This window comes from Bos grunniens, chromosome 24 (assembly GCF_055505025.1).
Source record: "Bos grunniens cultivar Pamir isolate PY7600 chromosome 24, Bosgru_T2T1.0, whole genome shotgun sequence".
NCBI classification, from domain to species: domain Eukaryota; kingdom Metazoa; phylum Chordata; class Mammalia; order Artiodactyla; family Bovidae; genus Bos; species Bos grunniens.
The window spans coordinates 49,777,077-50,266,209 of NC_141188.1; the positions used below are offsets into that span (position 1 = coordinate 49,777,077).

At 51.6% G+C, this 489,133-nt stretch overlaps 2 protein-coding genes, 2 long non-coding RNA genes and 1 pseudogene across 21 annotated transcripts; 2 read left to right on the forward strand and 3 right to left on the reverse strand.

The window, feature by feature from the left end:
- Positions 1-2,453: 2,453 nt before the first annotated feature.
- Positions 2,454-325,436, forward strand: CTIF (cap binding complex dependent translation initiation factor). 13 transcript variants are annotated; one of them, XM_086372398.1, is made up of 12 exons: positions 2,454-2,802; positions 80,674-80,875; positions 99,877-99,948; positions 121,638-121,711; positions 122,759-122,863; positions 130,806-130,881; positions 180,377-180,453; positions 224,819-225,311; positions 228,038-228,337; positions 284,612-284,767; positions 322,345-322,398; positions 324,096-325,436. In XM_086372398.1, the coding sequence occupies exons 2-12, from the start codon at positions 80,696-80,698 to the stop codon at positions 324,309-324,311; spliced, it is 1,803 nt and encodes a 600-aa protein (XP_086228524.1). In that variant the 5' UTR covers positions 2,454-2,802; positions 80,674-80,695; the 3' UTR covers positions 324,312-325,436. The 13 variants fall into 13 exon arrangements, with proteins under 13 accessions (XP_086228524.1, XP_086228520.1, XP_086228528.1 ...); XM_086372394.1 differs by lacking the exon at positions 2,454-2,802 and adding an exon at positions 4,471-4,827; XM_086372402.1 differs by lacking the exon at positions 2,454-2,802 and adding an exon at positions 4,471-4,827 and having other exon boundaries at positions 224,819-225,305.
- Positions 325,437-363,341: 37,905 nt separating this feature from the next.
- On the reverse strand, positions 363,342-378,258 carry LOC147346246 (uncharacterized). Of its 4 annotated transcripts, XR_015153351.1 has the most exons (6): positions 378,070-378,258; positions 377,268-377,352; positions 376,994-377,161; positions 374,684-374,762; positions 371,457-371,616; positions 363,342-363,509 (listed from the first exon to the last, which is right to left on the reverse strand). It is a non-coding gene; the product is annotated as an uncharacterized LOC147346246 (long non-coding RNA). The 4 variants fall into 4 exon arrangements; XR_015153352.1 differs by lacking the exon at positions 374,684-374,762; XR_015153354.1 differs by lacking the exons at positions 374,684-374,762; positions 376,994-377,161.
- A 2,109-nt stretch (positions 378,259-380,367) lies between these two features.
- SMAD7 (SMAD family member 7) lies at positions 380,368-409,342 on the reverse strand. 3 transcript variants are annotated; one of them, XM_086372407.1, is made up of 4 exons: positions 408,445-409,342; positions 407,050-407,103; positions 401,318-401,392; positions 380,368-382,376 (listed from the first exon to the last, which is right to left on the reverse strand). In XM_086372407.1, the coding sequence occupies exons 1-4, from the start codon at positions 409,055-409,057 to the stop codon at positions 381,838-381,840; spliced, it is 1,281 nt and encodes a 426-aa protein (XP_086228533.1). In that variant the 5' UTR covers positions 409,058-409,342; the 3' UTR covers positions 380,368-381,837. The 3 variants fall into 3 exon arrangements, with proteins under 3 accessions (XP_086228533.1, XP_086228534.1, XP_086228535.1); XM_086372408.1 differs by having other exon boundaries at positions 401,318-401,389; positions 408,445-409,244; XM_086372409.1 differs by lacking the exon at positions 401,318-401,392 and having other exon boundaries at positions 408,445-409,244.
- A 9,046-nt stretch (positions 409,343-418,388) lies between these two features.
- On the forward strand, positions 418,389-419,771 carry LOC147346248 (uncharacterized). Its single transcript, XR_015153499.1, has 3 exons — positions 418,389-418,526; positions 418,976-419,161; positions 419,409-419,771. It is a non-coding gene; the product is annotated as an uncharacterized LOC147346248 (long non-coding RNA).
- Positions 419,772-487,464: 67,693 nt separating this feature from the next.
- LOC147346249 (ferritin light chain pseudogene) lies at positions 487,465-488,222 on the reverse strand (annotated as a pseudogene).
- Positions 488,223-489,133: the final 911 nt, after the last annotated feature.

Below are 489,133 nucleotides of genomic sequence, written 5' to 3' on the forward strand. Positions count from 1 at the left end.
CTGACTGAGCAGAATCACCAAGGAGCAGTGGTCTCTCAGCCTCTCCCTGCAGATTCTTACAAAAGGGAATCTGATTGGTTCAGTTCATATGCTGGAGCCAGGGCCAATTAAGTCCAGGCCCAGCCAATGGTCTGGAGTCCCTTGGATTGAGTGTACACCCCTGGTCCAATAAGCCTGGCCACCCCTCCCAAGATAAGGGTGGCACAATTTTTCTAGAGTGTACCCTGACACATAATGAAACATGTCTCTTGCAGACATGTGGGGGGTGTATCTCTTTGCCCCAAGTCATCATCGTGGACAAGGCCATTCATGGATGAGGCTCTCATGCCACTGACCTGTAAGGTCTGACCTTAAACGTTAAAGAAATTGAGGAATGCTTGACCATTCATGGGCTGCACAAGATCTGTTTGTGTTCTGTTCCTTTGTGGATTTCAGGGCTTTGTAAAATGAATATCACAAGCTCTTCCTGCTCTGCCAGATTAAAACAGCTTAAAATTTATGCTTGTGGCTACTTAACTTTCTGTTTCTTTTGCCAGTTGGACTATAAACTTCTTGAAATAATCACAGACCCTCCCATTTTACAGGTGTGGAAACTGAGGCCCAGAGAGAGATGTCACACAGGACAGAGGCAGGTGGGGTCTGGAACCTTGTTTCACACATGAATTCCTCACTGTACCTTGCAATGCCTGAGACATAGCCTACACCCAATCAATATTTTTTGGTTCATTTCTTATTTGGCTTTTGCTTTTTTCAACTGCATCACTCTCTGTTGGGGTATCCCTTCCTCTACCAACAACTTCGGCCCTACAGGATCACTTTCCATCTGCCTTTCAGGTATTGGTCTTCAGGTTGTACAGTGGAAGCTGAGATGAGGCAGGGGTGAAATTTAACCTGATTCTATCAAGCCGTTATCTCTCCAGGCCAGCACCACAGTAACAGAGTGAAGACACCGGACTGATAACTTCCTTCCCTCTGTGGGGTCACTGGCTACCAAACTGATGCATGGTGAACCCACTCTGTAGCTTCCAGACAAAGACACGACTTCCGCAGTGCATCCCAGGCCAATGCTACAAAGCCCGGATTTAGGTCATTGCTGACCTCTTCTCAATGGGTAGATATATGTAGATCCAGTCTCACTTTCCTCTCAGAAGTCTTCTCTGACCATCCCAGACTGCTAGGAATGCTTCGTTCACTTAACAGCACCCTCACTCAGGACAGCACTCCATCAGTTCTGTTATCTCTTGGGTGTTAGCGTGGTGTCCTCAGCTCCTGAAGGCAGGCCATTTCCAGGCCATTTCTCTGCCCCTGCACTCTGGTGGGCTCCCACCAGGCCTTCAATACATGCACTGGCTGTTGGAGGAAAGGTTGGCTGGAGTCAGAAAAGGATATAGGAAGAAAAGAGAATTATTTCATTTTGCTCATATCTTTTCTTTTTTTAAGGTTTTGTTTTGTTTTGTTTTGTTTTTGGTCTCACCACCCAGCTTGCGGGATCTTAGTTCCCTGACCAGGGATTGAACCTGGCTTATGGCAGTGAAACCACTGAGTCCTAACCAGTGGACTGCCAAGAAATTCCCTCCTTTTGCTAGTATCTTAGGACAGTATTTATTAGGAAAAGCAGTTACTTAAGACAGAGATAAATAATCTGGCTTTTGATTTCTAGGCTATGTGGTGACAATTCAGGTGAAGGCAACTCTTAGTAACTCAAATCTGCCACAATTAACCAATTCCAGTGCCAGTTCATTGACTCTGCATCCAGCAGGTTCTCTGACCCAAGCTTGCAAATAGGACATAGATCAACAGCAGGGAAGGAAGGATGCCACGTGAGGGACTAATTAATTAAGGCCCAGGCCTCCCATAGGGGAGGAAACCCACAATTTGCAGAATGAGTGACCCACAGAGTCTTCCTCTCAGAGACTCCCATTCCAGCCTGAAGTCTCCATCAGCAGCGGCCGATTCAGAAAACTCTAGATAAAAAGACAAAGAAGTCATAGTTGGAGAAGAGAATGCCAAGAGGGTCTTATCGTCCATTGATGAAGGTGTATCAGTGGAGGTAAAGCAGAGGCAGGCTCTAGGATACAGAAAGCAGTGGGTAAGTGTTGCTGGGTGGAAAGAAGGCCTGTGGGAGCCCAGAGACACCATCTAGAGAAGGGGCCTTGAGTTCAGGGCAGGGCAGGTCAGGAGAGCTGAGCCCTTGGGAGGTGACGACTAAAGCTGCGTGAAGGTTCCTTGAAGACACAACCATAACCAACTTCACACATGAACATGTGTGCAGAAATTCTCCCTGCAGCACCAGCTCTGCTGGCCTAACTTCAGGAAAAAAAAAAAAAAAACTTAGGGGTCATTCTCCTGGCCCAGAAAGACCCTGGGACAGGGAAAGGAATCAGCCATCACAAAGAGCTGCTGTGACACGGAGCCAGTGTAAATGCATTGTCACCACGGGTTCTCATAAGGCCAAAAAAGGGTGCTGAATAAGCTGCCCAAGGTCATTCGATTGGAGGTTAAGCAAACAGCCCAAGATCGCAGATCCAGGAAGTGTCATGCCTGGAATTCAAGCTGAGGGGTCAGGCTGACTGAGGAGTCTATGCTGTCAGCACTGGCCCTCTCACGGCAGGCGCAGCCTCCTAACGGCCGGTAAGCACTCTCCTTGGGTGTTTTGCATTCTGCGCGTCGTTCAGCCTCTCCTCACCTCCGGGGATGTGATTTACAGCACAGGCAAAACCAAGACCCAGACAACTCCATTCTTCTGCCTTTCGAAGTAGCAGGCCTATCACACTATGTGCAAAACACCACTGACAACAAAAGGTGGGTAAAGGGGCATTTGCTGAGGGGATAGACTCTGGTACTATTCGTGCATATTTGGTAAACCTGGGTGATCGTGCAGATGTTAAAAGCGCAAAAATAACTGCTGAGCCAATGAGGCATAAATGCTAGGAGGGACAAAGCAGCGGGAAGAGTCAGGTGTACTTAAACATGCTCCTTCACCGCGGGGATTGGGCCTGGCGTAGCTTCTGACACCCACTCTACCTCTTTTGAATGCCTGACTATGGGCCTGCTGCCTTTCTCTGGAAGGGAGGGGATGACCCACCTCCATGCCCTTTGGTCCGAGAGTCAAAATAGCCAGACGTGGCTGCAGACGCTGCTTTGTTTTCCTGTGATGGCTTGGCACATACCAGGAAGACATGCTCTCTGCTTTCAAAGAAATCCCACTCCTCCCTCAAGGCCCACTGCAAGCCCCACCCCTGGTGAAAAGCCATTCCAGGTTCTTTCTGCCCTCTAGACCCAGCCTTCATCCCTGATCCCCCTTTGGGAGACTCCCTTTTGCTCTGCCAAATTGCTAGGACTTTCAAAATTTGCTCTTTTATCTCTGTCTGGAGCCTTTATACCCTGTAGCCTTCTCAGAGGTCAACTCTTTCTTTTGCCTTTGTTAACATTTTTTAGTAATTCTTACCTAACACACTGCCTTCTCCAAGGAAGCCTTCCTTGATCCTCTGCTACTCGCATCAATGCTCCATCCTGGCTGGCTGCTTCTCCTGAGGGTTCCATAGCACTTTATGCCTATACCTATTTAAGTGTGGACTTATCCCCTATACCTTCATTGACTGCAGTCCTTACTCTAGACTCTGAACTCCTTGAGGGTCTCACCTGTCTTGGCATCCCCAGATCTGTTCTGTCTGTGAAAAGTGCTCACCAAATGTTATATCAATTTATAAACAATTTTCTTCAGCAGCTATACCATGTCACTTCCATGAGTTTATAACCCCTTTCCATGAGTTTATAATCCCTTTCCATGAGTTTAAGGGAGTTCATAACCCCTTTGCTCGGAGGGTGTACAGCATCATATATTTTTCCAGAAGGCTTTTCTGTGCTAAGCCCAGTGCCCAGCACCTAACAGGTACTTGGAAAATATTGGTGATTTGGTAAAGTGATTACTGATTACCTATTGCGCTGAAGTCTCCCGTCCACCAAGTTCCCTGCCTTATCCCTTAGCATAGCCAATGGAAAATTAATTGGTTGCAAAGTGCATATCTAATTACAACATCCCGCCCCTGCCACTGAGATGTTCAAATGTTAATTATAACATACGCATCTCGTAGCATTTAATAGAGCATTAGTAACTGCCCTTGGGTCGCCCAGGGCGTACACAACGCTCCCTTTTATCTGCTCTAAGGACGGACTTAGCACTTAAGAGCAAGGAAGTCCTCATCCTTAAAGCCGTCCTGTCCCTAAAATCAAATGTTTCTTTCCTCGCCCAAGTCCCCAATTGAGGTCCCCACGCGGGGCGGCGCCAGCGCGCTGCGGGTGGGGTGGGGATCGGGCGCCGGGCGCGGGGTTTCGGCGAGGCTAGACCTGCTATCTGGGCTGCTCGGGCGGCCAGTCCCCGCGCCCCGGCGGCGCCCCGCTTCTTCCAGGGCCCGCCATCCCAGGAAAGAAAGGCGAACTACATTACCCAGCAGGCCTCCCGCCGCCCTCGTTCCTTTCATGTCTTTGCACGTGGCCGGAGGGGAGGGCGGGGCCTGGACGTCACCCTCCTACATTCTCTTTCCCTGTGTCAGAGCAGGGATCATTTTTTTTTTTTTTCCTTCCTCTGCTCCCTCCCCCCGCCCGCCCCTCCTTCCCTCCTTCCCTTCCCTCCCTCCCTCCCCTCTCGGCTGGGTTTGTGCGCTGGGGCGCCGGAGGCCCCCCTCCGCCGCCGGGACGCGCGGAACTCGGGACGGGGGATCGGCTCTCCCGAGCCTCCTCCCTCCCTTCTCTTTCCCTGCCCCCTTCCCCCACCCCCCCACCCCACCCCCGACTCGGGCTCGGAGCGGCGGCCTGAGGAACCCCGAGGTGAGCATCTCCCCGACCGTCCGCCCCCCCCCCCCCCTCCCCGCCTCGTGTAGTCATCTCCCGTTGCGGGTCGATTCTGGGACCGGTGAGGAAGGGCTCTGTGACGTGTGCGTGCTTACAGATAATCCGGGAAAACCACCCCAAACAATTAGCCCCCTACCCCCCTACCTCCTCCTCCCACCCTGCGCCCGGGGCAGCCGGTCGTCCGCGCCCATCCTGCGTCCCCGCCTCTGTCGGGGACAGCACTCTGAGATCTCGCCCCCTCCCCAGGTTTGCCCCTTCTCAGCCGGTTCCCCGCCAGTAGGGGAGCCGTAGCCCTGAGGGGAGGAGGGGGGCTCTCTTAGCGTGGGGTGAGGAGGGGGTGCACGGTTGAAGCCCGGCTCGCGTTGGAGCCGCGCGGTGTAGCCGCTGTCATGTGCCGGATTCCGACCCGGAGGGAGGAAGCGAGCGAGCGAGCGTGATTCCTCTCCCTTTTGTTTTGAAGCCCGCATTTGCTGCATTGGTTCAGGAACCGGCCAAACTTGCAGCTGTTCTGACCGTAGTCGGCGGAGGTAGGGAGCGCGGCTCCGGGTGGCGGCTAGGGGCCGGAGGCTGCCGCTCTCGCGGCTCCCGGAGGGACCCTGGGAGTGTCTTCACGCTGCCCCTCCGTCCTCCGGCGACCGATTGTGTCTGTGGCAGCGGCCGCGTGTGAGTGTGTGTGTGTGTGTGCGCGCCCGTCCCCGCGGGCGCGGAGATGTCTGTCGTCTAGACAGGCTGCACCCTCCCTCCGTCCCTGGTGAGCCCGCGGACCGCGGGGGGCGCGGGGCGGGGGTGGGAGCAGAGGAGGAAGCCGGATCGCTGGCTTCACTGCGGTCGCAGCTTTGGACCTTCCCCACGGCAGTGATTCTTTCTTTTTTTACGTTCTTATTCCTGCCGCCGCTGTGTAATCGGGCCCGGGGAACAGACCTGTCCGGCGGAGTCAGGGTTAAGTTGACAGGCTCTGAAAAGCCAGCTCGCGGTGGCTGGTGACCCGGGCCGGAGCGGAGTGGGCTCCGGCTCGGGTTCTTTAACGAGCAGGTGACTGTCCCGGACGCGGGTCCTGGTGGGGTGTGTGTGGGGGGCGGAGAGGGGGGTCGTGGGCGGCGGGCAGGGGGGCGGTGGCTCGGCTGCAGCGGAGATCTGGTGCCCTGGAGGGCCGCTTGTCGGAGCCTGGGTACCGCTGGGGGAGGCGTCCCGGGGACCGCGCATCTGAGTTGGGTCCGTCTCTCCTCTGATGTTAAATGACAGTTGTGGCGGGGGGGAGGTGGTGGAGGTCTGAGCCCCTCATCTGGGCGGCTTTAGCTGTTTGGTTTCGCGGAGTTTTCAGGGTTGGTGTTGTGGTGGTGGGGGGGCAGGTGTGAACAGAGAGGGAGGTGCGGCGTGTAAAGGGGAGGGGTGGCTGGTGGCACGGTGTGCATCCCCACTCAGGGAGTGAGGCGTCGCCTCCCCCGCCCAGCTGTTTGTGTGTGTACACACCGCTCTGGCGTGTGTGCGCGGCGGGGGGGGGGGGGGGGGGGGCGGGGACCGCAGACCGATGCGTAGTGGGGACGCGCGTGGGCCCCGAGCCCCCGCGGGGATCGGTCCCGCCGGGGCTCGTAGTCGTGTGTGTGTCCGCGCCAGCGCCCTGGTTCCTTGGAGTCGGGGCGGGGGGGTCGCCGGCCGAGGGCTCGGGGAGATCCTGGGGTTGCGAATGAGCCGGGTCGGTGAGAGAGGACCCGGCCAGAGACGTGCCACGGTCCCTCTCCTCGAGTCCCCGACGCCCCCCCGCCCCAACCGGACCCGGCAGGCTGGCCATCTACTCTGCGGCGCCGCGGGCTGGTCTGGCTGGGCCTGGAGGAGCGGCGGGGCGCTTGTGTCGCGCCCCCGCCCCCCTCGGTTGACCCTTGGCCCGGGGCGCGCTGTGGGTGCGCGCGGCCGCTCCTGCTGCTGCCTTCGCAGATCCTGGAGGGAATCGGCGCGCCCTGCGTACCCCCTCCCAATTCTTCGTCCTAGAGACAGTGGAGGCCGAAGGCTGCCCGGCCCGCCGGGTTGCGCGCTCCGCCCCAAGCTACCTCCGGCGCGGGTGCCGGCTGCCGACTGCCCAGCCGGGCGCAGGCAGGTCTTTGCCCTCCCAGAGCTGGGTCTCTGCGACAGGGGATTATCTCCCAGGCTCAGGGCCTGTGCGCTGAGGGAGGAAGCCACCGGGGCTGCTGGTTCCGCAGCGGCTGGGGGCTTTCGAAGGCGAAAGTGACACAGCACGAGCGCCGCTACCGCCCGAGCTGAAAGCGAGAGGAAGGAGCCGCCCAGAGGGCGGGGAGGGGCCCACAGGCTGTCCGGCCCTGTTCCTCCTGTCCAGCGCCGGGTCTGGGCCGAAAACCTCACGGAGCCGGGCTCCGAGCATTCTGGGAACGCGCGAGAAAAATTGCTTGGCTTTCAAGAAAACCTGGTTATACTGGAACAGAACGCACTGAGCAGACGTTAAGATGTTTGGCCCCTCGCGGGATGCACTCAGGTGGCCCCAGGAAGCTCCCTTAAAGTGCTTGAGACAGGATTCGATTTACACACAGATCATCTCACCCTGCTGTGTCAAGTGTCTGTCTTGGATAACGTGCACTTGGAAGCAGTAATTTTGTAACGCATCCGGGGGTACAATGTCACCAGTGATTAACAGATTACTAGAATAATAATATGTTTGTATGTCTAGGCGCCTTCCCCATCATCGCATTTATTAAGACGGCCCCATGAGGTATGGGGGATATTAACCCCATTTTACAGAACCGTACATTGAGGCTCAAAAAGTAAGGAGACTTGCCTGAAGCTTCTCTGTGATTTCACTTCTTAGACTGTGGCTTTTTGGGGGGGGGGGTTGGTTTAAAATAATTTAATTTGTTTATTTATTTATAGCTGTGCTGAGCCTTCCTTCCTGCCCCGGCTTTTTCTAGCTGTGGTACACAGACTTCTCATTGCCGTGGTTTCTCTTGTTGTGGAGCACAGGCTCTGGGAGTACTCGGGCTTCAGTAGTTGCCTCACATGGGCTCAGTAGTTGGGGGTCCCAGGCTCTAGAGCACAGACTGAATAGCTGTGGCCCATGGGCTTAGTTGCTCTGGGTCATGTAGGATCTTCCCTGATCAAGGATCAAACCCAAGTCTCCTGCACTGGCAGGCAGATTCTTTACCACTGAGCCACCAAGGAAGCCCAGTCTGTGGCCTTTTAACTTAAATAGTGGCCAACTTTTTTTCTTCTTTTAGTAAGTGTAGGTCTTGGCACCCTAGGAAATACTAAACCTAAGACAGCGGGTAAATTATGGTATTTCAGTTTGATCATTCAGTTGCTCTGTTGTGTCTGACTTTTTGCAAACCCATGGACTGTGTGCAGCACCCCAGGCTTACCTGTCCATCACCAACTCCTGGAGGTTGCTCAAACTTATGTCCATCGAGTTGGTGATGCCATCCAACCATCTCATCCTCTGTTGTCCCCTTCTCCTCCTGCCTTCAGTCTTTCCCAACATCAGGGGCTTTTCCAGTGAGTCAGATCTTCACATCAGGTGGCGAAAGGATTGGAGTTTCAGCTTCAGCATCAGTCCTTCCAATGAATATTCGGGACTTATTTCCTTTATAATTGACTGGTTTGATCTCCTTGCAGTCCAAGGGACTCTCAAGAATCTTCTCCAACACCCATGAACAGTATGAAATTATGGTATTTATTCTTTGTCAAAAAACACTTGGTTCACTGCCAGTCCTAATGAGAATAAGTATTAAAAAAGCAGAAGTCTGCATTGCTGTTATTATCACTTATCTGATAATTTACAGTTGGTGAATGATTGTCAGCTTTGATGCATGCAGTATGTACCAGAATCATAACTGCATGTAATAAATACATATGGATATATGTTTTTGCAACATATGCCTGTGTTCATATGGGTGTGTTTATGGGGTCCCTATTGAATCTAAGGTTTGTTCCTTGCTGGTTCCAAAACCATGGATTTAAAGTATAGCTCCTGAGAAACCATCCAGGTTCTACTCCCTGCCCCCTCCATCTCCAGGGATGGAAGCCTTTAAAAGAACAAAAAGCTCCTACATAACTGTGTGCATTTCTCAGAGTTCAGGCAGTGAAGGTTCTCAGACACAGCCTGGGGGGTTATTAGGGTTGGCTAGGTAATCAACTATTCATTTACAAATATGTATTGAGCATGTTTGTGTTTCTTGAAGTACACATGAAGAAAATTTAACATACAGTTTAGCACTGCTTGCCAAAACATCTTCTAGCTGTGGAGACAAATTCAAGATTTTGAGTCCAGCAAATATTTGTTGAGCACCTTTCCTGGGCTACTGTGTTTGGGGCACACAGAGACAGGATAGCAGAAACAGCTAAGTTGCAGTGCAAAAAAACAGATGATTCAGAGCCTACAGGAGGGAACAAATTGTAAATATTTTAGAGCACTCACCCTGGGACTTAGTAAATTTCACGTATGTTGGTTGCAAGGAACTCATAGTGCCAGTCTCTTTCCTATAGCAAATGCAGAAAGAAGCAACGGGAAGAAGAGCCTTGTTGCTCTGAATTTCAAACTATTTGGAACCTGCCAGGTGGGCCCTGGAGGTCTGTCCTTTTGTAGAAGTTAGGCAGCTCATGGGAGATGACCCTGAAGCCAGCCCACAGGTTAGTCTACTGGGCAGTGAGGAGCAGACACATTGTCCTCCAGGGTCCTGCCCCAGCTGTGATGGGCTGTGATAGCCTGTCTTCAGTGGCTTTTGATCAAAATCTCAGCCAAGCCCTGCCCGAGTTTAGTAGTTTCTATCTCATAGGTCTGTGTATATTTTCTAATATGAGTCTGCTTTTTTTAGCTGTTCATCGCCCAACTGACTTCTGCGGTCCCTGACACTGTTCTCCAATTTCTTCTCAGTTTTAGGGTCCAAGGGACAGAGGAGCCTAGTGGGCTGCAGTCTATGGGGTCGCACAGAGTCGGACATGACTGAAGCGACTTAGCAGCAGCCTTGTTTTAAGTTCACATCATGAACAGGGAAGCAGGAGGTGGTGGTTAGGATGGGGAGAGAATTCTGAGCCTAGAGCGAGAACAGGAGGTACAAACAGACGGGCAAATTGCAGTTTCTGGGAATTCTCCAGACCTGATGGCGTTTCTGCATAGCTTACCCAATAACGCGGCGGCCCCTTTTGATGTTCTTTTAGGGGGGTCCTCTACCTCTGGGCCTCACTGCTGACTCACTGGTCACCTGAACTCAGCCGTTCACATTCAGGCTTTTTACTCTTTTGCCCTCCTGTCTCATCCTGCGTGCAGTTTAACTTAGAACATTGCTGTCACAGTGGCCTTCTCTCAAAATTACTGCGATGCTGACTATCGACCGCTGCCTGTTACATCTGAATTAAACCCAGGCCAGAGCCGTGGTTCAGAACAGAGTGAGAACAGACACATCCTGAGATCCAGACACCCCGGGAGGGCCTTACTGATGAGCTGAAGACCCCGAGGCGCAGAGAGGTGAAATGACTCACCCAAAGTCACCGGGAGCCCTTGGCAGAGTGGAACAAGAACGCCTACTAAATTTTGATGCCTCATTTAATCTTTCTCTGTTCTGTGATGCTTTCTTTTTTTTTTAAAAATTAATATTTTTTTTAACTGACGGATAATTGCTTTACAGAATTGTGTTGGTTTCTGCCAAACACTGTGATGCTTTCTGGAAAGAGGTGGGGTTCTTACTTCCCGAAGAGTGAAAACACTACATCTTTTTCTTTCTTTTGGAGTCTTGAGATAGTTTTCTGTTGACACTGGTCTTCCTTGCTCTGTCTTTCTTCTCTAGCTCCTAGGAGTCTGGTGTATTTGGGAGAGGGTTTTATGCTTGGGGCCTTCTAGTGCGCTTAAGTTTGGTCTCTGGCTTTCCCTTCCCATGGTGGGGTCCTCAGGAACCTCGTAAAGGTGTTTGCCAAGCTGTTATATATGTGTATTTTTCTAGGAGGAGGATCCACAGACTTCATTCGATTCTTACCTAACTCAAGTAAGGACAGGAACTACTGGGGTGGGCATAGTGGAGTTGGATGGGGGATTGGTTGCCACTGGAGACAGTCATTTTGCCCTACACTTGACTTGGGTGTGCAGTTTATGATGTATTTCACACCAGTGACCTTATCTGCTTTTCATAACAGCCCTGTGAGGCTGTTATCATTATTCCCATTTTGCAGATGGGGAAACTGAGCCTGTTAGTTTCAGTACTAACGGTTAGTGACATGTCTGAGTCAGAAGTAAGCAGTAGGGCAGGCGTCTGATCCCAAGTCTTCAGACTTCAAATCTGGTGTCTTGGGCTGAGGTGGTCCACATGCCACATCCTCATTACAGTTTTGTGAGTGGAGGGTCTCAAACTTTTTGGAGCTTAAAAATTCTTTTGTAGCTCCTTCTTTATGATATCCACTACTAGCTGATGTCCAACCATGGAGTCAGACCGAAGTCCTAAATTACCCAGGGGGTGGGATGGATAAAGTACGGGAGGCAGGTGTCATAGCAGTGATAATGTAGACTGGGGCTAGTTTGGGATGACTTTATGGAAGAGGTGAATTTGGGAGTAGGTCTGGGGTCATGGCAGACGCCATGGTAAGAGGTTTTCAGCTGGGGCTATGACCCAAAAGGGGTGAAAGGGAAATTGTCTGTGCTTGGGCAGAGTGGAGCTGACTAAGGAGTGGGTGGATCCTGCAGTCAGAGGGGGCTTCTTGTAGTGTCTGGGCTTTTTCTCTGCCCTGGGGCTACAACAGTGAAGAAGCGCAACCGTCCTGCCTTCAAAGAGCCCACTGTCTCCTGGGAGAGACAGACGCTGAAACAGTTAAACTCAGCACGGTGTGGTGAGTGCAGTGGTGGAGAAAGTTGCCTGCCAGACAAGGGCCACCTGTTCTAGCCTCAGAAATCAGAGAGGGCTTCCTTAGGGAGATGACGCAGGAGCTGAATCTGAAGGTATGAAAAAGAATTAACCTGGAGAGGAGACAGGAGAAGGATGTTTATGGGGAAGGCACGTGGGTGCAAAGGCGTGGAGGCCCAAGGCTGCCTGGGTGTAGGAAGGGGCAGCAGCAGGCTGGTCGAGCACAATGATGCGTGTGTACAGAGCCCAGCTCTGAGGACCTGAAGAGCCTGGCTGGGGACCTCGCAATTCGGCAGGGCGGATGGGACTTACAGTGGGCCAGAAGCAAGCAGGACTGGGAGCCAGGCAGCCCCTGGGCCGTGAGTCAACAGCAGGTTCCGTGCAGGGTCCTGTCCCTGGAGAGGAGGCCTGGAAGCAGGGCTGTGTGGATGAAGGTAGAGGAAAGGTCACATGTTAAAGCCACTTGGGGAGTCAAGTCTGCAGTTTTTAGTGCTTTGAGGGATAAGGGAGGAGTCCCAGTTGATTCCCAGGTCTCTGGCCTCCTGGACTGAGTGGATGGTGACCTTTACTGGGGTGTGACCTTCTGCTGGTGGCTGGAGCAGATGTGCTGGGGTGTTGTGGTGAGTTTAACTTAAGACTCGTCGAGTGGAATCGCAGGTAGGATAGTCCAGTGGAACTGTCTTCCCCTGCGTATAGACCATACGCAGGGTGGAAGCCTGAGCTGGAGGTGTGGGCAGGAGCTGCAGTCCTGGGAGTAGGGGGAGGTTGGCTGTGGGACAGGACCGCCGTGGGGGCTGCTATAGACAAGGAGAAGACCTCTTCCTCCTGTCGTCAGAGAAGCCTTTGTCATGCCGGGCCCACTGTTGTTAGGGAAGCCAGGCAGGGATGCTGTGTCATGCTGGAGGCCCAGCTGGCAGAATCCGGAGACAGTTGAGAGCGCGCCTCAGCTGGAAGCATTTGAGTGCGTTAGGCGAGAGGCTTTGTCATTTTTTAACAACCCTGGTGAGATCTCTGTCCTGGGCGCTCAGGCTGGGAGTCAAGGGCAGGGGAGACCTGTACCTCTTCCCACGAATAGGCTGGTCTAGTTGGGAGACGAGCTGAGGACCTGTGAAGCCACTAAACAGCTGTGATAACCTGGGCAAATAGTGGGCTGCTCGTTAAATGGAAGAGGTTTGCTGGAATTTCTCTCCTGCTATGCTGCATTTAAATAGAGCTGCTGTGTTTCAGGCCAAGCGACAGTCTTGCCATTTTTGAACACCCAGGACCTACATGGTAGGTGTTCATCGTATGTATTTGGATCTGCAGGGATGTGACCAGAGTTCGTTGTTTGGTGCAGGGTGGGGATAGGGGTGGGGGAGGTCAGCCCGGGGAGGTTCCTGTGAACAAGTCCAAAGAGGATTCCAACACTGATTTAGAATATTTTTAGTACCATAGTGGAGTAAAAATCTTGAAAACCTTCCAACTACCAAGCACCTAGAAATGTCGTATGAAATACAACTAGCATCCTTTCAGAGAAGAGCTGAGCTCCTCATTTGGAAGGGCAGTCCCCAGGGAGCTCAGAAGGGAGCGCGAAGCAAGCGCTGATGCCAGGCCTGGCCTGGGGGTGGGGGTGGCTATGGGTGTCTTGAGGGGTCTCAGAACCAAAGGCTGTTGAGCCCTTGACAGTGCCTCCTCCAGGGTCCGAGGTGAGACTGGGAGTTGGCGTGGAGGGCCCTGCCTGAATCGGGCCCCTGCAAAGGTATGCAGGTTTGGAAAGAGGATGGAATAGACAGCCGCCCTCTGGCATAGAAGCAGGGGAGGGGGAACTTGTCTGTCTTGGCCTGAACTGGGGGGAGGAAAAAAAATCGTTCCTGGAACCTTGAAACCTCAGGCCTCTTGTGGCTTTGGATGGCCACTACACACGGCTTGGGGCTTCCCTGCTGTCTCAGACGGTAAAGAAATCTGCCTGCAATGCAGGAGATCAGGGTTTGATCCCTGGGTTGGGACGATCCCCTGGTGAAGAGAAGGGCGATCCACCCTAGTATTCTCGCCTGGAGAATTTCATGGACAGAGGAGCCTGGCAGGCTATAGTCCATGGAGTTGCAAAGAGTCAGACAAGACTGAGTGACTAACACACAAGGAATTAGCACATAAAGCTTCTGGGGGCCAGGGTCTTCCTGCCTGTGGGCTCTAGGCTCTCAGGAGTGCCAGGAAGATTCTGGGGCTCTTCACCCTTCACTGACTTGGGTCTCCTCCTTGGAGAGATGCTGTAGGACCCGGGGGTTCCTGAGTGAGGAGGAGGAGAGAGAGGCCTTGGTGGGAACCTTTGACAGGGGCCTTTGTGACCTGTGCACACTGCAGAGGGCGTGTGCAGGGCTCTGGAGAAGGGCTGTGCCGGCCCCAGGCTTCACCTGTCAGCAGAGGCCTGCAGACAAGCCTGTCCAGGAAGGCCTCACGTCCTCTCCGCTGTTGATTCAGGCTGGATCTTTCCAGACGAGGCTTCTGCCCAGGTTCCCCCCAGTGTGTGTGTGTGTGTGTGTGTGTGTGTGTGTGTGCTTAGTCGCTCAGTCGTGTCTGGCTGTTTGTGACCCCGTGGACTGTAGCCCACCAGCCTCCCCCTCAAGGTACCCTGTGCAGATTCCAGCTGCTCCTGGTCCCTCCAGACCATGCACCCCATTGTCCACCCTAAGCCCAGAGGCTTGATTTTCTTGAATTTTAAAATTGAGAGACATCTTAGAGGTCATCTAGTGGGCCTCCTCCCTGGAGTGGGAATCCTGTCTCCACCAGCGCTTGCTCCAAGGCTTCCTGTGGCCAGGAGTGTGCGGCGGTGCCGGGAGTGTGCAGCTATACCAAGCAGTGCCTTCCCTCGTTAGAAGGCTCTTGCAGCTGGAAGGCCTCCTGTGAGCCTCAGGCGCTGCCTGACGGTTTCTACCTATCGCCCCTTCAGCTGTGGGCTGTTGGGAAAGATGTTTTGGAGGCCTTTCAGCATCCTGCTCGCTTTTGCTGGAAAGGCCTTAATTTGTCAAGTTAAGATTCTGTTGAGAATCAAGCCAGCTTCCATCCTAACTTAGCAAAGAGGGAGCTTTTGAAGCTGAGATGTAAGGTTTGCTGAGCTGGCTGTGATGTAGAAGTTTTGAGAGGTTGGCTCAGTGCTTTTTAGATTGCGACGAGAGAAGCAGTTCTATCCTCCAACCTCAGAATACATTTCAGTAGTAAGTGACTTGGGAACCTGATGCAGGGAAAAAGTGAAAGTCACTCAGTCTTTGAGACCAATGGCCTATACAGTCCATGGAATTCTCCAGGCCAGAATACTGGAGTGGGTAGCCTTTCCCTTCTCCAGGGGATCTTCCCAACCCAGGGATCAAACCTAGGTCTCCCACATTGCAGGCGGATTCTTAACCAGCTGAGCCACCAGGGAAGCCCAAGAATACTGGAGTGGGTAGCCTATCCCTTCTCCAGCAGATCTTCCCAACCCAGGAATGGAAGCGGGGTCTCCTGCATTGCAGGCGGATTCTTTATGAACTGAGTGTCTCTTAGGTGCCCTAGTAGAGCTAGGTGTTCTCTGTATGTGTTACTAAATAAAAGTAACCTCTGTGAGGGAGAGGAAGAGAGGCAGAGACATGGAAATGCCCAACTGTAGTTGTGACAATTGAGTCCGAAAGTTATTCAGAAGAAATGTGTGTGGTTCCATTCGGAGTGGGTGGGGCAGGCATTCCCCACGCTGCTCCCTTATAGGGCCGTCCCTTGGGGGAGGCTGTGCCCTGATCTCACCTCAGGCCAAGAACCCACAGGCCTTTGCTGTATTCATGGGTCACTTGCTGAGATGTTTACAGTCTGCACCATGAGATCACAAAAGTGGCCTGCTGGACAGTGTGTGTCCCCAGGCAGGAAGGTGTGGACAATGACAGTGTTTTCCCAGCATGCAGTTTATTCGTCTCTGGGTGTCGGTCTGCAGCGCCCTGGGCTCTTCTTTGAGGAAGCCAAAGCCTTTCTGCTCCTTTGCGTCCCCAGGTCAGCTGGCATCTGCGGGGTCCATTTAGTCAACAGGTGCTGTGTGGGCTTATGCAGAGCACGAGCCGCCTTTGCCCCGGGATTGCATCAGCCAGCTGGATGGCCAGACATCCTGACAAACCCAGTGGTGAAGGTCAGGGATTCTGGGAAGGTACCCAGTTTCTCCTCCCTCTAAAAACTGTTCTCCGTGTTCACATTCTGCTGGCTTGCCCCAGACCTTTCAGCTTAAGACTCTTCTGTTAACATTTGGTGCAGTTTAGCAAATTTGTTATCAGACGCCTGCTGTGGGTCAGAGGAATTCGGGTGAGCCTGGCAGGGTCCCTGCCTCCCGACTTCATTTTGGTGGGGAAGACAGAATGGCCTCGTGTTCGTGTGGTGTGGGAAGTAGGGGGGTAAAGAGAAAGAAGAGCGCCGAGGCAGCCAGAAGTAAGGTGTCTCTTTTTTTTTTTTTTTTTTTGTCCAAATGGAGGCACCTTTGAGAGTGAAAGGGAGCACACAGATGTAAACGGGGACTGTCCTGGGCAAATGGGGGCTTATGGCCACGTGGGCCTGGGAGGGTGCAGGTGTGTGGGCCATACCTGACACCCTTGTCAGTCCTTTGTACTGCAGGATGCACGCAGGCATGCTCTAGGGGAGGGGCTTGGCTGCAAGAGAAACTGGCATGTTTCCTGTTTTTCTCAGGGGCCAGAGGGGAAAGCTTCATCTGCGCTCTGATGGGATTCGGTTTAAGGTCACGAGGTTTCGTCTTATATCGACCTCACTGTGATCTCAGTTTTGGAGTCAGAGATGGACATTTGGAGAGATGAGAACCACCTGGCTTGTAGAATGCTATTGGCTACAGCCAAAAGAACGCTGGACTAACAGTCGCTTAGAAAACAAGATGTTTATAGACATAACTAACCAGGAATCTAAATGTTGGGGGTTTCTAAAGTTGCTTATTTCAGTGGGGCAGTAATAATCTTAAGCATTCATTCTAACCTCCCAGACAGCCATTTACAGCATATTGGGTCAGGCTTGTCCCCTCATGGTCACCGCTTTGCTGCCACACTCCACCTGTCACATTCTCATGTAACTGTATTGGAAGGCAGGCAGGCAGGTGAGTTCCTCCATGTGTCTTTAAAACATTTTTTCTTTTCTTTTGAAGTATCAGATCAGATCAAATCAGTCGCTCAGTTGTGTCCGACTCTTTGCGACCCCATGAATCGCAGCACACCAGGCCTCCCTGTCCATCACCAACTCCCGGAGTTCACTCAGACTCACATCCATCAAGTCAGTGATGCCATCCAGCCATCTCATCCTCTGTCGTCCCCTTCTCCTCCTGCCCCCAATCCCTCCCAGTATCAGAGTCTTTTCTAATGAGTCAACTCTTTGCATGAGGTGGCCAAAGTACTGGAGTTTCAGCTTTAGCATCATTCCTTCCAAAGAAATCCCAGGGCTGGTCTCCTTCAGAATGGACTGGTTGGATCTCCTTGCAGTCCAAGGGACTCTCAAGAGGCTTCTCCAACACCACAGTTCAAAAGCATCAATTCTTCGGCACTCAGCCTTCTTCACAGTCCAACTCTCACATCCATACATGACCACAGGAAAAACCATAGCCTTGACTAGATGGACCTTTGTTGGCAAAGTAATGTCTCTGCTTTTGAATATGCTATCTAGGTTGGTCATAACTTTCCTTCCAAGGAGTAAGCGTCTTTTAATTTCATGGCTGCAGTCACCATCTGTAGTGATTTTGGAGCCCCCCCAAATAAAGTCAGCCACTGTTTCCACATCTATTTCCCATGAAGTGATGGGACCGCATGCCATGATCTTCGTTTTCTGAATGTTGAGCTTTAAGCCAACCTTTTCACTCTCCACTTTCACCTTCATCAAGAGGCTTTTGAGTTCCTCTTCACTTTCTGCCATTTGAAGTGTAGTGATGTGTAATATTGTGTGTTATAGGTATATAATATGTGTTCCTCCCAGGTGGCTCAGTAAAGAATCCACCTGCAATGCAGGAGACCTGGTTCGATCCCTGGGTTGGGAAGATCCCCTGGAGGAGAAAATGGCAACCCACTCCAGTGTTCTTGCCTGGAGAATCCCAGGACAGAGAAGCCTGGTGGGCTACAGTCCATGGGGTTGCAAAGAGTTGTGTAGTTGATGTATAATGTTGTATGTTACAGGTGTATAATATAGTGGTGCACACTTTTTAAAGGTTATATTCCATTTATAGGTACTAAAAATATTGGCTCTGTTCCGCATGGTGTACAGTGTATCCTTTTCGTTTGTTTTATACTTACCAGTTTGTACCTTTTAAGCCCCTGTACTTACTTTGCCCTTCCCCACTTCTCTCCACTGGTAACCACTCGTTTGTTTTCACTCTCCTCTTTCACTTTCATTGAGAGGCTCTTTAATTTTTCTTTGCTTTCTGCCATAAGGGTGGTATCATCTGCGTATCTGAGGTTATTGATAAATCTCCCAGCAATCTTGATTCCAGCTTGTGCTTCATCCAGCCTAGCGTTTCTCATGATGTACTCTGCATATAAGTTAAATAATCAGGGTGACAACGTACAGCCTTGACATACTCCTTTCCCGATTTGGATCCAGTCTCCACATGGTCATCATTAGTTTCCTGACCCAGGAAAGTACCACAAAGTGGCTGATTTAGGACAGCAGAGATTTACTGTCTCATGTTTCTTGAGGATAGAAATCTGAAATCACAGTGTCATCAGCCCATGCTTGATGTGAAGCTTTTAGGGAAGGATCATTCTTTGTTCACTTTGGACATCTCTCCAGATTCCAAACCAGTCCAGCATGGCACAGGATGGTGCCCTGGATAAGGATTTGTGAGTCTGTACATATTCCTATTCTAAAGAGGAAGAAAGATAATCCATCATACTGTTCTGGGTTGAATTGTATCCCCTCTAAGAGTGTGTTGTTGGGCTTCCCAGGTAATGCAGTGGTAAAGAATCTTCTTGCCAAGCAGGAGACATGGGTTTGATCCCTGGGTTGGGAAGATCCCCTGGAGAAGGACATGGCAACCACTCCAGTATTCTTGGCTGGGAAATCCCATGGACAGAGGAGCCTGGCGGGCTACAGTCCATGGGGTCACAAAGAGTCAGACACGACTGAGCAGCTAAATAGCAACAACAAGAATATGTTGTAGTCTTAACACCCAGTACCTTGAAATGTATTTGTATTTGTACAAATTGACTGTATTTGTGTGGGGCCCTTAAAGTGGTAATTAAGGTACATACGGGTAATTAAGGTACCTAAGAGGTCCTACGGGTGGCTTTAGTGCAGTATGATTGTGTCCTTAAAAGGACATCGGGACACAGATAAGACATAGACACCTGAGTCGACCATGTGAGGACACAGGAGAAGGTGGCCATCTGTGAGCCCAAGAGGAGAGGACATAGAAGAAACCCAGTCTGCTGCACCTTAATCTCAGACTTCCAGTGTCCAGAAATGAGAAAATGAGAAAGCAAATTTCTCTTGTCTTGGCTACCCTGATTGTGCTATTTGGTTATGAAAGCCAGGTTCCAAATCCAGGCCTACGTTACTGTAGAACCTGGACTCTTGGCATTGTGAGCTGCTGTTTAAGCAGTAGAGGAGATATCTGTCAACTCAGGGATTGAACAAGTAGTATTTCTGCTAAAACCCTGGGGCAATCCAACAGTAACTTTTAAAACCTAGCGTTTGTTAAGTATTACTGTGTTAAAGTGCTTAGTGAGCACTTTACATGTGTTACCTTAATTAGCCTTCTATTTTATAGGTGTGACAATGAGGGTACAGAGAGGTTAAGGGATTCACACTGCTAGTATGTGGCATAGCCTATTTTGCTGTGCGAGTTTTGTATTTCAACCATCACACACAGGGGCTGACAGATTATGCTGAGGTCCTCGTGTGGTGTTCTGGGAAAGTCATTGTTCATGGTGTGCGGTGTGTGTGCTAAATCGCTGCAGTCGTGTGCAACTCTTTCTGACCCTGTAAACTGTAGCCCGCCAGGCTCCTCTTATCCATGGGATTCTCCAGCAAGAATACTGGAATAGGTTACTATGCCCTCCTCCAGGGAATCTTCCCAACCCAGGGATCGAACCTGCATCTCTTAAGCCTCCTGCATTGACAGGTGGGTTTTTACCACTAGCGCCACCTGGGAAGCCCATTGGTTGTGGGTCTGCCATTAATGACTCGCGGAGAAGGCAATGGCAACCCACTCCAGTGTTCTTGCCTGGAGAATCCCAGGGACGGTGGAGCCTGGTGGGCTGCTGTCTATGGAGTCGCACAGAGTCGGACACGACTGAAGCGACTTAGCAGCAGCAGCATTAATAACTTGGGTGATCTTGGCTGAGTCACCTAACATCGGGATGTTTTCTCCTCACTGACCCCAGGGACTGGATGAGATACTGTCTAACATCCCTGATTGGTGCCTTCGGAGGTTCCTAGCGCCAGGCCTCTAAGGCAGGTGTTACATCCTCAGCATGGGCTGCCTCAGGGAAGGAGTCATTCCTGTGACGTCATCTCGGGCCTTTGTCCACACCTGAGGTAGCAGCTCCAGATCTGCCTGATTGGTGGTTTGGACCTAACAGTTTGCTCCTTCCCTATAAAATCAATTTTTTCAATAAGGTAGAAATTATCCCCACCCCGTGCCAGGCCCAATTCTAGGTCTTTTAAGGCTGCAGGCTTTGAGTTACATCAGCCAAAGGGTATGGGGAGAGTGTTGCTGATAAGTGATGTGATGTGTTTTCTTCCTCTAGGTTGACTGCAAACTCATTCATACCAGAGAGAAACGAACCATGGGGGGCAGCACCCGTTAAGAGCCCACGTTGAGCCAAAGACCTCTGTGTCTTTCGCCTTATCTTGTTTCCATTCCCCATGAGACCCAGGTAGATGGCAGGCAGGGTGAGGTGAGGAGAGGGCGGGGGCCTGGTTCTAGGATTCCACAGGCTGAACGCAGCGTGCTAAGGACAGGGGCAATGTGGGCTGGGCTGCTGTGGACAGTCCTGGGGGCCTGGTTTTAGTCCTCTGGCAGCCCGGCCCCTGCTTTATCCCCACAGGGTCTTAATGATTTTAGTTAGCTCATTAGAGCCAAGTTTACTTAATGCATCTGGAATAGATTTTAAAACCAGAAAAGCGGGTGAGTGTCTTTCAGAGTTCCCAGTTCCCCAGCTGCCTGCTCATGATCTCCCTAGATCTGGAAGCCCAACCTCTCTGGCTCCAGCATTCAGACAGCGGGGATGAAGCCTTCAGATCCTAGTGGCTGGCTAGGTCCTAGGACCCGGACCACTGTGGCTGGGCAGTCGTCGGAGGCACCAGGGTTATTACACCGGCACTCTTGTGAAGAGTGGGAGTGGGCGGGGCTAATGCACTTCTTCTAATGCGGGCATTGAAGTGGGCAAGACTAAGTGACTTGGCCAGGGTCACATACCACATGTGTCAGTGAGAAAACAAATTACGGGCTAGTTCTCTATTCAGTAAACCTTTCTCTACCATAAGGTACAGCATTCAGACACTGTTGGGGATTATAGGCTGATTTCAGTCGAATTATCTAGGAAGCCACATATTCATTTTAAATGTGCATTAAAGAAAGAAAATGTCACTAGTATATGAAACTTTTGATTTCATTATTGCTTAGCAGAAAACTTAGTTTAATAAAAAGTCAACAAAGTCAACAATGATGTTACACCTGGTACCCAGCTAGGATAGAAAACCTCCAAGGTGGTGAATTTGGGGGAAATGCTGCCAAAATCAAGTTTGGGTTGGGTTTCTGTCACTTGGCACTGGGTGAGTTCTGAATAATACATGACTGATTTCAGCCCAAGGCTACCTCTTTTCATGTAACAAATGCTGGTTTCTAAGTATTGATTTACACAAAACTTATATACATATGATTGTAGTTTAGATTCATAAAAGGAAAGTGAAAGTCGCTCAGTTGTATCCAACTCTTTGCAACCCCATACAGTCCATGGAATTCTCCAGGCCAGAATGCTCGAGTGGGTATTCTGAGTGGGTTTTCTTCTCCCTCATTGTGGGGCGGATTCTTTACCAGCTGAGCCACAAGGGAAGTCCAAGAATACCAGAGTAGGTAGCCTATACCTTCTCCAGGGGATCTTCCCGACCCAGGAATCGAACCAGGGTCTCCTGCATTGCAGACGGATTCTTTTATCAACTGAGCTATCAGGGAAGCTATCATGAAAGGAGGTCATTACCTAAAGAAAACCTAAGTAAATATTTTTGTAAAGCAAAGAATCCTTTTATATAGAGATAATATCTGGTTTCTTTCAAAAGCAAATTTAACCTTTTAAACAACAATTTTTATTATCTAAGATTTTGATAACCAGAAACTTCTTCCTTAAAAAAAGAAGTTATTTATTTGTTTATTTTTGGCTGTTCGGGGTCCTCATTGCTGTGTGGGCTCGTCTCTAGTTGCGGCAAGCAGAGGCTACTCTCTGTTTGGAGTGCGTAAGCTTCTCACTGAGATAACTTCCCGCAGCAGAGCATGGGCTCTGTGGCGCTCTGGTTTCAGTAGCTGGAGCTTGTGGCCTCGGGAACTGTGGCTCCCGGGCTCGAGTACAGACTCAGTAGTTGCGGTGCAAGCTTAGTTGCTTCTCGGCGTGTGGGATCTTCCCAGACCAGGGATCAAACCTGTGCCTCCTGCATTTGCAGGCTGATTCTTTACCGCTGAGCCACCAGGGAAGCCCCTAGAAACTTAATCGGTATCCAAATAACTTTAGCATGATGACAATTTATGTATTTGTCAGAAAAATCATCTTAGCATCAAATGTGCTGCAATAAAGAATGTTCTGTTTGACATCCTTTCTCCAACCAGTGATAAATACTCTTGTCTAAGGTTAACTAAGGACTGCATTTTAGAGCTAATTCATCCTGGTGACCCTGACAAAGTTTTACTCTCTGTGTTTGAGTAAATTCTGATCATCTAGGAGAGTTATGTTGAGACTGAGGCAATCACTGGTACCACCGGACTCAACACTTTTAGGCCGGAATATTCTCTTCCCTGTTACATTGTTGACCATGTTTTCTGACCCAGAAATCGGGATGTGCATTTGAATATTTGAAATTAGGACTTCTCCCACCAGTGGTCTTGGATGTAGATCGGGACTCTGGGGTCTCATTCTCAAATTTGTTGATGTGCTTACGCAGATTCAAAATTCCTTTTTTCTTTTTAGATAAAAATATTTGTCCTATCTTCAGAGCCTTCTGAGACCTACTTTCTCTCTCTATTTTACCTTCCTTGCAATTCTGCTCCCAGTACAATGTGTGTGTGGGTTTTCTATGCCACCAAGCATTCTGACACCAGCTGTGTATCCTACAATATAACTCAGTTCTGACTCTACCTACCTGGGGACAGCATCAGATCCCACAGGTTAAGGGCTCAGTCCCCCTACCGCAAGCTTCAGATGCTGTGCTTCTGACTGGCTTTCACTCATCCTGCTCCTTGGGTCCTGTTAATTTGTTAGCAGTTCATGGACTCAGAGAAACATTTTACTTGCTGAGTTTCAGAAACAGTCAGGTGTAAGAGATGTGAAGGGCAAAGTATGGGAGAGGGCTCAGAGTTCCCATGCCTTGCTGGAGTGCACACATCTCTGCAAATCTCCATATGTCCACCAACCTGGAAGCACTCTGAACCCCATCTTTTTGGGGGATATTATGGTGACTGCAGCCATGAAATTAAAAGATGCTTACTCCTTGGAAGGAAAGTTATGACCAACCTAGATAGCATATTCAAAAGCAGAGACATTACTTTGCCAACAAAGGTCTGTCTCGTCAAAGCTATGGTTTTTCCTGTGGTCATGTATGGATGTGAGAGTTGGACTGTGAAGAAAGCTGAGCCCCGAAGAATTGATGCTTTTGAACTGTGGTGTTGGAGAAGCCTCTTGAGAGTCCCTTGGACTGCAAGGAGATCCAACCAGTCCATTCTAAAGGAGATCAGCCCTGGGTGTTCTTTGGAAGGAATGATGCTAAAGCTGAAACTCCAGTACTTTGGCCACGTCATGCGAAGAGTTGACTCATTGGAAAAGACTCTGATGCTGGGAGGGATTGGGGGCAGGAGGAGAAGGGGACGACAGAGGATGAGATGGCTGGGTGGCATCACTGACTCGATGGACGTGAGTTTGAGTGAACTCTGGGAGATGGTGATGGACAGGGAGGCCTGGCGTGCTGCGATTCATGGGGTTGCAGAGTCGAACACGACTGAGCAACTGAACTGAACTGAGGAAGGCTTCATTACTTAGACATGCTTGATTAAATCATTGGCCATTGGCAGTTGATTCAACCTCCAGTCCCTCTCCCTGGAGGTCAGGGATGGGACAAAAATTTCCTACCCTCCAGTCACATGGTTGGCTCCCCTAGCAACCAGGTCCCATCCTTAAGTTTCCAAAAGTCACCTCATTAACATAAGCCTAGTTGTGGTAGAAGGCATTTGTTTTGAATATCAAAACACCTTTATAACTCTTATAAATTCCAAGCATTTTAGGAACTCTGTGTCAGGACTGGTTGAAGACCGAAAATATATTTTTTATTATAGGTCACATATCACATATATTTTTTAATATAACAATATTAAGTCTGGGGTCTGTATTCCTACCCTATCCCCGAAATCCTAACAAACAAAAGAATATTTTGCTGCGTTAAGAGCAGATAGCTTTGTGGCCTGAGCAAATGATTGAAATTAAGAAGCCTGGTCTAGTTATTATTGCTATGTAACAAACAATCCTGAAACTTAGTGCCTTAAACAACGTTAATCTTTTATTCCGCTCAGGAGCCTGCCGCTTGGGCAGGGCTCAGTAGGTACAACTCACGTCTACTGCACGTGGTATTGGCTGGGATAGCTCTACCAAGGCCGGAAGATCCACTTCCAAGACGGCTTGTTTCTGAGGCTGGCGAGTTGTGTTGGCTTCACCTCCATGTGGGCTTCTCCACGGGGCCTCCTGGGCTTCTTCGAAGCATGGTGGCTAGGTTCCAAAGGGAACGTCCCAAGAAGCAGGAAGGAGAAGCTGCGATTTCCCAAAGGCTTGGTCTGGAAACCTGGGTGTCTCTTTCATGTACCATCTTTGCAACAGTTACCAAGGCCAGATTCAAGAGGAAGGGACATAAACCCTACTTCTTGGTGGGGGTGGGGGGTGCGAGGGGGGTTGGTGTCAGGGATTTGGGGTCCATGTTTTAAACCATAGGAGAGGAATGTCCTGCCTTCTCACAAACCCTCACCGAGGTTTAGAGTTCATCCTCTTGCAGTCTTTTATGGGGAAGTGAAAAAAGAAATGTCTCTAAAACTTTGAATCGTTTAAACACAGTTATAGTTAATAAATGTCCCTTTTATATTGTAGCCCTTTAAAAAGTGCCTTCCCCTTTTCAGAGGTATGTGGGCGTCTTCATTTAATCAGTCGCTCCCAGAACTGGCTGAAGTACAGGCGTGTAGGCACTTGGCCTTGCGGGGTGGGAGGCGTCCCCGGGCAGGGCTCGCCATGGTTATTGGCCTTCCCAGAGCAGCTGTACCGTGGCAAGAGCCAGCACTGGGCTACAGAGATGAATGTGAAGGTGCCGCGGCCCGTGCCCGTCCTCGGGGAGCCAGGGCTGTGTGGTGGACGGCCAGCAGTGGCCTCACTGTCCCTTGTTCTCACCCCTGCTGCTGGTGAGACAGCATGAACCCATCTGCTCTGAATGCACGGTGGACTTCTCTTTTCCTTCCTGGGGCTCTTGATTTTAGAGTGTGCCTTGGCCTGGAGAGAGCTGGGCTCCAGCTTTTTCAGATAACTCCCTACTGTGTTCTCCCCATCTGTGAAACAGAGAGTTTGGTTCAGTCCCGGGGTCAGCAAACTACAGCCTGCAGACCAAGCTAGCCCGACGTCTGTTTTCCTAAGTGACATCTTATTGGAGCACAGTCATCTTTTGCTTTAAGTATATCCGTGGTTGCCTTCTGCTGGTTGCAGCAAGACCCACATGGCCTGCAAAGCCTAAAACATTAACTCTCTGGCACTTGACAGAAAGTCTGTAGACCCCTGATATAAAAATAATGATTTTCAAACTTCATTTTAGCTATGCGGTTCTTTCTTCAAATAACTTTACCAATAAAACAGATCAATTTACCAAGAAATCAGTTCATTTTACTGATTTACGATAAATCAGTTCCTCTAGTGCTTATGCCAGGTGCTCTACCAAGTCCTTTCAAATTGTCAACTGGTTTTCATTCTTATAAAAACCCTGTGAGAAGGGTATTGTTACCATTCCAGTTTTAGAGATGAGAAAATTGAGACAGTTAACAGAGGGGTTACGTGACTTGCCTAAGGTCACACAGCGAGTAAGTGGCAAAGGCAAGCTGAGAGTGTAGCAGTCTGGCTCCAGAGTTCACGTTCTTACCTGCTGCTCACTGGTGGCCTGATGTGCAGAGGGAGGCCGGATGACTAGATCTCATAGGGAGATGGTCAGCATCTTCCTCTCATCCTTTGGCTTCTCTCCCTGCAGCTGCCAGGACCCTGAGGACCAAATCTGATAATCCCTGGAGGCTTTCAGGTTAGCAAGTTAGTAGGATCCTTACTTTGATCGGGTTTCTCCAGGAAGAATCGATTCTGGTTGTTGGGAGCTCAAGCGGGCCTGTAACTGTGGAGAGCTCTGTTCCCTGGGAATGAAGACTCCTGACAAATGATCGTAATTATGCCCAATAAAAATGAGTGCTCAGAGACCAAAGTCCAACATTTCAGAACCATAACTGGAAGAAGGCATCTTTCAATTAATTGCAGTGCCCCCAAACAAATATTAAAACAAGTAAATCTACGTGGAGTCAGTTCTCTGGCCCAGAGTGATTTACCTCGGAATTGAGCCATAAAATTCTGCAAGGGCCGGCTTCCCACTCTGAATGTCACCTGCCTAGCTCCCTCCTACCAATAACCCTAAATCAACCCAGGGGAGTTAAAAGATGGGCGGCAGCATTTCTTGGAGAGATGGGAGCCTGGGGCTGCAGAGGGGCCCTTGGGGGTCTTTCCTGTGTGCACGGTAGCTGTCTTGTTTGAGCCCACCTTCTTCCTAAGGGGCAGTCTTCAGGGAGGAAGTATAGCCTTCTCTGACCTTTGGAGCTGCAGAGGGGGAGGGTGACTCACTTTTATTGCCAGTGGGAAGCTGACCTTGACCTGGGGATAGTTTGAAGGTGATTGGGATCTTGGAGGAAATCTTAGTTTCAACCATGGTATCTATTCGGCGTTCTTTTTTGGTGTCCCTGCCTTTTCTCCTAGGTTTGTGCCCAGTGGGGCTTGGGACCCCCTAGGGTGTGTAGGGTGGGGTCTTTCTAGGTACTCCCCTGTTGCTCAGGGCCCCTGGCTCTGCTTCCTCCCCCAACCAGCACCCCATCTCCTCCTGCCCAACACCCCACCCTGCCCAATGATGAAATTATCTTCCTGGCAACCAGAAATCCCAGTGCCTTCTCAGAGATTTTCTGTTTGGAGAAAAGACTTTTTAAAAAGTCTTCCAGTTTCTTTTTGGCTGCTTTCAGGCCACACTTCACTGTCTCTCGGTTTATCCAGATCAGGGTTTTCTTTATCCTCAGAGCCAGCTTTTCATAAGTGCTCCCTCCCGCCAGCCCCTCTCCTTGCCTTCCTGACTGTTTTAGGCGTGCCTGGACTTGATGGTCCGGTGTCCCGCAGGCGAGAAGGTCCCAAAGCAGAAGGGGCTTTTGTGGGAGTGGGTGGGATCCCTGCTTTGCTCAGATGCTTTGCGGGCTGCCTGGAAGGGTAGCAGGGGCCTTGTGGGTCTGGGGGTGGGACTGCCAGTGTGTGGGTGGAGGTCCTGCTAGGGTGGGGTTGCTGGGGCACAGATTTTCTGTTCGAGAAAAGGCTCGGGGCAGCTGCATATGCTGCGGACGACCCCTCCCCCCAGGCCTCAACGAAGGTCCCCACAGCCTGCCTCTAACTTATCCTGCAGAATATTTGACCTCCTTCACCTCACAGTTAACCATCCCTGGGAAGCAGCAGGTAGTTCAGTGAGGCTGTTTCATTTGGAGCATATTTTGAAAACAGAAGCTTGGTTCTCAGGGAAGATACCTTACCAGTGTTTGTGGTTGTGTTTTTAATAATTTGTTACTGAAAATGTGGGGCCGACATTGCATTGAAATACTTTCAAAGTGAAGAATTATCTCCACCTCATCACTTCAGTGCTGTGTTGTTTTACATATTGTATCCTTTTCCCCCTTCAATAGCAATTGGTTGATTTGCAGCTCTGCCAAATAATTTTATATACTTAATTAGCTTGGTTTTAAAGTTTATTTCGAGGTCCTATTTATTACAGACCTGTTTTCCACAGACCCTGAGCCCCACAGCTCTGTCATGTCCCAGCCTTCATCAGCAGCACCTTTTCCGATAGTTGGGTCTCTATCTGCGGCTTCTGTATCCTCAGATTCAACCAGCCTTTGATCCAACATTCTACAGGATCCGCCGTTGGTTAAGTCCCTGTATTCCCAGGGCTGGCTGTCAGGGTACTTGAGTATCTGCAGGTTTTGGTTTCCGTGGGGAGTCATGGAACGCCTACCCCCACCCTCCGTGGATATGACTGTATCCACTTTTAGCTCCCTAGGCATGGGGTTTCTGTTACCCCCTCCTAGGAAACAGCTGAGAAATCATCAGAATCATCGTAGTCTTAAATAACACTGGTGGCAGCTCATTTGTGTCATGTTATGAATTTGCCAGGTGCTCTCTTGCCTCATAGGTACCCTGAGAGATTAGCAGTCTCACAACAGGACTTAGCAGCTGACACCAGGACCAGAGGCCCTGTGCTCTCATCCTTAACCTTATGTCCTTTCCACCACGCTGTGGAACCAGCCATCGACACCAGGAACAGACCGCTATGCTTTAGTTAACCTTCATCTGTAAATGGGGTCATAATAACACTCATTTCTTGGGGCCACTAGGAGGCTAAAGGGGGCTGTCACATGTGCTTTAGGAAGGTGCCTGGTGACAGTACATGTGAGCTCCTAGGAATGGTAGCAACCCTCCCTTACGTGCTGGACACTGTGGGAAACACTGATCACCTGGCCATCCAGAAATACAGGTAACACCCATGCCTAGATAAGCATCACTTATCTTCCCAGCCGTGGGAAGGTTGGGTCCGTGGTTATCTGGCTGGCCCGCACCACCATCCTTTTGAAGTGGTGGCCTTTCCTTTGCCAGGGCTGTTGACCAGGAGGCCAACTATAGAGCTGAGCCTTCAGGTGGGGGTCTTGGCATGTTGGTGGGCTTTTTAAAGATTTGTTTACGTACCTATTTATGGCTGCGCGAGGGCTTTGTCCAGTTGCGGTGAGCGGGGGCTACTCTCCAGTTGCGATACTCGGGCTTCTCGCTGCGGTAGCTTCTGTCATGGACCACGGGCTTTAGGAAAGCAGGCCTTCAGTAGTTGCAGCTCACAGGCTTAGTCGTCCCTCGGCATGTGGGTTCTTCCCAGACCAGGGATCGAACTTGTGTCTCCTGCATTGGCAGGCGAATTCTTTACCACTGAGCCACCAGGGAAGCCCTCGGTGGGCTTTTTAACAGAGCAGCAGAAGTTTCCAGCCTGTTTGACAGACCAAGGCTGTGGTCACTGGGCATTCTGGCTCCCAGCCGAGCCTCACTCCTTACCTCCTCAGTGTGTCCATGTGTATACACACACACGCAGGAGGATAAAACCATCAGTAGGGCGAGTGCGTGGTGTGTAAAGGAAGGCGTTCATTCACTCAGCCAGTATGTATTAATACTACCATGCGCCAGGCCCCAGCAGCTAGCTGGGGGTGTAGCCGTGAGTGGAGCAGAGCCTCATGGAGCTTTCTGGCCACTGACAAGGACCCAAGTGTGTGCTCCGAAGGGAAATGAAGCAGGGCCAGGAGCTGGAGGATGGCTCAGCTGGTAAAGAACCCGCCTGCAATGTGGGAGATCTGGGTTTGATCCCTGGGTTGGGAAGCTCCCCTGGAGAAGGGAAAGGCTGCCCACTCCAGTATTCTGGCCTGGAGAATTCCATGGACTGTACAGTCGATGGGGTCGCAAAGAGTCAGACACCACTGAGTGATTTTCACTCACTCACTTAGGAGCTGGAGGAGCTGGGAGGGGAGTGGTGACTCGAGTGGTAAGGACAGAGTCCTGAAGGGGAGTTTATGGGGGAGTGATCAGTTTGAGGAGCAGCAGGAGGCCATGGGGTGGAGGGGAGTGGGGGTGGGGTGAGGGGCTCCAGGTCATCTGGCAGCAGTGTCCTGGGGCAGATCTGGACTTGGGCTCAGGAAACCTTGGGAAGGCATGCTCTGAGATCATTACCCACGGAGAGGAGAAGCTTTCACACCTGGCACAGAGCTGGGGATTTGGAACCTCCAGCATCTCCTGCAGGTGTGCCTCTGCAGGTTTCTCCTGCATCATTCCCTTCAGGGATGCGCCCCCTACTCAGGACAGTCCAGTATTCTCCTAGGGCGTGTGTACCCCTCCGTCTCCTGTGCCGGGGTGCAGTCTCAATCCCAGCAGAGGGGCTGCCTAGTGTATGCTTTGGCAGAATTCCTCTCCTGACGATGAGCCTCCAGGACCCATCCAGGATTCCTCTTTGCACCCGTCTCAGAGGACGGCACGCCCTAGGCCTCCCCAAAGCTGGTACGGAGGAGAAAGGACATAAAACTCAAGATTAGGTCCTGTGTTTGGTCGGCACCTTGAGGGAGGGGAAAGAGTTGAGATTTTCCCAGCCAAGATGAGCTAGTTGCTTGTGGGGACTTTGCTCACAAAGTTGGGGGGCTAGGTGGGGGATGGGTCCAGCCACTGCCCCAGGGGGACATCCTTCCCTGGGGGCTACCACCCCTTCCACTGCTCAGTCTGCTCGGCGACAGCTGGGACAGCACCTGCTGCCTCAGGGGCCAGCCTCTTTCCCTCAAATGCCTCTGAGAGGAATTCCCCTTTGGGGTGGGGTTCTGGTTCTTTCCAATCCCAGGGAAAAAAAAGAAAGTTCTGGAAAGACTACAGAAACCCCCTTAAGGACAGCTCTGGGAAGATGACAAGAGAGGGACTTGGGGAAGGGATAGATGCTGGTGGAGTTGTGTCTAAAGGACAGTGCTTCCTGGACACTCCTCTATTTGGCTTACCAACCCCCATAGCCAGCAGCGTGCCTCACTCAGGCCTGGCTGAGAGTCTGAGATTTGGATTTTCATTAAATTATTCAAATTTTTAAAAATCTAAAGTGACTAGTAAAGGAGATATTAATACTATTCTTGTTTATTCAACAAATTTATTAAAAATATATATATATTTTTTTTGAGCAGCATCTATGTGCCAGGCAATTTTCTATGTGCTGGGAATATAGCAAGTGAAGAAAACAGACACGTCGTTTCACTTGAAGGTCTAGTCCTACAACAGGAGGTTATCTTTAAAGAAAGACCTCTAGGATCTTTAAATAGTAGCTCATGGAGTTACGTAGGTATTGGTTTAAGGACCGCTGGCTTTGTGCCAGAGAAGCTGGAGAGGGGTGTGGTTGGGATGTCCAGGGACAGAGGGAACCAGGATGTTTGTGCCTAAAGGCCAGCTGGGCAGAGGGGACTTCCAGCACTCCTTTGATGTGGCGGAAGTCAGGGAAGAATGGGATTCTGTTTATGAAGCTGAGCTTGTAAATATTAATAGCACTTTCTGCACATGTTTATATTGCAGAGGTAATTTTCTCTCTGACTGATCTTTTCTTTGTGCCCAGGTATACGGAGCTTGTGGGAAGGTGTGCTCCTTGCCCTAGAGACTACCATGGTTAAGCAATTTGCAAGTGAAACAAAGACTGTTCAGGGTCGTTTCATATGGCTGGGCCTGAGAGCGCAGGTGGAAAGAGCTCAGAGAAGTCTGGGAAGGCTTTCTGGAGGAGGTGGCTCCTAGCTAATCAGAAAGAAGCGGGGAGAGTGTCCTCAGAGGTGTGGTAACATGAGCGTGGCTGGTCTGTCACAGTGGAATTGGCAGTCGGGGAGAGAGAGGTTAGACGGTGCAGGCCAGGGGGGCTTCTCTGGCAGCTGGTGAAGGTTTTGCAGCAGATAAGTAGCCTGGTAATGGCAAGAGTTGAGGATGTCTGATGGTGGGAGGGAGCTGGGAGCAGACAAATGTTAAGTCCAGAGAAGGGGTTCCTTCTCCATCAAGTTCATGGCGGGCCATGGATAAATCACTGTCTGCGCCTCAGTTTACCTCATCCGTAAAATGAAAGTAAGATTTCTAATTCTGGTTATTTCACAGATTTGTTGGGAGTCTCAATTTTATGAATATGTGTGACAATGCTTTTTTTTTTTTTTTTTAAAGAGTGAAGTGTTAAATCAAGGGGGGAAAAAAATCCAGGCTCTTGGTGCCAGGATCTCTTTCTCTCTTTGGCTTCCTGTCTAGGAGACAGCATGAAGTGAGAGAGAAAAAATCTCATTTTCTTGTGGGTGAGGGATGTGGTCCAGGCGTCAGAGAACCAGGGAGGGGTACGTGAGCCCACAGCATCTGCATTTAATGCCCCCACGCCCACTGAGGTAGGGGGGCCTGGGGGCCCTGAGCCAGCGCTGCAAGCCCGCCCAGGGTCACGCAGCTCAGCAGCGGGGCAGCCTGTCGGCGGGGACTCTCCTCCGCGAGTCTGCTCAGAGAAGGCTGCCGTAACACAGTGCCACCGTCGAGGGGCTTACACACGACAGGTTCATTTGCTCATGACTCTGGAGGCTAGGAGTCCAGGAGCAAAGGCTGGTTTCTCCTGAGGCCTCTGTCCTGGGCGTGGGGATGTCTGCTTCTCGCTGTGTGCTCACACTGTGCTCCCTGCACGTGTCTGTGTCCTAACCTCTTCTTCTTGTAAGGACACCAGTTGTGTTGGCCCCAAGCCCACTCTAATGACCTCACTTCACCTTAATCACCTCTTTTAAAGGTACCGCCTCCAAAGGCAGTCCCATTCTGAGGAACTGGGTGTTTGGATGTCAGCGTATGAATTTGGGGGAGGGGGCACAATTCAGCCCTTCATACATATATATATATTTTTTTCTTTTCCAAGAATTTCCAGAGTGTGCACAGTTTTAAGTGGAAAGGCATACTTCTGGAGGAGAAAGGGATTGAGAGTTGAAAATTCCCGGGAGCTTTTAGAGACCTGATTTTGGGGGACATGGGCACCATTGAGCACTGTGACAAAGCAAACATAGATACATAAATGATTTGGTGTGCCTGGCAAACTTGAATTAGATTCACTTATGTAAACTTCATAAACAACACCCCCCGAATTTCAAAAAAGTGCAATTAACTTGCTTTATGCAAAACTTCATAATAGGTTTCCTTTAAATCCTCAACCTCACTGGTATACTTAAAAAGTGATTTAACACCATGTGATTAAAGTACTACGTTTGCAGAGCCTAGCCATTAGAGGCAGGGAGACAGCCTGTAATTAAAATTTTGCTGAATCTTCCTCTCCCAAAGACCAGTTTGGTTTACAGCAGTTGACGATCAGAACAGCTGAAAAGCACCACTGGGTCTCCTGTGCCTTCAGCTCTAGGAGAGCAAGTGCAGGGGTCCGACCAGGCTTGGGCATGGGGGGCAACACCGACCACTTGGCTCCCACCTGGTGCCTGGATGTCTCCCCTACTGTCCTAGCGGCCAGCCTTGAGTCTATACTGGCAGCCGCCTGACCTCATCCTTGACCTCTGTCTCTTGGGGGCTGTGATTCTGGACCCTGGTTAGTAAGAGGGCCAGGAGACATAGGTCAGTGGATGGTGAGTATTATCTAAGCCTGATGTTAGCGATTTCCACCTGCAAACATTCACTCTTACCAAAGCTGCAGATGTGGCCAAGTTGACTAATTCCCAGCCCTCCCCGTAAACGGAGCCCATTCCCCGGAAATAGGAGAGGAAGCCACGAGGCCCCTCCCCACCCCGCAGAGAGGAGGAGAGCACGTGTAACCAGGAAAGTGCACGTGTGACTGACCGTCTGCAGGGAACCGTGTCGTGATTGTTACAACATACAAGCTGACCATTACTGGGAGGAAGAACACTTGTCACCCTGGGCCGAGGAGACTGGACTTTAATAAAGTCAGTTGCTCGTTGGGTATGAGATTCTGTCCTTCCATCATAAATATTTATTAAGAACCTACTGCATGCCAGAACTGGGCTTTGCACAGAGGGGCATGTGGCAGTCTCCTCTGGCCGGAGAGACTTCAAGAGCAATTCTAGAAGTTGAGTACTTTGTCCCTGCCCTGAAGGGTTGCACAGACTAGTGGGGAGCCAGACGTTTACACACAGAGTGGAGGGAGACGCCCAGGGCACCGTGCGAGGCCTTGAAGGGGTGCCTGGCCCGTCCCGGAGTCAGGGAAGGCTCCTAGTGGGAGTGGTGAATAAACTAAGAGGTACATCCAAGGATGCAGGGGAGTGGGTTTGGCCAAGATGTGAGGCAGGAATGTTGAAGACAGAAGGAACATTGTATGTAAAGGCCTGGTGTTGCATGGGTGGGGTCTTCTAAGGATACAGACTTGGAGGAGAGTGCAGGGAAGTGAGGATTGGGGCTGGAGTTGATCAGAGGCCGGGGTGTGAAGGCTCCAGATGGAGGTGAGCCAGACTTCGCCCCACGTGTTTGAGATGCACTTTGGGGCAAGAGATCTGGTCCAGGTGCCTTGGGCTCAAGGGACCACAGTGCTGGGCAGTCTGGACAGAGCCTACACTTAGCCCCACCCCCCTCGCCCCCATACCTGGTGCCCTGAGGGCCCATTCAGTCCCCTGATTGGCATCCAGGTTGGAGGATTTGTTCTTTGATTCTGCTGTGAGGTTTGGATGGCCTCCTTCCATTCACACTGATTTGCCTGGCTCGTTTCTGGACTATGGTGCCTCCGTGTCCCTTCACACCAGTGCAGATCTCTTCAGAGCCTGGCAGCCTTTGTTGTTTAGGAGTGTGCTAAATACATATCTTCAGTCACGTCTGACTCTTTTCAACCCTATGGACTGTAGCCCGCCAGGCTCCTCTGTCTGTGGGATTCTCCAGGCAAGAATACTGGGGTGGGTTGCCATGCCCTTCTCCAGGGAATCTTCCCCCACCCAGGGGTCGAACCTGCATCTCCTGGTGCTCTTATACTGCAGGCAGATTCTTTACCACTGAGCCACTGAGGTATGCACATTTTTTAGGGTAAAGTGAAAGTGAAAGTCACTCAGTGGTGTCTGACACTTTCCAACTCTGTATAGTCCATGGAATTCTCCAGGCCAGAATACTGGAGTGGGTAGCCTTTCTCTTCTCCAGGGGCTTTTCCCAACCCAGGGATCGAACCAGGTCTCCCACATTGAAGGCAGATTCTTTACCAGCTGAGCCACAAGAAAAGCCCAAGAATACTGTAGTAGGTGACCTATCCCTTATCCAGGGGATCTTCCTGACCCAAGAATTGAACCCAGATCTCCTGCATTGCAGGCAGATTCTTAACCAACTGAGTTATCAGTTCAGTTCAGTCACTCAGTCATATCGGACTCCTTGTGACCCCATGGACTGCAGCATGCCAGGCCTCCCTGTCCATCACCAACTCCCTGAGTTTACTCAAACTCAAGTCCATTGAGTTGGTGATGCCGTCCAACCATCTCATCCTCTGTCATCCCCTTCTCCTCACACCTTCAGTCTTTCCCAGCATCATGGTCTTTTCCAGTGAGTCGGTTCTTCTCATCAGGTGGCCAAAGTATTGGAGTTTCAGCTTCAACATCAGTTCTTCCAATGAATATTCACGACTGATTTCCTTTAGGGTGGACTGGTTGTATCTCCTTGCAGTCCAAGGGACTCTCAAGAGTCTTCTCCAACACGACAATTCAAAAGCATCAGTTCTTTGGTGCTCAGCTTTCTTTATAGTCCAACTCTCACATCCATACATGATTACTGGAAAAACCATAGCTTTGACTAGTAGGACCTTTGTTGGCAAAGTAATGTATCTGCTTTTTAATATGCTGTCTAGGTTGGTCATAACTTTTCTTCCAAGGAGCAAGCATCTTTTAATTTCATAGCTGCAGTCACCATCTGTAGTGATTTTGGAGCCCCCCAAAATAAAGTCTGTCACTGTTTCCACATCTATTTGCCATGAAGTGATGGGACTGGGTGGCATGATCTTAGTTCTCTGAATGTTGAGTTTTAAACCAACTTTTTCACTCTCCTCTTTCACTTTCATCAAGAGGCTCTTTAGTTCTTCGCTTTCTGTCATAAGGGTGGTGTCATCTGTGTATCTGAGGTTATTGATATTTCTCCCAGCAGTCTTGATTCCAGCTTGTGCTTCCTCCAGCCCAGCATTTCTCTTAATGTACTCTGCATGTAAGTTAAATAATCAGGGTGACAATGTACAGCCTTGACGTACTCCTTTCCTGATTTGGAACCAGTCTGTTGTTCCATGTCCAATTCTAACTGTTGCTTCTTGACCTGCATACAGATTTCTAAAGAGGCAAGTCAAGTGGTCTGGTATTCCCATCTCTTTCAGAATTTTCCAGCATTTGTTGTGGTCCACATAGTCAAAGGCTTTGGCATAGTCAGTAAAGCAGAAGTAGATGTTTTTCTGGAACTCTCTTGGTTTTTCGATGATCCAGTGGATGCTGGCAATTTGATCTCTGGTTCCTCTGCCTTTTCTAAATCCAGCTTGAACATCTGGAAGTTCACAGTTCATGGACTGTTGAAGCCTGGCTTGGAGTATTTTGAGCATTACTTTACTAGTGTGTGAGATGACTGCAATTGTGTGGTAATTTTAGCATCCTTTGGCATTGCTTTTCTTTGGGATTGGAATGAAAACTGACCTTTTCCAGTCCTGTGGCCACTGCTGAGTTTTCCAAATTTGCTGGCGTGTTGAGTGCAGCACTTTCACAGCATCATCTCTTAGGATTTGAAATAGCCCCAAAATACCGACTTGTCCTGGAAATTCTGGGGATTGAACCCAGGGCCTCATACGTGCAAAACATGCAGTCTAAGTCAAAGGAACTTGCCCATGAGTGTTGGTTAGTAACAGACACCAGAAATAGCCAGGGCTTTATTTATCTCTGTATGTCTCTCTTGCCTCAAAGAGGCCTCGAGGTAGGCTGGCCAGAGCTAGTATGCTGATTCTATGGGCCTTAGGCCAATTCCGTCTTTTTGTAACACTAGCCTCTGTATTTGGCCCTTTTATTCAAGGTCACCTCATGGTCCAACAGGGTTGCTGAAGTACCAGCCATCACACAGGGTCATTCTGGAAAGGGAGAGGAGGAACTGGAATCAGTTTTCATTGATCACCCCTGTCTGCAAGGGAGCTTGGGAAATGCAGTTTTTCAGCTGAGTACTTACCCAAGGTTCTCTTAGTGAGGACGAATGGGGGAATGGTTGTTGATTAAGCAGGTAGCAGCCTCTGCCATGGCATGCTGTAACAGTGAGCCAAAGAGGACAAACAGCTCCCCGAGGGCGTGCCTCTGTGTTCCGTACCATCTGTCTGGCACCCAGCACCCTGTGGCACAAAAGGAGATGCTGCTGACGGGGCAGATGAATGAAAGGAGACACGGGAAACTCCACTTCTGAGCTGCGGTCAATAAACCCGCAGGACCAAGCATCTCAGAGAATAGCAGAACCAGGGACTGGAGGCCTAGCCCCACTTAGGACTTGGACAAGCCATTTACTTTTTCAAGCCTCAGTTTCTCCCTCTTCAGAAAGTGGAATAATTCTACTCCGAAAGATGAGTGACAGGGATGAAACGAGTCAGTATACAGAACTAAATGGAGGTTTGTGGTGGTGATCTGCAGCTTGTTTAGCTTCTCAGATGCTTCTCCTCCCTCTAGGTCAAGTCTAGAAGATGAGATTACTTTGCTGAGCTGAATTACATATACTGACTTCTCTTCTCATAGAGTCTAGCCCACCCACTTAAGCCACAGGAATCATAATATCCCCTTGTGTTTCCAGACATCTTTATTATGAGGAACTCAAAACCTTGATTATCTCTGGACCATCTAATATTCCAACATATAGGGAGGGGTAAAGAATTACTATTTATATCTGGAAAACGGGGAAGTAACCCACCTGGGATCAGAGCTGCAGCTAAAACCCAGAGCTCTTTCTCCTGAGATAGTATAATAGTATTTACAAACTTATCTTTTCTTTTTTTTTTTGGCTGCATGGCTTACAGGATCTTAGTTTCCCAACCAGGGATGGAACGTGAGCCCTCGGAAGTGAAAGCACCAAGTCCTAACCAATGGCTTGGCAGGGAGTTCTCCAGATCTTTTGGCTTAGATGGTAAAGAATTTGCCAGCAATGTGGGAGATCTGGGCTCAATCCTTGCGTTGGGACAATTCCCCTGGAGAAGGAAATGGCAATCCACTCCAGTATTCTTGCATGGAGAATTCCATGGATAGAGGAGCCTGGCGGACTACAGTCCATGGGGTCACAAAGAGTTGGGCATGAATGAGCAACTAAATTTTTTTCACTTTGTTTTTAAAGCAACAGATGCAGCTCTTCAAAATTGGGACCTAGTACACAAAATAGGAAATAATGCCATTGGCTGCCCCGGCCTACAAGTCACCTCCCTGAAAAGTGCCCCTAACTCCCACCAAGACCCTTTGGTGGGCTGTCCTTGGTCCTTCAGGAAGCATCCACTCTGCAGCTGCCCAGTGCTCCATGGGTTTTGAGTGCTCTGGGCAGACACAGGGAGTAGAAGCCCAAGCCCTCCCCTTGGTTGGGGAGATGAGCGATTTGGTCAGCATGTGACAGATGTCATCACACCTTGGCTTGGTTCCAGCCTGGGGTGGAGACCCTCATGGTCCCGCCCCATCTCCCAACCCAGGCCAGAGTCATCGCCCATTCTCCCAATGCTTTACCCTAAAGAGGTTCTCAAGTCGTTCTTTCATGCTTGAAAGAATTATAAATTGTGTGGTATAATCACATACCCCTAATATAAGTAATTACAACTTATTATCCATTTTTCCTTTCATATTTTTGAATGCTTTCTTATTGTATTCTTGCCAGGCTGCCTAACTTTTTAATGAATCTACCCTTATATGCTCATCCTGCCTTTTTGGGGGTTCACATTCATTATCTAATAGAAATTTAATTTAAAAATTTTGCTTGAAGAAATAATACCCAGTTAAAAAATAAAGTCAAAATAAAAAGGTATGCTTTGGCAACAACCCCAATGTCCATCAACCAATCTGTGGATAAACAAGATGTGGTGTATCCATACAATAGAATATTATTTAGCCGTAAAAAAGGAAAGAAGCACTGATATATGCTACAATTTGGACTAACCTTGAAGACATGCTAAGTGAAAGAAGTCAAACTCAAAAGTCATGTATTATATGATTCCATTTATATGAAGCATCCAGAATAGGTAAATCCATGGCAACAGAATGAGTGTTGGTGTTTGGCAAGGGTGGGGAGGTTGCGGGAATAAAGAGTAATTGCTTAATGGGCACAGGGTTTTCTTCTGGTGTGATGGAAATGTTTTGGAAGTAAGTAGAGGTGGTAGTTACACAACAGCGTGAATGTAATAAATGCCCCTGAATTGTACAGTTTAAGATGTCTGAAATGGTTAATTCACATGAAATGTGAATTTCACATGAAATGAAATTCACATGCTATGTGAATCGCATCTTAAGAATTGAAAGAAAAAAAAGATAATCTGTGAAGTATGGAAATACTGTTTTCACATTGTCCTCATCTATTTGTCCCTTCCTTCTTGCCTTCTTATTTCCTTGCTGGAGGTAACAATTTTTGAAGAAAATTTTTGTTATTAAAAATTCCAAAAGATGTAAAAGTAGACAGAATTGCATTAATATTATGAATTACTGTACCTACCACCCAGCCTCCTCAGTTCTCACCACGCGGCCATGCTTGATTCTTTTCTGCTGTTCATTCATCTGTCTCTGGATTATTTGAAGCAAATCCCAGACACTTAATTAATCAATATGTATCGTATACATCAGTAAATTAAAAAAGCATAACCGTAATCTGTATCACTTTCAATAATATTTTGTTTTCCTTTCATTTTTCCATGCACTCCAAAAAATACATTCTGATTTTTCCCCACTTTCTTCCATCAAAGGGACCATCCTGGAATTCCATTCTGTACCTGTTTCCTTTCAGCTTACGGAAAACACTGTGTAGATCTTTCCTGTGAATCGGTGCACAGGGATCTTCCTTGTTGTTTCTGTCATGTGACTGTATATTAGTATATTCACCCAATCCCCTGTTTCTAGTGATTTTCAGTCTTTTCCTTCAGATAGTCTGAGCAGGACCCTGCAGATTAAGTGGTCAAAGGCAAATCATATTTGGCTCACTGTCTTGAGAAGCCTGGAGTAGGCAGATTCTTCAGAGAAACAGAACCGTTAGAGAGAGTGAGGGAGAGAGAACTCTCCTGGGACTAGCTCGAGCTTCCCTCCAACATGGTGGTCTCAGTGGACGTGGCCTTGTTTCAAGGTGGCTGCTTTCCCTCAGAGCACAGAAGTGAAGGCCTCCAGTCTTAGGCCTAGAAAGAGCATAATGTTCCTGCTGCCGCATTGCTGGACATGCGGTAGCACACTGTGAAGTGTGGACACGCCCATCCCTATAGGCAACGTAGTGGAATCTCTGGATGCTCAGTAAATACTAGCTGTCTCATTAGAGCAGTGGACTGTCTTGAGATCCGCCTCTTGGCATAACTTCCTGTGTGACTTAGCCCAGGACCTACAGCTTCTCTGGATCTCTAAACGGGGATGATAGAAGTAGTGCTACCAGGTCCAGTCCGGATGAGATAAGACAATAACAGCTATGAACGGTGTTGGCAGCTGGATGTGGCAGGGTTTTGGGGACCTCCCTTCCTGGAGGCCCCCCCCCAGAAATGGGTTCTGCCTCTGCTACAAGGGGCAGAATCTAGGGGTGAGGGAGGTAGGTCCTGGTGCCTCCTCCTGAGATGTCCAAGCAGGCCACTGGGCAGGTGGGCGGGCAGGGTTTGAGTCTATGAGGGACAAGGGGCAAGCTGGCTGCTTTCGTTCAGATCCATCAGCGGCGTCATGCCTTTTACATCTTTTCTCGTGGACCCTCATCGCAGTTCTGTAAGGCAGTGACTCTTTTGCCCCTTGGAGAGTTGTCCCCATGGTGACGGAGCTGAGGGACAGCCAGAATTCCAGTTTAGGCCCTCGGGGCTCCAAACCCCATGCCCTTTGCCCACAAAGCTGGCTGGGAAGAGAGACGCTTGGCAGAATACCAGAATTTTCCTTACTGTGAACACTGTTGCCTCTAATTAGATTAATTTTCACTTTTCTTTTGCCTTGGAGGGGGTTGATGATGCAGCGGGGTTACAGCACTGCTCCATGAGCAGAGGTGTGAATGCTGGTGTGAGATCCTCCGGGCCGAGAAGCAGTCAGCTCTGTGTTTACTTTCCCTCCCCGAGCCCTGTGGAGGAGCCCCGCCTCACCCACAACGGGGCAGGCATGGCTGACGGAGGCCCAGCCTCTTGGTCGGGCTCTCCTCCTCTGGAATGTCAGGACTGTTAGAAATGCTCCCTGCCTGGCATGTGTTTCTAGAAACGCTGCCCTGAGCACGGGTCTGTGCTGGGTTGTGGCCCCAGCCCCAAGCCCTGGTTAATCCGGGGTAAATAAAGCACCCACTTATGTAGTCTCCTCTCTCCAAGGTAAACTGTGGAAGTCAGGGCTTTTGCCTGGATTAAGGCCTTAGCAAATGAGAGTGCTTTTGCAGTCCCAATCTTGCTTTTTCACAAGGAACCAACAACAAACATTTATGGAGGGCCCAGGGCGTGTGCCAGGCGGGCCTGCGCTGGACAGATGTGTGTGTGGTGGAACTGAGCCTCAGACAGGACTCACTGGTGAATAATTCCAGCCTGTGGACTGTCCCTCCCTGACCTCGGAGAGCAGGGCCAGCACACAGGGTGCCCAGGTGTTGCCCGCCTGCCCTGGCACCAGAGGGTGCTAAGGAGTGGGCCTGCATTCTGGGAGCTGTGGGCATGCGGTCACTCACTCCAAGGCTGCTCCAGGGCAGTGCTGACCTTTGGAAGGGCAAACAAGTGGCCTCTGGGGCTTTGCCAGGCCACCCGCCAGCCCAGGAAAGACACGCTTCACACAGCTTGGTGTTTTCCCCTTCTCCTTGGGCCTGACCATCTCTACTGGGAAACCAGAAAGGTATAGCATCTTACAGGACCTGGGGTGGTGTCAAGCCTGCTGGTACCTTACGGCCCTTCCTGGGACCAGCCTGTCCGTTCATCTGCAGATCTTTGCCCATTCCCCTGCGTCACTCTGGCATCCTCCCCTGGGGCCTCACTCCGCACCCCTCTCGCTTTCTGAGTTCTCTCTCCATGCAGTTCTGTCCTTCAGCCAACACAAACACCAGAACAAGGAGGTGAAAAGCCACCTCGAACGGAGGCTCTGCTCGTTTCCAGATTCACATGCCAGCGGAGGCATAACTGTTTAATCGCTGACACTGTCTCCAGTAAGACCACATAAACCCAGTCCTGTGGAGGCCTTTAAGTACAGGATTTGATGCAAACAAAGGAAACAGGCCACAGGTAGGATTGGGGCTGCTCAGACGCACCTTTTACATACTTCTGCTTAGACTCTGATTCTCTATTCTTCGTAAGCTTTGGTGCTAGGGAATTTCAGGGCTTGTCTTGTGTGTGGTTTTGGTTTCTGCCTTCCTCCATCCCCGAGCTAAATAGTCCTAACAGGTTGAAATTGCTGATTATTCTTAAAACCTTGAGAGCTGCCAAAGTGGCCCGTGTGATGGGAACAGTTCCATCTGTCCCTGCCTGGGGACCAGAGGGCCGGGCCGGGGCTCAGGCTTTGAGGCGGGTGGTGTCCGAAGCGCCTCCCCCCCCCCCACCCCGGAAGGAAACAGTCTTTTGCTGGTGGTGATGTTCAGTTGCTGAGTCATGTCTGACTCTTCAGTCTTTTGGGGACCTCGTCTTTCACCCTCAGAGATGTTTATCCAGACCATGGAGGATCCTTCCGTCCGTCTCACTTCTCTCAACCTGAACTTCCTCCTGGTCTTCCTTCATCTTCAGCTAGGACACCCAGTTGTCATGCCTCAGCTACTTCATGGCCCTCATTTCCAGTCCTTTCCCTTCTATTTTTTTTTTTTTAATAAAAGCTTTCTTGAGATTTAATTCATATACCATAAAGTTCACCCGTTTATTTATTTTTGTCTGCACCATGCAGCAGGCAGGATCTTAGTTCCCTGACCAGGGATTGAACCCAGGGCGCCTCTGCCGTGGAAGCACAGAGTCCTACCCCCTGGACTGCCAGAAAATTCCCCAGATTCACCCTTTTAAAGTTGGTGACTTTGAATATATTCACGGTGTTGTGCAGCCGTCTCTTACTGTCTAGAGACGTCATTTTCTAGAGTCTTGTCGCCCAGAACACTTCCGTCACCTCCTGTACCCATTTGCAGTCACTCCCGATCCTCCCCAACTCCCTCAGTCCCAGGCAACCTCTAATCAACTTTGTTTCTCTATAGGTTTGCCTGTTCTGCACAATTTCCTATAAATGCTGTGACTTTGCCACGCTATTACACATTCCTGCTTCAGCATCGTGCCGCACCCCTCCCCATTTATTATCATAAATTTCCCATTTCACAGTGAGAGCAGGTGAGATAGCAGTACTCCATTTTCATAAATTCTGCAGCTATTTTCTTTTATTAAAAAAAATTGATCTTTTGGAAAAATCCTGAGATCTACCACAATGCAGTCTGAATTATGTAACTAACTAGCCCTGCGTCCAAAATTACACTTTGCTCTTTGTATTTGCAGAAATAATTCTTGCCACCCCCTTAGGTTTGGGGGCTTTAGTTTGGCCCTGCCTTGCTCCTCTCCACATTCCGGGAGCTTCTCTTCTTAATTTCTGTTCCTTTCTGCTGCCCGAGCCGGGCTGGGCCTGCAGGCTCCCCTCCTCTCGCTGGATTCCTGCAGACTTTCTTTTTGGCATTTCTCTCACCACTGGCACTTCCTCCGAGGGAAGCCAACCAGGAATAAAAAGCAGCCGGCGAGGGGCAGGAGGGCTTTCTCTGCTGGCAAAAAATGGAGCGAAGCAAGTGCCTGGGAGAATGGGGTTCCCGTCCAGTTTGCTCCCTAGGGTCAGACTGCCAGCGACCCTTCACCTCATTTCTTTCTTTTTATTGCTCGTGTGGGACTAGGAAGCTCAAGGGTGTGTCCATCCTGCAAGTGTTTATTGAGCTCTAAGTGAGGACTTGGTTCCCAACAAGGTGTTATTACCTGTCACCGGAAGGAAAGATGGCAGGCGGGAAGGAGTTAAGGCTTCATTCAGGGAGAGAGAGGTATGATTAAGTGGCAAAGGGTGTGCTTGGGAGATAAATGCTGGATAGCAGGAGGTCAGTGTGGGCCAGAGCAGGGCCTTGTGTCTGAGATGAGTGCAGTGGCCCTGCTGGATCGGGGCAGGTTAGACTTGGATGGAGAGGGTCCCATTCTGGGGCTGTTCTGCTTGTGGGGATGTCCCGTGTGACTTGGCATCTCGAGGCCAGGAGGAGAGAGGCCTCAGAGTGAAGCTTCCCTGGAAACAGGAGGTGGGGCCTGCACCCTCTGCGCAGCCTTGAGCTGTGATAAGACCAACTGCAGCTCCTGGAGCTGTTTGGGTTGAGTCCTGGGACCTGGATTAGAGGCTCAGTGAGGACAGGAAGGGCCATCAGGAGCTGGCCACGGTTGTCCAGGCAGCTGGCACAGAGGACGCAATGGCGGTGCAATGGGTGGTGTAAAGACATCAGTAGGAACAAAGAGGAAGGGATGAGACTTGAAAGACTTTGGCAGAAGACTCCTCAGGGCCTCATAGCGTTGGATGAAGGAGGCGCTTGGGTGTGGTGTCGACTCTGAGTGGTCCTCTGGGGGCATCCAGCAGGCAGGGCCTCCCTGCTATGCCTCCTGGGTCAGGGTCCCCTCTGTTCCCTGAGTGGGTTTCAGAGGCTTACTGGGCCAGGTCCCCCTGCTGGCTGTGTGCTGTGTGTGTGCTTCTTGGTACAGGGACGGTCTGTTTACCTTGTGTGTGTGTGTGTGTGTGTTAGTCGCTTAGTCGTGCCCAACTCTTTGTGACTTCATCGACTGTAGCCTGCCAGGCTCCTCTGTCCATGGGCTTTTCCAGGCAAGAGTACTGGAGTGGGTGCCATTTCCTCCTGTTTACCTTGTGACCTCTCAACTAGCAGGTGGTCAAACAGAAGCTGTGGTGGTGATGGGTGTGGGGGTGGGGGTAAGGAGGACTCGTACTAGTGGAAGTAATAATATCATCATTTGGAGTATTAGTACCAGTAGAGGTAATATCAGCATTTGAGTAGATGCTAGAAAGAAAGAAAATGGAGTCGCTTAGTCGTGTCCAACTCTTTGCGACCCCGTGGACTGTAGCCTACCAGGCTCCTTCGTCCATGGGATTCTCCAGGCAAGAATACTGGAGTGGGTTGCCGTTTCCTTCTCCAGGGAATCCTCCCGACCCAGGGATTGAACTCAGGTCTCCCGCATTGCAGGCAGATGCTTTACCCTCTGAGCCACCAGGGAAGCCCTGAGTAGATGCTATATACAAAGCGTTTTGCTAACTCTAGGTGATTTAGTCCTTACTACAACCCCATGGACCAATCCCATTCTATAGGTAAGGAGATTGAAGCATGAAGAATTAAGTGACAGCCTGGACTCAGCTCCCAGTCTTGTGGCTTCAGACCCCATGCTCTCGGTCACTCTGCTCCACCCTCTCTCAGAAGAGCAGGTTCTGTCACTGTCTGCTGAATTGCATTGACGGTGATTGTGCCAATTTAGAGCTGGGTGAATGCGTGTCAGCACCTCCGGACCTGCCCTTCACCCCCTGTTCAGCCATGCCTGTGATGGAGGGTAAGAGAGGAGAGAGGAAAGTGCTGAAGAGGAAATGCCCACCTTTGGGGCATACCCATCGTGTGACCCCCATCCCACCCGGCCCTGGGGAGAGTCTCCCCAAGATAGCTGGTGGGGCCAGCCGTGCTCAGATAGGTTCTTAGCCGAGGAAGGACAGAGAGGTGGATCAGGGCAGAGAATTGATGTCCAGCCGGTACTCTGCAGAATTAGATGCTGCAGAAAATTTTAACAAATGCTCTGTTACCTTAATTATCTCAGAGTATCAAGTATTTAGACATCATAGGGACGAGAGTGCTAGCAATCCAAGAGGGCTTTGAGTTCAGGTTGCATTGTTTCTAGATTTGTAGATGGACAGGGGAGGGACTATTTTTAGAGGATGATGCATTCGTTTTGTAATTAACAGACAGCATGCCTGCTGCTGCGCACTCTCCTTACTCAACGCTTTATTGTAATCAGTGTTTTAATCATCTTCAAACAAGATCCTAAGGTCTGTGAGGGTCTGGAACACGCCTGTCTCATTTGTTGTCCCATCCCCCATGCTGGGCACAAGGAGGGAATATCAATTTGCCTATAGGGCTTGCAGAAGGTGTGAACGACTGGGTAGCTCACTGGTGAAAAGTTTGGTAGGTGGTGGCAGCAGCTTGACCAAAGCATGCAAGGCAGAGGCAAGGAATGTCTGGGGAAGGGCAAGTAACACTGGGACAAAGTTGAGGACTGTTGGAGTTGGAAAAGGCAAGATAGGTCTCGAATATCAAGTCACTTACATCTTTAAGGAATTAGGGCTGAAAACACATGTCAAAAGAACATGCATGTTTTCTGAGGATGGTCTTTCTGCAGACACTCCTGACTTAATGCAGTGCCTTTGTCAGAATTAGGAAAAGACATTCCTTAGCTTCCTGGAGGAGGGCATGGCAACCCACCCTGGTATTGCCTGGAGAATCCCATGGACAGAGGAACCCGGCGGGCTACAGTCCATGGGGTTGCAAAGAGCCAGACATAACTAAAGCGACTCAGCATATCCCTTATCTTGGTGGAAGGATTTTGATGAAAACAACCCTCCCCTCCCCCAGGTGGCTGCAGCCTTGCTTCCAGGCACATAGTTTGACAAATGGGATATGAGCTGACTCCCAGCTCTCACTTATTCTCTTGAATAAGTGTCTTTGAGCAAGACACAGACTGCACAATTGTATGCTGCTGCTGCTGCTGCTAAGTGGCTTCAGTCGTGTCCGACTCTGTGCGACCCCATGGACGGCCTCCCACCAGGCTCCTCTGTCCCTAGGGTCACCCTTCTGAGATTTAAAGTCTGGGTTTAGGCTCTTGATTTAGAGGACGTAAGATGGGAAGCCTTTCTGTGTCAGTCCTATTTATTTACACCTTTCTCTTGGCCCTGTGTTGCTGTTCTTCCCACAAAGGAGGCCGTGTTACCGCTGGAGGTCAGAACCTTCATAAGCACCTTGCCCACAGTTCCCAAATATTGGTCCCAGACCCCGAAGAACATTACTGTCACCCAAGGAGCTTATCAAAATGCAGATTCCTGTTCCCCAGACTTACACTGTGTGTAATTCAGGAGGCAAGACAGAACCCGAGAAGCTGCATTAATTTATTTATTTTTATGGAACTAGCCTATTTCTTCAGTTTATAGATGAGGAAACACCCAGAAAGGGATGCTGACTGGTCCAGGCACATCTGGAGTAGGGTGGAGACCTGACCCCACCCTGCTGATTTTCAGTGCAGGCTAACCTCCTTGCACCTACCCATTCCCCCCACCCCCCTCCCACCAGCTTATCATCTCAATATAATAAGGATAAGTAGGTGAAAGTATGAATGACCTTGAAGTATGGGTATAAAATGCTGAAGAAATAAGTAACAAAAATTTACCCATTATTTTCATACAACCTGAGTCATCTAATTCATGAGAAGTGCAATCTTGACATTCTAAACAGTATGTATTTGAGTTATAGAATAACGTCATTGTTTTGCTTCCTCCTCAAGCAGTAAGGGCCCTATAACAGTCTACAGAGAATCTTGGCTATGTCAAGAAGCATTATTGATGCCTACATCAGCAGGTATGCATAAGCAAAAAAAAAAAAAAAAAAACAAGTGGGACTACATCAAAGTAAAAAGCTTTTGTATGGCAAAGGAAACAATCAAGAAGGTGAAAGAGCAACTTACCAAGTGGGAGAAAATCTTTACAAATCATATATCAAAAGGTGACATCCAAAAATATTAGGACTAAATACAATAAAATATCAAAGAACCAAACAATCCAAACAAAAAATGTGCAGAAGACTTGAGTAGACATTTTTCCAAAGGAGGACACACAGATGGCTTACGGGCACATGAAAAGATGCTCAGCACCACCAGTCATCAGAGAAATGCAAGTCAAAACCACAATGAGATTTTCACCTCACAGCTGTCAGAATGTGCTGTGCTGTGCTTAGTTGCTCTTGGTCAACTCTTTGTGACCCCATGGACTGTAGCCCTCCAGGCTGTTCTATCCGTGGGGATTCTCCAGGCAAGAATACTGGAGTGGGTTGCCGTGCCCTCTTCCAGGGGATCTTCCCAACCTAGGTATCGAACCCGGTCTACCCATCATTGCAGGTGGATTCTTGACCGTCTGAGCCACCAGGGAAACTCAGAATGGCTATCATCAAAAAGTCTACAAATAGGGGACTTCTCTGTTCGTCCAGGGGCTAAGACTCTGCACTCCCAATGCAGGGCTCCTGGGTTTGATCTCTGGTCAGGGAACCAGATCCCACATACCCGGCTCTTTTCCCAGCTCCTCCATCTCTCATAGTCTCCAAGGTGGAGAAACTGGCTGTGTACCATTTGGTTTGCAAATCACACTTCCTATAGCCATCAGTGTTTTTTTCCCTCTCTCTTAATAGTAACAGTACTCTACTGAAATGTAATTTATATACAGGATAATGCATGAATCTTAAGTGCATAGCTTGAGGGATCTTGACAGATGTTTATATTTGTGTAATCATTGCCAAGATCAAAATAAAGATCATTTCCATCACCCTGGAAGATCATCAGTGGTTCTGAAAGCATATTAGCAGGGCTAGTGAGGACAGAAGGCCCCTGTTCAGGGCACAGTGACCGCCTCTCCCATTTGGTCCCCGTGAATCTTGTATTCTCTGCAGTTTCCCTTGGAGGGCTGGGGCCTGTGTAGGGGACAGGGCTCAGGGAGCAGCCGGAATGAGGTATTGCCATTTGCCAAATTTCTCAAGCCCAAAACACCTTCCCGTACCAGGGCCAGACCGAGCTGCAGGATCAAAGTGGTACATCTATTTGGAGTGTCAACAGCACTAGAATATTGTACGAAAAAAATCTGTCTTGTTGAAATAAAGGCATCGAGAGCAGAACAAAAATCATTTGGATGCTGAAGATAAAATATTACCTTTAAAGAAAGCTTACATTTGGCCTACACGCTCTCAACCCCACCTGGGACCCGCAGGGTAATGTAATGCTCCCAACCAGCGCCAGCCTTGGGAGTGTTTGTGGAGTGCCAGTGTGTGGCATGGTGGGGGCCCAGCAGGGGGCCCCATGGTTTCTTTGAGGTTGGGGTGGGGCCTGGGCACCCAGCCTGAACACCCACACCACCCATGCCCCCAGGGATGACCTGCTGGGCAAGATGCCAGCACGGGCTCCCATGCAGACTTGGTGGATGGCGTATCCTCAAAGGCTCACTGTGAAGAGTCATCATACTCTTAGGACACAAAGCTGTGGACGGGGACCTGTGGGATTTTCATTGAATCCCTGATATTCCATCTAAAGAGATGCAGTCTGCTCCAGCCTTGAGAGGCTCCCTGGGACTTTGCTAAAGGACGCTGAGCTTCTTTTCCAGTTCCCGGGGGCGGGGATCGGCTCGGAGCAGATGACCTAGCCACTGAGAAGTCCTCCTGCTCAGGGATGCTCTCTTTCTGTTCCACACTCCCATTCCTTCATGCTGTCCTTTGCTGTTTCAACTGCATGACTCTTTATAAATGAGCTGGAAAAAACAATAGCACGGGGTGGGAAGTGGGAGGGCAGTTCAAGAGGAAGGGGACATGTGTCTACTTATGGCTGATTCATGTTGATGCATGGCAGAAATCAACACAATATTGTAAAGCCATTATCCCTCAATTAAAAATAACTAAATTAAAAAAAATAAAAGAAAAAGTAAAAGCAATAACAACCTGTAGATGTTTCTCCCTTGGGTGAACTCTGATTTGTGAGTGTTATGATGTTGGTACCCCTGCTGACTCTCAAGTGCTAAGGGCTTGAAGGAAGGTGCCTGACCTGTGGCCTGGCACAGCTGTACCGCTGACACAGTCCACACAGCCTCCACCACTTTGTATGGCCAGTCTGAGTGTCAGACAACTGAACTGAGAAGGCTAGTTTTGAAAATTACATTGAAAACTCCAACAAACTATTGGATTGTACTCTCTTCACCGTAACTGAACTTCCCAAACTTCAGACAGGGGCATTGCAGTGTTTGAATGGAGTTTGAATTAGGTCATTAGCCTTGGTTTGGTTTGTGTTGCAGTAACAGACATGGGCTCTAGTTCTGACTTAGTTACTAATTAATGATGTGATTTGTGACATGGGGCCTGCTGACTTGATGGGCCTCACTTTTCTCACAGGGAAAATGCGAGTCTAGGTCATTCTCAGCTCTAAATATCTATGAGTCCAGTTCTAACCATATATATATATATTTTTTTTTTTACAGAAGATTATGACATATTTAAGACAGTTTTGCTTTATTTTTTCTTTAGCCTCTGGGTTGTATAGAAGCAAAAACATTAGAAAGTCCTGTGCACGTGTTTTTTGTCTCCTCAAATTTCTACCTGACTTAGTTGTGCTCTGACTGTGCAAAAAGAGAAATGCTTCGACATAACCTATCCCCCTTCTACGTTTTGCTGAAGGGCGTCTTCAGGGTCTGTGATGTTGCTGATGAGAGTGCGTGCGCATTTAGCAGTGGAAAGCTGTGGTTCAGCCAGTGTCCCGGGCCGTTGCATCTCTTCCTTCTTTGCTTCCTCAGTTACCGTGTGTGTGTTTCTTTGGTGAGACCTGGAAATAGGCGCGGCCCCGCGGTCCTCAGTGCCTCTGGGGAGCAGTGACAGGAGCCTGAACTTTATGGGACCCCCTGTGTCCAGTCCGCCTTTGCGCTGTTTTTCACTTGGTCTCCGCTTGAGGACACCCTGCACCCCCAACTCCCTCCCCCGCCTCTGCCTCTGTGCCCCCTGCCGTTCTTGTCCCCCAGACCTCCCCACAGGGACCTGTCTCTGGCTGGTGAGATGGGGGCTTCTCAGGGCCCTGTCCCAGCCCCTTCTTTTCTTGCCCACCTCCTGGGCCCTCCTGCCCCTGGGGTGGCCCTGGCTGTTGCCCCAGTGCCCTGGACCATCACATCTGTTCTCCACACCAGGTCTGCCTTCTGATCCCAGTCCAGTGCGCGCTTGACTGTTTCCAAGACACTTTGGCCTCAGGCACCTCCCAAATCCAGCCCCTGGTCCTTGTCCGCACCCTCTGCTGGGATTCCCCTTCCTGTCCCTCAAGCCCATAACCCAGGACACACGTTCTGACACTGACACACACACGCACACACACTCACTGAGCTGCCCTACTGCTGCCTGCACAACCCTCACTGCATCTTGTCTTTGTTCCTCCTCCTCCTTCCTGAGTCTTCCCGATTCTAGCCTCCTGCAGGGCCCTCTCTGCTGCTCCCGTTCTGGTCTCTCCCCTTCCTGATCCTGCATTATTACTCTGATGCAAATGTGAGACAAGGAAAACCTCTGTCCTGTAATGACTCCCTCTAGAATCTTTGCTCTCTCTTCTGTAACACCATCTTGTACAGGGCAGGATGCAAGCTTGCAAAGATGAACTTGACCTATCCTTTATCAAGGTAGGCCGCTCCCCTCTGACTGTTTCTGCATGGTCAGCCCAGCGTGGGCGGTGGGAGACCACCCTCTGCTTTTCCCCATCCTCCCCTGCGTCCATCCCCCGCCCTCCCCACCATCACTTCCTCCATCGTCCTGAGACTTAGTGAATCAGGGAACCTGGAGGTCAGAGCTGGAAGGGACTGCTGCCCCAGCTTTTTACATTTTACAGAAAAGAAACCAAGGCCCAGAGAAGGGGCATGTTCAGGTCACACAGCTGGGAGTTTGCAGTGGGTCCTGTACGCGGTGTGTGTGTATCCCCTTCCTGCTGGAACATCACCATCACCTGGGCGGCTGAGAACAACAGGTGTTTATTCTCCTGCAGCTCTGGAGGCTGGAAGTCTGCAGTCAGGGTGCCAGCCAGGCCGACCTTCCTCTAAAGTCCCTGAGGGAGGATCCCTTCTGGCCTCTCCCAGCTTCTGGTGGGTGACTGGCAGTCCTTGGGGTCCGTTGGGTTGTAGCTGCAGTCTCCGCCTCTGTCTTCACACAGCCTTCTCCCTGTGTGTGTCTCTGTGTCTGACTCTTGTCCTCATGTTTTTCTTTTTACAAGGACAAGAGCCATTGGCTTTAGGGCCCGTCCTATGCCAGGATGGCCTCACATTTGATTGCATCTACAAAAACTCTACATCCAAATAAGATCACAGTGACAATTGAGTGGGGAGACGCTAACACTTCTTTTTGCAAAGGAGCTCTCACCCTATAGTGGTGTGGCAGGCGTCACCCCATCTCTGGTGCTGGAGAGGGGCTGTGAGGTGGGGCTCACTCTGGGTCATTCTGGGGTAGGACTCCTCCTGGTATTTTAGGTTGAAAACTCTGAATACTCAGCACTCTACTTGCTAGACCTGTCCTTCTAGTAGACATTTGGGTAGTAGTGAGTTTGTCTTTGCGTGTGTGAGAGAGAGAGAGAAGGAGGGTGAGAGGGGTGAAGGACTAAAGTCTTACCAGCCTTCTTTTTAAGATGTGACCATACATTTTCAGCCCAGGGGAGGGGAGAGACACCTCACGGAGGCAGCGTCTTTATTTTGTAACTTTTGTCATTGTTCGGCTCTGGGAAGTCAGCCTGAATATCCTCTGAGGGTGAAGAGGTTTATATTCTTTTCTGTTACTGAAACCAGCAGGCTGGTTCCCGTGTTCCTTTGCAGGCCCGGGCCTTGCGCTGCCGGCTTTGATAGCTCTGGAGGTTCATTGTTGCTCTGGCGCTCTGACCTCCGTCTGGCCCTCGTTCATGTGCAGACTTTGTGAGTCAGCATTTCGGGCGGGCTGGAGGGAGGGCAGGCGGCATGACGCTCTGGAGCCGCAGAGGTTGGGCCCTCGGCCTGCAGGTGGGGAGAAGCCTGGGCCGGGGCTCCATATTTAGCCTGGAATCCAGTCCCAGCTGCTGCCCCGAGGCCACTATGGACGCCAGAAGGGGCGGAGCACGGGCACCGAGCCAGGGCCGCGGGGCCTGCCGTGTGGGCCTGCTGGGAACAGCGGTGGCGGCCCATCCATGCCAGGCCTGGCCCTCTCCCGCCTGCACATTGACCGGCAAACCCCACTGGCCCAGAGAGCTGACTTGCCCAAGGTCACATAGGCAGCCCATGGCGAGCCACTCTATTTGGGTGTCTGGAATCCGAGTCCTTTACCCTTGCTCCCCAGGAGACCATGCTGTCGTCGGGATAGGGGTGCCTCCACATACCAGCTTTCCCAGAGACCAGGACAAGAATGACCGACACCCCTGACAGCACCCTAACTGAGAGATGAGAGACACGCATTCCATCCTTTCCAATCCCCATTGGCTCTGACACCTCTTATCCCCTCCTCCCCCCTCATTGAAAGCTGTTTCTATTAGTCATTTAAACCACAGTGCGGATGTCAGGCCTCTCCCAGGGAACTCAAAACAGTGGTCACAAAGTGGGACCTGGAGTTGGACAGACAGCGTTCTGGGGCACACGATGAGGTGCACGTGGATGAGAAGAGGCAGACCTCAGAAACGGAGGAGGCTCGGGCCCAGCTCTTGGAGCCTCTCGGCTCCTGTCTGCCCCATCTCCCTGTCCATGGACTGGCCACCCATCCCATGCTCTGTAGTCCAGACCTGCTCAGGAGCCAGTCCGATAATCCTGCTAATTCCCCTGCCCTTCCCAGGCAGATGGAGAAGGCAATGGCACCCCACTCCAGTACTCTTGCCTGGAAAATCCCATGGACGGAGGAGCCTGGTAGGTGCAGTCCATGGGGTCGCTAAGAGTCAGACATGACTGAGCGACTTCACTTTCTCTTTTCACTTTCATGCATTGAAGAAGGAAATGGCAACCCACTCCAGTGTTCTTGCCTGGAGAATCCCAGGGATGGGGAAGCCTGGTGGGCTGCCGTCTATGGGGTCACACAGAGTCGGACACGACTGAAGTGACTTAGCATAGCATTCCCAGGCAGAGGTATCCCATCAAGCCACGTCCAGCAGGCGTAGGTGGACCACCCTCGTCCGTGGTACCCACTACTCCTGGCAGTGGCTGCCTGCAGGCCCTGAACAGCCTGGGCTGGATCTCTGAGCAGAACACATGAAAGGGGATCATTTCAGCATCAGGAAGAACCTGGCACCGTGACAACAGTCCCTACAGCCCCATGTCCACATGCCCCTACCTGTCATGTGGCCATCGTGTCTGGACCTTTCTGGGCCTCAGTTTTCTCATCTCTAAGGTGGGACCCATCTTACAGACCAGAGGGCGGGGACTGCAGAGAGTCCATTTAAAGGCTTGGCTCTCAACAGTAACTCACATAGTTATTATAATGTGGGTTGTCTCAATTAATCCTCACGGCAACTGTGGGAGGGTGGACAGCGCTATTAACCCCACTTTGCAGATGTGGAGGCTGATGTCAGAGCAGGAAAGGGACCCACCAGCCTTTTGGATTCCTGGCGCTGTGCTCTTTCTTTGGAAACACCCTGGCAGTATTTGTAGGCTTTAGTGCGATTTTCCCCCTTGCCCCGATTCTCCTGGATACCAGTGAATAAGCTAGTGTGAAGCTCCCCCGACCTGCAGGGCACCTTACATCCCCGGGATGGTTTGCAAATAGCTCTCCCTGGAGTAAGTAACCCAGATGGCTCAGATTCAGCGAAGAAGCCACTGGCCTCGACGGCTGGGTGAATGGGATTCATAATTGGCACGAGCTGACCTTACAGCCCAGACACTGTGATTCCCATGACACGCAACTCCTGTCACCATGAACAGTCGGCAGCTGTGTGCCGGCAGAGGGCCCCGGAGGAGCGGACGGGAGGGCCTGGCCCTGCTGACGACAGCAATTAGTGGGGAGTGACAGCTGCTAATCGCTCTGATCAGCCAAGCAGAAGCCCAGCCTGCCATTCACAGGCTGCCTCTGGCTCCTGGGGCCCCCAGGCCAGGCGGGGGGTGGGAGGAGGAACAAAGGGAGTCCTTGCAAAACTCCGGGGTCCTCTTCTTACCCTGGAGAGGCTGGCTGCCTTGGGAGCAGGGAATGGTGGGCAGCTGGGTGTGGGGAGGCCTGGAAACAGGTGGGGCCTGGCCAGGCTGGACGACTGCACTCTGCACAGGGCCCACATCCTGTCTCCAGATGAGCCAGCATATTTTTGTAATGAGCCCGATGAAGTTTTCTCCTGTCCTGGCCCCCTGGGAATCTTCAGTGGCCAGAAAGACCCGGGGGCACTGTGTGTCCAGTGGGAGCGTGCCACCTCCCCGTTCAGGAGGCCGCAGGAGGGCTGCCTTAGGTCAGTGCACACTTGGCGGGCGTGCATAGGAGAGGCCCTTCAATGGGAGGGGATGCTCTCAAGAAACGGGCTTCAGCCAGAGTCAGGGATTCCCCGGAGAAGACTTGGCAGAAAAGGACAAGTTTGTTGTGCATGTGAAAGGACTCAGTCAAAGCAAAATGATCTTTATTGTCATCATCACAGGTGTTAATAATATGTCTTCAGAGTTCTTTAGTATTTTAGACCTGGTATTCATGTTCTTGACAACCCTGGGAAGTTAAAAAAAAAAAAAAAAAAAAGATTGTTTTCTTCTGAAGGTATAGAAAGAGGCCTGAACAGGCAGGGGACAGACACAGGTGATGAGCCAAGGTGAGAATGTCCTTTCGCCTCTGGGGCTGAGGCCAGCCCGAGGGATGCTAGACTGTCATTCAGGTAGTTTTTTCTGAGTATCTTCATTAAATTATCTACTATACAAATGATTTAGGGGACTCTCTTCCATCAACCAGGTGCCACAGACCAAAGAGGTGGCTGTTTACCTCTCTGGTACCTCGGGGCCCCTGGAACAGAGCCCCCCTCCCCATCCCACCTCTTGGGGGGACTCTGCAGTGTGTGGCTGGGAAAGAGAGAGTTAATTTGGCAGCTCTGGGTAGGGGGGTGGAGCATCGTGGTTGCAGTCTGGCCTGTCTCCTGAGCAGGCAGGCCTTTTTTGTGGGTTAGCTGTGCTCTGACACGGCGCGGGGCGGGGCGGAGGTGGGGTGCGGCGTGCTCAGAAGGGTTAATGCTTGGTGAACGCTGGCTGTCAGTGTTTGGAAATCCTTGCATTGAACCCAGAGGCTTCACTTGCATTCCTCTTTTCCTCGGGGGCGGGCACGAATTACGCAGTCTGGGTTCCACAGCTGTCGGGCGGGCGTGAGGCTAGGGTCCTCGGGGTCTGTCAGCTGGCCGAGCTGCTGGGGTGGGGCTGACAGCGGCCCGGCATTTATGGAAGCTGCAGGCGGACACCAGGAGGCCAGGCGGGGTTTCTGGAATGAACGCACACATTCCCTGGCTACCATTCTGCTCCCTTCCCTCCCTGGACCCATGCAGCCAGGCTGTCCCTGCCCTCCTCACCTGGAGACACCACCTGCGCACCGTGACCTTGCTGCAGAGGGCAAGGAGTCAAATCCTTGCACCCACAACAAACAGGCGTTCCCCCACCCCGCCCTGAAGTTGGCTCCATCCACTTTCTCTTGGGGTTTATTTTTGATGGATGGGGAAAGAGAACGATCCAAGGAATGAGGGGCTGTGCGCCCAAGGGGCCTCCTCGCCTGGTGCTCGGCAGGCCCCAGCATGAGTGGGAGGTCCGAGAGAGGCAGAGCCACCCCACATCCAAACCCTGCTGAGCTCAGTCCTCACCAGGGGCATCAAGTTCATCAGGAAAACAGAGAGCTGAGAAGCAAGGTCAGAATTCTGGATCCCAGTTGGCAAGGACCAGAGGGAAATCGATGGATAGCACCAGCTATATCGCCTGAAACTAGTGGACTCCAGGCAGGGCCACCTGGAGAAAGTGTTGAAACTCTTATGCATACGTATTTCTTCATCTTTTAATTTCTGTTTTGGGTTATGGTTTTGTAATGCACACGATGTATTGCCAGGGTGAGTGTGTATGTGTGTGTGGGTGTGAGCGTGTGCACAGAGGTGTATCATGCACAAACTGAGGACATCCAAGGATGAGGTGGTTGGATGACATCACCAACTCAATGGACATCTACTTGGGCAAACTCTGGGAGACAGTGGAGGACAGGGAAGCCTGGCGTGCTGCAGTCTATGGGGTTGCAAAGAGTCGGACACGACTGAGCGACTGAACAACTGCTAGGACCGCTTCATCAAAGTTCCACAAAGTGCCATAGAAGTTGATTCTTTCGTAGTTCTAAAGGCTGGAAGTCCAAGGTCAAGGTGTCAGCAGTGTGAATTCCTTCAGAGGGCTGTGGGGGAGTTTCTGTGTCCTGCCTCTCCTCTAGCTTCTGGCAGTTTGGTGGCAGTCTTTGGCATATTTTGGCTGGTAGATGGCATCACCCCAATCTCTGCTTTTATCCCTACTTGGCATTCTCCCTGTATGTGTGTCTGTATCTGCAAATTTTCCCTTTGTATAAGACCAGTATAGCCTGTTACGGGCTTCCCTGGTGGCTCAGACTGTAAAGAATCTGTCTGCGATACAGAGACCTGGGTTTGATCCTTGGATCAGGAAGTTCTCCTGGAGAAGGGAATGGCTCTCCATTCCAGTATCCTTGCCTGGAGAATTCCATGGACAGAGGAGCCTGGCGGGCTATAGTCTATGGGGTCGCAAGAGTCAGATATGACTGAGCGACTAAAACACACACACACACACACACACACACACACATAACCTCTTAACTAATTATATTTGCAGAGACCCTGTTTTCAAATAAGGTGACATTCTGAGGTATGCGAGAGTTAGTCTGAACTTCGGGGGATATGGCTTCCCTCATAGCTCAGTTGGTAAAGAATCCGCCTGTAATGGAGGAGACCCTGGTTTGATTCCTGGGTTGGGAAAGATCCCCTGGAGAAGGGATAGGCTACCCACTCCAGTATTATTGGGCTTCCCTTGTGGCTCAGCTGGTAAAGAATCTGCCTGCAATGCAGGAGACCTGGGTTCTATCCCTGAGTTGGGAAGATCCCCTGGAGAAGGGAAAGGCTACCCACTCCAGTATTCTGGCCTGGAGAGTATAGTCCATGGAATTGCAAAGAGTTGGACATGACGGAGCCACTTTCACTTTGGGGGGGATATAATTCAGCTCATAGCAGATGGCATAAGCAGTGAAACAAGCTGGAAAACTAGTGGCTCAGCTAAGCCGTTTGCTCTCTGGTCCACTAGCCCTGACTGTGCGTCAGCCCAGCCTCCTCCATTTCTCATCAGGAGGTTCTGCTCAGGGAGCTGTCTTGACAAATAGCAGGAGTCATTGCCAGGGTTTGCGGGGTCCAAGGCCTGCAATCGGCTAAGAGGGGAAAGTCCTACGGTGAGAGCTGCAGGGCCCTGTGTGCCAGGCACGGGGAGGAGAACCCTGGTCTCCTGCTTCTTTTCCCTGCCTCGAAGCATCATGTCACAGTGAACAAAAGAAGTAGCACTAAACAGTGGACGGACTCCTGAGCCTGACTGCCCAGGGAAGGAGGTCAAGACAGCTGGGTCCCTTTGGCGTGACTGTGAGTAAGTTGCAGGCTTCTGGGATTTTAAAGTGGCAGGCGCCTTTGAAATGACCCAGTCCCGCCCTCCTGTTTTACAGACAAGAGGATGGAAGCCAAAGGTGGGGAGGGTCCTGCTCATGTTTCGTTTAGGATCAGAATCCGCAGCTCTGTCAGTTCTCTACTGCTGTGTAACAAACATCCCCCAAACAAAACACACTTGTCTCCCACTTTGTGCTGCTCAGAGTCTCAGTTTGGCCTGGCAGGACTCTGTTTCCAGGACCTCTCCCAAGGCTGTAGAAGAGGCGTTGACCAGGACTGTGATAGACTGTGGGAGTGTCTGCTTCCTGGCTCCCTGGTGTGGTTGTTGATGAGGTTCAGTTCCTTGGGGCTATTGGGTTGAGGCCTCAGCTCTTCACTGGCTGATGGCCAGAAGCTGCCCACAGCTCCTGGCCATGTGGGCCTCTCCAGCATGGCAGCTTGCTTCATCAGAGTGTGCGTGCCAAAAAGGCAGTGATGAGTCAGCAAGATAGAAGTCAGTCTTTTCTAACCTGATCACAGAAGTGACATCTTATCATTTTACCATATTTTGTTTGCAACACAGGAGTCAGGAGTCACTGAGGCCCATCTTAAAGAGCTGCTTACCATAGCAACTATAACAGGAAACCTGAATAACACCGGTTTAAACAACGCAGAGATTTATTTTTCTTTAACGTAAAAGGAATCTAGAGGCAGGAATCCAGGACTGGTGTGGGGATTCTGTGGCTATCAGAGGCTTAGGTTCCATATTTCTGCTTTGCCATGCTGAATTGGTGGCTACTTACTAGTCTCAAAGTTGCCTCGTAGTCTAAGAGAGCTGCTGGAGCTCCAGACATTATGCCTGCATTCCATACAAGGAGGAAAAAGTGGAAAGGACAAAAGTTACATGCTGGCTCAGTCAATCCCTTTAAAGTGTTTCCCACCCATTAACTTCCTTTTACATCTCATTGGCCTCTACTTTCTGTGAGGGAGATTGGAAAATCTCCGTGAGGTCGCAGGATAGGAGGAAAAAAAAGATGTAAGGGACCTGCAACATCTAAAAGGAAACAGATGTGTGAGTTCAACAGATAGCTCACCAGAAAATCAGGCCTGGGAGAAGGGTCTTGAGGGGCGGATAGGAGTTGTCTGGGCAGGAATGGATCAAGGATGCAGCCTGTGTGCTGGCATGCAGATCCATCCCCCTGAGCTAAAGGAGGGCCTTGCTGGGTTCTCTTTGCTTGAGCCTGAGAACTTGGGCTGATTCTGATGAGGAGACCCAATGGCCAAAGCAATAGACCTATACCTACAGCCGGGCCCATGATGGGGCCTCTGGCACCTTCTATTCCATTGCTTCCTCATCCTTCCCAGCCCATGCTTTGGCTCCTAGACCCTGCAGCTGAATTCCTTAGACCTCCAGTGGGCATCACCAAGCTTGAGTGTCTTAAGTGTCGGGCAAATAGCGTGGGGGACAGGGAAACCCCAGCTGAGGTTACTGGGGGGATTGGGGGAGATTCTGGGGTCTTTACCAAGTTTCTAGGTTTTTCCTGCTTGGCAATCAGAGGTATCCCTCATATTTGGCTTGTCTTGGAAATGGCAACCCGCTCCAGTATTCTTGCTGGAAAATCCCATGGATGGAGGAGCCTGGTAGGCTATAGTCCATGGGGTCACAACGAGTCGGACACAACTGAGCAACTTCACTTTCTTTCATAAGTCCCAAGAGACGAAATGGAAACCATACAGTTTAATCTGTGAAATTCTGCTCATTAACGTTTAAGAAGGTTTCAGAGGCCTCGGTGTGAAGGAAGTTAGATGTGTGATGTGATTAGCAATGCAGGAAGGTGTGGCGGGCGCCTCTCCCATCTTAGGCTGCTTAGAAAGGCTGGAGCCTTCCTGGTCTCTAGACTGTACCTGGAAGTAAAGAGCCTGCGGGGCAGCAGGGGAGTTGGGTAGAAGCCTATGGCATGTGCCATCTCAGGGCATTTAAAATCAGAGCTTGAGAACATATTTCCCTTTGGTATTTTGCCAGCAGGAGACTCCACTGCCGGGAAGTTTTTTGTAATGATGGCACAGCACTGCTGTGTGGGCATGCGGGCTCCTGAACGTCCCATTGAGGTAAAAAAAAAATAAAAAAATAAAAAACAACAGAGGAGCGCTATAGCAACACCCAGAGCAGGAACGAGGAAGGTGGCACCGGTAATGACAGCACTGGCATTTACTGACTGTATCGACGCGTTCAGCATGAGTTACAAGGGCTTTATGGGGGTTATTTCTTGGTCCTCACCTCCCACCCCCAGCCTTCTTCCCAGGGACGGGCTGTGCTGGGGTGGGGGGCAACCCCAGCGTTGCTCCCATTTCCCACCTCTGGGCTCCGCAAGAGGTCAGCAGGTTTCTAGATTAAGCGGTGACGCACAGGGTGACAGGTGGAAACCATGCCATCCACTCAGCAGGGGCCCTCGCGCATTGCCAGCGTAGAAAATGACCTCTGTGCCAGACAGCTCATGGACGTGGGAAGGCCTTGCACACGAGGCGGTGTCCCTGCAGGAGGGCTGTGAGCAGAAGGCTCTGCTGGCCTGGCGTTCCGTGTGGCAGGTGCCTCCTAGCCGGGGTTACCCTCCGAGTGACCAGCTGCCCTGGGCTGGGACAGCCGAGGTTCCTCCCAGCCAGCGTTCTAACCCAGTGATCAACAGGCCAGAGGGACCCCACAGCCAACTTTTTTTTTTCTCTTAAACCAAAGTTTGTTGTTTCTTGCTTATAAAAATGCCCAAATCTTATTTTGTTATTTACTTACACACACACACACACACACACACACACATATATTTGTGGGGTCTTCCCTGGTGACTCAGATGGTAAAGAATCTGCCTGTAGTGCAGGAGACCCGGATTCAATCTCTGGGTTGGGAAGATCCCTTGGAGAAGGGAATGGCTATGCACTCCAGTATTCTTGTCTGGATAATCCCCATGGACAGAGGAACCTGGCGGGCTATAGTCCATGGGGTCACAAAGAGTTGGAAGTGACTGAGTGACCAACAAATTCACTTTACTTTCATATATATATATTATATATATAATATATATGTATATATATATGGTTATACTGCATGGCTTATGGGATCTTAGTTCCCTGACCAGGGATTGAACCCAGGCCCTCAGTAGTGGAGACAGTGATGTGCCCTGGCCCTGGAGGGGATCAGGGCCTCACGGGACAGCACACAGGCTTGCTGGTGCCTTGGTGACGCAGTCCCTGTGCCCTCCCCCACCAGCAGACCTCCCATCCTCCTCCAAGGTCACTCAAGGAAGGTGATCTCTGACCTTCTTTCCCAGACAAATTATTTTGGTTTGGTTTGGTTTGTTTTAATTGAGGAATAATTGACATAGAGCGTTATATTATTAATAGTTTCAAGTGTACAGCGTAATGATTCAATAATTGTATATACTATTAAGTGGTCACCCAGACAAGTTATTACTGCTATTTTAAAAAAATTTATTTACTTATTTGGCCGCACCGGGTCTCAGTTGCAGCACACAGGATCTTCTTAGCTGGGGCGTGCTATTTCTGTGTATATGTGGAATCTAATTCCCCGGCCAGGGATTGAACCCGGGCCCCCTGCATTGGAAGCACAGAGTCCTAGCGACTAGACCACCAGGGAACAAATGATTAATTGTTTGTTAAGAATATTTGTTATTATTCACCAGGCAAATTATTAAGCGGCAGTGTTTATGGAGCGTCTAATGCATGTTTGAGATAAGCACACCAAGTATATGCATCATGTATTGATGGCCTACTGTTTGACTGAAACTGTGCTCAGTTTACATATTTTTACATAATCCTCTCAACTGACCCGTCAAGCTGGGGTTTATCCCTTGGGGAGACTGAGTCACCGAGGATTCAGGACCTCTTTGGGGGTCGTGCGGTGTGTCTGTCTACCCAGTAGCCCTGGGCGGACTCCCGAGTGTCCCTTTGTACTCATGTCTTTGAGGCTCCTGAGTGGGAATTCCAACCATGCCCCATCTTCTGCCTGCCACCCCGGGGGATCCTCAGGGCAGAGGCCACGTCTCACCTGGTACCCAGCGTCTAGCAGGGCGCCTGGCATGCGCTGAGGAAGTGGCAGGTGTTTGTGGTGCGTTGAGTCAAGGGCAGAGCCAGAATAAAGGGCAGGGGGTGAGCGGAAGGGCTATTCCTTTGGAGCTCTGACAGCTCAGCGTCCCCAGCTGTGTTCCTGGCTTGCACTACAAATAGACTGGAATGTTGGTTGCTTTTTTCTCTGTTGACAGTGCTGGATGCTAGATAAATTCTTGGCTACCTTTTGCACCATAGCTAGTTCTTTCTTTTTTCCCCAGTCTTCCAGCCCTGAGTGGCCTCCTGTTACATCAGTCCCAGTGCAGCTCGCCTCTCATTAATTCCATCTTGCACTGGTGTCCCTGGTGAGACCGTGACCCTTGCTGAAATCTGAGCTGTGCTCTCCTTGCTCGCCACCATGCAGACTGGCTGTTAACACAGGCCACTATCCTCATCCACGTTGGGCAGGCCTGTTTCTGGTTCGGTTTTCAGGCTTCTGTCTTCTACTCATGGAAGTGTATCTGAGTTCCGATTAACTGGATCTGTCCTCACCTTGAAGACTTTAGGCTCTTTCTTTTATCCAGCTACAGGAAAAGAAAAAGAACTTTTTTGTTGAAGCAAAGAGGACTTGACTGTGTTAATCTGTGTTCATGTCAAGGGGCCAGCTCTGCAACCCCAGGCTCACAAAATAAAAACGTGTTTTTCCCCATCTTGATCCAGTGTCCTGTAAAGACAGATATGCTGTCAGGATGCAAACAGCATGTTTAGATACTGAGAGTCAATTTAGCAGTTTCCTGAACTCCCGATATTCTATCTGCATGCAACAGACACGGGGATTTCTAACATCAGGCTCAGCAAGGGTGTTTCCAGACTCTTCACAGGCAATCTGATGGGGAGGCTGTCTCCCCTGGACCCCCACCCACAGGGAGAGCATGTAACTCAAAGAAAACACCTGGCCAGCCTCATTCATAAACATGGCACAATATTGTTGGGTGGCAGCCTGGGGATCCCCTGTGGGGAGTGGAAGTGCAGTCTCCTGACAGCTATAAACTAATGGTCCTTCTTTGCCTACATACATGTTTAAAGTGGTCCCTTAGATGGCTTTGGAATGAGCCCATCTTCATGGGCTTGTAGGACTGAGACTATTTGTACTGATACGTTCATCTTATTGTTGTATATGCTCTAAAAGCCTGAGTTTTTTTTTTTTTTTTTTTAAGCAAGAAAACATAAGAGAAGCTTAGAGATAGCAGTCTCCTGGAGGTAGCCTGAGGGAGTAGAAAGGAAACAACATTGGCACAAATCTCAGCTAATAGGGGTTTTAGTCATGACTGCATGGTTTGGGATGTGTCACGTCACAGCTCTGTGCCTGCATTTCCTGATCTGTAATATGAGGGATTGGCTTGCCCTCTTCATTGCTTCTGGGAGCCATGCTTTCCCCCCACCTGTTAGTATCTCTGGAACAAGGGTGCATCTCATTACCACTGGCTATTAGCCACATGGCAGAGCCGCTGTGTCACATGGCGTAGCTGTCCTTTCCTGAGCAGCTGTGAATGTGGTCCTGCCGATCAGACTGTCTGACCTCAGTTGAATTAGGTGTGTTGTTGGTCATCCACCTGTTATGTGAATTGTCACTCAAAATGTCTTCCAAAAGATCTCACTGTAATTTATTATTGATACCAAATGTTATTGTGTCCACAGAGGGACATGGAAGCAGTAGTGGGGCCTTGATTTGATATTAGAAAAGCAAGTATGTGTTGGAGGAAAGGCTGCGATTTCATACTTTCTTTTAAAGCAACAGGAATTGTCAGTCTCCTGCATGCCACCAAAGGCAGGAGAAATTCTCCAATCCCTCAGAAGAGATGAAACCTCCTCAGAGCTCATGTGACCAATTTGTTTGCACTCAGGACTGTCACTAAGGCATTATGTCATAGTTTAATTGGCAGCGGTTTTTCTTTTCTTTGTGTCTTGTAAAATAACGGTGGGTCTTGGAATTTGCCTTCCAAGTTTTCTCCTGTTTTTATATCTAGTAGTTTTATTTGCATTTTTTGGTCATTTGGAACAAATGACCAAAGAATAACATTCCTCCCATGTGTTAATGATGCTCCTCTGGGCCTGTTTAGAGCATCTCTGTCTTTGGTTGCAAAGAGTATTATCAGTCTGATTTCGGTATTGACCGTCTGGTGATGTCCATGTGTAGAGTTGTTTCCTGTGCTGCTGGAAATGGGTGTTTGCTATGATCAGTGTGTTCTCTTGACAAAACTCTGTTAGCCTTTGCCCTGCTTCATTTTGTCCTCCAAGGCCAAACTTGCCTATTACTCCAGGTATCTCTTGACTTCCTACGTTTGCATTCCAATTCCCCATGATGAAAAGGACATCTATTTTTGATGTTAGTTTTAGGTCTTCTAGATTTTCATAGAGCTTGACAGAGGAGCCTGGCAGGCTATAGTCCTTAGGGTCGCAAAAGTCAGACACAACTGAAGCAACTTAGCACGCATTATGTGTATACAGACACACACCAGAATTGTTGGATCATATATTAACTATATGTGTAATCTTTTGAGGAGCTACCAGACTGTTGTCCAAAGCAGTTACATCCTTTTTCATTCCCATCATCAGTGTACGAGCCTTCTAATTTCTCCACATCCTCATCGCTCACACTTGATTCAATGTACAAAGACCATTCTGCATCTCAGCTCCCAGGATTCTGGAGTGACATCCAATGACTTGGAGACAACAGAGGCCCCTTTTGGCTTTGTATATCCTCCTCTCCCCTTCTCAGCAGAGCTTGCAGAGGGCTGTGGGGAATCTCTCAGTTAATTATCTGCCAGTTAGCCATTCAGTCTGCTCCCTGAGGCTGTAACTGGCTCCAGACTGCTCCTGCTGGGCACCCCTAAAGAGGCTATCTGCTGCTCCCACTCTAGCGAGGGGAACTAACCACAGGGATAATGGGAGATAGAGCCCAGTGACTGTGATAGCCTAATAAGAGCAGCCATCAAGATCTGCCACGAGGCGAGTTCTCTCTCCCCACTGAAAGGCATCTGGCTGCCTCTGGGAGTCCTTCCTGCCACTGCCTTAAATTAGCCCCCGGGGAGAGCTCCTAGGTCACAGAAGTCCGGGATCAGCCAGTCCATAGTCCTCCCACCCAAGTTCTGTGAACTCCTACCCTGCCCTGAAAGTACAATGATGGGAGAGACCAAATGATACTCTAGAAGGTCCACAAGACCGCATACTCCCATGGGTGCCCAATGGGAGTGATCTGGACTCATGTTTTCTGGCTGCCTGTTTTCCTAAACACATGGCCTTAGCCTGTCCCAGAGAGAAACACTTGGGAAAAACCAGCCCCAGGAGAAGTCTCATACCTGAGCCTGCAATGTGGCCATGGCCAGTAGCTCTCATCTCTGGCTTGGCCGTCATTGCCGAGAACTTGGTAACTGGGTTCTGTGCTCTACAAGGTAACAGCCGTAGCCAGCAGAGGCCTGTGGTCTGCAGAACTTGGCTTTCCCATCCCTTCTGTCCTGGAGAAGGCTCTGTAGCACATAGGGCTTTCATCCCTTCCAGCCAGTCCCTTTCCCCTTCATCCTTCAGTTTCTACCCCATCACAACACAAACTGGTGGGAACGGTCGGTGATTTATTGGCTCATGCCACAAGGTGGTGGGACCCTGAGCTGCTGCTCCTGGGGAAACCCCCAGGGCTAGAGTCAGGATGACTGGGTTGTGGTCCTTCCTGTTGGGAAGCCATGTGCACATTGTTCCAGGGTCCCCGTGTGTAAGAGCGAAGTGGCGACGCACACCTGTCTCCCTCGTACGTGCGGTGACAGAGACGTCTGCCAGGGTGGTGCTGGACTGCGCAGACCCAAGGGCAGGAGGCCCAGGGCCCCAGCCCAAGCTCGGCAGATAATTTAAGATCTGATTCAGTCATTCATATCCGATGGCAGCTTACTCTGCTATCCTGTGAAAGGCACAAATCCTTAACCCGGAGCAGCTCCAGGGCCCGCTTCAGGAGTGACCATGGGGCCCAGCAGCTCATGGGCGATGTTGGGCCAGGATTGGCTTGTTGAGTGGGTGGGGCTCTGGGCTCCTCACTTCTATTTCTTCAGCATACTGTATCTTGGAGCCATTTGGGCTCAACACCTGACTCAGCTCACCTCCTAACAGATGACCTTGGGCAACTCCTCTCTGCCTCGGTTTCCTGATTTGTACAATGGGACCAAAAATGTGCCTACATTATAGGAGTGTCTTGAGGATTAACGTAAAATATATGACAAGCATTTAACACAGAGTTTGGCACATAGTAAATGCTCAGTAAATACTAGTTGTTTTCTTTTGTGTGTCAAGGGAACCGTGTATAGTTTAATTTGAAAAGTAAGTATGATATTAGAGGGAAATAGTTTGGAATCTATGGGGCGTACAGTCTGTGGGGAATATGATATTAATGGCTTGCTTTCCTCCTTCAGTGAAGGTCAAGTGCAGCTGGCCCTGAGTAGGAGCACCCCTCTTGGGGTCCTCCACCAAAGACGGGCAACACGGGTGTGCTGGCTCAGGGCCTGGAATCAGGGGGTCTGGGCTTCCATTTTCTGTGGTTTTTACACTCCTGGGCTCGTGCTGTTCAGTTCTGCCCGCAGTTCCTGGCGGATGCAGGGAGAATAATAAGCGCCCAGGCACTGAGTCAAGTTTTAGATTCCTGTGGTTGCTGTCCAGTGGGCTTCCAGTATCGTGTGTGATACATGCAGGCTAGTCAGCCAAAGAGGGGTCTTCCCCCAGCCTGCCGTGCTAGCTAATTTCACTGCTAACATGCGCCCCCCCATCTCTGCCCACTGGCAGCCAGCTGCTACCTGCCTGCTGATTACCAAAGGGACAGAACCTCAGTTACTTGTCATCCATTTTCTGATTGCTGAGAATTCATCATCAAGGTGTTGTTGTTTAACCCTGTGTTTACTTCTTTGTGGTTGTGCTGGGTCTTCGTTGCTGTGAGGGCTTTTCTCTAGTTGTGAGTGGGGGCTGCTCTCCAGTTGCGATGCAAGGGCTTCTCATTGCTTTGGCTTGTGGATCACGGGCTCCAGGGGGCACGGGCTTCCGTAGTTGCAGCTCCCTGGCTCTAGAGCACAGGCTCAGTAGTTGTGATGCACGGGCTTAGTTGCTCCGAGGCATGTGGGATATTCCGAGACCAGGGATCGAACCCATGTCTCTTGCATTGGCAGGCGGATTTTTTTTTTTTAACCACTGAACCACCAGGGAAGCCCCAAATTGTTGTTGTCTAGTAATTCAGTCATGCCCGACTCTTTGCAACCCCGTGGACTGCAGCACACCAGGCTTCCCTGTCTCTGCCAGAGTTTGATCACACTCATGTCCATTGAGTCAGTGATGCCATCCAACCATCTGTCGCCCCTTCTCCTCCTGCCTTTAATCTTTCCCAGCATCAGGGTCTTTTCCAGTGAGTCAGCTCTTCACATCAGGTGGCCAAAGTATGGGAGCTTCAGCTTCAGCATGGTTCCTTCCAATGCATATTCAGGGCTGATTTCCTTTAGGATTGACTGGTTTAATCTCCTTGCTGTCCAAGGGACTCTCAAGAGTTTTTTCCAGCGCCTTAGTTCAAAGGCATCAATTCTTCAGCACTCAGCCTTCTATATGCTCCAGTTCATATCAAATCAGATCAGATCAGATCAGATCAGTCGCTCAGTCATGTCCAACTCTTTGTGACCCCATGAATTGCAGCACGCCAGGCCTCCCTGTCCATCACCAACTCCCGGAGTTCACCCAGACTCATGTCCATGGAGTCAAGTGATGCCATCCAGCCATCTCATCCTCTGTCGTCCCCTTCTCCTCCTGCCCCCAATCCCTCCCAGCATCAGAGTCTTTTCCAGTGAGTCAACTCTTCACATGAGGTGGCCAAAGTACTGGAGTTTCAGCTTTAGCATCATTCCTTCCAAAGAAATCCCAGGGCTGGTCTCCTTCAGAATGGACTGGTTGGATCTCCTTGCAGTCCAAGGGACTCTCAAGAGTCTTCTCCAACACCACAGTTCAAAAGCATCAATTCTTTGGCGCTCAGCCTTCTTCACAGTCCAACTCTCACATCCATACATGACCACAGGAAAAACCATAGCCTTGACTAGACGGACCTTTGTTGTCAAAGTAATATCTCTGCTTTTGAATATGCTATCTAGGTTGGTCATAACTTTCCTTCCAAGTAGTAAGCGTCTTTTAATTTCATATCAAATACTCAGTGATTAACTGAATGTCTGCAGTGGGCTCAGGTCTGGCTCCCAGGTCACAGGGAAAGGAGCAGGCATGTCCTCGGCCTCCAAGAGCTTGTAGTTCAGCCGAGGAAGGAGGCAGCCCCTGAGACCGCGTTAGGGCTGAGCTGGAGTGCGGTGGGGGCTTTACAGGGAACAGTGGGACAACCCTGTCCATTTACCTGGACCCCCTCAAGACACCCAGGAGGTGCACCTCTTTCCCTGAACAGACTTTGGGGGTACACTGCCTTCTGTGGTTGACAGTTTTCTGTTTCCAGTGCAGCTCAATCATTGCAGAGTGACACAGTCTTCCTGTAATAACTCTGTGGCTTGTCTTCAACCAGGTTAGGGTGGCGTCCTGCTGATCTGGAAACCTTCTTTTCTCCCCCTTGGCAGTGACTCTGCATGTTTCTATTTTGGACTGTTGTGTATTGATTTCCCATTGTAGCTCCCAGGGGACAATCCTTGTTCTTGATTGCCAGGTTCTTAGGGACACTTCTCATTACTTTCTTGCAGGAGGGTCTCAAACTTGGATGTTAGCGAGGACCAGGCAGGTAACGTGTGAGTGAGTGGAGCCTCATGAGAGTGATAGCTGTGGGCCGTGGGGAGACTTTAGGGAGCGTTGGAGTCAGTGGAGAACTGGCCATTGCCTGCCCTATCTGAAGAACTCAGCCTCGCTTTGGTCATGCTTCCAGCGTGGGGAGGTGGGCCAGTATTGGTGGATCTCCCGGTCTTTGAAGAAAATCAGAAATGGGGATTTTACCGTGACATCTTCTGGTTTGTAAAATTGGCTTGAATATTTTAAAAATACTGGACAGACGAAATGGCATGACCCCGAATGAGCCTTTGCGGCCTCTGCTTTGTGGTTACGTGCCTGTGTGGGAAGAGTTGGTCATCCAAGGTGGCGGGGACAGAGGCTGAAAGGCCCAGTGGGCAGCTGCTGTGGGTGTTCAGGGGGACTCTGTGGGCTGGGGTGGTCAGGGTGGCATCAGGAGGTGGGCTTGACTGAGCGGCCTGTAGGGTGAGGAGGGCAGAGGGAAGGGATGCTGGTCTCGGAGGGAGCCAGCTGTCCTCCTCAGTGGTGAGACTGGCCCAGGGGTCACAGCCCCCTGCCCTCCCACCCCCAGGGACAGGCTGTGTGGAGCCTGCTCCAGCTCCTGAAACCCCCCACCAGCCTCTCAGCCAGGCTTGTCACTGCTCCAGCTGGGCTGGCTTGCGAAGCCCTGGCCAGGAGGGAGCAGGATGGTGGGGACCCTGGATGCCCCGAGCGAGGCAGTGGAGAGGGTGTTACCAGGGAGCAGAATGCTGGGGACCCTGAATGCCCGGAACGAGGCAGTGGAGAGGGTGTCGCCTGAGATTGGCACTGGGCCACGAGGCCCGGAGGAGCTCTGAGGCCTTCACCTGGGCTGCTCTCCCAGGTGTGGCGCCGAGCTCAGAGCAGGGCACCATGGGGCTCCCGCCCGGGTGTGCTCCAAGTTTCCACTCTTTGTCCGTCAACTCGGAAGCTTTTGAAGGCTGGGGGTGGGACCCACACTCTCAACTTCTCATGAGTTCCTTCTCACTTCATCCTCCCAACACTTTACCGAGATGGTACATTTATCACCAGTCAACTTTAAAGATGCGGAAACAGGCTACCCAAGGTTACAGAGCTTGGTTTAGCCAGCGTTGGAACCCGGAACTGTGATGTTCCTCTGTCTTAGGGGGAGGGGGCAGGGAAGAAGGTACCTGACTCCCGCCAGGTGTGGGGCTTGGCTGACCAGTGACCCTGGGGCCTGTGACTTCCGTGCTTCCTCAAACCTGTGGGGCACAGCATACAGCATACAGGTGCTCATTACCTGTGGAGGTGAGTTGCCTTAAGAAAGGTCTAGAATGTGGTGGGAAGAGGTTGCAGTCTTGGTTCTGGGACCAGGTGACTCTGGCAGCTGTAGGGATGGGGGATGGGACAGGTTCCCCCCGCCCCTCCCCACCCCCAAGCATCCTTGGCTGCACCGTTCTAAGAGCTGGGAAGGGGGCTGGAGGGGAGCCTGGGCCCAGCAGCAGTGGGCAAAGGAGCTGGGGAACCCCACTCTTGGGGAAGGAGTGCCCCAGGCTGGACATGAGAGGTCTGGGGAGCCGTAGGCCAGTCTGCCGTCCTGGGCTTGGGATGGTGAGAAATACAGGAAGAAGCAGGGCCTCCAAGGACCGTGAAGTCTTGTCAGGACAAGATAAAACCCCATAAAAAATTCAAGAGCAGGATAAGAGTTGGGTAACAGCACAGGGGAGGATGAGAAGGTGTCCGGAGGCAGCCTGTGCTTGGCCGAGGGAACAGGTGTGGAGTCAGTGCCTGGAGCCCCGTGGAGGCTCCTGTTGGCCCCGGAGGCTGGAGGGGAGGGCAGACCTGGACAGCAGGGCCGTCCAGGGACAGAGCAGGGGCTGCGCATCCCGAGTCCATCCTGGATGCCCTCCTCCTAGTTGGTCTGGGCTCCTCTGCTGGTATGGAGGCCTCCGCAGGGTTGGAGAGTGTCTATTTTTCCTCCAGTGTGCATTCTCAGTCGCTCAGTCATGTCCGACTCTTTGCGACCCCATGGACTATAGCCCGCCAGGCTTCTCTGCCTATGGGATTTTCCAGGCAAGAATACTGGAGTGGGTTGCCATGCCCTCCTCTAGGGGATCTTCTCAACCCAGGGATTGAACCTGAATCTCTTGCGTCTCCTGCATTGGCAAGCGGATTCTTTACCACTGCACCACCTGGGAAGCCCCTTTTTCCTCCAGAGGAAATCCCAGTTGAGAGACTGGAATGTGATGGGGTGTCCTGTGCATGGACCGCGATGGGTGCATCTGTTCTATCTCCCCCCGACTCCCTTCTCAGATGCCTCTCCTGGTGCTGCTGTGGTGAGCATGCTGGGGAGAGAAGGGTTCGCAGCATCCCTCCTGCCTTCCAGGCTCGTGGTGATGTGTACCCCAACTGGCAAAACCAGTCCAGCTTCTCAGTTATCCGGAGGCTGCTCTGGGGAGAGAGCAGTGAGGCCCAGGTCCTGTGGTCTCTCCATGGAAGCTCTGAAAGATCCACAGAGCTTGGCTCAGGGCCCTGTGTGGAGTGAGGGTGTGAAAATGGTGCAATGACTTGGGCATCGTCTGTTATTTAGGAGTAACTGGCTGATGTTAATGACTGTGACCCAGAACTGCTCTTGGGGTCCAAAGACGTTGGCAGTCACAGGGGGAAGGGAGAGGTGACTCAGCTCAGGAGGGGGTTTCTGGGGATGGGAGACTCTCAGGGGCTTGGGGACCTGCATTACAGGCCAGGCTCTATCCCTTAGGCATCTGAATGGCTCCAAGCAGGTCCTCCCCTTCTCTGGGCTCCAGTGTCCTCATCTACACGATAAAGGACAGCAGGAGCATCCAGAGATAGAGCAGCGGCTGGACCGCTGAATTCTCCTAAGATCTGTTGAGGTCACATGGCTTAGATTTCAGGAGCCCCTCCAACTTGGTGACAGCAGATGAGTATGTCTGGCCCTGTTGGACTCTAAGCGAGTGCTGTTATGTGTTCCTGATGCTGAGATCCCAGGGTGGAAGTAGGCGGTCCTAGGGCCCACAGATAAACACTCATTCAGCCTATTGAGGTCCTGCCTGACCCTAAGTCAGCCATGAGAGAAACTGCCCCTTACCCTGGGAGCTGGCCAGCTGGCCAGAGAGTCAGGATGGAGAATCTACCCATCTTCCAGCCAGGATGGAATAGCTGAAGAGTGGATAGAAAGGATGTGACAGGTTTTTCTAGATCTTGGCTATGCAAAGCATGGTCCTCTGACCAGCAGCAACATCACCAGCTGGGAGCTGGTGAGACATGCAGCCTCTCGGGCCCCACCTGGGGTCCACTGAATCCAAATCTGCATTTTAACAAAATTGCCTGTGATCACTGCATACGTGCAAGTTTGGGAAGCGCTGCTCTGGGCCACTTTTCATAAACTCTTTTGACCACGCATCACAGAAATAAAAATATATTTCCGTGATATATTTAGATGAGACAAAATTTCCATGAAACAATAGTTCCACTTTTAATGTGTGTTACTCACTGGAATTTTCAACTGCATTCTACCATTTTAATGCTGAGATCATGATTTTGTCTTGTGTGTGCTCAGTCATGACTGACTCTTTGTGATCCCATGGACTGTAGCCCACCAGGCTCCTCTGTCCATGGGATTGTCCAGGCAAGAATACTGGAGTGGGTTGCCATGCCCTCCTCCAGGGGATCTTCCCCAGCCAGGGATCGAACCTGTGTCTCCTGGATTTTTTTCAGTTTATTTTGCAGTCCACAAAAGCCACGGAGACCTGCAGTTAGAAAAACACCGCCCTAGCTAAGACCTGTCTGATGTTTGAGTGACAGAGGGTTACACTGGTATCATGTGGGGGACACCGGGTGTCCTCACTTCTGCGACGGTAAGCGATGCTGATATCTGAGGTAGCCTCCAGCTCCTCCTGGTGTTTCTGAACTTCTCCACTTCCGGTGGTTGAGGGTCTGAGGCTCCTGTGCACAGAGGCCTCTCCCGAAGCCCCCTGCTTTTCTGTGGTGAACACTAGCAGGCCCAGAGTCCCGGGCCAGCACTGGCACCAGTGGCTAAGCATGAGGGCTGCAGCTTGAGGGGAAGGGAAGGCATTCTTCCTGAGTCCTGTCTGTGCAGGAGGTGGGACTTGGGCTGGACTTGGAGGGGTGGCTTGGCAGCAGGACATGGTGAAGGGGGTGCCCGTGGTTTCCTCGGGGAGGGCTCTGGGCGCCCTCCTCCCCTGGCAGCTGGCCTCTCTCCTCCCACACTCCCAGCGGGGCGGCCTGGCCTGGCCCTGCTCTGGGGGCTACAGGCTCTGTGTGTAGGTGCCAGTTGTCAGCTTTGTGTGAAGGCAGGAAGGGAGAAGGGCAGGCCTTGGTGTGGAGCGGGGTCACCAGGAGCACCCGCTGGAGGGGGTCCGGATGGGGGACTGAGGCCCAGCAGCTTGGGAAAGGGGTGGTGGAGAAGCAGTGGGTGGATGCGATTCATTCAACAGTGGGGGAGTGGTGCTGACTGGCTGGGCCCTGCCGCCCACCACAGCTCAGAGGGGCCTGTTATCCGTCTGCAGAGTTGCTGTCCTGCTGGGTTTGCGGGGACTGACCTGTGAGTCCCCCCGGGGTCACTAGCCCACTCCCTGTAGCGGGGCCTGTGGACCAGGAGGCCAGACCCTTTGTGGAGCCGAAAGCCGGGAAATGAGCCCTGGGCTTCCTCTCTGAGAAAGTCCTGGCCGAGCTGTGTGCTGAAGGCCTGAGGCGAAAGGGTCCGCTGGAGGGTGAGGGGCACAGGGCTGCCCTTTCCAGGGCCCGGAATTGTTGGGTGCCCCCTGAGAAGAGCTGGCAGGCCGCTAAGCAGAGGCTGTCATCTGGTTGGCAGGTCACTGAACTGGTCCTGGGGTTGGGGAGGAGGTAATTCCTTTAATGCCTGGCTGTTCTTAAAGGGATTGGCTACATTTACAGCTGCTAATGCCATTTGTCACAGGGCCGATGCGAAAGGATGCTGAGAAGGCTGGGATGGTTCCAGCTTTTCCTCTCTGGGCCCTGCCTTCTCCTGTAGAGGCGTCCTTGATGTAGCTCTGTGAGCCCCTGCGAAGGTTGAGAGGCAGGCAGGCCCCGAGGGTGGGGGGAGCGAGATTCCTGACCTCAGCCTGAGCCCGCGGTGTCAGCAGAAGTGCCTTTGCTGACGCTGGTTTCCCAAGGAACCACAGTGCCCCATGGCCTCAGCCCCTCTGTGCCCCTCCTGCAGCTGTGCCCACCCGGGCCCCGCCTCCTGCCTGCAGGCTCTGGGGCTGCCTGCCCTTTACAGCAAAGTGCGGCCTCAGCACTTTCCCCACGCCTGCTGCCTGCCTTTTTGTTCCTGGGCATCCATCACCTGGCAGGGGCTGGGGGGCACGGCGGCGCGAGGAGGGGAGCCCCAAAGGCAGAAGGGCATGTTCCTGAGATCTGGCTGCAGCCCCACAGGCCATATCTTGGATGGCTGCAGCTACAAGAGGTGTTTCTTCTCCTCGTCCAGCCTCTCCTCTTTTTCTTCTTCCTCTGGGCCCAGCCCCCTTTCCACTTTTCACTAATCATTAAAACGGAAGCTCTTCTTGCTGGCTCTCAGCTTACCCAGCAGCCTAGCTGTTTGGGGATTCCCCACTCTGATCCATGCCTCCCAGGTGGGTGTTAGTGGTGAAGAAGGGATTTCCCACCCTGATCCATGCTTCCCAGGTGGTGGTGGTGGTGAAGAACCCACCTGCCAGTGCAGGAGACACGGGTTCGATCCCTGGATTGGGAAGATACCCTGGAGTAGGGCATGGCAACCCACTCCAGTATTCTTGCAGGGAGAACCCCATGGACAGAAGAGCCTGGTGGGCTACAGTCCACTGGGTCGCAAAGAATTGGACACAACTGGAGTGACTGAGCACATATCCTGATCTTGCTGTGAATGAGAAGCAGAGCCAGGAGGAGACCCCAGAGCACTAGCCGGAAGGGAGCAGAACAAGTCCTGGAGAGAAGTATCTCTTTATTTCCCTGGTCTCCACCAGCCTGGAGTTCACTCTGGGCCTCCTCACTGTTTTTACGTTAAAAGCAGAGAGGTCCTTCTAGGCTTTTACCCCAGAGAATTACAAACAGGAACTCAAACAGGTACTTGTACACCCATGTTCGTAGCAGCATTAATCACAATAGCCAAAGGTGAGAACAGCCTGAGTGTCCATTGATGAGTGAATGGATAAACAAAATGTGGTCCATACATAAGTCTGTTATTGTAACACAGTGTCTTATTCATCCACAAAAAGGTGTGAAATTCCGACACATTTTACAACATGAATGAGTCTTGAAAACATCAGAGGTGAAATAAGCCAGTCACAAAAGGACGGATGTTGTATGACACCACCTAAATGAGGTATGCAGAGGAGCCAAGTTCAGAGAGAAAGTAGAGCAGTTGCCAGGGGCTGTGTCAGGGGATGGAGGGCTGTTTAATGGGCACCAGGTTTCTGTTGGGATGATGACAATTTTCTGGAAATAGATAGTGATGGTGCTTACGTAATACTGTGAATGTACTTCAGTTCAATTCAGTTGCTCAGTCATGTCTGACTCTTTGCGACCCCATGGACTGCAGCATGCCAGGCATCCCTGTCCATCACCAACTCCTGCAGCTTGCTCAAACTCATGTCCATCGAGTCGGTGAGGCCATCCAACCATCTCATCCTCTTGTCATCCCCTTCTCCTCCTGCCTTCAATCTTTCCCAGCATCAGGGTCTTGTCCAATGAGTCAGTTCTTCGCATCAGGTGGCCAAAGTGTTGGAGTTTGAGCTTCAGCATCAGTCCTTCCAGTGAACACCTAGGACTGATTTCCTTTAGGATGGACTGGTTGGATCTCCTTGCAGTCCAAGGGACTCTCGAGAGCCTTCTCCAACACCACAGTTCAAAAGCATCAATTCTTCGGCACTCAGCTTTCTTTATAGTCCAACTCTCACATCCGTACATGACCACTGGAAAAACCATAGCTTGATGCATGTACTTAATGCCACTGAATTGTATGCTTGAAAATGGCTTCAGTGGTATGTTTTGAATTATAGATACTTTACCTTTGTTGAAAGTGAGGGAGTGAGTGCCTGGCTAATGGCCTAGGAGATGGATGATGTAGGCCCAGTCTCCTGTCTTCCACCTCCCTCTTCTCTGGTAAAGAGAGAAAGCTCGGGGCTTTTCTTCTGAAGGAGGGACCTGCACCCTGGTTGGGGTTCATTGTAGAACAGACAAATGAGCCCAACCCAAGTGATGCCCCAGGAATGGGTCTCCCTGGGGGGAGAGACACGGGAGGAGGGGGTCGGCAAAGGGGCGTCACAGACTGGTCACTACTGGGCCTCTGGGCTCCGTGCCCTGGGTCACCCTGCGGGACCACGGAGAAGGTGCCTCAGCTGTTATCTGAGAGACCGAGAGAGGGGGTTTGTCCCCATCCAGGGCTGCCACGGCGGCTGTCAGCTCCTCCCGCTCCGAGGTGCAGGGGCCAGCGGGGCTCCTGCAGGGGCTGTTGGCATGTGTCCGAGGAGCCCTGGGCAGCCGAGGGGACGTGCAGTCAGGCTGCGCGGGAGACCCTGCCTGGGCCGCAGTGACTGGAGTAGGAGGGCGTCTCCAAGACCAGCGACCAGTGTGGGGGCTGCTCCTTTTCCCTCTGGGCACCAGGATTCTCCAGGGTGGGAATGTGTCTCAAGTCCCCCCTTTCGTCAGTGAGCCAGGAGGGGGTGATTTCTGCCCCCCGCCTCCCTCCCGGGACGATGGTGTGGCCCCGTGACAGGCCCATGGGAAGGCCCAGCAGGGCAGGGCTGAGCCTGCTGTGTAGGCCGGGCCGGGCACTCGGTCCTCCTGGAAACACTCCTGTCTAGTTCCTACAGAGCCCAGCCCTCTGCCCGCTCCTGAGACAGGAGCCAGAAGCCCGTGATAAGATCTGAAGTTCTTCGAGGAATCATGGGCGGGGCCTTAGACATTGGCCTTTTCTGCAGGCAGCTCCTTTTCAGCCTTCTCTGGGCACTGACCTTATCACCCCATCCTGCTGAGGCCGGCCGCCTGCCCAGGGCCGTGCGTGAGTGAGGCACGGGGCCCAGCCCTCTCGAGCCTGCAGACCAGTGGAGGTTAGGACACACACACACACACAGCACTGAAGAATTCACTGGGCTTTGGAAGGACGGTGGTAAAAGGAGTGGGAGATTTCCTGAGGGCCTGAGCAGGCTGCCAGGAGGTGGGATGGTAAAGCCCAGGAAGCTCAGCTCCATGCCCTGTGATGACCTAGATGGATGGGATGGCGGGGGCTGGGCGGGGGGCAGTGAGAGGAAGTCCAGAAGGGCGGGGATGTACGTATGCATGTACCTGAGCTGGGCTTCCCAGGTGGCACTAGTGGTAAAGGACCCGCCCCTCCTGCCAGTGTAGGAGATGTAAGAGGTGCAGGTTTGATCCCTGGGTGAGGACTATCCCCAGGAAAAGGACATGGCAACCCACTCCAGTATTCTTGCCTGGAGAATCCCATGGACAGAGGAGCCTGGCGGGCTACACCAGTCCATGGGGTCTTGCAGAGTTGGACACAACTTAGCACGCACGCATACCTGATTCACTTTGTTGTACAGTAGAAACTAACGCAATGTTGTAAAGCAATTATATTCTAATAAAAAAAGAGGCAGTGAGGTGCAGGTCGACTGGAGCTCCGCTGTGTGATCTTGGGCAAGTTACTTAACCTCTCTGAACCCTAGTTTTCTCTTTTTGTATCGATTGCATAGAGTTACACTGAGGGGTAAGTGGATGAAGGCCTTGGATGGAGTGCTGAGGAGGGTGCTGTTCCAGGCTACTCGTGCAGGTACATTAGCAGCTCCTGTTATTAATAGGGGTTGCCATATTCATACCCCTAGACTGAGACTGGGTGAATCCTTTGCCCACTCACTGCTGTTAAAGCCAGGGATTGGGCTAGTTGGCACTGGCCTCTAAGGTTCTAGCCCCTCGTGAGTATAAGGACCCTGAGACTGGGCAGGTGGAAGGAAGGGGAAAGTGACTTTGGGTGAGGGACACAGTGTGAGCAAAAGCACAGAGGCAGAAAGAGGATCCCGTGTTAGTGGTTTATTGCCACAAACTTAAAGGCTTAGAATGATGCCTGTTTATCATCTCACAGGGCTGGAAGTCAGAAGCCCCTCTCGGTATAGCAGGAAGCTGAAATCAGGGTGTCGGTCAGGCTGAGTTCTGGTCTGGAGGCTCTGGGAGACAAAACCTGTCCCCAAACTCAGGGCTTGTTGAATTTACTTCTTGCTGTTGCAGGCCGGAAGCACTTTTCCTGATCAGTCATTGACCAGGAATGGCTCTCAGCCTCTCAAGGCTGCCCACGAACCTTGTACACATTCCTTCTCCTTCAGGCCAGCAACTCTGTCTCTCCCTCCAGCCCCAGATGTAAGGGGCTCATGTGATTGGGTCAGGCCCTCCTGAATACCGAGTCTTCAGGTCTGCTGACTTGGAGTTTAATTACATTTACAAAATCCTTTCCCAGGAGTTCCTAGGTTAATGTTTGATTGAGTAACTGGGAGAAGGTGTATGCTCAGGGCTCTCTTGAGTTCTGAAGCCTGCCACACTTGACTTACATTCAGGACAAAAAGCAGAGTGGCCAGGGGGCAGGAGGCAGCTGTCTGAGCGGTGGGGTTGGTGGTAGGAAGGACGTAAGAGCACTCTGGGCCTTGGGTGGCAGGTGGAGGAAGTGGCCCTCGCACCACTAGGCACACTTATTTCAATCTGAGCAAAGTGCCTGCCTGCACACTCACCGCCACCCAGGCCCCCATCCCTGGGTTCCCCCAGTCTGAAGAGAGCACCCAAGCCTGAAACCATAGTCTCCTCCCTCTGGGGCAGGTGGACACACCCACGAGCCCCGAGGTTACTGAGCTCAGAAGCCCAGCACCTACCCTCTGTAGCTGGTCTGGGGTCCAAGGGAGGCTGGATCTCATGCAGCAGCCAAGAGCCAAAACCTGAATCCGGAAATCAGCTGGAGAACGTGTGTCCACTTGCGTGACCATCCTTCCCGTGGTCCGCGCAGCCTCCAGGGAGCCTGTCGAGGGTTTGGGGGAGTCAGCATTCACGGTCTCGCAGCATTTCTGGAACCCCTAGGGCCGCTTCTTGTCCTGTTTTGGATCCATTACGATTGAAAACTCAACAAACTCTTAAGTGTTGGTGAATAACTGTGTCCTAAAAAAGCTCTCAGTAATCCAAGGTTTTGAAATTCAAGTGTTCTCTAAACATACTAGGAAGTTGTCTTTATTATCCACAACACGTTCAAGGCTCCGAAAGCCCTTTGTGGTCTCAGCCCGTGCATTTACTTGGGTCTTTGTTGAGCGACCTCACTCACTTCACTTTGTGTGTCTAAGGCTGGTGATTTGGTAGAGGACCCTTGTACTAGTTCTGATGGTGAAGCCGTGTGCAATCTCTGCTTTTTCTGCTCAGTCTGCTCCCCCTGGAAAGCACTGATTTCCAGACAGTGGAAGGGACGCCAGACCAGCTTTAAAGCCCCTTCCTGTCAGGAGTAGGGGTTGGGGGGTGTCCCTGCTAGGAAGGGACCTAGTGGTAAGAATGGTTCTAGCTTTCTCAACTTCCAGGTGGGCTGTGGGGAGCTTTGAGGACAAGAGTGGACAGTGGAGGTGTCCCTGCAGGCCTGGGCCCCTGCAGCTGCTAGGTTAACCAGTCCTCTTGGAGACGGACAGCTTTTTATTTTTTTTAAGCAATGCCTCAAGGCATATAGGATCTTAGTTCCTTGACCAGGGATGGAACCTATGTCCTATGCAGTGAAAGTGCAGAGTCCTAACCCCTGGACTGCCAGGGAATTCCTCCTAGGGACAGCAGTTTTATTGGTGGACTTTAATAGATATCCATAGAACACTGGTCAAACTTTATGTTAAGCTTCTCAGGGAGAGGGCCTGAGCTGTTACTGAGGGCGTCATGCTTCTATGGAGGGTGACCAGGCAGTGTCCAAGGCTGAACCATGCCCTCCCAGGCAACCCGCTGGGCCTTACACATTGTATCATTAAAAGCTAGTCATGTCCTTAGAGACTGAGTATAGCGTGTGTCCTACTGGACACATCATTAACAGGGCCGCAGAATCACGTTATCGCCTACCGTCTTCACCAAATTTAGGAATAGTCTGGTGTCCAAAAAGAAAACATGTCTTTGGAAGGAGGTATTCCTTGGAGGCGCAGGCCCTTTAAACCGTCTATGTCTGGGGACCCCCTGTATGTCTTAATGCTGGAGTCAGGGACATAGACACCTGCAGTCAGTCTTATTCTGCTTTATGATAGATTTTGTTAACTCCATGTTGGGAAATGGGGCTGGAAGTGGTAGGCTGGGTCCAATTTTCCACTTTCTCCTGAGTGGTAAGGTCTAGGTATGAACTGACACCCAGCATGGCTCCAGTTACAATGCTGGACGATTAGGCACAATACTGGCACTTCTCTGGGCCTGAGTCTCCTTCCCGACCCCCCAGGAGGAATCACAGCTTCCTCTTCACTCGATAAAGGCCAGCCGGCACCCCACTGACTGCTCCAGAGCTTGGGAGAGGGCAGGATGGATGAGGGAGTGCCTCCGGGAGGGGGAGGGCTTCTCAGGTGGGGTCCCCATCTCTGCCTCCAGCAGCGTCGTCTCACCGAGCCCATCTGTCCTCTGCCTCCCGCAGCCCAGGCCCCTGAGTGGGAGGGATGGAGAACTCTTCAGCAGCGTCCGCCTCCTCCGAGGCCGGGAGCAGCCGCTCCCAGGAGATCGAGGAGCTGGAGCGCTTCATTGACAGCTACGTGCTGGAGTACCAGGTGCAGGGGCTGCTGGCCGACAAGACGGAGGGTGACGGCGAGAGCGAGAAGACGCAGTCCCACGTCTCCCAGGTAACACCACCCAGGAGGGCATGGGGCTCGGCAAGCTCAGAGGGGTGCTAAGGGGCCCTGGCTCCAGGCAGCGTCCCTGTCAAGTGCGGCCCTAGATTGCCAAGGTGGGGATGGCCCCCTAACCAGAGTGTGGGATCCAGGCAGGAAGCCCCCGGCTGTGCACTCCTGGCCCCTCTGACCCCACTGGGCAGCTTGGGCCTGGCAGACTCACAATTCATGGAACCCTCGTTTATTGAGCACCTGCTGTGTGCAAGGCACTGCTCCCTGCTCCATGAGCCACAAGCTCATGTTCTAGCAGACATCTGATGATTGAAGCTCATCCAAAGGCACACCATCAAAAGTCTGTCACTTCTGAATGGGTCCTCTGATGTCGAATACAGGCAGTTGTTGGCAGCCAAAGATCGTGTCTCTCAGGCCTCACCCAGGGCTCTGTGTGCCAGACCTCGTGACGCACATGAAGCCTTCAGACCAGAATCTCAGGTCTGAAGCTCTGGAGCTTCCCTGCTGCTGGCCAGTCTGTGGCAGCCCTGGTGGAAGGTGAACTCTGCTGAAAGACTGTGGGTTGAGATTTGGAAGTTTCCACTTCTCCAGAGTAGAATGTGAACCATTAACGGAAGCGACCATGTCAAGTGTGTCTTTGCTGAGCATGATAAATCCTCAGTAGATCATTGTTCAAAAGTTGGTTCCATATTGCTTCTAGCTGCCTGTGTGACCTCAGGCAAGCAGACCCCTCAACTTCTCTGAGGCTTGGCTTTCTTATCTGGTGAATGAGGATGATCCTGCCATCTCAGGAATGTTGGAAGTTCAGAGGTGATCAGATCAGATCAGATCAGTCGCTCAGTCGTGTCCGACTCTTTGTGACCCCATGATTCGCAACACGCCAGGCCCCCCTATCCATCACCAACTCCTGGAGTTCACTCAGACTCACGTCTACTGAGTCAGTGATGCCATCCAGCCATCCTCATCCTCTGTCGTCCCCTTCTCCTCCTGCCCCCAATCCCTCCCAGCATCAGAGTCTTTTCCAATGAGTCAACTCTTCGCATGAGGTGGCCAAAGTACTGGAGTTTCAGCTTTAGCATCATTCCTTCCAAAGAAATCCCAGGGCTGATCTCCTTCAGAATGGACTGGTTGGATCTCCTTGCAGTCCAAGGGACTCTCAAGAGTCTTCTCCAACACCACACTTCAAAAGCATCAATTCTTTGGCGCTCAGCCTTCTTCACAGTCCAACTCTCACATCTATACATGACCACAGGAAAAACCATAGCCTTGACTAGACGGACCTTTGTTGGCAAAGTAATGTCTCTACTTTTGAATATGCTATCTAGGTTGGTCATCACTTTCCTTCCAAGGAGTAAGCGTCTTTTAATTTCATGGCTGCTGTCACCATCTGTAGTGATTTTGGAGCCCAGAAAAATAAAGTCTGACACTGTTTCCACAGTTTCCCCATCTAGTTCCCATGAAGTGGTGGGACCGGATGCCATGATCTTAGTTTTCTGAATGTTGAGCTTTAAGCCAACTTTTTCACTCTCCTCTTTCACTTTCATCAAGAGGCTTTTTAGTTTCTCTTCACTTTCTGCCATAAGGGTGGTGTCATCTGCATATCTGAAGTTATTGATATTTCTCCCGGCAATCTTGATTCCAGCTTGTGTTTCTTCCAGTCCAGCGTTTCTCATGATGTACTCTGCATATAAGTTAAATAAACAGAGTGACAATATACAGCCTTGACGAACTCCTTTTCCTATTTGGAACCAGTCTGTTGTTCCATGTCCAGTTCTAACTGTTGCTTCCTGACCTGCATACAAATTTCTCAAGAGACAGGTCAGGTGGTCTGGTATTCCCATCTCTTTCAGAATTTTCCACAGTTTATTGTGATCCACACAGTCAAAGGCTTTGGCATAGTCAATAAAGCAGAAATAGATGTTTTTCTGGAACTCTCTTGCTTTTTCTATGATCCAGCAGATGTTGGCAATTTGATCTCTGGTTCCTCTGCCTTTTCTAAAACCAGCTTGAACATCAGGAAGTTCACGGTTCACATATTGCTGAAGCCTGGCTTGGAGAATTTTAAGCATTACTTTACTAGTGTGTGAGGTGAGTGCAATTGTGCGGTAGTTTGAGCATTCTTTGGCATTGCCTTTCTTTGGGATTGGAATGAAAACTGACCTTTTCCAGTCCTGTGGCCACTGCTGAGTTTTCTAAATTTGCTGGCATATTGAGTGCAGCATTTTCACAGCATCATCTTTCAGGATTTGGAATAGCTCAACTGGAATTCCATCACCTCCACTAGCTTTGTTCGTAGTGATGCTTTCTAAGGCCCACTTGACTTCACATTCCAGGATGTCTGGCTCTAGATGAGTGATCACACCATCGTGATTATCTGGGTCGTGAAGATCTTTTTTGTACAGTTCTTCTGTGTATTCTTGCCACCTCTTCTTAATATCTTCTGCTTCTGTTAGGTCCATACCATTTCTGTCCTTTATCGAGCTCATCTTTGCATGAAATGTTCCTTTGGTATCTCTGATTTTCTTGAAGAGATCCCTAGTCTTTCCCATTCTGTTGTTTTCCTCTATTTCTTTGCATTGATCACTGAAGAAGGCTTTCTTATCTCTTCTTGCTATTCTTTGGAACTCTGCATTCAGATGTTTATATCTTTCCTTTTCTCCTTTGCTTTTCACTTCTCTTCTTTTCACAGCTATTTGTAAGTCCTCCCCAGACAGCCATTTTGCTTTTTTGCATTGCTTTTCTATGGGAATGGTCTTGATCCCTGTCTCCTGTACAATGTCACGAACCTCATTCCATAGTTCATCAGGCACTCTATCTATCAGATCTAGGCCCTTAAATCTATTTCTCACTTCCACTATATAATCATAAGGGATTTGATTTAGGTCATACCTGAATGGTCTAGTGGTTTTCCCTACTTTCTTCAATTTAAGTCTGAATTTGGCAATAAGGAGTTCATGGTCTGAGCCACAGTCAGCTCCTGGTCTTGTTTTTGCTGACTGTATAGAGCTTCTCCATCTTTGGCTGCAAAGAATATAATCAATCTGATTTCGGTGTTGACCATCTGGTGATGTCCATGTGTAGAGTCTTCTCTTGTGTTGTTGGAAGAGGGTGTTTGTTATGACCAGAGCATTTTCTTGGCAAAACTCTATCAGTCTTTGCCCTGCTTCATTCTGTATTACAAGGCCAAATTTGCCTGTTACTCCAGGTGTTTCTTGACTTCCTACTTTTGCATTCCAGTCCCCTATAATGAAAAGAACATCTTTTTTGGGTGTTAGTTCTAAAAGGTCTTGTAGGTCTTCATAGAACCGTTCAACTTCAGCTTCTTTAGCATTACTGGTTGGGGCATAGACTTGGATTACTGTGATATTGAATGGTTTGCCTTGGAAACGAACAGAGATCATTCTGTCGTTTTTGAGATTGCATCCAAGTACTGCATTACAGACTCTTTTGTTGACCATGATGGCCACTCCATTTCTTCTGAGGGATTCCTGCCCGCAGTAGTAGATATAATGGTCATCTGAGTTAAATTCACCCATTCCAGTCCATTTCAGTTCACTGATTCTTAGAATGTCGACATTCACTCTTGCCATCCCTTGTTTGACCACTTTCAATTTGCCTTGATTCATGGACCTGACATTCCAGGTTCCTATGCAATATTGCTCTTTACAGCATCGGACCTTGCTTCTATCACCAGTCACATCCACAGCTGAGTATTGTTTTTGCTTTGGCTCCATCCCTTCATTCTTTCTGGAGTTATTTCTCTACTGATCTCCAGTAGCATATTGGGCACCTACTGACCTGGGGAGTTCCTCTTTCAGTATCCTATCATTTTGCCTTTTCATACTGTTCATGGGGTTCTCAAGGCAAGGATACTGAAGTGGTTTGCCATTCCCTTCTCCAGTGGACCACATTCTGTCAGATCTCTCCACCATGACCCGCCCGCCTTGGGTTGCCCCACGGGCATGGCTTAGTTTCATTGAGTTAGACAGGCTGTGGTCCTAGTGTGATTAGATTGACTAGTTTTCTGTGAGTATGGTTTCAGTGTGTTTGCCCTCTGATGCCCTCTTGCAACACCTACCGTCTTACTTGGGTTTCTCTTACCTTGGACGTGGGGTATCTCTTCACGGCTGCTCCAGCGAAGCACAGCCATTGTTCCTTACCTTGGACGAGGGGTATCTCCTCACCACTGCCCTTCCTGACCTTCAACGTGGGATGGCTCCTCTAGGCCCTCCTGCGCCCGCGAGGCTCTTAGGTCTCCTGCACCAGCAGGCAGGTTCTTCACCGCTGAGCCACCTGGACCTGCTCAGAGGTGATAAGAGGCTCAAAAACTCTGGAGGAGCAGGGTGTTGTCTGTATCTGGAGGTTCAGGAGGGTCTCTTCTGCTCAGGGTCTGAGGCCCCGCGTTGATCTCTTGTACTTGTCCACCCTCAAGCCCAGGGCTCCCTCCCAAGTAGTGAGGAGCCACATGTGGCCCCTGGTTTGGAGGAAAGCCAAGTGCAGCTGTCTGACTCACCATCTGGGTGGGCAGCAGATCCAGACCCTCCAGCTTTTAGACGGCCAGGATGAACTTGTGGCTTTCCTGGCACTCAGGACCAGGAGTGGCCCTGGGAAATTCTGAAACCAAAACAGTGCAGCTCAGATTGGGACTTGAACCCACACTCTTAGTTGAGATCACACACTTGTCAAGACTTCGTGAAGCTCGGGTTTTTGATGTCTCAGAAAGAATCCAGTGAGAGACAAAATGATAGGTAAGAAGTGAATTTATTTAGAGTGAAACATACTCCACAGAGTGTGGGCCATCTTGGAGGACCAGAGGCTCTGAAGTATGGCTTGGTTAGTTTTTATGGGCTGGGTAATTTCACAGGCTAATGAGTGGGAGGATTCTAACTCTTTCGGGTGGGAGGGAGGGCAAGGATTTCCAGGCATTGGGCCGTTGCCCACTATTTAGCCTTTCAGGGTTAGCTCTGAACTGTTATGGTGCTGATTTATTTAGCTAATATATTACAATGAAGATATAATGAGGCTCAAGTTGAATCTGGAAGTTGAATCTTTCACCATCTTGGATCTAGGTAGTTCTAATCGGTTTTTGTCATGTCCTGTGACTATATGGCTTCCCTGGTATGTGGACTCTGGGGCTTCCCTGATAGTTCAGTTGGTAAAGAACCCACCTGCAAGGCAGGAGACACCAGTTCGATTCCTGGGTTGAGAAGATCCCCTGGAGAAGGGATAGGCTACACACTCCAGTATTCTTGGGCTTCCCTGGTGGCTCAGCTGGTTAAGAATCCGCCTGCAATGTGGGAGAGACCTGGGTTGGATCCCTGGGTTCGAAAGAACCCCTGGTGAAGGGAAAGGCTACCCACTCCAGTATTCTGGCCTGGAGAATTCCATGGACTGTACAGTCCATGGAGTTGCAAAGAGTCGGACACGACTGAGCGACTTTCACTTTCATGACTTATGTTGTTCTTCTCGAGGTTGCGCTCTGTCCCCTTCCTTCCTGTTTCAAAGCCATGGTGCTGCCTGCCTTATCCCCATTGGAGGGTAGGGAAAGGAAGATCAGCCCTGAGAGAGAAATGGAAATATATGTGATGCTTTCCTGGTGTCCTTGAAGTTCTAAGATCACAGGAAGTAGCGAGCCTGTAATCTGTTCAGTATTCAAGCTGCAAGTGTGTAGTGAACACCTGCTCTGCACCTGGCGCTGTCCTAGGACCATGTACCCGGGAGTGAGCAAAAGAGAGGAGGAGCTCACCCCTTGTGGCCCTTATTCCGGTGGTGGATGGCAACTGCTCTGGGGGAAAATAAATCGAGAAAATGGAGTGTGAGGAGTGATGAGGGTCAGGAGGTGTTTGCAGTTGTAAATGGGATGTCAGGAAGATGTCATCAAAGGCGGTGGAGGCATAAGCCTGGATGGGAGTGGTCAAGGGCAGAGGGGCTGGTTGCTGGAGCAAAGGCCTTGAGTAGATGAGAGGGCTTGGCCTTGGCTCCAGCCCCACAGAGAGGCACGGGGCTGGTCTGGCACGTGCTGCCTGTCTCCCCCACGGTGTAGGGGACTCCTGTGGCCTCCAGCAGAGCATCCCCTGAAGTTTCCTCCATGTGAAATGGGCTCTTCCAAGAGAGGGGTCTCAGGAAGCTGTGAAGCTTCACCCCAGGGGAGCACTTTGCGAGTGGTAGAATCTCCGTTCCCATCAGGGAGAATTGGGAAGGAGGGGCCTTCCCAGTGCCTCTGCCCTCTCTGTAGGACCAGCTAAGCTCTCAGGACACAGAGCCTCAATCTGGGCCCTGCAGTCCCGGCTCCTGCTCCTGGGATAGGTTGGGCCTAGCCATGCCCGGATATCCACATCTGGAGCAGCTGTTAAACAGATGCTAGCTGTGAGGCAGAGTGTGGAAAACACTTGCGCCATCTAGATGCATTCCTTAAGCCGCCTGCATTCCCTGAGGTTCCCTGGAAGAATGCAAGCACCTGGCAGGATCCTGGGGTCCGCCTGTGCGCTGCTGGCCAAGGGGCGTACATTCCAATCCTGCTCCCACCAACTACTCCCCCACAACCCTAAACAGCTGGAGTCCAGACTCCAGGGGAGGGGGCAGCTGTGGCGACTCTAAGCAAGGCCAGGGTTAGAAGTGTCGGCATAACTACTTCTTCGGAAAAAACACAATCTCTTTATTGACACCACTTAATGGGAAATCTTTCTGCTAAAGCACTTTTGCTTGTTTTTGCTTAACCTGATGACTGTTTTAAAGGGAAGCCAAAGACAAAAACAAAAAAAACCTCAGAGAATGTCCCAGGCTGCCTGTCTGCAGTGGTGTTTTGATGTTTCTGGGAGAGAAAATTGTTAAGAATCTTGGAAACCTAGAGAAGACTTGAGGGAGTGGAGAAGAATGTTGCTTTTCAGTGGGTGAGGTCGTTTTTTAGGATCTGAGAGATGACAGTTGACTCTCGGGAAGAAAATACCTCGAGATGCTTGTAGAGGGTGTTCCCCCTGCCCCTGCCCCACCCACAACTAGGAAGGAAAATGAATGGATGGATGGATGGATGGGAGGGAGAGAAGAAGAGAGAGAGGTTCCTTTTTATCCTAGATGAGTAACCCAGAGAATGTATGTTCTGTTTCCCAACATGTTTGGGATATCAATTTAAAATTACCCCACACATTTTAAGAGTGCCTCCCTTCCAGTGGATTCCAAGTCCGCAAAAGCACATCCTGAAAGTTGTCCTTACTCTGTCCTTGGGAGGAGGGAGGTGATGGCTCTGTTCTGCAGAAGAGAAAATCTGAGATGCAGAGGTGGGACATAGCCAAACCCCACTGCATGGTGGTGGCTGAGCTGGGTCCTGGGATCCACCCCTTCCCCACCTACTTTTGGTTCCCTGCTGGGTACAGGCTGTGACTAGCAGGCTGCTGGGAGGTTAGTATACTTTTTTCCCCTGTGGAATGAGAATTGGGATTCCAGGTCTCATTGACCAGTAACCTTTTGAGGAAGAGATTGGAATGTTGTAAGTAGGGAAGTTTGGCACCTCTGATATTACTCGATGGTTTTATGGACCATCAGCAAGCTTTAAAGCAGTGTTCACAGCTCTGGCTGTTCATTGGAATTGCTTGGGAGCTTGGGCAGGTCCCACCCCAGAGTTGAGTGGAATGGGGACGGGTCTGGGCACTGACATTCTTGTCAGCTCCCATGTGACTCTGACGTCCTTTTCAGGTTGATGACCACAGCCACAGGTGGACTCGTCTGTCTCCCTTCCCCACCCCTCCATGGTGAAGGGCCTGGAGGTCTACTCTCTCGGAAGGATAGAATGTAGGGACGTTGTAAAGAATAGATATGTTTAATGAAAGCATGTTTCCCCAGAATTCTTGGTAACAAGTCACATGAAGAGCCAGTGAGGGTGAAGATAACTTCCTGTAGTTCTCTGGGATGCTGTGAGGCCCTTGGAAGCCATGCGTTGGGAAGAGACCTTACAGAGAGGGATAATAAGAGGATTCAGATGAGTGTGAAGTTGCTTTCTCACAGCATTTTCCTTCCCTCTTTCTCTTCACATTTTTCCTTGCATTCTGCTTTCCCTCTGCACTGTTCCCTCATCCCTCTTCTATCCCATTCCCTCATTTCCTCCTGCCCTTGGAATCCTTATTCCCTGCCATGGTTGCTCAAAGGAGGAAGCGCTCAATGGTGGACCTCCCATGAAAGGCTTAACAGAAGTCAATTTAAGGGGAACTGTGGGGTGGTTGAATATGGGGAGTCATTTTATCTTTCTCCTTATTTAAAAATATAATTTATTTTTAATTACATAATTACTATATGCATATATTCTCATGATACTTAAGAATTCAAAGGCTAATTAGCTACTGCCTTATTCCACTGTCTTACCTCTACCTCCATCAGAATGATGAGTTAACTTCTTCACCTTTTTAATGACTTACAGAAATATATGATTTCCAAATCTTATATCATAGCTGGGGAAATGTTGTTTGAGAACTCACCTTTTTCACCTAGCTGTTTGCCCTAGTGATTCCTCCAGGCTTGTACATCTGCTGTGTTCTGTTTAATGGCTGCAAAGAAACCCACAGTACGGATGTCCCATAGTTTAACAACTCACCTATTGCTGGACATTCAGATCACTTTCAGAACTTCCCCTGGAGATACAGGATACATCAGCGAACACTCCTGAACGTGTCTCCTCCTGCACATGTAAAAGTGTTTCTTTAGGTGGATGCTGAGAAATAGAATCAGATTTAATAGCTGTTGCCAAATTGCTCTCCAGAAGGCCTGTTGTATCATTCACAGGACTACCAGTGGATTGAGACAAATGGTCTCTTGTCACTTTAGTTTGCATTTCCTTGATTTTTAGTGAGGCTGAGCCCTTTTAAACCTGATTACCAGTTGTTTTTAAAAACAAGTTAAATTTTTATTTTACTTTTAAAGCAATAGTAGAAAAACAGAGACAATCAGAAAACAGAAAGAAGCCCACCATAATTTTATGATAAAAACTAGTATAGTTTTTGTGTATTATTTTTTTCTTAATATACCTCTGAAGAGTTGAGCTTCTAGCATACATGTAGCTTTTAGCTTATTTACTTATTTAGCTTGGTCTCCTATACATTGTTTGGTGGTTTGGGCATAAAGTACAGTTGCTGAAACCGGCCAGTTACCATTGGCTAAATAATGAAATATAATTAGAGCTAAGAATGATTAATTCAGGCCCTGTTCTAGGCTCTGGGGATAAAGTCATGAATAGAACTTACCTTCAGAGGGAGAAAGACCGGTGGTAGACAAAGAAGGAAACAGGATGTTAGAAGGTGATGTATACGTGAGAGAGGCAAGAAGGGCCCGGGGTGCTGGGCTGTCTAGAATGCTTGCTTAGACCTTTGAGTAAAGATTTGAAAAGGGTGAGAGTGAGACCACTAAGGAACCAGCCTTCCAGGCAGAGGGGATGTCAGGAACACAGCTCTGGTGTGGGAGTGTACTCCACTTTGAGGAGTAGCTTTGGGGCCAGTCTGGTGGGGGCAAAGAGCCACACCTGTGGGGCCTGGTCAGTGAGATGCTGGAGGGTTTTGAGCAGAGGAGAGAGGTGCTATTGGTTAGATCAAGCCACTCTGGGTGCTTTGTGGACAATCAGCAACATCAAGGGGCAGGGTGGGAAGGAAGCAAGGGACCAGGAAGTCCTTGGTTGGCCAAGGTCAGAGGTTGATGGCAGCTTGGAGCCGTGTGGGACCGTGGAGGTGGTGAGAAATGGTCAGTTTCTCATACTTTAAGGCACAGACAGCATGACTGGCCTTGACAATAGCCTGAGCCTGTGGAAGGACAGACTTTCCAGAAATGAGGTGGAAGACCCTGGAAGATCAGTGTTGGGGAGGTCAAGAGTTCAGTTTTCAGATGTGAGAGGTTTAAAATAGTACTGGATTCTGCTGTACAACAATGGCAGAAACCAACATAGCATCGTAAAACAATTTTCCTCCAATAAAAAAATAAATAAGAGAAAAGGATAGTACTGGATGTTTTGGTAGAGATGTCAGTTAAGCAGTTGGATATACAGAGTGGCGTTCTGAGAAAGAGAATGACCTGGAGATTTACATTTGTAAATAGTGACACAGGGGTGGCATTTTAAACCCAAAGAGTGAGGGAGCTTAGACAAAAGGGTCAAAGACTGAGCTCCAAGAAGTTGGGACCCTGAGGAGGAACTACCAAAGGACAGGGAGGGGTGTCCATGTCAATTAATTTACTTTACATAACAATGCTGTGAAGTTCAGTTCAGTTCAGTCACTCAGTCCTATCAGACTCTTTGTGACCCCACGGACTGCAGCGCTCCAGGCTTCCCTGTCCATCACCAACTCCTGAAATTTACTCAAACTCATGTCCATTGAGTCGCTGATGCCATCCAACCATCTCATCCTCTGTCACCCCCTTCTTCTCCCTCCTTCAGTCTTTCCCAGCATGAGGGTCTTTTCAAATGAGTCAGTTCTTTGCATCACGTGGCCAAAGTATTAGAGCTTCAGCGTCAGCATCAGTCCTTCCGATGAATAGTCAGGACTGATCTCCTTTAGGATGGACTGGTTGGATCTCCTTGCAGTCCAAGGGACTCTCAAGAGTCTTCTTCAACACCACAGTTCAAAAGTATCAATTCTTTGGCACTCAACTTTCTTTATAATCCAACTCTCACATCCATACATGACCACTGGAAAAACCATAGCCTTGACTAGACGGACCTTTGTTGGCAAAGTAATGTCTCTGCTTTTTAATATGCTGTTTAGGTGGGTCATAGCTTTTCATCCAAGGAGCAAATGTCTTTTAATTTCATGGCTGCAGTCACCATCTGCAATGATTTTGGAGCCTAAAAAAATAAAGTCTGTCACTGTTTCCACTGTTTCCCCATCTGTTTGCCGTGAAGTGAAGTGATGCTGTGAAGAAGATGCTCTATTGTTGCCTGCTCACAGGGGAGGAAACAGAGGGTCATAGAGGCTGACTGCGCTGCTTAAGGTCACTCGGTGAGCATGTGGTCAGTCTTCGGTTCCAACCCGTGGCCTTGCTCCCGGTGGCTACCCTTAACCTGTGCTGTGGCAGTTTCTCTTGTTTTGTTACAAGCAAGGGAAACAGTCTGAGGAAGGAAGGAACTTGCCCAAGGTGATAGATTAAGAGACAGAGCAGGAATATGAACTCAGATTTGCTGCTTCAAGAACTCAGGCTCTTGGGAATTCCCTGGCGATCCAGTGTAGGACTCGGCGCTTTCACTGCTGGACCTGGGTTCAATCCCTGGTCAGGGAACTGAGATCCTGGAAGCCTGGTTGTACAGCCAAAAACAAAAAAAAACAGCAAAGAAACAAAAAAGAACTCAGAATCCTAATCGCTGCATTAAGCTGCCTCCACAATAGGAAAGTTGCTTGAGTTTTTTGTTAGTTTGTCTTCAGATTGGAGGGAAAAGGTTTTCTCCCTCTCTCAAATCTCAGCCCTTGGGCCGCATCCTCCCCGAGCCCCCCCACTCCAAGATTTTTCTGGAGTGTCACTGTGGGTGAGAGAGTGAGCTGCCAGGCAGTCTCCACTCCCGCCTCCCCTGGCCCCCCTCTCCTGGTCAGTGAGACCATGGACGAGGACAGAGGAAGCGGTCTTGTATGCTCCTGACTTCTGAAAGCCCCCACCTTTAGGCTATCCCATGCCTGGGCTCCGTGAGGAAGCCCCTTCTCCTCTCGGGCCCCTCACCAGAAAAAGAGGGTGTTGGGTGAGAGCAGTGGTTCCCACTAGACCTTCAAATCACTCCCCTTCCCTGCCCTGGGTGGTCCTGGCACCCCCTTGATTAAGAAGTCCTGGATAAGATGGCTTTTAAAATAATTTTTCACTTTGAAATAATTTTAGATGTACATAAAAATTATACTAATTAAACAAAGAATTCCTGCACATCCTTCACCCAGATTTTCCACTTGTTAATATTTTATCACATTTGCATTCTCTCTCCTCTCGACAGAGCAATTGATCAATAGATTCTGTATATGGAGAGATTTCCCCTCTATCCCTAAATATGTCAATGTGTATTTACAAAGAACAAGGACATTCTCTTACATAGTCATGAAGCAGATACAATACTATTATTTAATCTGTAGACCTTATATTGTCCTGTTTCCCCAATAATGTCCTTTATAACAACAACAACAAAAAAATCTAGGTTCCTCAGCAAATTAAACATAGAACTACTATATAACCCATCAGTTCTACTTCTGGGTATATACCCAAAAGAATTGAAAGCAAGTATTTGGCCAGATGCTTGTACAGAATGTTCACAGCAGTATTACTCACCATAGCCAAAAGGTGGAAACACTTTTGTTCATCAGTGAATGATTGGATGAACAGAATACAGTCTATACATACAGCAATATTATTGAGGCTTAAAAAAGAAAAAGGAAATTCTGTCACATGGATGAACCTTAAGGACTTTATGCCAAGAGAAGTAATTCAGACACAGAGGATAAATACTGTTTGATCCCACTTCTGTGAGGCATGTGGAATACTCAGATCTGTAGAGAATGAAAGTAGAAAAGTTGTTACCAGGGTTTTGGAGGAATGGGATGGGGAGTTACTGTTTGATGGGGGCAGTTGCAGTTTGGGATGAAAAAGTACTGGAGCTGGATGTTGGTGTTGGTTGAATAACAAGGTGAATGAACTTAATGCCACTGAATTGTGCACTTAAAAATAGTTAAAGTGTAAATTATGTTTTACTACAATAAAATAATGTCTGGTTCAGCATCGAATCCATGATCATAAATACATTTCGTTTCCAACATTTTCACTGGCTCTTTGAACTAATGCCTGTTTATCCCTTTTACTCATTCTGCCTCTCTTTTGGCTGTGTCACCCTGGGTCAGTTACTTAGCTATGCTTTGTCTCAAGTTCCATGTTTGCAAAGTTGGGGGTAATAAACAGGCCTAGGGATCTGTGTGGAGTGAACGTTAATGTATGTAGCAGTCTTCGTGCCTGGGTTTAAATGAAATCTTTGTATGTCCTGGTGAGGAACCCTTTGCTGTACATGTTGCAAGGGGCCTCTCACTTGTCTTTGTGTTTGTGAATTTTTTTTAACACAAAATTGTAGACTTTGATGGAATTTAAAACTTGCATCTTGTATTTTAACCAACTTGGAATGTGTTGTCCATGTGTGGTAGGAGGCAGACCCTAGGGTCATTTTCCCCTCACTAGCTCGCTGGTTGTCTCGTCCCTGTGTTTATTGTTTACTGATGGTCTCTCCCTGCCCTCACGTGAGACACTGTCCTTATCACATACTAAGTTCCTATGTACACGTCTGTTTGTACATGGATGCAGTTCTATCAGCTGATCTTTTCCTCTCCTCCTCCTGATACAGCCTGCTGGTTTGACTCTGCCCTTGATACACGTCCAGGCTTCCCTGGTGGCTCAGCTGGTAAAGAATCTGCCTGCGGAGACCTGGGTTTGATCCCTGGGTTGGGAAGATCCCCTGGAGAAGGGAAAGGCTATCCATTGCAGTATTCTGGCCTGGAGAAGTCCATGGAGAATTCCTGTATAGTCCATGGAGTCTCATAGAGTCAGATAAAGCCGAGCGACTTTCACCTGATACACGTCCATGTCTGGAAGGGCAAGTGCAAGGAATTCAAACACCACTGATAAGGGGCTCCTGCAGCCTCCCTACCTTGGGCTTTTCTCTTTTTACTCCTCCCTCAACCTTCAGTGGTGTCCTCTGTCCTCCGTCAAGTCTGCTCTCCAAGTATTGTCCATCCTGGAGAGCAAATGACTGATAACAGATTTTCATTCTTTTAGCATGAAGTATTTAGAATGTACTGATAAGAGCAGATAAAAGCATCTGTTTTGAGTACAGAATAAACCGTCTGTGCGCCTTGTTTGTTAAACTTAACCCTGTGCTGTCTTTGTTTCATCTTTTTAAATTAAGAAATAGGTGATAGTAGGTACGGTGAAGGCCCCAAACCACTCTGTGAATTCCATGGTCGGTGTTCCCCTGTACGGATTTCCCACCTTTCCTGCCTCTTTGTGTCCCACGACCTCTCAGGAGAGCCTCCTTACCCCCCAGGGAACTTGCTCCCAGCTCTAAACCCTTCACCCCAACGGAGAAGTGCGCTGGGCTGACCCAGGCATGGGGGCAGGGCCGAGGAGAGTGTTCCCCAAGGGGGCCCTTCTCTTGTTCTGGAATCATTTCATGCAGATGAGGACATTCCGGGAAGCCCTGTGTTTTCTCTAGGCAGTGGCTCATTAAAGGCAAAGGGGACGGAGAGGGTGGTGGCTTCAGCCTAAGCAGGAAGAAGATAGCTGGGCAGCAGGATCCCAGCAGATGGTCGGGAGCCCTGAGCAGGGAAGGGAGAGCTCCCAGGGGCTTCAGGCAGCAGCAGAGCGCGGATGTGGCTGGGGAGTTGGAGGTGGGGTGCCACACGGGCCCAGTGGGTGCAGCTGCTGGTGCTAAGTGCAGGGTAAAGAATCCGCCTGCCATGCAGGAGACCCAGGTTCAAACCCTGAGTCGGGAAGATCCCCTGGAGGAGGAAACGGCACTCCAGTATTCTTGCCTGGAGAATCCCATGGACAGAAGAGCCTGGAGGGGCTACAGTCCAGGGGATCACAAAGAGTCAGACACAACTGAGCAACTAACACTTTAACTTGGGGGTGTCAGGAAAGTTGTACCTTCCTCCAACAGCTTTCCCCAGGGCCGCAGCTGGGTCTCTGTGGTGGGTTTCTGTGGACTTTCCTTTCTTGCTAGCTTTCCTACACACATCAGCCCTCAGCTCACTGCTTGTCCATACGATGCGCTCAGAGCCACTCCGTTTCCCCTGCTGCCTGCTCTCCCAGTGGAGACCCGAACGACTCAGGACGCTAGCCTCCTGACCAGTGGACTCCCCACACCCACGCTTCCGGCCAGTTCAGCCTTCTAACACAGCACTGATGATGCTCCCCCTCCCCGTGCCCCGCCTCCTACCGCCAAGCCTTCCACCCCCTGTGCACCCAGGAGGAGGCTCTGACTGCCTAGCGGGAGGGTCCTGCTTGCTACCCCCTGCCCCTGAGCTAGCTGGTATTCCCCGGTTGGGTCCACACTCGGGCTCACTGTCCTCCAGGGATCCGGGCTTGACTGCTTTCCCTCCCACGAGAATCCTTCGAGAGCACACTGTCCTTCTCAGCCTTGCATCCCCCCTCCCTTTCTTACTGTTCCTGGGCATCTCACCTCTCCTGTGAAGGGAGCGCTGGGTGCAGGTCCCACAGCAGAGGTGCTCAGGAAGGTTGGCCGCTATAAAGTTGAGGGTGACCTCTGTCGAAGCAGAGACGTCTCATCCAGGGGCTGAGGCGGCACGTGGTGTGCAGAAGCCTCGGCCTCCCCTCTGTGCCTGCCTGTCTGGACAGCCAGTGTCGCTGCCTGCCTCTGCCCTGCCAGAGATCACGCTGACCCCAGGAGGAGGTGCCCCCACCCTCGGGTCACTGTTCTGCTGGGAGTCACGTCAGCAAGTGTGCAGCTGGGGTTGAAGTGTTTGGGATGCCCCACGGGAGGAAACCTGTCTCTGCAAGGCTGTCCTGGGATGGGACGAGGTGTGTGGCATCTAGTTCTCCCCTGGCTGTTAGTCACTCTGCATCTTGAGCATCCTCCCTTCTCTCAGTCAGGCTCCAGCCTGGAAAGGAGATACCCGTCAAGTATGGGAAGCAGTAAAGCAGAGGGATTGTTTTTACAGTAGTCCAAATATTTCACAAATGTATATATCTAAACACGTACATACATACATGGATTACTTTTTTTTTCTCGCCATGCCATGCGGCATGTGGGATCTTAGTTCCCCGACCAGGGGTAGAACTAAGTTCCCCAACCTGCAGTGGAAGCATGGAATCTTTCATCTTAAGCCCTGGACTGTCAGGGAAGTCCCTGGATTACTTTTTGTTTTGAAGTTACTTTTGGCTTATAGCAGATGCACAAAAATAGTACAGGTGTTCCAATGGGCCTGCTCCCTAATATGATCATCTTATGTAACCATAGTGCAATGATCAAAACTGAGAAATTAGCGTTGGTACAATGAGATTTTACTCGAAAATCACCAGTGTATCTACTAATGTCCTTTTTCTGTTCCAAGATCCAAATTTGCATCTAATTGTCTTGCTTTCTTATTCTCCTCCAACCTGTGGCACTCCTGTGGTCTTTTCTTATCCCTACAACCCTGACACTTTTGAAGGTCATTTATTTTTTGGAAATTTCATCAGTTTGGGTTGCCTGATTGACACTGCATTTTTGGCAAGAACCCGTCAAGAGCGACATGGCCCTTCTCAGGGCCTTATGCTGGGAAGTCCATGGTGGGTATATGTTTTATTACAGATGATGTTATCCTTGATCACTTGGTTTAAGGTGGTATCTGATGGACTTCTCATTTTCTTTCTTTTTTTTCCCCCTATAATTTAATAAATATCTTTGCAGAGATGCTTTGAAACTACAAGTATCTAGACAGAGGGAATATAACCCAGGGAGTTGATTATCCAGATGATAAAAGAAATGAGAAACTAAACAACCACAGGAAGCCATCGCCTCCTCCAGGCCTGAGGCAGAACAGGTGGAGATGGTATTGCCAGAGCACAGGGTTAGAGGTCTTGCACAGGAAGCCTATCTGGTGAGGCTGGAGCCTTGCAGAGACCCAGTTGCTGCTGGTAACGCTGCCTGAGGCACAGAGAAAAGGGGGAGAAACTTCAGGGCTTCCCTCTCTTCTTCCTGTCTGCCACTGGGCCAACCCAACTGGAAGCCCCTGAGTCTGCAGGGTCCAGCCCCTCTGCAGTACAGAGCAGGGATGAAAGCGGCTTGGAGGGCACACTCTTCGGGGACTGGTGCCTGGCCTTTACCTGTCCTTCAAACTGAGCCAGACTGTCCAGTATGACACTAGCTATGTATGGCTCTTGAGCACTTGAAAAATTGACAAGCTCTGGGCTTCCTGGTGGTCCAGTGGTTAAGACTCTGCCCTTCCAATGCAATGGGCACAGATTTGATCCCTTGTCCAGAACTGAGATCTCACATGCCACATGGCACAGCCAATAAATAGCTAAATAAATAATAAAAAAAAATAATTGACAAGCTCTAAGCAGATTTCAAAATCTCAGTATGGAGAGAAGTATGTAAAATATCTTATTGATCATTTTTATGTTAAGTAATTATTGAAATAAATGGATTGTTAAATTTAATTTTACCTTTTTCTTTTCCTTCTTTAAATCTGGCTAATCATTTAAAATTACATCTGTGGTTCCTATTTATTGGCCACCATGGCTGTAGAGGACACTTGTACCAGCCTGTATCATCAGCATTGTAATAAAATGTCTTTCTTATACAAAAGTCACATCCTTAACCCACAGTCTTGAGGGTGTGTCTTGCCAAGGTTTTACACATCCAGGTTGGTGATGGCCTTGAGTCATCCACACTCACTCACAGTTCTGACCAAGTATGTCAAACAGAGATTGGGCTCCTTTGGTTTTTATGACTCATACAGGTTGTAGGTCGAGGTCAGTGTTCGACATGAGCTGGAGAGCCTACCTCACATTTAAGACAATAGTACAAGCACCTCCATATACCTGGATAGCACATTACAGTGGACGAGCTGTACTGTTACTACTACTCTAGATCTATGCATAGGTTTTCTTTTTAGATGTATTTATTTATGGCCGCTCTGGGTCTTCACTGCTGCATGCAGGCCTTCTCCAGGTGCGGCGAGCTGGGGCTGCTCTCTAGTTGCGGTGAGCGGGCGTCTCACTGCAGTGGTTTCTGTTACTGCGGAGCGTTGGCTTTAGGCACAGGGGCTTAGTCGTCCCTTCGCATGTGGGGTCTTCCCGGACCAGGGATTGAAACCATGTCGCCTGCACTGGCTGGCGGAATGTTCCCCACTGGACCACCAGGCCTATGTACAGATTTTTTATGGCTTACAAAGGCCCTTCATTCCCACCTTTGCAGAGTCAGCCAGTCTTGCTGTCCCCATGTTATCGGTGACAAAGTGGAGCCTGGGAGATAACGTTGATTTCAGTGGCTCTTAAACTTCCCTTGGAGGGCTCGTCCAAATGGAGAAGACAGGTCCTGTCCTGAGAGAGTGATTGAGCGGGTGAAGGGTGGGGCCAAACACCCACTGTGTGGCAGGGTCTGGGGACGATCACACTGCTGGTGGTCAGACCACGGTGGGCGCACGAGAGGCCTGTGAGCTCTCATGAGGTCAGTGGTGGGACTGGGCTTGAGCTGGGCTCCTGACGGCCAGTCCGGGGCTCTTCCCCGGTGCCGTACCCTCCTGTCAGCGCACAGGTTCACCGTATTTAGGGGCTGGGTGTACGGGATGATCCCCACATCCGTGCCTCACCTTTAGCTCCAACCTTGACACTGTAAGGGCTTCCCTGATAGCTCAGTTGGTTAAAGAATCCGCTGGCAATGCAGGAGACCCCGGTTCGATTCATGTGTCGGGAAAATCCGCTGGAGAAGGGATAGGCTACCCACTCTAGTATTCTTGGGCTTCCCTTGTGGCTCAGCTGGTAAAGAATCTGCCTGCAATGTGGGAGACCTGGGTTCGATCCCTGAGTTGGGAAGATCCCCTGGAGAAAGAAAAGGCCACCCACTCCAGTATTCTTGCCTGGAGAATTCCACGGACTGTGTATTTCAGCAAAGAGTCGGGCACAACTGAGCCGTTTTCACTTTCTTGAAGTAGGGGCTGGTATGGCTGAAACAGGGTTAGGTGGTCAAACATGGTGCCGTTTTATTAAAATTCCTGTTTACCCTGGGTGGTGTCTGGTTGGCTTTGGAATGTAGCTGGATCTTCATCACATTGGTGGGCTTAGGCAAAGGAAAATGAGTCTGCTTCCTCACACATATGCCAAAGGGTCACCTCCATGGAATTTGGAGATGCCAACTCGGACCTGCTGGTAGAGAAGGATTTGTCATTGGACATGGCCGAGCAGGATTTTATAACGGCTATACTTCAGCAGGGCGGGACCCTGCCTGGGGGGCCAGGGCAGAGTGAGGATGAGCCCGTGTGTCCTGCCATCACTGACCACTCCTTTCTCCCCTGCAGTGGACGGCAGACTGCACTGAGCAGCTGGACAGCAGCTGTTCCTTCTCCCGAGGACGAACACCCCCGCAGCAGGTAGGGAACTAACTCTGTGCTCTGGCAGGGGCTTATGCTCGTGTCTGTCTGGGGTCCTGGGCTGCTCACTTTGGTGCTCCTGAGAGGTGGAGATGTGGGGAGAGCAAGAAGTGGCACACGAGGAGTGTGGTCTGCCATCTGGAAAGTTCTCCCTGAATATCCAGCCCACAGTGAAGCCTCCGCTCCCCAGAACACATAGGTTCATAAGGTTTATTTTCAGTAGCAGCGTTATTTATAATACAAACATCTGCAAACCACTCATGACCCATTGAGAGGGGAATGGATAAATGATGCATAAATAATCCTTAGAGTGTAATGTAACACAGGAGTGAAGTGAGTGATGGATGCTACAGCCTCACAGTGGAATATTATACAGCAGTGAAATGAGTGAACTGGAGGCTCACACATCAGCACTGGTGATGGAGCCTATGAATAATGGGTCTCCTAGGGTTTTGGTGCTGGAGGGGCACTTCGGAGATAACTTTTGCTCCAGGTTTGCAGAGGACCTGGAGGGGCAGCCCGTGGGGGTGAGGGAAGCCAACCAGTGTCCTGGGACCAGGCTGGAGCCCCCTACTTCGCCCCCTGCTGCTTCCCTGTGAGATCCCAAGAGAACCCCCAAGCGGGTCCTATGACTGGGAGGGAAGGAGACACCTGCTTCTTGAGAACTGTCCCTGGTAACCCCCCAGGTCCCACATACCCGCTGGTTGTCGAGCTGTCCTTGTTGAGATCTTATTCTACTTGTGGAAGATGGTGGAGTCGGAGGCTGAGAACGCCGTGCATCTGTTCTCACGCTGTGCCTGTCCAGAGAGATAAGGGAGGCGCACGGACTTCAGTAGTAGCTCGCTCCCAGTTCCAGAGCGGCTGCGGTGACACGTTGCCCAGGCCCACTTGCTTATGTCTGACTTCAGTCCGTGCTGCTGCTGAAACCAGCTCTCCTCTGTTCTCTCCTGAGGGAAGGTGGTCTGTCCTAAGAGAAAGTTCTGGGTCTTTCTTAGGTGTCAGGCTTTGCTGTACCGTGCTGTGGGGGGACAGCTGTTCTGGGCAGCTCTCTCACATGCGTGTCCAGCTGATTCTTAAGTAGGACACTGTGATACCGCCTGGGTGAGGTGCTCTGCCGCAAACTCGGTGGCAGTTCTCTTTTGTCCTCAGCTTCCTCGTATAGAAACCATAAGGCTCGATGGCCTCTGAGTGTCCTAGCTTCTCCACGCCATCTGCAGACAAAGAAATTAGGTCTACGGAGATGTCATGACCTGACCAAGCTGGGACTTGACCCCAGGTCTCTCGCCTGCCCTGTCCTTGGCCCTTTTCCTTGTCTTCCTGTCACACGTATCCTTCTGAGGAAGTCTTTTGTCCCCCTTCCTAGACTGCTGATGCTTGGTCCGGGACCCTGTTTATATTCCTGAGCCCCTCCAGCTCTTGGCCTAAGACTTGGCGTGTCAGAGGCACCGATCACTAGTATCTGGGGTTTCCTACATGAAGATCCCCTTAACTCTTGAGTGGCAAAGGTAGTCTTGAATTTGAGGACTCAAGAATCAGAGAGAGGGCTTCAGGGGAGGGTTGAAAGTCTTGGATGGGGACATAAGAGGCTGGTGAGTGAGAGGCCAAAAAAACAGCTCTCTGTTAGTAGGTGTCTGTTTCTGGAATCTTCCTTTTGTTCCCTTCTCCTTTGTCTTTTGTCCCTACTTGCCCTCTCTGGTCCCATTTTCCCATCAGTCCGTATGTGTTTCGAGGCGGAAGAGAACGGTTATCCTCCCACGCGCTTCTCATCTGCCTCCTTCATGCTGAGCTGTCCCTTCACAGCTGGTGCCCCCCGCCTGGAGGAGAGTGGGTGGGGATGTGGCCTGTGGTTGTTCAGTTGCTAAGCTGTGTCTGACTCTTTGCAACCCCATGGACTGCAGCACGCCAGGCTTCCTTGTCCTTCACTGTCTCCCAGAGTTTGCTCAGACTCCTGTCCATTGAGTCGGTGATGCCACCCAACCTTCTCATCCTCCTTCACCAGGGCCAGGACTTGTGGGAAGGGGGTACCCTGGCACAGTGAGGACCAGCTGCCCCTCAGTCCCAGCTGAACAGTTGGCTTGGGGTAAGCAGAGGATGAATGAAATGCAAGATGAAGTGCAACTGAAGTTAAAGAAGAAATTGTAAAAGGCTTATGTTGAGTCCTTTCTTGTCAGGATGAACTGAGCATAGGTCCATTGTAGGGGGGAGCACCAGGAAGGGGAGACAGGCTCTCAGAATGTAAGCCTGCTTTACTTCCCGATGTCCCAAGGCAGGCAGGCTTCGTAGCCTGACCCTCATGGATGGCCCGTGGCACTGGACACTGCGCTGCAGTGCCTGGAGAGGCAAGAGTTGGACTGAAATGAGGTCTCCTGAAGTCAGGAGAACCTTGGTTTGGTGATGAAAGGCCTGATTGTAGACATTAGTGACTCAGTTAACGAGGGTACCCTTGTGGCTCCGGTGGTAAAGAATCCACCTGCAATGCGGGAGACCTCGGTTTGATCCCTGGTTTGGGAAGATCCCCTGGAGAAGGGAAAGGCTACCCACCCGAGTATTCTGGCCTGGAGAATTCCAGGGACTGTATAGGCCATGGGGTCGCAAAGAGTCGGACACGACTGAGCGGCTTTCACTTCACTGTTAAGGGTACAGACAGTAGAGTGGTGTTGGAAGGATGGGAGTCTTTCTTGCCACCAACCCAGGAGCGTGTTCAGAGCTGGCGTGGCGGCTCGGCAGTGTCAGGCCAGCCTCCATCCTCCTCACGGTTCTGCCCCTTCTCTCGTGTTACCTGTGTCCCGTGGCCCATGCTGGCTCGTGTCCATCTTCCTGCCAGGCCTGCACCCACTCTGGGCCTCGTCTCCAGGAGCCTCTGGTGTCCCCTCGTGAAGCAGCCATCTTTTTAACATTTTTTTTGACTGTGAGGTATGTGGCATCTCAGTTCCCCAAACAGGAATAGAACCCACACCCCATTAGTGAAGGTGGGAAGTCTTAACCACTGGACCGCTGGGGACGTCCTTGCAGCCATCTTCTGACGCCCTCTGGTGGAGGGATCGAAGCTGGTCAGCATCTTCTAAGGAACTGTATCACAAGAAAAGCCCCACAGCTGGCCAGATGCAGGGCCCCTGCCCGCTCTGCCCTGGGGTGGCCCCCTGATGGAGCTGCCCACTGAAGAGTGCCTCTGAGGGGCGTGGCTCTGATGGCATGGTGCTGCCCAGACGTTCCTCAAGAGCCCCTTCAGCCTGGTCCAGCAGATGCAGGAGTCCTGGACCAGCTTGTCGGGACACCTACTAGCCCCGTGAGCACCCACTGGCCTCCTCACTGCACCCTCTCACCCAGGCAGACACCCTCCGCCTCATACTAATCCATGCTGTGGTCGGGATGTTCCATGGAAATATCTGCCTGCCCCTCATCCTGCTGGCGGGCCCTGATCTGGGCGCTGGGGCTGCCTCTACATCCCTGACCGCCCCTGGCCCAGGGCCTGGTGCACAGTGGGTGCTCAGTAATGATTCCTGCGATGGCTCAGAGCTGGTCTATGCAGTCATTCCCTTGCCAGCCCTGTCCCTCTGGCTGCAGCAACTGTGCTGTGCTTTCAGAGGTGGGAAGATGGTTGGCTCTACTATCCCCCTGGGAAGAATTTCAGGGGGACACTGAAGCTCAATCGAGGTAGCTGGGGTGGGCTGGCTGCCCTGGCACTTTCCCTGACTGCCGCATCTTGGCCACCTGTGCCCAGAACAGTAGGGCTGGCAGGAGGGTGCTGAAGCATTGCATTCTGCCCAGGAAGCTGTGTAGTGGTGGGTCTCAGACCACAAGCCAAAACAGGGGCTAGGGGCAGGCCCCATTTAGGGATTAGTTTAGCACTGGGATTACTTTTTGTTGTTTTAATTAATGTAAAAAATTGAAAACAAACAAACCAACCCTTGCCTTCTCTGCACCCTTTCAGAGGCACGTGGTAGAAGTAAGCCAGGGTAGACAGAGACCCATGAGATGGGAGGAAGGGGTCTCGGAGAGTCCGGAACAAAAAATGGGCTCCGTGTAGCCCTGAAGAGGCCCAACAACTGCCTGCCATTAGGGATGGGCTGTGCTGGGGACTGTTTGGCATCCCGGCAGTGTCTTTCCCAGAGAGCTCGCCCATCACCTGGTCAGTTACTCAGGAGGTTGGAATACAAGTTTCCACCTCTTATTGTAACAGGGGAAGTGCCCGGAGAGGACTTAGAGGAAAGCACCTGGATTGAGAGCGTGTAGCCCAGTGCATTTAGACAACATCTCTGATTGAGACTTAGCATGCGGGAAAGGAAGCTGAAGGTGTAGGAAAGGCTATTGTGGAATCAGGTACAAATAGCTCTTTTCCATCAGCACAGAAGTGCCAAGGAAGGGAAATTGATATGCACGACAGCAGCAGGGCCTCTGATTAGACCTTGAGAAGGACTTTCTGACCGAAGGACTGGTTGGCCCGCAGTGCTGGCTGTTGAGCAAGGGACGGGATCTTTGCTGGGAACCTGATGAGCACACATCTTACCAGACAGGTTTGTGCGAAGCCCTGGGAAAGGCGGGGGTGTGTCAGAAATGTGTCCTGAGTCCTGGCTGAGAGCCCGTGACCCCTCACTTCCTGGAAAGAAGGAGAGAAGGGCACTCGCCTGTTCCAGCGTGGTGCCCAACTGCAGATTGGAGCATCGGGGTGAAAAGAGCCCTGTCCCGGGGGTCTGGAGAGCCAGGCATTGACCTGGGTGTGGCACACGCTCCAGTGCCCCTTCTACACGTGAGACGCTGAGCTGCACGGCCCTCTCTCAGCCTCTCTGGAAGCCTCTTTCACTGTTTACACCCGCTGTCTCCATGAAATGGGACCAAATAGCGGCTCACATTAGTGGCATCCAGATTTTCCTGATTTCTCTATTCTTTCCTCCACCTCCCCTGATAGCCCTGCCAACCTGCAGGTTAGGTGTATCCTAGGCGTCCACACTGACTCTGACCCGGGAGGTGACAGGTGGTAGGCTGAGGTGAATGTCAAGTGTACCGTTTACCTCTGGCCCACGGAAAAGGGTGGGAGCTTTCTGCCAGCCATCTTGCTGCCCTCCAGGAATTACAGTATCTCGTTCAGAGTCAGTCTAAAAACTCGTTAGTACAAACGGTATCTGAGTCAAAGTGCCTAGATTTTTAATCAGCTTCTATGGATAATTAAGAAATACCATGTGTAGGTTCATGGCACTGCTCTCTGCTCACTCAGCATCTCTTGATTACCTGCTGTGAGCTTGGCTCACACATGAGCTGGAGCCTTCCGGCTCACTACCTGTTGTGGAGTAGAAGCTAAAGGCACACACGTCCCCCACTCCCACCAAAGAGATGCCCTGACCACAGACACTGCAGTCATTCCAAGGAATGGTAATGGTCCTATTGGTCTCCGAGGGTAGGGAGATGCCTTGCAGGACGTGAGACTTGATCTGAGCCTTCAGGAATGGGTAGGATGTCAGACGAGATGAAAGGGAAGAGAGAAGAATTGGAAGAGAGAAGAAGCAGCGTCAGCAGAGACTTACACTGGCCGTAGCGTTGGGACGCTAGGGAGGCAGGAGAGAGCAAGCTGGAGGAGCTGGTTAGCGCCAGGTGTTACCGGAGTGGTGGGGGGTGAGAATGGTGAATGCGGAGGTGTCTTCATGCCCCACTGAGATGCTGACCTGGTGTCAACCCACCCAGGGTATACCTCCTGTATCATATTTTCTCTGGTGTTCCATCAGGTAGTCTGTCCTCTTGTATCAGTCAGGAGAGCCCAGGAACTGCTGCAGTAACAAGCAGTCCTGAATCTCAGTAACTTTAAACCTCCTGTTCAGGACCCAGCTTGGTGGAGCAGTTGCCATTTTCACCAGTCATTATGGCCCAGGGGAAAAAAGAGCACGTCTTGCATTGGCGATTCAGCACTCCAACCGAGGTTTAACACGCATCGCTTCCACGCTTAACCCGTTGCCCAGAACTAGTCCTGTGGCGCCTCCCAACCATGAATACACTAAATAGTATAATGCTACTACCTGCCGGAAATGCGGAAGCCAGAACTGTTTGGTGACTGGCTAGAAGGACTGTCACATGCCCCACTTCTAGAGGAGACTCACCAGGGGCTGAGGCTGACTTCCTCTTCCCGGATCTCCACCACATCAGATCTGGAGCAGTGAACCCTCAGGTTGTGGGCTCTCAGAATGAGAAAAAGCTCAGAGGTCACCTGATCCGACCCCTGCAGTGCAGGGACCACCCCCTGGCACCTCCACCCCCTACCTGGTGTGTCCATTGAGCTGCTGGAGGTTCCCAGACATGGGGAGCTCCCTGCTTCAAAAGGCGTCTCAGAGCATGTGAGGCAGCTCTACTGATAACAGTGTCTCTGATTCAGCCTAAACCACCTCCTCATAACTCCAGCTGACGGTTTCAGTTTAATTCCATTTGTCCATGGCTATTTAACCTCCGTCCGCATAGTCCATCATGGCAAGTCTGCTTTCGGAGCTAAAGATCCTTGTTCCTGTCATGGTTCGTGCATTGCTTTTCATTCACTGATCTGATTAGCAGCTCCTCGTTGTGTGCTGGGCACCGTGCTGGGAACCTGGACTGCAGATGCAGTGGGTGTGTCTCGAAGGGAGGGTCGAGAGGGAGCGGGGACAGGCACTTACACCGCAGGGCTAAGGAGTCCGGGGCAGGACTGGTGGCTCCCAGGTTCCGCCTTGGGTTGCTTTGTTGGGAGCGTCATCAGTACGAACTGCATTCCCTCACACAGCGTGATCTGTGAACCTCCACTGCTCTCAGCATGTGAGCCTCTGTCTTCCAGAAGATGCCATCTGTCCCCAGCCTCGCGGTGACGCCTGGCTCCAGTTCATCTGGAGAAACCAGGGTATAACACTTACCCAACAATATTGACGACTAACTCTTATAGGGAGAACAGTCAGCAAACATTCACCGAGCGCCCACTGTAAACAGGATGAGCCGTGTGGCCTGGTCTCTGCCCTCAGAGTACTTAGTGTCTGGGTAGAGAAAGAAGGCTTTCTCAAGTGGAAAGCAGCAATCCAAAGCCCAGTCGTTTGTAAATACGGAGAGGAAGGGAGCTGTTGTCTGCGGGGCGGCTGGCATCTGTAGAGGGATGGGGCATGCTGTCATGGTAACCGCATCCGACTGGAGCTAGGAGATGTGAGTCCCTGTCCCTGTACCTCTGACTCGCTATTTCATCACTGGTGAGATACATCATCTCCCTGTAGCCTCAGTTTCCCCTCTGAAAAAATGAGGAGATGACTAGACTTAACATCAAAATGTTTTGTGAAAAATATAGACCTAAATTTCCACTTCTGGGAAGATAGAATAGATGTCCTTTTCTATATTCCTTCTGCTAAGTACAACTAAAAGCCTGGCCATTCTGTGTAAAACAGACCAAAAATTCTGAGAGGTGGAGGGAAGGCAGACTGGGACCTTGGGACCTGAGAAATGCCGCGGGAGTGACCTCCCTGGGGTTCCTTTTTGCCTCCTGTCTCCCAGGCTTGAAGCTGAAGAAGCAAGTAACCAAGAAATGCCAGTGGACACGGATTGTTCTTTTTTAAGTCCCAACAAAAGCCTACTATCTCCAAGCTTAGGTCTAGGAAAAGGGGGACCAAGCAAGACAGAAAAGTTAATAGCACAGGAAAAACCGTGGTCCCGTCCTCACCCCCAGCAGAGACCCAGTGGGAGCCTGGGTTTCCCCTTCCTCTGGGCTGTAATGAGACCCCCGAACCCGCTCACCAGGGTGGTGTCCGTGAAGGTCAAGCAGGAAGCTGCGACTTTCATCCCTGCTGGCTGGTAAGAAGCCCCTCGCCTCCCCCCATGGTATTACTGGAGGCCCTGCAGAGTGGGGCTTGGACGCCCACCTTCACTCACTGGGGTAGAGGTGCCTCTCCCGTCCCTGTTAAGATGTGTCAGAGGAGGTTCTGATAAGGAGTTGGGACTTCCGCTGCTGGTCCTGAGGCCACCATGGCAGGGTCAGTAGGGGCCACGTGGAGCCCTGGGACTCCCACCTCCACTGAGCCATAACAGGTGCCCCCTGGACTTCTGCCTCCGCTGGTGCTCGTGAGGCTGTGCCCTTCTTTTCCCTGCCAGAGTAGTACCACAGAAAGCCAGCTAAAACAGAAGATTTAAATGAGATTCAGAGTCTCATTACGTAACATGGAAGTGTCCTGATTACAATAAAAAATCATGTGTCATGCCAAGAATTGCGAAGATTTCAAAGTGAAAAAATGAAGATGATCAGTAAATATCAACACTGAGATGTGAAATTGGACTTCATCAAAATGAAAAACTCTCGCTCTGGGTAAAAACCCTTTTTAGAGCACGGAAAAGACAGATTACAAAGGGGGAGAAGATTTTGCAAAACATGTATCTGACAAAGGACAAACATCTAGAATATACGAAGAACACTCAAAACTCAGCATTGAAAACAGTGCAATTAGGAAATGGTCAGAATATACGAAGAGATACTTTTTTCACCAAAGAGGATATGTGACAAACTTAGACAGCATCTTCAAAAGCAGAGACATCGCTTTGCTGACAAAGGTCCATCTAGTCAAAGGTATGGTTTTTCCAATAGTCATGTATGGATGTGAAAGTTGGACCATAAAGAAAGCTGAGCACCAAAGAATTGATGCTTTTGAACTGTGGTGTTGGAGAAGACTCTTGAGAGTCCCTTGGACTGCAAGGAGATCCAACCAGTCCATCCTAAAGGAAATCAATCCTGAATATTCATTGGAAGGACTGATGCTGAAGCTGAAGCTCCAATACTTTGACCACCTGATACTTTGACCAACTGACTCATTGGAAAAGACCTTGATGCTGGGAAAGATTGAAGGCAGGAGGAGAAGGGGACAACAGAGGATGAGATGGTTGGATGGCATCACCGACTCAATAGACATGAGTTTGAGCAAGCTCTGGGACTTGGTGAAGGACAGGGAAGCCTGGCGTGCTGCAGCTCATGAGATCACAAGCTGACACGTTCAGTTCAGACACGACTGAACTGAACTGAAAAGATGTCAGATGAGCACAGAAGAAGATGTTCACTGTAGCTCTTTATACACCTATCAGAATGGCTAAAATTAAAAAAAAAAAGTGACAACGCTGAATGTTGGTGAAGATACAGAGAAGTTGGATGACGCAAACATAGCTGGGGGGGATGTTACATGGTACAGCCATTCTAAAAAACAGTTTGGCAGTTTTTCATAAAACTAAACCTACAAGTACCGTATGATTCAGCAATTGCACTCCCGAGTGTTTATCCCAGGGAAATGAAAACTTACGTTCACACAAAAACCTGTACTCAGATGTCTATAACAGCTTTATTCATCATAGCCCAAAACTGGAACCAATCCAGATGTCCTTCAACAGGTGAATGGTTAAATAAGTTATGGTCCTCAGCAGTCAAAAGGAATCAACTGTTGACACATGCAGCAACATGGATAAATCTCCAGGGAATTGTGTAGAGTGAAAAAAGGCCAACCCCCCAAAGCTACATGATTTCACTAATATCCCAGTCTTAAAATGCCAAGTGGAAAAGGAAGTGACAGCCCACTGCAGTGTTCTTGCCTGGAGAATCCAATGGACAGAGGATCCTGGCTGGCTAACAGTCCATGGGGTCGCAAAGAGTTGGACACGATTTAGCGATTAAACAACAACAAAACAATACACTTATAAAAACAGGGAGCAGGTTAGCAGTTCTCCATGGTTACGGGAGGGCACAGGATGAAGTGGGTGTGGGTACAGAAGCACAGCAGGAAAGACCCTCATGCCAGTGGAAATGTTCAGCTTCCTGACAGTACCGCTGTCAGTACCCTGGATGTGATACTGAGCTGTACACGTCTACAAGTTTCCCCACTGGGGAAACTGGATAAAGGATACATACATGTGTGTTGTGTTAGTCGCTCAGCCGTGTCTGACTTTTTTTTGACCCCGTGGACTGTAACCCACCAGGCTCCTCTGTCCATGGGATTCTCCAGGCAAGAATACTGGAGTGGGTTGCCATGCCCTCCTCCAGGGGATCTTCCCGACCCAGGGCTCCTGCATTGCATGCAGATTCTCTACCATCTGAACCACTGGGGCCATGAAATCTCTATTGACATTTCTTACAACTAGATGTGAATCTGCTGCTGCTGCTAAGTCTCTTCAGTCGTGTCCGACTCTGTGTGACCCCATAGACGGCAGCCCACCAGGCTCCCCCATCCCTGGGATTCTCCAGGCAAGAACACTGGAGTGGGTTGCCATTTCCTTCTCCAATGCATGGAAGTGAAAGTGAAAGTGAAGTTGCTCAGTTGTGTCTGACTCTTTGTGACCCCATGGACTGTAACCTACCAGGCTCCTCTGTCCATGGGATTCTCCAGGCAAGAGTACTGGAGTGGGGTGCCATTGGCTTCTCTGAGATGTGAATCTACAATTCTCTAAAAAATTTTTAAAGTATAGAACCTATTGTTTCATCACAATATTTCAAGGAAATCTCATGTAGAAAACCGAGAGGGCAGAACTGTTTAGTGAGGCAGGGGAGGGCACCCACCTGCTCTCTCCCCAGCCCCATCCATGTCATCACTCTGGGAACATCTCTGTGGACCTCCCAGGTCAGCCCTGGGCCAGGTGACCACTCAAGCCCTCTCCTCCCTGCCTTTCTGTGGTCCTGAGTCTGGTGCTGGCAGGAAAGGAAGGTATCTATGGGGACTGGGGAGTTCTGAAGTCCTCCTAGTGAGGAGCCTTGGAGGATGGGATCGTTTCTCTGCACACAGGTATGGGGCAAGCTGAGTGGGACCCTATTCCTTCAGCAGATGCTGGACAGGCAGCCAGCCAGAAGTGGCCTCTGCTGTAGCCCAGTCTAGGATAGGTACTAATAATATTGCCATTTGAAATTTTTTATTTAGTTATTTATTGGCCATGCCTGTAGGATCTTAGTTCCCTGACCAGGGATTGAACCTGGGCCCCTTGCAGCAGAAGCATGGAGTCTTAACATTTGGAATGCCACGGAAGTCCCAGTGTTGGCGTTAAATCCTGATGGTGGTGGTCGTGGTTTAGTCACTAAGTCGTGTCTGACTCTTGTGATCCCATGGACTGTAGCCTCCCAGACTTCTCTGTCCATGGGATTCTCCAGGCAAGAATATTGAAGTGGATTGCCGTTTCCTTCTCCAGGGGATCTTCCTGACCCAGGAATCGAATCCGGGTCTCCTGCATTGCAGGCAGATTCTTTACTGGACTGTGCTATGAAGGAAGCCTGGTTAATTAGCCGAGAGACTGGAGAAATGTACTTGGCCACAGACTTTAGTAACTCTCTCCCTCTCCTCCCTAGCCTAATTCAAAGACAGGGTAGAGAGAGAAGGGACAGATTGGACAAACAGGCAGGAGAGTTCCAGAATGAAAGGAGTGGCCTCGTCTGCTCCTGAACTCATCTCTGGTGCCACTCAGGAGGCTTTTTCTTCTGGTCTCCACTCTCTTGTTCTCCTGCCTCTGGCCTGCCTGTTGTCTCACTCACTCACTCAATCATTAAGTCATGTCCGATTCTTTGCGACTGCATAGACTGTAGCCCGCCAGTCTCCTGTCCATGGGATTCTCCAGGCAAGAATACTGGAGTGAGTTGCCATTTCTTCCTCAAGGGTATCTTCCCAAGCCAGGGATTGAGCCTGCATCTTCTGCGTTGGCGGGCAGATTCTTTACCACAGAGCCACCCAGGAGGGATTGAAATATTGGAGGTCCATCACTGTCTTTCGCACCAGCGTGTGGGGTGCTGTCCTTGGTGCTGAACACGAACCACCCCACCCCCCACCCCCAACACGCACGCACGCACGCCTGCACGTGAGGTGTCAGGACAGGACTGTCTTCCCTGGGCCCTGCCCTCCCCCCACACCTCCATCGGCACTTGACTCCTACTAATTCTCTGCTCAGGTAAACCCAAGTCACCCTCAGAATCTGAGGGACCAAGAGGAGCCAGCCTGCCAGAAACCCCCGTTTTAGCCCAGGAGATGCCTTTGGTGTCCTTTGGTCTTCAAATGTTCTGTGTAATGTAAAACACTCTCCCAGTGTCTCATGTTTCATTTCCTGCCCTTGAGAATCACTAATGTAGTCCAATGTTCATTGTACGGAAGAGGCAGCTCAGGTCCAAGGAGCCGGAGCAACCCTCCTGGGGTCCCAGGAAGCAGCTTGCAGGCCTTGGGTCCTGCTTTCCCATCCATCCATGCAGGAAGTTTTCCCTGGAGTCCAGAGTCATTGGCATGCATTGTGTCATTTGGTGCTTAAGTACGTGTTGTTTTTTTGGTTGTATTTTCCTTTTCTGTGACTCCCCAGCTAGGTGGTAAGACCTGCGAGGCAGAGACGATTGCCTCGGATCTCCCTCGGACCTGGTGGCTAGCTCTGTGTTAATCCACTAATGTGGGTGATAGATTGGGGCTGGGGGCAGGGGACTTGGGAGAGCATCCTTGGAGAGGAAGGAGAGAAGTCTTGTCCACTGTTTAAAGAGACGGCCCACCCCGTCACCTCCCCTGGGAGCCCCAAGCCTGTGGGGTTGCTTGCTCTTGGCTCCTGTGATGGACGGAATCTGTGGAAAAACATTTTGTGCCGACAGAGGGAAATGGACTGGGATTATGAGCCTTCTGAGGAGCGGCAGCCCGCATCTCTCGGTACCCAAGCAGGGCCCTGTAGAGCTGATGACCAGCAGCTGGCCCCTGGATCTGCAAGCCCCAGTCCTGGGCTGGCCAGCTCTGGTGCAGCTGACACAGCAGCGGACATCACACTGACATGCTCGGACATCCTCTAGTTGGAACTTCACTTGTGACCCCACAGATAAAGGCAGGGGTCCTCCTGCTGCCCCCTGCCCTGTTCAGCCAGGTTCTGCCTTACTTCCAAATGTTTGCAGCCTAGGATTGTCAACACACACACACACATTCACAGACCTGAGCACACGCATGTTGTGTGCAGAAGCAAGGGTGACTCTGCAGTTGTATATTAATAAAGCACAGCAGCATAGAAGAGGGTCATTTTTTTCCCAATGCACCTGACTTGGCATGTTTTCTACTGTGCAGTGACTCACTCCCATCTTGTTTCGTTCACTCCCGCACGGAGCCCTTTGTCCCTACCCATCCCAGCTCACACCCCCACATTCCCTCTTTCTCTCACTGCAAGTGATTTGCTCCCTGCCCCAGTGCTGCCTTCCCAAGAGACAGGCTCGGAGAACCCAGGTGTTGGTAGGGATGTGGACATGTGTTTGTGTTATGGGAAACTCTGCAGTGGGATCAGAAGTTATCTGACTCTTGTAACGGCAGGGCACATGGCTGAGAGCGTAAACACTGGCCTCACACTCTGTGCATCCCCATCTGGGAAACTAGCTGTGATGCGGGCAGGTTCTCTGAGCCTCGGTTTCCTCATCAGTGAAATGGGCATAGTGATGGCAGCAGTTGCTTCCTAGGGCTGCCACAGATGCCAAGTGCTCAGGTGGCGCCTGGTGTGCCAGGAGTGCACCGGGGTTTGCTGTCATTCTCTGGAGCCTGTCACCCCTCAGCTGGGGCAGCTGTGCACCCAGTGTGGCCCTTTCAGAGGCGGCTTCAGTCCCCCTGACGGTGAGCAGCCGTTTCCATTTCTTTCCCCACATGGTGTAAAGTGCTCATTAGCCCTTTATGATCTGTTCTGAGAGCAGCATGATTTACCCTGGCAAGGGGCCCCCTAATTGCCAGTTAAAGGGCTGTTGTGAAGGCTCCGGCAGCATTTAAGTGCTAAAAAATGATCCACTGGAAAGTGTGATTGTTTCTGAGAAGGCTCCTCAGAACCTTGGCATTGCAACAACTGGGGGGCCGGGCCGAGTGACCTCAGGGCCGGGGAAGGGGTGAGACTCGGAGGGAAGCCTTGGTCACCAGGGACAGCTGTGGAACTGGAACTTGGAGAATGTTCTTGAAGAAGCCAGTGAGGCTTTGTGGAGAGCTTTCAGTGCCTAACCACGGAGGCCTTGCAAAGAAAATAATAATGAATGATGCTGTGTCCCAAGACTCAGGAGGGGGTGGGGGTGAGTAGGCAGCGGGCACAACAGTGAAGCCAAGGATCCTGCCATGGAGGGGATGGCAGACTAGATGGGGAAGAGAGTTTACTGAGCGCTTAAGATGGCTATTTCCCAGTGGGGGTTCCTCTGGGGGGACCACAGTCCTGCAGGACGCTCTGTGGAGTAGAAAGGAAGAGTGGGGTGGATTTCTGGCCAGAGACATTTGATGAAAGCTGTGTAGTGTGCTGGGCTTCCCTGGTAGCTCAGATGGTAAAGAATCTGCCTGCAGTGCTGGAGATCCCGGTTCAATCCCTAGGTCGGGAAGATCCCCTGGAGAAGGGATAGGCTACCCACTCCAGTCAGTGTTCATGGGCTTTCCTGGTGGCTCAGATGGTAAAGAATCCACCTGCAATGTGGGAGCCCTGGGTTCTATCCCTGGGTTGGGACAATCCCCGGGAGGAGGGCATGGCAACCCACTCTAGTATTCTTGCCTGGAGAATCCCCATGGACAGAGGAGCCTGGCGGGCTACAGTCCATGGGGTCACAGAGAGTCAGACATGACTGAGCGACTAAGCATGGCATAGCGTGCTGCCACCTACTTGAAGAATCAGCATCTAAGACCAATAAAGGCACTGAGAAATTCTGCAATAAAATAATTAATTATCAGTCATGTGACTCTGTGCGTCCCAAATATTTGACTAAGGAGCCTTTCTAAACTTTTTGACCCCCAGGAAACTTTTTAATATCCACTGTTTCCAACAGCGTATTCCATGGACCCCTCCGGCTGCCCTACTTTTAAACGACCAGCCGTCCTTTCCCTCAGTGATTCTGATGCACACTGACATTTGTGAGCCAGTGGCTTAGTGTTTCTAGAACACGCCGGGAGCACACAGTGGATCAGGAAGGAAATCGGCCACTGGGGTGTGCACTACCCAGGATTGGCGCAGACTCGTGGGGCACCAGCTGATGAGAAAATGGCAGAACCACAGGAAGGAAGGCTCTTGAGCTGGATCCCAAGAGAGAGAAAGACCGGGGGTGGGCGGGAAGGAGACTTGCTTTCTCTGAGTGCAGGAAGAGCACAGCGGCCCAGCCTGCAATAAAGCCAGTACCTTCGGGAGCTCGGGGTGGCCTCCGAGCCCTTTCACAGACAGTGTCTGAGCCGCACAGCCACACAGAGCCTTGCCTGTGTGCTGTTTGGGGGGGACCCGGAGGCCCCTATAACAGCCAGGGGAACAGCCACGCCCCTCACCACCTTCTTCCCTGCCCTGTCTGTGTCTTGGGGGTTTCACGGTTTAAGGACTGGTGCCCAGGGTCAGGAAGATCCCCTGGAGAAGGAAATGGCAACCCACTCCAGTATTCTTACCTGGAGAATCCCCATGGACAGAGGAGCCTGGCACGCTACAGTTTATGGGGTTGCAGAGAGTCGGACGCGACTGAGCGACTAAGCAGCAAGCAGTCCAGGACTCAGGAAAGGGGAGCATCCAGGCCCTTTATGGTTTCAAGGGCTCCGCCTGGACCTGACTCCACATGGCAGGTGGCCCCGGGGTCGCCTGGGCGCTGGGGTGGGTGTGGGAAACCACTAGGTTCCTGGCTGTCAGTTCAGTGGCAGCGGTCACCCGACCAGTGAGTCCTGGCCCCGCTGGACACCAGCTGGGTCACCGCCTCAGCTTCAAGGGACCCAGAAGGGAGTCTCTGCTGGCTGAGGCTCTTCTCTTCCTGGGCTGAGACTTAAAGGATACAGACTTTGCTTCAAAGAGCCAGGCCCTTTCTCCAGCCCCGGGTGGTAAAAGGTCTCATGCAGTGATTATGCCTGTCATGTCCCATCGCCCAGAACTCTCAGACGCCCAGGTCCTTGTTACGTGCTGCAGTCATTGTGCCAAAGGGAGCAGCGACCAGTAAGTCATCCCCGTCACCAGGATTTGCGCTGTGGGCTTCTCCAGACACGGCCCTCTGCCCTGTTATGACGCTGGCCTTAGAAGGTCACCCTGCTATTGTATTCAGCAAGAGAGGCCATAGGCTTGCCCACTGCTCTCAGCACATCCTGTTTAGTGGCCCCAAGAGTCCTGATTCTTGCCCAGCGCCGTTGCCGCCTCCAGGGATGCTGTGCACATTTTGTTTCCCCAGGACCACGGGACGCCAGGGCTCCAGGCCCCTGGTCTAAAAGGGGCTTGTCACTTTTAGACCTGGTCTAAAAGGGGCTTGCCACTTCTGTTCCTCAGCTCGGAGAATCAGTCATGCTGTGGGGGAGGGAATGGAGGCGGGGGGTAGACCCGAGTGAGAAGTGGAAGTGGAGGGGTGAGATGGAGGCTTCCGCTGGGTGCGGGATGCTGCTTGCTGAACCAGTTTGAGCTGATGGAAGGGTGATGGGGGGACGGTCGAGTAGCAGGGTGTTTGCTGGGGACTGCAGTGGTCTTGGAGTGTTCGGCATTTAAAATAGGGCTCAGGTTATCTCTGTCAGCTCAGGAATAAGTTCTCTGGGTTGCTGTGAGGGTGGGTGGGAATTATGAGGACTCCATGGTGGCTCAGTTGGTAGTTAATCCGCCTGCAATGCGGGAGACCTGGGTTCCATCCCTGTGTCAGGAAGATCCCCTGGAGAAGGGATTGGCTACCCACTCTAATATTCCAGCCTGGAGAATTCCATGGACAGAGGAGCCTGGTGGGCTGCAATCCATGGGGTCACAAGCAGTCAGACACGACTGAGCAACTTTCACTCACTCACTCACACACATGAGGAAAATGTGTGGAGAGAGTCTATAAACTATGAAGTACTGAAAAAAATAGAGGCTTCTCTCCTCCGAATGGAGACGGTACTGCAGTGCGTGAAGGGATGGGGCCTCGCTTTACAGAGAATCGCCTGCTCAGGGGCCCAGGGTGTCGCTCCTGCAGCTGCCGCCCTGCCACTCTTTCCCACCATCAGCCAGCGGGGCCTTGTCGTGGACCCCCAGAATCCAGAGCCTGGTAGGTCCTCTGCCAGGGACGCTGCTTCAGAAGAGGCTGGGGCCTGAGCTTGCAATGCCCAGGCCCCTCGCTCAGTTGGTGCTCCCTGCACAGGGCAGGTGGTGGAGAGCCTCCCCTTTCTGCTAGGAGGGGTGCTGGTCTCATAGCCACCACCTCCAGCCTCCAGCCCAGGAGGGAGCTTTGTGTGCATTTGGACTGTGGTGCTGGAGAAGACTCTTGAGAGTCCGTGGGACTGCAAGGAGATCCAACCAGTCAATCCTAAAGGAAATCAGTCCTGAATATTCATTGGAAGGACTGATGCTGAAGCTGAAGCTCCAATACTTTGAATACCTGATGTGAAGAACTGACTCACTGGAAAAGACCCTGATGGTGGTGAAAGATTGAAGACGGGAGGAGAAGGGGACGACAGAGGATGAGATGGCTGGACGGCATCATCGACTGGATGGACGTGAGTCTGAGTAAGCTCCAGGAGTTGGTGACGGACAGAAAAGCCTGACGTGCTGTAGTCCATGGGATTGCAAAGAGTCGGATACGACTGAGCAACTGAACTGAACTGACTGGAGGGTTCTCCTCCCCGTGAGATGCGTGCAGTCCCAGGTGTAGCTGTGGCTTCCCCTCACTTTTTCATGGTTGTTCTCTCTCCATCCTATGTTCCTCCTTCTTTCAGGGCCTCAGATCTCAGGACGGTCACTCCATCTCGACATCCTAACCTGTGAATCAGTCTTTCAGGCACAGAGACAGCAGGGCCTCTGCCTCTCAGGCTGGAGTCTCTTCCACCAGTTGGCAGGCATCGGAGGTGGACCTACTGTGCCCAGCTTGGCCACTGTGGGGGAACAAGAACAGAAGGCAGGTGCAGTCCAGGAGCTTGAAAGGTAGTTGGGGTCACGGATGAACCATGAGGACATGACATCAAGTGAAGTAAGCCAATCACAAAAAAGACAAATAGTGTATGTTACACTTGTGTGAGGTATTTAGAGTCATCAAAATCACAGACAGAAAATAGAGTGGCTGCCAGGGTCCCTTTCCCCAGGGGAGGGGAAAATGGGGAGTTATCGTTCAGTGGATAGACTTCCAGTTTTTCAAGATGAAAGGAGTTACGGGGATGGGTGGTGCTGATGGTTGCAGGATGTTATAAATATATTTAGTACCACTGAACTGTGCACTTAAAGTGGCTAAGGTGGTAGATTTTACATTATGTGCATTCGGCCACAATAAAAATGTTTTGGGAAAAAATCTTACTTGGGGAGATCTAACATTCTATGGGTGTAAGCGAGTGATGACAGAACAGTGGTCCACTCCAAGGAAGCCGAATTTGTAAGACCATCCTGGAGGAAGGCGTGAGCGTCACTCTGGGTGTCGTCTCAGACGTGTGCTTTGGAAGCAGGGTTGGGTTTATTTGATTTTTTTTTTTTTTTTTGACCTTTGCTTTAGAAGTCATTTGGAAATGCCACACTTACTGATAATTATCTCTGAGGCCTGGGAAGGGTGTCGTGAGCAAGCCAGTTGACGTCTCAGGAGGATGGAGGCTGTCCTCGTGTGGGGGTTGATTAATATTAATAGAGGTGAGTCGCTCCAGCCGCCTGCGGTGTCAAAGCTGCATTTGAAGCGAGCAGGGCACTAGGAGTTGGGGTGGGTGGGGTGACAAGGCAGCTCACAGAAGGACAGGAGGGACTGATGCTGGAGCACAAGGGGCCACCTAATTAGAGGATGTAAATCAGGCCACAGTTGATTGGTGACGTCTGCCACTGGTGGGAGAGGGGTGATCTCAGCACAGGTGCCCGTGAGGAGCCACCCACAGCCACTGGCCCTTCACGATCAAGTATCTTTTTATTCGAGTACGAGGAATCTGAAGTCCAAAATGGTGACGTAACTTCACTGAGGTCACAGGGGTCATTGTGGCAAGAGGAGAAGGCGTGTGTGAGGAAGACGGTGAAAGTCTCTTGAAGGGTATGAATAACGGTGGTGGCTGGGTGGGGTGGGGACACGATGCAACCCGTGGGCGGCGCCTCGTAGGCCCTGACCAGGACTGAGGGGGTGATGTGGGGGCCGCTGACTCACCCGCCTGGGGGCCCTTGACACACTGCTGCTCCCTGTGCAAACCCAGAAGGCCTTCAGGTCACCCGGAACACCTCACCGTGTCCTGCCAGGGCCCCTTTCCACCCCCGGCCGCCTTTTCCAGGGTGACTGCGCCCCTCCTTTTCCCTCTCTCACCTGACCCCCCGAACCCTGACTCAGGGAGCCCCTCTCTGTTCCTCGGGAAAGTTGCCCGTGCCTTGGCCCCCCTGTGGCAGCTCGAATCAGTGAGTAGTTATCATGTGTGTGTCATCCCCTGCCGTTCTTCGCCGGCAAGGCCTGGGAAACACCTTTGTGTTTTCAGCGCCTGCCCAGGCCCAAGCCCGGGGAAAGATCTCAAAGGAAGATTTCCTGGTGCATGAGCTTGTGGATATGAAAGTGACAAGTCTTGGGATAAATCATCATAAAAATAAAGCTGGGGATTCTACCAGGAATCCAACCAGAATGTCACAGCACCCAGAGAAGGAGCATCCAGTTCAGTGGATTTTCACTAACTGGACACACTCTGGAAAGCAGCAGCTAGATTGAGAACAGAAGTTACCAGCCCCCAGGGCGCCCTGAGGCCCTTTTCCAGTTACTGTCCAAATTCCGTCTCCGTACATTAGTGTGCCTGTTCTTGAACTTTATATAAAATTGAGTCAGCGAGCTGGTGCTCTTGTGTCTAGGTTCCTTTATTCCACTCTGCGTTTGTGGGCTTTATTTCTGTTGTGTATTGTTTTAGTCTGTTTATTCTCACTGCTATGTCATATTCCAGGACATGAATACACCACGACTGATCTGTTTCACCTGTTGCTAGTCATTCCAGTGGTCTCCAGTCAGTAGCTGTTATGAATGAGGCAGTGCTGTATTCTGTGCTGTAAATGACTTCTGAACATCTGTGCACATTTCGGCTGTGTTTGTACCTGGGAGTGGAGTCCTGGGTTATAAGGCATGCACACAGTCAGCTTCAGGAGAGGTGGAAGTATTGTTTTTAAAGTGTGGTGATGGAAAATGGACTGTGGGGGTCATGATGTTACCGAGCCAAACTTGGGTCTGCTTTACTAAAACCAATGTACTGATTCTGGGTTGTGGTGAAGCCAGGTGAAGTGAAGTGAAAGTTGCTCAGTCGTGTCCAACTCTTTGCTACCCCATGGACTATGTAGCTATGCAGTCCATGGAATTCTCCAGGCCAGAATACTGGAGTGGGTAGCCTTTCCCTTCTCCAGGGATCAAACCCAGGTCTCCTGCATTGCAGGTGGATTCTTTACCAACTGATATCAGGGAAGCAAAGTGATGAAGCAGAGTGCAGCGTTTATTACGGTTGCCAAGCAAGGAGTCCAGGCGAGCTAGTGCTTAAAAGTCCCAACATCCCCATAGGCCTTCAGGGAAAGGATTCTAAAGACGGGGTGAGGGAGGGGGGTTGAGGGGTGTGGGATCAGCTCAAAGACATTCTTCTGATTGGTTGGTGGTGAGGTAATTGGGCGTCAGCATCACCAGCCTTCTGGTTCCAGCCCATCTGGAATCTCCGTGCTTGTGGTCAACATGCAGTTAACATCTTCCACCTGGTGGGAGTGAAGTGCCTGCAGAGCAGCTCAAAGGACATGATTCAGAATATTATCTATAGACCTTGAGGAAGAACTAAAGGTCCTAGCATTTTTTTTTAATGGCTAAACTATTATTATTTTGTCTTGCTTGTGCATTTTCTCATTTCTCTGATTAAATTTACTCTTTGGAACTCGGGAAAGGCCTAGGAGGCTAAAGTCTTTCTACAGACAAGAGGCAGGGGGAGGAACATAGGAGGGGGTTGGGCCTGTTCTGGGAAGGCCCCATAGGGTCCTGCTCAGTTTCAAAGAGGGACAGTGGCATCTGGAGTGAAGACAGGGAACTGGCAAACTTGTGGCAGAGACCATCAGCCAAGGGGCAGATCGCAGAAGCTGGGTCATGTCTGCGGGATGAATCACATAGGGAACATCAGAGGATAAAGACCAGAGTGTTAGAAAAGTTCCTTTGCTGGAATTGTTGGTCCATAGGGGCTTCTTGGGCTTCCCTAGTGGCTCAGCAGTGAAGAATCCACTTAAGATCAAGGAGATGTGGATCTGATCCCTTGGTCAAGAAGATCCTCCGGAGAAGAAAATGGCAACCCACTCCAGTATTCTTGCTTGGAGAATCCCATGGACAGAGGAGCCTGGTGGGCTACAGTCCCTGGGGTTGCAAGAATCGGACACGACTGAAGCAACTAAACCACCACTGCCTTGGGGGCTTCTTGATGCCGCCTGATTTCGGGGTGTGGGGCTTAATTCCAAAGGAAGTCAGCCTCTCAACAGACCTTCCTGTGTGCCGGGCTCCACAGAGTCCCTGCCTGGGGAGACGCCCCACCATCACACTGGCAGTGCTGGAGGCAGCTCATCAGTGCAGAGGCTTTGAGGAGAGAGCCATGGGCTGGTGCGGCAGAGCCCTGGGGTGCCCTGAACCCGACCACACAGCTCTGCCAAACACTGTCGAAGTGAGGGCCTGTGCCTGGGGGAGGCCAGGGTCCCCCTGACTCATACACACTGCATACACTTGCCGGGACCCTTCAGCGGCCCCCTCTAATGTCCAGGCTGCTCAAGGGGATAGGGCTCTGCCATCCTCTCTGGGATTGGGCCTTCTGCCCACTTGTTCCGTGTCCTGCCTGGGCAAATAACACCTCCCTTTCATCCTCCGTGTCTTCCAGAATGGCAGCAAAGACACCTCTCTGGACATGCTGGGCACAGATATCTGGGCTGCCAACACCTTCGATTCCTTCAGGTGAGCCCCCCTTCCTCTTGTTGTGTGTGTGGCTCCAGCTGGGACCCCGGCTTCCTGGTCCTTATTCCCTAGGGACCCTTTGGGGGCCAAGTTCATGTTGAGAGTTCATTGTCCTAGAAGTGGAGCCGGGTGAAGTAGAGAGGATGAAGCTGGAGGAAGGAGGTGAGAGAGAGAAGGAAGGAGACAACTGGGGTGGGGTCCAAGGGAAGGAGAGGAGGAGACGAGAAGAGAAGATGCAGAGAAGAGTGTGAAAGGGAGAGACAGATGCCACCAGTCCGACCCCAGGGAGAGGGGGTGGGGGTGCTGGGGAGGTGGAGGACAGAGGAGAGCGGCAGCCGGTGCACGTTAGACAAACTGGGGTGGAGCAGGGGCTGCCCCAGAGAGAGGGCCAGAGGGAAGGAAGGACCGTCAGTGCTTCCAGCTCTTGGAGGTTTCTGATGGGCCATGCTGCAGGGGCAGGCGTTGGCCAGACTTCATGAGGACGTGGGCTCGGTGCCCCTGAAGGGTTTGCTGATGAGCACTTGTCATGGTGTCTGTCCCTTTTGGGAGTGACAGCTCAGGCCACGGATGGCCCTTTAGCTCAGCTGTGCCCCCGGCCCCGGAGCTGGTCAACTCTGGGTGTGCTCCAGGAGCACCTGGCTCTGACTTGCTCAGCATGGAAACGCCATCGGTCTCCCCCCAAGACCGGCACTCGGGGGACTTGGCCCCCTGCTTCCCCACTGACAGACTGAACCTCAGACCTTCCGGTGTTTTAGGGGGACCGCTGAGAGCGGGGGTCAGGCCCACACTTGTGTGTTTTATAGGCATCCATTATCTCAGAGCAGGGTTAAAGAAGGGGAAGGCTTCGTAGGCAGGCCCCTGCCCCATGATCCGTGAGCACAGGGCTGACGTGCCAGGCTTCGTTCCAAGCCTGTGGGCCGGTGGGCGCCTCCCCTTCCTGCCCACCCCTTTCTGAGCTGCTTCCCTGCCTGGCGCCTCCCCCAGCGTGTCCCCCGGGGCGTTTTATCTCCATCACTAACGGGACTCGTCCCCTTTCTCTCCCTCTAGTGGTGCCACCTGGGACCTGCAGCCTGAAAAGCTGGACTTCACCCAGTTCCACCGGAAGCTTCGACACACGCCCAAGCAGCCCCTGCCACACATCGACCGAGAAGGGTAAGCGGCAGCCAGGGGCTCTCACAGAGCAGCCAGTGAGGCAGGGGACAGCTGTGTCCCTCCGGGAGCTGGGGCGGTGGATGGCCTTTCCCTGGCAGGCTGATGCCCAGAGAGGCTCACTGGCTCAGACCTGCGCATTCACTGGCCTCTCCCTGGAACCCCCACACCCTTCACTGCCCAGCCCCCGTGAGCCATACTGCCCGCTCCCCTTCCTGACCTCTCACAGTGACCCTGCTTGGCCGTGGTCCAGCGCAGCGCTGAGACCCGCTGATGGAAGCCGAGATCGATGGGTCCACCCCCAGGGTCTCAGGTTCGGGAGGTCTGGGGGGTGGGGCCCAGAGGGCTTCCATGTCTAAGGAGCCCTCAGGAAATGCTGCTGCTGCTCCCCCAGGGGCCCCTGCTCTAAGAACCACTGTGGTCCCTGTTGCTTCTACTCGGTTGTCCCCTTCTTAGTTCATGCATCAGTGTTCACTTCCGCTTTGAAGGATGGTTTCAGGGACTTCCCGGGCAGTCCAGTGGTTAGGACTCTGTGCTTCCTCTGCAGGTGAAACAAGTTAGATCCCTGGTCCAGGACTTAAGATCCTGCATGCTGTATGTTTCGGTCAAAAAAAAGATGGTGTCAGGGCCTGGGCTGACTCTGGACAGGAAAGTGACTCCAGACAGACCTGAGGCGGGGGTGGGGGTGTATGAGACAGATGGCTGCTTTTCTTCCTTATTTTTAAAATAATTTTTGTTGTCGTTCCATCACTCAGTCGTGTCCGACTCTTTGCAACCCCATGGACTGTAGCACGCCAGGCTTCCCTCTCCTTCACCATCTCCCATAGCTTGCTCGAACTCATGTCCATTGAGTCAGTGATGCTGACTTAAAATTCACATAACATAATATTAACCCTTTGAAGGCATTCAACTCAGTGCCATTTAGTACATTGATAATGCTGTGTAACCACCACCTCTCTTGTTCCCAAACTAGATGGTAATCCTATGTTTGAACTTTCTGAGGAACAGCTAAACTGTTTTCCACAGCAGCTGAATATTTCACATTGCCAGCAGCAACACGCAGGGGATCCGATTTCTCCACGTCCTCACCAACACTTGCTCTTTTCCATTTTCTTTTTAAGTCTACTCATGGCTTTTTATTTTTTCCTTCCACTCCTTACCCATCCACTCTTGTCTCCCTGTCACTTAAGATCTAAATATAACTGACATTCTGGGCTACATTCCTGCATCTCACCTGTCCCGCTGCTAACTCTGCCCACCCCACCCACCTCCAGTGGTCACCCCACTCTTGGCAGTGGTCTCCCTGCAGTGTCAGTGACAAAACCTGGGAGGGAGACGCTCGCATCCTTATTTCAGAGATGAAACGCAGCTCAGAGACGCACAGTAACCTGCCCAGGAACAGAACCTTGATTTAAGTCCTTTTGATACCATCCCGTGTTCAGGCTCAAGGATACGAGAGTATCCTTGAATCGGCTTGATCCCTTTGAATTTTTATGTAAAATGACATGCATGTGCATATTTTGGGGGGCAGAGGCCCAGACACTCATATCAGACTTTCCCAGGGGACCCCGTCTTCTCGCCTGTCCTGCCCCTGCTTGTGTGGGTTCTATATGAACTTTTGGGATGGTTTTTGGGGATGGAGAGAGGAGATGCCCTTGAACACGGAGGCATCCTGTTAGGAGGAGATAGTGCCAAGCAGAGACCCAACCTCAGGGCTTCCTTGACCCTGCCTCACTCACACCCGTCCATCCGCTCACCTGCTCACCGTCCCCTGCGTCCTCCCCCTCGGCAGCACTGGGGCCAGTTTCCTCCTGAGCTACTGGACTGGGCAGGGCTGGGCCCTCCAGGCTTCTGAGTTTAGGAAAGCTAAGTTGCTCAGCTTAAGTTGGCTTAAAGCTCAACATTCAGAAAACTAAGATCATGGCATTCAGTCCCATCACTTCACGGCAAATAGATGGGGAAACAGTGGAAACAGTGTCAGACTTTATTTTGGGGGGCTCCAAAATCACTGCAGATGGTGATTGCAGCCATGAAATCAAAAGGCGCTTACTCCTTGGAAAGAAAATTATGACCAACCTAGACAGCATTTTAAAAAGCAGAGACATTACTTTGCCAACAAAGGTCCATCTAGTCAAGGCTATGGTTTTTCCAGTAGTCATGTATGGATGTGAGAGTTGGACTGTAAAGAAAGTTGAGCACCAAAGAATTGATGCTTTTGAAGTGTGGTGTTGGAGAAGACTCTTGAGAGTCCCTTGGACTGCAAGGAGATCCAAATAGTCCATCCTAAAGGAGAATAGTCCTGGGTGTTCATTGGAGGGACTGATGTTGAAGCTGAAACTCCAATACTTTGGCCACCTGATGCGAAGAGCTGACTCATTGGAAAAGTCCCTGATGCTGGGAAAGATTGAGGGCAGGAGAAGGGGATGACAGGATGAGATGGTTGGATGGCATCACTGACTCGATGGACATGAGTTTGGATAGGCTCTGGGAGTCGGTGATGGACAGGGAGGCCTGGGGTGCTACAGCTCGTGGGGTTACAAAGAGTCAGCACGACTGAGCGACTGAACTGAACTGACCTTTGCTCAGGTCAAGTTCAGGAGCTGGTTTTCTGCAGAAGTGATGCTCCTGCCTGCCCTGAAGTGGGGGCCGGTCGGAGCTTGCAGTGTGCCTTGGGAAAGGAAGGAGCAGTTTGCACCTCTGAAGCCTGGTCACAAGGCCGGCTGGGTCCCCAAATGGTGAGGAACACACAGAGTATACAATACAGTCCCTTCCCAGAAGTATTGTTGTCCACTCTACTGTTAAAAGGAGACATGAGCCCATTCGTAATTGAGACTGTGCGTACACGCTCAGAGTACACAGGTGCGAGTTAAATAAAGTAAATGCAGAGCGGGGCCGAGAAGCCAGCGGTGGAGGGGGGTTGATGCACAGTCTGGGGAAGGCTTCCAAGAGAGGTGGCGTTTCCCTGGACGTGCCCGTCTCTCCTCTTTCCCCTGGGAGCACATGGATGGTGAAACCACTGGGGAAACTGAGGCCCAGAGGACAGAAGTGATGACACTACCTCATGGACTGAGTCTGTCCAGTGGGGATCGAGTGGTGAAGTCAGGTTTTCCGAAGGTGTCTGCACCAGTTCATGCAAATTAACAGCCTAACAAAATACAGTTTGGCAGCAGTAACAAATGACTGTCCAGGGAGAGAAAGGTTCCCCTATTGCTGAGGGCCCTTGTCCCTTGTGGATCTGGAAGAACCGGCCACACCCACTCATCACCAGGCTTACTCAACTGGGAGGAGCGGCCCAGACTTGCTGACAATCTCCCCACCCTTCACCAGACACCTGGGGTGTGTGTGTGTGTGTGTGTGTGTGTGTGTGTGTGTGTGTGTGTGACACCTGGGGTGTGTGTATGTGTGTGACACCTGTTGTGTGTGTGTGTGTATGTGTGTGTGTGTGTGTGACACCTGGGGGGTGTGTGGGTGTGTGTGCATGCACGCTCTGTCATGTCCGACTCTCTTTGGCCCCATGTACTGTAGCCCACCAGGCTTCTCTGTCCATGGGATTTCCCAGGCAAGAATACTGGAGTGAGTTGCCATTTCCTCCTCAAGGGGATCTTCCCCACTCAGGGAGCGAACCGGCGTCTCCTGGGTCTCCTGCATTGGCAGGTGGATTCTTTACCACTGGCTCTCTGGCCAAATTCCATCTCTCTTGGGTTGCTGGAGAGTTTGGGTGCAGCGCCCCGTGGCCACCTTGTGGCTGAGCCAGGGGCTGCGTTGCCCCTTAGGGTCTGGCAGTACTGGGGATGCACTCGACATGCCCAGCCTCTGCAGCAGCCCTTGGAAGTAGGGTCCCACCCGGTTGCCAAGGCTTCCCGCAGCCTGCGTTTCCATGGAGGGACAGAAATCAGAGAAGGCTGTTGCCTTGGAAACCCTGTTGGCAGCAGTGACTCAGCTGGTCTGTAGCCACCTTAAGACCTCCTCCAACCTGCCTGGCCCTCCAGGGAGTTCTGAGCCCCAGACCTAGGGAGACAGCAGCCCTCCCTGCCCATCGGACCCTAGAGGCTGCTGAGGTGAGAATTAAAGGGCCAGGCAAGCTAGGCAAGTGTCTGAGGGGGACTGGAGTCAAAGATGCGGTCCCTGCGCACCTGACCTGGGGGTGGGGGGTCAGCCATTCCTGCCGGCCAGAGTGCCCGGTTCCCTCCTTCCGCGCTGCCAGGACTCAGGGAACACAGGTGACTGCGAGCAATCGGTGCCTTTGCGGGCCAGCATGTTTCTACCAGGCAGAGTTGTTAGCTGAGAGGCATGTTTCCAGACCTCTCTCCAGCTCTGCAGTCCTGCACCATCACCACTAGGGTGGGGCCGGAAGGGGCAAGAAAGTCCCCTTACACCCCTCTCCCACCCCAGCTGCACCGGCCGGAACCCGCGCTGTGCTTCCAGAGCGGGCCCTGCAATTCCTCTTGCCCCTGGGCCCCGCCCTTGCCCCCCACCCACCTCCCGCTAGAACCCGGACCTCCTTGCTGGCTGCGCGCGGTGTTTCCCTCCAGGCCTCCGCCTGGGACGTTCTCCCAGATGCTCTGCTGGGCCAGCTCCCCTCCCAGCTCCTCTCCCTCCGCCCCCGGCCGCTCTGGGTGCTGCTCCTCTGAGCTCCGCTGCTTTTCCTGCCGGCCTGTGACCCCGAGGGCCCAGCCCGAGACAGAGCCCCCAAGGACAGAAGCGTGTGTTGATGGGGGTGTCGACCATATCCCCCGCCCCGTCCCTCTGACCTCCCCCAAGCCCTGCTGGGTTTTGCAGCCGCCCCGCGGTTTCTCTTCCTTGGGGATCCAGGGCTCCTCAGTCTGTAGGACTTGATAACACGTATCTCGTGCTGCCCCCTGCTGGTGCTCAGGCTCAGCGCCCTCTTAGTCCGAGTTGAGGACTCCTTGGACCTGTGAGCCGTTTGAGGGCAGGAACCACGTGGGATTTATTTTCCACGACCCCAGGAAAGGTTGGCAGATCCCCAAACACAAGAGATGCTGTGAAAATATTTGATGAAATAAACTAATTGCTCTGAAATTTGAGAGTTGCATTAACTGCAGCTGGAAAATGCTGCCACCAGCCCATTGGGCAGCTCTTGCCACACCTGGGCTAATAATAATACGTTTCTCTGGTGGCTCAGTGGTAGTAAAGAACCTGCCTGCCAATACAGAAGGTTTGGGTTCGTTCCCTGGGTGGGGCAGATCTCCTGGGGAAGGAAATGGCAACCCACTCCAGTATCCTTACCTGGGAAATCCCATGGACAGAGGAGCTTGGTGGGCTACAGTCTACCAGGTTGCAAAGAGTCAGACACGACTTAGTGAAAAAACCACTGCAGAAGTAGTAACTAATACTCACTAGGCTCTGAGCACACACCAGTCCCATTGTAACTGCTTGCCGCCCATCATCTAAACTCGGCACAGTTTCAGGAGGTAAGAACTGTTATTATTTTCACTTCAAAGGATGATAAGCTTGCAGTAAAACTGAGTAACTTGAATGAGGCTGTGTTGGCTCTAGAATCTGTGCTGTTGTTAGACACTGCGCTGCTGCTCAGCCCCGGTGACGATAATAACAATGACAGAAATAGTGGTAGCAGTATTCCTAGTAGCACTAATATTTTTACCTTGTTATTTTATTATGATTTTACTTAATTATTGCCTGTATTTACTGTTACAATATATTCTGTACATGTTCATTTATAATAGTGTTTACTATATGCTGGGCACAGTTCTAAGCACTTCAGTATATTAACTAATTTGATCCTCCAACTGCCGTATGATGTTCAGTTCAGTTCAGTCGCTCAGTCGTGTCCGACTCTTTGCAACCCCGTGAATCTCAGCACGCCAGGCCTCCCTGTCCATCACCAACTCCCGGAGTTCACTCAGACTCACGTCCATCGAATCAGTGATGCCATCCAGCCATCTCATCCTCTGTCGTCCCCTTCTCCTCCTGCCCCCAATCCCTCCCAGCATCAGAGTCTTTTCCAATGAGTCAACTCTTCGCATGAGGTGGCCAAAGTACTGGAGTTTCAGCTTTAGTATCATTCCTTCCAAAGAAAGCCCAGGACTGATCTCCTTTAGAATGGACTGGTTGGATCTTCTTGTGGTCCAAGGGACTCTCAAGAGGCTTCTCCAACACCACAGTTCAAAAGCATCAATTCTTCGGCGCTCAGCTTTCTTCACAGTCCAACGCTCACATCTATACATGACTATTGGAAAAACCATAGCCTTGACTAGATGGACCTTTGTTGGTAAAGTAATGTCTCTGCTTTTGAATATGCTATCTAGGTTGGTCATAACTTTCCCTCCAAGGAGTAAGCATCTTTTAATTTCATGGCTGCAGTCACCATCTGCAGTGATTTTGGAGCCTAAAATATTAAAGTCAGCCACTGTTTCCACTGTTTCCCCATCTAGTTCCCATGAAGTGATGGGACCAGATGCCATGATCTTCGTTTTCTGAATGTTGAGCTTTAAGCCAACTTTGTCACTCTCCTCTTTCACTTTCATCAAGAGGCTTTTTAGTTCCTCTTCACTTTCTGCCATAAGGATGGTGTTATCTGCATATATGAGGTTATTGATATTTCTCCCAGCAGTCTTGATTCCAGCCTGTGTTTCTTCCAGCCCAGCGTTTCTCATGATGTACTCTGCATATAAGTTAAATAAGCAGAGTGACAATATACAGCCTTGATGTACTCCTTTTCCTATTTGGAACCAATCTGTTGTTCCATGCCCAGTTCTAACTGTTGCTTCCTGACTTGCATACAGATTTCTCAAGAGGCAGGTCAGGTGATCTGGTATTCCCATCTCTTTCAGAATTTTCCACAGTTTATTGTGACCCACACAGTCAAAAGCTTTGGCATAGTCAATAAAGCAGAAATAGATGTTTTTCTGGAACTCTCTTGCTTTTTCGATGATCTAGCAGATGTTGGCAATTTGATCTCTGGTTCCTCTGCCTTTTCTAAAACCAGCTTGAACATCTGGAAATTCACAGTTCAGGTATTGCTGAAGCCTGGCTTGGAGAATTTTGAGCATTACTAGCGTGCGAGATGAGTGCAATTGTGCGGTAGTTTGAGCATTCTTTGGCATTGCCTTTTTTTGGGATTGGAATGAAAACTGACCTTTTCCAGTCCTGTGGCCACTGCTGAGTTTTCCAAATTTGCTGGCATATTGAGTGCAGCACTTTCACAGCATCATCTTTCAGGATTTAGCAATTATCCCCATTTTACTAATGAGAAAACTTAGGTACAGAGAGAAACAGTGACTTGTGCAGCATCACCCAGTTAGTAAGCGATAAAAGGCTCCAACTCCTGAAGTCTGGTTCCAGAGTCTACACCTTTAAATATGGGGAAGACATGGACATATGCTAGTGAATCCGGGCCAGCACCTCTAGCCTGGAGGTATGCCCACCCACAGCAGATGTGCAGACAAAACGGGATTGCTGGACTGGCCCAGTAGCAGTCCCAGGAGGGAGGAAGCTGAATGGGGGCCTGTGTGACCTCAAGAAAGTTGCTTGGTCTCTCTGTTCAGTTGCTTTCCCGTTGGTGTAACTGGGCAGGATGATGGGCTTTGCAGGATCTGGGATACACATACACTTTGGGGCGTTCATTGGCAAGGAGTTCAGCATCTTTGTCTGGAAAGATAGAGGGGAACTCTGGTACTCTTCACCTTCCTAGGGGTGGGACGTCATGTTAGTGCCCCCACCCCACCCCCAGGCCCCACATTCTTGCCTGCATCCAGTCCTTTGTCCTCAAGGAAGGTCTGTGTCCCCAGGCCTGAGGGAGGAGGAGGGTGCCGTTTGCTCCAGGTGGGAAAGGGCTGATTCTGCAGCCTTGAGAAGGGCAGGACCGGGTCTCTCCCAATCGTCTCTGCTCTTCCTGCTTGCTGGGCTGGGACACAATGCTTGAGTGAGCAGTCCTTTCAATGCCATTATGTCTTTTCTGGCCCAGGTGTGGAAAAGGGAAGCTGGAAGATGGGGACGGAATCAACCTGAATGACATCGAGAAGGTCCTCCCAGCCTGGCAGGTAGGTGCAGGGGCAGCGTCTCCAACAACAGCCCTCCCCCTGCCCGCAGCCTGGACAGGGCCTGAACACGGCTGCTGGCCCCTGGCTCTCGCAGGGTACAGCTGGATGTACTGCAACAGTAGGTGGGCCAGGGCGGGTACCCGCCTTGGTACAGAGTGTCCCATGGTGATGTGTGTGTGGCAGCCTTCACTCAGATGCTGGGGGAGGATGGATGAAATGGCCGGTGCCCTGCAGCCCAGCGAACTGGGAAGTTTTTGTTCCTTGACCTGAAACGTCTGAGGTGAGGCAAACTGCAGTGTTCTGGTGGAACTGGCAGGGCTGCTTCGGTTCCCAATGTGGTCAGGGCTATTTTTAGGCCTCTGAAAAGTGGACTTGTCCTACCAACCTCCAGGTGTCTGCTGCACTTGCTGATTTTGTCATTGATTGGACTCCTTTTCCTGAATGGGGCCAGGCTCCGGAACAAAAGGATTTACTTGGCACAGAGACAGTGAATCCAGGTCCCTAGAGGCTTCTGGTGCTGGGCTTTGAGCATACATAGTAGGAATGTAGCTGCTTCTGGGAAAGAGGCAAGACGTCTTGCAGAGAAGAGGAGGAGCTGGGTGACCGGGCTCCGTGGTGGCCTGCCATGCACGCACCATGCCGCCCTTGCCTGCTCTCTCCTGAGTCAGTCTTGGTATGTCACCTGCATCCATTCTTCTCTTCCCTCTCCCTTTGATTCTTTCCTACTTTGTTGTTGAGTGATTATGGGCCTATTAACGGGAGGTGATAGAATGTATAGTCAAGGCCTCAGCAATCTGACTAGGATGTGACTTGGGCTCGTTTTTCCTTGTGTATGTATCAGTTCAGTTTAGTTCAGTCGCTCAGTCATATTCGACTCTTTGCGACCCCATGGACCGCAGCATGCCAGGCTTCCCTGTCCATCACCAACTCACGAACTCCCAGAGCTTACTCAAACTCATGTCCACTGAGTCGGTGATACCATCCAACCATCTCATCCTCTGTCATCCCCTTCTCCTCCTGCCTTCAATCATTCCCCAGCATCGGGGTCTTTTCAAATCACTCGGACTTTATTGAGCTTCTTGGATCTGTAGGTTCGTAGCATTCATCAAATTTGGAAACATTTCAACCATTATTCTCCTCACTTCCACTGGAACCCACCCACCCACTATAATTCTAATTGTATGCATGGTATGCGTCTTCATATTTTCCTGTGGCTCACCAAAACTCTGCTTTTTTTTTTAAATGTGTCAGGCTATTTTGAATTTGTTTATTTATGGCTGCGCTAGGTCTTCACTGTTGTGAAAGCACAGGCTTCCTCTAGTTGTGGCAAGTAGTGGCCGCTCTCTAGTTGCGGTGCTCAGGGTCAGCAGCTGCTGCACACGGGGTCTAGAGCGTGGGCTCAGTAGAGTTAGGGTGCATGCGTTTAGTTACCCCCCAGCATGTGGGATCTTCCTGGACCAGGGATTGGACCCATGTCCCCTGCGTTGGCAGATGGATTCTTAACCACTGGACCAACAGAGAGGTCGTCCACGTATTTTTTAGTCTTTTTCTCTGTTTCATTTTGGAGAGTTTCTATTGCTCTGTCTTCAAGTACACAAAGTTTTTCTTGTAGTATCTAATCTCCTGTTAATCCTGTCCTGTGTATGTTTCATCTCAGACATTACGTGGGTCATCTCAGAAGTTCAGTGTGGATTTTTTTGTATTTATCTTCTATTTCTGGCCTCTTCATGCTCATGCTTTCTTGTGTCTTCTTGGGCATATGGGATATTTGATTGTAGCTGTTTTAATATCCTCTACTAATCCTGCCATCCATGATGTTTGACAGTCTGTTTCTGTTCATTGATTTTTCTCTTGAGTATGGGGCATATTTTTCCTTACATGCTTGGTAATTTTATATTAAATGCAGTATACTAAGAATTTCACATTTTTGGGTATTGGACATTATTATTATTATTTGTTAAAATATTTTGACCTTTATTCCAAAATACAGTTCAATAGAATAGAGTTTGATCCTTTAAAGGCTTGCTTTCTAAGCTTCATTAGGTGTGAAACCTTTCAAGCAGATTTTGCTCTACTGCTCAGCCAATAGTCTTCTGAAGTTGCCACTTGCTGCCTTATGTCCTAGGAGGCATTTCCACCATGTTGTCTGGGAATACAGACTACTTCCAGCCACGTCTGATCTTAGGGGATTATTCCGTCAATTCACTGCAGGTAGCTTTTCACCAACCCTGGAAGTTTCCTCACACACGTGTGAAATTTGTGCTTAGCTAAAGACTCAAGTGCCTGCAATTTCTGGATTTTTCTCTATGGTCAGTTTTATCCTCTCTGGTTCTCTGCCTTACAAATTCTGGTGGCCTTGCACTCCCTGAATTTTGAAGTCTGTCCCCTTAACTTATTGAGACTGTGGGACTCTGTTTGGACTCCTCCCTGCCTAGTAGATTGGAAACTCACCGGGCACCAGACTGGGGCACGCATAGGGTCACCTCATTATAAGGGAAAGTGTGGTGACTTTACGGTGGAGAAACCTGTCAGGCTCCAGCCTGACCGGGCGATCAGAGCTAGCATCGCTACTGTGGGATGGGTGGACACCTTGTGCCCCTGCCGTGCTGCACAGAGAAAGCCCGGCATCATTCCTGGGGTTTTCCTGCCAAGACAACACAGCCTGCGTCTGGTCCCGAGGAACCAAGTAGAAGGGCCATCCTTTAAAACTGCTTGGATATGAAAGACAGAGAAAGACTGCGGGGTCTTCAAGAGTAGAGAGAATTGAAGCGGCAGACGCCAAAATGCAGTATGTGTTCCTTTCTGAGATCCTGGACCAAAAAGAAATAGAGACCTTGTTGGACAACGGAAGAATGTGAATTGAGGTCTGTAACAGTACTATTTCTTAGATAGAAGTGTCCTGACTTAGGGGCAAATGGCAACCCACTCCAGTACTCTTGCCTGGAGAATCCCAGGGATGGCGGAGCCTGGTGGGCTGCACAGAGTCGGACACGACTGAAGCGACTTAGCAGCAGCATGACCGTTAGATGGATGAGTGTTTTTGAGAAACACTCACTATGATATTTGAGGGGTATGTGACCTCATGTCTGCAATATGTCCTTGAATGGTTTAGAAAAATATGAGTCATGATGAGTATGTGGATCCACAGATAGAAGGAGCAGCAGGCGTGGTGCAGTCTTAGCAGTCGGGGAGTCCGAGTGAGGAGGATGGGGATGGGGTGGGGATGCTCTGTGTACTGATTTTGCTCAGCCTAAGACTGAGTCACTTTCCTGTGTTTGAAAGAGAACTAATGAGTAGGGTCTAGGATGTGGTGTGTAGGTCAGAGGCACAGAGTATCTGCTAATGAAATATCCTCTGCAATAATGAAATGGACCCTGGCAGATCCGTACTCAGTTCTCATGGTTAATATAAAGCAAACCCTGGTGCCAAAGACAAAAGGTAAAATACTCAGAAGTCGCTGCCTTATCACTCTGTTCCTAAATGCCTACAGTGCCTGTTATTGGTAGAAAAAATACATTTTCAAGGCGCTGGTGTAGGTGAGGGGCACCCCCTGCCCTGGGAACAGTGCTGACCGCTCAGTGGCCTTTGAGCCAGAGGCCTGGGGCATCCTGGAAGTTACAGGTGTGACCGCACCTCCTGTTGGGGGACTGTTTGCCAGCTCCTTGGGGAGCAGAGTGGAGGGCCTCGCAGTCCTCCTAGAGTGGAGAGGAGAGCTGGGCCCTTACTTGGGGAAGGGGAGGTGCAGCGTATGCAGAGGTGAAGGGCTTGATGTCTGGACCTCATGGAATCCTGGCCGTGCCACTGAGTAGCCAAGGAGTCGGGCTAGTTACTTAGCCTGCTCTGCCTGTTTGCTCCTGTGTACGATAGGATAATGAGAGTGGAGTTCCTGGGGTTGTCCAGGCGGTTGAGCACGTAAATTCACGGGAAGCACTGAGAGCACTGCCTGGCTCGTGGGAGGGGCTCCCTCTGCCTGTGGACAGGCTGTGGGCCCCCCTTTGTTAGGAGGTTGGAGAGGGAACAATTTCCTGTCCCCCACCCAGCGTGTGCATTTGTCCTGGGTGGCCTGCCATGAAGAGCGGACACGTTGCGTCAGAGGTCACGAGACTCACTTTCGAAGCATCCGCCACAGACGTGCTGCGTGACCTTTCCTCCATGGGCCTTGGTTTACTCACCAGTAAAACGACGCAGTTGGATTAGATCAGAGGTTTGCAAACTGTAAATCTCTGGAGTTTTCCAGAGCTGTCTCAGGGGCTCTGCTGGTCAGGGGAGTGGGGCAGCTGAAGAAGCAGGCTTCAAGGGACCCCCGCTCAGCCCCACCCAGAACGGCTCTGCCTGTGTCTCTAAGTGAGTCTTCTATGAATGGTTTCATTTAAAGAAATGGCTCCCTACTAAGCAGATTTTAAAAATCATCAGATGAAGGTCTCACTCAGGTTTCATACCCTAGGGTTTACCCTCTCTTAGGAACAATCCGTCAGCAAGCATTCTTGGTCTCCAGGGCCCTTGTGGGACATAAGTTTTTAGAGGTGCCGGGGTGGAGGTCTTCACCTCTCGTCTCCATTGCGAGTCAGGATCCACACAGTGGATGGGCTTTGATATTCGTAACTTACCTACACCACACACACACACACACACACACACCCCACCCACACCACACACCACAACTTACCTACACCACACACACACCATACACCACACACCACACACATCACCCACACCCTGAACCTGCTTTGCCCCCAGGAAACCACCAACAGTTAAGTCTCTCTTTCTGGGTCTTACCCTAGATCCACTGTATTAGTTATCTTTTGAAAGCAAAAGTGTTAGTCGGTCAGTCGTGTCCAACTCTTTGTGACCCCATGGACTGTAGACCATCAGGCTCCTCTGTTCATGGAATTCTTCAGTCAAGAATACTGGAGTGGGTTGTCATTCTCTTCTTCAGGGGATCTTCCCAACCCAGGGATTGAACACAGGTCTCTGCATCGCAGGCAGATTCTTTACCATCTGAGTCACCAGGGAAGCCAAGTTATCTACCGCTGTGTAGTCAGTTCAGTTCAGTCCAGTCACTCAGTTGTGTCCGACTCTTTGCGACCCCATGGCCTGCAGCACGCCACACCTCCCTGTCCATCACGAACTCCCTGAGCTTACTGAAACTTATGTCCAGAGCAGGTGATGCCGTCCAACCATCTCATCCTCTGTCGTCCCCTTCTCCTCCTGCCTTCAATCTTTCCCAGCATCAGAGTCTTTTCCAGTGAGTCAGCTCTTTGTATCAGGTGGCCAAAGTGTTGGAGTTTCAGCTTCAGCATCAGTCCTTCCAATGAATATTCAGGACTGATTTTCTTTAGGATGGACTGGTTGGATCTCCTTGCAGTCCAAGGGACTCTCAAGAGTCTTCTCCAACACCACACTTCAAAAGCATCAATTCTTCAGTGCTCAGCTTTCTTTATGGTCCAACTCTCACATCCATACATGACTACTGGAAAAACCATAGCCTTGACTAGACAGACCTTTGTTAGCAAAATAATGTCTCTGCTTTTTAATATGCTGTCTAGGTTGGTCATAACTTTCCTTCCAAGGAGCAAAAATCTTTTAATTTCTTGGCTGCAATCAATCTGCAATGATTTTGGAACCCCCCAAAATAAAGTCTCTCACTGTTTGCATTGTTTCCCCATCTATTTCCCATGAAGTGATGGGACCAGATGCCATGATCTTAGTTTTCTGAATGTTGAGTTTTAAGCCAGCTTTTTCACTCTTCTCTTTCACTTTCATCAGGAGGCTCTTTAGTTCTTCTTCACTTTCTGCCATAAGGGTGGTGTCATCTACATATCTGAGGTTATTGATATTTCTCCCGGCAATCTTGATTCCAGCTTGTGCTTCTTCCAGCCCAGCGTTTCTCATGATGTACTTTGCATATAAGTTAAATAAGCAGGGTAACAATATACAGCCTTGACATATTCCTTTCCCGATTTGGAACCAGTCTGTTGTTCCATGTCCAGTTCTAACTGTTGCTTCCTGACCTGCATACAGATTTCTCAGGAGGCAGGTCAGGCAGTCTGGTATTCCCATCTCTTTCAGAATTTTCCACAGCTTATTGTGATCCACACAGTCAAAGGCTTGGCATAGTCAATAAAGCAGAAGTAGATGTTTTTCTGGAACTCTCTTGCTTTATTGATGATCCAGTGGATGTTGGCAATTTAATCTCTGGTTCCTCTGCCTTTTCTAAAACCAGCTTGAACATCTGGAAGTTAACAGTTCATGTACTGTTGAAGCCTGGCTTGGAGAATTTTGAGCATTACTTTACTAGAGTGTGAGATGAGTGCAATTGTGCAGTAGTTTGAGCATTCTTTGGCATTGCCTTTCTTTGGGACTGGAATTAAAACTGACCTTTTCCAGTCCTGTGGCCACTGCTGAGTTTTCTAGATTTGCTGGCATATTGAGTGCAGCACTTTCACAGCATCATCTTTCAGGATTTGAAATAGTTCAACTGGAATTCCATCACTTCCACTAGCTTTGTTCATAGTGATGCTTTCTAAGGCCCACTTGACTTCACCTTCCAGGATGTCTGGCTCTAGGTGAGTGATCACACCATTGTGATTATCTGGGTCATGAAGATCTTTTTTTTTTTTTCTGTGTATTCTTGCCACCTCTTCTTAATATCTTCTGCTTCTGTTAGGTGCCTACCATTTCTGTCCTTTATTGTGCCCATCTTTGCTTGTCATGTTCCCTTGGTATCTCTCTAATTTTCTTGAAGAAATCTCTAGTCTGTCCCATTCTATTGTTTTCCTCTATTTATTTGCATTGATCACTGAGGAAGGCTTTTTTATCTCCCCTTGTTATTCTTTGGAACTCTGCATTCAAATGGGTATATCTTTCCTTTTCTCCTTTGCCTTTTGCGTCTTTTCTTTTCTCAGCTGTTTGTAAGGCCTCCTCAGACAACCATTTTTCCTTTTTGCATTTCTTTTTCTTGGGGATGGTCTTGATCCCTGTCTCCTGTACAATGTCACGAACCTCCGTTCATAGTTCATCAAGCACTCTATCTATCATATCTAGTCTCTTAAGTCTATTTCTCACTTCTACTGTATAATCATAAGGGATTTGATTTAGGTTATACCTGAACGGTCTAGCGGTTTTCCCCACTTTCTTCAATGTAAGTCTGAATTTAGCAATAAGGAGTTCATGATCTGAGCCACAGTCAGCCCCTGGTCTTGTTTTTGCTGACTGTATAGAGCTTCTCCACCTTTGGCTGCAAAGAACATAATCAGTCTGATTTCAGTGTTGACCACCTGGTGATGCCCATGTGTTGAGTTGTCCTTTGTGTTGTTGGAAGGGGGTGTTTGCTATGACCTTTGCATTCTCTTGGCAAAACTCTGTTAGCCTTTGACCTGCTTCATTTTGTACTTCAAGGCCAAATTTGCCTATAACTCCAGGTATCTCTTGACTTCCTACTGTTGCATTCCAGTCCCCTATAATGAAAAGGACATCTTTTTTGGGTGTTAGCTCTAGACGGTCTTGTAGGTCTTTATAGAACCCTTCAACTTCAGCTTCTTCAGCGTTACTGGTTGGGGCATAGACTTGGATTACTGTGATATTGAATGGTTTGCCTTGGAAACAAACAGAGATCATTCTGTCGTTTTTAATATTGCATCCAAGTACTGCATTTCAGACTCTTTTGTTGACTATGATGGCTTCTCCATTTCTTCGAAGGGATTCCTGCCCGCAGTAGTAGATATAATGGTCATCTGAGTTAAATTCTCCCATTCCAGTCCATTTAGTTCACTGACTCCTGAAATGTCGATGTTCACTCTTGCCATCTCCTGTTTGACCACTTCTAATTTGCCTTGATTCATGGACCTAACATTCCATGTTCCTATGCAGTATTGCTCTTTACAGCATCGGACTTTACTTCCATCACCCATCACATCCAGAACTGGGTGGTGTTTTTGCTTTGGCTCTGTCTCTTCATTCTTTCTGGAGTTATTTCTCCACTGATCTCCAGTAGCATATTGACTTACTTTCTTGTCTTTTCATACTGTTCATGGGGTTCTCAAGGCAAAAATGCTGACGTGGTTTGCCATTCCCTTCTCCAGTGGACCACATTTTGTCAGATCTCTCCACCGTGACCCATCCATCTTAGGTGGCCCTACACGGCATGGCTCATAGTTTCATTGAGTTAGATGAGGCTGTGGTCCATGTGAGCAATTTGATTAGTTTTCTGTAATTGTGGTTTACAGTCTGTCTGCCCTCTGATGATCAGAATAAGAGGCTTCTGGAAGCTTCCTGATAGGAGAGATTGATGAGGGGGAAACTGGGTCTTGTTCTGATGGGCAGGACCATGCTCAGTAAATCTTTAACCCAATTTTCTGTTGATGGGCAGGGCTGTGTTCCCTTGCTGTTGCTTCACCTGAGGCCAAACTATGGTGGAGGTAATGAAGACACTGGAGGCCTCCTTCAAAAGGTCCCAGGCACGCACTGCTGCACTCAGTGCCCCGACCCTGAAGCAGGCCACCACCAACCCATGCTTCTGCCAGAGCCTCCTGGACACTCACAGGCTAGTCTGGGTCACTCTCTTGTGGGGTTACTGCTCCTTACTCTTGGGTTTTGGTGTGCACAAGTTTCTGTTTGTGCTCTCCAAGAGTCTGTTTCCCAGTCCTGTGTAAGTTCTGGGGGCTCTATGGTGCAGTTATTGGTGACCTCCTCCAAGAGGGCTTATGCCATACCCAGGTCTGCTGCACCCAGAGCTCCTGCCCCTGTGGCAGGCCACTGCTGACCTGTACCTCCACAGGAGACACTCAGACACAGTCAGGCTCAGTCTCTGTGGGGTCTCTGGGTCCTGGTGCACACAAGGTTTGTTTGAGCCCTCTGAGCATCTCTGATGGGAATGGGGTTTGATTCTAAATGCGATTTTGCCCCTCGTACCATCTTGTGGGGCTTCTCCTTTGCCTTTGGATATGGGGTATCTTTTTTTTGGTTGGGTAAATGGCTCAAAATTTAGTAACCTGAAACAGTAGCATTTATTACCACAGTTTTTGAGAGTCAGGAATCTGAAGGCATTTTAGCCAAGTGGCTCTGGATCAGGGCTTCTCACAAAGCTGTGACCCAGGTGTCATTTGGGGCTGCAGTCACCCGAAGGCTGGGCTGGGGCTGGCGGACCCACTTCCGTGGTGGCTCCCTCCCACGGCAGAGGGCAGGGGGCTCGGTTCTGCCCTGGCTGCTGGCAGAAGGCTTCATCCTCATGAGCCTCTCCCTAAGCTGCTTGAGTGTCACGGCATGGCTCCTCCAAAGCAAGACATCTGAGGGAGAAGGAAGGAGGAAGGAAGAGAGGGAGGGAGACAGACGGACAGACATAGAAATGTCATGGTGAGAGAGTGGAGAGTGTCCAGCACGGTAGACCTGCTCTTTTCTAACCTAATCAGAGAAGTGGCACGCTCACCCTGCCACAGGCTTTATGTTGATTGTACAGACCAATCCTGGTACGACGTGGAAGGAGCTATATAGCGGTGTGAATATCAGAAGGGGAAGGCCTTGGGGGCCATCCTGGGGGCCTGTGACCACACCCACTGAATTGTACCCAGGAATCTGTGTTTGTTAAAGCATCACAGAAAGTCTACAGTTTTCTCAAAATTATCCACAGGAGTTGAAAAGCTATAGCTGATCGTGCTCACGGCCTGACCCCTCTTTGGGGATATTTGCATTTCATACGGTCTCATTAGGACAAGTCCCTCAGGCTTCCTGATCCCCAAACATACAGCCCTGGTGGCAGAATCTGAGGTCCCATGGGGACACATGCGGATGATTGTTTTCTGAACTTTCCTAGTGGTGTTCAAAGCCCCTCATAGACAAGGCCGGTTGGACCCATTGTTTGGCCTTGGGGCCTTCGGGTCAGCTAGCCTGGCATTTGGGATGGAACAGACCTTAATTATATGCACCTGTTTAGTATGTGCGGACATCTAGGGTTTCAGCCACTGAATGCCAGTCACTGGGGAGAGAGCAGTCATGGTGACCTCCCCCCAAAAACACCTCCCACTTCCAAATACATCTCAGAGACACCGTGCACGCAACTGAAGATCACTGAATGGAGGGGAAGGCCCAACCATAGGCCAGAGGCTCCCAGCACACCCACAGCATTCAGGGGCCTGAGCAGAGATGAGTGGGCTTCCTGGAGTCTTACACAGAAGCCAGGGTTTGGGGAGTATTAACAGAAAGAGACCTATTGCCTCCTCTCCGCATCTGGAGACAGCAGGGAACAAAAACAGATGGATGGAGGGAGAAGTCTGCCCTGAAGCTCGTTGCCCACCTGCCTGCCACTTCTCCCACCCAAAAGAGGGCGCAGATATTTGTCTTTATGTTCAGTCCATCCCCTCTGCCTGTGAGTTTCTACCATCATTTCCCAGCAGAACTTTGACACGAACCTGGTTATGCTCTTGGTATGATATCCAGGGCGTGTGTCTTTTTATTTATTTACTTATTCATTACAAAACAGGAGTTTTCAATCATCTGCTGTGTTAGAATACTATAGGCCATGGCATGATATTAAACAGATGCCCAAATCTCAGAGATTTCACACTCAGGATCTTATTTCTCACTTATTGAGATTCAGCTGCTCTATAGGGCAGCTCCTTCCCCAAGTGGGGGCCCAGAGTTCCAGCTGGATCCCATTCTGTGGCCCTACCATCTCAGCCCACAGCACCCAGGTCACCCTGGCAGAGACAGAGAGCTGGAGAGTCATGCTCTGGGTGTGACGTGTCACTTGTACCCACAGCCCATTGGATAGAACCAGACACGTGACCCCACCAGCAGCAAAGGGGCTGGTGGGGGTGGGAGGCAGTGGGTTAAACAGCCTGCTTCTGCCCCGATTTCCTCTCTCCTTCGCTTGCTTGCCTCACTCATCTTCACGGACAAGCACTTGGCACCAGCCTTTTAGAGAAAGAGAGAATTGCATTAGATAGGGTTGCCCAGGAGGGGCCCAGGCTAGGAGAGAGATGAGATGGTGCTCTGATGATAACGGCGCAGTCGGAGCTGTCAGTGTCTGAGTGGATGATGGTGCTGTGCCCAGGTCAGGGACCCCTCAGAGGGAAGTGCAGTCCCCTCCCTGCATACTCCCCCACCTGCCTCCCCAGCGCCGTGCGGTCTCTGCAGCCTGGGACCTGGAAGCACAGCTGAGTCAGAAGCTGAGGGCCCTGGTGGCCCCCAACTTCATGTGGTTGATCTCTGGCAGCTCCAGCTTGTCTGTTTCATTGGGAGTCACACGTGGCACACGTCACAGTGAGTGGTCCTCGGTGGGAGTGCCTCGGTCAGAGCTCAGCTGCTGACACCTGGGTGCCTCTCTGCTCTCCACTCCAGCCGAAGCCGAGGACTCTATCGGCTGGTCCTCAGATGGCCTGCCTGGCTGTAGCTGCACAGTGGAAGGGAATTCAGAAACCCCCACTGCTGGGACTCAGGCCCCTGGAGCCACATAAGAACCTGGGGCAGCAGATCAGACAGTAGGTCCCAGTACCCATGTCTGCCAGGCACAGCTCTCCACGCTTAAGAGGCATTTTTAGTTGGTTATTAAAGGCTGATGCTTTTCGTAAAGGTGATGTTGACTGTCCTCAAGGCCTGCCTCCCTGTAGTCATAGTCGAAGGGGAGGAGCAAGTGAGCTGGGCTGGGTGCCAGCCAGCAGCCAGATTTTGGCGTCCCCAAACTTAGCCGCCTCAGGTGAGCTGAGGCTAGGTTTTCCCCCCAAGAGCTCAGATTCAGGATGAGGGTTGGGGGCAGCTGGAGGCTCTCAGCATGGCGACCTGGATTCTGGGGGACATCCTTCATGGCTCCAGGTGGTGTAGCCACAGGGCAGGGCGGAAGCCTTGGGCTTAGAATGGAGTCCTGGCGTGGGAGCGGTCCCGCCTGCATTTTTGGCATCTCTGTTGTTGCCAAGGGGGTTGGCCCGCCCGCCGGTCAGCAGTGATGTGGGCGTTCCAGCCCTCAGCATTTGCGCAACTGCCCCAGGTGCGGCCCCAAGGTCAGGTGTGGCCGGAAAGAGGCACAGATGGCCACACTTCCATCCGCTCCCACTAGAGGGCACCATCGCGCCGCCCCAGAGGCCCCGCCGGCATGTTTGCAGCGAGAGGTCCCTCGTCCTCAGCAACCAAAGGTATCCTTGCCTTGTTGCCTGTTGGTGATGCAAACGTGGCACTCAGCACTGTCCCCCAAAGGACCCAGGCCCTCCAGGCTCAGGCCTTCTCCTGGGAACAAGGGAGAGGATGAGGTCGTGAATGAGGCAGCCACATGGGGGAGGGGAACACCTGTTTGGTCAGAGTGTCCTTTGTTGGGCACAGGCCTGACGTTCCTCCAGGGACCCCCATCCGCACCCCTCCAGTCCTCAGACCCCCAGGAACACGTGGCAGCTCCCAGGAGGGCACGCCTATCTGTCAGCTGCACAGACAAGGAGGCTGCTCACCCATGAAGTGAAGGGTACTGGTGGTCTTCCCCACACCAGACGGCTTCATCTGTGCCTATAGGCACCTGCTCCTGCGGGGCAGGGAGGTCACAAAGGGCTGACTTCTGCCCTTGGATAAACAGGTCCTGAGTGGGTTGAAAGTGTGATAGTTGCTCCAGCTCTTTGTGACCTCATGGACTGTAGCCCGCCAGGCTCCTCTGTCTGTGGAATTCTTTAGGCAGGAATACCGGAGTGGATCGATGGAGCCCCATAAACTTGACTGAGTTCAGTGTGAAGGCAAGGGCATCCAGCCTGAATGGGTTCTGGCCTCCCCTCTCACTCCTCTCGCCTCACCTCTGGCCCAAGACCTCAGCTCAGACACCATCCCCAGCTCCTTCCCCCTGAGATGTGGTAACTTAACAGTTTCTCCTCAGCGTCTCCTTGGGGCCCTGCAGAAATACTGCCTCTGTCTTCCGCACACACGGCCCTGGATGCTTCTGCATCTTACACAAAACCCCAGTGGAAAGACGTTGTGGTTGAATTACGTCTTATCTTGCCCAAGGCTTTCTCAAAGGACACATTTTGATCATTTTTTTCTTTGACTTTTCTATCAGACAAATGTTACATCTGCTGCCTTTTGTCTGTCAGTAGTAACTGCATAGCCCAGCTTACTTCCCTTTTCGCTTTCCTGTTAGGAAATTTTGAAACTAGATTCTGTGACTGTTTGCAATTAGTTTTGAGCTCACCCTGACCTGGTCAGGTCCATTGCTCTGATCCTCTGGTGACTGACCTAGTTTAAAGTACTTACCGTGTAGGCCCACTGTTGTGAGGTCAGCGTGGTGCACACAGGGGGCAGGGAGCATGACTAAGTCGAGTGGGATTCCTGGCCTCATGGATGTGCCCAAGTGCCCTCTTCACATCGGAACCAGAGAGAGGGCAGGAGAAGGGGACCGTGAGACTTGGGGTTAAGCACTCCATTTACCTGCTTGGCCCTGAATAGGTCAGGTTGAGAACCACCCCCCCCCCCCGCCCCTGCCCAAAATCTGAGAGATGTGAGCTTTCAGAATGAAAATCACCTCCCTCCAGATTGATGATCAGACTTCCTGGACTCCTCTGAGTGCTTGCGGGGACGGCAAGCACGGAAGCAGCCTGGTTCCTCCAGCAGGTGGCGCTGTTGCGGTGTGGACCCAGGGTTGGTGGAAAGCAGGCTGCCCAGCACTGGCCTGAAGCCGCCCGGTTCCCAGCCCTCCAGATAGGAAGGAGTGACTTTATCATTCCCGCGAGCAATGCCAGTTCTGTGACCAAGTCTTCTGGAAACGTCTAGGATGTGCTAAGTCACAGCGTAAGGATGACTATTAAAATGCCCTGAGATGCCAAGGAGCAAAGGCATGAGGAAACGAAGTCCCCTTTCACCACCTCACGCCTGCCCTCCTCCCCAAGTCCTGCTTCACGCCCCTTCTCACGTCCCACGGGTGACTGCATTCCCCGCGTGTCCTCCCGGGTGAAGTCCCAGTCTGACTTCATTCACCGAGTCCGCCAGGATCCACTGGGCCCTTTTCTGCGGATGCAGCGTTGTCTTGGTCGTGACGGGCTGAGTTTACATGCGGGGCTGCTCTTTCCCGTGAACCAGGATGTGTAATTCTCTTGCTGTCCCTGTGATGAGCGTCTCCAGGGACTGCGTCTCGGTGCCTGCGCTGGCCGAGTGCCTTCCAGGCTGCAGGAACTGTGCCGGTGCTTTCTTTTTCTTATCTTACTTCTCCTCACACATCCCTGTGGAGGCTGTGCTGTTACTCATCTCCTTTGACCCTTGATGTTGTCTTTGGAATGATGTCCCCTTCTCAGTAAAGTTTTTTGAACACTCCGTTCCATCTCCTCCATCCCCCTGCCCCCAGTTAATTTTTCTTTGCAGTGCCCATTGCACACTTGCTTTATTTCTGTGGTCCGCCTGCATTCTCCCTCTGGCATGTTCCGTTCTCTGCGGGCTCGCACAGGCACTCATTAGATACCAGGTGAATGACTAAATGAGCCCTGACTTGCTCCTGCCCCGGGGGACCCCCCCCCAGCACCCCCAGAGTCCTTCATAGGGGCACACATGAGCCTCGCCCCATCTGAGTTCTGTGTCTGCACGCATCAACTCTGAATTCTCATAGCCACCCCGTGGAGTGGAGGCCCTACGTTATCATCATCTTGCAGACACGAAAGCTGATCAGCTCCCTGCCCCAAATCACACAGCTTACAAATGGGGGAGTGGGATCGGAATTCAGGCAGCCCGGCGCCCCTTTGTGAGAAGTCACGGGGAGGAAGAGGTGATGGAAAACCATTTTCTAATTCTAGGCGACTGTAGTCACGTACAGCGAGTTAGGGGTGAATGTCATTTCCTTAATAAGCAAGAACAAGAAAATGGATATCTTCTTTTTTTTCCCTCTACTGCTGTAGGCACTAAAAATGGAAAGAAAGGAGAAGGGGGTGGGGAGAGGGGGAGAGGAGCCCCTACTGACACCTTTGACAAGAGGAAGAGATGTTTTTACTTTTGTTTTGATCGGAAAGGTTTCCAGTGGCCTCCCCCCAAGCCTTGCTCACTCTCTGAGTGGGAGGGCTCACCTTGGAGACCCCCCTCTGCTCTCTGGCCACCCCTCCCCGCACAGTACTTCCTCCCTCAGGATAAAAATAGGCGCCCACACAATAAGGAGGAGACCAGGAATTCTTCGATCCGTGGTTTCCTATCTGAGGCCATCAGGTAGCTAGACCTGTGCATGCTGTGAGGCCAGCCTATTTTTATTTTTTGTTGTTTGAGAGTATTTTTATAAGAAAAGATTATTGGGGGGTTAAAGAGTTTTGTTGGCGGCTGCTTGGAAAGTTCCTGGGAAGCGGGCCACCGGCTAAGTCTGCACCAGATTCTCACAGTCTCGGGTTGGGGTAGAATGCAGAGAAGGCGGTGATTGGAGATATCAAGTGTTTTCTGGCTCCAGGGGGCCCCCAGAAACATCTGCCTCCCTTACATGACAGCCTCAGTAATCCATAACACAACTGGGGTCTTAGAGAGGGGTTGGCAAACTGTGGTCCACAGACCAGGTTCAGCCCTGCAACCTGTTTCTGCAAATAAAGTTTTATTGGCACACAGCCATGCCCATTCATTGGGTCGGTGGCTGTGGTGGTTTGTGTTACAAGGCAGAGTTGAGTAGTGTGATGTGGACCCCACCACCTTCAAAGCCTAAAATATATCCCACCTGGCCCTTTACAGGAGAGGATTGATAACCACTAATCTAGAGTCTAAATAGAATGAAAAGCCCTGCGAGTTAACACAGGTGACAAAATCCTGCAGTTCGCTCTGTTGTCATCTTGGGTTCCACGTGCAGAGCATCTTGGAATCCATCCAAAGTGATTCTCCCCAGGCTCCCGTTTCTTCAACTGTAACCTGGGGTTGTGTTCAACTTTGACTTCATCGCAAGGCTTTGCTGGGGTTCGGAATATAAACCAGGTCATGTGATGACCACTCTACTGGTGTGCAGCGGTCTTACTAAGTGACCCCGTTACACCTGGAAGCGAGCACAGAACTGGAGAGCTTGACAGACAAGAAGCTTGCTTGGGAACCACCCACATCCCTTCTGTGCCTTGGGGATGGGAGTTGGAGGCGGAGGACAGCGATTTGGGTGAACTTCCCCATCTACGAAGACAGAGATCTCAGAGAAGCCCCGTGTGCCCCGTAGACCTCGGGCCACGTGCACAGCTGCCTCCCCGCCGTGTGGAGCCACCCTTTGCTCACCCTGTCCCGCGTCCCTTCAGGGTCCTTACCACTCCCTTGGTCAAATCTCCCCGCTCTTTGATGGCCTGGTCAGATTTCACCTCCTGGATGAATCAGACCATCTCTGTCCTCAGGGACTGTGTGGACGTTTGGAGGACTGGGTTCTAGGCCAGTTTTGAGGTTCTCTGGTTGTTTCCTGGCTCTCCTTGGGCTTGTGCTTTCTGGAGGAGACAGACCGCAAACTGGGCCTTGAAGGATGGCCAGGAAGGTGGATCTCGAGAGAGGAAAGAAAAGATGTGGCCTTAAAGGCTGCAGAACTAACTGTGGTTGAGGAGACGTGGAGGCCACGAGAACGGGGTCGGGCGGGAGGTCCTGGCGTCCTGAGCAGACGTGTCCAGGAGCAGAGAGAGCAGTTGGTGCAGAGGCTTTAGGCCTTGGGACTTGACCGATGAAGACTCAACCAGATATTCCTTGAGCAGAGAAATACGCGAATGAAGGAGGTTCTAGGAAGCCAAGGGCTGAGTCCTAAGGCCAGACTCACCCTGATGCTCTCTCCCTGGGATATCTGAGGAGTTCCTAGGGTTGTATACATCTTCCCACAGTGGCCAGGGAAGGGAGTTTTGTTGCTTCATTAGGGACAGGCTAGGGTCTCCTAAGGAGAAGGCAATGGCAACCCATTCCAGGACTCTAGCCTGGAAAATTCCATGGATGGAGGAGCCTGGTGGGCTGCAGTCCATGGGGTCACACAGAGTTGCACACAACTGAAGCGACTTAGCAGCAGCAGCAGCAGCAGCAGCAGCAGGGTCTCCTGAAAAGAAATGTTGCCCCTGTAGCACTTGGTTAATGCCCTGCTTTGGGCCAGACCATGTACCCAGACTCCTTTGCTCAGTGACAGAGAGCTTGATCCCTCAGATGGGGGCAGGTGGGGAGTAGCAGGCCCAGGCAAGGCCAGACGAGATGGCTCCCTCTCTAGCCCTGCCGGACCCAGGACACCTCACAGACGGCAATAGCTGCCCTACCCACACCCTCCTCAGGTCTGGAATGACTGGGGCTTGGGAGGGGGAGGCCACAGGGGCCCCAGGCACCCAGAGCTGAGAGCAGGCCCTCCCCTGTGCCCAGAGGCAGGGCCACCCTCCTGCACACCCTCACCCCGGTGACCCAGCAGTCTTTCCAGGAGAGGTCCCCAAGCTCAGGATGAGTGGGGGGTCACCCCATGTGCAGCCCCACCCTCCGCCTACTCCTGGAGCCGTGTCCAGGGCTGCTGGAACACCCCGGCCATCTCAGGGGTGTCCCAGGGACCGGGGCCAGTCCTGGTTCAGCGAGGTTGCACTCTGTCCAGCGCCTCCCTGCTCCGTGTCCCTGGGCGGTGGAAGGAGCAGCGGAGGCCGGGGGGAAGAGGGAGGTGTTGGTGCGGGTGTGAAGCGTCCATTATTCCTTTATTGGCCGGGGTGCCATTTCTGGTCTCGTTCTTCCTGGCGGCGGAGGAGCCCGGTTATTTTCGTTCGCCCCAGTCCTCTCGCTGGGAGCAGCCGCCGGCCACAGGGGGGGCGGGGCGGGGGCGGACAGGGCTACGTGCTCTCCTGCAGGCCTTGGTGAATGGGCCCCGGCTCCCAGGCCGCCCCGACGGCGGGCGCCCCCCAGGCCGTGCTGACTCTCCCCGGCTGGCCCGCCGGCCCTTCTTGGCATTGCAACAGCGAGGCAGGAGGAAGCTTTCTTCTGGCCTGAGAACAATACCAGGGTCAGCCCGGGGACCTCCCTCCTACACCCTCTTCCTTCCATTGTGAGCCGCTGCTCGATCCCAGGCCGCTTGGCTCTCCAGCCGGTGGCGGGGGAGGGGGTCCACATGGGCCCAGAGCGGTTAGCAGTGTGTGACTCCCCTGGTCGTCTGCCTCCACTTCCCAGGCTGGCCGGGGTTCTGGAAGCAGCAGATGGACAGACAGACCGAGCATGTGTGCATGGCTGTTGGGTGCCTGAGCCTGCAAGGGGCTGCCAGCAGGGTGAGGCCGCTGGCCGGATGGCACCATGCCCTGTCCTCTGCCCCCATGGAATCACAGCATGTCGGGGCTGGAAAAGGCCTGCCCAGACCTTCTGCCCATCACACCCCGTTACACAGACAAGGAAACTTAGACCCAGAAAGGTAAAGGTTGTGCTGAACGTCCTATTGCCCTGCTTAAAAATCCTTCAGTGATTCCCACCTATAGGAAAATCAGACTTTGCTTTGTCCCCAGCACCTGCTGGCCTCCCAGCCTTTCTCCTGTGACTTCCCACCTGTGCTCCAGCCTTGTGACCAGTTGGTGGACCCTGTACAGCAGCCCTGGTCCTCTGCCTTAAATGTTCTTACCGCTACATTCGCCTACCTGCCACATACCTATTCTTCAGAGGCGACTTGATGGTCGCCCGCTCTATGCAGCCCTCTCTGATAACCCATTTCCTTTTTGCTTCTCCTGGACTCCTCGGAACACTTAATATATCCCTGGAGAAGGACTTCCCTCCACATCTCTGGGGTGCCCATGTGTCTCCCACACTTCTCCCCACACGCCACGCTCCAAATCCTGGGGGCTGAAAACATCTTAATCACCTTTGGAACCCACAGGACCCTGGTTCTCACAGTGTGGTCCTCAGACCAGCAGCTTGCAGAGATGCAGGTTCGATCCTTGGGTCAGGAAGAAACCCTAGAGAAGGAAATAGCAACCTACTCCAGTGTTCTTGCCTGGAGCATCTCATGGACAGAGGAGCCTCGCTGGCTACAGTCCATGGGGTTGCAGAGAGTCAGACAGGACTGAGTGACTGAGCACGCAGCATTTGTTCTTTACCATTATTTTGCTCAAATGGAGGACAGAGACTCTTGCCCTAGTTGACAACCAAGGGTGTGGATTGGCAAAGGGTTGAGGGACTCCGGAACGACACAGTTCCCCGGACTCTGCGGCCTGCCCTGGCACACCCCAGGAGGGTGACCTGTTGGCCCGCAGGTGAGCCCCTGCGGATAAGAGTTCCCGGGGGCTCATCACCTCGCCCTCAAAGGTAGACACAGCAGAGCCCCCAGTGATGTGGCATGTTTGCAGCTGATCAGAGCCACTGCGTGGGACGCAGGCCTGGGGGCAGCCTTTGTTTGGAGAGGCGGGGAAGCTAACTAACGCCTCTGTTCCTTCTCTTTGAATCACACCCTGGCGTGGGTGGTAGGTTTGTGGCCCACACCATGCTGGACAGCAGCTGAGGGTGAAGGGAGCTGCTCCCTGAGCTCAGAGCCCCGTGGGCCGCCGGCAGTGACCCTGAGACGTACTTAGTGGCAAGAGGAAGCTGCCCTGGGGATAAAGCAACAAACACTGACTTCTGTCTACAAAGGGAATGATCAAAAGTTGATCCTAAATAGACTATAAATAATAGCTGTAATGTCATTGCAGGCCTAGTAAACAGCCTGTGGAGAAGCCAGACACTGAGCTCTGTCCAGAAAACAGTTCTGGCCTTTTGGTCCGAAGTTCAGTCTCGTGACTTTGGGCATGGAAGGCTGATGAGGACGGAGCCCTGCAGGGCCCGATGAGCGAGTCGCCCCTCCGAGCCCCGCTGTCCCACCTCCTCTGCGATAGGGGAGGAGGCTGGACCCAGCCCTGAACCCCTCTGTGACCCACTCTTGGGGTGCTTCTAGAGGAAAGACCCCATCGGATTGTTAAAGCGTGACATGGGTTCTTGTGTCCCCCTAACATCCTCACTTTTCCTTGTGGTATCCGCCCCCCAGGAGGATTCAGGAAGAAGTGCCAGGCCCCTGGTCCCACCGCGGGGCCGTAGGCACCTATGTTCCCTTCCCCTTCCTCCTCATCCCCAGGCTCCCCTCACTCCCCAGAGTTGGTAAGCCTTGAGTTTCTTCATTACCAATGGAGAGTTTAATTTAGCATCTTGCTGCTTGGAGTGTGTTTGGGCCCCAGAAGACCGTCAGGCGGGGCGGGGATCCCAGGAGAGGGACGTGGGGCCTCACGCTCCTCCAGGCCGGCTGCAGGAGGCTGAGGGCTCCGGGCTCCAGTGGTCCCTCAGGGCTGTGAGCCCACACGTTCTGTGTCGAGTGGCCGCATTGGCACAGACATCGCCTTCATCCCATGCAAGGTGCTGCAGTCTCAGGCGGGGTGCAGGCCAGAGGCACCAAGGGCCCAATCTGGCTCACCCCCTGCCTCTGTGGCTCAGTGTCCTCATCTCCAGAGTGAACGTGTCAGAGCCAGTGGTTTCAATAGCCGTTCCCACCTCGTGCACCCTGTGGCTGGGATTAACTAACAGCTCCCTCAGACCTGTCGGTGTAATGCGATGCCGTTGGCGAGGGTGGGATTCACAAAGGGTAGACTGGAGAGACATCATGCCTTCCTGGGGAGGGGGCCCCCAAGAATTAGATCCATCCACCCCGGCCTTCCAAAAGTAGTCCATGTCGTTGTTCACACAAATAAATAACTGTAGAGCATTTTTAAAAATATGTGTGTGTGCTTAGTCACTCAGTCGTGTCCAACTGTTTGTGACCTCATGGTCTGTAGCCTGCCGGGCTCCTCTGTCCATAGGGATTCTCTAGGCAAGAATATTGGAGTGAGTGGCCATGCCCTCCTCCAGGGGATCTTCTCAACCCAGAGACAGAACCCAGGTCTCCAGCACTGCAGGCAGACTCTTTACAGTCTGAGCCACCAGGGAATACTGAAGATTAAATAATATTAAATAATTAAATAACCCAGCCCCAAATAATACTAAAAATTAATAAAAACTAAACAATCCTAAAAGATCTGTAACAGAAAATAGCTAAGTGCATGCCTCATTCTTCTACGATTACCAGTTCCATCAAAGCAACTGCTTCCCCGCCCCCCACTGTTTTTCTGGTGTGCCGCCATATTTCTATGTAAAATGCATATTTCTACTGTCTTGTATACTGTTCCTATACTGCTTGTCTTGATTTGGTCTAGTCACTGACTCTGTGATCCCATGGACTGTAGCCTGCCAGGCTCATCTGTCCTTGGGATTTCCTAGGCAAGAATACTGGAGAGGGTTGCCATTTCCTTCTCTAATACTGCTCTTCTTAGTGTTTCTGTTTTTTTTTTTTTAATGTTAGCTGTTTTCTCCTGACCTGTCTTTTTAAAATACTTTTTGTTTGTTTGTTTATGTGTTTGGCTGCTCTGGGTCTTGATTGCAATATGAGGGATCTTTGATTTTCATTGCGATGTGTAGGGTCTCTTTCCCCGACGAGGGATGGAACCTGGGCCCTCTGCTTTTGGAGCACAGAGTCTTAGCCACTGAACCACCAGGAAAGCCCCCTGCACTTCTTAACTGTATTGAATTTAGACATCCTCTGCTGACTTCCTATTATGGTAGTTGCGAGTTTTGTTCTCCATACCCCTATCTTATCACTCTAGTAACATCAAATTTTACTTACATTTTTTTAGTGAGATTATTACTTCATTTTTGAATCCTATTTTAAGTTTCTTTTTATTTTGAAAAACCTTCAGAAGAACAGAAAAGTTACAAAAATAAAATGTAAAGAATTTCTGTGTACTCTTCACCAAATATTCCAGAGTGTTAACGTTTTTACCAGGTTTGCTTTATCAGTCTTGCTAAATAATTTTTTATTTTTCTCTTATTGTTTGAAGAATAAATTGTGGACAGGTGCCACTTTATTCCTAAAAATACCTGTGTGTTTTCCTAAAAACAGGGTAATTCTCTTATATAACTACAGTTTCATGATCAAAATCAGGAGATTAATATTGATGGAATACTATTATATAATCTTCAGACCTCATTTGTATTTTGCCAGTTTGTCCCTCTAATGTCCTTTATAAGTAAAGAAAAAGTTTGAGGTTTTTCTTTTTCTGGTTTAGAATTCAGTACAAGGTCACACTCTGCTTTAAATTGTAATGTTTCTTTAGCCTCCTTGATCTGCCTTTGTCTTTTATGACCTTGACATTTTTGAAAGAGTACAGGCCAATTATTTTGTAGAGTGTCCATCAGTTGGTGTTTGTCTGATGTTTCCTAACAATTCAGTCATGCACCGTATCCTCAGTGCCTCATACCAGGAGGCATAAGACGTTGCCTTGGTGATGTAACACTGACCGCCTTTTCAGGTGGTAGCTTGTAGGCCTCACCATCACGGAGGTACTGTTTCCCTTTGTAATTAATACGTATCTTCCAGAGGGATAGTTGAGACTATACGATTGTGCTGTTTCTGATAATACTTTTACCCACCAGTTTTAGCATCCGCTGATGGTCCTTGCTGAAATATCATCAGGATGGTTGGCAAATGGTAACTGTCCTAATTTCATCTTCCCGCTTTAGTTGACTTTCTAGTGTTAGTGAAGTGAGGCTTCCCGGATGGCTCAGACAGTAAAGAATCTGCCTTCAATGCAGGAGACCCACGTTCAGTCCCTGGATGGGGAAGATCCCCTGGAGAAGGGAATGGCAACTCACTCCAGTATTCTTGCCTGGAGAATTCCATGGACAAAGGAGCCTGGCGGGCTACAGTTAACTTTGTACATTTTAGCTGACTTTCTACTATAACAAAGATAGCTGCTTTCTTCTCTACTTGTTCATATGTGTGTGTGTGCATACTCAGTCATGTCTGACTCTTTGTGACGCCATGGACTCCTCAATCTAGTTACATCAAATTTTACTTAAATGAGATTATTACTTCATTTTTGAATCCATTTGTTTTTATTTTGGAAAACCTTCAGAATAACAGAAAAGTTGCAGAAATAAGATACAAAGAATTTCTGTATACCCGTCACCAAATATTTCAGAGTGTTAACATTTTACCAGGTTTGCGTTATCAGACTTGCTACATAATTTTCTTGTTTTTTTTTCTTGATGGTTTGAATAAGTTGTAGACATTGTGCCACTTTATTCCTAAAAATACCTCAGTGTGTAGCCTGCCAGGTTCCTCTGTCCATGAGATTTCTGAGTCAAGAATACTGGAGTGGGTTGCCATTTTCTCCTCCAGGGTATCTTCCCGACCCAGGGATCAAACCTGCGTCTCTTATATCTCCTGCAGTGGCAGGTAGATTCTTTACCAACTGCACCATCTGGGAAGCCCCATTTATTTATATATCTTGGCTTATAGATTTTTATGTTACTCTAGGATTATAATCCACTACTATTACTTATTTTGATGCTCTGTCTCAGATTTGGCCAGTGGGAGCCCCTTCAGAATCATGTCTAGGTCTTTCTGAAATGTTCTCATTATTCTTTGAATACTTCCTGACTTGCTGGCACAAAAAGTTGCTCCAGGCTTTCTAGGTGCTTTCTCTGCCCAACTCTGGAATCCATCGTTATCCACAGAGCCTAATACTTTTTCATGGACGTTTTTTTAGAAACCCAGAACCAGGTGCTAAGTACGCTCATTGCTACTGGATCTCCTTGTCTCCGACTCATTTTCCTCTCCCATTTTCTGAGAGCCCCTGTCCCCAGGTCAGAGCTTCTCTTATTCAGCTTCTCCAGGAAATAAAATCTTCTGGCTGAGGGCAGGGACTGAAGGCTACTTACTTGGCCGTGTCGGGGTGCAGAAGGACACCTGGGGTCCTGTATTCAGAGTTCCGCTATTTCCTCCCAGCACCTGGACCCTGCCCTTTGTGGTCCGTGATACCTCCAAGCCCTGAGCTCCCTGAAGGAGAAGACTCAGTACATTTTTTATCAGTATCCCTCTCTGCTAAGTCACCTGCATGTACTTTCTGTCCTCCTGAAGTTTGTCGAAATCTCTTTCCTGTTCTCTGTGCTTCTGTGGGTTTATAACTTTTTTCATTGATGAGAGAGGGGGAGCTGAAGTAAGTGCACGTCTCAGTCCCTCCTGGTCGAGTCAGAAGTCTAACTGGGTTGGATTCAAATCATCAGGGAAAGAGGGGGAGCGTTGCTGTCAGAGATGCTGAGCTTAAGGTGCTTGTCAGGGGCACGGGGGGTGGCAAATGTGGGCACAGACATCTGTATCTGGGAGGAGAGGGGTGAAGTGCCCCGGCCTCTGAATCCAGGCAGGAGGACCGGCGGGCGGCTGACGCCCTGGGTGTGTTGTCACCGGGATTCGAGTATAAAGGGGCAGCAGGATGTAGCTGAATGTCCATAAAGAGGTTCTTTCTTTCCTCTGGTTCAAAGAACTCCAGGAGGGGAGACACACAGACACACACACACAAACTAGCTTATACACACACACACTAAGCTACACACACACTAGCTTACACACACACACTAACTTATACACACACACTAGCTTCTACACACACCCACACATGCTAGCTTATACACCCACTCACACACACTAGCTTACACACACACACTAGCTTATACTCACACATGTACTAGTTTATAGACGCACACAGGCTTATACACACACACACTAGCTTATACACACATACTAGATTACACACACACAGACACACACAAGCTGTCTGAGGGGCCAGGGAAACTCTGCTTGGATTCAGACCTTAGAGAGATGCTCACTCCCACATGAGTACCAGGAGCCCCCAGGGTAAATGCAGTCTGGGACCAACCAGGGATAAGCAGCTCAGGATCCCAGCCACGTGCTGCGGGCTTTGCACTTGACCCTTCCCGTGGGAAAGACTTCTCCCCAGCAGGTGTCCAGGGTCCTGGGAGCAGGACCAGAGCCACACCTGGGACAGGGCCAGGCACGTGGTCAGAGCTCAGTAGGTCACAAAGCCATAGATAGTTGCTTGGATGCCAAGGCAGACGTGGGAGCCCACTGTGTGCAAAGAGAGGGCGACGTGGCCTCTCATAGTCACCCCTGAGAACCTGCTGATCATTGCTGGCCTCTCTCGTGTGGAGCTGCGGAGTCTCTGCTCTTTGAAACGGGACCGCCTCCGCGCCCGATGGTAGACTGGCTCTCGAGGGACTCACGTAAAGCGCAAGCTGTCCCCGCCTTTGGCCGATTGGCATTTCAACAATCCACGCGTTCTGCAGTTCCTGAAAACCATGTGTGTACAACTTCTGGTTGCTTCAGTCTCCTTGCCTGGGAGTTCCTGCTCATTTCTGGAAATGTTGAAATAAGCAAGGATGCCCTAAAGGACAGGCAGGGCAGGTTTTGCACCCAAGTGATAAAGGGCAGCGCCCTGGAGAGCCAGCCGGGCTGGTGGAAGCCTGGTCCGTGGGCACCTCTGCCAGTGGCCTCTCATGTGAAGGGTCAGAGCCCCGAAGGGCAGGCGCTCTGGGTGCACCCTTTCACGTGGAAATGCTCCATTTTCAGCTGATTGCTGGCAGGATTCGTCCTATTGACAGCCTGGGACCTCAGGCTGTGATGTGGGCACATCAGGCTGTGATGTGCAGGATAAAACTGGGGCTGGTGGGGCGGAAAAGGTCAGAAAAAGGCAAGCTTTGTCCCATCCAGAGGAGGATGGGACACTGAGGATGGGGATTTGGACCAGCTGGAGAGACCCCCAGGCCACCTGGCTGCCCTGCACCAGTGCCGGTGTGAGAGTCAGTGGTGGGCTGGGGGGCGAGAGTCGAAATCTCTCCCTGAACCCAGACCTTGGAGACCACCTGGTCAGCACTCTAAACCACGAGGAGAGGGTTCTCAACCCATCGTGCTCAACTAGGAAGCCACGCCCCCGGGGGCACACAGATCTGGATCCATAGGCCACTGCTCTTCTTGTACACGCTGCAGCTGCATTTCTGAGGGATTCTAATGATGGGTCCTTGTATCAGGCTCACAGGACGGCTGTTTAATAACTGCTTCGAGAATTTCCCTGGGGATCAGCATCAGTAGGTGTCTCTGAAAAGGCTTCATCACTAAAGTGTCTGCACGTGAAGCATTCTGTAGAGAGGAAATTAGAAAAAAGAAGAAAGGAATGGAAATCACAATCAGAGCTTCCTCTCCACCCCTGCCTCCCACCCCCGCCATGCATGAACCAGAAAGGCAAGGCCGCGAAAGCTGCTTATGGTGACCTTGACCCCAAGCCAGGCGCTCCCCGTGGCCCCCCTCCTCAGCTCTGCCGGGTCTGAGGTGCAGAGAGACGGAGGGTCAGAGGGACACAGGGCACGCCAGGGACCTTGATCAGCGCCGTGGAGAGGTGTTTTTAATGTGTCCTCTGGGCATCCCACACCGGCAGCAGCATTGTGTCTCCTTACTGTCTCTGTTTTATGCTGTTGGGCAGGCCTGTAAGGCCTTTTTTAGCCCTGAAAGATGGCTTTTCGGAAGGTGCACACGGCCCAGCCACTAGCCACCGTGGCACTTCGTGCAGATTAGAGAGCTGAGTTCCTTCCTCTACGCACGCGACAGCCTCTGCCTGAAATGATCAAAAATGCCTCACATCGATGAAACCAAGAGGATCGTCCCCCTGAGTTGCGCGAAGCTCATATAAGCAGCAGCTCTTCCTTGTTTTAAGCAAATTTCACACCCAGAAGCCTGAGTTGAATACCCTGGCCACTAATTCATTTAGTAGAAAGCCAGACTTTGAGTTTAGAACATTTCCAGCTAAAGGCAACCTCCCTTGGAAAGAAATTATCTAACAGTGCAGAAGGCGAGGTGACCCTTTCTGTTTCCTCGGGAGGAAGGAGTTCTGGCCATGGAGTGTTCTGGAATGTTACAGTGTTAGTCCTGAAAGGAGCCTTCCGGTCGTCTAGTCCACCTCCTTTCATTTTGCAGTTGGGAAGATTGAGGCCAAGGAAATGTCCCTGATCTGAGCACAGGGCTGTGCTCCCTACACCCCACCCCGCCCCCAGGTCAGAGGTGATGAGCTGAAGTCTAAAGGCTGTTGTGGGTCAAGGGTCCCTGTTCTTGGAAGAGTGAGTCCCGCTGACCGGGAGGGACTGGATGCAGAAGTGATTGGCAGAGAGGAAAAGCTGTTGCCATGTCCCTCAATTCTTCTGAGCCCTGAGCAGGACGCTCGTGGAGTGCCTTGACCCTCTGCTGAACGATGGTCATCCACTCACCACGGAGATTCTACTCATGGGAATGTTAGTGAGATCTGATCATGCATGTCATTAGTGACATGAATTAGTGATTCCTTTTAAGGAATTTATTACAAAGATCCTCAGCAAAGTTGGCCGTAAGAAGCAGGCGTTCTGAGAGCAGACTCTTCATAGTCCTGGCCGTCTACCCTGCTTGGCCCAGTCAGGGCACAGTGACTGGTCAGGGACCACTCACACAAGGAGCAGTGGTCCCTCTTCCAACTCATCCCAGTGCTCACACACACACATACACACACACACACACATTATTCTTAACATGCTAAAAATGCTGGGAACAATTCATTCCAGTGCTTGACCTTTAGGGCAGCTCAGTGACCTCTGGGTCATTATTTTGCTTCAAAGTGTACCCTGTGGGTCAAAGCAGAAACATTTGTTTGGCAAGAAAAGAGAAGATGTTCCTTTATGTGGCCTTTCCTGGCGGCAAGAAAAGGGACATTGTTCCTGCAGGCTGGTGTGTGGTGTGGTCAAGGAAATGCATCACCCCCCCTCCCCGTGAGGTCCTTTCAGGACACCCCAAAGGGCGGCAGCACCAGTGGCTGGCCACGTGGCTCAGGCTGGCCGCTCAGGTTGGGCAGGATGTCCACGCACTGGAGGAGAGAACCTGACCGGTGGAAGACAGAGGTTCAGACAAACCGGTGCAGTGGGCCAGGGGCCAGGAAGGAACCTTGTGGGTCCCTGGGGAAACTTAGCAGGCCACCTCTCTGTGTTGTAAGAAGAGAAGATGCGAAGATGTTGGGACAGAAAATGAAAAGTTTGTCACTAGCAAGAACATCATCTTCCTTCAGTCCTGGCACTGAAGGTGTGAAACTGCAGTTCCTTCTCTGCAAAGTGGAGAAGACCTTACTTTAAGGTCTCTGAGATGACATGCTGCCCCGCCCCATCAGTCCTTGCTGCTTGTTAGAATCAGCTGGGGAGTGCTTAAAATATACCGCTGCCTGGACCCACCGTAGACAAATCAGAATCTCTGGGGGTGGGTCCTGGGCATCGGTCGTTCTTACAGCTCCCTGGGTGCATCTGACAGGCCACCAGCCAGAGGATCTGTGCCCTAAGGTATTGAGGGTGGATCCCATTTCCCCATCCCGTATGGTGTTTGCATCCTAGAAAAGCAAGGGGTTAACCAGGACTTGATCCAAACTTACAAAACCTTTGTCTTCTTGATGTTACTCACACTCGGCCATGCATAATGCTCTTTCGTTTTCTATCTTATGAGGATGTAGGATTCCTCCAGAGGAGGGATCTTGTCATATTTGTTGTTGTGTTTCTCAAGACGATGCTCTGTCCTCCACTCCCACCCCCATCCTTCATCAAAACCAGCCCATTTTAGTCTTAAATATTTGTTGGCTCTTCCTCCATCCCCTTTGTCATCCCCCCCACCAAGTTCCTACATTAGCCGTTGTCACGTCTTAAGAATTGTGTCGGTCTCCCCAAATCCATTCTTTCCAATGCCTCCAGCATGATCTAGACCAGGGGTCCCCAGCCCCTGGGATCTAATACCTGATGATCTGACGTGGAGCCAGTGTAATATTAGTAATAGAAATAAAGTGAAAGAAAGTGAAAGTTGTGTCCGATTCTGCAACCCCATGGACTATACAGTCCATGCAATTCTCCAGGTCAGAATACTGAAGTGGGGTAGCCTTTCATTCTCCAGGGGAACTTCCCAACCCAGGGATCGAACCCAGGTCTCCCGCATTGCAAGTGGATTCTTTACCAGCTCAGCCACAAGGGAAGCCTGAGAATACTGGAGTGGGTAGCCTATCCATTCTCCAGCAGATCCCTGACCCAGGAATTGAACGGGGGTCTCCGCATTGCAGGCAGATTCTTTACCAACTGAGCTATCAGGGAAGCCATAAAGTGCACAGTAAGTGTGATGTGCTTGAATTATCCCCAGACCATTCCCCCACCTTGGCCCCCTGTACTGTATGTGGAAAAATTATCTTCCATCAAATTGGTCCCTGATGCCAAAAAGGTTGGGGACCTCTGATTTAAGTCTGCAGATGTAGCTGATTTACTGTCTGCCTAAGTCTTCCCCTGCCTCCCCTGCACACGTAGCATCACGCTCCCTCCGTGCAAGGCCTCCCCAGCCACCCTCTCCAAGCTCGATGACCTTGACCAAGTACCTGACTTGGCCGTTTCCTCCTATCTAGACTGGGGATAATTAAGTCTCCGCCCTGCCGCCACTGTCTCGGAAGGCTGTCGTGGGAATTAAGCACAAGGGTCACTGAGGAGGGACTCTGAAAGCTCTGAGGCCCCAGTCAGATCTGAGGGTTTCCACGAGAGCCTCAGGAAATAAGTGTTGCACACGGCAGCTCCCTGGGGCCCCCTGTGCTCATGTTCCTTGTGAGCACGGCAGCCGTGGAGGGGGCGCTGCCGGCTGGTTCCCTCCGTGTTTTTGTAAAGGGAATCAGGTGAAGGAAATGTCTTGGAATAGACAATCTTCCTAAACTCCCCCAAAATAACCTCAGTGGAAACAATTGTGGTAACGTCCACTCTGCAGTTATTGTTTCAGTCCGCAGCAATGGGAACAATCTCCCGGCCTTTCCAACTCAACTGGGAATCAGCTGGACTTCCAGGGGCCTGGAAACAAAGGACTGTGCTTTGAGGGCCTCTCTAGGTCTTCAGGGCCCACTGGGGCTGGAGGCAATCCCAGGGTCTGTGTCCAGTGTTTCTTTTCCTCCCAGCTTCCCCTGGGGAGTTTTGTTTGCTAGAGATTTTCATGTTTTCCCATAGGTAACCTTGGGGAAGTTACCTCCTGTCCATCTGAAGACTTTAGGAGAACACTTGGGCTCTAGCTTTTCCTCCAGTGAGTTAGCCCCGTGCCCCAGACTGGAGACCTCGGGAGGCTCGGGGGCTCTTGCCCACCTGCTCCAATACAATCAGCACCTCCTCTGAAAGTCTGCCTTGATGTTCCTCCCTCGCCCTGCTCACAGGTGCTCCTGTCCCCAGTCCCCGTCTGTTCTTCTTACCGGTCTCTTCAAAGCGTTGTCCTAGCATTTTCGCCTAGTCCCCTCTCCTGTCACCACCGTCCCCGACTCCGAGCACCATGCAGCTCTTCGCTGGCCCATGGGAGAAAGTCTGAAACCGTCTGCAGGGCGTCCATCGTCTGGAGTCTTCCCTCATGACCCTGAACATTCTTGTCATCTGCCATCTTCTAGGTGTTGCCCCCAGTCTTCCAGGACAGCCCTGTTTTCTTGGCATTTTGTCCCTTTTTGAAAAGCTCAGCCTGTTAATTGTGTGGCTAAATTTGATTTAATTTTCTACTTTTGTTTAAAAAAAAAAATCATTCTGACCTGTTCTCCTTATTTCTGGCTCACCGTGCATAAAGACCAGCCTCCTCCTCGCCTCTGTGTGCTGAGTCCTCCTTACCATCTCTCTGCTCCAACTCTCACACCCCTCAGGTTCCCTGCAACATCAGTTCTCGAACTTCATGTGCAAACAGCATGCAGATCTGCTTCACGTCAGATTCTGATTCCGTAGGACTGGCCTGAGGCCAAATTCCTGCATCCCTAACCAGCTTCCAGGTGATGCCAATGCTGCTGGTCCGTGGACCACACTTAGAGTAGCAGGTCTCAGAACCATGGTTTTCGACTTTTGCTGCACGTTGGCATTACCTGAGTGGGTTTTTTTTAAAAGATACCCATACCAGTCTTCTACCTTCAGACAGTATGATTTTATCGGCGTGGGGTACACCCCAGGCTTTGACGTTTTTTAAAGTCTCTCCAGGTGACTGTGTGCTCAGGTGTGGCAACTACTTATTACGTTGTGTGAACATGGCTAAGCCTGGTATGAGCTTGTCCCAGTTTTCCAGGGCAGCCCTATTTTCTTGGCATTTTGTCCTTTTCGGAAACCTTGGCCTGTTAATTGTGTGATGAAATTTGATTTACCTTGTCTCCCTGCAGAGACTGTGTGCATGCATGCATGCTAAGGTGCGTCAGTCGTGTCTGACTCTGCAAGCCCATGGAGTATAGCCCACCAGGCTCCTCTGTCCATGGAATATTCCAGTCAAGAATATTGGATTGGGTTGCCATTTCCTACTCCAGGGATCTTACTGACCCAGAGATGGAACCCGGGTCCCTTATGTCTTCGACACTGGCAGGCGGGTTCTTTACCACTGCCACCTGGAAAGCCCACATAGACTGTAATTCCTTCGAAAGCAGGACTTGGTCTTTTTTTTTTTTTTTTTTTTTTTGAGAATTGATTATTGACTGATGGTTAAATATTAGGCCCCCTAAGTTTGTTTGTTTGTTTTAATGATTAAGCAGTGTTAATAGAGCTCATACTGCCATTAGGGAATCATACTAGATGTCAAGAGGGAAACAAAAATAAGAAGGTCTTGGATTTTGCAGAGCCCAGTGAAATCTACACAGCACCAGCCCTGGCAGGGAGTTGCCTGCCTGGATGGAGTGTTTTCAAGGGCTCTGGATATGTTTCCTCTTCTGCCTCCCCCATCCGCGTCCCCACCCAAGAGGAGAAAAAGAAACAAGTTCTCCCTCCCTGGTCACTTATTCCAAAAGCATTGCCACTAATGTTCTGGTTTCCCTTTCGGTCTGAGGCAGTGGTTGCTGACCTGACCATGCTTCAGAACCATCTGAAGAGCTTTGAAAATCCCCACTGCCTGGGCTGCACCCGAGTGTGTGTATCAGAGCTTCTGATGGGGCCTGAGCCTCGGGAGTTTAAATCTCCCCAGGGGGCTGTCCGTGAGCCTCCAGGGCTGAGAGCCACTGACCCAGGGTTCTTATTGACTGAAATGTAGGTAACACTCCAGTTATCCTCCTCTGGGGGTGGAGGGGACTGAGTTTGTCAGAGCCTTTCCTGAAAGCAGGTTCTGATAGCAGGAGGGAAGCAAACATGGGGATGCCAGGCACCTGTCGGACACGAGAACTCAGCACTGCATCATGGGGAGGCCAGAGAGGGGAGACACGCTGCTACAAAGGACGCTTGGCCACCCAGCGTTTCTCTAGAGCAGGGCCACCACATCATGGTCTGTGCACCGATTTCCAGCCCCTACCAGTTTCTATCATCAGGTTGTATTGGAACACAGCCGCCCCTTCGTGGCTGCTTCTGCTGCACACTGCAGCACTGAGTAGCTGTGACAGAGACCATACAGCCTGCAGAGCCTAAAATATTTAATGACCTGGCCCTGCACAGAAAAGATTTGCCAACCCCTGCTTAGAGAGTTGATCCTGCATGATCTCCCTCTGGACCTCCCAGGAGGCTCAGTGGTAAAGATCCACCTGCCAGTGTAGGAGACACAGATTCGATCCCTGGGTCTGGAAGATCTCCTGGAGAAGGAAATGGCAACCCGCTCCAGTACTCCTGCCTGGAGAATCCCGTGGACAGAGGAGCCTGGTGGGCTACGGTCCATGGGGTCGCACAGAGTCAGACACACCTGAGCACGGCATGAGTCCCTCCTCTGGACGGTCCTGCAGTCTGTCCATCAACACAAAGGCTGGGCATTTCAAATACCATTTCTTAAGACTCTGTAATGCTGTAGTTGCTCTTAAGGCAGGGCAGGGTGTCCTCAGAGATGTGCTGAGAGTTAAGTCCTGGCAGGGCTAAGTTATGGCTTCCTTCTCTCAGCCTTGGGGTGACGGGCCTTGGGTGGCCAGTACTGTGGGCTGCCACCCCGGTCCCAAGCAGCCTCTGTGGGTTCCCCCAGGGGGCCATACCAATGTCACTGTGTTCCCGATGGGCTGTGAGGTGGGAGGGCTGGGAAGCCCCACACCAAACCTTGACAGATTGAAGAGGCTGGAGCTGGGAATGGACTCCTTTCCTGCCCGAGGAGGATGGAGTCAGGGGAGGGGCTGCAGGCATGAGCTCTGTAGATGGAGGGAGGAAGGGGATGAGACCTGTGCTTGACCAGAGCCCTCGCTGCAGAGTCCTGTGTCCAGGCTCGCGTTACCCTCCTTCCTTCTGCAGCCACCACTGTGCCCCTGAAAGTAGGTCAAATCGCTGTCTGCTCCAGAGGCTCAGAGGGAAAGAGATACCAACTAGGTCATCAGAACTGCTGGTGCCTGGTGAGCCAGCCGAAACCAGTGGCCACCCAATTTAAGACAGCCCATAAAGACTCTTTTATGTGGCAGGGAACCCTTAATGGCCCACATCCACACAACAAAAGGTCAGCCCTGCTTTCTGGGAATGGAACAAGTAATTGAATTTCTGAAATGGTCCATTTCCTGTAGTCAGAGAGAGGTATAACCCGTGTCCTTAAAGTATTCACTTAAAAAATTAATAAGTTGGAGGCAATTATTTCTTTTACCGAAGGTATTTGCCATAGGACTTAGAATTTCCTAAGATAGTGAAAGCACAATTCTATACAGAAAAATTTTTGCATGCCAGCAGATTTTTAGGAACTCGTTTCTATCTGCTGTTTTCCCATCTTTCTTAATTAGGAACCTCGGTAAGACCGTGTTCCTTAGACTTTATCATTTTTGATGGCACACCATCAGGGAGGTCCATTATTTTTGCACGATACCGATCATATTAATACTTAGTGTGGCAGCTTTGCTGTTAGTGACTTAATGTGGAAGGAGGGAGAGGGAAGAAGCAAGAGCCCACTAACAACAACCCTGTGAATTTATGCTATGATGGGGGCTTCTCTGATAGCTCAGCTGGTAAAGAATCCACCTGCAATGCAAGAGACCCCGGTTCAATTCCTGGGTCAGGAAGATATGCTGGAGAAGGAACAGGCTATCCACCCCATTATTCTTGGGCTTCCCTGGTGGCTCGGCTGGTAAAGAATCTGCCTGCAATGTGGGAGACCAAGGTTCGATCCCTGGGTTGGGAAGATCCCCTGGAGAAGGGAAAAGCTACCCACTCCAGTATTCTGGCCTGGAGCATTCCATGGACTGTGTAGCTGCATAGTCCCTGGGGTCACAAAGAGCTGGACACGACTGAGCGACTTTCACTTTCACTTTCCCATGCGGTGATGGTCTGCAGAGTGAATCCAGGGAAAGCCACTCGTGGGCCAGCCCCTTCCATGGCTCGTTGAAAACCCCGCTTGTTCGTGTTCTCCTTCCGTTAGCCAGTGCTTGCTGAGTGCCCGCTCTGTGATGTCGCTGTGCACAGTCCACTGGGGTGGCACCTGGGGGTCTGCAGCCCTGAAGTTCTGGATCAGCTCCTGCTTGGTTGGCTCTGGGTCTCAGATCTGTGGCTCTAACGGGCATTCTGTTACGGATCCATCCCAGGCCTCTGAGTTAATGTCCCAGCTTCACCCACCACACACTCGCTGTTTTTCATTAGATCTGCTGTTAAATCTGCTTAATCTATCCTCCCAGCCCCCTTTTCCTCTCCTGTAGAGAATGGATAATAATAGCATCTCCCTCTCAAGGTTCTGGTGAGGTTTAAATTAGTTAATACATGGGAAACTCGGAACCCTGCCTGCCTCCGTAAGTGATAGACACTGTTATTATCATGATCGTAGCTCGAGATCCTGGCAGATATAATTTAGTTCCTTCTATGGTAAGAAGACTTTTTGAATACCATCCAGGAAAACGGAATTGCTCACTCAGTGGAAGGGAGCATATTTCTCGGGCAGGACTGGAGGGGAAGGAAAGACTTCGCAGGCTCACTTCCCCTCATTGTTGGCCCAGCTCATCCACATGAGACTCTAGCCCAAGGATGCCCTCGCCTTGCCCATCTCCCCATCTCTTCCTTTATCTTCTTGCTGCCTGGAGCTGGCCTTGGAGATAGCCAGTAGAGCCAGTTGCCAACAGCTAAGGAGTGTAAAGTTATGACCAACCTAGATAGCATATTGAAAAGCAGAGACATTACTTTGCCAACAAAGGTCCATCTAGTCAAGGCTGTGGTTTTTCCAGTGGTCATGTATGGATGTGAGAGTTGGACTGTGAAGAAAGCTGAGCACCGAAGAATTGATGCTTTTGAACTGTGGTATTGGAGAAGACTCTGAGAGTCCCTTGGACTGCAAGGAAATCCAACCAGTCCATTCTGAAGGAGATCAGTCCTGGGTGTTCATTGGAAGGACTGATGCTAAAGCTGAAACTCCAATACTTTGGCCACCTCATGCGAAGCGTTGACTCATTGGGAAAGACCCTGATGCTGGGAGGGATTGGGGGCAGGAGGAGAAGGGGACGACAGAGGATGAGATGGCTGGATGGCATCACCGACTCAATGGACATGAGTTTGAGTGAACTCTGGAGTTGGTGATGGACAGGGAGGCCTGGCGTGCTGCAGTTCATGGGGTCGCAAAGAGTCGGCCACGACTGAGCGGCTGAGCTGAGCTGAAGAGTGTAAAGGCAGGGGCTCTCTCGAGTCTGAGCTGTCTCCCACACCTGTTCTACCTTTCACGTCCCCGCCCCCAACCATTTGCGGCATCAGACAAGTGGAAGGTTCTTGTTGCAACATGTAAGATGCTGTTTTGGACATGAAACTAAAGGCTCTGACACGGAAGGTCGGGCCCCGAGGTCTCCCCTGGAGTCCCCTCGGCTGTGCCTGGGCTGTGGGTGTGGCTGTCATCCCAAACTCCCCTTCACCCCGGTGCTTTCACACCAGGCAAAGAGCACAAATCCAGAGCAAAAAGCAGGAGTGGCCACTGACCGGGGAACACCCCCCCGCCCCCGCCCACCCATCAGTGCCTGCCTCCCACGCAGTTTGGGCCAGCCTCTCTCACAACTGCCTTGGACAGGAGAAGCTTTGTTTTGAGTCTCTTAAGGAAACCGGGTCTGCCTCCTTGGAGCCTGCCACCCAGTCATCCCCCTGCCGTAGCAGACTGGGACTCCTGGACTCTCTGCAGTGTGTGATCCCTGCAGATCGCAGTCCTCCGCTGGTGGGACTGACCCCTCTCAGCCTGTCTGGCCTCAGCTCTGAGGACCTCAGGGTCACTCGGGCCCTGCTGTCTCTGGGCTAGGCTGGGCACAGGCACACCCCCACTTGAGTCCAGTAAACTTGTGTGGCAGGACTGGCCAGATGTTTCTCTGTATTTCATCTCCTTTGACTCCCAGCATCTCATTTAATCCTCACGAAGGATGTAGGTTTAGGCTCTCCATTTTAGAGCACAGGGGCCTGAGGCTCAGCGAGGGGAAGCAAGCCCCCTCCTGCCTGGCTGGCCCTGCCTCTGGCCTGCTGCTGGAGTTGGCAGCAGTGAGACAGCTGTCACAACCTAGGTGCCTGTGGGACCGATCCGTGGGCCTTGAGCACCCACAGTGCCATCGTTTCAGGGCAGGCCAGCCAAGGAACAGTAACCGTGGTCTTCAGAGAGCCTGCAGTGTAACCAAGGATTGGGCGGTCCACGTCTTCAATACCTTTTCCATTTCCACTAACCACAGGGGAGTTGCTGAGCACTGGGCCTTGTGCTTACAGATCAAGGACCAGTGAGGCAAGGGAGCATCCTGGCTTCTTGCAGGGAACTCGTGCCTGGTCGACAGCCGCAGCTTATGGGTCCTGTGCCCATGGGCCACCTGTCTGTTGGCGACCACCTGTTGGTGATAGATAGAATGCAGGTGGCCCAGCTCTGGTCCATTCAGGGCTGTCGGTCATCTTAACTTTTCATCCAACAAGCAGTCATGGAAGACTGTGATGTCTAAGCCAGTGTGGGGCCTGTGGAAGTGAAGGCAGCATGGCCCCTGAGCCCCTGAAAGTTGGCAGGGTGGCTAGAGAAGCAAGCTTGCTAGCAGCTACCTAGTCTGTTCAGACACCTGGCTGGAGTGTTAAGAAGAGAGTGTCCGATGTGCTGTGTGACCACACGAGTTAATTCCCCTGGGTGTTAGTGTCTGTGCTGTAGGGCAGGGGTGGGTGTTTATGCCAGTGGCTCAGCCTCTTCTGAACGCAGCCTGGGAGCTCAGGACGTGGCTGGCTGGTGGACACAGAGTGACCTCGTTCTAGGATGGCGTTACTTGGGGTTTGGCCTGCGGCTTCCCTGCGGGCTCTAAACGGGTGTGGATGGAAAGTCAGGAAGTCTCAGGGCAGGGTCTCTGTGTGCACATGGGGTGCTCCCCAGCCTGGAATTTCAGACTGTGCCCTAAAAAGGAGGAGGGCCGTGGGGGTGTGCAGAGGATAGGAGCGCAGTTGGGAAACTGCTGGTGCTGCCTATCCTATGGTTCAGTTCAGTCACTCAGTTGCGTTCGACTCTTTGCGACCCCATGGACTGCAGCGTGCCAGGCTTCCCTGTCTATCACCAACTCCCAGAGCTTACTCAAACTCATGTCCATAGAGTCAGTAATGCCATCCAACCATCTCACCCTCTGTCATCCCCTTCTCCTCCTGCCTTCAATCTTTGCCAGCATCAGGGTCTTTTCCAATGACTCAGCTCTTCACATCAGGTGGCCAAAGTATTGGAGTCTCAGCTTCAGCATCAGTCCTTCTAGTGAATATTCAGGACTTATTTCCTTTAGGATTCACTGGTTGGATCTCCTTGCAGTCCAAGGGACCCTCAAGAGTCTTCTCCAACACCACAGTTCAAAAGCATCAATTCTTCAGTGCTCAGCTTTCTTTATAGTCCAAGTCTCACATCCATATAGGACTACTGGAAAAACCATAGCTTGGACTAGACAGACCTTTGTTGGCAAAATAATGTCTCTGCTTTTTAATATGCTGTCTAGGTTGATCATAACTTTTCTTCCAAGGAGCAAGTGTCTTTTAATTTCATGACTGTACTTACCAATGCATTGATTTTGGGGCCCAAGAAAATAGCCTCTCACTGTTTCCATTGTTTCCCCATCTATGTGCCATGAAGCAATGGTATCCTTATCCTTACGCCTATCCTTATACGTCAGATGATCTCCTTTTATCCTCTTGCTAGTCCTCTGAAATACTACTTTTTCATAGAAGAGGAAAATAGAAGCCCTCAGGAGGGTGGGGATCTAGCCAGGCTCCCACAGTAGGTGGCAGTGATGGTATTTAAAGCCAAACCGATTGACTCCGATCTCTGCCTGATAGCCCCGAATCTGTTGCTTAAAGCACCTGAGACTGGCTCTGCAAACCCTGGGACAGCCACCCCGCTGCTCCTGAGTGCTCCTTTGTCACAGTCTCCTGTCCCGTTCCCCATGTCACCAGACCAGCCAGCTTTGGCCCAGCACTGCGGATGCAGAACGACGAACCATTTGCTCACAGGTGGCCTTGAAGACGCTCCCTGCACAGTGGAACTCGCCTCAGGATCTCAGCGTCTCCGGCAGAGGTGTTTGGGGCAAAGGCCCCTTCCATGACCCACCGAGGCCCTCACTCTTACTGTATTCTGACCACTGCCCACTTATAAAATGAGCCACGCCAGAGTACTTTCAGGAGAGGCCAGAACAAAGCCATTAAGATATTCCTCCTCGTAGCTTCCGCTGGGGCCTTTGCCTTTCTGGTTCTGGTTCTGTTAACTTCAGAGCCTTCCAGTAACTCGAAGGGTAGTCTTGGGCATCCCTTCCTTCCTCTACCGGTTCCTTGCCCCATGGGTGTCTCTGTGACTTCCCTGGGTCTGGAGTAGTAACTCTGCTTGTGTATCTGTGCTCCCGGTGGCCCGGGGACTTCTTTGGGACACAGGAGGAGTCTGGGTTTTCCCTGTCTGTGACGTGCCGTGTGCTCACCGAACGTGGTGGGTATCTTGTGTTGTAGAGTTCTCACTCCTTCTCCAGAATCCGTTGTTGCCTCAGTTCCCAAGATGCTTTTTCAGCCTCCCCAAGGACATAAAACTACTCACAGCTTTCCTCCCTGACAAAGACTATCACTTGCCCTCAGAGACCAGAGCGTGAGTATCACTTGGTCTTCTCTTGAGTTTTAGTTACTGGTATTAGTACTAGGATGAGGAGGAAATATATAATAGATGCTAGTTGTCCAACAATGACGAATGGGGAAGCTTTATGGGCTTTTCCAGGGTTTGGGTCTTATCTCTGTCATGGATGCACCATCCAGTTAGAGACCAGAATTCAGGCCACTTATGTCCACAGGTGCCCAGGCAACTTTCCCAGAGGCTGCAGAGCAGACCCTGTGTCTTTCCCATGATCACTTGCACCTGGTGTGTTTCTAGAGCACCTTCCTGCCTCTGGTCTGCAGCAGCAGGGAGCTATTGCCCTTTCAGGTTAGCAGCACTTCCAGGACCCCCAGTAAAAACCACTTATCGAGGATGTGGGGAGCATCTGGCTGCCAGCTCCATGCTCATGTGGCTGTCCCTGCATCAACAGGAGCCCTGGAGGGGGGATGGTGGTGGGGGATGCAGCTAGGATTCCTTCTAGACTCTTGGTCCTGGGCTTGTCACTTGGATGAGATCCTGAGCCACTGGGTCTCACATGGTCTTCAACTCAGAGAGGGTTATAATCACCATCCAACAGCCCTCCCTGTGCAGGCATGCATGTACACACACACACACACACACCCATCACAGGAGTACCTTGGTTGCAAATGGGAAACTGATCATGGTTGAAAAAGCAGGACTTTAGTAATTGTTTGCTTTACGTTTTATACCGCATAACACAGACACAATTCCCTATCATTTTTCTGTTAGCTTGAGGTCCTGTCTTTGGCATCAACATTCTCATCTATTTTTTCTGTTCACTCAGAAATTATCAAGCCCATGTCGTTTGTATTTGGTGTTGCCCAGGGGATCCTTCCTGACGTGGCTGGCCACGGGAGGGTCAGGGACCCGCATGTTTACTTTGCTGGACTTCATGGATATGCTAAGATCAGCTGGGGCAACACCTAAAGTTGCATCATCTGAACTATTTAGGACTCTTCTGGTCACACGTAACAGATCCCAACTCAAAATATATTTAAAGATACGTGACGCAGGAGGTAGGAAGAGCAAATATTTTCATCCTCATTTTTCACGAGAAGGAGCAGAGGGCTGGGTGAGATCACTGCCCACGGGTATCCCAGTCAGGCAGCCGTGCTGGAACCCGGGTTGCCTAAAGGCTCTGTGGGGTTTACTAGTCAAGTTACGAGGCTGTTACAGTGAGAAACCCAACTTGAAGGAAAAAGGAGGGATGGGTTTTGTTAGCTCAGGACATCTAAGGAAGGCCACGTTCCAGCAACCTGACCTTCTGTAACCGCACCCCTGTACAGGCTCAAACCCCCGCCTGCTGGATGAATGCTGAGGGTCCATACCCCAAAGACCTCTCCACAGGCAGAATATTCATGTGCAGTAGACCCCGCTGGGCTTCCCAGGGGCGCCAGTGCTAAAGATCCCAGCTGCCAGTGCAGGAGACATGAAGAGACCTGGGTTTGATCCCTGGGCTGGGAAGATCCTCTGGAGGAGGTCATGGCAACCTACTCCAGTATTCTGGAGAATCCCCATGCACAGAGGAGCGTGGTGGGCTACAGTCCATGGGGTCTCACAGAGTCGGACACGACTGAAGCCACTTTGCAAGCACGTGTGCACAGACCCCACTAAACCCTGACCAGAGAGCTTTGCTTACGCTCCTTTTCTGGAACAACGTCCAGGTCTTGTGGAGCCAACATCCAGTCTTTCAGAGTGGGTGAAGGGTAGGTTTACAGTTCAGGGTGCAAATGGGGGGCGGCCAGAGGCAGGGGGTGAGCGTTGATCGCTCAGAGGCAATCTCTGCACCTCTGCCCTGTTGACCTTTATCTGTGTTTTCATATTGGGACTCCAGCTGAGGTATTGTTCTTAAAAGGGTCTCTGCTGATTAAAACAAATAAATTAAAAGAAAAATTAGAAGATCACGAACTGAGACATGAGTTAGCCTGCCCGACCCCCACCTTTTTTTCTGAAACAGGTCAGCTGCTCTGAATAGCTGTGCAGCCTGGAGATTCCAGGAATTTTAGAAACATTACCTGTTTGTTTCAGCTTGGACGTGACCCATACATCCTGCCCACGTGGAGCTTGGTAGGATAGCTTCTTAGAAGCTATGAAAAAAAACATGACCCCAGCAAGAGGAAGGCTCCACTGTTGAGACAAACTCATTGTCAGGGGAGCTGTACTTGGTATTTTTATGGCCCCTTAAGTTGCCAAGTGCTCCATTTCCTTTGTACTGTTTGCCTTCGGGATGTCTCCCCATGTTGGGCTGGAGACGGAGGGCCTGCGGAGCCCAGCTGGCTTGGCCTGAGCCTGTCCTGCCTCCGTGGGGCTCCAGCTCCCTGGGCTCACCCAGTGGCTGCAGCAGAACCAACATCCAGTTCTTCTGGGTTGCTGTCCATGGCACCCTCCACTCCGGGTCATCTGGAATTTTCTGGAGAGGAGGAAGCCATTAGTTTCCAGGCGTTTCAAAGCATTCTCGGGAGTGACAAGTGGGACTGATACTCAACCTCCGGAAGAAGAGGAGGGGGCTGTGGTTTCCAAGAGGCCAGGATGGAGATTCAGTTATCCAGGAGAGATGGATAACCAAGTGGGCAGGTGTCTGGAGAGGGCGGGTCTGGGGCCACAGGGCTGACCTCTCAGGACACTGCGGTGTGCTAGGAAAGGCAGCCAACGTGTAGGAAAGAACCATGTTCTGCATGTCCTGGCAGTGGAGTCCTGTCGCCCTGTATGTATTTCTGGCTGGAGTCACCTTGAGGATGGCTTTGAATAGTGTTGCACGTGGAGCCTCTCGCCGCCCCGTGGCCTGGGCCAGGATCCTCAGCCTTGCTTTCCAACCCCGCATGTCCCAGCTGCACCAGCTCCCCCTGAAGGCCTGTCCAGTCGGGCAGGGCTGGGGCAGGCCCCACAGTCGGGGTGGGATCTTCACGCGGCGGGAAGAAGCTCTCTTGTCTTTGTGTTATGCACTTTCCCTTTGCAAAGAGCTGGTGTGTGAGAGAGACAACAGATCCGTGAGAATAGGTCTGGATGATTTCTATCAGACCCAGGTCCGGGGGGTGGTTAGTGGTCAGAGGTCACAGGTCACGGGAATATCAGGAAAGTCTCCTTTGAGGAGAAAGTGGACCTGGAGTTCCGTGAAGCTTCCGGCCGTGGGACTGAGCTCTGTGTGGCCCTTCAAAACCTCATCCCGCAAGACTGAAGGGGAACCAGGCAGAGCAGTGACCGGGGGCCCGCACCCACCAGCCCGTGGAGAGAGGGCCAGGGTCAGGGCGAGCTCCCCTGGAGAGGTGGGGGACAGAGGCCTACCGATGGAGCCGTGGTCAGGTCGTCTCAGAAGTTGCGGGTGCAGCAAGGGTGAAGGGGGTGTGCGGGGCCTGGCCCCCCGCCCTGGCTGACTTTGGAATCTCAGCCCTGGGTGAGGCACCGTCCCGGAGCCCTGCCTCGGGGCCGAAGAGGTGGAGAGGTGTGCTGTGTGCTTGCCCCACCACTCCTCTTGGTATTTCCGTCCAGAGACCTTGCTCAGTAGAGGCTCAACCAGCTTGAGGCTCCCACCCACTTTTCCTTCCCTTCTCTTCTTCAACAGATACTTAATTAATACCTACCTGAGCCCGGAACCCTTCCAGGGCTTCGTGCACTTGGTCCAAGAGCCAGATGGGTCCTCGCCCTTTGAACTCACCTGGGGGTGAGGTTTAGGATTAGGGGGCTCGTCTGGCAGCCTCCCAACCGGGACCCGGGTCCAGGGCACCACCAGGTGGCCAGGGAGCAAAGAAACTTGCAGCCTCAGGTCTCCTGCACTCAAGGTGTCTCCCTTTTTCCCTCCTGTCTCCTGGTCCCTCCAGGTAAACTAACCTGGAGGGTGGGGCCCGGCCAGGAAGCATCATCCCAGAGTCAGGTCACATGCTGCCTGTCCTGTAGGAATTTTGCATCTGTCATTTCAAAGAGATCAGGATATGTTGTGAAGGTTGAAACCTGGGCAGCAGACTGAGCTGTTGGTTTGATAGGGGGCTGGAAGACTGCCCCCAACCCAGACTGAAAGTGTCTGGCGAGGAGCCTGGCATCCCACCACAGGAACACCCCGTGAAGTTTCCAGAATAGCACCGCGTGGGATCAGTAGCGCTTGCTTACCAGGGAGAATCAGATAGACTCAGGGACCTCCCGTGTCAAACAGGATCTCAAAGGAGAACCTGGGGATGCTGAGAGCGCGGGAGAGGAGGCCATCGGGCAGGCCCTGAGCTGTGGACGCCTGCCTGGGTGGCTGTGTAGGATTGGGACAGGAGGGCCAGGTGGATTCGTTCCCTAGGGCTGCAGGAACACAGTACCATCAGCTGGGTGGCTGAATGCAACAGACATTTGCAGTCTCACAGTTCTGGATACTAGAAGTCTGGAGTCAGGGTGTCAGCAGGGCCACCCCCCGCTGCCCCCGGAAGGCTCCGGGAAGAATCGTCTTTTGCCTCTCCTGGCTTCAAGTGGCTGCCAACAATCCTCACCCTTTTTTCGGTTCAGAGTTTCCCCCCTCCAAACATTACCCCCATTTTCACACAGCTTGTGTCTCAATCTCTAAATTCCTTCTTGTAAGGGTCATTGGGTTTAGGGCCCACCTTAATATTTAGAATGACCTCATCCTAACTCCATCCTATTTGTGAAGACCCTGTTTTCCAAATACGGTCTGTACCCACGTGGGGACTCCAGCTGGTTTTTGGGGGGCACCCGATTCTGCCCGCTGTAGGGGTGAAGAGGACGGTACAGGTGGCACCGTGCGCCACTGCGGTCGGGAGCCCATGGAACACCAGGTGCTGCCTCCCCCTCCTGCAGTGCCGGCTCGTTCTAGACAACCCACCTGTGCTGCGGGTATTGCTGGCCCACAGGCTGAGGTCCTAACATACCTTCTTCTCTTCCATCATGCGCCTGTCCACCCATTAGCACTCAGCTCAGGGAGCACCCCGGGTGAAGGCCTCCCTGCCCCTGCCCCAGGCAGAGCTGCCCGCTCCCCCCTCACGGCGGCCAGAGACCTCCGTGCACGCGGCGGCCTGCGCGTCTGCGCTCCCCCGAGCTCCCAGGGCTGGAACTGGGGCTCTTCGTTCTGCTATTTCCCCTCTGATGCGCCTGGCACGTGGTTGCCCTTCAGAGCTGCTTCGGTGAGGAAGAACCAACGATGGCCAGATGGACTGATGGACTGATGGGTAGTTGGCAAGCGACAGAGGCGTCTCCCCTGACCACCCCCACCCCTGCGGCCCTCATCCCTTTATCCTGCCTGGTTCTGCTCCATAGGATTTTCCATCATTGATCATATTGTCTATTTACTTGTTTTTCCTTTCTCTCCTGTCATTAGAAGGTGTGCTCTGTAAGAACAAGCATTTGCCCATTGCTTTTCCGCTAATGTATCTGCAGTGTCTAAAACAATGATATTTGTAGGGTGGGTGGATGGATGGGTGAGTGGGTGGATGGGTGAATGGATGGATGGGTAGGTGGGTGGGTGGATGGGTGGATGGATGGATGGGTAGGTGGATGGGTGGATGGATGGATGGGCTGGGTGGATGGGTGGGTGGGTGGGGAGTGTGGGGCATGGGGGAGGGGAGCTGTGGCTGGGGGGATGTACATCACTCTTATCACAGAGTCAGCTGGTCTCAGCGCCACCCATCATACGTGTCGGCTTGCTCAGCGTGCTTGCATGACCCTCAGACCCAAGATGCTTGTTTATAGCTGCCGTCTGAGGGCAAGGCCCCTGTATTCCCAGTCTAGGGTCAGCAGCTCTGCTGCACCTGCCTTAATCCCCCAGAAATACCTGCTGTCCCAGGTTGTGAGGTCTTAGCCTCAGCCTGCCTCGGGATGGGCGGATTTTACATTAATGGGTTTCTGCAACCCGAGCAGTAACATGGTGCCCACAATGCCACATCCTAGGCCAGTGCTGACCTCTGGGATGGGAGTGAATGTGTGCGTGCGTGTGTGTGTGTGTGTGTGTGTGTGTGTGTGTTTCACGTGTCCTCTGCTTGAGCTGCATGCAGAAGGAGTATTATCTTCCCTTCCTCCCTGGAGAGGCTTGGTTTATATAATCTACTTGTCTCCTAGGCCTGCTTAGTTATTGAAAGTGCTCAGAGGTTAGACAGAGGGGAGCTGCAGCCAGGTCTCAGAGCTCAGGGAGAAGGGTTCTCAAGCGGAGAGGTGGAGGAGAGCAGGGGCCAGGGGGGTCCAGGGAAATGCTGCAGAGGCCCGCCTGACTGGCTGAGCAGACTCACACACCAGCTGGTGATCCAGAGGCTGCTGGGGCTCTTCTTCATTTGCAGGGGTTGGGTGGGGGTGGTGCTCATACCTGGACTGATGTCCACCTGGGGCTCTTTCGGAGCATGGGATAGAAGAATTTATTGAGTAAAGAAATAGAACAAAGGCTACTGTGTACTCTTAAATGGTCATTCTGACCTGATAAATTTCCCATTCTCCGCTCAAGGGGTACATTCTATTAATATCTAAAGAGCAGGGAGAAATCTCTGGTCTAAAGCCAGAGCCCCGTTGTCCCTGGCCAGGCCTGGGGACACCAGTTCATGCTGCTCTCCAGGTTCCTTACTGGTCCTTCCTGTCACTGGATGCCGGTCCTGCACATACCACCCTTTCCAGCCCTTTTGTAGGAACTGTTTTAGGGCAGCTGCTTCCTAATTGAATGGGTGGGGGGGCAGGTACATTTTTCACTGTGGCTGGATCTTTCTTTTTTAAACACTTGTTATTCCCTCTACCTGGAAAATTTTTTCCACCTTTTAAAAATTAGGATATAATTCACATGCCATAAAATTCACCCTTCAAAATAATATGAGTGAATGGTTTTTAGTATATTCATGAGGTTATGCAACTGTCCAAATTCCAGAATGTTTTCATTACCCCCCAAGGAAACCTGGAGCCCACTGGCAGTCGCTTCCCATTCTGCCTCTCCCCAGCCCCTGGAAGACACTCATTTACTTGCTGTGTTTGCACATTTGCCAATTCTGGACATTTCGTAAAAACGAAATTGAACTGTATGGGGATTTTTGGTGATTAGCTTCTTTCCCTGAGCATGATGTTCTCAAGATTCATCCATGCTGCAGCCTGTATCAGAATTTCCTTCCTTTTCATGGCTGTGTAATAACTCCATTGTATGGAGCCATCACATATCTATGCAGCCATCAGTTAAAGGACATTTGATTTGTTTCCATTTTTGGCTGTTATGAATACTGCTGCTTTGAACATTCACATACAAGCCTCATCTCTCACTAGTGGCTTTGAAGAACTTGGGCTAGCCTGGGTCAGCAGCTAATCTGATGGCAGGTCTTAGCTAAACTCACAGTCTCCCTCATTCTTCCTCTTTTGGCCTCGTGTTCGCCTCTCTTGACACCCAGATGCCCTTGTTTTGGAGGTAGTGGGCAGCGTATTGGGTTGTGTGTGTCACGTGGTACCCCTGCCAGTTTGAATCTGAAGAACAAAGGGGCTGATTGAAGAAGGTCCTCCAGTGAAGCCTGTATAAATACAGTGCACCCCGTTTTATACAGGACGGTTTGAAAGTTCTACACAGGTGCCCCAGGCATTCATTCATTTATTCACCATGGTGCCAGTAGGCCGGGGCCCAGGCGGCCTTGTGGGTGGGGCCAGTCCTCTACAGCACTGGCCTTGGGGTGCTCCTGGGGAAGGAAGACCTCAGGAGTGCAAAGCTTGGTTCTGTCACTTTGTTCAGCTGATTTCTGGTCTCCCACTGGGATCCACCAGCTTTAGACCAAAGAGAACACAGGCAGAATTCCTCCACCCTTTCCTAGCACGCTGCCTGGTCCCCACACTCTCTGCTCATTCCCTCCATCTTCCCTAACCTGAGCTTTCTTCACTCTCTTCCCCATTAACTGCCTCCTCTGGACTCTGTCTGCCAGGACTGGGGGCCTGAGAACAGGAAGCAGAGCAGCCTTGCTCGTCCTGATGCACTCAGCTCAGCCCTGAGCAGAGAGGGTCAGCGTGATGGGAGAAATGGTGATGGCGAGGATGGCAGTGACACCACCAGCGATACTGACTGAGGTTCGCTGCATCCTAGGCACTGCTGTACATTCTTTACATGTTTATCAACACAGTTAACCCTCAGAAGAACCCTAGGAGGCAGATGCTATTATTATCATCCCCATTTCACAGATGTGAAAACTGAGGCACATAGAGCTTAGGTCACCTGTTTAAAGTCACATAGCCATCAAGAACTGTGGCTCCAGAGCCCAGACTTTTAACTATTCTGACATTTTATATAGATGCTGGGAAAGATTGAAGGCAGGAGGAGAAGGGGACGACAGAGGATGAGATGGTTGGATGGCATCACCGCCTCAATGGACATGAGTTTGAGCAAGCTCCAGGAGTTGATGATGGACAGGGAAGCCTGGTGTGCTGCAGTCCATGGGGTCATAAAGAGTCGGACACAACTGAGCGACAACTGAACTGAACTGAACTGAACATTCATATTAGTGATTTGGAGGCAATGGAAGAACACAGAAGTCAGAGTAGTGGCTTTGTTAGAAGCCCTGAGTGGTCCTGCCTGCCCCCCCGGGCCACACTGAGTCCTGGCAGAGAGTTGGAACCCCATGAGTCTGGGTCACCAGGGCAGCTCCCCTCTGCTACGGCCGTGGGGAGCGGGGAGGCAAGGATGCAGCTCAGAGCCCAGGACTCTGGAGCCTGGGCAGGGGAGGCTGGCCCCTCGTGAGCTCCTGGAAGGCCAAGTATCGGGACAGCTCCCTCAGCCCGACCCCGGGGCCCAGCTCTTCGTCCAGGCCTCCGGCTTGAGAGGAGCCTCGGCTTCCTGCCATTGTCTGCGCTGGGCCCGCCCAGTGTGTTCCTGCGCTGACCTGAGGCTGGGAGGGAGGGAAGGGGCCAGCCCGGGGCTGGGTCAGGGTGGGAGAGGGGAAATGAGAGGGGAAGACTTGGTGTTTTTCCTTGTTTGTGTTTTGTATTAAAGAAAGCAAATAATATCCTTTGAGAAAACCATTAAACAAAGCACATCCTCAGGTCGCAGGGCCCCATTGTGGCTGTCCGGCCGGAATTCATTCATGCCTTCTCGGCCGATTGTTGGAGGCAAGAGACAGGCTGTGAGGGAGGGACCGACAATATAAATAATGTAAATTAAATAAAATTTGAAGTGTGCTGTTCGCTCCCTGGACTCAATGGGCGTCTTAGGGCCAGCGTCTGAGAGGCCAGGGTCCCTGTGTCCTCCTGAGTCTGTTGTCCCCCCAGCGCCCTCATTCCCGCTCCAGGAAGCACCTCGAGGCTGACGGGGTTACCAGAGTCCAAGGCTGATCAGCCCTGTGGTCAGGGGCAAAGCCCAGAGAAGGCAGCCCGCCAGGACCCTCCACTGTGGAGCCCGAATCCAGAGGGTGGCATGCACTGTCCCCATCGAGCGTCTGGGCCTCAGTCTCCTTGTCTATAAAGTGCAGCTAGGGGCTCGCTGGACTCTCCCTGAGCCCTCTCTAGCACACTGGGCCTGTCACACCCTCTGACCCCTGCACACCCAGGGCCCTGTGGGCAGCATAAGGACCACGCTCAGGCTGTGCACTCTGCATCACGACCCATGCCCAGATGTCCCGGGTCCAAGCCAGGCCACTGCCTCCCTGCAGACCGCCAGCCTTAGGTACGCTCAAGCCCTCCCACCCTGCCCCAGCCAGACCATAATAGAAGGGCAGTACTTTCCTGTGTCCCACCAGAACACACTTTCCTGGGGAGAGGGGAATAATAAGAAAAGAGCTGGCTATCAGCTCACCTTCTGCAAATAATTCTGCCTGCTGCCTGGCATTTTACTCCCATCAGCCCTGCATGGTAAGAAAAGGGTTTCTCTCCAGCCTCGGTGTAAATATATTGGTGGCTCAGGTGGTAAAGAATCCACCTGCAATGCAGGAGACCCAGGTTCGATCCCTGGGTCGGGAAGATGCCCTGGAGAAGGGAATGACAACCCACTCCAGTATCCTTGCTTGGAAAATCCCACGGACAGAGGAGCCCGGAGGGCTACAGTTCATGGGGTCAAAAAGAGTCAGACATGACTGAGCTACTAACACTTCTCTCCAACCTTGATGTAAACATATATATACATAGTTGTTATCATGATGACAATATATGCAAAAGACCAACCTTAAAATTTCCCACAATTTAACATTTAAAAAGATATTAGCTATTTGCATGTTTCCCCTAAATGTACCCCAGGAGTATAAGTAACAAGGATCTTTGGTTAAAAAAAAAAAAAACTGCATGAAGCCTTCTGGACTAGGATGAGGAGAAACCTGGATCCTGGCACATTCCATCTGCATGAGGCTCAGGGTTTGCAAGGAGGCTGTGCCTCCTTGGTCCTCTCCACAGCTCAGAGAAGATAGTCACATTCCCCTGGTGTTAGGAGGCCTGATGTTAGAGGGTTAGCTTGTCCACCATCAGATTCCAATCTGATTCTCTTGCTAATTCTCTGCCACACCTTGCACACCCTCATCCATCTCTCCTGACCTGAGTGTTCTCATTTGAATGGCTGGATTTGACAAAGTCTAGGGACCCCCCTGTTCTTTGGTTCTATGATTCCACCATCATCACCTGGTGGGAAATGCATAGACTCAAATATTCTCCATTTTTCAATCTGGATTTGGCGGTCAGAGCCTAGCCTTTCCAAACTCTCGGTTTCATTTTGTTGTTGTAGATGTTGTTGTAGATTAGTTCAGACCCGGAAGTTCTTTGCTCTCTTTCAGATTTACTGACGCCCCTCTTCCTCCCCCAACCACACAGGGCTACCACCCGATGCCCCACGAGGTGGAGATTGCGCACACGAAGAAGCTGTTCCGGAGGAGGAGAAATGACCGAAGGTAGGAGACTCTCGATCGCCAGCTTTGGGTTTTCTTTGCCTCTGCCAGCCCTTGTGTAGCTGCAGTCTTGGCCTGCATTTTGCTTTTCTGGTCACTAGCTGATACAATAAGAGGTGACGTGGCTGCAGTGGGGTTGGTTACAGGGTTGGGGGCGGCCCCAGGATTGGATCCCTGCAGGAGTCCAGGGCAGGTTTTGCAGTTGAGGAAGAGGAAAGCTCTTTGCACCAACTGGGCAGCCACAATAGCAGTCCTCGGGGGACTCTGACCTGCCGGAGTGTGTTTTGACACATGGCCTCCAGGAGGCTCTGGAGCTGCAGGTCTAGGACTCTCTGTCTCTCCTCCACCCGGTCCCTGGCCTGTGCTGGGCCGGGCTGTGACAGCGACACACAGATCAGCAGTTGCACACGCTGCTTCTCTCGAATGCCCTCGATGTGTCAAGGGGGCGGGGGGGGGGGGGGCTGTCTTAAACTAAGGCAGAAATTGGAATCTCCCCTGGGATGCAGAGAACTGGGTGACAGCAAGGGGCCAAAAAAAGCGCCTGGGGTAGCTCTGGATAGGAGCAAACAACTGAGGCTGGGCGTCTGGGAGGCTGAAACTTTGTTTCCTAAAAGGCTCTCCAACAAGGAAAGATCTTCAGAGTGTCTTTCGAATGGAAAAGTTCAGGTGCAGAACGTTTCTTTCATGTGTGGCCACTTGTGCAAAAGCAGGGTTAGAGTATTTTTCGTTTGTTTGAACCTGCGTAAATGATTTCTGGATGAAAATGAGGGAGGGAGGAAGACAAAGAGGGAAAGAAGGAAGGGAGGCAGTGGGGAAGGCTCTGCTTGAAGAGTGTCTCCTCTACAGGGGATTTCTTCTTAGATAAAGGCGGTAGCTTGTGGTTTTACCTTTACTAAACAGAGACTGTTCTCAGAGAGCCAAGAAACAGCCCAGCCAGCTTGTTGCTCAGAGAACTAAAAATACCTCTTCTTGTGCGGCTTCTTGGAGGCAAGGTTTGCCCAAGGTCCCTGATTCCCCCCCACCCCTCGCCCGACACACACACACACACACCCCCCACACACCACACACACACACTACACACACCACACACACACCACACACACACACCACACACACACACACACCACACACACACACTACACACCCCACACACCACACACACACCCCACACACACACACACCACACACACCACACACACACACACCCCACACACACACACACACACACACACCACACACACACACACACACACCACACACACACTACACACACCACACACACACACACCACACACACACTACACACACCACACACACCACACACACACACACACACTACACACACCACACACACACACACAACTACACACACCACACACACACACCACACACACACATACCACACACACACCCCACACACACACACACCACACACACACACTACACACACCACACACACACACACCACACACACACACACCACACACACACACACATCCTACACACACACACACTACACACCCCCCACACACACACACACTACACACACCACACACACACCCCACACACACACCACACACACCACACACACATACACACCCCACACACACTACACACACACACCACACACACACCACACACACACCACACACACACACCACACACACCACACACACACACACACACCACACACACACACACCACACACACACACCACACACACACACACACACACCACACACACACACACACCACACACACACACACACACACCACACACACACACACACACACACACACCACACACACACACACACCACACACACACACACAAAGGCCCTTGAACAAGGGGTGCTGGGTGGTGGCCACAACTTGGGGTGGATGGAGGTCCAGTCCCCAGGAATGTCATCAGCTGGTGGATTTAGTGGAATGGAAACATTCCCAGAGGACGGTGAGTGTTCAGCCAGCTGGGAGGCAGGCAGTCCGGGCTTAGAACACAGACCCACCGGGCACTTCGTGTAGGGGCATCGAAAGGGAAGATAGAGCAGGGAGATTGGACCCAGCCTGCTCCTGGCCTTACCAGAGTGCAGTCGTTGTTCTCTATGTGCTGCCTTTTTGCTGTGCAGCTAATTCCTGGTTTCTGGGTTCCCCTCAGAGGGAAGAGGTAGGGAGCACCCCCAAAGGAGAAATGGGGTTCACATGGGGACTGAGGAGGGGTCAGGAAGGGCAGAGGCTGTGTGTCACTCCTCCCCTGCCCCCTGGTCCCCAGAATGTGTGTGGAGCTTCAGGGAGTCCCCGAGCTTCCGCAGGAGAAGTCACCCCCTGGGCCCAGGCAGGGGCAGGCTGCTGTCCATGTCCACGTCAGCCACACCTCCGCTCGGGGGCCAGGTCACCCCTCTCAGCCCAAGCCCCTGGACAGTGCAGGCCTCCGGAAAGCAGCAGTGTGGCCCAGGAACGTGGAAGGGGAGCCTGACGTACAAGCAGTGGGAAGCCGGCATTCCGCCGAGCCGTGCTCGTGTTAACAAATGCCCGGTGAGGTCAGCACACCTCGCAAAGGATGTGGACCCGGGACAGGGTCCAAAGCAAGGCAATAAAGATGATTAAAGGGATGGAAAGTATGTCCTGTGAGGAGACGCTCCCCGGCCGGGGCCAGGGGAGAGGAGGCTGCAGGGAGAGAACGTTCATGCCAGTAAACTCTTGGAAGATTTATACTGAGCGCTGAGGAGCGGCCGCCCCACCTCTCCCAGGCTCTGAACCGGAGGAAATCAGCTGAAGTGAAAGGAGAGAGTGTTCCTCTGGACCACAGACGGGCTCAAGGAACAAACATCCTGACCATCAGGGGCTCAGACTCTGCTATTCAGGGCGGCAGACGCGCGCGGAGCCCATGCTGTGTGCCAGGCGGGGCCCCACCTGTATTTGCAATCTGGAATATGGTGCAGGACAAGGCTCGGCCACCACGGCCTCCCCAGGTGGTGGGGACTTTCAAGAGAAGAGCAGGCAGCCAGAAAGTTTCGGGACCTCACTGTCTGAAAGCAGGCAGCCAGCACTAGGGGCCTTCCGATCCCTTCTTGGTGGAGTGCGTGATTCTGATGTTTGAGGGACGGCTGCAGAATATCATCTGGTCAACCGTAACCTTCCAGCTGTTGATGGATAGTCAAGGCCTTGATGAGCGCCAAACCTGCATACTTGCCCTTGATGGTTAGCACTTTTGTAGGTTAACTCTCCTGGTCGTGGGGCGTCAGCCACACCGAGAGAGGCTTGCGTTCCTGGGGTGACAGAGCGGGAGGTGACCAGCATCAGGTTTGGTGGCCAAAGGCACACAGGCCTCTGATCTCTCCCCTTTTGCTCCAAGGGAGAGAAGGCGCTGTTTTCCCCTTTTAACAGATGGAATAACTGAGGCCAGGGACACTAGCCAAGGTTGTTTAGCTAAGAAGCAGCCAAGCTGAACTCACCTGTGCTGGCTGCAGTTCTCAGCCCTTTTGACTCCACAGCCTCCAGTGGACCTGTGATCTAGAAAAGGCCAAGAGCAGGGAGCTGGTGGAGGCGGAACTGGGGTGGGGTGGTGGTGGGGCTGCAGTGTCACATGAAGGGAGGTGGTCGGCTCCATCCCCTCTGTCTCTGAGGCTCTGCGGGGCTCTGTGGGCTCCCATCTGACTGCAGAGTAGCTGGGCTTGGTGTCTGAGAGCTGCAATCACCCGGCAGCCAGGTGGATTGCGGATTCTGGGGGCTCTGTGTTTCACCCCGAAGCCTGAAACAGGAATTTCTAAACTGGGCTCTAGAGCCCTAACCCTGACGGAAGTCTAGGTCGTCGTATTTGAGTTCCCCATGGCTCCTTGAGGTCTTGAGTGGGCCCTGACTGCTTTTATTCTCCAGTTGTTCAAGTCTGAGGCACATGCCCTGGAATTAGATGTGGGATGTGAATGCCACCTCTTCTGCTTGCGACCTCCATGATTTTGGCAAATTTCTTTATACCTTGAAAACTGTTATCTCTTTCTTCCTTAAAATGGGTCCACTAACTGGGAAGCTTAACCAAGCTCATCCTTGTAAGGTCTTAGCGCCAGCCCGGTCTTCAGATCAGAGGGGGATCCGAGGGGCTCAGAAAACACCTCAAGGGGGACGTGGACCGCAGATGTCTGCCAAGCCGGGGGAGGGGGCAGGGGGACAAGAGGGGCTGTGCCAAGCCGGGGGAGGGGGCAGAGGGACAAGAGGGGCTGTCCTAAATCCCCATGGTGCCAGGTTAGCTTGAGAGCCCAGGGAGGTTTCCTTGCATCCCGTCCAGGGGCGGAGCACCCGGGATCAGTTGTTTCTCTTCTCGGAATCAACTTTGAGAGCTCTGCCCCCACTGTCGGGGAGCAGGGAAGGGGGCCCCCAGGAGCAGCCATCTGCAGACTCTGTGCCCACGTTCTGTGCGCGGCTTCGAGGGCCTCGGCGTCTGAAACTAAGTCGTGGGCGTCTTTTCCTCATTTTGCAGAAGGAAAAGGTTAAGCTCGTGAACGGTTCAAAGGTTTTCTCCTTTAAAAATGTTCTCAAAACACGGGCAACTGGTAACCGCTTGTTTATTTTGGGGAACGAGTTAAAGATGTTTGCCGATTTCAGACAGAATTATGCGTCTCACGATGTGAATGTGCTACGTGGCTGTTTCGTGCGTCCCTGAAAGAGCAGCCTGCCTCCGGGTGCTGTGTCCTCACCGGGCCTGGACACCCGCTGATGGAAGCGGGGGCTGTGGGGGCTCGTGTCCTGGGGAGCTCCCTGCCCCCAGGCTGCAGGGTGGCGGGGCGGGGGGCAAACACCAGAGGGCCGAGTCCTGGCCATGCCACTGACCTGCTGCTGGTGTTGACCTTGAGTGAGGTCTCACCTCCAGGGGGATTTCCTTCATTTCCGCCCCCCCCCACCCCAACTCCTTCTGAAGAAATGTGCATCTGAGGCCAAGGATGAAGGTCATGGTCTGTGTTCCCGGGGTCCGGGACAAAGATGAGCTGGCAGGATGCTGACTCAGGAGTGCCCTTAGGGTCCCGGAAGAAAGGGAAGCGGATTGGGCAAGAGGGGGTGGAGAGTTCTGATTCTACGAGGAGTCCTGAAATTGGGGTGACACTCTGTAGAGTTGTCCCCAGACGAAGAAGACAGGCAGGTCTTTGTATCCCAGTGTCTGCTCTAGTCATCGGATGGGGACGGCCTTGACCTTGAACTGGCGGCTCTCCTCCCCAGTTTTTGTAGGGCCGACCGCTGAGGACTGTCTGTCATGGCATGTCCAGCATCCCGGGGTGCGTGCGTTGTTCTTGAACCCAGCCCTGGGCGCACATCACAGCCAGCACCACAGGGAAGCACTTTTGAACTCTTCAGCTGGGATTGATGGAGCAGCGCTTCGGACTCCAGTCTGTGCGCAGGAGAAACCAGACAAGAGCCTGGCCATAAGCCCTGCTCTCAAGGGCCTGAGGCAGAGCTTGCACAGTGGGCCCCTGAAGCCACCAGCACGTGGCCCATGACTATGTGGCATCCTCGTATTCGAGGAGGTTCCAAGAAAGGCTTCAGCGCGGGTAATTACGGGATGCTTCCTGGAGGAGGTGGGCATTGAACTAGCTTTCAGTCGCAAGGAGGACTTGAAAGGGAGATGGGAAGCCCTTAAGGTGAGGGGACTGTGAAGGCCTTAGTGAAACAGGTGTAGGAGCAGGGATTCCCACCGCCCCGGAAGCCACCCTCACAAAGCTCCCTAGAAACAGAGCCAGGCGGGTTGGAGCCCATAGCAGCCTCTACCCACAATTGAGAAGGAAAAGAGCTCCTGGCTTAGGACAGGGCCCAGCCCAGACTATCAGAAGCCTCAGTCCCCACAGGCGCCAGAGCTGGCTTCCCAGCAGTGAGAGCGGGGCAGCTAACGGAGGCATTAGCGGTCCCTCGCGCGATGCCCCTGCGGCCAGGGAGACAGGAGAGCCTTTCTCCAAATTAATTTGTTTCATTAAGTGAGGTCTCAGAACGGTTCATTTACTCCACGTGCAAAGCGGATTTGAAAAGAAGGAAAGAACGGCAGGGTCATCCCAAGCTGGTATCACATGCTCTGCTGGACAGGAAGCGGGAGGGAAGCTGTCCCCCGTCAGACTCCACCTCTCCCGGGTCCCCAGGTGGTGCAGCAGGGTGAGCAGAGCCCCTGGCCCCTCTTGCTGCCTCTGTCCTGTGACTGACCATGACTGCGGCATGGGGTCCTCCAACAATCAATTTCAGTCTCATCGGTCACCTTCTTCCTTTGCCACCACATGCCCAGACCCTCCCTGGGAGCCAGGCTCTTTCCCCCAGGGACGGCATTCGTGTCAGCCATCAGATGTGATTTTGCAAGCTCTCTGTGACATCATCTAGGTCACTGATAAAAATGAACAGGACATCTGGAATTGATGGTGATGGGTATGCAACTTGGGGAAGATACTAAAAATCCTGGATTATGTATTCCAAAGGGGGGATTCTGTGGTATGTGAATTATATCTCAACTTTTTTAGTTTTTTAATGGGTAAGGGAGGTCCCGGGATGGAGCGATGGGGCAAGCCTCTGTAAACCCTCCCTGAATTTTGGTGTTTGTAGTGTATCAGAGTAGTGAGTGTGTGTTAGTCGCTCAGTCGTGTCCAACTCTCTGCAACTCCAGGCTCCTCTGTCCATGAAATTCTCCAGGCAAGAATACAGGAGTGGTTGCCATTCCCTTCTCCAGGGGATCTTCCTGACCCAGGGTTTGAACATGGGTCTTCTGCATTGCAGGCAGATTCTTTACCATCTGAGCCACCAGGGAAACCAGACTGTCAGAGTAGTAACCCTTTCGAAAAAGGATGTAGATTTGGCCTGGCCCTGACTTGTCTATGGGACTCTGTGCTGGTTATTAATGATTATACCTTTTCTTGTGGATCATCTGTTTGGGGATCTCTTTGGGAGAGATGGTATCTATGTTTTTCTGATTTTTAAAACTGGAACTCTGTGCGTCTAGCTGCAGACTCTAATGCTTTGTTCCTGACATGTGCTCAGGGGCCCTTTATGGCCTCACGGGGAGAGCTCCCTTTTTCTGGACCATAGCTCCCTCCCTTGGGCAAGAGGATGAACATTCAGAGTACCTATCTCTCTCTCCCACGATTTCCTCCAGGGACCTCAGCATCTTACTGAGGATGCTCTATCTGGATCTGCCTTCCCTGATCCAGCACGTGTTCTCTGACAGAAGGCAAACCTTTCTCTTAGCAACCCCCTTAATCTTACATCATCCTCCCCATCAGCAGCCTCATGCTCGCCTCCTCCTTTCACTCTAGATACAAAAGTTTAATTTTAGTATTGTCATTAGCGCTTGTTAAGCCCACTGCTTGACATGCTCTGACGGCTCTTCCCCACCCTTTGATGCCCTCCCTGGTTATGGGAGATTCCTCGTTCCCTTCTGGAACCCACGCCACCCTCCTCCTCTTCACACTTGGGCTCCCAGCAGGGACTCTGAGGGATGCCAGCACTGCCTTTAAAACCCTAAGTCACAGTTGTTTTCTGGAACTTACCTTTCCCTTTAGCCCCTCACCTCTCTCCTGCACTTGTGGACTCCTTCATCTACGAAGATGACTGAGCCCCAGATCTTCCCCATCAGGAACTGATCAGAAATCCATTCAGTTCAGAGTCCTGGATCCATCCATCAGCTCATTCACAGGGGTCATTAAGGAAGCCCAGACGGTAAAGCGTCTGCCTACCATGCGGAAGATCTGGGTTCAATCCCTGGGTTGGGAAGATCTCCTGGAGAAGAAAATGGCAACCCACTCTAGTATTCTTGCCTGGAGAATCCCATGGACAGAGGAGCCTGGTGGGCTACAGCCCACGGGATTGCAAAGAGCGGGACACGACTGAGCGACTTCACTTCACTCACTTGGGAGGTTCAGTCGGTCCTCATTACTCGTGGATTCTATATTTGCTAATTTGCCTCCTTGTTAAAAGTTCCTCATTTGTGATTGAGTCAATACAGTGCTTTCACAGTCATTCATGGCCACGCTCAGAGCCCAGAGCCGTAAAACACTCAAGTCACCTGACCCTTGCGTTCCCAGCTGAGGCTGAACCCGGAGACCTCTGCCTTCTTGCTCCAGCTCTCCCATTGTAAACAAGTGTCTTTTCCAAGACCCACTGAGGGCTCTGTCTTTCGCGTTGGTGTGCTTTGGTTGGCGGATTTGCTGTTTAAAATGGTGCCCGAGCGCAGCGCTGCGGTGCTGTCTCGCGTCTCAGAGGCAGGCGGCCATCGTGTGCCTTTTGAAGAAAGTACGTTCGTCGGATGAGCTTCCTTCTGGCAACAGCTATAGTGCTGTTGGCGGTGAGCTCAACGTTAGTGAATCGACAATATATAGTAAATAAGGTGTCTTTAAACCAAAACACACATAACATGGGGCTATGTGTTGATGAGTTGGAAGAAAAGACATTGTGACCGGAGGCTCGCAGGAACCTAACCTTGTCTTTCTCCTGGGAGCAGTGGTTCCGTAGTCGCTAGTTTGGTGAGTGCAGGTTAGTTACACAGTTGTACAGAGCGTGAACTACCATGAGAGATGAAAATGGACTGTGCCTGCCCTTTAAAACAGTGGGAGAGGGACTTCCCTGATGGTCTAGTGGTTACGACTTCACCTTTCAAGGCAGGGGGTGCGGGTTCAATGCCCGGTTGGTGAGCTAGGATGCCCCCTGCCTTGTGGCCAGGAAATCAGAAACAGAAGCAGTGCTGTCACAGATTCAATAGACTGTTAAAATGGTCCACATCAAAAAAAAAAAAAAAAAGCGTAGAGATATGCTAAAGATAAAGGACTGTGTTGTGAGCGATGGGGTTTTAGGCTGAGTAGTTTATCCCGTCCGTGGGGTGGTAGCAGAGATGGAGGGAGGGCAGGGAGTGGGAGCCACTCCCTCCACGGCTGTCACCCAGCTTGGGTCTCGCTGTGCCGCCACTGCTTCATTTGCCCATCCTGGGCTGACACTGTCCCCCAAGCCCTCCAGACGGCTGAGCCCTGAAGTGACCATCATTGTCATCCTGTCATCAGGAGCCCGGGGGACAGCGAGACAGATTACACTCCCATTGCCCGCAGTTTGTCTTTATATCGCAGCGAGGAAATTGCCCTCATTAAGTCCTTGCTAAAGATAGATAAGAAAATGGGACAGGCAAACCCCCACCTGGCAGGCAGCCCTGTCAGATTCTAAGCAAAATGAGTCAGATAGGAATTATTTTTAGGCTCCTTCTCCTCCTCCCCCACGCCCACCCCTAAGCTCTCTTAGAAAGAAGAGCAGCTCATTTCATGAAGCCAGATGTCCAGGTCTGTGTTTGATTGACACGGGGGCCTGGTTTACACCAGGAGAATACCCAGGCCTTTGTATAGACCACGATGGCCAGATGATCATCCTTTGGATGATGGCAGTCTCTCTCAGGCTGCCAAGAGGGCCCCGAGGGCTGGCTCACGACTTGCCCTTTCCTGTCCCTCTTTCCTGGCGCGTGCTCTGCTCAGAAACTGCCCTCAGCATCACACTTTGTAGGAGAATAAGCCAGTCCCTGGGGTCCTTCTCCCCGGGAAGGACCAGCGAGTCCCTGGGCCCAGGACCCATGTCTGTGCGTGGCCATCTCGTGCATTTTGGCAGAGCTCCCGGTACCAGGCCTACTCCCTCCGGTCTGGGCCCACTGCTGGGGAGCTGAGCACTGCTCCTTCTTGTTCGCTCTGTGCTGCTTTTTCCAGCTATTAGGATTCATCCAGACCCCTTAAACCCTAGAGGACAAAAAAGGGAGACCTGGGGGCAAGGAGGCTGATGAAGAGGAGGCAAGGGCATGTGCCTAGAGGCTTAGAGAGCAGAAGGGATGCTGACAAGGACAGTGGCTGTCTAGAGATAAATGCCCAGGACAGGGCGTAGAATGGACACCAGGAACCAGCCACCTGAGTTGGTTTAATTACAGCTCCTTAGAGGTCTCAGTCTCCCTTTTTTTGAAATGCTGGACGTTTGGGGTTGGCTCACAAATGTTAACCCCAACCCTCTCTCCCTTGCTAGCATGGAGGGACACAGGCAACTCCTTCCACCCCAAGTGCCCGGGCATCTGGCGCCAAGTCTGCACAGCCTTCACCCAGGGCAGCCGGCGTGGTGGGTATGAGGGCCTTGGTCAGGCTCACTTGGCTTCTAGACCAGTTCATCCCTCGCCAGCCAGGGGATCTGAGGCGATAAGGACCCTCGCCAAGCTCGTTCTTCTTCTTGCCCCCAAACACACTGACTGTAGCCTGCAAGAATGCCGGTAGATGAGGTGTGATGGGGGGTACACGAGAGACCCCAGCCCCATGCTGGCTCCAAGTACCAAGGCATGAGTCCTCTCCTTCCTGACATTTGCTCTTGGGACCCCTCCATCCTGGACCATGTGAAGGGAAGGAAGGAAGAGCAGGCCAGCAGTTGTGGAGTCTGGGTTTCCATCTTTGTGCACCCCAAGGCACTTAAACTTTGGAGCTAAAACTTTCAAATGTATTGGGGAGAGTCCAGGGTTAAAGATGACAAAGAATACTTCCCAGGAATATTCCATTCCTTCGCTGTGGGCTGGAAAGACAGAGACACTCTAGAGGCCAGTTGGGGCTTTCAGTATAAATAACTCGCTCCCCTTTTATCTTTAACCCAGCACATTAACCCTCTCCAGAAAGTTCCAGAAATCTGGGCCATGTCTGCTGCTCCTGTGTACATTTTTGGGGACCACATTTGGTCTAGGTCTGTACGCTGGGCACCCAGCCTTGCCTGGTTGAGCCTCCATAGTCCCAGCATTCCAGCTACCCAAGATGGAACACTTCCTGGAACCATCTTACCCCTAGAATGGGGTCTGCAGCCCCTTGGTTCAGGCAAGCCTGGCCCATCCTAAGTCCTGCCCAGGAGTTGCTCAGTGATTTAACAGGCACGGTGTTCGGGACGTGCTGAACCCTTTGCAAATATCTGCTGTATAATCTTCCCAACAACCCTAGGAAGGTGATAACTGGTTTTATTTCCATTTTATAGATGAGGAAAGTAACTTGCACAGAGAAGGGGAGTAACTCTCCCAAAGAGAGAGTGGGGAAGTTGCTGAGCCGGGCTGCAAACTCAAGCAGCCTGGCTCAGAGGCTGGACTCCTAACCACTTATCTGCTGGAGAATTCTCTCCCCTGGATCCCTCACCACCTCCAACGTCCACCCCCTGACTAAGCCCCTGATTAACTCTGTGTCAGGGCGGTAAAGGCAGCTTGGGGGCCACTGTTTTCAAAAGGCCTGAGGAATGGGGGTCTCGAACATCATTCAAAGAAATGAACAAATGGTGAGATTTCAGCCAAGACCCACCAGGCAAGGTTGCCCGCCCTCTGCCCTCTGCCCTCTGCACCCTGCCCCAGGTTAGTCACGCCTGTAGCTCCCTCCCCGGTCCAGATGATTCATACGTGGACTGATTTAGGAAGTTCCTGTAATAGCCCAGAGATGTCCCAGGTTGCGGGGGCTCCACCTGCTGAGAGGCTGGAGGAAGGGTGCTGTGAGTTCCAGAACAGTGAGCAGTTCTCAGGGGAGGGCAGTCTGGGATTGGGGGAGAGCTTCCTCTGGCCACCAGCCCCCCGCCCCAGTCCCAGGAGGACAGGCCAGGCCAAGAGGGTGCCCTTCACTCCCCAAGGCTCACAGCAGGGATGGGAGCACAGGTTTTAAAAATACCAAGGAGCCTTCCTGCCTGGGTCAGCATTTACCCTGAGCTCCAAGAGTTATTTCTGAGCCTTCCCAGTAATTTAATTTTAGCCATTTATTCCAATGCGTGTGTTTTTGGGGGAAGCCAAGGTGGCCTCTATTATGGTTTGGAGTATTTTTGGGAGGTCCTGGTTTCCAGAAGTGATGCAGGGGTTCAATTAGGCAAGACATCAGCGAACAAAATTAAAATAACTCCAGAAGACAGGCCCGCGGGTCCCCGGAGGTGATGCTGTGCTGAGCTCCCCCGGCGGCAGGGAGATTAAGACCAAGGTGTCCCCGGCATGCTCAGTCGTCATCACTGAGGTGGCAGCTTGTGTCATTGTCGCCAGCTTTCCCAGCACCTACAGGCATCTTGGTGCCCTTTGGAATGCAGAACTGATGGAGCTGCCAGTTCTTTCTAACTTGGCCTGGACACGCAGCCCAGGCACCAGGAGCAGACAAGCCCACATGTTCTGTAGCTCCAGCTTGGAGATGGACAGGTGGACTCACCAGTACCTTATGGGGAGCTGAAAACTTTCAGTCACTAGCACACTAACATTGCAAAGTTTGCAGAGGAATTATTCTAGAGGAATTATTGAACCGCGGTCAAGCAGACCTTCCTTTCCCCACCCCGACCCCAGCACCAGCCATACCTGACCACCCTCCACCCCTAGCTCCCCTTTCCCCCCAAGACAGGCCTGGTCCGCCTCCCACCACCCCTTTCTTGCCTCCTCCTAAGAGCCGTCCCCACTCACTGCATTTTCTGCCTTCAGTCTGCTCTCCATTCCCCGAAGCTCCCCAGTCTGCCAGCAGCTCCCTCCACCTGGGCCCTTCCTCACCTGCCTTGCTGGCCCCTGTGCACGTGGCACCCACTCGTCACTATGCAAGCTGTTTTCATCCTGCCTTGATCCTCTTCCCTGACCTTCCCCACGAGTTGCTGGCATGCGTCAGGCCCCACCCAGCATGGACTGAAAGAGCTCTCCCTGCCACACCCGAGGTCCCTCGCCCACCTGGCGCGCAGGTGCAGCAGCTGAGGGACTCAGGGACGGGGCAGGCGTGGGGGAGAGTGTGCAGGACGCTCGCTGGTGGACAGGAGGCCAAGCCCGTCTCCAGAGTCACCTCTCCCAGTGGCCATCTGAGCCAGCTTTAGCCATCACTCACCCCTCCCTCGGGAATATTCTGCCCTCCAGTTGTCTTCATACACCTCTTTTCAGCTTAAGGGGAGGATTCTGTGGACAAAGGATCCCATTTTAGGCTTTCTGTTTGTTGAGGTTGACACTGAACTTGGGAAAGACGTGTGTTGACCCAAGGATGAGAAATGTTTTTAGGAAGAAGGGAAAAAAAAACCTCTATGAGGCTGTGTGCATGTTTGGCCTGGCGTCCTGAGCGGCCGCAGCAGACTGGCTCCTTGCGTCAGAGAGCAGATGGTCACCCTGAGCAGGCAACCTGGTGCCTCTGAACTGGGGGCCGCAGCCGTGGCTCAGACAGGCTGGGCAGGGAGCTGGGTGGCACAGGGCAGAGGGCAGGCTTCTGACTTCGCCCTGATGATCCAGAAGGTTGGCACACACTCGGTCAGGAGTATGGGGTGAGGGGGGTAATCGTTAGGCCCTCTCTAAGTGGGACCCAGGGGGGCCAGCTCCCTCACTGTCCAGAGCCATCCAACTCACCGTCCAGTTTCTGTCTCGGGCACCCTTTCTTGGCCTAAGTTCTAGGTCCGTATTTTTACTGTGGTGCTTAATACTCTGCACGCAGTTGGGGAAAACCCTCTCTCTCCTCGTCCACCTCCTACTACTCTCCAGCCGCTCCTTGTGTACCCACATGTACCACTCTTGCATTTCATCTTATGAACTGGAGTGTCAGGAATCAGTCCAGCCTTAACCCAGGGCAGATCACTTTGCATTTTCATGCGAGCCTTCAGTGATGACCCAGAGTTGAGAGTGATCTCGTGCTTAGAGCTTGAGACACACTGAAAATCCGGTAGAGGCTAAAGGTAGGCAGGGAGGATATGTGTGTGCGTGCATGTGTGCTAAGTGGCTTCAGTCGTGTCTGACTCTGAGGCCTCGTGGACTAGAGCCCGCCAGGCTCCTCTGCCCATGGGATTCTCCAGGCAAGAATACTGGAGTGGGTTGCCATTCCTTTCTTCAGGAGATCTTTCCAACCCAGGGATCAAACCTGGGTCTCCTGCATTAGTAGGTAGATTCTTTACTGTCTGAGCCACCAGGGAAGCCCACGGGGAGGGTGCATGGGTTGTTATTTTTTGAGGGCGGAAATTTTAGCTCCTAGAAGCCTGAAACTATGCTACTTGAAGCAAACGTCCTTTTTGTCTCTATGTTCATTTTCTGGAAGTCACATACTATGAGCCACTGTAGAACCCAGGTTCCAGACAAATGTGTAGAATGGCCCCTTGGGTGTGCTGACTTGTCTAGATTTGGCTCGGGCCTTGTTGCTAGACGTGGAGCCTGCAGGGCATGACTTGACCTGAGGCTTCTGTCTCATCTGAAAAACAGTATCATGCTCTGAACGCCGGTAAAAGTATCAAGGACTTCTCAGACGTGAGGGCTTACTGCCTGTATGTGGAATACACACATCTGTGTGTATAGCTGTGTATGTGTGACTGCTTTAGGGACCTCTGCCAGTTATCATTTCCAGTGATTGTTTGCTGGAAATGGAGCTTGGCCTGCATGTTTGTATTGGTTATCCATTGCTGCATAACAAATTATTCCAAAACTTAGAACTTCGAACAGCAAATATTTATTATCTCACACGGTTTCCAAGGGTCAGAACCCAGGCTGTTTAACTGGGTGCTCCTGGCGCAGGATCTCTCTTGAGACTACGGTCAAGCTGTTGGCAGGGACTGTGATCATCTGAAGACTTGGTTCAGATGGGACTGGAAGATCCACTTCCAAGCTCACTGACGCGGCTATTGGCAGGCCTTAGTTCCTCACTGGCTGTTGGCCGGAGGCTTCATTTCCTTGCAATGTGGGCCTCTCTGTGGGGTTCTCATGACAGAATGAGCGGGGGGTGGAGAGAGAGGCTGTCCTGGCTTTTGTAACCTAATCTCAGAAGAGACATACCATCCCCTCTGCTATTCTGCTGGTTCCACAGACTAACCCCTGTGCCGTCTCAGAAGGGACTGCAGAGGGTGTGAATGCCACCGGGTGGGGGCCACTGGGGCCATCTTTACCTGATTCTAGTTTTCCTGTGGCGTTGTTTTCTTTTTTTAATTTTTTTCTCCTGTTTTAAATGATCTAGTAAAATGCACCAATAGCTTTGAATGAGTTGAGGTTTTTTGTTTTCTCTTTTCTGATTCAACCTCAAGTCTTTCCAAGAATGCCTTCCTTGTCCTGTCCTCCCCTCTACACGCCCCTGCCCATGGCTCCGCTCTCCAGTGGAGCATGTGTTGGAAAGTTTCCTCCCTGGGGAAAGTTGTTGTTGTTGGCCACACCATGTGGCATGTAGGATCTTAGTTTCCGGGCCGGGATTTGAACCTCTGCATTGGAAGCGTGGAGCCTTAACCACTGGACTGCCAGGAAAGTCCCTGAGGAAGGTTTTAAACCAGAGGATGACTTTATCTCAGCTTTGGGACCTACCTGTTGTGCAGGGGTACAGCAGGTAGTTCCAGGAAAAGGGAACTTTCCAAGATACGCTCACACACACCTTCTCTCTCTCTCACTCACACATACACTTATTTTCCCCTAAACTCTTTAATCTCAACGATTATAAAAGATTGGGCTTTAATTGGAAGCATATTGAAATACTAGAGTCTGTCCGTTTCCAAGGGTCAGGAACCCAGGGGCGGTTTAACTGGGTGCTTCTGGCTCAGATCTCTCTTGAGATTGCTCTCAGGCTGTTGGCAGGGATTCACTATGACAGGGAAGTCTTCCTTGGGTAGGAAAGAGAAGAATACAAATATTAACAATGCAAATAAAGGTATCTTACACAGCCTTTCTCATAGCATCTCTGCAGCAGGCTTGGGGGGCAGATAAGACAAATGCCCCCCAATATAAGAGCAATGTAGGTGAGACTCAAGAAAGGCCATGTGATTTGCTCAAGACTTGGCAAAACTGACGCTGCTTCCAGACATCAGGATGTCCAGACTCTTTGCCTTGGGGTTTGGGGACGTTGGCCATAAGTAGGGGGACACGTGCTTCTTTTACATCCACTCCAGGATAAATGGTGATCTGGAGAGAGAAAAGCATTTAGGCTTCGAGGGCCATGCTCCACCCTGATTCCACATTACAGGGCAGAAGCAGCCACTGAATGAGAGGGACTGTGGTTCAACAAAACTTCATCCACAAAAACAGATGGGGGCTAGACTCAGCCCATAGGCCACAGTTTTCGCATCCCTGATCTAGACGATCACAGGAACACCAAGGAGAAGGGAATGGCTGCCTGCACCTACCCCAAGGAGACTGAGGTGGAGCCGGGTGACGTCACCTCCCTGCCTGTGCTCTCGAAGGACACTTGGGGCAGATCCAGGCTGTACGACTGAACTGACCGCAGTCTGCATCCCCTGTCCCTCCATCCTGCCTAGGATGGCGTGCCTACCCAGGGTCGCCCTGGGACGGAGGTAACAGGAAAACCAGAGGAGAGGCCCTGGTTGGGGGCGGCGGGGGAGCACCAGGCTGTCCTTCCCCACCTGTCCCCTACATGCTCCGGTTCTTGAAGACAGTACCGCACTTCTCAGGGAAGTGGGTCTTAGGGCTGGTGGGCTGCTGGCTTGAGCTTGAGCTCCAGTGCTTGAGCCCCGTGTTGGACAAAAGTCCCTGGGGATGTATTTTGACATAGAGGCTGCAGAAGGCCCTGGTGAAGGCTGCTGTGGGAGACCTCAGAGTTCGAGGTACCTGGAAGTAGCCACTCTAAGGAGCAGAACTTGGAAGGCTGTAGGAAGAATGGTGTCCCCTGCCTCCCTGAAGCTATCAAGGCAGGACTGGAGAAGGCAGAAGGTGGAAGGGAAAACGGGCCAGCAGGGCAGGGCACAGACAGGAGAGGCCTTGCCTCGGAGACAGGGCTGGTGAGCCCAGACCCTGCGCTGCGTGGGGCTCTGCCCGCCATGGGGCAGCCACCCCCTGGAGCTGACACCACAGCCCGGAACACCTTGAGCCTCAGAGGGTCTCTTGTTCTTGGTGAGAGGTCTTTGAGAAGCCCCTCTGGAAACAAGGCTTCCCGTTTAGCCTCTCACGATCCTCAGATCACAGCCTCTCCTACAGCCAAGGTGGCCCAGCCAGCAGAACGTACACCAGTCTGGAGTGTAGACAAAAGGGGGTGCTGACTAATGCGAGCAGCGGTCTGGGGGCTTTATTTGCCTTGTGTCTGCAGTAGAGGCGTGGTGTGTTCTCTGGAAATATTGAATCTACTTGTTAATCATATTAATAATCATAATATGGAAAGTATGGGATTTTGAGAGGCCCTAGGACCTTGCTGTCTGAACTTGCATGAGTACCTGCCTCCTTTGGGCTTCTCTGGTAGCTCAGCTGGTAAAGAATCCACCTGCAATGCAGGAGACCCTGGTTTCATTCCTGGGTCTGGCAGATCCCCTGGAGAAGGGAAAGGCTGCCCACTCAAGTATTCTGGCCTGGAGAATCCCAAGGACAAAGGAGCCTGGCAGGCTACAATCCATGGCGTCACACAGAGTTGGACACAACTGAGCGGCTTTCACTTTTCACTTTGCCATTGGATTTAAAACTTTTTGTTCCCTGTGATCCCTTCCAAATCGTAGCTACCCTGGGAGAGGCACCATCTTGATTCTCCTGGACACTGTCCTGACATTGACTTTCAGGTGTGTGAGTCACAGACAGGGGAGGGGGGCAGAGAGGATGGCATTCGGTGGGGGAGGGGGGAGTGAACTTGAAGGCCCAGCTGGTCACCTGACGATTGTGCTTCAGCCCTGCCCGCCTCTCTGGGGGAGTCGTGGGCTCCTATTTCCATTAAATCTTTAAACCCCTCCCCCGAGCCTGAGGCGTTGAAGTGGGACTAGCTGGGCTCTTTGCCACCCCTGCTCTCCTGGGGAAGCCCCTCCCCCGCTGAGCGCTGGATCAGGGAGGGGCTCTCTGGGGGCCGACTGCCGTGCCCAAGCCCCAGGGAGCATCCTGCAGTCGGGAGGAGCACCAGGGACACGCAGGGCCTGGCGGGGGCTCTGGTCCCCATCAGCCCCGCTGCCAGGGTTGGGGTGTACCAGCTCCCGTGGAGTGCTCTGGGGGAGTGTTTCGACCCAGAATGTCGTGGGGGCCTGCCCTGACCTGTCCCACCAGGGAGCAGCAAGCGTGTCGAGAGGGAAGGAAGTTCCCTGTCTGCCCAGGGTTTTTCATCCTGAAAGAGCATCATTGTGAAGGAAGACGGCTTGCCCCTATCTCCTTCGGGCCATGCCTGAGGGGACCCCTCCGCACCAGCCCTGCTTGGCTTCCATCAGGCTTTCTAGCCCACCTTAGAATGCTCACCCTAACCCCCGCTTCCCACCACCTGTCTCCCGGAAATCCCACCAAACCCATCTTTCTCCAAGTCTCTCAGGACTGCATCTCAGAGGGAAGCTTTTCCATGGTAAAGGCCCACGTTTCCATCCTAAGAGTCTTCTGGGTGTCTTAATTCTGATGAATGTGGTAGCAGTTTGGGGTCCAGTGAAGGGGGTGTTTGGAGACAGAGCTGGCCGTCTCCCAAGGCAGGGTTAATGCTTGACAAGGCCATGAGGGATGCTGGATTCTTCAGACTCTGCTGAGCCCTTCTGTGAGCTGTGGCTCAGACCCAAGATGGGAACCCCCAGTAGGGGGAGGGCCCAGGCTGAAGCCTTACCCCCTCCATTGGGGGCCAGGAAAGGGGGGACCTTCAGTCCTTCAATGCTGCCCCTTCTAGCAGTGCCTGCCCACCAAAAATAGGTCAGGGCCGCCCCCTCCCCTCCACCCCCTGCAAGCATTGCTTGGTCAGAGAGATGATGTCAGGTTAGCTATATTAAAATCGTTCCCATCTCAGGATTCCTTGGGATTTGTTTGCATCCTGTTTATCACCGGGCAGCCTTCTGGGGCGAGAGGGCCATTTCCCTTCAGAGGCTGAAGCAGTGTGTAGTGCTGGCCTCTTCTGCCTCATGGTACCCCTCATGGCGGGAGCCCCCAGCCCTGGTACAGATAGGGGAGTGAGGTGGACACGGGGCTTTGGTCAGGAAGGGAAGGTCTCCTGAGGGCTTTTCGAAGGCCTCTGTGTGTGCCAGGCCTTCCAGGAGCTCATAGTCTAGTTGGAGAGAGAAGGTTACTGAACAGTTCACACTGAATTAACATTGTTGTGTGTATGTATCATGAGTGTGTTACACGTCTTTCGGGGCTTCCCGGGCGGCTCAGTGAGTAAAGAATCTGCCTGCCAATGTAGGAGACCTGGGTTTGATTCCTGGGTTGGGAAGATCCCCTGGAGGACGGCATAGCAACCTCTCCAGCGTTCTTGCCTGGAGAATCCCATGGCCTGGCACAGACAGGCTGCAGTCACAAAGAGTAGGACACGACTGAAATGAGTGAACATACGCACATGCATGTTCCCATGTATGTATATGTGTGCGTGTGATGATACAATGCCAGACCACAGGCCCTGGGACTTTAGAGAAATGAAAGATTTCTGGGGTTTAGAGTAACCAAGAAGCCTTTCAGGAGGAGGTGGAGGCTGGTCTGTGTCCTCCACGGGCCAGACAGAGGGCAGGGCCTGCACCTTCCTGGTGAGTGACTGAGCAGAGACAGAGGTCCCGAGGTGGCGTCAGGGACGTCGCGCAGGCCGGCCTGACTGCGGAGGAGACTGCCGGGAGGCCGGGGAGAGAGGTGTGTGAGGAGGACCCTCTGTGGAGGCATGAGAAGCCAGCCAAGAGCTGGGGCCTGGTGCACAAGCTCCCGACACCTCTCTTGACACCTTATATGCCAAAATCCGGGATGGGAGAGGGCATCCCTGGAGGAGCTGCTGCGCCAAGCCTCGGGGTGGGGAGGCCCCTCACTTGTGGAGGGTGGCGAGGGGAGGAAAGTGGGTGTCAGAGAGAAGGAGATGAGCTTGGAAGCTGGAGCGAAGGTGAGATGTGAGGGCAGGCTCCATGAACAGAATCTGTATCTCCGAGGCAGCCTCGGACTTTCGTTTTGAGTTCAGAGCCCACTTCTCATCCTTTTAGGCTGGAGTCTGTGGAACGCTTGTGGGTGATGGGGTTCCCCACATCAGGACAGGTGGTGATCAGAATTTACAACATCCTCCACCCCAGGGGCGCTTAGGCCGGGGACAAGGCATCCTTTGCACCTGCTGTCCTTTCTGAACTTGGGCTCGTGGACCAAGCAGAGATAGCAAACTCCCCGACCGCCTTGGGGAGGGGAGGATGGATGGCTCTGGTGGGGAGGGCTGGAGGAGTCAGGCTGGGCCCGCCCGGGTGGTCTGCTGCCTGGGATGGCCTCATTCCTGGGAAGGGTTTCCACGAAGCCTTTTCCCCAGCTTCTCCGTAGCAGCAACTGTTCCTTCTTGGAGTGTTGGTGAAAACCCGCAATTACCGAGCCGCCCCTGGGTGGGAGTGTTCAGACCTCCTCTTCTTTCTTCCAAGATACACTGAGTCAGGCCCCAGTCAGTGCAGAAAGCGGAGTCCTCCCCCACGTTTCTTCCCGCGCAGCCCCGCGGGGGCTGTGGGCAGTGAGCTGGGTGATGATGTATCGCGCGTCTGGGATTAGAAAGGTGCGGGGCATGGGGGGTGCGGAGGGGTTGGGTTGGTGCCTGTGCCTCCCCCCAGCCCTGGAACTGCTCATCCGCCTGCTCCGGGTGCGCTCAGGGCTTGACTCAGACCATCCCACAAGGTCCTTGGAGTCTGGGCCCCCATCTGCCTCCAGCTGCACCGAACGGAAGTCCGAGCTGCGGACGGAAGCTTGGTGGAGGACTTGGGGCTGGAATACGTGATGCGTGGTTTAGTGGAACGCTCCACCCAGGCTGCTCTTGGGGATGGCCCAGAGTTTTGCTCTTTCTTGTTCTTCCAGTGATTTTTTTTCTTCTTGGCATATTTATTTCCTGGCCCCTTGCCTTTACTTGTGTGAGTTGTGTTTGAGGGTTTGGGGAAAGAAGGAAAAACATATAGAATGGGTGGCTCCAGGTTTGAAATTTTCTCCATGGAAGAGAGAATAAAGGCAGTTGGAAAGTTCATGCACTGGGAGCTCTTGGATCTGTTCCATCATGGCCAGTTACCCTCCCCCTCCCCGGGCCCTAGGAGGCCCTCCTGAGGAAAGTAATCTTGGTCCAGGCAGGGGTGGCGGTGACACAGAAGTCTCCTGCTGGTCCAGGCTCAGCCTCCTTATCCCCGAGGGAACAGTCAGCCCTCTGCCATCCTGATCATTTGCCTGGTCACCTGCTGCTCCGCCCTGCTGACGTCTGTGAACTCCTCAGAACTGTACCTGCTTCCCTGGCTGCTCCCCGCTGCCCCCTGTTTGCATGCACACGCCCACCTCCTGCTCACAGCCCCGTCTCCAGGACCACCAAGTGGCTCCACGGCTCCCACGGTGCTTTGCCTCTGCAGAGAAGCCGGTGATGGGCACTGAAGCTGTTGCATAGTGAAACAGTTTTATCATCTTCTCCTAAGAAGGAGTTGTTTGCTTGCATGGTATGCCAGGAACAGGTTTGGCTCAGCCTCCTTTACCTGGTCCTCCTATCAACCTGTAAAGCCCAGAGAGATCCTCTTCTCCAGGGTCCTCATTTTGCAGCAAGAGGGGGACTCCCTGAGGTCAAACACTCGACACGGGCGGGGCTGAGCTGTACGTTTGCTCTTTGACTCCCGCCCTGATGCTTCCAGCATTTGGAAGCCCCTGCCCTGCCTGTCACCAAGAACCAGGGCATTCTAGAAGTTCAGAACAGGAGGAAACCTCAGAATAACTCATCCTCATAAGCTGCTGCACGTGAGATTCTAAGGAATATTTGCCCCTTATCCAGAGTGGTGATGCTTGCTAGAAAGCAGAATTGCGCCACCTTGGCACAGACAATTTTTAAAGTAAATAAATAAAAATAGTTAAAAAAAAAAAAAAAACAGCCCTAAAAGTGAAAAGCAGAGAGAAATAGATGACTTTAATTGAAAAAAGCAAAGTGGAAAAAGTATATGTAGTATGTTACTTTTCTCCCTGGAAGGCAGATATAAATGTATGTTCACATTTACTTATATTAAAGAAAATGAATGGATGGATAAGCCCTAGAATCAATGTGTGCATGTGTGTGTGCCAAGATGCAAAAAAAGAAAAGCAAATAAAAAATTTACATATTAAAACACATACCTGCATACATGTGGGAAAAAAGGTAATAAAAATAAGTCCATATCAGTGATCAGAAAATAAAACTAGATTAAAATCACCTATTAAAAAACGTTCTCAGATTAGGTGGAAAGAGAAAAAAAATCCCAACAACTGTTGTTATGTGCACTGTGCTAAGTCGCTTCAGTCGTGTCTGACTCCTTGTGACCCCGTGGACTGTAACCCGCCAGGCTCCTCTGTCCATGGGGATTCTCCAGGCAAGAATACTGGAGTGGGTTGCCATTTCCTACTCCAGGGGATCTTCCCAACCCAGGGTCTCTTATGTCTCCTGCATTGGCAGGTGGGTTCTTTACCACTAGCGCTACCTGGGAAGTCCCATTTCACAGGGAAATAGATGGAGAAACAGTGGAAACAGTGTCAGACTTTATTTTGGTGGGCTCCAAAATCACTGCAGATGGTGATTGCAGCCATGAAATTAAAAGACGCTTACTCCTTGGAAGGAAAGTTATGACCAACCTAGATAGCATATTCAAAAGCAGAGACATTACTTTGCCAACAAAGGTCCGTCTAGTCAAGGCTATGGTTTTTCCAGTGGTCATGTATGGATGTGAAGTTGGACTGTAAAGAAAGCTGAGCACCGAAGAATTGATGCTTTTGAACTGTGGTGTTGGAGAAGACTCTTGAGAGTCCCTTGGACTGCAAGGAGATCCAACCAGTCCATTCTGAAGGAGATCAGCCCTGGGATTTCTTTGGAAGGACTGATGCTAAAGCTGAAACTCCAATACTTTGTCCACCTCATGCGAAGAGTTGACTCATTGGAAAAGACCCTGATGCTGGAAGGGATTGAGGGCAGGAGAAGGGGACGACAGAGGATGAGATGGCTGGATGGCATCACCGTCTTGATGGACAGCACTTTGGGTGAACTCCGGGAGTTGGTGATGGATAGGGAGGCCTGGCGTGCTGCAATTCATGGGGTCACAAAGAGTCGGACATGACTGAGCGACTGAACTGAACTGAACTGAAGGACCAAAATCCCTTCCATGGTCTACAAGGCCCCAGGTGATCTGGTTCCCATCACCTCTGACCTCATCATCCACCACCACCACCACCTCACCCCCAGTCTCTGCACTCCAGCTGCACTGGCCTTCTCAGGGACCTTGAGCACACCAGTAAGCTCCTACCACAGGGCCTTTGCACTTGCTGTCCCCTTTACCTGGACTGCTCTGCCTGTGTTCAGGTATTGCACAGCTCCTTTCTCAAGAATTTGCACCATCAAAGTGAGATCAGTCCTAACAGTTCTTTCTAAAAATACAACCAGTCACAGGTGAGGGACAGTGAGAAGTACAAACTTCCAGCTATACTGTAAGTCACAGGGATGCAATGCACAGCATAGGGAGTATCGTCAATAATATTGGAATAACTTTGTGTGTTGACAGATGTAACTAGACTTATCATGGTGATCGTTTCATAATGTATATCGAGTCACCATGCTGTATATCTGAAATTAACATAAGGTTGTAAGTCGATTATTGTTGTTGTTCAGTTGCTCAGTCATATTTGACTCTTTGCGACCCCATGACCTGCGGCACACCAGGCTTCCCTGCCCTTCCCTATCTTCCAGAGTTTGCTCAAACTCACGTCCACTGAGTCAGTGATGCCATCCAACCATCTCATCCTCTGTCACCCCCTTCACTTGCCCTCAGTCTTTCCTAGCATCAGGGTTTTTGCCAGTGAGTCGACTCTCTGCATCAAGTGGCCAAAATATTGGAGCTTCAGCTTCAGCATCAGTCCTTCCAATGAATATTCCGGGTTGATTTCCTTTAAGACTGGACTGGTTTGATTTCCTTGCTATCCAAGGGACTCTCGAGAGTCTTCTCCAGGACCACAGTTTGAAAGCATCAGTTCGAAAGTCAGTTTTACTTCAATTTGTATATTTATTTTTGTTGCACCGGGTCTCCGTTGCCACGCTTGGGCTTTCTCTAGTCGTGGTCGGTCGGGGCTGCTTTTCCGTCCAGTGCACAGGCTCCTCTTGTTGTGCAGCATGGGCTCTAGGCGCCAGGCCTTCAGCAGTTGCAGTGCGTGGGCTCAGTAGCTGTGACACACGGGCTTAGTCGCTCCATAGCATGTGGAATCTTCCCGGACCAGGGATCAAACCTGTGTCCTCTGTATCGGCAGGCAGATTCCTATCCACTGTACCACCAGCAAAGTCCTGTGCTTCAATTTTAAAAAAAGTTTTAGTTAAAAGTGCAGCCTCTCCCACAGGTATCCCACCGCACAGCCAGCACTCCCAGTCCCCTTTCCTGGCTTCACAGTCTCCGAAGAACTGAACGCCCTCTGATATTCTGTGTGATGCATTTATTGTTTATTATCTGTATCTCCTCATTAGAGAGAGGATCCACAAGGGCTTTTTGATCGGTGCCTCCAGCCATACCCCCAGTGCCTACAGTACTGCCTGCATATAGTAGAACTTTGTGGGTGTTTACTGAGTAAATGATGCAAGGATGCAGCGCTGGGCTAGGTTACTTCACTTGTTTCTTCTTGGGTCCTTTCAGCAACTTTGTTACGTTGCTGCCAGCTCTCTGGAGTGCCTCCTCACCACAGGGCTCCCTGCCACAGCCCAGGAATTAGTCCATTAATCACTGGAGGGAGAGTGTGAATGCCCCCTGCCTCCCCAAGCCCCGCCCCATCCTGTAGCTCTGCCCTCTTCACCCTTGGCCACATCCCTCCACTTCCCCTCCTGGCCAGATTTCGCGCTTGAAAGAAGTGAGCTTGCTGGGCTGTGCTGAGACACCCTGTCCATCCACCACCCCCACCTTCCCCTCACCTGCCCGCAGGGCCATGCTTGGCCCAGGAAGGGTACAGAGAGCCAAAGGCTACTGGGACCACGGCGCCAAGAGAGTCCTCCAAAACTGCCCTGCTCTTCCCGCCCATGTCAGAAACCACTTCCCCACAGCCCCACAGTAAAAACCTAGCCATCGTGTTATGGAGTCTGCCACCTCCTGGAGTGAGGCCGGCAGGGGCTGTCTGCCCACCAGGAGTGAGCTGTGGACGGAGGCCGCAAACGCACTGAGCTTACCATCAGCTCCGGGTGAGATTCCAGGGACAGACAGCACTCACCGCAGGCTGGGTGACCAGGGCATCTCCTCGAGGGGTGGGCTTGAGTGCCAACATCTAGGAGAGGATATTTGGAGGCAAAGACGGGGAGGGGCAGTTCCAGCAGGGGGTGGCATGGATGTCCTCGGGGCGCGGTGGCGGAGGGCTGGGAAAGACGATACAGGTGAGAGCACCACGCTCAGGCCTTCAGCAGATTTTCAGGTCTTTAAGATGCCTCCCAGGGGCCAGCTGGAGAATCCCAGCCCTTCTGAACATGCCGCACAGAAGGTGCAAACCTGAGGTTGTGTGGAGGAGGCCAGGTTTGCAAGAAACCTGGGAATGCCAGAGGAAGTGTCTCCCAGGCTAGCACGCGGAGCGAGAGCACTGTGCCCAGAGTCCTGACTGGTCACGGCTGGTGTTTCTGAGTACAGCTATGACAGTGGACAGGGGAGTTCCCCGCTGAGCCCTTGCTTTGTCAGGCACGGGCCAATTACTGCTCATTTAACCCCCAGAACCATAGGCAATACCCATTTCATGATCATTTCCCCATTTAGCAAATGGGAAACTCAGGCAGAGACTAAGAAGAGCCTTGCCCAAAGCACACAGCAAAGAGGTGACAGGACCCTGACTTGAGCCCAGGCCTGGTTGGCCCCAAAGTTGGGCTCTCACCCCCATTCCAGGGGTCTGTCATCACCTTCAGAAGCTCGCAGTGTGAGACCCTGCCTGTGGGTGTGGACTGAGCCCCAGCTTAACACAGACGAGGGGGGCCCACCCAAGACCCAACCCCTTGGCCAGTTCTCTCAGCAGCCTGGAGAGCCACTTCGGTGGTTTTGAGCATTACTCAGTTTGAAAAGATTTTTATTCTTAGTCAAATATTTAATTTTTACCCATAATAGACAGTTGGTTAAAGGCAGGAAGCATTAAAGAACAGCGATATTAAAAGGCTGGTTCCTGAGGAGCAGGCGCGTGGTCACGACTCCGCATGCTTGTCTCCGCCTGGGTCCGGGAGCCCTGCGCGTCTGGACGGAGTCCTGAAGACCCCGAGCCTGGCTGGCGTCCCACTCCGCTCACCAGAGTCAAGACCCTCCCTGCTCACGCCCTGCTCTTTGGACAAAGTGATTGCAAGCCCTTCCTGAAAATTCTCACGTCTCGTCATTTGGAAACAAAGCGAGAAAATTACAAAAACAAACCAGTTGATTTTTATTAAACAAACATACAATTTAAGAATTCCAAACAGTGGGCCACGAAATCAGCTTTTGCTTTTTTGTTTCTTTATCTGCCTTATTTAGTCAGTCGTTAGCCTCCCTGTGAGCATGTATGTGGTGCCAAAGCCGCAGTGACACAGTAATATGTCATTTTGAAATTTCTTTGTAGAAAATTATGCTTTTGCTTTCGTAACTTATTTACAATAAATGAAGGAGAAGGCATCACTTGGTAAGTGGGGGAAGGTTAAATATTGCCTTTGATCGGAGATGTTATTAAAGATCATACTGAATATGGACTTTTGGTATTCACTCCCCATATTAATCTGAAAGCTACGTTTTACATAAAATAGCGTTTTGTCATGTACCACCGGAAATAACAAAATATTGTTTTAATTCCTGAGAGTGTCTGCAAGGTGATGAGAGAAGTTCTCAAGCCTAAAACAGTGGATTAAGTCTGCAACCAGCGCACCAAACTGCTTCAGTTTCCATAGGTGTGAAAATAAGTATAGAAAAGTGTCCATTTTCCCACTCATTGAGACGAGGTCTCCTGGTGGGTGCTGTAGAAGCCCACCCTGGGAAACAGTCCTGCTATGAGAGAAGCTCTAGGTGTTACCCCTAAGGGCAGGTTGACTTGCCTATGATGGTGCGACGGGTCCACCTGGGCTTCTGTCCTGGGGATGTCGGACTTTGGCGACTACTGCCCTTCAGACGATGCCCAGCTGCTTGGGCTCCATTAAGGAATCTTCTCGGTCCTGAGGACACGATTGCACAGTGGGCTGTGTGTGCACCTCCGTTGGGGCCACCCCTACCTACAAAATGAGGGGTCTCTGCAGTTTTACCTGCTGCGAGGTGAAGCAGGACCCTCAACTGATTGACCGAAATTAATTTTATTGTATATTATTTAGTTTGCCTGGGACATAAGAAATTGACTTAAGAAAAATGGCCAGCCACCCTTTGTGAAGTCTGGGCTTCTTCTGGAATGCCCTCCCCACTTCTTCCCCTCTAACCAGATCCTGCTCATCTTTAAAAACTTCTGCTTTCAACAAAATCTCGAACTCCCAGAAAAGCTGTGGGAATTGTGCAAAGAATCCTTGCATATTCTTCACCCGGATTCCTCAGATATTAATTAACAGCATACCTCCTTTGCTTTATCTTTCTCCCTCTCATACATTTTTTTTCTGACTTGAGTGAGAAGGACTTGCCTCAGGAATGCCTTTTTACCGCTAAATACTTCACAGTGTGTTTCTTTAGAAAGATATTTTTCTTTCATTGCCACAGGACAGTGGTTGAAATCAGGAAACTAATGCCGATACAATATAGTTATCTACTCCACAGTCCTTACTCATCTTTCTCCAGTGGGCCTAGAGCAGGGGTTACATTCAATTATCCTGTCTCTTTAGGTTCTTTTAATCTGGGGACAGTTCACAGGTCTTTGTATTTCGTGACATTGACCTTTTAAGAACGACTCGTTGTTTTTGTCGACGTTCCCTCATTTGGGTTTCTCTGATACCTCCTCACAGTCAGGCTCGGGTTCTCCGCACTTGGGGGACACTGCGTTCCCCTCGTGCTTCATATCAGAACGCTGATGCTGTCCCTTCACCCCAGGACTGGTGATGTTGACTTTGCTTCCTTGGTTATGGCCATGTCTGCCAAGTTTCTCCACTGTAAAATCATGAGTTTTCCCTTTGTAATTAAGAAATAGCTTGCGGGTAGGTCCTTTGAGATGAAGCCAATATTCTGTTTCCCTCTAACTTTCACCCACTAGCCTCCACTCATGATTCTTGCTTAAGAATTGCTATTATGGTGACAGCCAGATGATTTTCTAATTCCATCCCTCCTTCTAAATTTGCTAGCTGTCTTTCTGCTGTCGGGGAGAGTCCCTGGTTGATTGTAAACGCGTTGCTCTAAGCTTCAGGACCCTGCATTTGGGAGCTAGGGAGAGGAGGTCCTGGTCACCTGTCTGAATGGTCCTGAAGGTATTTATACACCGAATCCTGGCTGATGGGTGTTTAATGAGAAAGCTATCAGCACTGTCCTTGCGTTTGAGAAGATTCTAGCCCAAGAACCCAGCCCGGTATCCCGAGCAGGCTCCGGGAAGTGGGTGAAGCTGCTGAGTGTTTCTCCCTCCGCCAGGATGTCTCGCCTCGGACCTGTCAGTCCCACCAGCCCCGGCTGAGAAATGTGACCCCGGGGGACGCCCTACTCCAGCTAACTGCTTTTCATATTTCCTCTCCTTCCCGGGGTGGAAAAAACGGCCCCTCAGGGACAGAGCAGACCTGTCAGTAATGAAGTTGCGAGGGAGGAGGCTGTCTGAGGAGGGTGGCTGAGGGCGAGCATTGGGGCTGGTGGCTGGAAGCACAGCGGTGCTCCTCTGCCCACAAAGCCAGACCAGCTCAGGGACCGCCTGGGGGTCCTCCACTTCCCCCCACGCAGCCATCATTCCTTCGCCTGGCTCCCCAGGGCTGGCCCCAGACGGAGGAGTGAGCGGGCAGGGTTTCATCGCCAAGCCCTGGGGTTATCTCTTTCGGCTCCTCCCCACCTATTTTCCAGTTGTGAGATCCATTTGATTAAGAAAACAGCTGAGGGGCAGAAAGGCCAGTGTATCCAAGGCCACCCTGCTAGACAGGGGCAAAACCAGGACATGAACCCAGGTGTCCCAACGTCTGTGTCATCGCTGCCTCCAGCTGCCTCTCCAGGTAGGGACTCCTGGTCAACGCAGTAGGGCTTCACGGAGGAGGTACTGATTGCAGAATGGGCAGGTGAGGGATAGGAGGTGTCCAGAGCTAACGGTTGGTCCGTGTCTGGACACCTCCAGTGACGGGGAGCTCACCACATTTCCAGGCAGTCCCCTCCGCGTGGGGCAGTTCTCCTAAGGACCTCCTGAGGTCATCTCAGACTGTGTCTCTGGCCTTCCTCCTCCATAGTTCAGAAGGACTCAGCAGTTTGCGACACTTGGTATTTAAACAACTCTTGCGGGACTTTCTCCTGATCCTTCCTCCTCCTTGTCTTGTCTTTAAAAGCCAGTTTGAGGCTGCTCTGCTACCTGAAGATGATGAGATTAAGACAGATGATGAAAAGGGCTAGTTTGATTGGGCTTCTACAGTCAGTCAGCCCATGGAGTAAGTGAGCTAACCAGTTGGCCACCCGCTGGCCAGCTGTGGTGGACTCGATGGCCAGGCTTTATTTAGGCTGGGAGTCCAAAAAGTCACTGGAGATAGCCCAATAAGCCTTGGGCAGCACTTCCCTTGGGATGATGGTGGTATTTGGTGATGAGAATTTTCATGGTGGGAGATTATGTCCAATATACAGCCTTTAGAAACCAGAATAAAAGCAAAACTAGAAGCTAGACATCTAGTGTTTCTTCCTTGATTGCTAACACTTGAAAAAGCCCGTTGCCCCACAGCCTCACTTTTCCCACCTGTATTATGGGCGCATCAGTGCTCATTACTTCCTCCAGCCATCTGATGGATTCAATACTATGTTGCTTGGAAAGCCCACACTGTAACATTATTAGAAACAACATTAATATAACATGTACATCAACTCCTTTAAAACTCACAGGAACCCCTATGAAATGGGTCCTCTGTCCACATTTTACAGGTGAAAAAGCCAAGGCCCAGAGAGGTTAAGGAACTTGCCCAGCATTGCACAGCTCACAACTCAGAGCCTGGATCTGAACTCTGGGAGTCTGTCTCCAGAGTCCAGACTTGAACTGCAACAGTGTGTTGCCTCTTGGTCAATACCCTGTGGGTTTGCACTGGGCATTTTCTGTATTCCAGGCAGTGAGGGGCTATGGATGAAGGCCACACAGATGGGGCAAATTCATACCCAAAGCCAGGCTTCCTTGGTTCTTTAGAAAAAGTGGGTGGGAGTAGGCAGACTCCAGCAAGATGGCATGGCCACATTTTGCTTCCCGATGTTGATTGGCATGACTTGGTCGGTTTAGCCACATTGTGCTTCCTGTGTTGATTGGCATGACTTGGTCGGTTTAGCCACAGTTTCAGCTTAGCTGGAAAATGGAGGATCCCAGCTGGGATTTACGTGTACCTGTGGCTGCTGTCCACCGGACCCAGAGTGCGCCCAGCATGGGCATCTAGCTTGGGGATGCCTGAACCCGCCAGCAGGCTGCACTGAGGGTCCCCGGGCCAGATAGGAGACTGCAGGGCTTGGCTGGGCGAGGCGGAAGGGCGAGGGCCTTTCTCTGGAAACAGTCCGCTAGGGCAGCCGCGTGTTCTTCCCATGACATCACGCTGCCTCAGACCGTATGAGGCCAAGGATTCTTGGAATGCCTGATTCACCCTGGAACCAAAATAATACCTCGTATTTATAACATGCCTTTGTTCCCCAAAGGCTCTCCGGGTTTGATTGTATTGTAATGTCAGTTGGCCTTATGATCTTGGCAAGAATGCAGAGAAGGTGGGAAGCCACCTAAGGAAATGCCTTGAGTGAGGATCTGGTGTTCCCATTCTGCAGGCAGGAATGCTGAGACATGGGGAGGTGGGTGCTTTGCCCAAGCTGCCCAGCTAATTGGTACAGTGAGCCCTGGATTTCCAGGGGGGTTGAGAGGAGGCCCTCAGAAATGCCCTGACTGTGGAGTGAGACTCAGAGACCCATCTAATAGCCCAGAGAAAGTGGTTTCCCCATGGCCCTCTCTGCTGCCCTAGGATAGAGGTGGGTGGAAGGAGCCCACAGCTCTTCCCCACCCAGAGTGCAGGGCTGAAGCCAGCGAGCCACCTGAAAACTCCAGCTCCCCCCAGCCCTGTCCCACGGGCCCTAGCCGCAGGAACTAGCAGACTGCGGTGGGGAAAGAACTGTTCCCAGCGCAGATGGAAACCCGAGGGCCACATGTGGCTTCTGTGGTTTGCCCCAGACGCACTGGAGCCAAGGCTGGAAGGCCGGATTTCCAAACCTCGACCCAGAACGCCTGGTCCAGAGCCCTCCCAGGCTTTCTCCTCTCTCGGGCCTCGCAGCCTCCTTTGTCCCCAGTGGCCTCCGGCTCAGCCTTTGTTTCTGCACCACACGTGTGGTGTGTGCCAAGCCCACGACCCCTCCCCCACTGGCCTTGGCCATGGCCTGGGGTTCTCCAGATTTGGGTTCCTTGTTCAGTGGTGGTGTGCGGGCTGCCCCACACCCTCAGGACTCAGGTGCGTGCAAGCATGCTCAGTTGCTCAGTTTGTGTGACTCTTTGGACCCTATGAACTGTACCCCACGGAAGTCCTCTGTTCGTGGGATTCTCCAGGCAAAAATACCGGAGTGGACTGCCATGCCACCCTCCAGGGAATCTTCCCGACCTAGGGGTCGAACCCAAGTCTCCTGCGTCTCCTGCACTGGCGGGCGGATTCTTTACCACTGTGCCACCTGGGAAACCCCAGAACCCTGGAACAGGCAGCAAAACCTTGAGGCAAGAGAGCATGGTGGTTGAGGGCACTCATTATCGGGCCAGACTACTTAGGTTCAAACCAAGTGCTGCTTCTTGCAAGCTGTGTGGCCTTAGGCAAGTACTCACCTTTCAGTGCCTCACTGATGTCTCTGTAAAGCAGAGTGAACAGCGGTCCTGCCCTCCTGGGGTAAATGAAAGCTGTGCTGGCCCGTGGTTAGCGCTCCGTACGTGTTAGCGTGTTTTCATTACTGTCGTTCTGCATCCTTGTGATTTCGGCTCCAGTCCTGTTCCTTGGGGCAGCCCTCCTGGCAGGGCTGGCTTCTCGGGTGTGCAGTCTGTGGTCTCACGCTGCGACTCACGCTCCCAAGGGCTGTGCTTGGGTTAATGCTCTGCTGTAGCTGCCAGGACAGTTTTTGAACAAGAGGCCCACATTTTTGTTTCTGCCAAGGGTCCCACAGATCATGGGGCCAGTCCTGTGTCCAGGATCAGACTAGAACAGACCTCTGTGCTATTCTCTGCCTCCCTTCTTCCATGACTCTTGTGCCTAGTTGTAGCCAGATACCTGTTTCTGTAATTAACGGAGCGGTGTCTCTCTCTCTGCGTGGATCCTAAGCTCTGTAAGGACACATCCCTGTGTCGGAGTCATCGCTGTGTCCCCAGGACCTGGCTCGCTGTGGGGCTCACTTCAGGCATGAATGAGTGCCCAGCCCCACCACAGATCCCTGGGGGAGATTTAGAAAAGGCTAGATGCTTTTAAGGGTGTGCAAGAGGAATGCACAAGGCCATAGGTGGCAGAGACTAGGGAAGCCAGACTCTGATCTCGTTAGGAGTTTAGAGATAGAGGAGGCATCCTGGGAGCTGGGGGAAGGCTTCTGGGCAGATCTGGCCCTCGAAGCCTGGGTAGGTTAGGAAAGGTGTTTAGAGACTCCTTAAAGCCAGCTGAACAGCTTTTGTCATACACACTGCCCCCAGCAACTCTCAGCTTCCCTCATAGTGTTCCAGGAACTGCATGGCCTTGGGCAAGCCCATTGATACCTTTGCTTAACCTCCAGGCAGAGCCAAATCTCCCAACAAGTTTAATTAATGAAGCAATAAATGAATCTGCCTTTTTCCCCTCTTCCTTCTTTTGTTCATTCAGTTCTGTAGTTGGTGAGGAAAATCTTTTATCTGCCTCAGGGTCCAGAGTCAGACCCTCTCACTTCCATTCCAAGCATCCCTTTGGCCAGGTGACCATCTGGTTTCTAAAGCTTTCCGTCCGTTCCGTGGAAGATTGAGCTTCTTGCATGAACTTTTGCCTCAGCTATGCAGGGACCTCAGTCCTGAATCATTTCCTACCCGACTCTGAGCGAAAGGGGAGCCCTACAGTCTGCCGGAGTGGGAGCCTCTGAAGCTTGGCTGACCATCCACGGTGGCAAGAGTGTTCCTGAAGCACGTGATGCCGCTCGCGGGTTGTCGGGGGACCCAGTGTGGGACCGAGCTGGCCAGGGTGCTGCGGTCCCTGCATCCTGTGGATGGTGGCAATTACAGGCGGTTCCGTTGTCTAAGTGGCTAGTGATGCTCCGGTTCTCCAGACCTGAGACCTCCTGAGACCTCAGAATAGTCAGTGAAATCCAGTCATGCAGTGTCTCAGGCAGCACCTTACAGCAGAAACACAAATCCGAGGTCCGGGACAGACTTTGCCACTAACTAGCTGGACAGCCTGAAGGGGAGCGAAGCAAGCTCTCTGAGCCTTGGTTTTCTCATCCATAAGACTGTCGTGCTGGCCCCTGTATATATCTTCACAGCCACCTGTGAGCTGGAGGCCGGTACAGCTAGGGGACGGAGACACAGAGGGGTGAACTGCTGCACCCCCTGTCTCCCACCCCCGCCTGAGCCAGGCTCGGAGCTGGCTGTAGCCCCACAGACAGATAGACAGACAGACAGAGGAGGAGTGTCCTGCAGAGCAGACTCTGGATTTCCAACACCTCTTTCAGCCCCGAGTGTATCTCAGTGAACGCAGGCTACTCTGATCATTGTGGTTTAAACCAATGTCATGTCTCCCTCCGTTGGCTCCCTGAAGAGGGAAGTGCGTCTCCTCTGTGCTTTTCCTTGCTAAGCTTCCCATTCTCTGCAGACTGGGGCGCTGTGTGTGGCGGGCGGCCCTTGTTTCCGCGCCCCGCCTGCCTGCAGAGCTAAGCCAAGCGTCCCTCTCATTTCAGCGCAGCCCCTGCTCCGTCTCAGAGGCTGGGGCAGAGGAGGTGGGGCCCGTGTGGGGCGTGTGTAGGTGGGCAGGAATGGAGGCGCCTAAGCTAGTAATAAGCGGTCATCGCTTTTTCTGAAGGCAAGAAATATGAGCCCGTGCATAGTTTTCCAACCGCTTGCCCTTGGAATTTTGCTTTCAGAAATTTTTAAGCAGACCTACAAATTATGTGGTGAAGTGTCCGACATTGTGAGAACCATAATAAGTCGGTGGCCCTCTGAATATCTAGTTGGGAAAGATTATGAAATAAAAAGTGAACAGAGAGACGTTTGTCTGCCTTCGGACTGCTGTTAAAGTCGTTTTTAAAAACAAATCTGAAGTTATTCTCCCTACACCCACCTCCCAAAATGCAGCTGTGGTCTTCCGAGAACTTTTTTTTTTTTCCTTCTTAATAAAAGAGAGCAGTCTGAGAGTGAAACAAGACATCTGATTTCAGAACCCAAAGAAGAAAGAATAAACTAAATGAGTGATGGAAAAAGCATTCTGACAATTTCCATTCGCAAAAAAAAAACAAGCATTATTTTCCTAACAGCAGGTGTTGCCAGGAGCGCAAATGGAATATTAATCTTATCTCCTAAGCCACTCCCCCTGCCCCGCCCCCACCAGAGAAAGCTACCCCCCCACCCCGAGATTCGAACATCCTGAGCAGAAGTCCTGAGGAGGATTTTTGCCCTTTCTGGCTGGCACGGCTGCACGTCTAGTGTGTCTCCAAAACCTAGACCCACATATCCGGGGATCAGAGACAAAATGCGGCTTCCTTCCTCACCGCTGGGAGCAACAGCGGCTCATCCCCGATCAGCCAAACCTAAACCCACAGGTTTCGTGGTGAGCCGCCAGCTGGCCCCTGAAGGAAGGTATCGACGAAACCCAGGGCCAGCAAACACAGAAGAGAGGAGTTGGTTTTGGCTGGCTCAGCCAGCGACCGCTGACAAATATTTGTGAATGGCCAGAGCCGGGGAGCTGGGCCTCCATTGCTGGAGCCCGAGGCCCAGCCCCAAGTCTGGTCCGTGGGCTAAGGCCCTCGGTCCGTTCCCAGGCCAACGACATGGGCCTCATGCGGTCATCGACACAGCAGGTCTCCGTGGTAGCTCAGCCCTTCTCTACTGAGGGGGCTGGATCTGAGGGCACGTGGGAGACAGGAGGGTGGACGCTTGGGAGCCGTGACCCGCTGACTTGGCTGGACACACTCTTGAGAGCCTCTGGGAGGCCCTCTGCTGTGGGACTTCTCTTCAGTGAGCCTCAGTTGCCTTATCTGTAAAATGGGAAGAAAGGTTCTTAACTGACCTGCACATAGAGACCAGTCCCAACAGTCACTAACCCTGAAAACTAAGCAGGAAAAGGGGCTCCGTGCCCTGTGCCCCTCCTCCAGGGACATCTTCCCTGCCCTCCTAGGGGCCACCCAACCAACCTCATTTGCCATCTAGCCCATAGCAGCCCACCTCCTTTTGCATTCATGAGTCTTGTCTTCCCATTTAGGAGCAGACTCTCGAAGGTGGACCCCCAAGCCTCTGCTTCCCTCCTTCAGACATCTCTCCACATGTGCAAAGGAGCTGCCACTCAGGCAGAATGAGTCTGAGAACACCCACTGGTGCTCAGCAACCTGGGGCATTCTTCCTGGTCACTGCTTTGTTGACAGGACTGGCTGGCTCCAAGGTCTTTTTTTTATTTGGCTGCTTTGGGTCCTAGTTGCAGCACGAAGGATCTTCACTGGGGCACACAGCCTCTTCAGTTGTGGCAGGCAGGGTCAGTAGTTGTGGCCTGCGGGCTTAGTTGCCCTGTGGCGTGTGGGATCTTAGTTCCCCAACCAGTGATCAAACCTGAGTCCCCTGCACTGCAAGGCAGATTCTTAACCACTGGACCCCAGGGAAGTCCCTCCAAGGTTTTTTGAACCAGAAGAACATGGAATTCCAGGCTCCACACAATTTCCAGAAAACAGTAGCAGAAGTTCTGCAAGACCTAGGCTGATTTCTTTCCAAGATCTTGACCACCACGTAGAAATTACCTCTTTTCTCCTCTGGGTGGGAAGAGGTAGGATTTTTTGAGAGGTGGGGAGGAGGACTGGGAGGATGCTGGGCAGAAAGAGGGGAATTCCTGATACAGCAAATGGGAAGCCAGTTTCAAGACAGATCCTGGGAAGGCCTTGGTCAACTGTCCTTTGGGGGCCATTCTTTGGGCCATAGCTGCAGGCAGCACAAAAATTCTAAATAAGGATGGCAGAAGTTGTGAGAATCAAGCATAATCTGCCAGGGAATTTCCAAGGTTCTTCTCTGGGCTTAAAAATTACTCACACTCAAAGAACAAAGAGAGTGGAAGGAAAAAAGGTCAATCATTGTAAAATAGCTATTTAAAATCATAAAAGATGATGCCGTTTAAGTGGTGCCTTCAGTATGTCAGCAAATTTGGAAAACTCAGCAGTGGCCACAGGAATAGAAAAGGTCAGTTTTCATTCCAGTCCCAAAGAAAGGCAGTGCCAAAGAATGTTTAAATTACTGTACAGTTGCACTCATTTCACATGCTAGCAAACTTATGCTCAAAATCCTTCAACCTAGGCTTCAGCAGTTCATGAACCGAGAGCTTCCAGATGTATAAGCTGAGTTTAGAAAAGGCAGAGGAACCAGAGACCAAATTGCCAACATTTGCTGGATCATGGAGAAAGCAAGAGAATTTCAGAAAAACATCTACTTCATTAACTACGCTAAAGCTTTCGACTGCGTGGATCACAACAAACTGTGGAAAATTCTTGAAGAGATGAGAATACCATACCACCTTACCTGTCTCCTGAGAAAGCTGTATGTGGATCAAGAAGCAACAGTTAGGACTGGACATGGAATAACTGGTTGATTCAAAATTGGAAAAGGAGTACAAGTCTGTGTAGTGTTCCCCTACTTATTTAACTTCTATGCAGAGTACATCATGTGAAATGCAAGGCTGGATGAATCACAAGCTGGAATTAAAGACTGCCAGGAGAAACATCAACAACCTCAGATATGCATATGATACTACTCTAATGGCAGAAAGTAAAGAGGAACTAAAGAGCCTCTTGATGAGGGTGAAAGGGGACAGTGAAAAAGCTGGCTTGAAAGTCAGCATTCAAAAAAACTAAGATCATGTCATCCAGTCTCATCACTTCGGGGCAAATAGAAGGGGGAAAAATGGAAACAGTGACAGACTTTATTTTCATGGGCTCCAGAATCACTACGGACAGTGTCTGCAGCCATGAAAAGACACTCAGAAGGAAAGCTATGACAAATCTATATAGCGTATTAAAAAGCAGAGACATCACTTTGCTGACAAAAGCCTGTCTAGTCAAAGCTATGCTTTTTCCAGTAGTCATGGATGTATGTGAGAGTTGAACCAAAAGAAGGCTGAGCGCCGAAGAATTGATGCTTTTGAACTGTGGTGTTGGAGAAGACTGTTGAGAGACCCTTGGACAGCAAGAAGATCAAACCAGTCAATCCTAAAGGAAATCAACCCGGAATTTTCATTGGAAGAACTGATGCTAAAACTGAAACTCCAATACTTTGGCCACATGATCCAAAGTGCTGACTCATTGGAAAAGACCCTGATGCTGAGAAAGATTGAAGGCCAAAAGGAGAAGAGGGCAGCAGAGGATGAGATGGTTAGATAGCATCACTGACTCAGTGGACACGAATCTGAGCAAGCTCCTGGAGATGGTGAAGGACAGAGGAGCCTGTCGTGCTCCAGTCCGTGAGGTTGTAAAACATCCGACACAACTTAGCAACAACAACAAAATTAAAAACAAAACTTAGAACAAAAACAAAATTAAAAAAATAAAAGTAGGGAGAATTTAGAAAAAGTCTCAACAAAAAGTCCTGGGGAGTTGGTGGGCCATGGAATTTCGTCTGCTTTCCCAGGGCTTCTCCAAATGAGGGGGTCCAGACCCCTGAGCTGACCTGTGTCTCAGGCGTCCAGCACATGTGAAGGCAGCTGGTGGCCTTGGGAGGAGCCCAGCTCAGTGAGTCACCTTGCTGGTGGGGCCCAGCTTGTCGCTGTTGCCCTTTGCCCAGGTGCCCATGCTGATGGATTCCCCTGCTATGAATGCAAACTGACCTTCTTCCAGAACTTAGTGTTAGGCCCATGCTGATTCCTGTTTCGAATGAGACTGTTAGGGAAGGAAACTGAGGCCTTAGGCCTGTCGGTGGTGGTGGTAGAGGGGGGCTTGGATGAAGGAGCTGCCTCTTTTGACTCTGTGCTATGCCATGCTAAGTCACTTTAATCCTGTCCAACTCTGTGCCACGCTGTGGACTGTAGCCCGCCAGGCTCCTCTGTCCCTGGGATTCTCCAGGCAAGAATACTGGAGTGGGTTGCCATTCCCTTCTGCAGGGGGTCTTCCCGACCCAGGGATAGAACCCGCGTCTTCTTATGTCTAACCTGCATGGGCAGGCGGGTTCTTCACCTCTAGCGTCACCTGGGAGGCCCTATTGACCCAAATTATTAAAATAAACACATCTAAAACCCCTGGATTTTTATGTATACAGTCAAACACAAGAGAACACTGAAGGGCAGAGAGAAGGCAGACTGGCTGGGGACCTTGGCCCCGAGAGGTGACACAGCAGTGAGTGAGTTTTCTTCTAAGCCTCATTAATCTCAGACTTGGAGTGAAAGTATTTGGCAACCTAGAAACACCCACAGGTGCAGACAGACCAAAATGGCCCCAATGGAAGCCTGCCGTCTGCAGCCAGCAAACCAGAAAGGAGCAGCCTCTCAAGACAGAGAACTCTTGGGCAGAAGCTGCTCTACTTCAGACAAATGCCCTAGGAAAAACTAGCTCCATCCCACCTGTGCCAGAAGGGACAAATGAAGGATCAGGATGCCACCTTCGCCAGGCTGTGATGAGGCACCCAGAGCCCACCAGGGCGGGGTCAGGGAAGCCGAGTGGGCAGCTGGGACTCATGCCTGGGAGTCACTGACCGGCCCTGCCTCTGTGTCAGTGGAGGCCACGTGGGGAGCGGCAGGGAGGTGCCCTTCTCCTCCTTGCCAAGGAGCTGTCTGTGTGAGGACCCAGAACCCCACCATGGGCAGCATGAAAGAATACAGCCCCTTGCTGCTTCAAAGAAGGCCTGGTGGGGAACCTGACTTCTGCCCCTACCCTGCAGTAATGAGACGGTGCAGCTCTTTCTACTACCAGACCAAGGTCAGAGGACACCAGCAGAAGAAGCCAGCCAAACAGGAAGAGTTGATTAAGTCGAATCTCATAATACCCAACCTGTCCAGCTTTCAACCAAAAATCTCCTGTCAGACCAAAGCCTTGAAAGATCTCACTTGAATGAAAAAAGACAATACATGTCAATACCGAAATAACAGAAATGTTAGAATTGTGTGACAAAGATTTTAAAGCAGTCGGCATAAAAATGCTTCAAAGAGCAACTCCAAACCCTCTTGATACACCAAAAAAAAAAAAATATATATATATATATGTCTTGGCAAAGAAGTAGGAGATATAACAAAGCATCAAATGAAAACTTCAGAGTTAAAGGAAAACTCAGTTGGATGGACTCAACACCCAAATGGAGGACCCAAAGGGAAGAACCAGTGTCCTGGAAAAGAAACAATAGAAATGATCTAGTCTGAGCAACAGTGAGAAAATAGAAAAGAATGAAGTGAGCTTCACAGACCTAGAGGACCATAACCAAAAATCAAACAGGCGGGTCATCCGGGAGGTAGCAGAAAAAAAGGGTGTAACTGAAAGTGACCCAAAGAAACAATGGTTGAAAACTTCTCATGCATTGCTAGTGGGAATGTAAAATGGTACAGCCTGTATGGAAAACAGTTTGATAACTTCTTTAAAAATTAAATATGCAATTATCTTTCAACACATCAGCGGTGCTCACAAGCATTTATTCAAAAGCAATGAAAACTATGTCCACACAGAAACCTGTGAACAGATTTTCCTAACTGCTTTCTGCACAATAGCCAATAATTGGAAACAACCCAGATGTCCTTCAGTGGGTAAATGACTAAACTCGCTGATATATCGACACCACGGAACACGACTCAGCAGTGAAAAAGGAACAGCTGTGGATACATGCAATCACCTGGATGGATTACCAGGGAATTATACTAAGCGAAAAAAGCCAATCCCATTGGGTCACATACTGTATGTATATAACATTCTTGAGATGATAAAATGGTAGAAATGGAAACTAGATTAGTTGTTGCGAGGGGCTAAGGAGGGAGGGAAGTAAGTGTGTCTGTGAAAGGGCAACACAGCACAGGAGATGGTGGTGATGGAAATACTCTATATCTTGGCTGCTGCTGCTAAGTCGCTTCAGTCGTGTCCGACTCTGTGCGACCCCATAGACGGCAGCCCACCAGGCTCCCCCGTCCCTGGGATTCTCCAGGCAAGAACACTGGAGTGGGTTGCCATTTCCTTCTCCGATGCATGAAAGTGAAAAGTGAAAGGGAAGTCGCTCAGTCGTGTCCGACCCTCAGCAACCCCACGGACCGCAGCTTTCCAGGCTCCTCTGTCCATGGGATTTTCCAGGCAAGAGTACTGGAGTGGGGTGCCATTGACTGAGTCAGTGTCAAAATCCTGGTTGTGATCTTGAACTATAGTTTTGCAAGATGTTACCATGGAAAGAAGCTGGGAAAAGGATACAAAAAAGTCTCTTTGTATTCTTTCTTACAACTGCATGTGAATCTATAATTATCCCACAATAAAAAGTTTAGAAAAATAATTTATGTTCATTTAGAAAACACAAATGAAGAAGAAAAATCCTCATCCCATCCCCCAGGGATAATGACTGTTAGCATTCTGTTGAGTGTCCTTCCAGATTTTTCTGTGCATAGAAACACTTGCCATGAAAACTGGCACTGTGCTGCACACACATCACACCCGGCCCGAGGGAGCCTTCTCACCATGTTCGTTGTTTCACTGTCGGTTTTTATCTGTTCTAAACACAACTGTGATGAACATCCCTATGCTTTGATAATTTCCTTTGGATAAATTGTCACAAGTGGATACATTGCAAAGGCTAGCGGTTTACATGTTATAGAGGCTTTTGTAACAAATTGTTGAATTTTCCTCCAAAAACATACTAATTTCTGCTTCTAATATACAGCGTGTTATAAGTTACTGTTTGTGTGGAAACAAAAAGAAACCTATATACTTGTCTCTCACTTGGCCACTTTATTTTTTAAATTTTTTTAAAAGTGCTTTTTAACACATTTATTATTTTCGGCCGTACTGAGTCTTCATTGCGGTGGGTGCTTTTCTCTATTTGCAGTGAGTGAGGAGCTCCTCTTCGTGTGGTGCATGGACTTCTCTCCCTGGTGCCTTCTGTGCAGCACAGGCTGTAGATGTGTGGGCTTCAGTAGCTGAGGTTCCCAGGCTCTAGAGCACAGGCTCAGAAGCTGTGGCTCAGGGGCTTAGGTATTCTGCAGCATGTGAGATCTTTCCAGACCAGGGATTGAGCCTGTGCCTCCTTCATTGACAGGTGGATTCTTTACCACTCAGCCACCAGGGAAACCCTCGCTTAACAATTTTAACTCCCCCTGAAAACCCTGCCACCTAGGGAAAGCTTTTCTTTTAATTTTTTAATTTTTATACAATGTTTAAAAGTTACTTTCTCTTTACAATTATTGCAAAATATGGATTATATTCCCCAAGTTGTATAGCACATGCTTGAGCTTATTTCACACCCAAGAGATTGTGCCTCCCACTCCCCTACCCTTATATAGCCCTTCCCCACTGGTAACGACTAGTTTGTTCTCTACACCTGTGGGTCTGTTTCTTTATTTTGACCACACGAGAGATCGAACCTGTGCCCCTTGCAATGCAAGGGCAGAGTCCTAACTACTGGATCACCAGGGAAGTCCCTGTTGTTTTTAGTTATATTCATTAGTCGTTGTATTTTTTAGATTCTACATATAAGCGATGTATCAAGTATTTCTGTCTTTTCCCTCTTAGTATAATGCGATATATCAAGTATTTCTGTCTTTTCCCTCTCAGTATAATGCGATATATCAAGTATTTCTCTCTGTCTTTTCCCTCTTAGTATAATGCCCTCCATGTCCATCCATGTTGTTACATATGCAAATAGTCATCGTTTTTTCGTGGCTGAGTAGTATTCCATTGTGTATATACCACAGCTTCTGTTGATGAACACTTAGGTTGTGTCCATGTCTTGGCAATTACAAATAATGCTGCTAGGGAACATTGAGGTGCATATATCTTTTCAAATTAGTGGTTTTGGTTTTTTCAGATATACACACAGGAGTGGAGTTGCTGGGTTATATGGTAGCTCTGTGTTTTATTTTTTGAGAAACTTCCATGCTCTTTTCCACTGTGGCTGCACCAATTAATATTCCCACTAACGCTGTACAAGAGTTCCCTTTTCTGCACATCCTCACCAACATTTGATACCGGTAGAAGGGAAAAGCTTTTCAGTGAAAAAAATTTCATTAATTTTAATGGGAAAATGATCCATTTAACCCCAAACCCAGGATACCCCCAAATTTTCAGAGATACAAAATTATCAAGTGAACATCAAAATTGAGTTTATATAAGTAATAATAATTTTAGAGCAAGTAAACACAGTTTGTTCATAAAATGCAGTGCAGTGAAGGTCTGTTGTATTGGGCAAAGAGATGGATCACAGAACGGGTTGGGAGCCTCATTTGCTAGAATGTGGAGCTTCTCTCCATAAACTTTCTTCACTCACTTTACAAGTTTGAGAGGCTCATGTTTATCCTGTTCTCCAGCTGCACTTCAAATAAGGTTATGACATGGAAAACACCATTAGGGCAAAACAGGTGGGATGCAGGAGCACTTCAGTGATGGAAGCAGCCCTTTGGTGCAAGACTAAAGGGTCCCCAGGATACCCCCCACCCCCTTGCTGTCTTTTAGTCTGCAGATCAAAACATTTGGGGTTTGTCCCATGATGCACAGCCCAGATTTGTTCTGTATGAGAATCTCTGGCTTCCCTGACAGCTCAGCTGGTAAAGAATCTGCCTGCAATGCAGGAGACCCCAGTTCGATTCCTGGGTCGGAAAGATCCATTGGAGAAAAGATAGGCTACCCACTCCAGTATTCTTGGGCTTCCCTTATGGCTCAGCTGGTAAAGAATCTGCCTGCAATGCGAGAGACCTGGGTTCGATCCCTGGGTTGGGAAGATCCCCTGGAGAAGGAAAAGGCTACCCATTCCAGTATTCTGGCCTAGAGAATTCCATGGACTGTATAGTCCATAGGGTTGCAAAGAGTCGGACACGACTGAGTGCCTTTCACTTACTCAAGGACCAGACTCTCTTCTTTGAAAGCGTCAAGTAAATCAGTGAGCCTGTTTGCCGAAAACTATCATGTTAAATATCACGTCTGTAGCCCAAGGCTCGGGCTCCCATAACGTGATAGCAGCAGATTGAGGCCCACCCTAACAGCTCCATTTTAACTTAATCACATCTTTAAAGGCGCTCACTCCAAATGCAGTCACATTCTGAGGTCCCAGGGGTTGAGGCCTCAACATACGAATTTGGAGGGAACACAGTTCAGCCTGTAATAATTTCTTATAGCATTTTTAAAAATTGTTTATTTATTTATGTTTGGCTTCGTTTGGGTCTTTGTTGCTGCACAGACTTCCTCTAGTTGCGGTGGTCGGGGCGATGGCTGCTCTCTAGTTGCACAGGGTTCTCATGCCGGTGGCTTCCCTTGTCGCAGAGCTCACAAGGGCATTCAGGCTTCAGTAGTTTAAGCTCACAGGCTCACGACTGTGGTGCACAGGCTTAGCTGCTCCGTGACACGTAGGATCTTCCTGGAACAGGGATTGAACCTGTGTTCCCTGCATTGGCAGGCAGATTCTTAACCACTAGACCACCAGGGAAGTCTTCTTATAGCATATTTTGTTTGTGGGTTGGGGGTGAAAATGTCAGTGTACCTAAAGAAAGGTTGTTTAACAAATGGTATAACTGTTCACAGGCCATGATGGTTAAAACGTCATTAATAGAATGCTTGTTATCTGATGCTTCTCTTGTGGTTCAGCTGGTAAAGAATCCACCTGTGAGGCGGGAGACCTGGGTTCGATCCCTGGGTTGGGAAGATCCCCTGGAAAAGGGAAAGGCAACTCACTCTGGTGTTCTGGCCTGGAGAATTCCATGGACTGTATAGTCGGACACAACTGAGCAACTCACTTTCACTGTCCAGTGTAGTTCTGTGTACACATCTTTACTGGAACAAGCATAGAATGCGTTCAGAAAATGGGAATGGTTGCTTCAAGAAACATACTGGGTGTCTGGGGACAGTCAGGAGGGTTCACTGTATACTCTAATTGTATCACTTTAAATTTGTTTCCTACACATGTATTAATGCATATTCTAATAAGGAAATAAAATACTGATTTTAAGTCAAGAGTTGACTTAAATCCTGAGTGATCATAGGGACCTATCTGTCATATTCTCTCCTGTAACCCCAGGCCCCTTTGCAGAGCCTGGTGCATAGGAGGCCTTCAGTGAGAGTACTGAGGGAATGAAGAAATCAATTCCTCTGCAGGTATTTGGACATAGGGACCCTGGCCAGCGGCCCCAGTGACCCTCTCTTGTCTTTCCCCTTTGTTTGGCAGGCGGCAGCAGAGACCCCCAGGAGGGAACAAGCCCCAGCAGCACGGTGACCACCCACCGGGCAGTGCCAAACACAATAGGGACCACCAGAAATCCTACCAGGGGGGCTCGGCGCCCCACCCCTTAGGGAGGTCCAGCCACCACGGCTACAGCCAGAACCGGCGCTGGCACCACAGCAACACGGAGCATCCTTCCAGCGACAAGGGGAGGGCAGGTGCCCACCGCAACGCCAAAGAGACCGTGCCCACAGAGAGCCCCAGACTCGAGGATGCCCTGGGGGATGCTGGGCATGGCGGCCTCGAGTCCCCTCGCAGCCCCGATGCCCTGGCCCCAGCAGCTTCCGAGAGGCTCACCCTGCTGCAGCCGGGGTGTCCAGAGGCCGAGATAAAGCTTAAAGACAGTATTATTCCCGAGCGCGGCGGGGAGCGCCCCAAAATTACCCTGCTCCAGTCTTCCAAAGACAGGCTGCGGCGAAGGCTGAAAGAAAAGGTACCGGTAATTGAATTTTCCTTGTTCTCTTGTACCAGGGAGGACAGCACGAGGTAGGCACCTGGGCGGAGGGCTTGGGGGTGGGGGCCTGGGGAGCCGGGTGCAGGCAGAGACCCGCACCTGCTCTCTGCCCAAGAGACCCCTGGTCTCCAGAAGGCAGACCTGTGGCCAGCTCTGCATGCGGACTCCCTCCAGCACAGCACGTTCCACCCTCCAGGAGGCTCAGCTGGACACCTGGTACCAGCCCCCAGCCTGAGAAGGGAGGGTGGGGGAAGAGGCGTGTGCCTCCAGGTGATGGGAGGGCAGCAGAGAAGGCCTGGTGTCCCCCACCAGCATTATCTGGGGGCAGATGCCGCCCTGTCAGTGCTAAAGGGCATCTGGGGAAAACACAGAGCCTATGAGATAAGAATGCTTCTCCCCAAGATGAGTACCAGGCAGGCTGTGCTCCCTGCCAGGGGAGAGCAAAGGTGAGTTGGACAGAGTGCAGCAGGCTGACATCAGCCTTGCCACTCCCCTCCCCCACCAACCAGCAGCAGGGATGGGACGGGGGCAAGATTTAAGGAGGCACTCACTCTCACATTGCTCAGGTGGCCATCCTGCACAGGCATAGCCCTGAGAAGGAGGGCCTCCTTAAATTTGGAATGAGCATCTCATTCCTCACCCTACTGCTGGGCCTGGCCTCCAGAGCCTGGTTCACACGTTCAGGAAGAGATGCCCCGAGCCTCCAGAGGAGAGCTGGGGCTCTGTCCCTGGCAGCGTTAGGTCCACTCTGCTCACTCTAGCTCCCCATCCCCAGCCACGGGTGCAAGTAAGGTCACCTTGGAGAAGAAGTGTTCCCAGGAAAGGCCAGCTTGCCTCCAGCTTTCCCAGGCGTGGGGAGGCTACATGGAGTCCTCCTTGTGGGGCTTCTGCGGAGCTCGAAGTTTCAGGCTTCTCCCCAGCCTCTCTCTCCTGCCTTCTCTCCTCCAACTTTCACCTCCGAGGGCCAGGTCCACGCCCAATCAGGACAAGGCAGGTCAGACCTCTTCCCCGCTCAATTCCTGAAGCTGACATGCTGCTCCTGGTGTCCCTTACAGCCCCAAGTGCCCACCCATACTCCCCACAGGGCAGGTGCTGTGAGGTCCTAGAGAAAAGCATCCTTCATTTCCTTACGTCCCAAAGGTAGGAGCCTGGAGAGGTTCTCAAGTGTACTCCGTGTGTGGTCTCTGCCTGAAAAGTTTCCTGGACAGATTGCTTCAGTCCAGCCAGAAAGAGAATTGCTAAGTTCTCTTCGGTTCTGCTAAATGCAGCTGTGGTGCCACAGAGTGAAACAACACAGGCTTTAGAGTCAAGCAAACCAGCTGGGTCCTCACTCTGCCTTTGATTGGCTAGGTGGCCTTGGGCAAGCCACCTCGCCTCTCTGTGGCCCCAGTGTACCCATCTGTAAAATGGGTGTCGCACCGTGGTGTAATGCCGCCTTATAGACGGACTGAAGGTCAAATGTCATAACCTGTCAGAAGACCCTTGTGGGTGATTATTCTACATACTGACCACTATTCCTGCCCGTGGTTGGGATGGGGCAGGAAGAGAGAGATAGAACGGATAAGGTAGATCCCTGATGCCCGTATTTCAGCTGCAAAGACTCCCCTCAGGTCCAGCCTCCTGAACTCCTGGATCAGGAGGACGTGGGCTCAGGCAATGGCAGGACTCAAAGAAAGCTATATAGACCATCTAATCTAACCTCCTCATGTATCTGGGAGGAAACTGAAGCCCAGGGAGTGAAGCCAGTTCCCAGAGCCATCCCACTAGAGACAGACTAGGTTCGAGAGCCCCGGGCTGAGCCTCCCGCCCAGGATTCTTCTGTTGATGACAGAATGGCAAACATGGGCCCCCCTCTGTGTCCCTGACCCTGCCCTTCAACCCTGGTTTCATCCCAGCAGTTAAGTCCATCACTTGTGGCCACCAGTCTCCTGTGTTTGAGTACATACTTCTGAGACTGTCAGATCCATTTTCTTCCTCCTGCAGCGCAGGTTTGGTCCTAGTTGTAGTGAAACCTCTAGTGGGTGTAGGGTTTTTCCTCTGAAATTTCCCTCCGAGAAGCGCCAGTTGTTTCTGCGGCACTTTGGAGGATTCCTTAGTGTGCAGTACTTGTTGTAAAAAGCCAGCACACAATGCCAAGGCCATGTCACAGGGCTCCCTGTACCCAGAGAGCATGACAGTCCTCGGGCTGAAGTCCATCGTGAGTCCAGAGCCAAGAGTCTGGAGGACTAGATGTAGCCACTCTGTGGGCACCTTTAACCAACACAGCAGGCATTTGGGATGCCACCTCCTTCCTGACATACTCTTCCTACCCATGTTTTCTCTTGGCCCAATTTCTTATCTGTTAGTTTATATCTTCTTTAATAAGCCCCATTAAATCATTTCTACATTGAGACATCTGATGGACAGGTAGATCCAACAAAGCAAGCCAATGTGTATGAGAAACCTGGTTAAGAGCTAGAGCTCACAAAAAAAGGGTCCACCCAGGGGTCACAGGGGCCGAGCAGAAGGGGAACAGGGAACCTGGGGCCCGAGGGTCCTTGGTGGAGGTCGGGTCCCAAGGGGATCAGACCGCCGGTTCTAGAAGTGACACGGGTCCTTTCTGAGTGTGTCAGTCCTCCCTGCATGGAAGCCTGGAAACCCTCGGCGGAAACCCGGGCCCCACTCAGACACCGCTCGATTTGTCCCCTACGCCTCCCCCCACCCCCCACCAGGATGAAGTGGCCGTGGAGACCACCAGCCCTCAGCAGAACAAGATGGACAAGCTGATCGAGATTCTGAACAGCATGCGGAACAACAGCACTGACGTGGACGCCAAGCTCACCACCTTCATGGAGGAGGCCCAGAACTCCACCAACTCGGAGGAGATGCTGGGGGAGATCGTACGCACCATCTACCAGAAGGCCGTGTCCGACCGCAGCTTCGCCTTCACGGCCGCCAAGCTCTGCGACAAGATGGCGCTCTTCATGGTGGAGGGGACCAAGTTCCGCAGCCTGCTGCTCAACATGCTGCAGGTAACGAGGCGACAGCTGCGCCTCCCGCCCCGCCCGCCGTGGGCCGGCTCCGGAGAGAGGGCTGCGGATTCTGACCACGGTTGGGCTGCTCCCGAGTTCCACCCTTGCCCGATTAATTATAGAAAATAAAAAGGCACTCAGAGGGCAAGAGATGAGTGGCCAGATTTGCGTGTGTTTGTGTGAGGGCTCCATGGTTACGGTGGGCCAATATAATTTTATAGGTGCTTCCTGCGTAACCAGCCTTCCCCTCTATTTCCATGATAAGAGGGCTGCCTCTTGTCTTAGACCCGTTCTGTGCTTTGACCTCTCCGTGTTCCAGCGGAACGTGCCGTGGACTTTTCTTTTCCTTCTCCTCCTCCCCCCTCCCCAGGACCACCCCCAGGCCCTGCAGGTGACACGCTGCTTGTAGGTGGTGCTGAGATAGGTCTCAGCAAAAGGCATAGAGCAAAAGGGCTTTGAGTTGCGAAGCTGCAGTCTGTCTGCTGACGCGCTGGGCTTGAAACCTCTTCTGGGGCAGAGAGGTCAAAGGCCGTCTCGTTTCTTGGTGCCTCCCCACTCCAATCCCCTCTACCCGGAGAGCTTACTCCTTCCCCTCCCCTTCCTTCCTTTGTGGGTGCCGATGTCCAGCGATGGTTTTACTGGGGTGTGTAATGGGCGTGGGCCCTTAAACTGAGTGCAGGGCTGTGTGATCTCCCAGGTGGGGAGCTGAAGCCTGTCTCTCTTCACCATGGTCACAAGGGAACCGGTCCCAGCACTGGTGGCATCGTGGAGAGGCAGCAGGTGGCATAGGATGGCGGCCGTGCCAGGCCTGGGACTGTCCTTGGAGACTCTCGGCTGGGGAAAAAGTCATCTCTGCTCCTCCTCTGTACCTTAGACGGGTTGAGATATGCATTGAGTTTCAGCCCAGGTAGGGTAAAACAGGAGCTTGGAAGTTCCGGAAGTAGGATTACAGAGCCGGAAGAAACACCTGCAGGTCTTTCTTAAGGATGGTGAGTGACCGTGTAATAGATCATCCGAACCGTGACATTTCTGAGAGTCAGGGGCTGTATTCGTCATCAGGCCTAGACCCCCCGGTGTCGACCAGGACATGTGGTCACCCTGGTCTTAGCCACCTGATTTTTCAGTCTCTGCCGTCCCTTCCCCAGGAACAGTGAGGGAGGAGCCCCCTCCAAAGGCTGCCCGTGGGCTCCATCCCGCTGCCCTCCCGTCTTCCCAGGGCGACTGCTCACTGCAACCTGAGCCGTGCTGGCCAGCCCGGGCTGCTTCTGTCCAGCTCGCAGCCCTGATCAGGTTCCCATTCCTGGATCGCCCACGCTCCCCGGTGACGAATTCCCGCATTACCTGAGGGATTTGCACGTCGGGCATGTTCCTCGTGGGCCGGAATGTCCTGGGAGAGTGTGGAGGGTGATGGTAGGGAGCAGCCTGTCTGCCACGTACGGCCAGGCCTGGAGGGGGCGGGGTGGGGGGGTGGTCAGGGACAGATCGACCTTTGGCCTTGGCTTTTGTGAAGAGAAGGGCCAGGACAGGGCAAGACTTCTGACGGTGGCTGCCAGCTCTGCGTAACCAGCCGGCGCCCGCGGTGGACACACACACGCAGGGCGTGGGATGAGAGGCGTCCAGCCAGGCAGGGCAGCTGGCCGCAGGGGTCACCTGAGATCCTGCCCAGGTCAGGCTTCTCTTCCAGTGACCCGCGGTTAGAGCGGCCTTGCTCACAGTGTCCGGCAGAGCATCCGCGCTGGGACATGCTCAGCCTCAACAGAGCCCTTTGGCCCCCTACTCCCCACCTCTCTGTCCCCGGAGAAGTGGACTATCTTAGGCCAGCAGGATCACAGTGTCCCCTTGGCCCCCACTGCCCCCTTCATCCCTTGCAGCCTCGGCTTAAGTGTAAGAGGGAGCTCCTTGAAGTGTGTAACCAGAGGGCTGGGGCTGGACCCTCAGGCCTCCTGGGTCATTGTTCAAGGCCCCTTGGCCCCCACGGAAGGTGGGCTGGGTGTGCTGGACTCCTGGCACACCCCCCATTATGAGGCCTGGCCTCGTGGGCCCTGCTTCTCTGCTGCTGAGGAACTGCTCGGTTGGAGTAGTTTTTCCAGGTAGCATCATTCATGGCCATTCACCACCCCAGACCCACAAGGCTCAAGAAAAGAGAGCAGGGGGCGTAACTCATCAAACCCCACTTTTCTCGTGACCCACAGGAGTGTCTCTTTTCACCTGCTTTCATTTTATGGCAAACCTGATTTGTATCCCTTCCCTGGGCCCCAGCACCTTCCCCCCCCCCCGCACCGCCCCCCCCCCAAGCCTTTCTCCCTCTGAGGTTCATACTCAGCTGCACGCACTCAGGGTCCACTGTCTCTGGATCCCCAGCCAGCCCTCAGTTCAGTTCAACCGCCCCTGAGACGCCCTTCATGTGGTAAGGTTTCACCGCTCCCTCCGTGTCCAGGTTCTGAGATCTGGCTTAGTGATGCTGGCTGCGTGATGCTGGCTACAAAGTGGACAGGCTGCAAGGCGCCCTGTGAACACAGCTCCCAGCAGCTGTCTTTGGATGTTTTGCCCTCCTTGGCCGAGCGCTTTCACTGTCTGGGCTTTGGCAGCGGGAGCTGGCAGCCCCAGAGGAGACGGGCAGGCTCTGATGTCGGGGACGTTGGCACGGAGTGTGGGCTGCCTGCCAAGCTGGGACGCAGCCCCCATGGAGAGCTGAAGTGAGAGCGAACACAGGGAAGGGTCAAAGGACCTTTCACCCCTCACAGCCAAACTCAGCTTTGTCATCTCAGGGAACCCAAAAGCACCGCCCTCGTGAGCCCTGACAATGCCAGAGATCTTGGGGTCCCAGGGGACCCCTGTCACCAGTCCCATGGCTCAGAAATCATCTTCAGTTTTTACATCTAAACTGAGTCTTTTTGCCTTAGGTGTGATTGTTTTCTAAGTAGTGTTCTGGTAAATAAAATTCTGCTCATTAAACAGGCGTTTCTCAAATGTCTGTTAGGTGCCAGGCATGCACGTCAGTGCTTCTCAAACTTGCATTTGTGTTCGAACCACTTGAGAGTCTATAAATAGAGGTTCTGATTCAGGAAATCTGGGTAGAACCTGAGAGGCTACATTTCTAACAAGCCCCCAGGTGACGGCGGTGCTGCTGCTGGCCCAGGACCACACTTTGAGTACTAAGATGTTGGATGACTGACGGTTTGTAGTGATGGGTCAAGTTCACAGGCCCGACTGACACACGTCTTTTAATGGTGTGATGTCAGAAGTGGGGACCCAGGCTGGGAATACGGAGTTCCAGGCACCAGGTTTTCTTCAGGGCCCTGTCTCTCAGCCTAGCTCTTCTTCAGCATCTTAGGGGAAGACGTTTTTAAAACATACCGAACGTGGGGGTTCTCCCCCAGACCGACTCAGTTAGACTCCACAGCGATGGGCCTGGGCATCCTTTCTTGAAGAACTCCCCAGCTGATTCTGCAGTGATGGAGCGCCCCCGTTAGGAAGATAACTCCAGAGATGCTCTGTCTGTGCACAGTTGTCACTTACGAACCGGTTGGCCCTGCCCACCACCCCATGAATCAGCCAAGAAATGGGTCCCAGGTACTGGGCTATTTGCTGAGTGATGAGAAGGAGTCAAAGCCTGAGCTGCTGAGAGAGCTCCAAAAAGCAGGAGACGTTGGCAAGCAAGCGCATCCCTTCGCCTCGCCCCGCCTCGGGTGCCCCTCTGTGCAGCGAGGAGGCTGGCTTGGACCCTCGCAGGAGACCTCTCTCCTGCACCTCGCTGTTCCGAGGGTCCTCCTGGGAAACCTCCACCCTCATGGGTCAGCCAGGTGGGGGCGGCCTCTCCCCTCCCGCGGGCCTCTTTTCTCTCTGCTCTCAGCTCCGTCCTCTGGGTCCTTTTCCTTTCTCTTGGCCTCAGACGTTTGTCGAAGCACCTATCACGGGTTTTAGGAAAAGGGCCTCCCTCTTCAACCCCCAAGGGGTTGCCAGGCTCAGCCATCAGTAAAGCTAAGGAGGTGATTCATGTCCCTTGCCCCACCCCTTCCCACCCGGCTCCCACTCTGCTTGATCGCAGGGTCCCACACCCATGAGATGTGCACTGTGGGATTCTGACTCCCAGGAGAATGTGGGCGACCCACAACCCCTGGGCTACGGAAGTCACCAGGACTCCGCCCCGATCTTTACCAAGGAATCGTGGTACCAAGAGGGGGTGGGGGGGCTCTGGTGTCACTGCGAGGTGAAGAATGAGCGAGCCTCTTTTTATGGGACTTTGGAATGACAGGAATTGGAGGCCTGAGCCCCCGCCACCCAGCACTGCCCCGTCACCACCCTGGACCTTCCGCTCGGGCTCAGAGAGTGCTCCTTTGCTGAGATATGCTTGGGCAGTATCAGTTCAAGCCCTCCTCTGTTGAAATGTGTGTGCCCTGTTTAGCCAAGAGGTGTCTGCATCTGAGCTATGCAGAGCAAAGTATTATTAGAGCCGGCATCAGTGTGTCTGTAACTGAACCCCGCTCTCCCTAGCAACCGTTGTCAACAACACATCTAACAGAAGGAGGCGATACCTTTTTTTGAAGGAAAGAAAAAAAGAAAAACCTCATCTCACCAAGTCGTAAACACAGCAGGGCTGTTGTGAAAAGACAATACAAAATCAGAATCTGGCATGTAACCAGGTTTCAAAATAAATTGCTCTCTGCCAGCAACTTCTAGAAGACAGCCTCTTAAAAAGCTGACCTGGAGCTAGAAAATGGATAAGCTCTGCAGAGCTTCTGGCTGGGTCACCATTAAGCATCACGTTTGGGGCTTTTGACACACAGAAACTCAATCAAGTGGTGACAGGGGTTCTGTGGGGCCTCTGAAGGGTCTGTGGGAGTAATTTTAACTGGGGCACTCAAGATTTTCTGGTCTGGCTGCCCCATCAGTAAATCAAAATACAAGCTGCATCTTCAGGACTTAGGGGATCCATTCATCCCATTGATACCCCGTTTCTCCCATCTCTGCCTCCTGGTCTTAGTCCCTTGCTTGCTGGCTTGGGCAAAGGCAGTGCTCTGTTCCATAATAGGGAACCTCCTTCTCTCCTGGTTATCTTGAGGTTTCAGAAATATCAAAAGTTGTTCCTCTTTTCCCAAAATGTGGAGTTCTCAATCCCAATCTTTTATGGATGGAGGGAGAAGGACCAACATTGATTCTTAGGGTTCTAACCAGAGTTATAAGTTGAGTTGTAAGTTCCCATCTGAGTTCCTCGATGGCAGGAATCCTGGCTGTGTGATGCTTGGTCCCCGGCTCCTGGCACCATGACCTGTACACAGTGGATGCTCAGCAAGTGCCTGGGGAAGGGAGGCACAGGGCCATCAGCCTTAGGTACCAGAGCTTCTGGTGCGAGACGGGCTTCTCAGCTCTTCTGAGCACTTTCCTGCATGTGAACCTGGAGATTCTCTCCCCAGGGTGGCTTCCAGGGCAGGATCCATCCCCAATGTGTGAGGAACAAGACAGTGACTCAGTGAGGCTACCAAGTCATGGGGCTGAATGGGGGCGATCAGTCCAGCACCCCAAGCTCTTGGCTCCTGTGAAAATGTTACTCGCTCAGTCGTGCCCGACTCTTTGCGACCCCGTGGACTGTAGTTTGCCAGGCTCCTCTGTCCGTGGGATTCTCCAGGCAAGAATACTGGAGTAAGTAGCCATTCCCTTCTCTAGGGTATCTTCCCAACCCAGGGATCAAACCTGGGTATCCTGCGTTACAGGCAGATTCTTTATTGTCTGAGCCACCAGGGAAGACCCTGGACTCCCAGACCACCCCCCTAAATAGGATATAAGGGTCAGAAAGTTGGGAAAATCAGGAATCCATCTCTTGAAGCTATTAGTGGGGATTTCAAAATCTGTGCTACTAGAAGGTACCCCGCCGGATTTCCGATGCTGTCCGAGTCTCTGGGTTTTCCAGGCCAATGGAGGGCTGAGGGTATCCAAGGAAACACCGCCGTGGCCCCGTCTGTTTTATCCAGATGAAGCACACAGCCGTTCTTCCTGTGGCGGGCTCTCCCCTCGCACCCTCTTCCTCGGCCCCGCCCCTGCACGCCCACTGCTGAGCCGACGTGCACTCCAGGCATGTAAACTAATTTTACTGTTGGCCCAAGCCAGGCATACCCAGGGAGAGAAGCACATTGTTCTGTGCATTCCAGAGCCTGAGCAAAGCCCTGGGCTGTACCCACCCGAGTGCCCCTCCTCCGGTCGCAGGAAATCAGGAGGGAGAACGTGCAGGGCTAGCAGGCGATGCGAGCGCTCTCCCCGCGGGTCAATCATGGAAGGTGACTTTGTTATTGTGTTAATCGCTCAGTCGTGTCTGACTCTTTGCGACCCCGTGGACTACAGCCAGCCAGGCTCGTCTGTCCGTGGAATTCTCCAGGCAAGAATACTGGAGTGGCTAGCCATTCCCTTCCGCCCACAAAACATCTCTTTTTTCTAAAAACTGTGGTTCCGATGGCACCCTGGGAGTTGTCGGTGCCCTACACAGCCAGGCAGAGGTAGCACACACCTTGCCCAACAGTGGGCACCGGCAAGCTGGCCTCCCATGTCCTGTCTTTGGAGCTTGACCTGCATGAGAGTCTGTGGCGGGCACAGCTCTCCTGCTGGGGACAGCAGCACCTGCCTGGTACCCAGGCTCTTCGCCCACCAGACCAGAACCAGAACAGGGGCCGGCTGTGCCTCCAGCCAGCCTTGTTGCCCACACTTACTTTGCAACGAGTAAACTTCTACCTTCTTGCTTCGCATCCTCACGTCTTCCTCTCAACAAGCACTTCTTGAGCACCTCCTGCATACCGCCCACTCAGCAGGGCCCACACGTGTGTCATCTCTGTAAATGCGCCCTCCCTTCTCATCTCCCCCTAGTTTGTGTCATTAGGGGCACTGTCCCAAAGTCTGAGTTTTATTCAAGGATCCAGCTGGGGTGTCTCAAAGCCAGTTTTTCTGACTCGGTAGGGGCACAGTGGCTTCTGAAAGGGCTAAATCTAAGGCTCCCTTCTAGAACTTTGTTATGCCCTGCGGGACAGAGGCAGCCTGTGATACAAACAGGAAAAAAAAGCATTTTGATTTTTTTTTAAATCTGAAAATAAGCAGAGGAAAGGACAGCAGCCTGCCAGTTGAGGTTTTCTTGTCTCAGAGGCGAGGTCCCCACCAAGTACCCCCATGGCAGGTTTCAGCCAGCTTCCAGGAGCCTCTGCCCAGGATGAAGGTGCCCTGGTGGGCAGGTGCTGGGACACCCGAGGTCCTGCTCCTGCCCTCCTATCTCTGGGCCGAGGAGCTTTCCGGGGGTCAGGAGTCATTTCCCCATCACCCGTGTCCCTTGTCAGGCCGTGTTCTCTTCCCTGCACTCCCTCACCCCCGACCCGGGCTTCGTTTTCCCTGCTAAATCCCCTGATGGGACTTGGCCGGGCACTCCCCCTGTCTGAGGCTGCCACGCTGAGGCAGGCCCTGCAGATAAGTGGGTTATCGGAGAAGGCAGCTCGGGTGTCCTGGGCCCCAGAGGGTCACCCCTGGCCGGCTGGCAACTCACCCCCAGCTCCTCCTCCCCGGCTCCATCCCAGAGCCAGGCCAGCAAGGAGACAGCAGTTCCTTCCCCCGCAGCTCAGTGAGCGGCCAGCCCCCAGCCGCCGCCGGGAATCTGAGCTATGCTAAGCCGTCCAGATCGCCGCATCGCTGCCCTGCCCGGCCCAGACAGGGCGCCTCTACCTGCCGCGGCCGCCACTGGAAAGCTGGCACCGCCTGGGCCGATGGAAACAAATCTCCCTGTGGGTTATGTAACCACGAACCATCCTGGCCCCGGCTCCCTTGGGGAGGAGGCTCCCAACCCCCACAGAATGGAGAGCGGTGGCCCCTGGGCAGGGAGCGGACAGACGGTCATTCTTTCAAAGAGAAGCAAGTCATCCTGAGTGATTGCCCAAGGTCCTTCTCCAGACCCAAGGTCCTCAGTGCCCCTAGGAAGACCGATGTTCCCTGTACTTGCTGGCAGAGCGAGGAGGTCAGCCCAAGACACGAGCCCAAGTGAAGTGAGGAAGGCGCGTTGGGAGAGCTGAACTCACAGGGGAGGTTAAGGAGAGGGGGGCAGGTCTTGCGGGGCTTGGTGTTTTGGTTTGGCTTTTTCTTGTAATAAGATACCTGCAACGTGAAATTCACCAGCTTAACCGTTTTTAAGTGTATGTGTCAAGTGCAACCGCAGCTTTGCACTGCACTCCCAGCAGCCCCCCGCAGAACCCTCTCATTGTCCCAGTCAGAAGTCCTGTACCTCCTTACAGTCACCCCCAGCCCCCTACACCCCCTCTCCCTTCTGTCTCCGTGGGTTCTCAGCTCTGTGCTTTACGCGTTTAAGTGGAAACCACACAGTGGTCCTTTTGAGTCTGGCTCACCTCACTTAGCATCATGGCTTCAAGATTCGTTCATGGGGTAGCTCGTGTCAGATTTCCCTTCCTTTTCGTGGCTGGATAATATTCCATGGTATGGATGGACCACATTTTATTTATCTGTTCATTCATCCATCACGGATGGCCCCTTGGGTTGTTTCACCTTCGGGCTGTTGTGAATTATGTCACCATGAACATGTCACATACATGTATCTGTTTATGTTCTTGCTTTCAGTTATTTTGGGTATGTGTATCTAGACGTGGAATTGCTGGATTCTGTGAAAATTCTACGTAGAACTTTTTAGAAACTCGCTAACTATGTTCCAGAAGGCTGTTTTTCATGGAGAGAATGTATAAACCAAGACCCAAGTAAAGGACAGTGAGAATACTGCCTTACTTGGAATCCAGGGTCAGGGTGTTAAGTGGAGAGTCAGAGGAAGTCTGTAAGATGGAACAGAAGGCTTTGGACTTTATGAAGTGGAACTCGGGAGCCACTGTTGAGCCATGAGGTCCTAAGATTAAAAATCATAGAATAGTATAGACCTGAAGGATCTATAGATTATCCATCCAACCCATTCATATCATAGGTGAGAGACTAGAAGCCCAGGGAGGTTAACAAAAGCCCTGCTTTAGGAAGATCTGGATGCTGGGTTATAGGGTGTCATGCTTGGAAATCCAGTACATAGAGGACCAGGGGTTTTAAGTGACCATGCTTGTCTCTTTCATAAGGAAAGCACACACTGATTCGGACCTGCCCCTCAAAGATTCAAGCTGCTGTGGCGGGTCTCATTCCCTCTCCTCCAGGGACCTGCTCCCAGCCCTAGGTAGGCAGAACAGTAGCATTTGTCCCCATCAGAACTGCCCCCATCACTCAGGAGCTGGAATCTGGAGTTGCTAGCAGGGGGACAGTGGGCTGATGTGGGAGATATACCCCTCTTCCTTCTGCCAGGCCTGGCACAAGAGTCTCCAGGAGCCACCCAGGTAAATCAGTGGGCATCTGTGAACGGAGGCTTCCCAGCCAAAGGTGCACGGCCTGGGTTTCAAAGCGGGCACCAAACACAGGGACTTCTGGCCCCCTGGGGGAGGATGAACAGGACTCACCTCTGTGCCCCTGACCCTTGTCTGGATGCCCCGTCCACACTGCTGAGGACACCTCTCCCTAGCTTTCTCTGCCCATACCCATGTGCCCTGGCTGTCCTCTGGACACCTGGCATGAGGCAGAGTGATTTATTGGAAGTTAGTGAGTGTGGGGTGGAGCAGAGAGGGTTGGGGGATGGAAACTTTTTAAGCAGTCAGCCAGGGTGGCACACTTGTCTTGAACTCATTGCTTTCAGGGTGGCTGGGTTCCATCTCCACTAGAAGATAAAAGAAGGGATCCCTTTAAGTGGACAGAGGTCACCAGGCGTCCCGGGGTGCAGAGTGTGATGCAAGGATGCAGGTGGGGGTTCACCCATGCTTCAGTTACTCCTTAGCCGATTGGCATCATGTGATTGATCCAGCCTGTCTTCATTGCTGCTCGGGCTTTTCTCCAGTTGCAGAGAGCGGGGCGGGCTTCTCATTGCTCCGGCTTCTTTTGTTGCGGAACGCAGGCTCTAGGGCTCGTGGGCTTCAGTAGTTGCGGCTCCCGGGCTCTAGAGCACAGGCTCAATAGTCGTGGCCCATGGGCTGAGTGGCTTCGCTGTGTCTGGGGTTTTCCCAGATCGGGGATCAGGGATCTAACCCATGTCTCCAGCACTGGCAGACGAATTCTCCACCACTGAGTCACCAGGGAAGTCCCCTAGTTTCTTCTTGCTCCGGACCTTTCCCTGTTGGGTGGCATGTCTGTCCCAGAGAGGTTGTGTGACCCTCAGCCAGGAAGCAGGGGCTGGACTGTATGGCCCCTTGAGGTCACCTTCCAGCTTGGAGCTTTTGCTGCAGCCTGAAAATCATCAGCCTGAGAACCATCAGCATAGGGAGTCTGCCCTGGGAGCCCAAAGTTCAGAATCGGGGCTCTCTGCACACCCAGAATCTCCATCCCCTTTTGCCTCCCAACCAGTATGCTGAGTCTTCAAGGAACAGCAGTGCCAGCCCCTTCCTGGCCCATCCTCAACCCCAGTTCCAGCCGGCAGTGCTGGGGAGAGGGTAGGCCCCACTTTGGGGGAGCAGGCTGTGACCTGCAGGAAACCAGCTTCACTTGACCCTTGGGTGGCCTTTGAGATCCCAGTTCACAGAGGGAAAGAAGCTTCAGGTCACTTGGAAACATGGAGACAGGTATGTCCAGCCAGGAGTAGTGCCCCCCGGGCCCCTGCTCGCCAGGGATGGCTGTTCAGCTAATCCCCTTCAGGAAGCCCCTTACTCCCAAATCACCCCACTCTTGACAGTGCAGCTCGGATCAAATAATGTCCCAGAGGACCGCCACGCTGCTGCCACGCACTGCCGTCCAGCTCGGCCGCCGAGCGGGGCAGTGCCAAACGACAGCGGGGCTTGGGTGGTATTCAGGGATGGCTGGGCTCCAGCTAAAGCTTAGGAATATCTGTCTATAATTGGAGTCAGTGCATTCCTGGGCAGCTGCATGTACATCGGAGCTCCACACTCCCCATTGACCCCATCAGACAACAGTCACTGCATTACTCTGGGTGTTGAAAAAAGTCTGATTGGAATAGTATCTCTGATGTGGACTTAGAAGCAGAGTCACCTGGAATTCAGTCTGCAGGCCCCAGAAACTTGCCCTTGATGACGTCCTGCCGTGTTGCATAAGGAATCGTTGACAAAGCCCAGAGTCCAACACCTACCTCCTGACCCTGGTTCTGGTGCATCAGCTGACGACTTTGGGCAGACCTCGCAGTCAGTCCTAGCTGCCCTCCACCTACTCGTCCATTAAGTGGGGGTAATCATACCTGCCCCCTAACACCAGTTTATCCCACAGACATCATCACTGTTTAAATCCACTGACACACGTCCCATTTTGTCTGTGTCCTCTTGAGACTCCTCCTCCAACAGGAATTTCTGAATTTCACAAAATCATGTTTTTCCTTTTGCCCTTGATGAATCCCATTCGTTCAAGGTTCCTAGGAGAGGCCCCACACAGGCTTTCTTCCACAAGCCCAGGGGCCCCCAAGTCATGCTGTGGTTTAGGGTTCAGATTGTAGCAGTGCAGATAGCCCAGGATCCGTCCACAACGAAAGCTCGCATGGAGGTCCTGAGATTGGTGTTGAAGCCCTAGCGGGTGTGAGTGCTTAGCTCTGTTAAATCTCCAGTAAAGCAGGAGCCTCTGGCCTCCATCAGATATTTAGAGGCCTGATGGAAGGGCAAGGCCAGGTCAACCAGAGAACAATTTAGGAAAATCAAGAGGAGGGGGCAGGCCCTTTAAGTGCTGGTGCCTGGGGAAGACTTCCTGGAGGAGGTGGCATGAAAGGAGAGGCCGGATTTGGGTGGACCCAGGAAAGTAGGAGGAAGGAGCCAAAGCAAAGGCTTGAGTGTGGGAACAGCCAAGTGGAGGGCAGTGGGCATGACTGTGCAGGAGAGCGCGGTGGGATGACGGTCGCGCACTGTCAGCCTGGCCAAGGCTGCCCGGGCAGCAGCAGGGGGCTCTGCAAGTGTCAGAGAGCCCTGGGGTAAAGCTGCCCAGCCAGGCCGTGAGGCCAGGTCACAGTCACCACGGTGGCCCATTCATTTGCTGGCACTCGCTGCTCACCATCTCAGGCCAAGGCTGTTTTAATCCAGAACTAAAGCTTCTACCTTCAGATTAGGGAGCTCCCTGCCAGCTTTGGGCCCCAGTCGATCTGAGACCGGAGGCAGGGAGCGCCACGGCATCTGGGGCCCCGGGCCAGGCTGCTGGGAGGCCCCAGAAGTCAGGGTTTCACTGAGGCAGGTAGTGTGGGGCCTGGCACGCGAGGCCAAGAGACCCTGTCTTTCTGGACCAGTCCAGTACCTCGTGGGAGAGGTCAAGTCCCAGCTGCCCACCTGGAGTGACCCACTCAGCCCCTCACTGCCTCCAAGCTGCCTCCAAGAGCCGTGTAGAGATGCTGCCCACGCACTTAACCACTCATACCCATGCACTTAGTACTGGCGACGTCGTATTTTTTGTCAGTCGCTCAGTTGTGTCCAGCTCTTTCGCGACTCCATGGACTGTAGCCCACCAGGCTCCTCTGTCCATGGAATTCTCCAGGCAAGTATACTGGGGGTAGCCAATCCCTTCTCCAGGGGGTCTTCCTGACTCAGGGATTGAACCTGGGTCTTCTGCCTTGCAGGTGGATTCTTTATCTTCTGAGCCATGAGGGAAGCCAGTATTGCCCCTTCCTCCAGCCTTACGGCCTGCAGGGAACCAGAGGCAGGGCTACCTGTGATGCCTGGGGCTGGACAGGTTCACAAAGCAACCCTCCTCTGCAGAAGCCCCATCCCCCCTCCCCCAGGCACATTTTTTTTCTGGCCTGCCTGGAGGGGTACAGCAGGAGACAGGAAGTCTGAAGCCGGCGTCGTGCCTGGCTCTGGGCCTGTGTCCTCCTGTGGTCCAGAGGCTGGTCAGTCTCCCCACCCGAGGCAGGGCTCATGGCTCCGCCTTCTTTACTCCCACGCCCCGCGGGTGCCCTGGGCTCATGGAGGTTGCATGCGTGCGGGTCCAGGACTGGAGAGACTCTGGGAAACTTGAGTGCAGTCTAGGGGTGGGAAGAGAAGATGGGGCGCTGCTCAGACATGGGGGACTTGAAGGTGCCGTCCAGGAGGTGCCTGGACTGCAGCCTCCTGGGCTTTCACTCCAGCCCTGCCCTTCTCTAGCTGGATGACTGCAGGCCAGCCCTCCCACCCTTCCCGGTGGCTTCCTCGCCAATAAAATCGGGAGATGAGAAGAAGTAATTTCATAGGTCCCTTTCACCTCTTTGTTAATCAAAAGCAGACATATGGGGCATACACACGGTGCCTGTTATTGCCCACCGCCACCCGTGGGTTGACCAGTGAGGAGCAGACGCTCCCTGCGGGGAGGGGTCTCCAGTCATGGCCGCTCCAGCCCACCGGTTGAGTGTCCGGAGTCATTGCCACCTGGTGGGCCAAGCAGCCTGCAGGGGGCGCCAGTGCGCAAGGCGGGCCTCACCTGCCTTGGCAGGCCCCTCCCAGTCCACCCCAGCATCTTGGCCTCCTGAGGTTTGCCCCACAGGGCAGTTCAGTCGCTCAGTTGTGTCCGACTCTTTGTGACCCCATGGACTGCAGCATGCCAGGCCTCCCTGTCCATCACCAATTCCCAGAGTTCACTCAAACTCATGTCCATCGAGTCGGTGATGCCATCCAACCATCTCATCCTCTGTCCCCTTCTCCCGCTTTCAATCTTTCCCAGCATCAGGGTCTTTTCAGATGAGTCAGTTCTTCCCATCAGGTGGCCAAAGTATTGGAGTTTCAGCTTCAGCATCAGTCCTTCCTTTCAGTGAACACCCAGGACTGATCTCCTTTAGGATGGACTGGTTGGATCTCCTTGCAGTCCAAGGGACTCTCAAAAGTCTTCTCCAACACCGCAATCCAAAAGCATCAATTCTTCGGCGCTCAGCTTTCTTTATAGTCCAACTCTCACATCGGAGATTTAAGTTAAACCATTTAAGATTTAACCATTTAAGTCACAATAGGATGGTGCCTCTGCTGCAAAGCTACCTTCCAGCAATTTCCAGGCCCAGTGGGCCCCCATCCCTGAGACAAGAAACCTCTGGAAGCTCCCTTCCAGGTCTCTGAGACAGGCCGGCATAGTGTCCAAAGGTTGCTGCCAGGTGTCTTGTCTGAGAGCCGTGTTTCCTCCTCGGTCTCAGCCAGGCAGTCACCCTCCAGGCATTAATTGTGCACTGTCTGTGTGCAGACACCGTGAGCCCTATGTACCCACCAGGATACTCTTGCGAGTTGGGCATTATTAGTTCCGTTCTACGCATGGGTAAAGGAAGGGCCGGAAAGCTTAGGAAACACGCGCCTGACGTCACACAGCCTGTGACAGGAGTGGCGCTGGACCCCAGTCACCAGGCGTCCTGTACCCCCCGCAGAGCGCCCTGCTGCCTGTGGGCCCCTGGGGGCCAGACGGGTGTTGTATCGGCGTGGCTGGGGCGGCCAGGTGGCAGGTCTGGAGCAGAAAGCAGGTGGCGGGGGGGAAGCGAGATGAGAGAATGCCCTTTAGATGACCTGATCAGAACCTCCTTCCCCGAAGGCTGATCAAGGGGCTGGGTAATCCCCCCATAGTCGTCTGATGGCTGAAAGAATCTGGAGACAGTTTCCAGGCCAGAGCTCAGTGGGCGCCCCGGGCCTGCTGTCCCCTGCCTGTCGCAGGGTTGTCGGGGGTAAAGAGGTGTCCCTGTCCACCAGGCTGTCCCCAGCCAGCCTCCGCTTCTCCTCTGTGGCCGTCCCACCCCTGGTTTCTAGCCCATCACCCTCACCATTCATGAAAAAAGTCAAAAAAGAGAACTCCATTTGATCTGATTTGCTCCACTTTGCGGCCCCAGGGGCTGGAGGCTGCAGCCCAGGGTCATAGTGGATCCTGATGAGTGGGCACCGCTGGTGTCCTGGGCACCTGGGTCCCTGGGGAGCACGTGTCTGTGTGCAGCCCTGCAGTCAAGGGTAGCTTGAGTTTCCCATGACAGGCTGCAGCCACAAGAGCCCAAGGAAGTAGATCGTGTCTCAGATGAGGCTTCGTGCTTCCATCACCTTTCTAGACCAGAGGGAGGGGTGGCCACACTTTTAATGGGTCCCTTCCTCACTGCACCCCACCCCCAGCCTGAGAGGAAGACACTTCAGGCTGGCACAGTGAGAAGGCAGAAGGCAGAGTGCGTGCCTACATGGGGCCTTGTTTCTAAAGCTCTAGATTATTAAGAAGTGAGGACCCTGGGGTGTGAGCCGAGGCGCCAGGTTGCTCAATCCCAAAGGAGCCCTTCTAAGGTTTCCCCAGCACCCAGCCCAGAGTGTCACCCCGGAGAAGGAGCCACACTGAAAAAATCTTCTTCGCCGCTACCGCCATGCCTGACCTCTTTTTTCCTTTTTTTTAAACTCCCCCTATACAGCTTGATTTACGGTGACCCCTATACATTTCAGCAGCTGCAGCTTCATTTCAGAATCAGGTTAAGTAGCCCAGGGTTCAAAACCTAAAAGGTCGGAAGGCGGTGGGCTACGGGAAGGCGAGCAACACTTAATACAGCTCATTCCCACATGGGCTTCTGCGGCCTGGGGTTCGTGAGCATCCTTTCCCTGCAGATGTGGTCCAGCCCGTACAGACACCGCAGCTCCTCTGCCTGATAAAGGGAAGTTCAAAAACACGACAGGTTGGCACCTGGCACCAGCTCCCCTGTGCTTCCTCTCCCACCAGCCCCAACAGAAGAGGCAGCCTTCTTGAGAGCTGGTGGGAACGAGAGCTCTCAGGGCAAGCATCTGTAGGGCCTTCCCAGGTGGTGAAGGTGGTAAAGGACCCACCTGCCAGTGCAGGAGATGCCAGAGACGCGGGTTCGATCCCTGGGTCGGAAAGATCCCCTGGAGGAGGGCATCGCAACCCACTCCACTATTCTTGCCTGAAGAATCCCACGGACGAAGGAGCCTGGCAAGCTGTAGAGCCCCCTCTGTTCCTAGAGGACAGAGGGCTGAGGTGGGGCTTCTGTCCCTCCCCTCTGTCCCACCCGCCCCCACCCGCCCCCATCCCACCCTTTCTGGCTGGCACAGCTCTCACGTCCTTGGACCAGACAGCCAATGTTTGTGAAGCCCCCCAGCCCTACCCTCGAGGAGCTTCTGGCTTTGTGAGCCCCTATTCTTGTTCTCAGGTTCCCAAATGACCCCGAAGTCTTCGCTTGCAGCAATTTTCTTCACTGGACTCTGTGTTTTTCCCCCTCCCGTCTGCTCTACCCTCCCAGCGCCTCCTGGCTCTGGCCCCAGCGCCAGCCCCTGTCTGTCCCTGCAAACACAAGTCAGCTGTGTGTGCAGACAAAAGCCGTGCGTCGCAGTGGGGGCCGGGCCCGCAGAAGGGACATTTCCAGGGAACTCTGGGGGCGGCGGCTGGGAGGGCAGAGGCGACTGTCTGATAGCAGGGACTCGGCGTCACCGTCTAGGGGACTTGGCCGGGCCCCAGGGGCCCGCGGCTGTGGGTGGTGACTGGGAGAGGCGGCCAGGCTGGAAGAAATCTGCTGTGTGAGAAGTGTAGGAAACGGGCTGGAGGGGACAGATAACAGCCCGTTCTCTGTGTGTCTGTGTGCGTCTGCGTCTGCCGGCCAGGGTGGCTGGAGCCAGGCGGTCTGAGGCCGTATCTAGTGAGATTTCTGTCCTGGGTTGTGAAAGTGACCTATGGAGCCAGCAGCAGGGTTCAGGGCCTGGGAGACAAGACATGTGGCCCTGCCCTCCCCTCCCCCTTGTCCTGTGTTCCTGTCGATGTTCCTCTGTCCCCTCTTGCCAAAGAGCGCAGGAGGGGGTGCAGCAAGAGGGAACATTCTTGCAGTGCGAATGGTTTAAGGCCTGGGTTTCGGTCTTGATTGTATCAGTACTTTGACATATGAACTTGGATACCTCCCCTCATATTTCTGGCTCTCGGTCTTGTTGGCTGTAAAATGGGGATTATTTTTATATCTGCCCTGCACGTTGCTCCGGGTGGTCGGAAAGCTCTTACGAAATAAGGACGTGAAGACAGTTTGTAAACTGTAAAGGGATCAGACTGGTTTTTGAATGCTGGAGCTGCTGAGCAAAGGCTGGGCTGGAGAAAACTGGTGGGGAGGGGCAGGGGGGAGGGCGCTTGGTGGTCCGTGGCCCCCCGCCAAGGATGGGCCCTGCGGGAATGGGCCCCAGGGCAGGCTGGGAGGCAGTGGAGGCTCTCAGCGAGTGCCGGTGCCAGTCACAGATTTGCCAAGATAGAAGGTGGTCTGGGTTGGGCACCCACTTCTCCCAGGAGAAGGCAGGGCTGTGCGAAGCCCTCACCCCATCAGGGGCACAGGGCGTTCGCCTAGCCTGGAGGATAAAGTCAAACAGGTTGTAGAGGGGCGAGGGCTAACTTTGCGTGTCTTTCCTAACATATGCTGACCCCGCAGAAGCCGGGTCGCTGTGTCCCCTCACCCCCTCCCCATCCTGACCTGGAGATCAGCCGTCCCCGGTGTGGAAAGTGCGAGAAGGAGCTGGCAGGGAGGGCCGTCAGGACTGCTAGGCTGAGGGAAGCTGAGCTATTTAAAGCGTGCAGCGAGCACCCGAGGGGCGTGAGCGCCACCCACCCCCACGGCCCTCTCAGCATTCAGCTCTCCCCTTCCTTGGCTGGATCCCAAGCCCGCAGGGCACCCAGAGGCTGCAGGTCAGATGCCAGGGGCTCCGGGGCTGGCAGGGGAGGCCGGTTCCCCCTCACCCCAGGGCTTGGGTTCCCTCCTGGGGCCTCCTGGCTGAGTTGGCGGGGCCACACAGACTTCTTGGCTCCCTGTGCCTTATAAACGGGGCTGGGGACGCGTGGGGAGCTTAGAGGAGGAATGCCCGGCGCCTGGGGCCCAGGGCAGCTGCTGCCTGCCCGCCTGCACCCCCGCCCCTGCCAGCCATTGGCCACCCCGCTACCTGATTTGGGGAATCAGAGCCAGCTGGGGCAGCGTTGGAAAGTGGGGAACTTTGCTGAGTACATCCTGCTCCCTGGCTCGGGCCCGCCTTCCCAGCGCACCCCACATTACAAAGGGTTTTCTGCTTTCTGCCCGGTTGACCTTCTCCTGTCCTGTGTCCTCACCCCTTAGTGACTGATGCACTCGCTGCCCTGGCTTTCCTTTCCTGGGTCTGAAAGGCCACTCAGCACCTCAGCCTGGAACACGGACTGGCAGGGGGCCCATTAGACACAAGGACCACTCAGGCCCCTGCTTGCGCACCAGCCGGGAGAGCCTTTGCTGAGGGGTTCCCCGGTGCCGAGCCTCAAACCGAAGCTGGTCTACACTGCAAGCTGCATGGGCAAGCTTTACGTAGGATGTGATTTGAGCGGTTGCCAGCTGCCCTGTCCGGAAAGGACTGGCCACTATTCTCAGACTGCATCCTTCCTACTATCTTGGCATTAAATTGCCCTTTCTTTCACGAAATGATGGATGAAAACTTTTTTAGAAAACATCCGTAGCAAAACAAAATGTTGGCCACCCTCAGATTTCACAGGTCCAAGAAATCCGGGAGCCCAGGCCCAGAGCCCTGGTTGGTATCCAGGACTGCACAGTTCACATCAGGTACCCGGCAGTCCCGGGCCTGCGGAGCCTAAGCCTGCAGGCCCGCTGGGGGCAGGGGGGTCGGGGGAGAAATTGACGAGTGAGAGGGGTACAGCATGGGGAGCAAGGCCAGGGAACTCCCAAACCTAGGAGTCTCAGCCCGACACTAACTTGGGGCTTCACAGCTGGGGTGTCCAGCCCAGCCCAGCCCTCCCACTCTGTTCTCTTGGCAAGAGACGCATCCTTCCACTCAACGGGGATTCAGTGTGCCAGCTGCCTTGCCCGTCAGGGGCTTTGTCCAGCTGAGCACGGCACATTGACCCCTGCCCTCTTGAACTTTGACCTCAGTCACCAGGTCAGCACACACTCAAGCTGCCTGATCCCCTCTGGCTCCCACGTGTCACTGTCTTCCCCCACCTCTCTCAAGGCCCTTCTGTGCATCTTAACGTCGCTCCGTGTGTGGACTGATCTGTGACCTTTTCCACACAGAGAGTCATTCATGTGTTAGCTGAGCACCTGCTACATGCCAGCAGTGTGCTAGAGGAAAAATGAAAGAGACCCTCTGCCGCCACTGGGTTCCTTACAATCCAATGGGCTGTGCGCGCAGATAAACCAGGAACTGCCAGCCACGGTCCTGAGTGCTGTCCCAGAGGCCAGCGCTGACCGGCCGAACGGCTGGAGAAGGAAGGACTCACATCACGGATACTGGAGACTGGTGCTCAGGGGAAGGGATGCTCAGTGGCTGGGTGGGGGCTTCCAGATGAAGTGTGTGTGTGTGTGTTAGTCACTCAGTCGTGTCCTACTCTTTGCGACCCCATGGACTGGATAGCCTGCCAGGCTCCTCTGTCCATGGGATTCTCCAGGCAAGAACACTGGAGTGGGTTGCCATTTCCTACTCCAGGGGATCTTCCCAATCCAGGGATCCAACTTGAGTCTCTTGTGTCTCCTGCATTGGCAGGCAGCTTCTTTACCACTAACACCACCTAGGAATCCCAGTGGCTGCTTTAAGTAACTACAAAATTAGGAAAAGTCATCTGCAAAAAGTTGACTTGGGGTGCCCTTTCATGAAGCACCCTAAAGTGGTCTTGATGTGTCCTGAGGCCCCTCTGCTGCTGCCTTTACTCCCAGGAAGGCTCCTGGGACCTCCAGGCTGGGGGAGAATTTCCCCCTATGCACACATCCATCACTTGCAGAAACCCACCCCCACCCCCACCCCACCCCCACCCCCCGCATATAGTTCTCGTTCTGAAGTAGACAAGGAGCCTGGCCCAATCATCAGGCCACTGGGGAGAGTGAAAGGCTTTCAAAAGCTGGGATCCCCAGAGACAAAACCCAGTAAAGGGGCAATGAGGGCACTAGGGGGACACTGAAGAGACCGCCTGGGACTCAGAACCAGGCTGTGGTTCATTGGCTTTGCCATGGACGAGCTATGACCTCGGTGTCAGCAACAGCAGCAGCTGCCCTTTACTGAGTTTGCACAGTGTACTTTGGCTGCACTCAGGAACTCTGGATGTGCCAGGGCCCAGGCTATACCCCGGACCAACTGAATCACCATCTGTGGGACGTGGGGCCTGGGGCCTGGGCACCAGCCTTGTTCAGATTTTCCCAGATGAGCCCACCATACAATCAAAGTTGGGAACTGCTAACTTTAAATTTATTCACAACCTAAAAGTTGAGAGTTATGTTTTATTTGTTGGGAAGTTTAAGGACTTAGCCCAGGAGACAATATCTCAAGTAATCCTGAGAGGACTGCTCCGAGGAAGCGAGGAGAGGAGCCAGGTTATATAGAAGTTTTGCAACGGAAGTTCAGGTAGTCTCAACATCCAAAGTTTACTGTTAAAGAAAACCAGATAACCCAAGTTAAAGAGTTTCGTGTTTTTCTGTGTATGAGAAGATGTAAGCGTCTGGACTCACTGAAACCATTCCTGTGATACGCACCGTGGCTATCTGGGGGCAGTATCTGGTTTTCGCATCCTGAGTTCCTCGGGGCTCACCATAGGGAGTGGCTGCAGTCTGATAACTACTAGATGGAAGGTATTCTCCTTCCTGAACTCCCTTCGGGCTCACTGGCTCACATTGGAAGGCTGCAATCACTGTTGATTATGACATCCTTGTTTACTGATATGGCAGGAAATGCTCAATTTCACAGAACCAAAGCCCCAGGTATTGCACTTAGGAGTTACAGGTTAAGAGTGTCCTCAAAATAACTCTGCCAGGTTTTATGAATGAAGAAGCTGAGGCTCAGAGAGTTTGGAGAGTTTATTCACCATCTTTGAGACTCTCTCTCAAAGATGCCTGTTACTCTTCCTCCACTGCAAGACTGGATATACCTGCGCAGACATCATGCAGCATGAAGGAGGGACGGGGAGTGAATGAGGGGGTCAAGTGAGCAAGTTTTTGTAGCCTGGAGAGAAGAGGAGTTTCTGGTGTTCGGGAGGGGGCTGCAAGCCTAAGGTCTCTACAGCTCCCCTCACAGGACAGAATTGACCCCCAGCACTGGGGACTGGAGGGCCATCTGGCTCTGCTTGAACCTAAGCATCAGTGAGCAGATATCTACAGGGGCCCCCAGGCCCAGCAGTGAGCATCATAAGAGCTTGGCTGGGCTCGAGCTCCATTCCTGCCTCAGTTTAAACCCCATCTCCAGCGCTCACAGGGCAGGTGACTTCACTCAGGGGACCTGATCGTTCTGTCTTTGTTTCCTTCTCTGCATAATGGGGATGCTGGTAGAGTTATTACGAGAATGAAGTGAGACACTGCATGTAAGGATTTTAAAGCAATGCCTGGCAGGCACATAGTAAATACTCAACAAATCCCAGGTGGATATATAGGATTATATATATATGGACAAATAAGGATTACTACTGTCATTATGCAGTTTTCCAGTGCCGAGCAGAAACCAGAGAGAGACATGGGCCAGCCTTGGTGTTTCTCCTTTGACCTTACCTACTCTTAGCTAGAAGATCAGAACTCAGGGCAGAGAGTCAAGACTGGAACTCTAAAGGGAGAGGAAGGGACCAGCCCCACTCTCTTCCCTCCTCAGCCTCTTCCCAGCCCAGCCCAAGGGACCTTCTTCCCCCGTCCACCCCACGATCATTGCCACTTCCACCCCGCAACCATTGGCTCTAGAGAAGCCTTCTGCTTGGGGGCAGGGGCTGGACTAGATGACCTAGCGCCCTTTCCTCCCTGCACTGCACTCAGTCTCCTTTCTCTCACCCTGTCACTCAGTCTGCGTCCTGCTGGGGACCATAGCCTGTCCATCATGCTGGTTCAGCCAGTTGCCTGGGAAGGGCCCTGGGGAGGGGATGTTGTTTGGGGGCCTCCAGACCGTGGAGGCAGAGGAGGGGCTGGGGTCAGAAGAACAGCAGAGCCCTTCACTAACTCTCTGGGAGCAGCTGTGAGGGGCGCCAGCAGGACACAGATGCCTGAGACCACCCTGGTCCTTACTGTTTGTAAGGGGTGGGCGGAGGAGGGGACCTTGCCTGCATGGACTGTGGCCACATTGGTTCACATCTTAAGTGTTGGAAGGAAGGGAGGAGGGAAGGGGCCACTGTCGTTCAGAAAAGCACAACTGTGAGGTTTTTCCCAAGTAATTACCTATCTCCCGGGTAGTTTTCTACTCAGGGCTATGCAGCCTTATCCCAGCCCTTAACTGTCTCCACTCAGGGGGCCTTAAACATAGCTGCCCCCCAAACCAGGTGTGGTAACATGGGGCCACGATAGGAGGAGTTCTCTCCCTCCTGGGAAGGAAGAAGGGGCAGGGTGTTCTCTGTGCGTGTGTGCATGCACATGCGTGTGTGTTCACACACGTGCGTGCTTGTGTGTGTCTTTGTTGCCACGTTACACATTCCATCTCCCAGGCAGCATCCGTCTGGCCGCACACTGTCTGGCTGTCTGCTTTTCTTCCAAAGGACAGTTTGCAGTTTAGATGAAGGACTCCTGCTATAAATGGTATTTCCTCTGTCCCCACCCCGACTCCCTCCATTGTCTCCCACTCCCCACACACTTTCCTGTGCCCTGGAGGGCATTGGCAAAGCAGAAAGGCTAGGGGAGCTGAGGGCTGGGAGGCCTGCCATGCAATATGAATATCTGTCTTGATCACTTCTCCTGAAGGGGAGGATCTCTGTAGGAGGTGAGGGTGGAGACAGACACTTTTGCCCAAGTCATGCTGCTCTGGCAAAGCAGCTCTTTTGACCTTGGGCTGGGAGCTCACCCTTTGGAAAACCTTCAAGTGATAACTCCCTATCAAGTGATAACACAGGGGACGTTTGGATAGCTGACCTTCTGACCTTTACTCGGGAGAAACCTGAGTTTTTAATTTTTGTCTCTGCCCAGATGTGAGGTCAGAAAGGTTTGGGACCTGCTCAGGGCACCCTGGCATTGGGGACAGAGTCTCATTCTGAGGACCTCATATATAAAGCATATTTCTGTGCCCTGAGGAGGGACAGATAGCAAAGCTTCAGCCAGGGCTTAGGATGCTGAGAACTAGGTCCTGCTGTGCCCCCATTCTCTTAAGAAGACTCTGAGTGAGCTTCCCCCTCTCCCTGGCCTCAGTGTCCTTGCCTGTGAATCAGTGTCAGAGCCAGTGGTGAGTCCTGGGACCCTGTGTCTCCCATTTTCTGAGCATCTCAGGACCACACCTGGAGCACTTTCCCCTGCCTACCTGTACACCTGCCCTTTGGTGGCTGCATTCCCAGGAAAGATTCATGGAGCTGGAGGAGGTCAGGGGAGCAGCAGGAATAGCCAGAAAATACAGAGGTAGCCTTTGTAAATAAGATTCCTGAGTCTGGGAGGGGCAGAGATATGACTATAATAGGGAGAGAATACAACTCTCATCACCATCACCATAAATCCTAGAAAAGTGAGAGGCTGGGGTCACCCTTGGACAGGTCACTTACAGGAAAGTTAAAAGGAAGCACTTGTTCTGTTGCACAGGATGGGGGGTGAAACCATCATTTCCCAGGAGGTACAGGTCCAAAGCAGACACAGATGATAAAGGCAGGTGTGATGACTTTGGGATGGGCCGTGAAGGAGCCTGGATAGTGGTGCCAAAAAAGCCCCTTGCCCACCCTCTTACAGTAGGGCCCTCGGCCTGGAAGACCCTGGGCAGACTGAGGAGGACATGAGCTCTGCTGAGCATGACAGAGAATGGATGTGTGCTTATTGGGGTGGGTGATGGGGTGCTTCTGGGCTGCAGACCCTCATCCTTCTGTTACTGAGTCCAAGCTCCGTCTGCTCGCTGCACGACAGGCCAGTTAACCGAGAGAGATGAGGTATTGAGGCAAACAGTGTGACTTTATTTGGAAAGCTGGCTGATGGAGAAGATGGCAGACTAATGTCACAAAATAACCATCATGTTGGGGTCTGGATGTCATGCTTCTTATAGAATGGAGATGGGGAGGAGTTGAGGAAGTTAAAAACCCTTATCTTGCAAATATCTCCTGGAATGGCCAATCTCAGGGAGGGGAGGTGTTGATTTCTTCAGGCAGAGGGGTTCCCTCAGGGGTTCCCTGAGGCAGGCAGTGAGGGAGGAGATGTGTTCATCTCTTCATGCAGATGTATGATTATAATAACGAAAGTGATGAACATCGAAGGTTAAAGTAAAAGAAAAACAAAACAGATCCTTCACAGAGTCAGAATTGGCTCTGACCTGCTATACTCACTTCCTTAGCAGTCACCTGAACCTTCCTTCCGTTACTTCTGTACCCTTCTGCTTAGCAGGGAGTGCTGAACCAGTAGAGAAGCCCCAGCCCCAGATCATTTTATTTGGGTTTGGGGATATATTCACTGGTTTTTATTTTCCTGTAATGTGTGTGGAGTAGGGAGTCCAGTGGGCCTAGTTTCAAATCCCAACTCAGTCCTTTACTGGTGGTGTGATGTTGGATGAGTTTCTGAATTTTTTTAAGCCTTGATTTTCTTGCTAGTAAAGTGGGGATGATAATAATACTCCATAGGACCGCTGGGGAGATTAAATGAGGCAGTATCTGTAAAGGGCTGGCCCTTAGTATCTTCTCATAACAATGGCAACGAGTCATCTGGACTTTGCTTGGGGTAATGCCAAGAACTCAGCCTCTGTTCACTGGTGCCAAATGGAGTCTCAGAGACTATAAAGTTTTGGGTAAAAGTTGAAAGCAATAGTTTTATTCTTTGCCAGGCAAAGGGGGACACAGCAGGCTCATGCCCTCAAAAAATGTCTGTCCCAAGCTTGGGGTCAGGGGGGATTTGGTGAGGAGTTTTATAGCAGAGGTTTAAGAGCAGGGTTGCTGATAAGGATCAGGGTGTGTACAGGGCCTGCATTCTTTTACTCTGGCCTCAGGTGGTCTCCAGATAAGCTTCTCTGGTTCTCAAGGTTACCGAACTGTGACCTCTCTGAAATGAAGGACACTTCATCAAGTGTATTCCTTCTTCCGTTGTTGGGAGTTTTAGTTCTGCAGAAGAGCTCAGTGATATTGCTCTGTGCATCCCTCGAGGTGGAACCAGGACCCTGTCAGAAGGCTGCACTACTGTTTCTTGACTGCTCCTCTCTTGTCTTTGCATGCCCTCCCTTCCCTGAGTAGCAACTGTTTGAACTTGCCCTTTGCAACTCAGGGAAGGTCATGGAGGCTGAAGCCTGTTTCTGACAAACAAGAAATGGGAGACACAGAAAAGCTTCCATGCCCAGAAGTCCCATGGGATCCTGCTTCGTTTCAGGAGTAATAGTAAAATGAATCTGTGTTTCCATCAGTTTATCTCGTGTGCGCTGATACCGTGGGTCTAGCGCCATGTGAAGCACTGCACAGATACTATCAAGTATAAATCAGGGACATACCATATTCATGGATTAGGAGACTCAATATTGTTAAAATATCAGTTCTTCCCAAATTGGTCTGTAAATTCAACACAGTCCCAATCAAAATCCCAGCAGACTTTTTAGTAGAAACTGACTCACTGATTGTAAAATGTATCTGGAATCACAAAGAACCCGAAATATCCAAAGAAGTCTTGAAAAGGACGAACAACATTGCAAGCATAAATCAAGTTTGCTGTCAAGAAGCTTAAAGCTCTGTTGGGAAGACTAGACATTATAGTGAGAGGCCTGCTAGACTATAGGGCAGCATTTGCATGTAGATGCTAGAGCCTGACCCCCGGGCTTCCAGTGTCAGCTTTACCTCTACAAGCTCGTGAACTGGGCAGGATGCTTTTAGTTTCCCTGTGACCTAGGTTTCTCTTCTGTTAAATGTGGATAATTACAGTGCTGCTGCCATGGGGCTGCTGTAGTTTAAATGCAATCTCTTGATTAAGTACATTCTACCAGCATTCTACATTGTTGTTTGGATTGAGTTAGAACTCTTATGTTCTAACTAAAGTTAGAAGTCTCAAGTTATGACCAACATAGATGGCTTATTAAAAGGCAAAGATATTACTTTGCCATCAAAGGTCCGTCTGGTCAAAGCTATGGTTTTTCCAGTAGTCACGTATGGATGTGAGAGTTGGACTATAAAGAAAGCTGACAGCCAAAGAATTGATGCCTTTGAACTGTGGTGTTGAAGAACTCTTGAGAGTCCCTTGGACAGCGAGGAGATCCAACCAGTCTACCCTAAAAGAAATCAGTCCTGAATATTCACTGGAAGGACTGATGCTGAAGCTGAAACTCCAACACTTGGGCCACCTGATACAAAGAGCTGACTCATTTGAAAAGACCCTGATGCTGGGAAGGATTGAAGGCGGGAGGAAAAGGGGATGACAGAGGATAAGATGGTTGGATGGCATCACTGACCCGATGGACATGAGTTTGAGTAAACTCTGGGAGTTGGTGATGGACAGGGAGGTCTGGCGTACTGCAATCCATGGGGTCACAAAGAGTCGCACACGACTGAGCTACTGAACTGAACTGAACTGAGAACTCTTCATCTGGTGGGGAAAATAAGACACAAAGACACATGGCTATATCTGTTGAGGGCCCTGGGACTAAGACACTCAGTAATACTCCAAGGGATCCAGAGGGCAAGAAGGTCTTCAGCTGCTTTGGCCACAGGCTGTGAAAAGGGTGTAGTTTGCATCTGTGAAAGTCCTTCAGCACCCGGGGCTATCTCCTCAGTGTCCGGGAGGAGACAGAAATGGAATGAAGGCGGTTCCTGCCCCAAGGGTCTCAGGGGTCTTATGGGTCCTGTGGAAGGGGTGAGCCTTGAAGGATGAGCCACCTTTCAGCTGAGGGCCTGAAGCCTGGAAGGCCAGCCCTTTTTTTTTTTTTTTTCAAGACTCAGACTGGGGAAATAGCTTGCCCAGGGTCATTTGGCCAGAGGTTAAATATAGAGGAAGTTTCAAGCCTGCCTGGAGTGTGAACAAAGATCCCATGGCAAGGAACTTCGAAGGTGTTGTTTGTGGCCTTAGGGGAAGAGGGCTGCTTCTGGAACCCTGAGTTCAAGGGTGGGTGTTGTGGGGAAGGGACGACCCACAGGCTTGAGTCACTAAGGGGCAGGCTGCCAAGTCCAACAGGACACCCCACAGAGCCCTTTGGCCCAGGCCCAGCTCAGCCACCCCTCCCCACCCCCCGGATACATGCACCCTACCAGGCTTGGAGACGTTTCCTGAAAGACTGAGAAAGCGCCGGGAGCTGGAGGGGTGGCCCCAGCCACTGGGGGCTCGGGGCCAGGTCTCGCCCAGAGGCAGACACGCAGGGGAGGACGTGACCGGCAGGCCTGCTTCTCCGAAGCCAGTGATTTCAGAGGAATGCAGCCAGCTCTGGCTCTGAAGTTCCCGCTCCAGACCCCGCCCGGCGGGAGCCAAGGGCGCCTCAGTCACCACCCTGGAAGTCAGAGAAGGCACGTCACAGGCCGCCTCTGTGCAGGGGTCCACGTCCTGCCGGCGGCTCTGCGGGCCGGCCACCTCCTCGGGTCGCCAGTGTCCCGTCTCCTGCCACAGGGCCTGGGGCTTTCCTGATTTCTGTTCCCCTGTGGCCCCACACCTGTCTACCTGCACACACCATCTGCCCAGGAGAGGCTTGGCTGCAGAAACAGACCTGCCAAGAATGCCACATCTCGGTCTCTGAGGTCATTAGCAGCCCGGGGAGGGAGGGAAGCCCTGTACCAACCCTGCACCATGGCTTAAGCGGAGAGAGCAGGGGACCCCAGGCTGTCTTTAGGTAGCTCTGCAGGTTTCTGCCTCACTAGCCGACCAGACTGTGAGAACCATGCTCTGGACCTCTGAGGAAGCAGAGGCCAGAGACCGTGAGGACATGCCCAAGGCCGTACACCTGGAGGCAGAGCCGGGTCTAGGATCTGGGTCTGAGGCTGGTGCTCTTTCAAGCTGTTTTCGTGCCTTTGTTTCGTTTTCTTCTGTAGGAAGAAAGACAAGTTCTAGACAGACTGGCGGGGCTAGAGTCAGGGTCACTGGAGACCCAGAGGAAAGAGGAGAGTGGCCAGGTCCCAGAGTCAGGCTCCCTCCCCACCCTAACCCTTGGCTGGGTGGAAACTGCCCCCTGCCCAGCCCCGCCCTGGCAGGCGGGCGGGAGCGGGGGTGGGGGGGTCTCCTCTTCTGCAAAGCAAACAGTGACAGCCAGGAATGTGCCTGTGGCTCACCCAGATCACCCGAGGACACGCACTTTAATCCCAGCATCTCCCCATCCTCCCCAAGCCTGTCACTGAATTCACTGTCGCTTTTACTGTTCTGGCTTTGTTTTCCTTGAGCTGCTCTGTCCTGTCTTCCCCAGTCCAGCTGACCCTGTTTTTATTCCATCGGGCGTGCGTGCGTGCTCGCGTGCATGCTCCGTCGTGTGCGACTCTTTGCGACCCCGTGGACTGTAGCCCGCCAGGCTCCTCTGTCAGTGGGATTTCCCAGGCAAGAATACTGGAGCAGGTTGCTGTTGCCTCCTCCAGGGGATCTTCCCAACCCAAGGATTGGACCCTCCTCTCCTACATCTGCTGCATCGGCAGGTGGATTCTTTACCTCTGTGGCACCTGGGAATCCCTTGTATTCCATAATTTTTCCAGATTTCCTGGAATCCTCTCTCCTTGAAGCCTGATCTTTGCCCTCCCTGGGCATTTGGCTTTTACTGCCTGGTGTTCTTAGCCTCACTTTGTGGGTCAGCTCATGTCCCTCTTACCAAAGTTTGGGCAACTTCATTTGTGAAGCATTTGATGACTTTTATTAAGAATCTGCTGTGTGTCAGGCACTGGACCAGGCCCAGGGCTCTCGTGGGATTCAGCAATGAACAAACTTGACAGCTTGCTCTCATGGAGCTTTTATTTCTAGTGAGGAGGGGGACGAAGACCATCCAGACAATAGATCAGTCAGTAAGTAAACTAAGACTGTGGAGGACGATGAAACCAGGCATGTTGGGGCAGTTTTAAATAGGCTGATTGGGAAAGGGCTCAGTGAGGTGACCTTTGGATAGATCTGAAGGAGTGACCCTCGAAGCCAAGGGAGCATCCTTGTTGTTGTTCAGTCATGTATGACTCTTTGTGACTCCGTGGACTGCAGCACTGCCAGGGTTCCCTGTCCTTCACCATCTCCTGGAGTTTGCTCAAGTTCATGTCTATTGAATCAGTGACCCCATCCGACCGTCTCACCATCTGTCGTCCCCTTCTCCTGCCCTCAATCTTTCCCAGCATCAGGGTCTTTTCCAAAGAGTTGGCTCTTCGCATCAGGTGGCCAAACTATTGGAGCTTCAGATAGGGAACATCCTAGATGGAGGGAAACAGCAGTGCAAAGGCCCTGGGACCCGAGTGTCAGTGGTGGAGCATGGTGGGGGCGGGAGCTGGTGGTGGAGATAGTGGGAGGACCTCAGGTGGGGGCCATGGCAGGGCCCGCCTTGTGCGGGACTCGCAGGCTGTCGTGAGGCCATCGCATCTACTCTAAGAGATGTGGGGCCCCTCAGAGGAGTTAGAGCAGGTAACGCAAGATCCGGCTTACGTTTTAATGGGACCACTTAGGCTGCCGGGTTGATGGTGGTCTGCAAGGGCGAGGTAGGTGCAGAGAGGGCAGCTTGAAGGCTTTAGGAAGAGGCTCTGTGAAGGGTGGTGGGGAATTGATTTGAGAGGTCAGTGTTATCATGTTCAACTCTTTGCAACCCCATGGCTCCTCCAGGCTCCTCTGTCCGTGGCATTCTCCAGGCAAGAATCCTAGAGAATACTAGATCCTTCTCCAGTGGATCTTCCCGACCCAGGGATCGAACCCATGTCTCCTGTGTCTCCTGCATCGCAGGCAGATTCTTTACTGTCTGAGCTACCAGGGAAGCCCGTAGGGAGGGCAGAGATGGGATTAAATTTGAAAGAAGAGCTAACAGAAGTGGCTGAAGGATTTGGGTGCAAGAGAACATGTTAGCATGAAGGACGATCTAAGGTTTGGGGCTGTGGGGCCTGGACAGCTGGACGAGTGGGTGGCCACTCACTGAGATGGGAACAGTCACCTGGGAGCAGTCAGTATGGGGGTGGGGGTGAGGGGCGGCAGGACCAAGAGCTCACTGGACACAGCATGTTCGAAATGCATAGTAAAAATCGGTCGTGGGGAGTGGGCGCTTGGAGTCCTTGGTACCATGATCTGGATAGAAATAAGCTTTTGAGAGCCATTCTCTGGCATTTGACCCCATGACACTGGATGAAATCTTAAGGGAATGAGGATAAATGGTTAAAAAAAAGAGAGAAAAAAGTCACTTGCTTTAGAGCAGAACCCATGTTTTCGGTAATCCAGAGTCAAGAACAGGTGGCCGATGGCTGGTGGGCTAGCTGCCCCCATATCATGGCAGCCGACTGGAGGAGGCAGGCTGGGCCCCTGCACCTCTCCCCAGGGTCCTCTGCCAGGCTGGCAGGGCCCCTGGGAGGCAATTAATTATGCTTGTGAATGAGTCGTCTTCTCCCAGGGAGGACCAGGGAGGGGCAGGCTGCGGCCCCATCACCTCTAAACCTCTTGACATTTCCTGGGAAAATGGTGTCATTTTAGCATTTCATGCCTTGGTGAGGCTTAAATTTCAGCTTCCGGAAAACTGACAGGGAGCCCGGGATGGGCGCCTAGGGCTATCTTTGCTCCTGGCGGCTTTATATAACTCAGACCTTTCCCCGCAACCATTTACAACTCTGGCTTCTGCAGGTGGTGCCAATAAGATGAAGTATTTAGCGCCCACTATATTTTGTGCTCTGTATTTCTGACAAAATGTTTCCTGCCTCCATGACGATCTCTCAGTAAACAGAATACCTTGGAGGAGGGCGGCACGCGGCGTGGCAGAGCCTCAGCGGGCCGCTTATTGTATATGCCTTCCCTCCCGCTTCTCTTGTTAATCATTCACCTGGCTGAAGTCCCTCTTTCATTTGATCTAGTTTTCCCTAAAAATCACTCCTAAATACTTCGTTGAGGTCACCATGTAAATGCCTAAGTGGGAATAATGGATTAGTTCGAAAATGTCAGCCTGCCCCAATTTGATTAGATTCGAGTGCCCTTACAGCCAAGTCATTTCCCCAGGAAAAGGGGGAAGGGCTTTTAGGAAGGGCCTGATTTCAGGATGGGCTGGAGCCCAGCTCGCAGGGACTGTGGGGGCTCCACCCAGCCTTCAGATAAGAAGCCTCAGAGGGTCTCGCAGCCACCCACGCCTGCGCAGGACTGGCAGCGAGACGTCAGAAATGGAACAAAACCCAGCTGGCGATCCCCCTCTGCTCCCGTTACCTTCTCTCCTGCTCCGCGGAAGATTTTGCCCCCATCACCACCTGTACCACTCCGGATCCTTCGGGTCTGCTGACTAGGGGCCCGAAGGGTGACTTGCAGCCCCCCGCAGACGTACCACAGGGCGCCTCGGTTCCTGCTCCCCTCTCCTTCCTCACAGGATTGCACAGACAATGCTGCTCTTATTTTTACTGCTCCCTCCATAGATCCATTCCTCCCAGCCAGGCGCAAAACTGAAGGCCAAGAGTGAGTTTGTAAATGGTCTACCGTCATGTCGGGCAAGGACTCAGCCAGCATTTTAGCACAGAATGATGGAAATACGATGCAAACAGGAAGAGCCAGGGCTGAGGCATTAGATAATCTCCCACCCAAGAAACGCAGGCTCCCCAGAAGGCCTCCCCAAGTCGGGGGAGAAGCTGAGACCCAGAGTGGGGTAAGCTGGTGGTCCCAGATATGGGAGTTCTGGCCAAGCCAGGGGGGCTGACCTTTTCAGTAGGCAACGACTTGAGGCAGTGTGTAGAGAGAAAACTTGGAAGCAGAGGGAGGTTTGGGGACATCCTTCCCAGAATAGCTTTAAAAATAGGGCAGCTTCACAAACCACCTAGGGTGATTGAAAGCAGGTGGGATTGAAGCAGATGCCCTCTGGAGATGCCTGTCAGATGCGGAGCTTGTCAGAACTCTGTAGGCTTTCCTGATTGTTCAGCAGATCTCAGAACGCAGCTTGGGATGTTCCTTCCCCCAGGCGGGGGGAGGTGGATGGATAGAGGGATGCAAGGTTGTAGACACCAAATTCACTGGCTGGAGTTCTATGTGAAAGACCTTGGAAATCACCGGTGGTTAATTCTCTGGGGTTTTTGTTTTTTGTTTTTTTTTTGGCCTTGCCGTGTTGCCTGCGGGATCTTAGTTCCCTGACCAGGGATCTAACCTGTGCCCTCTACAATGGCAGCACGAAATCTTCACCCACCACTGGACCCCCAGGGAAGTTCCCACAAGTGGTTAGTTTGGCCTTCACTTCCTGTGTTGCCTTCACCTGATGTCATTTTTCACGTGAGGAAGAAACCATGTTTTGGAAGCAGGTGGCATTACTCCAGGCCAGGTATTAATGTTTCAATCCTCAGCCTGCAAGGTTGCCTTACCCTTGAAGGAAGGCATGTCCGTCCAGGACTGAGGTGCTAGAGAGAGGCCATCTGCTGCCCTTGGTGCCCAGGGAATTGCCATTCTCTGCCAGGGTCCCCGTGGGCTGTAGCTTCTTCCCCAACTTCATTTCTCCAAGGTCTCCAGCTCCCTTGGGTTATGATAACTTGCAGATGCTAAGAAATGGGCTGTCTCATGGGCCACCACAGACGCGAGCCTGTGTATCGCCTGCTCATTCAACCAGGATTGGGGTAAGGCAGTCTTCGGATTAAAAGAAGTCTGTAGTGAATCCTTCCTTTTAATGAAGATGCTTGTTGAGAGGAAAAAAATCTTGTTAGTTTTTATTTATGTAAGTTTCTTAAAACAGCTTGTAAAGAGGTGCTTGTATCCTCTGAACTCTTTCAAATACGTTGGTCAAAATTTCCCCTGGAGCTTACTAACCTGGGGGTATGACCAGATTGTCTCCCCCTGGATCCCCAGAATGGGGTTCAGCACCTGGCTAGGTACCCCTTCTTTTTTGTCACTTGCTTAATGACTCACAACTCTGTGTGTAGAACTTCAGACCCTCTCTCTGTGTAAGAGTTTAATGTTCTTAAGATGGAATTTTTTTTTCTCCCCAAAAGGAAGGAACCTTAACTGAGCATCCATGCCTTGGGAAAGCCAAGCTCCTTGTTATCCGCAGTACTAAGCCAGGGGTCATCTTTCCCGTGTGGGCAGTGCTGGAAGAGCAGGCTTAGAGCAGGGGAGGGAAACACCCTCTGAGGGACCAGTTTTGAAAATGGCACATATTTCCACATTCAGCTTTGTTTTTTGTTTGTTTGTTTTTTCATTTTTTTTAGCCTTTGGCTCAGTGAGGGTCTATGCACAGGAAAAGGGGGTGGTTAGAGCAGAAAGCAGCTTATCGTCATGGACATTATTATAAGCAAGTGACCATCTGACCTTGGGGTGATGCCCTGTACCCTGCCCTGTACACTCGGATGTTTGCACCCCACAGCCACCCCGAGATTGACTGGGCAGCAGGACCCATTAGATCTTATGCACCTCTCTTACACGCTCACGGCTTCTGAAATATTCGTAAGCGCTCTAAAGATACCTGTGCAACGGGAATCCTGAGTTGGAGCCCAGCAGTTTCCTTAGGGCCATCCTTCATACTGTTGAAGCCTTTTCCCTGGCAGCTGGCATCAGACATGCCCAGCCCAGAGTAAAAGGGGCCATATCACCACATCGCCAGCCTGCACCGACAGCCTTCCCAGGGGTCCCCAATGTCCTTGCCGACATCCCCCATAGACTCCGGGGCTTCCTGTGATTAGTCACCCTGGAGCTGATTTCCCATGACGCTCCCCCTCATCTTCTAAACTATCCCTAATTTTCTTCCTTTCAGACTGCACCTGTCTTAAGTCTTGGTTTCCCCATAGAAGGACAAGTTTCTGATCAGCTGAGCTGTGCCTGGGTGGATGTTTTATACTCTGCAGTTTGACTAGGGAGTTGCTGGGAAAACAGCCTTATCCTAAAGTTACATTGCAGATAGGGCACCCTAGGGCACCGTGCTACAGGAGGGCATTCTCTAAGGCACCAGGGCCTTCGGGCTCACTCCGCGGAGGCCCATGCTTTAGGCCTGCAGCTGTCCTCTACCCCGTGGGACAGCATTCAGGCATTTGAATCTCACAGTCTCTGTGACAGTAGTGGGGCATGTTGTGTGAACCCATTTTCCAGATGGGACTCAGCAAGGCCAGGTGACCACCCAAGCTCACGCAGAGCTCTCTGCATTCTCCTTGGAGGTTTGCCTTCTGTGGTGGGCAGAGCTGATGGCCCATGAAGGGACACCACGCCAGGCCCTCCCCATTCCTCTCACACAGTCAGAACATCACATGTCACCTGGGTAACACTTCCTCCGCCTGCAGCCGCACCAGAGCCGCCAGGGGCCGGCGCGGGGGGAAGAAGGTGCCAGACACGATTGGTACCTCCAGCTTCCTGCCCTTTCCTTTCTGCAGACCTGTGAGCAAGCTGGCGTTATTTTTATCTGGGGACACAGGCGTGGGAAGTATTTGTCAGTGTCATCTGGTGAATGCAGTTGAATTGTCTTTGTCCAAGGCACCCCCAAATAAGTAGTGTTAAGTGTGCTAAGCTGTTCACATTTAAAAATACAGTCTGACTGATGAAAGATAATTTGCTCATGGAGCTGACATCACAACCCAAGCACAGAGCCGTCATTGCCAGAACCCACGCTTTATTTTTACCCTCTTGGGGTTTTGAATCATCACAGTAAGGGCCTGTGCTATTTTTTAACCCATCATTCATATCTATAATCCACAGGAGGGGAAATGGCTACTGTCTGCAGGGGCAGATTGCGTACGTCTGTGATAACGTCTGCTGTTAGCACGAGCACCATTCTGAGTGGAGTGAAGTAGCTGCTTGGCATGCAGGTGTGCGTCCCACGCAGCCCCTTGGAGGTTTCTGATGGCAGTTGCAAGGGTGCCCCCTCAGAGGCCTTATGCTACGTAGATGGACCCGCTCACTGCATTGTTGCCCGGTGTTATTCAAGGAACTCTGCATCTTGCTGGATCCTGACAAGTTGCCCCAGTGGGAGCAGACGTGTGCAAGGGATTGCACTAGGCCCAGTGGGGTGAATAACTTGCTGAAAGTCACATAGCCCCCAGACGGCCACTAGATCCTTTTGTAGTAAGGATAACATAACCCTTTATGATCTCAAAGCTCCTTCTTCTGTCTTGGTCACGTTGGATCCACATTAATGAGGAATCCTTGCTTCCATCCACCATAATATGAGTGGAAACATGAATGAGGACAGGATGAGCTTCCCATCTTAGCATCTACCTTTACCCCCAGGAAGCTTCCCTCTACAAGAGTAACCCTGGGGTAGGAAGTCAGACAGGTCACACCTGCCATGGAAGTCCTTGGGCCCTGGCTGGGGTAGGCCAAGGAGACGAGGAGAAGCCCAGCATCCACTGAGTCTCTCCCTGGCCAGGCCCCGTTCATTCTCCTGTGTCTAGCTCTGTTACCCTTTCCCACGTGGGGAGTGGGAGACTGTGGGAGGTCTTGGGGCTTGCCCAGGTCCAAAGGTTGGGTGGAAGTCTGATCACCCAGGCCTGTCTGGCTTTTGAGCCCATTGTGCATACTCTTGATACACCAGTGGTTTTTGAACATTTTTAGCAGCAAAGTTATTTTTTCCAAACTCGATTTCGGGCATATCCTCCACCATGTGAAACAGACGCAGCAGAGGGGGTTCTGCCTGAAACTGAGGTGCATGGAACCTGCCCGCCCCACCGCCCGTCACCCACCCCCACAGTTGGCCCCAGGCCCCTTGGAACACGTGAGGGTCCATCTGGTCTGCGGCCTGGAGCTCGGGGCTCATTGAGAGGGCCTGAGTGTTTCCTTCAGGGCCGCCCTGACCCCTACAGTGCTGGGCCGAGCAGACATCCAGATGGGTAGGACCAGAGGGAAAGTCATGTTGCAGTAGTGGGGCCCATTAGGTCGGAGCATGACGTAAACAGCTCCCACCCACATCTTTGCAGAAAATGACAGACAGGCATGGCCATCGCTTCAACATCCATATCCCCATACCGTCTCCAGAGATGGGGCAGGAGCCGGGATTCCCATTTCCCAGGTGCAAGTTTTGGTCTTCCCTGAGCCCATGGGACCTCGTGGCCTTATCCCCCGCCCCACCTGCCCCTGCACGCCCCACCCGTGGCTGTTGCTTGACGTCGTCCGGTAAACATTTGGGGATACAGCTTGATAAAAGACGTGTGTGCCCCTATTACAGCTTCCCTGAGGGATAATGCCCCATAAACATTAATGTGACTTTTGAAGTCTTCATCTGTGGCAAAGTTCAAAGTTGCCGGTGGATTTGGGCTTCTGGCTTAGTCATTCTGGAATCCCCATTATAGGCCAAATCTTTTCGTGAACATTTCAAGGGGTTTTTCTCAAATTCTATAAATAGTTTAATAACGCCTGTGTAATCATCTATTTTTATCGCTAGCCTTCCAGACGGTTTCAGAAGTAATGTGGCTGCTCGATGAAAGTAGGATTTCACAAGCCTTCGGTTTCCAATTGCTTCCAGAGCGTGGCCTGTGGGCCTGGAACCGAACAGTGGGATCCTGGATTGCATTTCTGCCTGGAGGAGGTGGCCTGACCCTCCTGGGAGAATCTGGTCCAGGCAGAAACTCTGGGAGCAGACTCCAGGAATCTCCAGAAAGCTGGCCAAGCTGGGCTCTGACCTCAGCTCCCACCTTCCTCCCATAGGAAGCCCCAGACGAGGCACTCTGTGTGCCCTGTCTCTCAAACTGCAGACAGGGACATTGCCCCTTTCCTGTTTAGGAGGATCTTGGCTCTTCCCCAGGGTTTTCACACCTGTCTCATCACCCCAGCACCCTACTGACCCTGAGCAGCTCAAATAGTTTCTTTCCATTTTACAACTGTGGACCCTGAGGCAGATTTTTCACAGATTGGCAGGATAGTCTCATGATGCCCCATCCAAACCAGACTCGTTGCCCTTTGATGTTGCCATAGGTTTGCCCCCTCGAACTGAGACCACGGTGAGCACACCCACGTCTGTCCCCACAGAGTTCTGCCTAACAGACAAGACCTACAGGGCCGGACCCTGGTGGATACCTGCCTCCAAGCCCATTGCCACTCTCTGGGCAGGTGGAGAGGAGTCCTAGTCCTGTGGAGCCTACAGCTGAGCCCTATCATCTAGGGGACCTGTGGGGAAAGGCAGGGCAGAGGCAGGCAGCCATCCTGTATACAAGTGGGCCTTTTCACATAGGATGACTCTGGGGGAGAGAGAACAGAAGAGAGAATTAGAGACCTGGGGTCCAGGCCTGCCAGCCTCGGAAGGATGATCAGATCCCAGGGCCTCTTCCTCCAGTGTGAGATGCTGTGTGGAGCAGGGCTGGCAATGTTTGGGGAAAGCGCTTGAGGAAAGAAAATGGTTAAGTAAAGGTATGGTGGTACCATCACACCGAAATCAGGCTGGCCACGGATAGGTCAGGACACCAGCATGCAGTCTGCTGAGTGCCGGGTTACTGAGGGCTGCTCTCTGTCTGTGGACACAAATGCTCCAATTCACCCGTACTTGGGGGGGTCTTCCTTGTTGGCTCAAAAGGTCAAGAATCTGCCTGCAGTGCAGGAGACCCGGGTTCAGTCTCTGGGTCGGGAAGATTCCCTGGAGGAGGGCCTGGAAACCCACTCCAGTCTTCCTGCCTGGAGAATTCCATAGACTTGGCGGGCTACAGTCCACAGGGTCGGACACGACTTTGCAACTGACACTTTCACTCTTCACCGGTACCTGGGAAGGGGTACCTGGAGATGTCTTCCTGAGGCTGAGGGAATCCCGTGACACTCTGCCTGCAGGAATTCCTGCTCACCCACCAGTAGTCCTGTCCGCAGTCAGCCCTCTCTTCCTGCTCAAGAGTTTTCCTTCAGTCTCTTCCGAGGGCTTTTCAAGGCCACAGCCGCAGCAGGTGCTGGCTCCCCCTTGCCTGAGATTGAGGCTTCATGCCTGCGTAAGTGCGAGACAGAATTCCCACTGAATCAGCCCAGCTTCCTCAGCTTCTCTCCGCTGCACCCCAGTGCTGCCACCCCGCCCCGCCTCCCGTGGATCAGCACAGCTGAGCCTACCTGACCTGATTTTGCCAACCCAGATTTTGCTTATACCCTGGGAAGCTTGGAAAATGTCTCCAGAATATTCTCAATTAGACTGGAAGTGCCGGATGGCAGTTCTCAGCCTCAGTGTCTTCCTGGAGCCAAGTGCCAGGGAGAACACACTCTCAGCCTTGGTGTCCATCGGTCACAGAGAATGTCTCCTGTGCTCTGTTTATCAATAATGATGTTCATGTCTGTGTATTAGAGCAGATTCAAGGTTATCCCAATAACATCACTCTCTCTCTATTCTTTTGGGTGGGACTCAAAAGAGTTGCCATGTATGTGGGCAATTCAACATGACATTCAGGAGAGTTTCAGCCACTTGCTAAAGCCATGCTGATGGTTCCAAGCCAGGGGTCTGTGTTTGCAGTAGGCAGCTGTTGTCTTGGTCTGTGGTCTGGGGAACGTGAGGGATGGTCATCCAACCAGTCCATCCTAAAGGAAATCAGTCCTGAATATTCATTGGAAGGACTGATGCTGAAGCTGAAATTCCAATACTTTGGCCACCTGATGTGAAGAGCTGACTCATTGGAAAAGACCCGGATGCTGGGAAAGATTGAAGGTGGGAGGGAAGGAGACTACAAAGGATGAGATGGTTGGATGGCATCACTGACTCAATGGACATGGGTTTGAGTAAACTCTGGGAGCTGGTGATAGACAGGGAGGTCTGGCGTGCTGCAGTCCATGGGGTCGAAAAGAGATGGACACAACTGAGCGACTAAACTGAACTGAAGGGAACTAATGGTCATCTGATGAGCATGGCCAATCAGAATCCTTCCCTGAGATTTGTGGGTCGGATGCACAAATTGGAAGAGGTCTGTCCTCCTTTGACTCACAGGCCATTATGATAGAGACTGGGAGCTCCTGATGGCCATCTTTGCTGTTGCAAAGGGAGATCCTGGCAGGAGACAAAGTGGTCAACATGCACAAAGCCAGACCAGGCAAAAGAAAGAGCCAAGAGGACCAGCTCTGGCACTGTCTGAGCCCTGTAGACCAGCTACATTCCTGGCGACCCCCTTTCACCACTGCCACATAAACCAGCTCAGGCCCTGTGTGCTTAAGCTGGCTGGAGAGGGTTTCTGTTGCTTGCAGCCAAGAACGCCATCTGACAGTGTCTGGGGGCAGAGCAGAGGGAAGCAGTGAAGTGACCAGAGCTTTGGTATCATGTGATGGGGAGGTCAAGGCTACTCAGGGAAAGCTCCAGCTTGCAGTGGACCCTGCCCCCCCAAAGGCAGGGTCCAGTGGACATCAGAACCCAAGGTATGCAACCAATCCGAGGGTGGAGGCAGTAACCCTATGCTCACACTGACCTCTGAGGTGCTTCTCTGTCCAGACAAGATGCAGGCCTGCCGCAGACCATTGCCCAAGCCAGAGTGACCTGCAGGTCAGGTTCCCACTGTTCCAGAGTCAGGGGTGCCGCTGAACCCCCAGGGTCAGGCCTCAGGGCCCAGCAGGACTGAGCCAAGACTGCAGCTGTGGCGACGATGGGGCAGTGGTGGCCAGCTGTGAGCGCAGCCTGGCTCTCCACCCCTTGGCTGGGGCTGCACACCGAGCCTGCCGGAAGGAGGGGGCGGCCAGGTCCAGGGCCAGCTTTGGTAGACAGAATGACTCAGGACACAATGACCAGGAGGTCTCTCTGCCATTTGTTGAATGCTTTACTGTGCATATGTCACTCCTCGAAGCCAAAGAGGTCTGTCTGACCCAGTCAGAGTGGTGCCAAGACCTGGGTGATCCTCCCACCCTGCGGCCCCAAGAGGACTCTCTGAGACGCAGGGACTGGCCAGCCAGCCCATTCTCCTCCCTTCTCCTCTCCTAATGCCGCGCTCTGCTGGAAGGAGGCCCACCCAGCCTCAGCCCACCCTCCTCCCCAGCTCAGCCCCATCGCGTGCCCCAGCCGGGCCACTCTCCCTTACAGAGGAGGGGCCTGTTGTCCTACGGATCAGTTCTTTTTGGCCCGGAGTCACAGGGAGCAGCTTGCAGTGTCTTCACATCCCTGAATCCTTTTTCATAAGGTCTTTTAACAGAGGTATCTCATGGAGCCCAAAGTTCTCCAAAAAGGATGGGAAATGGCACATTCCCGGTTGTCTCTAGGACTTAGGGGGGATTGATCTGCTCTGTGTTTCCAGTTCCCCCTCCAGGCCACCCCTGGGCCTGGGGATGCCCCCGCCTCTGCCCCGGTGACCAGGTGCCAAGAAAGGACCACACCGCCTTCTGTGAAGTGGAAACTCTTGCCCTGGGGTCCCCCCAAATGATAATGACCGGGTGGGTCAGGAACTTCCCAGAACTACCAGGGCCTGTGTCTGCCCACTGGAGGCTGGCAAGCAGGCCCTGGGCTGAGAGAGGGGACAGAGGAGGGAGGTGGAGGGGAGGCGGGAGGGGTCTGAGGGCTGCAGCCAGCAGCTCTGGGGGGCCAGGTGACTGACGGGGAGGCCCAGGGCTGGGGAGGAACCAGAAACCACGGATGACCCTGTCACAAAGGGCGACTCTACAGAATGACGTGGGCTTATTGACGCATCCTTGAAAAGGGAGAAAAAAAAAGCCCCAAATAAGCAAAGAAACCTCACCCTATGACCAAAAAATGTTACCCACAAAAGTGAAACAAATACTGTGAGACAGAGCGGACCAGGACTGGCGCAGTGCAGGTGGGAAGAACACATCTGGGGAGTGAAGTAACCTCAAATGAAAGAAAAGGTGGATCTGGCCAATATACGGGCTCTGTCCTCTCAAGTCTTAAATTAAGAGAAAGAATGGCAGCAGCTTGTTCTCTCTGAACAGATTGGCCTTTTAAAGAAGAGCTGTCTGATCACTTACGTGGAATCTTTACCCAGGTTTTCACCAGATACCTGCTCTGAACCACGTACCATTCCAGGGATGTGGTGATAGATAAGACAAGATTTCAGACCCAGTGAAACTTTCTTTCTAGCGAGGGGTCAGAATATCAACGAATATAGGCCAGGAGGGAAATAGACCAGGGCCGGTGATAAGCCCTGGGGGCTGCTATCTTAGGCAGTTAGGGGAGCACCCCCCCAACACACACACACCCCTGCACCCTGCCCAGAAGCCAGCATGAGAGCAGAAACTTGAAAGAAGGGAAAAGTTGAGCCGAATAAAAAATACAGCACCTTTTATTTGAAAACAACTTTCCTCTTTCCGATATAAAGAATTCTGGCAAATGCTCAAAACCCTCCAAACAGTGGCCTAGGGGAAGAGCTGGGATCAGCTCATTGCTGGTGGGCTGTCACCAGCTCCCCGGTATCCACCCCTCCCCCGTTTCATCGTGACTTCTCAAGGAAAAAGAAACTTCCTGCCAGCAGTGAATAAAAGAGCACTTTCTCCTCCGCACTGGGGACATGGCAGCAGCAGTTACCCCGGCACAGAAACAAACCAGAGTCACTGGGGATGTAGATTGTGGAGGGGTACATTTCCTTTGGTCATTTGTTTTAGGAGTAGGAAATGATGGTGCGCTTACGGGTATTGGTGGGGCAGCCATCTACTTTAGGAAGCTTCAGAATACACTGAGATCCTTGTGCCCCGATGCCTCCCTTCTCTCAGGGCACCATCTCCCTGTTGGCGGCTGCTGGCCGCTGGGGCGGGGTGGAGGGGCAGGGTTCCCCCTTTGCCTGTATGCAGCTGTTTTCGGCTTGACCGCAGGACTCTATCATGCCAGAGTTCATGTGGTTATCCAAAGCGGGGAAGAATTTCCCAGAATGCCTTGAGAAACCTGAGACACTGAATGGCTTTCAGGGCTTATTGATGTGGCCGGTGCAGGAAATAGCAGTACGTCAATAAATAGTTTTAGGCAGGAAACGAGGCTTAAATGGTAGCCTTAAAGTTTGGGGAAAGGCACTAGGGGTTGTTGGGAGGGAGCCTGCCAGTCAGATGAGAACCTCAAGCCAAATAACCAGGCTTTGAAATGGCTGCCACCAAGCTGAGGCCCCTTGCTGGTTCTGGATGCAAAAGGCTGAGGTTGAAGGCAGAGCTGGTGACCTAGGGGATGGCTGGTCTCGGCTGGCAAAAAAGAACTCCTTGTTGCGCAAGAGAAGCTGGCAACCTACAACATATGCACCCGAAGAGACACATAGGCTGGCTTTTGGTGGCCTCAGGTGGGCAAGGTCACAGCCCTTGTAGTGAGAATTGCCACTAGCTGGCAGGTCGCTCCAGGAGTTTCGATGTCTTAGTCAAAAAAATCAAGGAAATGAATCACTATCTGCCCATTTCTTTTTATAAGTAAGTGTTTTTCTTAAAACAAAATTTTCACAGAAAAGTAGGAAAATTCACAAAATAAAAAGCAAAAAGCTAAACATCATCTATAATTCCACTATTGAGAAATGCTACTATTAACACTTTGGATATTTCTCATCATTTTTCTTAAAAAAATCTTTTTTTCATTCAGGGATGAGATTATACAATATATGCAAGTTTGCTTTTGCTTTTCTCACTTAGCATTATGCAGCCATTTCCCCCAGAAGTTATGAACTTCTCATACATGTAATTTTAATGGGCACATGAATCATCATTTACTTAATCATTCCCCTATTGTTGGATACTTACGTTGCTGAATTTTCGTTCGTATCAAGCTTATTTTTCCTGTTATTTTAAATTATTTCCTTATGATAATTATCCAGAAGTGTAATTACTGGATTAAACAATAAGACCACTTTAATGACTTATTTTAAGAATTTTTTCAGGAAATTGATACTCGTTTACATGACCCATATTATGAGAGTGCCTGTCTCAGTTCATATTTACCAGCATTGACAGTTACTGGATTTAAGCTTTGCTAACACAGTAAGGGGAAAATTGGTATTTTTACTTAATAGCCACTGAGATTTGTTTTTATATATTTATCAGCAATTTATGTTTTCACATATGAATTATCTTTTAATGCCCTTTGCTCATTGGTCCATGAGGGATTTAGTACTTTTAATACCAGTTTGAACAAGCTATTTATATATTGAAGAGGGCATGGCAACCCACTCCAGTATTCTTGTCTGGAAAATCCCATGGACAGAGGAGCCTAGTGGGCTGTGGTCCTAGGGTTGCAGAAGGTCATCAGACCATTGCCTTTTGTCGCATTTATTGTAGCTGTTTTTCCTGGTGTATCTATTCCCTTCTAAGTGTGTTTATAATATTTTGACTTTTGATGCATTCCTTTTGTCTTAAGGTAGAATGCCCTTCTCCATCCAGAAACTCGATAAATAGTTTTCTTCAGGTCTTTATGGTTTGTCTTTTTTTAGGGCCCAGTATTAAAGGAGACTCTAAATAATCCCCCTACCCCACCACCACCCTGACGTAGACAGCTGTCCCAGAATCACTGCTTGAGTGAATAATGCTTCCTGAGCTACCGACTGGTGGTTCTCTGGGGGCCATGTGATAAACTCTTTTGGATGCCAAATTTGTTTCTAGGCTATCTGATCTCGTGTCAGATCCACACCCTTTTAATTATTAAAGCTATAGGATAGATGGAAGTAAAAGAACTCTTTCCAATTGTTGTGTTCTGTTTTAAGCTGGTTGTTTTTTTTTTTTTGACTGTGCTACACGGTATATGGGATCTTAGCTTGCTGTCCAGGGATGGAACCCACACCCCTTGCCATGGAAGTGGGGAGTCTTAACCACTGGAACTCCAGGGATGTCCCAAGGAATATTATGTGTTTCTTCACTTGTTTAAGACTTTCTTTTCAATCTCTCAGTTCAGTTTTGCAATTTTCTTTGTAGAAATCTTGCACATTTCTTAATAATGCCACTTAAGAATTTCTGTTGCTTACCTAAATGAGCTTTTATGCACTAAAATGTCTCACTAGTGTTAAAAAAAAAAGTTGATTTTTGTATATTAGGTTTATATCTAAGTACTATGAATGAGTTCCTAAACTCTGTTGTTAATTCAAATCTTTACTGAGAGTTTCTCTTGGGTTTTTCACATATAAAAATCATATCAAATCATTTTACCTCCTTCCTTCCAAAGGTCTTGGGTATTACTGCTGGTTTTTTAATCAGGGCTATTGATATTGCATTTATAGATGTACTGATACTAAATCACCCTTGCCTTTCTGTGATAAAATCTACTTGGTTATAATGGATCTGTTTGTTATATTTCATTTAGGACTTTTATGTCTACTCATATTAGAAAGATTAGCCCAAAGACTTCCTTATTTGTAATTTACTACCATTATGAGATTTTGGTATTGGGGAACTGGAAAAGCTTATCTCTTTCTGTATTCTGGATCAGTTCAGATCAGATCAGTCGCTCAGTCATGTCCAACTCTTTGCGACCCCATGAATCACAGCACGCCAGGCCTCCCTGTCCATCACCAACTCCCGGAGTTCACTCAGACTCACGTCCATCGAGTCAGTGATGCCATCCAGCCATCTCATCCTCTGTCGTCCCCTTCTCCTCCTGCCCCCAATCCCTCCCAGCATCAGAGTCTTTTCCAATGAGTCAACTCTTCGCATGAGGTAGCCAAAGTACTGGAGTTTCAGCTTTAGCATCATTCCTTCCAAAGAACACCCAGGGCTGATCTCCTTCAGAATGGACTGGTGGGATCTCCTTGCAGTCCAAGGGACTCTCAAGAGTCTTCTCCAACACCACAGTTCAAAAGCATCAATTCTTCGGTGCTCAGCCTTCTTCACAGTCCAACTCTCACATCCATACATGACCACAGGAAAAACCATAGCCTTGACTAGACGAACCTTTGTTGGCAAAGTAATATCTCTGCTTTTGAATATGCTATCTAGGTTGGTCATAACTTTCCTTCCAAGGAGTAAGCGTCTTCTAATTTCATGGCTGCAGTCACCATCTGCAGTGATTTTGGAGCCCAGAAAAATAAAGTCTGCCACTGTTTCCACTGTTTCCCCATCTATTTCCCATGAAGTGATGGGACCGGATGCCATGATTTTCGTTTTCTGAATGTTGAGCTTTAAGCCAACTTTTTCACTCTCCACTTTCACTTTCATCAAGAGGCTTTTTAGTTCCTCTTCACTTTCTGCCATAAGGGTGGTGTCATCTGCATATCTGAGGTTATTGATATTTCTCCCGGCAATCTTGATTCCAGCTTGTGTTTCTTCCAGTCCAGCATTTCTCATGATGTACTCTGCATAGAAGTTAAATAAACAGGGTGACAATATACAGCCTTGATGTACTCCTTTTCCTATTTGGAACCAGTCTGTTGTTCCATGTCCAGTTCTAACTGTTGCTTCCTGACCTGCATACAAATTTCTCAAGAGGCAGATCAGGTGGTCTGGTATTCCCATCTCTTTCAGAATTTCCCACAGTTTATTGTGATCCACACAGTCAAAGGCTTTGGCATAGTCAATAAAGCAGAAATAGATGTTTTTCTGGAAGTCTCTTGCTTTTTCCATGATCCAGCGGATGTTGGCCATTTGATCTCTGGTTCCTCTGCCTTTTCTAAAACCAGCTTGAACATCAGGAAGTTCACGGTTCACATATTGCTGAAGCCTGGCTTGGAGAATTTTGAGCATTACTTTACTAGCATGTGAGATGAGTGCAACTGTGCGGTAGTTTGAGCATTCTTTGGCATTGCCTTTCTTTGGGATTGGAATGAAAACTGCCCTTTTCCAGTCCTGTGGCCACTGCTGAGTTTTCCAAATTTGCTGGCATATTGAGTGCAGCACTTTCACGGCATCATCTTTCAGGATTTGGAATAGCTCAACAGGAATTCCATCACCTCCACTAGCTTTGGATCAGTTCACAAAGCAAAACAGGTATCTAATTTTTTGAAAGTATGAATCCACTTACCTTCCTCTAACAGGTAATTCAGAACTTTTTGATTTTCAGTGTTTTCTGGCTTTTTATTTTTCTTGGTAAAGTTTGGTGATATTTATTTTCTTAAAAAGCACCTATTTCCTCATTTTTTTCAAAATTATCAGCAGAGAGTGGCAAATAGTTCTTATGTGCTTTTTAATCTACTCCATATCTATTAACGTATATTGCTCATATGTCTTTTTTTTAATCATTGCAGTTTTTTATTGAAGTATAGTCGATTTACAGTGTTTTGTTAGTTTCGGGTGTACAGCAAAGTGATTCAGTTATATGTATTTTTTTCAGATTCTTTTCCCATGTAGATTATTACAAAATATTGAGTATAGTTCCCTGTGCTACAGTTTATCTTTGTTGGTTACCTGTTTATGTATGAAAGAAAGTGAAAGTCACTCAGTCCCGGTCTGACTCTTTGAGACCCCATGGACTATACAGTCCATGGACTTCTCCAGGCCAGAACATCGGAGTGAGTAGCCTTTCCCTTCTTCAGGGGATCTTCCCAACCCAGGGATCGAACCCAGGTCTCCCGCATTACAGGCGAATTCTTTACCAGCTGAGCTATCAGGGAAGCCTGTTTTATGTATAGTTGTTTGTTTACATTAATCCCAAACTCCTAATTTATCCCTCCTCTTCTTTCCCCTTTGGTAATCATAAGTTTCTTATATCTATGGGTCTACTTCTGTCTTGTATATAGATTCATTTGTATCTTTTTTTTTTAAGAGTCCATATATAAATGATACGGTATTTGTCTGTCTGGCTTACTTCACTTAGTATGGTAATCTCTAGATCCATCCATGTTGCTGCAAGTGGCATTATTTTATTTTCTTACTGCTGAGTAGTATTCCACTGTATAAATATACCACGTCTTTATCCATTCATCTGTGGATGGATGTTTGGATTGCTTCCATGCCCTGGCTGTTGTAGATAGTGCTACAGTGAACACTGGGGTGCATGTATCCTTTCAATTACAGTTTTCTCCAGATATATGCCCAGGAGTGGGATTGCTGGATCATACGGTAGTTCTATGTTTACGGTTTCTTAAAAAGTATTTATTTGGCTGCATTGGGTCTTAGTTGAGCCACGTGGGACCCTCGTTGCATTGTGCAGGATCTTTGATGGTGGCGCACAGTCCCTTTTGCTGTGGCCAGAGGTCTCAATAGTTGCAGCAGGCGGATTCCAGGGTGCAAGAGCTTCAGAAGTTGCAGCCCATGTGTTCAGTAGTTGTGGAAAGTGGACTCAGTAGTTGTGGAAAGTGGACTCAGTAGTTACAACACAAGGGCTTAGTTACTCCGCTGATGTGGGATCTTATTTCCCTGACCAGGGATTGAACCTGAGCCCGCATATTGCAAAGCAGAGTCGTAACCACTGGACCACAAGGGAAGTCCCCTAATCGTAGTTTTTCAGGGAATCTCCGTACTGTTCTCCATAGTGGCTTTATCAGTTTACATTCCCTCCTAAAGTGTAGGAGGGTTCCTTTTTCTTCACACTCTCTCCACCATTTATTTGTAGACTTTTTGATGATAACCATTCTGACCAATGTGAGATGATACCTCATTGTAGTTTTAATTTGCATTTCTCTGATAATTAGGGATGTTGGACATCATATTTCTAATTTTATTTTTATTTCTGCTTACTTGGTTTTGTGTATAACTTCCTTTATTTTCTAATTAATTTCCAGCCTTAACCATATTTTGTACTTTCATGTATTTCCATAGTTAATGGTGGTTTTCCAAGGTTTTTGAATTGAATATACAAATTAATACTGTCCAATAGAAGTATAACATGACCCACATATATACCTTTAAATTTAATATCATATTGTACTATACCTACTATATTCATAATTTCGACAAGTAATCAGTATTTTTTAAATATGAAGCATTTGAATTCTATTTTTAGACTTTATGTAAGTCTTTAAAAACTAGTGTTTATTTTGCACAGACAGCATGCTTCATTTGTTAGAGGCACTTTTAAAGCACTCAGTCGTCCGTTTAGAGGAATATTTGCTTCCTTTTTTAATAACCAAAATATTAACAGTCAAGGCTATAACTTTACCTTTTATTATAGCTTTGACTACATCTCATAAGTTTTTATAGCTTTTTATTTCCTAAGTAATTTATTATTGTATATTTGATTATACTTTATTCTGTCTTTCAGACAAGTAACTGGCTATTTTTCAAATTGTTCTTCATTCTTAGTCCCAGGATATAATTTGTGCGATCTCTGTATTCTGACATTCATAGTAGAATTGCAGCTTATAATGAGGCTTGTTTCAATTTTGTCTTATTCATTATGCTATTTAAGTCCTCTGACACATTTTCTATTCATTTAATCATTGAAAGAATTCTTGTGATTTAATTTCCATTACTATCATTCTGTCTTTTTATGTTTTTTGTTTTTTATTCTTTCTCCCTCTTTCTTATAAATGGTTTAGCTGATGACTTTCCTGACATTTCCCTCAAGGAGCTACTTCTCAAGAAAAAGCCATCAGTATCAAACAGTTTTCTCAGATGCTTTTCATTTTCTAAGATGATTTTTTTTTTTTTTTAGTTTAAATGTATTTACTTTCAATTGGAGGATAATTGCTCTACGGTATTATATTGACTTCTGCCATATGTCAGCATGAATCAGCCATAAGCATATGTATGCCCTCTTCGCCTTGAACCTCCCTCCCACCCCATCACATCTTTTTATGTCTTAGCAGCTTTTGTTTTATGTATTTTGAGTCTGCACTACACAGTATATAATGTTATCTATTATGGATTGTTATTCTTATCTATAAAAATAATTTTTATTTTACTTAATGAATGTTATCTTGAAAACTACTTTGGTTTTACTTATGCGTGGATGCTCAGTCACTCAGTCATGTCCAACTCTTTGCAGCCCTATGGACTGTAGCCCACCAGGCTCCTCTGTCCATGGGATTTCCCATTTCCCAGGCAAGAATACTGGAGCGGGTTGCCATTTCCTCCTCCAGGGGATCATCCTGATCCAGGGATCAAACTCACATCTCCTGCATCGCAGGTGAATTCTTTGCTGCTTGAGCCATCGGGAAAGCCTGATTGTACTCATGTTTTAATTTTACTTTATATCTGCTAGTGGCTACCAATGTTTTAGTATTTTTAAAAGGACACTTTTATGTCTATTTCTCATTTATCAGACTTATGAAAGTAGTAATAACGTGTGGATCTTAATGGTCTAAATTATTAAATCTTGTGTGCTTTACAATCTTCTGTACTTTTCCCACCTGTATTCATCAGTCTTTAGTGATTTAAACTTGGATTATTAGGTTACTACTTCTACTATGAACTTTTTATTCAGATCACATTTAATTATTAAATATCTTCTCTCTCGAGGACTTTTTTATATATAATTTTATTTAGTTTTATTTTTAGCTGCACTGGGTTGTTGTTGCTGTGTGTGGGCTTTCTCTAGTTGCGGCACATGGGGGCTACTCTCCAGTTGCCGTGTGCGGGCTTCTCATTGCAGTGGCTTCTCTGGTTGCAGCTCACAGACTCTAGAGCTCAGGCTTAGTGGCTGTGACTCACAGGCTTAGTTGCTCCGTGGCATGTGGGATCTTCCCAGACCAGGGATTGAACCAGAGTCCCCTGCACTGCAAGGTGGATTCTTAACCACTGGATCACCAGGGAAGCCCTCTCTTGAGGATTATTGCTGGATTTGAACTCAATCTTATGACCAAAATTAGAATTATTTACTATGACTTAACTTTCTACCTGGTTTCAAGTTTTCACTCCTGGTCCTTCTCTACCATGATTTTCTCAGAGTTGAGGAATACATCTTTTTTTGGCTGGACCAAGCATTCAGAGCAGGAGACCTAAGAACCATGGGTTCAATCCCTGGGTCGGGAAGATCCCCCGGAGAAGGAAATGGCAACCCGCTCCAGTATTCTTGCCTAGAGAATCCCATGGACAGAGGAGCCTGGGGGCTATAGTCCATAGCGTTGCAAAGAGTCAGACACCACTGAAGCAACTTAGCACGTTCTCATATATTCAAGAGAGTTTTCAATTTTTATCTTTAATCATAGTTTTAAAATAAATAAATAAAGTTTATCATGTCAACCATTTTCTAAGTGTACAGTTCAGTCATGTTAAGTGTAGTCATATTGTTATGCAATCAATCCCCAACATTTTTTAATCTTGCAAAACCAAAATTCTAAACCATTAAACAGCTCCTCATTGCCCCGTTTTCCTAGCCTCTGGCAGCCAACATTCTATTTTCTGTTTCTATAAATCTGACTACTCTAGATATCTAGATGAGTGGAATCATACAGCATTTGTCTTTTTGCAACTAGCTTATTTCACTTTAGCATAATAACCTCAAGGTTTATCCGTGTTGTAGCATGTGTCAGAATATCCCAAGATGAAAAAGTATTCTATTGTATGTATATACTACATTTCCTTCATCCATCTGTCTGTCAGTGGACACTTGAATTGCTTCCACCTATTGGCTATTATGAATAACGCTGCTATGAACACGAGTGTGCAAATATCTCTTCAAGATTCTACTTTCAATTCTTTTGTAATATATGCCCAGAAGTGGAATTGTTGGATCATACTGATAATTCTATTTTTAATTTTTTGAGGAATCACTATACTATTTTCTATAGCAGCTGCACCATTAATTTTTTTTCTAAAGGTAAGTATGTGGGTGGGATTTTTAAAAAACATTTGCTTGTGTAAAATGTATTTGTCTTGCTTTCACTCGTAGCTCGGTGTGTTCTTTTCACCTCAAACATGTGAAGAGCTTGCCTCAGTGTCTCTGAATTTTAATATCAATTATAGAAGTATACTGCCAACCATATTTTTGTTCCTTTGTAAGAAACCTAGGGTTTTTCTTTTTTTTTTTTTTCCTTCAAAGCTCTTTTTAGAATTTTTCTTTTTCCTTGAAATTAAAAAAGAAATTCTCCTGTTAAGTATAAATAGTGGGGCTCTGGAACACTGTGAACCCTTTTTGCCTAAAGAGACAGTTCTTTTGGAGTTTTCTTGTTTGTTTTCAACTTAAAGTTTTTCTGTCTTCATTCCGTGTATTCTGATGTCCTTTCTGAAAAGCTCTATAACTCATGTCCGCTCTCTCTTCTCTGTCCTTTTCCTCCTTGCTTATTTTTATCTATTTATTTTCCAAGTCTGTCTCATGTACCACTTTTTCTGCAGCATCCATCCTATCCTTTCCTGCTTCCAATTCACATTTCATTTTGCTGTAGATTTTCTACTTCCTTTGGTTCTCTCCTACCCCCAGTTCCAGTTCCATGCTTCAACTCAGTCTAAGCTTTTTTTCTTAATTTAATCACATGTCACAGAATCCATGTTGTTGTTCTTAACAGACATACAATCCCACATGTTTGTACTTGGGCTTTTTATTTCATTTATCTTTGGTTTATTGTAGTTGTCATTTTTAGAGTTTTGCATTTCCCTTAGATTTTCAAAATAAGGCTCCCCTATTCTGCAGTGCAGGATTTTTTCCATAGACGCCGTATTTCTTTTCTCCTCCCTTACCCTTGAATGCGAACGGCTGGGTTTGGTTCTGGTGTTCACCATGCGGATCATCCTTAGAGTTTCTTGGCATGTGCTCTGGTAATAGTGGAGTCTCCCCTCAGACCTGAAACTGGTGGCTTCACGTGCACATCCCACATTTAATTTCCCATATTTGGCAGGTGTTCGGTCTTCTAATGAGCTCTACTAGCCCCAGACAGAATCCTCTCTTCATGCCACTGATTATCAGGAGGAAACTGAGTCAGGCTGTTCTTTGATTGGATATAATTGTTGTGTAAAAGCTCCAGTCCCAGGTTCGCACTGTCCTGAGGCTTTTCCTTCCCCAGAGGGCTTTGCCTGAGAACAGCGTGCCTCTGAGGACTCAGGGAACCTCCTCATCTCCTTCTGCCCCTCAATCTCCAATGACTAGAGCTCGAGCCGTGCTGATGGGAGCTGCCGTGGTGTGCAGGCGCAGGGTCTTGTTGGTAGTTACAGGCTCTTTGCCTCCCGGCCAGGGGCAGACAGCGGGAGGGCTGCAGTTTAAGCTCCCTCCCCATCTCACCCCTGCCTGGGTCTTATGGGTAGGGGGCCAGACTGCTCAGGGAAAATATGATCTCTTGGTGACAGCATTTTAGTTAATGGTAAGGACCCTGCAGTGAGCTATGATCTTCCTTCTTAGTGTTATGGGACTTAACATCTGCCTTCACGGGCATTTTTATGGGAGATGGAGAAAGGGTATCTTAGGCACTGATAGATGGGCACTGTTTTAACTCCCACGTTGGCACATTATAAAGGCCTAGCATTGTGGTTCTCAATGATGGCTGTACATTGAAATCACTTGGTACATTTCAAAATGTACCAGTGTCCTGGCCCCACTCTGGCCGTTGACACAAGGCCCCCTGGGGTGGGCTTCAAACATCAGTAGCTTCAGAGTTCCTCTGGTGAGCAAGCAGGGCTGAGAACATTAGCTCAGAGCAGAGAGCAATGGACGGGCTTAGGTTCTCATTCAAGTTATGTACTGGTGACCTTGGTCAAGTCCTTTCAGCCCTTTATACCTCAGTTTCCCCTATTCTAAAATGGGAATGGAAATGCCCACCCCTGCTCTGACCACATAAAGATCTAGTGGGATAAACAGCAGTTAAGAAGATAGAATCACCAAAAGTCTCATGACTTTGAGGCCAGCAGTACAGCACCCTGGGGTGGCCAAAAAAATTGAACACAAGAGGAAACAGGTTGTAGAATCTGATACCATTGCAGGGTCTGGGGCAGCAGGCAAAGTCATTCATTCATTCACAAGTAACCAGAACACTACAAGGAAGCCCCTATGGGAGCCATCTATTCCAGATTCTGTACTAGTGAAGAGATCCCAACTACTTTTGGGATTTCTGGCAGACTACGGTTTTATCAGTTCAGTTCAGTCACTCAGTCAAGTCTGACTCTTTGCAACCCCATGGACTGCAGCACGCCAGGCCTCCCTGTCCATCACCAACTCCCCGAGCTTACTAAAACTCATGTCTATAGAGTCGGTGATGCCATCCAACCATCTCATCCTCTATCGTCCCCTTCTCCTGCCTTCAATCTTTCCCAGCATCAGGGTCTTTTCACATGAGTCAGTTCTTCACATCAGGTGGGCATGGTATTGGACCTTCAGCTTTAGCATCAGTCCTTCCAATGAGTATTCAGGACTGATTTCTTTCAGGATTAACTGGTGGGATCTCCTTGCAGTCCAGGGGAGTCTCAAGAGTCTTCTCCAACACCAGGGTTCAAAAGCATCAATTCTTCAGCACTCAGCTTTCTATATGGTTCAACTCTCACATCCATACATGATGACTATTGAAAAAACCATAGCTTTGACTATACAGACCTTTGTCGGCAAAGTAATGTCTCTGCTGTTTAATATACTGTCTAGGTTTGTCATAGCTTTTCTTCTAAGGAGTAAGTGTCTTTTAATTTCATGGCTGCATTCCTCATCTGGAGTAATTTTGGAGCCCAAGAAAATAAAGTCTCTTACTGTTTCCATTGTTTCCCTATCTATTTGCCTTGAAGTGATGGGACTGGATGCCATGATCTTAGTTTTTTGAATGTTGAGTTTTAGGCCAGCTTTTTCACTCTCCTCTTTCGCTTTTATCAAGAGGCTCTTTAGTTCCTCTTCACTTTCTGCCATAAGGGTAGTGTCATCTACATATCTGAGGTTATTGATATTTCTCCCAGCAATCTTGGTTCCAGCTTGTACATCATCCAGCCCAGCATTTCTCATGATGTACTCTGCATATAACTTAAATAATCAGGGTGACAATATAAAGCCATGAGGTACTCTTTTCCCAATTTGTATACAGGTAGACATTTCAGTGGGAAGAGGGTGGCAAGGCAGGAGGCTTGAGAGGTGGGCGTGAGACCCATCAGATCTGTGGGTGTGAGTGGACCTCCAGGGACAGTCTGGATTGATGGCTTCATGGAAGATTCAAACTTCAAAAGTGAATAAGAGCTTGGCCTCTGATATACTATTCCAACTTAAAAACATCATTAAAAGGAAGGAAAAAAGTTTGGTCTCTAGAGCAGGTAGACCCTGGGTTCAAATCCCAGCTTTGCCATCGCCTCCTGGCCATGGTAAGTTGCATAACTTCTCTGACCTTGGCTTCACCATCTATAAAATGGTGCAATAACAGGACCTGCCTCACAGGATCGTTGTGACAGTTAAATGAGGCGGTACAATTAAGGTGCCGTCATCCAGTCCCTGATTTGCCACCTGAGGCCCCATATGCCTTTTAGGTTTCTTGACAGCACTTTCATCACATGCAAGGGACAGGCATTAACCAAGCCATCCAGGAAGACTTTCCATCACTGGAGATTCTGAGAGTCAACACTGAGGAGGATGATCAGCCAAAAGAAGCCGTGGGAAGGGTGCTGGGCTGTGGAAATGACTGGTGTCACACTCTACAGCCTGTTCCCTCCTGGGTTCCATTTCTTTTGGCGGTACAATCATCCAGAGCCAGAGTCTTGTTACTTAGTGTCTTTGAGTCTTTCCTTTCCATCACATCCACAGCTTACCACTTAGCAAGTACTATATACCTTCACACGATCTCTTGTACCAACCTTGTATCAGTCAGCTACTGCCGCTTAACAAACAACCACAGAAATTTCAGCGGCAATCCTGTATCAATCAGCTACTGCTGCTCAGCAACCAACCACAGAAATCTCCGTGGCACACAGTAATAAGTATTAAGATGATGTGTATGCACGTTGGCCAGGAGTTACCTGATCAAGGTTAGATTTGGGTGGGGCCCTCCATGTTTCTCTCATCCTCCTCCTGGGACCATCGGCCAGCCCACAGATGGTCTTCTCACAATGATGGAAGAAGTATAGGAGAGTAACTGTAAATACTTAAAGCCTCTTAAGGCTTGGAATCAGAACTGACACCCTGTCACTTCTGCCTCTTTCTGCTGACCAAGGCAAGTCACATGGCTAACACAAAGACAAAGGGAAAGAGGAAATATATCTGAAACATAACCTAACCTACCACAGATTCTTATCTTTCAACTGCCAGAGAGTTCAGGTCTTTATTTCATTCTGTCTGGACTTCTGCAGTGGCCTCCTTTCTGGTCTCCACACCTAAGCCATATTAACCTTCTAAAGACCACAGGTATGATGATGGCATTTCAGTGATTCCCCAGAACCTTCCCTATCAACCAGCACTTGGAACGCGACTCCTTGGCTGGCTTCGGTTATCCACTCCAGCTTTCTTTTTCCCCGGCCTGCCCCCATTTTCCTCTCCACCTCACCTATGCTGGGGTGATTCTTATTGTTGTTTAGCTGCTAAATCATAGCCAGCTCTTTTGTGACCCCCATGGACTGTAGCCTACCAGTCTACTCTCTCCATGAGACTTCCCAGGCAAGAATACTGGAGTGGGTTGCCATTTCCTTCTCCAGGGGATCTTCCCAACCCAGGGATCGAACCTGAGCCTCCTGCCTTGGCAGGCGGGTTCTTTACCACTGAGCCACCAGGGAAGCCCACTAACACTGGACACAGACTGGCAAATACCTCCCTATTTCCCCAACGCCCGTGTTACCCTCCCTGCACCTTGCCTGTTGTCATCGCTCCACCTGAAATATCCCCAGTTCCCAGGTCAGAATCTTAACTCTTCCATGGTGCTGATTTCCATTTGAAAGGAGTAACTCCTACCTCAGATTTCCTCTGAAGTCTTTTTACCTGGATCTACCTTGCGCACACACACACACACACACACACACACACACACACACTGGCTTTTAGTATCTTCTGTCTTATGTCACAGTTATGAATGAACATGTCTTATTCTACCCTCTAGAACAGTGCCTGGCATGCAGTGATGCACTGATATTTTTAAGGAGTATGAATGAATGAATTCTGCTAGTTTTTCTTCTGTGCCCTAGGACCTTGGCTGGCAGGGGCCATAACTGTGTCTTTAGCCCAGTGCTGTGGCCAAGATGCCCGCTGCTGGATGTATGGTCACCCTGCCTGCTGCAAGGGCATGATGTGGAGATTAGCAAAGGAGATAGTTCAGCCATGGGGAGGAGGTGATGACTGGGAAAGGTGTTGTCTCTCCTTTACCTCATTCCCTCCACCTTGGTATCTGGGTCAGTGAGGCAAGGCCGTTCAGTCGCTTCAGTTGTGCCCTACTCTGTGTGACCCTATGGACTGTGGCGTCCCAGGCTCCTCTGTCCCTGGGATTCTCCAGGCAAGAATACTGGAGTGGGTTGCCACACCCTTCTCCATGGGAATCTTCTGGACCCAGGGATGGAACCCGAGTCTCTTCTCCCGCACTGGCAGGCGGGTTCTTTACCACTAGTGCCTCCTGGGAGGCCCAAGGGAAGGCTGCCGGGGCTCCTCAATCTGGGGACACTGAAGAAGAGGTGCCATGGCCAAAGGTCAAGGTGGTCTTTCTGCCCACCAGCGAGTCCTCAGCCTTCACGCATCAGCCACGGGTCCCCCATCCACCTCCTTGCGGTAATCACGGGGTTTACCAGTTGCTCGGGGGCCCAGCCTTAGCCGGAAGGTGCCATGGTGGAGTGGGGTGGTTGCCGGGCCCCCTCCTAGCCCGGCGTGGCTGACAGGGTCTCTTGTGCTTCTGCAGAAGGACTTCACGGTGCGGGAGGAGCTGCAGCAGCAGGACGTAGAGCGCTGGCTGGGCTTCATCACCTTCCTGTGCGAGGTCTTCGGCACCATGCGCAGCAGCACGGGCGAGCCCTTCCGTGTGCTGGTCTGCCCCATCTACACCTGCCTCAGGGAGGTAAGCGCTGCCCGGCCCTAGCGACGCGCCTCTCCCGCTCCCGTGTGCCAGGAACGCGACAAGGCCTGAACCACGTAAAGTGATCAATCACTGGGTTAAGAGAAACGGAACTCCCCCGGTGCTTCTGTTTACTCTAGCCAGGTTTTTGTTTATTGAGTTTATGTGAAAGGAAATAGTTCCCCAAAGGAAAGTATTATGAACTCGGAGTGTCGTCTGTTCATGCTGTAGAACCTCGTCCGCAGAATGCAAGGCTACAGAAAATATTGTTATCTGAGTGAATAGATCTTTGGGCTGGATGGGCTTACCGCTGAATTATTTGTTTTAAAAAAAATAGTTGCTTCTACATGGCCTCTGAAAAAGAGGAAAATGAGGGTGATCAGGAAGGTTCTAAGAAGCAAGAAGTCGGTGGGGTCTGTGTCCTACCAGGTACCCTAAACCACTGTGGAGGGTCCTCCTTGGTGGCTCTCTGGGGTAGAATTGAAGGGACAAACACAGAAGCTGTTGATGTGTCCAGTGAGGGGCTTGTAGCTCAGAACACAGGAATGAGAAGGGAACAGGACGAAGGCCGTTGGCATTCCAGTTGTATCTTTGAGTTAGAACCAAGAGAACTTGCTGACGTGCGATACCGAGGAGGGAGGAAGCCGTGTGGGGTCCTCATTTATCAGCCTGCTGGCACCATTTCCTGAAGAGAAATAGATTGGGGGTGAAAACCAGGGATTTGGGTGCCCGTTGGCCATCTCCAGGCAGCTCTCTGTCTGCATTGCTCAAGTACACTTATTTGATGATCCGGAAGAGGTCAGCCCTGGGGACACGGTGTCGACCTGTACCCGCTGCTGGGGACTCACCCAGGGGTGGGTGGGAGCGGCTGAGGTGGAGTGGAAGAAGTGGACGAGGCCAACAGGCGGGAAACAAGCCGGAAGGGGCGATCAGCACAGGCTTCATCCGGTGGGGACCGGTCAGCCCACGCCTCCCAGATGCTGGCCCCACCCACCCTCAGCCGCTGATCCCAAGGTGTGGGGAGGGGCAACCTCTGGGGAATCAGTGGGACCAGGGCAGAGAAGTGGCCTGGGTTTGGTAACAGGGAGGGGCACCACGGTGTCCGCGGAGTGAGCACACACTGGGGAGTCAGAGGAGGTGAGGGCGTGAATGGGGACAAGTTTTTGGAGAAATATTTCTGTGAAAGGCCCCAGGGAAGGGGGACTTGTCAAGAGATACTTTTGTGTTTCTGAAAGAAAGATAATAGAGCAATCTTAAGAGAAGGGAGAGGGTATCTGTAAATGTTTTTGAAGTATCTGTTTATAGAAAAATAGCACGTTCATTCCAGCCTGGTAGATCCACAAAAGCAGAGCACGCAGGCCTCTCCTGGGTGCTTTGCGACCCCATAAGCTTCTGCCACTCCATGGAGCCAGAGACGCTTCTTGACAGATGTACTTGAATTCAGATTCAGTCAATGGCCTCTTCCGACTCAATTTCGCTCTCCAGGTGTGCTTAGCTCAGACCACAGAACCACAACAGGCCGTGGGTGTGCTTTGTGCATCCCTTTGGAATGCCTTGAAGTTAGCCCTCTTGGGAACAGGGGGCTGGCCCGGATGGCCTCTTGGGTCCCCCTGTCCTCCTCTGAGCTTCCCTGCACCCCGACAACCTGCCTCAAGGCGGGGAGCAGCACTGTTATGGGGCGATGACCTGGATTGCCCAAACACACTCCCTCTGCGTGATCTGGGCACCTCCTGGTGTTGCTGTCACCTCTCCCCCAGGCAGGAAGTGAGGCTGCAGCTGAGCCCCAGCCCTGGCTGCCAAGACACCTCTGACAACGCCTGCGGTAGTGCGAACCTTCTGGTGTGAGATCCAGAAGCTGCCAAGAGGTCTGCACAGACCAGAAATGAGGAGCCCCCTGACGCCCACTTGTTGGTTGCATTAAACTCTTGAGGGTGGCATCACCCAGGCCCGTGGTAAACTTGGAGGGTAAATAAATAAATTATCGATGGCTTTCATCGTTTGGTAAAGAGGAAACCACTGTCCCACATTCCAGCCCATCTGCTTGAGGCCACATAGGGAGACCCCCGAATTCTTAGAGTCAGTTGCTGCCTCCTCCACCTGATTACATGTACACGCATACCCAGGCCTGACCCACGTCCTTCCAAAGCAGGATGAGCCAGTTCTCGGATGTTTCTAGAAGCCAGAATCGTTGCTGCTGCCTTTCTCTGTGCTGGACAAGTTTAGGCTCTTCCCCCAGGGCCATGCAGATGGCTGACCCCAAATGTACAGAGCCTGCCCTGTCCAGAGGTCCTCCCAACTGCCAGAACCATCCCCAGGCTGGCATCTCTGGCTGCCCACTAGACACATCCCAAGTCAAGCCTCAGAGCCTCGAACAGGATGTACCTGTGGCACCCCAAACCCTCCTGCTCAGTCCCTGTCCTCACGTGGCCCAGACCCAGCCTTTTTGCTCCCTCTGTGGCCAGGCAGCAGTCCCAGGACTCCCCAATTACCCTTTCTCAGCATCATGGGGACCCCCACTGCATCCACTGCTTTGGCACCCCCCGCCATGGCTTCCGCTCCTCTCCTTTCCTCCGTGCCCCTGAGCCGAAAACAAACCCACGGGTCATCTTTGGTGCAAAGAGTCTCATTTGGAACAAACCTAAGGAAGAAGAAGATAGAAAATCCTCAGTCTCAGGGTCTTTGGAGTCATGGAGGCCACCTTCACTGGACATGGGGCTCACTCAGATTGAGCCTGTGCTTTACCCCTTCAGGCTGGGGGACACCCATCTCTCTGAGGGCTGCCCTGCCCTAGAACGAGGCCCATGGGCGTTCGCTTCCGCACTCTGACCTTGTTGAATTAACCTTCTCTCAAGTCACCCAAGCTTGAAACCTTGGACTCTGTCCTTGAAGTCTCTCTCTCTGGCCCTGAAGCCTTCCCTGCTGGCCCAGCTCAAGTCTGTTCTTCTGGAACCACCTCCTGTCCCCACCTCCCACCAGATGCACCAAGAGCTCCTCCAGGGGGAGGCTCTGCACTCCATCCTTAGAGCTCCATCCTTTTGACATCACCGTAGTAGATTCTTTAGTATTGATAACAGCTCAGTGGAAGGCATTGTCCAAAGCACTTCATACATTCTTCTGTCTCTTAACTGGGGCAACACCCTGAAGATTATCATCCCCATTTTCCAGAGAACAGAGAGGTCAGACAGCTTGCTCATGGCCACACAGCTAGTGGGAGCAGAGTCAATATCAGAATTCAGGTCTGACCGCCCAAGTCCCTGCTCCTAAACCCCCTGCTTCACTGCCTTACGAGTCGAACAGGAGCAGCTCTTATTCTATTCTCGTCCATACCCAACGCCTGCTCTGTGGTGGAAGCCAAAAAGATCTTTGTGGAATTGATTCTGTTTTTGCCATAAATAGCATGTGCCAATCAGAGATCCCTCTTCAGGGGATGGAGAAGAATAATTTTCAGTAGGCTCTTCAACTGTGTAAGAACAAATCGTTTCTGCCAAGATGATTTTCCAAGGGATTGAGGAGTATTATTGGTGACCAGAAACTATGTGAGTCTCCTTGCCCTCCTGTTTACAGCTCATATTTGCCTCATGAGCTCTTTTCAATGTTTTAAAATGTTTCTCATGGTAAGAACATTTGAGAACTACACTCTTATCAGATTTTTAAGTGCACAGTACAGTATCGTTATCTGCAGGCATAACGTTGTACAGCAGGTCTCTGGAATTTATTCATCTAGCATCACTGAAATTTTATACCCGGTGATTAGCAATCCCCACTTCCTCCTTCCCCCAGCGTCTGGCAACTCCCATTCTAGTCTTTGTTTCTATGAGTTTGACTAGTTTAGATCCCTCATATAAATGGCAGCCGCAGTGTGTGTGCACGGCGTGTCCAACTCTGCGACCCCCTGAACTGTAGCCCACCAGGTTCCTCTGTCCTTGGGATTTTTCAGGCAAGAATACTGGAGCAGGTTGCCATTTCCTCCTCCTGGGCATCTTTCTGACCCAGGGACTGAACCTGCTTCTCCTGCTTTTCCCGCACTGGCAGGCAGATTCTTCACCACTGAGCCACATGGAAACATGTAGTATTTGTCCTTGTATAACTACTTCTTACACTTGGCATAGTGTCTTCCAGATTCAAACATGTTGCCCCATATTATGAATTTCCTTCTTTTTAAAGGCTGAAGAGGATTCCATTATGTGTATAGATCACGTCTTAAAATCTGTTTATTTGTCAGTGTACATTTAGACTGTTTCCACATTGGATGCTGTGAACAGTGTTGCAGTGAACACAGAAGTGCTAATGTCTCTTCCAGATCATGATTTCAGTACTTTTAAAGAAATACCCAGGGTGGGACTGCTGGATAATATTATGTAGAAGTTCTATTTTTATTTATTTTTTTTTTGTGGAAACTTCCTACTGTTTTCCATTGAAGCTGTACCATTTTGCATTCTCATCAACAATTTACAAGAGATCTAATTTCTCAACAGTTTTCAACTTTTGTAGTTATACATATGGGTGTGTTTATTACGGCCTTCCTAACAGGTCTGAGATGGTTTTGACTTGCATTTCCTTGATGATTAGTGACCTTGAGCATCTTTTCATATACCTGTCGACCATTTGTTACGTCTTCTTTGAAAAAATGTCTATTCAAATCTTTAGCCCATTTTAAAATTCTGGTTATTAGCTTCTTTTGCTTTGGGGTTGTAGGAGCTCCTTCTGTTTTTTTTTAACATTAACCCCTTGTCAGGTATATAGTTTACAAATATTTTCTCCCATTCTGTAGGTTGTCTTTTCACTCTGTTGTTTCCTTTGTTCTTCAGTAGCTTTTTAGTTTGATGTAGTCCCGCTTGTCTCTTTCTGCTTTTGTGATTTTGGTGTCATATCCATGAAATCACTGCTGAGACTAATGTCATGAGACTTTTCCCATATGTTTTTTTCAAGGAGTTATAGTTTCAGGTGTTGTGTTATAAGTCTTTAATCCATTTTGGAGTTTATTTTTGTATAGTATAAGAGTCCAGTTTCATTCATTTGCATGTGGCTATCCAGTTTTCCCAACATCATTTGAAGAGACCATGTTTTCCCCATTTTGTTCTCCCAGCATCTTTGTTTGTATCCACTCCCTCTCAGTTGACCAAACCTGCCTGGATTTATTTCTGGGCTCTAAACTCTGTACCATTAGTCTATATGTTTATTCTAATTATTGTCGCTTTGGAATGTATTTTCAAATCAGGCAGTGTGGTGCCTCCTGACTTCCTCTTTTTCAAACCGTTTCAAGATTGCTTTGACTATTTGGAGTCCTTTGTTATTCCAAATGAATTTTAGAATTGTTTTTTCTATTTCTGTGAAAAATGACACTGGAGTTTTGATTAGATTGCACTGAATCTGCAGGTCATTTTGAGTAGTATTGACATTTTAAATATATTAATCTTTGAATCCAAGATCAGAAACAAGACAGAGAATGCCCACTCTCATCACTCCTATTCAGCGTAGTACTAGAAGTCCCAGCCACAGCAATTAGGCAAGTAAAAGAAACAAAAGCTATCCAGGTCGGAAAGGAAGCAGTTAAATTGTCTGTTTGCGGATGACATGATCTTGTATATAGACAATCCTAAAGACTCCACACACAGAAAAACTGTTAGGACTAATAAATGAATTCAGTAAATTTGCAGAATAAAAATCAACATACAAAAACATCCATTACATTTCTGCATGCTAACAACAGGGCTTCTTCTCTGGTGGCTCAGTGGTGAAGAATCCACCTGCAATGCAGGAGACACGGGTTCAGTCCCTGGGTCAGGAAGAGCCTCTGGATAAGGAAATGGCTACATACTCCAGTATTCTTGCATGGGAAATCCCACAGACAAGGGAGCCTGGCAGGCTACAGTCCATGGGGTTGCAAAAGAGTTGGACACGACTTAGCGACTAAACAACAGTGTTAACAACAAACTATCCGAAGAAGGAAAGGAGGGAAATGATCTTATTTACAGCAGCATCAGAAAGAATGAAATACTTAGGGATAAATTTAACTAAGCAAGTGGAAGACTTGTACCTCGAAAACTACAAAATACTGATGCAAGAAATTGAAGAAGATGGCTCAACAAATACTGAGCCATCCCTCAACTGGTTTTTAATGCCATTCTAAGGACCTTTCAGCCTGCTAAGGTCCTCGGTCAAACTGTGACTGCAAGGGTTCCACACGCAGGAGGGGTGTGATCAGTGTCTGTGGCCTGAGCTAAGGGTTTCATCATCTCCTGTCTCACCTGGAGCCAGTCTGCAAGGTTTGGGATCTGGCTCACCCAGCACCTCCCCGCATCTCCTTTTTCCCGACCCTGCAAGGCTCCCTGCCACCTTTGTGGACCCAGTGGTGATTTTACTAGACTCCTCCAAGTTATCACTGACTACTTCTCTCTGGGCCGCTTACTTCAAGAGCTTTGTTAAAAATCCCTCTGCAGGGGATCCTGGGCTGGCTTTTAACCCCTTACACTCGTGTCTTCCGAGCCTGCTTTCCCTGGGCACCATCTCTGTCCACTCCCTCTCAGCCTTCCTCGCTCCCCTGAGCCCCCCATCTTCTCTCTCTGGATTCCCACCCCCCTGCCCTCTTCAGAGTCTGGCAACCATTGCCAGAGGTCAGGAGGGGAGGAAGGGAGGCGGTGCCTCCATCAGGAATCTCTATGCACCCCTCTCTGACCCCCACCAATGCCTCCCTCCACTTGGCTCCCTTGCTCTCCTTCCCTCAGGCCCCAGAAACCCCATCCGCCCCTCCATGCCCTTCCTCTGAGGGGTGTCCACCCCCACCCCCAGGGATGCAACTGGCTGGGCTCCTCACAAGGCTGGCAGGCGCAGGCTGGGGAGGAGAACTCCGAGGGCAGGAGTCAGGCTTCTCAGGAAATGAAATTGCTCCGCGCAACAATGAGAGGGCCACTTTTTTAACTTTTTGCGTGAGCGTGCATTCAATTGCTCACATTGTTTTGGCTCCAGGGGGAAATCTGACCTCGGAAAAGGCTGCGATGAAGTGGGTGTGGGTGGAGATCCTCCGCTATTTTCATAGGGCCCAGAGAGTCCAGTAGAACATTCTTCAGGGGTACCTTTCCCGTGGGACCAGTGCCCCCTTCCCCAGAGCAGAAGAGGGGGCTGTGGATGGATCTAGCCAGGGCAGGGCCCTCTGTGGCTGGAAGACACTGAGGACGGCTGTTCCCCGGGTAGTAATGGACCCTAATGGGGAGCAGAGACAGAATTCGTCCGTGCCGCCCCGGACTCTTAGCTGCATCCCTGGAGCGGGTGGGGGGTGGGGGGTGGGGCTGCCCCTTTGCACTTTGGGAAGCTTTTACAAAATGACACATTCTCAGATCGCTACTTCAACCAATTAAATAGAACTTTCTGGGGATGGGGGTTTGAGGAGGCAGGGGAGTGGGGGAGATTTAAGCTTTCTGTACGACTCAAATGTGCTGCCAAGGTTAAGATGTGCGTTTCATGAGACCGTGATATGCAGAGGGCACATGGGAGGGGGACCACCGGAAGAGCCAGAGAGACCTGAGTTTGAATCCCACCTCTGCCACTTACCAGCTATGAGCGTGCGTGCCAAGTCGCTTCAGTCGTGTCCGACTCTTGCGACCCTATGGACTGTAGCCTGCCAGGCTCCTCTGTCCATGGGATTCTCCAGCCGATAATACTGGAGTGGGTTGCCATGCCCTCCTCCAGGGGATCTTCCAGCCCAAGGATCAAACCTGCGTCTCTTACGTCTCCTGCACTGGCAGGCAGGTTCTTTACCACTAGTGCCACCTGGGAAGCCCCTAGCTATGGGGCTTTAACCTAATTCTTCATCTTTCTAAACCTCAAGTTTCTATCTTGGCAGGGGAATAATGGGAATAACTCAGTCTGAAGGTTAGTTTTAAGCCCCTCAGTGAGCTGACACGTTGTGAACTGCTGTTGAAAGCAAACCATATTCTAGGCATTGCTCACGAGAAGAATCGCATCACAGGAGCCCCAGAAAGTCAGAGCCACTTTCCTAACTGGGCTCCACGGTCCCCCACAATCACAACCCCTCTTCCTGGAGAACCTCTCATGAGTCCCACAGCTCCAGCCACCCAGTTCCTGTTGTGTTTCCACAAAAGGTCTCTGACATTCCTCCTGCCTCCAGCCTGATCTTCCTCCTCCTCCTGCCTGACTCCAATCCACCTTCAGGACCAGGTTCACTTCCCACAGCGTCCCCACCCCACCCTGATTTACTCTTCCTGCAGCACATTCTAGAACTTGCATCTGCAGAGAGCTGCCGACACAGGCCCTCTGGACATGTCCTTTACCAGTGGTTGTATTAATGCCTTGTGACCTCATTTGGGTTAAATCATTTTCAATCTTCCACTGGGAGCTGAGAATAGGCTGAGTCTCATCCAGCATGTAACCCCAACTGCATTGTGTTTAGGACTCTGTGTTCATTTGGTTTGCGACAAAGCTACTTTCTTTTTTTATATATTTATTTATCTGGCAGCTCTGGGTCTTAGTTGGCAGCACATGGGATCTAGTTCCCTGACCAGGGTTTGAACCCAGGCCCCCCTGCACTGGGAGTGCTGAGTCCTGACCACTGGACCACCAGGGAAGTCCCAAAGCTACTTTCCTAATGAACTGTAAAGTTACCTAGTAGTCCTGGAAAGAAGGAGTGTACATTGTGACCCTCCTGCAAGGAGTTTGCAGTCCACTAGCCACCACATGGCACCCCACTCCAGTACTCTTGCCTGGAAAATCCCATGGACGGAGGAGCCTGGTAGGCTGCAGTCCATGGGGTCGCTAAGAGTCAGACAGGACTGAGCGACTTCACTTTCACTTTTCACTTTTATGCATTGGAGAGGGAAATGGCAACCCACTCCAGTGTTCTTGCCTGGAGAATTCCAGGGACGGGGAAGCCTCGTGGGCTGCCGTCTATGGGGTCGCACAGAGTCGGACACGACTGAAGCGACTTAGCAGCAGCAGCAGCAGCAGCCGCCACATGGCACCCCACTCCAGTACTCTTGCCTGGAAAATCCCATGGACGGAGGAGCCTCGTAGGCTGCAGTCCATGGGGTCGCTAAGAGTCAGACAGGACTGAGCGACTTCACTTTCACTTTTCACTTTCATGCATTGGAGAAGAAAATGGCAACCCACTCCAGTGTTCTTGCCTGGAGAATCCCAGGGACGGGGGAGCCTGGTGGGCTGCCGTCTCTGGGGTCGGACAGAGTCGGACACGACCGAAGCAACTTAGCAGCAGCAGCAGCCACCACATGCGCAGTGGACTCTGAACATTTATGATGGGTTGTACAAGTTGTACAAATACAGAAATGGAGGGAGTTTAGGAGTGTGGGCAGCCGTTGTGGGCAGAGAGGAAGGGGGACTAGAGCTTAAGGGGATGTGGGCTTCAGACAGGTATTGGCAGGGAACAAGAAAGGCCCCCATGAAGAAGAGTTTGAGGGGAGGGCGGGGAGCTCAGCCCATCTCTGTAAAGAGATAGCCTGATGGGTGGGCCGTGGGCTGGCCTTGACTCACAGCAGGGGCATTCTGGTGGACACAGGGTGATACTGGGAACCTCTCTCTGAGAGCATTTTAAGCTGGAGAGTGACACCATGGAGAGCATAAAGGAGAGTTTGTTTATTCATTCAACAAACACTGAGAAAAAAATGCTACTTCTTTACTGAACCCAAAAATCTCTCAGACACTTCCTGCTCGATTCTGTGCCGAGATTAAAGTCAACTAAATCTGGGGCACTCCCTACCCAGAAAGACCCACGAGTCACTCGGTGCACGGCAGAAAGTACAGTGCTCAAAATAAGGTGAGAGTGGGAAGCGGGAATGTGGGCGCCCAGAAGGCAGATGAGGCAAGATCTGCCTGGCAAGGGCACCTTAGCTGAGAGCAATCCGACTGGAACCGTCAATCAAGCAGGCTAAGAAGCAGGAACGGAAGGGCTGGAAGGAAGCTTGAAAATTCAGGAGAACCTTCCTCCTCTGTGAGCAGTTTATTCCAGACTGCATCTTAGGCATAGACCCTGTGTGGAACGTTCCTCTGACAATGCACCCCTTCCTGGGGCAGGTACACAGGGCCTGGGCACCAGTTTAGCCACCAGTCCCTCCAGGGCTGGCAGCTGCCGTTATGAATACCCAGGTTAAGCAACCATGCCTGTAACCTCTGCAGAAATAATTCCCCACCCTTTTTGTCCCCTCCAGAACTGCTGTCCCCCAATTCCACTTGGCAGCCAAGATGCTCTGTGGTGTGACGCGGCTGACCTACTCAGACAGCGCCCAAAACAGACACATACACACACACACACACACATATACTGATGTGCCCGGATCTGGGGCTCCCCTGATCCTTGACCTCCTCAAGATACAACTCAGAGCTCACCCCCACCCCCAGACCCTCCCTCAGAAACCCCCCCCTCACACTGTCCTACTTCCTTAGCCAGACTCTGCAAACTGAAATGTGAAATTTGAAGCCAGTGTTCCCCTTAGCAACCATGGTAACACAGGATCTGATAGAGAGCCTGGAGTTATAAAAATACCAGCTTCCACCAGACACTGGTTTCCAAAGGGAAACCAGTCTCCACGCCAGAACCGTTTTTAAACCGTCTTTAAAACTCAAAAGAGATTTCCAAACCCATCTCAACATGGCTCAGGAGGGCATCTCTTCAATTCCGCCGTGGAAGGCGGGTGCCGGTTGCATGTTTTCGGTATGTTCTCTAAGAAATTTAGAAATGCAGAAAGGATGTGGCTCTCTGAGAATCTGGTAGCTGTGTTAGGATATACAGGTGGGAAAGGTTTTTCTTAAACGGCAAACATTCGAGATACATACATATATATATATATATATATATTTTTTTTTTTTTTGTGAAGGTTTAGATCGAATTGCCGCCGCTCCTTCCAAGTTCCCTCCCAGCCCCCAGCCCCATCAATGCTCCTAATTACAGAGGGGAAATGATTTGATCTCTGTCCCCTTCCTTGAAGACAGTTTTAATTAACATAACCGTTTTCTAGCAGGAATTCTACGTTTAAGCCTTGGAGTGGCGAGGTAAGAGAGTTGGCTAAACTCTGCTCAGGGCCGAAGAGAGGGGTCCTCCAGCCCCTCCCCTCCCCCACGGAGCCCCCGCGGCTCGGCCTCTCGCCTTATCCTGGCGCTGCCTGCAGGGGGCGCCCAGCCTTACGGGTTGGGGGTGGGGGGCTCACCCGCCCCAGCCTCCAGACCCGCCCCTGCAGCCCTGGGCGGAGGGGCTCTCCCCGCCTTCCCCCAGCTCCGCGCTCTTCTCCTGCCTTCCTCTCCTCTCCTGGGGCCATGCCTTGTAATTTTGAAAAATATTTTAACTCAGTAATTAATGTCTGAACTTCAAGAGGCCCCTGCTTTCTGCGGAGTCTTGCGGAAGGCGGGCGGGGAACGGGGAGGGGCCGGGATTCGGATTTTTTCTAGGCTGGCGAATGGAAGGTGGAGGATAAATTGTTTCTCACTAGCGTTGTGGGTATGAGATACACATACAAACATATATATGTACAGCGTGTACACATACGCATGCATCTGCCCATAGATCTTTTAAATCCTTTGCACTTTAAAGAAAGGAACCTTCCCCGTGGCTTTCTCTTAAGTGGGCTGATGTCAGAGCCTGCTCAGCCCGCTTGGGAGCACGAGGGGAGTCAGGCTGGGACAGTTTGAGTGTGTGGGTCGGTGGAGAGGGGAGGTTGCTGGGAGCGAGAAGGGATGATCTTTATAATTAGAGAATAAGAAACCAGGCATTGTGGGGTAAAAATAGCCATCATAACTTCAGATAACCCAGAAGTAAACAAAAACAACAAAGAAGAAGCCCATTTCCTACCTACAAAGGAGGTTGTGAGTAAGCAGCCCCACTGATTGCTAGGCTGGTCGGGACCCATCTGCAGCCCCACGGAACAGCGCCCCAGGGTTGGCCCCTCCCCCTATCCCAGCTCCTCTAGGCCTTTCTGCTCCAGCTCAGGTCCCCTCCACCTGGCAGTTTGGGTGTCTTTGAGTGTCAAGGGCTGACCGGACTGCTGGGGCCTGGGCCTGAACGTGCTGTGCATGGCCCTGCCCTTGCAGAGCTGCTGTCTCCAGGGGAGGAGAAGTGCAAACACAAAGTCCCCTCTGCCGGGAGCTGGTGCCTAAATCACACACAGCTCTCTCCAGAACACTCACTGAGCTTCCTTTAACCAGCTCCAGCTATCAGATTCAAACCGTTTAAACCTAGCAGCTGCCAATACCACCCCCACCTTCGCTGATGCCCCTGCTGGGTAGGTGACATTTAGGAGCACTCGTTGGTCTGATAAGCAGGTTAGGAACCACCTCTTCTCCTCTTTTCTGTCCGCCTCAGGTCCTAGACAGAGCCCAGTTCCTTATGGAGGACTCCGTTGTCACTGGCGCCAGCAATGAAAGTTGGTAATGGGTGGCCTGGGCCAGGCCAGTAGAGAAGGGTGTTATTGTTCCGCCGCTCAGTTGTGTCCAACTCTTTGCAACCCCATGGACTGCAACATGCCAGGCTTCGGTGTCCGACACCATCTCCCAGAGCTTGCTCAAACTCATGTCCATTGAGTGGGTGATTAGAGGAAGAGATGGTCTTCAGAGCCAGACGGACGTGGGCAGCTTATCCACTCTGGCCTTCAGTTCCTTATTGGAATGAGGATTAATCGTAATTTAGGAGATTTGCTAATTACAAGTTGACTTCCTCCCTTCCCTGTGGCAGGACACACAGAACAAAGACTTGATAAACAAAAGGCATGGAATAAAGGGATCAGTGAGCAGCATGTCTATATCGTATAAATAAAGTGCTTCTCAATGAGAAGTGTGAAGGAACACAGTAGACTCCGTCTCAGAGCCCTTATCCTTGCCATTCAACCTGGGAGATGGTCCTTCCAGGCATCCTTCCAGGCCTCTTCTGGGTGGGTGTCAGTCCCTCAGAGGGATCCTCTCAGAACATACTCATTGCAGCCTGCTTTCTTAACCTCCACAGCCCTGATATCTGACTCTGCCTGGGAGTTTTCTTTGTTAAGCTGCTTGTTTTCTGTCTCCCCAACTAGCTTGGAGATTTTCTCAAGGCAGGGACTGGTCTGCTCTGTTCATAACTGTATCTCCAGTTGCCTGCCATAGCGTAGAAACTCAATAAATTATGTTGAATATATTAATGAAATAGAATGTCTAGACTGAGAGAAGCGGGAAACAACAGTCGCCCTTCTAGAGTTAACTAAGGAAGATTTCTCAGGGGACATAAGTCCAGAATCCTTGAAGAGGCAAGGTGAGCAAGCCAGGTGGGGCTGGCTGCTCGTGGTCCCTAGAGATGAGCTCATAATGAGGGAGGGAAGAGGAACACTCCCCCGGAAATCCAGCTCAAAGGAACGTGCTCTCAGTGTGAGCAAAAACTGCTGTCAGCCAATAAAGTTCCCCAAATGTTGTCCCCATATTTCGATCCAGTTAAGAAGTCTTTAAAAAAACTAGGATCATGGCATCCGGTCCCATCACTTCATGGCAAATAGATGGGGAAACAATGGAAACGGTGAAAGACTTTATTTTCTTGGCCTAGAAAATCACTGCAGATGATGACTGCAGTCGTGAAATTGAAAGATGCTTGCTCCTCGGAAGAAAAGCTATGACAAACCTAGACAGCATATTAAAAAGCAGAGACATTACTCCACTGGCAAAGGTCCATATAGTCAAAGCTATGGTTTTTCTAATAGTCATGTATGAATGTGAGAATTGGGATCATAAAGAAGGCTGAGCTTTGATGCTCAGAATTGATGCTTTCCGTAAGAATTGATGCTTTCAAACTGTGATGCTAGAGAAGACTCTTGAGAGTCCCTTGGACTGCAAGATCCATCCAACCAGTCAATCCTAAAGGAAATCAGTCCTGAATATTCATTGAAAGGACTGATGCTGAAGCTGAAGCTCCAGTACTCTGTCTACCTGATTCAAAGAGCCAACTCATTGGAAAAGACCCTGATGCTGGGAAAGACTGAAGACTGGAGGAGAAGGGGTTGGCAGAGGATGAGATGGTTGGATGGCATCACTGACTCTAAGGACATGAGTTTGAGCAAGTTCTGGGAGTCGGTGATGGACAGGGAAGCCTGGCGTGCTGCAGTCAATGGGGTCGCGAAGAGTCAGACACGCCTGAACTGAACTGAACATGGCTTGGTTGGCCGAAGCTCCCTGATGGGGTCTGCAGAAGCAATATTTTGACCCCCAGATGAAGAAAGGTTGAGAGAGAGTGAGGGTGGCGGGGGCGGCGCGGACAAGATAAGAGAGAAGAAAAACACAGAAAGCGGTTGGCCTTGGTTGGTGGCTGCGTGACAGAGCTAAGAACAGCATCCACAGACCGAGGAGGGGGCAACCCCGGCAGGGCAGGCAGCTGCCGGCTCCTGCTCACAATGGCTTAACAAAGCCCGGCCCAGTCGGTGGAAGGCACAATTAGCTCATTCTCCCATTGCCCTTTTGATTACACTGTTGTTCTCGGGACTGCCATTTCTGTAATTAAGACCTTGTCCCTTACTCAGAGGTATTGAAACATGAAAGTATTTGCTGAATCTGGTTTCCCAGGGTTAAAAGCCAGACTTAGGAAATGCAAACATACATTCACTAACTAATTATCCTTTAATTAAGGCCGAATCCCTGCTTAAAACAATTAGCTCCGGGAATTGAACAGTAGGTACGAGTCCACTTTTTGCTAATTGTTCTCCCCTGATCGCCAGGATATGGCCAGTCTCGGGGGAGGGCGGGAGGTTGTGGGGGGAACAGCAGTGGATGACTGTCTGCCGCTTTCGGTCTGGACTGGACCGCGCTCGGCTTGCTTTGGAAACGTTAGTCAGAGGTAGGGAAGAGCGAGGAGGATGTGGTTTGGGCAAGGGGAGCTGAGAGGCTGGCTGCCCCAGGCTTGGACGCGAGCCGTGGGAAGTCTCAGAAGCTACTGCCGGCCACACCGAGGTGGCTCGCCTGGCTGGAGCTGAGGGCGTGGGCCAAGGATTAGCTGACTGGAAAGCAATTAGATGAGGTGGGGCTGGCTGGGAAAATACCTGGAATCCCAGGGCCAGGGTTGAGACTTGCTTGGGTCCTGCCCAAGGCGGGAGACCACGTGGGCTCCGGGGCGTGGAGATGCCCTCCAGTGAGGCTGCCTGCCACTGGCCCACCCGGCCCATGCGCTTTCTTGCCTTTTGCGGATGAGAAGTGGATTCTCCAGCGTGGAGAGTCCGGGAAACAGGCCATGTTCTGATGACTGTGTCTCCTCCACCTTGGTTGGCCTGCTCCTGCCCCACCAGGCGCCTAGGACTTCCCTAGGCCAGCCTGGTGCCATCAGATAACCTCCCCGTTTTCTAGGTAAGAGGGATGTGTGTGTAGGGTGTTACCCTTCCAGGGAATTTACTGCTTTGAAAGGAGAGGTTGGGAGAAGAAAAAAAAATGTGTGCCCCAAAGGAAAAAGTGATGCTCAGAGTTTTGTGGGAAGGGAAGGAGATGACTAACCCCTTCCGGGGTCTCCTCAGAAAATACCCACAGGCACTAAAGCTTGCAGAGAACCCCTGGAGCCTGCCCTCTGGGAACCTCTGCTCCAGAAGTGGAATTAGGATTTTCATCCAGGCAGATGGTCAGAGGGGCCTTCCACACCGGCCTCAAAGCGGCAGTGTCAGGATTCCCAGGGCAGCCCCAGTGCCGATAAAGACTGGCGTAGATTCCAAAAGCCCCTGACGGCTCACTTTTCCCCTCCCCGAGAAGAGATCCTAGCTCATGCACAAGCTTTCCTCTCCACTCTCCAGATCAGAGGTCAGAAGACTTCTCTAAAAGGCCAGAGAGTAAATATTTTAGCTTTGCAGGCCAAGAGGCAAAGTCAAGTTTAACCACATCCCTGCTATTTGGACTGCGCTGAGCAGCAGTGCGAATCAATGAGAACGGTTTCTGTAGAAACTGCTCAGCTCTGCCTTCGTAATGGGAAAGCAGCGGAGATGATATGTAAATGACTGAGAGTGACTGTGTTCCAACAAAACCTTATTTATGGACACGGAAATTTGAATTTTATATCATTTTTATGTGTCACGGAATATTATTATTCTTTTGACTCCCCCCCCCCAGCTATTTAAAAATGTCAAAACTCTTCTCAGCTCATGAGCCCATAAAAAGCAGGCTGTGGGCCAGATTTGGCCAGTGGGCTATAGTTTACAGACCCTCTGTCTAAATCTGTGTTTCTCAGCTGGGAAATTGCCCTGCAGGTAATGTTGATGCGCATTCAAATTTGGAAATCGCTGTCCGGGAGGAGAATTGGCCGTTTCTCAGGCAATGCTGATGCCCAGGAGAGGAGGACTGTGCACCAAGTAGGTCTGGGCTAGTCTGAAATCCACCCCCACCTCACAGATGACAAAACTGAGGCCCAGATGTGACTTAGCTCTATCATATGAACCCAGAGAGGCTGTCTGTTCCAGGATGCAGAACTGGGTGGTTTTCTGTCTCTGGTTGCCTTCAGAGGTTCATTCTAGTGCATGCTGCCCGAGGCTCTGTCTGAGACGCAGGAAACGCTTATGTGTCCCCTGGAGTCCCAGAGTGGCAGGGCTCCGGTGAGTCACTGAGTGGCGACAGTGAGAGGCATCCCCCTGCTGTCGGTCAGCTCCCTCCTGACCACCCTGCCCTGCGCTTTAGAGAAAGTCCCTGCCAGCTTTGGGGATCCACAGAGGGGGCCAGAGGGAAGCAAGCAGCCTCCCCAATGAGAAGGGAAATGGAAAGCACAAGGGCTTGGACATCAGATTTACGTGATTTCAAATCCCATGCTGTTTGTACGAGCTGGGGGCCTGAGGCAATTACTTAATCTCTGTGAGCCTCAATTTTTCCATCAGTAAAATGGAGAAACAGCCTCTGCCTCTGCAGGGTTGTCTTAAGGATGGGTGATTACGTCTGTCAAGTGTCTGGCACACAGTACAGAACTTTTATGGTCTCTTTATTGGCCACTCTGACATTGAGCCTTAACCACAGAGCTGCTCAGCCACAGCTTGGAAAACCATGGAAAAAGGCAACACCTGAGACCGTGGCTGTGTTGATCTCTCTGGCCTTCGTTTCTGTGACATTTCATTGTTGATTTAGGGGTAAAGCTCATGTCCAGAATTTGTCCCTGGGGGTGCTTGGGTGGGTGGCCTTTGGGTCCTAGGAACCCACGGACATTGTACACTGACATCTGTGAAAATGTGCATTTTTCTGGGAGAGGTGTCAGTTTTCATCAGATCCCCAAAGGGCTCCATGCCCCGCCACCCCCCGCCAAAAAAGAAAGTTACAGGATACGTATCTATAAACATAATACAGAAGAGAGCACCAGACTTTTGAGACAGATTCCTGGATTTGGAAATCAGCTCCCTGACCCTGCTGACCTGTAGCCCTGGGCTCATCAGAGGTCAGCTAATTCAGATCTTAACTTCCTTTTCCCATGAAGGGAAACCCGGAGTGGGCAGCCAAGAACAGGCAAGGCTCTCGGGGGCCAGGTGAGCAAGGGGTGTCACAGGAGGTCCCCCTGAGGGTCAGTGTGTTTGTTTCCAATTTAATACTGGGTTGGTTTTTTTAAAGATGTTTTTGAACGTGGACCATGTTTTAAAAGTCTTAATTGAGTTTGTTACAATATTGCTTCTGTTTGATGTTTTGGTTTTCCTGGCCAGGAGGGGATCTTAGTTCAATCCCTGACCAGGGATTGAACTAAGATCAGGGATTGAACCCACACTCACTGCATTGGAAGGTAAAGTTTTAACCACTGGACCATCAGCGAAGTCCCATAGATACGGGGGATTTTTAAGTGGCCAAAACTAAGCTCTGGTGATAAGGAGGCATTGTGGTGACCCTTGGGGAGGGTCAGTGAAGAGATGGAGCGCAAGAGGGCTGTGGGGTGTGACCAGGTTGTCGCTCTCAGTCAGGGCGTCGGAGCTCACGTGCCCGTGGTGATTTGTGTAAATCCGTCTCACTACGTGCTTAGGATCTGTGCATGTTTTTGCATGGGTGATACATCAACCAAAAGTCTTCTCAAAAAACATTCAGCTGAGAAAACTAGAAACACAGTTTAAAATCACCACCACCCCCTGTGGAAGTTTTCTATATCATTTTGCAGTTAAGTTAGCCCTGAGCTTGCAGAAAGAGTAATTTATATATAAATATAAATAAGAGAGTAAGACTTTAATCCAAAGGCCAGGTTTAAGCATCTTTCTTCTACACCCAAGGTGCTATCTAAGCCTGCTTATAGAACTTCTGCTTTCTTTAATTATCTTGTGGGGCCCACAGGCTGTCTCGGGCCTCTTCACGGCCATGGTGGATGGACCTGGCCTATTTTGGGTGGCCTGTCTGCTGGGGCAGTGACTCTGCTCAGCGCACCCCTGATGCCAGAGCGTTGCCTGTCCCATCTCCTCTCTGCTTCTTCCATCTAATGGACTTATCTTCTCTCTCTCACTTCACAACCCTCTCTCTTCCTAGTGGTTTGTTCTTATCAACCCACTAAACGCATCTGCGGAGGGGCGGGCCTTCTGTTGACCCCATGTTCCCCTTCAGAAGCCACCCCATTGCTCTCTTCCCTTACAGCCAGAAATTTCTCCCCACGTGGAGTCTCTGGGTTGCTTCCACCCCGTCCAGCCAACAATGTGGTCCCTGTCCACATCGTCACTCCAGAGGCCTGCTTGGGCCTTTGTGCTGCTGTTACAAAAGCTGCACAATGAGTTGTAAACCAATGACGGTGACTGTCTTCCAACAAAATGTTATTTATGGACACTGAAATTTGAATTTCATGTAACTTTTATGTGTCACAAAATATTGTACTTATGATATTTTTTGTCAACCGTTAAAAAAAAAAACGTGAAGACCATTCTTAGCTCACTGGCCCTGTACCGAAGCAGGCCTCAGGTGGGATTTGGCTGGTGGACTAGAGGTTAGCCACCCCTGATCTCAGTCTGTGATTCTGAACTAGGGGCAGTTTGCCCTGCAGGGGACATTTGCTAGTATGTGGAGGCATTTTTGGTCCATGTGACTGGGGCAGTGCTAGAGGCATCTAGCCAGAGGGGCCAGGGTCCTGCCATGCACAGGAGGCCCCATAGAAAAGAATTGTTTGGCCCGAATGTCAGTCGCACTGTGGCTGAGAAATCCTGGTCTGAATGATCTCGTCTGGCCTCAGAGCTTTCAGTACCACTGCACCCAGTGCTCTCAGATATTATCTCTGGCCGGGACCACTCCTTTGACCTCCAGATCCAAATGGCCAAACCCCCTCCTCCCTCTAGCTAGCCTCAATCTTGGTAGATGAAACCACTGGCCACCCATTTTACTCAGGCCAGAAACTCGGGAGTTCCCCTTTAGTTCAGTTCAGTCGCTCAGTCATGTCTGACTCTTTGCAACCCCATGGACTGCAGCACAGCAGGCCTCCCTGTCCATCACCAACTCCCGGAGTTTACTCAAACTCATGTCCATTGAGTCGGTGATGCCATCCAACCATCTCATCCTTTGTCGTCCCCTTCTCCTCCTGCCTTCAATCTTTCCCAGCATCAGGGTCTTTTCAAATGAGTTCCCCTTGATCCCTCCCTTTTTCCCCCACCACTGTCTACCAATCCTGTAGCCTCAGCCAGCATCTGTGCCCCCTGATAGGCAGCTCATCCACCCTCTGTCCTGTCATGCCACCATCACCTTGGACTTGGACTTCAAATAACTAAAAACTGGTCCTCTACCTCTTTGCCCCACTTTTCTTCATCTCAGATGAAAGGTCCCTTGGAAGGCAGGTGTGCCGCCACCGGGGACTCACAGAGGTGTTTCCAAGCCAGTGCCCCTCTTGAGCTGGGTGTGCGAGGCTGCCCAGGCCCGGGTGAGACTCCGGGCTCAGCTCCACCTGGAGAATGTCTCACCTGGGTCCTTGGACAGGTGCAGGTACTCTCACAGATGCTAGAAGGAAAGAGAGGAACAGGATTGACTTTTTTTTTTACGTCCCCCTGAAACTAATCTCCTTTCTTGTCATACTTCACATAGCACGTGTAGATGGATAATGTGTTTGTGGGTGAGTGTGTAGATAGGCACATGTAGACTGGCTCCAGATGCGTGCATCACCTTGAGTTTAGTGGAGGACCCTTCGCCGAGAGCGGGTGTTCATCTTTAAGTCCTTCTCCAGAAGTTCATTTGATGGCCTCTTAGCCAGAAGCGTGGAGAAGTTGATGTCCTTTGGGATTTACTAAAGGACGGGCAACACAGCTAACACAGGCGGGCCATGAGTGAGACCCCTGACAAAGGCCTGGAAGCTTGTGGTCACAGGCAGCTGCTCAGGGCAGCCGCAGCACTCACACCTGACCTGCACAGATGCTAGATGCACATCTCCAGGCCTGGGTGCCTCCACCAGACACTCCCCCTTGGCCCAAAGACTCAGGGATGTCCCGATCGGCCGCCACCCCATTAGTTCCCAGGGACTGCAGGCAGCAGCTCTGGTATGGTTCTCGGCTACCACTTTGCTCCCTCTCCTCTGTCTCAGTCACCTTTCACCGGAATTGCCCCACCAGCCTTCTACCCGGGCTCAGCCCCCTCTCTGTGGACTCCAGGCTGACGGGACTCTCGGGGGGTCACCACCTGGAACGTTCTTCCCTCCTCCTGGCTCCCGATCCCACTCTTTCCTCAGCTCCACAACAGAGTGTCAGTTTAGAGCTCCCCCAGAAAGCCTCTTCCGGGCTTCCTCTCCCTGCACAGATGAAGATGGTCCTTCCTGCCACCCACCCCCACACCACACTTAGTTCTGAGCAGAGCTGAGAGCTGCCGCTGATGAAGCCAGATACTCCTCTAAATACATCTCATAGATTATCTCGAGTGCTACCCACCCCAACACACACACTTTCCAGTTGAGGAAACCGAGACGCAGAAAAGTTACGTGTGCAACACACGTAGCAGGTGATCGAGTCAGGGTTAGAACCCAGGCAGTCTCGCTTTACAGGCCCAGCTGCCATCCCTGTTCCACTTGGGTAAAGTCTGTCTTCTTTATTAGATTAGTAGGTCTACAGGTGAGGACAGGATTCATGTTCCTTGCTGAATGAATGAGTGAATGAATGAATGATGTTCTATCCTTTCAGACCTGTGTGTCACTGGTGGGGCTGCGTCCAGGGAATAGAGGCTCTTGAGTGACTTGGCCCCAGCCAGCACGTGCTTTCCTTCAAATCCAATTCACGGATCTTCCGAGAGGGCCCGCTGGGCGCCAAGTTCCCATGTGAGCAAAGACTAGTCTAGGTAGACTCTAGACTCCAGGTAGAACTGGGCAGAACCAAATAACTGCCCTTGGGCTGTGAGTCTTGAGGCTTCTCCCTCCAGGGGGGTCAGGAAAGGAGGTCAAAGAAGGCTTCTGGGGGAGGGACATCTCTCAGCCTATCTTAAGGGATCTGGTAACCGGAGCCAAGGGGAGAGAAGGTGGACCCAGCTGAGTCAGTAAGGAGCAAAGGCCAGAGGCAGATAAGGACCAGACGTGTTCATAGATGGCTTTGGCTGGACCAGAGATCTGTCGGGGGGAGCAGGGCGTGAGGCAGGAAGGGCCCCTGGGGAGGAAGTGGGTCAGTGGGCTGAGCCCTTGATCCCCTGCAGTCAGTTGGACCAGGTGACGATGCGTGGGTAACACAGATCATGGATTCACATGCTCACTCACCCAAAGAGATAATCTCAATTTAGAAAGACTCACCTATTATGAAAATCTATACTCTGCTAAGGGTAAGGCTCGAAACCCAAGCCAACTCCCAGGTGCCCATTAAATACTCTTTTATCTCCAACCTTGGACTTGGCAGTGAGTACTTCTGCTGTCCCCAGGCAGCCCTGGCCCCTTTCTCAGCCCAGACCTGTCTGCCCCTCCGTTTGGGTGGCTGCTGCTCTGAGTGCAGATGCTCATCGTGCCTGGAGCACAGCCCTGTTTGTCTCAGCTTGATTGGCCCAGCTGTCCCCGTCTGGTGGGTCCTTGGTTACCACCTTGCACCCAAACCCACCGCAGAACCAGCTAACCTCCTTCACGCAATGGCCAGACCCCCCTGCCCAGCTGCGGCAGTGTGGCTTCAAACTCCATCCACCTCTACCACCCTGGGAAGACTGGCACCGCTGCCTGGAACCCAGCTTTTATTCCTTAGGGCAAGCCAAGATGATGGCACTGAAGAAGGACATGGTCTAAGCAAAGGCTTCTTCAGCGTTCCGTGCTTGGGGACAGAGTTAGAGGCCAGTGAGCCCGTGTCCCGGCTCCTCAAGGTTCCCCTCCGCTTTCTGGTGCCCTCCCCCACTCACACCCCTGCCAAGTCTGGAGTTGGGAGAAGGGGCCTCTGGTTGACTTGGGCGTGTCATGAAGAACTTCTGAGAAGCTTCTTCCCAGGCTCACGACAAGGTGGCTGGGCTTGGCCTTCAGATGACCATGTGCCCACAGTGAGCAGGGCCACGCCCCTGGACTCTGTGCACAGGGCAGCCTTTCCTCAGAAACCAGGAGATGACCCTCTGTAGCAGTGCCCCCTGCCTGGTCCCCTCTGAGCCTACAGAGAAGTCAGCCCTCCGTCCATTCCTGCCTCCCTACCACTTCTTTCTGATTATGATTTCTTTGGCTTCTTTAAAAGGGAACATCTTGCACCCCAGGAGGCCTCCTGTCTTCCCAAAGGGCCCAACGTGTTCTGATGTGCTTACACCCTGGAGAGGGCGGGAAGGCGGTGGGTGTGAGGGGCGGACTCCCTCAGGGACACGTGTGGCTCGACAGCGGCTCGGCCACCCAGGAAAGCTCACCCACGGGAGGAAGGCCTGTTGCGCAAGCGAGGCCGGGCAGGCGCTCTGAGCTGGCCCGTCGGCCCTGGCACGCGGCTGGGCCTGTTAGGAAATCCAGGAGCCGCTCTGTCTGCTTTCCAGCAGGCGCCACTTCTCTTTCCACTGCTTTGCTCAATTCACGGCCCGGCTCCAGGGCCAGGCGGGCGGGCGGGCAAGCGAGCCGGGCACCCTCTGCCACAGGCCCAGTGCCCAGGAACGCCTGCTCCTGCCTCGGCCCTGCTAGCTGTCACAGGATCCCCGGGCCGGGGCTGCAGAGCTGTGATTAGGCCGGCCGGCCCGCAGGCTGTCGTGGCCACCTCGGGTGGGAGGGCAGGGTGACTCTGGGGGAAGGATTCCAGACTGTTTCCTTCTCGGTTGAGCTCCACCGCCCTTATCTCCTTTCCTGCCAGGCGGGACTCCTCACTAGTCACACAAAGAAAACCCCACCCAAGACGCACAACCCCCACGACCCCCCTGATGGGCTTGAAGGGGGAGGGCTCGCCACTGGCTCCCTCAGGCCACCCGTTTGTCAGTGTACATTGAGCTGAGCTTATGTCGTGGGTCCAGAAGGGGTTGGAGGGGCAGGTCGAAGAGATGAGAACCACCAAGAAATGGTGCCCCCCTGGAGGCTGTCTGAAATCTCCTGGCCCTGTCAGTTAGCCGAGATCCGTCTCTTTTTTTTCCCCCACGCCCTACTGCGGATCTTTCCTTCTGATTGACTTTTATTGGAGTCTGGTTGCTTTACGGCATTGTGTTAGCTCTACTGTGCAGCGCGGTGAAGCAGCTATACAAATACTGAGATCTTTCTTGGAGGAAAAACAGCCCAGTTGGGGCGGGGGGGGGTGGGGGTGTGCAGGCAAAGGCCAACCACTAGGTTCAAGGGTAATTGGGATAAGAGACGGGGGTCGTTGTAGGACTGAGTAGAACAAGGGGTGGGAGACATAAGAATAAGCCTGTACCACACAGCCCCTCGCTGTAGCATCTTGCAGGCCTGGGTATTTACTCCCAGTTCACAGCGTATTGGGATACAGGAATGATAATTGGAATATAAAAGACTGAAGAACTGGGATGTCAGCTGATTCCACAGTTTACAAGGCTCAGGAGAGCTGGACATAGAGCCCCGGGCCTGCCGCTCCTAACTCTGTCCCAGGCCCACTGCTGAGCCTCAGAAGAACAGTCTGGCCCCAGCATATTCAGACTTGCTGTTGGGCTGCACTTCCTGGAGGCAGGGGGCTGGCCTAGTTGACCCCTCAAGGTCTCGTTCCAGCCCAGCGGCTGGGGCCCATTCTACAGGCAAGTTGCTATGGGAACTATAACTTTGAATTTCCTGGCTCTGGGGCTGTGAAAATCACAACCTGAACCTTCCGTTGATGTGGGTTTCTCGATTAATTTCCTGTTTGATTGTTTACTTTAGAGAGCGGAAAATGCCTTTGCAGGCAGCTAGTTCCCTCCACCAAGACGCTTATCACACCCTCCCCCCAAAGCCAGCAAGGTCAAGTCCAGGCCTCAGGTAGGAGGAGGTTGTGGTTGGGGGAGCAGCGGGGAGCTAAGGCCTGGGACCTGGGGCTCCGGGACAGCTGGCTCAAAGCAGACTGGCTGCCGGGGGCCGCCCTCCCCCTCCCTGCCCTCTCCTGCCTGCGTCGGCCGGAGGGGCTCGGGCTGGTGGGCGCCAAGAGAGACCTGTGATTTCAGAGGCTGGCCCCGTGAGGGGTGTCTGCCCACTGCCCTGGGCCTCAGGCCTGGTCCCCAGCCAGCCCAAACCACCCCTCTGCCCCATCTCAGAGAGCCATCAGATGCTGAGTCAGACGCAAAATGCAGTCATTCCTTCAGAGGAGCGTCCAGAGGGTTCTATAGCGGGTGATGGCCCCAGGTGCCCCCAGAGCCTCCAGGCCTGCTCTCCTGGCTAGGCGCCCCCAGCGGGAGCTTGGAGAACACCTTCATTTCCATCTGCCTCCCCTGCAACCACCCTCCCCAGGGACGGCCAGCAAGGAGCAGTGGATGGTGCTCAGTTCAGTTCAGCCACTCAGTCTCATCCAACTCTTTGCAACCCCATGGACTGCAGCACACCAGGCCTCCCTGTCCATCACCAACTCCCGGAGCTTGCTCAGACTCTTGTCCATCAAGTCGGTGATGCCATCCGACCATCTCATCCTCTGTTGTCCCCTTCTCCTCCCACCTTCAATCTTTCCCAGCATCAGGGTCTTTTCCAATGAGTCAGTTCTTCTCATCAGGTAGCCAAAGTATTGGAGTTTCAGCTTCAACATCAGTTCTTACAATGAATATTCAGGACTGATCTCCTTTAGGATGGACTGGTTGGATCTCCTTGCAGTCCAAGGAACTCTCAAGAGTCTTCTCCAACACCACAGTTCAAAAGCATCAATTCTTCGGCGCTCAGTTTTCTTTATGGTCCAAATCTCACATCGTACATGACTACTAGAAAAACCATAGCTTTGGCTATACAGCCCTTTGTCAGCAAAGTAATGTCTCTGCTTTTTAATATGCTATCTAGGTTGGTCATAGGTTTTCTTCCAAGGAGCAAGTATCTTTTAATTTCATGGCTACAGTCCTCATCTGAGGTAATTTTGGAGCCCAAGAAAATAAAGTCTCTTATTGTTTCTACTGTTTCCCTATCTATTTGCCATGAAGTGATGGGACTGGATGCCATGATCTTAGTGTTTTTGAATGTTGAGTTTTAAGTCAGCTTTTTCACTCTCCTCTTTCACTTTCATCAAGAGGCTTTTTAGTTCCTCTTCGCTTTCTGCCATAAGGGTGGTGTCATCTGCGTATCTGAGGTTGTTGATATTTCTCCCAGCAGTCTTGATTCCAGCTTGTGCTTCAGCTGGAGGCTGGTGCTCATGTTAGCATAATTCTGTCCTGTCCCAGCTCCCATCCTGGGAAGGAGTTTGCCCTGGCAGGCCCAGGTGAGGCGCTGCGGCAGGTGTCCTGATCGGCAGTAATAACTGCCTGTCACTGAGAGCGGGGCTGCTTTGTCACCTTTGGGGCCCTCCTCCCCACCCCCACCTGCTGAACCCCCAGAGACAGGCATGAGCACTTGAGCACCAGGGGAGGAGGTAGAACAGGCTAGAGGTGTCCTGACTGGGCAGATAGTGATTGGGGAGCAGGGGGCTCCCAGCCCCTCAGCCCTTCCCCTTGTCTGGGCTATTAACTATAATGTATCATCCTAATCAGGGCACTTTTGAAAGCTAAAGGTATTTGAGGTGAACACTGGAACCCAGCAAACTGGGGTGTGTGGTCACCCCACCTTTGCTGACTTCTCCCCATTAGCCTTATTTACGTGGGGCTTACTCCTGGGGCAGCTGTTATGTCCTTGACTTTGGAGGCAGACTCAACCTGGGTTCCAAAGCCAGTTTCCATTACTCGTGTTCACGGGAACTTCATTTCACTGTCCATGCCTCAGTTCCTACAGGTATAAAATGAGGATAATTACAATGTTATTTGGGTTTCCCCAGTGACTCAGCAGTAAAGAATCCTCCTGCAATGCCGGAGACATGGGTTTGATCCCGGGATCAGGAAGATCCCCTGGAGGAGAGCATGGTAACCCCACTCCAGTATTTTTGCCTGGAGAATCCCATGGACAGAGGAGCCTGGTGGGCGGTCCATGGGCTCGCAAAGAGTCGGACACAACTGAAGCGATGAAGCACAATTACAATATTTAACTCAAATAAACTGGTATAAGGATAAAAATGGATTTTAAAACATGCACAAGCATGGAGCTTGGCATCTGAAGTAAGCGCTCCAAAAATGTAAGCCAGATTAAGGCCCTATAGATGTGATTCAGCCCCCAGAAACGCCTTCTTGAAAGGGAAAACCTCGGGGCTGCCTATGGTGTTTTGTGCTCACCCTTCAGGAGAGATCTGTGGACATCAGGGCGGTGAATGCAGAAGAGGACAGACCAAGGCTTCTAGAAGGGAAGGCAAGGACATTAAAGGAGAAGCTGGGAGGTGTTGATAGCAGTGGTGGCCAATGTCCTTGTTGTTTCAGGCCCTGACACGGGGTCCTGGGAACTCGCGTCTGCAGGGACTCCGTGAACAGAACTCGCCTCCTGTCTGGGCCACCGGCCAGGGCTTGGCCCCCAAGAGGAGCCTCTGGAGCCATGGCCCTGTCCTCTGGCTCTGGCGTCTGCAGAAGGATTCTGTGTCTGCTCTGAGCCCCAGATTACGTTTCCATCCCCTGGGCCAGCTGCGGGATGGAGCATTCCCCCATGTGACATTTACTGTGGCCACTTTGTACGAGCGGTTTGCAAGCTCTGCAGGAAGGAGGTTAATTATTCCCTCCAGGGCTCCTCGTCCACAGTTAGGGTGCCTGCCCATATTAAGTTAGGAGGGCTGACAGCCAGACCACAGGGCACAAGCTTGGACCGAAGTCCAGTTCAGAACCATGAATTTCCTTGACATCTGACCCAGAGCTGCCACACCGGGGCTTCTTACTGGGCTAGTGGAAAAGGGACAATTAGGGCAAATCCCCCTGTCCCAGGGATGTCTGAAATGCAGGCCGTCACAGAAGGACCATAATAAGTATTGAAGGTAAACCCACACTGGTTTCCTAGTTGCCTGAACAGGCCGGCAAGTGTGAGCATTTACACACGTCCCTGGATCCGCAGCCACACTAGCACCTCTTGTCCATTTCGGAGGAATGATAGCCTTTCTCTTATTTAAGGCTCACCTGTGTGCTTGACTCTCTCCTCTCTCCTGCATGGTACCCGCTCACGTCTGCCTCCGTCCAGGTCTCTCCTGCTGTATGGCCCATCGCCCTTGACTCTGAGAACAGAAACCCCCAAAGAAAAAAGAAACGGTTCGCTCTTTCTGTCTCCACTTCTTGACCTCGCTTTGCCTCTCCAGCCCCACATTACCCAGGCTTCCACCCGCCCCTTCCCGTGTGAAGTCATCATGGCAGAGGTCACCCTTGCTCTCCCAATCACCAAATCCAGGGGGCCCTCCCTGGTCATTGTTCGTCTCACTTGACCTCTCTGAGCCTTTGACACGGTTGAGAAGTGACCTTGACTTCTCAGCCCTCCCGCAGCTTCCATGACGTCACTCTTTTCCTGCTCTGCCCAGCGCTCTGACCACCCTCTTCCTCCTTGGTGGTTCTTCCTCCTCTGCCTCCTTTTCGATGTTGCTGTCTCCTGGTTCGGAGCTCTTCCCCTTGTCTCTCCTTATTCCACGGCATTCCCCAGGTCAGGTCACTGCTGAAACCTTGACTTACACCCGTGGCCTGACTTACACCCGTGGCCTAACTCCTGATACTTATCTTGCCTGATGACCCCCAAGGACTGTGGACTTTTCTCACACTGAGCTCATTCCCGTTTTCCGAAATCAACTCTTCCTGCCTTCCTAGTGTCACCGGGGGCACCACAGTCGATGCAGTTGCTCTGCCCCTTCTCCGTCTTCCGCGTTGGCCTTCTCCTCACCCTAACTTCTGCCTCCTAAACCTGTCTCCTTCCACCGCTCCTGCCTTCGCTCAAGCCGCCGTGTTTCTCACTGGTCTCCTTGCCTCCGGTTCTCCCATCACCCCAGGTCCTGTCTACTCTCCACACTGCAAAGAGCATGGTCCTACCCACCAGCTGAAAGTCTTTTCAGTGGCTCTGCAGTCCCTTAGGATAAACTCCAAACCCAGTAGTAGCATGGCATCTTGAGCCCTTTAGGATGTGACCCAGGCCACCTTTATCATCTTATGTTGTCTCTCCCTCCCTGGTATCACATATTTTAGTCTCTTGAAATACTTGTTCACCACTGCACTCCATTGGGTCATTTTTTTTCCCCTTTTATGTGTGTGCCGTGATGCCATGTGCTGCTGCTTACGCCATCCGCCTGGCCTGCTCTTAACCACCACTGTTCTATCCTATGTTCCAATCCCATATACCTAGCATGAGCTCTCTGCTTCCCCTTATTAGACTCTAAGTTTCAAGTCTTATTCTTGTTACCCAGATACTGACATAGTGTTTAGTACCTTGTAAGTGTTCCATAAACGTTGTCAAAGGATGGCTGGCTGGCTGGATGCTGGGCGACAGGGTAGATGGATAGATGGGTAAAAGGATGGGTGAGTGGTTGGAAGGTTGCAGACGTGATGTGTGAGTGGATAAAAGAATGGACGGCTAATTGGATGCCTTGGCGGGGGGATGGATGAATAGACCTCTGGTGGCCAGTGCCGACAAAGAATAGGTAAAATCAAGTCAGTTTTGTGCAAATGCGAATGGATTATCATCACCAGTCAACAAAACTAAGAATGAGCTCCAACCAGCAAAGTAAGAATAAGCTATTGTGGGAGAAATTAAAATAATTCCCCAAGACAGAGGATGCTGACCCAGGGCTTCTAAGCACCTTCCAGTTCTTCTCAGATTTGCTGTCTGTCTGTCTGGCTTGTGTGAGCCACAGAACGACTGAGCCTCAGTGTCTCTGTCTACTAAGCAGAGATAATGATGCCTGTGGCCTTTCCGTGTTTCTGCAAGAATGTCACGGGGACGAATGGGATGCTACATTACAGAGTGGGTCAAGACCTTCAGGAAAGATACCTGTTTATGAAGATAAACACTTAATAGCAATAATAACACCTTGCATTTGAATCACACTTTGCCCTTTTCAGAACTTTTTCACGTACTTTATCTCAGCTGACTCTCAAAACAATTCTAGGCAAGGATTAGCCCCATTCTCAAGCGAGGAAACCAAAGGGCAGAGTGACTAAGTGACGTGCCCGGGGTTACTCTTCGTGAACAGCAGGTCTTCTGACTCCAAACCTGCTGCACGTTTTTTGATGACAGCCTTTTATGGCCGGATTATCTACTTCCCTGCCCTCCCCAAGAGACCCAGACATGATTGACGCTCTTCTTAACAATTCAAGGTCACGGTCAGGAGCTGTCCTCTAGACCCAGCTGTAGATGCGAGTGCAGGTCCGCCAGAGGCACAAGGCAGAGACACCCTAATGCAAGCTGAGGGTGCTCCTGAGATGCAGGTGGCCCTGGGCAGCTGCTCACCGCGGCCACCATTCTAGACCGCGTGCCGCCCATCGGGGCCGCCGTCTCCTCCAGCTCAGCCTCATTCTTGTCCCTCCCCGCATCTCTCCACTGTCAAAGCGCATGCCTATCACTGTGGCTTCCTCGGCCACTGGAGACCTGTACCTCCCACTCAGTCCTCTTCTTTTTCTCTCTCCTCTTCCCAAGACTTCTTCCAGCCTTGCCAGGGATCCTGCTACCATCCTTCTGTAGGCCTAGCCAACCAAGCAGAGCTCTGGGTTTGTTCCCCAGCAAACCAGCCGATCACATGTGCTCTGAAGTCCCCTCTCATTTGCCACTCTGTTGCTGCTCCCAGCCCACCCTTGAGCCAAGAGGGGGCTCCTGCAGGCAGGGTCTGGCTGAGCTTTTAATGTGGCCTCACTCGGCTCCTCGGGTCTGTTCTGTTAAGGTTGGGACTGTGCTGTGGGTGAGCTGACGTGTTCAGGGTGGGCTGGAAGAAATTCTGATCACCGGCACTTGCTCTCCTCCTGCACGGCAAGACAGCCCCAGGCTCCCTCCATCCACACCTTCTTTCCTTCCCCACGGGGTAGCACCCCAGGCCTGGCTGCATCCTGGGCAGGCCTTGGGCAGCGTAGCCCTGCTCTGGGAACCTTCCCCTGGTACTCTGCGGCACTCTCACCAGGCCGCCTTTCTCCCTTTGCCGTCGGGCCTCCCACAGCCTGACTCCGAGCACCTTGGCCTCTCCCCGAGGGAGGATATGATGGGTGTGCCCACAACAAGTCTCCGGCGCAGACAATAGGACAGGAATGCACTAGCTTCCGAACAAACACCGTGTGGGCTCGCACAGTTGCCTTGCATTCTCTTCCAAGAAACACATCTCGCTGTTGGAGGGTGCGGGTGGTTTGCCTGCCCCGGCCGGCCCACACCCCTTTCTCTGCCAGAGACACTGATGAGTGGGCGCTGCCCCCCTACCCCGGGACTTCACCCCCCAGGTCCGCAACCCCCTCCAATCCATACAGATTTTCTTCCCTTGAGCAATAGCAAGGCGAAGGGACAATCTTGTCCAGGCAGAGAATGGCCTACCCACCAAAGAGTACCTAGTCACTGCCCTCTGTTTTCAAGCCGTTTTTACATTGTAGTTAAAACAGAACATGGGTTTCCCCGTTGGCTCAGTGATAAAGAACCCCCTGCCAACGCAGGGGATGCAGGTTTGATCCCTGCGTCAGAAAGATGCCCTGGGAAAGGAAATGGCAACCCCACTCCAGTATTCTTGCCTGGAGAATCCCATGGACAGAGGAGGCTGGTGGGCTACAGTCCATGGGATCGCAGAAGGGTCGGACGTGACTTAGCGACTAAACAACAGAAGAGCGTAAGACTGGCCGTTCTGGCCGTTTGTAAGCGTACGGTTCAGTGGCATGAAGTGCGTTTATGTTGTTATGCCACTGCCACCGTCTCCAGGACGTTTTCATCTTGCAAAACTGAAACTCTGTACACGAGACACTAACTCCCTCTTCCCTCTCCCCCAGTCCCTGGCCACCACCATTTTACTTTCCGTCTCTAAGATTGTGTTCCAGGTCCCTCGTATAAGTGAATCCTACGATATTTGGGCTTCCCTGGTGGCTCAGCTGGTAAAGAACCCCGCCTGCAATGCGGGAGACCTAGGTTCCATCCCTGGGTTGGGAAAATCCCCTGGAGAAGGGAAAGGCTACCCACTCCAGGATTCTGGCCTGGAGAACTCCATGGACTGTGTATAGTCCATGGGGTTGCAAAGAGGCGGACATGACTGAACGACTTGGTTATTATTACTATTATACAATATTTGTCCGTGACTGGCTTATTTCACTCAGTATAATGTCTTCAACGCTTGTCCATATCACAGTGTGTGATAGGATTTCCTTCCTTTCTAAGGCCAAATAACACTCCATTATATGGATGGACCACATTTTGTTTATCCATTGATGTGTCAACGGACTCTTGGGTTGCTCCCACCTCTTGCCTATTGTGCATAATGCTGTTGTGAACTTGGGTGGACTAGGATCTCTTCGAATTGCCGCTACTCTTTGTTTGAGACTTATCTTGGGAGTTAAATAAAGCATCGTCTCCCGAAGATCCCGTAGAACACTCATCGACCACGGAGTTGGCCCCTCAGTGTACAGCAGTGATTCATTCATCTAAAAGCCAGCTGTCCTGTGGGGCTTCCCAGGTGGCTCAGGCTTACAGAATCCACCTGTCAGTGCAGGAGACACAGCTTCGATCCCTGATCCGGGAAGATCCCACGTGCCGAGGAGCAACTAGCCCGTGCACCATGACTGCTGAGCCTGTGCTCTGGAGCCCGGGAACTGTGACCACTGAGCCCTCGTGCCACAGCTCCTGAAGTCTGTGTGCCCCAGAGCCCGTGCCCCACAGCAAGAGAAGCCACTGCAGGGAGAAGCCTGTGCGCTGCAAATGTGGAGAGGCCCCTGCCCGCCGCAACTAGAGAAAAGCCTTAGCAGCAACCAAGGCCCATCACAGACATAGAGAAACAAAATTATATTTAAAAAAAAAGAGAGAGACGGATTCCTGAGAAGCCATTGATCACGCAGAGGCACTGGAGCCTCAGAGGGATGCTGGGGGATGTCCTCTCTGCAGCTCTTCCACTCAAAGGCTCCGAGGGTCCCCTCCGAAAGCTGGAGTGAAGAGGCTGAGATAGCATCTGGGGGAGAGCGGGACATGGTCTGCAGCACCCATTCCGGTCCCGAACCCTGCATCTCAGCAACTGCAGAGGAAAAGTACAGCGAAAGCCCCTGGGGCCTCCCCCCGCTTCCTTGAGAAAACCCAGCAGGCCGTTGGCGAGAGGGCCTATCGCTCGATGTGATTCTTGGCTGAACACAGACTTTCCCAAACCACCAGTGAAAGATAAGGTTGGAGGAGAGGCTCTGGGATGAGAGCTCGCCCACAGCCCTCCCCAAGCGCCCCTACCCTGAGTCTGTCCCCTGTCCTGGCAGCCAGGAGCCCCAGGCCCCCCGGGGAGGGAGCCTGGGTGTACAGAGGAAAGGATGTGGTCTAGTCACAGCAATGAGGGGCAGAAAGGAAGAACAGGAAGCCCTGGGCCCGCTCTGCATCTCTGAACCTGCACGCAGGAACAGGTGGAGGGCGGCCAGGCCTCGGGCCGTAGAAGGGAAGAGGAGATGCTTGCTCGTCCAGGCTAAGTGCTCGACTGGCAGGAACATGGAGGCTCCATGAGGCTGTCCCCGCAGCCAGAAGTTGGAGGACCACTTGGAGGGAGAAACAACCCCATTTGAGAGCACTCAGTACTCATCTGGCCCCAACTTTTGGTATTTCCCTTGTTAACCTCCCATGTCCCGAAGCCCCAGAACCCCTAAAAACTGATCTCAGGACAGAACGTGAGCCCGGTTCATCTCAGTTCCCCATGACAGGCACACCTGAGCACTTCCTGGCTGTCAGCCAACATGCTGTGCTGCACTCAGGCATGTCCAGCTCTGCAACCGCGTGGACCATAGCCCTCCAGGCTCCTCTGTCCATGGAATGTTCCAGGCAAGAATACTGGAGTGGGTTGCGCTTTCCTTCGCCAACATTCTAGGTGCATCCAAAGCAGGACCCTTTCTTCCTTCCCACAAGCTCCCAGTTCTGCCAGCTCCCCTCATCCCCAACCAGCTGCCAGCACCCACTGTGTCTCAGGGAGTTCCCATCCCCCCCAGACACCCCACTTTCCCCCTTTCTGGTGATTTCTACCAGCCATTTTATCTTAAGGATTCTCTTCATGCTAAGCACTATGGGAAACCTATGTGAGAACAAAGCTACCATCAGGACAAAGTCCCAGCAAACTTCAGAGAGTTCTCTTAATATTTGTCCTCATGTTCCGTGCAGAGTAAATGGGGCTAGGCCCACCTTCCCCCCACCCCCACCCCCATGGGGTCCTAGACAGTCAGGACCCTCTGAGTCCTAGAACCAGCCCAGCCCACTCCCCAAGAGCAGGCTGGGTTGGATGCTGGACTTGGGTACACCTGCCACAAGGTGACCCACTTCCGTACCTGCTTCCTGGTCTTCATTCTGGGCTCCTGGGTTTTCTAGATGAAGGTGGCCCTTCCTAGTGTGACCCCCAGTATCCCCCCAGACACCCTCACTGCAAGTGTCCCTTGGCTCCCTGTGGGGGTCTCCAGCCCTGGGAGGCAACAAGACTCCAGAAGCAGACACCAGTGTTGTGTGTGTGGGGTGGAGGGGGGGTGCACCTAGTGGGAGACAGCTGTGTGGTGCAGAGTATTCCTCTGTGCAAACGCATCATTTTTTTTTTTTAATTCAGTTTGGGCTCTGCTGGATCTTGGTTGCTGCGCGGGCTTTTCTCTAGTTGCGGTGAGCAGGGGCCGTCCTTCGCTGCAGTGCAGAGGCTTCTCTTGTGGCAGAACACAGGCTCTAGGGAGCGCGGGCTTCAGTAGCTGCAGCACGTGGACTCAGTAGTTGGAGCACATGGGCTTAGTTGCTCCACAGCATGTGGGATCTTCCCGGACCAGGGATAGAATCTGCATCTCCTGCATTGGCAGGCAGATTCTTCACCACTGAGCCACCAGGGAAGCCCCAAACATATCATTATTGAACCAGTCCCCTTGTTGGTGGCCATTCAAGCTATTTGCAAAAGTGAAACAAAAAACATCCTTCCATCCAGCTCATGGAGCGTATGTGGGTGGGGATGTGTAGGATAAATTCCTGGAAGTGGTATCACCGGTCAGAGGGTTTGAACACTTGTCATGTTGATAAGTACAAGTAAGTAAGTGTTAGTCGCTCAGTCGTACCCGACTCTTTGTGACCCCATGGACTGCAGCCCACCAGGCTCCTCTGTCCATGAGATTTTCGAGGCAAGGATACTGGAGTGGGTTGCCATTTCCTTCTCCAGGGGATCTTCCCAACCCAGGGATTGAACCTGGGTCTCCTGCACTGCAGGCAGATTCTTTACCGACTGAGCTAGTTATCCCCAAATTGCCATCTAGAGAGTTATACCGACTTGTTTCCACAAACACTATATGTTTGCAGACGTATGGATTATAACTTCATGCCATGTCCCCTCTGGCAGAAGTCTGTGGGGTGGGGGTGTCCACGTCCCGCTCAGGGCTGCTGTTTCAAGCGCGTGCACCGGGGTCAGCTGCCCGGGGACCGCCTCTCAAGTTAGTCCCTCTGCACTTGCAGACCCTCCCGGCCAGGTGGGTTTTCTCCCGGCCACTCGAGGTACATGTGTTAACAAGTGCTTCCAGTGCTTGCTGTGTGTCCACGCTGGGAAATGGACCAAACAGGCCCTGCCCTCCTGAGCCTGCCTTCTCCTGGGGGAGATGGCAGGCAAAGGAGTAGGTCATGTGTCGGGGGTGAGAGGTGCTAGGGAGCAAAGTAAGCCAGGGGGTGAGCGGCAGGGTCACTTACATGCAAGCTGATCAGGGAATCCCTGGTGGATGAGGCCATGGCAGGGCTGAGCCCCGAGTAAAGTAAGGAAGGAAGGTCTGCAGATTGGTGGTGGCTGAGAATTCCTGGGTGCAAGAGCACAAAAGCCCAGAGTCAGAGCTCCAGCAGGTGTGCCCACCAGTGGCCATCCCCACCTGTCACTGTGGGGCCCACGCTGTTACCTTTCCAGAATGTCCCTTGCTCTCCACCAGCTCATCTTTTGAGCAGCTTGAAACCCACCTCTGCTCCTTCATCCCCAAATGATTTTCTTTTCTGCGTGTCTACTGTGGGACCCGTTCTTGCCCGAGATACAGTGGAAGGAGGTCCGATCCCTGAGAATGACTCTGGTCACTGCAGCCCACACTGAGCCATCCCCGTTTGACATTTAGTAAGTGCATGGTCAGCCCCCTGATGTGAATGCTTGTGTCCTCTGCCGGGGTTGGATGGCTGTGATGTGATGGGAGAAGGGGGAAGGGAAGGTGGGTGTGTGGAGTTTGGATTCCAAGCCTGTAGAAGGAACAGTCCCCGAGTGGTGTGTCCTTTCACCCTTCTGACCACGTCGTGCCCCAGACCAGAAACCTTGACTTCAGTTCTCGGTCGGTGGACGAGGAAGCTGACCCTAAGTGCCTTCCTCTTATGACACCCTCTCCTTACTCTCCTCCCCTTCCTTTAAAACAAAGACAATGCATAAATCACATTGACCCACATTTAGCGAAGCCCTGCTGTTGCCAGGAGCTGTGCTGGGTGTTAAAGGGCAGCCAAGATGAACGTCACACTGCCCTGCCCTCAGGAAGCCACAGTTCACCCTGGAAATGCCTTGCTCCTTGTGTGGGATGCGGAGCGGTGGGGAAGCTGGGGGGCTCAGGAGTGAGAAGCAGGAGTGGGCACCATGCTGGAGTGATCCAGTCTCCAGGGAAAGTCAGAACATGACCCAGGCCTTGAAGGATGCGAAGTCTGGCGATGCAGGGTTCCAGCAGGTGGAAAAATCACCTACATGATCTGGTGGATGGGCTGGTGAGTGTGGTGGGGTTGGGGTAGAGATATACTTAGGGGCTGAGGAGGGAAGCATTACCAGCAGAGGGACCCGCAGAAGAAGTGGTCCATGGGGCTCGGGGAGAAGAGGATGACAAAGTTTTTGTAAAGCTGTGCCTGGAGAGAATTTTTACTGGGGGTTTCAAGGAAAAATGGGGAAAGGGGCCGAAAACAGCAAATATTGGTGAGGATATGGAAAAATCAGAACCTGAACCCTGCTAGGGGGCGTGTAAAACAGCACACCCGCTGTCAGCAGTTCGTCAGGTCCTCAGAAAGCTGAGTGTGGGATTACCATCTGACCCAGCAATTCCACGCCCACGGATGGGCCCAAGAGAGATGAAAGCACATGTCCACACAGACGCTCGTACACAAGTGTTCATGGCTGCGTTGTTCACGAGAACCAAAAAGTGGAAGCAGCCTACATGTCAATCAACTGATGAGAGGACAAACACGATGCGGTGTGATATCGTGTACGCCCTACCGTGTCGTATCTTCCGATCACAAAAAGGAGTGAACGGACGCGTGCTACAGCATGCTCTGAAAGCATTGTTAGTGGAAGAAATGAATCGCAAAAGAACACATATTACATGATTCCACTGCGTAAAATGTCCTGAAGAGGTACATGTGTAGAGATGAGGCACATTACGTGTTGTCAGGGGATGGGGGTGGGAGGAGGGCTGACAGCTAATGGGTTCGGGTTTCTTTTGGGGACCATGAAAAAGTCCTAGAGTTAGTGGTGATGGTTGGGCAACCTTGTGAATCTACTAAAAGCCACTGAATTGTATGCCTAGAAATTGTGGACTTGCTGTGACTGAGTTTTAGCTCAATTTAAAAAGAGAGAGAGAGACTGAGAGAATGCAGCGCGGTAGGTAGAGGGGAGCCTGGATCCGGGGTGATCGGTCCCAGCGCTGAGCAGCCTGGCTGTGGCCTTGGTCAGGAAGCAATTCCAACAGTTCCAGTCTGGAACGGTGTGCATGGTTTTGCAGACTCACAGTGCTGGGCCCGTGGGGAAGAGTGCTGTGATTTTGGGAAGTCCTCCTGTAGCCAGGGTCCAGGAGCACCTTGAGACCATAGCTGAGCCCCTCGCACTGATCAGGAAGTCTTTGCACACGAATTTCATTTTTGCTGACCAGCTGTTCACAGCCCGTGACCCCAGCACGCCTGCCGCCGCCTTCAAACCCACCGCAGCCTTGCTGGACGGGGGCCTGTAGGCAGGCCTTCTGTCCTGGCCGACGTGCCCGTGCTCCATGACCACGGCAGTCCTCCAGCTGCTCTGGTCCCATCAGAGAAATCACTGCTTTCTGGAGCGGCGCTCCTGCTGCCCTTCAGCCTTCGTGGGCTGTCTCTCTGGCCCGGCAGCCCCGGGAGATGCTTGTCCCAGGCTGCAGGGGGCTGAGAGCAGCTCAGCGCCCCTCAGCGCTTGTTCTCTGCCCCTCTCTTCCAGCTCTTGCAATCTCAGGATGTGAAGGAAGATGCTGTCCTGTGCTGCTCAATGGAGGTAAGCGGGGCGGCTCAGACCTCTCCCACCTCAGACCCTGCGCATCCCTCTCAGCTTAACAGTTTGGGGGGCCCAAGGACCACTGGAGGGGTCCACAAGTCCAGGGCTGGTAGTGGGAGATGGCTTCCTGAGTGGACCCAGGGTTCCTTTCCATCCACTGCAGCGGGAAGGATGGGGTGCTAGCCTCATTCACATTCCCTCTGCCCCCAAGACCACCTCCTCCTCAGCCCAGTGCACCCCACAAATGACTTAGAAGATCCCAAGTGATGCCCTGCCCCCGGGTATCTGCCCTGGTTTTGGTGGCAGGGGGGTTTGAGGGGGGGGTACTGAGGTTGAACCCCCAGGTCGCACTCCCCACTTCCAAGCTGCCCCCATGAGAGGTCCCACCCCTGTTCACAAGGTGTGGCGGCTGCTCTCCGAGCTCTTGCTTCAGTCACTTGGCTAGGGCTCAGTTACAGGGACAAAGCTGTGCCCTTAGAAAACAGCCCAAGGGGATCTCCCTGCCGGTCCAGTGGTCAGAGCTCTGCGCTTCTACTGCTAAGGGCACAGGTTCGACCCCTGGTCGAGGGACTAAGATTGCACAAACCATATAGTGTGGCCAAAAGGAAAAAAGACAAGAAAACAGCCCAGGGACATTCAGAGGGCAGTGTGGTGAGGGGAGGGGCTTCCAGGGCCCACACCCAGGACGTGCCAGGGTTCTAGCCGGGTACCCTGCTCTGGGCTCCAGGCAGGGGAGATAAGAGAGGAGGGGAAAGCATGGTTCCAACCTCCAGGCAGCTTGTGGTCTGGCTGCGGATAGAGATCTTGCTCAAATGCATGAGTGGATGAGGCAATGTGGAGACTACATGGGGGTACAGAGCTCGCTTCTCTGAGGAGTTAGGGGAGAGGTCAGGTCACGCCAGGATGCTCAAGGAAGGTTTGGGGAAGAAGGCAGAGCCCTGAGAAGTGGGTGGGCTGAGGCCAGGGTTGGGCAGCAACAGGGACTTGGATTCCAGGGGCTGCCTGCAGGGCGGTCTGATCCAGGAGATCCGGGCTTCTTCTAACTCCAGGGGCTTTTCAGGACCATCAGGGGCCCCTCTGGGGGGCAGGCCCTCCAGCTGGCCTTCTGCCCCGGATCCTGTTTCCTCCCTGTCATGTCATTAGTGTGGGCAGAGGTCGGTTGTGGGGATGGTGGGGCTAGAGAGGAGAGGAACAGGAGGCCTCATCCATGCTCTCGGGTTCCACATGGACACACGGCTGGTAACAACGACCAATTTCGTTTCCAGAGAGACGTCCTAGCTAGAGAAGGTTAATGTGGGGCCACCTGGTCACCCTCAAAGGAAGCAGATCACATAGCCATTTAAGGGTGCGGGCGGTGGTCAGGGAAGGCTTCCTGTAAGAAGGGAGGCAAGTGGATGAAGGGAGAAGCATCATGTTCCTGGTAAGGACTCTTCACAGCCCCAGACAGCAGGCAATATCCTGACTCCTCTCATTCCTCCAGCAGATTGGGTGTTAAAGGTGGGCTCTCACACTGGCTGTCTCCACTCTCCACCCTTTCCATCCCTCTGTCCTGGGAGGAAGAGGCCTGAGCACCTTCCTAGGATAATCTAGCGATTTCCTTTCCCTGCTCCCCTAGCAAGCACCCCTAACCGAGATGAACAGAGCAGGAGTCCTTTCGGGGTCCAGCACGCGTCCTAACCCCACTTCTCTGCCCACAGCTGCAGAGCACAGGCCGACTGCTGGAGGAGCAGTTGCCCGAGATGATGGCCGAGCTCCTGGCCAGTGCCCGCGACAAGATGCTGTGCCCCTCAGAATCCATGCTGACTCGGTCCCTGCTGCTGGAGGTCATTGAGCTGCACGCCAACAGCTGGAACCCCCTGACGCCCCCCATCACGCAGTACTACAACAGAACCATCCAGAAACTGACCGCCTGACAGCTCGGGGGCCTGGCGGGCGGCCCGCAGGGCAGCTGGGGCCCTGGTGCTCAGAGCCAGATGGACAGGCGGGAAGACAGGGGTGGCCCTGGCGGGAGAGAGGCGTGGGGAGGAAGGCAGGCAGAGCCGGCGGCCAGTCTGGAGCCAGACGGGGAAGGGACCGAAGCCCTAGGAGGAGCGGCCCCCCATCCGATGAGCCCCCCAGCCCGAGCATGCGGCAGCTCGCACCAGTAAGGGCAGCATGTGTCTTCTCCACGGTGGCCCGGCCCTCCTCCTCCCCGCCCCCTCCCACGCAAGGCGTCCCCTCCCCGCCCCCCACCGGGCTGTGCTGTGTGCAGGGGTTCATCTCCTCAGAGGCCGTGGCAGCCCGCATGCTGGTGTACAGCTTGGGTCAGAAAGGACCTCAGAAGGCTGGAAAAAGTGGGTCGGAGATGGGTTTGCATTGTTCGCGCGTGCTGCCAGCCACAGTCGCCAACCGGCAGCAGGCGACATGGAGCAGATGTCCGGGAGGACAAAGGCAGGCACAGTCCCCACCGGCCGCCCCTAACTGACGGCCTTTGTCCGCGCGGCCGGCGGGCTGGGGGACGGGGCGATCTCCTCTAACCTTCACGTTCTGCCCTCCCACCTTCCAGCCTCGTCCCTCAGCGCCCCCCACCCCCGAGCTGCAGGCCCAGAGGGGGCCAGGGGCCTCGAGGGGAGACAGTTTGCTGTTCTACTTGCACTCTTTTGTTTTATTGTGTTTTACTGTTTTCAAAAGTCAGCTGCTTTGAAGTCTCCTCTCTCAGTGCCGAGGGCCCCGCAGTGTGATCACACAGTCAGCCCCGCGAGAACCCCCTGATTAGTGGGAGATCAAACCCGGCCCTCCTCTGGAAGGATCCTAGCCACAGACAGCTTGCCAGTAGCCAATTAGGGTAATTGGAAACTTCTGCCCCTGCAGGGGTCCCCGCTGGAACCCCGTGCTCCTCGGCCCCCGGCTTCCCTGGCTTCTCTGTTCCCCGTTTCTAGCGTCCTTCCTCAAAGGGCCGATACTGTCACCTCTGGGAGAGCATTAAACCCGTCTTGGCCTGGGGCCTGGTGGTGAACTGGGCTCAGAAAAAGGCTGGCGAATTAAAACCGAAAAGCCCAGTGATGCTTCCCAGTGCCACACACACAGGTCTTGTCTCAAACTCTCCCTGGGGGACAGATTCAGGGAGACGGGGACACCTGGTTCCCTAGGACTAACTCAACGAGCTGAGTCCTCAGCCGTGGTCTGTGCCCCCTGTGGGGGGAATCTCTGGGTACTACTGTCCCAGGGCTGTTGGGAGGGGTGTGTTTGCTGAGTCATGAGCAGGACTATCAGGGATCCCAGCAAGCCACCCGCTTTCCAGGCTGGCATCAAGGCTGGGGACGCTTGGAGGGTCCGAGTCCTGGGGGCAGCCCCTTCTCTGATGGCTGAGGAGGAGGATGAGGGGCGGTCCCTGGGAGGCTGGCTTCGGGTCGTCTCTGGTGTCTGTGCAGCCCCACTCCTGGTCTGGAGCCCCCATTTCCGTGAGGCCCCAGAAGGCGGCCTCAGAGCCCAGCAGTGTCCTCACTTGCTCTTCGGTTGAGGCCTGGGTCACCTTGAACCCCCGCCCCTGGCTGACTGGTCTGATCAGGCTGGAGGAAATGTCCCCTTGTTGAGTCCAGGAGAGCAGGCAGGTAGGGGTAGGGGGTGGCTTCCTCTGTACTCCCTGGCTTATCCATCCCACCAGCCGCCACCTTCCCGCCAGTCCCCAGGAGGAACGTGCTGGGGAACAAGGGGAGGGGCGCAGTTTACCTGGAGGGGGTCAGTGGCCTCTGCCAAGGAGTCCACACTGCCCCACCCCTGCCTTCTCCACCCCCCTCCCCTTCCTCCCAAGCTCCTCCGTCTTTTCCTCACCACTTTTCCTGCACCTTTTGGCTCAGCCTGGGGCCACGGACACCAGAGGCCCCACAGGAGGCCTTGAGGGAAGAGCTGGGCTGACGTCAGGATGCTCAGAGAGGCCCCAGGGAAATCGTGGCCCCACGGGGTCGAGCAGCCCCCAGCCCGGCAAGCAGCCGCTCCCTGGCCGCCCTCCGAGACCCGCACCTGGGCTGAAGGAAGGCCCTGCTTCCCTCAAGTGAGGTGTGTGTGAGTGTGCATGTGAATGTGTGTGTGTGTGTTTGTGTCTACATGAGTACATCTACTGAGAAGGAAGCAGGGCCCTGGAAGAACGCTGAAGCCTAAAAGTGAGGCTGAAAGTAGAGGATGCAGAAGAGGGGGGTCTCCCACCCCAGCCTTGGGCTCAGAGAGCAGGCTTCCTGAAGGGGCCCCGGACACCATGCGCTCAGGGGCGATGTTCCCTGGACGGGCAAGTTAACATCTCAGCACCGCCTTCCTAAGGGCCCCTTCCTCCCGACAGCCTGCCTTGGTGGTCTTGCCTCAGGGCCAGCCCCGCCTTGACTGTTAGGACCAGAGTGGGAAGGAGTGAGATATAAATATGTATACATATATAAATATATTTTTAATTACGTGTCGTGTCACCATGGCCTCCAGACATATACGGTTCGCTTAGTTGATTCCACTGCTTGAGAGTGCTTCCTGGCTGATCCACATAACCGTCGGAGCTGTTTTTCTAAATGCAGGTTGCTGCCACTTTTTCAGATGTGGAAGGAAAACATTCCCCCCCGCCCCCCCAAAAAAATTTTTTTTAAGGAAATAACAGTAAAGCCTAAACTCTGAGGCAGCTTCTCACGGAAGACTACTTAGGAACTCGGGGGCAGACAGGAGTGCCCTCAGACCTCCGCCCCCTCCCCAGGCCACATCCCCCCGCTGACAGGGAGGCCGTGTCCAAGTTGACCTCTGAATGTATTTGATGGGAGGCGAAACTGGGTGTTGCTTGGTCCTCTAAGGACTCAGTCCTCCTCTAAGGCTTGTGCGGTTTTCCCTCCTCGCCTGTGGCTCCCTCAGCTCTGAGCAAGCGAGGTCCCGCCATCCTGACGCACATCCCGTCTCTTCTGCCAGTCAAGATGAGGCAGTCATGGTTTTCCTCTCAGGCAGCCTGCCTGCTCGCCACAGTCCTGCTCCCACGGGCCTCATGGCTCTGCCTGAGCTCTGGGACTGCAGCCCCGAGAAGGCACCCCCTCACCACCCCCAGCCTCCCCTGGACAAGGCGGGAGCCCCCAGCACCCTCCCCAGCGGGTGTGCACCCCCAAACCCACTCTTCGTCTGCTCGTCCTTCCTTAACCTGTCTGTACACCTTTAAGGTTTGGGGATCGTCCTGTCCATCCGTGTAAATGTAAATGTGGGCCAAGTCGGTATTTATTCTAATTTTTATTTTTTATTTTATTTTCTCCGATGGATGGGGAGGGAGGGGGTGTGGGAAACCTCCCGCTCTGATCACGCCCTGGGCAGCTGCAGGGGCGGGGGCCCAGACAGCCAGGCCGCCGCAGGAGCAGCCCCGAGGGGCCACACAGACGCCAAGCCCCAGGCTCTTATCTGGCATCAGAAGCCAGCCAGTGTTCCTCGTCCCGACAGACTGTCCGGCCTGCCTGCGAAGTCCTGTCCCTCAGCTGCCGGCGCTCTGTTGGGAAACCGCAGGCTGGGCCTTTGAGGACACAGATCAGAGAAACGGCAACTCTTCTCCTCTGCTCGGGACACTGGCACACAAGGGCTGCCTGCCTCGCCCGAACCAGCTGGGAGCCTGGCGACGGGTCCTACCTCCCCAGAGCAGGGAGCTGGGGGCTTCCCGCCAAAGCTGCGGCAGAACCCTGCTCGTGCGACGACCACCTTCCCTCCCTTGGTATGTCCTGCTTTCCAGCTCAACCCAAACTACAAGTGGGTTTAAAAATAAACCACACCAAAAAACAGAAATGCCCTGAATCTGTTGTTCTTTGCGCGGTCAGCAAAGGAAATCTCTCCCAAAGGCTTTTGTGCCTCAGCGGGTCGTGGCAGAGGCCTTGGAGGAGCCCCTACCCAGGTGATCAGCTGGTGAGAAGATTCCCCGAGTTGGGCCGCAGCGGGGAGCGGGGCCCAGGGGCTAGAGAAGGTTGGGAAGGGGTGGTCCAGGAGAACACTGGGGAGGGAGACAGATGCCGTCCCCCTGCCCCCAAGCTGGGAACTGTGGCCTGTCCAAGGCAAGAGGAGTAACCAGTCCTGCACAAAACTTTTCCACTGAAGATTTGGTTTGCTGCATGTTTAACCACCTCATTCCCCAAACCTACACCTCCTGTGAAAAAGTCACTGTGACACTTGGCAATGACTCCTTTGAAGAAGACTGAGACTTGGGCAAAGCAGCTTCCAGAAGTCAGCAGCAAGTGGCTGTCCTGTCCCCATAGGTCAAGCCAGTCTTTCATCTGAGGGTCCCAAAGGGCCCCAGTGATTTCTTTTCCTGTGGTGACATGTTCTTTGTTTTGCACAATCCTGTCCGTGACAAGACACTGGGGACACTGCCTCCTGGCAACAGGTCCCCTCGGGGATTCTTTCTGGCTAGACTTTGCCAGGCCTTCAGCTCCTTAGAGTGGCGACTGGAACACCCACACCCCTCGTGATTCCCTGGTCGGGCCAGGATGGCGGCCAGGCCAGCTCAGCAGCCCGTGGAGGGTGTGTTGAGATTTCTGACCCACATGAAGCAGGGCAGCTCTGGCCTGAAGTACCCCAGTTGGTAGAGGGAGATAACTTTTTAATTAGATGATTGTCATTTGTGAAGCTGAAGTGTTTTACAAAAATGCAAAAGGGTTGGTGTAGAAAGTGAGGTCAAAACACAAGGAGTTGGAGGGTAGAAGAAAGTGTGCGTGAGGGCTAAGTCCCTTCAGTCGTGTCCAACTCTGTGCCACCCCATGGACCGTAGCCCACCAGGCTCCTCTGTCCATGGGAGTCTCCAGGCAAGAATACTGGAATGGGTTGCCATGCCCTCCTCCAGGGATCTTCCCACCCCAGGAATCACACCCACATCACTTACATCTCCTGCATTGGCAGGCAGGTTCTTTACCCCTGGTGCTACTTGGGAAGCCCAGAAGAAAAGGTAGGGAAGGAGAAATCTTACCAAACACTGTTCATCAAAAGAGATTTTTCTGGGTTAAATTCGTTCTGGTTCCAGAAGTTTACTGAAAACTACAAATATTCTGAATAATAAATGTTTCGATTCTGTGTCTCACCACTACCTCTGCTTATATGTGTTATCTGTCCTGCTGAGGGTGGGTTACCTTTGTCCTGAGGTCTGTAGGAGGGAGGGACGGGAAGACTGTTTCGGATGAATGAAGTAGAATACACACGTGTGTGCACACACACGACTTGCAGTACCAAGGCACAGATAGCAGAAGAAGCAAGGATTGAGACGATAAAGAGGAAGTGGTTATACTTTAATGTTAAAGCTTGTCTCTCATCCCCATGGTTTTTTCAGGGCCTTACATACACTGTCTCCGGTGGTTCAGAGGTGTAGGCAGGTGAGCATTTTTGATTCCCATTTTACAGATGAGAAAACCAAGGCTCAGAGAGGTGATGTGACTGACCCAGAGCCCAAGGCCGGTCAGGTCAATGGAAGAGTTAGGGCCCCCCCACTCCCCTCAGCCCAGAAAGCGAGTGTATCTTCAACAGCCTCGGCTCTGACTGCAGTGAGCACAGTCCCAGGGAGCCGGCCAGTCCCACCCGCCAGGCAGAAGGAGCAGCCAGCTGCTGGCTTGAGCCCGCCATGGGCAGGCTACATGGTCTTTTCCTCTTTATCCAAGGAAAGGAGGAGCATGATGAAATACCCTCAGATCAGAGGATTGCAGAGGGATGGGGAGGAAGAGGAGCCAGCTTGCAAAGTTTTGTGCTATTCTGTGAAAGAATACATTGTAACGTCTTGCAAACTGGATCTCCTCCGGGCCAGAGGTCCTCAAGGTGGGTGGGAGGGGAGGGAGACCCCCCTGGAGAGGGGCACATCCAGGCCTGAGATCAATATTCAAATTGCCTGGGAAATTTTTCCAACTACATGCTGAGAAAGAACACACATATGCCAACATTTTCAGAATTCTGGTGTTAGGGGGCCCCTCTTACTGGTGAGCACGCACGGGCCGTACCCTCTGAGTGACAGGAGCGAACGCGGCATATGCGGGCCGCAGAGAGGGCTCTCAGGAAGGCGGAACTAGCCCACAGGGACAGCAGGCCACGCTGCCGCATCTCACCTCAGTTTGCAGTACTGGGTCCTGCTGTCGGAGCTGAGACGAGGCTGCCCAGCACATGAGCAACGGTGGAAAGGGCTCCAGGACAGTCCTTGAGTGTGGACAGAGTACACACCACGGACTCCAGGCCACGTCATGACTCACAGGCCCTGGGCCCTTGTATGCCTACATAGGCCCATCCTCCTTAAAAATATATAAAAATTGTATTTTATGACTATCTTGGCACAAAGATGAAGATAATATTCCTTATTAAAACTTTTTTTTCAATCTAAAAATTCATTTATTTCTGATTTTAAACAGCTGAAAACAGGGCTTCCCTGGTGGCTCCATGGTAAAGAATCCACCTGGCAAATGCAGGAGACACAGATTCGATCCCTGGTCCGAGAAGATGCAGTAAAGCAACTAAGCCCGTGCACCCCAACTACTGAGCCTGTGCTCTGGAGCCTGGGAGCCGCAACTACTGAACACACCTCCTGCGACTACCGAGAGCTGGGTGCCTGGGAGCCTGCGCTCTGCAACAGGAGAAGCCACCACAGTGAGAAGCCTGAGCACTGCAACTAGACCTCAGCCCCCCGCTTGCCGCAAGTAGAGAAAAGCCCGAGCAGCAGTGAAGACCCAGAGCAACCAAAAATAAATTTTAAAAAGCTAAAAACCCCTTCCAGGGCCCTAAATTTCTCATGCCTAGGTAACTGTGCCTGAGGCATGGGCTGACTCTTTGTGGACATCTTATCTGAGCCAGAAACCTCACCTTTCCCTGCCCACCTGGTCTCAGCACGAGCCTGGGCAGGGGAGGGTGGGCAGAAGGCCGCTCACGCCGCCGCCTCCCGAGGAAGCAGTTGGCCTATTCTGGAAGCAGATGCGGTAGCTGCTTCTGCCCAGACTGGCCGCCAGCCAGCCAGCCTGGAGTGTGAGGCAAACAGCTGTGTTTGCCTGGCCAAGGAGACTGGCCCAGAGAGCCCAACCCGCCACACAGCCCTGGCTCCCTGCCACCGCCCTTTCACACACATCATCTGGCCTCACCAGGGCCCTGCAAGGGAAGTAAATACTATCCTTACACCCATTTCACATCTGGGGAAACATGTAGGGAACCACGCCATCTGCTTGGACAGCACCCTGTAGTTTTAAAATATATGACGATTTTGTTTGATCTTCACAAGTAGTCCTGGCAGGTGACAGACACTTTTCACTCTGTTTGAAACGTAGAGGAAACAGACTCAGGGGAGCAGTGGCAAGTCCAAGTCATGTGACCGCCCCCCGCTCCAGGCACAAGGACCAGGCCTTGAAATGCTGTCGTCGTAGTCCTGAGAGGGGTCTGGTGGGCGTGCATGGGGACCAGGCTGAAGACCCAGGTTCCTGGCCTCTGGGACTGGTGGCCGTCTTGGGACCTGAGCCTCCTCACCCCACTGTGTCCCCCAACTCTAATCGGCCTGCTGGCTCCCAGGGACAAGCAGGATTCAGGTCAGAACTCTTGGACCCCCTGGTGACTTACCAGAACATCCAGGGATATGGCCCTTGATGCTACACAGAATGGTGTGTAATCAGTGCTTTCTCTGTTTAAGCAGGGCCAGGAGAGGACTCTGTCGCAGGCTTGACTCAGAGGGAAAGGAGACGCGCCCAGGCTGAGGTCAGGAACTCCTGAGGCCCATACCAGGGACAGGAAGGGTGCTTGGGGTCTATTTCCATTCACTATGCCACACAACTCTGCACAATGAATTGTGTAACCAGTCAGCTTGAAATCTCAGGTCTTATAACATAGATGTTCACCGCTCTTGTTTACAGGTCTGCAGATGGGCTGGGGTTTGGATGACACTAACTGGATGGCAGAGGACCTAAGCACGATCTCAGGTCCCGTGGACACTGGTTGGAGTTACAGGCATGTACCTCCTCCAAGAAGTTCTCCATGACTGCTCCCCTAGTCAGGGTTCCAGGTGCCCTCTCTGGGCTCCTGCAGCTCCCACGGATGCTTCGACCATGACCCAGCTCACTGTGGGTGACCGCTGGCCTGCAGGGGGCTGATGTCCACTGACTCTGAACTTAACCTCATCCACTCTGCATCTCCAGCACCGAGCCCAGGGCCTGGCTCAAGCAGGCGCTGAACAAGCTTGTGTGGGCTAAACAGGTGAACCCTGACGGTGAGATCCAGGTGATAAGTGACAGAGGGGCACAGGGAGGGAAGAGCTGAGCTGTGCCTTAAGCCAGGTCCTGGAGGAGGGGCATGCAGAGCAGTGGAGGGGTCCCCTCACGGGACAAGGACTTCCAGTGGGGAGGCCGGGGTGCCCCCAGGGCCCTGAGGTCTAACCGTGCAGAGAGGGCTGCAAGTGGGTGCACTGCTGTGCCGTGGGGGAAAGGCCAGAGGCCCGGGGAGCACAGACCCAGCCTCTGTGCAAATGAGAAAGAGCCCTTCCCCACTCAGGGGCACCCAGCCCTGCCCAGGACCCTGGGAGCTGCTCGGACCCCTAGGCCCATAGGGGAGGCCGCAGCTGTGCACTGCTTGAGAGATTCTCTGGGGTATGTGAGGTGTATGTGTGTGTGTGTGTGAGTGTGTGCACGTGAGGTTCTCTGGGGTGTGTGAGGTACATGCACGGAGTGAGTGTGTGTGTGTGTGTGTGTGTGTGTGTGTGTGTGTGTGTGTGAGATGTGTTTCTGATGTGTCCTAATCTGCTCTACAGTTTCTAAATCTCCCTGGCTGGTTGGCCTCTGAGCAAGGAGAGGTGGGAAGCAGAGGTGTGGGGGTCTGCCTCCCAGAATCAGAGACACAGGGTGTCTTTCAGAGGAGGTCCCCGTGGCTTTCACCCTGCTTTCTGAGAACAGAGCTGACATGGATCCTGAAAGATGCTGAGAACAGGCTGTTGGTCCCCGGTGGGCAGGCCACAAGCTGGCCTTCCTTCCCTCAGTTTATTGCTCAGTTGGTGAGGGCAACGGTCTGGGCAGAAGAAAGACGAATTTGAAGGGGAAAGGAGGACAGTGTTCCCCAGGGGGTCAGGGGGCCTGGTCAGAGGGAGAGACGGGGAAGGCCTCTCCTGTGGTCACCGGAGGCCCTGCCAGTGGAGGGGGCCTAACTTATCTGGGGCAGGGGCGATGCTAAGGACGGGCCGCCAAGGGACAGGCAGCTTCCACTTTCAGATTTCTGATCTTCACCTTCTGCTGGAGCCGGGCTCTTGCAATCCTGGAAAGCCATCTGTGGCCCTTAGGGAATTTGATTGAGAAGGTGCCCTTAACTGACTTTGCTGGGGAGAAAATGCCCCTCCCAAAAAATATGCTAAAAACAACATAGGCTCAGACATCCCTGGTGGCACAGTGGTGGTTCAGATAGGAGCCTGCCTGCCGTGCAGGAGACATGGGTCCAATCCCTGGTCCCGGAAGACTGCGCATGCTGAGGAGTGACTGAGGCCCGGAGCCACAACTACAGAACCCAAGCTCTAGGGCTGGTGAGAACAGCCACTGAGGGTCACACACCTAGAGCCTGGGCTCCACAGCAACGAGGAGCAGACCCCGTCTCACAGCTAGAGAAAGCCAACGCAGCAATGAAAACCCAGCACAGCCAGACAACGATGACAGAGCAGCGGAGCACCGGAAAGGGGCAGTTTGCTCCCCTCTTCCTGGTCAAGCTGCACCAGGAACATCGGATTCCCCTTTGGGGCCTTAGTTTTTTAGGCACGTGGCCAAGGATGGGGAGCAGGCCAGGCGGGAGCCAGCGCCTGACGACCAAGGGGAAGAGGTAGGCGCCGAGAATGCGGTACCTGAGAATGCTCTAGGCGTGCTCCTCTGACCTCAAAAGACACACATGCCAACGTGGGAGAGGAAAAAACAAACGGGGGGGACAGGGGCCTGGACACAGAGAGTGGACTTTGGACACCCAGATCCAAGGACACCGTGGGGACCCGCGGACTGGTGGCAGGGGGTGGCTGAGGGTAACACAAGCATCTGAGCAACAGCCCCCAACACTGGACATGATCCAGCAGAAACCAGGACCCAATGCGGACCCCATGGTGTGGGAGGATGCTCCCCTTTGCAGGGCAGGGTGTGGATTAGGAAAAACACTAAGAGATCCCTCCCACTCTGAGGCTCTGAGAGGGGAGCAGGGCCTCTCGGGATGCCTCCCTTCCAGGAACTGCACTTGCCCTCAGTCCTGGACATTATTTAGTCCTTTTTCCCCCAGCTAACCCTCCAAACCCTCCAGGCTATCAGGGAATGGAAGGGCACTTGGAGCCCACCCTCCCATGTGACAGGTGAGGAAACCGAGGCCCTTACAGAAAAGGGGCTTGCTCAAGGTCACAGCGGTGCCAACATTCATGGGCACCCATTGAACCAGGCGCCCAGCTGAGCACTTCCCAGCTTCTCACTACAACTCCTGAGGGTCCGGTCTCCAATTTACTCAGACCGAGGGAGGGTCATTTGCCCCAGGTCCTACCACTAGAAAGAGGAGGGGCAGGGTTCTAACAGGTCCCCTCTGCTTCCAAAGCCCTTGCTGGTGACCTGAACCTCATACCTTAGTGTTCCACACACAGCGATAAAATCAGGTAGGTCCACTGAGAAATGCAGACAGTCCTCAGTGATGACAGTCAGGATAAGTCTAGGGAGGCTGGTGAGTCACCTTGGTGTCTCAAGTCTTAGCTTCCTCTACCAAAAATGGGAATGTGAGATTTACCTTCCGTCTTGTTGGAAGTTTGGGATAAAAGTGCTTGTCTTCTGTGTCCTTCAAATATGACAGCTCTTTCCTCTTGACCCCTAAGCTCTCTGGCCTTCCTGGCATGTGGATCATCTCCCAGGCAAAGGGTATGGAGGGAAGGACAGCCACCCTGGGTGGGTATGGCTGCCCTTATGAGGGCTGTTGGAGGCAGGACTTCAAGTACCGGCCTTGCCACCCGCCCTGCGGCACTGATGGGTGAGCTGACCTGTTACCCGCACATGACTCTCCTCTGAGCATCCATCAGCTGACCTTGAGCGCCCTGGGGACACACAGAGAGACCCTACTGCTACGTCCCTATCCACACTCAGAACCAGGAGGCGTCCAGGCCGATGTGATAAAGCAGTGTGTGCCGGGTTCATCCTGGATGCTGGAGTGGGGACACAGTGGGGAACCAGGCAGTAGGGGCTGCAGGCAGAGGAAGCGGGCATGTAAGGAAGGGACAGCCAAGTATGGCGAGTAACCACCCAGAGCTGCACCTTCTGGTGATAAGAGTCATCATTCCAGGGGAGGGGGAGCCTAGTGAGGTGGTGACCTGGAGACCCTGTCTCCTGGCATGATCTGATTGGAAGGGCTGGAACCCAGCACATGAGGTTGACCTCAGGGTGGGCTTACAGTGTGTAAGCAAGTGCCAGGTGGTCAGGTAGACGACGATTAAAGCTGGTCACAGTTGGCGGGTGGCCAAACTGTGGGAGGGATGGACAGGCCAGACCCTGCGGGAGGGGGTTGGGTGGGTAGGTGGGAGAAGTTCCTTGCAAGGCCCTCTATGTGATAGAGAATTAGTGAATGTGTGTGTGTGCGGTGAGGGGGCAGGGGGGTGGTTCCCTGCAGGAGAAAATGAGAGTCATGGTAGGCTCCTAATCAGAGAAGAAATGAAATTAGGGGAGGTTAATCTTCCTTCCACGTGCAGAATGGATTAAAGAGAAGAGAAACAGTGAAAACATCAAGAAAACCAGTTAATTATACAGGCAGGAAGCACCTCGATGGGGAAGGGGGACTAAACCAGAATTCCCTGGTTCTGATTGTCACCCAAGGTCAGCTCTCCCCATCCCAGGCGCCTGGCGTTGTCCAGAGCAGAGATGTTGTTACACATACATTTGCTGTCTGTTGCTGTAACCTGCCTCTTTAAACAGAAAAACTGTCATAACTGATTTTTTGGTAAAAAGCTTTCCACGGGGGGATCATACACAGCCCCGAGTCCTCACACAGAGGGCTCATGTGTCTCAACCTCTCCTGATGACTCAGGCTCATTTCGACACCACTAATTAGTAGACTGGACTGTAATACTGGGTTACCCTCAGGGATTATCAAGGTATATCCAGTCTGCTTTGCTTGTTTAATTACTGCATCTGCCTTTTACAGTTTCTCTGCCTCCTCTCTCATCAGACAGCTCTTCTCGCTCCTGCCAGCATGCCTGTTGTGGCCTGAGACACTAGACCACCGAACTTGTCAGCATTGTTTGTCGAGTCGGAGCAAATGGACTCTGAGCGAGGGCCCAACTGACATTTTTATGAGCAAAGAGGAGGCGCTTCACTGCATGAATGAATGTGTCAAACACCCATTTCACCCACTCAGAAACCATCTTTGCCTATTTTCTGTCCTTTCCTCTGCCCCCTCTCCGTGACTTCCAAAAGTGGTGGATCCGCCAGATACATAAGATTTGGCTGAACTTAAGTTGTATCAGCCCATGTGATCTTCTTGGCGGCTTCAGAGCTGATGGGGTGGGTCTCACCCTCCTTCTGCAGGGAGGAAAGCTGGGCCTGAGGGCTGGGGTGGGTCAAGGTCAGACGGTGAGTCACGATGAATCTCAGGATGGGCCTGGTCACCTTGCCTCAAGGCCACCAGACCTCCCTGGGGAAGGAAACCAGAGGCCCCTGGTGGAAAGAGCCCCACACTGGGAGTGAGCAGATCCAAGTCTAGTCCTGGTGCCAGACTTACCAGCTGGGCGCCCACGGAGCCATTGCTTCATTGGGCATCAGTTTCTCCATCTGTAAGAGAAGGATGAGTATATTCGTTTGTGAAGAATCCTCTCTGTAATTCTTGAGCTGTCTTTGCTCATTAGTGGGTGGAGGGAAGGGGACGGCAGGGAAGGAGGACGTGAAGGAGAGAGGGGAGACGTTAACAGTTGCTCTGCCTGAGCCCCACCTGGGCCCCCCAGCTTCCCCCCAGTCCCTGGATTTGCACCCCTTCCCGGACCTAGTTCATCCCTATGACCCACCCAGGAAAGCTATTAAATTTCAGACTAGTCAACTAAGAGTCTACAGGCCTTGGGGGAAAGGCCTAATAATAATAACGACCTAGAGGATGAGATGGTTGGATGGCATCACCGATTCAATGGACATGAGTCTGAGCAAGCTCTGGGAGACGGTGAAGGACAGGGAAGCCTGATGTGCTGCAGTCCATGGGGTCGCAAAGAGTTGGACATGACTGAGCGACTGAACAACAACAGAAATAAAGCTCTTTTCAAGAGCAAAGGGTCTGGCCACCCAGAGTTATCATCCCATTCACAGGAGGGACCGCAGACGGGCGAAGGACTCTGCTAAGAGTCAAAGCAACATCTTTGGCTTCTGAAGTCAACAGTTCTTTATCTCCTTTTGTCTTTGGCACTTTCCGCCTCTGTCCCGGGCCAGTTCTTCTGGCTTCAGTCCACTGCTTTCTTCGTCTGGCACTCAAGGCCCCCAGGACGGTCCCTCTGAAGGGAAGTAGAAGGTGGGTCGGGCCATTTGCAGACCAGTTGAGGGCCCTCCCACTTGAGCGGGACCAGGAGGAAAGGCGAAGTGGTGATTGGCTGAAGGCCCGAGGACGTGTGTCGCCTGACCCCGCCCACAATCTGGACAGGTTGCCCAGCAGCGTGGCCCCTGCATGGGGGCCCCTTCTGAGCCCGGACGGGCACTGGCAGAGGCCCCCGGTCTGGGCTCTGCTCTCTGGAGCCCCATGCAGTTCGCAGAGCCCTAGCTCTTCTTTCCTGCAGCAACTCCACGGGGCCGGGGCCTGGGCTTGGCGGCTTTCCTGGGCTGCTGCCGTATCGATTATTTTGGCTCCCTTTTTGCTGGGGATATCAATCTAGCGGGTTCCTGGGATGGCTGTGTTTTAACCTCTCACCCCGGTCTAGACTCCGTGGGCTCCCGCTGTCCCTCGGCCGGGAGGAGATGGAGGACCCTGGGTCTCTCTGGGGCAGGCTCTGGAGCCTGCGGATTTCCAGGAACAGATGCCGGGATCGCCCAGCGGCTCCGCGGCCCCGCCAACCTGCCTCCCTCCAAACTGGCCCGGTGAATTATTAAAGATGCAATTTCCTTTCATCTTTCCAGTAAAATCGCTCCCGGTGCCGCGATCTGCTGTCTTCCTGTCACTGGCTGGGTAGGGGCCTTGGCAGGACCCTTGTTCACTCCCGCCCCTCCGTCCTTCCTTAATCTACCTAGGGGGCTGAAGAGGGCTGATCCTTCCCAAAAGGGTCCAGGGAGCCCAAGAGTCTTGGGAAACTGGGTGGAGTGGAAGGGACTCGGAATCATAGAATATTAGAGCCTGCTGTCTCACAGCTGAAGGAAGAGGAGCCCAGAAAGGGACATTGGCCAGCCCTGGGCAGCACAGCAAGCCGTTGGCAGGGCGGAGGCTGGAGTCCAGGCTCAGGTCTCCCAGTTGAGGGTTTCCCCTTCTCCAGCCATCTACCTTGGGATGAGCCCCGACACCTCCCGGATCAGGGAGCTGGGTCAAGCATCTCACCGGATCAATGATGTCTCCCAGCATGAGTTATGGTGTCTGCTCATTATTTACCATCCAGTCCTCGCCCCTCCTGCGACACACTAGCTGAACTGAAACCATGATTGTTACCTCCCTCTTGTCAGTATTTATTGTTTCGGGTTTGGCTGTTAATTCCTGGTGACGATCGCAAAGGTCTGGAAAGCCCACAGCTGCCGCGTGGTCCTGGTCTGATAGCCCTCCTTGTGGCCTTGCTCCAAACTCACCTCCTCTGCACCCCTCCTGAGTCCCCCAGAGACACCCAAGGGGTCTACCTCCTCTTTTACTTCATCCGAGGTCTGCTCTGGAAAGGTGCATGGACAAGATTTCAAGTCTTTAGCTAGGGTCTTGGTGTCCCTTAAGACAGCATGCTGACTTCCCTGGTGGTCCAGACTGAGACTCCGCACTCCCCAGGCAGGGGGCCTGGTTTCGATCCCTGGTCAGGGAACCAGACCCCACAGGCTACAACTAAAGTTCCCACATGCCACAGTGAAGATCCCAAAGCAGCCAAATAAATAAATAAACTTTTAATGATAAAGACAAAAAGAGACACCACTCATGTGCCCAGCCCTGAGCCATCTGCTCTGGAGACTCTAGACGACCATGGTCTCTTCATCCAGAGGTCAAGCCCAAGCAGAGGGAACCCAGAGGGACCCTCGAGACCACCCACCGCCCCCCACCCCCGGCTTGGCCTCAGCCTGCCAGGTCAGACTGCAGTTGGCAGAGTTGGCCCCAAGGACAGGCAGAAACCCTCCTGACCCCTTCTTGTGGCAAGAAGGGGATTCCTCTGCCTTTGGTAAGATAGATGTTCCTCAGACCCTGGTTTGGGACCATGAGCAGGCCATGCTCTGGGCCCCCTGCTGGCTCCAGATTCACCATCCTGGGTCCCCTGGTCCCTCTCCAAGATTCCCTGTTCCCCCTGTTCCCCTCACCAGATTCACCATCCTGGGTCCCCTGGTCCCTCTCCCAAACACCCTCTTTGCTTCCCTCCAGCTCTGAGAAAGAGGACCACCTTTCAGAGGAGACTCTGAGACCTTCCTGGACTCAGGCCTGGACCTGGAACGGTGCTCTCACCCACTGGGGGAGCACCTGCCCTCTGGGTCCAACCTTCCCCTCGTCCTTGGTGCCAGAATCATGGGCATACCCACCAGCCTACCTGGGGCTCCCGTGTGCTGTGCACCTTGGAAGGCCGCTTCATGTCTGTCTTCGTGAACATGACCCTCCCACCCACCTGCACCCATCATCCAGACACTTTCCTTTCCTCCCCCAACCCTGTGGCAACCATTAATCTGCTTTCTGTTCTGATAGTTCATATGAATGGAGTCAAACAACATGTGGGCTTTTGTGTCTGGCCTCTTTTACTTACCAGAAAGTTTTTGAGGTTCATCCACATTGAACCATGTATCAGAATGTTGTGCCTTTTTAGGGCTTAATATTCTGTTGTATGGATCCATCACAATTTGTTATTCATTCATCAAGTGATGAGCACTCCCATTTTGTAGATGAGGAAACTGAGGCCCAGAGAAGGTAAGTGGTGAGGGTCCCCTTCATCCTCCTACTTGCTCCTCACAGGAAGGGACCCCACCTCTGCTTCCTGCTACCTGTGCAGGGCTCAGCCCTGGAATTGAGCCTGATTGCCAACAGTGAGGAGGCTGCTGTGAGAGGGGCCGTGGGGTGCAGCAGTTCAGAGGCTAGACTCTGGAGCCCCGCTCCCTGGGTCAAAATCCTGGCTCCACTCCTCCCCTGCCACGCGGCCTGACTTCATGCAAGTCATTTATCTTCTCTGTGCCTTTGTTTTCTCATCTGTAAAAGGGGGATGATGACAATAATAGGAGCAGCTACTTCAGAGGATGTTGTAAGCATTACATGAACTACTTCTATCTGCAAAACTAGAAAATGAAAATCAACCTATAACAGACAGCAGATCCATGGCTGCCTGAGAATGCCAGGAAAGGTTAGGAGGGAAATGGATTTATTCATTATCTTAACTGTAGTTAAGATGATTTTAAGGCCCACTTTGGGCCTCTTCACCCATAGCTTCCACCTCTGAAGATCCAATCAGCCGGGTTCAAAAATATTCAGAAAAAATTTTTTCAGGAAAAAAATTTTCAGAAATTCCCAAAAAGCAAAACTTGAATTTGCCACACACTCACAGTTATTTACATAGCATTTACATTGTATTTACAACTATTTAACATTTACAATATATTAGGTGTTATAAGTATTCCAGAATTGATTTAAAATGTGTAGGAGGCTGAGTGCAGGTTATACGCAAATACTGCTCCGTATTGTACGAGGGACTCATGAATCTTCAGATGTTCATATCTGCAAGCATCCTGGAAACAATTCCCCATGGACACCAAAAGCCAAGTGTATATACCTGTGTCAAAATTGATCAGACTATACACTTAAAATATGTGCAATATTTTGTCTGTCAACTTATGCCTCAATCAAGATACCTCTACAAATATCACGTGAGCTGACGTGTGTCCGTCACTCCACACAGTACTGGGCAGGATAGGAACAGGTGACCAGCAAGTGCTGGTGGCGACGTCTAGGTAGCCAACCCCTGGCTGACCATGTGTGCATGTGTTATCAAACTCGAAAATCTTCCAGAGCAATTGCTAAATATTCTCTGTCCAGCCCATCCCTCTTACCCACCCCCACGCCCCTGCAGTCCCCACCGTCACCACGGCTGCCACATCCAGTGACTCAGAGGCCCCGTTCCAGCTCACTTCCCATCAATCAGTGCCACCGAGGGTCACATATTTTTTTTGACACCATGACCCAACCACACTGTTGGGGTAATGCTGCCCAGTCAGGACCCTCCCAGAGCCCAGATGCCCAGCAATGCCACTGACCCTCAGGCCAGCCACAGAGGGAGCACTCAGGAGCATGGAGAACACCAGAGACTCAGAGCCTACCCCAACGTGACCTTCCAGTGACCGTCCGCTCTCCTGGCACCTTCCCCCACTGCACCCCGGGGTGGCGCAAGAGGGTGAGGGGAGCTGGTTTCAGGGTCGGAGGACAGGCACCGAGTCATGTCACCCCTGGACAAAGGTGACAGTTTGGCTTTCTTAGCTTTCCTTAAACATTTCCTCTTCCTTAAACTGCTCTAAGCTCTGTGTAAGAGAGACTTCTGCTGAACTAGGGGGCAAGGCTGGTCTAGACCTGGACCCCACTTCAGAGGCTGGGCCAGAGCTGGGCTGGGCTGGAGGGAGTAGAAGGGGGAGCCAGGCAGTGAGTGGGCCTGGGCTCATCCTAGTCCACATTCCTCCCATGGGCACCTTGTCCAGCTTGGGCAGGATGCTGCCCCACGGTCAAGGAAACAGCCACGGCCGTCTTCCGGGGTCGAGAGAGCACGGCACGGAGCAAAGTCGGGTTGGAAGAAGGGAAGGAAGGGAGGAGGTGGGATGCAGGCATTCGATGGCCCAGGGAAGGCCCTGGGTACGCATAGGGCAGCAGGGAGCCTGGGGCGGATAGAGCAGAGTCTTTACATGTGGAGGACATTGGTGCCCCTCGCCACCCGCCTGTCCCTTCCCCACCAGCCACCTGCTCACCCTTCCTCCCCTCCTGCATGTGGCCTCCCCGGCCACCTTCCCTCCGTGTCCCCCTCCACAGCTCTCACGCCCCTCCATCAGCTCTCTTGGGCAGCCATTTCGACCCTTCCTCAGCCCCCCAAAAAGAAGACAGAGGTTCATCCCCTTCTCAGGACCCCTGGACAAACCCCCTCCAGCCAAGGACCCACAGTGTCCACGGGGCCGGCAAGTTCTGTGGGGGAAAGACCCCTGCAGCCCTCACAGCTCCAGGGCTGCAGCCCCCTGACCAGAATCCCTTGGCCCCTGCAGCTCAGGGCCCCCTCCCTGCCAGCCTCTCTCACACAGCAGGCGGACCAAGCACAGGAGGCAGATGGGTCTGACAGACCCTCCTGAACTGCGCTGACTGACCTGCTGCCCAGGGTGCCTTGAGCCAGTCTCACCCCCTTGCCTCAGTTTCTCCATGAAAACCAGGAGGTTGACCATAAGCGAGGTTTTACCGCGGGGTCTGGGACATGAGGCTGGCAGGGATGGGGAGAAAGCTGGGTCTGGCTGGTGCATCCCAGAACCATCGAGTTTACTGTTTTACACACAGGGTGATGGGAACCATGAAAGATTGCAGGTGCTTTAGAAATGCGTGAAAGCCCCGGGACATCTTTTTTAAACCCTGTAGAAATCTCTAAGAGATAACGTTCCCGCAGGTTCACATGTTGAAGAAGACCGAGCAAGAAGGTCCTGCTGACCCCAGGCTGGGGGAGTGCCTGGCCCCCGGACCCCTATCCTCCAGAGACTCGGGGTCCCTCTTCCTCCTCGCGTGGGCTTCGCAGCGGTGAGCTGGGTCCTGGGAGTCCATCCCCACCCTGGCCTCGCTGGGGCTGGCACCTCGGAACCAGGAGCCACACAAATATGCCTCTCAGCCGGCTCAGGACGGCTTTGCTGTGTGGAAAGATCGCCGTTATTCACAGCCTTCTGGCAAGTGGCACTCCACCCCCAACTTGAGGGCTTTTGAGGAAGCAAGCTGGAGGGCTCTGGGCACCACTCAGTCCACCCAGCTTGGGCTGCAGAAGCAGGACCCCTTCATACCCTGGACACCTCTCCACACACCCCTCGCCCCCATCCACCTATGGACAGTTACAGGAAACCCCTTTTTGGCAGAGCAGACAATGTTGGGGAGTAGACAGGAGCCAATTCCCACGTCCAGGATCTTTTAATTTGGGGGGTTCCCAGGCATCTCCGAGAATCTGAAGCTTACCATGGATCTTTTTTCGAGAAAAATAATGACACACTTGCAGATTTCTACTATAGTTTTAGAAGCCTTACTAGTCCATCCCTCAGTTCCATGTGGGTCCACAGACCCTGGTGAAGGTTTCCAGAGCCCCTGACATTAAGGAGGAAATGGTGTGAGGTGGCAGCTTGTTGCTCAGTCACTAAATTGTGTCTGACTCTTTGTGACCCCATGGACTACAGCTTGCCAGACTTCCCTGTTCACAATCTCCCAGAGTTTGCTCAGACTCACGTCCATTGAATCAGTGATGCTGTCCAAACATCTTATCCTCTGTCGTCCCCTTCTCCTCCTGCCTCCAATCTTTCCCAGCATCAGCGTCTTTGCCAATGAGTCAGCTCTTCACATCAGGTGGCCAAAGTATTGGAACTTCAGCTTCGGCATCAGTCCTTCTGATGAATATTCAGGGTTGATATTCTTTAGGAATGACGGGTTTGATCTCCTTGCAGTCCAAGGGACTCTCAAGAGTCTTCTCCAGCACCACAATTCAAAGGCAACAATTCTTCGGCGTTCAGCCTTCTTTATGGTCCAGCTCTCACATCCATACATGACTGCTGGAAAAAACCATAGCTTTGACTACACGGACCTTTGTTGGCAAAGTGATGAGTCTGCTTTTTAATATGCTGTCTAGGTTTGTCATAGCTTTTCTTCCAAGGAGTAAGCGTCTTTTAATTTCCTGCCTGTAGTCATTATCTGCAGTGATTTTGGAGCCCGAGAAAATAAAACGGCAGGGGACTCAACTAGATCTTTATACATAGAAGGTGGTGCTAGATAACTCTAAGATGGATGAATATATTCCATCCCCAGCTGTGACATGAGGGGCAAGAATGATGAACTAATAGTCAAGGATCCGGATCTGGCCTCCACCATAAACAACTTTGGGAGCTGAGGCTTGATTTATTCATTCCAGGCTTGTTATATCCTCTCTACTCTGTGCCAAGCATGGGCACATGGTGAGGAATAAGAGAGATATGCAGACATGTCCCCACCTTGTGTCATTTACAGTCTGCAGAGCACAAGAAAATTAACAAGTAAACACAGAAAGAAGTATGTGCTTTTATGAGATGGGCAGGGACTCTGACTAACGCTCGGGAGCATCAGCTTCCTCATCTGTAAAATGGAGAGAACTCTAGTTGTGTGCTGGTGTTTCTAAAGGAATAAATGAGACAACCTATGCTGAGCACTGAACCCTGAGCCCAGCGCCACAGGGCTCAGTCTGTAGAAGGTGTGGCTTGTGAGTGGAGCTGGTCAGCAGAGGGAAGGAGGCCTGGCTTCCCATGGTGACAGAGGCTTTACAGAAGCCAGACCACCATCCGAACTAGCCAGCCTCGAGGCAGCATGTGGGCTAGCAGTTAAGCTCCACGTGAAGGTAGGGCAAGCCGGTGCATAGGGCAAGAGGAAGACTCCACGCAGAGTGAGGCTGCTGCTGCTGCTGCTGCTAAGTCACTTCAGTCGTGTCCGACTCTGTGCGACCCCATGGACGGCAGCCCACCAGGCTCCGCCATCCCTGGGATTCTCCAGGCAAGAACACTGGAGTGGGTTGCCATTTCCTTCTCCAGTGCATGAGGCTAGCCCCTTGAAAATTCAAGTTGCAGCCAAGGACTAGAATTTTATCTTTGCAGGGATCGAGTCTATGGTCTGTGCAGATTTCTGCTTCCAGCTACTGCTTATCTAGTTTATCTCACAACTTTCCCACCGAAACAACCAGAAATGATGGGTAAAATATATTTTAAAAATTTGCTTGAAGGTATTGAAGAGGTCTGCAGGCCATGATCTTGGAGAGAAGAGAAATCTAAAGAGATAATGTCAACATTTGGCCTTAATTTTCCCCTAGGCAGTAGCTATGAAACTGAGAATATGAACAGAAAGTGGAGACTGAGTTTTTGCAGTCTCATGGAATTAGGAAAAAGAGGGGCTGGGGAGTTCAAGCATCTCCAAGGAAAGGGGACCCTTATTTTTTTTAAGGGCTTTCAGTTGGGAGCTTTGAAGAGCACATTAGAAATAGATCAGCCTTCACAAAGATTTAAACCCAATTTCAAATTAACTTAATTCCAGATTGGATTAAGTCGAGCTGCCTCTAACTTCCTCCCTGAAGCAAGAGTATAGCCTCTCTGGATCTGTCAGAGTCTCAGATTACCTCTACAATTTTTCCAAACACAGTATCTCATAAATACACACAGTCAATATAAGTTTACCAGGCCCGCCAAGAGAAAAGACCATATGACTGAAACCAAGAGCAAAAAAACCCAAAACATACAGTAGCAGTAGACCCAGAAGAGATCCAGACACTGGCACTTAAACAACAAACTTTAAAATAATTGTGATTAATAAATCTTACAAGTAGACAAGATAAAGAATTTAAGCAAAGAACTGGAAACTTTTAAAATTTATCAAATGGAAATGGAATTCTAGAAATGAAAACTACAGTGATCATAACGATAATAAACTGGGGGTGGGAGGAAGGCTCCTGAGGGAGGAGATAAATCCATACATATAGCTGATTCACTTTGTTGTGCAACAGACTTTGTTTACAACAACTCATAAAGCAATTAGCTCCAATGATAAAATATAAATAAATAAATGTAATCATATGATACAAAAGAAAATAATGCAACGAAGATGCAGCTAATAGATTGTTAATGAGCCAGAAAACAGGCAGAATAAAATATAGAGCAATGGGACTTCCCTGGTGGACCTATGGTTAAAAATCCACCTGGAAATGGGTTCGATCCCTCGTCTGGGAAGATTTCACATGCCACAGGGCAGCTATGCCTATGTGCTAAAATTATTGAGGCCTGTGAACCCAAGAGCCTGGGCTCTGCAATAAAAGAAGCCACTGCAATGAGAAGCCCATACACCACTCTAGAGAATAACCCTCACTTACCGCAACTAGAGAAAGCCCTCGCACAACAGTGAAGACATAGCATAGCCAGAAAAAATAATAAAATACAGCATTATCTTAAAAAAATAAATGTTGTGCACTATAGCACAGTGAGAAAATTTGATAGAATATAAAATCAAGCATAAGAAAAACGTCACTTAAAAAAAAGATCCCTAAATTAACCCCCCCTTAAAGCACAGTATACATGATTTGCATGTAGAGCACACTCTAGTGAAGTGTTTGTATATGTATGTAATAATGAACAGTCTGTAAAAAAGAGTACATATGTAAAACTTACTTAATTGCATTACTGCATAAAAGGTAAGAAGCCGGAAGTCTCATGCCTTAAATATGAATCTGATGGACTCCATGGCATATCAGGCACTAGCGAATGGGCTTTGGAGCCTGCTGCGAAAATCCTGCTCTGTCTCCTACCATGTGTAGCTGCTGCTGCTGCTAAGTCGCTTCAGTCGTGTCCAACTCTGTGCGACCCCATAGACGGCAGCCCACCAGGCTCCCCCGTCAACCTTGACCCAAACAGCATAACCTATCTGAGGTTGCTTCGTCATCTATAAACATGGCATGGTGTTGTCATGAGGATTAAAGGAGATGGTGTTATGTGCGTGGTGCCCAGTGAGCCCTTAGCGATGGAACAAACGGCATTGTTTCGGTTGTCAGGAGCTGACTTCCCCTGGATCTGTCTCCAGACCTGGAGCTGTTCCTCCAGGGAGGTGTCTAGATTTTAGATTCCCCACCCCATTGCAGGAGACAAAAAACCTTTCAGCCCCTACCGCAAGACAGAGCAGTTTTACATATGCACTCTAACCTCAGATAGGTTATGCTATTTGGGTCAATATTTTCATTTGCACCTAGTAAGTCATTCCTGGAGTGTTTCGGAGGGGACAACAGAGAAGAGGGCAACACTTAATTCCCAGGAGTGACTCTCAGATAGCGGGACCTCAGATGCAGGGAGGCCTTTGAGGAGAGGAACTTTGAGGAAGGAATCCTTACTTGTGTCCTTGACTCACAGTGCACGGGTGACCTCCCTACTTCCCACCTGTGGCTCTCACCCACTGGCTTCTCTGAGCAGTCACCTGTCTCCTGTTTACTCTGCAACCTGCCAACCTCTTCTCCCTTTCCAGGCCTTTTTACAAGCTGTTCCGTGTGCCTGGGAGGCATTCGTCCACGCTCCTCTCACATCCTAGTCATCCTTCAGGTCTTAGCTCAAGCATCCCATCTCAGAGGAGATGTCCCGGATGGTCCTGCCTTAATCACATCCCCCTTCATGATGCTTACTACACTAAGAAGTCACTTTACTGGTCTATTTTCTTATCTCTTATCTATAGATAGCCTCTACTGCTGAAAATAGCCCCTATGAAGCCCTGAGTATTATCATCACTCTTAGTTTGAAACTAGAAGTATCAACCCTCAGTCATTGATGCATAAAGTGAATCTGCCTACTGAATACTTTCTCTATGCTGGGCATGGGGAAGACATGGGAATATAGGAAGAACAAAATAGGTAAAGCCCTGCTCTCATTGGATCTAGGAAGAGAGAGACACAAATAGAAAACCTGTCAGAGGTGCTGGACGCAGCTGAGGAAAACACCTCTGCAAAAGGGATGTTGAAAGGGAAGGGCACATGTGATTTTGTGTGTGGGAGGCACCAAGACCTCTCTAATAAGGGGAGATTTCAGCAAAATCTGGAAGGAAAAGATGGTACCAGCCATGAGGATACAGAGGATAAAGCTTCCAGAGCCTCAGAAAAGGGTTGTTATGCTTGGCGAAGTACGAGATTATGTTTGTGTTTATTTGGTTTCCAAAGTGAATGGTCTCTTGTGATTTAATAATGTAAATCAAAAGCTTAAAATATGCATACCCTTTGAACTGTACGTCCATTTAGGAATTCAGCTACAGGAAAAATAATGTATACATAATTTTTACGTATAAGGATACAGACTAGGGAATTTTTAAAGTATATCTCATATGTTAGTCGCTCAGTCGTGTCTGATTCTTTGTGACACCATGAACTGTAGCCTGCCAAGCTCCTCTGTCCATGGGATTCTCCAGGCAAGAATACTGGAGTGGGTTGCCATTCCCTTCTCCAAGGGATCTTCCTGACCCAGGGATTAAACCCAGGTCTCCTGCATTGCAGGCAGATTCTTTACCATCTGAGTCACCAGGAAAGCCTTTTAAAGCATGGAAACAATATAAATGTTCAGTGTTACGGAAGTAGTTAACTAAATTAAGGGCATCCATACAACGGAATACTGTGTCATTATTAAAATATTTAGAAGACTATTTTAAAATGTAGAAAAATATTTGTAACCACTTGTTATGTTGTTGTTCAGTCACTAAGTCATGTCTTTGTAATCCCATGGACTGCTGCACACCAGGCTTCTCTGTCCTTCATCAGCTCCTGGAGTTTGCTCAAACTCATGTTCATTGAGTCAGTTAAGCCATCCAACCATCTCATCTCTGTCCTCCCCTTCTGTCATAATCTGTATCTACTACCATTTTGTGAAGAAAAAGATATATATGTAGAAATCTTTGAAGGCATAAATACCAAAATGTTGATAGTGGTTATTAATGAGGGATAAAAGAATATGATTCACTTGTACCTTTTCTTCTTTTTACTTTTCTATTGCCTTGAACTTTTTTTGCACTGAGTGTGGAAACATTAATTTTGCAATTTGAAAATGGTATTAACTCAACCTAACTGTCCCTAATACATACCCATTTATACATTGAATGGATGCCTATCGAGCACCCACTTTGTCCCAGGCACTGTGGTAGAACCTTCCTAGTGGTAACATACATGGAGATAACAAATCAGCTAAGCCATTCACATGTGAAAAGTACCCAGAACACCCAGGTGGAGGGGTTGAAAGGTGCCCACAGGCTTCACCTCCGACGGTGGAGAGACAGAAACTACAAGGAAGTGTTGAGGGTGTGGAGGCGAGAAGGAAGTTCTGCTTTTCCTTCTTCATTGAAGCATGAGGGACAGTCATCAACTGAGAGTGGGCAGGGGACGGGAGGGTGGAGGGAAGTGTGGCGTCTGGACGGGCGGCAGATGTTTCACAAATATTTATTTATTTATCTGGCCGCATTGGGTCTTGGTGCGGCACGCGGGGTCTTGATCACGTCATGCGGGATCTTTCACTGCCCTGCGGGCTTCTCTCTAGTTGTGGAGCTTGGGCTCCGGAGTACGTGGGCTTAGTTGCTTCTCAGCCTATGGGATCTTAGTTCTCCTGGACCAGGGATCGAACCCATGTCAACACTTTCCAGGCAAGGGGGAGTCCCTGCCCTTTGGAGATCTGTGATGTTCCCCATCAGGCCAGCTACAGGATATTCTCTGGCAAAGTTCAATTCTTGGGGAAAGAGATGGATTCAACTAAGGCTGGGATTCTCCAGGGAGACACAAGGGAGTTCAAGAAGCTACAAATGGTGTGTGGGGGGGGCGGGGCGGGGGGGGGTGGGAGCGGGGAGGTGGTTCAGAGCAAAAATGGTGAGATTGGAGGATGACTGCCGTTGAGGGTCAGTGGACTGAGCTAGAGACCTGGAGGGCAGGGGGAGGGGCAGTCAGAGAGAGAGAAGCCTGAGATCAGGGTCCTGAGGTGTGCAGTTCCTGGTGGTGAGCTGGGTCAGGCTGTGCCTCGGACGGTCTAGGGAGGATGTGTGTGCGAGAGACAAGGCAGCTGAGGAACTGATCACCCACGTGGAAAGTCCCAGGTGGGTGGTGACAGAGTCAGCATCCTAAATAATGAAAAGGGTGACTTTGACCAAGAAGTCAGCAGGTAACAGCCAGGAAGAAGCAGAAGAGTATGTGATGCAGGCAAGAAAAGGGGGGATCTTCAGAAAGAGCTGGGGTTTCAGAAGGAGGAGGGAGGGGAGAGGGTCAGAAGTGATAGTGTGACCGAGGAAACCAGAGTTGAAAGAGACACATGTACCCCAGTGTTCATCACAGCACTGTTTACAATAGCTGGGACATGGAAGCAACCTGGGTGTCCATGGGCAGACAAATGGATAAGACAGTTGCAGTACATATACACAATGGAATATTACTCAGTTATTAAAAAAGAATGCACTTGAGTGAATTCTAATGAGGTGGATGAAACTGGAGCCTTACAGAGTGGAGTAAATCAGAGGGGAAAACACCAATACAGTATATTAACGCATATATGCAGAATTTAGAAAGATGGTAACGATGACCCTATATGCAAGACAGCAAAAGAGACACAGGTGTAAAGAACAGACTTCTGGACTCTGTGGGAGAAGGCGAGGGTGGGATGATTTGAGAGAACAGCATTGAAACATGTATATTACCATATGTGAAATAGATGACCAGTCCAAGTTCAATGCATGAAACAGGGGGCTCAAAGCCAGTGCACTGGGACAACCCAGAGGGATGGGATTGGGAAGGAGGTGGGAGGAGGGTTCAGGATGGGGGACACATGTACACCCGTGGCTGATTCATGTCAATGGGCAAAACCCACCACGATATTGTAAGGTAATTAGCCTCCAATTAAAATAAATAAATAATTAAAAAAAAAAAAGAAGTGATAGTGTGAGTAAAGACGGTGTCCACCCACCTGCGGGTCCTTAGCTGGATGTGCAAGAGAGAAAAGCAGTCCCCGGTGGGAGGACTTCAGGAAAAGCAGAGTCTGCAGGGAGCTGGGGACATTGGAGGCAGAGGCTGAGGCCAGGCACACCTGTGATCACACATCTGGAGGGGCAGAGTCCAGGGAGGGGCAGGAAGCTGTGTCAGGTCAGGGATGTGGGGAAGAGGTGAGAGTCCAGAACAGTCGTAGAAAGCTGGACTCCTTTCAGGATGGAGAGAAAGAGGGACAGGAATCAGATGGAATCAGAGCCCCAATCAGTGCCTCCGAAGTCCAACTGAGTTCAAGGTCCAGGGCAGGGAAGGGATTCATGTGAGTGGTCTACCAGGGTGGGTGAGGAAGCTCAGTCATCACTGCTGGCTCTTTGGCATCTCTACCTGCAAACACGATGAACACCCAGCACCAAGGAGGAGAACCGCAACCCTCATGGTCACCCAAAGCAGGGAGGAACTGGGGTCTGCGGAGACTTGGGAAGGTTTGCCCCAGGACAAGGGCCCCAGGACAAGGAACCCAGGACTCTGGTCCACCCCACCCCCACCTCCCAGGAGGAGGAGACAGGTCACATGGACCCTCCCCTCCTCTCTGCAGGAGGCGCTGCTGGCCTTGAGGAGGCTGAGGCCAGAGGTCCTGATTCACAGGCCCTAGACTATGCCCCCCACTTCCCAAGCATTCCGTTGTGTTTTAATGCAGTGCCGGACTTGTTAAAGGAGTAAATTTAGCTTTTATGAGGAGAAGCAGCCAGGCTTGATCAGGGGAGTTGAAGCGAGGCCAGGGACTCCACAGCAACCCCTAGCCTCTCAGGATGAGCCTGGGAAGATGCCTCCCGCCCCTTCCTCATTGGCCCCCTCTCCTTCTCCCCTGAGAGCTGAGGGCAGAGGAAGGTGAGGGAGCGGGGATCAGTGGAGAGGGCCCTTCCTCGAGGTCCCACCAGTGCAACTGCAGGAGGGCGACCCATGGCCCCATCTGTAAAATGGGTATAACGTGCTTCCGCCTGACAGGGTGTCTCCAGACGGGATTGGAGAGAAAACCCAAGGGTCAGGCGCCCTGGCTTAGCTGTGTGAGTCAAGAGTCCTCAAACACTCCCTCTGGAAATGGGATGAAGCATGAAAGAAAATGGGGGGGATGATGGGAAAGTGTGAAAGAACCCTTCAAGCAGGGAAGTCTGGATGGAAGCACCTTGGACCACGGTCTATGGAAGGCTCAGCAAGGCCATCAGGAGTCCTGGAGCCACTGTGAGTCCCTGCCTCCTGCCTCAGTGTCCTTCCCACCCCCACAACCCCAATCCCAGGGTGGGTGCAGCCTATGGGCCACACCAGGAGGATTCCAGTGTACAGGCCCTAGGGCCTGGGTTACTTCTGCTCCTACGGCTGGAGAGCTAGTCAGAGGTCCAAATCAACCCTGACCACTTTCCCCACTCCCATGAGGCCACAGGCAAACAGATCAGCCTCTCCATGCCTTGGTTTCCTTGGAATAGTACACCCATTTCCAGGGGAGGTAGTAAGGAGTCCATTATGACTAATGAAGCAGCTAGTCGGGGCCTAGAACTTTAGCATCTGGGTACCCCCTCACCCGGAGACTGACATGGAAGTTCTCAACTCGGGGAAGAGACCAGCACGCCGGGCCCACCTCTGCTAACAGGGGACACACAGACCTCGCTCTCCTCCTATCCCATTGCTTCTCCTCCTCCATCCTACCCCTCCTAACCACTTCCTATCAGAGCATCCCTGAGATCAGCAGCCACCACCTGCGAGAAGTCTTCCTGGCTTTCACTCACACAGCCCTCTCCCTCCTCCTTGGAATCTCATTGTCTCTTAGAATCCCACCACCCAGGAAGGCACCTAAGTGGTTTAAATGTCTCATCCCCACTCAGCATTGGGCTCCCAAGACGCATGTCTTGCCTTCTGCCTCCCACAGCAGAGGCTGCGCACACAGGAGTCCCTGGATTCACAGGCAATTCCCCAGAATGCCAAGCCAGCCCTTGGCACAGCCCGCCGCAGTGGAGGCAGGGAGAGACTATTTATACGTCCTGATTCTATTAATTAAGCTTATCGCCTGTCTGCTCTGCCTCCTGAGCCTGCGTCAGTGTTCTAGTCGGCTATGCGTACGTGTGTTAACACAGAGCAGGTAAGCAAGACTAGGCGGCCATCTGAGGCCTGGGCACCTCACCTGACGGGCTGCATCACCAGGAGGGTCAGCCTCGGGGACTCAGCCTGCCCAGCCCCAGGGGCAAAGATCCAAGGTGGGTGAGCCCCACCTCTCTAAAATATCTGCCCTTACCTGAAGGGGAGGGAGACTCCGGGACCAGAGGGGCTGAGAACCCCACCCATACCTTCCCCATCCTGTGGGAACAGGGCCAGAGTCCATGCATGAAGCTCTTGGTGGGGGTGGGACCCTCCCTCTATTAGGGGCACCCGGCCTGGGCCCACCCTCAACACATAAGCCCTGGGCAGGAAGAGAAGGACAACACAGCTTTACCCAGACTCCACATGAGAAACAGATCCAGAGGGGAAACATTTTGCCCAAAGTCACAAACAAATCTACACCCCAAACTCAGAATCCCAGCGCCCTTCTCCTGTTCCAGCACCTACCGGTAGGTGTCCTACACGGGAAGCAGGCACCCCCTCCACCCTGCGTGCTTCGTCGCTTCAGTCCCACTCTTTGCGACCTCATGGACCATAGCCCGTCAGGCTCCTCTGTCCATGGGATTCTCCAGGCATGAATACTGGAGTGGGAGGCCATTTCCTTCTCCAGGGGATCTTCCCAACTCAGGGACTGAACCAGCATCTCTACGCCTCCTGCATTGGCAGGCGCAGTTCTTTCCCACTTTGTCACTGCCTGTGGGCTGTTTCCTCGCCCGTAAAACACTGTTGGTGGCACCCAGAAGTGTGGTCAGGCTAGCACAGAGGAGGTACCTCCGGAGATGGCATCAGTCAGAGGTGCTTTGTGCTCCCCGAGGCTTTCCAGCCCCAGATACCTGACTCCGGGCTGCTGGGAGGGAGGTACAACTATCATTCTGTCAACCCTCACACCAACCCCAGGGCTGGGAGCACGGCTGAACAGAGTGGGGCTCATTGGAGCTCACTGAGCTTGTTCAGAGTCGCTGAGCAGACGTAGCACAAGATCTGCCCTTTCTGAGGAAAATCAGGTGCACACACCACCCCCTGGCCTGCCTGTTCACTCTCCGGGACACTGGGAATCCCTGGTCTTGGGTGGGAGGGCAAGAGCTCAGCCTTGCCCCTCCTGACATCCCATCGGTGAGGCTTGACCATCAGTGTGGCCCCAGCCCTGCCACAGTCACATGCATCTCTATGGAAACAGAGCTCTGTTCCTGAGGGTGGCCTGGACCTGGAGGAAAGTTAATGGAGTCATCCCTCTGCCTCTCTCCGGCCGCTTGACCTTGAGCAAGGGCCTAGTCCCTGCTCCTGTAAGGAGAAGCTGGGGTTTGCTTTGGGAGGCCTAGTAGGGGTTGGGAGGAGTTTGCTCCTCCGGTAAAAGGAGGTGGGGAGGGAGCCGCTCTCCGAGACCCTGAAGGTGCCGGCATCCCAAGCCTCCATCCAAGCCTTAAGGTCCCCCGGGCACCAGAGACCGGAGTCGCAGCGGCTGGGAGGACGCGAGAAGGGATGGGAGGAAAGCCAGGATCCTCCCCAGCCTGAGAACGATTCGGCTCGCCCGCTCCCCCCGCCCCCGCCGGGGGGCTGGGCCTCCCGAGGGAGGACCCCCCCATCTGACCCCGGCTCCCTCGGGCTGGCGCAGACGCGTCGCCGCGTCGGTTCCCAGGCGAGCCGAAGGACCATCCGTCACCGCGGCCTCTGCTCCATCGGTAGACGCGGCGGGCTGGTCCCCACCCTCCTGCCCACCGCGCATCCGCACTCCTCACTACCCCGGCTCGGAGCCCTCCCGCCCCGGATCCCAAACCCGAGCTCGGCCCGCATTCCACCGGCCCCACGGGGCCCGCGGGACGCCGCTGCCTCTTCACCAGACCACCAGGGCCCTGCCCAGCCCACCCCAGCCCAGCCTGGAAAAGGTGAGCCTCAAACTGCCGCAATTTCACTCCTGGACTCTGTGGCTGTCCAAAAAAAAAAAAATGTGTCCCCAAAGACGGCTTTGTTTGTTCCTAAGCATCTTCCCAGTCTGTCCGGCTCATTCTGCCCTGCTCTGAACTGCTTCTGCAGCACCTACAGAAGACTAATTAAGCCCAATTAAGGCTGATTTAAGGTTTCCCTGGTAGCTCAGCTGGTAAAGAATCCGACTGCAATGCAGGAGACCAGGGTTCAATCCCTGCATTGGGAAGATCCCCTTGAGAAGGGATAGGCTACTCAGTCAGGTATTCTTGGTCTTCCCTGGAGGTTCAGATGGTAAAGAATCTGCCTGCAATGCGGGAGACCAGGGTTCGATCCCTGGGTTGGGAAGATCCCCTGGAGGAGGGCATGGCAACCCACTCCAGTATTCTTGCCTGGAGAATCCCACGGACAGAGCTACAGTCCATGGCGTCACAGAGTCCGTCTCGACTAAGCACAGCACGAGGCTGGTTTCAGCGCAGCTGAAACTGTGCTTCTGTGCTTTGGCTGCTGCGCTTCGGCGCCCACTGGTTTCACCCTTGCTCTCCTGCCCCTCTCCCCCTGCCCCGTGTCCCACCCTGCCATCAGCTCTTGCTCCCAGATGCCCTAGCTCCTCTCAGTTTCCCTATTGTCTGCCCACTCACTGCCTGTTGATGGAATGAATGAATGGGGACATTTACATCTGAACAGTCTTGGCGCAAGGCCTAGGCTCTCATACAAAGGTGCTTCATTAAGCCTTAAGTCAGAGTAAAGAAACACCAGGGAACAGGGTGGGTCAGGCCTGGCAGGTGACGGAGATCCTGTGGGACCTGGAGTGGGGAGCAGTGGCCTTCTGGAGGAGGGGGTATCACAGTGTCCAGGCACCTGTTTCCAGACCTAAGACCACCTGGTAGTTGAGGATGTGGCTTGTGCTGCTGAAGTTCTGACCTGCCTGGAATATCCCCTACGAAACGCTCCAGGCCAGTACAGCTAGTCTCACCGGGGACACTGTGAGCATAGGATCCATCTCAGTACTTCATATTATGTTATTTTATTTTCTCTCACCAGAACTTTGTAAGACAGGCCTTTTTATCCCCGTTTTACAGATGAAGAAACAGGCTCAGAAAATGTACTCTACCCACGAACACTCAGTTAGAAGGTGGTTGAGTCAGGATTTGAACCCAGGGTCCACCTCACTCCAGGGCCCTTCCTCTCGTTCTGTGCCTCCCTGCCCTTTTCATCAAGTATCGTGCTTCTGGGCTTCCCAGGTGGCACTAGTGGTAAAGAGCCTGCCTGCCAATGCAGGAGACATAAGAAATGTGGGTGCGATCTCTGAGTCGGAAAGATCCCCTGGAGAAGGGCATGGCAACCCACTCCAGTATCCTTGCCCGGAGAATCCCGTGGACAGAGGAGCGGGCTACAGTCCATAGGTCGCGAAGACTCAGGCACGACTGAAGCGACTTAGCAGGCGTGCAAGCACATGGTACTTCTACCCATGGCTCCTCCCCATGGAGTGCACTGTGAGGCGGCCGTGTGTGGACTCAGCGTCTGTGGTCACCCTCCAGATGAGCTCTGAAAGGGCTAGCCTGTGGACGTTGTCTCCACCACGGCAGGCACTGGGCCTGGGATCCTCCCAGTCTAAAGCCTAGAAGACGCCTGGGTGGAAGTTAGGAACCCCGTGTTGTTGTCTCGTCTTCGCCATCTGGCTCTGTGACCTTCCGTCTCTGCTGTCTGTTGAAATAACGCCCACAGGTGTGTAGGTACAGTCGCATAAACACACATACACACACGCGCAGTCTCTTCTTCTAGGTGATTTAGGATTGTCATTTCTTTAGTTGCACACACTGGGATCCACTCGGTGGCAAAGAAGTGGTCTTTGGCCCCAAAGGACCCCTCCGGAACCCAGAAGTCTCAGCCCTGAGTGCCTGCAGGTGGAGTGCCCCCAGAAAGTGCCAACGCCTGAGAGAAAGGTCATGTTTCTCAAGCCAATCCCGAATACCCCATCCTGAACTTGGACCTTCACCTCCTTCCTTCATTCATGGACAGTTTCCTGAGCATCTGCTACACCCAAGGCCACCGGCAGGCAGGGGTATAGTCAGAGTTCTGCTTCCGGAAGCTCGTGGGGAGGGTGTGAGCCACATCAGAGGAGTTTGGGGGGCGGAGGTGGGTAGCCAGATCACCCCTTTAAAGAGGTTTTTAAAGCTCAGCTCTGCAGGATCTGGGAAAACCACCTAACTCCACCAGGCTACAGTCTCCTCCTCTGTGAAACTCATACGAAGGTAAGCTTTACTCCTTTTTCTATTTAAATGGTTTTGAAAGAGGAAATGAGATAATGAACATAAAAGTATTTCGCACCAGACCTGGTGCCTAGTAAGTAAGTGGTCAGTACAAGTCGGTCATTAGTAGGTGGTCACAGCTTATGAGCAGGTCTTTGCCCAGCCTTGCCTCAGGGCCAGCAGAGGCTGGGACAGGGCTGGAAGGACCCTGGGGACTGTGAGGTGCCCTGAGTCAGGCCCACCCTCTGGGGTGTGCAGGGAAAGGCAGAGCCTGGGGATCAGGCCTGGCAGCCCCCACGCCCTGAAGCACATCTGGATGTTCGTGTCTCCCTGCTGGACTCCCAGGCTGGAGCCCCAGAGCTCCCTGGGGTCCTGTTGGGGGTGCCTCTTCCCTCGGGTCACTCCTGGACCTCACCTCGCCAGACCTGAGAGTGAGAGGCAGACACACACCCACACACAGCCGGCATCCTGTGGGGAGCTGGGCCCTGCGCTTGGCAGGTGTGTGCATCCTCGTCCATGGCATGAGGCAGATGCCAGCCTGGTCGTGGTGGAGAGTAAGAACACATTTCCAGACGGCGCTGCCAGTCCTCGCCGTGTTCCGGCTTGTTGACACGGTGATGGCATAATTACAGTTTCAATCGCAGATTAATAATAAGTCATTTTTGCAAACGAGGAGGCAGGTCTGCACTGGAAAGAGCCCCATAGGGCCTGTCGCCTCTGCTATCTGAGGCTGCTGGCCGCTGTTTGATGTTTTCTGCTGAGTTGAGACTTTTCTAAGGACGATCATAATGACAACAAGGTAATAATATCCCTGCCTGCCCGTTGGCCTCTGGATGGAAGGCCAAGATCATGGAATTTGCTTTGGAGGAGGCATCTGCTTGTGTGTGGTATGTGCGTGTGTGTGTATGTTTGTGTTGAGTCAAGACCTGGTGAATGCTCGTGGGCGGGTGCTGGTTTGTGTGTGTTGATGAGTCCGTGTCAGCACGTGTGTATGTATTTGGGAGTGTGTGTGTCCATGTGACCCCAGCAGTGCCCAGAGGGACCGGCCCACACACAGACAGTCTGAGGCCTCTCTCCCCTCGCTTGTCCACCTCCAGCAGGGCTGTGCTGGAGAACTGGGAGGGACAGAGGAGGTTCTGGACCCCCAAGGTGCCCCCTGGAGAGAGCTTGGGTGTGGCAGGGCCCGGGCCGGCCTGGCACCCTCTGGTGACCCCAGGTAGGGCTGAGAACCTGCCGGATGGCTCTGTTCCGAGAGGGGTTGGCGAGGAGCTAAGGATAACAACAATGACAATAACAACCACTTACGTGTGTTCCGAGCTTTCTTCTTTTCTATTCTTTTATCTTTGTGATCTCATTTGATCCTCACAATAACCCCGAAGGGAGGGAGGGCAAACATCATGACTCCCACTGGCCCCAGTGGAAATGGGCTCAAGAAGAAGGCAGGAAAAAAAAAAAGAAGAAGGCAGGCCCGCCCAGGTGACACGGAGGCAGGTGACAGGGCCTCAGATGGTCCTGTGCCCCGGGTTGGAACCCTGGCCCTCTGCGTGGACCTCACATGGGCCTCTTCCGGGCCCTCCGCCCTCTCCGGGGCAAGCCGGAGCCAAGGGGCAGGCCGAGCATTCAGAAAAGCCCTGCTCACATTTCCCAAGTTCTCTTTGGAGCCCAAAGGATGTGACGCCCCGGGGGGCGACTCTGTTGGCGGGGTCCCCCAGAGCCGGGCCATCCTGAGCCAGCCTCAGCTCAGCCTCAGCTCAGCCCCCGGGAGCCTGGCTCTGTGCCTGCTTCGTTTCCCACCAGCCCGGCAGTCACATCTGAACTCGGCCCCTCAGAGGACAGCGAGCTGGTGAGCTTGTTCCCCAAGGCCAGGCCAGGCCCAGGTAGTTTTAACAACCCTGTGGGTGTGGCCCCTGCCCAGGTGGCTGCCCGCCGGGTGCCCTGGGCAAGAGCGCAGCGCCCCAGAGGAGGTGAGAGGCTGAGATGGAGGCACTCACACAGCCTTGGCTTCCTGCTGCCCGGCCCTGCACAATCCCCAAGGGGCTCCTGCCTCTTCCTCAGGGCCCCTGAGTCTCCGTGTACCTCTGAAGGTTAGGTGTTTTTGCTCCACTAGCAAATGTCTGACTGCCATGGGGTTCAAAGTGATTGGAGGCATAGTCCAATTATGCTCAAGTGGAGGTTCGTCCTAGGGAGGCAGGTGGACGGTCCCGTTGCTCAGCTGGGAAGATGGGTGGAGCCTCACTTGGGCCAGGGCCCAGCCTGGACAGCCTCATGGGGCCTCTGTTCAGGGCCCTCCCCTGGGACGGGGGCAGGAGTGGGGAGGACCCAAGCCTAAGCCCTGCCTGAAGGGCCCACCCCTCGACCCCTGCCTGGGGAGACCTTTGGGGCTGGGACACAAGCAAGACTCCTGTCTCCCACGAGCAGACTTGGGGTTCCCCAGACCTCTGGCAGGAGGGGAAGGGGACGACAGAGGATGAGGTGGCTGGATGGCATCACCGACTCAATGGACATGAGTTTGAGTAAACTCCGGGAGTTGGTGATGGACAGGGAGGCCTGGCGTGCTGCAGACCATGGGGTTGCAAAGAGTTGGACACGACTGAGGGACTGAAATGAACTGAGACCTCTGCTCAGAACCCTTCAAGGACTCCGGAACAAAGAGCTACTGTGTCTCCACCCTGGTACTCAGCGCTCCTCACAAGCTGACTCCATGCGCCCCTCAGACCACACCATACTTCCAGAAAGTCACCTTCTCAGGGCCTCTGCTTGATCAGTTCCCAGCACCACCAGCATCACCCTGTCCATGGTCGGGGGCATTCTTCCTCCTCCTCTCCTTCCATGGGAAGCTTGGCCAGCTTTCAAACCACTGCTCCAATTCCTACTTCCTGCTGATGTACCCAGCCCTGTGTCTGGCTCGTAGGGACCTCAGTGAGCATTTCCCGAATGAACAGATGAGTGGGCGGCCAGAGAACCAGGGCCTGCCCAGCAGGCCCTCGCCTTAGCCGGTGGCTCTGTCCTCTGAACCCTTGGAGGGAAATGGAAAGTATCTGGGCTTTTCTCTGAGAGGACTTGGGCCCCAGAAGCCAGGTGGGACTGAGTCTCCTTTGCCCTGAGTCCCTGGAGGCCCCAGCACACCCCCAGGCACCCATGGGGAGCTCCAACCCACGTTCTGATGAACGGGCCTGATAGTGGGGTGAGGTGCTCAAGCCAATGGTGTTCTTTTTAAACTAATACACAGTCTCCAGACTCCCCTCGTAGTCCAGTGGCTAAGATGCCTCGCTCCCCTTGCAGGGGGCCTGGGATTAATCCCTAGTCGGGGAACTAGACCCCACACGCCTCAACCAAAGATTTCACATGCCACAATGATGATCGAGGATCCTGTGTGCTGCAACGAAGACCCAGCTTAGCCAAATACATAAATAAATATAAATAAAATATGTTTTTTCAAATAAATCACACACGCAGCCTCTCCCCCTCTTCACCCTAAGCCCTCCAGTCACTCAGGGTATTAGATATGCTCTTCTGTGCTTGGCTTCTGTGCTTTGTTTTACATTTTGTTTTCCCCCAGTGTTCCCTGCTTGTAATAATAACAGATAAGAATTATTGAGTGATTCCTCTGGGCCAGGCACTGTTGTAAGTGCACTGCATGTATTAAGTCATTTGAGTCCTATATAAGCCAGTAGTTCTCCGTGGGGGGGCCGGTTTTGCCCCCAGGGGACATTTGGCAATGACTAGAGAGACCTTGGGGTCGTGAAGAGTCGGATACGACTGAGCGACTTCACTTTCACTTTTCACTTTCCTGCATTGGAGAAGGAAATGGCAACCCACTCCAGTGTTCTTGCCTGGAGAATCCCAGGGACGGGGAGCCTGGTGGGCTGCCGTCTATGGGGTCGCACAGAGTCGGACACGACTGAGCGACTTAGCAGCAGCAGCAGAGACCTTTTTGGTTGTCAGGGTGGCGGCGTGGGGGGCGAGGGGGACAGCGGATGCCACTGGGACCCAGTGCATAGTGGGGTTACAGCACACATGGCACAGCCCCTCCCAGCACAGAGTCATCCTGCCCCAAATATCGACAGGGGCGAGGTTGAGAAACCTTGGTCTAGACCTTAGGGTCTAAGATGTTGTCTATGATTATCATCTTATTGTCTCACTGAGCAAGCAGAGGCTCAGAGAATTTAAGCAACTTTGCCAAGGTCACGGAGCTAGCCAGCAGGTTGCTTTAACCCAGGCAGTCTGGGGGCTCACTCTGGGGCATCTCCTGTCAGCCCTGTGGCCAGGATTCCCTTCCTTGTGGAGAGCCCTGTGTGCTCCGCTGACATCACCTGTCCGTCAGAGGGAGAAAGGGACCCGTCAGGGCCCAGCTGAGGGACCCAGAGTGATTAGCCACAGTCCATGCCTATGAGAACCCGGGACATCCTGCGTCAGGCCTGCTGTGGCCCACGCCGACCTCGCTTCTCTGAACTGGAGGTCACAGCCCCGTGCGTGAGGCCTGGCCGGCTTACGTGCAAATCTGTGTGGAGGGCAGAAAGGCGCTGGGGGCAGGGCCCATTCCTCCTCCTGCTCCCCCCGCTCCAGGCCCAAGGCCCTCGCACACACTTGGGCCTCACTCAGCCCTCTGTGGTCGACCTCCGACATGAGGGTGTCAGTGTGGACGTTCCGGCTCAGACTTAAGACGGGGATGACTGCGGAAGAGCCTTGAGGCCAGGGCCGCCAGGCCACCTCCAGGCGCCGTGGGGCCTGGCTGCAGAGGAAGCGGCCTTCGGAATGAGGAACCTGCCAGGGCCTTGCAGACAGCAGGGCAGGAGGAAGAGGCCCTGTGTGGAGGGAGGGAGAGGAGGCAGGCCCCTGCTTGGCCAGGCCTCCAGCTACTCCCCCACTTGTGAGACAGCTGGCCAGGGTGAGGGGCCCTGGCTGGAGCCACACGCGGGAAGGAGCCAGCTGGTGTGGTGAGAAATCTCCCCACTTGCTGGCCCATTGCTTCTGGGGTTGGGGAGACGGTGCGGAGGGAGGCACCCTTCCTTCTCCCCACCCCACCTGAAGGCCAGGACCTTCCACGATCCAAGCGTTCCCAAGAGATCCTGCCGCCCATCCTCTGCCTGCTAGTGAGGCATGGTGAGGGAAGGAGAGGAAGATGCCCCGAGGAGACACAGGACGAAACCAAAGACAGATCCTCTAGGGGATGTGAGAACTAGGGGAAGCCTCAAGACAGATGATGAAAACCTGCGGAGGAGGAAGCCCCGTCGGGGTGGGGGAGGGTGGGAGGGAGTGAGCTGCTTCCCAAGAAACCCCTGAGAGGCAGTGCGTACAGGCCTCCACTGCTCCCTCCCTCTGGCCGCTCCCAGGCCTCCCAAGGATGCCCATTTCCCGAGAGCAGTACTCTTGGCCTCCCTGGGGTCTTGCTCTGGCCTCACAGTTGCCCAGACTGAGCAGGTCTGCTCCCACTGTCCACGGTCACATCCTCCAGCTCCTTCCAGATACATCAACTCTTCTCAGAATTCAATAGCTCCCCTCCTGCGTCTGCAGGAGCCGTCTGTTGACATACTTAGAGAAAAGGGAAGATACAGGAAAGCAATAATAAGGGCCCGTTATTATACTTTAATATATTATCTTGTTCATCCTCATAATATGCTCATTGCTACATCCCCAGCATCTCTCACGGTGCTGAGCACAATAAGCATTTGTTTGAAAATCAATGAGCCGTCCAGAAGGGAAATGAAGAAAACAATTCCATTTACAAAAGCATCAAAAAGAGTGAAATACTTAGAAGTAAATTTAACCAAAGAAGCACAACAACTTATACCCTGAAAATTACAAAACTGTAAAAGAAATGAAAGAAGATCTAGATAATTGGAAAAACGTTTATGGATCAGGAGACTCCACAATATTAAGATGGCACTACTCCGCAAAGTGATCTACACGGATGCAGTGCAGTTCCAGCTGACATCTTTGTAGAAACTGGAAAGCTGATTCTAAAATTCAAATGGAATTGCAAGAGACCCAGAACAGCCAAGATAATCCTGAAAAAGAAGAACAAAATAGCAGGACTCACATTTCCTGATTTATAAACTTACTACAAGACAGTGTGGTACTGGCACAAGGATAAACATATAAATCAATGGAACAGAATTGAGAATCCATAAATAAACTCAGACATCTATAGTCAGCTGATTTTCAACAAGGTTGTCAAGACCATCCAATGGGAGGAAAACAGTTTTTTCAACTGGATTTCTGCATGGCAAAGAGTAACGCTGGATCCTGACTTCATACCGTATATAAAAACAAACACAAAATAAGTCAAAGACCTAATACAAGAGTCAAAACTATGAAACTCTTAGGAGAAACTAGGGGTGAGCCTTCATGACCTTGAATCTGGCAAAGGATTCTTATGTGTGACACCAGAGGTATGAGTAATAAAAGGAAAAATAGATACGTTGGACTTCAAGAGAATAAAGAACCTTTTGTGCCTCAAAGGACACCACCGAGAAAGTGAGGAGACAGCTGACAGCATCCGAGAAAACGTTTGCAAAACATGTAGCTGATAAGAGACTTGCATCCAGAATATACAAATAACCCTTACAACTCAACAGTAAGAGCACAAATAATCTGATTTCAAAATAGCAAAGGAAATGAATGGACATTTCTCCAAGACACACAAATGGCTAATAAGCACATGGAAAGATATTTGACATCATTAGTCATCAGAGAAATGTAGATCAAAACCACAATGAGATACCACTTCATACCCACTAGGATGTCTAGACTCACAAGGTCTAATAATAGCAAAAACTGGCAAGAATGTGCAGAAATCAGAACCCTTCGTTCGTTGCTGGGGGGAACCTTACATGGTGCAGCCACTTTGTAAGTTAATCTGACGACTCTTCAAAATACTGAACACAGAGTTGCTATACGTCCTGGCCATTGCACACTACGGGTGTACACAGGCCTAGCTTGTGTTATCACACTCTGCCTCACTGGGCTTCACAGACACTGCATTTTTTATAAGTCAAAGTTTTTTGGCAACCCTGCATCGAGCACGTCTATCAGTACTGTTTTTCCAATCTTTGCTCATTTTGTCTTCCCTGTGTCACATTTTGGTAATTCTCAAAATATTTTGAACTTTTTCAACATTTTTGTATTTGTTACAGTGATCTGTGATCAATGATCAGAGATTACGACTCATTGAAGGCTCAGGTGATGGTTAGCCTTTTTTTAATCGATAAAGTGTTTTTTAATTAAGGTATGCACTTTGTTTTTAGACATGATGCTATTAAACAATTAATAGACACATCATAACATAAAATATTTTTAATAGCAATTGTGATTTTTTTTTTCTGCCCTGGGTCTTCATTGCTGTGAGTGGGAATTCTCGAGTTGCAACAAGCAGAGGCTTCTCATTGGAGGGGGTACTCTTGTTGCAGAAAATAGGCTCCAGGCACGTGTGTTTCAGTAGCTGTGGCCCGTAGGGTGTAGAGGGTGGGCTCAGAAGTTGTGGTACCGGGGCTTAGTTGCTCCGCAGTTTGGGAGATCTTCCTGGACAAAGGATCGAACCTCTGTTCCCTGCATTGGCAGGTAGATTCTTATCTACTGTGTCACCAGAGAAGTCAAAACATAAGTTTTGTATGTGCTGGGAAACCAAAAAATTGTGTGATTTGCTTTATTTTGATATTCATTTTAATGATCTGGAACTGAGCCCTCAATATCTTCAAGATAAGTCTATACCCAAGAGTAATGAATATATACCGTCACACAGAAATATCTACATGCATGTTTATAGCAGCATTATTCACAAGCAGGAAAAGGTGTGGTGTATGAACTATATATATTTCAAGAAAACTACTAAGAAAAAAACATTTTCAGAAAATTGAAACTAAATATACACCATGGATTAGAAAATTGGTCAATATTAAAGATTTCAGACTTTGATAACTGAAAAAAAAAATTTGATGAACAACTCTGTAAAGTAGGCACTATCATTATTCCCACTTCACAGATTCAGAAGGTGAGGCCTGGAGACATCAAGTTACTTGCCAAGGACCTCACAGCAGTTTAACAGCCACAGCCTTTACCTCGTCCTTGTTTCTCCTGGCACCCTGGTCTTTGCCTTTGCAGCACTTGTCACAATTTCTAATGTTATATTTTTTGTTCTACAAGACAATAAACTCCTTGAGGCCAGAGACAGGTTTCTTTTGATCATCACTTCTCCATCTACTTAAACAAATACTTATGGAGCCTATTTACCTAAGCCATAAGAGTCAGTGAAAATATTTACTACAGGTCTTGGCTCATTGTGGGTGTTCAATAGATATTTGTAGTTTGAATGGAAGAATGGATGGATGGATGAATAGATCAATGGATAGATGGGTGGGTGGATGGGTGGACGGGTAGATGGGTGTGTGTGTGAGTAAATGGATGGATGGATGAATAGATGAATAGACGGATGGATGGATAGACGGATGGATGAATAGATGGATGGCGTGGTGGATGAATGTCTAGATGGGTGGACAGGTTGGTTCTGGACAAAGGAGCTGACTGGTCCTGCTCAGGACCACTAGTACCTGGCTCATCCTCCTCACCTAGCAATCCTTCTCTTCCTACCACCCCCCGCACCATGCCGTCTTCAGACCCATCACATCCAGAGATGTGATCTCTCTTCCTCCATCAAGGTTATGCAAAATTTCCCCATTTCTCATGGCCTTGTCAGGCTCTACTTCCTCCAGGAAGTCTTCCTAGCCTGACCCTTTCCTACACTCTGTCTAATGTACAATATTTGACGGACTGGTCATCCCTGATCATTCCCTGATGTCCCTGTCCTGAGATGCAGACCTGGGACTCAGGAAGGGTAAAGGTCTTGGCTTATTCCTCCTCCGCCGTCCCAGGGTCTGGTCAATGGCAGGCCCTGGATGAAGCCTCCACATTGGCCATACAGGTAGGAGTTAGCGTCTCCCTTGGCAGAGAAGGAGAATCCAGACGCTGGAGGGAGAAGGGCCCTCAGCAGCACCAGCTCCAGAGGGACAGCCAGGCCCAACCTTGGGGGTGAGGGGGGGCCCAAAGCCTGACCCCTGGGCCAGGCTGGGGCTGGGCTTGCTGGGGGACACAAGCAGGCTGGCCACAGCAGGGGCCAGGCGTGGGCGCCTCCCTCCCCGCCCAAGCCCGAGCCAACCGGCCCCCAGGCAGGCCGGAGGCCTTGTTTGCCTTGGCCCTGGGCCAGGGCCGCCCCGCCAGTGAGTAATGCGTGAGGACTGCCTGGCTCCAGTTCAAGGGAAACGGGGCTGGAGACGGGCCTCCTCAGCCTTCGCAAGGCTAGGTTCTGGGGGCGGCTTCCCAGAAAGTGCCTGCGGAGGCTGCCTCGGGGCCACTGCTGAGGCTGCCACTCACCCCTCCCTCCTCCCCCTCCACCTCCACAAAGACCCAGGAGAGGCCGGGCTGGAGTTCCCAGGAAAAGATCCTTGAGCGTCACCATGGACCCCCGCCACACACCCACACTCCTAATGGAGCCAGCCTGTCCCTGGTGCTGTCAACTCACACTTCTTGAGTGCCTACTATGTGTATGGCAGGGGTTTGCTATCAGGGAGCTCACAGGAGTTCAGGGGCTGAGGCAGGAGGTGGGGTGGGGATGATGAGGTCCCAGAGGTTCCGGGTGCTCGTTCTGGAAGCACCAGTCCTAGAGGGGACATCTCAGTTATCTGTCCCCCTCCCAGGCTTCCCGGGCAGGACATGGACACTGAGGCTCAGAGAACAGGCGTGACTGACCCAAGCCACACACGGCGTTACCTGCAGCCAGATAAGAACCCAGGCCTCCTGACTTGGGGAGGCCAGCCCCCGGCTGCTCTGAAGGGTGGCCCAGGCTCTAAAGCTGCGTGGCTCTCATGATGAAGGGACATTGCCTAGGACATTCTATTTAGAGCCTGGGTCCTCCTGGAGTGTCCCTAAGGGCTTCTGTAACCTTACCACCCTGCCCGTGCTGAGTGGCCTCTGCTTGCTCAGGGATCTGAGTGACCACCCAGGTCGGGAACATGCCATGGCCATGGTCACTGTCAGGAGGGGCAGAGACGCCCAGGTCTCCTGTCCCAGTGGGATGGCTTGGGAGCCAACCATGCCCTATGCCCTTCCTGTAGCTGCAACCTACAAAAGATTGTTCTAGCTGTGTGTGCTCATGCTCAGTCGAGTCAGACTCTTTGAGAGCCCATGGCTGTCAGCTACCCACCAGGCTCCTCTGTCCATGGAATTTTCCAGGCAAGAATACTGGAGTGGGTTGCCATTTCCTCCTCCAGGGGATCTTCCCATCCCAGGGATCGAACCCGCTGTCTCTTGAAGCTCCTGAATTGGCAGGTGGATTATTTAGCACTGCAGCACCTGGGAAGCCAGTCTAGCTGAGTTAAGCACAAAAGGGAAGTTCTGACAGGACCCTGGGTAGGTCGTAGAATCGACAGTGGGCTGGAGAACTCCACTGTGGGGAAGGCTGACAAATCCACACCCCAGAGCTGCTTCTTGAGAACCCAAGGGCCCCCCGGAACCCTAGATGACTCTCTTCTCCCCGCTGACGTCTGAACTGGACTCCAAACACTGGACTGTGCTATTGGCCCCACAGAGGCGGCTGTTCCCCAGAAACAGGATGTAGCCACTGCCCATCCCTAGAGTCATTCCCCTTCCCCCATCCTGACTCCAAGACCAGAGCAGGGGCATCTGATTGGCCGATCCCAGGTCACATGCCTATACTTGGCCGCTAGGGAAGCTGAGGAAGCAAGTGTCTTGCTCTTTAATCGCTCGACAGCCTCAGGGGAAGAGAATTTCCCAAGCCAGGTAAAGAGCCCAGGGGACCTATGGGCAAATCAGTAACAGATGCCCTCTCACTCATCTTCCCCCATCTCCGCCAAGTCACTGCTCACCCCACGCCCTGCCCAGACTGTCAAAAGCGCACGCAGCACAGAGGGATGTTGCTGAAGGACTTAGAGCCTGTGTATAATTGTATTGTGTATGGAAAATTCTCAGTAGAGGGCATGGCGCACAGTCGGTGTGGAGCACAGCCGGGTTCTTCTCCCCAGGGAGCGTGCAGATGCAGGAGCTGAGGGAAGGTGACCTGGGACTCAGCTAGTTGGTGTCAGGATCTGGCCCAAGGCAGACAAGAACTGGGATTACAAAAAAGCATCATATAAACTGCTGCAGAATCTGCTTCATGCCAACAGGACAGACTGGGAGGCTTATTGGAGGAGTAGATACTTGAGCCAGACATTGAAAGAAGAGAGTTCATCAGCTAGAGAAAGGGGGAAAGGCATTCAGGCCAAGAGTCTGTGCAACAGCATAGAGATGTGACAGTGTCGGCTTTTACACACAAAACCACTCAGATCTGGGTTTGCAGAGTGCCCTCTGCCATACCCAGGAGGATCGGTCAGCAGGGGGACAAGTGTGGGTACAGGGACGATGGCTCGGAGGCCAGGAGTGCCTAAGCTGAGGGAGTGGCAGAGAAAGGAAAACTAATTGAGGTCCAGAAACTCCCAGGGAATTCCCTGGAGGTCCAATAAGATAGGATTCTGCACTTTCACTGATGAGGGGTGGGTTCGATCTCTGATCAGGGAATGAAGATCCCAAAAGCCATATGGTATGGCCAAAAACAAACAAACAAAACCCAGAAACTAGCAGTCCAGGGCAAGAGAAAAACAGATGGGGAGGAACAGAGGGGAAGGAGGTGACTCTGCTTTCTGGGGGTGGATCTGAGGACTAAACTCCACTTTCAGGGGCCCTTTGTAGGATGCACTTGAGACAACAGAGAGAAGGCTGAGGTTGTCAGGGAGCCCTTCCCTGTCCTTCTGCCATATAGTACTCAGGCAGGAGGAGAAGGAGAAGAGGGAAGGAAGTGGGGGGGAGTTGGGGAGGAAGGGAAGGAAGGAAAGAAAGAAAGCATGGTACAGTTTTCAAAGATAACTGGCACCCAAATGAGGGACTCAATCAAGGGAGGTGCCCTCATGGGATCCGGGAACAAGAGACTCAAGCCAACACAGAGGTGGACAGATGATTCGGGATGACTGCTATGCATCCATCAGGTCCATAAGGCAACCTGTCCAGACAGAGCAGAAGGATGGAGACTTGAGGGGAAAAAACATTGTGCTGGCAAATTGTCTGACACGTTTGACCTTGAGGAAAAGTCTTGAAGGGCTCGAAGTACACTAAGAAGTGCCTGAAGAGTGTGGAAAGCAACGGCAAGAACCACAGTGAAGTCTAAACCAATGAAAAGAATCTAGGCAAAGCCTAACTCCAAGAATACCAGAGGGGTGTAAGGAAAGAAAGGCAACCATAGTGCCCTCCATCCATCGCCGTGAACAAGATGGGCATAGCTCCAACAGCGTAAGTATTGACTACTGATGAGAAGACAAGTAGTCAAGACAGTCATCTCTACCGAGAAAGTTAGTAGAAAGTTAACAAATAATATTCGAAATTAATGCATCAAGAAATATCATAATATTATTTAGATGTGGTTATAAAATCATAGTGGTAATGTAATTTACCCCTGAAAAGTAGCACTGAAGATGCTGTAAAGAGCTTTAACATTTTTCTTAACATACTTTTGTAGCTTTTGAATATTTGATAATGAATATAGATTATTTTTACATTTTAAATGAATAAAATACTTTTATATACTAAAATAAAAAAGAGATATGGTGATAAATAACAAAAGAAACAGCTGGAAGAGTTGAAAGGGCTATTTCTGGGAAACTCACAGGAAGAAAGAAAGGATGAGGGACTGCTATATTTCATTGTAAAACTTTCAATTATCTTTGACTTTAAAAATTTTGTGCATAAACTTGAAAAAAAGTTTTTAATTCCTTAAAAAATAAGTGGTCACAAAGAATAACAAACCAAAGGAAAAACAGGCCAAAGATACAATTAAGCAATTCACAAAAGAAATGCAAAATATACGGAAAAAAATTGATACACACACCACCTCACCCTCTAATGGTGAAAAAAGACATTAGAAATAGCTGTGCATTCATGGACCTGGAACATGATCTCATTAATTATCAAGTGTGTGAAGGAGGGTACAGTTTACAAAACAATATGTTATTTTATAACAATTTAACTTTTCTTTGAGTACCTACTCTATGGTAGTCACATGTGAATGTATTCTGTAAAAAGTCGTGTGCTCAGATGTCAACAGGTTCAATGTAATGGTGGAACCAAAGATAATTTTTAAAGCTCTTTTTTCTTTTTGTTAATTTAGTCTGAATTTTAGTGAACCTAACTTGCCAAGTTTTGCTGAGCAGCAAAACAAATGAAATTTTATTTACACATTTACCTATTTGGAGCACCTTAAAATATGACATAGAACAATGAACACTGGTTTGAATAAGCAGGCGATTGATTACTAACCTGCTGAGACAATGCAGAGAATGTACCACACCAATTTGTATATTTCAGGATCCAACAGAGCCTGGCACCACGCAGGCCCCCAAATGAACCACTAGGGAGTCCAAATTAGGCAGAGCTTGGGGGAATATTGTAGTCAGGGGCCTAACTGCACATATGTGAGCCTCTCACATGTACATGGGGTACACATAACTCTACACTGAAAGGATTAAAAGGGGGCCTTTCCTGGTGGTTCAGGGGTTAAGACGCCGTGCTTCCTCTGCAGAGGGCATGAGTTTGACCCCTGGTCAGGGAACTAAGACTTCACATGCCACGTGGCATGGGAAAAAAAAAAAGGAGGGGATTGAAAGGAGAGATGTATATAAAGCACTTGGCACTTTTTAAGTGCTCAAGAAGCATTAGCTACTATTTGTAATGATAACAGTAATAGAAGTAGTTACCTTGTTGTGATGATACCTTGGACCCCAGAAATTCCAGCACTCAGGACGCTGCCAAGCCACAAGGCTCTTTGTCAGACCCCACAACAGTCACGAGGACAGTAACCCCTTTTCCTCCTCCCACAGCTCTCCCTCCTCCGCTTCCTCCTCCCCCTGCTACCCACTGACCTTCGGAGCAAGCCTGGGGGGTGGTGCGGCCTGAGTGCTCTCCCAAGGCTGGCCACTGGGTCCCACCAGGGCTTCCAGAACCTGAAGGTCGACTTTTCCTCTCTCTGCCCCACAGGACCGATGGCAATATGCCACACCTGCTGTGTGCGCTCCGAAGGTTCTGGAAGAGAGAGAGAAAGGGGCAAACCTAGGGGAAACAGGACTGATTTCAGGGGAAGGGACTGAATGCCATTGAGCCTCTCTTTAGAAAATAGACTCTAACTGAAGTATGACACATACAGAAAAGTACACAGATCTTCAGTGTAAGCGCACAGCTCAGTGAATTCTGACAAATGGAACATCCCATGTAAATAGCCAGTAGACTAAGATTAAGAAACAGCACTTTAGCCCCCGGAAGTTCCTCTTGTGCCCCTTCCTGACGTCTAAAGCCATAGACTCATTTGGCCTGACATTGAGCTTTATGCAAATGGAATCCTGCCGTATGGGTTTTGTGTGTCTGGCTTCTTAGCTGAGCACCACACCTGTGAGATTTGCTCTTGTGTGCAGTTATGGTTCTTTCCTTTCCATTGGCATATGACGTCCACTGTATAAATAAATCACGTTTTTAAAAACTCACTCTATTTTTGATGGACTTTTGAATTGCGGCTATTTGAATAGTGCTGCTGGGAATGTTCTTGCCCAGGCCTTTTGGTGAATGTGTGTATGCATTTCTGATGCGGGTACGATTAGCTTTAGTAGACAGTGGCAAGCAGTTTTCCAAAAATGGTTAAACCAATTGTTTGTTATCCCCACCATCCTCAGAAGAGAGTTCCAGTTGCTCCATACCTTCACTCCGGTTCTGTGTCAAGTGGTACTCACCTTTTAAATGAATATTAGCATCCTCTAAGTTCAGCTCCTATACTAGTCAAGCAAGAAATATCTGACGCATCATTAAGTGACAGAAGCAGCTTGCAGGCCAATATGCAAAACTTGACTCCATTCATGAAAATTGTCCATGTGCATATGTAGAAGCAGAGGCCAACTTCAGAAGGAGATGAATCAAAGCCTCCTGTAACAGTCATCATTTCTGGGGAGTGGCATTGAAAGGCATAATTTTAAATGATAAGACTGGGTATCATTTTTACTTTTGATCTTGCATTTTTCAGTATTTTTAAAATTTAGGGAGAAAAATCTGTTTTAGAAAATAAAATTCTCCATCCCCCATGCTCCATGGCCACAACACACCATTCCATTACCTAAGGCTGGCAGCCTGACTCTGTTTTTCTTGTTATTCCCAGCATTCTCTCCTGCTCTGGAATTACGCTGAGCAAGGCCTCTGGGACAAGTCTCCTGGGCACTGTAATTTCCCAGGCTGCAGTGTGTCATTAGAAGATCTGGTGCTGATGACATGGGGCCTTGACGCAGCAAAGATTCCAGACCCTGATGGGATGGGACAGCCTGACTACATAGCAGGTCTCCTGGGAGAGATACCCCTGGAGTCTCCAGTTGCAGAACCTTGGCCTCAGGATGTATCTTAACCTCAAGGAAAGAAACCAGAAAAACTGCTCTTTCAAAGTTGCAGCCTCCCATGGGGGCTCAGGACTCAGAACAAGAACTGTGGAGTTAAGCAGACAGGGATTCCTGCCCTATTCCTCCCTGGTTCTCCATTTCCTCACCTGTAAAATGGGCTAATGACAACCTTAGAGACAACACCAAGCGCTCTGCTCAGAGTGCCTGGTACAAAAACTCTATATACAGGCTGCTGTTATTATTATGATTGTGGTGGCAGCTGTTACCATTACCGAAGAGGCAGAGTTTTTATTTATTTATGACTGCACTGGGTCTTCGTTGCTGCTTGTAGGTTTTTCTAGTTGTGGTCCTTGGGCTTCTCATTACGGTGGCTTTTCTTGTTGCAGAGCACAGGCTCCAGGGCATGAGGGCTTCAGTAGTTGGGGTGCCTGGGCTGAGTTGCCCTGTGGCATGTGGAATCTTCCCAGACTCCTGACAAAACAGTTGCATTGCCTGCCTGCAGTGGCAGGCAAGTTCTTAACCACTGGACCGCCAGGGAAGTCCCCAAGAGGCAAAAGTTTTGCATATACCTTTTTGGGAAAAAATATAAGAATGTACTCTTTCTTTTCACAAATATTATGACGCAAGTACAGTACAAACCTACTTTTCTTGGGGGAAAACTGAATTCATCTGAAACTCGAATGTATTTCATTTGGAAAGTTGACTAATCATTCCACACTGATTCATCCAAGGAACATTTGTGAAGTGCCTACTATGTCCAAGGTACTGTACTGGACACTGGGGATGTGGCAGGACAGAGCTTACAGTCTGCCAAGGGAGTCAGACAACAACCAAACTAACAGATAGATAACAAAATGTTAAATATGTAAATGAAAAGTGAAATTGAAAGCGTTAGTCACTCGGTCATGTCCAATTCTTTGGGACCCCATGGACTGTAGCTTTCTAGGCTCCTCTGTCCATGGGATTCTCCAGGCAAGAATACTGGAGTGGGTAGTCATTTCCTTCTCCAGGGGATCTTCCTGACCCAGGGATCAAACCCGTGTCTCCTGCATTGCAGGCAGATCTTTTACCATCTGGGCTACCAAGGAAGCCCCAGACATGTAATTCACACAGCACAGATAATGCAGACTAGGGCTGAGGAACTGTGTGCTGGGAATGCTCTCTGATGCATTCAGCTGAGCTCTGGAAATTTCTGTCTTCTTGGCTGAGTGAGGGAGCCCAGGAGGCTCTGGCCTTGGCAGGATCTACACTGACAGTGGCCTGAGCTAGAACTGTTTCTTGCTCCTGTGGAGATGAGTGGTTTGAGGAGGAGGGTGGGGAGGGGCTTCCAGCTGGTTTTAGGAGGTTAAGCGTGAGCAAGGGGGAATTTCCATGCAGCGTTGGAGAGCCTGGGGAGACTGTGCCCTTGGAGGGCAACCAGCAATCCCTCCAGGGACACGAGTGGGGAAAGCCCCTCAGTTCATATCAATCATAGCAATTACTAAGCACCTACTATGCACCCAAAGCTGGGCTTGGGGTGATAAAAGATGTGATTCAAGTAAGAATGTAAGCTGCTGCCTGACCTCAAGGAACTCCAGTGCTGTTAGAGATACAGGACGAATCTCCACGAAAAGAGGAAAGCAAGACAGGTTGGGTGCAGTGTCTGCGTGGGTGGAATGGGCCATGGGTTCATTTGGATGGCAAGCCGCTCAATCTCAGTCAGAGACACAAAAAAGTACCTTCACACAGCCTGTTGCAGGCGCAGCAGCTTCCAGGCCAGTGATTCAGGGATCCAGTGATTTCATCTCATGCCTCCCTCTTCCAGGTGACAGAGGGAGAGAGAGAGAGAGAGAGACGCTGGATCACCACTCACTAGTTCTTCAGGGCTTTAGCCCAGAGTGGGCACGGGGTACCTCCCCTTGAGGCTCATTGGCCAGAACTAGTCACAGGGCCACAGACAAACTGCAAGGGAGGCTGGGAAATGGGGGCCACAGGGGTACGGAGAAAATGTCTGAAGATGGAATGTCTCTGCCACAGCCACTTATTGATACCAGGACCACGAAGGCTGATGGAGTGAAAGGAGTTTTAAAGGGGTATTGCACAGAGCAGGCAAGTGCCATGTTCGGGGGGTGGGGAAAAGCCCTGGGAGAGACTTCAGGAGGACTGCCAGGTGTGTTCTTGCTACTTCTTGGCTGGGTGTCTCAAGTCCAACCTCTGTTCCTTCTTCCAGAAGGTCCCATCTGGACTCTCTTAAGAGAATGTGTGTGAAAGGGATCTCTGCACTGTTGAGAACAAATGTAATATCCCTGTCTACAGATCAGCCGTATTTTCTTTTAGTTCAGTGCAGCCCTAAGAGATACATTCTGTTTCTACCTCCAGGGTCTTTGTGTCCCACCTGTAAATCCAGGGCATAAATTCCATCTTATCCTTCTCCACTGAAGTGCCCACGCAGGCCTGGACCCATGCTAAAAGCAACACTGGGAACAAAGACACATCCTCCCAGTGTCTTGTCGTTTGCATTGTTCTACATAACACACTCGGGCTTGTCTTAAGACAATCACATTCTTTCTCCCCCCAAGCTCCTTAAAAAGGCAGCTCCTACTGAAAATAATATTTTTAAAAGGATGTGTATATGTGTATGACTTAATCACTTTGCTGTACAGCAGAAATGAACACAATATTATAAATCAACTGTGTGTGTGTGTGTGTGTGTGAAAGTCGCTCACTCAGTCATGTCCAACTCTTTGCAATACTTCAACTTAATTCTTTTTTTTTTAAAGGCAGCTCCAGACAAGTGCCCAGGTTTATTTATCAACTTCGTCTGGCTGGCCTGGGGCGGGCATGCGTGTCTATGGGATGACCTCGGAGCCTGGGACTGAGATTCTTCCACTCTCAAATCCCGAGGAAGTCTCCTCACACAGTCTCCCTAGAAAGAGGCCCGCAGCTCTTACCTCTGAGGCTCCAAAGGGCACTAGACAAACCCCAGAGTGAGCCCAATCTGGTACCCGGGACATGCGCCCTCTGCCTCCCCTCGTCCCTAGCCATGAGTCGTTCCTGAATCAAAGCGCTTATGCTGGTCTGAACTCACGAGGGCCTCCTCCAGCGGCTACTTCACATTCACTGGATTAATTGCAGCTGGGGGGGAGGGGAGGGAATCCATTTTTAGAAAATCATTACTTTCAGAAAGAGAGAGGGGGGCGCTTCTGGTTGGGAAAATTGCTGAGTTGGCAACTCAAGCCTGCTGCTCCAGCTCCAGGAAACCCAGGGCCATGCGGGCTGCTCAGCTCAATGGGCGCTGCCCGGGGCCCACGCCCCCTTCTCTGGAGCGTGGGGCACCCCAGGCCCCCTCCCTGGGCTCCTACCGGCCCTCACTGCCTGCTCTGACCTGGACTTGGCAGTTCACTGGCACCCTGAGGAGCAGGGAATGGCCTCAGTATTGATCACCCCCGCTGCCTTTTCTCAGCCCTCTGGTTGCACAGCCCCTGCCTGTAGCTCCTAGGGAAAAAGAAGGTTGAGGACTCCTAACTGCCACTGCTTTGAATTGAGCATCCAGTAGATTAAATGATATGAAATTGCCATTTTGGGGAGGTCTAAACCATCAGATAGTAGCAACCCCACCTGGTTCAGCATAACCACCCGATGGCTGGCTCTTCAATGCATTTCCTTACTAATTCCCCACCGCCCCCCCAGTCCCATGAGGCAGGTATAATGCCCATTTGATGTTTCAGAAACTGGGGTTCAGAGAGATTAAGTGACTTACCCAAGTGAGAACCCCCGCCACGGTCTCTCTGACTCCAACACCCAGGACCCTGAGTCACATCCCATGAGTCAGACCCCACACCCACCTGCCCCGGCACTCGTGCGGTCACTGTCTAGAGCCGTGCTTCCAGGGCAGCTGCTCTGACAACACGCAGGCGGAGAGAAAGATCCTCTGGAGGCTGAGGGTGGGGCCTCACCATCAGGAAGTCTGCTTGCTGTGAGCCTGGGTGAAGTTCCATCCTTCCCTGCCCCCAGACTGTATATGTGGGTGTCCTGGGCAAGTCACTCACCTGTGGGAGGGCCGCCTCTTCCAGAGCTTGGCCAACGTCTGCTTCTGGGTTGCCACAGTGGGGCCCTGGCAGGGCATGCACTGGGAAGACCCTTGGTGAACACTGATCTGTACCGGTACAGAACTCAGGTGCTCAGCAATCAGATCAGCCTGGTCCTTTCAACTGGACCTCGTTTTAGAAAAAAAATATCAGCCCTATTCCATCACTCTTGACCCAAGCCTGCCCATGGAGATGAGACAGCATAGAAGTGATGAAAGCTGACACCATCACTTACCACCTGGGGGACCTGGGCAGTTCTCTAACCTCCATTTCTTCATGTCGAACAGGGCTTCATGATAATGTAGCTCCTTTTAGGATGACTGTAAGAATTATAAGGGACGATACCAATGTAAAATGCCTGGGACACTACTTAACGCATAATCAGAACACAGTCAGTGCTGGGTATTATTATTTCCATTCCAAGCTGAGCCCACAATTCTGCCTCTCCCTCCCTCGTTGGGACAAGCCCTGTCTGAACACCGTACCAGAAATTTTTAGGGCACTGGATCCTAAAAGGGGCCCTAACTGAGATCCCAGAGTGACAAAAACTTACTGTTTAATAGGGAAGAGAGGCTCCTATACCACTGATGTCTCTTTAGAGCAGAAATTTTTAAGGGAGAGGTTTCCTGAAGGAGGTTTAGTCTGAGTTGCATCTTGAAGGATAAGAAGTCAATTGAAGAATGAACTGGAAAGCTCTTGCTTAGAAACACGCAAGTAAGGTGTATTTGAGGAACTGCAAGTTACCCTGCATGCGGGTACCAAGACCGAGGGTGTGTGTGTGTGTTGAGGGGTTAAAGCACGAGATTGGTGGGGCAGACGCTGAAGGGGAACCTGGAGCAGAGGAAGAAAGGCCAAGGAGACTCTAGACAGCCCTGAACTAAATCGTGCTAGTGGGGACAGAGCAAGGGAACATACGTGAGAAAGGTTTGCATCTTCTAACCATGGATGGACTGAGGCAGGGAGGACAGGATCTGGTTTGTTTCTTCATGATGGGAGTGGGCAGCTGAGGCCTCGCAGGTTGGGGGAGATGAAGGTACCTGAGTGGTGTTGCCACCTCGGGACAGGATGTGGCCTGAGAAGAGAGCAGAGGGCAGACCTGTGATGCACCCCAAATCTGACTGGTGGGCTGAGAAAGGAAGGAGAATCAGGCGGCAGGAAAACGTTCCTTCTAGGGAGCGTCTGGTCTGGTCCTTCCCTCCACGAATCTGAACTCCATCTGGGCTGGAGGTCCTAGCTCCTCGCTCAACACATTCCACCTGTGTTGCCGACCACCCTCAGGTGCAGGCATCTTGTCCTCCAGCACCATCAAGGCCACGTGCCCCCTGAACATCCTGTGGCACACGGCAGGTGCCCAGGGGCTGGTTCTGGTGACGGCCGCTCAGTGCTTCGTACTAGAAACGAAGCACTATGGGGCACTTATGGGGTCTCCCCTAAGTACCCCTCTTTCCCTGACTCAGAGTCAGCAATCCCACGGGGGTCCACTTGCCAGCAGCCCAGTTCCAGCCTGATGGGCTGAAAGTCAAGTCCAGGTGACAGAGGAGGGCTTGAAGGTGATGCCACAGCTCTTTCCTCTGGACCCAGAGGCCCTGACCATGCAGCTTGCCTGGCCCGCAGCAAGGGGCCCACCTCCGCCTGCTTTGAGGCACCCCAAATAACATCTCTACAGAGTATGGACTAAAAAGTAGGGCCAGAGTTGGGCCCTGACCCCCACCCCAAGCACTTCCTCACCAGGTGACCTTGGGCAAGTCTTTTAACCTCTCAGAGCCTTCAGTTTTGCAGGGGGTCCTAGTGAGGATTAAATAATTCTCTTAAATGCTTAACATCATGGCTGGCAACCAGCTAAGCATTCAATAAATGGTAGCTATTATTATTATTAAAGAGCTTCCTGGCATGCTGATGCAAGTTAAGAGCAAACAAAAATGCCTTTGACAGCTCCCTAATGTAACACCTTCCACCCCACCCCTCCTCCACCACTACCACCTGGGAGTTAATTAGAGCCCTCCTTGGGTGTTTTCCAGACATGGGATTTTACACTTATTCCAGGTTGCAGAACGAGAATAAACGGAGGCAGGTTTCAGTTCAACTGATAAAGAGCTGCCTCAAGTGGTGGCGAGTTCCCCATCACCTCATGGAACAAGCTGGCCCAGATGACCATTTGGCTTCCCTGGTGGCTCAGAGGGTAAAGAATCTGCTTGCAATGCAGGAGACCTGGGTTCGATCCTTGGGTCGGAAAGATCCCCTGGAGAAGGGACTGGCTACCCACTCCGGTATTCTTGCTTGGAGAATCCCATGGACAGAAGAGCCTGGTGGGCTACAGTCCTTGAGGTTGCAAAGAATCTGACGTGTCTGAGCTACTAAGCGCGCGCGCACACACACACACACACACACTTCTTGCTACACAATTGTAGAATTCCCTTGAATTAAAGTAGCAGTGCCAGTAGGCTGTAATGCTTTGCGTCATTTGGCAAAAGGAAAACTTGGCCATCCTATTTTGGCCCTCCAAAAACTTTTTTTCTGAAACTGTATCAGTTTGCAATATCCAAAATCTTAAGGTTCAAGAGTCTCAGAGACACGAAAACAGCCTCGTTTGGTGCCTGATTTGGACTATTTCTTGTGCGAGAGACCTAAAATGTGGCTTAGATCAAGCAGTGGAAATCCCGGGGGCAGTCCCGAAGGGGCAGTTGACCAGCAGATGCCACTATGGCTAAGCTGGTGTGGGCCGAGGGATTAGAGATCTGGAAGAGTGTCTGCAGAGGCAGAGTGGGACTGGAACTCCTTCCGGCCAACTCCAGCTCCCCAAGTGCCCAGTACAGGACTTGGCAGACCTTGGGGAGACCTCCACCCACCAACATTCAGCCCCCGCCTCATCTCAACCCCAGGGCTTCAGCCCTCAGGGAATCTGTCCTGGAACCCAGGGTGGCAGTGACTTTCCTCTGGGAAACTTGCACTAGTTTCGGGATTTAATATGAATCGAGAAGTTAACAAGTAGGAAGCAAGGGGCCCAAGTGCTTGGGGCTTTACCTCTCTCAGGGCAACCGCCTCCCTGTCATCTGAGATGACATCCCCTTTTCTCAACTCTTCAGGCTTTAAAAAATCAGCTGCCCTTGCAACTGAGGGGTCCCCAAGGTTGCCCGTTACAAATTGAGGACACCTGCTTAAGGATCTGAGGAAGACCAAGCGGTTTTGGATGTCTCTCCCTTCTCTGGTTCCCCCGACCCAGCTTCCTCCCCCACCAAGCTCTGGGAGACCCCCAAGTGTCCTGGATTCTGATGGCTGCATCCCACCCTCCTCTCGTCAGAAGAAAAAGGAGCTGGAGGACAACATGGAATCAAGTATACATTTTAAAAATTGTTTAATGGAACATAAACTCCTTTAGAAAAACATTCAGCCAGGTGATAACACCCATAGAAAAAAACACCAATCTTGTGTTTATCTTTTTTAATTTGGCATTTGTTATTTGCATTTATATTAAAGCAAAGTGCATCTTTTCTTTATTTTGTTTATACACATTGCACAATACATAAATAATGATGCTTATAAAACGTCTTTATATTTACAAGTAATAATATATTTATATATAACATAAAATACATTTTTTCTTTAATAAATCTCAGGTTTTGTTTTTTTTTTTTCAGGAGTCCTTTCTCTCTCAAAGCACTACAATGCTAAATTTCCAATGAGAATGCTTCTCTTGTTCATTTAAACCTTTGTAGTTAGAAAAATAGCTTATGTTAAAGTCTAAACATGCTCATTGAGCTAAGAGCAGTGTCAACGTATCATACGAGTGTATGAGTTGTAGAAGAAATGATAGGGTTAGGTGTCAGCTCAGGATGGTACCTTGGGTTAAGATGGACCGAATCCTTCTTGGTGGGAAGGGGTGGGGGGTGGGGGGTGGAGGGCTGCTCCCCTCGCTGGTCTAACAGCAGAGCTCAACACACAGGCTGCGGAGGGGAGGAAAGTGCTGAGCTGGCTTTGTGAGTCCAGGAAAAACCTGATGTAACCAGGGCAGGGGAGAGGTGGAGGGGACTGAGAGGGCGCTTGGTGAGCAATACTGTGACGGGGCTGCCCCGGCAACCCTTGGGAAGCCCATCTCAGAGATGTCCAGGAGCAGATGGCCAAGACAGACAGCTGTGACGATGGCAGCGGGGTGGCCAGAGGGGAGTGAGGCAGCACGGGGAAACGGGTTCTGGTCCGGCCTCTGGCGGGGTGGCTTCAGAGAAGCCTTCGGACAGGCCAATGTCCGAGAAGGGGCAAGGCGGGGTGGGGGCTTCCCCAGGCTCTGGGGACAGAGCCTTCTGCTGGGACACCCGCTGCCCCACTGAGCGTGTCCAAAGGGCAAGGGAGACACAAACCTCTCAGCAGGCAACATGCATAGGAAACAGAGCACACCACTTTCCCTCGTCTACACACACGCATGCACGCACTGATGCGCACACACACACACACACACACACACACACACACCCCTGACAAGGGCAGTGATGACACCAAGGGTGGGGCCTGCTCCCCACTTACGCAGTGTTCGGTGGTACTGATTTTTTTGCTTCCCCTTTTTCGTATCGCACTGTTCTGCCAACCATACCACTCTCCGCCCCTCCAAACCCCAAGAATTCTTTTCATAAGCTATTTCTCAAAGAACAAAACAGAACATAAACAAGGACGACGAGAAGAAGGAGGGTGGGCGGTGGGGGGGAAATAATGACCAAAGAGTTTGCATGAAAAGCAAGCACTCAGGAGGGAAATATTAGCAGCAAAGTAGTTTGGACTGGGCCCGCTCAGCTCCCGCTTGCCCTCTCCCCACGTGGCTACCGGCTGTTGAAGATGACCTCCAGCCAGCACGGGCAGCTGCTGATGAACTGGCGAGTGTAGCACTGGCCCCAGCCCTTCACGAAGCTGATCTGCACGGTGAAGCCAGTCCACGGCTGCTGCATGAACTCGTGGTCGTTGGGCCGCTGCAGGCTGTACGCCTTCTCGTAGTCAAAAGCCTTGATGGAGAAACCGGGGAACACTTTGTGTACCAACAGCGTCCTGGAGTCCGGGTTGTCCAGTGTGGCCGACTTGATGAAGATGGGGTAACTGCTGCGGTTGTACACCCACACGCCGTCCACTTCCCGCGTGAGCTGGATGCCACAGCCGATTTTGCTCCGTACTTTCTGCACCAGCTGACTCTTGTTGTCCGAATTGAGCTGTCCGAGGCAAAAGCCATTCCCCTGAGGTAGATCATAGAAGATGTCCAGGGAGGGCTCCTGGACACAGTAGAGCCTCCCCACTCTCGTCTTCTCCTCCCAGTATGCCACCACGCACCAGTGTGACCGATCCCCAGGCTCCAGAAGAAGTTGGGAATCTGGAAAACAAAAGGCGGACATGATCAATGGTGATGGAAACTGGCCTTCTCATTTTCCTCCCAAAACCAAGACACACACATACATACACCTCCACGATTGGTCTGTCTCTCGATGCAAGACAGAAGGAGGTATGAGGTGGCTGGCTGTGATGCAGGCTGGACAGTCCTCCTACGGGGAGTCTGGAAAGCTCGACCCCGTGATGGAAGAGCCTTGCCTCTAGGCGCGGGGCTCTCTGGGGAGTCTCTTCCCTCCATTCCCCCCACCTCCCCGACTCTATCAAGAACACAGGACATGTGCCCACCTGGCCAAAGGTAATGCCCCATCCTTGCAGAGCTCAGAAGCCAAGATCACTCAGTAAGTTGACTGGCCCTGGTTTTAGGGCTAGAATTTCAGTTCTTTTAAACGGGATGGAACCTTGAAGGCCAGTGGCTCCAGCCTCAAGTCATCCTCGTGAGAAAACCTGGACTCAGAAAGCTTTTTTTTCCTCAGGCTCCAGGGACAAAAGAGCCAGACTTGGACCCCGGGAACACCTGCTAGACAGTCTCTGAGCTTGTCACCCGGTTCTCAGATCAGTGCCTTGGTCATAAGGGATCACTGTCAGGAAAAACTTTAATGGAGGTGGTTTGGGGTAAAAAAACAAAACAAAACAAAAACCTAGCTTCTTAATAGAAAAGCAACTCTCAGAGTGTCCATCAGCAGCAGATCTGTACACAAAGGCTGAGTTCACGTCTCCACGCCAAATCACAGCATGCACCCTGGTGTCACAGCCCAGACAGAAGACAGCACGTCTACAGTGGGTTCGGCCACGCTTGCAGGCCCTTCTTGCCGGCATCACCCCCTTCCCCCTCCCTCCAGAGAAGCAACCCAACCCTGTGCCCTGCCCCCTCCCATCCCCCTCCTCCCCTGGAGGCCCCACCCCTGCCTTCCTAGACGGTGCTTCTACCCACAGGCAGCAGGGGAGACTGGGGTGATTCAGGCAAGGTGATTTTTCCTGAACAGGCGTTGGGGGTAGGGGTGGGTGTCTTTAAAAGGGGGATCCATGGAAGGGAAGGGGGGCCTCCAGCGGCTGGCATTCCAACTCCTCCTTCCTCCTTAAGCTGGAGCCAGCGGGGCAGGCCTCAGACTGGGAACCATAAATCTCCCCCAGCCCGGCCAGGCTGCAGGAACGCTGTGGTTTGTGGTGGCAGGGCGGAGACCGGAAGTCTTGTATTTGTTAACAAAAACGGGGAAAGGCCGGGCAGGCGGCCTCCTCCTCCCGCCCTCCCTGCAGCCCTCGCCTCTCACTTACTGGGGTGGGGGGCTTGGGACACCAAGGTTGGGGGTGGTGTGAGACATCTCTGGATTGGTTTGGGCCTCTTTGATTGTGGAACCCCTGGGTTTTAGCGCCTGGGTGATGCTGGGCTATCAGGACGAGGCCAGGGCTGGAGCAGGGATGGGGCCTGTGTCCTGCTGCCCGGCAGGCTGGGTAACCAGCGCAGCTCAGTACATCAACTGCCTCCAACGTTCACAGGCATGTCAGGACCTGGGAACCAGTCAGCTCCACTACCTTTTTTTTTGTTAAAGCAGCAGCCTGCCTTGCATGCTGTCCCGTGAATAAGCCTGTACAAATGTGTTTGGTGACCCCCTGGGACAGCCTGAGCAGAGGTCCCCAAGATACCCCACCCAGCCTTCTCAAAGGCCTGCCTCCCCAGCTACACAAAATGGGGAGACTAAGGGTCCAGCCTCCCTGCAACCCCCACCCCTAAAATCAACACCAGAAACCTGGCCCGTCCGCTCCCACCCTCACTGGCCTTTCTGAACTACAAGCACGAGAGAGGCTATGTGCCTGAATGTGAGTGCGTTTCAACTGTGTGTTTTGAGTGTGTGTTTGTGTGCGCACACACGGGAACATATGGAAAAACAAGAGAGGGACAAGGGCTCGGAGCAGAAGGTGAGTCATCAGGCATTAACTTGTTTCTGCAAAGTATCCATCAACTGCTAATAAACTCGTGAGCGCTGGCAATCTTTGAACCCTCTTGCCGAGGGAGCTGGGCTCTGACGGCTGCTACACCAAAGCCCCAGAACAGCCACGTAAATAAAAGCGCTCTGGCGTCCAAGTTTGCTGGGGAGGAGAAGGCACTCCTCTGCAAGGCCCGGGGCGCTTGCCCTCCCCTCCTGCTTGTCGCAGCTGGGAGAGTGTTTCAAACTGAGAGAAGTGCTATTATCCCAACTGGGGACAACAAACTGGCCTGGAAAGGAAGGAGTTGCTGGGAGGGAGGCTGAGGAGACCCTTGGCGTGGCTCCCCTGAAACCTGGCACCCTCTCCAGCAGAGGGCTTGTGGGGGGCGGGGGGAGGAGTAAGAGGAGGACAGGGGGCTGAAGATCAAGTGACCCCTGTACCAGGCCCCCCGGGGCCAGGAGAAGCTGGGTGGGGGCCTCGTCTGCCTGCTGGGCCTCAGGGCGGCAGGGGAAGTTGGTTGGGGGCTGGGGCCTGATGTATGGACAGTAGGCGGCGGGGGGGTGCATTCTGGTGGGTTTCTCTTTCATCTGTGCAGCCCGCCAGTCCACCCAGCAATTTGCTTCCAGACATCCCCTGCAAAGAGCTTCTTTCTGTGGAGGTGAATGGCCCAGCCCAGAGAAACGGCAGCGTGCAGGTGTCCCTGGATGTGAACAAGGCCCCCTGAAAGCCCACAGAAAGTGCCCTAAGTGGGGGGTAGGAGGACCCTCACCAACCCTCCCATGTCACCTTGCAGTCCCCTGGTACCCTGATACCTCTTCTCCTTGCTGCTCCTGAACTCTAGCTCTGAGCACAAAAACAGGCTCTCACGCAAACCCTTCGCCAGAGGGGACGCAGCACACGTCGAGGGGCGCAGTGCAATGCCCCAAATTGCCACTTCGGATTCCCCTCCTTAGCCCTGAACTCCTGGCGTCTGGGCACATTTCTGGGAAGCCCTCAGCAGCATCTTCAGAGAAACACAGTTCCCTGAACCAGGCCCGCAGCCCACAAGCATCTCCCCACAAAGGTCTGTGCAGACAGCTCCTGGGGTTTCCCAGGTTTCGAGGTGAGGAGCCAGGAGGGCCGTGCACAGAAAAACAAGTCCCCCCACCTCGTTAGAAGGACCGAGGAAGGGTCTTCGTATCCTGGGGGCTGATACTTAACCTCCAAAGGCACAACTCGCCATCCCTTGTTAATTTCCCTCAGCTTTTATAACCTTTTCCGGTATTTTCAACAACTTCTCCCTCCTCAGAAAACTGTACAGGGGCTTGTCTTAAAACCGTATTTGTGCCTTTTAAAGCATCCAAAAGAAAAGCTGTGTTGTAAAAAGCGAACTAATCAGATGCCTGCTCACAATTTTTTCTTTTTATTACAGTGCAGGGAATTTTTGGAGCAACCCCAGAAAAGTGCTGAATCGGCCTAAAATTCCTTTAAGGTTGTTCCCCCCTCCACTTCCCAATTTCCCTTAAAGCATAAAAATCTACCCTTTAAGAGGAAAAGGGGAGAGGCGGTGTGGAGAAGGGGAAGGACTTTGCCTCGTGTTTGCACTTGCATTAGGGAAGACCACTTAACAAGGAGCTCCCTGCCTCGCACAAAGAGTTATTTAATTACCCTGGTCATGAATGAACAGACCAGACCCTTCTAGAAGACCAGAGGCTCATGAATGAATCTCATGCCTGGAATGGCAATGGCACAGGGTGACCAGACCTCAAGGCCACACTGTAGGTAAGAGGGGAATTTTTTTTTTTTAGTTGAAGATGTGAGGAGATGATGAAGAAAAGAAAAAACTGGAGGAAAAGAGAAAAGGCCAAGGTCAGGGCCTTGATGGTACCATGTCGTTTCCAGTTTAGGAAGGTGACCATAAGGCCAGAGAGGCAGAGCTGTTCCAAAGCACCTAGGAGGATTCTGCAAACATCTGAAGTGAGGCCACTGCATGCAAGCTGGATCCACACACAGAAGGGGTGCTGATGGGGTGGGGGAGGCGGGGGTCTGACTTTTCACAAGGATGCTCTTGGGAAACCGAGATAGCACAGAGTCACAGCAGCAGGCACCCACCGAGCCCTACGTGCCCACTGCCAGGGGCCTCAGGGGGCTGGAATGCTCTTCTCTGAGAGGCACTTGGATTATAAAGAAACTAACCTCTCTTATCCAACATTCTCATTACCAACAGTGGGATGGGTCTTCGAGCCACCACCCTCCCCGGAGGTTAGGGATGGAACCCAGGCCGAGGAGGGCAACGGGAGGGCACCCATGCAGGCCCAGCAGTACACCCGGCAACCCTGGGATGCAAACATGGCCACGCCTCGCCTCTCAGGTCCAGGGTCCTCCCTCCTCGGGACTCCCGGCGCCGCCGAGGGCTGCCTCATCCTCTCCTCCCCCTGAGCAGTCGTCCCAAAGGTTAACAGCTCCCGTCAGCCTGGGTCCCCACCCTGGGCAGGAAACTGGCTGTTCTGAGAGCAGCCAGCCCACTCCAGGGACAGGGACTGAGATAATAGTGCCAACCCGTCGCATCCAATCTCACCCCCAACAAAATTAACGAAAAGTTTCTCACTGGTTTTCAGTTTTCGGGAAGCAAATGGCCCAAAACTAAAACAAATACATAAGCGCTTACTGCGCCGTCTGAGCTCAGTCTGGGTTCTGGGGTGGCTCTAATCGGCCACGTTTACAGCTTCATCTGGAACTCGAAAGATGACGCCAGAGCTGCTCCCCTAGACTCCAGGGGCAGCAAAGACAGCTCTGGGGGTTAGCACAAGCTCCCCATGGGGGCTGAAACCAATTCAAAATGCTTCAGGTTAACTCTCAGGTACCCAACCAACGCTGAGACGAGACGCATCACCACCACCCCAAGCTCTTGCATCAAAGGGATCAAGAATGAATTCTGGCTGGAAGAAGGCAGAAAAAAAAGGTTGGATTTCTTTTTTTTTCCCTTCCCAGAGCCTGGCAATGAGGTTCTCCACCAAGGTGGCTGGACTTGGGGATGGCAGGGGGTCCCAACGGCTCTCCTTCAAAGGCCAGGGCGCTTCTTCAGATCCCTGGGCCCAATCTCCCAGCTATGGAGTCAGACATCTCCCTTCAAATCTGCCTCCAGAGGCTCCCTAAAATGGAGCTCCCAGTAGAGGCTTCACTGGTGTTATGACAATTTGCTAGAAGTCTGTGAGAGGTCGGGGCCTGGCCAGCAGCCACAGTGAAGGTTCTCAACTTTTAGGGGGCGTATCATCTCGGAGGCTCTCCAAGTGCTCAGAAAATGCAGACCGCACCCCACCCCACCCCCACCTCACCCCAAATCGGAGAAGGGTTCTAGGGTGACACTTTACACCCACTGGAAAGGGGCTCACAGATAGGGGACCCCGTGAAGCTGCATGGTGTTAGCATCCTGATGTTAATGGAGGGGGAACGAGGCAGGTGGAGACACCTATCACCTGCTGAAGAGCAGAGCTGGGTTCAAGGCCAGAATACAGCCTTGTGTGAGCTGTGGGTGGGCAGCCACCTCAGGCCTCTAAAGCCACACCAGTCCTCTCCAAACGCCAGAGGGGAAAACAAGTGTCCTTCAGAGCCCACTTTTGAACTGCTATGCCTACTCTGTCCCCAAGTGTGGGGTCCGGCTCCCTTGCACCAAGAAGCCAGGAGTGAAAAGACTTCTCTGCCTATAAGCCGCTGCTCTGTGACCTTGGTCAAGTGGCTTTGCCCCGTCAAGAGTCGCAGTGTGACCTGCCCACAGCTAACAGGAAGGTGGGTGAGGGGCCCCCTTTTGGCTCTGCTAGGCTCCGGCTCCACTCGGGGAGATTCAGTATTAAACAACACTGGTTCCCTTTATTTTTACTACCTTCCGGAGAGTTAAGAAAATAACTTTGAGGAGCGGGGCACATTTTTGCATTTCATTTGCAACAATAAAACAAAAACAAAACAAAATTGGAAGGAAAAGGAGATGGGAGTCAGATTTGGCTGGGTCCATCTCTAATCCAATTTTTTTTTTCCCCTAACTGCAAAGAGTTACAAACTTGTGTTCTTCCTGTCTCCCATCACGCCTGGCCCCCAGGAAGAAGTGAGTCCTCAGGGGAGGGTGGCCTGTATTGCTATTTTATTTCCAATGCCCACCAGGCTTGGTGCCCTGAAGCTTCTCACTCATCGTCACCCTCCTTCCTCCTGCAAACTCCCCGAGCTTACACACTTGGCAGATCCTGCTAGTCTTGAAGATTTCGTGACTGTGCCTTAAAAATTGTGATGAGTAATCCGTTACTAGAGGTAAAATGTACTTCCTTGCTCCCCGACGATGGGCCCCAGCCCCACCCCCCAGAGCCCCTCAGATGGCCCAAGTCAGAGGCCCCCCAGCCCAGGGGTCCCTCCTAAGAGCAGTGTTTTGCCATCAGAGGATATAATTGAGGGTAGCGCCGGGCAGGGGTGGGAAGCCACACATATCAAAAGCTCCCATCTGTCTCGCCAGCCGGCTGACTCGGCTTCCTGTGCCCCAGCCTTCAGCCATGCAAATTATAGCGTGTACCCGGCTGCCTGCCTTCTGAGGAGGCCAGCTCTGCTGGGCTCCCAGAGGCCTCAGAGGAAGGGTGTGGACTCCCAGCCCGGCCAACTCCATTCATAATATTTACAGTAAATGGGCCTCCCCGGCGGTTGGTTAGTGTGCATCCAGCCTCATCCTGCAAGTCTGAATTTCAAGTCTCTTCCACCCCATGGTGCAACGCCCACATCCCCACCATCATCCCCCTCCTCACATAACTCAGCAGCTCCCTTCAGAAAGGGGGTTCACACACTTGCACACACAGAGCCCCCCAGACCTGCACGGTTGTCACCTGCTCTCCGACCTGCTCCCCTGGGGGGAGGATCCTGGCCACTTCCACGAAGACATGAAAAGGAGGGGAATACCCCACAACTCTCACCCACCCCCATCCCCACCTGCAATGGGTCCTGAAATCGCCCCCAAATTTCGCAGGAAGATTCTCAACTGGGGGTGTGCAGCCCAACAAATAAAGAACCTCTTCTTAAACCACCAGAAAGCCCTGCATTTTCTTCTTGTTGCAGACCACTTGTAAGTTTCGCTGGCTAACACATTCAAGAATCTTAAACACAGATGCAGAATAAGCCAATTTTCCGAAAGGACGCAACCCCCAGAGGTGCAGGGCAGTTCTTTGGTCTGATTCTGCATGTCTGGAGGCTCTGCTGGAGCTGCTTTTGCTGTGGTCCTCGATTTAATAAAGCCCGGGGAGCCCGCAGTGACCCTCCAGGCTCCCTGCAAGGTATTCCAGCCCCAGATGCTGGCCCTGCCCCCACCCCGTCCCCCACCCTCCTTCAGCTCAACTCTCGATTTTTTTTTTTTTCTAGAGGGTAGAGAAACCGTCCGAAGATGTGGAAAAATCCAGCAAGAAACAAAAGTCCTTTTCATCCCTCCCCTCCCCCAGCTCCCCTTGTTCCATAACAATTATGAAAACTGTTGGACGGGATGGCATTTTGAACATTTACTGCATTCCGGCCAATAAATTCCAATGCTGGATCTGATGGAAAAGCCTTCCTCTCCGGCCAGCTCCCTGGCTCCCCGCCCCCCACTCACTCCCAGCCCTCATTCCTTCTTTCTTTACAACCCCACAGCAGGGCCAGGCCAGGGCCGCACTGTACTTGCAGGGAAAAACAACAGTTCGACAGAGAGGAGCCGGTGTGCAGACAGGGAAAGTTAATCATTACTTCTGTCTGCCCCGTAATCTAATCTCCCTGGCTTTGGCACACTCACTGTTCAGCGATCTCAGCCCTTTCACCCCCAAAGCACCCAGTATACCTCCTGGGCCTGAGCCCCCCACCCTCCACTCCTCGCAGGCCCTCCCACCCTTAAGTCTCCAGTCCCCCCACTCTGGACCACCCTTCTCAAGGCCCCCCTGTGGCTCTGTGCTGTGTGCCCCACATTTCAGAGGACTCTGGGCCTCGCATAAATGTGGGTTCCAGTCTGGCGGGGATAACCGCAGAGCCAGGCCACCCCTCCTCCTCCACTGCACCCCTCACTCCACCCCCCACCCCCCTGCCCCAGAACTCAGCCTCAAGCCCACCTGGTTGCCTCAAGTGATCTGTGATCCATCTATACAGACACACAAGTCAGGATTGGCCCTGCCTCCAAAAACCCAACACAGAATGACCACGTGCCCGGCAATTCCACTTCTGGGGGAAAAGGCTCGGCTTCTCCTAATCCTCTCCAGTTCACCCTGCCTTCTTGAGTACAGTGGATTCCTCGGTGGGGGCTGCTGGGGGAAGGACCCCAGGAAATACCTGCAAATATTGGTATGCATATGCATTTTTCTGGGGGAAATGATCCTTCTGCTTTCACTCGTTCTTGAAAGAGTCTGCAAACAAAAAACCTGAAGAACGGCAGTCTTTTTCTTCACCAAAGGAAGAGCCCATGAGCTACCCACCACCTCAGCAACAGAGGTTTCATTCTCACACACCTTCCAATCCAAGAACCAAAAATCACAGATCACAGGATGCCATTCGGTGCTGCAAGGGGCGTGAGAACCAAGTCCACTGGCTTATTTTGTAGAGGAAAAAACTAAGGTCCAGGACAAAAATGGCTCCACAAAGGCCATGCAGCCAGCTGGTGGCTGTGCCTCCAACCTCAGCCCAGAGGACGGAAACCTGGAGAGTGGGCACTTTCCCTCCCACTGTAACCTCTCCAAACCCATCCTGGGCATCTGACAAACATTGGGCTGGGGGACGAGGGCAGCTTCTGAATCTCTGCAAGCCCCTCAATGCCAGGTCTCTTCCCCAGGAAACATCCCCAGCGGGGCTTTGACTCTGATCCCATTGAGCTGGAGATGGGGCCCATCTGTTTTTAAGAACTGTACTGTGCACCCAGATCATAGGAAGAACGCATCTCTTGCTTTTCCCTCTGGGTTACTGATTAATGAGGGGGAGGGGCCGCGCTGGCTGGGAGGCTGCCCTGGGGCTGGCAAGGTCCCCAGGCACATTCTGAGCAGAGCAGCTCTTCCAGGCCCTCTCGAGCCCCAGAAGCTCGCTGAGCCTACTGGAGAAGGAGACCTGCCAACTTCAGCAGACCAACCGCAAGGTGGGAAAGGGCGATGGAGATTTAAACTCCAGGTGGCAAAGGCAGAAAGGCGAGTTTACTGACAGCACAGTCCTTTCTGGGCTTAGTCCTTTTTTGTTCCTGTTAACCCCAAGTTAAAAAGTAAAAAAAAAAAAAAGCAACACAGAAATGAGTAAACACGAGAGCCACCAGTTCGGGCTTGGTGACCTGAGTCTAAAAGATAGAAACTCTGCATTTTGCAAGAGGGAAGCTGGAGTTGAAATCCACCCTTCCCTTACTGTCCGGGAACAAACCCTAGGGCAAAACAGCTCTTCGGACTTGACACAGGAGCAAGAACGAATGAATGAAACCAGTGAACTCCCAAGAAGCCGTCAGTCGGTCTCAGGGGGACAGCCAGAGCAGGATGCATGCGAACATGAAACCCTTTGGTAACTAGGTGTTAGATTACCTCGTGGAACCCCACCCGCAGGCAGGTCAGAGCCTCTCAGATCATCTGGGAACTCAAAAATGGACTTGACCGTCAGATTTTAAATTAAAAACCAAGTGTTGCTTCCCCAGATGGCCTTCTAGAGAATCAAGCCCCCCAGAGTTAGAAAAGTCAAACTCCCGGGCTTTGGAAACGTCCCACCTCCCCTGTGGCTGTAAAGACATAAATGCTACCATTCCAGATGTCCCCTGCCCCCACTGCGTGCTCAGCTGTGCTCCCAGGTACGGCCAGGGTCTGGACTACAACCCTACCTCCTGCTATTACGGGCTGTTATCTCACCATCAAGATAATGGGGAGCAGGGACAGACACAGGAACAGGGGAGACAGACCTCTGTTTATCAACAAGCTTTTGTTTTATCTCGGCTCTCAACAGACTTCACAAGCAAAGCACAGCCCCAGGCCCGCCCCTGCACCTCAGCTGTGTCTTACAACAACAGCTCACCCCACAGCTCGGAAGCTGCCAAATTCTGCTCCAAGGACCCTCCACCTCACTGACCCCCTAACACCCTCAGACGAACTGTAACCCTTTGCAGAGTCTAAGAACTACACAGCCTTTGTGCCTGGCAGAGCCTGGCACACAGTAGGTGCTCAGCAGAGCCTGGCACACAGTAGGTGCGCAATAAATCACTGCTAAGTGATTGTACCACAGGGACACGCTGGCTTCTCCCAAAGCAGTTGGTCCCCCACCGACCACCCCCACCACCACCCCAGCTTCCAACTGGCAGGAGGTGGCCCATGTGAACCCACCTATTTGGGAGGGTGCCTTCCAGGCAGGGGTCAGCCAGAAAGGCTGAGGCCTGGCCCCAGGCTCCCTGCGCAGGCAGGAAGAGAGCCCCTGTCCTCAGCTCCTTGCCAGCCGGCTGCGGCTGATCCCGGGAGGTGTTTCCAAGCCAGGCGCCGGCCAGGCCACCTCTGTGGGCTCACCACCTGCCCACAGCCTTCTGCCTTGGCGTCCTGCTCGGTCTGGACACGCTACCCCCACCAAGTATTCCACAATGCTTTTACACACCCCCAGGGCCCTTGTTGTGTTATGAAAACAAAACAAAGCCCAATAAGGAAAAAGAAAAAAAAAAAAAACAGCTGGGGGGAAAAGGAGCAAGCCGGCCACACACAAACTTCTTTCTTCCTGGTCTCCATCCTAAAGATGGCTCCTTGGCAGCCCGGGTCAGGGTCCTGTCCCATGTCCCGCCCCCGTCAGAGAACAATGACTCTGTCAAAGAGGGGACTTAGAAACCCAGAGATGAGTAAAATGACAACTGTTTTCACACCCGGCACAACCCCACCTTCTCCACTGCGGGGCTGCACAAGCCCTCTTTCTGGGGGAAGCTACTGGGTGTCTGAGGGCCACGATACCCCCGTGCCCCAGGGCAAAGCATAGCTCCCGGGCACAGCTGCACCAGGGGAACTGTTGTCTGCCACCTCTTTTCACCAGAACCCCAGCACTAGACACTCAGGAAGCTAAGGCAGGGACTCCCTGAGCAAAAGGAGGCTCAGAGCTTGTAAATAAAGACAGCCCCAGCCTTCCAGGTGTCAGGCACCGTGGTCAAGGGGACCCCACGCTGGGGTGAAAAGGCTATGGGCATCAGTAGATTTCTACCTACCCCCCTGCCCCCCAAAATATGTTTGTTTGTGTGTGTGTGTGTGTTGTTGTTTTTTTTTGCAAGTTAAAACTGAGCTAATGACACAGGGTGGGGCTCAGCATGGAAGAAGACTGTGTAGCCAAACCAAAATTCGCTTCCAGCCAAGAGCTGCTCAGCTTCACCACTTGGGGAAGGAAGCTGAAAAAGTCATGAAAGATTCTTTAGTAAACCGGGAAATAAGGCTGCCGTTAACATTTCAACTGAAGGTGACCCTTCTGGTTAAAAAAAAAAATTTTTTTAAATAATAAAAATAACATAAAGTTCTCAAACAGCCTCTTTCTTAAATGAAAATGGCCTAAAAGTTCTTCGGAGAGTGGAAGGAAAAGAAGGGGCTAGGAAAGAAACAAACCAAAACAGAACCCGGCTGGCCTCCTCGCAGCCACTACCTTTCATGAACCACTTTTTTCTGGAGTTCTTCTCATAAAAGGAATGATGCAATTTCCTGTCTTGTCCCAATATTTCCTGTTCACTTCCAAGGTGAAAGTTATCACCCTGGTTTAAACAACTGCCCTAAACTCCATAGAAAGTTCCTATTTCCGTGCAGTGCCCCATGCCAGTCACAAAGAACTCCTCATCTTAGAAGATAAACCACAATCACTGTCTACACCTCTAACTGAGTCAGCTTTAAGAAAAAGCCTCGTTTTTCTCTATGGCAGCTGCTGAATCTACAGTCCCAGCTGCCCCAGAAAGTGGGCTAGAGGTGCAGATCCCCACGGGGAGAAGCACCCCGCCGTGAGCCAATGTGTTTAGGTAGAGCGGCCGCCACCAAGGGAATGTTGCTTTCTTGGTGTGTTAGCCACTAAATTGAGAACTGTGCCTCAGCAGTTAATAATATCTTCCCGCTGAAAATAGCCCAGAGAGGAAGCCTGTCTGTGACAGTAGGCACACAGCCAGACTGGGCTAGCCATTCAGTACTGAGCGAGAGAGATGGCTGGGCCAGTGGTGACCTCCCAGTGGTCACACTGTACAGTATCCTTTCACAGGGCTCCTGCAAAGGCAGGGCTCCCACGAGTTACTAGCCTGCTCTGCAGCCCTACAGCCTCAGCAAAGACCTCACATGGACCAGTGGCTCGGGCAGCAGGGCCAGAGGAGGGGTCCAGACTGCCCAGCGGGAGCCAGGAGGACCCCAGGCTTTGGGAGATAGCCCCTGCAGTGCTGCTTACTAGACCCTGGGCTGCCCAGAGGAAAACAGCGTCCGGGGCAGAGAGGGAAGAAGGGGACCTATTCCCCTGCTGAAAGGTCAGCCATGGAAAATGAGCCACAGGGAACCTTCCTGTCTCTCCTTTCTGCCACCAGCATGGAAAAGGAAAGGCTGAAAAATCACAGAGACAGGCCCTTGATCAATCCCTCCCACTCCCTGCACCCCACTCCCCCACCCTGTGAGACCTCAGAGATGCTTTGGAAATAAGTGTCTGCCTCCAATAGCTCCCAGTGTTTTATCCTCCAGAGCCGGTGTTTCTTAGGCACTATCTAAATACCTGCATGTATTTAAAAGCTACCGCAGGTCACTATTTTTTAAGATTGTGGCAAGATACACATCACATAACATTTACCATTAACGACACTGACAGCACCTGCAGAGCTGAGCAACATCATTACCAAGTTCCAGAACACCTTCATCATCCTGAAAGGAAACCCTGTCTCAGGGTCACTTTTATAATGTCCTTCACTACAGCAAAGCCAACAGGAGGAAGGGGCAGAGTTAATACATCTTGTCAAATTTCTTGCGGTTGTTTAGTTGCTACATCAGGACCGACTCTTTGTGACCCCATGGACTGTAGCCTGCCAGACTCCTCTGTCCGTGGGATTTTCCAGGCAAGAATACTAGAGTGGTTGCCATTTCCTTCTCCACGGGTTCTTCCCGACCCAGTGATTGAGCCTACATCTCCTGCATCGGCAGGCAGATCCTGTACCGCTGAGCCACCAGAGAAACCCCCTGCTGCTGCTGCTGCTGCTGCTGCTGCTGCTAAGTCGCTTCAGTTGTGTCCGACTCTGTGCGACCCCATAGACGGCAGCCCACCAGGCTCCCCCGTCCCTGGGATTCTCCAGGCAAGAACACTGGAGTGGGTTGCCATTTCCTTCTCCAGGGGTTCTTCCCGACCCAGCGATTGAGCCTATGTCTCCTGCATTGGCAGGCAGATCCTGTACCGCTGAGCCACCAGGGAAACCCCTACAACCGAGCAAATGTCTTAGCTGAGAAGAGGCTCAACAAGCAAGACACTTGAATTCTTCACCATAGGAGCACAGACAGAATCTGTGCACAGCCACCAAGAGAAGCTACCAGAGATACTCCCCATGGGAACAGAGATCCTTTTACCCCCTACATCAGAGGCTCCCCAACTTGTCCGCACCTTGAAATCACCTGGCAGGCCTCAAAAAACACTTGATGCTGGGATCGTGCCAGCAGACCGTGAGGTGAAAGATCCCAGGGGTCCTAACGTGCAGGCAGGTCTGGAGACCCCCGCCTGTGCTTTTTTTTTTTCTCCCACTGGCTTCAGACACCGGCTGTGAAGGGAGCGTTAATGCGAGCACTGTATGCAGGAGCAGCGTCGTGGGACAGTAACAGCAGCAAGGAAGTAGCCCAGGGAGCCCAACTGGATCGTGAATCTTTTGACATTTCTTCAGGTCCAGAGGCCGACAGCTGGGCTCTGCTAAGGCAAAGCCTACCTGGGGAGGGGGGGTTAGTGTCCCAGACTGTGGCAAGAGACACACCAAAACCTGACCCTCACCTGACCCCCTCCCCCTCCACAGCTGGCCAGGTTCTGTCTCGGTGACAGGATGCATGAGGCAGCAGCCCATCTAGTCTGGCCGGCAGGGCAGCCCCAATTTGCTCCAGAGCCTTTAAATGCTGTCACCCTGCATTTAACTCCTGCCTGACTGCCTCATTCTTTTCAGGACAAAGGGAGTTTAACAGTGAGCCCTTCTCCAGGGTTGAGTGCATGACCTCAAGGCTTGCAGAAGAGGCCAAGAGTCTAAGCTGCTGTCTGTGACTGGTCTTCAATGGGTGTGCACCAGGTGAGCTGGCCTGGGCCTGAGTCATCAGGTTGGCACTAGGGGATGTGTGGGTCCCCAGAGATCCAGACTGTCACTCTTCACAGTGGCGTGAAGGAAAGGGAGTGGGTAGATAAGGGGCTTGCTCACGGTCACATGGGCTGCTCCGTCTGACAACCCCAAAGCCCGTGCTCTTGGCCACTTAGATGAACTCAACCCACCCCCACCCCACTCCCCATGGCAGATACCAGAGAAACCACAAGTTGCCTGTTTCCAGGCACAGGAAGGAGACATTAAAACACACACACACATAGGCACCCAGGCCAAATCCCCAGTTTGCCATCACTGTTCCCAACCAGACAACAAATGCAGCTGAATAACGTTCCTTAAAAACAGGATGGAACGCTCTTGCCTAAGCTCCTTGGTTTGGGCCCAAGATGACGGTGGACGGAGCCAGGACCACGGTTTCATATCATGCAGGTGTTCTTGAAGACTCTCCTCTGAGGCTCTCAGAGACACCAGCAGGCATCAAAGAAGAGGAAAGAACCGTTCCTGGAATGGATGCTGGCCTAAGGGCACTCCCATCACCCAGAACTAGAAGTGATACATGGATCTGAAGACCTTGGCAAAGAAGCAGGCCTCCCCTGGGCTGGTAGAACTGTGTCTCCAACGAGCATGGTTTTGCACAGGCAAGAGAGGGCTCGCTCAGCCCCCTCCACCAGACACATCCATACTAGGTCTCCACTGCCTCCCACCTCCCTCCTCCAAGTCAAAGTTGCTCAGTCGTGTCCGACTCTTTGCAACCCCATGGACTGTACAGTCCATGGAATTCTCCAGGCCAGAATACTGGAGTGGGTAGCCTTTCCCTTCTCCAGGGGATCTTCCCAACCCAGGGATCGAACCCAGGTCTCCCACACTGCAGGCGGATTCTTTACCAGCTGAGCCACAAGGGAAGCCCAGAATACTGGAGTGGGTAGCCTAACCCTTCTATAGCGGATCTTCCCGACCCAGGAATCAAACCAGGAGTTTTCTGCATTGCAGGCAGATTCTTTACCAACTGAGCTATCAGGGAAGCCCTCCTCGAAAGTGGCACCGTTTTTGAAGTTCTGCTTGCTTGCTAAGTTGTTTCAGTCGTGTCCGACTCTCTGTGACCCCATGGGCTGTAGCCTGCCAGACTTCTCTGTCCATGGGATTCTCCAAGCAAGAATACTGGAGTGGGCTGCCACTTCCTCTTCCAAGGATCAAACCAGCATCTCTTATGCCTCTTGCATTGGCAGGTGGGTTCTTTTACCACAAGTGCCACCTGGGAAGCCCCATTTTGAAATTTAAATGACAATGAACGACACTGGCCTCTAATCCCTGCCCTTCACCAGGGAGGCCCAACCAGTTTCAGACATCAATATATGAAGGTTCTGCAGCTGAACAACCCCAACTCACAAGTGAGGCGGTACTCCTTCAACACCCCCACCTCCCCCGCCCCAAATCAGGACAGCAGACAAGCTGAATGAAAGCTCCCCCACCGCCCCCAAACTGCAGATGGAGGCTGCAAAGATGACAGTTTCAAACGCATGCTTTCAATTACCAGTGATACAGAGAAAGCTCTGCAAGTAAATCTTTTCCATTTCCACCACCAAGCTGAACCCAGAAGCTTCCCATCGATGTCAGACCTCTCCAAGGTGGGGACGCCTGGCCCAGGATGCATGCCAACAGCAGGATTTGTTCTACACGTCTTTCAAGAAGTACCACACCTACGATCACGATTCAGAACCAGTCCATAAACACTCCCCGGGCCCCAAGCACACATCCTCAAGGAGGAGCTGTCTGTCATTCACCGACACCCGCGTGAGAGGGACCCAGGCCTACCCAGAGCCTGCCCACGGGCATCTGCCCGTTCATGTGTGCGTGCACGGGACTGTCTATCTGTACGTCTGCAGCCCGCACACACGCGTGCATGCGTGTACACACACGCGCGCGCACGCACACACACACACACAACCAGGCACCGAGCAATCCATCTGTCTCGAAGAGCCGGCTGTCAGAAATGAAAGTACAATCTCCTGGAACCGAGTCACAGCCTTCTAAAAATGTGTGCCGTTTTCCCAGACTGAGGAAACTTGCAGGGGTGGGGTCTGTTTCACTGAGTCCCAGAGGCTCGGGCCTGTGTCTCACCGGCCAGTCCCGAGCTGCGCGGCTGGAATTCCAACCTGCAGCCAGCGGGCCGGCTCCCAGAGCGCCTGCCCGCCCACTCCCCTTCCTCGCAGGAAAGGGAAGGGCCAGCCTTGGAGTCACCCCGGCATCTCAGGAGGGGCGTGCCTTCAAGCACACCCCCACCCCCACCTCCGAGACACCAGGTTTTCACACCACTGTTTTTTCTTTCCCTTCTTCCCCTGCCAAGAGAATCAAGCCCTGGCTCCTGCTGCCGACCTTCCTCCCACCCTAAACTGAGCCCCATTCATTAGGCCCGCTCTCAGCCAGGGCAGGACAGGAAGGAAAACAGCACGCGGGGGCCTGTGAAAGAGACACTCAGAGAGGTGATTTCCAGGGGGAGGTGGGGGCAGGGGCGTGTGGGCGCTTTCCCTGCTCCCCACCTTGATGCCCACTTGGCCTGGCCCTCAGCACGGCAGGCACACCCCCTCCAGCCTTCTTTCTTCCCCTACCCAGCCCTGCCTCATTCAGCTAATGCACCCCCCCTCAACTGGCCTCATCCTGGCCACCCCCACCCTACCACCCCCCATGGAAAGATCAACTTCTTTGAAAGGAGGAGGTTTGGGCATTCTCCATTTGCAAAACCCTCCACCTTGGACCTGGGCCACTAGTCATCTTTTGCGGGGGGTGGGGGGACATTCTCACTGCAGAGATGGGAGCCCTGGGTTTTCTCAGCGCCCATTGCCTCCCCTCCAGATACCCCCAAACCACTGGCAACAACCCAAGAAACAGTTTCTTCAATTTCCCCCCACAGCACATTATTAATAAACCGCTCCAACTCTGAACGGAAAGAAGAAAGAGCTCAAACTTTGAAGCCTTGGGAATTAGTAAATCAAGAGCTAAAATTCAAAACAAATGCTCTTTCATGTGGAGCCCCCCCCCATCACTTTTTTTTTTCTTTCTGCAGTTCCCTTGAACCATGCTAGCCCTTCAGAGACAAGCACTCCTTCCTAGCAGCTCCTCATTCATTGACTGCAGTTACTATGGGGGTTGGGGGGTTCATCATTGCTTTACCCCCAGTGTCTTTCCAGGACTAGAAAAACTCTCGGAAGCCCACCCATCTCAGAAGGGGCAACACTGTCACACCGTTTGGCTCTGGGGCCGGGAAAGGAGGCTGGTGTCGTCACTTCCTCCAGCAGAGGAGACAGACAAGATGTTATCAAGGAGACAAACCTTCCGAAAAGCCCCCTTTCAAAAGCTACCACTTCCCTTGCTTATTTCATGTGGTTCGGAGGGGCTGGGACTCCTCCTGCACATTCAGGATTTAAAAAATAAAACCGTCTAACAACATCCTGAGTGCACGATTTCGCCCAGACCCCTTCTCCTCCTTGGCCTTCTTTCTTTCCGGAACCCTCTCAGCCTTAGAAAGCAGAAGAGACACAACTCACACATCCCTGTATGTTCTTTCCTCCTCCGCCACCATGGTCCACGCTCATCCTCACGCCCCCTAGCCCCCTGCCCTCTCTGGGTTCCTCTTTTTTCCTGCTCAGCTCTCATTAGGAGCTTTGAGTAAACAATACCCTCTGTCTCAGATAACAGCCAGAGTATATACTGTGCTGAAATCAAAACAAACAAGGGTCTCCCTGAAGACATTCTCGGCAAGATCAATTCCTGCAGCGGGAACTGGCTGGGAGGAACCAAGACTGACTGACACTTGACCAGTTAGAAGTCCCCTCTCAGAAGCGCTTTACAGCTTCCATCTACACTGCCATGATCCCACCTACACGAATGTCCCAAAGGCAAATGCCCAGGACTCTACTGGATCTTCTGTTTTCTCCCCCAGGTTACTTCCCCTCTTGTTTTAGCTAGTTGTTAGAAAATCCTGTGATGGCATGCGTACTGGGGTGGGAAAAGCAGGTGGAAACAGGACATCTTTAGAACAAAATGGAAATGTCTCCCACTTACATTGGTAATGAGCATCTCCAAGTTTATCACTCTCTTCTCCCGTCTCTCAGTGACAAGGATGCTCGGGCTACCCAGTGCCCCTCACCCAATTCCATAACCCTCTAGCCGGGGCAAATTTCAGGCCCCTTGCTCACACCTGTGGGCCCTGAGGGACACCTTCCCTGCTGGCTCAGTGTCAGCGCCTGCTATCTGCAGTGACCCATCCATCCATCCATCCCCAACACACACTGTAGACTCCAGCCGGAAGCTCGACTGGGAGGCAGGATGGGCAGAGAAGCACTGAGGTCGTCTTCTCTAAACTCCCATCCTACACCCAGGATCTATCTTCTACAAGTTTCCAAAAGGTGGATCCCTTCCCTTCAAGGCACCTGATGCACTGAGAGCAAGAGAAGAGCTTAAACCCAAGAACTAAGAACACCAGAGTCACCAAGCGAAGCCCCTCCAGCAGGGGGCTGCTTAACAACAACTCAGAAACACAGCCCACACCCAGGTGGCCCCCATTTCCACATCTATGGGGCAGGCCAAGAACCTCGAGCTGAAGGGCGACGGGAGTCAGCGCAGAAACGTCCAGTTTAACGCACATAAAAACGTGGATTAACTCCAGACCAGCTGGGGTGGCAGAAGGCCACCTCTGGTCCTCCAAAATCTCCAGTCATTTCAGGAGGCCTTGGAATCCCCGGGAAAATAAGAGAAAAGCGTCTCACCTGAAAGCCCCCCAGGGGCCAGATAATTCGTTCCCCCTGTTTCAGCGGAGGAAGGCACAGCATCTGGACAGTCTGCTGTGGATTTGAGAAGGAGAGAGAAATAAATACACAAATAAATAAATAAGTACACCAAGATTAATTTTTAAGCACATTCTAAGCAGCATTAAAGAGAAACCACACATTCCAAACGGCTAACTCCCAGCCACGATGCTGATTATTAATGTGCTGCTCAGGCTTTGCTACCCATCATGAGACAGACCACAGCACCTTGTCACCCGTCTGGGCTCCCGGCAGCCAGTTAATCATTCGTCAAGTCAGACTCGATCACAGACTGCTGAAATTTTTTTCTTTTATTGCAAGTCCCCCATTGAGGAAACCAGGTAGTTCCCAAGGTCAAAGGAGGCCCGTGTTCTCTCCCAGCCACCTTTCTCGGGGCAAGATCAAGGGCACGGCCTCTTTGCTTGGATCCAGTGGCCCTCGCCACCACTCTCACCTGTTTACAGACAGACTTCCCAGTTCTTTAAGAAGAAACGGGTGTTGGGCTGAAGGGACTGCGTTTCCCTTTCTAATAGAGGTAGAGTAAGTGCAAGAAAATCTCAAGTACGACTCAAATAATCTTATTCATGTACGCACCTGGGTGAAGCCCCCTCAAGTCAAGAGAACAGAGGACATTCTCAGCAAGGCTCTCAGCTCCTTCCAGACCTAATCCAAAAACTCCCCATGGGTGGAAACCTTCCTGGGCAACCCCAGACCTGCAAGGCTCCCTGCCCTCCATCCCTATAAAATCTTTCTGGCACCCAGCACTTGCGGAGTTGCCTTCCGATGTCTTTCCTGATCTTTTACCTTCAGATCCTGTCTGCCTGAACTAGTCTATAACCTTCTCTTGAATGTCTGTGTCACCCTCAGGTGCTCAGCATAGTGACCTAAATGTTAATGAGGATAATGACGATTCCAGCTGAGAAATAGACTCCACAACCTCCCTCCAAGCAATTAAAACAAAAAATAATGGCTACGAACCACAACTAATTAGTCCCATGAAACAAAAACACACAAGACCCCATAAGTGTATCGGGCATTACTGCCAATGCCAAACTTAGGAAATCCACAGAGAAAGGCCAGCTCAGGAAAGGAGCGTCCTGGCTCCAAAGCAGTCACACCGGGTCAGATGGTGCAAATCCCAGACCCTCCTTCTCCAGGTCACTAGCAGGATGTCCATGGAGTGTGCATTACCAGTTTCCCACTGGAACCGCTTAGCCAAGACGGCAAATAGGAAGCCAAGGGAAAGAGGAGCCCAGAGGCAAGGAGCCATGGAGCTCTCTAGAGACCTAGCAGCTGTGTCCATTCCCTGGGTAAAAAGGGGATGGGGCTGGGCTTGCCACCCTCCCACCCCACCCCCAGTCTTAGGTTCTCTCTCTAATCCCGCTCTTGCATTCTCCCTCAGGTGCAAGAACAACTTTCCAAGAATTCTCCTCCACAGGGGAAGGGTGGGCTGAGGAGTGGCAGCATCAGGCAGGGGAGACAGAAAAGACCATGTGGGTAATCTCATTGTATCAGGGTAAAGTTTAATTCCTAACAGGAATATACAGTGTTACAGGATACACTTAATCAAATGGAAAACAATAGGGGCAGGCAGGAAATGGAGTTGCTGCTTAAAGAGTGTATACCCTGCACTTTCCAAACTACTCCGATGGACTTCACCCTGAAGGAGAGACAGGCTCCCCGTGAAACGGAAGACACCCCCACATTTCAACACGATGATTTTGGCCAGCCCCCACTGCCCCCAACTCTGGCTGGCTGAATCCCAGGGGCAAGGTGTGTTTCAAAGGAAGGGCCCGGCATCTCGGGGTAGAGCTGGGACCGCGAACAGGGCTGTCAGCCGGTCTCAGATCAAAGGTAAGCCAGCTCCACACCAGCAACCACAAGCGTTTCTATGAAATGGTGCTCTGCCCTTTGTGCAGCGCCTTTGATCTCAGGAGGGATTTACAAACATTAATTAGGTCTCCCTACCACCTCTGTGAAGGAGCAAGGTATACCTGTTTGACACGTACCTAGGTAAACTGAGGCGTCACTGAGTAGCCCAAGGGGCCACCCGGTGAGCGGGGCCCTACCCAAGGGTTCAGCCCTCTCCTCCCCAGCAGGCCTCACTCTCTTCCCTGCGGGTAGTCGGGCTGAGACAGTCTTCAGCATCATCTAGGTCCTGCCAGGCTAGTAAAGGGCCAAGAGGCCACACCTCCGTCTCTCACCCACAAAAAAAAAGAGCTTCGCTGCGATAGCTCTCCCAAGTCAGGGTGTCAGCTTCTGCTGTGTCACCTGCTCCCCAGAAGTGCTGGGTTCTGTGGGAGACTCATTTCCCTGTCCCAGCAGCAAGAGAGCCCTTGAAGACGTGGGCCTCGAATGAGCTGCTGCAAGGGATACAAGGTGACAAAGCTGGGGACGCCCTCTTCTCTCAAAGAATGGTTTCCCGACAGCCAGCATCGTCTTGTCAACTTAGCTCTGAGCTTCCTAAGTACCATCTGGCACAAAGGAGTTCCCCCGCCCACCACTATACCCTAAGCTCTGCCCCAACCCACAGCCCTGGTTACAGAAGGACAAACCGGTGCATCGGAATCAGCAGTGCATTTTAGGCAGGCACATCATCAGGCCTGTAGAATGACTGAATGAATGAACAAACCAACAAATGAGTGAATGAATGCATCATCTAATTGCTTCGATCATTTCTAGATTTAAAAACAGGCATGAAAAAGAGCGGCCTGAGTTGAAAAAAATAAGTGCAGAGCAAGGTCTCAGACTTCTCAACTAGGCTTTGGAGGCCTGATCTGCCAAGAGGCACTGGTCACCAGGGTCCCTGGCCTAAGCAAGGAGCATATACCCAGCAACATCAGCCCCCCTCCCACCCCAAGACATTCTTCAAATAGTTCAGACCTTCAGATACAGAGGAAACAGGAAGTAGAGCCCACACAGCATTCCCACTCCATAAACTGCGATCTCATTCTAATAACCTGCTCTCACCCCTGGTGTGATAAGGGTGGATAGGTGCCATGACTTCTGAAAGCCTCATGTCACAGACACCGTGCTCCTTCCTTCAGCCATGGCGAGCGCCCCTTCTCAGAAGATCCTGCTGACTTCGAACCACCTAGCAATCAGGTCTACCAAAGCCGGGCCATCCCAGAGGCCGCAGTGGAACGGCTTGAACCATAGCAAAATGGAACTCCCAACTTTTAGCCTTGGCATTCCTCCAAAGGCTTCCCTGGTGGCTCACTCCATAAAGAGTTCGCCTACAATGCAGGAGACCCAGGTTCGATCCCTGAGTCAGGAAGATCCCCTGGAGAAGGAACTGGCAACCCACTCCAGTATGCTTGCCTGGGAAATCCCATGGACAGAGGAGCCTGGTGGGCTACAGTCTGTGGGATCGCCGAGAGTTGGACACGACTTAATGACTAAACCAGGACCACCAGTTCCTCCAAAGGCTGCAGGGAGACCAGGCCCCAGCCCCTTCCCACCGCCTCAGCCCATGCTGGAGACTTTGCAGAAGAGATTCCCTTAGTTGTGCCACTGGTTAAGATTTTAATAACGTTCCATTGTAAACCTTATGGCTGCTTCTCACCTAGTAACCCAAGGCCAAAAATTCAACCTGGACTCGGAAACTTTAGTGTGAGCAGCTGATCTAAATCCCCAGCCAAATACTCTCCGCAATGTGCAAGGCAAAGAGAAACCTGGGGCAGCATCGCATCTGTGCCCCTGGCCACAGCAGCCAGCACAGCCAGCCCTGGCTGTCCTCCAGTGCGTCAGGAGACACGGGGGCTTCACCTATTAGCACCCTCATGTCCTTACAGCAGGATGCTACTTTTCGTTACGCTTTTTTTAAATTTCAGGGTTTTCTGAGTTTGCAGGGCGGGGGGGGGGGGACCTACTTTTTTGTTTGTTCTTTTGTTGTTGTTTTGTTTTACACAAACATTTTGGGTGAGTAACCAGCTGTCTGAGTTTCCGATTGGCAGGTTAATCACTTCCTATTGGCTGATCCGGAGAACTTTTCTCCCCCTTGGAAATGGCGCATTCCTGTCTTTGTGGCTTCTCCTGTTTACACACATTCTGCTACCTAATGTCAACACTTGCTAATGAATAAATATATCACTCCATTTGCTGAAATGAGGTCCTGGCCTGAGATGGTCACTGCTTGAATCCGGTGGACAGAGCCTCCCACTATCTCTGCAGGAAACCCCAAAGAACGTGGGCCTTCTTTCCTATGGTGATAGGAAGTTTCTCTCGGAACAGTTCCCCCAGTCGTCTTTAACCCTGGGGCCAAGATGACTGGCCTCTCTCTTCTCTCTTTTAAGGAAAACCTCCACATTTGAAGACTACAGAAGGAAAAACAAAAAGCAGGAGAGAGAGGGCCCCTTGGAGAACTAAGCTCATAAAAGAATTCTTGAGCCTTGATGCCAAAAACCCAGTCAAGTTACATTCTTGGAGAAAACAGACCTTGGTAATCTCAGTTAACGTTTGTTACAAATACAGAGCTGGTTTATCTCCTCATTAATGACCATTTATCTGGTGTTTTGTAAATCGAAAGCAAAATATCATATGCTTCGCAGGCCACTTATTAGACAGGCACCAGGCAAGCAGCAACGCCTTCCGACTGGAGGGAGTGTGGAGTCAGGGAGGGCTGGCTGGAGACCATGGGCTTCGCTTACACCATTCATTAAAGTATTTAATTTAGGACAACGCCCCAGCAAAACTTTTAATTAGTGGGGGGAAAGGCCCAACAGCCAAAACTCACGAGGCGGAAGGACCTGTAGAATTCCGAGAGGGAAATGGGGCCCAACCCTTCATTTCTCCTTCTCCCAGAACCCTGGCAAAATAAGACTGTCACAAGCACTGCATTTCTCAGGCACCGGCAGAGACCACAGTTACAACTCAGACTTGCAGGCACAGGAACCTCCCCGCTGTAAGAAAGGGCTCCAGGAAACAAGGGCCCATCGGAGCTGCCTCCCAGCTCTGTGGTCCCTCCTCTCTTCTCCCCTGCACTGCCAGCCAGAAGTTGAATGCAGACAAACCCAACAGGGCTGGTGCCAGCCTCAAGTGGGGCTTCTGCCCTGGCCGAATGCCATCCAGTGACAAAGCGACAGGCAGGCCAGAGCTATGCTAAACACTTTTATGGCCCCCACTAGGAATTCTGAGAAAACTAGGAGGGGGGGAGGGGGCTGTTGCCTTTACTCCTTAAATTTTCTATTCTCTTGCCCCAAACCGAGGTCATCTCTACACTTTTCTAAACAGTCTTCTCTCCCATCGGGCTCTCCAATCTCCCCACTGATACTTCTGGCACTCACAGAGTCTCCCACGTTTCCCATCACCCTGTCCCATTTGGCTCCCTAGACCTGCATGCGCCAGAGTCCACGCTCTGAGTTGAGCCAGCTTGGGTTATGGAGTACAAATACAAGAAAAAAATGAACAAAATGGAAAGCATACCTAAGAAACATCTTTGCAAAAAGAAAGATATATATGTACACACACACACACACACACACACACACACACACTACCTCCAGCTCCAGTCACAACAAAAAAAGAAAAAGAAAAAAAAAAAATCCACCAAATTGCCAACAGAGGAAACCTATAACCACCTCAGGGCAAGTCCAGAGTCTCCCCAAGCCGCTGCCTAGACACACAAATCCGCGTTCTACAGCCTCCATTTCTAACTTAAGACAGGAAGGATATTTTTAAAATCAGCTACTCACCAGTTGGTTTGAGAAAATCCATCGGGTATCTGGAGTAAGGAGGAGGGGGAGACTCTGGAATTAAAAAAGAAAGAGAAAATAAAGGCTGAGCCCTGAGAGAGAGATAGAAACTTATGATAACAGAGGCATTCTTTTAGCCCAACTGTTTGTCTTAGCTGTGGGGGTTGGAGGCAGGGCCGCGAGGCGGTGATTGCCTTGATATTTAGCTGTCAGATAAACAAAAGAGGCCGCCTGGCGCCAGCCTCGGCGCGGCGCTCCTCCACGTCTGCGGCCGCCGCCGCCGCGCTCGGCCGGCCCGGCTGCAAACCGCCGGCTCGGCCGCCTCACGTCGCAGTTCACGGGGCGGGGGGCGGCGAAGCCCCCCCCTCTTCCCCTACTTCGCGTCCCAGAACTTCAGACCCTGATCCCTCCGCCACCCCCCGCCCCGACCCGTCCCCCCGGGGCGCAGTTCATCTCCGCCACCGCCGCTGCGCCCAGCACCCGCGCGGGGAACACGGGCTTCCCCCTTGCCCAGCTTCCCCGGAAGGTGCACCCCAAGGGCGCTGGGGAACTTGAATCGGTGGGCGCCCGAGATGCACCCCGCCCCCGCACAAAGAGGCAGAGAAAAGGGATGCAATGGAGAAGGCTGGGAGCATAAAGGAGAAGGACCCCGGGGTCTCAACGGAGGAGCCCAGGGCCCAACTCAGTAGTCTGGGGGCAAACCATCCAACAGTCGGTTACACTGCTCTCTCTCCTGCGCTGGAAGAAAGTAGGAGGCACCCAACTTCCCCTGACTGCCTGTTCTCTCTCACCCCGGGCTGGCGGAGCTGGGAGCAGGTATCCAGCTCGGCCTCCTATCCTGCTCTCTCTGCCTCAAAACCCAAAGCTGCGCCGGCCAGGGTAGGCTTCCTGGCCCCTTGCGCCCGACGTGACGCTCCCCCTTCCTTCCTAAAGGGGAGCCTTCCTCTCCAGCCTTTACTACCTCTTCTCCGAGCCTTCCTTGGCGGGCTTGGACCGAATCCAAGTCGGCCACACACCTCAACGCCTCTCGCCGTGCGGGGGAGGCGTGACCCCCCCACACACTTCTCTCTGCACCCCCTTGGCTGATCCGGAAATAACCCCATGTCTGCAGAATATGGGCATGAATGAGTAGGGCCCAGAGGCACCACCCCCCCGCCCTTGGGGCCACCGAGGAGAGAAAACTGGAAGGGAACCCCGAGGGAATGCCTTTCCAGTTTCCCCGGGTCCCCTCTCTATACCTTTGTCCCCCAAATCTCCTCCCAGGAGGAAATGTACACACACCCCTCCGGCGTGGTGGCTGCACTAACCCACAGCCCAATCGGGCTTTTCTTCCCCCCACCTGAGTGCCGGGGGGAAGGGGGGGCACCGGCGGGTGGGCGTGGATCAACTTCTTACCTAGTTCGCAGAGTCGGCTAAGGTGATGGGGGTTGCAGCACACCAGCTCGGGGTTGATCTTCCCGTAAGATTCACAGCAACACAGCCTCTTGACTTCCGAGGAATGCCTGAGATCCGGCCACCTGAACACTTTGCACAGCAGGAGGGGGAGCGAGTAGGTGGAGGGCGGCTGCGCCGGCTGCGAGCCGGCAGGCGCCCCCAGGCCCAGCCTGCAGTCCAAGCGGCCGGGCAGCAAGAGGCACGCGGTGCGCGTACCGCCGCGGGACTCCACGGCCTGGAGCAGCAGCTCCAGCTGCCGTTCCTTCAGTTTCTTGAGCACCGAGTGCGTGAGCGCTTTCAGATCCGCCTCGCCACCCCCGGCCGCGCCGGCGCCCGCGGCTGGGGGGTGGGGATGGTTGTGACCTTTGGCACCTCGCACCGCCTTGCCCAGGCAGCAGACAGCCCTGCCTGCGCCGCCGCCGCCGGCCCCATGCGCCCGGCCGTCCGTCGCCCCTTCTCCCCGCAGCTCGCCTCCTCCTCCGCCTCCCCCCGCGCCCTCCTCCTCGTCCTCGCCGCCGGGCGCACGGCTCCTCCAGAGACGCCGGACGAGCGCAGATCGTTTGGTCCTGAACATGCGGGGCGAGGAGGCGAGGAGAAAAGTCGTTGGCCGGCTAAGGAGCGAACATGACCTCCGCACACCATGAAGAAGTCGGGCGCCGAGTTGGGGCAGCAGGCGCAGGCGACAGCAGCAGCAGCAGGGGCCCTGGCAGGAGCGGCGGCGGCCCGAGGGGCGCTCCGTGGCATGCGCCAGTCTCCCGGAGGCCGGAGCGCGCGCGGGGGCCCGGGGGCGCCCGCCGGGGCTCGGGGGCCTGCGCTCCGGCTGCCCCACCCCGCGCGGCCCGCGCCGTGCGCCGCTCTCGGGCCCCGGCGCACCCCGGAGGAACGCGGCCGCCGCTTCCCTGGGGGCGGCGAAGCCTACCCGGGTCGGCGCCTCCCCAAAAAGAGGCCCCCCCGCAGTGGCTCCCGAGTGTCGGGCTCGCCAGCCTCGGCTGCCTACATGAAAGATCCGCGGCGGCAAAAAACGAAAGGCGTTCGGCAGGGCTGCTGGAGGGAGGAAAAAACCTCTTTCCCCCTTGCTAAGCAACTTAATTTGGGGGTGGGGAGAAGCAATTAAAAAAAAAAAAGCAGGCACGCGATTTATTTTTTTCCTCTATATCCTTAGTAACCGGATCTCCTTGAATTCCGTGCACACGAAGACTCGGGGGAGGGGGCTGAGTGGACTTCACCCCACATGAGATGTCTGGCGAAATAAGGAGGCTCTCTCAAAATCTAAGAACCAAACATGCAAAGCCCCAAATGAAAAACACCACCTCCTCGCACCCCGGAGGTCTGGGGGCGTCCGGCTGGAGCTGGGGTTTAAAAAAAGAAAATGTTTACAAAGTAGAACGAGACGTTTGAGGGGTGGAAAAAAAACGTATCCACGAGTTACATCCCCCTTTTTTCCTTGCAGAGCCCCGCTGATCTTCCTCTCCTTTTCTTCTGCCAAGAAAAAAAAAAAAATCCTATATATATATTTTTTAATCCACAGAAAGCTTTGGCTAGGCTGCTTCAATCCTTCGCATCTGGGTGGTTCAGGGGAGTCTCTGGCCTTTCCTCTTGCGTTCCCGGGGGCCCCGGTCGTCGGCGGGGACTTCCTTGGGGCTGGCGGGGGCGCAGGGGCAGAAGATGCTGCGGCGGCGGCGGCTGCGCCCCGCGGGGCTGACAGCGCGGGGGAGGGCGGCGCGGCGGCCGCGGCGGGCCCCTGGCGGGCGGCGCGCTGTCGCCCTCTGCTCTCTAGCGCGGGGGCCACCGGCGCCCCCTCCCCGGGTTGCGGCTGGCCGCCGGGGCTCCCCGTAAAAGGCTGCTCGCCCCGACTCGGCTGCGGCGGCTGGAGGCCCCGGTTGTCCCTCACGCCGCCTTCTCCGAGAGACTCTCCTCGTCGCGGCCGGGAGCCTCCTTGTCCCCCCGTCCGCCCTCTCCTGGCACTCGGGTCCTTCTGCCGCCGCCCGGGGTTCGCCGCGCCGCACTCAGGGGCTCCTGGGCCGGGCGCTCGGCAGCTCGGCGCCGGCGGGCTGGCTCTCGTCTCGGGCAGCTCTCTCCGGCGCGGCGAGCGGACCGAGCACGGCGCCCGGCTGGCTCGGCTGGCGCGGCTCGGGGACAGGCTCCTCCGTGCGCCGAGCAGGCGAGCGAGTGTGCCCGGGGCTCGCCGCCTCCCGCAAGGCCTCCCGCCCCCGCCCCCTTCCCTCCCCCTTCCTCCCCCTTCCCTCCCCCGCCCCCCAGCCGCCGCCGCCGCCTCCTCCCCGCCTCCCCCCCCTCCCCCCCCCCCCCCGGGCCCTCTGCTCTGCTGGTTCCACTGCGCAGTGGCGCGCCCGGCTCCGGCCTCGTCACGTGGCCGTCTAGACACCCTGTCGCTTTAAAAAAAAAAAAAAAAAAAGCGATTGTGTTTCGCAAACAACAGATCGGGTTTCTAAAAGCTATTTCTCCCCCCCCCCAACCCCGCTCACCACCCCCCCGCCACCGCCACCCGCCCAGGTCTGCAGAGGGGGGACCGATATGGGGCGGGAGCGGGGGTGGATAAAGGTGGGGAGCAGAGAAGCTCCCGGGGTCGACGGAGACCTGGAGGAATCAGAGGAGAAATGGGAAGACCCAAGAGCACCGATCGGGCACCGCCGGCGAGTTTTGGAGCGAAGCGAGCGGGCTGGTGGCCGGATTTAGACCCAGCCCGCGGAGCCTCGCGGGGGCTGTCCCGCGCGCGCTCACCCTAACGCTTCATTCATTCGTTTTGTTTTAAAGGCCCTGGCGACGGATCCCCTGGCCGCCGCGCGGGAGGGAAGGGGGAGGAGAGCGCTGTCTCCGCGTAAAAGACATTTACACCGGACTGGACCGAGGCCCTGGGAAGTGCGCGCTGGAGGGAACAGCCGGCCCGCGAGGGCGGGGAGGCGGCGCGAATGTGACCTCAGCGGCGGCCGCGCGCTCCCTCCCGCCCTCTCCCGCTCGGGGCTCGGGTTTCTAGGACTGCCTGGAGAAGTGTGTCTTGTGCAAAGCTCTGGAATGCATTTGGCTGCCTGACGAGTTGCGAGGGGCAGCATCTTGGCGGGAGGTGGCGGGGGTGTGTTGGGGGGTGCTCGCCCGCCCGCTGCGGGCAGGTTTCCTCCGGAGCCCGGAAGACCTCCGCCACTCCGCCTCCCGGCGCGGGAAGGTTACCTTCCGAGCAGACCTGCATGCATATGCATGCGGGGCCTGTTTCTTCGCCTTCCTCGGCCCCGTAGCTTTCTGTGGCGCTTAGAGTCAGCGAGTTTATCCCCTTACCCCGGGCTATAGAGAAAGCATAGACCCACCTGGCCGACTGGTGCATAGATACGGTAAGGCGTTGATGGGGCAAAGCACCAGATAGCGTTTACTTCGTGAAAGCTGTTGGTGCTGAGAAGCGTCATGATTTAAACATATAAGCGTCAGTATCGACGAGGCCACTAGTTGGCATGGTGGTCTAACCTCACATCTTATTCAGTGAAGTAATATATATATATATATATTTAAGTCATTTAGAATTGTGAGGTCAGGATGACAATCAAACTCACTGGGGAGTTTGATGACTTTTTTTTAATGAATCTTTTTAAAAAGATGAAATGAACTATTTTCATTTTCTCAGCTAAATTATGCCCCCTTTAAAGGAAAAAGCACCAAAATAAAAAAGGGGGGGGGTAATAAAAGGAAAAGGCACTGATGAACCTCAACTTGGCCCCTTCCCTTCCAGCAACTTAAAAGCTGTCTACATGCTACAGAGGCTTAATAACTACTTAGGAATCAACAGAGTTGGAAAGATAGGTATTTGGACCTTCTCCCCCTACCCCAACCCACCAAGAGCACCTTTGGAGATATATTATGTGATAATATAATATTATATATTATATAATATATAAGGGAGAAAATCATTATCATCTCTAAGCAAGGGGCCCTGAAGCTCATTGACCTAGAAGAGCCAGAAATGCTAAGCAGGGCAGAAGGGTGTAGAACAGGGCAGCAGCTGGGATTCTAAACATTTACTTTGTAAGCCACATAGGCTGCAATTGTATAAGATCATAGTTTTGTTACAATTAAAAATAGTGCTGGGCTTCCCTGGTGGTCCAGTGGCTAAGACTCTATGTCCCAATGCAGGGGGCCTACGATTGATCCCTAGCCAGGGAACTGGATCCAACATGCCTCAACTAAGAGTTTGCCTTCCAGGACTGAAAGATCCCACATGCAGGATCTAACACCCAGTGCATAAATATTTTTTTTTAATATATTGCTTATTGAAAAGGGCATTGTAACCTGTGTATGTGTGTGAAACTTTCTGAACAAGCAACCTACTAAGATAGCAACCGAGAAAGCCCAGGAGAAAATGGGTTATCCTACCATCATAGGCAAAAGAGGTAGAAATGGGATTTTGGAGGTATCTGAGAAATGATACACTCACCTCAGAAAGGCTTAGAAAGAATGCCAAACTAGAAGTCAGAAAACGTGATTCCTGCCTGGGACTCTGCCATGTGTGCGTGCTCAGTCATGCCCAACTCTTTGTGACCCCATGGATTGTAGCCCGCCAGGTTCCTCTCTCCATGGGATTTCCCAAGCAAGAATACTGGAGTAGCTTGCCATTTCCTCTTCCAGGGGATCTTCCTCTCCCAGGGATCGAACCCACATCTCCTGCGTCTCCTGCATTGGCAGGTAGATTCTTTACCACTGAGATCCCTGGGAAGCCCCTGGGTCTCTACCATTCACTGGTTAAATAACTTGTACTAGAGGTGATCTTCGCATTAGAAGAGCACTTGGCAAGATTTAAAAAGGTTTCTGGGTAAGCTTCCTGCCCTCTCAGGGCCTTATTCCCACTCTCTGCTCTGGGCATCGCTAGAAGATGTTCACTTTCCTAGCGAGGCTAGGCCAGGCTGCAAAGTGACAAGAAGGACTTAAATAAGCAGTGAAAGCAAAAGGCATAATTCTGCTTAAGCTTCTTGGCTAAATAGAGAGCCTGATGATTCTGGGAGATGTGGCCAGTGGTGCTCACACTCTGGGATGCCAGGCTGGAGCACACACAAGGCAGGTAGATTTAGTGGGTGTTTTAGGAGTTGAATCTGACGTCACAACTTGTCTGGGAGGAACATGCATATACTTGCAAAGATATGTTCCCATATAGTGTAATTGTCGGTGCTTTAATTCAGGCGTCATTCCTGTCTTACCCTCTGTGCATGGCTTTCCTCCTCCATTTTACTGCCCTAGGTAGACAGTGGGTGGGTTGCTGGGCAAGTACCTACAGTGGCTGGTGCTGCTTTATAGCTCCTTGGCATCCCCTGAATCAGTTAACATCCCAAGCTTTCCTGAGAGCCAGCCCCACCCCGTTCACATTCTTATTCCTTTCCTTTCCAAGAAAGAAGCTGGACTGTAGAGGAACTCCTGGCTGGCTAGTGTGCCTAGAAAGGGAGTTCCTTTCCTTTTCTTTCCATGGGCACAAATGAAACCAACAAGCACCCAGTTTCAAACTATTCTAATCCCTAAAAAAAAAGTTTAGGAGTTCACCAAACTATTGTGAATGAGTTTGATTCTAATCACTTGCTGGCAGGGAATATGGAATAAAATATCTCATTTGCAGTTGTTTATTTCCTGTTGTGGCTTCTATTTTCATCTTTTAGTCACTTTGGTGATAGTAATCAAACCCTAATCATGGTGCGGCCACAAGTCACAGAGACCAAAATAACTTGCAGCGGAGTTATGACAAACAAGGATGGAGTCAGCTAAAGACCTGGCTACTTAATCACTGGCCCCTGGCACCCGAAGGACTGCGGGGGCCGCCATTTGACTAACCCCGCCATTTGACCGACCGCTGGCTAAGCATCTAGAGGAGAGAGGAAGCTGGAGGGAAATTGCTCCAAGGCCCGTGGTCTTGAGCAGTCAGGGCCCCAGGGTGCGAGAGGAAGGAGGGCAGCAGAGTATATACAGGAAGTGGAGGAGAAGCAGGTGAACTGTCCACAGCTGCCAGCGGGGAAACTGACATGAAAGAGAAAGAGGAGAACAGAAAAAGAGAACTGGCAAACCCTCTACAGCTACAAGCAACTAAGCAAACACTAAAATAAAAAGATAAATACCTCGTCTCGGGGAAGGCAGGATTCCTCCTTTCAGGCCTTTTCTCATGTTCAGTGGTTCTTGGAAAAAAGAAAGGTCGAGAGAGGCCCCAAAGGGCAGGTGGGTGTGTCGGTGTTGGGGCCAAGGACCAAGGCAGGGATGAGGATTTTTCCTTGCAGAAGCCAAAAAAGAAACAATTGAAGAGACCACCAAAAAAAAGTGTTGAAAAAATATCGACATTTCTTGTGCAACTGTCGCCTGAAAAATGTGTGCGCCCTCAGCCATCCTGAACTGGCAACAATACAACTGGAAGTGATGGCTCATGAAAGAAAGACAGCTTGAGTGAGGCCGATGTGACAATCAACACTTCTTGGCTTATCTTAGGAGAACGAGAAGGTAAGTGAATGAAATGCATCTAATTCACAATCAAATAAAGATTCTATAAGTCCTGACTCATCAAATATGCTTGTGTTACAGGCATGCTGTCAACTGATCCATAACATTTGCCAGGTGACTCTCCAGGGCTCTCGGCTAGGTCCTGGGGGCCAGAGGGGAGGGGCAGGGTGAAATGAATGTTCTTATGAAGGAGTCGAGAGAAACATCCAGGAAAAGCAAAGACCTAGGACAACAGAGACATTCAAATATACAGTCACAATTTCCTCCAGGGATGGCCATTGGATGGCTGAAGAAAACGGCTGGAAGGGAAACTTAACTGCATGTAACTTTCTGTACCTTTTCAACTTTGCACCTTGTGAATGTGCCACTTATTCAAAAATATACAAATTTGAAGGTTTGCTCTTTTTTTTTTTTAATCTGTGTCTGCTTTTCTCATTTCCTGAAATTTGCTGTTCTGATGTTCTTGTAGAAAAGGACGAGTTGGCAAGGTCCTATGTGGAAGTGAGGCTGCAGACAGCGTCTCTCTCTGTGGGGCAGTTCCTACAGGAAGGCTGATGACAACAGAGGCCAATGTGTCATCCCAGACGGCAAGGGCGGAGGCTGCCTCGTCATGACCCTGGCAAGAGTCGGTGAGGAAACACACCAGTCCTAATCAAAAGTCATTCTAGATATCAGTGAGGTGCAAGTCCTAAACCGGGAGAACAGTCTCACAAACACTGGCGTCCCGACCACAGAGGCACAGGAAGGAGCAGCCTGCCCCATCTGAGAAGAGGAGAGTGGCACCTTTTGGAAATAGAAAGGGGTTCTTGTGATTCTTGATCCATTTCACCAGCACTGGTTCAAGAGGTGGTGCCAGGTCCCAGGCGTGACCTCTGAGACACAGAAAGGTGTATTCAACAGCCTCTGCCCTCAAGAAGGGTGTAATTTAAGAGAGGGCTAGAAATAGGAAAATGGTCAGCCTTCAAGAATGGAGCGAGGGAAAAGAAAAGAATGCAGCAAGAACAGTTCGAGCAAGAATGGAGGCCCCGGGCTTCGCTGCTGGCTCAGTGGTAAAGAATCCACCTGCCAATGCAGGAGACACGGATCTGATCCCTGATTCGGGAAGATCCCACATTCTGTGGAGCAACTAATCCTATGAGCAGCAACCATGAAGCCTGTGCTCTGGAGCCGGGAACCCCAACTACTGAAGCCCTCGCGCCTAGACCCTGCAACAAGAGAAGCCACCACAGTGAGAAGCCGGCACACCGCAGCAAGAGAAAGCAGCCCCTACTCGCTGCAGCTGGAGAAAGCCTGCGTGCAGTAGTGGAGGACCCAGCACAGCCAAAAAGAAAAAGAATGGAGGCCCCTGATCGGGAAAACAGAAAATCAAGGGATTGATTCTGTCAGGGAGGGGGCGGGGGGTGCGTCTCAGAAATTTTCCTAAAGGTGTAAATATTTGGAACTAGATTGGGTGAGTTGACAGTCAGGCAGACGTGCGCATGACATGAATGACTCTATTCAAACGGAAAACGTGACACAGAAACAACTGCTTGTTTTCTGTCCACTCTGAGTTAAGTCTTCAAAATCAAGCCGCGCTTGTCACTTTGAGTCTATAACTTCATTTATAAACACTCCTAAGCCTCAAGGGGGTCAGAGATGGAGGTGTGGCTCCTGCAAGGGATGTTCAGGGAGCTCACCTTCCTCAGAGTGAAGTTTTTCCCTGTAGAAAGAATTTGCAGGCATGACACGACATCATCTATAACTACAGAAAAGTTTCTTCTCAAATAACTGGGAAAATCTCCATGATCGCCAGTCCTCAAACCAACAGTCAGGCCTCACTTGAAGCAAACTGCTTCATGTCAGGAGACAACGCCAGTTGTTAACACAAGGAGAAGGGAAGTGCCTCCAGCATGAAGCTGGCCTGTGATGGCTCAGTAATGGACCTGCTTAGATAATGGCTTCAAATGCCGACAATGAAAAATTAGGATTCGCCATTGCAGTATAGACAGAGAGACATACAATTTGGCTGATTTCCACGGGCAGTAAAAAAATTGATTTTAAAGACAGCAAAACAAGAAAATAAATGTTGAGCTTTGCTCAGAGGCACCCCAGGAGCCCTGCTGATATTCCTCATTATCCAGGCTGCATTTGAACTTCAAGACACCAACAAATGGACTTCAAGCTCCTGGTCATATTGGGCTACCAAATTAGCCTTCACTCTTTTCTGATCCCACCCCCCCCATACCCCGCTATTTTTATCTTTCCCATTCCCCTAAGTCATTAAAGGATGACTTTGGAGCTAAATTCTGCGTAGTAAGTGCCAGATAGCTTCATAGCAACGAGACATCCTGTTAATGGTGAATCAGAACTGGGCAGCCTGCAGAAGGGGTGATGTTTTGTCTGTAGTAGAGCGGAGACTCATAGGTGACCACACACGCTGCTCCTGGCACATCGTGGGACCCACCAAAGAAGCCCATCCCTATGAGTGATGGCCGAGGCATTTCCACTGTGAGGACCCCGGGGAGCAGACAGGACCCTCAGCCCAGTTTTTGGATCAAATAGATTCTTCTGCCATTACTAGCCTCAAGGCTTTAGGAAAGCTGTTTCCGTCGTCTGTCTGCCTTCCTCATACAACAAACACTGAATTAACAACGTCTTGTGTATGCCAGACCCGGTGAGAGGCTCCAGGAACAAAGCCTTCACCCCAGGGGTTGCTGGGACGCAGCGCAGGCACGCCGGACACGCCGCCAGCACAAGTGCTCTGTAAACTAGCTGGTATACAGATGCTAATCGTCATGATTATCATGGATTTGGCGGCAGGAGCCACCCAATAAGTTAATTTTGCCTAACCTTCCAAGCCTAGGAAATGGATTTTTGCTGGGATAAGTGTCCGAGTGACAGGGTAATGAAGAAGGAAGCCACTCTTTCTAGTGTCTGGGACTTTTTGTGGGTTTTACCAGGATCAGTTGAGATACTGTCAAAGGCACACGGCCAGCATCAGAGTTTAAAAGCCAACTAGTAAGGCTGGGACATCTTTTTCTTAGAATGAAAGAGGGGTACGTGAGAACACGACCTAGTGTTCCTAGTTCTTTGCTAGAATTACTCTGAGTCATATTTTCTTATGTCCTAGAAATAATTTTGCTGCTGATGGTGACAAGCGAGGAGGAAGGTGACGGGGCAAGGAGCTGCCCAGTGAAGACTCCATCCCACCTTTCTCCATAAACATTTATTTTGCAGGCTTTCAAAGTCTGTGGAATACGATGTTATTCAGCATTGCTCACATCTAGTAGACCCATAAAGAAAAATTGCAGTAACATTCAGTGAGAGGTAGAAGGGATTTTAAAGTCGTCCTCAGCAGTTCAGGCCTCAAAACCTGTGATCCATGGTCAAGTTTCCATAATGCAATATATTTTCTCAAATGCGAAATTATTAGATAATTTTGCTTTTTTTGTTTTATTGATTTTTGAATATGTAATACACGCACAGTGCTACGCAGCTTAAAGAGGACAAAAGGGCATGAAGAGAAAAGTAAGGCTTCCACTCAGGCCACTGACTTCTCCCTCAGGAGATGGCCCCATCACAGCCAAACAGAGAAGGTGAGTCAAGTGAAAAGACAGGCCTCGGGTTTGAACTTCAGCCCACAGCCACCTGCCTTTTTGACACCTCCCCTTGGATGGCTCAAAGGCACCTTGAACTCGTTATGTTCCAAACAGGGCATATCTCAGTATCTTCCTTCCAGAACCTACTTCTCCAGGTCTCCACCCTCAGAAAGCTTGCCCAGGGACCTCGCTGGTGGTCCAGTGGTTAAGACTGTGCACTTCCAATGCAGGGGGCGTGGGTTCGATTTCTGGCTGGGGAACTGAGATCCCATATGCTGCACAGTGTGGCCAAAAAATAACTAAAACGAGAGCTTGCCTATCTCCATCCAGTGGTGGGAATCAGAAGACCAGCAACCTCCTCCTTCTTCATCCTGCATCCAAACCAGGCTCAGCATCCCATCAGTTTTTCCTTTGAGATGCCTCTCAGTCTGTCCACTCTTCTGCAGGTCCCCTCACCGCAGCCAGCAGGACGCAAGCCATCAGCATCTCCCTGGGGACTACTGCCCACAGTACTCTGCCCACTTGTGCATCTGGTTCACTGAGACCCGCCAACCCCCTTCTGCTGAGGCTGGTCCCGGTGCTGGCCTGACTGCACCACCACCCAGCAGGCTTCCTACAGCCCTCGGAACAAGGTCAGCCCTTCCGTGACCTGTAAGCCCTGAGTGGTCACCTCAGGACCTTCCTTCCGCCCCCGGGGACTGGGCACATGCTGTCTCTCAGCCTGGGATGCTCCTCTCTATCTTTGAGTGAGGTCACCCCACCCCCATTATTATACACTCTGGCAGCCTCAGGCATCTCCTTGCGGTAGCATTTACTACACTGGAAATTTCACCTTTAATTCCAAGTCCTTGCTTCATGTTTATCTCCCCACCTACCCAGGGCTTTCCAGGTGACACCAGCGGTAAAGAACCCGCCTGCCAATACAGGCTAAACAGAAGAGACGCAGATTCCACCCTGGGTCAGGAAGATCCCCTGGAGGAGGGCACGGCAACCTGCTCCAGTATTCTTGGCTGGAGAATCCCGTGGAGAGAGGAACTTGGTGGGCTACAGTCCATAGGGTCACACAGAGCCAGACATGACTGAAGCAACTTAGCAGGCATGTCCACCTACCCAGATGACTCCTTAAGGGCAGAAGCCCTGTATTATAGCACATCAAACACTGGCATGGAGCAAGCACTCACTGATACTGGCTGAACAAAAGACTGACCCAGAAGGAAAGAATAAATCATTTCATTTTTTAAATTTTTGGTTGCATTGAGTCTTCCTTGCTTTGCACGGGCTTTCGCTAGTTGCAGCGAACAGGGTCTACTCTCCAGTTGCGGTGTGCTGGCTTCTCTTGTGGAGCACAGGCTCTAGATGAGCAGGCTCTGCAGTTGGGGCTCACGGGCTTAGTTGCTCTGTAGTTGGGGCTCACTGGCTTAGTTGCCCCACAGAAGGTGGAATCTTCTTGGACCAGGGATGGAATTTGTGTCCTCTGCATAAACAGGCAGATTTTTAACCGCCTTCCCACCAGGGAAGTCCATAAACCATTTCTTTTGAGATGCTGTCCCTCCTAGTTCGAGGAATCAATATGCCCTATCTTTTTATGAAAGGCGATGATAATAGACAGTGTTTACTTAAAGACTTATTTAGAAAAATTAAATGTTGACAATTGAAGGGAGGGTCTTTTAGGGATGCAAAACCCTAAAGCTGACAAACTACTACTTAAAGCCCAAGGAAAGAATCTCAGATCCAGAAATCCTGGGGGAGTCTAAATACCTTCCTGAAGAATAAGTTGCCCTAAAGTCAAGGGGGGCATAGTTAAAACTCTCAGTTACTCCCCATTCTGTGTCCCTCCTTCCCTCCCTTTCCTGTCTGAGGCTTATTTCATGCATTTTCTCAACCGGAGTTCCATGAAGATGAAGAGAAGATCAACTAAGACCGCGCACTTGGTTAGTAACACCTTCAGGTCCAGAACTCACCTATCCCTCCATCGACATGTCTCTATGCCCAGCAGTGTGTAGCTGTCCCAGCTGTCTAAAATGCACAGGTAAGAAAACAAACAGAAAGAAGCAATCCGGCTCTTCTCGGCTGGCTGACCCTGGCTCTTTGCACAAAGTTGGTGCTCAATGAGTGAATGAACGAAGGCATGAATGCCTGGTCACTCTGACTTTCTTCTGGGGCTCACCGTCTGAACCCTACAGTCGCAGGATCACGCTTCCCAGTCCCCCAGAGCCCTGTCACCAGCTATCATGCGGGCTGGATGAACAAGGACCACTCCTTGGCTCTCCTTCATACCAACTATGGGCCAAGCATCGCTCAGGCACATGGTCTCTTCAATGGGGAGTCTGCACTCTAGGGGGAGACAGAGAAGAACTAAGTAAATATATACACACACAAAAATATGATTTCACATAGTTACAGATCAGATCAGATCAGTCGTTCAGTCATGTCCGACTCTTTGCGACCCCATGAATCGCAGCACGCCAGGCCTCCCTGTCCATCACCAACTCCCGGAGTTCACTGAGACTCACGTCCATCAAGTCAGTGATGCCATCCAGCCATCTCATCCTCTGTCGTCCCTTTCTCCTCTTGCCCCCAATCCTTCCCAGCATCAGAGTCCTTTCCAATGAGTCAACTCTTCGCATCAGGTGGCCAAAGTACTGGAGTTTCAGCTTTAGCATCATTCCTTCCAAAGAAATCCCAGGGCTGATCTCCTTCAGAATGGACTGGTTGGATCTCCTTGCAGTTTGTCTTCTCCAACACCACAGTTCAAAAGCATCAATTCTTTGGCGCTCAGCCTTCTTCACAGTCCAACTCTCACACATAGTTACAAGAGCTTTGGAAAACATAAAGTAGAGTGAGGGACCAGGGCTGGTATGGGCTGAGAATGGCTGTTTCAGGTCTGTGATCAGGGAAGGCCTGTCTGGAGAGAAGCAAAGATCAGGTAAGACCCTTCCAGGAAAGGGAGGGAGCCAGGGCCTGGAACCTGAGACAGGTGAGCTGGCAAGTTACAGGAACAGCTGGGAGGCCAGCCTGGCTGGCATGGTGACAGCATGGGCAGAGTGATCAGAACTGCGGAAAAGAGAGCTGCTGGGCAGGGGGGTGGGGAGGGGTTGATCATGCAGAGCCCCCGAGGCGTTCCTGCTTGTTAAGTGAATGCGCCACCAAACACAGGATAATGGAGACAATTACAGTTTCAGGGGAAACACACAGCACCCAGCACAGAAGCCAGAAATGCCATGTTCAAATATCATCTCTGTTACCATTAGCAGTGTCACCTAAGACCTTGATTTCCCTATGGATAAATGGGATAACAATGATACTCACCAGTGCAGAGCTGTCTTGAGATTAAATGAGATGATAAAATATACAGAGGAATATTGTGCTGTGCTTAGTCACTCAGTCATGTCTGACTCTTTGTGACCCTATGGACTATAGCCCGCCAGGCTCCGCTATCCATGGGAATTCTCTAGGCAAGAATACTGGAGTGGGTTGTCATGCCCTCCGCCAGGGGATCTTGCCAACCCAGGGATCAAAATCATGTCTCCCGCATGGCAGGCAGATTCTTCACCATCTGAGTCACCAGGGAAGCCCACAGTGGAATATTACTCAGTCATAAAAAGAATGAAATAATGCCATTTGTAGCAACATGAATGGACTTGGAGGACGACAGAGAAAGACAAACACGATATTAGTGAGAAAGACAAACACGATATTAGTCATATGTGGGCTCTAAGAAAGATACAAATGAACTTATTTACAAAACAGAAGCACTCACAGACTTAGAGAACAGACTGTGGCTACCAAAGGGTCCGACTCTTTGCGACCCTGTGGACCGTAGCCCACCAGGCTCCTCCGTCCATGGGATTCTCCAGGCAAGAATACTGGAGTGGGTTGCCATTTCCTTCTCCAGGGGATCTTCCCAACCCAGGGATGGAACCCAGATCTCCCGCATTGCCGGCAGATGCTTTAACCTCTGAGCCACCAGGGAAGCCCACCAAAGGGGTAGGGGGAATAAATTACAAGGTTGGGATTAACGTAGACACACTATGATACATAAAATAGACAGTCAACAAGGACCAACTGTACAGCACAGGCAACTCTACCCAGTAGTCTGTAATAACCCATAAGGGAAAGGAATCTGAAAAATAATTTATATGTATACACTTATAACTGAATCACTTTTCTGTACACCTGAAACCAACACAACATTGTAAATCAGCTATACTCCAATATAAAATAAAAACTAAAAAATAAGATAGTGTACATCAAAGAATATTGTGGAGATGAGTCTACAGAATTGTAATTTAAGAAGAAAACCCAATCAGGCATTTCTGAGCCCAGCATAGAACAATTCTGTGGTACCCAAGCCCTAAAAGTGTCCACTTACACAAGTTGGTTGACCAGTAAACCTTCCATTTGTGAAACTGCTGCTGAAAACATTTGTGTATTAAGTTTGTTATTATGTCATAGAAATACATATGTTTGTGTGTGTATATATACATGGAGAAGGAAGTGGCACCCCACTCCAGTGCTCTTGCCTGGAGAATCCCAGGGACGGGGGAGCCTGGTGGGCTGCAGTCCATGGGGTCGCTAAGAGTCGGACACAACTGAGCGACCTCACTTTCACTTTTCACTTTCATGCATTGGAGAAAGAAATGGCAGCCCACTCCAGTGTTCTTGCCTGGAGAATCCCAGGGACGGGGGAGCCTGGTGGGCTGCAGTCCATGGGGTCGCTGAGAGTCGGACACAACTGAGCAACTTCACTTTCACTTTTCACTTTCATGCATTGGAGAAGGAAATGGCAACCCACTCCAGTGTTCTTGCCTGGAGAATCCCAGGGACGGGGGAGCCTGGTGGGCTGCTGTCTATGGGGTCGCACAGAGTCGGACACGACTGAAGCGACGCAGCAGTAGCAGCAGCATAGATGTTGGTATGTGTGTGTGCTCAGTCTTGTCTGACTCTGCGACCGCAAGGACAGTAACCTGCCAGGCTCTTCTGTCCATGGGTTTTTTCAGGCAAGAATACTGGAGTGGGTTGCCATTTCCTCCTCCAGGGGGTTTTCCTGACCCAGGGATCGAACCTGCATCTTCTGAGTCTCCCGCATTGACAGGCAGGTTCACACACACACACACACACACACACGGCTCATGTCCATTCCTCTTGTTCTCCTTGATTAACAGGAATATATTAAGTACAATTTGTTGATGAAGATGCCGAGGAAGCTCTCTGATACCAAAATCATCTAAAATTGATAATTTGTCTAAAATTGCACAAACTCACAAATCTTACTTCTGAAAAAACTAAAGAAAAACCACCCAAAGAAGCAAAGGAAAGCAGAAACAAGCTCACTGGTAAACACCCCAGGGTCCTAAACCATGAATTGGGTGCTTGCTTTTCCAGATGAGCCCCAAGTTCCATGCAGGTGCTTTTGCATCTAACAGATCCGAAGCCAAGAGAGGGTGGTCACAGGCACTGGGTGGGGTTAGAGGTCCGCACCTCCCTTACGGTTCCCCCAGGATGAAGAAGGAGGCCTTCCCCTGGCACATCAGCCATCTGGGCCACAGCCCTCCCCGAGTGGCTCCTCAACGACCCAGGCCTCTGCCTCACCCATTCCCAGCCCAGCTGTCCCCTCTCCCGGACCCTGGGCTTCAGGGAACACCAGCTCTGCCTTCTGGGAGCCACCATGGTCTCAGATCAAGGGAGAGGCTCCAACAATGGCCTGTGTGCCCAGAACTGCTGATCCAAATAGACTCCTGCCGCTTCTCTGCCAAGCCAGAGATGCTCAACAGGCACTACATCCCCTCAGAATGCCAGAGGAGGGGCACACCATTCCGTTTTTCACCCATCCCCCCATACCTCTCAAGTCATGGTTGTCCTTTACCCAGCCAGCTGTCTCCCCAGATCTCCCACTGGCTTGAGACAGACATAGAAGTAGAGGACTCTTGGCGACCCTATGGACCACACCCCACCAGGCTCTGCTGTCCATGGGATTCTCCAGGCAAGCATACTGGAATGGGTTACCACGCCCTCCTCCAGGGAATCTTCCCCATCCAAGGATCGAACCCGAGTCTCTTATGCCTCCTGCATTGGCAGGCAGGTTCTTTACCACTAGCACCACCTGGAAGGGGCAGGCCCCCCCAGCTAGACAAATACAGGTCCCAGGGGGCTCTGAACAAATGTTGAGCTTCCTTCCTCCTTCTCTCCAGGTGATAGGCAGGGGCCCCCAGGGAGTGTTTTCATCTTCCAAGAGAACATGCTCCATTAGTCCAGAACATCACTGGCCTCCAGTTTTCTAGGCCAACACTCGATCCCTCATGGAGTATTCTTGACACTTTAAAGGATCTGGCCAGCATGAATGCCACTGTGGCTGCATTCTTTAATTAATATTTATTGGGTGTCCCTATTAGGTGCCTGGCAAGCACAGTGTGTTGTGTGTGGCAAAAATATCTATTCTCTTTCCTCTCCAAGAAAGTACATTCCTGGACAACCCAAGAATGTTGACATGCCAAGGAAAGGGAAAACATCCTCTAGCAACAGCAAGAGTGAGCTGGAAAGGCGTGAGAGCACAGAGGCAGTACACAGTAGTCAGGAAATGGGAGCTTGAGTCCTGGGGTCCCAAACTGGGCTGTGCAAGTCCCGGCAGGTAGCAACACTTCTCTGAATCTGCGTCTGCACAAATATGATCAACAGTATCACTCTGCCTGCCTCCTGGGGCTGAGGATGCTGTAGAAACCAGATGAGATCATGCAAGTGACGCCCTTTGAAAAGTTGCATATGCCATACAAATGCCAGATATTTCCTCCCATAAAATCTTTAGTGCCTTTCTTGATAGACACAAAAAATTGAATGATATTTGAAAGAGTGGAACTCTGGGAGGTCAAAATCTGACAAATGCCATAGGGCGTGAGTTTAGATTTTGAGGCTCTGATCCAAACTGTTGACAAGCTCCTCTACCCTTTGATAAATACTAAATACATTCATCTTCAGCTATATGTATGTATATGTGTATGACACACAGATACACTAGGAAGGTGTGAAGGAAGGACCACACTTTGAGGGTCCTTTTGCAATAACTGGTGGCTATATATCTGCAAATACAGAAAGCCTTATGCAAACCTGATATGAATAATTAGATTATGGTGGCCTGGAAAATTCCATGGACTGTATAGTCCATGGGGTCACAAAGAGTCGGACACAACTAAGCGACTTTCACTATTTCACTTCACGGCTATGATTTGGCTTCCCAGGGAGCACAGTGGTAGAGAATCTGCCTGCCAGTGCAGGAGACGCGAGAAACGCAGGTTTAATCCCTGGGTTGGGAAGATCCCCTGGAGTAGGAAATGGCAACCCACTCCAATATTCTTGCCTGGAAAATCCCATGGACAGAGGAGCCCAGTGGGCTGCAGTCTATGGGACTGCAAAGAGCCGGACATGTCTGAGCACGCACCTTTACATTTACCTTTTTTTTTTTAAACTATAATACACTGTCACCTGTGCAAACTTCAGAAATTTAATTTTATGCATTCCTGGCATAAATTGGTGTGATCTTTCTGGCCAGCAGTAGAGAGTTTGACCAAGAGCCTTAAAAAATATTTCTGTGGATAAACAAAATGTGGTATGGAACACCATAATGAAATACAATGGAATATTATTCAGCCTTGAAAAGGAAGGAAATTCTGACATATACTACAACATGGATGAAACCTGAGGACATGCTAAGTGAGATAAACTGTCATAAAAGGACAAATACTGTATGATTTCACTTACATGAGGTGCCTAGAGTAGTCACATTCATAGAGACAGAAAGAGCAGAGGCTACAACAGGCTCAGGGGGCAGTGGGGATGAGGAGTTAGTGCTGAATGGGTATGGAGTTTCAGTTCTGCAAGATGAAGAAAATTCTGGAGGTGGATGGTGGTGATGGTCGCGCAACAATGTGAACATACTTAATGCCACTAAACAGTACATGTGAAAATAGTGTAAATGGTAAACTTTATGTAACGTATGTTTTACCACAAGTTTTAAAACGTGTTTCCATTTCTGACCCAGTAATCCATCTAGGAATGTATTCAAAGGACATAATAAGAGAAGAGGGCAAAGATGTTTGTATAAGGGTGTTGACTTAAGTCTTATTTTGGAACAACTGGAGACAGTCCAAAGGCGAAATAATAGCAGAATGAGCAAACAGATTATAAAATATCTGTGTTAGGAAACACCATGCCGCCAATAAAAAGCTTGCTTTTGAAGAATATATAATGACATGGCAAAATATTCATGAGACACAGGACTCAGAACCATCTGCCCAAAGTGATCGCAATCTTGGAATACAATACCACTATATGAAAAAGGAAAAAGGTCATAAGGAAACTAACCGTTGGTTACCTCTGGGTGGTAGGGATTATAGGCACATTTTTATGTTCTTCTTCGTGTTTCCTAATGTTCTTTGGTGAGTACGCATTAATTACTTTTATATTTCAGAAAAATGGTAATTCAATATTAAAAGGACTATAGAGCTTGCAGACGTGTCTCTAGATCCCTTATGGATCTGGGTACGCTCAGGCAGAGAGCAATGTTTCGTAGGGTGGACTTCCAAAAAGCTCTCCTGGAAGGTGAATCAGGTCTGTAACGTACATTGTCTACAAAATACTCATGGCACAGTGGAGATACTTGTGATAAATATCTGTGATTATGTAACTGTGGTCAAAAATACTTTATTGCTTCGGAGTATCAGTAGCAGTTTTGTTGAAATTTGGGGGATTATACAAAGCAGTTGCCTAAAGATATGTCAGAAATACGAAACATAAGGTCAAATGTATATTTCATGTTTGAGAAGGATGTTGTTGACAAGTATGATTCACATGGGTTTAGCTAAAATGTCCAAAATATAATCTTCATTATATGTTAAATAGAAGTATTAGAAGTTGATAACACAAAGGAGAAAATATAATGGAAGAAAAGCTCCCATTTTCAGTGCAAACAAACCAACCAAATAAACAAACAAAAAATACTTAGGGAAAGCATCCCACAAATAACGCATGATCTAAAGGAAGGCATTTTTCAAACACTAAAGAAGACCTGCATGAATGAAAATGTACACCCTGTTCTTGGATAGGAAGGCAGTGTTACAAAGATGTCAATCCTTTTCAGATTAATGTATAATTTAACTTAATCCCAATAGAAATGTCAATAGGGTTTAAGATAAAGATGTGCAGGGGAACTGGCCAAGCTAATAAAACTAAGACTGAAGTTCAAATGAAAAGCAAATGCTAGGTAAAATTTGAAAAAGAAGAGGGATCGGGACTGGCCCAACTAAATATTAAAAAGATACTATAAAGCTTTAGTAATTAAAACAGGTTTTTACTGACACATGCATAAATAGATCCATGCAACAGAATAGAGAGGTCAGAAAGCAGTCTAAATATATTTTTTTTCAAAGAATCTACTTATGGCTTTGATAAGTTTTTATATTTTATGTTTGTTTTCTATTTTGCTAATTTCTGGGTTCTGAGTTCTGTTGTCCTTTTTCCTTTGGACTTCAGATGTGCTTCTTTCCCCCTAACTGAATTAGATACTTAGATCATTGATTTTTTAGCCTTCCTTCTTTTATAACACATGCATAAAAACTATACATTTCTTTCAGTATAATTTTAGCTACAGCCTATAAGCTTTGATGTATTTTCATTGTCATTTAGTTAAAAATATTTTCTATTTCCATTTGACCCATAGTTTATTTTAGAAGCGTGTTGCCTAGTTTCCAAACATTTGGGGGACTTTCTAGCTCCCTATTTGCAACTTAATTTCATAGCAGTCAGAGAACATTCTCTGAATTATTTCAAATATATATATGGAATTTAGTTAAACATAAAGATAGTACTTCAAATCACTTGAAAGAAAATGAATATCCAATAAATAACATTAGGACAACTCAATGGGGACATGGAAAACAAAAACACCAGTTATTCACTTCACATAATAAAGGAAATTCCAGATGGATCAAAGAGTTCAACATAAAAACTAAAGCCATAATATTAGAAAAATATAAGAGGAAACTCTTTAAAAATTTCAGAGTAAGGAAAAGTCTTCTAAATCTAACCTTAAAAGATTGATAAATTTACTGAACATAAAAATACTCAAATCTTTGCTGGCTGAAACTACCATGAAACTCGCTCTTACAGATGAGAGGGTATATTCTGGGAGGAATATGAGCAGAAGTTAAGTACTGGTAGAGTTTAGGACTCGGCAAGTTTCATGGCCAATAGCTAGGTCTTGAATGGTAGGATTTCGATGGATAGGAAGTGGGGCAAGTATTTCAGATCCTGGGAAGTAAGGACAGGCAAGCACTTCACCATGTTAGCAAAGCATTTGCTTCGGTCTTCAAGGCGGACTCCTCTCATTCAGTACAATACCTTGTCCAGGACTCTAATCAGATGTGCGGGTCATAGGTGATAAAAACCTTCCACACTGAGCACTCTGGGGTTCCATCCAGATCCACCACGTAGCCCTGTGACCGTGAGCACATCACTAAATCCCACTGGGTACCATCTCCTCAGCTGTCAAAACGGACAGCATACATGTACACATCTATGGCTGATTCATGCTGGTGTTTGGCAGAAAAGTGAAAGCCCCTCAGTCATGTCCCACTCTTTGTGACTCCATGGACTATACAGTCCATGGAATTCTCCAGGCCGGAATACTGGAGTGGGTAGCCTTTCCCTTCTCCAGGGGATCTTCCCAACCCAGGGATCAAACCAGGCCTCTTGCATTGCAGGCTGAGCCACAAGGGAAGCCTGATGTTTGTCAGAAACCAACACAATTCTGTAAAGCAATTATCCTTCAATTAAAATACAAAAAACGTATGGCATGAGAAGTAGCGGTTAGAAGCACGAACTCGGGACTCCCCTGGTGGTCCAGTGGCCAAGACTCTGTGCTCCCAATGCAGGGGGGGTGGGTTCTGTCCCTGGTCAGGGAACTAGATCCCATATGCAACAACAAAGTTTGAAGATCCTGAGTGTGCAGTCAAATAAATAAATAAATTAGAAGCACAAACTCTGGAATCAGATTACCTGGGTTCAAATCTTGGCTTTGCCCCTTGCTAGCAATGTGCCTCAGTGTTCACATCTGTAAAATAGGGAGGATGATCATGGCACCTTCATCGAAGATCATTCTGAATTAAATAAATTAATACTTTTATTAGTATATGTAGCAAAACATTTAGAAATTCTCTGACACGTAGCTCCGTGTTAGCTGTAAAATAACAATCATCAGTGTTATTGTTATTTAAGTTGACTCATAGATTAAAAAAAACCTCCTATACTAAGAGGTAGATGACTTCGTTTGTAGTTAAAGACGGAATTTTACATCCTGAAATAAGAGATGCTGGAAAATCTCTTTCCTATAATTCCTCAGGAATTATAGGCTCAGGATTAGGAAGAACATTAGAAATGATCAGTAGGAGATCAGATCATCTGGCCTGTTTGAAGGCGTTTGAGACTGTGAATTTCCTGTTTTCAAGGAAACCTGCTCTTCTCTTGGTGAACTTTCTAGTTAAAAGGCTGACACCAAACTGAACTGGTTTGCCTTCTTATAACTTCCCCTCATCCATGCAACTCCTAGCTTTAGCAGTCATGTAACAAATGTAACCTCCCACTACACGCCAGCTCTTCTTGATGATTTTACCATGTCTTCCTTCACCTTCTCTCCTAGTAACTAAACATGCCCTGTTCTTTTGGGCTATTGACCCAGAACAGCATTTCTGATCCCTCACCGTCCTGAAGCACTGCTCTGGACGCTCTCAGTTGGTTAACGTTCCTATTGAAAGTTGGTACCCAGATCACAGCATTTTGGGTCTGCAAAGTCCCACACATGAATGCTGAGTGAATGAATGAATGGACAAAATTCTCCAACTAGCACCATAATATACCAGAACTATCATCTCCCTTTTATCATCACAAAAGTGAAAGTGTTAGTCGCTCAGTCGTGTCTGACTCTTTGTGGACTGTAGCCTGCCAGGCTCCTCCGTTCATGGGATTCTCCAGGCAAGAATACTGGAGTGGGTTGCCATTTTCTTCTACAGGGGATTTTCCCAACCCAGGAATTGAACCCAGGTCTCCCATACTGCAGGTGGATTCCTTACCGTCTGAGCCACAAGGGAAGCTCAGAGGTTTATTATCACAACCTCAGATTATATTAGCTTTTCCAAGCAGAGCATTCAGCTCAGGTCCAGCATCTCTCTCCGTCGTCACCTGAGACACAGCTACGGTCACCAGCATTTCTGCCATGACCCTATTTTCCAGGCACAAAGTTTCCAGGGATCTAAGCACACAGTGGGATCTGAGGGAGCTGATGGAACAAGACTAGTCTAACTTAGTGACAGGGCAACATTTTTTTTTTTTTGCCACACCGCAGGGCATGAGGGATCCTAGCTTCCCACCTGGGATGGAACCTGTGCCCCCTGCAGTGGAAGAGCTGAGTCCTACGCCTGGATGGTCAGAGAATTCCCACGGGGCAACATTTGTGACTCATCTACAGGTGCAGCAGTGGGAGATCCTCTTGTACAGTAGGTAAGCTGAGGCACAGAAGAACAAAAGTTTGGTCAAGGTCACCCAGGGTCGGTGCTGGGGCTGCCCTTCCTTGCAGTGCCCTCCCTACAGATGTGCTCGTGCCCAGCCCTGTGCTCTGGTTAAAGGGGTCGTGCTGCCCCACAGAGCAGTCCAGCAGGAAAGCCCTGGTTAGCAGGCATCCACACAGCTGGGCTCCGGGAGGGCATGCTGCGTCAGCCCTTCAGCAAACTATTTGACTTTCTAGATTGTGCTTCCTGGAGGGTGGCGAGAGGGGTGTTGGTCTCTCCCAGCATTGAAGTTTAAAGTTTGGGGCTTCCCTGGTGGCTCAGTGGTTAAGAATCCCCCTGCCAACACAGGAGACACGGGTTCGATCCCTGGTCCGGGACCATCCCACCTGCCGTGGAGCAACTGAGCCTGTGCACCAGAACTGTTCGTGCTCTAGAGCCCGGGAGTCACGACTACTGAGCCCACACGCCGCAACTGGAGAGGAGCCCCTGCTCTCCACAACCAGAGACAAGCCCTCACAGCGACGAGGACTCGGCACAGTCAAAAATAAAGAAATAAAATAGTAATGATTTTGTTTTAATTTAATGCTTAAAATCAACTTACTTTCTGATTTATAAACCTTTTCTTGACATATAACCTATGTACAGAAAAGTGCATGGATCATAAGCATACATCTTGATCAACTATCACCAGCTGAACACACCCAGCTCCCAGGTCAAACACGAGAACATCACTGGTACTTAGAAACTCCCTTCCTCTTTCCCTCCCAGTCACCCCCAGTCGTGGTCACTAACCATTTTCCTGACTCCTCACACCTGGGATTACTTTGGTCTGCTTTTGAATTTTCTGTAAAAGGGATCACCACGTTTTTAAATGCATTTTCTTTCGAAGCAACTAAAAATTGACACGACAAGGAATTTGGGGATGCCATTGTTTTTCATTTGGGCAACCCGCAAGCTGCTTTAAATTCACTCTATATGGACCATGAAGAGATTTGAAAACCAAAGTATTTTACTCTGCCTGATCAACTCACCAAATGAATCTCAGCAGTCTCTCTGGAGGCCCCTGGGGTTCCTTTGCTAGTGTCCTTTCCCCTGTTCAGAATCACTAAATCCTGTGATTCTAAGACCCAAGTCAGGCTAACTTAAAAAACAGAACAAAAACCTCTTCCTTTCAGGATAGTTTTACATTAAGTGCAGTTACAATACAGTGCTGCCCGTTCCCATACACCCTGCACTCAATTTCCCCTATTGTTAACATCTCACGTTACTATGACACCATTCTGTCACAACTCAGAAACTGGATTGGTATATTACAATTAATTCAACCTCATACTTGATTCTAATTCCACAGTTTTCCCCTAACGTCCTTTTTATTTATTTCGAACAAATGGCAGATTCTAAGGTGTGGGCAGGAAATGCTCAAAATAAGCCTAGAGAACCGTGTAGTGCCAGAGAGCAGGAAAGTGCTCAAAGATCAAAAGGATGGGGCATACATTACATTTAATCCTCATGTCTCCCTAGGCTCTCTGAACTGTGACAATTTCTCAAAACTTTCCTTGTTTTTGATGTCCTTGACAGTTTTGAGAAATATTGGTCAGGTATTTTGTAGACTGCAACTCAACTGGGTTTATCCGATGTCTTCCTCATGGCGATGGGTTTTGGGGCGGAAGATCGCAGAGATGAAGTGTTCTCACCACAGCAAATCAGGAGGCCACGATATTGGCATAACTTCCCCCTGGTGCCCTTGATCTTGATCACCCCACTGAGGTTGTGTCTGCCAGGTTTCTGCACTGCGGAGTACCTCTCTCCTACTGTCCTGCCCTCACTGTACCCTCGGAAGCGAGTCACGAAGCGCAGCTCACATTCATGGGGAAGGGTTTGAGGCTCCATTTCTTTGAGGGGGGAATGTCTACATAAATTATTTGGAGTTATCTGTGTGGGAGATTTGACTCCTCCTTCATTCATTCATTCCTTAAACCAATCATTTCTTTGTATCAGTATGGATTCATTCACGGATATCTATTTTACACTTTGTATTAAAATCCTCTGTGACGTTGCTTACTCTTTTGCTCGAATTGTTTCAGCCTTGGCCGTCAGGAGCATTGGTCAGGAGCGTTTTCAGGTGGCTCCTGCGCCCCTTTCACATGCCCCATCCTTTTGATCTTTGAGCACTTTCCTGCTTTCTGGCACTACAAAGTTCTCTAGACTTATTCTGAGCATTTCCTGCCCAGGCCTTAGAATCAGCCATTTGTTCAAAGAGAAGATCGGCCAGTTTTGACCCCCTTTCCCCTCAAGATGCTTGGAAATAGCCCAGCTTTATTATGTGGCACAAACTAGCCGTTGGCAAATAATTTGAAACTTCGTTTGACGTTTTCTGGGGTATTCCTCTGATTTCGGTTTGTTGCCACAGTCCGGGTATGTGTTCAACCTCTTTGCCTACCAGCTCTTCTCCCAAATGGTTTCCAATTTGCTTGAAGCTACTTTCCTCACTCACTTGACTGAGACTGTGATGTAGACCCGCCCCAAGTGAGTCAGGATGCAGAGCTGAGAGAATAAATTAGAGAGGTCTTCCTCCTGCCAGGCCTCCACACACACACACAAACACACACACACACACACAAACACACACACACACAGACACACACATACCTACCCACCCACCCAAGAAGGGGGAAGGCACCACAGGGAGGGCAATAGAGGCCTTTGCTCAGAGAGCTGGTGTTCAAAGGGAAAGAACAGGGAGGCGCTTGGGCAATCCAGCATGCAGGTCTGAGCTGGCCTGGGGTTTTAGCACAAGAGGAGTGAGTTCTTCTGAACAGGACCAATTAAAACCTTTTAAAGTAATTGTTCCCCTGCCTTCTTTCAAAGTGGAGCACTAATCGTCTTCTCTTTCACTCTTCCCCACCATTCCATCACTTAAAATTAAACCCTTTGCTTCTCTCCCAGTGCTGCTGTGGCCCATGCGGGAAGTGACACTACCTGTGTTTGAAGCTGGGGGGCTGTGAGGCTAGCTTTGCTTAGCACAGAATGAACAAGGACTCTATCCAGCTCTCATCACCGCCCCCACCCCTCCCACAGAGCAGAGAGGATGTGGGGGAGGGGCCGGGGAGAGTCAGACAGGTTCCCAGAGCACATGGCCAGGTAGTGAAGCTTCCTGGCGGTGCTGCCCAGGATGTCCACTAACATCACCCGGCCATGGTGGTGCAGTGGGCAGGGCCTCCCCTGGACAGGGCCATAAACCTTTTGCGGCTCCAGGAAATGAGATCCATCAGGGTGACATCACCTGTCCACCTTCACTCTTCTCTCCCTCTAGCCAAAGTCCCTCTTTTCAGGCCCTTGGTGGCCCTCCCAGCACGTCCCTTTAGGGGAGGATTGTACAAATGTCCGAAGGCTCTGAAGCCATGTGGTAAGCAAAGTTCTCAGGGGAAGGTTTCCCCACGGAAGTAGGGTAATAAATAATTAATGGAACTGCACAGACCTGTGAAGGTTACCTTGACCTTGACTGAGTGATAAATATAACTGGAGTTAGACACAGAGCACAGCATTCAGAAAAGCAAACTGCTCTCACCTTTTTTTTTTAATCTTAAATCTCATTTCTGTTTTGCCTCTCTACAGTATCAGTGCATTTTAAGGAAGGAAAACCCACGTGCTCTGTCTCTGAACGGTCAAGACCTCCAATCACTCTAGTCCGGGTGAGGGGTGTTGGCTTTCCCCACCGAGTCCACTTTCCTAACACTGGCTGGGTGGGGTGGTGAAGTGACCCAGTCACTCAGCCAGTTGGTGGCAAGGCTGTGACGGGAAACGAGGCATGGAGACGCCTCTCGCGTCTAGGCGCTTCCCATAATGGAAGCCTTCGCTCCATTAAAAGTTATTTTCGGGATTCCACAAGCCCACCATCATCTCCCCACCGCCCCACCCCCACCCCATACGGAAAATTTATGTAAACCAGTCAAAATAAAGCAACAGTTTCTTAATAAGTATGTTTGGAGTTTCTCTCTGCACCTAGGCGAGAGGACGAGGACTTAAAGGTTCCAGTGTTCTTCTCTATACAGCCAGACTATTTTTAACCAGTTAAGGACGCATTCAGGCCCACACCCCTCAGGTTAAGCAGGGCACCGGTTCCGCCTGACCCGGCGCCACCGTCCTCGCGGTCCACACATACACACAGACACACCCCAGCTAGACATACACACACACACACACACCCCAGCTAGACACACACACACACACACACCCCAGCTAGATACACACACAACCCAGCTAGACACACACACACACCCCAGCTAGACACAGAAACACACACACACCCCAGCTAGACACAAGCGCGCGCGCGCACACACACACACACAACACACCCCAGCTAGACACAGGCACACACACACTCAAGCTAGAAACACACACACACACACACACACACACACACACACACTCCTAGACACAGCCCGGGGCCTGATCCCCTCACCAACTGCATTCTTTGCTCTCCCCGCTTCCCCCGAGTCCCACCCGAGGCCAGGCATCGGGGAAGGAGTAAAGGGCCAGGTCGGTGCCGCCGGGGTCCCACCTGGCGAGGAGACCGGGTTAAAAGACGGGATCCAGAGGAGGAGGAGAGAACGCAAAGAGGGGGTACATCATTCCCAGCGGGGTTCAGAGGAGGCGGAGCCGCCGGGGCGCGGGGGATTCTCCCGTGGGACGGGGAGGAGATGCTCGGTGCGCCTCTGAAAGAGCTGCACGGGGACATCCCCGGGAACTTCCAGCCCCATTCCGGGCTGCGGGGGTCGAAGGCTCGAGTCACCCATGACTCAGCCGGTGCTGGCGGCGGGGAGGCCCGGGGAGCCCTGAGGACTCGCTCGGCGCGCGCCCGAAAACTCCGGGTTGTAGGGCGGCGGGGCGGGGGGGTGGAGCGGCGAGTGGGGCGGCGAGAGCGCGCGCGCAGCGGAGGCGCCGGGCGGAGACCGGGGCCCGGCCGTGCGCCGTCAGCCCGGCGCCGCGATCCGAGTGCCCGCGCCGCCTCCCGGGGCGCCGCGCGTGTGGCACAGGTAGAAGCCGGGGCGGGGGCGGGGGCCACCCCGGGGCTCAGGTTCCAGCCGCCTGGCTCGGCCCGCAGCCGTGCGCTGCCAGCGGGCGGGCCCTGGGGGAGTCGGAGGCGCAGCGGGGCGGGGCCGGCGCGGGGCGGGCCCCCCACCAGCAGCACCCCGCCCCGCTGCCCGCGGGCGGCCGAGCTCCCGCGGCTGCGCTCTGGGCGTCGCTGGGGGCCGTGGGGGCGCCCCCACCGGGCGCCGAGGCGTGGCGGCCCGAGCGGGGCGCGGGGAGGCGCGCCCGCGGCGGGGACCCGGGCGGGGCGCGGGCCGCACAGCCGCGGTGGCGGCGGCGGCGGACCCGTAAACCTTAATGACAGCAATCTCGCCTGTCTGCGCCGCTGACTCACTCGGTGACCCAGCCTCCAGTCACCCGGCGGCCTCGCTCTGGCCTCAGTTTCCCCGGCCGCCGAACAGTGAGGCCACTGTGTCGCTATTCATTCCTGAGAGCCCATTCACTCCCGGAGCATCGCCCGCCTCCCCTGGGAAGCGACCGAGGCGACGAACTTTTAATTATCTCCCTAGTGGGGTCGGGGTGGGGGAGTGGCGGGGAAGGCCGAGATTATTCCCAGGTCGGCTTCAGCTTTTTATTTTAAACCTTTCTTTCCGCACTTCATCCTGTTCTCATTTTACCCCTTTTTCTCCACTCTGGTGGAGCTGCTTGAAAAGCCACGAAGTGACTCACCGCCTAGGCCCTGGCGGTTTAGACTTTTCACAAATATTGCATGTTTTAATTAATCTCCTCGCTATAAACTTCAGCGCCTACCGAGGGCCAGGCCCTGCGTGGTGAGTGTTAAAGATGAGACTAGCCAGTTCTTAAGCCCGGCCTGTCAGAGGAGCCACCTTGAAGCAGAGGGTTCACTTGTTAGATCCTTGTGTAGGAATGAAATGGATCAAATTATGATGCGAGCAACAGCTGATGAATCTAGGCCAGACACAAAAGAGTACATACTGTGTGGACCCCCCCACACCCCCACCCCTCGTAAAACGACAAACCTGATCCATGGACCACCATTGGTTGGGGGCGGGGAGGGAGGGGACTGTGATGAGGACAGAGCAATTCAGGGATGATGGAAATGGTCTTGATCAAGGTGGTTATATGGGTGTATGTATATAGCTGTTAAAACTCACCAAACTCTAAAATGGGTGCATTTTATTGCATGTAAATTATATCTCAATACACTCACCGAGGCCATTAGTTTCAGGAGTCTGAGAACTTTGTCAGCCTTCGGCATCATTCTGAACATTGAGAATGCATTGAGAGACATAACTTAAAATACTATAAAACTGGCGAGAGAAGGGATTGAGGAAGGAGCAATGTTATTTGTTGAAGGCTCCAAAGAGAAGTCGTTGCACATGTTATTTACTGAAATAGTACAAGTCCCAAATATTGCTGTTACTACCCCCATTGTACAATGAAGGAAGCAAACTCAAAGAGATAAAATGACTCACCAGCCTCCCTAGACTTATCCTGGCTGTCATCACTGAGAAGGACTGTCTGCATTTCTCAGTGGACCTACCTGATTTTATCGCTGTGTGTGGAACACTGAGGTATGAGGTTCAGGTCACCAGCAAGGGCTTTGGAAGCAGAGGGGACCTGTTAGAACCCTGCCCCTCCTCTTTCTAGTGGTAGGACCTGGGGCAAATGACCCTCCCTGGGTCTGGGTAAATTGGAGACCAGACCCTCAGGAGTTGTAGTGAGAAGCTGGGAAGTGCTCAGCTGGGTGCCTGGTTCAACGGGTGCCCATGAATATTGGCACCACCGTGACCTTGAGCAAGCCCCTTTTCTGTAAGGGCCTCGGTTTCCTCACCTGTCACATGGGAAGGTGGGCTCTAGGTGCCCTTCCATTCCCTGATAGCCTGGAGGGTTTGGAGGGTTAGCTGGGGAGAAAAGGACTAAATAATGTCCAGGGCTGAAAGCACGTGCAGTTCCTGGAAGGGAGGCATCCCGAGAGGCCCTGCTGCCCTCTCAGAGCCTCAGAGTGGAAGGGATCTCTTGGTGTTTTTCCTAATCCATGCCCTGCCCTGCAAAGGGGAGCATCCTCCGACACGCCTGTGAGTGTGGACCCCAGCTTCTGCTGGTGTGTGTCCTGGGGTGGGGGCTCCATCCCTCACGAGGCAGCCTCCTCCACTACTGGGCATCTCTGGTTTCCGAAGCGTTCTTCCTCACATGGATCCCCAGTCTGTCCTCCCGGCCTCTCTCTCTGACCAGCTTTGGTGACCAGGCCCCGTGACCCCCTGGGGAAAATTTTCCTCCTTTCCCCCTTGGTTTCCTCTTTCCTCTGCCCAGACCCTTTCCCCTCAACAACTAAGGAATAAACTGAGGGGAGGAAGGCCAGTGTGTGTGCCCACGGGGGACCGACAGAGACTGTTCTTGGCATCTTTCAGGATCTGTGTCAGCCCTGTTCCCAGAAAGCGGGGTGAAAGCCACGGCGACCTCCTCTGAAAGACACCCCATGTCTCTGGTTCTGGGAGGCAGGACCCCCACATCTCTGCTTCCCACCTCTCCTTGCTCAGAGACCAACCAGCCAGGGAGATTTAGAAACTGCAGAGCAGATTCAGACACATCAGAAACACATCTCACACACACACACACACACACACTCACTCCGTGCATGTACCTCACACACCCCAGAGAACCTCACGTGCACACACTCACACACACACACACACATACACCTCACATACCCCAGAGAATCTCTCAAGCAGTGCACAGCTGCGGCCTCCCCTATGGGCCTAGGGGTCCGAGCAGCTCCCAGGGTCCTGGGCAGGGCTGGGTGCCCCTGAGGGGGAAGGGCTCTTTCTCATTTGCACAGAGGCTGGGTCCGTGCTCCCCGGGCCTCTGGCCTTTCCCCCACGGCACAGCAGTGCGCCCACCTGCAGCCCTCTCTGCACGGTTAGACCTCAGGGCCCTGGGGGCACCCCGGCCTCCCCACTGGAAGTCCTTGTCCCGTGCGGGGACCCCTCCACTGCTCTGCATGCCCCTCCTCCAGGACCTGGCTTAAGGCACAGCTCAGCTCTTCCCTCCCTGTGCCCCTCTGTCACTTGTCACCTGGATCTCACCGTCAGGGTTCACCTGTTTAGCCCCCACAAGCTTGTTCAGTGCCTGCTTGAGCCAGGCCCTGGGCTCGGTGCTGGAGATGCAGAGTGGACGAGGTCAAGTTCAGAGTCAGTGGACATCAGCCCCCTGCAGGCCAGCGGTCACCCACAGTGAGCTGGGTCATGGTCGAAGCATCCGTGGGAGCTGCAGGAGCCCAGAGGGGGCACCTGGAACCCTGACTAGGGGAGCAGTCATGGAGAACTTCTTGGAGGAGGTGCACGCCCTAAACTCCATTCACTGTGACTCAGGGCATGCTGAGCTGTGTCCTCCGTCACTGTAAAGGGAGGCCTTGGCTTCAGTCCCCAGCCTTGGGAAAGGGTGTCCGACTCAGCTTCAGTGTCCTTGTCCTTGCGAAGTAAGAATGTCAACCTTGTCCTTGCTGAGGCGATGTGGTGAGGCGGGTATGGACGCCGCACAGCCTGCCTTCAAATCCTGGCCTCGTCACTGCAAGCTGTCCTGTTCAGCCTTGGGCAAGCTAGCTCACTCCTGAGTCAGTGTCCTTGTGTGAAACATGGGGGTCAGAACAGCAAGTCCTCACAGGGGTGTTGGGAGGATTTAAAGTGTTTCAGTCAGGCAAGGGTTCCGAACAGTGCCTGGCACCTGGTGAGCCCTGTGTGTAGAGAGTATATATACATGGTTAGCAGGCCCTGGTACATAGGAGGAGTTCAGCCCATGTACCAGCGCAGACATGCCCTCAAACCAGTCTCTTCATCCTGCCGGACCTTTAACTGTGTCTGAAGGGAGAGATGCCGGGCTGGACGCAGAGGTGTTTACTGTGTTCCTTCGAGACACAGGCTGGGCCTTGGTTAGTGGAGGGTGGGGCGGTGGCAAGGAGGTTCCTTCGGTCACTAGGTGGATAGCCACAGGTGCTGGCCTGGTGCCAGTCTCCTCCCAGTTGGCACTGTCGCTGGGAGAGTGGCAGTGGCGCTCACAGTGATCTGATTGCTTTCCTAACCTCTCCCTTCTCCAAACATGGGCTCACCTTGGCTTTGAGCAGATTTCCATGATCACTGCCATTCCCTCGTCTGCTTCTTTCTCCTCAAAATAAATATGTAAATATCAAACATCTGCCCATTCCTCAAACACCTAGAACTACATGAGGACCCAGCAGTACCACTCCTAGGTACATACCCAAGAGAAATGAAAACATATGTCCTCATCTGTAACATGGGAGTCATAACAGGAAGGACTTGTATGGAAACTTACATGGGAATATTTACAGCAGGATTATTCACAATAGCCAAAGGGGTGGAAACAACCGGAAAGTCCATGAGAGGACCAAAGAATAAGTAATATATGGTATAGCCATACAACCGGAGTATTACTTAGCCATAAAAAGGAATAAAGTACTCATATATGCTAAAGCGTGGATGGATCTTGAAAACATTAAATGAAAGTGTTTGTGTGAACACTTATCATGTCTGACCCTGCAAACCTGTGGACTGGGGTCCGCCAGGCTCCTCTGCCCATGGAATTCTCCAGGCAAGAATACTGGAATGTGTTGCCACTTCCTTCTCCAGGGGATCTTCCTGACCCAGAGATCGAACCTGGGTCTCCTGCACTGGCAGGAGGATTCTTTACCACTGCACCATCTGTTGTTGTTCAGTTGCTCAGTTGTGTCCGAATCTTTACGACCCCATGGACTGCAGCACACCACGCTTCCCTGTCCTTCACCATCTCCCGGAGCTTGCTCAAACTCATGTCCATTGAGTCGGTCATGCCATCCAACCATCTCATCCTCTGTCGTCCCTTTCTCCTCCTCCCTTCAATCTTTCCCAGCATCAGGGTCTTTTCCAGTGAGTCAGTCTTCACATAAGCTGGCCAAAGAATTGGAGTTTCAGCTTCAGCATCAGTCCTTCCAATGAATATTCAGGACTGATTTCCTTTAGGATGGACTGGTTGGATCTCCTTGCTGTCCTCCCTGCAGTCTTCTTCTCCAGGAAGACTCTTTGTTTGAACACCACAGTCCAAAAGCATCAATCCTTCCGCGCTGTTTTCTTTATGGTCCAACTCTCACATCCATACATGATGAAGACCGTAAATGAAAGAAGCCAGATGCAAAAAGTCACCTATTATATGACTCCATTTATTTGAAATGTTCCAAGTAAGGAAGTGTATAAAAAAAGACAGTAGGTTAGTGGCTGTGTCATTGAACCCAAATTCATCTGCCCAACTTGTAGTGAGGCCAAACGAATGGCAGTGTAGGAGTTGTATTACAAGGACCAAGCATGAGGGGCTTCCCTCATGACTCAGTTGGTAAAGAATCTGCCTGCAATGCAGGAGACCTGGGTTTGATTCCTGGGTCAGGAAGATCCCCTGGAGAAGGAAATAGCAACCCACTCCAGTATTCTCGCCTGGAGAATCCCATGGACAGAGGAACCTGGCAGGCTACAGACTATGGAATCGCAAGAGTTAGACATGACTTATTGACTAAATGACAAGGACCAAGCAAGGAGAACGGGGTGCCTCATGCTCCAAGGACCCAAGCTGCCTGATGAATTTTGGGGAAGAGTTTTTATAGACAAGATTTTGGGAGAGGTCTGCAGGGTGTGTGACCTTCCTATGGTTGGTTGGTGATGAGGTTAACAGGGCCATTGTTCTAGGAATCTCAATCATCAGCCTTCTAGTTCCAACCAGAAGGGGTCCATGTTCTTGTGTTCAACCTGAAGATACCATCCTCTACCTGGGTGGGGGCCTTAGTTCCTGGGGAAGAACTCAGAGATCTGTATCAGACTGTTTTTCATGCCCCCCACCCCCACCCCAAAGGAACCAGGCCCTCCCTGTCCTGCACTATCCTTTCTGCACATTCCCTCGCTCTCTTAATTAGTAAGTGCTTGAGACTTCCCTTTGGCCCTCAGGGAAGGTCTAGGAGGCTGAAACATTTCCCCTCCAAACAAGAAATGGGGGACATGGAAAAGCTTTTGTGCATAATAGGGTCCCACAGCATTCTGCTTGGTTTCAATCCCCCTCTTCTTTGATACTTCTTAATCTTGAGGGGAACAGGTATTGGGTAAGAAAACGAATAACATTTTGGATAGAAAGGTTAATCATAAACTTGGCAGAGGAACCTGGTTTTAGGAGGGGACTCTGTCTCAATAAAGAAGGCTAAGTGCCAAAGAATTGATGCTTTTGAACTGTGGTGTTGAAGAAGACTTTTGAGAGTCCCTTGGACTGCAAGGAGATCCAGCCAGTCCATCCTAAAGGAAATCAGTCCTGAATATTCATTGGAAGGACTGACGCTGAAGCTGAAGCTCCAATACTTTGGCCACCTGATGTGAAGAGCCGACTCACTGGAAAAGACCCTGATGCTGGGAAAGATTGAAGGCAGGAGGAGAAGGGGACGACAGAGGATGAGATGGTTAGATGGCATCAACGACTCAATGGACATGAGTTTGAGCAAGCTCCTGGAGATAGTGAAGGACAGGGAAGCGTGGTGTGCTGCAGTCCATGGGGTCACAAAGAGTCGGACACGACTTAGTGACTGAACGACAACAGTTTCGGTTGCTTAGGGCTAGGTTGGAATGGGGGTCTGTGGTTGGGGAATTGGAGAGTAATAGCTAGATATGAAAGGCCTTGAGGTGATGAAAATATCCTAATATTGACAGTGGGATGGTTATACTTCTCTGTGAATACTCTGTGACCCATTTCATGGCACACTTTGAATGAATGGATTGTACAGTATGTCTATTATCTCTCAATGAAGCTGTGAAATAAGTAATTGGATAAGTGCAGCGCTGTTTCCTCTTGGGGGATTTATGGTCCTGACGCAGCTCCCACACCTTGGAGGGGGTCAGGGTCGCGTGCAGAGACCCTGCGTGGAGTCCCTGTGGTGTCCTTCCAGCACCTCTCCAAGCCCGTGGCACCCGCAGACCAAAGTGCCCCCTTCCCCTCTTCTGGGGCTGCATGCACCCCACAGCTTCATGACCTTCCTGCTTCCTCTTCTCACACCACAGCCTGGGAAACCCCTCCTCACTGACTGTTCAGTGCCCAAACCCGCATCACCCCTCCACGACCAGCCTCTCCCTGAACTTGTCACTCCCTGTCAGGGCTCCTGGGTGTTATGCTCCGAGGGAGTGAGATTGTTTACTTGTCTCCTTCCCTGGCTGAGCAGAGTTTCCTTGAGACTGTCCCACACCCATTCCTGGAAGAAACCAGGTGCTAAATAAATGGTCTTGAGTTGATCTGAACAACAAGGGACTTGAGGTGAGCCAGTGAATCAAAGGCTTCCACCTGAAATGTTCAACCCTTTACTCAGATTTTTTTTTTACTGACTCATTACTAAAATTCATTTTTTGAAAGTTACATAATTTTAAAACATTTATAATTTATTTTGACTTTTTAATCTAAAACTTAGAAAATAAAAGTATAATAAAAGCACATACAGAATAAAGCATGATTGTGTCTTGAATGTGTCTGTTAACACAGTATGTGTACATACATGATCCATACATTAGTAAAATACATCTGCTCCCAGGGTTGTACCTTTGAGCTTAGTGAAAACAATCAGAATAATACATATCTAAGAATAAGGAGAGTATTAATTTTTAATTGAAGGATAATTGCTTTACAAAATCCATTTTTAAAAAAAACACAGAAAGTACCCAATGAACTTGAGTTGGAAGTACATCTATGCATTTTCTGAATGCCTTCCAGTTGAACTGAAATACAGTAAGAACAATGTTTTCTAAGCTGAAATTCCCCCAGTGTGCAGAAAGTCTCTACCCTCTGCAGGTGAGAACCCCCCAGCTCAAGGTTCCATGAAGCTTGATGAGAGATAGGGGACAGAAGGGGAGAGGGTAAGGCTTCTCTCAAGGTCACACAGGCAGGACCGCAGGCTGGATCTTCCCTGGAAGCTATTTACCTCCTGAGTAGGAAAAACATCTGCCCAACAAATTCCCTTAAGATGTCACCATAAAAAGGCTTCTGGTATTGGTCCTCTCTAGGGTATTTGCAGACAGTCCCTGGGAAAGAGTTGTTTGTATGAAGAGCTCACTATTTACGGGCCTGTTTTTTGGGGTTTTTTAAATTGCACCTTCTAAGTTCTAAACTCTTGGCAGAAAAGTACCTGTCATTGTTTTGCATTCTTAGAGAGGAGCTTCGGATGTAGGACTTGCCTGAAGGTTTGGATTCAGTAGGCCTAAAGTTCGGGGGTGGGGGAGTTTTGCATTTTTAACGAGTCTCCTTGTGATTCTGATGCTCACCAGAGTTTTAGAACAATTTTTATGCAGCACCATTTGCTCAGAGGGAGTCGTACACAACACAGGAGACCTGGGTTTGATCCCTGGGTCAGGAAGATCCCCTGGAGAAGGGAATGTCTACCCACTCCAGTTTATTCTTGCCTGGAGAATTCCATGGACAGAGGAGCCTGGCGGGCTACAGTCCATGGAATTGCAAAGAGTCAGACATGACTGATCCTCTAAGACTTTCAGGATTTGCTAATGAAAGGGAGGAATAATAAAGAAGAAGGGAGGGGCTGACAGCTCACTCAAATATTTCACCAGATAATCTTTTTCTGTTGGGTACACAATAGGCGCTTAATAACTGTGGCATGTGCAATGAGTGAACACTTGTGGTAGTCCGGGCCGACAAGGCCAAGAGCGACTTCTCCTTGCAGCCTGAGGGGACCCTAAGGATTCCTTAAGGGTCACTGTGCTTTCAGAAATGGTAGCCACCAGCTTCTCGTGGCTATTATTTAAATTTAAATGAAAGATGAACCTCCACAGTTGCCCCCTGCCGCAGTGGAGCGCTCAAGCACTCTAGAGTCCTGGGGGTCTGAGTGCCGACGGGTCACTGATGCAGGCTGAGGGGCAGGACCCCCGTTCTCTTCTTGCTTTCAGGGGTGCTTCCGGGGAGCTTAATGGAATCAGAGCTCCATGCAGTTAAATCACTACTCCCAGCTCAGCTGGAGGAGAAGAAACCTGATGCTCAGTGAGTGTTTTTCCCTTCAAAGGCTAACTATATTCATTGTAAAACTCTATGTTCAATTTTTAATAGAAATCTTTCTGAAATCTATCACATCCTCCACTGAGCAGAATGGAACGCTTTCTTTCTTGGTGACTGAGGTCCCCTCTGTGAATCTCGTTATTTCTTTGGGCTATAACTTCAGAGCATATATGTAGGCAAGCCCCTCATCTTACTCCAAACAGTTCACATGGCTGAGTCTGGATCACTTTTTTCTTCTGACAGCATTTTCCCCTCCTTTTACCTTTTACTCATCTTTGGGTCTGGACACTAGTTCATGCAAGCAGTTACAATTGAACATAAGGGTTCAAAGATTTTGACTAAGGTCTCACTAACCAGTGAAGAGCTTCTGTTTTGGAGCAAGGCTTTTTGACATCTGTTTGGCTGCTCAGAAGTCTTTTCTATTTAAATCCTGCTCCTGTAGGCTTCCCTGATGGCTCAAGTTCTTTACAAATCCCCCTGCAATGCAGGAGACACAGAAGACACGGGTTCCATCCCTGGGCCAGGAAGATCCCCTGGAGAAGCAAACGGCAACCTACTCCAGTATTCTTGCCTGGAGAATCCCATGGACAGAGGAGCCTGGCAGGCTACACTCCATGGGGTCACAAACAGTCAGACACGACTGAGCATGCATGCATACATACCTGGGGTATTTTAAATATTAACTAGTTGAGGTTACCACTGATCATAAACACAGATACTAAAGAGGGGAAGCTGCTCCTGTTTCCAAAGCTTATCTTCAGCTCCCCGTGACTACTCCCTGGAAATGGGGAACAGGCCCTAGACTGTCCTCAGCACCTTCTACTCAGCCTTTTCTTCTTTCCTTTCCCCTGCAAATCAGACTTTGAGAGTCTCCTTCTGTACAATGAGCCCCCAAATCCTGACTTTGAGTTCTATCGGGGAGAGCTTTGGGGAACAGCTAACCCAAAACCCCTGAGGGCTTGGGTCATGTCAGGAGACACACTTATTGACTGGGTCCAGGGCCCTCCAGCAGCCCCGTCGGAACTTCAGAGGTGGCAGCACTAAAGGAGGGGGACCCGGCTTCCCCGGCTCAGGTCGCCCCCCACAGAACCCAGGCCCAGACCCCTCCCGCCCTCTGCCTTGTCCTTCCCTTGGAAGAGGAGAACCGTCACTGTTTTTATCCTGGAGGTGGAACAAGGGTACAGGCGGCGAGGAGGAGGAGAAACGGGGAGGGAGCCGTGTGAATTCACCCCCCACCCCACCATCCCCTCTGGAGCCTATGAGGCACCCCAGTTTGAGGGAAGGTCTAGGAAATGCAGGAAGTGGAAAGAGGTTGCGTTCTCTCGGCCTTACTTTGGGGTTAGTTAGGACTTTTCACACCCCAAGATGACTGTCCAGACCCTTCAGCCTGTAATCCAGGAAAGAGTTGGGGGATGTTTGTCCCGAGGCTCCGGGGTGGGGTTTAACCACACTCTCCTGCCATCCTCCCGTTGGTTTGGGCCATCCACCCAACCATCAGGCACCTCTTACCCTTCCTGGAAAAGCCTCCCTGTGACATCAAATCCTGTACATCCCCTGTTTATAAAAGCCTGTTCCATTTTGACCAGCGGGGTTGGTTCAGCTCGTCATTGTTTGTGGTCTTGAGTCTTTTTCTCTCTTGGTTTTCCCTGGCTCTTTTTGCCCCTGACTTTCTCAGTGGTCAGCCAGAAGGGCGTGAAGCCTGCAAAGCCCCCTGGCCCTGGCTGGAGCCCCAGGGCACTGGCTTCTCAGTCCCTGTCCGTCCCCACCCCCGCCCTGCAGAGAGGAGAATTTGTTCAAGGAGACACAGAGGTGGAAGTGTGAGAGCTGAGGGAAGGCCCTTGCCCCAGTATTTTACACAAACAAGACCATCCAACGGCTTTGGGCTCTGATTGAAAATAAATTGGTCTTTCTGCAGTTCTCTTTTTTCTTCCTTCAACCAAAATATGCTCTCCTCTGTTTTTCCCTCTCCACACCGGAAACTCTACTTATGATTTTTAAATGGTCTTAACTGGGGAGAGGAAGTTGATTGGCTGGGGAGAGAATTCCACAACGTCCATATCCCACTGGGCCGAGAGTCAATAGAACGGCCCTCGGGGCTCCAGGCGGCAGGAGACCGGACAAGCCACGAAGTATTTATTTTCTGTGGCTTTGCTCAGGCCTCTGCAGACAGAGTTTTTATTGAATCTGGCCCCAAAACTGCTGGGATTAGGCCTTGCTTGGCTACTCAGAGAGAAGTAAGTGTTCTCAAAAAAAAAAAAAAAGGCTGCCCTCTCCTGCCCTCTCCTTCTTTCCCTTTTCCACTCTCCCCACGTGGTTTCTTTGTTTAAAAGTTTTCCAAAATTTGCTCATACTAAGGAAGAGAGTCATGTTTTTCTGAAAGCCCAGGACGACTCCTCTGGACCTGTGGCTGGCGTCAGTCTCGGGAGAAGATGGGGCAGAGATGAAGGGAGGGTCAGCCTCCTTAAAGAGGACTTTGTTTCAGGGCACTGGGGAGCCCTGGGGAGGTGTCAGGCAGAGGAGAGTGGATCCAGGTTCCTGTGCTTCAGACTTGCCACTGGTGCCCTGCGGAGAAAGGTTTGCAGGGGGACCAGAAAGGAAGCAGGAAAGACAATTAAGAGATGATTGCAGGGTCTAGGTGAGAAATGCTGGTGGCCTGGACTAGGCGGGTGGAGGGAGGTGAAGAGACGCAGATGCCCTCCCAGGCCTTCCCCCTGCAGCTCAGGGCTCAGAGCAGGCCCCAGGCCTCCGGGGAGTCTCACTCACGACACAGGCAGCCTCCCTTGAGGTGGCAGGTAAGGGAGGATGCGAAGGGCCCTGGGCAGGTGGCAGACCTTCCCGAGGTCCCAGGCCCTTGCCTGGCAACGCCAAGGCCAGAATCAGGCAGAGCAGATCTCCCCAGTAGGGGTTCTGGGCATGCCTGTGAGACCCTAGAAAGTAGGCTACTTAGTGCTTCAGGGGGCTCATGATCTGCCCGTCTGAGACAGGCTCTCTGGCTGTGCCCTGAGACTTGGGCCTGGCCCAGATCCCAGTTCCTGAGGAGGTCTCACACGGCCCCTCTGGAGCCACTCAGGGTCTGTGAAAGGGGATGAATTCCATCTAGAAACCTCTGCCATCCTGATCGAGGCCCTGAGGTGCTAGGGAAGGTGACCCGCTAGTACCCCCTAACTCCCTGCCCCCCTTCCCCACTGTGCTCCCTTCCCATTCTCTCTTCTTTCACAAACTTCTCTGCCTGCGATGTGATCACTCTTAAGGCGCCATCTAGCAACCAGGTGTATTAACTCCTGTGACTCCTTCATTTATTCATTCATTCAACAAAGAAATAAAATAACTCTGAGAAGGTGGTGCTTTAGGCCCTAGACGGGAGCAGCCTGGCTGCTGTTCCCTCGGGGATGTTGCACGCTGCAGACGAGAGGTACTCCGAGAAAAGCCACAGACTGTTGCAGAGAAGAACCAATTCTGACTCCATGTTGGAACTGTTTCTTTGACTTCTTTTCCTTGCTGTTGTTATTATAATCATATTCAATGGCCTGCCTCAGCGGACGCTGCCCCTCTGCCTGTTAAAATGCCTTTGTTCAGCTTGCAAGGGAAATAATCTGATCCTGCCCACCTGTGAAAAGAAGAGATGAACACATGCTTTCCAAAGGTTTGAAATGCGGGAGACCCAGGTTCGATCCCTGGGTTGGGAAGATTCCCCTGGAGAAGGAAATGGCAACCCACTCTAGTATTCTTGCCTGAAGAATCCCATGGACATAGGAGCCTGGTAGGCTACAGTCCATGGGGTCACGAAGAGTCGGACTCAACTGAGCAACTTCACTTTCAATGTTCCCAAAGGCTGGCCATTCATGGAGATGTTTTACAAGACTGATGGCCCTTTTTACTTCACTTCCTCACTGCCTCTCTCTCTGTTCTGCTTTTTGACTTTAGTTCCTCACTGCTTCTCTCTCTGGTTCTATAAGAGAACCCGGCATCCAGACCCCGGAAAGATGGTTACTTTAAGACATTAGTCGGCCATCTTCTCCATCTGCCAGCTTTCCAAATAATGTCGTATTCCTTGTATCAACACCTCGTCTCTCGGACTCATTGGCCTGTCGTGTGGCGAGCAGAGCAAGCTTGGATTTGGTAACAAGACCGCCACCCAAAGGCAGGCCTCCGACCAGACCCGGGTTAGCGCTCTGCCAGCAGAGAGGCAGAACAGCATCCCTGGAGAAGGCACAGAGGCTGGACAGACCCTGCATCTGTAGATCAGCAGAGACTCTCCTGGTGTGTTGGGTGGACCGGTGAACATAAGACCTCTTTGGACACAGGCTGTCCAAAGATTTGGCATCAAGCCAAAGATTTGTTACATGGACAAAACACAGCCATGTTGGGTCTGGCAGCTTGTTCATCTGGTTCCTTGTTCCACGGACAAAGGACTATCTGTGTCGTGGGAGGAGAAGCTGGTTATCACCGGGGTTTATTGTGGGGCTGTTAATAATGAGCATATCCCTGCTCCAGGCTGGGGGAGACAGCTCGGGGCCAGCCAGCCCTGTCCCTGGAGCCCCTTCCCTCCTGCCCTGCCAAATTCCTCAGAGCCCAGTGGATAAGATTAGCAGTTTCTACTTCCCAAAGGCCCAGGCCTCAAATTCTTATCCAGCTCCAGCCTTCCTTAACTTGGGTGGAGACAGAGCTGGTCTGCAAGGGCTGGGAGCTCAGAGTCCCCAGAGAGAGGCCAGTCAGGCAGAGGAGAACCTCAGAGGCGGCTCGAGTCTCGAATCCTTGGTGCTGCTCTGCAGAGCTTTCACCCCTCTCCCGGCTTCGAGGCCCCTATTACTCTCCATAGAATCACAATTCTGAAGACAATTCTGAAAGTGGATGCCCGGTTGCCTGTCCACCAGTGGGCAGGAAGGAGAAAGGGGCGGGAAAGTCAGGCCTGCACACAGTCTGAGGAGTCCCGCCTGGCCTGGATGCTGGGTCCTGTCCTCTGATCCCATGTCTTGACAGCGGCTCTTGCTCTGCTGTGATGGGCCGGCCTCAGGGCTGGCCTGTCCATACCTGTAGCGGGCCCCTATCACCAGTCAGCCCTCATCCACCCTCTGCCTGCTTCACTGCTCACCTGGTCTGTGCAAACCCCACCTCCACCCCCGCCCCACGAGCTCATGCAGGGCCAAACAGCAGAGCACACACTTTAGGCCATGAGGGCCTGACTTCATGGCTTTAGGTTTCAGGCTGATTTGTGTGTATGCAAGAGCTACTGGCTCCTGGGCTGCACACACACACACACACACACACACACACACACGCCCTTCCCCTCAGTGAGCCTCTAGGCGGAAGGCAGGGCTCCGTGTTTCTTGACTGTGAAGATTCTTGTGGTTCATTTTAAATTCCCTGGGAACACGGGTCTTGAACCTGGATTCTAGAACCCACGTGGCCGCCTTGTGCTGTGTGACCTAGACAAAGTCACCTAACCTCTCTGTGGCATTCTCATTTCCTATTCCAGGAGGAGATTCCATTAGTCTCTCTCTGCAGAACCTGTTAAGAATGAGGCCAGGAGGAGGTCACAGGTTATAGCTGGGTTAAGTCATGCCCAGATTCCTCTGGGGAGGGGAGGAGTGCTAGGGCCGCCCTGCCTCAAGGCAGGATGGGATCCTGGTTCTCTGCACTCTCTGGATTCCAGCGTGTCTTTTGACCTCCCAGAAGCTTTCCTGACCTCCAGGAAGGAGGGCGGCTACCTCAACTTGGACCCTTCCCCTCTTTCTCTTGAGCGCTCCCCTGCCCACCATGCTGGCTTCCCACCCCCTTGCTGTGCTCTGATCTAACCCAAGGACAGATGCAGGCTGAGAAACCTTCAGATTCTCTTCTACCTACCTGACGCTGAAGAAGAGTGTTAGGGTTACGTGTGGGACAGCCACGGCAGTGAACTTGGCCCATACAAAGACCCATCGAGGGGGTTTTTTAGAAGTGTGGGATTGCCTGGAGGTCTCCCAGTGGCAAGGGAGGAAGGGGCCTGAGTAGATGTTGCTGGATCAAGGCTGGGACTGGGGGTAGGATGAGCACCCTTCCTGGACCAGACAACACGTGGTCTTCTGAGGGTTGGAGGGCGAAGGAAAGGCCGATCTTGTGCTGCAGCCCAGCCCTCCCGGCACCTCGGTCCATGGAAGTCTCCAGGCAAGAACACTGGAAGAAGTCACTCAGTCGCGTCCGACCCTTTGTGACCCCATGGACAGCGGCCAACCAGGCTCCTCTGTCCATGGGATTTTTCCAGGTGAGGATACTGGAGTGGGTTTCCATTTCCTTCTCCAGGGGCTCTTCCCGACCCAGGGATTGAACCCGGGTCTCCTGCACTGCAGGCAGATTCCTTACCATCTTAGCCACCAGGGAAGATTTCAACCCTGGAGGGTTTGAATCCCCTGGACAGCTTTAACAAACGCAGGTGCACAGACTCACAGCAGGGACTCTGATTTCCTCCATTGTGAACCCCTGCCTTTGGAGCCTTACCTGGCTCCGGGTGAAGGGTACCCTCTCCATCACACCTCCCCTCCCCCGGTACCTGAAGGTTCTTCCTCCCCCCAGCTCCTGCCAGGAGGACACCTTGCTCACCCGGGGTGACTGTTGGCACACCTGTCTTTCCCGCCAGTGAGGCTTAGCCACCTTACCTGGCCACCCCGGCCACCCTGGCCAGGTAAGTGGAGTGGCATTTTCTGCTCAGGTGGGAGTAAAGTCTCATCATATATCTGTCCCTCAGCCTCAGGTTCAAGTCAGACGCACTGGGGAGTCACGGATCTGTGCCTCCTCTGCTCCCCCATCCAGCACTGGCTGGACAGTACCCCAGCCCTCCACTATCCCGACAGCCACTGGAAGTGTGAGTGGTGATTGGTGGCAGCTGCTAGGCAGGCCAGCTGTGCAGCCAGGCCAGCCTGGGTGTCCAGTTACTTCCTGGATGGGCATCCAGCCTCATCATGACATGATCCACTTTTTAGGACCTCCCATTGAGGACCTCTCAGTCACCATCCCCTCCTCTGGCTTCTGCTTTGGCTTCTCCCACCATTATCACTCTTTCTAAAATTTTGGCTGTGCTGGGCAGCTTGTGGGATCTTATTTCCCTGACCAGGGATCAAACTCATGCCCTCTGCAGTGGAGGGGGAACATTCCAGTCATTCTGTCTCCTTAGAGTTCTCCAATTGGCTGTGAATGACACTACTGAAACATCAACCTGCTCTAGAATGCCCTTCCCCACGTCACCTGGCAAACTCCTATTCAGTCCTCAAAACCTCACTTGAGTGCTGCTTCCCCTGGCAAGTCTCCCAGGACCTCTTGGTCTGCATGCAAGAGTGACTTGGCCTGTGATGAAGCAAATCTGCTCTGACTTCCAAGGTGGCAACTCTTCCTGTTGCTACCACCCACGGGGAATTTGGAGTCCTGAGAGGGAACCACAGAGTGTTCAGGTGAGGGGAGAGAGATATCACGCAGCGCTTGTGGGAGGCAGCCTGCACTGTGGGGCTTACCCGTGAGGACTTGTCAGACTTTTATGGGACACAGCTGGCAGAGACTGCAGTGAGCTTCGCCCGCATGTCTCAAGCGAGAAGTCAGTAAGGGGTCTTCTCAAGTGAAAAGCAAAGGCCCACCTAACAAGGAGCTTTCCGGAGTGATGCACGTGCTCTGTATCTTGCTGGGGTTTTGGTTACACAGTGTGTTCGTTTGTCTAAACTCAGCCATGGTACACTCATGATTTTGTGCGTTTTGCCACATACATATATTTTTATCTATTAAAAAAACACGCTTTAAACAAATGCTGAAATCCTGTGAACCATGTGCACGCTGAAGTGACTGATGCCTGCAATTTACTTTACAACGTGTCGGGAGATCACAGGGGATGAAGAGAGGGCGTCAGTGAGTTCAGTACTGCGTTCACGGTAGAGTGCTGGTGGTGGCTAAACAGGTATTCCCTGTAAAATCCTTGCCACTTTGCAGTATGTTTGACAATTTAAAAACAACTTCCAATACAATGTTGGTGCAAGAAAGCGGAGGTCCGGGGCGGGAGATGGGACACTGGAGGCCTTTCCAGGGGAAGTGGCACTCAAGTGAGGTTTTGAGGACTGAATAGGAGTTTGACAGAAGAAGGGGGAAGGGCATTCCAGAGCAGGTATGATGTTTCAGTAGCAGGCGGGAGGGGATGCTCTGCCTGCTTCTGAATAAGGCAGCCCAGGCTCCCAGCTGAGCATCCCAGGTCCTCCCGGAGGGACCGGAGGCTTTTGGGGTTTATAGTTTGCATTCACACTAGCGGCCTAAAGTGGGTATGCTTTATCCTGGCATGTGAGCCCTGCCACTCTCAACAGATCCCTCAGGGGTCCCCATAAACTCCCATAGGAAGTCCTGGGCAGGGACTCTACCCGACAATGCAATCAGGTCCAGGTAAGTGACGGACCCCACGTCACCCCCAGCACCCAGTAGAGTCTTTTTTAATGAGGCTTCTTTCTGCTCCTGGGGTGACAGTTACCTAGCAGGATTCGCCGTGTCCTTGAGTCCCCCTGCTGCACGGTGAGCCCCCAGGGGCAGGGGCCACGGCTGATTTTTCTTTGCCTCCCCCACGCTTGGCACAGCGCTGGCATGCGGTGAGGCTCAGAAATGTTTGCTGGGTGAGCAAACGCTCTCGACTATTTCATGTCGCCCACTGGATTCGGGCAGCCTGGGTGCTCTGACGGTGCGTGAAGCTAAAGGTGAGGCCATCTGCCAACAGCTGCCAACGGAGACGCCCTGAAGTTGCTTGCCAGGTGGGCGGAGGGGCATGGTTAGAGCTCAGAGTCCCTCTGTTGTAGGTCAGGATGGAGCTACCCAGTCTGGCACTGAGCGATCCAGAGCTTGCCCTCGCCTCTCGGGTGATCCTGCAGCTCCCAGCAAGCTCCACTTGCCCAGCCACTCAGCTCTACCTTTGCGCCGCTGCTCACCCGGTGTCCCCGGCCTGGACTGCCTTCTCCCCCTCTCCCTCCCATCTGACTGCGCCAGGCTCCCCAGGCCTCGGTCTCCCCAGGCAGGAGCAGTGACTGTTTCCTTTAACTTGTCCATTGCCCACCAGCCTTTCTGCTGGCCTAGCACCAATCAAACAGTGTTATTAATTACTTATTTGGCATGCCCAATGATTTCTTTCCTTGTGTCTGGCTGAGCTCCCGAGGTCTACCTGTTATCCACACCCTAGCTCTCCCCTAGGGCTTAGCACCATGCCCCAGAGTGTTTAGCATCATGCCTGAGAGGGACAGAAGGCACCCCAGTGAGCTGGTTGACTGAGAGTGAATCTTCAGGGGTGGTTTTCAGTCCCAGGACCAGAACAGAAGCCATTTTTTTTTTTTTATGAATGAAGCGTCTGAAATTGAAACCTGGCAACATGAAGACAGGAGCGATGGTGCCCGGACAGAGAGGTGGGGATGGTAAGAGTTGAGACTCTCCAGCTCTCCTTTCTCCAGAGCCTCACCTCCCTCTCCTCCTTGACCCCGAAGGGGTCTCACATTGGCCCGCTCCCCCGTCTCTTTCCGAGCTGCCTTCTGTAAAGTGATCTTGCTATATTTACTTAAACTTCTATTTAAAGAGGAATTCCTCATAATTACTCAGCCGCAGAGAGCTGACACTGTTTGGCTCTGTTTATTTAGTTTCTCCTAGTGATTGGCAAAATGTCCTCAGTGGCTTTAAAGAGCAGATATAGACGAATGACCCGCTGGTCATAAAATAACGTATGATGTTCTTTTCTGTCCTCGTGGGAGATGGCATGTGGAGGGGAGGTGCCTCACCATCTCATCCCATGAAACGCTAAAGCCCGTCATTTCTGATGTTGGATTAATGAAGCAGTTTTGTAATTTGTGAAAGGCACCCCCCCATATCATCTGGACATGAATATGTATGTGTACACAGCGTGTGCTCAGTACACACGCTGTAAACCCTTCTCGTGTGCACACAGACATTCACACCCACACACAGCCTCACAGACAGCAAAGAGCAGGCACGCCAACAATGGATTGAAGCAGGGATTAATACATCTATTTTTTTCTTCAAAAAAAACCTAATTGATATTTGGCTTTTAGCCCAGTAGTGGAACTAAAATAGTAAGTTATTTATATAGAAATGATTCCCTAGGCACTCCGCTCTCTTCTCCCTCACCCCGCTTCCACCCCACCGCCCATGCAATGACCTTCCTGCTCTAACAACCCAAAGGGAAAGGTATGCTGAATATCATTCGTAAAACTTTGTGGGTTTTTTTTTTTGGCCCCTGGTCACACTGTGTGGCTTTCGGGATCTTAGTTCCATGACCAGGGATTGAACCTGGGGCCACCACGGAGTTCTAACCTCTGGGCCACCAGGGAATTCCCTCATTTGTGAAACTCTGGCCAGGAGCTGGGCTCAGAGACGGTTGGCAATCGCGAGGGGGATTGGGGGAACTGATAAGGCACTGTGTCTTCTCCAGTGAATCCCGATGAGTTTGAAAGCGTGTAGGCAGCGGGGACAATTGTCACACCTCCCAAACATGACCAGACCAACCTAACCCAGCGAAGCCGCCCACCCCTCCCTACTTCTCAAGAGCTCCTCTTGGCACCGTCCCACCAGCAGTCCTCCGAGACCTGCCTTCTTGGGCCACATCCTGTGTCCACGCCCCGTCTCCCATCCCTGTCCTACGCTCCCCTCCAGCAGCCTTGAGCTGACCCCTGGGGACCAGGGCAGCCTCCTGAGCTCTCCTCCGCCCGCCTTTCCCTGCGTGCTTTGCAGAGACCTTTGTGGGGCTGCCTGTGCCTTTGCAGCAAGAGCCCCTTAGAGGGGTTCGGGCCGTGCCCGGAACCCTGCCACGTCCTCGTATCACCGGGCACACAGAGTGGGGACCATGGAGTCGGTGGGGACAGCACATGTTTGTGGCCTTACATAGCGCAGTGCAGGAGCCGAGAGATGCATGCTGTTGACCAGACGTCTTGGTCCTCGTAGCCTCCTTTCCGCCGGGCCCAGGCCTAGGCCAGTGGGCCTCCCTTTCTGGATCTGCCATAGCTTTGCCTCAAAATCTGGCCAGCCTGCCTGAAAGAGCCCGGGGCCTCCGTGATGTCATCCTCCATTCCTCCTTTGTCCCAGAAAGGGTTGACAGGGTGTCCCGAGCCCCAGCCGAGTCTTCAGTTGGTGATGATCTTTCCTTTACTTCCCGTTCTTTCAGTGACCTTGCTCCCCAGAAAATCAAGAGGACCATTTTTTCTTTTTTGGTGGCCCTGCCAAGTGGCTTGGGGCATCTAAGTTCTCTGACCAGGGACTGAACCCCTGCCGTGTCACTAAAAGCCCAGAATCCTAACCACTAGGCCACCAGGGAACTCCCAAGAGGACCATTTCTGTAAAAGAGATTAGACAAATAAAGATAGAGTTAGAAGCCAAGACCTTCCTCATTCCTCAACACAACCTACAGGGCTCCCCAAGTGCGCTCCACAGCCCCTGGGACAGCCTGCCCAGCCCACCGACCGCCCCAGCCAGCTGGGGGCCTGTCACCCCACCGTGTTCACAGCCCCTTCATCACCCGCTTTCCCGAAAGGTCGGCTACAACGCAAAGGCTAATAGATCCACCAAACCCTTTCCAGTGGTTGAATCCTAGCTTGAATTAACATAATTTCAACAAACATTGCCTTCTCTGGAGAAGGCAATGGCACCCCACTCCAGTACTCTTGCCTGGAAAATCCCATGGATGGAAGAGCCTGGTGGGCTGCAGTCCATGGGGTCGCTAAGAGTTGGAGACAACTGAGCGACTTCACTTTCACTTTTCACTTTCATGCATTGGAAAAGGAAATGGCAACCCACTCCAGTGTTCTTGCCTGGAGAATCCCAGGGACGGGGGAGCCTGGTGGGCTGCCGTCTATGGGATCGCACAGAGTCGGACACGACTGAAGCGACTTAGCAGCAGCAGCAACAAACATTGACTGAGCACCGCTTGCTTCCAGGAGCTCCGCTTGCTTTTGTTGTTTAATCTCTAAGTCACGTCCCACTCTTTTGCAGCCCCATGGGCTGTAGCTTGCCAGGCTCCTCTGCTGGGATTTCCCAGAGCTCTGCTTACGCGTCAGTAAACACAGCACGCGGGCCACTGCTTTCATAGAGTTTACCGTCTAGCAGAGGGATTCCCAAGGTTTGGGTGCATGAGAATCACCGCGGGGAGTTGTTAAAGCCCAATGTTGGACACCAACCCTAGAGTTCCAGATTCACTACGTGTCGGACATGGAACCTGAGAATTTGCTGATCTAGAAAGTTCCCAGGTGATGCTGCTGTGGCTGGTCCAAGGACCACACTCTGAAAACCACGGGTCTAGCAGATCCGCAAAGAATCAGGACCCAGGGCAGTGATTTTTTTTTTTTTTTTCGCTTGTTGATTTTTCCCCCCCTTTTGTTTATTTTTGCCTTTAAAAAAAATTTTTTTTTTTGGCCGTACCACGAGGCTTGTGGGATTTCAGTCCCTGGACCAGGGATTGAACTCAGACCAGTGACAGTGCCTAATTCTAACTACTCGGAGATCAGGAAACTCCCCAAGGCAGTGAATTTTGAGACTTTTAAAAGACTGGTAGTTAAGAAAAACAAAAGGGTGACAGGAGCCGGCAGCACGGGGCCCTCTGGCCCTCAGCATATCAGAGTCTCAAGATTTATTCTGGACTGGATGAGCTCCAAGATCCTTCCTAGGTCTTGTTTTCTAGAGGATGGATGAACTGGCAAGAGAGGGGGAAGTGAGCAAGGATGGGGAGGCAGGGCAGAAGGTTCTGGAAACCCTGGGGTTGGGCCGATAGTGGAGAAGAGGAGACGTCGGGTCTCCCTTGGCCTCCCCAGCTTGTCTCTTGGCTTCAGCAGTCTCCTCCGGGGCGGCTCCCTCCCCCAGGTCCCAGACACGGCTGCTGCATGGCTGGGGCCAGCAAGACCTGGGAGCCGCCGCTGCCCACGACACCTACGGTTTTAGAATCTGAAGAGCAGATGCCTCTCCTTGCTAAGCAACTTGTGAAACAAACAGCTTGCTTCAGGGCTTTCTTTTTTGAAGCTGACTTTGTTGTTGGGGTGGCGAGATGTGTATACAGATAAGCATCTCAAGGTGATGACATCGCAAGAATAATAAAAAAAAAATGCTACTTTGCAGTCTGTGTCCTTCACCTCTGAGGCATACTCTTCAAAATAACCACAGGTCAGTGCTCCTTAGGACCAGCTCTGGTGGCTGGGGGTGGAAGCAAGGAAGGGGCGACCACCGACAGACAGGCAGCTCTGCGGACATCTCTCCACCTTCCCCACCAGAGCCTCAGTTTCCTCATCTTAAAAATGGGCTGAGCTAGGCGGCTGTTAAGGTCCCTACCCGTCCCCAGTTAGACACATAGAACTAATTAAAACTGGGTGTTTAACCAAACTCCATTGTTCACTGTAGTGGTGTTTGTTGTAAGTGAATGCTACCTTGATATATATAAGAAAAAATTTTTTTTGTTATGATAAGGGGTCAGAGGCTGCTCCAGAGCCCTGAAGCTTCCACAATTTGTGAGGGCATCTCCCTAAGAAAAATATCATCAGAATTCCTAGACTAAATTAGGAAGGGGCCTGGGCTGTGAGGGACCCTGAGGTTCAAGCTTCTTAGCTCCACGGGATCCCCTCTCCAGGTGATTAAAGGCCCTCTGTTGTCCTGGACAGACACCGGGGTCCAGAGTAGTGGAGACCCTCGAGACCGTCGTCACACACTTGAATCGGCCTTGAATCGGCACGTTGCAAACCTGAGTGTCTCCCACGCCCATCCCGTCCTGGCCTGTGTTTTGGTCTTGACACTGCGGTTGCCTGGCAACTGTCTATCCTATAGGAATTCACACTCGCCCTTCCAGGCAGACACACATTTAATTTCAGACCCGGAGTGCTCGGTGACGTGGGATGTCACCAGCCTATGCCCTCACAGAAATAACCCCAAGAACTCAGTCCAAAGTAGCTGAGGGAACTGATACCCGCATTTGATCTTATTCCCCTAAAATAGCTTGTTCCTGTTTATGGGGCCGCCGTGAGAGAGGGGACGCAGGGGCCTGGCTGTGCTCACGGCTTCCTCCCCCCCGCCGGCTGCTTGCTGCTCCACGGACACCGCCAGAGACACAGTGACTCAGGGCCTTGAACATGATGTAACATCTCTGGCTCCCGGGCGGGGTGATGGGGAACGTGTGTGACAGCTTTGGAATTCCAGGCAGGACCCTTGGTGCCTGCTGGCCAGTTCTTGACCAAGGTCAGGTTCAGCTGAGAGCTGGGCTCTTGAGCCTCCTGGGGGTGGCTGGGGAGGGTGTCCCGGCCTCTGGGTCAGAGCTCTTACTGAGGATGAGCTCAGGTCTTGGCCAGAAAGGACCGCACATCAGTTCATTCTCCCGAGTACTCCTTCTCAACCTTGACCCTGCACTGCAGTCATCTGGGGAGTCATAAAACACGGATCTGACGCAATAGTGAGATTCTAACATCACCAGGCGTAGTGTTACCTCTCTGACCAGTTAGCGTTTTCTTCCCTTTTGGCGGGTGTGTCTGGAGTCCCGGGCACCCCTAAGCTCTGACATCCCAGGGCCCTCTCTCACGCTCCCCAGGCTCCTAGGCCCTCAGCCAGGCATCAGGTCTTGACTGCCAGCCTACTATGTCCGGATCAGGGCTAGACTCCCCTGGATGGGTAACCCTGGCCCTCGAGGGTGCTGGGGAAAAGTTAAGACTCCTTGAAAGGTGCTGGGCTAGGACTGAGTAGGGAGAAGGTGGGGCCTGCACGGGGTGGTGGGTAACGAGTGAAGGTAGGAGCTGGCTGCTGGGCTTTGAGAATATATTGTAATATATATTTTATTATCATGTTATATTCTACATCATATACATAATAATATAAGGCAGTGTGAGTATTAGTAAAGTAGAGCTCCCAAACAAGCAAGCATCAGTTCAGTTCAATTGCTCAGTCATGTCCGACTCTTTGTGACCCCATGGACTGCAGCATGCCAGGGTTCCCTGTCCATCACCAACTCCTGGAGCCTACTCAAACTCATGTCCATTGAGTCGGTGATGCCATCCAACCATTTCATCCTCTGTCATCCCCTTCTCCTCTTGCCTTTAATCTTTCCCAGCATCAGGGTCTTTTCCAATGAGTCCATCTGTTCATTGGTCACTTTATTTTTTAATTGTTGTTAAAAAAAAAAAAGACAATATAAAAATCACCATAGGGACTTCTCTGGCGGTCCAGTGGTTAAAACTTGGAGCTTCCACTGCAGGGCACACAGGTTTGGTCCCTGATGGAGGAACTAAGATCCCATATAATGTGCAACCAAAAAACAAAAAAATTCACCCTCTTGTCCATTTTTAACCGTACAGTATCCATGAAATTAAAAGACGCTTACTCCTTGGAAGGAAAGTTATGACCAACCTAGATGGCATGTTCAAAAGCAGAGACATTACTTTGCCAACAAAGGTCCGTCTAGTCAAGGCTATGGTTTTTCCAGTGGTCATGTATGGATGTGAGAGTTGGACTGTGAAGAAGGCTGAGCGCTGAAGAATTGATGCTTTTGAACTGTGGCGTTGGAGAAGACTCTTGAGAGTCCCTTGGACTGCAAGGAGATCCAACCAGTCCATTCTGAAGGAGATCAGCCCTGGGATTTCTTTGGAAGGAATGATGCTAAAGCTGAAACTCCAGTACTTTGGCCACCTCATGCGAAGAGTTGACTCATCAGAAAAGACTCTGATGCTGGGAGGGATTGGGGGCAGGAGGAGAAGGGGACGACAGAGGATGAGATGGCTGGATGGCATCACTGACTCGATGGACGTGAGTCTGAGTGAACTCCGGGAGTTGGTGATGGACAGGGAGGCCTGGCGTGCTGTGATTCATGGGGTCGCAAAGAGTCGGACACGACTGAGCGGCTGATCTGATCTGATCTGATCATACTGTACGACTGTACAGCACACCCCTGGTTCACATTGCTGTGTCTCAGATCTCCGGGTCACTTGCTTCTTGCCGAATAGAAACTCTACAGTCGCTCCTCCTCCCCGGCCTCTGCAGTCACCATTCTACTTTCCGTCGCCATGGTTTTGACCACTCCGGGTATTTCATGTAAATAGAATTGGACTAGCTTGTTCTACTCAGCATAGCATATTCCAGGTTACCCATGGATCCAGGTTTATCCATGTTGTCATGTGTTACATAATTGCCTTCTTTTAAAAAGCTGAACAGCACTCCATCCCACATGTTTACCATGTTTTCTCTACTCATTCATCTGTCAGTGGACCCTGGGGCTGCTTCACCTCTTGGCTATCGTGAATCACGATGCAATGAACACAGGTGTGCGAATATCTCGAGGCCTTGCTTTCGGTTCTTTTGGATATATACCTAGTAGTGAGGTTGTTGGACCAGATGGTGTTTCATTTCTAGTATTTTGAGGAACCACTGCACTGTTTTCCGTAGTGGCTGTGCCGTTTCACACTCACCAGCAGTGCTGCCGGTTTCCCCACATTCTCATCCTCTTGTTATTTTCTTTCTGTCCCTCTTCCCTGCTGTGTTTTTTTCCTATTTTAAAAAATTTTTATTTATTTTAAATTGAAAGATAATCACTTTACAGTACTGTGCTGGTTTCTGCCATACATCAGCATGAATCAGCCATAGGTATATGTATGTCCTCTCCCCTTGAACCTCCCTTCCGCATCCCACCCCATGCTACCCGTCTAGGTTGTCACAGAGCCCCGGCTTGAGTTCCTTGAGCCAAACAGCAAATTCCCATCGGCTATCCACTTTACATATGGTAGTGTATATGTTTCCATGCTACCCTTTTTTTTCCTTTTAACTGTGGCCATCCTAATGGGTGTGAAGTGATATCTCATTGTGGTTTTGATTTACATTTCTCTAATGATTGAGCATCTTATCATATGCTTGTTGGCCATTCATGTATCTTCTTCAGAGAAATGTCTATTCAGGTCCTTTGCCCATTTTTTTATTTGTTTTTAGTTGTTGAGTTGTAGGAGTTCTTTTACATATGTAATATGTAATATTTCTTTTACATATTACATATTCTGGATGGTAATCCTTTATCTGATATACGATTTGCAATTCTTCTCTCCCATTTTGTAGGTTGCCTTCTCTTTTGATTGCTGCTGTCTTTAATGTGCAGATCCTTGGTCAGTTTTTAAATACAATAGGGAGCTGACCAAATAATTTTAGAACACAAAAGAATCAATTAATTGCATTTCATATAATAAAATTTAGACCTCAAGATTGAGATAAAAATCAAAGCAACATTACACCTACCAATTAATTCTAGCAAGAAGTGTAGTAAAATTTTTAGAAAAGATGTTTGTTGGAGCTCTACTCTAAGACTCTCCTCCTGCACCTCACAGAGTGCCATGGACTCCCTGCCATGTAGAGTAGCAAGCCTCCAGCTAAGGGTCTATATTCTAGAGAAGAAGTATCTAGATCACGGGTTCTGGGAGGATGAAAGTGCTGGGGGCTCCTTGACTGCATCTTCCCTGGGTTGGGAAGATCCCTGGAGGAGGGCATGGCAACCCACTCCAGTTTTATTGCCTGGAGAATCCCTATGGACAGAGGAGCCTACTGGGCTACAGTTCATGAGGTCACAAAGAGTCGGACATGACTGAGCGACTATGTTCTCAGGGCATGCCGGACCTCACTCCAGGGCTGGGCTCACCCCGCCTGGACGCCCCTGGGTCCCCCTCCACAAGCCTCGGCCCACTGGAGGCCTTTCTCTCCTCCCCCAGCCCCCGTTCTTCAGTCTGCCTGAAGTCACGCGTGAACTGCCTCAGGTTCCCAGTGGGCTTGCCTAGTCTTTTTCCTTAGAACCTTCACCTCACATCCTCGAGGCGTCTGGGCCCAGTCCATTGGGCCGGCTTCAGTCATAGTGCTTTGGGGGTCGCAGTTTTCTCCTGAGTGGATACATTGAAGGTGTGAGCACCAGACAAAGAGTCCAAGACCTCAGCAAGTCATGCGACCTCTCCAGGCCTCAGTTTCCTCTTCTGTAGAGTGGGAGTGATGTCTCCGCCGTGCCGAGTGCCAAAGGCTGAGGGGGAGTCCTGAGCCAGGTGTGTAGGTGATGGCGGACACAGGCCAACCCTCAGTTCCGTAACTGTTCACACAAGGCTTGGGTGAACCAAAGCCACAGGTGTGATCCTAAAGTCCAGCTCAGGAAAGGTGCTCTGGGAAGAGGGCCTGGAGACCTCGGTCCAGCCCTCCCTGATCATCAAATTCCCTTTTTGTTCCTTGGTCAGTCACTCAACTGGCCCAGGCCTCAGTTTTCCTCATCTACAAAGTGGGAATAATGATACTCCTTTCATCTAACTCACCACTACAAAGAAATATACAAGTTTCTTTGGTCTATTTAAAAAGTACTCACATATTGGGATTAACAGATACACACTGCTACATGTAAAATAGATAAATAACAAGGGCTTACTGTATGACACAGGGAACTATATTCAATATATAATATCCTATAACAGAAAAGAATCTGAAAAATAATGTATATGTGTGTGTAGGTACACATTATATGTGCATAAGGCTTACCTGGTGGCAGAGATGGTAAAGAATCTGCCTGCGATGCAAGAGATCTGAGTTTGATCCCTGGGTCAGGAAGATTCCCTAGAGAAGGGAATGGCTACACCCACTCCAGTATTTTTGTCTGGACAATTCCATGGACAGAGAAGCCAGATGGACTACAGTCCATGGGGTCACACAGAGTCAGACTTGACTGAGAAACTAACATTTTCACTTCACTTTTCACTTTTTTTTGACTTATACACACACACACATATCTATAAAACAATACATTACTTATACATAACAGATTCACTTTTCTGTACACCTGAAACATTATAAATCAATTATACTGAGGGAAAAAAATTACTCACCTATATATGGTAAATGTTGGCTATAAAAGTTTCGACCCTGATACGCTGTCCTCTCCTTTTCCAGGGCTGGCAGTAAGCACCGCTTCCTTGCCTTTGCAGGTGTCTTTGCACCCAAATCCCTGTTTGCATGTGTGTATTTATGTATTTACTCATACTTATTTTATTTTTGGCTGCGATGGGTCTTCACTGCGGTGCGCTGCCTCTCTGCCGCTCTGCTCAGGCTTTCTCTCGGTGTGACGAGCAGGGTCTGCTCTCTAATTGTGGTGTGTGGGCTTCCCCGTTGCAGTGGCTTTTCTTGCTGTGGAGCACAGGCTCTAGAGTGCTTGGGCTTCAGCAGTTGTGGCTCACAGGCTTCATTGCCCTGCAACATGTGAGATCTTATTTCCCAGACCAGGGATTGAACCTGCAGCCCCTGCATTGCAAGCCAGATTCTTAACCACTGGACCACCGGGGAGGTCCCCTGTGTCACAGATATTTAGATCTTCATCGTCTGAATGGGTTGATGAATTGGGCTGGTGGGATGCAACAGTGGAGACCCAATGTAGCAAGCAGTCCCTGTGGCTGGTTTCCATGGCCACTGGAGTCCCCAGACCTGAGCTCTGTGCTGTGCTTAGTCGCTCAGGCATGTCCGACTCTTTGTGACCTTATGAATTGTAGCCCACCAGGCTCCTCTGTCCATGGGGATTTTCCAGGCAAGACTACCGGAGTGGGTTGCCATGCGCTCCTCCAGGGGATCTTCCCAGGTCTGCCGCATTGCAGGCAGATCCTTTACCATCTGAGCTACCAGGGAAGCCTTGGGTTCTAGCCTAGAGATTTTTATTCCCTGGGCACAGGGCCTCTGATCCCTCTAGTGAGGCCAGTGGCATCATGCCCTGGCATAATGCTAGGCTTCAGCCAGGTCTGGACAGTGGTCCCTTCCTGGACAGGGCACAGGCCTCAGGGGTACGTGGGAGAAAGCGCTCAGGGCTGAGCTTTCTTAGGACCTGCACTCCAGGGTGGACAGGAGCTCTGGGCTGTCTCACCTCAAGGGCCTGAAATGTGTCCATTTTGCTTGACTCTGAGTCTGTCCCAACTGAGACCTGAGTCTGCTTACCCCCTGCCCCTCACCCCCGGCCTCTGGGGCAGCTCCTCCCTGGCAGGGTAAGGAGGCTGGAGGTGGGCCTAAGAGGGAGGCAGGAAAAGATGGAAAGGAGAAAGCGGGGTGTGTGTGGGGATTCATCAGGCGGTCTGTGGGGTAAGTAGGGGGAGACGTCCATGGGCCCTGCCCAGTACACTCCTGGCTTCATCTCCACCAAAGCTGGCATGTTTCCCACGCTCCTGAAGCCCAGCAAGCAGTTTTGTCGTAAGTGACTAGTTAATAAGTTATGTTAGTGAGGTATGTGAGCAGAGCCTTCCGCTACAGAAGGTGGCTGACAGTACTTTCTCTTCCTCCTGTGCAGTGAAGAATGAAAATGAAACATATCTGCAGGAACAATTTGCAGTGGCTCAAGAGCTGTCTACACTTTGGGGTAAAGAGGGGAAGAGGGCTGTCATTTCTCCGTGGCCCAGACAGTGCCTGGGACGCAGCCCACCACAGAGCTAGTGCTCAATGGAGGCTGATTGAATGCATGACCACCGGGTTGATTACGAACCAGAAAGATGGCATGAACCCAAGCAACCTCCATGCTACTGGGCCCAGAGGTCGGCTCTCAACCGTCACCTTGCGTCATCTGTCTGCAGAATTCAGGAGGATCAGCCCCTCCCCCTTGGCTCAGGCACAGCAAACACAGATCCCTTCCAGGCCTCCTCCTCCTCTTCCTCCTCGTCCTCGTCCTCCTCCTCGTCCTCGTCCTCCTCCTCGTCCTCGTCCTCCTCCTCGTCCTCCTCCTCCTCCTCCTCCTCCTCGTCGTCCTCCTCCTCCTCCTCGTCCTCCTCCTCGTCCTTCTGCCCAGGCTACTTCCACGTCTTCTCTCTGCCCGCTTCAGTCACATGCTCAGAACGTGGTCCTTGAGTTGCGCTGTCGGCTTCAAGGAGGAGCTGCTGGTGGCCTCACCCAATCTCCTCAACTCCAGACTCATCCACCCACCAGCTTTTCTGACCTCTCCACGTGGACATCTAGTGACCTTGTCAGACTCAACAGGATGAACCTCAGACTCCTAAACTCCCTGAAGACCGCTCCCTGAGAGGGTTCCCTCGCTTGGTCAGTGGCAACCCCATCCTTCTGTGACTCCCTAAACCCTGCAGTCATCCATGAGCGCTCTTTTCTCAGACCTCACGTCCAATCTGTCACGGACTCTGCCTTCAAAGCATAGTTAGAATGCAGCCCCTTCTTGTCCCCTCTATAACCACGGTAGTCTCATCTGAAAGTGTTCATTATGCTCTGGTGTCCCTGGGCCACCCTGGTGTCCCTGCAGTCTGATCTCAACACAGCAAACAGAGTAGCCTTTCAGAAAGCAAGCCATATCCCACCTCTGCTCAAAACCCCCAACCCTCCAGTGGCTCCTTGCTCGGCCTGGAGTAAAACCAAATAGCTGACAGTCGTCTGTTGCAGCATTTCTCAGAGCAGGTGACTCAGATGTACACTCATGCTTGAGAAGTACTGGTCTAAGAACGACCTACTTCATCTGGTCCTACCGCCTCCCTGGCCTCATCGCCTCCCCACCCCCAGCAGTTACTTCATTCCAGCCGAACAAGCCGCCTTGTCGACCCCCAGACAAACCCCTGCCCCGGGACCTTTGTCCTGGCTGCCCACTCTGCTCCTCGCCTCCTTCAAGTCTTGGCTCTGTGTCACTTTCTCAACTGGGCCTTCCTTCCCCCCATTTTAAAAACTTCAACTCTGTTTTCCGTTATAGTGTTGCTTACCTTTTGATGTTTTATATCACTTATTTCTGATGCTTCCTGCTTAGAGGCTAATGCCTCCCACTAGAATGTCAATTCCCCTTGGAAGGGACTTCCTCTTTGTTCACTGATGCATCCTAAGTGCCAATAATGGTTCCTGCTTCAGGGTGTGTTTGTTGAGTGAATGAACGAATGGACGAATGAATGAAAATCCACATGACCCCGAAGAGCAAAAGCTACAGTTTATTGAGCATATATTTTGTTCCAATCTTTTGTTCAAACATCTGCTCTAATTCTCTCAAAATTCCTGCAAGGTACATAGCACAATCTTCATTTTCTGGATTGAGAACTTGACTCAGAGAGGTTAGGCAGCGTGCCAAAAGTTGCCCAGCAAGAAGGGGCTGGAGTTTGGTGTCTTTCTGATCTGGAAGCCTCTGCTCTTTCCCTGATACCAGGTAACCATTTCCGAAAGCCTTCTACCTGTGCCCCCCAAAGGCGGCTGCAGCCCCCCAAAAGGAGGTGACGTAGTCTCAACGCTGCGGCTTGGGTAAACCCACTGTGTCTGGGAGACACACAGTAAAAGGTAAGGCAAGTCCTGGACAACCGGGACCCGTCCATCTGTGGGTCAGAGCACAAAGAAGAGAACCCAGGCTCCTCCGAGTCCGCGCGTGGCGAGGAGGGGGCTGGGGAGCGGGTGGGCCGGCGTGATGGTCGGGCTGCCATCCAGCCTTCCTTCGATTCTCATGCAGCCCCTTAGAGGGTGTACCCCTTCACCCAGTCTCTAAGCAACCGCCTTCTGCAGCAGGCGGGAAACGATCCATTAATGATACGTTAGGAAACCCTTACTGAAAATAATTACACCCTCCTCTGAGCGACGTGTCAAAACACGCAGGGTCGTCAGCACAGGCAGAGCCCGGAGGCCAGCCCCTTCCCTCCAGCCCCTTCCTCCCACTCGCTCTCCTCAACGTGGTATGTCTTCTGCCTGTAGACCCCCTTCCCCCTCTTCCTGAGACTGGCAAAGTGGGGGGCACCCACAAAACCCACACCCCTTCGCTTTCATAAACCACGCTGTTCAGCTGTCACAAGCCTCAGAGGACGGACCTCAGGCTCACAGAAGGTCTGGAATCAGGGCTGCCCCAGGAGCCCGGGATGGATGTCACTGTAGCTGCTGGCCCCTATCCCAACTCCCGCAGTGGGATTTGCAGAGTTATCGGGGCCTTAGGGCTCTGGCAGACCCGGGCTTCAGCCCCTGCGTGACCTTGAGCCAGGCATTTGACCTCTCTGAGCCTCAATTTCCTCACACATCAAGTGGTCATGACGAGTTTGTAGGGTTGTGGTAGTTAAATGACCTTTAACCAGTGGGCCTTACTCTGTCCTGGAACATGGCCCGTCGTCAGGGTTTCACAGAGATGCGTGACTCTCTTAGGGCCAATGTGACTTAACGGTGAGAGATAAAATACAGAGCACCCAGTAAGCAGGGAGGAAGTTTGGAAGAAGATAGAGATCCGGGGACCCCCAGATGATTAGGAAGAGCCGGCCTAGAAGGATGGGGAGGGTTTGCAGAGTCAGAGGGACAGTCAGAGAGGCAGCGCGGGTGGGTCTGACTGGAGGGAGAGAGAAACACTGAGCAATGTGCAAGCGGATCCCCTTCACTGACCTGACTCCTCTCTCACCAGAATTCAGGTTCCCGTGGATTGGAATCTGCCTGTCTGGTTTCCCTGTCTTCCCACCACCTGCCCAGAGTCGTAGATGGTTATGGAACGAAACAACCAAGAAAGGAAAAAAGATGATATGCCAGGCCAGACCCACCACCCAGGATCCCAGAGGCCCAGGAGCTGACTCTGGAGGCAGTGGCAAGTGGGGTGCATTTGGGTTGCAGCGGGTATGTGTATGAAAAACGCTTCTCTCTACCTTTCTTCCAGGAGGAAAGTCTGAATTGTTAAGAGGGGTAATCTCTGGAGAGTGGGAGAATGAGGGTTTGCCAACATTTACTTTTTATATTTTGCTGTTGTTTAAATTTTAAAGGAACAAGTCATTTTGCAATTTTTTTTTTTTAAAGTCAACAGATTGGAAGAAAGTTTGGAACTACTGGAGCAGGGGACCGAGGAGACACATTGGTCCTTGCAGGGTAGTTGGTGGGGAACGAAAAGTGAATGTTAGTCGCTCAGCCGTGTCTGACTCTTTGCGACCTCATGGACTGTAGCCTGCCATGGGATTCTCCAGGCAAGAACACTGGAGTGGGTTGCCATTTCCTTCTCCAGGGGATCTTCCCAACCCAGGGATTGAACCTGGGTCTGCTGCATCGCAGGCAGATTCTTAACCATTGGAAGCATCACGGAAGCCACCAGGGAAGCTGGTGGGGAGGTCAGCCTTAATTGTCCTGGGGAAAGAGTCAGACGCCCCCTGCCTCCTGCACTACAACAGGCTGTGGGGCCTGGTGGACAGGAAGAGTGCGCTCTGGACCGCCCAGGGTCCAGTCACTCCTGAGGACGGCTGACGGCCACACGGGGAGCAGAGGATGACGGCTCTCCCTGTCCCTGCACCGCCTGGTCACCATAGCTGAACTCCTTACCTAGGGAGAGAGAACCACTCATCATTGACTTTGGGGCTCCACTTGGGACTGCAGAGGGTCTTATAGTCTTGCCGGCACAAGCATCTTCTTTCCTTGTAAATAAGGCTTGCTTTGAGCCTTCCAATATGATGGGCTGATTCACTGTCAGAGGCAGAGCCAAGAGTGGGACACCTCCCAGGTGAGTGGGGGTCACCGGGCAGAGAGGGCAGAACTATTCTGGAAAGGGGAACACAGAGATCAGCGCCAAGCCCTGCTCAAGCAGCGGGTTTGACAAGAGGTTTAGGCTGGGTGGGGAAGGCTGGCTGCAGGACCCTCTCGGGGCTTCATCCAGACAGCTCTGGGGCATTTCAGAAAGATGCCAGCTGGAGGAGGCCTGCAGAGGAGGGCAAGAGGCCCGAGGACCACACCCTGGGGCCTGTGGAAGGGTAGAGGGGGGCAGCTGTGCCACTGTTCTGCAGAAGGGACGAGAAGGGGCTCAAAGGGACAGAAAGATTGAGGCGCTGCCCCATTCCTGCTAGTGACCTGCCACCTCACCCCCATTCCCACCCTTTGCCAGCAACAAAATCACCCACAGCTGACTGCTTTTTCCAGCTCTCTCAAGTGCTCAGACAGTAAAGAATCTGTCTGGAGTGCAGAAGACCCAGGTTTGATTCCTGGGTCAGGAAGATCCCCTAGAGAAGGGAATGGCAACCCACTCCAGTATTCTTGCCTGGAGAATTCCATGGACAGAAGAGTTTGAAAGCTACAGTCCATGGGGTCACAAAGAGTCGGACATGACTGAACGACTAACACTTTCACTTTCTTTACTTTTCAAGAGCATATCTTTTTTAGAAAAATTGAGTAATTTATTTATTTAGCTGCATTGAGTCCTAGTTGTGGTGGGCAAGCTGTAGAATGTGGAATCTTCCTGGACCAGGGTCAAACCTGCATCTTCTGCATTGCAAGGTGAGATCCTTACCACTGGGCCACTGGGGAAGGCTCAAGATCATATCTTTTTAATTTTTCCTTGTTTTGTGTGTGTGTGTCAGTCACTCAGTTGTGTCTGACCCTTTGTGACCCCGTGGACTGTAGCCCACCAGGCTCCAAGGGGATTCTCCAGGCAAGAATACTGGAGTGGGTGGCCACGTCCTCCTCTAGGAGATCTTCCCAACCCAGGGATCGAACCTGCATCTCTTATGTCTCCTGCATTGGCAGGTGGGTTCTTTACCAACTAAGCCACCTGGGAAGTCCTTTTCTTCATTAATTTTTAGAATATCAAATATGTGTTGGCTGAACATTATAATACAACACAAACGTAAGGAAATAAGAAATGCCAGTCTGCCCCAGCCTTGGTCCAGCCGCTTCCTTCTTTCAATCCCAGTCCCTGGAGCTACCAGTTTCTTCTCTTTCCTTCTCTCTCCTCTCTCTCTCACGCACTCGTAATATTTTTATTCTGTATTATTGTTCAGCTTTGATTTGTTTCGTTTCCATAAATTTGGGCCAACCTTTTGCGTATTCCTCTATAACTTGCTTTTTCATTCAATAGCACAGTATCATGGAAACCCCTTGGAATGAATGTAATGCCTGAGGTGCATGGTATGAGGCTGCACTTTCCTGGAACAATCCGTATTGATGGGCATTCCGGTTGTCTCTAACGTTTTGCTAATTCAGACAAAGCTGCATGAACATCTTTCGAAAACCATCCTCGTGGACTTGTACGATATTTTCCCACATGTGGAACTGCTGGGTCGAAAGTGAGGTTTAGGGACGTCCCTGGCAGTCCAGTGGTGAATACTTTGCCTTCCAATACAGAGGGTGTGAGTTCAATCCCTGGTAGAGGAGCTAAGTTCCCACATGCCTTGTGGCCCCAAGCCAAAACACAAACCAGAAACAACGTTGCAACAAATTCAATAAAGATTAAAAACAATAAGTGAGGTATATGTGTAAGCACCTGATTGCTGTTACTAAACTAACCCCACAAGAGGAGGCCCAATTTGCTTTCAACTGATACTGCCTGATAACTATTCTCACATCCCTCCCAACATTGCATGTTATTAATTTTTTAAGCTTTTCCCCACATTAATAGAAGAAAAATAATACCTCAATGGTGTCATTTTGTATTTCCTCTGATTGCAAAGAAAGGCATTGCCAAAGAATGCTTAAACTACCACACAATTGCACTCATCCCGCACACTAGCAAAGTAATGCTCAAAATTCTACAAGCCAGGTTTCAACAATACGTGGATCATGAACTTTCAGATGTTCAAGTTGGATTTAGGAAAGGCAGAGGAACCACAGATCAACGTGCCAACATCCGTTGGATCATCGAAAAAGCAAGAGAGTTCCAGAAAAATATCTACTTCTGCTTTATTGACTATGCCAAAGCATTCAACTGTGTGGATCACAACAAACTATGGAGAATTCTTCAAGAGATGGGAATACCAGACTATCTGACCTGCCTCCTGAGAAATCTGTATACAGGTCAGGAAGCAACAGTTATAACTGGACATGGAATAACAGACTGGTTCCAAATTGGGAAAGGAGTATGTCAAGGCTGTGTATTGTCACCCTACTTATTTAACTTCTATGCAGAGTACATCATGAGAAATGCCAGGCTGGATGAGGCACAAGCTGGAATCAAGATTGCCAGGAGAAATATCAATAACCTCAGATATACAGATGACACCACCCTTGTGGCAGAAAGTGAAGAGGAACTAAAAAGCCTCTTGATGAAAGTGAAAGAGGGGAGTGAAAAAGTTGGCTTAAAGCTCAACGTTCAGAAAACGAAGATCATGGCATCTGGTCCCATCACTTCATGGCGAATAGATGGGGAAACAGTGACAGACTATTTTTTTGGGCTCCAGAATCACTGCAGATGGTGACTGCAGCCATGAAATTAAAAGGTGCTTGCTCCCTGGAAGAAAAGTTATGACCAACCTAGACAGCATATTCAAAAGCAGAGACATTACTTTGCCAACAAAGGTCCATCTCGTCAAAGCTACGGCTTTTCCAGTGGTCATGTATGGACGTGAGAGTTGGACTGTGAAGAAAGCTGAGCGCCCAAGAATTGATGCTTTTGAACTGTGGTGTTGGAGAAGACTCTTGAGAGTCCCTTGGCCTGCAAGGAGATCCAACCAGTACATTCTAAAGGAGATCAGTCCTGAATGTTCATTGGAAGGACTGATGCTGAAGCTGAAACTCCAATACTTTGGCCACCTGATGCAAAGAGCTGACTCACTGGAAAAGACCTTGATGTTGAGAAAAATTGAAGGTGGGAGGAGAAGGGGACGACAGAGGATGAGATGGTTGGATGGCATCACTGACTCAATGGACATGAGTTTGAGTAAACTCCGGGAGTTGTTGATGGACAGGAAGGCCTGGCGTGCTGCAGTCCATGGAGACGCAAAGAGTCAGACACGACTGAGCAACTGAACTGAACTGAACTGATTACTGGAAAGAAAAATGTATCTTTTTATACATTTATGAAAAATTTTATTTTCTTTTGGGAATTTCTTCCCTCCAACTTTTGCCTGTTGAGTTCTTTTGCTTGTGTGTAGGCGGTGCAGTGATAAAGAACCCACTTGCCAATGCAGGAGATGCAAGAGACGCGTGTTTGATCACTAGATGGGGAAGATCCCCCGGAGGAGGAAATGGCAGCGCAATCCAGTATTCTTGCCTGGAAAATTCCATGGACAAAGGAGCCTGGCAGGCCACAGTCCATGGCATTGCAAAGAGTCAGACACGACTGAGTGACTGAGCTCAACACAACACACCATAGACTCAGGCTACAAGTCCTTCATATTTTACGTCTGATGCAAACAAATAGGGATGTTCTCGTGGTCTGCCATTTGTCTTTGAACTTTGTTTATGCTTTGCTTTATGCTTTGTTTTGTTCCTCTTTCAGTTTCTAAGTAGCCAAAGGATTCCTTTCTGCTTTCTGGGTGTCCCCACATCTCGTAAATACTACCCTTCAAGGTAAAAATGATGGCACGGTGGGAGGAGGGCTTGACATGGAACTCAGACTTTGTTGGCACAAAAGCCCAGCCCATAGGCATTACCCCCAGAGAGGTATTTTTCCTGGCAGAAGCCTGGGCCTGAGGCCTCCGGCTGCCCTTGGGACAATCCCTCATGCCCTCAGGAGCCTGCAGACTCCCTCCTTGGCCTCCACTGGCCAGGGAGGCGGGAGAGAAGGAGAGCAGGAGACAGGATTTGCTTCTCCCCCAGCCGTCTCCAGACGCCATCCTGCTGGGAGAGCGGACGGCGGGGGAGCGTTGGCTCCATGGCCCAGATAGGAGAGATATGCTAATGGCCTCTTCCGGAAAGACTGGGGCTCGGGCTCCAGTGGGCAGACCAACTGACCACAGCTCAAGTCCAGCAGAGACGCCAGTCTTATCTCTGGGGCCTCTGCAGGGCGCCTCCGGAAAATGGGTCAGCGGAGGCGGCCTCTGGAGCAGACCCCGCGCTCTCCCTACCGCCACCCCACCCTCCACCCCCCAGGACTCCCATTCAGTAGCAATGACCATGGCTGCCCTTTAGTTGGTAAACATTTGGGGTTTTCCCTGTTACAGAGCTACCACATGCTGTGCTGTGCTTTAGCCCCTCTGTCGTGGCAGACTCTTTGCGACCCTATGAACTGTGGCCTGCCAGGTCCCCCTGTCCATGGGGTTTTCCAGGAAAGAATACTGGAGTGGGTTACTATTTCCTCCTCTAGGGCATCTTCCCAATCCAGGGATCGAACCCAGGTTTCCCGCATTGCAGGCAAATTCTTTACCATCTGAGCCACCAGGGAAGCCCATGAATACTGGAGTGGGTAGCCTGTCCCTTCTCCAGGGCATCTTCCTGACCCAGAGATCGAACCAGGATCTCCTGCATTGCAGGCGGATTCTTTACCAGCTGAGCCACCAGGGAAGCCCAAAGATACTATAAACTACATGCAAAAATCACAGCCATCCCAGAAATGAGCCATGAGGAATGTACCAGTCACTTGGGCCCCCTACCTCCCCCCACCAGGCCTGGAGTCTGTCCAGGGCTGATTCGAGTTTCTCTCCCTTCTTGAGCCTCTTTTCCCAGCCATTCCAAAAACGCGTGCACAATGTGATCTTGACTTCAGAATGTTACACACAATACTTCCTAATGATCTAAAAGTCTCACGCTTATCTGAGCTCGGGTTCCTTTTCCCTGGTCTTAGTGTTGTGCTGTTTTTTTTTTTCCTCCTCTCCTCTTTTTAAAAACCTTTCTTATCATGAAACAAGCATAGATAAAAGTGTATTTAAGACAAATGTAAGGATGACTAAAGGATTGTAAAGAAATGCCCACACCCACCACACAGATCCTGGGAACGTTCCACAGCCCAGAAGCCACCCCGCACTCCGGGGGCCCTTGCAGCCACGGCGTCCTTCTGGTCTCCCATCCTGACTGCGCCTCATCGCTTCCTCTCTTTCCTGTGTATCCGCCCCATGTAGTTTGGCGTTGCCTGTTTGCGTCTCTATTTCTTAGTGGCTTCCCTGATGGCTCAGGGACTTCCCGAAAGCTCAGATGGTGAAGAATCTCTCTGCAATGCAGGAGACCGGGATGTGATCCATGGGTCAGGAAGATCCCCTGGAGAAGGAAATGGAAACTCACTCCAGTACTCTTGCCTGGAGAATTTCATGGACAGAGGAGCCAAAGAGTCGGACACGAATAAGCGACTATCACACACACAGTCCCTGATGGCTCAGATGGTAAAGAATGGGCGAGGTCAATGGTCTTGTGTTCCCAAGGGTGGTCTCCTGGGTCAGCTCCAGACCCCCAGCCTGCATCCGCACCTCTCTAAGCATCACCTGTGGAGAGGGCTGCCCTGGCCTCCAGGCTCACCGTCCACAGGTGAGAGTTCCTTCTCCCATCACCACTGCACAACCTCAGGCAGGTAATTAAATGCTATAAGCTTCAGTGTCTTCTCTATAAAGCGAGACATTGGGAGCAATGGATGTGTCATACCTGAAAAGCATCTGGCCCAGTTAGTAAGCAGCATACTAACGCTGGCTCTTACTCTTGAAACTTCCCACCTCCTTACTGAGGCTAGTCCTAGTCCCAAGGCTTGGTATCGTTTTCCCTTCTCTTTGCATGGGACTCTCTTGCTTCTCCATCAGGGCCCAATCCAAATGCCTCAAGCTTTTATGACAGCCTCCAGGCAGTGACTTGCTCCTCCGGCATTTCTTTCTCACCCTGCATTCCTACCTTCTAAAAGCCTAATAAAAATCTCTGTCATTTGTTGGGCAACTATTGCATGCAAGCTCTTTCTACACGTCATCTGTCATTCTGGCATCAACCAGGAAAAGTCGATTACAGCTCTGTTTTATAGGTGAGCAAATTGAGGCTCACAGAGGTTAAGGGAATTTGCCCAAGGTTACAGAGTCACTAAGTGAGGAGTCTGGGAGTCAAATCCAGGATGGCAGAACTCATCCAGGGCCACCACCAGCCTGGGCAGTCTTCGGACATGTTTGCCGAGGCAGCTTTTCCTTGGGGCACACGTAGCCCTCAAAGGGGTGAAAGTCGTACAGATGGCATCCAGGCGGAAGATGAGACCCGCTGAGCCACTGGCAAACTTGGGTGAGCCACGGACAGGAGGGATCCATAGGAATGGCAGGTGCCCCAGGCGCCAGAGCGGGTCTGACCGTGCCTGGGGAAATGGGAAGGCCCCTGCGGGATGCCTGCTCAGAGGCCCCGGAATCTACCTGGGAAGGCCCAGAACCTTCTATGAACCTTACATATCTTCTGAACTTTAGCATAGGTACGACCCTGGAGGTCTTATTACTCAGTTAATGCTTTGTATGCGCATGCTCAGTTGCTTCATTTGTGTCCAACTCTAAATGACGCTATGGACCGTAGCCCGTCAAGTTCCTCTGTCTATGGGGATTCTCCAGGCAAGAATACTGGAATGGGTTGCCATGACCTCCTCCAGGGGATCTTCCCAACCCAGGGATCAAAAACACGTCTGTTTCCTGCATTGGCAGAGGGATTCTTTCACCTGGGAAAGTGCCACCTGGGAAGCCCCAGTTTGTGGTTCAGTTCAGTCACTCAGTCATGTCTGACTCTGCGATCCCATAGATTGCAGAATGCCAGGCTTCCCTGCCCGTCACCAACTCCCGGAGTTTGCTCAAACTAATGTCCATCTAGTCAGTGAGCCCATCCAACCATTTCATCCTCTGTTGTCCCCTCCTCCTCCCGCCTTCAATCTTTCCCAGCATTAGGATCTCTTCTAATGAGTCAGTTTTTTGCATCAGGTGGCCAAAGAATTGGAGCTTCAGCTTTCAGCATCAGTCCTTCCAATGAACATTCAGGACTGATTTCCTTTAGGATGGACTGGTTTGATCTCCTTGCAGGCCAAGGGACTCTCAAGAGTCTTCTCCAACACCACAGTTCAAAAGCATCAATTCTTCAGCGCTCAGCTTTCTTTATAGTCCAATTCTCACATCGTACATGACTACTGGAAAAACCATAGCCTTGACTAGACGGACCTTTGTTGGCACAGTAATGTCTCTGCTTTTTCATATGCTGTCTAGGTTGGCCAAAGCTTTGTGGTAGTTGTGGCCAATTTAGAGGCAGCAACCTTCACCCTCTTGACCCTGAGGGACTGTGTAAAGAAGTGGCCAAAGGCCCCAGAGTCAGACAGTCTGGATTCAAGTCCAGCTCAGTCACCCTCTGCTTGTGCTACCTTGAGCAAGCTACTTCTCTATGCTTCAGCTTTCTTATCTGTAAAATTGTGATGAAAGATTGTACTTACCACCTCTACAGAATTGTGATTAAAGATGCTACTTGCCTCATGTGAATGTGAAGTCGCTCAGTCACGTCCGACTCTTTGTGACCCCATGGACTGTAGTCTACCAGGCTCCTCCATCCATGGGATTTTTCAGGCAAGAATACTGGAGTGGGTTGCCATTTCCTTCTCCAGGAGGTCTTCCCGACCCAGGGATTGAACCCGGGTCTCCTGCATCGTAGGCAGACGGTTTACTGTCTGAGTCACGAGGGAAGTCCCTTGCCTCATAGAGTTGTTATTAATGGAGGGATTAAGGAGTTTGTACATGCTCAGCACTGTAGGGGTTTGTGTTTGTGTGTGTGCAGTGGGGTGCTTACCCTTAAACCAATGGCCAAGGATCCTGAGGGCTCTGGGAGACCCCAGTGGGTCCCAGTTCTTCTAGAGAATGTCGGGCCACTGGACAACATCCGTGAGTATACATCCCCCTGGATGCCAAGCCTTCCCTAGGCCTGGGTTCATCTCAAGAAAGGTGCACCTCGCTGACTCAGGAGCAGAGAGAGGAAAGAAGGAATGCATTGGAAAGTCATCTTGGTGTGTTCTGGACTGCATGCGAGGTGTTTCACAAACATTGATTTCATTTGTATTTACCACTCTGTGAGATAGGTGGTATCAAACCCCGTTTTGTGAAAAGAAAAAAAGAAAAAAAAAAAGAGGCTCAGAGAGGTTAAGTAACATGCCCAAGGTGACACAGCATTGGCATTTATTCCAGGTCTATCTGGCTCCAGAGTCCGAACTTTCCTTCTACAACTAACTTACTGCCTTAAGGTGGGCAGCCAGCCTTCTGGTGTTGTCCTGAGGGAATGACTAAGGTGATATCTTTTATTCTCAAAAATTCCTGCTTCCCAGAAATAGGTTCAGAGCCTTAAGAGACTGGGACTGCGCTGACTCTCCAGATCATTTTGGGGAGTATTGCCACCCTAACAACACTATGCCTTCCAATCCATGAGCGCGGGACGTCTTTTCATTCAGTTCAGTCTTTTAAAATGTCTTTAAATGTTTTGTAGTTTTCAGAACATAAGCTCAACATTTCTTCAGTTAAATTTATTGCTAAGTATTTTACTTTGGATTGTTATTATGAGTGGAATTTCCCCCTTTAATTTCATTCTGGATTGTTCACTGCTGATGTACAAGAATAAAGCCGGTTTTGCACTGTGGTGTTGTGGCCTCCCAACCTGCTGAACTTGTTCACCAGTTCTAACAACAATCAGCTCAGGGCTCTCGGACGCCCGGCCTGCTCTGGGGTGACTTAAACCAGAGGATGGAAGTAGGGCTGGCAGGGGAAGATGTTAGGGGGACTATGGGTCTCCTGTCACCAGCTCCCCCAGTGCTGGTGGGCCCTGCTCCCCACCCCACCCCCAGACAAGGAGCAGCATCTTGCTGATCTTCACCCAGGGCCAGGGGACACACACATGCACACTCCCCTGCTCTGCCCTCAGAGGAGACTGAGGCTCTGGGCCCATCCCTGGCCTGGGGGCATCTCCGCCTGCCCTCTCTCCCCCAGCCGGCTTCCCCTCTTCAGTTACAGGGCCCACTGCTTCCTGCATTCTTACCTGCCTCCTTCTTGCTCCTAGTTCTTCCTCAGGACTCCACTCTAACGGGGCGACCCCTCCTGCCCTTTAGAGCCCCCCTTGGCCCTTTAGCCCCGGTGTGCAGCATCGTCGGGTTGACCCTCCCGGATATGCAGACAGAGGCATGTGTGTGTTTGGGAGACGCAGGATGGGTGAGAGGGGTGGCCGGGCAGGAAGCCAGCATTGGGCTGGGGAAGGCCCCTCCAGAGTCTGACCCCGTTCTCCCACATCCCTGGTCCCTGGATAGAGGCCCCATTCTTCTGGGGCGACTCCCAGCCCGCCTGGGCTCCAGGCCCTGATGAAGATACGAGATAGAGGAGGTATTTATGGCGCATCCGCCCAGAGGAGACGCGTGGCCTCCCAGCCGTGACCTCAGCTCTCACGGGTGCACCAGGCGGGTTCCAGCTCGCAGAGGGGAAAACTGAGGCCTGGGAGGGAGACAGTTCATCAAGAGACGCCTCCCTGAGGGCCAGAGCGTTTAGGGCAAGAGCAGTCTCCTTCCTCTTTCACCAAACCAACAGGAATAAGGGCAATTTGCATACAGAGGTCGTCTGCTCCTAGAGGGCGTCTGGGTGCAGGCCCGCTCAGGTCTCTACCCTCCTGGCTGGTATCGCCCTCCCCGTCTTCAGGCCTGTGCTGGCAGCTGCCCTCTGGAGAGGGTTCACAGGGCAAAGCCGCTGCTGCACACCAGACTCTACTGGGGAAACTGAGGCCGAGGCCTGGGGCTTCCCTAGTGGCTCAGTTTGGTAAAGAGTCTGCCCGCAAAGCAGTAGACCTGGGTTCAGTCCCTGGGTCAGGAAGATCCCCTGGAGAAGGGAATGGCAGCCCACCAGAGTATTCTTGCCTGGAGAATCCTATGGGCAGAGGAGCCTGGCGGGCTGCATACAGTCCCCGGGGTTGCAATGAGTCGGACAGGACCGAGTGACTAACACTCTCACTTTCTTGGGAGTCTCGGGGGTGGGGCGAAACAGCTAGGCCACGAGTGTGGACAGGGACAGGGGGCCGTGCACAGCGCTGCTGGGGGCAGCTCAACAGATCCCCTAAGGAGGAGTGGACCCTTCCCCGCTGCCGCGGGCTCATGGTGCCCTCGCTGCAGGCCTCAATGGGGGAAGGGCCCTGCCCGGGTGCTGCTATTCTGCGCCCCCGCCTATGGCCCTATTCAGGGTGAAGGTGGCAGACACAGACAGTTTCCCCCTTACGTCCAGGGCCTCCGTCCACCCAGCTCTGGGATGGCTTTGCGCTTGGGGCCCAGCAGCCTGTGGGAGTCCTCTGCATCTCCCTGGCTGGCCCCTGAGGCTCTCCGGGCCTCTGAGCATCCTGGGCAGACTCTGCTCCTCAAATCCTGGGCACCCTAACAGCTGGGGGCCCAGGTACATGTTGGCTGGCCGAGGCTTCTCTCTACCCATGGTCCTGACCTGGCTCGTCCTTGCTTTCCACTTGAGCTCGGGGACAGGGGTTGGGGGCTTCGGGGCCGGCTACCAGCCCCCAGGCCTTGGAAAAATGGTTTTGTCTACTGAGCCTCCACTGCCGTCTTCATGCGTCATCACATTTAAGCCCCATGGGAGCCTTATGAGATGGGCAGTTTCATTAAATCCGTGTCCCGATGAGAGAGTGGGACTTCCTTACCGGAGGTCACAGAGGTCACACACATGGTAAATGACAGAGAGGAACTGTTCCCTCACTGCCTGCTTGCAGTGTTCCTGGGCCCCACCAGCACCGCCCACCCCCCATCCCTGGGCCCAACTCGGGGGGAACTCACGGGGCCGTGGGCTGCGGGTGAGTGTTCAGTCTGGGGTCTTCTGCAGTGGGAGCTGGCACGCCTGTTGTGGCCTCACTGTCTGATCCATCTCCTCCTCACTCAGGCCATGTGTGTGTGTAAGAGGGATCTGGTGTTCAGGGTGAAAGCTGGGGAAGCCAGCCCTAGGGTGGGGCCCTGGGCATTAGGTGCGCGCCTGCGGAGGCCCCAGCCTGGGGAGGAGTGGGCACCTGGAGGCCAGCATGGGAGGTTTGCTGGGAGTCCTGGCACATGCTGCGGTGTCTGCACCCAGCCCTGGTGTGATCCCCACAGGTGGGGTGACCTTGGCTCAGCCTGCCCTCTTCAGGGCTGCAGTCCATGGCTGGGAAGTGTGACCCTCCAGGGTCCCCTCCCACCTGCCCTCCTGGGATACCCCCTGGTTCTAGGAGAGGACCACGTCTTGGCTGCAGGTATGCACGTGAGTGTGAGCATGTGTAATGTGTCTGGGTGTGAATGTGTGACTGTGTGTGTTTGTGTCGGGAGTATGCCTGTGCAGCTCTGAAGTGAGTTAAGACAGGTGTCCGGAATGTTCTCCAAACCAAGCAGCCCGGGTGCCCCAGCCCACCTCCCTACGTCCTGCAGCTGCTGGAAGTCCCCAGGCTGCACCAGAGAGTGACCAGCGGGACCCCTGGGGGGCCTGGCCAATGGGGGAAAGGGCAGAGTTGGCTCTAAATCCTTCCCTGCAGGTCCTTTCCAGCCCCCTAAACAACTAGGGGGAGGGGGGAGTCCCGTCCACGCCCAGGGCTGGGGTGGTCTTGGCTCCCCCTGCCCCCACCCCCTGCAGCCTCCTTACCTAGGGCCGTAGATCGTCCCAGCTCCAGAGTCAGGGCTCTGGGGTGACTCGCTGTGGTTTAGCCCTGAAGTCTACTGACCCCCAGGCTCCCCAGGGTGACACCTCGCCCTCCGGCTGTCTGGCCCAGGGCAGCTCTGCTCTCCAAACCCCCCCACACTTCTGAGGGCTCAGGTGGTCTGGGGTCATCCTTCCTGCCTCTGGGTGGGTGGCGTCAGAAGCCCCAGTCCTGGCCTCTGTACATTCCAGACCTGTGTTTCCGGGAGTGTCCACACCTGTCCGTGGAGGCATCATCCTCGCCAGGGGCTCGCAGGTCTGGCGGCCCATCTCTGCTTGCCCTATGGGAGACTCACATCCTTCCACTCGTGGCTGCTCCCCTTTTCTGGCCTGGTCACCTGGGCCAAAGCCCCCCACTTCTGGGAAAAGGGGAGTGCAGCTGGCAGGGGGCTGGTGGGGCAAGGGGAGCCCTGCTCTGGGGAGGAGGGCTGGGTCAGGCTGTTGGGGACCCCTGTGACCCAGAGTCCACGGCTCCCTCGTGGAACCTCGGCTTCGCGGCCGTGAGCTGGGCCTCGGTCGGGTGGGTGGGAGGATGGATGATGAGATGGCGCGGTGCGGAGAAGTCATGGTGCTGAGAGGCCGGGCGTCCTGCGCCACCATCCACCGTCCGTGGTCCTTTCGCATCCCTGTGGCCCTCCGCGTGGGGTCTCACGGCCTTCCCGAGGGCCCCACCCTTCACCCTCCCAAGCCGCCTCTGGCAGAGCAGCCCTGAACTTTGCCAGGCCGCGCCCTGGAGGACTGAGGTCTGTACCCCGGAATCCAGTGCCTCCACATCTGATGCCCTTGTACCCCCACCCAGCTTCTCCCCACGCCGTCCGACTCCGCCAGGGGTCAGCCCCTGTTGCCCCCATGCCTTGTCATGCTGCACTCCATCCTTGTTGCCCAAAGGCCCCTATTTCCTCCCCATCCTCTCATGGGGGTCCCCAGGTCCCCGTCTTCTCTCCTAGATGGAGGGGATGGAAAGGCGGAGGGCTTTCAAGTCCAGAAGGAGACACAGCACTAACAGGGAGCCTCCCAACTGCTGTGTCTCCAGGTTGGGGTGAGTCTCCAGGTTGGGTAAGTGAGCTTCCAGAAGCATGAGCTCAGCGGCCCTGCCCCAGGGAGGGGCGGGACCCTGCTGGACAAGACCCATGACCTCACCTCTCCTGGCTCCAGGCAGCAGCCCCGCCCACTTCTGGAGAATTCCATGACTCAGGTAAGAGGGGTGGGGCCTTGTCAAAGTCTCAGAGCCAAGGTCACTCGGCCCTGCTGCCACCCTGTCTCTGCCGTTTCTGTAGAGGTGCACGGCCAGGACTGGAAGGCACTGCCATTCCTGCTCAGCCAAGGGACCAGCCTCCCCAGGGGGTAGTGAGGGGAGGCCTGTGGGGCCTGGAGGGGAGTCTTGATGATCTGGGGGGCCAGGGAGTTGCAAACTGCAAGCTCCTACCTGGCTAAGCCTGTTGGGTGGGGAGCCTAGGGAGCAGCTGTTGCAGGCAGGACTAGGGGCCTGGGGCCTGGGCCTGGGCCTGAAAGACGTTCCTTAGCAGATGAGAGGTTACACTCGGGCAGCCAAGTACGGTGGCATGGGCTGTGCACTGCTTAACCCTAGGAGGCGACCCCTCCACAGATTTTGGTGCGATGGCTGGTGGATGTGAGATGTGATGGCTCCATCCTCCTTCCTGCTCTCTTTCTCCCTCTCTCCCTCTCCCTCTCATATATACACACACAGGCGCACGCTTAGTTGAGTGATTTTTACATCAATGTCCTGATGTGTGCACATTTCTTCTGTCCTGTTTAAAGAAGCCACAAAGTAATGGGGATTGTGGCCTAGGGTTCCAGCAACAAGAGGAACGGGTTTAGAATGGAAAATCTGAATTGCCTTTCTTCTAAAACCCCTTTCCTAAGCCTGCTCCATGTTCCTCAAAGTCAGAATTACCATCAAGACCCTAACTCGGACCCCATGGGGACCAGGCCTTGGTGGAGAGGAGTCACTTTCCCCTTCTCAGGACCCGCCTCTTGCTCTCGTGTGGGCTGGGCCCTTCCTCATGTTGTCCCCCATGCAGACTTTGAGGCCCAGCTGAAATGTGACCTTGTCCTGGAGGCTCCCCTGAGCCCTGAAAGCCCTCACGCCAGCCCTCCCGCTTCTGAGGCTCCCATCTCTCTCTTTGCTGACTCCTTCCCCTCAGCCTAAAACAGACCCGTGTCTTTGTCCGCTGAAACCCCCTGCTACACAATTTCCGCCTCCTCTATTCCCTGCTCAGCTCACTGACACAGAAGGCTATATCCTCAAAGATGCTGGCCACGGCCTTTCTGATCCCATATCCCCTTCCACCCCATGATCATGACGCTGTTCAATCCAGGTGGGCCCGTGACCAGTAGAATGGGGTCAGAGTGAGGCTGTGTGACCTTAGGCCTGAATAGGTGATGCTCTTCTTCTTTCTTTGCTGGAAGCCTACTTGGCACCCTGACCGCCATGTCCAAGCTCAGCTCCCTAAGGCTGCCATGCTGTGAGGAAGTCCAGGCCACAGGATGGCCATGGGCAGATTTTCTAGTTGCCAGCTCCAGCTGAGGTCCTGGCCAAGAGTCGGCACTGGCCACCAGCGTGAATGAAGATGCCGTGAGGTCACTTTGGCCCCCAGCTGCTGAGTGTCCTCCAGCTGTAGAATCTTACCAGCTGAGCTTCAGACATCACAGGGTAGAAACAAGCTGTCTCCTCTGTGCTCTGTCCAAACTGCTGACCCACAGAAGCTGTGAGCATGATGACACAGTTGTGACGCCAAGCGGGGCCCAGGGGGTTCCTGAGCACAAGGCCTTTCTGTGTCTCCCATTTCTTTTTTCTTAAAATTAATTAATTATATATTTTTTGGTTGTGCCTGGTCTTCGTTGCTACGAGGGCTTTTTCTCAAGTTGCGGAGAGAGGGGGCTGCTCTCTTGTTGCCGTGTGAGGGCTTCTCACTGTGGGGGCTGCTCTTGTTGCAGAGCAGGGCTCTGGAGTGTGGGCTCAGTGACGGCGGTGCCAGGGCTTAGTTGATCCACGGCACATGGGATCTTCCCAGACCAGGGATCAAAACTATGTCCTCTCCACTGGCTGGTGGATTTCTATCCACTGTACCACCAGGGAAGTACCCCCTGCACCCCCTTTTCTTTGATTATAGGAAACAGCTTGCATTCATCCTCCCTGACCTCCCCTGGGTTCCAGTGGGCAGATTCCAGCAGTTGTTAATAAGGACTGGAGGGAACGGAAGACCAAGGAGAAACAGTCAAGAGCAGCCGTGGGCAAGGTCCTGTTTCCCCATCACAGGATACATACAATATCTTTGAGCTATTTTAGAGATACTGAAACCCCCTCCAGGTAGGAGAAGTTAACAATTAATCATGGTATGCTGCCCACAAGCGTGTAGACCCTAGACCTGGGGGACCTGAAGGTTGATGATGCCGACTCCCATTTACCTCACCACCAAACAATCAGAAGAATGTCCATGAGCTGATCACACTCTCTTTGGACAATTAATACAAAATTTCTCACTATCTTTCCCAAATAGGGGACAGACACACGGATTTGAGAGCATTAGCCGGCTGTGTCCCCGTTTGCCTGGCTCAGCAGTAAGGTAAGGTGAAGTCGCTCAGTTGTGTCCATCTCTTTGTGACCCCATGGACTGTAGCCTACCAGGCTCCTCCATCCATGGGATTTTCCAGGCAAGAGTACTAGAATGGGTTGCCATTTCCTTCTCCAGAGGATCTCCCCCACCCAGGGTTCGAACCCAGGTCTCCCGCATTGTAGGCAGACGCTTTACCGTCTAAGCCACCGGGGAAGTTCATGCTTTTCTACTTCACCCAAAACTCTGTCTCCGAGATTTGATTTGGCATCATCCACACACAGAGAGGCTGAGTTTCCGGCATCAGTTGCTTTTAGCTACTAAATTTGGGGTTATTTGTTCCACAGCAGTAGATAATTGAGACAGCTGCCGTCTGCTTCCCGCTTCCACGCTTGCACGGAAACCCCTGTCACCACCCCAGAATCTCTCGGTGGCTGAAGTTAATGGGCTGGTTTCTGCCTGACCTTTCTTCACCTCTCAGCCACTATTTCAGCTTCTAGGAAACACCCTGACCCTTGGCTTCTGATGCCCCCCTTCTTCCCGGTTTCCTCCTTTTCTCCTGTTGCTGGGGCTCCCCTCATGGGGTTCCCTCCGTCAGTCACCCCTTGAATGTGGGTGTTCTCAGGAATCCGCCTGAGTTTCCTGCTTCTCTCCTGGCACACAGGACTCCAAATCCACCCCTTGGGTGCAGACCACATCCCAGAGCCCCCATCGCCTGTCATCCCACCCCCACCCCAGGGGAGGCCCCCCACCCCATCCCACCCATCACGGTCCCTGTGGTGGTTCTCCAGGTGTGGTCTGAGCAGCGTGGTTCACAGGTGTGGAGCCAACCTTTGGGATGGCAGCAGTGAGGGAAATGGTGCCCGTCGGGCTGGGGACAGAGGTGATGGGAAGGTATTCAGATTTGACCCACTGGGGGGCCGTGTCAGCGTTCCCTAGTAACCAGCTCATGGCTTTCGGGAGAATTAGAGCACAACTGCAGTTTTTCCTCTGATGCCCACCAGCCTAGTTAAGGACACACAGCCCAGATGGATGTTCTTTGCTCACCATCCGCAAATCAGTTCACCCCAAAGTGTAAAAACAGCCTGCTGCTTCCAGTTATTCCCTCTGCCCTCTCCCATATCAGCTCTGATTCGGCCCGAGCGTGCGGACAGTGGGGTGGAGCTGAAACTGTCCCTGAGCACAGGTCTGAGGGCTGTGCTGCCCTCCCCGAGTGCCCCCGTGGATGGGCAGACAGGCCAAGGCCAGCAGCCAGTGAACCAGCTGCACACAGGGTGCGGGAAGCCACCGTATAAGCAGGGAGGATGAGGGTCATGCAGTGGAGGCTGAGCTGGAGGGCCCCGAGGGCGGGTGGGCGTGGATTCCTCTGAGGCTGCGGACTTGTCGGAAGACCCATCAGGAGAGACCCTCGGGGGACTTGGTGTGACTTGGTGGGCAGTGGCCTTGGCAGGTGGAAGAAGCGTGGGGAGGCCAGTGTGGCTGAGGGTGGTTTCAGCCAGAGGCGGGTCCAGCTTTCCAAGCCAGAGAGAGAGCATGGTGAGGCCCTGCCCTGTGCGTGTGTGTTATGGGTGCGAAGTGGGGAGAGGCAACTGTCCTGCATGCCCAGTCGAAGAAGGAATCAAGAAGCGGGATTGAAAACGGAGGGCTGCTGGTGGGAGCAAACTTAGGGATGGCGTCTGGGGTTATGGGCTGGATTGCACACCCCTGCTCCCCTCCTCCAACGCCGCACCTTCCCAATTCATATGCCGAAGCCCTGAATCTTAGAATGTGGCTGTGTTTGGAGATAAGATCTTTAAAGGGGTGGTTAAGGGCACGGCAACCCACTCCAGTATTCTTGCCCTTAGAGCCCCATGGATAGAGGAGCCTGGCGGGCTACAGTCCATGGAGTCTCGACGAGTCGGACATGACTGAGCGACTAAGAGTTGAGGTAAAAGGAGGTCATGAGTCTGGGCCCTCATCCAATATGACTGGGGTCCTAAAAGGAAGAGATTAAGCCACAGACACACCGAGGGAAGACGGTGAGAGGACACGGCGGGGAGGCCGCATTCCCAGGGCGGGGAGGCCGCATCCCCAGGTCGGGGAGGGGCCTCAGGAGGACCCAACCCCAGCAACACCCCCATCCTGCTCGTCCAGCCTCCAAAATTGGGAGAAATAAATGCCTGTGCTTTAAGCACCCCGTCCAGGGAACTTATTAAGCAGCCCGACAGCAGACAGACATCTAGGTTCCAGCTGAGACAGGAGAAGGGGTGCATGAGTGTTGGGGGGCACAGCAGTGATTTCAGATGAGGCTGTGCTTCTCCGCCCCCACCCTACACAGGAGGCCTCCGGGGCTCCCTCACACCCATCTTTTGGCTCTGAGGCACCGTCCTTCTCTCCCCACTTCTTTTTTTTTTGCTGCAAAAAGCTTTATGGTTTCCATTTGGTTAAAGGCTTGGGAGAGGCTCCAGGGTGTTAAAAGTCTGCCTAGTGGCTGCAGAGAGGGGCTTCTGGCAGAGGCGGTGGGGGCAGTTTCCTCAAAGGCTGCTGGGCTTCAGAGGCTCCTAGTCATGCTTGAGGGTGAGTCTTTGGAGGAGATAAGGGACCAGCCAGCCTGTGGAGGTTGGTCAGGTGGTCCCCATCTTCTAGGACGTGTCCCTCCAGGAAGTCACAGAGGTGGGGCTCTGTGCAAGCAGAACCCAGGCCATGCAGATCCAAAAGGGCTGGTTCTGGTGCTTCTCCATGAAAAGGGTGGCTTCCAGAGCGTCCGGGGTTTTACCCGACTCGTCTTGAGACGCTTCTGCGCATCCTGGAAGAGGGAGCGGCTGCAGCACTGGTTTTGCATTTTCAAGAGATGCTGGGTGCCCTTGCACTTCTCCTTAACCCATTCGTAGAAAAAGTGGCCCATGCCCTCCAGAGCCACGTCGTTGTGGTCAGAAGAGAAGCCCAGAGAGAGGTCGGTGTAGAAGGCCGGCAGAGGTGTGTTGACCGGGTGGTTGACAGTGGCCTCCACCTCAGTGGAATAATTCTGACGAATCTGGGAACTCGTGGTTGATTGGTAATGGGCATGTGTACATGCTAAGTTGCTGCAGTTGTGTCTGACTCTTTGTGACCCCATGGACCGTAGCCAACCAGGCTCCTCTGTCCATGGGATTTCCCAGGCAAGAATACTGGAGTGGGTTTCCATGCCCTCCTCCAGGGGATCTTCCCGATCCAGGGATCGAACCTGCATCTCTTATGTCTCCTGCGTTGGCAGGCGGGTTCTTCACCACTAGAGCCACCTGGGAAGCCCTGGTAATAGGGTGGTGGTTGTCGTTCAGTCGTTCGGTGGTGTCTGACTCTTTGCAACCCCATGGACTGCAGTACGCCAGGCTTCTCTCCTTCACCATCTCCTGGAGCTTGCTCAAACTCACATCCATTGAGTTGGTGATAGGAGTTAAGCTCAAAAAATGGTGTTGGCTGGCCCTGGTGATGGTGGAAAACTGAGCGGCTGATTCTGAAGCTTGCATCTGCAAAGAAGGATGGAGGGTGGTTAGAGCCTGCAGCGAGGGGCGTCCCCGGATCTGCTCCGTCTGAGCACCGCTGAAGCAAGAGACAGATCCTCGGGGCCGCTGAGCACGCTGCCTCTCTCAGTTCTCAAAGACTCAGCTCCTACGAAACACAGTGAGTGTGGATGTGAACCTGGAGGTCCTTTAGGAAACACCCACCCCGCGCATCTCCCAGGATGCTGCAGCCGCAGTCGCCTCCAAAGGTGCCCAGACATGTGTGCGCGACACACACACACACACACGCGTGCCCATGTGCTTACACTCATGCCAATATGTCATCTATTAAAATTCCAGTTTTACAGACTTGCTTTAAAATTGCCCAAAGGACATGGAAAATAGCCCTGCTTTGAAGATGTGTGTATGTTGGAAGGGCGGTCTCAGCCCACATCTGGTTTTCGGGTCTCTGGACTGAGCGGGGGTGGGGGGGCTGACTCTGGGCTTCCTACGCTCTGGTTGGGGGGCGGTGGGCTGGTTTTGGGGTGTGTTCATCGCCTGGACACCCCCTCCTCTGCCAGTACGTGCCCTGGGTGGGGGCTTGCTCTGGCCTGGGGCTGGCAGGGGGCAGCAGGTACTGAGGCTCAGGCCTGAGAGGGAGGGGGCCTGGGAGGGGCCCTTGGGGGC

Excerpts from the sequence above, each read along its gene's own strand:
- CTIF (XM_086372398.1), top strand. The coding sequence starts at position 80,696 with ATGGAGAACTCTTCAGCAGCGTCCGCCTCCTCCGAGGCCGGGAGCAGC. Across the intron at positions 122,864-130,805 it reads CCACACATCGACCGAGAAGG|GTGTGGAAAAGGGAAGCTGG; the intron begins GTAAGCGGCAGC and ends TTTCTGGCCCAG. Across the intron at positions 130,882-180,376 it reads AGGTCCTCCCAGCCTGGCAG|GGCTACCACCCGATGCCCCA; the intron begins GTAGGTGCAGGG and ends CCAACCACACAG.
- SMAD7 (XM_086372407.1), bottom strand. The coding sequence starts at position 409,057 with ATGTTCAGGACCAAACGATCTGCGCTCGTCCGGCGTCTCTGGAGGAGC. Across the intron at positions 407,104-408,444 it reads TAGCCGACTCTGCGAACTAG|AGTCTCCCCCTCCTCCTTAC; the intron begins GTAAGAAGTTGA and ends TTTTAATTCCAG. Across the intron at positions 382,377-401,317 it reads GGCCCCTGGGGGGCTTTCAG|ATTCCCAACTTCTTCTGGAG; the intron begins GTGAGACGCTTT and ends TTTGTTTTCCAG.